General features: G+C 38.5%; 5 protein-coding genes and 1 pseudogene across 14 annotated transcripts; 1 reads left to right on the forward strand and 5 right to left on the reverse strand.

Moving 5' to 3' along the window:
* Positions 1 to 4,590: 4,590 nt before the first annotated feature.
* Positions 4,591 to 178,137, reverse strand: ADAM32 (ADAM metallopeptidase domain 32). 6 transcript variants are annotated; one of them, XM_058720618.1, is made up of 24 exons: positions 177,994 to 178,135; positions 164,883 to 164,962; positions 155,734 to 155,795; positions 153,275 to 153,350; positions 150,886 to 150,962; positions 149,471 to 149,648; positions 144,318 to 144,386; positions 141,216 to 141,287; positions 140,844 to 141,010; positions 125,295 to 125,376; positions 118,440 to 118,576; positions 104,123 to 104,300; positions 97,092 to 97,184; positions 95,661 to 95,856; positions 51,261 to 51,366; positions 48,995 to 49,178; positions 46,487 to 46,570; positions 32,369 to 32,468; positions 31,630 to 31,792; positions 24,074 to 24,106; positions 12,640 to 12,678; positions 8,189 to 8,227; positions 5,575 to 5,613; positions 4,591 to 4,709 (listed from the first exon to the last, which is right to left on the reverse strand). In XM_058720618.1, exons 1-24 carry the CDS (start codon positions 178,049 to 178,051, stop codon positions 4,703 to 4,705), a joined length of 2,319 nt encoding a protein of 772 aa, XP_058576601.1. In that variant the 5' UTR covers positions 178,052 to 178,135; the 3' UTR covers positions 4,591 to 4,702. The 6 variants fall into 6 exon arrangements, 4 of the variants coding, with proteins under 4 accessions (XP_058576601.1, XP_058576602.1, XP_058576603.1 ...); XM_058720619.1 differs by lacking the exon at positions 24,074 to 24,106 and having other exon boundaries at positions 177,994 to 178,136; XM_058720620.1 differs by lacking the exons at positions 104,123 to 104,300; positions 118,440 to 118,576 and having other exon boundaries at positions 177,994 to 178,136.
* Positions 178,138 to 182,341: 4,204 nt separating this feature from the next.
* On the reverse strand, positions 182,342 to 330,916 carry ADAM9 (ADAM metallopeptidase domain 9). 2 transcript variants are annotated; one of them, XM_058720617.1, is made up of 22 exons: positions 330,579 to 330,909; positions 320,416 to 320,513; positions 317,138 to 317,196; positions 303,626 to 303,704; positions 296,652 to 296,728; positions 295,094 to 295,289; positions 293,958 to 294,023; positions 291,585 to 291,656; positions 290,285 to 290,454; positions 285,178 to 285,259; positions 284,540 to 284,673; positions 261,567 to 261,738; positions 253,609 to 253,701; positions 252,439 to 252,634; positions 243,192 to 243,297; positions 234,233 to 234,416; positions 200,732 to 200,812; positions 200,331 to 200,436; positions 192,557 to 192,698; positions 190,735 to 190,822; positions 185,446 to 185,513; positions 182,342 to 183,802 (listed from the first exon to the last, which is right to left on the reverse strand). In XM_058720617.1, exons 1-22 carry the CDS (start codon positions 330,673 to 330,675, stop codon positions 183,709 to 183,711), a joined length of 2,460 nt encoding a protein of 819 aa, XP_058576600.1. In that variant the 5' UTR covers positions 330,676 to 330,909; the 3' UTR covers positions 182,342 to 183,708. The 2 variants fall into 2 exon arrangements, 1 of the variants encoding a protein (XP_058576600.1); XR_009259106.1 differs by lacking the exons at positions 182,342 to 183,802; positions 185,446 to 185,513; positions 190,735 to 190,822; positions 192,557 to 192,698 and adding an exon at positions 207,394 to 207,520 and having other exon boundaries at positions 330,579 to 330,916.
* LOC131506718 (heterogeneous nuclear ribonucleoprotein A1-like) lies at positions 201,570 to 204,699 on the reverse strand (annotated as a pseudogene).
* A 245-nt stretch (positions 330,917 to 331,161) lies between the features above and the next one.
* On the forward strand, positions 331,162 to 336,264 carry TM2D2 (TM2 domain containing 2). Its single transcript, XM_058720624.1, has 4 exons — positions 331,162 to 331,509; positions 332,294 to 332,381; positions 334,011 to 334,126; positions 335,542 to 336,264. Exons 1-4 carry the CDS (start codon positions 331,283 to 331,285, stop codon positions 335,753 to 335,755), a joined length of 645 nt encoding a protein of 214 aa, XP_058576607.1. The 5' UTR covers positions 331,162 to 331,282; the 3' UTR covers positions 335,756 to 336,264.
* A 777-nt stretch (positions 336,265 to 337,041) lies between these two features.
* Positions 337,042 to 351,099, reverse strand: HTRA4 (HtrA serine peptidase 4). The gene is made up of 9 exons (XM_058720622.1): positions 349,583 to 351,099; positions 349,047 to 349,146; positions 348,059 to 348,263; positions 345,864 to 346,058; positions 345,406 to 345,438; positions 343,685 to 343,799; positions 343,002 to 343,059; positions 342,486 to 342,581; positions 337,042 to 338,392 (listed from the first exon to the last, which is right to left on the reverse strand). The coding sequence occupies exons 1-9, from the start codon at positions 350,058 to 350,060 to the stop codon at positions 338,227 to 338,229; spliced, it is 1,446 nt and encodes a 481-aa protein (XP_058576605.1). The 5' UTR covers positions 350,061 to 351,099; the 3' UTR covers positions 337,042 to 338,226.
* A 1,535-nt stretch (positions 351,100 to 352,634) lies between these two features.
* On the reverse strand, positions 352,635 to 423,593 carry PLEKHA2 (pleckstrin homology domain containing A2). 4 transcript variants are annotated; one of them, XM_058720628.1, is made up of 14 exons: positions 408,465 to 408,736; positions 408,017 to 408,111; positions 395,823 to 395,986; positions 382,315 to 382,410; positions 382,046 to 382,102; positions 376,315 to 376,363; positions 374,790 to 374,887; positions 367,807 to 367,947; positions 367,092 to 367,238; positions 366,700 to 366,768; positions 366,246 to 366,316; positions 362,782 to 362,845; positions 354,638 to 354,715; positions 352,635 to 354,196 (listed from the first exon to the last, which is right to left on the reverse strand). In XM_058720628.1, exons 3-14 carry the CDS (start codon positions 395,961 to 395,963, stop codon positions 353,834 to 353,836), a joined length of 1,374 nt encoding a protein of 457 aa, XP_058576611.1. In that variant the 5' UTR covers positions 395,964 to 395,986; positions 408,017 to 408,111; positions 408,465 to 408,736; the 3' UTR covers positions 352,635 to 353,833. The 4 variants fall into 4 exon arrangements, with proteins under 4 accessions (XP_058576611.1, XP_058576608.1, XP_058576610.1 ...); XM_058720625.1 differs by lacking the exon at positions 382,315 to 382,410 and having other exon boundaries at positions 408,465 to 408,732; XM_058720627.1 differs by lacking the exons at positions 382,315 to 382,410; positions 408,017 to 408,111; positions 408,465 to 408,736 and adding an exon at positions 423,424 to 423,593.
* Positions 423,594 to 451,597: the final 28,004 nt, after the last annotated feature.

The raw sequence follows: 451,597 nt of genomic DNA on the forward strand, positions 1-451,597 counted from the left end.
AAATAAAAATAATAATAATAATAATAATCCAGTGAAGAAATGAGCAAAGGACATAGATACTTTTCCAAAGAAGATATCCAGATGGCTAACAGACACGTGAAAAAATGCTCAGCATCACTGATCATCAGGGAAATACAAATCAAAACCACAATGAGATACCATCTCACATCTGTCAGAATGGCTAAAATTAACAATTGAGGCAACAACAGATGTTGGTGAGTATGCAGCAAAAGAGGAACCCTTTTGCACTGCTGGTGGGAATGCAAACTGGTGCAACCACTCAAAAACAGTATGGAGGTTCCTCAAAAAATTAAAAATAGATCTACACTATGACCCAGCAATTGTACTACTAGGTATTTATCCAAAGGATACAGGAGTGCTGTTTCGATGGGGCACATGCACCCCAGTGTTTATAGCAGTGCTATCAGCAATAGCCAAAGTATGGAAAGAGCCCAAATGTTTTCCATCAACTGATGAATGGATGGAGATATATGTGTGTGTGTGTGTGTGTGTGTGTGTGTGTGTATTTGCAACAATGTGGATGGAACTAGAGTATACTATGTTAAGCGAAACTAGTCAGAGAAAGACAAATATATGACTTCACTCATGGAATTTAAGATACAAAAGAAATTGGGGCGCCTGGGTGGCTCAGTCGGTTGAGCGGCCGACTTCAGCTCAGGTCATGATCTCACGGTCCATGGGTTCGAGCCCCGCGTCAGGCCCTGTGCTGACAGCTCAATGCCTGGAGCCTGTTTCGGATTCTGTGCCTCCCTTTCTCTGACCCTCCCCCATTCATGCTCTGTCTCTCTCTGTCTCAAAAATTAATAAACATTAAAAAAAATTTAAAAAAAAGAAATTAACATAAAGAAGGGAAGCAAAAATAACATAAAAACAGAGAGGGGGACAAAGCCTAAGAGACTCTTAAATACAGAGAACAAATGGTGGGTTGCTGGTGGGGTGTTGGGCAGGGGATGGACTAAATGGGCAAGGGGCATTAATGAGGACACTTGGATGAGCACTGGGTGTAATATGTAGGTGATGAATCAACTGGATTCTACTCCTGAAACCAATATTATACTATATGCTAACTAACTAGCATGTTTAAAAACTAGTAGTCTTTAAATAAAAACTTTAAAAACAACAAAACACCAAATAAACACAGAAATAAAAGTGCTGAAAGGAAAATAATGGCAATTTAGAATTCTAGGTGCAATAATTAGACATATCTTATGAAAATGAAGATAAATAAAAACTTTTTCAAACATAAAAAAACAGTGAAAGAATTATCACCACCAGTAGCACACTGTAAGGAATACTAAAGAAAGCTATTCACACTGAAGGAAGTGATTCCACATGGAAGCACAGATCTATAAGAGGAAATGAAGAGTACCTGAAAGATTAAACATGTGGGTAAATGTAAAAGACTAAATTTTTGAGAACACTATTGACTCTTTCAGGTGAAAATAATAGCAGTATATAAGTCGAATTTATTAAATGTGTAGAATTAAATGTAGGAGCACCAAGGGTAGGAGGAGATAACAAAAATTATACTGTTGTAAAGTATTCTGTTGTTAGGTAGGATAATACTAATTCAAGGTAGACTGTGATAAATTAAGGATAAATGTTATAATCTCTGGAGTAGCCACCAAAAAAATTAATATTTAAAAAGACAGCTAGAGGGTCGCCTGGGTGGTTCAGTTGGTTAAGCTTCCAAATTTGGCTCAGGTCATGATCTCATGGTTCATGTGTTCAAGTCCTGCATCAGGCTCCATGCTGACAGTGTGGAGCCTGACTGTAATTCTCTCTCTCTCTCAAAATAAATAGTAAACTTTAAAAAAGAAAAAAAGGACAGCTACAAGAGCCAACAGGGAAGAAAAACAGATTAATCCTCAATTATCCTAAAAGAAAAACAGAGGTGGGGGAAAGAACAAAGAAATGTGGGACAAATAGAAAACACATAATAAAATGGTAGACTTAAAACCAATAGTATCAGAAGTTATATTAAATGTAAATGCTTTTTAACACTTCAATTTGAAAACATTATATGACTGAATTTAAAAAATATAAGATTCAACTCTATTCTGTTTACATCAGATACATCTTAAATATAAGGAAAGATACATTGAAAGTTAAAGGATGAAAAAGATATCTGTATGCAAAGAACTGTAAAAAAGTTGGTATGGCTATATTAATATCAGAAAAAAAGTAAAATTAAAAACTAAGACTATTAGAAATAAAAAGAATTATGTCGTGATAAAGGGTCAGTTACTTCATCAGAAAAGCATACCAATCCTAAAGATATATGCACTAAAATATAACTTGAAAACATGTGAAACACCAATAATATACCTAAAACAAATAACATATGAACAACAATAATAGGCAATTTTAACACATGTCTCTCAGGAAATAATAGAAAAGGGAAAAAAAATTAAAGGTTTCAAAAATACTGGTAACAAACTTGACTTTATTGACATTTTTCAATAATCGCAAATTGTACATTTTTTAGTGCACATGGAGCACTCACCAAAGTACTTCATAGTCTGGACCATAAAGAAAACAATAATTTCAAAGAATTGTTAATTGTGTATGTATGTTCCCTGCCTATGATTGAATTAATTATAAATCAATAAGAAAAGATTAAACTGAAAATATCCAAATATTTGGAAGTTAAACAATACACTTCTAAGTAACCTATAATTCAGATATCAAAGTGAAAATTAGAAAATATTTTGACCTAAAAAGAACTACCCTATGACCCAGCAATTGCACTGCTAGGTATTTATCCAAGAGATACAGGTGTGCTGTTTCAGAGGGGCACATACACCCCAATGTTTATAGCAGTGTTATCAACAATAGCCAAAGTATGGAAAAAGCCCAAATGTCCATCAATGGATGAATGGATAAAGAAGATGTGGTATATATACAATGGAGTATTACTCGGCAATCAAAAAGAATGAAATCTTGTCACTTGCAACTACGTGGATGGAACTAGAGGGTATTATGCTAAGTGAGATTAGTCAGCGAAAGACAAGTATCATACGACTTCACTCATGAGGACTTTAAGAGACAAAATACATGAACATAAGGGAAGGGAAATAAAAATAATATAAAAACAGGGAGGGGGACAAAACAGAAGAGACTCACAAATATGGAGAACAAACTGAGGGTTACTGGAGGTGTTCTGGGGGGGAGGATGGGCTAAATGGGTAAGGACCACTAAGGAATCTACTCCTGAAATCATTGTTGTACTATATGCTAACTAACTTGGATGTAAATTTAAAAAAAATAAAATTTAAAAACAAAATTAAAAGAAAACTACTAGGCAAAAATTAAGGTCAAATAGGAAAACATCCACAATAAAAAAAAAATAGAAAAGAAAAGAAAGGAAAGGAAAGGAAAAGAAAAGAAAAGAAAAGAAAAGAAAAGAAAAGAAAAGAAAAGAAAAGAAAAGAAAAAGAAAATATTTTAACCTGAAGAATAATAAAAATACAACATATCACATTTCATGAAATGAAGCTAACGAAGTATATAGAGCAAATTTACACCTCTAAAATATTTAGAAAATGTTTAAAATAAATGAACTAAATTTCCACTTCCAGAAGCTAGGAAAAGAGCAAATTTTAAAAAGGCAGAAATCAATGAAACAGAAAACAGAGATGCAATAAAGAAAAAAAAAAAAGACGAGGTGGTCTGAAAAGATTAATAGATTTTAGTTAATGTGAAAACACTTATCAACCCTGATCAGAAAGATCCCATAAAAGGTTAATAACACTAAGAAAGGTTTTTAAGAACAACTTTATGTCAAATGATTGACCATTAAATGAAATAGACTCCTTTAAGATTACAATATATGAAAAACCTACTGCAAGAATAAATTAAAAACCTGAATAGTCCTCTGTTAAAGAAATTGAATCCATAATTAAAGTACAACTCACAAAGAAAATTCCAGTTTCATCGGTGAATTCTGACAAATATTTCATTGGAAAAGTAAACAATTTCATACAAAATTTCAAAAAATGAAAATGAGAGAAACTTTACCTAACTCAATTTTTCAGCCTTGCCACTAAACTCTGATAGGGATTAACCTTTGCCCCTGAGACCCAAGCCCAGGCTCTCTGGGTTCTTCTGTCTTCTAGGATTCACCCTATGGGTCACTTAGCCAAGGGACAAGGGAAAAGCAGTGGTTAGAGCAAGAGTCCTAGACAGTAGCATAGTCCTTAAGGCAAACACAGCTTCCCTCAGAAGCCATGGATTCGGGTTTTGGGGAAGGTGAGGTGGGAAAATATCAGGATTAACTGAGATCTGTATACAGCCAGCCAAGTCCAGTGAGAAGGACTAGGAGGAAGAACATGGACTACCACCCAGAGCTCTTCCTGAGTAAAAGCAGTTGATGCAGATTGCCAGCATCTGAGTTTCCAAGCAAGTAAGCAGGAGTGGGTGGTAGGAGAACTGGGAAAAAGAGCTCAGGGAGCCTGGTTGGGATGGAGATGCCTGAGTAGAGATGAGTATCTTCAGTTAAGGGCCCTGAAATGACAGAACTGCAGCCTCAGGGGTGGAAGCAGAAAGAAAAACAGATGCACATGCAAATAGTTCCACACTCAGTTTATTGTTTCCTTCAACTGTGCCCAAGGGAGCAAAGGTGAAATTTTCATTTCTCAGTGAGATACTCTCTGATATCCATTGCCTTCTGAAGGAATTATTAGTTACTGTGGAAGAGAAAAAAGACACACAGGCTTAAGGTATTGAGAGCAATAAATTCCCTTCCACCGCAGAATATACAAACTGGGGGTACTGCCAAGCAAAAAAATTCACATGTCAAAAAAAAGGACTCTAGGGTCTCCTGGGTGGCTCAGCCGGGTAAGCATCAGACTCTTGGTGTCAGCTCAGGTCTTGATCTCAGGGTCATGAGTTCAAGTTCCACATTGGGCTCCACGTTGGGAATGGAACCTACTTAAAAAAAATTCTAGACAAAATTTTTGTTAATTTTGCTTGTGAAATTATTTGGCCATGAGTAACATTTACGCTACAATTTTATGAGATTTCTGGAGAAGCATCATTTTTAATCAGAAGTATTTGCAAATGAGAAAATCTTACATTTTTCTACATACAATAAAATGTTCATGAATATGAATCAAACTGCATTATTTTTTAGAAATTGAAATATATATTAATTGTAACTTTTCCATATCTTGGAGCCAATCTGTTTGGTTTTTCATGTTGTAAATAGTTTTGTTTTTGGCAGTTGGAAACTCATAGGACTTAAATATTGTGCCTTCAATGCCTAACGGATAAGGTGGCCCTGATTATAAATTTACTTTATAGACTAATTTACATAACAGATATCTTACTGGATTCAACCTTTAATTCCATTCTACCCACAAGAGATAGTTCCCAACAGACTTAAAAGAACAATATTGAATGAAGAAAAAAGACCAATAAGATTAGTAAAGATTAATACATTGTTTCTGATTTAGTACTTTATTAATTAAACTACCCAATAAATATTATAGATTATGAATTTCATTTTAATTTCAAACATTTATTTTAAGAGACAGCTTCTAATATACTTACCTACTGTTATGTGTTTGGATGCTTTCCTGTGATTTGGATCTAAATAAACAACGAAATAATACTTTTAGTTTGATACAATACAATACAATAAAGTTATTTTATATTTTTAATGGAAGTTTCTTCCTCTTTGCCTGCAAAAGAATGGTAAAAAAGAAATATCTCCCAAATGTCTACATTTATACTACTTATTACCAAAAGTCAAAATCAAATTTTTGGATCCATAGATTTTTTTCTGATCCTCTAACCAACAGAATTAGAGAAAAAAATAATAAATTGAAGGCAAATTAAATGAGGTTTATTGACAGAGAAAATAATATAGATGATAAGATTAGGGAGATAATTCAGTGATAAGTGATATAATTTTACCCTTCTCATCCTTTCCCTACCTCTGCTATTTTATATCTTCAGACCTTAAAGAAGATGTTTCCAACTATTCTCACTATGAAACACCCCTTTTTAATATACAGTTGACCCTTGAACAACAAAGGGGTTAAGGGTGTCAACCCCCACAGAGTTGATTACCACACATAACACTTTTGACTCCTCTAAAGTTTAATTACTTAATAATCTACTGTTGACTGGAAGCCTTTCTGATAACATAAAGGGTTGATTAACACATTTTATACTTCATATATATATATATATATATATATACATACATATGTATATATATATAAAATAAACTGTATCTTACAATAAAGTAAGCTGGGGAAAAGAAAGGCTATTAAGAAAATCATAAAGAAGATACATTTATGGTACTATATTTATATATTTATCAAAAAGCCCATGTGTAAGTGGATCTGCACGGTTCAAATCCATGCTGTTCGAAGGTTAACTGTAGTTAGTTCTCCCCCAAACCAATAAAGGGATCTAGACTTGTGTCTACTGACATGCACAACCCATTAGATTTCCAGCATTTAAAAAAATTCTTGTTTTGGTAGTGTTAACCATGCCTTTGACTATCCCTCAGTCCAGTTGAATACCACTTCTAGAAGATGATTATGTGAATCCCATATTCTATAATGGGAGAGGGGACAAATGGAGTAGTAATAATATTAATTATGTGTGTATGTGAAGTTCAAGAGTAATCACTCATTCATTAACAACTTATTCTTTAAGCATGTACTCTGCTAGGCGTACAGAGCATTACCCTCAAGTGATTTCAGAGTATATATAGGGAAAGTGATGCTTCTAGGTAAGCAAAAGTTTGGAAGAATTGTGTTGAGCATTCTCTTGACAGGAAATGGAGACAATAAAGAAAATTAGCTCTTTTTTCATACCTAGTTGGGAGAATGTAACTAACATCTATAAAAGAGTAATTATGTTAGGAGATATCCAAAAATAACAGAGAGAATAAAGGATGTAGAAATTCCATAACCTTCCCTAATGGAGGAAGTGACTTCATCAGAAAGGATAGAAACTATAAATGTTGTGGTGCAGCCTGAAATTTTAACCTGTGGCTATAAAGGGATATACTGGAATACTAGTAGATTGAAAGTAACTAAAAGACACTTTAAGGAAAAATGTCAGACAGTACAAGAAAACTAAAATTCTAATAAGGGAGAAAGAAATGTGAGAAGACCAATAAATATTTGATGACTTTAGAAGGATCACAAGGCCACAACTATGGAGCATGGGAAACTAAAAATTTAAGAAGAATTCAGAGAACCTTTGTTAACACAATTGTGGGCTGTTGCGGGGCTGTGAGAAGCAAAGAATTTTAGTGTGTTTATGATACCATCTCTGTGATAAACCCCTCCTAGGTGGAGTTTACCCCATTGTTTATATTGAGTTTGTGGATATAAATGTAATCTGAACAAAAAAGTAGTTTTTTCCTTTGTGTACCTCATCATAAAGAATGTAAAAAATGCTCTGCTTATGAGTTACTTCCACATAATAATTATAGATATCTTGTCTCATTAGATTTAACTAGTTTTTTTCCTGTGTATCAAAAGAGTAGGGAATCAATAAAAATTTAGTCAACTGAGAAAAAAGACTGAGTTAATAAATATTTATTCCTAGAACGAAAAACACCGATAAATTGTTTTTTAGGACAGTACTTTATCATCTGTGGCTGCTAAAAAATAGTAAGCAATTATTTGTTCACTATTTTCTTTTTTAAAAGTTATTTATTTACTTTGAAAGAGAGAAAGAGAAAGAGGGAGCAGGGGGAGGGGTTCAGAGGAGAGGAGAGAGAGAATCCCAAGCACGCCCTGCACGGGTTCAATCACATGATTTGAGCCGAAATCAAAAGTGGATGCCTAACCAACTGAGTCACCCAGGTGCCCCTGTTCATTCTTATTTTCTTTTTTTTTTTTTATTTTTTTATTTTTTATTTTTAATTTTTTTTTCAACGTTTTTTATTTATTTTTGGGACAGAGAGAGACAAAGCATGAACGGGGGAGGGGCAGAGAGAGAGGGAGACACAGAATCGGAAACAGGCTCCAGGCTCCGAGCCATCAGCCCAGAGCCTGACGCGGGGCTCGAACTCACGGACCGCGAGATCGTGACCTGGCTGAAGTCGGACGCTTAACCGACTGCGCCACCCAGGCGCCCCTTCATTCTTATTTTCAAGATACACTTATTTATGAGAAAAACTTTCTAAGTTACTTACCTGCTGGTATATGTTTGAGCACTACTTTCTGAACTGGATCTAAATAAAAATAAAAAATAAAAATAATGTCTAGCAGTTAAGAAACTCGCCTAAATTGAGAATGATGATCAAGCCATTTTATACCAAAACTAACTCTCTTAACACTTGGTACATGCAAATAAGTAATATTCTTATTTACACAACACCAAGTACAACATATAATGCAAAATATAAAACTGCCAGTGGGGAAAAGTATCAAGATGGTAGAGACGCATTTTTTTTTTCTTCACCACTTCTAAGCACAATACGTAAGTTTGACTATGAAGGCCTAAATTTGGCTTTCAGGCTTCAAGTTAGTTTTTTTATTCATTGATATGTAAATTTCCACATTTTGCAAATGAAAACTCACATTTATTTACTTCTGGGCAATTTAGCAGAATGAAATGACAGGAAAGAGTTCCCCCTTCTACTCCACAAGAAAAGTTTTCCCTTTCTATTCCACAGAAAAGCTGAAGAAGATGGCACAAAAATTTAATATCCAATGGAGATTGACAGCCAAAAAGGCTTTTCCTTCTGTCAGTAAAAAATGAAGAAACTAAGAGTTCAGAAGGAAAACAGTAGCAAAAGCTGAATGACTACAAGGGAATATGAATGATTTACATCCTAAGAGACATAGTTTTACTAACCGTAGCTTGGAAGGAGTAGAAGGCACTGTTTCTAACAGATGTTAGAAAGATAGAACAAACCCTGAGACTAGTAGTCCTAAATAGAGCAAATAAAAATTATGGCCATTGGGAATGCAACAAGGAAGCTGGCTTATCCATGTAGATGGAAAAGGGCCACATAGAGAAGTAAAACTTCAGGCCTGTACTATGTAGAGGGGCAGGATCTCAATTCCTTAATCCTACTACCTACAAATTTGAGCCAGGAAATATAGAAAATATTGAAACATTCATGCTCCAGGACAGGCAAATCTGAAACATTCCCCTCTTCCTAATGTATGCGTAAACTCAGCATGCAGAATTCCCATGAGACCAATCATGGCTCCTAAGGATGACATCATTTACAAGTCTAAATTACAAACTACTGCTGTGTGTTAAATGGCCACAGCCATAGCACAGCAGAACAAAAAATTCACACATTAAGATCAATGGACAATATAAAAAACTTAAATAGAAATATTTAAGATCTCCACAGAGAGTAAGATGGGAATAAGTCATGAAAAAGATAACCATTAGGAGAATGAGTGATCTGGAAGCTCATATGAAGGAATCAATGCCAGATAGAGAGGTGAAAAAGTACGGTACATGAACAGTCCAGTTAAGAAACATGGACGCTAAAATGAGAAGACTCTCCCCAATATAATCATTTTAGATATTAGTCATTTTAAAGAAAAGAAAAAGAATGGGGAAGGGTCAATAATTGAAGAAATAATAACTGAATTTTTTTATAGAATTAATGACCTGAGTATTGATATCTAAAGACTATATTGAATCCAGATCAGTATCAATAAGAACAAATTATATCAGAACATATCATAATAAAATAACAAAACTCAGGACAAATAGGAAACCTTAGAAGCCATTTAGAGCAAACACACATTAATTGGAAAGGAATAAAGAAATTAATTACACTAACAACGGAGGTCTCATCAATGACAGTAAATGTCACATTACAACAGAATGCTTTAAAAGAGTTGTGTAAAGTGACTCTCAACTATAAGTCTATAATCATCCAGGTTCTCTTTCAAAGCTGGGTGTGGAAAAAAATATATGTTCAGGCATTTAACACAAAATGCTTATAACCATAGACACTAATTGAAACTAAAAGGGTTGTACTTCAGGAAAAGGGAAATTGAAATCAACATGAGAAAATGGGTTCAAGAATGAATAGCGAACAAAGTAATTAGTAAATATGTTGTTAGATCCTAGTAAATATAATCACAACAACAATAATGACTAATGGAAGGGAAGTCATGTAGGTAAAGAACCTAGAAGTTAAAACTCAAATGACAATATATGAAAGATTCATAATGTAGTTTGCTATTAAATGATCTAAGATCCTTCTACTGTTTAGGAAAAGACTGGAAATATTAATTTAATTCATATAGTTAAAAATTAATGATGCTTAAAGTGGCATTAATATAATGATACTGGGATTCACACCTCTCTGTATTCCTTGACTTCAACAGCCTTTCCCACTAACTTTCCACCAGATAAGGATTATTCCAAAAATAAATGACCTGAAAATTATAGTGTAGATTTTATGTTAGTAAAGCAAAGCAATAGTATCAAGTGACATTATTAAAACTTACATGAATAATTATCCCAAAAATGTTTCCCTAGTACACACCAAGCCAGAAGGTTAGTGTAGTAGATTAACATCCTAAATTATACTACTCCAACTGAAATGTAAATTTTCCTATAATTAATGTTATCATCCCTCACCCAATGTAGGTGAATAATGACCCTAGAAGAGATGAATTATATCAACAAGTTTTAGGATGAGAGATAATATGAGAGAAGAAATGAGAACAGTTATAACATCACAGCAGTTGTAACATCCATAGATATATGGATGTGTATATGTGTGTGTACGTATCTATGTACTTTTGTATTTGTAAGGTTTTTTGTTTAGCTGCCCATGTGGGGAGGGGCAGGGGGAGATTAAAAGTAATCATTTATTCATTCATTCAACAAATATTTATTGAGCACTTAGCATTAACCAAGAATTCTACTACAGGCTGGCTATACAATGCTGAGAAAGATAATCATGGCTTTTATTTTCTGAGATAACAGTATAATAAGACATATGTCCAAGTTGAGGAAAAGTACCTGAGACTTGCTGTGTTTGAGTACCATATGAAAACTCCCTGACACAGAGAGGACATATTACTATTATCATTATTAAATGAAAATCAATTTTTTTTTAGTTTGGTGATGGTAAATCATGATTTCAAAGTGTCACTATAAAGAGATTGTCATAATAAAAGAGAAATAAAGAAAGGCAGGCATTCTTATTGAAGAGGAAGCTCTCATCTGGAATAAGACAAATTATATAACCATGTTGTACAGCCTACAAGGTTTACTCTATAGATCTGGAAGTGTTTTTGGAATAGCAGTGGACTTTGGAAGAACACATAAGGAATAACACCAACACTTCCTCACAAGTAAATAAAGACTGTAAGTCAGGGAGAGGGGTGTGAAAACTCCTAAACATTTTATATCTGCAGAAAGACCCCAAACCCAAAAATGACAGATGTGGGAAACTAGACTTACTGCTTTATTATACAGAAATACCCACCCTTCAGGAAATGGATGGAAATCTAATTAAAACTCTTTTGTGATACTGAAAGGCTATGGAAGATGTAGAATTACTGTGTTTTTTTTTCTAATGTTTATTTATTTTGAGAGAGAAAAAGATAGACTACAAACAGGGGAGGGTCAGAGAGAAAGAGGGAGAGAGAGATCCCAAGCAGTCTCTGAACTGTTCGTGTAGAGCCCGATGTGGGGATAGATCCCACAAACCGTGGGATCATGACCTGAGTCGATATCAACAGTCAGACACCTAACTGACTGAGCCACCCAGACACCCCCATAGAATTATTGTTTCTTGGGTCACCTGGGTGACTCAATCAGTTAAGCCTTCGACTCTCAGTTTCGGCTCAGATCATGATCTCACAGTTTTGTGAGTTTGATCCCTACCATTAGGCTCTGTGCTGTTGGTAGGGAGTCTGATTGGTATTCTCTCTCTCCCCCTCTATCTCTGCTCCTCCCCTTCTCATGCTGTTTCTGTCTCTTTCAAAATAAGTAAATAAACTTACAAAATTTTATTATGATGTTTCTCTTCAGCAAAGTTTTCCTAAGTGACTAGGGTAAGAATTCATTCAGTTGTTCATGAGCATGCACATTTAATTTCTAGTTGTAAAAATCTATAAATACAGAGGTAAACTTCCCCATTTATGAATTAGCTCCATAAACATTTAACCAATCATTTTTTCCTTTGTTTCCAAAAACTAAACCCCAACATACATTAACAAAATCAAAGTAAGAAGACATTGATTTTTCTAGACAAATAGTCATTAGTTATTAGATTGGCAAATACTAATAAGTTATTTTTTCGTATAGCACCTTACCAATTGTTACTGCTCAATTGATACTTAGTAATTTATTGCTGGTTATCAATTTGTTAATCTTATTTTTAACACATACTTATTTTGAATTTTTTTAAATGTTTTGTTTATTTTTAAGACAGAGAGAGACAGAGCATGAATGGGGATGGGGCAGAGAGAGAGGGAGACACAGAATCTGAAGCAGGCTCCAGGCTCCAAGCTGTCAGCACAGAGCCCGACACGGGGCTCAAACTCACGAACCATGAGATCATGACCTGAGCCGAAGTCAAACGCTCAACTGACTGAGCCACCCAGGTGCCCCCACATACTTACTTTAAAAGACACCTCCTAATTTACTTACCTGACTGTATCTGTTTGGCTGCTGCTTTCTGATCTGGATCTAAATGAGAATGAAAATAATGCTTTCCAAGTTAATATTAAAAAAATATGCATCCATAACAAATGAATGTCAGACTATTTTGTAACCTGCATTAACTCTTTTATATCACTAATTGCCACTAATGAATAATTTTAAGAGATTACTAAATTGAAGTATGCAATTAATATTCTTATTTATACACATACCATATCCATAAAGAATATAAATATCAAATCCCCAGTAGGGAAAGGAGTAAGAGAACAGATTAGTTTTCTCCTTTTTACTTGCCAGGATATGCTCAATTTTAAATGCCTGATTCTGGCCTTCAAGTTCCAATCTAATGTTTTACCCACTGATAAACAAATTATTACAGGTCATGATTTAAAACCCTCACTGACTTCTAGATAATCAAGCTGACTGCGCTGACAAGGTAGCTTCCCCCTTCTACCATGCACAGAGAAATAGTAAAAAAATAACACAAAATACTAGCCAAAATTTAAAAGAAGAAAGGGAAATTTCCCATGATAGTATTAAAAAGAGAGAAAACTGTAAGCATGAAAAGTAAATAGGAACTAAAGCTGAGTGACTCCTGGGGCGCCTGGGTGGCTCCGTCGGTGAAGCATCCGACTTCGGCTCAGGTCACAATCTCGCAGTCCGTGAGTTTGAGCCCCGCGTCGGGTTCTGTGCTGACTGCTCAGAGCCTGGAGCCTACTTCTGATTGATTCTGTGTCTCCCTCTCTCTCTCTGACCCTCCCCCATTCATGCTCTGTCTCTCTCTGTCTCAAAAAAAAAAATAAATAAACGTTAAAAAAAAAAAGCTGAGTGACTCCAGAAGTAGGTGAATTAGTCATCCACATAGCCAATAAGGAGTTGAGCCCTCCTAGAAATCTTACACTGACTCCTTCTCTAAACTTGGAACCCATAAAAGAGGGATAGTAAAATCTGCTACTATTAATCTTTGAGATGCAGCAAGGTAATTGTTTCAAAAGTGTAGATGGAAAAGGATCACCTAGAGACATAGAAACTCTAAGTGCTTCAAATGGTTTAAGGATGTGGATGGAAAAAATATCAAATAGAGAAACAGCAACCTCAAGCCTTATGAGTTTTAGGTTTAGGATACAGGCCCATGCTTCCTATGAATTCTAGATCTCCAGGTATAACAAATGTAAGCATTTATGACTTAGGAGAGTAACACATGAAATAATCTCCTCAAGGAAGATTCTACAAAGCAGGATACACAGAAATCTCATGATATAATTATGGGTGCTTAAGGTGGCCTTACAATCAAAGAAAAAAAGCCACTGAGAGTTAGTGTCCACAGGCAGAGAAAAGTAAAGAATTCATACATAAAAAAAATTACAAGTAACAGACCAAAAAAAAAAAAAAAAGAAAAGAAAGAAAAAAAAGAATGTTTGGGATTTCCATAGAGACCAATAAAGAAACAGAACTCATTAAACAAAAAATGAAAGAACTGGAAAAAAAGGATTACTGATTTTTTAATTGTTTAGGGAAATCACCCAGAACACTTAACAGAAATGTAATAAAATATAAAAAGACCAGTTAAGAAACATGAAGGAGTTCAGACACAGAAGATTTAGAATGACAGAGACTCAATATTTGAAGAGAAAACATCTAGGACTTTTCCAAACTTGAAATTGTGAGTCTTCTCACTTAAAGAAAATACTGAATTTGGTACAGGGGTTAAAAAAAAAAAATCTCGGGAAGGAGCGAAGATGGCGGACAGCATGGAAGTTTTTTGTGTCTCACATCCATGAAATACAGCCAGACCAACACTAAACCATCTTACACACCTAGAAAACTGATTGGAGGATTAACACAACAATCTGCACAATCTGAACCACAGAATTCAGCAGGTACACGGTACAGAGAGGTGAATTTGGGGAGTGAGAAGCCACAAAAGGTAGGGAACTGCTTTTGCGGGCAGAGGATGGAGACTGGGGAGGGGGGAGAATACGGGAAAAGCACCCCTCCTCAAAAGCAGCTGGAGAGAAAGTGGAAAATTGGAAACAGCCGCAGGGACTAAACTATAAAGGGAGAAAGGAGAAAGGAGAGGGTTTAAATTCCATTAAGACTGTAAACAAGGGGAGTGCAAAGGCTGCAACTCTGCAGCTCGATACCTGGCAGTGCCCTGGTGGGAAGGGCAAATCCCCAGGAACAGACTGGGGTCCAGGAGGTTCTCGAGCCACACTGGGAAAAGCAGTTCCACAGCTGGAAGGACATTTGGTACAGACTGTTGAAGCCACCTGGTCCCAACAGACCCCAGAAGGTGGCCACATTCGCTGGTGCTGGAGCAACAGACCCCAGAAGGTGGCCACATTCGCTGGTGCTGGAGCAAGGTCATTAAGGTTGAAGCCTGGTGCCAGATGTGTGTTGTGATTTTCCATAATCCCTGAAACACTGCTGCTACACTGTCTCACGAACATTTTCTGGGGTGGGCTGGCACCTGGCCACAGTCTCAGGGTACAGGCAGCAGCAGGGTCCAGCGGGCATTCCTGGGTGCAGCCGACATTTGGCCATTGCTCATTTGGCCATTGCTTGGTGAGACCCTCCTACAGAGGGGTGGAACAGGTCAAAGCTGCAGTCCTTTGGAAGTAAGGGGCCAGGGAAAACAGCCACATCTGAGACAAAACTCAGGAGAGAGGTACTTCCTGGAGCCTGGTCACAGAGTGAAAAAGCAGGGAGTGGACAAGAACTGAAGACAGAGGACGGGTGTGCGATCTGGTAGAACAGACTGGGTAGCTGGGTGGGGCCATTTTCACTGCTCAAGTGCATGCACATATGCACCTACGAGCCCCACAACAATACACCCCAGTAGGCTAACAGCACCATCTAGTGGAGAGCGGAGCTGTTACACTGAGCCCTGCCCAACTGGGCCACTTGGCTCTTCAAGAACAGAAGTCTCACCACTGGCTTAATTTATGGACTATAAAGAGCTATGTACTCTGACTTCTAGGGGAAAAGAAAGCAATTTCAGTCCTACTTCAATCTGTTACCAGGTTCATCTATTCAAGTTTCTTTCTTTTTTCTTTTTCTCTTTTACAATTCTTTTTTCTTGAATACAGAAACAGAAAAAATTTACTTTTGTTTTCAATTTCTATTAAAATATTTTTCTTTAATTTTTATTACTATATTTTTTACTTTTGTGTAAATTTTTTTCAATTTCTACTTTACTTCCATCATTTTATTTTAGTCTACTTCAGTGTATTCACCTTTTAAAAATTTCAAACGATTTTTTTTTCTTTTTTCTCTTTTTGTTTCTTTTCTTTTTCTTGAATCCACAAAGAGAAAGACTTCATTTTTACTTTCAATTTCTATTAAAAATATTTTTATTTAATTTTTAATACTATTTTTTGCTTTTATGTAAATTTTTTCAAATTCTATTTTACTTCCATTATTTTATTTTAGTCTACTACAGTGTATTCACTTTTTCAAATTTTCAAACTATTTCTTTTTTCTTTTCTTTTTTTCTTTTTTTATCTTTTTTCTCTTTTTCATTTCTTTTCTTTTTTCTTAAATACAGAAAAAGAAAAAATTCATATTTATTTTTAAATTTTATTAAAAATATTTTTCTTTAATTTTTTTCTACTATATTCTTTATTTTTCTATATATTTTTTCAAATTCTATTTCACCCCCATCATCTCATTTTAGTCTACTTCAGTGTATTCATTTTTTCAAATTCTCAAACGATTTCCTTTTTTTTCTCCCCCCTTTTTATTTTCTCTAATTGTCAAACCACCTTCAATATCCAGACCAAAACACACCTAGGATCTAGCATCATATATTTGATTTTTGTGTGTGTGTGTTAAATTTTTATTTTTAAATTTTTTTAATTTTAATTTTTTTAATTTCAATTTTTCTACCTCATTAATTCCTTTTCTCCCTTCAAAATGACAAAACGAAGGAATTCACTGGAAAAGAAAGAGCACGAAGAAACAACAGCTAGGGATTTAACCAACACAGATACAAGCAAGATGGCTGAACCAGAATTTAGAATCACAATAATAAGAATACTAGCTGGAGTCAAAAATAGATTAGAATCCCTTTCTGCAGAGATAAAAGAAGTAAAAAATAACCAAAATGAAATTAAAAATGCTGTAACTGAGCTGCAATCACGGATGGCTGCAGCAGCGGCAAGGATGGACAAAGCAGAACAGAGAATCAGCAATATAGAAGACAAACTTATAAAGAATAATGAAGCAGAAAAAAAGAGGGAGATTAAGGGAAAAGAGCACAATTTAAGAATTAGAGAAATCGGGGCACCTGGGTGGCTCAGCCGGTTAAGCGGCCGAATTAGGCTCAGGTCATGATCTCACGGTCCATGAGTCCGAGCCCCACATCAGGCTCTGTGCTGACAGCTCAGAACCTGGAGCCTGTTTCAGATTCTGTGTCTCCCTCTCCCTGACCCTCCCCCGTTCATGCTCTGTCTCTCTCTGTCCCAAAAATAAATAAACGTTAAAAAAAATTAAAAAAAAAAAAGAATTAGAGAAATCAAGGACTCATTAAAAAGGAACAACATCAGAATCATAGGGGTCCCAGAAGAAGAAGAGAGAGAAAGGGTTATGTGAACAAATCATAGTGGAAAACTTTCCTAACATGGGGAAAGACAGATATCAAAATCCAGGAAGCACAGAGAACCCCCCATTACATTCAACAAAAACCGACCATCAACAAGGCATATCATAGTCAAATTCACAAAATACTCAGACAAGGAGAGAATCATGAAAGCAGCAAGGGAAAAAAAAGTCCCTAACCTACAAGGGAAGACATATGAGGTTTGCAGCAGACCTATCCACAGAAACTTGGCAGGCCAGAAAGGAGTGGCAGGATATATTCAACGTGCTGAATCAGAAAACCATGCAGCCAAGAGTTCTTTATCCAGCAAGGCTGTCATTCAAAACAGAAAGAGAGATAAAAAGTTTCCCACACAAACAAAACTTAAAGGAGTTTGTGACCACTAAACCAGCCCTCTAAGAAATTTTAATGGGGACTCTCTGAAGGGAGAAAAGATGGGGGAAAAACAAATAAATAAAGACCAAAAGCAACAAAGACTAGAAAGGACCAGAGAATGCCACCAGAAACTCTACAATCAACATAATGCAATAAATTCATATCTTTCATACTCACTTTAAACGTCAATGGACTCAATGCTCCAATCAAAAGACACAGGGTAACAGAATGGGTAAGAAAACAAGATCCATCTATATGCTGTTTACAAGAGACCCACTTTAGACCTAAAGACACTTTCAGATTGAAAATAAGGGGATGGAGAACCATCTATCATGCTAATGGTCAACAAAAGAAAGCCGGAGTAGCCATACTTATATCAGACAATCTAGACTTTAAAATAAAGACTGTATCAAGACATGAAGAAGGGCATTATATCATAATCAAGGGGTCTATCCCCCAAGAAGACCTAACAACTGTAAACATTTATGCACCTAATGTGAAAGCACCCAAATATATAAATCAGTTAATCACAAACTCATCGATAGTAATACCATAATAGTAGGAGACTTCAACACCCCACTCACAGGAATGGACAGATCATCTAATCAAAAACTCAACAAGGAAACAGTGGCTTTGAATGACACATTGGACCAGATGGACTTAACAGATATATTCAGAACATTTTATCCTAAAGCAGCAGAATATACATTCTTCTCCAGTGCATATGGAATGTTCTCCAGAATAGACCATATACTGGGACACAAATCAGCCCTAAGTAAGTACAAAAAGATCATACCGTGCATATTTTCAGACCACAACGCTATGAAACTCGAAATCAACCACAAAAAAATTTGGGAAAGGTAACAAATATTTGGAGACTGAAGAACATCACTAAAGAATGAATGGGCTAACCAAGCAGTCAAAGAGGAAATTAAAAAGTATATTCCTAAACACCACAACCCAAAACCTCTGGGATGCAGCAAAGGCGGTTATAAGAGGACAGTATATAGCAATCCAGGCCTTCCTAAAGAAGGAAGAAAGGTCTCAGATACACAACCTAACCTTACACCTCAAAGAGCTGGGAAAAGAGCAACAAACGAAATCCAAAACCAGCAGAACACAGGAAATAATAAAGATAAGAGCAGAAATTAATGCTATCGAAACCAAAAAAAGCAGAACAGATCAATGACACCAGAAGCTGGTTCTTTGAAAGAATTAACAAAATTGATAAACACCTAGCCAGTTTGATCAAAAAGAAAAAGGAAAGGACCCAAATAAATAAAATCAAGAATGAAAGAGGAGAGATCACAACCAACACAGCAGAAATAAAAACAATAATAAGACAATATTATGAGCAATATATGCCAATAAAATCAGTAATCTGGAAGGAAAGGACAAATTTCTAGAAACATATACACTACCAAAACTGAAAGAGGAAGAAATAGAAAATTTGAACAGACCCATAACCCATAAACAGACCCATAAAGTAAAGAAATCGAATTAGTAATCAAAAATCTGCCAAACGACAAGAGTCCAGGGCCAGATGGCTTTCCAGGGGAATTCTACCAAACATTTAAGGAAGAGTTAACACCTATTCTCTTGAAACTGTTCCAAAAAATAGAAATGGAAGGAAAACTTCCAAACTCTTTCTATGAAACCACCATTACCTTGATTCCAAAACCAGACAGAGACCACACTAAAAAGGAGAACTATAGACCCATTTCCCTGATGAACATGGATGCAAAAATCTTCAACAAGATATTAGCCAACCAGATCCAACAACACATTAAAAAAATTATTCACCACGACCAAGCAGGATTTATACCTGGGATGCAGGGCTGGTTCAATACCCATAAAACAATCAACATGATTCATCACATCAATAAAAGAAAGGACAAGAACCATTTGATCCTCTCAATAGATGCAGAGAAAGCATTTGACAAAATACAGCATGCTTTCTTGATAAAAACCCTCAAGAAAGTAGGGATAGAAAGAGCATACCTCGAGATCATAAAACCCATATGTGAAGGATCCACCGCTAATATCATCCTCAATGGGGAAAAACTGACAGCTCTCCCCCTAAGGTCAGGAACAAGACAGGGATGACACCTCTCACCACTGTTATTCAACATACTATTTGGAAGTCTTAGCCTCTGCAATCAGACAACACAAAGAAATAAAAGGCATCCAAATCGGCCAGGAGGAGGTCAAACTTTCACTCTGCACAGATGACATGATACTCTATATGGAAAACCCAAAAGATTTCACCAAAAAACTGCTAGAACTGATTCATGAATTCAGCAAAGTTGCAGGATATAAAGTCAATGTACAGAAATCGGTTGCATTTCTATACACCAAAAATGAAGCAACAGAAAGAGAAATCAAGGAACTGATCCATTTACAGTTGCACCAAAAACCATAAAATACCTAGGAATAAATCTAACCAAAGAGGTGAAAAATCTATACACTGAAAACTATAGAAAGCTTATGAAAGAAATTGAAGAAGACACAAAAAAATGGAAAAAGATTCCATGCTCCTGGATAGCAAGAACAAATATTGTTAAAATGTCGATACTACCCAAAGCAATCTACATATTCAATGCAATCCCTATCAAAGTAACACCAGCATTCTTTACAGAGCTAGAACAAATAATCCTAAAATTTGTATGGAACCAGAAAAGACCCCAAATAGCCAAAGCGATCTTGAAAAAGAAAACCAAAACAGGAGGCATCACAATCCCAGACTTCACGCTATACTACAGAGCTGTAATCATCAGGACAGTATGGTATTGGGACAAGAACAGACACTTAGAGCAATAGAATAGAATAGAGAACCCAGAAATGGACCCACAAACGTATGGCCAACTAATCTTTGACAAAGCAGGAAAGAATATCCAATGGAATAAAGACAGTCTCTTCAGCAAGTGATGCTGGGAAAACTGGACAGTGACATGCAGAAGAATGAACCTGGACAACTTTCTTACACCGTACACAAAAATAAACTCAAAATGGATGAAGGTCCTAAATGTAAGACAGGAAGTCATCAAAATCCTCGAGGAGAAAGCAGGGAAAAACCTCTTTGATCTTGGCCGCAGCAACTTCTTACTCCACATGTCTCTCTCTGGAGGCAAGGGAAACAAAAGCAAAAATGAACTACTGGGACCTCATCAAAATAAAAAGCTTCTGCACAGCAAAAGAAACAATCAGCAAAACTAAAAGGCAACCGACAGAATGGGAGAAGATATTGCAAATGACATATCAGATAAAGGGTTAGTATCCAAAATGTATAAAGAACTTATCAAACTCAACATCCAAAAAACAAAGAATACAGTGAAGAAATGGGCAAAAGACATGAATAGACACTTCTCCAAAGAAGACATCCAGATGGCCAACCAGCACATGAAAAAATGCTCAACATCACTCATCATCAGGGAAATACAAATCAAAACCACAATGAGATACCACCTGATACCTGTCAGAATGGCTAACATTAACAACTCAGGCGACAACAGATGTTGGCGAGGATGCGGAGAAAGGATCTCTTTTGCATTTTTGGTGGGAATGCAAGCTGGTGCAGCCACTCTGGAAAACAGTATGGAGGTTCCTCAAAAAACTAAAAATAGAACTACCCTACAACCCAGCAATTGCACTACTAGGCATTTATCCAAGGGATAAAGGTGTACTGTTTTGAAGGGGCACATGCACCCCCATGTTTATAGCAGTGCTATCAACAATAGCCAAAGTATGGAAAGAGCCCAAATGTCCATTGATGGATGAATGGATAAAGAAGAAGTGGTATATATATACAATGGAGTATTACTCGGCAATCAAAAAGAATGAAATTTTGCCATTTGTAACTACATGGATGGAACTGGAGGGTATTAAGGTAAGTGAAATTAGTCAGAGAAAGACAAAACTCATATGACTTCACTCATATGAGGACTTTAAGAGACAAAACAGATGAACATAAGGGATGGGAAATAAAAATAATATAAAAACAGGGAGGGGGACAAAACAGAAGAAACTCATAAATACGGAGAACAAACTGAGGGTTACTAGAGGGGTTGTGGTGGGGGGATGGGCTAAATGGGTAAGGGGCATTAAGGAATCTACTCCTGAAATCATTGTTGCACTATATGCTAACTAACTTGGATGTAAATTTTAAAATATAAAAAAGAAAATTTAAAAAAAAAGAAAAAAATCTCTACAGAATATATTATAATGAAATAACAAGTCTTGGGACAAGAAGAAAATGTAGAGGCTTTTGTTAGGCAGAATTCTAGAGGTGGCTCACTAAGTTCCCCATACTTTGGTTATTCAACTATTCTTCAAAGTACTGAAAAGATTTCCCAGCTCCAAATCCGTTGACCTTAAAAAACAAAGTTTATTTTTGGTGGGCCTGACTCAATCAGATGAGCCCTTCAAAAGTAGAGTATTCTGGGGGCACCTGGGTGGCTCAGTTGGTTAGGCATCTGACTCTTAGTTTTGGCTCAGGTCATGATCTCACAGTGTGTGGGTTCAAGCCCCACATCAGACTCTGCAGTGACAGTGCAGAGACTGCTTGGGATTCTCTCTCTTCCTCTCTCTGCCCATCCCCTGCTCTCTCTTTCTCTCTCTCTCTCAAAATAAATAAACTTAAAAAAAAAGTATTCTGCTGGTGGCAGAAAAGGAAGTAAGAGAGAGTCAAAGCCTAAGGAACAGTTCAACGCCCTTTTTCTTTGAAAATGAAGGGAGGTACATGAGAAATAATGCAGGCAGACTCTAGGAATATGGAGGGACCCTTAGCAGACAGCAAGCAAGTAAATAGGTACCTCAGACCTACAGTTGCAAGAAATTAGATTCTGCTTACAACCTGAATGAGTTAGGAACATAGCCTGGCCTTCAGGCCTTACAGTTAGTCTTGTGAAAACCCAGCCAAATCCACCTGGATTTCTAACTTACAGAACTTTGACATAACGAATAAATATTGTCTTAAGTCACTAGGGTGTGGTAATATGTTATGCAGCAATAGAAATACAACAGATAAACTACAGATAAACTCCTATTAGCCATTAAGGAATAAATGTATAAACACACTAAGAGAAGATTTATCATCATCTTCTAGCAGTAAATGCCAGACTACAATGACATATCTTCAAATAGTCAAGGCAAAATAACTCTCAAATTAAAAGTTCACACTTCATAGACTCTTATTCAAGAATGAAAATAAAGATAATTTCAGGTGGGTAAGATAAATAACTTACTACACAGAGACTCACTGATGGAAATTCTAAGAGACGTACTTCACCAAAAGGGAGATTGAACATAAAAAGATGGAGTGAAATTCAAAAAAGAATAGTGAGCAAATAAAGTGGTAAACATGTAGTGAAATCCTAGTATGTTTTGACTAAATACAATAATGACAATGATGACTTGTTTGCAGGAGGTTAAAATTCAGGAGTAACTAAGTATCAAATAATAATAATAAGAGTGAATAAAAGATTATAGGGTTAAATGGGCTAAGATGTTCTTAGAAAACTGTAAATGCTCATTATAGCCGAAGTTAACATTTAATATCAAAAATTAAATAATAATACAATTCAATCATTAAATAATATCACTAAAAGAATAAAATTAGAACATGTAATGACTAAATTAATAGAAGGAAATAAAAAACAATGAAAGTACAATTGATACAATAGAGTACAAGAAAGTAGAAAAATAAAATACTGGAAAAGTATGAAATATAGAACAAAAAATAATAAAGTGGCAGAATTTAGTCTAAATACATCAGCAAACATGCAAGTATATACACATATTAAATTCAACTATTGAGAAACTCTTGAGATTATATATGTTTAAGCTCCATTGGCAGGTTGTTTTTAAGAAACCACCTTAAATAAAAGATTGAAAGCAAAAGAACTGAAAAATTGTATCATATAAATCTAACAAATAGAATGTTCACACAGCAATTATAAAACAGTGAGGGCTGAATTTATGGGTAAGAAACACTAATGGGGACAAAATACTAACAGCACATTTAGGTCAATATAATTAGTTCTTCCCAATCCATAATTATTATAGATTTTACCTGAGCTCAGTCATGTACAATCTATGAAATGTCAGGTATCTGCTTGTTTATTTACCCAAGCAATACATGAATACAACACAAGTTGGGCTATTTCTAGGCACTATACAGTCTTTTTCTTTACTAATTATGTACATCTTATTTCTTACTAGAGTTGGCTATTTTAGTCCTTGTTTTCTCAGAGTAGGCTTCCAATAACATTTATTAAATGAATAATAGACTAATTTACTAGAAATTAAATTGCTATGTATATTAGTAGCCTGGTTTTCAGTGCATTACTTTACTAATTGCAGCTGTTCAAACAGTATCTAAAAATTATGAATTATTAATTCGTTCTTAATTTACAACATATATTTTAAGACGCCTTTTAATTTACTTACCTGCTAGCATATGTGTGAGTGCTGCCTTCTAACCTGGATATTTAAAAAAATGGAAAATTGTGTCTCATGTTAGTCCTAAGAAAGTCTTGCCAACTACATGAATAAAAGTCAGACCATCTTATAAACAGTATTACCTCTCTTACAAGACTAGTTACCAATAAAGAAAATAATGTTCAAGGTCACTGAACAAAGATAGAAAAAAATAATACTCTTATTTACCCATATACCTCATCCACAAAGAGTGCAAATTTCAAATCCCACAGTGAGGAGACTATCAAATAGGCACAAATTGTTTTTTCCTTATTGCTTCTGAATACAGAATACAGATTTGACCCTGAATGCCTGATTCTGACCTTCATGCCCCAACCTTTAACTTTTATTCATTGATTTAAAAAAAATGCTACATTTGTGAATTAAAAAAAAAAACAACAACAACCATACTGACTTCTAGACAGTCTGGCAGAGTGAGGTGGCAGGGCAATTTCTTTCCCCTTTCCTTCCATTCCTCATAACAGAGGAACTGCTGAAAAAAATAACGCAAACATTTAACACATAACTGAAATTAACAACAAGAAAAGACTTCTCCCAGTGCTAATAAAAATGAAGAAACTGAGAGTTCAAACGGTAAACAGGAGCTAATACTGAATAATTTCAGGGGTATCTAAACCAGTAATAACACTTTTGGGGCTAGAGATTTAATAGCTCTTTCTTAGAAGGAGTTCAAGGCCTTTGCCTCATGGTGGGAAAACCATGAGTTCCTTAATTAAACCTGAGAACCATGAAGAGCCATATCACCCATGAAACAGGAATAATAAAAATTCTGACTAGTGGCCTTTGGAATGCTGGAGGGAAATGAAGATATGAAGATGGGGAAAAATGTATCATTGAAAGAAGTAGGAATCCAAGCCTTTGAAAAGTATAATTTTAGGACCCCAGTTCACACTCCCACAAATTCTTGAACAATTACATGGTAATTATTTTAAATATTTTTGCTTGATAAAAGAAGAAAAAGTGAAACAATCCACATGTATTTTTCTTCAACACAAACATGCAGAATTCTCACAGGAAAACAAAAGACATTGAAGATCAAAGAGTCTGATTACAAACCACTGAGAGCTAATGTGAACATCCACAGCAAAACAATGAATTCACACACCAAAAAACACAAACGATTAAAAAACTTTAATGTAATAATATTCAAAATCTCCATAGAGATCTTTGCAAGAATAGAATCCATAAATCCAGAACAGGACAGTGATGGCAGAAGAAATGGTAAAGTGAAATAAAAAAATCTAACACAATGTGAGGTGTTGAGACAAATACAAAAGTACGGTTACAGACTGTAAAGGCATACTTCCAATTCTGACCAAAATGTAGTTACAGACTTGATTTATCCTCCTGCCTAAAATAACTAAAAATATGGACAAAATATATGAAACCATGATTTTCAGACATTAAATATTAGGCAGCACAGGACAGTGATCTCTGATAGAGGGGAATAAAAAAGGTGAGACCTACTGATTGACCCTTCTTACTGCCTGGTGAGAATTTTCAGCCTATAGCACATCCAGGGGGACCCAGACAAAGCCCAGAATCTCCCTGAGTTGAGCTATTAGAATTGGGAGTCTTGGGAGGCCAAGGCAGCTAGAATTCACAGGGAAAACTCCAGAAAGGGAAAGAGCTGTACACAGAGAGCTCCTGAGATCTGTGGAAGATCCCTCTTGTGTCTTCTGCAAAGTACTGATTATTGAACACACATGAGGAAACTACCTAAGCCAGAGAAATATTATTTGAAATTGAGCAATCTTTTGTGTTCACATAGGGACAGGAAAAGCTTATGTTCCCACCACCTGAGTTTCAAACTATTATGCTATGGAGAATTGGGTAGAGTTACTCAAAAGGGTATTGCCTCAGTAATGGTGACTGTTTTGATCCCACTTAACAAAGCATTAAAAACAATGGTGTTAGACCAATTGGATATTCTTACACAGAAAACAACCACTTTATCCATACCTTTTAACCCATACAAAAGTTAATTCAAATCATATATAGGCCTAAATGCAAAACCTAAAACTATAAAACTTTAGAAGAAAATTTTTATGAATTTTGGTTAGGCAAATATTTCCTAAACACAAAACCAAAAACATGATATATAAAAGAAGAAATTGATACATTGAATGTCATCAAAATTTAAACTTTTTGTTCTTTGAAAGGATGAAAAAAAATAAGTCTTAGACTACTCCTAATCTACGTATTTGCAAATCATATATATAATAAGACTTATATCCAGAATATATACAGAACACTCAGAATGCAATCATAAGAAAACAACTCATTTAAGAATGACCACAAGATCTGAACTCAGGAATAAAAAAGATAAGCCAACCAAAAAATGGAGCCTTCCAGCTGGAACCACCATCTTCCATAGTTTTTCAAAATGACCAACACAAAGGGAAAGAGGAGTGGCACCAGCTATACATTCTTTGCGCCTTTTAGAAAACATGGAGTTGTTCTTTAGCCACACATGTGAATCTACAATTAATATATTTATAGACATCAAGGGAATGGGCACAGTTCAAAACAGAATGTCCCACAAATGTTAACATGGCAAAATTGAGTCTACAATGTACCTAGCATGCTATGATTAAGGGCAAAATTCATGCCAAGAGAATTAATGCACCCAATGAGCATATCAGGCACTCTAAAAGCCGAGAATGCCTCCTGAAACGCGTGAAGGAAAATGGTCAGAGAAAGAAGGAAGCCAAAAAGAAACGTACTTGGGTTCCACTGAAGCACCAATCTGCTCCACCCAGAGGAGCACATTTTGTGAGAATCAACTGAAAGGTGCCTGAGCTGTTGGAACCCATTCCCTATGAAATCATGGCACAATAGGTACAAAAATAAATAAGTAAAAGACTTCTAAACTGTAAGTTAATTAATTAATTACTTAATTTTAAAATGGGCCAAAGATTTGCACACACACTTCTCCAAAAAAGTACATATAACAACAAAAAAACACATGAAAAAACTGACAATTTCATTAGTCATTAGAGAAATGTGAATTAAAACCACAATGAGATGCCACTACACACTATCAGAATTGTTAAAATTTTAAAAATAAATATATTACCATATCAAGTGTCAGCAAGAATGTGGAGGAACTAGAATTCTCACATTCTAGTGGCTGGAATATAAGATGGTACAACTGCTTTGAAAAACAACTCAGCACTTTCTTTAGAAGTCAAATATATCTACCATATTGCCCTACCATTTTATTCTTGGGTATTAACCCAAGAAAAAGAAAGCACATATTCCCAGAGATTTGCATATAAATGTCCATAGTGGCTTTACTTATAATAAGCTAAAATATGGAAACAACCCAAACATATATCAACCAATGAATGGATAAACAAATTATGCTGTATTTGCACAACTGAATACCTATCAGCAATAAAAAAAGAAGTACTGATATACATCAGAACATGAATGAATTGCAAAATAATTACAGTGATAGAATAAACCAGACAAAAATAAAGAGCACATACTGTAGGATTCCATTTATATAAAATTCTAGAAAATGCAAATTAAACTATACTGACAGAAAGCAGTTCAGCAGTAGTCTGAGGATAAAGGAGATGGAAGAGGCAGGAGTAGAGATTACCAAGGAACACAAGGAAGCTTTTGGGCATGACCGATATCTTCATAACCTTGATTGTGGTGATGGTTTCATGAGTTTCATGGGTGTTACTTTTCAAACTATCAAAACATACCAGATTATGCGCTTAAAGCATATGCAATTTACTGTATATCAATTATACCTCAATAAATCTGTATATTTATAAAAAAAAACAAGCACATAACAACATAGATGAATCTCAAATGCATTATCCTGAGGGAAAGAAGGCAGACTCAAAAGACTACATACTGTACAATTTCATTTATACAAAGTTCTGGAATAGGCAAAACTACAGCAAAAAATACAGATCTGTTAGTGAGAGGAGCAGGAGGTGGAGTTAAGGGAATTTGTGGGGTAATGGAATTGTTCTGCATTTTATTGCAGTCATGGTATGCATATGGATTTGTTACTATGTATTTGTTAAACTCAGAGAATCACACACACTAAGAATATTAATTTTACTATATGTAAAGTATAGCTCAGTTTTTAAAAGCCTCATTCTAGTGTCAAAAGGATAGAAAAAATGGAGGAGGAAGTGGAGGAGAAGGTGATTAATGAAGAGAAGGAAAACAACCATCATCATCACCACCACCATGAATGTCAGAATAGAAAACCCTAAAATATAGGACTTGCAGAAAGATAAAAGAGAGAGGTAAGAGTCAATCATTGAAGAGATCATTGAGAATTTTCTAAAATTGAAGAAAAACTTTATAATTAAAGATTATGCTGAGTTCAGAGCTGGATAAATAAAAACAAATTCATCACAACAGGTAATAATTTAATAACATAAGACTTTGGACAGAAGAATACTTGGGAACCTAACTTAAAGAAGAAATACAGTTTAAGCATAAGGTAAAAATAAATTAAGTCGGCAACAGACATCAACAACAGTACATGCCAGAATTCAATGGCATATCACAAGAGGGCTTACAGAAATAATTGTTCGCCTAAAATTCTATACCCATACAAGAGTGAAAATGAAATAAAGCCATTTTCAGGCATGTAAGTCAAACAGATTAGCGCACATAGACAATCACTCTTATAACTACTAAAATTTGTACTTCCTAAAAATAAAATCAAACCTTGCATGAAAAAAGCAGGATTCCAAAAAGAATGGTGATGATTGTGGTATCACAAATGATGCGATTAAATTTCATAATACTATACACTCACACACACACACACACACACTCAGAAATGTGTGCATGCAAATGCTGGTAAATATGAATAAGGTCTATAGTTTAATTAATAATACAGTACCAATACCAATTCCGTAGCTGTGAAAATGCACTAAGTTAATGTAAGATGTTATTGTTGCCAAAAACCAAATAAAGGATATAAGGAAACTTTTTATATTTCTTAAACTATTTCAAAACAAAAAGTTTAAAATAAAAGAATAGTAAGCAAAGACTTGAGAAATATAATAGGAAATCCTATTAAGTACTGACTAAATATAACAACAACAACAACAACAACAACAACAACAACGAAATAACGCTTATTTGGAGAAAGGTGAAAAGCCAAATTACAAACAGATTGAAGAAGAGAGGTTAGTGTTAAAGGGCTGAGATCCTTGTGTTATTGAGAGGACTACAAATGATTAAATTTAGACATTTTATAACATTATCTATAAATACTAAAATTTAAAGAAAATCATATAAAAATAAAAACAGTAAAATTTACCAAGTAATAGAAGAAAAGAAGAGAACAGGAAAAACACAATAAAGAAAACTGATTTGAGGGAAAGGAAAAAAACATGCAAAAAAAAGACGGTAAATAAGAAAAAATAAAATGGTTAATTTCAGTCTAAATTATATGCCATCATATATGAAGCATATAAGCATAACAAACTCCACTGGTGTCTTCCATATAAAGGCCATTTACAAGATACCTACTAAAAACAAAGAAAGATTGAGAATAAAGGATGAGAAAAGACATACTAGGTAAGCCTAAATATCAAAGATCATGTCGGCATAGCAATATAAAACAGAATAGAATTTAAGATAAAATTATTAATGATAAAAATATAATATGCCAAGAAATCACAACTAAACTGAACATTATGCATTTAGTCACTTCCTCAGAATATATAAAGCAGAAGTGTCAACAATCAGAAGGAAAGCCATGAATTATTGAAAAATTTTATGGGGAAGGGGGGGAATGCCAACATGTGAAAAAATGATTTGAAACAACATAATTAAAAAGTTTGTTTTCAAAATGAAAACAACAAACATGTTATGTCACAATAATTGAAGCATACATACAACCATACAAAAATTGACTTTCATTCTGGTTCCAAAATTTAAGAATAAATCATAGAAACAAGTCTCCCAAAAAGGTAATGAAATTGGAAAATATTTTTTCAGCAATATAAATCAATCTACAATTGGAAGCTAAAGACTACAATTTATTCATAATTTAAACAAGAAATCATACTACAAGTTTCTAACTTTTTGAACTCAATGTCAACTGTACATTAAAAACTGAATATGTCTCCCTCTCTGCCTCTATCCTGCTCACACTGTCTCTCTCTCTCTCTCTCTCTCAAAAATAAAACTTAAAAACTGAAGAGTGTACATGAAATCATATAAAGGGGAAAGTTTTAGCTTTAAAAGTATATGTTGGAAATAAAAAAATGTTGAAAATTAGTTTTTAAGAAAAGCATTAGACTCAAGAAAGCTAAAATTAAAATAGAGCAAAGATAAACAGAGTAGAAAGGAGGAAAAGAACAAAACTTAAGGATAGTAAACACTAAGGAAATATAGAGATCTCAACAAAACCAAAAGTTATATTTTTCAAATTATCAATAAAGTAGAAAAACCTCTGAGAAAACTGCTCATGAAAAATAAAAAGGGAAAAAGAAACACATAAGCAAAATCAGAAGAGGAAACAAATCTATAAAGTGAAATATTTAAAATTATATATAATTCCAAATAATAAAGTATTAATATATAATTCCAGATAAGGCACATGGATACAGCCATATGTAAGCAAAAATATTTAATACCTATCAACGTTCAGTGTAGAGGCTGTTCTCTGCAGAGAGGGAGATAATACTAGAAGGGGATTTCAGCCATAAATGCAATAGTTTATCTCATAAAAGAAACAAGAAAAATATTAACATTTGTTTATTTCCACTGATGGGCAAATGAGTATGTCACCATGTTCTCTGATTTTGTGTTTGAATTACTTTTTTTTAAAAAAATTAAAATATGCTACAGGCTAAATTATAAACTTGCTGAATACCTTACCCAGAGAATATTTTTAAAGTTATTTCTTAGATGAAACAGCAACAAAACCTGAAATATGTCATCTGTGATAAGGACTAGAAGGGTGCCTGGGTGGCTCAGTCGGTTAAGCCTCCCACTTTGGCTCAGGTCATGATCTCATGGTTTGTGAGTCCAAGCCCTCCATCAGGCTCTCTGCTGTCAGCGCAGAGCCCACTTTGGATTCTCTATCTCCCTCTTCCTCTGCCGTGCACTCCCTCTCTCTCTCTCAAAAATAAGTGAACATTAAAGAAAAAGGACTAGAAATCTACATTTCTAATAAATATTTCTGGTGCTTCTCCTGTAGGTAACACAGATCACAATTTGAGAACCACTTAAGTATTTGAAAGCAATACATAGGGATACATTTGAGTTTTTCCTCTGTTAATTTCCAAGGCAATGACTTTGGCAAATTATTTAAACTACACTCCCAAATTTTTGCATCTTTAAAGTGGGGATATTCAAAACGATCTCACACAATTGAATGAGATATTTATGTAGTACTCAAAATCCCTGCAAGATGTAAAGTATAGTTGCTGCTCATGATACTGCCTTATATATGGCTAGAGTCAAATGGTACTAAAGTTTAACTTCAGAACACAAATTCAATTTACTCGCTACTCAAGGATTCCTCTTCCTTGGTGAACCACTTTTTTGAACTCTTCCATGAAACAATAGCTATTATGGTTGCTATGATGAGAATAGGCAAAGCAATGTAGAAACCTAGAAGCCACCGGTTCTTTTCAGCCTTCCTAAAAGCTCTTTCCATGATTAAACCTAAAATAGAAATACATTAAAAATCAGAGCCAAAAAATTAAACCATCTACTTTTATTTTCAAGTTGCAGCAACCAATTTTTGTTGTTATTCAAGACACATGGAAAAATAATAATATAATTATATAATACTTAGAACTCTCTCTACAACCTCTCATTCTAAAACATTATAAAACAAGTTCCAGGAAATTCCAACGTATTCTACATCATACAGCAGCTGTAGCAAAATCTCACTATAGCACTCTAAGTTGGACCAAAAACTTCAACAATATATAAAGTGGGATCATGTAATTGCAAGGTTATCCAACAAATTTACAATATAGTCTAAAGGAAAAAGTCAATGACATCAGTAAATAAAAATTTTAAAAGATACTGTCAGTTTCAATCATGATATTGAGAGTTAATATTGGAAGAGCAAGATTAAGAAGATATATTTGGTTTTCATTTCTTGAAAATAAGCCTATTTACCTTTTAATTGCAAATATTGGCCTCTAGGTGATAGAAATCTAACTTTGTTTTTGTGAAGATAAGCACTTTGATAATTTATTAACTGAATACGTAAAGATATTAGATACTTGCCCTGTTTCTCAGGCAAACTAGAAGCTTCTCTGCCACGCGTTTCACAAAATGGAGGCTGGTAGCCTTCAAAACAATGGCACGTTTTATTGGAAGTGCACACCTAGGATCATTTTAAAAAACTCAAATGATCATTTAAAACTATTTTCTCGTGAAAAGTAAAATTATCAGATGGATCATCAAGCTTACTTTTGCATTTTGATCTAGTGTAATTTTATTTATTTACAGAGATAATCCTACAAATCAAATAGTTTGGCTTCTAATGCACACACAAACACACCCACAAATAGTTGGGTTTTTTTAAGCTACAGAGGCTGACAGTATTTGCATTGAGAAAAATTTTAATATTTCAAATATTCACCTGAAAACTTAGTTTTCAATTTCAGAAACACACCCTCAAATTCTAATGAAAATAAGACCTTTCCAGTGGTGTCCTGGAGCCACGTAGTATAGCTCCAGAGCTGAATGTGCACATCTCTTCTTATCTCCAAGTTCAGTGACATGCCATAGCTTGAAGTATTTGCAGTTGCAAATGAGCACCTTCCCAACTGCCCTACTCCAGGATTGGGTTGTGTTTTGTTTGCTTGATTTTTAATCCAAGGGATTTTGTACTTCAAGAGGCCATCAGATACTTAGGTTAGGAACTGATGGTTTCTTAAATAAATAAATAAATAAATAAATAAATAAATAAATAAATAGTAAACATCTTTATGGTACTTACTAGGTGTGTGTCTCTATTGTGAACACTTTCTATAGATTTATTTATTAAATCCTCACAACAGCCCTGTGAGGATGGGACTATTATTATTCCCACTTTATAGACGAAGACCCCAAGGCATAGATATTTAACTTGTCAAAGTCAAATGGCTAGTAAGTGATGGAACAAGGATTTAAACTTATGAGATCTGGTTTCAGAGACCTTGACCTTGCCCATTTGCTATGTTACCTCTCAAAATAATATAAAACATCTCTCAGTTTCTAAGATCTCAGTTTAACAACTTGGATCTAATCCCATGGCTTAAATGTATATGGGGGGGAAGTGTTGTGTTGAGGGTATCCATTACCCCAGCTTTTGTCACACCACCTTTAAGCTGTTTGAGTTTGTGTGTGTGTGTGTGTGTGTTCGTGTATTTTTATGCTGAAATACTTCACAGAAGTGAACTTGTCCTTCTTAGGAGATGCATGTTGTCAGTTTGTCCTAATATTGAATTGTTGTTTTTGGATCACTTGGTTAAGTTGCTGTCTTCCAGGTTTTTCCACATGCTTCCATTTGTAATTAATAAGTAATTTGTGAGGAGATAGTTGTTAGATTATGTAAGTATCTGGGTCCTCATAAAACTTTCACCCACTAGTTTGAGCATCCATTCATAACTATTTTACTCCATTATTCCTTCTATATTGATTACACTATAAGGAAGAATTTTCTTTTGTCTCCATTTATTTATTCAGTTATTGCTATCAATAATATATAATTGATATGGTCAGATGATTAATAACAAGAATGCCAAGACCACTCAATGGGAAGTCTTATCAACAGATGAGGCTGGAAGAACTGGATATCCAATGCAAAAGAATGAAATTAGACCTTTATGTACAAAAATTAACTCAAAATGGATTAAAGGCCTAACTATAAGACCTAAGACTATAAAACTCCTAGAAGCAAACACAGTGAAAAAGCTTCATGACACCGGACTTCACAATCATTTCTTGGACTAAAAGCACACACAACAAAAATAAAAATTGATAAATGGGTCTACAACAAACTTAAAAACTTTTGTGCATCAAAGGACACAATCAACAGTGAAAAGGTAATCTACAGAACAGGAGAAAAGATTTGTAAGTCATATATCTGATAACAAATTAACATCAGGAATATGCAACAAACTTACACAATTCAACAATAATTTTAAAAATTGGATAATTTAAATGGGCAAAGGACTTGAATAGAAATTTCTGCAAATATGATATACAAATGGCCAATAAGAATATAAATAGATGCTCAACATCACTAGTCATAAGAGAAATGCAAATGAAAATCACAATGATACCAAACTACATCCATCAGGATTACTACTTAAAAAAAAAATCACAAACAACAAGTGTTGGTGAAGATGTGTTGGAATCCTTGAACACTGTTGATAGGATTGTAAAACTGTGAAAATGAAAAACAGTATTGGAAGTTGTTTTTAAAAAAGAGAGAGAGAGAATGACAATATGATCCAGTAGTCCCACTTCTGAGTACATATTTAAAAGAACTAAAAGCAGAGTGTCAACATGAAATTTTCACACCTATGATCCCAGAAGTATTATTCACAAGAGCCAAGAGGTGTAAACAACCCAAATGTCCATCAACAGATTACTACATTAACAAAATTTGGTACATACATACAAGGGAATATTATTCAGTCTTAAAAAGGAAGGCAATTCCATCACATGCTACAACATGGATGAACATTGAGGAAATTATGGTTAACTGAAATGAGCCATAAATGAAAGACAAATACTGTATTACTCCACTTATGTGAGGTATCTAAAGTAGTCAAATTCATCAAAACAGAAACTAGAATGGGGGTTTGCAGGGCTGTTGGAATAAGAGAAAAAAGTTATCACTTAATTGTTTGCAATATTGTGATTTATAAGAAATATGTATTTGGTCATTCAGACGATCAAAACATATTTCTCTAATGTATTTGGTCTTTACCCACAATTCCTGGCTTACAGCTCCCAAAACCCTTAGAATTACCTGTGTTGAGAGAGAGATAAAGGTGTCTTTTGTTATGTGAAATAAGTAAGTTTTGAAGTCACCTAAGAATGGGAGCTGGTTGCCAGTGGAATCCATGTGATTCCAGGTGCCTGTGCCAATCTTCAGGGAGGAAAGAGGGCTAGAGGTTGAATCAATCACAATGGCTGATGATTTAATTAGTTGTGCCTATGTAATGAATCCTTCACAAAAAAAGAAAAAGAAAAAAAAGGATAGGTTTCAAAGAGCTTCTGGGCTGGTAAACATGTAGAGATTTGAGGACAGTGTGCATCCAGAGAGTGGCATGGAAGCTCTGCACCCTTTCCCTATATCTTGTCCTATTCATCTCCTCCACCTGGTTGTACCTGAGTTATATCCTTTTATAATAAAAAAGTAGTCTGGTAAGCAAAATGCTTCTCCAAGTTCTGTGAGCCACTCTAGCAAATTAATTGAGGGAATTTTGGGAACCTCTGATTTATAGCCAATCAGGCTGGGGGCCGAGATGGCAGAGCAGCAGGGAACTTTTTTTGCCTCTCTCATCCTTGAACTGCAGCTAGATCAGCGCCAAACCATCTTGCATACCTAGAAAACTGATTTGAGGATTAACACAACAGTCTGCACAACTTGAACCATAGAACTCAGCAGGTATGCAGCGTGGAGACGTAAAATAGGGGAGAGAGAAGCCATGGAGGGTAAGGAGCTATTTTTGCTTGTGGAGAGAAGATGGAGACAGGGGGGAGAGTACAGGAAAAGCACTACCCCTGAAAGCAGCTGGAGAGAAACAGAAAGAGTGTACTGAACAAAACGGGAGAAAGGAAAAAAGGGAAAGGAGAAAGGAGAGGGTTTAAATTCCATTAAGACACTATAAACAGGGAGTGCAGAGTCCGAAACTCTGCAGCTTGATACCTGGCAGAGCTCTGATGGGAAGGGTGAATCCCCAGGAGCAGACAGTGAGGTCCGAGGGGTCCTCAGGCCACAAGGGGAGTGGCAGTACCCCTACTGAGAGGACATCTGGTAGAGGCTGTGTGGCCTCCCTACAAGGCCTACAAGTTCCCAGCAGACCCCAGAGAACAACCACATTTGCTTGTGTTGGAACAAGGACATTAAGGGTAAAGCCTGGCACCAGATAGCTGTTGTGATTCACCACAACCTCTGAAATGCTGCTGCTATATAATTGTGCAAACTTTCTGGGGCAGGCTGACACCTGGCCACAGTCTCTGGGCTATGCAGCAGCACAGTCATGTACACGTACCAGATGGTGGCCCAGCACCTGGCCATTGCTCGGTGAGACTCTCCCAGAGAGGTTCTGAGCGGGTCAAAGCTGCAGAGCCCTCAGAAGTAAGGGATTTGGAAACACAGCCCCATCTGAGATAAAACTCAGGAGGGAGGTGCCTCCTGGCAGATTGACCGCTTGGTCACAGACAGCATAGAGGCAGGGAGTGGATGAAAGCAGGAGACAAAGGAGGGGTGCTTGATTGCCAGTGGGTGAGAGCACAGAGTTCTGATACTAGAGACTGGGTAGCTGGGTGACGCCATTTTTAACCCCTCCTGTGCATGCGCATACATGCCTACGTGCACCACAACAATCCACCCCAATAAACTAAGCAGTACTGTCTAGTGGAGAAGGAAGCCGCTACACCAAGCCCTGCCCAAATGGGTCAACTGCACTCTAGAGGAACACCACAAATCTCTCAGCCTGCTTAGTTTATGGACTATAAACTGCTTCATAGTTTGACTTCTAGGGAAAAGTGGATGTAATTTCAATCATATTTCATTCTGTTTGCTGGTACATCTATTCAATTTTTTTTTCTTTTTCTTTGCTTATTCTTTGTGGGAGATGCAAGAGAGAAGCATCAAAGGAAAAGACTTCAAAAGGGAAGGGCTGGAGAAGGTGCAAGGCCTTAGGATATGTTTACATAGCTGACCGAGGCTGTGGCTGGTAAGGAATGCCTAGAGCCATTAACATTGTCCAGGGCCAGATCCTCCTTCACACCTGACCCTTCCTAGTGTTATAGAAACCAATTAACTCAAAATTCAACCTTGAAAAGCGAAACCATTAGATTGATTAACACACTTGCTTAGCTGACTTTATGCACGTAGTCTTTAGCAATTATCCTAATAAAAAGAAGCTACATTCTGGAGTTGGGGCTTCATTCCGACTTGAGTATGAGAACCTTCACTTAACTGCAATTTGTTTGCAGACTCATCTTTTGCAACTCCAGCCATACTCCCTGCAACAATTCTTGAATACAGAAAGAGAAAAAATTTATTTTTATTTTCCGTTTTTATAAAAAATATTTTAATTTTTTTCTAGTATATTTTTTACTTTTGTAAATTTTAAATCCTATTTACTTTCATCATTTCATTTTGTTCTATTTTACTGTATTCATTTTTTTAAATTTTCAAACATTTTCCTTTTTCTTTCCCTTTTTTCTCTATTCTGTCAAGCTTCTTTCAACAACCAGACCAAAACATACCTAGGAGCTCACATCCTTCCTTTGATTTTTTGTGTTGTTTTTAATTTTTTAGTTTTAATTTATTTTTTATTTTATTAATTCTTTTTCTTTCTTCAAAATGACAAAATGAAGGAATTCACCCCAAAAGAAAGAATAGAAACAAATGACAGCCAGGGACTTAATCAACACAGATACAAACAAGATGTCTGAATCAGAATGTAGAATCAAAATAAGAATACTAGCTGGGGTTGAAAATAGAATAGAATCCCTTTCTGTGGAGGTAAAAGAAGTAAAAGCTAGTCAGGATGAAATTAAAAATGTTGTAACTGAGCTTAAATAGATAACACGGTGGCAAGGATGGGTAAAGCAGAGCAGCGAATCAGCAATATAGACGACAAACTTATGGAGAATAATGAAGTAGAAAAAAGAGGGAATACTGGTTCATGGTTTTTTTTTCAATCTTTTTAAATCTTCCTTCAATTTAAATAGTTTCTATTGGTTTATCTTTAAATTTACTGATATCTTCTATTGTGTCTGTTGAGCAGTTAATCCCATTGATGGAATTTTTCATTTCAGTTATATTTTCCCATCTCTAGAAATTATATCTCCCATTCTCTTATTATTATGTTAATATTTTTTAACTCCATGAGAATATTTATAGTCCATGGGGGAGGGGAAGAAAAAAAAAAGAGGTTAGAGAGGGAGGGAGCCAAAACATAAGAGACTCTTAAAAACTGAGAACAAACTGAGGGTTGATGGGGGGTGGGAGGGAGGGGGGGTGAGTGATGGGTATTGAGGAGGGCACCTTTTGGGATGAGCACTGGGTGTTGTATGGAAACCAATTTGACAATAAATTTCATATTAAAAAAAAAAGTTCCTATCAGGTAATTATATCATTTTAAACATTTCAGGGTACATTTTTATTGACTAATTTTTTTCTCCTTATAGGTTACATAATTCTCCTTCTTGGCATATTTCCTTATTTTTAAGAATTTTATGCAGGATATTATTGATATTGTAGAATATATAGATTTTATAGTTTCCCTTTAAAGATTGCTATACTTTGTGCTGGGAGACAGTTAAATTACCTGCAAAGCAGTTTGATAAGGATTATCTTTAAGTTTTTATAGGGCAGATTTAGAATATCCTTTTCTCTAGGGCTAACTTACTGCTACTGTTGCTAGTAAAACAACGACTTTTCTGAGGTCTCCAGTGACTGTTCCAAGTTTTCTATAGTTTAGTAAGTTATATAAACAGAAATGAATGTGCAAATATTATTAACTTCCCTACACATTAAATGTAATAGGGAAAGATCCCCATAAGCCATACAGAGAAAGACAGATACCATATGGTTTCACTCTTATGTGGATCCTGAGAAACTTAACAGAAACCCATGGGGGAGAGGAAGGAAAAAAAAGAGGCTAGAGTGGAAGACAGCCAAAGCATAAGAGCCTCCTAAAAACTGAGAACAAACTGAGGGTTGATGGAGGGTGGGAGGGAGGGGAGGGTGGGTGATGGGTATTGAGGAGGGCACCTTTTGGGATGAGCACTGGGTGTTGTATGGAAACCAATTTGACAATAAACTTCATATATTGAAAAAAAAATAGGGAAAGATCCCTAATCACACTAAAAACAAACAATGGAATATGAAGAAATAATTTTAACAAAGTATATTCAACATCACATGAAGAAAACCACAAAACTTTCCCAATATTATAACAAAGATTTGAATAAATAATCCGAGAGAATAGTTAGAAAACTTGACATATCTAATATTAATTTGTAATTGTTTTTACCAATTGCTATAAAACATAAAATAGTATTATACTATTGTGAGAATAGTCAGGTCAATAAATAAGACAGCCATTATACATATCAGACAAATGATAATATACATAGCACCACATCTTAGACACCACATGGAAATTAGAAGCTTAGTGGGCAAAAGGTAGGAATAGTTTTCTTTCTTTTTTTTTATTAAAATATATCTATCAGGAGCACCTGGTGACTCAGTTGGTTAAGCATCCAACTCCTGATTTTGGCTGTCATGATCTCACAATTTGTGAGATTGAGCCCAATGTCGGGCTTTGAGTTGAGAGCATGGAGCCTGCTTGGGATTCTCTCTTACCCTCTCCCACCCCCTACAATAAATAAATAAACATTAAAATATATCTATCAAGATGAGGTTACAATTATAATTCTCTTATTGTTTTTTTAAATGAGAGGGTTTTTTAAGCTTATTTATTTTGAGAGAGAAGAGGGAGAAAGTGGGGGAGAAGCAGAAAGAGAGGGAGAGAACCCCAAGCAGGCTCCACACTGTCAGCATGGAGCCCAACATAGGGCTGGAAATCACAAACCATGAGATCATGACCTGAGCTCAAATCAAGAGCTGGATGCTTAACCAACTGAGCCACCTAGGTATTCTGAGGCTATAATTCTTGTATATGACAACCATAACACCAAACCAAATATTTCAACTATACAAACACAATAGACATACAACATATTTTAGGTTTCTATTCTTTAAAATAGTATTTGAAAAAAATTTTTATAATAAATTGAACTTAGCACTGGATGTATAAATAAGGTTTTTTAAGATTCATCAGTATCAAGAGTCAGTCAACATGGCAGAGAAGTAGGGGGACCCAAAGTTCCCTCATCCCTCAAGCACAGCAGTATTGAGGCCAGAAGACTGGAAATTCCAGGAATCTGGGCAATGGAGTGACAGAAACATCTCTAGGGGCCCACAGGGACAACTTGGTGGGCCATAGGTGGATGACTGCGAACCGGGAGAGAGAAAAAGGGCAGTGTAGGCATGGAGGGGAGGGATCCCCTTCTGTGGAGAGACAAAAGTAATAGAAAGAGAGGTTGTGGAAGTGTAGGATTATATTTGGACAAGAGGAAAACCACAAACCAAGGAATGGAAAAAACAGAGAAAGAACCAATTTCTAACTGTGAGGCTTTCTCCGCCCTACTCAAGCACCTGGGGAGGAGGGGAACCAGCCTTGGGTTCCATAGCTAGCTCCCAGGTGCAGTTGGAGAGAGCAATCCTCTCCCTTGAGTGCTGTGGGAAGAAGGCAAACAGCCATTCAAAAGACAAAAGACCCTGCAGGCCCCTGCCACACAGAGGACCTTTGTAACAGTACCCAGAGTGACAGTACACTGGAACTGGGACACATGGAGTGGGATCCTTTAAGACACAGGGGTTTGAATCCCAGCCGAGTGCCAGAGAAGTGCAGGAAATGGTGGAGCGGACATAGTGGCCCACTTGCGCCCAGTCAGCACTGTGAGGAACTAGAGGCCATTAGTCAGTGGGCTGGGAAGAGTGGCACTTCTCTGGAACCAGGGTGCATGGAGTGGGATCCTTTCAGACATCGAGGTTTGAATCCCAGTCAAGCACCTAGGAAGTTCAGGAGACTATGGAGTGGAACAAAACCAGCCTGCTCCTGCCCATGTTGCACTGTGAGGATGATCTGAACAGATTGGTTTAGGACCCCTGGTCCAGGGAGGAGAGACTGGGGTGTCACCATTTTTCTCCCCATCACCAACAAAGCAGGGTTTCAGGGAACAGACAGTGGGCGCACAGTGGAGGCAGGACCTGCCTACACCAAACCATGCCTCTCTGTTCCTGGTAACTATGTATCTAACAGAGCAGGATTGACACTGACCAAACCAGACAGTCCCTCCTCCAGACCAGCGCAGGCACTGGTTCCAAGGCACCATCAAATATCAAGTATCGAGTGGTTTTACATTCTCTGATTTGGTTCTTGGTCAATTCTTATTTGTGTGTGTGCGTGTGTGTGTGTGTGTGTGTGTATGTGTTCTTCCTTTTATTCCTCTTATTTCTTCCATTCTCTAGTCTGATTGTTCTGGTTGTTGGTTTGTTTAAGCAGACATTTTGAATCTATTCCTTTTATAGCTCTTCTGTATCTCCTTATTTATGTTCCTCTTTCTCTCTATGGACTAAGCCCTATAGTTTCTCTGATTCTCTGCCTGGTCAATTTTTTGTTTGTTTTCCTTTACCCCACCTCAGTAATTTCTCTCTTTCTATGGGACAAGGCCTCTTCCACCACCACCACCCTTTTTTAAAAAAATTTTTCCAGGGATACTTCAACAAATCAAAGCACATGTGGTGGAAGGACCAAACCACCATTACAAGTAGGGAGATAAAGCAACCAGAGTCTCAACAACAGACAGCATGAAACACACTCCAAAAATACCTCCTGAAGGGCCAGACCCTGGACAGCATTATGACCCCTTTTTAATATAGTAGTGCTTGCAGAAGCAGGACTCATAGCAAACTATTAAAACACAAAAGGGACAGAAAACTAGTCAATATTATGAAACAGAAGAATTCTCCTCAAAAGAAATTCCAGGAAGAAGTGACAGCTAGAGAATTGCTCAAAACAGATATAAACAATATAACTGAGCAAAAATTTAGAATAATAGTCATAAGATTAATTGCTGGGCTTGAAAAAGCATAGAAGACAGCAGAGAATCTATTACTGCAGAGATCAAGGAACTAAGAAATAGTCATGAAAAATTAAGAAATGCTGTGAATAAGGTACAAAATAAACTAGATGCAGTGATAGCAAGGATAGAGGAGGGAGAGGGGAGATTAAGTGAAATATAAGATAAAATTATGGAAAATGATGAAGCTGAGAAAAAGATAAGAAAATACTAGACCATGAGGGGAGAATTGGAGAACTAAGTGATTCAATGCAACATAATATCTGTATCATAGGAGCTCCAGAAGAAGAAAAGAGAGGGGGGGGGGGAGGGCAGAAGGTTTACCGGAAGAAATTATAGCTGAGAACTTCCTTAATCTGGGAAAGAAAATGGACATCCAAATCCAGAAGGCACAGAAAACGCCCTTTCGATTTAACAAGAATAGATCTTCTCCATGGAATATCATAGTGAAACCAGCAAATTACAAAGATAAAGAGAGAATTCTGAAAGCAGCTAGGGACAAAAGGGCCTTAACTTACAAGGGTAGACACATCAGGGTACTAGCAGACCTATCCACAGAAACTTGGCAGGCCAGAAGGGAGTGGCAGGAAATATTCAATGTACTGAATAGGAAAAACATGCATCCAAGAATCCTTTATCCAGAAAGGCTGTCATTCAGAATAGAAGGAGAAATAAAGACTTTCCCAGACAAACAAAAACTGAAGGAGTTCATGACCACTAAACCAGCCCTGCAAGAGATCCTAAGGGGGGCTTTGTGAGTAGAATGCTGCACAGACTACAAAGGACCAGAGACATCACCACAAGCATGAAACTGAAACATAACACAATGACACCAAATCCATATCTTTCAATAATAACACTGAATGTAAACAGACTAAATGCTCCAATCAAAAGACATATGTTATCAGAATAGATTTAAAAACAAGATCCATTTATGCTGTCTACAAGAGACCCATTTTAGACCTGAGGACACTTTTCAATTGAAAGTGAGGATGGAAACCATCTATCATGCTACTGGAAGTCAAAAGAAAGCTGGAGTAGCCATACTAATATCAGACAAACTAGATTTTAAACTAAAGGCTGTAACAAGAGATGAAGAAGGGCATTATATCATAATTACAGCGTCTACCCATCAAGAAGAGCTAACAATTGTAAATGTTTATACTCCCAACTTCAAAGAACCCAAATACATAAATCAATTAATCACAAACATAAGCAATCTTATTGATAGGAATGCCGTAATTGCAGGTGACTTTAATACTCCACTTACAGAAATGGAAAGATCATCTGGGAAAAAAATCAATAAAGAAACAATGGCCTTGAATGATACACTGGACCAGATGGACTTGACAGATATATTCAGAATCTTTCATCCAAAAGCAGCAGAATACACATTCTTTTCACATGCACATGGAACATTCTCCAAAATAGAATCATGTACTTGGTCACAAAACAGCCCTCAATAAATATAAAAGAGATAAGATCATATGTTGTTCTGATCACAATGTCATGAAACTTGAAATCAATAAGAGAAAATTTGGAAAGCCTCCAAATGCATGGAGGTTAAAGAACATCCTACTAAAGAAAGAATGACTCAACCAGGCAATTAAAGAAGAAATTAAAAAATATATGGAAGCAAATGAAAATGAAAACAGGACAGTCCAAACCCTTTGGGATGCAGGAAAGGCAGTCCTAAGAGGAAAGTACACTGTAGTCCAGGCCTATCTCAAGAAACAAGAAAAATCCCAAATACAAAATCTAACAGGACACCTAAAGGAACTAGAAGAAGAACACCAAAGAAACCTCAAAGCCAGCAGAAGAAGAGAAATAATAAATATTAGAGCAGAAATAAACAATATAAAATCCCCAAAAAATAGAATATATCAATGAATCTCAGAGCTGGTTTTTGAAAAAATAAAATTGATAAACCCCTAGCCAGACTCCTCAAAAAGAGAGAGGACCCAAATAGATAAAATCATGAATGAAAGAGGACAGATCACAACCAACATCATAGAAATACAAACAATTATCATAGAATACTATAAAAGTTATATTCCAACAAACTGGACAACATGGAGGAAATGGACAAATTCCTAGACACCCACACACTAACAAAACTCAGAGGGGAAGAAACAGAAAATTTGAACAGGCCCATAACCAGCAAAGAAATTGAATCAGTTATCAAAAATCTCCCAGCAAATAAGACTCCTGGGCCAGATGGCTTCCCAGGGGAATTCTACCAGACATTTAAAGCAGAGTTAATACCTATCCTTGACAGCTTGAGAGCTGTCCCAAAAAGTAGAAATGGAAGGAAAGCTTCCAGACTCATTCTATCAAGCCAGCATCACCTTGATTCCCAAACCAGACAGAGAACCCCCTAAAAAGGAGAATTACAGGCCAATATTCCTGATGAACATGGATGCAAAAATTCTCAACAAGACACTAACAAATTGAATTCAACAGTATATCCAAAGAATTATTCAACACAATAAAGTGGGATTCATTCCTGGGATACAGGGCTGGTTCAATATTCACAAATCAATCAGTGTGATACATCACATTAAGAGAAGAAAGGATAAGAACCATATGATCCTGTCAATAGATGCAGAAAAAGCATTTGACAAAATATAGCATCCTTTCTTAATAAAAATCCTCAAGAAGCTGGGATAGGAGGAACATACCTTAACATCATAAAAGCCAAATATGAAAAGTCCACAGCTAATATCATCCTCAAGGGAGAAAAACTGAGAGCTTACCCCCTGAGATCAGGAATCAGCAGGAATGTCCACTCTCACCACTGTTGTTTAATATAGTGTTGGAAGTCCTAGCCTCTACAATCAGACAACAAAATGAAATAAAAGGCATCCAGATTGGCAAAGAAGTCAAACTTTCACTTTTCACAGACGACATGATACTCTACATGGAAATCCCGAAAGACTCCACCAAGAAGCTGCTAGAACTGATACATGACTTCAGCAAAGTCGCAGGACACAAAATCAATGTACACACCATAAATGTAAATAGCATTTATGTACACCAATAATGTAGCAACAGAAGAGAAATCAAGAAATTGATACAATTTATAACTGTACCAAGAAGCATAAAATGCCTAGGAATAAACCTAACCAAAGTTGTAAAAGATTTGTATGCTGAAGACTATGGAAAACTTATAAAGGAAATTGAAGAATACACAAAGAAATGGAAAAACATTCCATACTCATGAACTGGAAAAACAAATATTGTTAAAATGTCAATACTACCCAAAACAATTTACACATTCAATGCAATCCCAATCAAAATTGCACCAGCATTCTTCTCAAAGCTAGAGCAAACAATCCTAAAATTTGCATGGAACCACAAAATATCCTGAATAGCCAAACTGGGATCTCATCAAGATAAAAAACTTCTGCACAGTGAAGGAAACAATCAGCAAAACTAAAAAGCAACCGATGGAATGGGAGAAGATATGTGCAAATGACATATCAGATAAAGGGTTAGTATCCAAAATCTATAAAGAACTTATCAAACTCAACACCCAAAAACCAAATTATCTAGTGAATAAATGGGCAAAAGACAGTAATAGGCACTTTTCCAAAGAAGGCATCCAGTTGGCAAACAGACACATGAAAAGATGCTCAGCATCGCTCATCGGCAAGGAAATACAAACCAAAACCACAATGAGGTACCACCTCACATCTGTCAGAATGACTAACATTAACAACTCAGGAAACAACAGATGTTGGCAAGGATGCAGAGAAAGAGGATCTCTTTTGTTCTGCAAAAGCACTGGGAAAGCAAACTTGTGCAGTCACTCTGGAAAACAGTATGGAGGTTCCTCAAAAAATTAAAAATAGAACTACCCCACGAGCCAGCAATTGCACTACTAGGTATTTATCCAATGGATATAGGTGTGCTGTTTTGAAGGGGCATTTACACCCAATGTTTATAGCAGCATTATCGACAATAGCCAAAGTATGGAAAAAGCCCAAATGTCCATCGATAGATGAATGGAAAAAGAAGAAGTGGTGAATGTATACAATGGTGTATGTATACTCAACAATCAAAAAGAATGAAATCTTGTCATTTGCAACTATGTGGATGGAACCGGACGGTATTATGCTAAGTGAAATTAGTCAATCAGAGATAGACAAATATCATATGACTTAACTCACATGTGAAATTTAAGATACAAAACAGGTGAACATAAGGGAAAGGAAGCAAAAATAATATAAAAATAGTGAGGGGGACAAAACAAGACTCTTAAATATAGAGAACAAACAGAGGCTTGCTGGAAGGGTTTTGGGAGGGGGGATGGGCTAAGGGTATTAAGGAATATACTCCTGAAATCATTGTTGCACTATATGCTAACTTGGATGTAAATTTAAAAATTAATTAATTTTTTTAAAAGTGTCCAAATAGATGTAATTTGAGGAAACAAATTTTGTGCTTACTTACTCCATGTCCATTGCACTTTTTTGAACAGACAGATGATTCAGACTTAATTATTCTTGATTCTACACATTCACCATTTACACAGATCTAAAAAAAGAAAAAAAATCTTTTTTCCATGTTAAAGGAGTCCAGCTGCCTTGACATAAAAGTCAGTAATTTTATACCATAAGACCATAAGTGTTCAATGTAATAAATTTCCATCCAAGTATTGCTTTTGCTGTAACCTGCAAATTTTTATGTTGTGTTTTCATTTTCATTTAGTTCAAAATATTTTTCAAATTGTCTTAAAATTTCTCCTTTAGCACATTTAAAAATGTGTTGTTTAATCTCCAAGTATTTTGCAATTTTTCAGATAAATCTAATGTAAATTATGGACTGGGTGATAATGATGTGTCAATGCAAGCTCATCAATTGTATCAAATGTACCACTCTAGTGGGGGATGTTGATAATAGTCTTATGCTTCTGTGAGAGCAAGGGCGTATATGGGAACTCTGTACCTTCCTTTCAGTTTTGCTGTGGGCCTAAAACTGCTGTAAAAAATTCGTTTTAGGGGAGTCTGGGTAGCTTAGGCTGTTGATTGTCTGACTTCAACTAAGGGCATGATCTCGTAGTTTGTGGGTTCGAGTCCACATCAGGCTCACTGCTGCCAGTGCAGAGCCCTCTTCAGATCCTCTGTCTCCCTCTCTCTCTCTCTCTCTCTCTGCCCTTCCCCCACTCATGTTCTCCCCCCCTTCCTCTCTCTCAAAAATAAATAAACATTTATTTTTAAAAATTAGCTAAAAAAATAATTCAATATAGGGAAGTGAGAGATACAAATAAGACCAAAAAAAATCATGTTCACATAACCACTTATAATACCCTGAAATCTAACAAAACTATTCCTAAGAGCACAGTTAAAAGAATATGCTGTATTTGTCGCATATATCAAAAGTTTGCATCGAAAGAAAATCAATTCAATATAATCAGGACATATAGTAAATTTTCCTCAAATATGAATTATTATTAGAATTCTCTAATAAAGTTGATAGGAATTTTTATTAAAATATGCTATACATATCTAAATTATATTATGGAATGTATGAAACATCCAGATATAATCATTCTAAGTTTAAAGTGTATTAATCAGAGGATTAAGGATACATTACCAACTCCAGTATTCACAGCAATATCAACTACTCTAAGATACAGTTTTCTTATCTGAGTACAAATCATACTTTTTCTAAAGCATTGAGATTTGTTTTGAAGTTAAAATGGGATGTAGTATGTGAAAATGATTTCCTTTTAAACGTTAAAGCACAGTACAACTCTTCAAAAAAATAGTTTTAGGGGTATCTGGGTGGCTCACTCAGTTGAGTGTCTGACTTAAAAAAAATAGCCTCACAAAACACTTTCTAAATGCAAACAAACTAACAATTCTTTTAAACCTTCACTGTGTTGAGTTTTCTCATTAGTTCTTGGCCTTGATGGTGTGTCTAAAACTCCCTTTGAGTGTAGTATCTATTGCATGCCTGCCTCAGTTGAAACTGAGATGAAGAGTCCTGTTATATTAGGATGCTACTGACAAAAAAAGTTGCCAAGAAGGTTTCATCAATGTGATTTATAATATCATTAAAAACTATCTGGTAAAATGTGTTTTCATACATTAACACTGAGAAGAACTGTCCATGTTATAAAATGGATTCTATTCTTACTAAATTATCGACTGAATAATATCAAATCATTTGTTGACTATGTTTCATTTTTTAGTTGTTTTGGCTGCAAAGCCAAAATATAGCTACTGAGCTCCTTGGTATATACATCCTTTAAGGAGGCATTTAAGGCCTACACTAGATTATCATTCCTCATAAGCAAGGATCTGGCCAGGAATTAAATGAAATGTTCAAGTAAGTTTATTCCTCCTATGTTTTCTCCAGATTTGGGTTAGCCTCAAACATAGTTAATTATAATAATCAATAATAATAGCCAATCTACATTTAGCTGTATGTGCCAGGAATCTCATTTAATCTTTGCAATAACCCCATGGAGTAAATGCTATTACTATCACCACTTTACATCCAGTTGTGGCATCTCAGACTGGTTAGGTTACTTGCAGAATGTCAAAAAATAAGAAGTTTTGAAGAATTGATTCTAAGAAGCCTGATCTAAGTGGTGCTCTTATCTACTGGGCTATGAAGAGACATATATTACTAAGGGGGATTTCTTCTTTCTTCTCTAAGAAGAAAGGTGAATTTCCATGCAATGGAGTACTTAACATAGTCACAAGATAGCTCCCCTCACACTCCAGTTCCAAAACACTTGGGAGTTTCCTTGGTCACAATACTGAAATTCTGAAGAAGATCAAACATTCCTATTGCCCTCTTAATATCTGGAGACAAAATGAAGCTTATTCATTTTCTCCTTATTCAAATATTTAAAGTTACATAGAAATGAACTGAAATTTGATACTTAAATGAAAATATTAAAGAAATTAATAAAACTAGATTTAAAAAAATACATTTTAAATCATTTACCCTCCCTTCATCACAATGAGAACCATTGGAGACTTTCATTGGATCTTGATTTGCATTAGGCAATCTGTAGTCTATGGTTATACATAAATTATTTCGTACAAAAGCATAAATCACAGCGCCATTTTCTTTGCGAAAAGGAATTCGTGTAGGGTAAGTACAAATTAGTCTCCCACATTGAAGATTCCTGCAAACATAGTAAAATTATATGATTATTACACATTAGGTATTTGTTAGGAATTTGTTAGAAATGCTTCAGATTTTCTTTCTTTGACAAAAAAACCCAAAACAAAACCAAGTACAGCTCTCCATTTATGGCAAATGTAACTAGGGAAAATGTAACATTTTAACACTAACATTTAAAGTAAATACTCCAGAGATGCCTGGGTGGCTCAGTTGGCTGAGCGTCTGACTTTGGCTCAGGTCATGATCTCACAGTTCATGAGTTCAAATCCTGTGTTGTGCTCTGTGCTGACAGCCTGGAGCCTGGAGCCTGCTTTGAGTTCTGTGTGTCCCTCTCTCTCTGTCCCTCCCAATGCACACTCCTTCTCTCTCTCTCTCCCTCTCTCTTTCTCTCTCAAAAATGAATAAATATTTTAAAAATTAAAAATAAAATCACTCTGCAAGCTTATCTTTCAATGCTGCTAATGAAAGGTCTTTTATTCACTGTGAAGAATTATATACTTACTGTCAAATAATCAATTCACTCAAGTATCTCATATCCCTCTGTAGAGGGACAGAGTGATAAGTTGTTACTCTTAACCTCAAGGACCTTACAGTTTAATACTAAATGTAATATAAATCCCATTAAAAGTGCCACAATAAATTAATTCTCACAGAGATTTAAGATGAGGACCCATTCTAACTTAGCAATTAGGAGAAACTTCATAGAGAAGATGATTCATAAATCTAAGTCAAAGTTTACAAATTAGTAGAATTTCAATAGCCAGAGTAAGGTATTTCTATTTTTTTTTAACATTTATTTATTTTTGAGAGAGAGAGAGAGAGAGAGAGAGAGAGAGAGAGAGAGAGAGAGAAGAAAGTGAAAGTGGGGGAGGGGCAGAGAGAGAGGGAGACACAGAATCCAAAGCAGGCTCCAGGTTCTGAGCTGTCAGCACAGAGCCCAGTGCGGGGCTTGAACTCATGAACCGTGAGTTCATGACCTGAGCTGAAGTCGGACGCTTAACCAATTGAGCAACCCAGGCACCCCAGAGTAAGGTATTTCCAAACAAAATTAACAGCATAACCAACCAAGGAAACAAAACTATGTGGTGTGTTTACCAGTGTACAAATTCAGTAAGTACAAGGGCCATGTATGCTTGCTAATGAGTATCTAGTTCAGTGTCCAGCACATAGCAGATTCTTTTAAAATGTACATTTTTTAATGTTTATTTGTTTTTGAGAGAGACAGAGTGTAAGTGGGGGAGGGGCAGAGAGAGAGGGAGACACAGAATCCAAAGCAGGCTCCAGGCTCTCAGATGTCATCACAGAGCCTGGCATAGGGCTCAGGCTCACCAACCATGAGATTGTGACCTGAGCCAAAGTCTGACACTTAAGCGACTGAGCCACCCAGTCACCCCAAACAGTAGGTTCTTAATAAATGTTTAAAACAAATTAACGACCAAAATATCAAAAATCTTGCTTTTCAAATGCAGGGGAAATTTAATTTCATTTTACGGACACTGGGCAGTCTTCAGCTTGGGCAAACAATCAAGTGAGTGAGGATAGTATTTTTATAAAGAAAAATGAGCAGCTGGGGCACCTGGGTGGCGCAGTCGGTTAAGCGTCCGACTTCAGCCAGGTCACGATCTCGCGGTCCGTGAGTTCGAGCCCCGCGTCAGGCTCTGGGCTGATGGCTCGGAGCCTAGAGCCTGTTTCCGATTCTGTGTCTCCCTCTCTCTCTGCCCCTCCCCCGTTCATGCTCTGTCTCTCTCTGTCCCAAAAATAAATTAAAAATGTTGAAAAAAAAATTTGAAGAAAAAAGAAAAATGAGCAGGTTCAAAGAAGAAAAGTGCAATGGATATTATTACTTTCAATCTTGGATTGAATTTAGAAGTCTAATGATCACCCACATATAGATGTTTAAAATTAGATAGAAATTTAGCCTATAACACAAGAAAGATGTCAGGGCTACAGATTTTGATTTAAAATTCACTCCCTTACACATGTGATACTTGAAACCACTGGAATGAATGAAATATAGAGAGAAAAACTAAAAAAAAATCTTATAGAACATAAGAAAAGTATCTTTAATATTCCCATGGCATACCTCCATGAACAGGATTGAAATTTGCCTCTTATTTTACCACAGTTCCCAAACCTATCAGCGTGAGACTGTATTTCTTCATAGCAGGCAAATGGTGCATTTTTTGAACCTGTCAGAGTTAGAAATATATTTGGATTAAAACTCCCTTCTTCATCTCAGTTCATTCTCTCTTACATATTTACTTTGCCTTCTAATATTAGCATCTAATTCAAAAGTTTTCCTAGTGAGATTGTTTAATAAAAGAGAATTAAAGTGAAAAGTAGTGCTCATAATTATTTCCCCTTTTGTTTCATTTTCAATTATTTGCATCACAAAAGATATCATGAGGGGAAAGGAGAGTTACAGAAGTGTAAACCATGAGAGTGCTCTATGAACAAGGCAATAGAGAGATAATGCAAGAAAACGATACTCATTTTCTTAGTTTGTGAGTAGGAACATATAAAAAGCCAGGTCTATTACAAAATCTCATTGAAGAAACCTAATTGTACTTTCAGAAAGTCTAAAATGAAAGGAGCAAAGCTGCCAACCTATTACCTACCTTTTCCCTTCATTACTGTATTTAGTTTTGATCACTGTGTAAAATATTACCAAAATCTTGGCAATTTAAAACAACACCCATTTATATTACACAAGTGAGGTCTCTCTGTGCTCAAGAGTCTCATAAGGCTAAATAATGTTACTGGCTGGGGCTGCAGTCTCATCAGAGGCTGAAGTCCTCTTCTGAGCTTATTGGTTGTTGGTAGAATTCAGGGTTTTTTTTTGTAGCCATAGCTTCATTTGCTTACCATCTGGCAGGGGTTGCTCTTGGCTCCTAGAACTCCCCTCACATCCTAGTCACATGGCCCTTTCACAACGTGACAGTTTGTTTCTTCCAAGCCAGCAAGAGAATCTCTCTGACATCTCCCATCTTTTAAAGGGCTCACATGATTAGGTCAGGCTCACTCAGAATGATCTTCCTTTTCGCTTAACTCAAAGTTCACTAATTATGGACCTTAATTACATCTTCAAAATTCCTTCATCTTTACTATTAACTATAATCACAGGATTGACATTCCATCACATATTCACTGGTTCTACCCCAACTCAAAGGAAGGGGATTAATCCAAGGCCTGAACGCTAGCAGAGTCTTGAATTTGCATGAAATCACAAAAGACCCTAAATCACAAAGCAGTCCTGCAAAAGAATAGCAAAGCTGGAGGCATCACATTTCTGGACTTTGTCTTATATTACAAAGCTGTAGTTACCAGAACAGTATGGTACTGGCAAATATAAGTTTAAAAAAAGGCACATAGATCAATGGAACAGAATATAGAACCCAAAAATGAAACCACAATTGTATGGTCAATTAATCATCAAGAAAGAAAGAAAGAATATCCAATGGAAAAAAGACAGTTTCCTCAACAAATAGTGTTGGGAAAACTGGACAGCAACATGCAGATGAATGAAACTAGACCACTTACTTACACCATACACAAAAGTAAATTCAAAATGGATTAAAGACCTAAATGTTGACAATGGCCATAGCAACTTCTTTCTAGATATGTCTCCTGAGGGAAAGGAAACAATGCAAGAATAAACTATTGGGGCTACATCAAAATAAAGTGTCTGCACAGTGAAGGAAACAATCAACAAAACTAAAAGGCAACTTATGGAACAGGAGAAGATATTTGCAAATGGCATATCTGACAATGGGTTAGTATCCAAAATCTATAAAGAACTTATCAAACTCAACAACCAAAAAACAAATAATCCAGTTAAGAAATGGGAAGAAGACTTGAAGAGACATTTTTTGCAAAGAGGACATCCAGATAGCTAACAGACACATGAAAAGATGTTCAACATCAATCATCAGGGAAATACAAACCAAAACCATGATGAGATACCACCTCACACCTTTCATAATGGCTAAAAATAACAACACAGGAAATAACAGGTGTTGTTGAGATGTGGAGAAAGAGGAACCCTCTTGCACTGTTGTTGGGAACACAAACTGGTGGACTCACTGTGGAAAACAGTATGAAGGTTTCTCAAAAAGTTAAAAATAGAAGTACTTTATGATTCAGCAATTGCAGTAGGTATTTACCCAAGGAATACAAAAATACTATTTTGAAAGGATACAAGCACCCTGATGGTTATAACAGTATTATCTACACTAGCCAAATTATGAAAACAGCCCAAGTGTCCATCAATTGATGAATGGATACAGTAGTGTATATATATATATATATATATATATATATATATATATATATACACACACATATATATATTTACATACACACACACACACACACACACACACTGGAATATTACTCAGCCATAAAAAAAAGAATGAAATCTTGTCATTTTCAATGATGTGGATGAAACTAGAGAATATTATGCTAAGTGGAATAAGTCAGTGAATGACAAATACCATATGATTTCACTCATATGCAGAATTGAAGAAAGAAAACAAATGAGCAAAGGGGAAAAGGAGAGAGGCAGGCAAACCAATAAACAGACTATTAACAATGGAGAACAAACTGATGGTTACCAGAGGACAGGCAGTTAGGGAGTGGGTGGGTTAAATGGGTGATAGGTGATAAGGAGTACACTTGTTGCAATGAGCACTGAATGTTGTACAGAATTGTTGAATCACTATATTGGAATTATATATCAGGAACAGTCTATTCCCTGAACTACTATTACCCTGTATGTTAATTAACTAGAATTTAAATTAAAACTTTAAGAAAAAAAATTCTGCCTAGCACAGTTACCTTCTCTAAAATGAAGCTTGCTAAGCCCAGCTGCCTCATCTATAAAAGTAAACAGTATCTACCTCAATAGATTGTTATGAGAATTAATTAACATGATGTTTATTTAGCCACTGTGAATTCCCATCTAATCCTTTTCCATTTTCTTTTAGGATCAAGAGGATTTCTCTTGTTTACCTGCTCCTTTCATTAACTACATCTTCCCCAACATTCTTTTTCTTTCTTTACCATTTCCTAATTCTCTTTTCACCAGTTTTAAACATTGGTCCATCAAAGGTGATTGTATAGTACCATTAGGACAGACAATGTTATTTCTAAGTATTCACAATGTCTAATCAGTTCACTTGTAAATCTGAAATACCAGGTCAAGAATGCCAATTCAGGACTTGTTAAACACCAAGATATTACCCAGGACAAGTCAGAAATTGGATAATTCAATCCAGTTTGGAGATATAATATAAAAATTATGTTTAGTCACAGAATACAGACAGTTCCCGACTCACATTTCAACTTAACATTTTTTTTAAATTTATGATGGTGCAAAAACAATATGCATTCAGTAGAATCTGTACTTCAGAATTTAAATCTTAATCTTTTCCTGGGCTAAGTGGTATGATACTCACTTGTGATGCTGGGCAGCAGCAGCAAGCCACAATTCCAAGTCAGCCTCATGATCATAAGCATAAACAACCAATATACTTACAACCATTATGTATGCGTATAACCATTCTGTTTTTCACTTTACGTATAGTAGCCAAAAAATTACATGAGATATTCAATACTTTGTTACAAAATAAGCTTTGTGTTAGATGATTTTGCCCTATTGTAGGCTAATGTAAGGGTTCTTTCTGAGCACCTTTAAGGTAGGCTCATCATAGCCTAGGCTCTGATGTTCAGTAGGTTAAGTGTATTAAATGTATGGTTTATCAAGATGTAACCCTATCATAAGTTGAGAAAGATCCGTAGTCAAATGAATTCTCTTAAAACTAATGTTCTTCAACTAGCCTATTTTTTATTAGTCCATCTTTTGTGAAGATACCAATGAGCTTTATATTAATTTCTCTCCTGAATACCATCTTTCATTAGTGTTAGAGACTTTCTCTCAGACCAGTCTGTGTTTTCCAGAGTAAGATGGAAACACTAAAAGGGCAACACTTTGCAAATGTGAAGTCACATGTCAAAATGTTACCTCATATCCAGTATAGCAACCAAATCTACTAAAAGAATCTGTCCTTCCATAGTCCAAATAGTGTATTTAGATTGCCTATACACTATTATAAAATGCTATGGAATACAATTAAATAGTAAATACACTGGCATAGATATTTGTGCATGGCTGGTACTAGGGCAATAGATATAAGTATTGGAAAATTATTGCAAAAAATTTAGGCAATCCTCATATATAGCATTGAGCATTAGGAATGTTTAGGCTATACTCCTTGACTGCTATTAGAGACTACTGGCTTATGTTTCCAGTTAGATGGAATAAAAGGCTACCTCTTCTCAACTAGAATAAAGGGAGCCAATGAAATGTTAGCTAAAATTTTAGCTTTCATAACCTGACATCTAACTCAACTTCATCTTCGGTTCAACATACTCTGATTTACCCCTAGACTTCCTTATTTCAGTTTTTAGGACAATTAGTCAACCAGATGTTCAGGCCAAAATAAGAATCTTCCTTGATTTCTTTTTTCCCCTTACCGCCTGTCTCTACCACCTAATCCAAGTCTTACTGACACTATCTCCTAAATATAGCCAGAGTATGATTACTTCTTACCTTCTCACTGGCTACAACTCTAGTTGAGCTATCATCAATTCTCTTCTAATATTCTACAACAGCCTTCTAAGTGATTCCCTGCTTCTGTTTTTCCACTCCCTAAAATAGTGCATTCTCCATACCATAAATCAGTCATTAAAAAATAAATAAATAAAAATCATATATTAGTCTCCTACTTAAATATCTCTAAGGGCTTCATACTACCCCAAGGATAAAATCCAATTTTATTGCCATGGTCTTTACTCAGTTTGGTTTACTACACTTCAGCAACACTGCTCTTCTTTTTATGTCTATTGCCTGATCCCATCACTGGACTATAACCTCCATCTGGACTATAACCTCCAATATACATCTTTTTTTTTTTGTCTTGTCCATCACTGGGTTTCCAGTGCTAGAAGGGTAGTGCCATACCCAATTAAAGTGTTATATAAATATTTATTCAATGAATGAAAAAATCAACACCTTGGATAACTATATCCCATAATCGTTCTTCCTTATGGAGTTTGACATCCAAAATCAAGACCTCCAATACGAACCATACCTACTCTCTTTGAGGCAATACATATTTTTTTTGAAAGTTTATTTATTTATTTTGACAGAAAGAGAGCGTGAAAAGGGGAAGGGCAGAGAGATGGGAAGAGAGAGAATCCCAAGCAGGTTCCACGTTATAAGTGCAGAGCCCAGTGTGGGGCTTGATCCCATGAACTGTCAGATCATAACCTGAGCCGAAACCGAGAGTCAGATGCTCAACCAACTGAGCCACCCAGGTGCCCCAAAGCAATAGAGATTTTCAAAGATTAATGTTTGAAACAAACTTCTTAGTAATCTCTTCTAAATTATATTTCCAATGTCACCTCACTAATTTCATTATATTTTCTGTTTTGTGATCCCCTATTTTTATTAAAAGAGGCCATATCAATGCTACATTTTTCAAAGAATTTGCAGATAGAACCAATTTAAACTTTCCACAAATGATGAGAGGAGAAAGTAGAAATCTTTTCTTCATGGCTTCTAAGACAGTCTTAAGAGCAATTTAAGATAAATAAGTCTTACTCATAGAATCTGAAGCCCTTTGACCTACAATTCTTTTCCACCTTTAATAAACTATAGAGTACTGCTGTACACCAACTGAAATGATGGAAAAATAACCACTTCTAACAAGTCCAGAAAATCCATAAAAATTATGAGACAAGAGCAAGCAGATTAAATATTATTTATTACACTGGCATTAAAGGAAGAAATATAAGTAGTTTATCTCCCTTTCTCTTGTTTTCATATATGATTACACTCCAGCTTCATTTCTCCATTTCTTTGAGGCCCACCTTTCTCCACATGGTCAAAAGCATAGCTGTCAAAAACTCTAGAGCTATACATATGATATTTTGAGTACTTAGAGGGAAAATTCTCTTGTTCAATGGCCCAAAATTCCAGAGAAGAGACTCAGGACTTCCCAATCTCCCTTAACATGAGTCAGATGCTCATCTTAACACAGACCAACTGTAGCAAGGTTGGAGAGTACTGCAATTGGACCAGATCTGGTTAGGTACCCACTACAGTATAAACAAATATGAATAAATGTATTATTAGACCATACTATATTAATAGGATATTTTCCACAGTAGTCATGTGAATATTGGACAGCTCCTAGAAAATGGTACTAAGAAAATCCTACCTGAGATCTCTACAGGAAGGGATGAAGCTAGGAGTTTACAGTGAAATCTTGCTTATTATCATCAATAAAACAGTTGATGATATTCAAATCCATACTGATCTCTGCCTTCTGTATATAAACTTCAGCACTCCAGACAAACATGACTAGTACAAAGAGTATCATGCTACCATAACTTATAATGACTAATGCTGAGCTAAAGAGAGAGGAAAGATAGCATAGAAACTGGCATTTCCTCCCAATATCCATTCCTTCTTTTTTCCACTAGTGACAGAAGTTTCTTATTAATAGCAGGGCAACAGAAACCAAGCTAAAGAAAACATTTCTCAGACTCTCTTGCAACCAGATGTGGTTATGTGACTAGATTCTGGCCAGAGGAAAAGCAGTAGATATTATATATCCAAAACATCAAGTTAATATCAGTAAGTAGAAGCTAAGTACACTCTCATTTCCTCTTTCCTTGATTCCATGGACTGGTATGAAGATTTTGTGCTGGGAAACCACCTTCTACCAGAGACACAAGGGATTGCTAAGCAAGAATAAAGACAAGTTCCTGGAAAATGTCATTACAGCAAAGTTGCTGAAATGCCTCTGATAACATGCCTACCTCTAGAATATTATATGAGATAAATAAAGCTCTTTGAACCACTATATATGTATAATAACAATTTACTTTATTTTTTAACCAGTGAAGGGGATTGCCACTGTGGTAAGCCAAAAATTTTAGGAATGGGTGTCTCATACCACACCAGATGCCACAGTTCACTAATAACAAGAATATAATACTGACCCATACAAAGTTCCAAACTGAGCCAGGGTTCAGAGGACCAGTGGGAGATCACGTAGCCATCTCAACCTATGTAAATACATTTTGGGAATTGGTGAATTTGGAATACTGAATCAAATGAGATCACTATTAACATAAACGATCCTACAGATACTTTATAAGCAATCCATTACCATTCATGAGATCACACACACTAAGTTCAACTGAATAACCACTTTGAATACCTGCAACTTCCATTATATAATTCTTGAAACTTCCTAATGATATTCTCACTTTTATAGACTCTACAATAGCACAATTTGTTTCTAAGATACTCCATTTTATCTCAGATAAATGCACAAGTACTATCTTCCAATAGCCACCATTCCTATATTCCTTGTATCTATCATACCAACACACTTACCACTTACAAAGAACTTTTCTAGGGGCCAAAGACAGTGGGGTATCATCTATACTGAAAATGTGTGATAGATTTTGAGTCTGGGAGTTTGGGACCAAATGTTAATGAAATGAGTGGGCTCCCTCTGGATACTAACATTCACAGAATAATTTATGGTAAGGAATTTCTGAGGCCTTGATTTCTCTTATTAAGATAATCCTATACATTTTACCAAGAAATGAACTAGAAGATCTACTAAGCTAAGGATACACATTTATTTCTCTTCCACTTAAAAAATTCTACTGATGAGAGGAGTTAAGATGGTGGAGGAGTAGGGGGACACTAAGCTTGGCTCATCCCTTGAACACTGTTAAATACATATCAAATCATTCTGAAAACCTATGAAATTGATCAGAGGGCTTAAAGAACAAACTGCACATCTACAGGTAGAAAAATGGCCTTATGGAAGGTAGGAGCTATAGAGAATTAATTTGGGGGAGAAAAGGACTGCAGGTGCCACAGAGGGAAGGAAATCATGAACATGAGAGAGTAGCAAGAGAAAGAGAGAGAGACAAAGAGTGAAAGCACGTGCAGGGGACTGCACAAGAAAAACTCTTCCCTAAAACCATTGAAGAGGAGAAAGGAGAGGGACTGACCACAGAAAGCTTTAATAAGCAGTGGAGCACAAAGTCTTAAGTTTTAGAAGTCCATGCAATGCCAGGGCCGTGCCTGGTGGGCTTAACAGTACTCAGTACTCAGAGGGCAAGGAGGCCAGAGACTGGCAAATGGGATGCATGGTCTGAGGATCCCGTGGGTCACAAAGGGAAAAGCAGTTCCCTTTCTGGGAATGCATTTTGGAGTGGTGGCACAGCCTCTCTGGGGACAAAAGAACTGGTGGACCCAACATGCTGCAATGTTCACTAGCATACGAACAAAGACACCAACTTAGGGCAAAAAACTTTGGTGCCAGGTGTTTGCTGTGCTCTACCATAAATTCCAAACCACTGTGCAGTCCAGTGACCATTTTCTGGGATGAACTGGAGGCAGCCACAGCGTGGCAAAACACTCCCCAGTGTATCAGTGCAGGACCACATCATGCAGATCCCTAAAATTTGGAGGTTTGAAATCCAGCCATGCCCCTGAGACAAAACACAGGAAGACTATGCTGCCTAGCAGCCAGACACCTCAAACACAGAGACCTAATGAAGGCAGGGATTTGATGGAAGCTGGGGGAAAAGGAGACATGAATGTTTGCTCTTCTGTGAGAGCTTCCTGAAGAGAGCAGAGTAGCACCATTTCCTCCCACCCATAAGCACTGACCCACTTCACTGAGCAACACAACACCATCCAGTGGAGGCTGGAGCTGCTTACACCAAACCACACCCAACTGAGCCCTGCAGGTGCATCTCCACTAGGGCAAGTCCACCTGACAGTGGAGCAGGCACCTCTCCCAGAACACCAGCATAAACCAAGTCTACTGATTATAGAGTAATGCAGAGCATCAGATCTAGGGAAAATAGGATCTATCCTCTTTTTTTGGATCTAACTTCTTTTAACAAGAAGACCAGCATACACCTAGCTAAAACTTGACAAACAGTGAACAAAGCACAAACACCTCCACTGAAGGCAAGGAGAAACTCTGCAGAGGACTGATGTGAGGGAAGGAGAAGCCAAAACACAATAGCAGAGTGTACACTCTGAAACACCTCCTGAAGTACCAGGCTCAAGGCAGTAAAGGCCCTTTTATTTATTTATTTATTTATCTATCTATCTATCTATCTATCTATCTTTTCCTAATAAAGACATTACTATCAGGGGGAGGAATATAAGTGGCTTTTCTGAAAATCACACACACACACACACACACACACAAACACACACACAACAGTGACTTAGACAAAATGACAATATGTAGGAATTCACCCCCAAAAAAAGAGTAGGAAGAAGAAGCAATGGCCAGGGAGTTAATCAATACAGATATAAGATGCCTGAACCAGAAATTAAAACAACAATTACAAGGATAATAGATGGGCTTGAGAAAAGCATAGAAGATGTTAGAGAATCCCTTACTGCAGGGATAAAAGAACTAAAAACTAGTCAGGCTGAAATTTAAAAAATTCTCTGAGATACAAGGTTGACTGGACACAATGACAACTAGGATGGGTGAATCAGAGCTATGAATCAGTGATAGAGAAGATAAAATTATGGAAAATAATGAAGCTGGAAAGAAAAATAATGGATCATGAATAGAGACTAAGGGAATTCAGTGACTCTGTAAAGCATGATAACATTTGTATCATAGGAGTCCCAGAAGAAGGAGAGAGGGGGAAAAAGGTGCATAAATTTATTGAGCAAACTAGAGCAGAAAACTTCCCTAATCTGGAGGATACAAATAACCAAATTCAGGAGACACAGAGAATTCCCATCAAAATAAAAAAAAAGTAGGCCAACACCAAGACATACAATAGTTAAATTTGCAAAATACAAAGATAAGGAAAGAATCCTGAAAACAATTAGGGAAAAGAAATCCCTAAACTATAAGAGAAGACAAATCAGGTTAGCAGCAGATCTCTCCACAGAAACTTGGCAGCCAGAAGGGACTGTGATGACATATTCAACATGCTGAATGGGATAAATATGCATCCAAGAATATCCAGCAAGATCATCATTCAGAATAGGAGAGATAAAAAGCTTCGCAGACAAACAAAAACTAAAAGAGTTCATGACCACTAAACTAGCCCTGCAAGAAATGTTAAAGGAGACTCTTGAGTAGGGGGAAAGGACCAAAAGCAACAAAGACTAGAAAGGAACAGAGAACATCACCAGAAATACCAACTTTATAGGTAACACAAAGGCACTAAATTCTTACCTATCAATTAAATGTAAATGGACAAACTGATCCAATCAAAAGACACAGGGTAACTGAATGGGTTAGAAAACAAGACCTATCTATACATTGCCTCAAGAGACTCATTTTAGACCTAGAGTCACCTGAAGATTGAAAGTGAGGGGATAGAGAACCCTCTATCATGCTAATGGACATCAAAAGGGGACTTTAACACCCCACTTACAACAATGGACATATTATCTAAGCAGGAAATCAACAAGGAAACAATGGCTTTGAAAGACACACTGGAACAGATGGATTTAACAGATATATTCAGAACATTTCATCCTAAAGCCGCAGAATAGACATTCTTTTTAAATATACATGAGACATTCTCCAGAGGAGATCACATACTGAGTCACAAATCAGGCCTCAACAAGCACAAAAAGTTTTTGATCATGACATGCATATTGTCAGATCACAATGTTATGAAACATGAAGTCAACCACAAGGAAAAAAAGCCCTTAAATACATGAAGGTTAAGAAACATTCACCTAAATAATGAATAGATTAACAAGGAAATTAAAGAAGAAATTTAAAAAATGCATGAAAGCAAATGGAAATGAAAACACAATAGTCCAAAACCTTTGACAGGCAGCAAAGGTGGTCCTTAGAGGGAAGTACATTGCAATACAGGCCTACCTACCTCAGAAATGTCTCAAATACTCAGCATAACCTTACATCTAAAGGAGCTAGAGAAAGAACAGCAAATAAAGCCTAAAGCCAGCAGAAGAAGGGAAATAATAAAGATTACAGCAGATATAAATATCATAGAAACACACACACACACACACACACACACACACACACACAAAACAGGACAAATGAAAAACAAAATTAAGAGCTGGTTCTTTGAAAGAATAAACAAAATTGATAAACCCCTAACCAGATTTCTCAAAAAGAAAGAGAAAGTACCCAAAAAAAATCATGAACGTAAGAGAGATCACAACTGACACCAGAGAAATACAAACTATTATAATAGAATATTATGAAAAATCATATGCCAACAAACTGAACAATCTTGAAGAAATATATAAATTCCTAAAAACATGCAAACTACAAGAACTGCAACAGAAAGAAATAGAAAACTTGAAAAGACCCATAACCAGCAAATAAACTGAATCAGTAATAAAAAGTCTCCCAACAAAAAAAAAAAGACCAGGGCCAGATGGTTTCCCAGGGGAATTCTACCAGATATTTATTTTATTTTATTTTTTTACTTTTACTTTTATTTTTTTATTATATGAAATTTATTGTCAAATTAGTTTCCATACAACACCCAGTGCTCATCCCAAAAGATGCCCTCTTCAATGTCCATCACCTACCCTCCACTCCCTCCTACCCCCCATCAACCCTCAGTTTGTTCTCAGTTTTTAACAGTCTCTTATGCTTTGGCTCTCTCTCCCACTCTAACCTCTTTTTTTTCTTTTTTTTCTTTTTTTTCCTTCCCCTCCCCCATGGGTTTCTGTTAAGTTTCTCAGGATCCACATAAGAGTGAAACCATATGGTATCTGTCTTTCTCTGTATGGCTTATTTCACTTAGCATAACACTCTCCAGTTCCATCCACGTTGCTACAAAGGGCCATATTTCATTCTTTCTCATTGCCACGTAGTACTCCATTGTGTATATAAACCACAATTTCTTTATGCATTCATCAGTTGATGGACATTTAGGCTTTTTCCACAATTTGGCTATTGTTGAGAGTGCTGCTATAAACATTGGGGTACAAGTGCCCCTATGCATCAGTACTCCTGTATCCCTTGGTCTACCAGATATTTAATTTTTTTTAACGTTTATTTATTTTTGAGACAGAGAGAGACAGAGCATGAACGGGGGAGGGTCAGAGAGAGGGAGACACAGAATCTGAAACAGGCTCCAGGCTCTGAGCTGTCAGCACAGAGCCCAATGCAGGGCTCGAACTCACGGACCGCACGAGATCATGACCTGAGCCGAAGTCGGCTGCCCAACTGACTGAGCCACCCAGGCGCCCCTCTACCAGATATTTAAAGAAGACGTAATACCTATCCATCTCAAACTATTCCAAAAAAAATAGATATGTAAGGAAAATTTCCATTCTAGGAAGCCACCATTAACTTGATTCCAAAACCAGACAGACTCCACTAAAAAGGAGAATTATAGGCCAATATCCCTGATGAACATAGATGCAAAAATTCTCAGAGACTAGCAAATCAAATCTAACAGTACATTAACAGAAATTCACTACAATCAAATGGTACTTATTCCTGGTAGTTCAATATTCACAATCAAATCAACCGCATTAATAAAGGATAAGAACCATACAATTCTCAAAAGATTCAGAGAAAGCATTTGACAAAACACAACATCCATTCTTGACAAAAACCCTCAACAATGTAGGAATATATGGAACATACCTCAACATTTTAAAGGACATATATGAAAGACCCACAGCTAATATCATCCTCAATGGAGGAAAAAAATGAGAGCTTTTCCCCTACAGTCAGGAGCAGGACAGGGATGTCCACTCTCACCATTAATATTTAACATAGTACTAGAAGTCTTAGCCTTGGCAATCAGACAACAAAAAGAAATAAAAGACATGAAATTAGCAAGGAAGAAGTCAAACTTTCACTATTTGCAGATGATCTGATACTCTATGTAGAAAACCCAAGGGGCACCTGGGTGGTCAAGTCAGTTAAGCAACCAACTTTGGCTCAGGTCATGATCTCGCAGTTCGTGAGTTTGAGCCCTGCATCAGGCTCTCTGCTGACAGCTGAGAGCCTGCTTCAAATTCTGTGTTTCACTCTTTCTCTGCCCCTCCCTTGCTGTTCTCTCTCTCAAAAACAAACATTAACAAGTTTTGTAATTAAAAAAAAACACCCAAAGACTCCACCAAAAAATTTCTAGAACTAATACATGAATTTACCAAAGTTCTAGGATATAAAATCAACGTGCAGAAATCTGTTGCATTTCTATACATGAATAATGAAGTAGCAGAAAGAGAAATCAAGGAATTGATTCCATTTACAATCAATTGCACCAAAATCAATAAGATACCTAAGAATAAACCTAACCAAAGAGGTAAAAGATCTGTACTGTGAAAACTATAAAACACTTATGAAATAAATTGAAGAGGACATAAAGAAATAAAAAAAAAACCGTGTTCATGGATTGGAAGAACAATTATTGTTACAATGTCTCTAATACCAAAAACAACCTACACATTTAATGCAATCCCTACCAAAACACCCCAGCATTTTTTACAGAGTTAAGACAAACAATCCTAACATTTATATGGTTCCACAAAAGACCCTGAATAGCCGAAGCAATCCTGAAAAAGAAAAGCAAAGCTGGAGGCATCACGATTCTAGATTCTAAGCTATATTACAAAGCTGTAGTCATCAAGACATCTGGCAAAAAACAGACACGTAGATTAATGGAACAGAACAGAAAAACCAGAAATTGACCCACAACTATATGGTCAACTAATCTTCAACAAAACAGGAAAGAATATTCAATGGGAAAAAGACATTCTCTTCAAATGGTGTTAGGAAAACTGGACAGTGACATGCACAAGAATGAAACTAGACCACTTTCTTACACCATACACAAAAATAAACTCAAAATGGGTTTAAGTACTAAATGTGAGATAGGAACCCATTAAAATACAAGACTAGAACATAGGCAGCAACCTCTATGACATCAGCAATAGCAACTTCTTACTAGGCATGTTGCTGGAGGTAAGGGAAACAAAAGCGAAAACGAACTACTAGGACTTCATCAAGATAAAAAGCTTCTGCACAGTGAAGGAAATAATCAACAAAACTAAAAGGCAACCACCAGAATGGGAGAAGATATTTGCAAAGTACATATTAAAGGGTTACTATCCAAAATCTATAAAGAATTTATCAAACTCAATACCCAAAAAATATATTATCCACTTAAGAAATGGGCAGAAGACACGAATGGACACTTTTCTGAAGAAGACATCCAGATGGCAAACAGACACAGGAAAAGATACTCAGATCACTCATCATCAGGGAATTACAAATCAAAATGACAATGAGATACCACCTCACACCTGCCATGATGGCTATAATTAACAACACAGGAAACAACAGATATTTGCAAAAATGCAAAGAAAGAGGAACTCTCTTTACACTGTTATTAGGAATGCAAACTGGTGTAGCCTTTCTGGAAAACAGTATGGAGGTTCTTCAAAAAGTTAAAAATAGAACTACCCTATGATCTAGTATTTGCATTACTAGGTATTAACCAAAGGATACAAAAATACTGATTTGAAGGGGGACATGTGCCCCAGTGTTTATAGCAGTATTATCAACAATAGAAAACTATGGAAAGAACCCAAATGTCCACTGACTGAAGAATTAATAAAGAAGATGTGATGTATATATAAATACAATGGAATATTACTCAGCAATCAAAAAGAATGAAATCTTGCATTTGCAAGGACATGGATAGAGCTAGAATGTATTATGCTAAGCAAAGTAAATCAGTCAGAGAAAGACAAATACCATATGATTTCTCTCATATGTGAATTTAAGAGATAAAAGAGATCAACATATGGGAAGAGAAAAAAATAGGTAAGCAAACCATAAGAGACTCTTAGTGATAGAGAACAAACTGAGGGTTGATAGAGGGAGATGGATGGGGGATGGGCTAAATGGGTGATGGGTATTAAGGAGGGCATTTTTGCGTTAAAGTAAGTGATGAATCAGTAAATTCTACTCCTGAAACCAATATTACACTATGTTTACTAACTAGAATTTAAATAAAAATTTGAAAAAAAAAAATTCTACTGAGGAAAAGTAAGATCTGCCACATGGCAGAGTAGGAGATGCCTTCATCCCCTCACAAGAAAACAAGAAGACAGCTACCACAAATGAAAATAGCCCAGGAAGGGCTCAAGAGTATCATTTAAGAAGTTACAGAAAAAAAAGTTACAGCTATGTAGTAGAGCAAAAACAAAGGGTGAGAATAACTGAATAGAAAGAATTACTGGGGAGATCGACTTAGTGGAGACACGTGGGCACAACTAGGAACAAAGAAGGGTGGGAGCTATAAATAGCATTCAGCAGATGCCACACAGTACCCAGGGGCCTGCTCTGCAGAGGACACTGCAGACTTTTCCACTAAGGATCTCCACGATTCCCATGACAGCCATAACCTTCCCACAGCTTTCACAGTAGAGGATCCCAGCATTCACCTGGAGCTCCACAGAGGCACTGGTAGCTTTTGCCACTGAGGTTATCAACAGCCATCACAACTGCTGATACTCCAGATAAGAAGATGCTGCTGAAAAAAAAAAAAAAAAGATGCTGCTGTGCCCCACTCAGAAAGAGTTGATGTTCTGCTGTCCCAGAACCAGGGCTGCCACCCCTTTCCCCAAACACACTGCAGCTTCCCCAGACTCCAGAGCAACAGATGCTCCACATACACCCATATCTCAAGCACAAGAACCACTGCCCCTGTGTGCTTTTCAGATAGACCCTGGATCTGTTGCTGTTCAATGAACACATGCTTTCCAGTCCCTGCCTCCACAGATACTCCAGGATCACCTGGGCCTGAGGCAACAGAGCCACTGACACTCTGGGCTAGCCATGGCCCCAGACCTTGGCATGCTTTCACTCTGTGAGCACCCTATCACTGCTACACAGGCCCTGTGCATCAGACACCATGCCGCCACCACCACCACCACCACCACCACCACCAGCAGCTCCACTATTACACCACCACTACAAGGGAGCCCACAAACTGATACAAGGGATCCCCTTAGCCAAAATATCTTCCATGGGAGAAACAGTGATAAGTAGTCTGCCAGGAGCCTTTTTCACCGAAGAACCCAACAACCTTGCCACGGCTTTGGCCATTTGAGGACCCCCTGCAATCTTCACTGGCACTGACCTCAGCTGAAGGAGCTACATAGACACTGTGCCACAGTGCCTGCCCTGGAGCTGGAACCTCTATACTCCTCCGAGATTCCACAACACAGTCACCAATAGTAAAGATATTTCCCCACCAAAACCACTCCCCATGAAGTCTGGAAGAGGATACTTCCCTATCAAATATGCAGAAAATGCAAAAACACAAGAAACAACAACAAAAAAATCCAGGAATTTGTTGAAATTTTCACCATTAAAATATGTTGTAGTTTCTCAAGTGCTTCTTCTGCATGTAATGAAATAGTCACATATGATTTTTACCCACTATTTCTTTAAATAAGCTTTCAATCTCCTTCTTCTCTTTTCCTTATGGCACTTGTTTCTTTTGATGATATTCCACGGATCGCATAGGATTTCTTTGCTCTTCCTCATTTTTTTCTTTGTTTTTCTCTGGTTGGATAATTTCATAATTCCTATCTTCTAACTCACATATTATTTTTCTTCTGTTTTATCCATTATGCTGTTGATGCTCTCCATTGCATTCCCCATTTGGTTCACTGTATTCCTCAGCTCCAGAATTTCTGTTTGGTTCCCTTCAATGATTTCTATCTCTCTGTTAAACTTCTCATTTTGTTCATGTACTGTTTTCATTTAGTATCTCTTTGTGTTTTCTTGCAGCTCTTTGAATTTCCCTAAAACAGCTATTTTGAATTAAGTTCATTGAGCTACAAGAGAAACTGCTTTCATGAAAGAAATACCTTCCATCAGCTCTGCTAGGGATTTTGAGGCTTTTTCACACCTTCTCTGGATATATCTGCTCCATCTTCTTGCTCCCTTTTGTGGCAGAATTCTTAAGCTTTAAGACTTTTCACAATCCTGTAATGCACCAGGCTGAGTGATGGAAAACTGCCTTTTGCTCATGCGTGGCACTAAAGAACTCCAAATGCATCCAAACTCTTTCTTTTTTTTTTTTTTTTTTTTTTGCTCCACTGATGTGCTGGAACTTCTCTTCTGGAAACCTGGACTTCCACAAAGGCTTTCTCATCAGTGGGTGATTGTCTAAGATAGTATTTTCTAGGCACTGCTGGACTGTAACCAAGAGGAGAAAAACCAGCTCATAAGTCACTGCAGGTCCACAGCTGGCCCTTATATTCCTATTCTTCAATGCACAGGTGGGTTGAGACTCCTCCTAAGTCCCTTGGCATATGATGCTGGGTCACATAGCTCCCACAAAGGTATTACCATAAAGGTCCACGTATGAATGCCAAATTGTTGTTGTTGAGGGTGGAATCAATGAGGGACATTGTACCAAATACTTAATGAAGAAATAATATTCTCAGAAAACAGAAGAGGACTTTTCTTGTACTTTCTTTTCTTTTCTTTTTTTTTTTTTTGAGAGAGAGAGAAAGAGAGAGAGAGAAAGAGTGAGCATGGGAGAGGCAGAAGGAAAAGGAGACAGAGAATCTTAAGCAGACTCCATGCCCAGCATGGAGCCCAATGCAGAGCTCAATCTCACAACCATGAGATCATGACCTGAGCTGAAATCAAGAGCAGACACTTAACCAACTGAGCCACCCAGGCACTCCAAAAGGGAACATTTTATATTCATTTTATGAGTGTAACATAATTCTCACACTAAAATCTAACAAAAATATTTACAAAAAATATTATAGCTCATATACCTCATAAACACAGACAAAAATTCTTAGCAAAACATTAATCAAATTTAAGAATACATAATAAAACAATAACATATAATAAATAGGTTTTAATCTAGAAATGTAAATTTGTTTACCCCCCGTTAAACTGATGAATATAATCTACCATCTTAACAGACTATTACAAAAATATAATCATCTCAATTGAAAAAATTCAACACCCATCTATGGAAAAACTAAAAATAGAAGGGAATTACCTCATCCTTATAAAGGATATTCAGGAAAAACCCGTGACTAATATCATATGGGTAACATTATACATATTAACTAAGTATAATACTTAATGCTTTCCACCTAAAATCACTAAAACATTGATGTTTTACTATTCCTTACTACCTTCATTCAACATTGACCCTGTAGAGTGGAATAAGGAAATAAAAATAAGTATATGGCATACAAACTGAAAAATAAAAAATAAGACATTCTTTTTTCTCAGAAGATATGATTGTGTGTGTGTGTTAGTGTGTGTGTTGCACACATGTGCAAAATCAAAGTCAACAAAAAACACTAGAAGAACTAGAAAGCTAGGTACTGCAGTACATTAACAAATTCCAATGATCTCTGTGAAAGGTCACTTTTCAGACAAAAAATGTACATAGAGGCACCTGGATGACTCAGTCAGGTAAGCGTCCAACTCTTGATTTTGGATCAGGTCATGATATCATGGTTCATAAGATTGATCCCCACATTAGGCTTTGTGCTGACAGCAGGGAGCCTGCTTGGGATGCTCTCCTTCCTCTCTCTCTCTCTCTCTCTCTCTCTGCCCTTTCCCCACTCACTCTCCCTCTTTCTCTCAAAATAAATAAATATTATTTTTAAAAGTATATAATCAGTTTGCTTCTAGTAGTAAATTTTATATCAAATTTGTTATCTTTGTTCATCCTTGTCAGCATTTATATAGGAGAGAATATATTTTAAAAATCCCTGAAATCCTTGGACATTTGTGTAATTATCAGGTACATATACACAATGCATGGTAAATTTTTTTCTTATGATGATTCAGAGTAGGTGCTCTGAATTCTTATTAAATGGTTTTGTCATTTAACAGTTCTGCATACCTACATCATAGTATGGCTCCATGTTCTCTGGTAACAAATTAGAATAAGACTTGTCTATACTTAGTAGATATCATTTTGTCTCACTACATCAGATCACAGATAAAAGATCAAGGTACAAAAATCAATTATATTTCTACTGATTAGCAACAAACAACTGGAAAACCAAGTTTCATGAAAATAACACTTTTTACAATAGCATCAAAATCTAAAACATAGATAGGAATAATGTAAAATAAAAGTATAAAAAACATGTTCACTATAAACTAAAAACACTTCTTAAAGAGCATGTTCATGGTTTGCAAGACACTACATTGTCAATAATCCAGAATTCATCTAAAATTTAGTACAACCTCAATTAAAATCCTAGCTAGCATTTATTTTAGAAATTGGCAAGTTCAGGGGCACCTGGGTGGTTGACTTGGTTAATTAAGTGTCCAACTCTTGATTTCGGCTCAGGTCATGACCTCATGGTTCGTGAGTTCAAGCCCTTGCGCTCTGTAGTGACAGTGCAGAGCCTGCTTGAGATGCTCTCCCTCCCTCTTTCTCTGCCCCTCCCCCACTCATGCTGTCTGTCTGTCTGTCTGTCTCTCTCTCTCTCTCTCCTTGTCTCAAGTAAATAAATAAACTTTTAAAAAAATTCTGGGGGTGCCTGGGTGGCTCAGTCAGTTAAGCGAACGACATCAGCTCAGGTCATGATCTCACAGTTTGGGAGTTTGAGCCTTGCATTGGGCTTTGTGCTGACAGCTGACAGCCTGGAGCCTGCTTCACATTCTGTGTTTCCCTCTCTCCCTGCCCCTCCCTCACTCATACTCTGTCTCTCTTAAAAATAAATAAACATTAAAAAATGTTTAAATAAATAAATAAAAATTCTGTTTAGAAATTGGCATGTTAATGTTAAAGTTTAAATGGAAATGAAAAGGACACAGAAAATCCAAAGCAATATTGAAAAAGAATAAACAAAGTTGAATAATTTACATTACCTGATTTTAAGGCTTATTGTAAGCTAAGGTAATCAATAACATAAGGATAGATAAACAGATCAATGAAGCAGAAGAGAATCCAGAAATGGAACTATCTTATATTATCAATCGATTTTTAACAAGATATCAGATCAACTGAATGAAAAAAATCTTTTTGAGAACTGATGGAACAACTGGACAAGCTTATGGGGGAAAATTAAGCTCAATCCTTATCTCATACCATACACAAAAATTAATTTGATTTAAAAGAAAAGCTAAATCAAATAATTTTAGAGAAAAACATAGAAAAATAATGTGCATGACCTTGGAGCAAGTACATGTTTCTTAAAATAACTATAAAAGAAAAATATTCGATACACTAAATTTCATCAAAATTAAAATTTTCTTATATGTCACCATAAAAATGTGAGGGAGGAAGACTCATACTGGGAAAAAATACTCACAATTTTTATATCTTAATATGTACTTGAATACAAAATGTATAAAGTACACTTATAAGTCAATAATAAAAGGAAAAAACCCAATAAAAATGGGCAGAAATGTGAACACTGCAAAAAGAAGATATATATCATGTATCATATAGTCAATAATCACTAAATAATGTGCTCAACATATTCAATATCATTTAGTCATGATAGAAATATAAATTAAAGCCACAATGAACTATCACTTCACATCCACTATAACGACTAAAATTAAGAAAAGTAACAATATGAAATGTCACCAAGGATGTGGAGTAACTGAAATTCTTACATTGCTGATAGAGTACTAATTAGTGCAATATTAGAAAACCATACAGTTTTCTCATAAAATTAAACACACAGCTACTTGAAGACTGCATTTCCACTCCTAAATCTTCACTCAAATGAAATATGTATTTTAAAGACTTATATATGAAAGTTCACAGCACCATTATTCATGATAGAGAAAAAAATAAAACAGGAAATAATCCAAATGTCCATAAACAGAAGAATGTAAAAGCTATTAATAGTATACTCACACAATGAAATACTATTTACTGTATAAAATTCAATAACAAGTAAAATTAATCTATGATAACAGGAAAGATAACATTTGTTGCCTTAAAGTAACTGACTGCAGAATGTACCAAGCAGATGGAAAATTTCCTCCTTTTAATTGGGGTGATGATTACATGAATATGTGCATCTTTTAAACTCATTAAAATATATACTTAAGATCTATTAAGTTCACTTTATGTAATTATATCCAATTTTTTTAAGTCCACAGAATGCTGCTAGTAGAAGTATGATAACCAGAAAGGTAAATCCATATCCAAATTATGTCTATATTCTAATGAAAACAAATTCCTACCCTCTAAATATCTAGAAGGATCTGTCATCAAGCTAGCTGAGCATTGTGCTATATCAGAAGCTGAATTTTGTCCCGTTGCTGTTTACTGCTTGTTTACTTAGCAACAGAGGTAACCATATCATCTTGATGAGGGAAATTCCTATTTTTTTTTAACATTTTTTATTTATTTTTGGGACAGAGAGAGACAGAGCATGAACGGGGGAGGGGCAGAGAGAGAGGGAGACACAGAATCAGAAACAGGCTCCAGGCCCCAGAGCCTGACGCGGGGCTCGAACTCACGGACCGCGACGCGAGATCGTGTGACCTGGCTGAAGTCGGACGCTTAACCGACTGCGCCACACAGGCGCCCCGGGAAATTCCTATTTTTGAAACTATTCACTGTCTCCATTCCTGAAGCCATAAATTCTTTGTACATGGGTTCATTATGAAAGTACTAGGGTACGTGAAGAAAGAAGCTGACTAACATTTACAGAACAGATCATCTTATTATTCTTATTACTGAGAGCCTCCTCTATGTGAGGCTTTACATGCAACACAAATATCTTCACACTCCATGCTTATTCTGAGAGGCACATATACCTTCTCCCAAACTCCTTGTCATCAGTTTTTAAATCTTATTTTTCCAGTTCTTAATTAATTGCACATCATTAGCCACTCTCAGAGAGCAATATTAATTAACCTGTACCTCTGGATATCTCTCTTTTCAGACAAAGCAGAAAACACATTGCTAAGATAATTTTCCTAGATTGCTATTTTTCAGACACCTCTGATTGCAATAGGCAGAAGGAATCTACTTCCAATTGATGTCAAAATACTGGAGAGACTCATCTGTACCAGACTTCAGTATTTATTTCTCCTGGCAAATGGTTATAGGAAACTCCTGTGAAAGCCATACATATGCACTGAGAAAGGGTTAGAGATGCAGCCAAGATTAGGTGGCATAAGACATAACCATCTGCTCACACAATTTATATCTTCCTCATTGGTGTTTTGCACATAATCTTTCTGACCTGCTGTATCATACAGAATTGTGTGCATGGTGGGCAGCTCAGATTTCATAATTTTGGGAGAACTCAGATTCATCTGTCCTCCTTAGATAGGATATACTTTCTCCAGGTTGCCACAATGTCTGCAATTTCATTATGTCTCCTTGACACAGAGTTTGAGAATCAGATTGCCTTCACTATCATGCTGGCACTATGTTTTTCTTTCTTTCACAATAAGTATTTTTCATAACTTATGTACCTATATAAAATATTATTAAACCCTACTTCTTGGTAGAAGAAACCAACTCCCCACCATAAAGACTGAAAAATCCCAGATATTACATTTCCAAACCATTTTGTGGCCAGATCAGGGGCATGTGGCTTAATCATGGCCAGTGAATCCTGAGGAAAATTCTGCTGGGGATTTCTAAACAAGGTTGTTCTTTCTTGCAAAATATATAGGTAGAAATATATAAGCCCCTTTTCTCTACCTTTGAAGAAAAAAAGTACCTGGACAAATGAAGGGAAAAATCAAGACAATGATGGGGAAGTCAGTCTGGAAATTTGACAGTGATGAAATTCAATAATCCAGCTCTAAAAAGTATCTTTTGTCTTTTTTCATTATGTGTGCAAAGTAAATCCCTATTATCTCCCTTTTCTTCAGACATTGATGTAGATAAAAGTTACTAACTAATAAAATATTCAAGTCCTCACTATAAAGCCAGATATGTGAACTGCTTACAAAAGCAGTTGTAAAAGTCCTCTCACTATTCATTTATTCAACAAAATTTACTGAGCAACTATTTTGTGTATTATGTATTATTCTATGTGTTGGAGATACAGTAATGGACATAAGTTCCTGTTTACATGCTAGTGAGGAAGACAGATAATAAGTAAACAAAAAGTGGTGAGTCATATGGCAATAAGTGCCATGGAGAAAATAAAACAAAAGAAGACAATTGAGAGTTCAACAAAGGGTCTAATCTTTATTATTTCCTTCCTTGTGTTTGTTTTGGATTTTATTTGTTCTTTTTCTAGCTCTGTTAGGTATAAGATTATATTGTTTATTTGAGATTTTTCTTGCTTTTTGAGGTAGGCCTGTATTACTATAAATCTCCCTCTCAGAACTGTTTTTGCTGAATCCTAAAGGTTTTGGACCATTGTGTTTCATTTTCATTTGTTACCATGTACTTTTTAATTTTATTTTTTATTCAGTATCTTAATTACAGTATAGTTAACATACAGTGTTATATTAATTTCAAGTGTACAGTATAGTGATTCAATAATTCTATACATCATCATGATAAGTTTACTCTTAATCCCCTTCACCTATTTCTCCCATCCCCCCACCCACCTCCTATCTGATATGCTTTATTTTAAACAAGCACCCTCAGTTACAGTTATTTTTTTTTCAACAAAAACATTTTTTACTTGAGGCATACTTCAGAACACATGAAGTATATATGTAAAACATTCCATCCAAGAAAACAGAATATAAATTTTCCTCAAGCACACACAGAAGAATCCCCTAGTTAAATCATATAAAAAGAGACATAACAAATATTACAAAATTAAGAGGACTGAAATGTCTATGTTTCAACCACAATGGTACAAAACTAAAGATCAAAAATAAAACAAAGCTATAAAATCTACAATGTAAATACAAAATATTTAATATGCAATTAGTAAACAACACACTACTGCACAAGCAATGGGCCAAATAAGAACTCAAACAGCAAATCAAAATAGGTCTCATTGCAAAAGAAAAAGAAAATACAATATTCCAAAACCTAAGGAATACAACCAAAGCAGATGTTAAGAGGGAAATTTATCCTATAAATGCTTATATTAAGAAAAAAAGTTCAAATGAACAACTTAACATTATACTACCCAAGGAACTAGAAAAAAAGCTTAGCTGAAATTTAGTAGATGAAGAAAATAACAAGAAAAATCAGAAATAAATAAAATAGAGACCAGAATAAATAATAACATAACGTTAAAAGTAATGGCCAGCTTTTCCAGAAAAATAAACAAAATTGGCAATGCTTTAACTACATTAATTAATTTAGAAAAAAAGAGAGAAGACTCAAAAACAAAAATGAAAATGGAAAACAACACAACAGATAACCACAGAAATTCATAGTGTGACAACAGATTACTAGAAACAAGTATATACTAACGTATCAGATAATTTTAAAAAACAGGTAATCCTAAAAACACACAAGTTACCAAGATTGAATCATGAATCCAAGAAGCAGAAAATCCTCTTAGACCATTGAGAAGAATGAAAGTTAAATTAGGAATCAAAAATCTCCTAGCACAGAAAAGCCCGAGGCACATGGCTTCATGGGTGAACCCCATCAAACATTTAAAAGAAATAATGACAATCTTTATCACAATCATACAAATAAGGGAATAGAGAGAATACATCCAAAATCATTCTATGAGGCAGTATTACCTTGACACCAAAACAGGACTAAAATAGTACAAGAACAAAAAAGTCTACTTTGTCCAAATATAAGTACAGCCACTCCAACTTTGTTTTGACATCCGTTTTAGTGATAAATGTTTCTCCACCCCTTCACTTTCAATCTGAAGGTATCCTTAGGTCTAAAATCAATCTCTTGTAGGCAGTCTATAGATGGGTATTGCTTTTTTATCCATTCTGACATCCTATGTCTTTTGATTGGAGCATTTAGTCCATTTACATTCAAAGTAATTACTGACAGATATGTATTTATTGCCATTTAGTTACTTGTTTTGTCATTGTTTCTGGAGAGTTTCTCTGATCTTTTCTTCTCTTTGTGACTTTTAGTTTCTCCTTTGCACTCAGAGTCCCCTTTAATATTTCTTGAAAGGTTGGCATAGTGATCACAAACTCCTTTAGTGTTTGTTTGTCTGAGAAACTCTTTATCTCTCCTTCTATTCTGAATAAGCCTTGCTGGATAAAGTGTTCTTGGCTGCAGATTTTTCCCATTCAACACGTTGAGTAAAACATACCACTGCCTCCTGGCTTGCCAAGTTTCTCTTGAGAAATCCCCAGATAACCTTATGGGTTTCCCCTTGTAAGTTAAGGACTTCTTTTGTCTTACTGCTCTTAAGACTTTTTCTTTATCAGTGTATTTTGCAAATTTAGTTATAATATGTCTTAGTGTTTGCTTTTGATTTTGATGATAGTTCTCTGTGCCTCTTGGATCTGAATGTCTGTTTCCTTCCCCATATTAGGGCAGTTTTCTGATATTATTTCCTCTAATAAATTTTCTGCCCCTTTTCCCCTCTCTTCTTCTGGGACTCCTGTAATACAAATATTATGTTTGATGGAGACACTGAGTTCCCGATGTCTATTCTCATGTTGCATAATTTGTTTTTCTCTCTTGTTCAGCTTCATTATTTTCCATTATTTTGTCTGTTAGACCACTAATTCATTCCTCTACTTTTCCCAGCCTGTTTGTTGATTGCATCAAATCTCGATTATTCCATTCTTCACCTTTGATTCTATTTTAACTCTTTTACCTTTGTTGTAAGGTGCTGACTAATGGCTTCTACTATTCTTTTCTCAAGCCCAGTGATTATCCTTATGATTTTTGCTTTAAATTCTCCATCAGGCCTGTTATTTATAGCTGTTTCACTTAGCATTTCTCTGGCAATGGCCTTATCTTGTTTTTCATTTGGGATAAAGTCCTCCATCCTGGCATTTTGTCTAAGTCTCTGTCTTCTTCTGTGTGTTTGAAAAGCCAGTTATGTCTCCTACTCCTGAAAGCAATGGCCTTAGGAAGGAAAAGGTCATACAGTGCCCAGAGGTTGGTATTTCAGGGAGTATCTCTGCTATGTGCTGCATGTGCTCTGCTATTATGTTTTGGTTGCTCTATCTTTCAGACCAGTTGTCTGCAGAGGCTGTCCTCACCTACTGTGGGCAGTGTTTGGTCCCTGGCCTGAATGTTGTGAGTTTTAACTAGGTGTGTTCTGGTCTTCTTGTGAAATGAGACCTGACACCAACCACACCATAACTGAGGCCCTGAAGAACTGTGTGGTTGGGAGATATGGTATGGGAAAAGGTTTGTGCTGGTTTTCTGGGGAAGGGGCCTGCCATGCTGGGACTGAGGCAAGCTTGACTGAGAAGAGTAGTCCCACCAGAGTGCAGATTGGTGGGGCTTGGTGTAAGCAAGTTAGCCAGCTAGTGTCCTCACTGAGCTGCTTCCCACAGATGGCTTTGTTTATGCTGAGCGGTGGAGGAGGAAAATCAGACAGCCAGCTCCTTTGTTCTTGGGGAGGTATCTCTGTGAACACTAACACCTAGGGATGCTCTTTGAGATAAGCAAATAATCTCCCCACTGTCTGCCCCAGGAATTTTTCAGATCTCTTTCCATGCTGTCTGCCCTTGCCTGCCTTCTTTCCAGAAGCAGCTCAGTGTCCTCCAGGCTCCATCCTAGCCAAACCCACTTAACCTTTAAAACTTCAGGCCTTAAACCCTGCTGGTTGCAAGAACACATGAAATTCAGTCCCTCTCATTTTCTAAGCCAATGGCTTGGGGAAACATTCTCATTGTGCCATCCCCTGTGTGCTCCTCTCTCTCTTGCCCTTCACTGAGAATGGCTCCCTTCTCTCCACAGCACCTGTGATTCATTTCCTCCCTAAACCATGTTTCCGCATTTCCTTTCTTCGATGTGACCTCTCCTTTCTCTTTAGTTGTGGAGTTTGTGCTATCAGTCTTCAAGCTGATTTCTAGGATATTTATGATTCATTGATAGTTATCTAATTATGTTCCTGGGACAAGACAAGCCTAGGGTCCTCCTCCTCCTCCACTGCCATCTTTATTCAGAAGCTGCTTACATGTACTTTTTGATTTCTTCTTTGATTTCCTGGTTGATCCATTCATTGTTTAGTAGCATGTTATTTAAATGCATGTACTTGTGGTCTTTCCAGATGTTTTCTTGTGGGTGACTTCTCATTTCATAGCATTGGTCAGAAAAGATGCTTTGTAAGATTCCAATCTTGTTGAATTTGTTGAGGCTTGTCTTGTGGCCTAATATGTGATCTATTCTAGAGAATGTTCTATGTGCATTTGAAAAGATTGTGTATTCTGCTGTTTTAGGATGGAATGTTCTGAAAATAACTTTTAAATCCATTTGGCCAAGTGTTTCCTTGTTGATCCACTGTTTCCTTGTTGATTTTCTGTTTGGATGATCTGTCCATCAATGTAAGTGGAGTGTTAAAAGTCCCCTAATACTAATGTATTACTATCAATTTGTTCCATTATGTTTGTCATTAACTGTTTTATGTATTTGAATGCTTCCATATTGAGTGCAGAAATGTTTAAAATTGTTATTGCTTCTTGTTGGATTGTCCCCTTTATTGTTATATATTGTCCTTGTTTGTCTCCTTTTACAGTCTAAGTTTTAAAGTCTATTTTGTCCTATATAAGTATTGCTATTCTTTCTTTTGATATCTACTGCATGACAGATGCTTCTCCATCCCCTAATTTCAATCTGCAGGTATGTTTACATCTGAAATGAGTCTCTTTTAGGCAGCAAATTGATGGGACTTGTATTTTTATCCACTCTGTCACCATGTCTTTCGATTGGAACATTTAGTTCATTTACATTCAAAGTAATTATTGATAGATATGTATTTATTGCCATTTTGTTACTTGTTTTGTGGTTGTTTTATAGGTCTTCTATGATACTTTCTTCTCTTTTTCTCTTTCATGGTTTGCTGGTATTCTTTAGTGATATACTTGGATGCCATTCTCTTTATTCTTTGCATACCTATTGTTTTCAATTTGCGGTTACCATTAGATTTGCATATAGCATCTTCTGCATATAGCAGTCACTTAAGATCAAATACATTCTTTACTACTCTCCACCACCAACCCACCATGTTTTAGGTATATGGTGTCATATTTTACATCCTTTTGTTTTTTTTAATCCCTTGACTGATTTTTTACAAAAATACTTATTTTTACTGCTTTTGTGTTTCCTTCTTTTCACACTGCCAATTATGGTCTTTCTTTCCACTCAAAAAATCCCCTTTAATATTTCTTGTAAGGCTAGTTTAGTGGTCATGAAATCCTTTAGTTTTGTCTCAGAAATTCTTTATCTCTCTTTCTATTCTGAATGATAGCCTTGTTAGAGTATTCTTGACTTTAGATTTTTGTCTTTCACCATTTGAATATATCATGCCACTCCCTTCTGGCTTGCAAAGTTTCTACTGAAAAAAAGAAAAAGGCACTTATAGCCTATGTAATTTCCCTTGTATGTTACTGTCTTCTTTTCTCTTGCTACTTTAACATTTTTTATTTATCACTACCTTTTGCCATTTTGATTACTATGTGTCTTGGTTCTCCTTTGGTTGATTTTTTTGGGATATCCCTGTGCCTCCTGGATCTGGATATCTGGTGTCCTGTTCCCTGCTGCAGACTAGGGAAGTTTTCAGTTATTATTTCTTGAAACAAGGAGCTGGTTCTTTGAAAAAATCCACAAAATTGATAAACTTCCAGCCAGATTCATCAAAGAGAGAGAGAGAGAAAGGACTCAAATAAATAAAACCACAAGTGAAAGAGAGAAATAAGAGTAAACACCACAGAAATACAGAAATTAGACAACCCAGAAGAAATGAATAAATTCCCTGAAACATATGACCTAGCAAAACTGAAACAGGAAGAAACAGAAAATTTGAACACACTGATTACCATCAAGGAGATTAAATCAGTAATCAAAAAAAACTCCTGACAAACAAAATTCCAGGACCACACGGCTTCACAGGCAAATTCTACCAAACATTTAACAAAGAGTTGATATATAGCTTTCTCAAACCATTCCAAAAAACAGAAGAAGGAAAACTTCCAAATATACTCCATGAAGCCAGTATCATCCTGACACTAAAACCAGATAAAGACACCATTAGAAAAGGAACTATAGGCCAATACCTCTGATGAACACAGGTGCAAAAATCCTCAACAAAATACTACCAAACTGAATCCAAAAATACATCGGAAAAATCATTCACCAATATCAAGAAGACGAGCACAGCCAGCACTCCTCATGCAACAAGTGTACTAAAAAATCAAGTGCTTCAAAATGATACCTGCAGTTCTGGTGGAAATAGATCCAGGCTTTTTTCTTTCATCTTTTTCTTCAGAAATCAGGCTCATAGTTTCTTGTTTGTTTTTCATTTCATTTTCTCTCACTCTCTCTTTCTTTTTTCCTTTGGATGAGGCCTTTTTATTTTTTTCCTTTTCTTTCCTCATTTTTTCTTCATTTCTTTTTCTTTTAAATCAGGCTTATAGTTTTTTTTATTCTGTTTTGTTGTTGTTGCTGTTCCCTTTCCTTTTCTTTTTTTTTTTTTTTTGGCAGCCGGGGTTTTTTTCCACCTTTTTACAACTTATTTTTAAAAACAAATTAAAGCACACCTAATTAAATGTCCAAACACTTCACACTGCAATCAAGAGGAGCTCTGCAGAGGACTGACTAGTGGGAAAGAGCTATAAAAATGCAACAACAGAGTGCACACAGCGTGCACCAGAAACACCTCCTGAAGTACCAGGCCCTGAACAATGTATGAGCCCTTTTTAATTTACCATTACTCTCAGGTACAGGAAACACAACACGTTTTTAAAACATGCCAAAGACAGAAACAGCCAAAATGACAAGACAGAGGAATTCTTTCCCCCAAAAGAGGTCAACAAGAAATCATAACCAGGGACTTGATCAAAACAGATATAAGCAATATATCTGAACAATAATTTAGGGGGCACCTGTGGCTCAGCTGGTTAAGCGTTCACTCTTGGTTTCAGCTCAGGTCATGATTTCATCATGGTCTTATGGGTTCAAGTCCCTCATCAGGCTCTGTGTTGGCCGTGCAGAGCGTGCTTGGGATTCTTTCTCTCCCCTTCACTGCCTCTCCCCCACTCATGCTGTCTCTGTCTCTCTCAAAATAAATAAATAAACTAAAAAAAAAAAAGAATTTAGAACAGTCATAGCACCACATAATACCACTAACCGGGCTTGAAAAGAGGATAAAAGACACCAGAGAAACTCATGCTGCAGACATCAAAGACAGAAAAATGAGTCAGGCTGAAATAAAAATGCTATGACTGAGATGTAAAACCCACTGGATACAATCCCAACAAGAATTGAAGAAGCAGAGGAGAGAATAGGTGATATAGAAGATAAAATTATAGAAAATATTGAAGCTGAAAAGAATATGGAAAGGAAACTATTAGATCATGAGGGGAGATTGAGATAATTTACTGTTTCCATAAAAATGAAACGATATCCATATCATGGGAGTTCCAGAAGAAGAAGAGCAGGAAAAGGGGGCAGAAGTTTTATTCAAACAAATTATAGCTGAGAATTTCCCTAATCTGGGGAAGTAAATAGGCATTGAAGTCCAATAGCCACAGAAAACTAAAACTAACTCCCCTCAAACTCAACAAAAACAGGTCAACACTATGACATATTATAGTGAAACCTGCAAACTACAAACATAAAGAGAGAATCCTGAAAACAGCCAGGGGCAAAAGTTCCTTAACCTAAAGGGTAGACACATAAGGTTAGCAGCAGACTTGTCCACTGAAACTTGGCAGGCCAGAAGGGAGTAGCAGGAAATAGTGTGCTGAATGGGAAAAATATGTAGCCAAGAATGCTTTATCCATAAAGGCTGTCATTCAGAATAGAAGGAGAAATAGAGTTTCCCAGACAAACAAAAACTAAAGGAGTTTGTGACCACTAAACCAGCCCAGCAAGAAATTTTAAGGGGGGACTCTCTGAGTGTAGGAAAAAAAAAGACCAAAGCAACAAAGCCTACAAAAAGCCAGAAGACATCACCAGAAATACCAACTTTATAAGTAAAAAAAAAAAAAAAGGTACTAAGTTCATATCTTTAAATAATCACTCTGAATGTAAATGGACTAACTGCTCCAATCAAAAGACATAGGGTATCAGAATGGATTAAAAAAAAAAAAACAAAAAAAAAAAACAAGATCCATCTATATGCTGCCTAGAAGAGACTCATTTCAGACCTAAAGATCCTGCAGATTAAAAGTGAGGGGATGGAGAGCCATCTATCATGCTGGTGCATATCAAAAGAAACCAAGAGTAGGTATATGTATATCAGAGAAACTAGATTTTTAAACCACAGACTTTAACAAGAGATGAAGAACACCATTATATCATAATTAAGGAGTCTAAGACCTAACAGTTGTAAATAAATTATGCCCCCAACTTAAGAGAACCCAAATATAGAAATCAATTAATAACAAACATAAATAAACTCATTTATAATAATACCACAATAGTAGGGACTTTCACACCCCACTGATAGCAATGAACAGATCATCCAAGCAGAAAAATTAATAAATAAACAATGGCTTAGAATGACACACTGGACCGGATGGACTTAACAGATACATTCAGAAAATTTTACCCTAAAGCAACAAAATACACATTCTTCTCGAGTGCACATGAAACTTTCTCCAGGACGTATCGAAGGGAAATATAAAGATTAGAGCAGAAATAAACAATATAGAATCCAAAAAAAAAAAAAAAGAATAGAACAAATGAATGAAACTAAGAGCTGGTTTTTTTTTTTTTGAAAGAATAAACATAATTGATAAACTCCTAGCCAGAGTTATCAAAAAGAAAAGAGATTGAGAAGATTGAAATTGGACATCTGTCTGACATCATACACAAAAATCAACTCAAAATGGATTAAAAACTTAAAACATGACTTAAGAGTAACCTGACCAAAATGGCAACATAAGGGACAACAGCCTTCTCATTTGCCCACAAATGTCAACAATTAGATAGCTATCCATGAATAAAAACAGTTCTGGGAGAGCTTTAGAGTCTCTCTAAAAAAGTAGTACAAAAAACCTGAAAGTAATCACACAAGAAGAGAGACAAAAGATAGCTTCATTTTGTCTGTGTGGCCCATCCCCAAGCTGATACTGTTCATCATCAAAAGGGAACTTTCTTGGCAGAAAGAGTTTCCCCGGCAAAGAAAGGAAAAATTGGTGAGTGACCAATACTTCCAGCCTTCCAGGAAGCTGCACAAAGGTCCTGCTTTGGTTTTACTGCACTCTGACTGGCAAAACTGAGCAGCTAGAAACAGGAAGAAAACTAGGGATTACTAGTAATAGCCATACAGTGGAAGGAATCATGGTCCACGGTGACCTATTTTATAGACAAAACCAGAAGTTTCACTGCTGATGAAACTAATGGCCCACACAGCTGCTGCAGATTACCTGCAGATTTCACGTTTCATCACACAGGTATTCATGATTGCTGAAGCCAGCTACTTGAGTTCGTCCCATTACCTCCACACCAACCCATGCCAGAGCCCAGGAACTACATTTATAGTCAGCCTAGGCCTCTATGGTTGTGCAGTGCAAGACACCATCCTAAACCTCCCCACCCAGCCCAGCAGACCCCACCCCCATATATATGCTTGGGCTACCCCTACAACTGTGCACTTGGACACTGCTGACCTGACATCTGCCACCAGATGCAGTGTGCTCATCCAGAATGAGGGTGTTCAGCTACAGAGGAACATACTAACAGCCAGGGTCTCACCAGCTATTTTTAGGCTTGCTCTAGGCCCCATCTTTATTTAATGGTCTGTACCTCAGGGCCTACCTGGAGCTAGCCCCTCCACAATGCACCTGCATACAAGTGGCCTAAAGACTATCATCAGCCTCTAATGCAGTGTGTATGCCTAAGAGGGTGCAGCTATGGTAGAGTATACCAACAGCCAGTGACCTGACAGCTGCCAGTGACCTGACAGCTGCCAGTGAGCCTATAATTGGCCTTGGCACTTGCTGTTTCCCTGGCCCCCACCACTGTAAGTGTGTATCCAACCAACCCCTACCCCTACACAGGCACCTGGAAAAGGCCTCTGCAGCCAAGGGTGTGCACTCAACCACCTCTAGTCATCATCACTGCCTGTACCTAGTCTCTAGCCAGTGGACTTTTTGCTGAGGACTCCAAGAGCCCCAGCAGTCACTTTCAGACTGTCTGACTACACAATGTCAATGCCGTGGACCCCAATGGCCTAAGCCAAAGAGATACCACACCCCACAGACCAAGTGCCACCAACACATGCCTAAATTGGGTGCACTGCACCACTAGCCTCAGGGTCACCACCTACTTCAGAGTCCCCCCACCCATAAGTGAAAGTCTTCCCTTATCAAAGTCAGTCTGGAAGAGGTGACTGTTTCTTCATGAGTAGATAGCTACACAAGGCTACAGGGGATCATGAAAAGCAGGGAAACATGATGCCACCCAAAGAATACAGTAAACCTCCAGTAAATGGCTTCTCACAAATAAATATCCAGGAACTTTCTAACCAATAATTCAAAATAATTGTTCTAAAGATGAGCCACAAGAGAACATGAAAGTACAGATTAACAATTTAATAAAATCAAAAAACAATACAAGAACAAAATGAGTGGCTCAACAAATAGAAAACCTAAGAACCAATCAGAAATTTTGGAGCTGAATAATACAATGACTAAACTGAAGAATTCAATAGCATAGTTTAACAGTAGAACTGACCAAGCAGAAGAATCAGTAAGCTAGAAGACAGATCAACTGAAATTATCCAATCAGGGAAACTAATAGAAAAAGAATGAAAGGGAACAAAGAAAGCCTATGTGACTTATAGGACACCACTGAGAGAAATGATGTATATGCATCATTGAAGTCCCAGAAAGACAAGAGAGGGAGAAAAAACTAGAAGTCTTACTTAAAGAAATAATGGCTGAGAACATCTCAAACCTGAGTAGAGATTTGGACATTCAAGTTTACGAAGTTAATGGATCACCTCAAAATTTCAATCCAAAATAATCTTCTCTAAGACACTTAATAAAGACACATTATAATTAAAAAAAAAACACATTATAAAACTATGTAAAATTAAAACCAAGAGAAAGTGGTGAGAGAATAATATTGTCTCCTAAAAGGGACCCTCCCCCCTAAAGGACTGTCAGTAGATTTCTCAGCAGAGATCTTGCAAGCCAGGAGAGAATGGAAAGATATATTCAAAGTTCTGAAAGAAAGAAACTGGTAACCAGTTTTACCCAGCAAAGTTGTCCTTCAGAAATTAAGGTGAGATAAAGACTGTCCCTAATAAACAAAAGCTAAGGGAATTGATCCAACACTAAGTCTTCCTTAGAAGAAATGCTAAAAGTTTATTGAGCTGAAATGAAAAAAAGCTAATCAGTAACATGAACACAAATGAAAATATACAACACACTTGTAAAGGCAAGGATACAGTCAAATTCATAATACTCTATAACTGTAATATGGTGGTGTGTTAACTCTAGTATAAAGGTTAAAGGAAAAATGTATTAAAAATAGAAATAGCTGCAGTAATTTTTCAGTGGATACACACTACAAAACGATGTAAAGTGTGACATCATAAACATAACAGGAGGGGAGAAATGGGTAGGGTTTTATAATATCAAAATTGCTATCAACATAAAATAAGCTGTTATACATATATTTATGTAAATCTTATGGTAACCATAAACAAAACCTGCAGTAGACTCACAAATAATAAAGAGAAGGGAACCAAAGCACACCACTATGAAAAATCACAAATTCACAAGGGAAGATATTAAGAGAGAAGAAACAAGGAAACTACAAAATAGGAAAATAACAACTAATAAGATAGAATTAGTAAGTCCTTACCTATCCATAATTACTCAAATGCAAATGGACTAAATTTTCTAATCAAAAGACACAGAATTGCTGAACAGGTAAAAAAACAAGTATATGCTGCCCATAAAAGAATCACTTCATCTATAAGGACACACATAAGCAAACATAAAGGAAAGGAAAAAGATTTTCCATGCAAGTGGAAAACAAGCAAGCAGAGATAGCTACACTTATATCAAACAAAATTGACTTTAAGCCAAAAATGGCAACAAGAAAAATAAAGGTCATTATACCACGAAAAGGCAGTCAATTCATCAAGAAGATACAACAATCATAAATATATATGCACCCAACATTGGAGTACCTAAATATCATAAGCAAACACTAACAAAATTGAAGGGAGAAACAGACAACAATACATTAAATATTCCACTTTCTGGGGTGCCTGGGTAGCTCAGTTGGTTAAACAACCAACTTCAGCACAAGTCATTATCTCACAGTTTGTGGGTTCATGTCCCATGTCGGGCTCTGCACTGACAGCTCAGAGCCTACAGCCTGCTTGCGATCCTGTGTCTCCCTCTCTCTCTCTGTCCCTCCCCTGCTTGAACATTTTCTCTCTCTCAAAAATAAATAAACATTTAAAAACTCTTTAAAAAATAATAAAAAATATTCCACTTTCTACAATGGATAGATATCCAGACAGAAAATCAACAAGGACAAGCTGAACTAGGACCAGACTTAGGACCAAATGTATGTAATTAATGAGGGGTCATTAATATAGTAGTGCTCGCAGGTGCAGGGCATATAACAAGCTTTTAAAACACATAAGAGACAGGGGCACCTGGGTGGCTCAGTCGGTTAAGCATCCAACTTCAGCTCAGGTCATGATCTCGTGGTTTATGGGTTTGAGCCCTGCATCGGGCTCTGTGCTGACAGCTTAGAGCCTGGAACCTGCTTCGGATTCTGTGTCTCCTTCTCTCTCTGCCCCTCCCCCACTTGTGTTCTGTCTCTATCAAAAATAAATAAATGTAAAAAAAAATTTTAAATAAATAAATAAAACACGTAAGGGACAGAAAACTAGCCAAAATGAAAAATGGAAGAATTCTCCTCAAAAGAAATTCCAGGAAAAAATGACAGCTAAAGAATTGACCAAAACAGATACAAACAATATAACTGAACAAGAATTTAGAATAATAGTCATAAGATTAATTGCTGGGCTTGAAAAAAAGCATAGAAGACAGTGAGAATCTATTGCTGCAGAGATCAAGGAAATAAAAATAGTAATGATGAATTAAAAATGCTATAAATGAGGTGCAAAATAAAATGGAGGTGGTCACAGCGAGGATTGAAGAGGAAGAGGGGAGAATAGGTGAAATAGAAGATAAAATTATGGAAAAAGAGGAAGCTGAGAAAAAAATTTTTAAAAATTTGGATCATGAGGGGAGAATTAGAGAACAAAGTGTCAATGAAACAGAACAATATCCATATCATAGGAATTCCAGAAGAAGAAAAGAGAGAGAAAAGGCCAAAATATACTTGAACAAATCATAGCTGGGAACTTCCCCAATATGGGGAAGGAAATGGACATTGAAATCCAGGAGGCACAGAGAACTCCCTTCAGATGTAACTTGAATCAATCTTCTGGACAACATATCATAGTGAAACTGGCAAAATACAAAGATAAAGAGAGAATTTTGAAAGCAGCTAGGGATAAACGGGCCTTAACATGCAAGGGTAGACACATACGGGAAGTAGCAGACCTATCTACTGAAACGTGGCAGGCCAGAAAGGAATGGCAGGAAATCTTCAATGTGATGAACAGGAAAAATATGCAGCCAAAAGTCCTTTATCCAGCAAGCCTGTCATTCAGAATAGAAGGAGAGATAAAGGGTTTCCCAAACCAACAAAAACTGAAGGAATTTATCACCACTAAACCAGCCCTACAAGAGATCCTAAGAGGGACTCTGTGAGTGAAATGTTGCAAGGACCACAAAGGACAAGAGACATCACTACAAGCATGAAACCTACAGATAACACAATGACTCTAAACCCATGTCTTTCAATAATAACACAATGTAAATGGACTCAATGCTCCGATAAAAAAATATAGTGTATCAGAATGGATTAAAAAATAAGACCCATTTATTTTCTGTCTACAAGAGACCCATTTTAGACCTGAGGACACCTTCAGAATGAAAGTGAGGGGATTGAAAACCATCTATCATGCTACTGGAAGTCAAAAGAGAGCTGGAGTAGCCATACTTCTATAAGATAACTAGATTTTAAACTAAAGCCTGTAACAAGAGATGAAGAAGGGCATTATATAGTAATTATGGGGTCTATCCATCAAGAAGAGCTAACAATTTGGAAGCACCTAAATATATAAAACAATCACAAACATAAGCGATCTTATAGGTAAGAATGTGGTAATTACAGGGGACTTTAATACCCCACTTACAACAATGGACAGATCATCTAGACAGAAAGTCAATAAAGAAACAATGGCCCTGAATGATACACTGAACCAGATGGACTTAACAGACATATATATTGAACTTTTCATCCCAAAGCAGCAGAATAAGCATTCATCTCGAATGCACATGGAACATTCTCCAAGATAGATCACATACTGGGTCACAAAACACCCCTCAATAAATATAAAAGAACTGAGACCATACCATGCACACTTTCAGATCAGAATGCTATGAAACTTGAAATCAACCCAGGAAAAAGTCTGAAAAACCTCCAAATGCATGGATGTTAAAGAACATCCTACTAAAGAACAAATGGGTCAACCATGCAATTAAAGAAGAAATCAAAAAATATATGGAAACAAACGAAAATGAAAACACAACAATCCAAACCCTTTGGGATGCAGTAAAGGCAGTCCTAAGAGGAAAATGCATTGCAATCCAGACCTGTGTCAAGACACAAGAAAAATCCCAAATACAGAATCTAACAACACACCTAAAGGAACTATAAGCAGAACAGCAAAGAAACCCCAAAGCCAGCAGAAGAAGAGAATAATAAAGACCAGAGCAGAAATAAGCAATATAGAATCCAAAAAAACAAAAAAACAAAAAACATAACAGTAGAACAGATCAATGAAACCAAGAGTTGGTTTTTTGAAAAAATAAACAAAATTGATAAACCTCTAGCCAGGCTTCTCAGGGGACCCAAATAGATAAAATCATGAATGAAAATGGATTTATTACAACTAATCCCTTGAAATATAAGCAATTATCAGAGAATACTATGAAAAATTATATGCCAACAAACTGGACAACCTGGAAGAAAGGACAAATTCCTAATCACCCACACACTACCAAAACTCAAAGGGGAAGAAATAGAAAATTTGAACAGACCCATAACTAGTAAAGAAATTGAATCAGTTATCAAAAATCTCCCAACAAATAAGAGTCCAGGACTAGATGGTTTCCCTGGGGAATTCTACCAGACATTTAAAGCATAGTTAATATCTATCCTTCTCAAGCTGGTCCAAAAAATAAAAATGGAAGAAAACTTCCGTAATCATACTATGAAGCTAGCACTACCTTCATTCCCAAACCAGACAGGGACCCCACAAAAAAGGAGAACCACAGGCCAATATCCCTGATGAACATGGATGCAAAAATTCTGAACAAGATACTAGCAAATTGAATTCAACAACATACAAAAAGAATTATTCACCATGACCAAATGGGATTCCTGGGCTACAGGGCTGGTTCAATATTCGCAAATCAATCAATGTGATACATCAAAAGAAAGGATAAGAACCATATGATCCTGTCAATAGATGCAGAAAAAGCATTTGACAAAATATAGCACGCTTTCTTAATAAAAACCCTCAAGAAAGTCGGGATAGAAGGAACATACTTAAACATCATAAAAGCCATATATGAAAAGTCCACAGCTAATATCCTCAATTGGGACAAACTGAGAGCTTTCCCCCTGAGAGCAGGAACATGACAGGGATGTCCACTCTCATCACTGTTGTTTAACATAGTGTTGGAAGTCCTAGCATCAGCAATCAAGCAACAAAATGAAATAACAGGCATCCAAATTGGCAAAGAAGAAGTCAAACTTTCACTTTTTGCAGACGACATGATACTCTACACAGAAAACCCAACAGACTCCACCAAAAGACTGCTAAAACTGATAAATGAATTCAACAAAGTCACGGGGTACAAAATCGATGTACAAAAATCAGTTGCATTTTTATACACCAATAATGAAGGAACAGAAAGAAAAATAAAGAAACTGATCCCATTCACAACTGCACCAAGAACCATAAAATACCTAGGAATAAACCTAACCAAAGATGTAAAATATCTATATGCTGAAAACTACAGAAAGCTTATGAAGGAAATTGAAGATGACACAAATAAATGGAAAAGCATTCCATGCTCATGGATTGGAAGAATAAATAGTTAAAATGTCAATACTATCCAAAGTAATCTACACACTCAATGAAATCCCAATAAAAATTGTACCACCAGCATTCTTTCAAAGCTAGAACAAGCAATCCTAAAATCTGTATGGAACAACAAAAGACCCCAAATAGCCAAAGTAATACTGAAGAAGAAAACCAAAGCAGGAGGCATCACAAACCCAGACTTTAGCCTCTATTACAAAGCTGTAATCATCAAAACATTATGGAACTGGCACAAAAACAGACACATAGACCAATGAAATAGAATAGAGAACCAGAAATAGATCCACAAATGTATAGCCAACTAATCTTTGACAAAGCAGGAAAGAGTATCCAATGGATCAAAGACAGTCTCTTTAGCAAAAAAGCAAGAAAGAATATGCAATGGAATAAAGATGATGATGGGACAACTGGACAGCAACATGCAGAAGAATGAAACTAGACCACTTTCTTACACCATACACAAAAAATAAACTCAAAATGGATGAAAGACCTGAATATGAGACAAGGAAACCATCAAAACCCTAGAGGAGAAAGCAGGAAAAAACCTCTTTGGCCTCAGCCGCAGCAATTTCTTACTTGACACATCTCCAAAGGCAAGGGAATTAAAGGCAAAAGTGAACTATTGGGACCTCATCAAGATAAAGAACTTCTGCACTACAAAGGAAACAATCAACAAAACTAAAAGGAAACCAACGGAATGGGAGAAGGTATTTGCAAATTACATATCAGATAAAGGGCTAGTATCCACAATCTATAAAGAATTTATCAAAATCAACATCCAAAAAACAAATAATCCAGTGAAGAAATGGGCAGAAGACATGAATAGACACTTTTCCAAAGACATCCAGATGGCCAACAGACATATGAAACGATGCTCAACGCCACTCATCATCAGGGAAATACAAATCAAAACCACACTGAGATACCACCTCACACCAGTCAGAGTGGCTAAAATGAACAACTCAGGAAACAACAGATGCTGGTGAGGATGTGGAGAAACAGGAACCCTCTTACACTGTTGGTGGGAATGCAAACTGGTGCAGCTGCTCTGGAAAACAGTGTGGAAGTTCCTCAAAAAATTAAAAATAGAACTACCCTATGACCCAGCAATAACACTGCTAGCTAGCCAATTTACCCAAGGTAAATCATGGAGTGCTGATGTATAGGGGCACATGTACCCCAATGTTTATAGCATTGCTTTCAATTATAGCCAAATTATGGAAAGAGCCTAAATGTCCATCAACTGATGAATGGATAAGGAAGATGTGGTTCATATATACAGTGGAATACTACTTAGTAATGAGAAAGAATAAAATCATGCCATTGCAGCAACATGATGGAACTGGAGGGTATTATGCTAAGTGATATAGTCAGAGAAAGACAGATATCATGTGTTTTCACTCATATGTGGATCTTTAGAAACTTCAGAGAAGACCATGGGGAAAGAGAAAGGGGGGGGGGAATTATAAAAAGAGAGGGAGAGAGGCAAACCATAAGATACTCTTAAATACAGAGAAAAAAAACTGAGTTGGTGGGGGGGTAGGGCAGATGGGAAAGTGTATGATGGGCATTGAGGAGGACACCTGTTGGGATAAGCACTGGGTATTGTATGTAAGACAATTTGACAATAAATTATATTTTTTAAAAAGGTACCAAACACCATACTCAAATGGTATTTATCTCTGGAATGCAAAGATAGTTCAACATATGCATATCAATAAATGTAATACACCACATTAACAGAATGAACAATAAAAGATCACAAAATCCTCTTAATAAATATAGAAAAAGCATTTAACAAAATACAACATCCTTTCATGATAAAAAATAATCAACAAATTGAGTACAGAAGGAACATACCCTAACACAATAAATGCCACATATAACAAACCACAGCCAGCATCAGACACAATTGGAAAGGTTGAAAGCTTTTCCCCTAAGATCAGGAAAAAGACAAAGGTGCTCATTCATACCACTTCTACTCAAAATAGTACTAGAAGTCATAGAGCTGTCAGGGAAGAAAAGTAAATAAAGGGCATCCAAACTGAAAAGGAAGAAGTAAAACTGTCTTTGCAGAAAATATAATCTTATATAGAGAAAGTCCTAAAGACCCCATCAAAAAGGTGTTAGAACTAATAAATTCGATAAATTTTCAGGTTACAAAATCAACATATAGAAATCATTTGAATTTCTATACACTAACAACAAAACAGCTGAAAAAGAAATAAAGATAACAATACCATTCTCACCAGCATCAAAATCAATAAAATACTTTAAAATAAATTTAACCAAGTAAGTTTGAGGTCTGTACTCTGAAAACTACAAGACTTTCATGAAAAAATCTAGTAAGATACAAAGGAAAGCTATCCTGTGTTCATGAATCAGCAAATTAATAGTGTTAAAATGTCAATACTACCCAATACCATCTATAGTTTCAATGCAATTTATATCAAAATTCCAATGGCATTTTTCATAGAAATAGAAAAAAAATCCTAAAATTTGTATGGACCCACAGGGATTTTGAGAAGCCAAAGCAATCCTGAGACAAAATAAAACTAGAGGAACACAATTCCTGATTTCACTTATACTCCAAAGCTCTAATAATTTTAACAGTATGGTACTGGTATAAGAATAGACACAGACTAATGGAACAAAACAGAGCCTAGAACCAAACTCCATGTATATGCTCAACTAATACTGGATGAGGGAGCCAAGAATACTCAATGGGGAAAGGAGAATCTATTCCATAAATGACACTGGGAAAACACGATATTCATATGCAAAAGAATTAAACCCCTAGCTGACACAACTCACAAAAATTAACTTGAAATAAAGATTTAAATGTAAGAACTGACACCATAAAAATTCTAAAAAATGACATAGGGAAAAAGCATTGACATGGACATTGTTTTTGGCAATGACTTTTTACATAAGATACCAAAGCACAAGCAACAAAAGTGAAAAATAGTAAGTGGGACTTCATCAAACTAAAAGGCTCCTGCATACCAAAAGAAACAATCAAAAAATGAAGACAATCTATGGGATGGGAGAGAATATCTGCAAATCATGTATCTGGGTATGGGAAATTCCAAAAATATATAAAGAACTCATAAACCTCAATAGCAAAAACTCAAGCAATTTGATTTAAAATTTAAGAACAAAGGAATACAATAATTTTCAAAGACATAAAAATAGCCAACAGGTACATGAAATATACTCAATATATCACTAATATCAGAGAAATGGAAACCAAATCCACAATGAGATAACTCCTTACACCTATTAGAATGGCTCTCATCAAAAACTCAAGAAATAACAAATGTTGGTGAAGATGTGGGGAAAATGAAACACTTATGCACTGTTGGTGAAAAGGTAAACTGGTACAACCACCATGATTAGGCAGTACATAGGTTCCTCAAAAAGTTAAAAGTAGAACTACAATATGATCCAGCAACCCATTTCTAATCCAGTTCATGTCCAAAGGAAATGAAAACAGGATTTTGAATAGGTATCTGCACACTCATATTTATATCAGCATTATTCACAATAGGCAAGATATGGAAATAATCTAAGTGTCTGTCAATGATGGATAGGTAAAGAAAATATAGTATTTATATAAAATGAAATTTTATTCAGTCATGAGGAAGAAGCCATCTTCACCAAATGGATAAACTTGTGGGCATTGTGCTATGGGAAATAAGTCAGGCAAGGAAAGACAAATGCTCTATAATATTACTTACATGCGAAATCACTTAAAAAAACTGAACTCATAGAAATGGAGAGTACAGTTGTGATTACTACAAGCTGGGAGGTGGGGGAAAGGGAGAGATGTTTGTCAAAGGGGACAAATTTCTAGCTATAAGATGAATAAGTTCCGGGGATCTAATGAACAACATGATGTTTATACTTAATGCTGTATTATATACTTGAAAGTAATTAGAAGAGAAGATTTTAATGTTCTCACTACAAAAAGTAAATGGTAATTATGTGACATGTTGGAGGTGTTAGCTAACAATATGGTGGTAATCATTTTGCAATTATAAGCATATCAAATCAACATGGTATACACTTTAAAATGACACAATGTTATGTGTCAATTATATCTCAATAAAGCTGCAGACTGGGGATGAGGGTCTGGATGGACTTATACTTAAGACCTTAAAACCGTAAAACTACTAGAAGAAAATGGGAAAAGCTCCTGAACATTGGTCTAGAAAATAGTATTTTAGATATGACAAGGGAGCACAGGCAGCAAAAACAAAAGTAGACAAGTGGAACTGCATCCAACTAAAAACTTCTTAATAAAGAAAACACTCAAGAGAGTGAAAATGAGACCTGCAGGAGAAATATTTTCAAACCATGTAGCTGATAAAGTTAATCTACAAAATATGTGATAACTCATACAACTTAATTGCAAAAACAAATAGAGATGTAAAAAGAGCAAAAGACCTAAATAGACATTTCTCAAAAGAAGACATACGAATGACCATCAGATATATGAAAAGGTGCTCAACATCACTAATCATCAGAAAAATGTAGATCAAAACCACAACTCACACCTTTTAGACAGGTATTATAAAAAAGAAAAAAAGTACAAGTGCTGGCAAGTGGAAAAAGGGGAGCCTTTGTACATTGTTGTTGGGAATGAAGTTGGTACAGCAGTTATGGAAAACTATATATAGACTCCTCAAAAATTAAAAATGAACTATATTATGATGAAGCAATTTCATTTCTCAGCATATAGACATAACTAATACGTTAAGTACCTTGATTGTGGCAATTATTTCACAAAATTATTTCATAAAATTATTTTAGCAAAACATCAACTCATATACCTTAAATATGTATCTTTGTCAGTTATATCTTAATAAAGTTTGAAAAAATAAAAATGTAGATGTTAAACTGAATAATTTAAACATATAGATAGAATTTAAATTATACATACATATAAGTGTAATACAGAATTATAAAATGTATATGTACATATATTATAACTATATATAAATATAATATGCATGTATAATTATATATTTGCCAATTGTCTTGATAATGTTAATAAAAATATTAAGGACGAACTATGTAGACGTTACAAAACAGTATTACCTTTTCCAAATGTGACCTCACACCGTGCATCTGTATCCTGGCAGACTCCATCATAACACACATATTTTTGTTTACATACATGTCCATTGTGTATAGTCATATCAGGTTGACATTCTGGTGAGCTTCCATTACAAAACTCAGCAATATCACATTCACGATGTCTTGCTTTCCTACATTCAACACCTTGTCTTTCAATCTAATATAAATTAAAATACAAAAAATAAAACATTACATTTAAGATTGTTGTATTTATCAATATTTATTTCAAAACTGTTCTATTTCAAAATTAATTATATATTTTTTTAATTTTTCATGTTTATTTATTTTTAGAAACAACATGAGCAAAGGAGACACAGACAGAGAGGGAGAGAAAGAATCCCAAGCAGGTTCCACACCACCAGTACAGAGCGCTACACAGGGTTTGAAACCACGAACTGTGAGATCATGACCTGACCCCAAATCAAGAGTCAGATGCTTAACCAACTGAGCCACCCAGGCACCCCAAAATTAATTATATTAATTAAATAATTAATCTTTCTCTTGAATTATCCTATAGGTAATTAACACTTTCAAATACAGAATTCTGAAACACTCTTAAATGGGCATCTATTTCATACATCTTAATTCATGACTTCAAGTTGACACTAAAAAGATCACAGAGGTAAGAATGTAACCACATGATAAGATTCTAGAAAAAAATAACATAAAACTGCATCAGTCAAGGATAATCAAGAATGCAGAACCCATAGTAGGTAATAGACGAATTCTCAAATGACAAATTTGTTATAAATATATTGGAGGAGCTAATAAGGAAAACACAGGACAAGAGTCAACATCTTCTACATATAAACTAGTGTGTGATCTTTAAATCAAATGATCTTTCAATAAATGGTTAAGTTTGCAGTTTAAACTTTTTGCTAATGTAGCATTTGGAAAATGCTACTTCTACTGAGTTTCATTATTTATATATTTATGGGAAACTGCTGTGTCTTTCAGTTACATACCTAGAGCTACCTATCACAACTAGTAACAATATTTTTACTTATAAAAATATATATATTGGATAGAATAAATTAAAAGTCCCTTTTAATGGAGATCTATATTGAATAATTTTATGGTAGCTCTCAATCAAGGCTTAAGAACATCAGCATAAATATTATGGCAAAATAATGGCCATAAGAAGGAAACCTGAATACCCAACTAAGGTTCACAAAATCAGAAATCTGATTCTGAATTTAGTATCTTTTTCTTTATTTGAAAGTTCATTGATTTTTAACCCTTTATTCAAATTCCAGTTAGTTAACATAAAGTGTAATATTAGTTTCAAAAAGTTCACTTATTTTTACTTACTGCCATAGGTCTAAATGTACTAAGGTATCTAAGACATGATTCATTATATACTTGGAAGATATTAATAAACTTAAATCTTACTTGACAGTTCTTGCAGCATAATCCATGACCACACTGTGCTCCTGATTTCAGTGTACAAGTTCGAAAATTACAACAGCTAGACTTTCCACATTGCTATTGTAGAATAAGTAGAATTAGTAGAATACACAAGTAAAAATACATCATGATAATAATATAAACTTTTGCAAGAACTATATTCACTGGGCTTATTTTTTCAGTTTTGGGGACGAATATGAATGCTGTCAACATTTATAGTTTTGCATCTCTAAACAAATAAAATACTAAAATAAGACTTTCACGTCAGGTCAGAACAGAGCACTAGTACCCCAGAAACTCTCAATCAACTAGAAAACTAGGAAAAATGTATGAAATAACTTTTTTCAGAAAATAGAGAATAGTAATAGAGAGTAGAATGGTGGTAAATAGTGTCTGGAAGATGGGGGGAAAGGGGAGATATTGTTCAAAAAGTATAAATTTTCATGCTACTGTATAGCATGGTGACTATAATATTAAGTTATATGCTTGAAATTTGCTAAGAGGATAGATCAATTGTTCTCAACACATACAAAAAATGGTAATGGATATATTAATTAGTTTGATTGCAGTAATCATTTCAGAAGGTATACATATATCAAAACCATCATGTTGAACACTTTAAAAAATACAATTTTTATTTGTTAATCATACCTCAGTAATCCTGGTGGAGAAAAGGTGTATAGAGTTTAGGCCTACTGCAAAGTTAGAACAGTCTCCAAAACTCCTCACTTCTTACACCAAACAAATACAAGTTCAGTGGATTTCCAAAACCACTCTCAGGTTTGATAATTTACCAGAAGGACTCACAGAACTCACTGAAAGCTGTTAACTCACAACTATGGCTTATTATATGGAAATGATACAAATTAAAATTAGCCAAGAGAAGAAGCAACTAGGACAAAATCCAGGAGAAACTCATACTGCCTTCACCCCACACAAAACTCTCACAAAATTAATATGTGACACTTCCTAATTTATTCTATGAGGCCAGTATTACTCTAATACCAAACCCAGAGACATTACAAGAAAGGAAAATTATAGACCAATATCTCTAATAAACATAAATCCAAAAATATTCAACAAAAAGTTAGGCAATAGAATCCAACAATGTATGAAAAGAATTATACATGCCAACCAACTGGAATTTATTGCAAGTATGCAAAGCTGGTTCATCATTCAAGCATCAGTACATACAACCCATCATATCAACAGAATGAAGAAAAAAAATCATATGACTAAAACAACTGATATAAAAAAAGCATTTGACAAAACCCAAATTCACTTAATGAATTATACAAAATATGACAAACCAGGAAGAGAGAACTTCCTAAGTTTGGTAGTAAACATTTAGAGAAAACCTACAGCTAACATCATATATATGGTGAGAAACCATTAGCTTCCCCCCTGAGATCAGGAACGGGGAAGGGATGCTACCTGTCACCACTCCCTTCAATATCTCACTGGAAGTCCCAGCTAGTGCAATAAGATAAGAAAATGAAATACAAAATATAAAGGTTGAGAAGAAAGAAAAAAAAACCTATTTTTTCCATAAATTATGTGATTGACTATGTAAAGAAAATCCCAAATAAATTACCAAAAAGCAACAAAAACAACAATCTCCTGTGACTAATAAGTTATTAAAGAAGGATTTCTGGATACAAAGTTAATGTAAAAAATAAACTGTTTTCCTGTAATATGAACAATGAAAAATGGGAATTTCAATTAAAAAACACAATGCCATTTATATTAGCACCCAAATAGTGAAGTATTTGTGAATAGTTGTAACAAAATTTTATAGAATTTGCATGAGGAACAAAACTCTGATGAAAACCACTGTTATTTTCTCAATATTGTCAAGATGTCAGTTCTTCCCAACTTTATCTAGAGATTTAATGTAATTCCAATAAAAGTTCCAGCAAGTTATTTTGTAGATATTGATGAATTGATTCTAAAGCTTATATGGAGATACAAAAAATGAAGAATAATCACATAATACTGAAGAGGAGGAAGAAGAAGAAGAGGAAGGGAAAATGAAGAAGAAAGAAGGAGGAGGAGGAGGAAGAGGGGAAAAAAATGAGGAAGAGGAGGAAGAAAACTGAAGGATTGATAACACCCAACTTCAAACTTACTATAAATTATAATGACAGTGTGGTATTCATATAAGAATAAACAAAGGGATCAGTGGGGCAAAATAAAAACCCCAGAAACACCAATAATAAATCTTTAACAATGGAGCAAATGCAGCTCAATGGAGAACGGACAGTCTTTCCAACAAATGGCCCTGGAACAACTGGACATTCACAGGGAAAATAATGACTAGACACTGACTCTACACCTTTTACAAAAAAATAACTCAAAATGGATCATAAATTTAAATGTAAAATGCAAAGCTGTAAAACTTCTAGGAGCACAGATTTAAGAGAGTAGATCTCATGTGAAGTGCTCTTCCATGATAAAAATAATAAACATATAAATACATAAATAGAAATAATACTAATCCTAAATAAATTCATTCAGAAAGTATTGAGTAAAGGGATCACTTTCCAACTCATTTTATGAGTTCAGAATTGCCTTGATGCTTAAACCAGAAAATATTACAAGAAAAGAAAAACCTGCAGATCACAATTCCCTTGTGAAAATAAGTGCTGTAACCCCAAACAAAATATTAGCAAATTAAATCTAGCAACACATAAACAAAATAACCCAAGTGAAGCTAATGCCAGAATACATGGTTGGGTTAGCATTCAAAACCAATCAGTGAAATGTGCCATGTTAACTGTAAAAAGAAGACTCACATGATCAGCTCAATACACACAAAAATAAGACATTGGACAAAATTCAACACTAATTCTTGATTTGAAACTCTCAGCTAACTAGAATATAGAAAGAAATTTCCTCAACATGGTACGGGCATCTGTTTACCAAAAACGCTTTGATCTAACATTATATTTAATGGTGAAAGTCAGAAAATGTTGCCCCCCCCAAAATAAAAAGAAACAAAGACCATTCTCAACATTTCTAATCAACACTAGATCTAAGGTGAAGTCACAAGTCAGTTGTATTTTCTATACTAGCAATGGATAATTGTTAAATAAAATTTTAAAACAATGCTACAGAAACAGCTATAGAAAAACTATATGAATTAAAGAAGAGCCAAGTAAGTGGAGATATACACCATGTGCATAGATTGGCAGACTCAATTTTAGTAAAAAACGTAATCCTCCCAAAATTGATGTATGGATACCACACAATTCCAATCAAAGTTCCTACATTCACATGCTGATTTTCCAATTTATATCAAAATACAAAGATCTTAGAATAGTAAAACTATCTTGGAAAAAATGAACAAAGTTGGATGATTTACATTATCGGTTTTCAAGATTTACTGTGAAAATGCATTAATCAGAGTAGTATAAAACTAACATAAATCTTACATAAATAAACAGAAAAAAATCCAGGGTAACACATAGGTATGGTAATTTATTTTCATAAGAATGCTAAGTTAATACAATGGTGAAAAGATGGTCATTTTAACAAATATTACCAACAAATTGATATTCAAATGGAGTGTAGTGAACCTCAACCAAAATCACCCAAAACACAAAAACACACTTAAAATGGATCACAGACTAATTGTGAGTGATAACTATAAAACTTCTCGCAGGAAACAGAGGAGAAAATATTCATGACCTTGAGTGGGCAAAGATTTCTTAGGACAAAAAAGCACTACCATAAAAGAAAAAAATGATAAACTGGTCTTCATAAAAAAATAAAAAATGCCTGCCATTCAAAGATGTTATTAAGCAACCAGAAAGGTAGTACACAGACTGGAAACAATATTTGTAATGAACATGTCTGACAAAGGACTAGTATCCAACCTATAGGAAAAAAAAAAAACCTCATACAAATCAATAACAAAAAAACAAATTAATGGTTACTAAGGACATGAGAACAAGCTCAACATAATTACAGTCAGCAAGAAAATACAAACCAAAACCACTGTAATGGCTAAAATTTAAAAGGCTACAACATCACATTTTGGTGAAAATGTAGGGGAAATAAAAGTTTTTATGTTGCCGGTAGAAATGTAAAATAATTACAACGCTTTGGAAAATAGTTTGGCAGTTTCTCATGAACATACACTTATCATATGACCCAACAATTCTACTTTTTGGGAATTTGGAATAATGGCCCATTACTGTTAACAACTCAAATATACATTAGCATGTGAATGAAAAAACAGATTATGTTATATTCAAAAAACAAAATATTACACAAAATAAAAAGGAAGTAATGATTGTGACATAAACAATGTTGAGTGAATCTCAAAAACACAGTATTGAAAGGAAAAAGCCAGACACAAAGGATATGTGCTGTATCATTCCATTCACATGACTTCTAGATCAGGCAAAACTGAAAATCAGAAGTTTCCCGAAGAAGTATCACAATCCCAGATTTCAAGATATACCACAAAAGCTATAGTAATCACAGCAGTATGGTACTGGCGCAAACAAAAAAAAAGACACTTAGATCAATGAAACAGAATTACAGAGTTCAGAGCTAAACCCACACTTATATGGGCAATTAATCTACAATAAAGGAGGCAAGAATATACAACGTGGAAAAGACAGCCTCTTCAACATATGGCGTTAGGAAAACTGGAGTTGCATGCAGAAGAATGAAACTGGACCATTTTCTTACACCATACACAAAAATAATCGCAAAGTGGATTAAGGAACTGCATGTGAGACCTGAAACCATAAAACTCCTAGAAGAAAATACAGGCAGTAATTTCTTTGACATAAGCGTAGAAACATTTTTTCTAGATATGTCTCCTCTGGCAAGGGAAACAAAAGCAAAATTAAACCACTGGGACTGCACCAAAATAAAAAGCTTCTGCATAGCTAAGGAAACCATCAGTGAAACAAAAGGTAAGCCTACTGAATGGGAAGATGTTTGCAAATGCTATATCCAATAAGGGTCTAATATCCAAAATATATAAAGAACTTCTACAACTCAACACCAAAATCATCATCATCATCATCATCATCATCATCATCTAGTTAAAAATGGGCAAAGTATCTAAGTAGACATTTTTCCAAAGAAGACATGCAGGGGCCAACAGACACATGAAAAGATAATGAACATCACTCATCATCAGGGAAATGCAAATCAAAACTACAATGAGGTATCACTTTACACCTGTCAGAATGGCTGAAATAAAAAACACAAGACATAACATGTTGGTTAAAATGTGGGAAAAAAAGGAACAGCATGCACTGTTTGTGGGAATGCAAATTGTTGTAGCCATTGTAGAAAATAGTATGGACACTCCTCAAGCACTTAAAAATAGAAATTATCATATAAATCTGTAATTCCCCATACAGGGTATTTACCCAAAGAAAACAAAAATGCTTCAAAAAGATATATGCACCCCTATGTTTATTGCCGAATTATTTATAATAGCCAAGATACAGAAGCAACTCAAATGTCCTATCATAGATGAATGGACAAAGATGCAGTATATAGATGCAATGGAATATTACTCAACCATAAAAGAATAAAATCTTGCCATTTGTGACAACACAGATGGGCCTACAGGATATAATGATAAATGAAATAAGTCAGTCAGAGAAAGACAAATACCATATGATTCCACTCAAATGTAGAATTTAAGAAACAAAACAAATGAACAATGACAACAAAAAAGACAAAAAAAAAAAACAGAGAAAAAATGGTGGTTGCTAGAGGGAAGTATGCAGGGGAATGTAGAAAATAAATAAAGAGGATTAAGAGTACACTTATTGTGATGAGCACCAAGAAATGCATAGAATTTTTGAATCATTATTATTGTGCACCTGAAATTACAATAACACTGTATGTTAATTATACAAGAAAGAAAGAAAGAAAGAAAGAAAGAAAGAAAGAAAGAAAGAAAGAAAGAAAGAAAGAAAGAAAGAAAGAAAGAAAGAAAAAGGAAGAAAGAAGAGAGAAAAGAATGGAAGGAAGGAAGGAAGGAAGGAAGGAAGGAAGGAAGGAAGGAAGGAAGGAAGGAAGGAAGGAAGAATTAAGTAGGAAGACTTGTTCTACCAAATGGCAAAACATACTAGAAAGGCACAATAATTAAAACAGTGTGATATAGATACAAGTATATCCAGACCCATATATGTATCACACCCTAATATCATTTCCATCTATTTTAATTTTTTAAATATTTTTTATTTTTGAGACAGAGAAAGAGACAGAGAGAGAGAGAGAGAGAGAGAGAGAGAGAGAGGGAGGGAGCAAGCGGGGGAGGGGCAGAGAGAGAGGGAGGGGAGCAGAGAGAAAGGGAGACACAGAATCTGAAGCAGGCTCCAGGCTCTGAGCTGTCAGCACAGAGCACAGCGCAGGGCTCGAAATCATGGACCCGAGATCATGACCTGAACTGAAGTCAGACAGTTAACTGAGCCACCCAGGCACCCCTCTATCTATTTTATAATCATGCAAATATATGATATCTACAGTATTGCTGCAAATACTGAACTGTCTAAAAGTATTACAACCTGGACTTTTTGTATTCACTGTATTTTCAGAGTTTTGTTTCCAAGTGAATAATTAAAATCACCCACGTTCAGACTGTAATATGAATAGTCTTCCCTTACCATACTACTAATTCCATTGTGAAATAATACCCTAAAGTATACTTGATGGTTGGCTGACAAATTAATCTTCAGTGAAACATTTATAGTTAAACACACGTTTGGAAAAATCTTGTATGTTCAGTTTAGAATACAAAAGCTCACTCTAGACTCTCTTTTTTCCCATCAGCAATAATTTTTAGGAGTACATTTCATTCTTGTTCAAAATTCTTCAACCTCTATCTATACAGTATACTCTTGCATGTATTTCAAACTTGATTTCACTTAACTGTAAATATTCTGCATAGTATTCAGCCATATTTGAGATACATAACATTCACAGCAAAGAGATGAACTAAAACAATAAATTTATGAATTTTCCTATTTCAGACTTACTTCCTCAGTACCACAGTCACACACTTCACCTCTCTCCACTTTGCCGTTGCCACAGATTGCTCTCAGAGCTGTTTGCATTTGGGGTTTATTCTGAAGACATTTGGCACCCATATTTGAAATGAAATTTTCAAAGTCACTCAAACTGCAACTGCTAAAAGTCTTGACACCACTTGATCGCCTAGAGATGAATCCATAAAATGTCATTGGCAATACACTTCTGAAAGCACAACTCTATATATTTCAAAATGTTAAATTTAATAGGTAACGATAAATGTTCATAACAAGTGCTTAGAGGCCAAAATCATTCCTGAGTAGGTCATGTGATTTCATTCACTGGAATACATGTCCCTATTCAAATAAAATTAAGTATTAATAGTAAAAAACAAACAAACCGATTAGAAAATGGGCACAAAACTTGGATAGATCACTAGCCAAAGAATACATATAAATGGCTAACAGGTAAACGAAAAGGTGCTCAATATAACTAATCATCAGGAATTGCAAATCAAAACCACAATAAGGAGCACCTGTGTGGCTAATTTGGTTAGGCAACCTACTGTTGATCTCAGCTCAGGTCTTGATCTCAGGGTTGTGAGTTCAAGCCCCACACTGGGCTCTGCAGTGGGTGTGAAGCCTATTTAAAAAAACATACACAATAAGATATCACCGCACATCTGTTAAGATTTCATTTTTAAAAAGATAAGAGTTGACAAGGATATGGAGAAATTGGAATCCTTGGTACACTGTTGGTGGGAATGTAAATTAGGACAGCCACTATGGAAAACTGTAGAGAGGTTCTTCAAAAAGTTAAAAATAGTGGGTGATGGGCAATGAGGGGGGCACCTGTTGGGATGAGCACTGGGTGTTGTATGGAAACCAATTTGACAATAAATTTCATATTTTAAAAAAAGTTAAAAATAGAACTACTGAGTATATATTGGAAATAACTGAAGGATCTCAGTATCTGCATCCCCATGTTCATTGCAGCATTATTCACAATACCAAAGATATGGAAGCAACCTAAATATCCATTGACAGATGAATTTTAAAAAGGTGGTACACATGTGCAATGGAAAATTATTCAGCCTCAAAAAAAGAAGGCAACCCTGCCGTACGCAACACATGAATGAACCACAAGGACATTAAACTAAGTGAAATAAGTCAGTAACAGAAGGCAACTACTACATGATCTCACAAATATAAGATATCTAAGACAGTCAACCTCATAGATGCAGAAAGTACAATTGTGGCTGCCAGGGGCTAGGAGGAGGCAGAAATGGGAGTTATTCAATGGGTATAAAGTTTCAGTTATTCAAGATGAGTACATTTCAGAAATCTGCTGTGCAACATAGTGCCTCTAGTTAACAATAGTGTATTTCATATTTAAACTTTCAAGAGAACTCCTGTTATGTGTTCCTACCACAATAAAAAAATCAAGAATAGATTTAACTTTATTTTTATATGCCTTACAAACTACATCACCTAAGAGAAAAATTTTTGGAAGTTTATTTATCTATTTTGAGAAAGAGAGAAAGCACAAGTGGGGGAGGAGGGGCAGAGAGAGATGGAAAGAGAGAGAATCCCAAGCAGGCTCCACACTGTTAGTGCACAGACCAATGTGGGGCTCGAACTCAGGAAACAATGAGATCATGACCTGAGGCAAAAAACAAGAGCTGGCCACTTCACTGACTAAGCCACCCAGGTGTCCTCCTAAGAGAAAATTTTGAGTTTTGGGGTATGATTGTATGTAAATTCTTGTATATAAGAAAGAAGTATTTATATATGTATATAATGCTTCTGCCTAGGAATGGAGAAAACCTCATATCCACTTATGCCAATTCACAGATATATATCAAATATATTCTTCAAACTTCTCTTCTACTCCCTCAGTCTTTCCCATGACCATTATAAAATTAAGAATCAAGCTCTTTGAGGGGTACCTGGGTGACTCAGTTGGTTAAGCATCTGACTCTTCATTTTGGCTTAGGTCATCACTTCTTGGTCATGAGATCAATCCTGGCATGGGGCTCCATGAGGAGCATGGAGTCTGTTTAAGATCCCTCTGCCTCTCCCCTGCTTGCACACATGTTCTCTCTCAAAAAAAATTTTTTTTTAAGAAAAAAGAATAAAGCTCTTTGAAAGTTTAAATCTCTTCTACTTCAATAATTTTTCAATAGCCATTCACAGGTTTGTAGTATATATATAATATGATAGATAACTCAATAAGTTGTTAGCTGTTTGAGGCAGGAATTTTATCATCCTTATTGTTGGTATTACTTATTACCAGGACAGGACTTAGCAAACATAGAATCAGCTGTCTACTGGTTCTTTGTAACAACAAAAAACTTTTATTAAACAGACTATACTGTGCTTATTCCTGAGTTTTCTCACAGATTTCAGAGAAACTGTATATTAATCAAAGCTTTATAAGGTTAACACACCACTAATAAAGATAACTTCAGAGAATATTTCTATGAGTCACTCTAAATATGTAGTAAAAATCTAACAGACAAGGTGGAAACTGACATTTATTGCACACATATTATTAGCCAGATATTTTATATACTTGATTATTTAATTTAATCCTCATCATAAATCAGGGACACCGGCATTGTCTCCAGCATTTTAGATAAACTGAACTAAAGTTCAGAGAAGACAAAAACCTCACAAAACCCACTCAGTTTGTAAATCAGCAGAATCAGTATTCACACACAGTTGTTTAAGACTTCAAATTCAGGTGTTTTTAACCCCAAAATTCATCTCTGAATATTACGTAATGAAATATTTACAATTAAATATCAATATATATTTTACTATAAACCATAAAATTTGATAATCTTGTCACCAAAACTGGAAGGTGTGGAAACTTTTAATTGAAAACTGTATAATATTTTGGCTCTGGAAACTAGTTTTAGTCAACTATATTTAATCCCTAGTTATTCATTTTTTGCTCCCCCAAACTGCAGTTCTTAACTTAAGAACATGTATTCCCCAAAATTATTTGTAATCAATTATAAGGAGTTTGGCTGATATTTTACACATTGAATTCTAATGCTATGTTAGCTTTGTTCCCAAGTATTTTATAAAAGCTTACTGAAACTATGCTATAACTAGCCTAAGTTCTGGGTTCAGAGAACAGAAAAATTAAGTGATAGAAAGAAATAATGGGAAAGCAGTGTCCTCTACATTTTTTTGTTTTGTTTTGTTTTGAGGTTAGAGATAGCACTTGGCAGCATTTTGAAAATATATATATATCTTCTACACCACTTCATTTTCCATTTTCCTTTCAGTGCTTTTCTCTCTTCCATATGTTTTCCCCCAAATTCCATGTTCTCACTGCTCCTGTATAGCCCTACACCACCACTTCTATATCCTCCAAGGTTTTCCCTATTCCTCAAATAAGACATAACAGTACAAGAAATAACTTAGGTGTGACTTTATTAATTACATCATCACAAGTAATGTATAATGTACAATGTAGCTATCATGATCTCATTTTTCAGATGAGAAGACGAAGAGTTAGAAAAAATAACAAAACAAGTGAAAGTTTATAAAGCCCATGTTCCCCTCAATGTAGTCCATGGGGGAAAATGGTATCTTCTCTTCTTCAATCAAACTTCCATAGTTTAATGAAACTGGTCTTAGCAAAGAATGAAAAGAAAACAATATTAGTAAAATAATTGAATTATGTTGAATAAACTGATAACTCCATGTTCCTTCCAAATATTTTCGCCTTTTTGTAAAATGATGCAACCAGATAGGTAAGCAAACCTTGCCATGCGTTTTCCCTAGGTTCCTACTTTCATAGCTTTTGCCATTTTCTCTGCCCCTTTCCTCCCTCCACTTTTAAATTCATTTGTGTGTGCAGACTACTCTAAAAGTGAGAGTTTAAAACACAAGGCACCCACATTTAAAAAGCAGATATAAATTAAAATATCAAAATAATATACCATTATGATCACTGGATTTAAGAATTAAGTTTGCTCAAATACATATTCTCTTGCTACATAGTTCAAGTTAATTCCAATACATTAACTGTCTTCTATATGAAGTCAGTATGGAATAGAGAAAATAACAAAGCTTTGGGTTAGATAAACTTGTTTACTAGGACCAAACTTGTGACTCATGAGGCTTTAGACAAAGTGATTAACTCCTAAGTCTCAGTCTTCTCATCTACAAAATAGGGATAATAATACCCATCTACCTCATAGCGTTGTTGTGAGAATTAAATATTATTACACAAGTAAAGTGCCTAACTGAACTCTCTGGCCTATAGTAAATGCCCAATAAATCAATGGTGACATTACTGACCTCTAAGTACTCTTCAGTTATTTGCCCAATATGTTGACTATATTCCTTATGCTTAGAACTTCATCCCTGTAACTTATTCATCCCATAACTTGAAATCTATACCTCCCAACTTCCTTTACCTATGTTGCCCATTTCCCCACACACCTCTCTTCTGTTCTCTGTATTTAATTCTATTTCTACTTTGTTGTTACTGTTGTTCATTAGTTTTGCTTTTAAGAGTCCGCATGTACGTGAAATCATATGATATTTGTCTTTCTCTGACTGACTTATTTCACTTAGCATAATACTGAAGTTTGGCCGTTAATTAACTGTATATCCAATGAAGAATCATATTTAGGTTTACTGTACTCCAGGAACTTTAAAATAACACACACATTAAATGGAAAAAATATTTTCTTACTTGCTCACATGCCTCCTTTGAAAATTATATAACATATAAGATGTATTGCGGAAATGCAAAATTTTGTAAAAGTAAAGTTAAAACTTGCCCTATCCATGAGTTTTATAAGAAATTGAAGACTACGTATGAAAACATTTTAAGTATTTATAAAGCACCATGCAAATCCGAAAGTTTATTAACACAGATTCTAAAGCCAAAATGCCTGGGTTCAAAACTTAGGTTTGCCACAAACTAGCTACCTGACCATAGATAATTATCCTTTTTATAACAGTTCATAAAATTTAAAAATGGAAATAATAGGAAATGCCTTATAGAGAGATTGTGAGAATCAAATGAGTTAATACATACAAAGTATTTGTGATGATCTCTAGCACATATTAAGTACAATGTAAAAATATGATATTCTTATTATCATTAATACTAGACTCTGGGTGACCTACATGAAATATCTTTTTGTAGAATACTTAAGAGTAACTGGCCAAATGGACAATAGTCACAGAACAGCAATCCTCATATTCTTTATAAATCTACATAAATTTTATATTTAACATATTATAATATTCACTTAATATATATTAATTTAATACAAGTATATCTTATGTGTACATAAACCTATATATATATATATATAATATTAGTTACATATATAGAATTAATTTAGATTGAATTTGTAATATAATATTTGTATATATAAGTATTTATGGTAGAGTTTGAGCTTTTTTAGAAATGTAAGAGTTAACCCTTAGATGGCTCTTAGTAGTTAACTATGAAAAGAACATGTTTTTTAAAATTAATGCCTATTTTCACTAAAAAAAAAATGTAGAACACCATACAAACTTGCTATAGCCCTTGTCTGATAAACTATTTGGGGGTCACTGGCAAATTTAGAAATCACTGTAACTAATTCACCACTGTTTTATAGTTTAGAAAACAGTCCCATTTTCTCTTCTCACTTTATTCTTATATTACTGTGTAAAAAGCATAGGCATAATCAGTTACATTTTTAAAGATAAGAAAAATAAATCTAAGTACTCTTCAGTTATTTACCTACTATGTTGACTATATTCCTCATGCTTAGAATTTCATCCCTGTAACGTATTCATCCCATAACTTGGACTCTATACCTCACAACTTCCTTTACCTATGTTGCCCATTCCCCCACTCACCTCTCTTCTGTTTTCTGTATGTAAGTCTATTTCTGCTTTGTTGTTGTTGTTGTTCATTAGTTTTGCTTTTAAAATTCTGCATGTATGTGAAATCATAAGATATTTGTATTTCTCTAACTTATTTCACTTAGCATAATACCCTGCAGGTCCATCCATGTTGTCTCAAATGGCAAGATCTCAACCTTTTTTACTGCTGAGTAATATTCCTTTGTGTGTATAATATTTTCTTTTTATCCATTTATCTATCAAAAGATTCTTGGCTTGCTTCCATATTTTGGCAATCATAAATAATGCAGAAATAAACATAAGTGTGCATATATCTTTTCAAATTAGTGTTTTCATTTTCTGTGGCTAAATAGCCATAGTGGAATAACTGCATCATAGTTTTTCTATTTTTAATATTTTGAGGAACCACCATACTGTTTTTGACAGTAGCTGCACCTATTTACATTTCCACCAACAGTATATGAGGGGTTCCTTTTTTCTCCACATCCTCTTCATCACGTTATTTCTTATGCTTTTTATTTTAGCCATAATGACAGGTGCAAGGTGATATCTCATTGTAGTTTTGATGTGCATTTCCTTGACGATTAGCATCTTTTTCACATATCTGTTGGCCATCTGTATTTCCTCTGTGGAAAAAAGTCTATTCAGGGAGTCTTCTGTCCATTTTTAATGATTGTCTTTTTGGTGTTCAGTTCTATATGTTATTTATGTATTTTGGATAGTAACCCTTTATCAGATATAGCATTTGCAAATATCTTTTCTCATTCAGTAGGTTGCCTCTTTGTTTTGTTGATGATTTCCTTCACTGTGCAAAAGATTTTTATTTTGGTGTAGTCCAATAGTTTATTTTTGCTTTGGTTTCTGTTGCCTTATGAGACATATCTGGAAAAATGTTGCTTAAGCCAATGTCAAAGAAATTACTGCTTGTGCTCTCTTCTAGTATTTTTATGGTTCCAGGTCTCACATTTAGGTCTTTAATCCATTTTGTGTTTATATTCTATGTATGGTATAAGAAAGTGGTCCAGTTTCATTCTTTTGCATGTAGCAGTCCAATTTTCCCAACATCATATACCGAAGTGACTCTTCCCCATTGTATGTACTTGCCTCTTTTGTCATAGATAATTATCCATATAAAGTATGGGTTTATTTTTGGGCTCTCTGTTCTGTTCTATTGATGTATGTGTCTATTTTTGTGCCAGTATTATATTGCTCTGCTTACTGCAGCTTTGTAGTATACCCTGAAATTTGGGATTATGATAGCTTCATTTTGTAATTTCTTTTTCAAGTTTGCTTTGGCTCTTAGGGGTCATTTGGGGCTCCATACAACCTTTTAGGACTATTTTCTCTAGTTCTGTGAAAAATGGTATTGGTATTTTGATACAGATTGCATTGAATTTGTAGATTGCTTTGGGTAGATGGACATTTTAACATTTGTTCTTCCAATCCATGAGCATGGAATATCTTTCTATTTGTTTGTGTCATCTTCAATTTCTTTCATCTATGTTTTATAGTTTTCAAGTACAGATTTTTCACCTCCTTGGATAAGTTTATTCCTAGGTATTTAGCTCTTTTTGGTGCAATTATAACTAAAATTATCTTCTTTGTTTTTCTTTCTGCTACTTTGTTATTAATGTATAAAATACAACATGTTTCTGTGTATTAAGTTTGTATCATGCAACTTTAGTGAATTCATTTATTACTTCTAATAGTTTTTGGCAGATCCTTTAAAGTTTTCTATGTATAGAATCATGCCATCTGCAAAAAGGTACAGTTTCATTTCTTTCATATCAATTTGGGTGCCTTTTATTTCTTTTTCTTGTCTAAATATTGTGGCGGGGATTTCCAGTAGTATGTTGAATAAAAGTGGCAAAAGTGGACATCCTTGTCTTCTTCCTGATCTTAGACAAAAAGCTTTAAGTTTTTCAACACTGGGTATGATGTTAGCTGTGGGTTTTTCTTTAATGACCTTTATTGTGTTGTGGTATGTTCTCTCTAAACCCACTTTGTTGAGAGTTTTTATCACGAATGATGTTGAATTTTGTAAAAGGCTTTTTCTTGATCTGCTGAGATAATCATATGCTTTTTATCCTTCCTTTTGTTAGTATGATGTATGTTGATTGACCTTCAAATATTGAACCATCCCTGTATCCCTGGAATAAATCCCATGTGATGATATTAAACGATCTTTTTAGTGTATTGTTGAAATGTAGTTTGGTAATATTCTGTTGAAGATTTTTGAATGTACATTCCTTAAAGATATTGATGTGTAGGGGTTTTTTTGTAGTGTCTTTGTCTGGTTTTGGTATCAGGGTAATGCTAGCTTCATAATATGAATTTGGAAGCTTCCTGTTCTATGTTTTGGAATAGTTTCAGAAGCATAGGTATTAACTCTTAAATGTTTGCTAAAAATTTATCCGTGAATCTATCTGCTCCTGGATTTCTGTTTGTTGGAGGGTTTTGATTACTGGTTCAATTTTGTTCCTAGGAATCTATGAGTTTGAGTTCAGATTTTATATTTCTTCCTGATTTAGTTTTCGCAACTTGTATGCTTCTAAGAATTTATTTGCCCAATTTGTTAGCATACAATTTTTTGTAGTAGTCTCTTATAATCCTTCGTATTTCTGTGCTATCAGTTGTTACTTCTCTTTAGTTTCTGATTTTATTTAAGTTCTTTTCTTTTTTCCTTTATAGGTCTGGATAAAAGTTTTTCAATTTTGTTTATCTTAAAGGAACAAGCTCCTGGTTTCATTGATTTTTTTTCTATTTATTTCTTTAGCCTTTACTCCATTTATTTCTACTGTGATCATTCTTATTTCCTCCTTCTACTTTGGGCTTTGTTTCTTCTTTTTCAATTCCTTTAAAAGTAAGGTTAGATTGATTATTTGAGGTTTTTCTTGTGTCTTACTGTAAGCCTGTATTTCTATAAATTTCCCTCTCAGAAGTGCTCTTGCTGTGTCCCAGAGACGTTGAAATTTATGTTTTTATTTTCATTTATCTCCAAGTCTGTTTTGATTGCTTCTTTGATTTCTTTGTTGATCTAAGTGACCATTTAGTAGCATGGTATTTAGCCTCCGTGTGTTTGGGTTTTTAATTGATTTCTAGTTTCTTAGGACTATAGTCAAAAAAGATGCATGATATGGTTTCAATCTTCTTCAATTTATTGAGACTTGTTTTATTGCCTAATATGTGAAATATCCTTGAGAATGTTCCATGTGCACTTGAAAAGAATATATATTCTGTTGTTTTTGAGTGGAATGTTCTCTATGTACCTGTTAAACCCATCTGGTTTAATGTGTCATTCAAAAATACTGTTTTCTTAAGTGTGGTCCAAGATGGCAACATAGGAAAACCCTGAATTCACCTGCTCCAGGGAACACACCAAATTACATATAACCATAGGACAATTTTTCCTAAATGAGAACAAAGGGCTGACTGAAAGGCTACTGCACAACATAATATAGAACAGTAAAAGAAAACAGCAAGAAAGATGGAGACAGTGGAGCCTAGGTGGCTCAGTCAGTTAAGCCTCTGACTTCGGCTCAGGTCATGATCTCACAGTTAGTGAGTTCGAGTCCCACGTCAGGCTCTGTGCTGACATCAGGGAGCTGGAGCCGGGAGCCTGCTTCAGATTCTGGGTCTCCCTCCCTCTCTGCCCCTCCCCCGCTCACGCTCTGTCTCTCTCTCTCTCTCTCTCTCTCTCTCTCTCTCTCTGCCGCCTTTCTCTCTCTCAAAACTAAACATTAAAAAATTAAAATTAAAAATAAATTTAAAAAGAGAGAGATGGAGACAAAGAAAGGTGGAGACAAGGTAACAAAGGCAATTCCTACTCCTGACTTTGTGAACCCCAGTGGGGAGGTATATACGTACAGAAGGACCAAAAACAGATTCTTCTGTCCTTAGACACAAGAAAACAAAACAACTGCAGCTTTAAAAAGCAACTAGCATTTGAAAGACACAACACTAGAACTCTGTCAAATGGTGGATGGGCTGAAGGAACTTTCTCTGGGTCACAGGGTCACCCATCTGAAGAATGATGGGTTTATATTTCCCCTCCTCCTTAAAAACGCAGACTGGAGCAGGGTCCAGATGCCATAACGGGCTTGCTGACTCATGAGTCCCAGGCCCTCAAACCCACCCCAGCCCCAGCTGTGCAAGGACACAGAAAAAAATCAAATCCTTTATTTCTTTCTTTCTTTCCTTTTCTTTCTTTTTGTTTTCTTCTCTTTTTCTTTTTCTGTCTTTTATCTTTTCTTTAAAAAGCCATGATTTATTTTTTAATATTTATTTATTTATTTTGAGAGAGAGAGCAGGGGAGGGGCAGAGAGAGGGAGAGAAAGAGATTCCCAAACAGGCTCCATGCTGTCAGCACAGAGCCCTATGTGGGGTTCAGTCTCATGAGCCATGAGATCATGACCTGAGTTGAAATCAGGAGCAGGACACAACCAACTGAGCCACCCAGGTGCCGCTAAAAAGCTGTGATTTAAAAGAGCAACTAGCACATAAAACAGCCAGCACTAAGACTCCTCCAAAAGGCTGAAGGAGCTGCTGGATTGCTTTCTGGTAGGAGGGCAGTCTTGAAAGTACCTTGAAAGCACAGACCAGTGCACAGTCCCAGTGCCCTAATTGGCCTGCCATCTCAGTGAGCCCAGGCCCACAACTCACACCAACCCCAGCCATCTTACCAAGGTGGCTGATATGCATCAGGACACCCCTGGTTAGTCTCACTAAAGCCCCAGCCTTCATGCCAAGGTAACACAGGTTCAAATCACCACAGAACACCCCAAGCCCACACCACTTGGGCTTCAGACGTCTTGCTAGGACATGGTGAAGAGTGCTCTGGAACCTCTTGATTGATGTATGTTTCAAATCCCACTGCATGAGGTACCCCAGGAAACACAAGCCCATGCTTGCATCAATTTCAGCCACTCCAGCAGGGCATCCCCTATAAGGAGTGCTCTGAACACATCACCCACACCACTCTTGGCTCCAGTCACCCAGCCAGGGCAACCCTGAGCTAGCACCTTCAGAAAACCTGGCTTGAATGCAATTCAGCTTCAGCTGTCCTGCCAGGGCACACTGTACGCAAAGAGCCCAGGAATCACACTGGGCCCTGCCCATTTTAATTTTAGCTGTCCTGCCAGGGTGCCCCATGCGCAGAGCATGCCAGGACCTCCCAGCCTATACCCCACCTCAGCTTCAGCCACACCTAAAGGGCATGCTCTGTGCAGATAGTACTGGAACAACCCAGTTTATATCCACTTCAGTTTCAGCTTTCCTGCCAAGGTGCCCTCTGTGCATAGAGATCTGGGTGCCCCAGTTTGCACGCACTTTAGTTTTAGCTATCCTGCCATGCAGAGAGTTAAGGAATCTCCAGATACTACCTTAGCTCCAGCTGCCCCACCAGAGTATGCCCTGCACAAAGCGCCATCAACAAATAGCTCCCCAAGACACCCTAGCCTATAATCACTTCATCTTCAGCTGTCCTGACAGGGAACCTCCTACACAGAGTGCCGTCAACATATAGAATCCTGGGATATCATGTACTGCATTCACTTCAGCTTCAGCTATCATGACAGGGCACACACCATGTGGAAAGCCTCTGGATCTCCAGCCAATGCCAGCCACAGCTCCAGCCAACCAGCAAAAGTCACCAACCACACACAGTCTACCTAGAGGATGGCTATACATAAGACCATTCCTTCAAGTTTATAAGTAGCTGTTCTGACTAATCCATACAAATAAGCACAGTAAATCAAGCAAAATAAGAAAACAAAGGAGTATGCTCCAAAAGAAAAAACAAGACATCAGGAAAAAACTAAAAGAAATGGAGATAAGCAATATGCTGAATAAAAAATTTAAAGTAATAATCATAAAGATGTTCACTGGAATGAAAAGATGAGGGTTAGAACTCAGTGAGACTTTCAATAAAGACATACAAAATATTAAAAAAGAATCAATCAGGGGTTCTTGGGTGGCTCAGTTGGTTAAGTATCCATCTTCAGCTCAGGTCATGATCTCACAGTTCATGAGCTTGAACCCCACATCAAGCTCTCTCCTGTCAGCATACAGCCCACTTCTGATCCTCTGTCTCCCTCTCTCTGCCCCTCCCCCACTCATGTGTATACACTCTCTCTCAAAAATAAACACTAAAAAATAATAGAAAAATAAAATAAAAAGAAGACCTGAAGAATATAACTGAAATAAAAAACACACAAGAGAAAATCAGAAATGAGAAAAGAAGTAACAACTGATACCACAAAAGTACAAAAAATTATAAGAGAATGCTGTAAAAAATTATATGCCAATGAATTCAATAACAAAGAAGAAATGGAAGCATACAGTCTTCCAAAACTGAATCCAGAAGAAATAAAAAATCTGAACAGACAAATTACTAGCAACAAAATTTAATCAGTATCAAAAAACTACCAAAAAATAAAAGTCCAGGACCAGATGGCTTCACAGGTGAATTCTATCAGGCAGTGAAGGAAGAGTTAATACCTAATTCCAAAAAACAGAAGAAAAGCCTCCAAATATATTCTATAAAGCCAGCATTACTCTGAGACCAACACCAGACAAAGACACTACAAAATAGAAAACTAAAGGCCAATATCTCTGATAAACATACATACAAAAATCTTCAAAAAAATTAGTATTAGCAAGCCACATTGAACAACACATTAAAAGGACCATTTACGACAACCGAGATTTATTCCAGAGATACAAGGATGGTTCAATATTTGCAAGTCAATCTATGTGACAAAGGATAAAAATTGATCATCTCAATAAATGTAGAAAAAGCATTTGACAAAATTCAATGTCCATTCTTGATAAAAACTCTCAACAAAGTGGGTTTTGATGGAACATACCTCAATATATTAGGCCATATATGAAAATACCACAACTTACTCAATGGAAAAAAAACTGAGACCTTTTCCTCTAAGATCAGGAACAAGACAAAAAAATGTCGACTCTTACCACTTTTATTCAACATAGTACTGGAAATTCTAGCCATAGAAAATAGACCCAAAAAAAGAAATTAGAGGCATCAAATTGGGAAAGAACTTAAACTATTACTATAAGCAGATGGCATAATACTATACATATAAAACCCTTAAAGCTATATCAAAAAACTAAGAAAACTAATAAATGAATTCAATAAATTTGCAGCATAGAAAATTAATATACATAACTCATTAGCATTTCTATACACTAACAATAAAGTAGGAGAAATAGAAATTAAGATAACAATCTCATTTATAACTGCATCAAAAACATTATAATACTCAGGAATAAACTTAACCAAAGAGGTAAAAGACCTGTACTGTGAAAACTATAAAACACTGTTAAGAAATTGAAGACAACACAAAGAAATAGAAAGACATTCCATGCTCATGGATTGAAAGAACAAATATTTTTTAAATGTCTATACTACCTAAAGAAATCTATACATTTAATACAATCCCTGTCAAAATACCAACAGTATTTTTCACTGAGCTAGAACAAACAATCCTAAAATTTGTATGGAATCCTGAAAGACCCCAAATAGCCAAAACAATCTTGATAAAGAAAATCAAAACAGGAGGTATATCAATTCCAGACTTCAAGTTATATTACAAACCTGTAGTGATCAAAAGAGTATGGCACTGGCACAAAAACAGACACCTAGATCAATGAAACAGAATAGACACTTGTGTCGAGCACAGCATAATATGTTAACTTGTCAAAAAACTAAGTTGTATATGTGAAACTAATATAAAATTATATGTAAACTACAAATAAAATAATTTTAAAAATACATACAAAAAAACAGTTTCTTTATTGATTTTATTATATTACTGGCAATTTCTCTCTGTATGTTTGTTAATAATTGCTTTAACTATTTAGGTGCTTCTATGTTAGGTGCATAGATATTTACAACTGTTATGTCCTCTTAATGGATAGATCTCTTTGCCATTATGTAATTTCCTTCTTTGTCTCTTATTACAGTCTTTGTTTTAAAGTCTATTTTGTCTAATATAGCTATTGCTACCCCAGATTTTATTTGTTTCCATTTGCATGTAAAAGCTCTCTCCAAACCTTCACTTTCAGTCTGTGTGCTTTTCTGTCTGAGACTGTTGTAGGCAGCATACAGATGGGTCTTAGTTTTTTATCCATTCTTCCACCCTATTCTGACATATTTTTAAACATGTCATTTCATAAAATACATAGTCTAAATATCACTCCCTTGCTAATTTTTCTTTCCAATTGAATTTGTTATCCTTGACATTCTTAATGGTACACCTCCTTCCAACTCTGTTACACTTAAAATTTCATGTTTATATTTTATAGTACTTGGTCCATTTATGGCTAATTTGTGCTATAAGTAAACATTAAATTTTTGTACTTGAAATATTTAAAACAAAAAAAACATATTCTTACTTTTAAATAAACTTACATAGCTTCTGGATTCATTATACAGATAGCTCCTGTACAATGACATTTCTTTGTGTCATCATATGATATTCCCAGACTCAGTCCGAGCATCTGTGTAACAATAATGGAAAATGCCTCCAGAGTTACCTCCTTGGGGTACTACATTAGCAAAAACAAACATTCAAATGAAAGACAAGTCACTGAAAGGTGATAAAAAGTAATAATTTTCTAATTTTGAATATACTTATTATTTTATCAAATACTTAAGAATAGAAAATACAGTTCCTTGAAGAGGTGAGAAGCTTAAGTTCTTCTTATGAAATTTTACTGAGATATAAGCAAACTGAGACTATGCCAAGCTTTATCATGATTTAACAATTGAATACCTAATATAATTCTTAAGTAGCTACCATAACTATATAAAAGGGCTGTTTTTCATTATATTTTTGGCTATATGGGTCATGATCTTCAATTTAGCTAATTTCTTATGACAGCTCTTGTATTCATTCTGCTTCCCAGCTCACAAAGTGGCCATGTAACCAAATTACTCAGTTTAAGTGTGCTATCAGCTTCCTGTCAGGATTCTCCATGACTCAGTAACTCATATCAGGGGAAACCACAGAAAGACTCTCAAGATAGCATTCCTGGATTATGCTGCTCACATATTTAACAAAGCGCAGGGATAACTTCCTTGCCAAAGAGAAATGTGACACTGATAATTCATGATATGCAATAACATTATGATTTGTCCAGTTATTACCAAATATGGCATAGGATAAGGTATAGGTGAGGACAAGTTGTGAGGAAGATCAGGGCATTTCATTGCTATAATGACAAGCTCTAGTAAAAACTTTGGGTTCAACTGGATTTTTGACAGCACTAGAGGATGAACACTATGAAAAATATAAAGAGAAAGCTGTGAACGAGCAACAGAGAATGCAAATAGGCAATCAGTAAGCTCCTGTACCAGCACTGTAGTAACTCTTCATATCCTGTAGTTGTTGGATTGACATGGCTGAGTAACACCATATGTAAAGCCTAAGGATAAGGGCTGAAAGGCTGCAGAATTAATTTAATTCTCAAATCTACCAGGCTTGATGGGGAAGAAGCTAGAATCTGAAACTTGGGAAGGGAACAATTGGATGACATGGACAAATATACTTGGATTTCACTTTCCAGCATAGGAAGCCTCCCTCTAAACAATATGAGAGAGCCCCCAAATTAAAAAAAACAAACAAACAGGGGCACCTGGGTGGCTCAGTTGGTTAAGCGTCCAACTTCGGCTCAGGTCACGATCTCACGGTCCGTGAGTTCAAGCCCTGGGTCAGGCTCTGTGCTGACTGCTCAGAGCCGGGAGCCTGTTTCAGATCCTGTGTCTCCCTCTCTCTCTGCCCCTCCCCCGTTCATGTTCTGTCTCTCTCTGTCTCAAAAATAAATAAAACGTTAAAAAAATTCTTTAAAAAAAACACACACACAGTTTTGATGATAATACCTAGGACATTTGTCTCACCAACCCTCATTGCCTTCAGGTCCATGTTAAGAATTAAATCACAACATTAGTGATGTTATCAAGATGGTGTGATAGGTCATTCTCAATTTTACTACCCCTCACAAGAACAACTAACAACTATTCCTGGACAAGAATCCACCAAGAAGATCCTAGAACATGGAGGTGAGCCTGAAGCGCTCCCTGAACTGCAGAAACCAAGACAGACCACATTAGAAGGGTAAGAGCAGCTACACACTGACTACCTTGCCTCTTCCCAAGGCTGGTGCAGTGCCATACTAGGAGGTCTCCCCAGAGTCTACAGTACCTCAAGTGGGAAATGAAAGCCCAGGGTAGACATCTAGCTTCCCCAGCAATTTAGGTGACTTCTTGGGAGTCCCCAGTCTAGTCTTCCCTGACAAGGAGCACAAAGGATGCTACGTGACTCAATCATGGGAAATCTGTGACAGAGAAGGGTGGAGGGGCTTGCAACAACTAGCATTCAGATCTTAAGACCACATTCCTACCCACAGCACCCAAGAAGTAGCCTCAACCAGCAGTTTTGCCCATCTGTGTAGCTAAGATAGTGATGCAGTCCGACCAGGGAATGCAATGAACAGCGAGTCTTCCTTATTCAGGTCATCAAAAAGCCTTGCCACTGCTGGAGCCTGTCTACCTCACACCCCCACCCAGGCAAGGAGGCTGAGTCATAACCCTACCCAATGCCAAGTGTAGCTTCTTGCCCCACCTGACCAGAAGCCAGGTCATAACAACTGGAAGTTATATAGCCCAGCAATGTGCAAGTGGAGAGTATGGTAAGCATAGCTGATTGTCCACAGAGCAAAACCAATGGCACCTTTCAGCCAGGGAACTTGGGGCACATGTCAACTTAAATTAAGACCACACTCCAAGTCTAAGAGAAGTAGCTGTTCTACCTAAATCATAGAAACAAACACAGAAAGACAAAGGAAATGAGGAAACAGAAGAATACACTCCAAACTGAAGAATAAGACAAAACCTCAGAAAAAGAGCTAAACAAATCAGAGATAAGCAACCAATCTGATAAAGAGTTCAAAGTAATGGTCAAAAACAGACTTACTAGACTAGAAAGAAGAGACGATGAACTCAGTGAGAACTTCAACAAAGAGATAGAAAATAATTTTTAAAAAACAATCAGACTTGAAGAATAGAATAACTGAAATGAAAAATACATCAGAGAGAATGAACAGCAGATCAGAAAATGCAGAAGATGAATTAATGACTGGGAAGACAGGGTAATGGAAAATACCCAAGCTGAACAGCAAAAAAGTAAAGAAATAAAAAACAATGAAGATATGTTAAGAGATCTCTGGTACAACATCAAGCATACTAATACTCTCATTACAGGGATCCCAAAAGGAAAAAAGAGAGAGAAAAGACCAGAAAATTATTTGAAGAAATAATACCTGCAAACTTCACTAACCTTGGGAAAGAGACAGACATCTATATCCAGAAAGCATAGACAGCCACAAATAAAATAAACCATAGGAAGTACACACCACAACACATAGTAATTAAATAATTAAAATGACAAAGATAGAGACAGAATCTTGAAAGTACCAAGAGGAAAACAACTATTTACATACAAAAAAAAACTCCATAATGCTATCAGCTGATTTTTCAGCAGAAACTTTAAAGGCCAGAAGGGAGTTGCATGATATATTCAAAGTGCTAAAAGGAGAAAACTACAAACAATAATACTCTCCCTGACAAGGTTATCATTCAGAATTCAAAGAGGGAGAGTTTCTCAGACAAACAAAAGTTAAAGGAATTCATCACCACTAAACTGACCTCCCAAGATATGTTAAAGGGATTTAAGTAAAAAAGAAAAGATAATAATTAGAAGAAAATTACAAAAGGAAAAAAATTCACAAGTAAAAGAAACAAAAGAGCATAGGGGAATGAATGAGAGAGAGAGAGAGAGAGGGAGAGTAGAGGCAAACCAAGAAACAGACTCTTAAATATAGAGAACAAACTGATGGTTATCAGAGGGGATATGGGTAGCAGATGAGTTAAATAAGGGGATTAAGGAGTGTACTTATGATGAACACCACATGTTGTATGAAAATATTGAATCATTAAATTGTACGCCCAAAGCTAATACTATACTGTATTGTTAACTAACTGGAATTTAAAAACTTTTAAAAAAGAATGAAATCATACTATTTGGAACAACATGGATGGATCTAGAGAGTATAATGCTAAGTAAAATAAATTAGAGAAAGACAAATACTATGTGATTTCACTCATGTGGGGAATTTAAGAAACAAAGCAAATAAGAGAGGAAAAGAAGCAAACCTAAAACGAAACTTTTAACTATAAAGAACAAACTGATGGTTACCAGACGGGAAGTAGGTGGGGGAATGGATGAAACAAGTGAAGGTGATTAACAGTACACTTATCTTGATGAGCACTGAGTAACAGTATACCTGAAATGAATATAACACTGTATGTTAACTACATAGAAATAAAAATTTTTTAAAAGACCTACATGAAAAGATAAAAATATTTTAGATTCTTATATTCTCATCCTGCATCTTTACATTGAATATAAAGGAGTTCTAAAATATTCCTCCTAGCTTTCCAAAAAAATAAAGATAAATCTAGACCAGATAGACCACACTTATCTCATGTCTCCACTGCCCCAAAAGCAAACAGAAAAGCTACAGGTGAGAGATGGGCAGTCATAGCTGAGAGTTCCCTATGGGTGGGAGCAAGCAATCAGTTTCTTGGAGGAGGGTCCTCCTGCCCAAAAAGTACTGAACCCAGAACACTGGGCAAAGGATCTAGTCAAAAACAAAAGAAAATGATTGCTTATAATTAAAGGAATGCAAAGAATAATTTTTTAAATAATTTAACCCCTAATACACTTAGCATATAGGCCCTACGCGGCCAGAGAAAGGAAGTGACCTTGAAGCAAAAATCAGATCTACAAATGAATTCTGAACTAGCCCATACTCAGTCATCTGAAGACATAAACTTTCCTTTACCTTGAACTCAATGTATCATACCCAATTCATATAAAAAATAACAATACATTAAAAAATAAAATAAACTGGAAACTAAAAGCAGGCAAACAAACAAAAACTCAGCAGTTATTAGAAAAAAATAGGAAAGGATTCTAGGAAAAGGAAGATGAGATTCAATTTTCTATGGCAGTTGGTTTCACCCATAGAAGGTAAAGAAGAGAGGAAAAAAATTAAGCATCTCCATTAGACCCTAATGCCTAAAAGGTTCTCTTAAAGCTTTACTAGCATAACAATATATTTATTTATCCAAGAGTTAATAATTTACATTTTCACAATATTATACTATTTATTAATTTAATCTTTAAATTAACCTGTATACAAAGTATAAAAGTTTTACAGAATAAATTATAAATTTTATAAATCTTGACAATGGACATAAGAAGTGTTGAACTATTTTAATCTCTTATTTTTCATAGCAAGTAATCAATGGACATTGTCTAAGGTAAGTCAATATAATATAAATAATAAGATATGAATAATAGAAACAAATATTACTAAAATGTCATGTAATAATATGTATTATGTATATATTACATATGTATAACTATAAAGCATATATATGCATACAATGTGTAATGATGTATAATTAAAATATTTTTATATATTTTTATAATATATGGTATATTACATAGTAACATACATTAATAATATATCTTATCTTATATAACAAATTATATACTATATATAAATATATAATAAATATATGCATACTATATACAAGTATGTTCTGTATTTTATATGCTATATATAAATGCATACCATATATACTATATATAATATATAAATATATTTATAAATATACACTATATGTTATAAATAAACATATATTATACGTAAATATATATGTGCTATATATAAATATATTTACAAATATATATACTATATATGTATAAATATAGCATGTAGTAATACATTTTAATAAATATATACTGTTAAAATAATGAATATGTAAGAATATATACATGACAAAGAGAGTGGACTAAATGTATCAAAGATAATATTACCAACATTGCCTTAAGTTTATAAATCAAAATAAGGGTAAGAGCATATTTACTTTAAATAATAAATTTAGGGGCACCTGGGTGGCTCAGTCAGTTAACTGTCTGACTTCAGCTCAGGTCATGATCTCACAGTTCATGGGTTCAAGCCCTGCATTGGGCTCTGTGCTGACAGTGCAGAGCCTGGAGCTTTGTGTGTATATCTGTCTCTCTCTCTGCTTCTCCCCACTTCTTATGCTCTCTCTCAAAATAAATAAACTTAAAAAAATTTTTAGTACTTAAATTTGTTTTTTAAAAAAATTAATAGGATGGGAAAATTGCTCAACAAATTACTTCACCTTTCAACAACGCATCTAATTGTATCAATAATTTATTTTTCTATATATAAAATATTTACAAAAACTATAAATATTTAAAATAGACATAAAAATTTATTTTATACACTGTTGGAGTTTGAAACATTTTAAAGAATTTTTATCATACTTTTTGTTTAATCATTTGTTTTCATTTTTTTAAGACAAGGTGGATTCTTTTTTTTTTAAGTTTATTCATTTTGAAAGACAGAAAGAGCGAGAGTGGGGAGGAGCAGAGAGAGAGGGAGAGAGACAATCCCAAACAGGCTCCATCCACACTGTCAGCACCAAGCCTGACACGGGGCTCACTCATGAACCATGAGATCATGACCTGAGCCTAAATCAAGAGGTGGACACTTAATTAACCAACTGAGCCACTCAGGTACCCCTCATTTGCTTTTGTTTTGAAGCTATTTTATTAGGAAGACTATTTGTCTAATTTTCTGTCTATAAGCAAAAATCTATTTGGGTTATAAAAGTTTTTTAAAGGTAATTTCTCATGAGGCACTATTCTATATAATAAGGAATGCACGTGTATTGATGATATTTTTATTCTACTTCAACTTCCAAAATAATTGCAACAAGATGTTATTCTACAAAATACTCTTCATCTACACACTTCAAACTTTTAACAGTAATAGAAAGTAAGTGTAATCTCTAAATGCAAATATAAAACTAAACTGTATAAAATCTTTGCTATAATGTTGAATGCTATTTTTAATGTCTATTTTGAGAGAGAGACAGAGTGCATGTGGGGGAGAGGCAAAGAGAAAGAGGAAGACACAGAGTCTGAAGCAGGCTCTAGACTCTGAGCTATCAGCACAGAGCTGGATACAGGGTTCAAACTCACAAACCATGAGACCATGATCTGAACTGAAGTCGGATGCTCAACCAACTGAGCCACCCAGGCACCCTGAATGATTTTTAAATGTATAAATATTTTTTAAATAATAAGATAAAATAATTACATACCATAGCAATTCCAGCCGAAAAATGGGTAACACACATCTTTCCAGGAACTGCTGCCCCCACATAATCTGGATAATTTCTATAGCTAAATAAATAAGTGTACATTTATAATTAATTTTGACAAATAATTCAGAGGTGAGATTTCCTGCTAATAATTTGTCTGTAGTCCATAAAATCCTAGTCTGAAGCAAACTGAGGTACAACCTCTCCATACATCCTTATTGTTTCAAATTTGGAAGACATCCTTATGACATTAAGCATGTTATATTTCTAAAATATGTTCAGTGGATCCAAGTTTTTAATGCCTTTACTGTTCTCATCACATTTGGTTAGGATTGCTTTTGATAAAACAATTTTGATCAAAAGCATTTTGCTGAGTGACAATGAAAAAGTTTTAATAGTTGAACACTAATATGGATTAAACATTTTCATTCTCATATAGAAAAGCTCACCAGTTTCTCATTGGAATGACTTTATTGTTCTAGAACTTAACATTATTATTTCTGCTTTGAGTGAAGGCCCATATAAACTGTCCTATAATAGCACTATTCCCAGAGGTTTTTCATAAATTATTCCATTTAATTCTCAAGTCAAGCCAGTGAAATAAATATTATTTTCACCTCTATTGAACAAATCAAACATCAGATGAGAAGTATAAATAACTTTCTCAAGGTAGCACCGTTAATAAGTGCTACTAAAGGATATGAATTTAGGCAATCTGAATCTACAACCATACTCTCAACCACTTAAGGTATAGATGCTTCAAATATATTCTGTCGTCTTTATAGCCCCTACCAGGAAAAAAACATTCCAAGATGTATATAAAGAAACTTGTTTCAGTCATCAGTTTGAAACTTCCCTCAGTTTCAACTGCTCTTTCTTCACTTCACATTGCACTTTCTCCCTACTGCTGCCTCTGTTCTGTATCTCTGATATTTTCATACCTAACCATTCCAGCACTTGTGTACAAGTATTTACACTTAACATGCAACTTTGGCTTATTTTCCCCAATGTCTTAAGTATTGTTTATACTCTTTCTTAATCCAAGATAGTGCTACCAATAGATTGTGAAAAGGCAAGGAGGTTTGCTCTCACCACCAGTATTCAGCATCATACTAGAAGTCCTAGCCTGTTCAATAAGGCAAGAAAATAAAATAAAAGGTATATGGATTGGAAAAGAAGAAATACAGTTTTCTCTGTTTATAGATGATGTGACTGTCTACCTAGGAAATCCCACAGTATACAAAAAAGCTACTAGAAATAAGTGTATTCAATAAGTTTTCATGTTTCAAAGTCAATGTATAAAAGTCAAACTGATTTTTATAACCTAGCAATAAAATATTTGAAACTAGAGTAAAATGAAACATTTACAGTAGTGCTAATGTTATTTAAGGGTACAAACATGCAATGAGTCATCAATAATACCTAGAGATCGAATACACAGTATAGTAGATATAAATAACAATGTTGTATTATAATCTTTAAATTTGCTAAGAGCCTAGAACTTCATTATTTCAACCACTAAAAAGAAATGATCATTACATAATATGATAGATGTGCTTATTACCACTAGTGGCAATCAGGGCTGTGCAGCGTTGGTGGTATAGTGGTGAGCATAGCTGCCTTCCACTAGTGGCAATCATATTATAATATATAAATGCATTTATTAACATGTTGTATACCTTATATTTACAATGTTACATAACATTCAAATATATTTGAATAAAAAATTTTTAAACAGGTAAATTAAATTTTTTCAACCTGTGTTCAAAAAAGAATAAAAAATAGCACTAAGGACATGAAATACTATGATATAACGCTAACACAATGTGAGAAATGTCTGTATACTAATGGAATACTGATAGATCTGTATACTGATAGAACTATACAGAACACTGATGAAAGAAATTAAAGAAGACCTAAGTAAATGGGAGGATATACCCAGTTCATTGATTGGAAGACTTAGTATTATTAAGCTGTCAGTTCTCCCTAAACTACCAGATACATTCTATACAGTTCCAATCAACATTCCAGCAAAATATTTCATAGCAACTGAGAAGCTGAATCTAATACTTATGAAGAAAGGCAAAAACTAGAATAACCAAAACAATTTTTAAAAAGAACAACACTTTTGGAGAACTTATATAACTTGATTTAAATGGTTTTTATAAAGCTATAGTAATCAAGGCAGTGTGTTACTCACAAAAGGATAGAACGAAAATAGACTCATACATGTAAGGTCAAATAATTTTTGACAAAAGTGCAAAAGCAATTAAATGGAGAAACTATACTATCTTTTCGAGGATTGGTGCTGAATAATTAATTATTCATATGCAAAAAAACGGCCTCTTCCATACCTCATAATATATACAGTAATTAACTCAAAATGAGTAATGAATCTAAATAAGAAAAACTTAAAACTATAAGGCTTCTAGAAAAAGACATAGTAGAGATATCTATAACCGTGGGTGAGGCAAATATATTTTTAGGTACATCAAAAGCACAATTCATACAATTAAAAATTGATAAGTTAATTATGAATTCATCAAAATCTGTTTTTTAAAATATATTGTTAAGAAACTTAAAAAACAACCCACAGCCAGAAAATATTTTTAAATCATATATTATTATAAAAGACATGTACAAGAATGCTTAAAGAACACTTAAAACTCAATAGGAAGAGCTGGTCCAAGAGAGCGACACAGGAAGATCCTGATTTCACCTCCACCATGGACACACCAAATCTACACCTATTTATATAGCAATTCCTCCTGAAAAAGAACTGAGAGCTAACTGAGCAGCTTCTGTACAACAAAAGATAGAAAGACAAGAAAGAATGGCAAGACAGAAGAGAACCCCCACCTCCAACACTGTGAATGGCAATGAGGAGGTACAGTACTGAGAGACCAGGAGCAGATTCATCTGCCCTAGGCTCAGACAAAAAAGCTGTGGTTAAAAGAGCAACTCGTACATAAAAGAGCCAGCCTTAGAAATCCACCAAATGGCAGGGGAGTTGCTGGAACTCTCTACAGGTTGGAGGGACAAGTGCAATGGTTTATATTCTGCCTGCACCTTAATAATGCAGATAAAAGCAGGGTCTGGGAGCCATAGCCAACCAGGCCTCCAGGCCACTCCCGGATGCCCTGAGGCACAGAAAAGAAGCCAGCATTTAAAAGACCATCTAGTATATAAAAGATCCAGCCCAGAGAACTCCACCAAACTGGGATTGGGGGTGGGGTTGGAGGGCAGCTGCTAGAACTCTCTCCAGGCCAACAGAGGTAGTAAATGCAACAGTTTGCTTTCCCTAAGTTCCCCTTCCATCTTGATAATGTGAATGGGAGCAAGGTACAGGTGCCCTGGCCAGTTTATTACCTCAGTGAGCCCTGCCAACCCCAGCTGTTCCTCTAGGATGCCCCTGGTCATTGCTCACTGCAGCCCCAGCCATCAGAACAATCCAGGCCCACACCACTGTAGCTTCAGTCAGTTTGCAAGGGCACCCCCAGCACAGAATACTCCAGGACCTCCAACTGACACCTGTTTCAGCTCCGACTGAAGAAAGAAAATATTAACCAATATAAAGGGAGAAATTGACAGTAATGCAATAATAGTAGGGGACTTAAATACCCCACTTACATCAATTGATAGATCATCCACATCTAAAACCAATAAGGAAAACAGTATCTTTGAATAAACACATTAGACCTGATGGACATAACAGATATATACAGAATATTCCATACAAAAAAAACAGCAGAATACATAGTCTTTTCAAGTGTATATGGAACATGTTCTAGCATAGATCATGGTAGAACACAAAATAAGGTCTCAATAAATTTGAAAACACTGAAACTATATCATGCATCTTTTCTGACCATAACAATATGAAACCAGAAATCAATTACAAGGGAAAAAAAAACTAGAAAAACCAAACACATTGAGGCTAAACAACATGCTAATAAACAACCAATAGGTCAACAAAGAAATAAAAAAAAATATGTGGAGACAGATGAAAATGAAAAACACAATGTCCCAGGGGCACCTGGGTGGCTCAGTCAATTGAGCATGCGACTCGGTTTCAGCTCGGGTCATGATCTCAGTTTTGTGAGTTCAGTGTGGAGCCTGTTTGGGATTCTCTGTCTCCCTCTCTCTCTGCCCCTCCCCCACTTGTGCTCTGTCTCTCAAAATGAATGAACTTAAACACACACACACACACACACACACACACACACACACACACTGGCCCAAAATCCATGGCACTCAGAGAAAGCAGTACTAAGAGGAAAACTGATGGTGATACAGGCACACCTCAAAACAACAAGAAAAATCTCAGTCTAACCTTACATCTAAAGGAACTAGAAAAAGAACAAGCCCAAAATTAGCAGAAGGAAGGAAACAATAAATATCAGAATAGAAATAAATGAAATAGAGGCTAAAACAAATCAATAGAAAAGATCAATGAAACAAAGAGCTGGTTCTTTGAAGATAAACAAAATGGATAAACTATTAGTCTGTCTCAAGGTACTTTTTGCTTTCTCTCTTGGTTTTTTTGACCCATTACTTTTTTCAGTAGCATTTGTTTAAGCTCCATACATTTGTGAATTTTCCAGTTTTCTTCTTGTATTCATTTCCAGTTTCATACAATTGTGATCAGAAAAAATACCAGATATGCTTTAAGTCTTCTTAAATTTATTAAGACTTGTTTTGTGGCCTACCACATGATCTATCCTGGATAATGTCCTACATGTGCTTGAGAATACAGTGCATTGTGTTGGTTTTAAAAGTAATATTCTGTATATATCAAGTCCATATGATCTAATATGTTATTTAAGGCCATTGTTTCCTTTTTGATTTTGTCTGGCTCCATTCCTTCACTTTCAGTGTGTGTATGCCTCCTTACATATGAAGTGAGAACACTGTAGGCACCACAGAAATGTGTCTTGTTTTTTATCCATTTAGCCACTCTGTCTTTTGATTGAAGAAGTTAGTTTATTTACATTTAAACAATCATAGATAGTCCCCAACAACAGGTATATTCTTATTGCCATTTTATTGTTTTATGGCTGCTTTGTAACTGCCCTGTTCATTTCTCTTTCTCTTGCTCTCTTCCTTTTTAATTTGATGATTTTCTGTAATGGTATGTTTACATTCATTTCATGTTACCTTTTGTATGTATACTACAAAGGTTTGTAGGTTTTACATTTGTGGTTATCATGAGACTTACACAAAACAAATTATATTTGTACCAGTCTACTTTAAGGTGATAAAAATTTAACTTTAGGGGGCGCCTGGGTGGCTCAGTAGGTTGGGTATCAGACTTCAATTCAGGTCACGATCTCACAGTTGGTGGGTTCAAGCCCTGCATCAGGCTCTATGCTGACAGCTTGGAGCCTGGAGCCTGCTTTGGATTCTGTGTCTCCCTTTCTCTCTGCCCCTCCCCATTCATGCTCTGTCTCTCTCTGTTTCTCAAAAATAAATAAAAGTTAAAAAAAAAATTTAAAAACTTAACTTTGAACACATTCTAACTCTACATTCTTACTGCCTTTACCCCCATGTTTTGTTATGATGTCACAATTTATATCTTTCGACCTTGTGTATTCTTTAAAATATTATTGTAGTTATAGTTGTGTTTACTACTTTGTTTTTAAACTTTCTTGCTATCTTTATAAGTGATGAACCCATCCCATTTACAACATTAGATTTATCTGGATTTTACTTTTGTTTTTTTAATTTTTTAACTTTTATTTATTATTGAGAGACACAAAGAGACAGAGCATGAGCATTGGAGGGGCAGACAGAGGGGAGACACAGAATCTGGAACAGGTTCCAGGCTCTGAGCTGTCAGCACAGAGTCCAACGCGGGGCTCAAACTCACCAACCGTGAGATCATGACCTCAGCCAAAGTTGGATGCTTAACCAACTGAGCCACCCCGGTGCCCCTGGATTTTACTATTACTTTACCTTTACCAGTGAGGTTTATATTTTCATGTGTTTTCTTGTTACTAATTAGTGCCCATCTCATTTTAGCTTAAACATATCCCTTTAGCATTTCTTGTAAGACTGGTCTAGTGGTTATGATATCCTTTAGGTTTTGCTTGTTGGAAAACTCTTTATGTCTCCCTCAATTTTTCTAGGTACAGTATTCCTAATAAACATTCTTTTTCTTTCAGTACTTCAAATGTATCATGCAACTCCCTCCTGGCCTGGAAAGTTTCTGCTGAAAAATCTGCTAATAGTATTATGGGGTTTCCTTGTATGTAACAATTTGGGATTTTTTTCTTGCTGCATTTAAGATTCCCTCTTCTTTAACTTTCACCAATTTGATTTTAATGTATCTTGGTGTGAGTCTCTTTGGCTTTGGCTTTTTTGGTTCTCTCTGGAATTACCATATCTGAATGCCTATTCCCTTCCCGAAGTTAGGGAAGTTTTCAGGCATTATTTCTTCACCAAAGTTTTCTACTCTTTTCTCCTTCTGATATGCCTGTAATGTGAATATTGGTCTGTTTGGCATTCTCCCATAAGTCCCTTAAGAAGCTACTTTTATTCTTCTTTCTTTTTTTCTATTTGCTGCTTTGACTGGGTGAGCTCCACTGACCTTTGAGTTCACTGATGCTTTCTTTCACTTCATCTAATGTGCTGCTGAACACTTCTAATGTCTCTTTCCATTCAGTTATATCTTTAGCGGTATTATTTCTATTTTGTACTTCCTTACATTTTGTCTCTTTATTGAAATTCTCACCTTGTCCAAACATTCCTGAGCTCAAGCAGCATCTTTAAGACCATTATTTTGAGGTCTTTATCAGGTAAATCACTTATAACCATTTCATTAAGATCTTTTTCTGAAATTTAATCTTGGTCTTTCATTTGCAACATAGTCCTGTTTTGTATTTGCTTGACTTTGTATTAGTTTCTATGCATTAAATAAATCAGTTACCTTTCTCAGTCTTAAAGGAGTGACCTTGTTTAGGATATAAACATTATCATTCAATCTTGTCCTACCTCTGGTAGTCTCTCAAGCCTTTGTGATTCTCCAAGCAACATCTATTTTTAAAATATTTTCAAATGGTTCCAGGGAACCTGGGTGGCTCAGTCAGTTAAGCATCCTACTTCGGCTCAGGTCATGATCTTGCGATTCACAAGTTTGAGCCCCAGGTCGGGCTCTGTGCTAATACCTCAGGGTCTGGAGACTGCTTCAGATTCTGTGTCTCCCTCTCTCTGTCTGTGCCCTTCCCCCACTCGCACTCTCTCTCTCTCTCTTTCTCTTTCAAAAATAAATGAACATCAAAAAAATTTAAAAGGTCCCAGTAGTTGGTGTGCCAAGATCTGTCACTGTCCCAAATAGAAGGATCTCAGTCAGCATCTAGATTCAGGCTGACTAGAAGCCAGACACTAAGACAGAAGTCTTTAATGTATGCAAATGTACCTCTTTCATGAGAAGACTGGGAGACTGGCATTTTGGTCTACTCCTGTGCTGAACCCTGGGGTGATAGCCAATCAAGAACCATTTCTTCATTTGTAACCACCCCTTCACCCTGTGAACACAAGCTCCACTGGCCACCAAATCTGGGCTAACAAGGGGTGTATCCTCTGGGCTTAAGGCATCAGACATGTGCACAAGCTCCTCTCTTTGGAGACAACAAAGACCTGGGCAGGACAGAGGAAGGATATGAAGATGGCACCTGCTAGCCTCCCCAGTCTCTGAAGAGGATTACAGTCAGTCTCCAGATGTGTGTTTAATTCAATGTGTACATAGCTATGTGGCCCTTAGGCCAGAGCTAAGAAGATAACTAATAAGCCTCTTTCACAGAAAGACTGGACGTGCATTTCAGTTTCTTGTCTCTGTACTGTGCCCGGTGGGGTATAGCCAGTCAACAACTATTTTTCCATTAGCTACAGTCCTATAGGACCCATGAAAGTAAACCCAATGACCACCAGAGCCAGGTGATCAACAGGTATCCGGTGGGTAGCAACCATAAAAACTGTGGCACCAAATGAGACACAAGCTCTTTCTGAGAGATTCCAGCAACCCAGAGTAATGAAGAAGGAAAGCACAAAATGGCACCTATGGCCTCTGTCTTTGAAAACTAATTCCTTAGGCCCTTAGATGTGTGTTAAATTCCCTCTTTCACAGGAATACTGGGCATTTCCGTCCTCTGTTCTAGGCCTTGTGAGTAGCCACAGAGTCTGATGAGTCCTTAAGAACTGTTTCCCGGAGAGAGGCCAAGATGGCGGAACAGCATGGAAGTTTTTTGTGTGTCTCGCATCCATGAAATACAGCCTGACCAACACTAAACCATCCTGCACACCTAGAAAAGTGGTCTGAGGATTAACACAACAATCTGCACAACCTGAACCACAGAGTTCAGTAGGTATGCAGTGAGGAGAGGTGAACTGGGGGAGACAGAAGCTGCGGAGGGCAGGGAGCCACTTTTGTATGTGGAGAGAGGATGGAGACAGGGCAGGGGGAGAATACAGGAAAAGCACCCCCCCCCCGTGCCAAAGCAGATAGACAGAAAATGGAGAAGTGGAAACAGTCACAGGGACTGAACTAGAAAGGGAGAAAGGAGAAAGGAGAGGGTTTAAATTCCATTAAGACAATAGGGGCGCCTGGGTGGCTCAGTGGGTTGAGCGTCCGACTTTGGCTCAGGTCATGATCTCATAGTCTGTGAGTTTAAGCCCCGCGTCGGGCTCTGTGCTGACAGCTCAGAGCCTGGAGCCTGCTTCAGATTCTGTGTCTCCCTCTCTCTCTGACCCTCTCCTGTTTCAAAAATAAATAAACATTAAAAAAATTTTTAAATAAAATAAATTCCATTAAGACTATAAAAAAGGGAGAGCACAGAGTCTGAAACTCTGCAGCTCAATGCCTGGCGGTGCTCTGGTGGGAAGGCCGAATCCCCAGGAGCAGAGTGGGATCCAGGAGGTTCTCAGGCCACACGGGGAGAAGCAGTTCCACTGCTGAGAGGACACCTGGTAGAGGCTGTGTGGGTCCCCCAAAGGCAATGCCCCAGTGGACCCGGGAGAACAACCACATTCGCTGGTGCTGGAACAACGTCATTAAGGGTGAATCCTGGTGCCAAATGTGTGTTGTGATTTTTCATAATCCCTGAAACACTGCTGCTACACTATCTTGCAAACTTTTTCTGGGGTGGGCTGACACCCAGCCGCAGTCTCTGGGGATTGGCAGCATGGTCCCGCAAACATTCCTGGATGTGGCCAACACCCAGCCATTACTCAGTGAGACCCTCCCGCAGAGGGGCAGAATGGGTCAAAGCCACAGTCCCTCAGAAGTAAGGGGTTGAGAAACACAGCCACATCTGAGACAAAACTCAGGAGGGAGGTGCTGCCTGGGACTTCATCAGAGACTATGTAAAAGCAGGGAGTAGACAGAGTCCGAAGGCAAAGGACACGTGCGTAATTGCTGATCAGGGAGAACAGAGTTCCAATACTAGAGACTGGGTAGCTGGGTGCCGCCATTGTCACCGTTTCCATGCATGTGCATACGCACCTATAAGCACCACAACAATCCACCTCAAGAGGCTCCCAGCACCATCTAGTGAAGAATGGAGCCGTTACCCTAAGCCCCGCCCAACTGGGCAACCTTGCTCTTCAGGAACACAAGTCTCATCGCCTGCTTAGTGTATGGACTATAAAGTGCTTCATAGTTTGACTTCTAGAGGAAAACGAAGTAATTTCAGTCATATTTCAGTCTGTTCGCCAATCCATCTATTCAACTTTCTCTATTCTTTTTTGTTTCTTTTCTTTTTCTTGAGTACAAAAAGAGAAAAAAATCATTTTTATTAAAGTTATTTTTTTCTATTATATTTTTAACTTTTGTGTAAATTTTTTCAAATTCTATTTTACTTCCATCATTTCATTTTAGTCTACTTCAGTGTATTTAATTTTCAAATTTTAAAAGATTTCCTTTTTTTTTTCTTTCCCATTTTTTCTCTAATGTATCAAGCCCCTTTCAACACCCAGACCAAAACACACCTAGGATCTAGCATAATTTATTCAATTTTGTGTGTGTGCATTTGTTTTTAATTTTTTAATTTTAATATTTGTTAATTTTCAGTTTTTTACCTCATTAATTCCTTTTCTCTCTTCAAAATGACAAAACGAAGAAATTCACCCCAAAAGAAGAGCAGAAAGAAACGACAGCCAGGGACTAACCAACACAGATACAAGCAAGATGTCTGAACCAAAATTTAGAATCACAATAATAAGAATACTAGCTGGAATCAAAAATAGATTAGAATCCCTTTCTGTGGAGATAAAAGAAGTAAAAGCTAGTCAGGATGAAATAGAAAATGTTATAACTGAGGTTCAATCTCGAATGGATGCCATGGCACCAAGGATGGATGAGGCAGAACAGAGAATCAGCGATATAGAGGACAAATTTATGGAGAATAATGAAGCAGAAAAAAGAGTGAGATTAACGCAAAAGAGCACAATTTAAGAATTAGAGAAATCAGCGACTCATTAAAAAGGAATAACATCAGAATCATAGGAGCCCAGAAGAGGAAGAGAGAGAAATAGGGGTAGAAGTGTTATGTGAGCAAATCCTAGCACAAAACTTTCCCAACATGGGGAAAGACACAGACATCAAAATCCAGGAATCACAGAAGACCCCCACTAGATTCAACAGAAACTGACCATCAATAAAGCATACCACAGTCAAATTCACATTATACTCAGGAAAGGAAAGAATCATGAAAGCATCAAGGGGAAAAAAGTCCTTAACCTACAAGGGAAGACAGATGAGGTTTGCAGCAGACCCATCCACAGAAACTTGGCAGGCCAGAAAGGAGTGGCAGGATATACTCAACGTGCTGAATCAGAAAAATATGCAGCCAAGAATTCTTTATCCAGCAAGGCTGTCATTCAAAACAGAAAGAGAGATAAAAAGTTTCCCACACAAACAAAACTTAAAGGAGTTTGTGACCACTAAACCAGCCCTGCAAGAAATTTTAATGGGGACTCTGAAGGGAGAAAAGATGGGGGAAAACAAATAAATAAAGACCAAAAGCAACAAAGACTAGAAAGGACCAGAGAACGCCACCAGAAACTCTACAAGCAACATAATGGCAATAAATTCATATCTTTCATACTCACTTTAAACATCAATGGACTCAATGCTCCAATCAAAAGACACAGGGTAACAGAATGGATAAGAAAACAAGATCCATCTATATGCTGTTTACAAGAGACCCACTTTGAACTTAAAGACACCTTCAGATTCAAACTAAGGGGATGGAGAACCATCTATCATGCTAATGGTCAACAAAAGAAAGCTGGAGTAGCCATACTTATATCAGACAATCTAGACTTTAAAATAAAGACTATCAAGACACGCAGAAGGGCATTATATCATAATCAAGGGGCCTATCCACCAAGAAGTCCTAACAATTGTAAACACTTATGCACCAAATGTGGAAGAACCCAAATATATAAATCAATTAATCACAAACATAAAGAAACTCATTGATAGTAATATCATAGTATTAGGGGACTTCAACACCCCACTCACAGGAATGGACAGATCATCTAATCAAAAAATCCAAAGGAAACAATGGCTTTGAATGACACACTGGCCCAGATGGATTTAACAGATATATTCAGAACTTTTTATCCTAAAGCAGCAGAATATACATTCTTCTCCAGTGCACATGGAATGTTCTCCAGAATAGATCATATACTGGGACACAAATCAGCCCTAAGTACAAAGAGATCGAGACCATACCATGCATATTTTCAGACCACAATGCTATGAAACTGCAAATCAACCACAAGAAAAAAATTTGGAAAAGTAACAAATACTTGGAGAGTAAAGAACATCCTACTAAAGAATGAATGGGCTAACCAAGAAGTTAAAGAGGAAATTAAAAAGTATATGGAAGCCAATGAAAATGATAGCACCACAATCCAAAACCTCTGGGATGCAGCAAAGGCGGTCATAAGAACAAAGTATTAGCAATCCAGGCCTTCCTAAAGAAGGAAGAAAGATCTCAGATATACAACCTAACCTTACGCCTTAAAGAGCTGGAAGAAGAACAGCAAATAAAACTCAAAACCAGCAGAAGACAAGAAATAATAAAGATTAGAGCAGAAATTAATGCTATCAAAAACAAAAAACAAAAACAAAAACAAAAACAGTAGAATAGATCAATGAAACCAGAAGCTGGTTCTTTGAAAGAATTAACAAAATTGATAAACACCCAGCCAGTTTGATCAAAAGAAAAAGGAAAGGACCCAAATAAATAAAATCAAGAATGAAAGAGGAGAGATCACAATCAACACAGCAGAAATAAAAACAATGAGAATATTATGAGCAATTATATGCCAATAAAATCTGGAAGAAGTATACAAATTCCTAGAAACATATACACTACCAAAACTGAAACAGAAGAAATAGAAAATTTGAACAGACCCATAACCAGTAAGGAAATCGAATTAGTAATCAAAAATCTCCCAAAAAACAAGAGTCCAGGGCAGGTTGGCTTTCCAGGGGAATTCTACCAAACATTTAAGGAAGAATTAACACCTATACTTTTGAAGCTGTTCCAAAAAATAGAAATGGAAGGACAACTTCCAAACTCTTTCCATGAAGCCAGCACTACCTTGATACCAAAACCAGAGAGACTCCACTAAAAAGGAGAACTATAGACCAATTTCCCTGATGAACATGGATGCAAAGAACCTCAACAAGATATTAGCCAACCGGATCCAACAATACATTAAAAAAATTATTCCCCATGACCAAGTGGGATATATACCTGGGATGCAGGGCTGGTTCAATATCCACAAAACAATCAGTGTGATTCATTACATCAATAAAAGAAAGGATAAGAACCATATGATCCTCTCAATAGATGCAGAGAAAGCATTTGACAAAATACAGAATGCTTTCTTGATAAAAACCCTCAAGAAAGTAGGGATAGAAGGATCATACCTCAAGATCATAAAAGCCATATATGAAAGACACAACACTAGTATCATCCTCAATAGAGAAAAAATGAGAGCTTTCCCCCTAAGGTCAGGAACAAGATAGGGATGTCCACTCTCACCACTGTTATTCAACATGGTATTGGAAGGCTTAGCCTCTGTAATCAGACAACACAAAGAAATAAAAGGCATCCAAATTGGCCAGAAGGAGGTCAAACTTTCACTCTTCACAGATGACATGATACTCTATATGGAAAACCCAAAAGATTCCACCAACAAACTGCTAGAACTGATTCATGAATCCAGCAAAGTTGCAGGATATAAAATCAATGCACAGAAATCGGTTACATTCCTATACACCAACAATGAAGTGACAAAAAGAGAACTAAAGGAATCTATCCCATTTACAATTGCACCAAAATCCATAAAATACCTAGGATTAAATCTAACCAAAGAGCTGAAAAATCTATACACTGAAACTATAGAAAGCTTATGAAAGAAATTGAAGACACAAAAAAATGGAAAAAGATTCCATGCTCCTGGATAGGAAGAACAAATATTATTAAAATGTCGATACTACCCAAAGCAATCTACATATTCAATGCAATCCCTACCAAAATAACACCAGCATTCTTCACAGGGCGAGAATAAATAATCCTAAAATTTGTATGGAACCCAAAAGACCCTGAATAGCCAAAGCAATCTTGAAAAAGAAAACCAAAGCAGGAAGCATCACAATCCTGGACTTGAAGCTGTTCTACAAAGCTGTAATCATCAAGAGAGTATGGTACTGGCACAAGAACAGATACTCAGATCAATGGAATAGAATAGAGAACCCAGAAATGGACCCACAAACGTATGGCCAACTAGTCTTTGACAAAGTAGGAAAGAATATCCAATGGAAAAATGACAGTCTCTTCAGCAAGTGGTGCTGGGAAAACTGGACAGCGACATGCAGAAGAATGAACCTGGACCACTTTCTTACACCATACACAAAAAAAAACTCAAAATGGATGAAAGACCTAAACGTCAGACAGGAAGCCATAAAAATCCTGAGGAGAAAGCAAGCAAAAACCTCTTTGATCTTGGCTGCAGCAACTTCTTACTCAACATGTCTCTCTCTGGAGGCAAGGGAAACAAAAGCAAAAATGAACTACTGGGACCTCATCAAAATAAAAAGCTTCTGCACAGCAAAAGAAACAATCAGCAAAACTAAAAGGCAACCGACAGAATGGGAGAAGATATTTACAAATGACATATCAGATAAAGGGTTAGTATCCAAAATGTATAAAGAACTTATCAAATTCAACACCCGAAAAACAAAAAATCCAGTGAAGAAATGGGCAAAAGACATGAATAGACACTTCTCCAAAGAAGACATCCAGATGGCCAACCGACACATGAAAAAATACTCCACATCACTCATCATCAGGGAAATACAAATCAAAACCATAATGAGATACCACCTCACACTTGTCAGAATGGCTAATATTAACAACTCAGGCAACAATAGATGTTGGCGAGGATGCGGAGAAAGAGAATCTCTTTTGCATTGTTGGTGGGAATGCAAGCCAGTGCAGCCACTCTGGAAAACATATGGAGGTTCCTCAAAAAACTAAAAATAGAACTACCCTATGACCCAACAATTGCACTACTAGGCTTTTGTCCACGGGACACAGGTGTGCTGTTTCAAAGGGACACACGCATCCCATGTTTATAGCAGCACTATCAACAATAGCGAAAGTAGGGAAGGAGCCCAAATGTCCATCGATGGATGAATGGATAAAGAAGATGTGGTGTATATATATACAATGGAGTATTACTCAGCAATCAAAAAGAATGAAATCTTGCCACTTGCAACTACATGGATGGAACTGGAGGGTATTATGGTAAGTGAAATTAGTCAATCAGAGAAAGACAAGTATCATATGACTTCACTCATATGAGGACTTTAAGAGACAAAACAGATGAACATAAGGGAAGGGAAACAAAAAATAATATAAAAACAGGTAGGGGGACAAAACAGAAGAGACTCATAAATATGGAGAACAAACTGAGGGTTACTGGAGGGGTTGTGGGAGTGGGATGGGCTAAATGGGTAAGGGGCACTAAGGAATCTACTCCTGAAATCATTGCTGCACTATATGCTAACTAATTTGGATGTAAATTTTAAAAAAATAAAAAATAAAATAAATAAAATAAAATAATGCAGAAAATCCATTAGGATAAACTATTTTTAACCTACTTTACCAAGCCTTTGATCAGAACTTCATAACAAAAATATAAACTTCATAAGATAAGTCCCATTTTTTTAGGTAGTAGTTAAGATTATGGGCTCTGGAGTTAGCCTGTGGGTTCAACCTGAGAGACACCACCAGATCCAAGAGTCCTGAAATTGTTTAACCTATTGAAATCTCAATCTCATTAGTAAAAAGTTAGTATGCATAGAGATAAATTTTGGCAAGTTTTTTTTTTACTGACAACCAGGGAGTATGATGCCTGAATGAAGTATATAATAATGTATGAATAATCAGAACTGAATAAAAATTCCCTAAATTAAGCTACATCATTGTCACAGATCTTTGTTTTCTAAGAATACTGAAATATTCTTACATGAATAGATATGCAATATCATGAGGTCTTAGAGAAAGATAGGACTTTTTCCATTCTAAAAATCTATGCAATACTTCATCTGCCTCACCAACTGTAGAAATCTTATTGTTATCTGACCATAACTCCAACGATGACAGCACAATAGTAACTTTAAATTGGGCAAACATCTAAAGACAAAAGAGGTAAATACATGAAAAATTAATCTTTGTTATTTTACAATAACCATGAAATTAATTCAATGCATTGACAAATCCACACTCAGTCTATACAGATGGCTTAATTATTCAGAAATGCCACGTTAAGTTAATTGCCAATTATAATTTCAAAACTAGTATAAATTTTTCTAACTAGTATGAAAAGGAAAATACTTACTGCATTTACAAGGCCAATAATTTCGATGATTTTATTTGTTACTATCATGCTTTCAGAGCCCAAGTAATCATACTGAAAAACAAAATTAATTTTAAATTGAAATACAATCTGTTGTGTAGTATGTTTGAGATATACTCTCCATCTACTCTCAAAAGTTTGAGACTGCTTGGGAGTTAGATCAGTGCAAAATAAGATAGTAACAATAAAAAAATAAATATAAATTGGACCACTCAAATATGCCGGTGGGAATGTAAAATCATACAGCCATTCTGGAAAGTTTAACAGCTTCTTTCAAAACAAATAATGTACTGACCACATGACCCAGCAATTGCACTCCTGGGCATTTAGCCTAAAGAAATAAAAACTGATGCTCACAAAAAATCTATACATAAATGTCCATAACAGTTTTATTCCTATTAGCCAAAAACTGGAAACAATTCATATGTCCTTCAGTCGTTAACTGGTTAAACAAATTGTGGTACATTCATAACATGTAATACTGTTCAGTAATAAAAAGTAACTCACTAAACTGGATAAAACTTAAGAAAACATGCTGAGTATTAAAAAATCTCAAAAGGATATATACCACAAGGTAACATTTATGCAATATTCCTGAAACCAAGAGATGGAGAACAAATTAGTGACTGCCAGTGGTTAAGAAGTGTAGGGAGGCAGGGAGAAACAAATGTGACAATGAAGTTAGAACATGAGAGAGTCTTATTAGTGATGGTACTATTGAGTGTCTTGATTGTGACAGTGATTACATAAGGCTACATAAGTGGCCCTACTGCATAAAACTACACACACACACACACACACACACACACACACACACACAAATGAGTGTATATACAACTGCTGAAATCTGAATAAACTTTGTGGAATGTGCCAATGTCAAATTCCATATCTATAAATCATCTCTCTAAAGTACAGCATCCCTTCATGTCCACTCTCACCACTCTTATTCAACATAGTATTGGAAGTCTTAGTCTCTGCAATCAGACAACACAAATAAAAAGCATCCAAATCGGCCAGGAGGTCAAACTTGCACTCTCGCAGATGACATGATACTCTATATGGAAAACCCAAAAGATTCCACCAACAAACTGCTAGAACTGATCCATGAATTCAGCAAAGTCGCAGGATATAAAATCAAGCACAGAAATTGGTTGCATTCCTATAAACCAACAATGAAGCAACAGAAAGAGAAATCAAGGAATCGATCCCATTTACAATTGCATCAAAATCCATAAAATACCTAGGAATAAATCTAACCAAAGAGGTGAAAAATCTATACACTGAAACTATAGAAAGCTCATGAAAGAAATTGAAGAAGACACAAAAAATGGAAAAATATTCCATGCTCATGGATTGGAGGAACAAATATTGTTAAAACATCAATACTACCCTAAGCAATCTACATACTCCATGCAATACCTATCAAAATAATACCAGCATACTTCACAGAGCCAGAGCAAACAATCCTAATATTTGTATGGAACCAGAAAAGACACTGAATAGCCAAAGCAATCTCTTTAAACATTTTTAATGTTTATTTATTTTTAAGAGAGAGAGAGAGAAAGCGAGCAGGGGAGGGGCAGAGAGAGAGGGAGACACAGAATCCAAAGAAGGGTTCAGGCTCTGAGCTGCCAGCATAGCGCCCATGGATTCAAGGAACCCATGAACCACAAGATCATGACTTGAGCCAGAGTCAGACACTTAACTGACTGAGCCACCCAGGTGCCCCCAAGAACTTACCAAACTCAACCAAAAAAACCAAATAATCCAGTGAAGAAATGGGCAAAAGACATACATAGACACTTTTCATAAGAAGACATTCAGATGGCTAACAGACACATGAAAAATTGCTCAACATCACTCATCATCAGAGAAATGCAAATCAAAACCACAATGAGATACCACCTCACACTTGTCAGAATGGCTAAAATGAACAACTCAGTCAACAACAGATGCTGGAGAGGATGAGGAGAAAGAGGAACCCTTTTGCACTGCTGGTGGGAATGGAAACTGGGGCAGCCACTCTGGAAAACAGTATGAAGGTTCCTCAAAAAACTAAAAATAGAACTACCCTATGACCCAGCAATTGCACTACTAGGTATTTATGCAAAGGATACACGTGTTCTGCTTCAAAGGGACATATGCACCGCAATGTTTACAGCAGCTCTATCAACAACAGCCAATGTAGAAAGAGCCCAAATGTTCACTGACAGATGAATGGATAAAGAAGATATGGTAGATAGATAGATAGATGATAGATAGATAGATAGATAGATAGATAGATAGATGATAGATACATAGATAGATAGATAGATAGATAGATAGATACAGATAGATAGATAGATAGATAGATAGATAGATAGATAGATGATAGATACATAGATAGATAGATAGATAGATAGATAGATAGATAGATAGATACAGATAGATAGATAGATAGATAGATACAGAGATAGATAGATAGATAGATAGATAGACAGATAGATAGATAGATAGTGGAGTATTACTTGACAATCAAAAAGAATGAAATCTTGCGTTTTGCAACAACATGGATGGAACTAGAGGGTATTATGCTAAACGAAATTAGTTAGAGAAAGACAAATATATGACTTCACTCATGTGGAATTTAAGATTCAAAACAGATGAACATAGGGTAAGGGAAGCAAAAATAATATAAACATAGGGAGAGGGACAAAACATAAGATACTCTTTAAATATAGAGAACAAACTGTGGATTCCTAGAGGGATTGTGGGCAGGGGGATGGCTAAATGGGCAAGGGGCATTGAGGAAGACACTTGTTGGGATGAGCACAGAGTATTACACATAGGGGATGAATCAGTGGGTTCTACTCCTGAAATCATTATTGCACTACATGTTAACTTAACTAACTTGGATGTAAATTAAAAAATAAAAATAAAACAATTATATAATTTTGAGTATTTGGCTTTTCAGTTTGCAAGTTTTTTCACTGTTCTCTCTCTGACATGTAGTCTAAAATTTGGAATTTTTAAATTCCTTTTTAGCTAGGGATAATCATGCATTCACACCAAATATTTACAGCAAAGAAAAAGAAAAACACATACCAAAGCTTTATCCACCACAATATGCATCTCTAGATAAAGAGGGATTAAATCCGGAACAGTTGATTGTGACTAGAAAAAAGATAAAGAACACTTAAAAGCATATAAAACTTTCATAAATTGTTTATCCTGAGATTTTAAAATCATTTTCCCACTTTACTGAGGAATAATTGACAAATAAAAATTATATGTATTTAAGGTATAAGATCAGATGTTCATATATACACATATAGTGAAATAATTGCCACAATCAAGCTAATTAACATATCCACCTCACATAGCTACAATTTTCTGTGTGTGTGTGTGTGTGTGTGTGTGTGTGTGTGTGTGTGTGAGATGAGAACCTGTAAGATCAACACTCAGGAAATTTCAAGTTTACAATATGCTATTGTTAACTATAGTCATATTACTGTATATTAAATCTCCAGAACTTACTTATCTTGTATAACTGAAACTTAGTACCATTTGGCCAACATTTCACCATTTCTCCCTGTCCTCAGGTCCTGGCAACTACCATTTTATTCCTTGCCTCTGAGTTTGACTATTTTAGATAACACATATAAGTGAGATCATGTATTATTTGTCTTTCTGTGCATGGCTTACTTCACTTAGCATAACATCCTCCAGGTTCATCAATGTTGTCACAGATGGGAAGATTTCCTTCTTTTTTAAGGCTGAATATTCCATTGCATAACATATTACAATTGCCAACAAATTGGGCACTCTGGAAGAAATGGACAAATTCCTAGAAACATACAAACTACCAAAACTGAAACAGGAAGAAATAGAAAATTTGAACAGACCCATAACTAGCAAAGAAACTGATTCAGTAACCAAAAATCTCCCAACAAAAAAAAGTCTCCCAAAAAGGCCACGTATGTTTCCCAGGGGAATTCTACAAGACATTTAAAGAAGACTTAATACCTGTTCTTCTCAAACTGTTCCAAAAAAATAGAAATGGAAGGAAAACATCCAAACTCCTTCTACAAGGGTAGCATTGATTCCAAAGCCAGACAAGGACCCCATTAAAAAAGGAGAATTATAGGCCAACATCCCTGATGAACATGGATGCAAAAATTCTAAATAAGATACTAGCAAAACAAATCCAACAGCATATTAAAAGAATAATTCACCATGATCAAGTGGGCTGCAACGGTGGTTTAATACTCACAAATCAATCAACATGATACACCACATTATTAAGAAAAGAACCATATGATCCTCTCATAGATGCAGAAAAAGCATTTGACAAAGTGCAGCATCTATTCTCAATAAAAACCCTCAACAAAGTAGGGACACACCTCAACATCATAAAGGCCACATATGAAAGACCCATAGGTAATATCATCCTCAATGGGGAAAAACTGAGAGCTTTAACTAAATGGTCAAGAAGAAGACAAGGATGTCCATTATCACCATTACTATTTAATACAGTACTAGAAGTCTTAGCCTCAGCAATCAGACAACAACAACAAAAAATAATAATAATAAAGAGTATCCAAACTGGCAAGGAAAAAGTCAAACTTTCACTATGTGCATATGACATTATATTCTATGTAGGAAACCCAAAAGACCCCACCAAAAAATTACCAGAATTAATACATGATTTCAATAAAGTTTCAGGATATAAAATCAACGTACATTAATGGGTTGCATTTCTAGACATCAATAACAATACAGCAGAAAAAGAAATCAAGGAATTGATCCTATTTGCAATTGCACCAAAAAAAATTAGATACTTAAGAATAAACCTAACCAAAGAGGTAAAAGATCTATACTCTTAAGACTATGTAACACTTATAAAAGAAATCAAAGAGGACACAAAGAAATGGAAAGGATTCCATGCTCATGGATTAGAAGAACATTGTTAAAATGTCGATACTACCGAAACCATCTACACATTTAATGCAATCCCCATCAAAATAACACAAGCATTTTTCACAGAACTAGAACAAACAATCCTAAAATTTGTATGGAAACACAAAAGACCCCGAACAGCCAAAGAAGAAAAACAAATACAAATCAAAAACCACACTGAGATATCACCTCATGCCAGTCAGAGTGGCTAAAATGAACAAATCAGGAGACTATAGATGTTGAAGAGGATGTGGAGAAACGGGAACCCTCTTGCACTGTTGGTGGGAATACAAACTGGTGCATCCACTCTGGAAAACAGTGTGGAGGTTCCTCAAAAAATTAAAAATTGATCTACCCTATGACCCAGAAATAGAACTGCTAGGAATTTACCCAAGGGATAGAGGAGTGCTTATGCATAGGGGCACTTGTACCCCAATGTTTATTGTAGCACTTTCAACAATAGCCAAATTATGGAAAGAGCCTAAATGTCCATCAGCTGATGAATGGATAAAGAAACTGGTTTATATACACAATGGAGTACTACGTGGCAATGAGAAAGAATGAAATATGGCCCTTTGTAGCAACATGGATGGAACTGGAGAGTGTTATGCTAAGTGAAATAAGCCATACAGAGAAAGATACCATATGTTTTCACTCTTATGTGGATCCTGAGAAACTTAACAGAAACTCATGGGGGGAGGGGAAGGGAAAAAAAAAAAAAGAGGTTAGAGTGGGAGAGAGCCAAAGCATAAGAGACTCTTAAAAACTGAGAACAGACTGAGGGTTGATGGGGGGTGGGAGGGAGGGAAGAGTGGGTGATGGGTATTGAAGAGGGCATCTTTTGGGATGAGCACTGGGTGTTGTATGGAAACCAATTTGACAATAAATTTCATATATTAAAAAAAAATAAATTGTGGTTTATATACACAATGGAATACTACTTAGCAATGAGAAAGAATGAAATATGGCCTTTTGTAGCAACGTGAATGGAACTGGAGAGTGTTATGCTAAGTGAAATAAGTCATACAGAGAAAGACAGCTATCATTTGTTTTTACTCTTATGTGGATCCTGAGAAACTTAACAGAAGACCAGGGGGAAGGGGAAGGAAAAAAAAAAAGAGAGGGTGGGAGCCAAACCATAAGAGACTCTTAAAAACTGAGAATTAACTGAGGGTTGATGGGGGGTGGGAGGGAGGGGAAAGTGGGTGATGGGCATTGAGGAGGGCACCTGTTGGGATGAGCACTGGGTGTTGTATGGAAACCAGTTTGACAATAAATTTCATATTTAAAAAAAAAGGAAAAAAAAACTGGAGGCATCACAATTTTGGATTTCATGCTATATTATAGTCACTAAAACAGTATGGTACTGCCACAAAAGCAGACACATAGATCAATGGAACAGAATAGTAAACCCAGATGTGGACCCACAACTGTATAGTCAATTAATCTTCAACAAAGCAGGAAAGGATATGCATTCCAAAAAGGTCTCTTCAACAAATGGTGTTGAGAAAACTGGGCAGCAACAGGCAGAAAAATGAAACTGACCACTTTCTTACACCATATATGAAAATAAATTCAACATGGGTGGGGGTGGGGAAAAATGAATGAAGGTCATCAAAAGGTACAAACTTCCAAGCTATAAGACAAATAAGTTCTGTGAATGTAACGTACATAAGGTGACTATAATTAATAATACTGTAATGTATATTTGAGAGCTGCTAAGAGAGTGAACTTAAAAGTTCTCATCACAAGAAAGAAAACTGTAACTATGTGGTGATGGATGTTAACTAGGCTTACTGTGGAATTCATTTTGCAATATATGTAAATATCAAACATTATGTTATACACCTAGAACTAATAAGATGTTATATGCCAATTACCTCTCAATAAAACTGGAAAAAACTTTTTAAGTATAAATAAATTTTTTTAAAAGAGTCACAGATTCTGAATGTTAAAAGCAAAAGCCACCTCCAAAGACAGGGTGTCCCACCATCCTGCCTTATATCCACAAAAATACAATAAGAGTGGATCTTGGCAGAGCACCAACATTGTCCACCACACTTGTTCATCTAAGCCACTGTAAATTACCATTATAAATTCTTAGATGGAAAAAATTCAGTATTTAGTTAACAAAATTTCATTTAAAATTATAAATTTATATTATATTATATTATATTATATTATATTATATTATATTATATATAATTTTATATATATCACTAAACACTTTGGTGCTGCATGTACATTTCAAAATCCACTTGAACCCTGTATTATTTGGGGCATAGGATTAGAATCTATAACAGAGACACTAAAATAATAGTGGATTAAACAATGGGAGTTTATTTCTCCCTTACATAAAAGTTTGAAGAGGTATGGTGGTTTAGTCTTGTAAATTCTTCAGGAGTAAGGCTCACTCTACATTATTGTTCTGCCATGAATGGCATCATCCTCATCCTAGTAGACTATGATGTATGAACATGTCCACATTGCAACCAGCAGGAAGTGAAAAGGAGAAGATAAGCTCTCTTTCTTTAGAATTCAATCCAGACATGACAGACATTATACCTGTTCACATGTCACTAGCTATAACTTCTTCACATGACCCTATGTAGATACATGGGAAGTTTGAAAAATGTAGTCTTTTTTCACATGCCCAGCTAAATTGTGAGGGGTTTTGTTTGTTTTTTTAAACTGAAAGAAGATGGAAAAACATGCACTGGGAACAACTAACACTGCCATATATGTCTTTTATAAACTATGCATATTTATGCCACATTTACTTAGAAAAAAATTTTATTTCACAATTACTTTTATGAAAATTAAAACATGAAAGTATACAAGGTGAACACTGGAACAATTTACATGGCTATACATAACAATCTTGCTTTCAACATTTTAATTTTAATTATAGATATAATTTAATGCTGACTCCTTATTTATGAATGCAATCTTTATAAACACTGTCCTTATTAAATAACTTCCAGGAATACAGACACAAAGTCAGGAGTTGAACTAAATTAAATTTATATTGAATACACACTATTTAATTTTTAGAAAGTTATTAATATGTAACAAAATAAGAATTAAAAATGGGTCATAAAAAAGTAAATGATCAATTGATGCAAGGAGAAAAAGGCAATGTATGGTTCAAAGGAAATTTTAACATTAAGGAAAGATGAGTATGTTCTCAAGGAAAGAATATTTGCTACAGTTATACAATAGGTTAATACATTTCTCTTATACATAAATAAAAGCAATAATTTCCCTGAAAGTAGTAAAAACAACACATACAAACTCACTTTTTCACTTATAATAATGTTATAGTCCACTGGGTTTTGTTCTATGCCTCGGTTATCTTTGGTAAGAGCTGCAAATTCATTGTTTCCATCCCTTAATTTATAAATAAGATGCTGAAATTCAACTACAGATTCCAGAGGCTCAATTCCATAAGAAACATTTTCAAACTGCAGTATTCCTCTGTAAAATTATGGATAAAAATGTTAAGTGCTTTCAATCAATTCTATATGATAAAATTCTGACAGAATCCTAAAGAAGAAGGAGGATGGTAAAGAATGTTTCTGAGCTCAGTATTTTTAGCCAAATTCTTTACGTTTTGGAGATAACTCTGAAGAGACAAAGGATCTCCTGCAATCCACAAAACTAACTTTTCATTTCATTCTCTTCATAGTTGTAAAGGCAGAAGAAATTATGTAATCAGTTGCTAGGTATATAAGTATACAGCATTACAGTGATCAAGAAATTCCCTGTCCTCCAAGTCAGTGACTTAAAGAAAGCAACAGTAAATAGAAATCTTAATGAATTTCTCTCTGCTTTGTGTTGGTTTTGAAAACTGCTTATATTGCTTATATAACAAAACTATATGTAATGAGTAATTTTATTTATAAAAATAAAATTTAGCAGTAATTATGAAAATACATGTATTTTCATTAAGTACACAGTCTGAATAAGAAATTAAAAACATGAGTTTAAAGAGTAAACAACTTTCATAACTATTATTTCCTGCAAACAGATTATATTTCAATAGCTAAGTAGTAAGACACTTCCCAAAAACCAAATTTCAGGGTTCCATATAACAAGTACCAAAGAACATTTATTTGTGAAAATAAGGAGCTTATACTACAAAATGAAGGTGAAGAGTTTCCTGACAGAATGGAAAACTCTAGGCATTAAGGAGGAAACCCTACAATTCTTAGAGTTTAAAACAGTGATATTATTAGAAAAATATGAGTACTATATTAATAACTATTTGTTTATATAGAATTTGTCTCCTCTCCCTGAAGGTGATTTTCCTGAAGAAAAAGATTGTCTTTATTTATCTTTATATCTCCAAACACGAGGCTAGTAGGTGATATATCATAGTACCAAAAATATTATTTGCTGAAAAACTAAGTTATCCTAAACAGCTCTTCCAAGTTGCTCTAGTCATGTACATTCAGTTGTCATTTCTGTAGTTAAGAAAAAATAAGATATAGATTAAAGAAACTAGGAAATCTAAACCTTCAAGGAAGTTAGAAATGTCTCTAGTCAGCAAGGAACGTGAAGAGATACAAGAGAAGAAAGATGTTCACTGAAGGATATCATTGTACATGGGAATCCTCTTCCAGCTCCAAACTTAATATAAACATAACAAATTCACTGCAGCCAAAAATCATTAACTATAGTGTTCACATATCAATGATAGAAAATAAATAACCTCAATCCAGTGCACGTGCTGAGTGTAACAACAGAATTGGGATATCCTTCAACATACCCCTGGTAATAGCACTGAGCCTATGAAAAAAAAAAAAAAGTGGTTACTTAGGATTAACAAAACTTTCTAATGATTTCTTATTTTTATACTTGCCAGAACTTTCTGAGTATTTTCACAGGCTACATGGTTTATATCAATATGAATAAAGTGACACTCAGAAAGTTTCCCTCTATTTGTCACTTTCACTATATTAACTACTCTTCTGATGAATACTTGAGGTTATTATTTTATACCCTGCTTCCAAAGTGTTACCCATATTTTATGTTAAATTACTTTCTAATATATAAATTTAGCTCATCAATCAAAAGACAAAGATTATGAATCTGAATATCTTTAAAAATCTAATATTCTGCTAAAAAGAAACACCTAAAATTTAAAGGCAGAGAAAGATTAAAGAACTAGAAAAAGATACACCATATCAACACAAACCAAAAGGATGATTCTGGACCTATACTAATACAGGAAATGAAGACTTTAAGGCAAGAAGCATTACTAGTGATAAAGAGGGACATTTCATAATGAAAAGAATTTCAACTGACCAGGAAGATACAAATATTCCAAATCTGTATTCACTTAATACATAGCTTCAAAATACATAAGCCCAAAATTGAAAGAATAATAAAAATAAAGAAATGCATAATCATACTAAAAGATAACATTTGTCAGTAACTGATAAATCAAGCATTCAGAATCTACAGAAGATTTAAACAGCATGTTAGCAACCTAATATAAGTAGAACAAAAACTGTAGAATACACTTTCTTTTTAAAGAGCATGGAACATTTACAAAAATGAAATCAACTTCTGAGCCATGAAGCAAGACAACAAATTTTAAAGAGCTGAAGTCATACAAAGTTTGGTCTCTGACCACAATACAATTAAGCTAGAAATACATCAAACATCATCACAGAGAGGGAAAAAAAAAAAAGGAAGATTACATAATTTCCAAGACACAGTAGATAAATTTTGGTGGAAACCAATGTAAGATTTCTTTTTAAAACACTGCTTTATACTGAAACTAAGGGGAGGAAGAAGGAACAAGAAAAAGAAACTGATGGTCCTATCCAATAAAAGTGAAGTGACATGGTGTCCAAATTCAATCTTTCAACAAATTTTTGTTATGCTAACCATGTGCCAGGCATTTTTCTAGACACTGGGGATACATCAGTGGAAAAAAAAAAAAAAACAGATGAAAATCCCTGCTCTCATGAAAATTATATGCACTGGGGAAACAGAAAATGAAACAAATAGATAAAATTACTATGAAGAAAAATAAAACAGATAAAGTAAGAGAGTACTAAGGTTAAGAGTTCAATTTAAAATAGGGGGTAGTCAGGGACTAATAGAGTAATTTTAAACAAAGGCCTTAAGGAAAGGGAATCTTGAAATCTTGAGAAAGAGAACAATATGGATTAGAGAAAATAGAAAGTACAAAGATCTTGAAAGGAAAACATGTCTGGTATGTTAAAGAACAAGGAGACCAATATAACTGGAACAGAATAAACAAGGTAGACAGTAACAGGAGATGAAGTCAGGCAAAGAGGACCAGATTGTGTAAAAGCTGTAGGATATTGAAATGACTTCAGTTTTCACTTTGTGAACAATAGGAGATCATACCATGGAAGGTTCTGAGCACAAAAACAACATAATGTGTCTAGGCTTTAAATATGATCTGTCTGGTTGCCATGTTGAGAACTAACTGAGGGGATGGGCAAGGTATAGAAACAAGGAGATTATTCAGGAAGTACAGTAATAATCCAAACATTTACTTGGAAAAGAGTGGTATCAGTGGATGGAGACAGAGGAAGAGGGTGGATTCTGGGTAGAATCAATTAAATTTATTGATGGATAGGATGAGGGTTAAAAAAAGTTTTAAAATGTATGATTTTGTGTCCAATAATATTTGTGTTTGCTTCTATTAGTCTTTAATTTATATTCATTTATTCAATAAAATATAAATAAACTAAATAACCAAATGGTGCTTAACTATAGCACCTATGAATAGTGTTCTGTATTAGGAAAACATACATTCAATGTAAAAAAGATTTTAGGGACACCTGGGTGGTTCAGTCAGTTAAGCGTCTGACTCGATTTAGGTTCAGGTCACGATCTCAATGTTTGTGAGTTTGAGCTCAGCATCAGGCTCTGTGCTAATGGCACAGAATTCTCTGTCTCCCTCTCTCTCTCTGCCCCTTCCCTGCTCACTCTCTCTCTCTCTCTCTCTCTAATATAAATAAATAAATAAATAAATAAATAAATAAATAAATAAATAAATTTTTTGAAACATTAAAAAAGATTTTATAAATCTGTAAAATATAGAACTTAAATCTTACCTGAGCATCTGAAGGATGTGAATTCACAAATCCTTGATTATACACATAAACCATAAAATTATGTGCTAAAAAAATCCTGAATTCAAAAAATGAGAGAATATTAAAAGTTATTCTTTCTGAAGCATATAAAGCAGTGCTCAGCAAAGTAAAGTAATACCCCCAGGCCAAATCTGACCTACTCTGTCTTTGTAAATAAAGTCTTATAGGAACACAGCCACACCCATTAATTTATGTATGGTCCATGGCTGCTTTCAAGCTACAACAGCAGAGTTGATACATTTTCATAGAAGTAGTATGATCCTCAAAGCCTGGTATATTTATTATCAGGGCCTTTATAGTAAGTCTGCAAACATGATAAAGGTAGTATTTTCTTTTGACATGTATGTAATTTATAGTCAAAGCAATATGCACTCAAAATAATTTTTCTATTTTAATGAACTCCCTTAAAGAAAATAAGAAGGGACTACAAGATGAGAGAAAAGGCACGGTAAAATTTACAAAGATATGAACTAGATATAGGATTATGAGAATTTTCCATTCTTTCTTTCTTTCTAAATTTTACTACCACACATATATATTACCCACATAATAAAGTAGAAGTCGTATTAATCTAAACATAGATACTAAAACCAGTAGTTCAACATTCTCTGGTATCATTGCCTATACTTATCCTATTTTAGGTATGCTTCCTCACCTCATGGTCACTCTTCAATTCAATGTAACATAAGCAGACCACCCACACTAGCTAGTTGGGAATCCTCTACTAAAAGTGATCTCATATAGGTTACTAATGACCCTCTAGTTGTCAAACCTAAAAGGCAGTTTAAAGTCAAGTAAAAGTAGTCTGACATACACATACTGTTGACCACACTTCCCTTCTTTAAACTATCTACTCTTCAATTCTAATCATACCATTTCCACCTGGCTTCCCAAATATCTTTCTATATACTTTTATGAGTCCCTTTATCTAGATCCTTGCTTCTTCCATGGTATTCAATTCTGGGTTGTTTTTCCTTCTCACCTTTAATATTCACCCCATCTTTACACATTTATCTTGTTCATTTCTGGTGCTTCATTTATATCCACATAAAATAGATGGCTTTGAAATTCATACTCACATTCTAAATTAAATCTAACTGTCAAATGGACACTTCTGGAATATCCCGCAAGCACTTTATATGTAACTTTTCCAAAACTGAGCCCTTATTGCCCATGACTCAGATCTGTTCCCCTTCTCCTTCACTGCCAAACCAAATCTCTACTATCACTATATCCAATGTTAGCTAATATTTTTCCTGCCACCTCAGTATAGCTCAGAAAAAAAAAAAGCCCTACCTCTACAGACATAGCTCTGCTTTTCATTATTTCTCATATAAGTTATTTGCAAGAACTTTCTAATTGTCATTATGCTGTCATAATCATTATGCAAATAACTTCCCAAACAATACACACATGCTCTATCCGTCTCCTAAACTCCAGTTCCTATAATGCTTACCACTGTTTATAGTCCTGATAAGATGTTCAAATGCAATGTGAGTTCTTTTACTTTCCCTCTTATATACCTGAGAAGATCTTTGAGTTGTCATTTATCATATTCTTCCCTTCTGTCTAAAGGAGTAGGTTAATTGTTCTTTGACTCAATGCTATTCTTCAGCATTTTACATAAGGAATCATTTGTTTATACACCTGTCTCTAAGAAACTTCCCTTCAGGCAAAAAAAAACTATGTTTCTTGTTTCTTAAAAAGCATTCATCTGAGCCTCTTTCTTCTTTTTCTGCCAAACATTTTTGAAAAAGTTATTTACACTTACTACTTTACATTTCTCACAATTCATCTCTCCCTCATACTATGTAGTCTAGTTCTATAACCAAAACTTAACTGAAACTATCCTATTGAAGGTCACAAATTAATTCCAAGTCAATTTTTCTCAACTTGTTTTCCATGAAAGAATTAAACCCCACAGAAAGTTATTTCAATTATTTTCTCAACTCCCTAAGGGATGGTACATAAGTAGTACTATTTTCCATAAACTATACACCAGCTTGCACAAGCATATAATCTAATTTCCATATTAAATTCCTTATTCCATATCCCTATTGGTAGGCCTGCCTCCCTCATCAAACTCTAACTGATACAATCAGTTACAGACTTACTTCTTATTGCAATAGCCTGCCCTGATTATATAGGTCCTTCTGGGTCTGCCAACAACATAAGATCATATAAATTAATCTTCAGGAGGTGAGTCCCTATTTTTTTCTGTTCCTCCCCACTATTCACAAAAGACTACTTAAGGCATTAGGAACAAAAATTTAATTAATTCACAGGAGAGCATCTGCTCATCTGAGACAACTAAAAGGTTTAATAACAACTACATTAATTATTTTTAACACTATTTTTATTATAAGTAAATAAATTCATATCTATAAAATGAAATACAAAACTAAAGAACAAAAAATTACCTTTGCTTAAGATGTATAGTGTATAGCTTCTGGTCTATTGTAATAATATATGATATCCATTCCTAGAGAACCCAGAAAACTAAGCTGATCAATGTGACAGAAGCAAAACAAAAATTTTACATCAACGCATTCCTCCAAACAATCCCTAAAATGTCTTAATTAAAATGTCTGTGATAGATATGATTTAAAATCTGCAACAATATATCAAAAATTATAACATATACTTATTATATAATCCATTCTTACTATTTCCACAAAACTAAGTCCAACCTAAGGATTTATATAGGATTAGAAATCTATATTTAACTGAAGTTTAAGGTCTTCTGAAATTAGAGACTATGTGTTATGCTGTAATATCTATTTAGGGGACATCATTGGGATAATAAGGTATCCTGTAACAGTGAAGCTTATTCCATTAGGCACAAAAGATATTTATTTTAACTGTTTTCTTAAAATGTATTGTCTGTTTTCTATTTTTTCCAAATAAAAAATTCTTGAAATTTGGTATTGTTTTTGACTCTATCACTACCATTCCCAAGTTAAAACATAAATAACAAACAGTAAGTTGTAATATCAGTAAGTTGCTGCACCTGAGTGATGAGATTTAATCCAGCCAAAGAGAACATGTAAAAAGCAAGAGTTTGAGCATCACTGAAAAAAAAACAAAAAAAAAGCAAAAAAACAAAAAAAACCTTAAAGCATTTAAAAACCAAAAAGACACAAATATCAGAATATAGAAAAAGATAAGCCTCCCAGGGTCTGTGACTGCCAGCCCTGCCCACCCACAAAAAATTCACAAAGGGCAGCACAGAGAGAGCATGATAGCTTGGGATCACTGTAACCCCAAAGTCAGACTGGGGGTAGACATCTGGTCTGACTGCAGGTCCTGCCCATCAATAAAAGCTTCTCAGGGAACAACACAGGGAGAGTGCTCTGCAGTAGGCTGACTGTAGTTCTGGCAAACATATGCTCTGACTCTATTCAAGTCCAATGCAGTCCCAGACTGGCTCCTTAACAACACAGGGAGCAAACACTGCACACGAATGGCAAAGAGAGCCATTATAGACAACTGGACTAAAGGTAAACACATCTCAACCACAACATTAGGGCACATGCAACACATATAGATAACATTCCTGAAACACCAGTATCTGGTAAATAGGGGACATTATACTTCAGGGCACTACAGGATCTCTTCTTCATAAAGCCACTATTTTCAAGAGTAGAAGACACAGCTGACATTCCTAACACATAGAAACAGACACAGAGAGTTAGACAAAATTAGAAGATAGCAGAACATGTCCCAAATGAAAAAAATAAAATGAAACAAAACAAAACCACAGAAAAAGAGCTAAATGAAATGGAAATGAGCAATATGCATGATAGAGAATTCAGAGTAATGGTCATAAAGACTCTCACTGGATTTAAGAAGATCTGGGACAGAAAATATTAAAAGAACCAATCTGGGATAAAGACCTCAATAACAGAAACTAAAATACACTAAAGGGAATAAATCTTAGACTAGAAGAAGGAGAAGAACAAACCAGTGAGCTGGATGACAAAGTAATGGAAAGCAACTAAACTTAAGAGCAAAAAGTAAAAGAACAATAAAAATGAGAATAGGTTAAGAAATCTCAGCAATACCAATAAATGTAGTAACATGAACATTATAAGAATCCAGAAGGAGGAGAGAGAAAAGAGGGAAGAAAATTTATTCAAAAGAATAATAAATGAAAACTTCACTAATCTGGGGAAGGAAACAAATCCAGATCCAGGAGGCACAGAGTGCCCCCAACAAAATCAACCCAAAGGGGTCCATGCCAAATAATAATTAAAACAGCACAAAGAAATAATAGAGAATTTTAAAAGCAGTAAGAGAAAAGAAAACAGTTATATACAAAACAAACCCCATAAGGCTACCAGCTGATTTATCAGAAGAGACTTTCCAGATCAAAAGGGATTGGCATGATATATTCAAAGTTGAAAGGAAAAAAATTGGCAGCCAAAAATATTCTATCCAGAAAGGATATTCAGAATAGAAGGAGAGATAAAGAGTTTCCCAAATGAACAGATGTTAAAGGAATTAATCACCACTAAAACAGCTTTAAAAGAAATGTTAAAGGAGATACTTTCACTGGAAAAGAAAGACCATAAGTAAGGGTAAGGAAAAGAAAAAAACTCACAGGTACATATAAACATAATAAAAGTAGAAGATCAATCACTTATAAAACCAATAGGTAGATTAAAGCAGTAAATCAGTCAAAAGATTCACAAAATAAAAATATGTAAAGTATGACATCATATACCTAAAATGTGAGGGAAAGGAATGAAAAATCAATGCATTCATAACATGTTCAAACTTAAGTGACCATCAACTTAATACAGAACAGATATAAACACAGGATGTTATATATGAACCTAATGGACAGGACAAATCAAAAACCTGTAATATATATGCAAAAAATAAAGAGAAAGAGATCCAAGCATTTCACTAAAAACAGCCATCAAAAAGAGAAGAGAGTGCAAGAGAAGAACAGAACAGAGAAGAACTACAAAAAAACTATAAAACAAGTAACAAATTACAATAATTACATACCTATCAATAATTATTTTGAAGGGGAAGAGTTAAGATGGTGGAGTAGTAGGGGCACTCTATGCTTGCCTCCTCCTTGTAACATAGCCAAATACATAACAAATAATTCCTAACATCCAAGAAATCGATAGGAAGACTGAGAGAACAAACTGCATATCTCAGAGGGAGAAAAACAGCTACATCATGGAAGGTGGAAGCTGTGGAGAACTGATTAGGGGGAGAAAAGAATTGTGCTGTGGAGGAGAGGGAGCCTTGATCATGAACAAAGGAGAAAGAGAGACAAGACAGAAAAGGAGAGTAAGCAGCAGGCAGGGGACTGTAAAAAAAAAAAACTCTTCTCCAAAGACATTGACTAGGAAAAGGACAAGAGCTGATTATTTCAAGTTTTTACAAGAAGTGGAGCTCAAAGTCTAAAGTTTTAGAAGTCCACACCATCGCTGGGATCATACCTGGTGGCTTGGGGTGCTCCTGTGGGGAAAGAGGACAGAGGCCCAGGAGTGGACAGCATGGTCTGAGGATCCCCTGGGTTGCATAGGAGAAAGAGTTCCACTTCTTGGAGTGCATTTGAGAGACATGGCACTGCCTCTCAAGGGACAAAAGAGAAGGCCACTGAGCAGCCCCATTAACTAGCATACATAGCTGCAGAGGCACCAATTGAAGGCAGCTAACTGGAAGCCAGTTAGCTTTGGCTGTGCTTTACCATAAACTCCTAACCCCGTGTGGTTATGGGACTGCTTTTCCAGGACAAACCAGCACCAGCCACAGTGTGACAAGATCTTCCCCCAGAGGATCAGAGTGGGTCTAGACTGCTGCACAGGATTTCTAAAATTTAGAGTTTTGAAACCCAGCTGAGCACTTGAGATAAAACACAGGAACACTCATCTATCAGGCAGACAGATGGCTCAGAAACAGAAGGGTGAAGGCAGGGTTCTGATAGAATCCCGGGACGCAATATTCAGAATAGAAGGAGAGAGAAAGAGGGGAGATTGTTCGCTCTTCTATGAGGGCTTCCTGAACAGCAGCTGTTAAAAACGGAGTGCAAACTCCTCTCTCCAAGGATGAGAAAACAATATAACATTTCCACCCCACACCACCCCCACATTAGCATGGGCAGACTTCAGTGAGCAACACAGTATCCCAAGTGGAGGCTCAAGCCATTTACACAAAGTCACACCCCACTGTGCCCTGCAGGTGCATCTTTACTAGGGCAAGTGATGCTGAGGACCAGTGCAGTAGGCCACTCCACCAGAAAACCAGCACAAACTCCCCAGCCACACCAATTCCACTGATCATAGAGTGCAGCAAAGCTTCAGCTCTAGGGGAAATAGAATCTAGCCTTTTCTAACAAGCAGTTAAAATATACCTACTTACAATGTGCCACACACTGGACAAGATCCAAACAATCCACACTGCAAGCAAGGAGAAACTCTCCAGAGGACTGATCTGAGAGAAAGGGTAGCCAAATCACAACAGCAGAGTGCACAAAGCATACACCAAAACAACTTCTTGAAGGGCCAGGCCCTGGACAGTATATGACCTCTACTTAATACAGTCATTATTATCAGGAGCAGCAATATAACAGGGTTTCCTAACATACAGTTGACAGAGGTCTAGGCAAAATGCCAAGGAGGCAGAATTTATCCCAAAAGAAAGAACTGGAGGAGGTCATGGCCAGGGATCTAATCAAAACAGATGGAAGTAATATGCTTGAACCAGAATTTAAAACAACAATCATAAGGAGAATAGCTGGGCTTGAGAAAAGCATAGAAGAAACCAGAGAGACCTTTACCACAGAGATAAAAGCCCTAAAAACTAATCAAGCCAAAATAAAAAATTATATAACTGAGATGCAAAACTGACTAGATGTATTGGCAACAAGGATGGAAGAAGCAGAGGAATGAATAAGTGACACAGAAGATAAAATTATGGAAAATAATAAAGCTGAAAGGAAGAGGGAAAGAAAAATATTGGATCATGAATGTAGACTTAGGGAACTCAACAACTTCCTAAGCATAATAACATTCATATAATAGGAGTCTCAGAAGAAGAGAGGGGAAAGGAGGCAGAAGGTTTATTTGAGCAAATTATAACTGAAAACTTCCTTAATTTGGAAAAGGAAACAGACATTGAAATAAAAGAGGCACAGAGAATGCCCATCAAAATCAACAAAAGCCATAGACAACACCAATACATACTGCAGTAAAATTTAGACTATACACAGGAAAGGAAATAATCCTGAAAGCAGCAAGAGAAAAAAATCCTTAACTTACAAGGGAAGACAAATCAAAATCGGGTTCACAGCAGATCTCTCCACAGAAACTTTGCAGGCTAGAAGTGAGTGGCATAATATATTCAATGTGCTGAATGGAAAAAATAAATATGTAGCCAAGAATGCTTTATCCAAAAAGGCTGTCATTCAGAACAGAAAGAAAGATAGAGTTCCCCAGACAAATAAAACCTAAGAGTTCATGACCACTAAACTAGCCCTATAAGAAATATTATAGGGGACTCTTTGAGTGGGAAAGAAATCAAAAGCAACAAAGACTAGAAAGAAACAGAGAACATCAGAAACAACTGTAAAGAAACAACTTAACAGGTAACACAATGGCAATAAATTCATATTTTTCAATAGTCACTCTGAATGTAAGTGGACTAAATGTCTGAATCAAAATATACAGGGTATCAGAATGGATAAACAGGAAAGACCCATCTATATGCTGTCTATAAGAGCATAAATCATTTTAGACCTAAAGAGACTTGCAGATTGAAACTGACAGGATGGAGAACCATCTATCATGCTAATGGATGTCAAAAGAAAGCCAGAGTAAAAATACTTATATCTGACAAAGTAGATTTTAAACCAGGCTGCAACAAGGGATGAAGAAGGGCACTATATCATAATTAAGGGGTCTATCCAACAAGAATATGCAACAACTGTAAACATTTATGCCTCCCAACTTGCATGTATGCAAATATAATAATCAATTAATAGCAAACATAAAGAAATTCACTGAAAATAATACAATAAGAGTAGGGGACTTTAACATGCCACTTACAACAATAGATCATCTAACCAAAACTCAACAAAGAAACAATGACTTTGAATGACACACTGGACCAGATGGACTTAATAGTTATATTCAGAACATATCATTCTAGAGCAGTATACACATTTTTAAAGTGCACATGGAATATTCTCCAGAGTATATCACATACTAGGTCACATATCAGGACTCAACAAGTATAAAAATATTGAGATCATACCATGCATATTTTCAGATGCCAACACTATAAGATCAGCCACAAGAAAAAATTTGGAAAGACCACAAGTATATGGAGTTTAAAGAACATTCTACTAAAGAATGAATGGGCTAACCATGAAATTAAAGAAGAAATTTAAAAATATATGGAACCCAATGAAAATGAAAACATGACAGACCAGAACCACTGGGATGCAAAAGGCGGTCCTACAAGGTAAGTATATTGCAATACAGGCATACCTCAAGAAGCAAGAAATGTCTCAAATACCCAACCTAACCTTACATCTAAAGCAGCTAGAAAAGGAACAGCAAATAAAGACAAAGCCAGTAGAAGATGGGAAATAATAAAGACTAGAGAAATAAACACCATAGAAACAAACAAACAGTAGAACAGATCAACAAAACAAGAACTGGTTCTTTGAAGAATAAAACTGATAAACTTCTAGCCAGATTTATCAAAAAGAAAAGAGAAGTACCCAAATAAATAAAATAATGAATGAAAGAGGAGAGATCACAACAAACACTACAAAAATACAAACAACAATAAAAGAATGTTATGAAAAATTATATGCCAAAAATTGAGCAATCTGGAAGAAATAGACAAATTCCTAGAAACATACAAACTACCAAAATTGAAACCCGAAGAAACAGGAAATTTGAACAGACCCATAACCAGCAAAGAAAATGAATCAGAAATCAAAAATCTCCCAACAAACAAAAGTCCAGGGCCAGATGGCTTCCCAAAGGAATTCTACCAGACATTTAAAGAAGAGTTAATACCTATTCTTCTCAAACTGTTTCAAAAATACAAATGGAAGGAAATCTTCCAAACTCATTCTAGGAGGCTAGCATTACCTCGATTCCAAAACCAGACAAAGAACCTACTAAAAATAAGAATATCAGGCCAATATCCCTGCTGAACATGGATGGAAAAATTCTCACCAAGATACTAGCAAATCGAATTCAACAGTACATTAAAAGAATTATTCACCATGATCAAGTAGGATTTATTCCTGGGCTGCAACGGTGATTCAATTGCAAATTAATCAACATACACCACATAAATAAAAGAAAGGATAAAACCATATGGTCCTCTCAATAGACATATAAAAAGCCTTTGACAAAACACAGCATCCATTCTTGATTTTAAAAAAAAAACCCTCAACAAAGTAGGGATACACAGAACATACCTCAACATCATGAAGGCCATATATGAAAGACCCACAGCTAATATCATCCTCAATGGAGAAAAACAGAACTTTAATTAAATGGTCAGGAATTAGATAAGGATGTCCATTCGCACAATTACTATTTAACATAGTACTGGAAGCCTTGGCCTCAGCAATCAGACAACAAAAAGAAATAAAAGGCATCCAAATTGGCAAGGAAAAAAGTCAAACTTTCACTATTTGCAGAGAATGTGATACTCTATGTAGAAAATCCAAAACAAAAACACCAAAAAATTGCTAGACCTAATACATGAATTCAGCAAAGTCTCAGGATATAAAATCAATGTACAGAAATTGGTTGCATTTCTATACACCAATAATGAAGCAGCAGAAAGAGAAATCAAGGAATCGATCCCATTTACAACTGCACCAAAAAACAATTAGGTACCTATAGAATGTATACAACCAAGAGTAAAACCTAATGTAAGCTATGGGTTTTGGATGACAATGATGATCAATATAGGATCATCAGTTATAAGAAATGTACCACTCTGGGGCGCCTGGGTGGCTCAGTTGGTTGAGCGGCCGACTTCGGCTCAGGTCACGATCTCGCGGTCTGTGAGTTCAAGCCCCGTGTCAGGCTCTATGCTGACAGCGCAGAGCCTGGAGCCTGTTTCAGATTCTGTGTCTCCCTCTCTCTCTCTGACCCTCCCCCATTCATGCTCTGTCTCTCTCTGTCTCAAAAATAAATAAACATTAAAAAAAAATTTTTTTAAACTGACATCAAAATGCATCATCAGATTAAAAAAAAAAAGGACTAGAATGACCATATTAAACAGTAATTTCACTACTGGGTAATTACCAAAAGACTATAAAAACACAAATATGACAAGATATATGCACCCCTATGCATATTATTATTATTATTATTGCAGCATTATTTAATATAGAATGAACCCAAGGGCCCATCAATAGATGAATGGATAAAGAAGATGTAATATGTATACACAACAGAACATTACTCAGCCATAAACAAGGAATGAAATCTTGCCATTTGCAACAACATGAATAGATCTAGAAAGTATAAAGCTAAGTGAAGTCAGTCAGTTAGAGAAAGTCAAAGAAAGAATAGAATAGAATAGAATAGAATAGAATAGAATAGAATAGAATACCCCAAATTCAAAAAGATGTATGTACCCTATTTACTGTAGCACTTTACAATAGCCAAGATATGGAAGCAATTTAAGTGTGCTTTGATAAATGAACAGGTAAAGAAAATGTGGTATACACACACACACACACATACACACACAATGGAATATTACACAACAATAAATAAGGATGAAATCTTGCTTTTTGTAAAAACATGATGGACCTTGAGGGCATTATGCTAAGTGAAATAAATCAGACTGAGAAAGACAAAGATCATATGATTTCACTCATATGAGGAATCTAAAAAACAAAACAAATGAATAAACAAATAAAAAGGAGAATCAGACCTGCAAAAACAAAGAACTACCTCTGATGGTTGCCAGAGGGAAGGGGGTTGAAGGGATGGACAAAATGCCTGAAGGGGAACGGAAGATACAGGCTTTTGTTTATATGGAATGAGTAAGTCATGAAAATAAAAGGTACAGCACAGAGAATACAGTCAATGATATTATAATAGTGTTGTATGGTGAAAGATGATAGTTACACTTGTGATCATAGCATAATGTATAGAGATGTTGAATCGCTATGTTGTATACCTGAAACTAATGTAACATGTGTCAACTATACTTAAAATCAAAAAATTTTTAAAAGAGATTCTCTTAACCATTTTGGTGAAAATTATTCTCTTCATCTGAATCATGTAAATATTACTCAGATAAGACCCTAATTCTTCTACATTATTTTCTTTATTAGAACTTTTAAAATTTTTACCATAAGGAAATGACAAATGTTAGACAAAACAGAAGATTCCCATCTATATATTTGCTTTCACTATCAAACTTAAAATTCCATATAAGTACTATTATAAGTAGTAATAGTGTATACTTAGATTCATTCTATAATGGGGTTGATACATTTAATTGCTATAAATAAGAATTTAAAAAATCATATAATATTGTGAAAAATATCTCTTACATTTTCTAGTTCCAAATTATCACTTGTATTTTCTTGGATTTTCTCTGGAACTATAATTTGTAAAAATGGATTTTGAGAACCTGAAGAAAGAAAAAAGATAGTTAATAATTGTGTCTTATACCTGACTATTTGTTCAGGTTCTTTTGTAGAATTCACTAAAATGCACATATGAGTCATCCTTATGTACTCCTATAAAAATCTTGAAAATGCTTAATTTAAAAACAGAGTAGTTATAAAAGATTAAAAAAAAAAAAGGACTAGGGGGTGGAGACAGGGCATAGTTAAACTTAGGCAAAATTTGCTATTACTGGAGAAAACAAACAAACAGACCAAAAAAAAAGGTCAAAGATATACTTCAAGCAAACTTTCCTTAAATAAAAGATTTGAAACAATACACTGAAAAGTACACAGAATTCAGGAATAACTGATAACAATTAAAATTGAGAAATATTCTACTAAAGTTATTGGGTGTCTAAGATAAAGAAAGAATCCTAGGGGTGCCTGGGTGGCGCAGTCGGTTAAGCGTCCGACTTCAGCCAGGTCACGATCTCGCGGTCCGTGAGTTCGAGCCCCGCGTCAGGCTCTGGGCTGATGGCTCGGAGCCTGGAGCCTGTTTCCGATTCTGTGTCTCCCTCTCTCTCTGCCCCTCCCCCGTTCATGCTCTGTCTCTCTCTGTCCCAAAAAATAAATAAAAAATGTTGAAAAAAAAAAAAAAAAAAAAAAAAGAAAGGATCCTATTGGCCTATGAACAAAAAGAAAAACAAAATCATATTGGGCATAAGGGAGAAAACCAGGCTGGCTTGACAATTTTTATAACAGTATTCAAAATTTAAAAACTGAAGAACAATGTCTTTATTTTTTTTAAGTGTTTATTTAAATTCCAGTTAGTTATCACACATGGCAATATTAGTTTCAGGTGTACAAAGAGTGATTCAACACTTCCATACAACACCCTATGCTCATCACAAGTGTACTCCTTGATCCTTATTACCTATTTAACCCATGCCCTCACCCACCACCCCTCCTGTAACCATTAGTTTGTTCTCTATGACTAACAGTCTGTTTCTTGGACTTTTCCCCTTTTATTTTATTTTCCCCTTTGCTCATTTGTTTTGTTTCTGAAATTCCACATAGGAGTGAAATCACATGGTATTCATTTTTCTCTTACCGTGGTAAATCACATGGTATTCATCTTTCTATTCTCAGCATATTACTCTCTAACTCTATCCATGTCATTGCTAATGGCAAGATTTCATACTTTTTTAATGTCTGAGTAATATTCCATTGTATATATACATACTACTTCTTTTTTCTTCTCAGATATAGGATTAGGGTTAGGGTTTATGGCCAGTGTTAGGGTCAGGCTTAAGGTTAGGGCCAGGGTGAGGGCATGTTCCTGGTATCCTGCTGTTTAGAGAACTCTCCAGAGGGCTCAATTTGGAGTTAGGGCTTTGGGGTTAGTGTTAGGGTTAGGATGAGGATGAGGATTAAGGTTTAGGGTTAGGGGTTGGGGATTAAGTTGGAGTTAGGGGTTAGGGTTAGGGTGTTGGGGGCTAGCAGGTTTATATTAACTAGAGAAGATGTTACTTGAACTGATGGTTTATACTCAGTGTAGTTTCAATAAGATATACACAAGGCTCTTCCCATATGCTTCTAACATATGTTTACAAACACTTATATCTTAATGAAAAAGGTGTCACTTGAAACATGCCATAGAATAGGTCTATTCCTACATGCTTTTACAGATGCATTTACAAACACATATAAATCAATGAAAAAGATGTTACTTGAACAATGGTTTATATACAGTGCATTTTCTTTTTTAAATTTTTTTTTCAACGTTTTTTATTTATTTTTGGGACAGAGAGAGACAGAGCATGAACGGGGGAGGGGCAGAGAGAGAGGGAGACACAGAATCGGAAACAGGCTCCAGGCTCCGAGCCATCAGCCCAGAGCCTGACGCGGGGCTCGAACTCACGGACCGCGAGATCGTGACCTGGCTGAAGTCGGACGCTTAACCGACTGCGCCACCCAGGCGCCCCTATACAGTGCATTTTCAATGAGGTAAGCATACGACTACTCCCATATGCTTTTATGTGTATGTTAGAAACTTTAATGAAATATGATGATACTTGAAAACTGAATCTACAGAGTGTGGTTTCACAGTGTTAGGCATACGACTATTCCCATATGCTTCTATGCATATGTGAGAAACTATAATGAAATATGATGATACTTGAAAAGACTGATTATACACAGTGTGGTTTCACAGCATTAAGCATATGGCTATTCCCATATGCTTCTACACATATGAAGAACTATGTTTTTAGAAAATCTTCAGGAAAAAGTGTAGACCCTTGTATTTCATCCCCAACAAAACTGTTATTCAAATATAGAGGCAAAAGACAGGTATTTATAAGCAAAACTCAAGGAAAATAGCTCACCTCCACCTGTCACCAAAGGCAGAGAAACTTCTTCCAACAAAGGTACCAACAGAGTTAAAGGTTAGTTGTGGATATTAAACAAACTTAAATACAGAATAAGGCTAATAAAACTGTGGAAGTCTTAGTTATCCAATAGGGTACAAATGTTATTAAACCATGATGATATAGACATAACATATATAATAATGTCAGGCAGTGTAGCAGAAGAGGAATACCATAAGTGCATCCTGATTTCCTTACATTTATTGCAATGTGGCCCCCCAAAAATGTGACTTAAAGTTTAAAATCAAGTTATAGAAGTAGAAACATACTGTTTAATGGTATAACAGTGTATAATAACTAAGATTTAAAATAACCACAGTCATGTAATAAAGGGGAGAGCCAAAAGTGGGAAGAAGTAGTAAGATATTAATTTTTCTAATTACTTACAGTGAGGAATCACTATTACTGCCTAAATAAAAATTTTAATCTATTATGTAAAACATTATAAATATTCCAAATTAAGAGAAGAGAAAACATACACAAAGGCACCTACAAAATAAACCAAAAGCCAGATTTTTACAATGAAATACTTTACCAAAACAAAAGTATGAAATCAGAAAAGTATGACAAGATCAAGATCTCAGAAGTTGTAAGATCAAAAATCTCAGTTTTATCAATAAATGTAAATAGGATAAAGCAACCAACTAAAGAAAATCTTCAGACTGGATCCACAAAATCAAAACCCAACTACTCAGACCTTCTATGGAATATTAAACACTTGCTCTAAGCTAATACTTATTTTTGAGGACCTAAAATATAACTGGTTCACTTCAGGAAAAGACATATGCTTATAAGAGGACTGGTGATACATGAAATTTAGGTTCAAATCTGTGAGTTTACTCGTGGGACTACACATTTATCCTATCATAATCTGACCAATTACAGAAGAGTATGTGGAAATAGATATAATCAATATCTTATGTAATCACCATCTTGCCTTCCTGACCCATAGAATGAGAACTATCATGGTAGGAAGTCTGTGAATATCATAATGCACCATCACCAAAACATTAAACCAAAAGTTTTTCTAAATCCAGAAGGTAGTCCAACCCTGAAAAGAATTGAAATACACAAGAGCAGTGATTCCTATTATTTTCCTATTTTGTTTGTTTGATCTGTGCAGATTATAAGCAATAGAGAAAGACAAAGAATTGTCTTAAGTTTAATCAGGTGATATAACAAATATTGTTTATAGTAAAAAATATTGTTCCAAATATAGTCTCTTTACTGAAGCAAAGCAACACAGGCATTTGCACCTGCAAGTAACCCCTGATAGAAAAAGGTGTTTTCTCTCTCCCAATAAGCAGAAACTTTCCAGGAGCAAGTCTGCTTAACAGTGAGAACAATGTACTTTCACCATCCATACTGCCTCAGGTTCTTGAATCATTTCTAGTTCTACTTCTTCCTAGACTCTAACATCTCACTATCTTTGGTAAGGGGAATAATAATTCCTGTCAAAGATGTCCATACTCTAATCCCCAGAACCTGTGAATATGTTAGATTACAAAGCAAAGTATATTAAGGTTGCCAATAAACTGACCTTAAAATAGGGAATTTATCCTGGATTATCCATGTGGTATTAATTTAATCACAATGGTCCTTAAAAGAAGATGAATGGGGGTAGAAGAGAAAACCAGAGAGATGGTAGTGTGAAAATAACTCAGCCCAATATTCCTAGCTTTGAAGATGCAAGGTAGAGGGCCTAGCCAAATAATGCAAACAGCCATTAGAATCTGGAAAAGGCAAAAGGAAGCAGACTACTATAGCCTATAGAAGAAACACAGCACTTTCAACTCCCTGATTTTAGCCCAACGAGACCCATCTTTACAAAATTGTAAGATAATAAATTTGTATTATTTAAGCCACTAAATTTGTGGTAAACTGTTACAGCAACAATAAAAAATTAATACATCATCTAAGAGACAATTATTCTAGAATTCTGGAATGAAATTGGACCACCATCTCAAACTATATACAAATATAAACGATACATACAAATATAATCTGAAACCATTAAACTCCTTATAAGAAAAAATAGGCAGTAAGCTCTTTGACATGGGTCTTAGTAATACTTTTTTGGATCAGTCTCCTTGTACAAGGGCAAAAAATCCCAAAAATAAATAAATGGGATTACATCGAACTACAAAAAATTTTATGCAACAAAGGAAATCATCAATGAAATTAAAAGGCAACCTACTGAATGAAAGTAGATATTTGCAAATCATACATCTGATAAGGGGTTAATATTCAAAATATATAAAGAACTTACACAAGTTAATATCTAAAAAACAAACAAACAAACAAGCAACACAATTAAGAAACAGGCAAAGGGGCACCTGGGTGGCTCAGTTGTTAAGCATCCGACTTCAGCTCAGGTCATGATCTCACAGTTCATGTGTTCGAACCCCACATCAGGCTCTCTGCTGACAGCTCAGAGCCTGGAGTCTGTTTCAGATTCAGTGTCTCCCTCTCTCTCTGCTCCTCTCTCTCCCCCACTCATGCTCTTTCTCTCTCAAATAAACATTTTTTTTAATTTACAAAAAAAAAGAAAAGAAAAGAAATGGACAGAGAATTTAAATATACATTACTCCAAGGAAGACATACAGATGGCAAACAGGCCCATGAAAAGATGTTCAACATCATTAATCGTCAGGGAAATGCAAATCAAAACTACAATGAGATATCAATTCACATGTGTCAGACTGATTATCAAGAAGACAAAAAATAGTATTCTTAAAAAAAATAAAATTTGAACAGATTGGAATTTGGATGATCTAAGAAATTTTTGTTAATTTTTAAGGTGTGATCATGATACTATGAGATTATATTTCAAAAGTATATTTTTTGTCAATTAGCAATACATACTGAAATATTTAGAGATGAAATGATATGTCTATAACTTGTTCCAAATAATATGAGAACAGAAAAGCAGAGGAACATAAAAAGAATTGGCTAGGAATTTATAATTGTTGAAGCTGGGTTTTTTATACTCTTCTACTTCTGCATTTATTTGAAATTTCCATAATTAAAAATAAAATAATAACAGTAGAGGCCAAATAGTAAAGTATCCTCAAAGTGTTATTGGAAAAATAACTGTCAGTCTGAAATTCCATATCAAGCTAAATTGCCATTCAAGAGTGAGGGAGATATAAGGATATTTTCAAGTGAACAGACATTTTGTCACTCAAAATTTTTATGAAAAATCTAAGAAAGGAAGAAGTGCTAGAAACAAGGTAAGCAAAGAAAGCAGTAAACAGTGGATAAATCTAAGCAAACCTGACTGAGGAAACAAATAGTAATAGAGATAATGACTAGGAAAATAATAAAAGTGGCACTAAATACTAAATAATAATAATATGTAAGAAGATGAGAGTGGTGTCTGACAACTTTCTATTCTCATTGTTGGAGGAGTTAAAATGGCAGAAAAGTACAGCTGTATTGAGGTCAGAATACTTGGAACACCCAGGAAATCTATCCGTGGAGTTACAGAAAAATCTCCACAGGTGGAGGGAGATAGCTTGGCAGGACTGAGCTGTGTGTATGTGAATTGGGGGACATAAAACAGAGTGGGCACAGAGGGGAGGGATCCCCTTCTATGGAGAGACAAAAGGGAAAAAGAAGGTGTGGACTGTGGTATTGTGTTAGGACAAGAGAAAAACCTCTGCAGATCAGGACTGGTGAACAAGAAATACGAAGAGTGCCACTCTCTGCTTTGCAAACAGCCATAGGAGCTGAAGATCAAAGTTTTCAAAAGCACTCCTTTCTCCAAACTGGAAGACATGTGCACACTTCCTGTGGGGAGGGAGGCCGGCCTGGGGAGCAGTAGTGACCTCCGGGGCACACTGGGAGAGAACAGTCCCCTCCCTTGAGTACTGTGGGAAGAGGGAATATTGCCCCCCAAGGAAAAACGACCCTGCAGGCGTCTACCTTATCAGCAGGGCTGAGTGGCAAGCCCTCAGAGTGGCTTGCCCCTGAGTGGCATGCCCACTCCTTTAAGACCTCAGGTTTTGAATCCCAGCCAAGCACCCCAGAATGCACTGGAGAACTGTGGGGCAGGACAAACCAGCCACTAGTGCTACTCTGTGAGAGCTGGCTGAACAGCGTGGTTTGAGACACAGGGTCTGGGCAGAGACTGGATGTCGCCATTTTTCCTCTCCCTCACCAACATGGTGAGGCTTCGGGGAAGGGGACAGCTGCCCCCAGTGGAGGCTTGGGCCTGCTTACACCAAACCCCGCCCCTCCATGCCTGGTAACTGCCTATCTATTGGAGTGAGACCAACACTGATCAAACCAGACAGCCTCTTCTCCAGACCAGCACAGCCACTGGTCCCAGGTACCAACAGACAACTGTACTGCAGTTTTGTATGTTAATCTGTCGCTCTTTTCTCTCTCTCTCTCTCTCTCTCTCTCTCTCTCTTTACTTTTCTTTCCTTCTCCTCTCTTTTCTTTTTCTTCCTACCCTCTTCTTTTTTTTCCTTTGGAATCAGGCTCATAGTTTCTGATTTGATTTTTGGCCAGAAAATCTGCTTTGTCTGTTTAATCAGGCATTTTTACTCTATTCTTTTTACACCTTTTCTATAGCTCCTTCTTCTTTATTTTCCTTTCTCTCTTTCTTGATTAAGTCTTATAGTTTCTTTGATTCTCTGTGTGGTCTTTTTTTTCACCCCTTTCATTTTTCTCTTACTATGGGATCAGGTCCCCTGCCCTTTCCTTTTTTCCAGGATTACTTCAATGAGCAAATCAAAGCACACCTGGTGGAAGGTTTAAACAATCCACCACTATGAGTAAGGAAAAGCTTTGTAAAGACAGATCAGTGGGATAGAGCAGCCAAATATGCAACAGCAGAGCGCATGCAACATACTCCAAAAATACTGCCTGAAGTGCCAGGCCCTGGAGAGTGTTTGGCCCCTTTTTAATACAGTAGTTTTCACAGGTTCAGAACACATAAAAAGCTATTAAAACATATAAAAGAAACCTAGCCAAAATTATGAAACAGAAGAATTCTCCTCAAAAGAAATTCCAGGAGGAAAGGACAGCCCGAGAGTTGCTCAAAACAGACATAAACAATATATCAGAACAAGAATTTAGAATAACGGTCATTAGACTAATATCTGGGCTTGAAAAAAGCACATAAGACAGCAATCTATTGCTACAGAGATCAAAGATGCAAGAAATAGTTCACGATGAATTAAGAAATGCTATAAATGAGATGCAAAATAAACTAGATGCAGTGACAGCGAGGATGGAAGAAGCAGAGGAGAGAAGGGGTGAAATAGAAAATAAAATTATGGAAAATGATCTGAAAAAAGAGGGAAAGGAAATTACTAGACCAGGTGGGGAGAAATAGAGACCTAAGTGATTCAATGAAATGAAATAATATCCATATCATAGGAGTTCCAGAAGAAGAAGAGAGAGACAGGGAAAGAAGGTTTATTTGAACAAATTATAGCTGAGAACTTCCCTAATCTGGGGAAGGAAATAGGCATCCAAGTCCAGGAGGCACAGACAGCTCCCTTCAAAATCGACAGAAACAGGTCAACAGCATGACATATCATAATGAAACTGGCAAAATACAAAAGTAAAGAGAGAATTCTGAAAGCAGCTGGGGACAAATGGCCTTAACCAACAAGGGTAGACAGATAAGTGTAGTAGTAGAACTGTCCACTAAAACTTGGCAGGCCAGGGGCGCCTGGGTGGCTCGGTCGGTTAAGCGTCCAACTTCAGCTCAGGTCATGATCTCACGGTCCATGAGTTCGAGCCCCGCGTCAGGCTCTGTGCTGACAGCTCGGAGCCTGGAGCCTGTTTCGGATTCTGTGTCTCCCTCTCTCTCTGCTCCTCCCCTGTTCATGCTCCGTCTCTCTCTGTCTCAAAAATAAAATAAACGTTAAAAAAAATTTAAAAAAAAAAAATAAAAAAAAAATAAAACTTGGCAGGCCAGAAGGGAGTGGAAGGAAACATTCAATGTGCTGAATAGGAAAAATATACAGCCAAGAATCCTTTATCCAGCAAAGCTATTGTTCAGAATAGAAGGAGAGATAAAGGCTTTCCCAGACAAACAAAAACTAAGGAGTTATGATCACTAAACTAGCCCTGCAGGAGATCCTAAGGGGGCACTCTGAGTAGAAAGCAGCAAAGACTACAAAGGACCAGAGACTTCACCACAAGTATGAAACCTGCAGATAATACAATGACACTAAATCCATATCTTTCAATAATCACTCTGAATGTAAATGTACTAAATGCCCCAGTCAAAAGACATAGGGTATGGGGCACCTGGGTGGCTTAGTCGGTTGGGCATCCAACTTAGGTCATGATCTCATGGTTCATGGGTTTGAGCCCCGCATCAGACTCTGTGCTAACAGCTCAAAGCCTGAAGCCTGCTTTGGATTCTGTGTCTCCCTCTCTCTCTTTCCCTCCCCTGCTCACGCTCTGTCTCTCTCTCTCAAAAATAAATAAACACTAAAAACAAAAAAAGACATAGGGTATCAAAATAGATTTTTAAAAAAAAGACCCATTTATATGCTGCCTACAAGAGACTTATTTTAGACCTAAACACACCTGCAGAGAACCATCTATTGTGCTAATGGATGGCAAAAGAAAGCCAGAGTAGCCATACTTATATGAGACAAACTAGATTTTAAAACCAAGATTTTAAAACAAGAGATGAAGAAGGTCATTATATCATAATTAAGGGGTCTATCCATCAAGAAGGGCTAAAAATTATAAATGTTTATGCCCCAAGTGTGAAGCAACCAAATATATATATATATATATATATATATATATATATATATATATATATATATATAAATTAATCACAAACATAAGTAAATGTCTATTGTCATTGTCTTTTTTGGAAAAAGTAACAGTCTTAGTTCGGACTTTTTTACATTAAAATTAGAAATACAGGGGCGCCTGGGTGGCGCAGTCGGTTAAGCGTCCGACTTCAGCCAGGTCACGATCTCGCGGTCCGTGAGTTCGAGCCCCGCGTCAGGCTCTGGGCTGATGGCTCGGAGCCGGGAGCCTGTTTCCGATTCTGTGTCTCCCTCTCTCTCTGCCCCTCCCCCGTTCATGCTCTGTCTCTCTCTGTCCCAAAAATAAATAAAAAACGTTGAAAAAAAAAAATTTTTTAAAATAAAATAAAATAAAATTAGAAATACAAAACACATAAGGCTGGAAATGAGATTTTTTTAAATGGTATCAAATAAAAAGCATGATATATAGAAAGTATAAAATATCATAAACAGACTTAAATACAAATATCCTTCCTGGACAGCTGTATGGCTTTTTCAGTTTACTATCTGCATCTGGAAGTTTCAGGGCCCAAGGGCTGTTTTAATTCTTAAAAGTAAAAATATTTTTTAATCTAAGTTTGAGGTTCCTTTGCTAATATACTACGCTCAAAACCTTAGTAGTTTCTCATCTAGTTGCTTTCTGTATAAGTAACACACATACAAAACTTTTTAAAGTCATAATTTTCGGGGCGCCTGGGTGGCTCAGTCAGTTAAGCGTCCAACTGCAGCTCAGGTCACAATCTCACAATCCGGGAGTTCGAGCCCCGCGTCGGGCTCTGGGCTGATGGCTCAGAGCCTGGAGCCTGCTTCCGATTCTGTGTCTCCCTCTCTCTCTGTCTCAAAAATAAATAAACGTTAAAAAAAAATTTTTTTTTAAGTCATAATTTTCAAATCTGCTTTATTTCTTTGCCTTTTATATTCTGGATACTTGGCCCCTTTCAGACAAATGATTTGCAAATACTTTCCCTCATTCTATAATTTCTTTGCCTAACTCCTATTTCTCCCTCCCTCCCCTCTCATCTCTCTCTCTTTCTCTCTTTCAACTAAATGATGGCAACCTTGACTCTATCTGGAAAAATATATGTCCATACCCTTAATTAGAGTTCTTCCCTGAGTAATTTTCTCTATGTGGGAGTTTTTACTGACACTCTGGTGCTCAAACCTTTCTAAATTCCATTTCTTACCATTTGGAATCTGGAATCAGTTTTTTAAATCCTGAAAGACCTTGAATTTCTGGATTTATTCCCTATCATTTCTTTTTACAAACTGGCCAATTGTTTCCTGAGATTATATCCTTCTCTTAACACTTTGCCAAACTTGGGTAATGAAACTGACCTCCAACTGCAAAAAAACAACATACCGTTATCTAACTTCGGTAAAACGCAGTCATACAGTTTACTATAACTTTATGAAATATACTATGAAACATTTTGTAACTTCCTAACATAGATCTCCATTTTTCCAGTTAGTTTAAATTTTTTGTCATCTACTATCCATTACCCATCATTCACTACCCAGAAGCTCAAAGACATCTATTTTACGTTTATTATGGCAGCACACCACTTCAAAGTTCCAATCTCTATATTGGTCAACTTAGCCTGACCAGGCTATGGAATGGTAATAAATAAAACATTGAAATGTTAACACAATAAAAGCTTATTTGTTTTTCATGTAAAGTTTGGTAAGGGTCACCAGGAGCTCTCATTAAAGTAGTGACTCAGAGATCCAGGCTCTCTCCAACTGGTGACACCATAAACTCAGCTCATGGCTTCTCAGGCTACTGTGGCATCAGAAAAGAGAGATGGAAGGATATCAACTCTTAATTGCCTTGATCCAAAAATTACTCACCTCATTTCTTCTCAACCTCATGAGCACGAGATAGTTAAAATGACCCAGTCTGAATGTTAAAAGGCCAAGAAATATGGGCAAAAGATAGATACTCAGTGAACACTAAAGAACTGCCACATAAAAGGATGAAAAATATATATTTACAGAAAATACTAGCCAAAGGAAAGTTGATGTAGCTATGTTAACATCAGCACAAATAGATTTTAATGGGGCAAAAAAGCATTATTAGGAATAAACAGAGAAACCAGAATGAATGAGAAAGAATGAAGCTGAAACTCTACCTCACAGCATATATAAAAATTAAGTTAAAATGGATCAACAACAAAATTTAAGAGATAAAACAATAAAATTCTTAGAAGAGAAAACAAGAGTAAATCTTCATGACTTTAGATTTGGCAATGGATTCTTAGGTATGTCATCATAAACATGAACAACAAAAGAAAACATAAATGTATTAGATTTCACCAAAATAAAAAACTTTTGTGAATCAAAGGACACTCACAAGTAAAGATAGCCTACTGAGAGAAGATACTTGTAAATCATTTGTCTGAAAAAGGTCTAGTCCCGAATATAAGAAGAACTCTTACAGCTTGACAACAAAAATAACCCAATTTTAAAAACAGGCAAAGGACCTGAACACTCATTTCTCCAAATATATACAAATGGTCAACAAGCACATGAAAAGATGCTCAACATCACTAAACAGTGGGGGAATTCATATCATAGAGACATATCCCCTAGGAAGACTATCATCATAAAAAAACATAAAATAACATGTTGACAAGAATGTCGAAATTTGGAACCCTTGTACTCTGCTAGTAGGAATGTAAAATTGTGCAGCCACCATGAAAAACAATGTGATAGTTCCTCAAAAAATTAAAAATAGAGTACCATATGATGCAGCAACTCCTCTTCTAGAAATATACATGCAAAAGAAGTGAACACAGAGACTCAAACAAGTACAAGTACACATGTGTTCACGGCAGCATTGTTCATAATAGCCCACAAGGAGCTGCAACCCAAATATCTATCTACAGGTAAACAGATAAACAAAATGAAATATGTATTTATCCACTTATATTCCACACAACAGAATACTACTCGGCCTTAAAAAGAAGAAAATTCTGATACATGCTACAACACAGATGAACGTTGAGGGAGTTATGTGAAATAAACCAATCACAAGAAGAAAAATACTCCAGAATTCCAGTTACATGAGGCACCTGGTATAGTCAAATCCACAGAGACACAAAGTAGAATGGTGGTTTCCAAGACTGCAGGGAGAGGGGAAAGAGGAGGTTAGTGTTTAATGAACAGTACATTCTATGCACTGACACGGGATGGCAAGATTCAGAACAGTAGTGTATAAAAAGGGGAGGAAAATAAGAACATACCTAAAATGTTTGCTTGCATCTAAACCACCTCTAATATATGTTAAAATTTTGTGGATTCTTTATACCGTTCTTTGTACCCTGCCATAATGGACCTCTGTCACTGTCAGCACAGCTGACACTGAATTTTTTTTTTCTTTGACAGCAGGACAAATTATTGTCATAGGTATGCCGGATTAGCTATGTTGGAACAAATGGTACGTGAGGAGAATCAGGTTTTTGTTTTTATTTTTGTCTGGATTTTGAGTGGAATTCAAGAAGATTCTAGGGTGCTTCTGAGTACATGATGTGTTGGGGCAGTTTTGTGAGGTGGACGACACACCTGCAGGAAAGGCTGCCCCCAACCCACGTTCAGAGAGGAAGAGATTTGTCCTTGAGTTCACTGAAATGACCTTCCCCTCTCGGAAGTCACTTGTCTATCCCAACAGAACGCCCCCTAAAGGCCGAGTTTCCAGGCTGACCGGCCAAAAGAAACCAGAAGGGAGATCTGAACCGAGTTGGGCCACCGTTTGACAGAAGCAGGAACTCGTTGAAAGAAGGAAAAGAAACACCTTTGCCCAGACCCAGTGTACCAGGGTCTCCGCTGCCTTACCAGGTCCTGATGCCAGCAAGACGCGGAGCCCAACAAGCAGCAGCATTGGGAGGAACATGGTGTGGCTTTGGGGCTCCGACAGTGGACTGGGGCGGCGGCCGTTGGGAGCGCTCTAGGGTCGGCGCCGCGGCCGCTCACACGCGCGCATTCGTGGGGCGAAGATCTCGCGAGGCCGCTGCCACGAATGCTAGTCGCCAGCAGCACGCACCCACCTGGCTCCCGACCTAAATCCCGCGTGCCTGGCCCGAGAGCCTGCAGCTCTTCTGAGGTTGTCCGGACGTCTCTTCGCGCCTGCGGCGTCGCAGTCGCTGTCCACCACTAAACCTTTCTCTTCGTGTTAACAGACCTAACAGGTCTAACGCATTAATTGAACTGTACGCTGTTTTGTATCACACACTTCCAGATGTTTCGAAAAACGTGCAGTACTTTCTGAATTTAAAACTATATGCACGCACACACACTCATATTTACTAAAGCTCGGTTTCTAAACAAACAAAACAACAACAAAACTAGCCAGATGTGTGAAAGACATTCCAAGAAAGGGATAAGTTTTGGTATCTCTGAAAAGAGCTTGCTGTGATTTTTTTTTTCCATGCCTACTGCCCAAATGCGCTGTGTAATCAGGCTGTGTCTACTTTTCTTCCAATCTGGTTCTTCAACAGGCCTTGGCTAGAATTCATGTGTTAGCATTCTCTTGTTCACGAACTTCTCAGTACAGTGACTACTCATTCATTCATGTAGTCAACGAGTTGGAGGAGATTCTTAACCATAGTTGCAGTACTTATGTTCCAGTAGAAAAAATTTCTAAATTCCAAGCCCAGGCTGCCGCCTATTTTCTCTTAACCCCCAATGCTTTGGCCACTCCAACTTCTGGTCTTTCCTGAATAAAAATTGCCTTATTCCCTGGGATACAATGTCTCCTCCCTCTCAGCTTCACCTCCAGTCTCTACCTATATGCACTATCTTTTAATTCTTTTGAAGTCCCAAAGAATGAATTAATCAATCATACTAAGTAACAAAGAGGCACACACAGACTAAAAAGCTCCGTGGAAACCAAAAAGCACACTTAGAGAATTACATCGTAAATTGCCATTTGAGATGCGATTTTGCAGAGGCATAGGACTTCAACAGGGCCATCTAGGCCTACAAAAAGAAAAATATGAGCAAAAATAAGGCAAAAATCTACACCCAGCTTGTATCTCAACAGAAAAGCCAAAACTAGACTCTAGGCAGTAGTTGAGCCAAAAGCTGGTTTCATCTTGCTTCATAGTATTAGAAGAAAAATTACAGTAAGTACTTAGACTTGTCAATTAGTGGTATTTTCAATGAATTCCTGGTTTATTGGTTCTCTTCTTCAACCTTTCCTGTTTCAATCTTTAATAGAGCAGACTTTATATTATTCTTACTGTGTATATAGCTCTCAACGTAAGTTTTATGTCCCATCCAGAACTTATATATCACAGTGCCTAATATGATATCTGCAAGGTGATCAAGTTTCAGTAAACATTTATGGAATTCAATAAAATCTGATTTGTGCTTAGAAAACCTGGATTGTGCTTAACCATATGGTTAAAGACCCAAGCAACTGCTTAAGACAAAGAGAAAATGCAATATCCTGAGCGATATAATTTTGTGAACATATAGTCAAACAGGGATAAAGTTACATATAATTTATCTAATTATTAAAATGTCTTTATCAGATATTAAAGAAGCCCTTTAATATTTGCAAATTTTGAAGTGATATTTATGGCCAAGAAATTTTACAATTTTAATAGCAATCCAGAATAAATCAAGGCCAAACCTAAGTGAAAACCATATACATATGGAAACGCTAGCTGGTGCAGTAGGTTCCTCAAAAAACTGAAAATAGAACTACCCTACGACCCAGCAATTGCACTACTAGGTATTTATCCAAGGGATACAGGTGTGCTGTTTCGAAGGGACACCTGCACCCCCATGTTTATAGCAGCATTATTGACAATAGCCAAAGTATGGAAAGAGCCCAAATGTCCATCGATGGATGAATGGATAAAGAATATGTGGTATACACACACACACACACACACACACACAATGGAGTATTTCTCGGCAATCAAAAAGAATGAAATCTTGCCATTTGCAACTACATGGATGGAACTGGGGGGTATTATGCTAAGTGAGATTAGTCAGTCAGAGAAAGACAAATATCATATGACTTCACTCATATGAGGACTTTAAGAGACAAAACAGATGAACATAAGGGAAGGGAAACAAAAATAATATAAAAACAGGGAGGGGACAAAACATAAGAGACTTAAATATGGAGAACAGAGGGTTACTGGAGATGTTGTGGGAAGGGAGATGGGCTAAATGGGTAACGGGCACTAAGGAATCTACTCCTGAAATCATTGCTGCACTGTATGCTAATTTGGATGTAAATTTAAAAATTAAATTAAAAAAATTTTTTAAAAAAAGGAAACCATGTACGTAAAAATATATACAAAAGTAAAAGAAGTTAAATGATTAAAGGTTTTTAGAAAAACTTTTTGTCTTTTTTTAATGTTTATTTATTAAAATTTTTTTATGTTTATTCATTTTTGAAAGAGAGAGAGCACAAGCAGGGATGGGTGAGAGAGAGGCGGACACAGAATCTGAAGCAGACTCCAGGCTCTGAGCGGTCACCACAGAGCCCAACGCGGGGCTCGAACTCACAAACGATGAGATCATGACCTGAGTCGAAGCCAGACGCTCAACCGACTGAGCCACCCAGGCGCCCCTAATGTTTATTTATTTATTTTGAGAGCAAGTGAGTGAGTGAGGGAGTGGCAGAGAAAGAGGGAGAGAAAGAAAATCCCAAGTAGGGTCTGTGCTGTCAGAGCACAGCCCAATGTAGGGCTCCATCTCACAACTATCATGACCTGAGCCGAAATCAAGAGTCGGATGCTTAACCAACTGAGCCACCCAGCACCCCCTTTTAGAAAAGCTTCATAAATATTAAAAAATCCAAGGAATTATCTAATTCTGGAAAAAGCTTTGAGTTACATAGTTAAAATATTACCAAGGTTTCAGTGATATGAATTACAAAAGCAAAAATTGAGACAATATGAGAGAAAGACACAAACATTCTAGTCTACATGCATTCAGAGGTTTAAACTGAAAGAATCTTCATTTGGGATTGTTTATACTTTTTTTTTTTTTTTTTTTAATGAACACATTAGGTGCACCTGGGTGGCTCAGTCTGTTAAGCATAAAACTTTGGCTCAGGTCGTGATCTCATGATTCATGGGTTTGAGCCCCACATCACAACTCAGCACTGAGACTTCAGAGCCTGCTTGGGATTCTCTCTCTCCCTCTCTCTCTCTGCCCCTCCCCAACTTGTGCTCACTCTCTCTCCCTCTCTCCCTCAAAATAAATAAACTTGACCAAAAAAAGTAAAAATAAATGAACACATTGTTGAAGATTGTGTTTAATTCATTAATGAGGAAAGTGGTAAGGTATTACACCCAGTTCAATGGAGAATCCAAAGATCAGGAATATCAAAATAAATGTGCCAGTGGAGGCAAAATAGGGAGGGATGTCAGCTCAACCTCTCTCTGCTGGGCAGAATTTACCTTTACATCTATGGACAAGAATTATTTTACATTGCTATCAGTTATCTACAGCTTAAAGCTGTAAAATAGTTCTATAGAATCCTATAGCTAGGAAGGGTAAATTCTCTTCTAGAGTCTAGACTCCAGACAATGCATAGTTTTCCACTGAAGTGGAAACTATATGTCTCTATCCTACTGTTCTTTTAAATATTTTTTTAATTTTTATTTATTTTTCAGAGAGAGAGAGAGACAGAGAGAGAGAGAGGGGGAAAGACAGAGAGAAAGCACAAGGGGGGGAGAGGCAGAGAGAGAGAGACACACACACACACAGAATCCAAAGCAGGCTCCAGGCTATGAGCTGTCAGTACAGAGCCCAATGCAGGGCTTGAATCCACAAAGGTGAGATCATTACTTCAGCCAAAGTTGGACTCTCAACCAACTGAGACACCCAGGCACCCCATATCCTAACATTCTTTTAATGGACTACCTGGCCCCTGAGTATTTATCCACCCATGTCCTATGTGCAATTTTTAATATATACCAAATTGTTAAAACAGTGTACCATCTTCAAAGAACTGAAATATCATTCTTCTTCAAAACTAATCTGTTTTCCTTTAATAACAAAAAAGCTACTGCGCACAATTTAGCAGAAATCTGAAAATTAGTGACATAATATCTGTAAAAGTTTGACTAGTAGTTTTATCTAAAACTAATATGATGTTTTAATTAATAAGCTTATAAACAGCTGGGTAATTAGAAAGTTACTGGGTGACAGAAAACAGAATTTCAAGTATTTTATTTATTGTAAATGTTATATTTGTATATGTATATATACACAAAACAAATTTTTTTGAAAAACTAATGAAATTCAGTTAATAAACCTATTATTAAACTTTATTATGAAAGGTTATGAAAAATTTTTAAGTGTTCAAAATTTTACCATTCATATCATTTTTTTCCAAAGTAAAAATTCATTTTTTTTACACAGCTGGAATAACTACTACACACCACACTTGCTTTTTTGCATTTATCTAAGAAAACCTTTTCTAACTTCTTTTCTCCAGCCTAATTTCTTTGAAAACATTAGTATCAACAGAGACATGATCCAGCACACCTTAGTAAATGTAAACATTCTAAATTATATTAATAGCAAGCTTTGAAGTTTCAGATTTTAAAGTGCTCATAAAATTCTCAAGTGGTTTTATGATATCTCAATTTGACTGAAGATATTATAAGAGCTCCTGCTTTATTACAGCCATGTATCAACAGCATATCTGATTAGTTCTATTAAATACTCCGTACCTTAAAGTTTCATTTATTTAAAATAATGCTATTGTAAAAGAATTCCATGCTTTAACATGATTCATAATAGAAATTCTATTATTAAATTAATTTTTCTAATATTCACTATCCATAGATAAATCCATAGACTCTATTATCCTTAGAATCCATAGAATCATTTATCCATAGAATGATCATAAAAATAGAAGACAATAACTGTATGTGAACACACACATACAAACTTTTAGTATGCTTTGTACTTCCAAAATAAGATTATGATCTCTTAATTGTGGGTTTTGCCCATTCTTCTGAAGACAAAGTGTTCCTTTATTTGTGAAGTGAATGAGATAGACAAGATTATAGCATATGATGATTATTAGTCCGTGCAAGATGAAAAGTATTAGGTATTATTGACAGCTAATTAGTTTTCACAGGTATTAGATTATCACGTGTTCAACCAGAAACTACATTAATGACAACTAAGGTCAAAATTCAGAATTACACTTAAGTGCTTAATGACGAAACTTAAACCAATACAGTTAATTTAAGAGTCATTACAATAACATGTTTAAAGTAACATAATCCACGTTCAGTACATTAACATCACGGAACGACTGAATAAAACTTATTCAGTGATGGAAATGGAAATGTTATTCTAGATTCCCTGGCTTTACTGTGTTTCGTAGATTTCTCAATTGCCACTACTCGATTTCTGTTTTTCTATGTTAGTAAAGTTTGTTTCATGGTATTTTGTTGTCATTCATAGTTGCAGCAGGAAGAAAGGCTTTTCAAGAAAATATCAGGAAAAAAAAAGGATTATCTTAGTTCCCTGAAGATATCTGCAGAAGTAAAGGAAAAAAAAAAATCAAGTGAGGGAACTATATAAAGGAGGTGCAGGTGCAGGACGAGCAGGAATTAAATTTCCCTGAGATGATACTTTCGGTTGTGGTGGAGGTGGCCTGTAAGAGGAAAAAAGACAGTTAATCATGTGTTTCAACTACATGAAATAATACTACTTCATTACAAGCCCAATGTAACACCATCTGTAACACTGCTAACAATTCTGAAGAGTACATTATATTCTGAGATTATTATTCATCTGATATGCAATGGCTAAAGACAAAAACCAGCGCGTAAAATGGAGTAACTACCACAAAGTAATGCTATTCTATAATCAAAAAACATTGTATGAAGGTTCTGGCTTATATATTTTTAAATATAACAGCACATGAAGTTGAAAAGACAAACTGCAAAACACACACGAGGTCACTAGCTCCCTGTTTACATAAATAGAGCTGAAATTCCAACTTCCTCAAAACATTACATCCACTCTGAGAATTAAACCTGCTATGACTTCTATACCTGTCCTTAACCTCTCTACCCTTCCTTACCCTCTTCATCTAATTCTAGTATTACTCTACTCCAATAACACACTACCACATTACTTGATGAATATCTGTCTCACGATTTATGTATTCTTCTCTTGATGCACAGCTGGATTTCAATGAACTCTTTATTACATAATAAAGATTATACATGAGGACACTCCCCAGTGTTGCAATTCAATTGTAATTTGAAGGACTTTTGGAGGTGGGAGGGGTAAGATGCATTTTATATACTGCAAAATATCGTAATAAATGCTCCTTCTTTCTGATTTTAAGCCCATCTATTGAGAACTGAAAGATTTTAGTTCTTGTGTTTTTCAGGTCTAGAATTTCCATATAATTCTTTTATTAAAGTTTGTAGTTCTGTGCTGAAATTCTCAATCTTGACTATTAATTCTGTGACATAATTATTACAGTTATTTTAAAGTCTGTGTCTGATAGTGCCACTCACTGGATTGCCCTCTGAGTCTGTTTCTGTGGTCTATTGCTTCTCTTGTTTTAGACACATTGTCTTTTCTTGTGTGTCTGCTTTTGTGATGAGGGGCCAAACATAAAAAAAATCATAGAAATAAAGTTGAGGATCTAGTTTACCCTTATTGCTGGGTCCCAACACAAAACCTGGGATGTTTGCCAGGGTACTTCCTCTTTGGCAGGGCTTCAGTTTTAGTCCCCTCAACCCTGTGAATTTGTTGAAAGCTCTCCTCAGTTTCCTAGTCTCTCCGTTCTCATTTTCAGAATAGGTAAATATGTCCAGGACAGTAAAGTGTTCCCCAAAAGATGGAATTATCTCCAGACTGCCTTCTTCTCCTGGGCCCCATACTTCCTCATTTCCTTGGTAGTTCTCTCATGCCTTCAAACACATATTTTATTACACACTGTCTAGCTTTTCTAGCTGTTCCTAATAGGAGGGGCTGGTCTAACCCATCTGGTTTGCCATTGCTGGGTACTTTAAAGGCCCTTGCTTCTGAAACTTACATACACCAAAGGTTGCAGCACCATTTGCTTGTCCTATTCAGACTTCTTTAAGATTTCATTTTGACACTGCACTAATATGACAAAATTTATATCAAAAGATCTTAAAAGCTTCTCTAAAAATTAGATTCGATCTAAACTGTTGATAATAAATAGCTTGTGCTAAATTAAATACAAGGGGAAATATTAGACATTAACCCTGGGTTTTATTCTGCTTAAGTAATCTAAGTAAATTCACTTCAGACCTTGATGGGAACTGCTGAGGCTGCTTGGCTGCATAAGTTGGTACTGGAAATTTGTTTGCATATATAGGCTAAAAAAGGAAGAAACAGTTATTACCACAGTGCACTCATAAATTTATTTTCTATACAGTTTATTTTCCATATGAAAGTAATCAATATATTTAAAATTAATGAATAGATTGGGGCACCTAGGTGGCTCAGTCAGTTAAGCATCTAACTCTTGATTTCGGCTCAGACCATGATCTCACACTTTGTGAGATAGAACCCTGCACTGGACTCTGTGCTGACAGCATGGAGCCTGCTTGGGATTCTCTCTCTCCCTCTCTCTCTGAATCCTCCCATGCACACTATCACTCTCTCTCAAAATAAATTTTAAATAAATAAATAACATTAATAAATAGATGACTTACGATGCTGACATTTAAAAATATTTTGCTTATTCAACATTTTGCCACTGAATGTGGACTACTTAATTCTTTTAAGGTTATTTTTTTTAATTCAATAATACTAAACTATTATAATCTTGGTTTAATCAACTACATTAGTTAAAAGGTAACATGTTTCCTATTTCAATATATTTTAAATAAAAATTTCCAAAAATGTATTGCCAAACATGTATAGTACCTAACTGGTATTGTAAATAGTCCTAATTTACAACACTTAATTTTGGAATTCATGATATTCTTCCTTGACAAGATAGTTGAAATGAAGTTTTACAATAAAGTGAGAGTCTAAAGCAAATAAGAAAGTAAACAGATAAGCCTCAAATAAGAAAGTAAAAGTAAGAATATTTTTTACACATCACATTTACGTTAGGAAAAGTTAGGGAAGATCAGATGGAATTACTGAATCACCGATAATATGATCCTGACCAAGATGTTGTCTACTAACTGCTGTTATTTTCTAAAGCTCTATGAGTGACAAAATATGCACAGTGTTGGAGAAGACCTTGAACATTCTCTGGGTCCTGCTGTGGAACAGGTGGTCTATTTTTGGCCCCATAAAATGATTTGCTTTTATTGCGAAAATGGAGAAGGGATGCAAGAAAACGTCTCCATCCCTTTCCATTAACCCATAGAAGCAGCACTTTAAAAGGATAGTTCAACTCCACTTCTTGGAATTTATTTGACATATACTTTTACACGTATGCACAGACCTATACAGAAGGATGCTTGATGCTGCATTTTTTTATGGTAACAAGATTGGAAACAACCGGTTTTTAAATCTGTGATAAATCCATAAGATGGAATGGTATAGATATACAGTTACTAAAAACAATAGGATACAGGCTTATTACTCACCAACAGTAGACTAAAATGTTCTAAGTAGAGAACACCTAAAATGCTGGTTAAAATATTAATAGGTATTTTTTAATGCTTGAATGAATTTCTAGGGAGTAAGAAATATCTTAAAGACCCAAAACAGTAAAAGTATGAAAGAGTCCAGAGGATGTAGCAGCATTGGTCCTATGAATGTCTTCCATCCTTGGTGAACTACATTATATGTTTTCAAATAATACATAGATCTAGAAGACAAAACCTGGAGCCTGAGTTGGATGGAATGCTGAATCTAAGACCTAACATAAAAAGCCTAGGCCCCTGAAGGGCAATGTCCTCACTGGATTAACTCAGTGAAGAAACACCTGTCCCGAAGAACAGTGGGGGAACTGCCTAAATAGACGGTGGTGGTGGTAGAAGGGGAATAAAAGAAAATAATCTCTGTGGGTAATTTGTAACCACATACCCATCCTCACAAGGGTTTGGGGGGCCAGAGTTCATAACACTTGTGCGGCCCAAAATACCAACAAAAATTTTAATTTAGAGAAGCTGAAATTGACCCCAGGCATGTGGCCAAGGGAAATATACACACTCTCTGTAGGAACTCTATAATTCAGGACTGAAATAAAATTTCATATAAAATTCTCCCATATAAAATTCCAGAGAATATGAGTTTACAATCAGTATCACAAAGCACACTAACAAATAAGCCACTGTAAGAATCAGTAGAAATAACAAACCAAGACTGCACACATTAAAATGATCAGATAAAGGGGCGCCTGGGTGGCGCAGTCGGTTAAGCGTCCGACTTCAGCCAGGTCACGATCTCGCGGTCCGTGAGTTCGAGCCCCGCGTCAGGCTCTGGGCTGATGGCTGGGAGCCTGGAGCCTGTTTCCGATTCTGTGTCTCCCTCTCTCTCTGCCCCTCCCCCGTTCATGCTCTGTCTCTCTCTGTCCCAAAAATAAATAAAAAACGTTGAAAAAAAAAAAATTTTAAAAATAAAAATAAAAATAAATTAAAAAAAATGATCAGATAAAGCACAAAAAGTAGGTATTTTTATATGTTTAAAGAAATGAATCCTTTAAAAAAAAAAAATGAAGCTACAAGAAACTATCAAAAATAAGTGGCAGATCTGAATCTAATTTATGTAACAATGTATCTAAACACAAGCAGAAGAGAAAAATGACATGGGGCAAGAGGGAAACTAAATCAGCCCAAAAAAATAGAAGAGGATTTGTGGTGTGGGAAGAAAACAGAAAGAAAAAAAAAAAAAAACAGGAAAATTAAAGATCATAAAGTAATATGGTAGAAAAACTACATTAATAATTGCAATCAACATAAAGTCTCCAGTTAAAAGACAAATATTTTGGGGGCGCCTGGGTGGCTTAGTTGATTAAGCGTCTGACTTCGGCTCAAGTCATGATCTCACGATTCGTGGGTTCAAGCCCCGCGTTGGGCTCTGTGCTGATGGCTCAGAGCCTGGAGCCTGCTTCCGTCTCCCTCTCCCTCTCCCTCTCCCCTTCTCCCTCTCCCTCTCCCCCTCTCCCTCCCCCTCTCCCCCTCTCCCTCTCCCTCTCCCAAAACTAAATAAACATTGGGGCGTCTGGGTGGTTCAGTCAGTTAAGCGGCAGACTTCAGCTCAGGTCACAATCTCACGGTGGGTGAGTTCAAGCCCTGCGTCGGGCTCTGGGCTGATGGCTCAGAGCCTGGAGCCTGCTTCTGATTCTGTGTCTCCCTCTCTCTCTCTGCCCCTCCCCCGTTCATGCTCTGTCTCTCTCTATCTCAAAAATAAATAAAGGTTAAAAAAAAAAAAAACTAAATAAACATTAAAAAAAAATTTTTAAGACAAATATTTTTTTTAAATTTTTAAATAAAATATTGTGTTTATAAGAGACAACATTAGGACAAAAAAATTACATGTAACAGATATAAGCTAATATGAAACAAAAATAAAAAGCTGATATTGCTGTATTCATATTTCAAAAATGGATTTGAGAAGAGAGATGATCTTTCCCAATTTCATAAATAAGGACTCTGACTACCAACAGCTGAAAACCTTTAAAAACAGCTATCAGGAACTGCTTTAAGTACTTCTCACAATCAACATGAAAGATGTCACTGGAAGAACATGGAGAAATATTTAAATATGCCAAGGGGGGCGGCTGGGTGGCTCAGTTGGTTAAGCATCCGACTTCAGCTCAGGTCATGATCTTGTGGTTCATGGGTTCAAGCCCCACATTGGGCTCTGTGCTGATAGCTCAGAACCTGGAGCCTGTTTCAGATTCTGCCTCCTCCTCTCTCTCTGCCTCCTCCCTGCTCCCTCTCTCTCAAAAAATAAATAAACATCAAAAAAAAAAAAAAAGGTTTTTTTAATATGCCAAGGAAACTGAAAGCTTTCCCACCAAGATCAGGAATATAAGGATGCTTGCTTTTACCACTGCTATTCAACATAGTACTGGAAGATCTAGCCAGAGCAACTGGACAAGAAAATTATGGAAATAAAAGACATCCAAGTCAGAAAGAAGTAAAACTACCTCTATTCACAAATAACATGATCCTATGTAACAGAAAATCCCAAAGGGTCCACAAGAAAGCTACTAAAGCTAATAAATGAATTCAGCAGAGATACAGGAAGTAACATGAACATGCAAAATCCGCAATGAAAAATCCAAAAAGGAAATTAAGAAAGCAGTTCCATTTACAATAGCATCCAAAAGAATAAAACACCTAATAATAAACTTAACCAAGAAGGTTGAAGACTTGTATAGTGAAAATTACAAAACACTGCTGAAAGTAATTAAAGTAGACCTAAGTAAATGCAAAGACAACTGGTGTTCATGGGTTCAAAGTCTCAACACTGTCAAGATATGTCAATACAACCCAAAGTGATCTACAGATCCAACACAACACCTATCAAAATTCTGCCTTTTTTGCAGAAATGGAAAAGTACATTCCCAAATCATATGGAATCAAAGGGGCCTTAAGTAACAAAAAAATCTTGAAAAAGAAGAAAAAAGTTGCTGGACTCACAATTTGCAATTTCAAAACTCATTATAGCTCTACAATAATTAAATCATGTAGAACTGCCATAATGATGGAAATACGGTCCAAATGAATAGAACTGAGAGTATAGAAAGAAACCTATACATCTATGGCCAACTGCTTTTCCACAAGGTGCTAAATCTACTCAATGAAGAAAGAATAGTCTCTTCAACAAATAGGGCCAAGACAAATAGATTTCTACATGCAAAAGAATGACATTGAACCCTATTTCATATCATATACAAAAATTACTCAAACTGGATCAAAGACCTAATAAAAAGAACAAATATCATAAGCCTCTTAAAACATACAAGTAAATATTCATGACCTTGGATTTGACAATAGATTGTTAGATATGACATCAAAACACGAGCAATAAAGGGAAAAAAAGATAAATTGCACTTCATAAAAATTAAAATCTTTTGTGCACCAAAGGATATTATCAACAAAGTGAGAAGACAGAATGGAAGAAAATATCTGCAAATCATATATCTGGTAAAGTGTTAACATCCAGAAGTTCAAAACATTTGAAGTAATATCATATATTTTTTAGGGATATATGCATATGAAAAAAAAGGATATTATCCTAGTATTCCCTAAAACACTCAGAGGAACAGTGTTTACTGTTCCATTACTGAGACAATTAGGCCTATTGCAGAAGCTCAGCACTAGGTCTTTGGCCACATGCCCTAGGGAAGCCAGGCATTAAAAACAGAAAGATAGCAGACACAGAAAAACACAGTGACAGTATAGATCCCATGTCATTTCCCAATCTTGATTTCAGGACAAAGCATTCCTAATGTCTACATATCTTCTCCCGACTTCTCTGAGCCAGGGACCCTACCCAGAGACCACACTCTTAAATTATAAAGAAATCATCAATGCTTATTTCTATATCCATGTAACAATAATTTTTTTTCATTTTTAGCAATGTGATACCATAATAAATTTTGTTTGTTTGTCTGAAACTTACAGCTTCTCTGGGAGGAGTCACTGAAGAAACAGGTCGAGGAACACTCGCTGGCTGTCTAGAAGCTTTCGCTTGATTTTTGCCATCTGATCTGAAAGAGACAATTACTTTTCAGCCAAGGTAAGATTGGAACATTTCTACATGATATGTAGAAAATGACATTGCATTTTTTCAAATATAGAATAATGATGTCTGCAGTGGTGGTAATGATGATCATGATGATAATTAAAACTTTTATGGCACTTTTAACCGCTTTCACGTATTTTCAATCCTTACAGCACTGGAAAGTTTTGTTAACTCCACTTTACAATTAAATAAACTAAAATTCTAAGAAACTATAAAATTTGGCCAACTAGGCCAGTGTTTCCAAACTTTTCTCTTCAGGCGTTCCTAAAAGCAAAAAGCAAATGCATATTCTTAGGCTGAATACACAAAACGTTAAGTAGTCACTCTAAAAATTAGGAAGTCCAAGAGGAGCAAACAAGCTGGTTGGAAAGATACCAATTAAATTTTAGACATGCTAAGGTAACAGCAAGTCAGCTCAACAGAGATGCATAGGAGAGAGCTATGATTATGGAACTAAAATTTCAGAGATGCAGACTGGAGAATTATCTATGGATTGGTCAGTTTGAGTGTGGCAGGAAGTAAGAGAAAGAAAGAATAGGAGATAAATCTGTTTTAGAATACGTTAAAAATTAAAACTCACATCAGAGTACTCTATCAAAATATATTAAATAAGAAATCATTATCATGATAAACTATTTTTATTAGAATAAAAACTCATTTTTAAATAATTACATTATGCTAACAATGGACTATGGATTTTGTTAACAATCTCCCATTTAATCCTCATATCAACCCTAAGAGACAGGTAATATTATCCCTATTTCAGAGGAAATAAACCAAAGTTCAGAGAGCTTTATTTATTATTCCAGTTCACAATTCTAGCATATGACAAGCTAGATCTTAGATCTGATTACAAGGCCAGTATGCTATATGTTATATTCGAACATGTAGTATGTTCTATTCGAAAGCCAACATGTTAGAAGTGATAGTTGAGAGACAGTCGTGCAGGAGTCCAACACATAGACCAGAAATGTCAGGTGTCTGAATTATAATAGCCCTTCCTTCCATCAAAACTAATTTCTTAAAAACTTATGATTCACAAAATAGGAGTGCATGGTGATTCAGTTGGTTAAGCAACCGACTTTGGTTCACTTCATGATCTCACTGTTTGTGAGTTCGAGCCCCGCGTCGGACTCTGTACCGACAGCTCAGAGCCTGGAGCCTGCTTCAGATTTCTATGTCTCCGTCTCTCTCTGCCCCTACCCCACTTATGCTCTCTCTCTCTCTCTCTCTCTCTCTCTCAAAAATAAACATTTAAAAAAATTATAATTCACAAAGTATGTTTTCAGTATTAAATATTCTTCCTTTATGATAACTGATACTTGAAATATACATGGAAAAAAATTTTTGACATTTACATTTTTTATCTTTCACCCATATTTTAACATCTAATTAAGAAGCTCAAGTCAGAAGCTATAGCCCCAAATGATACTTACCCGACTATCAGAAATCAATGTCAAACAAATGAAGCCTAAGGGCCATTTTCAGTAGCATACAGGCTGGTCATTATAATCTTTTCCCTCACCATTATAAGAGGTGGCTGAATCACCACTATCCTTTAACCTCTGCTAATTATGTCAAAAAAATAGAAAGAACCCTTAGAACTCTATTTTTAAACCAACCTCTATGATATGACTGTCATCATTAATATTTACTTTAAATTCTTTATTATGAATTTAAAAGAAAAAAATTTAAGTACTCATATGTTTGTGATCTCTTCTTTCTGAAGTAGCTTTTCCATAGTTGATCTCTTTTGATGAAGACAAAAGCAGCAAACACAATAAGGGGAACAATTACAAAGAAGAATACCAGAAGTCCATCTCTCAATGCAGTACTCTTTTCTAGAGAAAAGAATTTTATATTAATGATCATTAAATTAGAAGTTAACACATATTAACTAAAACATACTAGGTGATTATAAATGTTTTACATTAATTTTCACATTGTTCAAAAGTCAAACTGACAGAAACAATTCATTGAGAAGTCTTGCTTATATCTCTTCCCTAACTACTTCATCTTTGCCTTTCCATTAGATAACCACTTTCATTGGTTTCTTACAGTATTCCTTCATGCAAACATAAGCAAAAATAAAGTATGCTTTTATTGCCAACCCTTTCTTACACAAAAGGTAGTATATCATAAACACTATGGAGCACATCCATTTTTTTTTTTTTTTTGCTTCTATGTACATCTTCCCAAACCATACAGAGGACCACCTCATTTTCTATACAGCTATACAAAACTCCATTACAAGGATGTCCTACAGTTTATCTAGCCAGTGCCCTATCGATACTTTTATTTTTCCTATCTTTTGCTATTCTAAAAAAAATGCTATAATAAATAACCTTGTACATATATCATATCATATTGATACAGCCATATGTATAGAATAATTTTGCAGAAGTAGAATTGCTGTATCAGAGAGTAAAGGCATTCATCATTTTTTAAGGCACTGTTAAACTGTCCGCCACAGCGGTGGTTACAATTTAGCATGCCAGCCAGCAATATATAAGAATTCCTCATTGTATCACCCATAGAGTCAACCTTCTGCATTTTTGCCAACCTGTTAGGTGAAAAATTGTACCTTATATGATTTTAATTTACATTTTTTTTTATATTATGAGGAAAACAACTGTTCACATGTAAGGAAATACTGTATTTCTTTTTCTATCCAATCTATTTTTCTATTGGACTATTGGTTTTTTTCTTCTCAGTTTCTAAAGGTTCTTTATACATTAGGAAACTAGCTTTGTCTGTGATATGAGTTGGAAATATTTTTCCTATTTTATCATTTGTCTTAGGATCCAATGCTTTTCTCTATGCATACATTTATTGTTTTTAGGTATTTAATTTTATCAATATTATTTTTTCTGGTTTCTAGGTTGTAAGTCTTATTATAAATCTTAAAAATTCATTAATTCATATTAATTTGATATATATGCCATGTTCATTAGGAAAAGAAAAAACATACTAAATATAAACAGCAGTGGTAAAGTATAAAGTTGTCTATAAAATATTAAGTTTATAAAAGTACCAAAACTTTCTGTTAAAGCTTGTATGAAACTACATGAAATAGAATTCAACCCAATTAAAAATAAGAATATAAAAAATTAAAGTCAGTTTGATGTCTCATTTCATACCTACTAATGAGTAGACAGAATTTAAATTAAAGCAACCAACACTGACAAGGTTATATTGAAACTGATACCTTCATACTATCAGTGACATTAACGTAAATTCATTTGGAATTGTGGTCAAGAACCATAAAAAGGATTCTACCTTCAACCTAATAAGCTCATTACTGGCAATCTATCCTTCAACTGGAAAAAATGCATAAGTATTAGTATGTTATCAGTGCATATCAAAAACTTAGAAACCTAATGTCAAATAACTAGAAAACAGCTAAGTCAAGTTATAGCACACCCACTCAATGGAATGATAAAGAGCCACTGAAGTCCATAGTTCCAACTTTCCACTTCTAGTCAAGATGGAATAACAGGGACCAGCAGGGACCAGATTTATCCTGTGAGCTAAAATAACCAGAAAACCAGGCAAAATACATTAAGCAACAGTTTTCAAGACATTGGGCACATCAGGTAACAAAGAAAAGTGATCCCTGAGAGAAAACAAATAAGGTGAGCTTTGCTGCTCAGGGAAAGCTAACAGATCATAATGACAGTGAGGGAAGCTCAGTGGTCTCCTTGAATTGAGGAGATGGAGCTGGTTGTCTGAGGAGGCCAAGGCAGCTAGAGTTCATGGAGCAAAGTACTGGACAGGAGAGCTACACAGACAGAACTTAAAAGATCTGCAAAGGGCCCCTCTCAAATATTTAGTTGAGTACTGATCAATGTATGCATGTAAAGAAAACACCTGAAGCCAGAGAAAGAATCCTCTAAAAGGATCAGTGGGAACAAACCACACAGGTCACATAGAATGAGGAAGAGTGCCTCTTCCTACCATTCACAGTAGAAAACTTCATCATCAATGTGGCACTGAGTGGAATAAACAGAAGGCTTTTTGCCTCAGTAATGGGACAAAATTAGCCCTAGACTAATTGCTGTTCAAGTCCTGCTTAATAGAGCTTAAAAGCAAGACCCAGAAGGATCAAACTATGTCCAAGTAACAACAGCACTCAAGAACAAAGTTCATCAATAGAAATCCCAAAATACCTAGTATCCAACAAGGCAAAATTCACAGTTACTGGCATCTAGTAAAAAAAAAAAAAAAAAAAATTACTGGGCATGCAAAGAAGAAACATATGACTCAAAATGAGGAGAAAAATCAAGAAAATGATACAGATGATAGAATTAGTAGACAAAAACACTGTAATTTATTATAATTGTATTACAACTATATGTTCAAGAAGCTAAAGATTGAACACGCTACGTAGAGATATGAAACTAATGAAAAAACTAGAACTTATAGAAATAAAAACCACAATGTCTATGATAAAAACACACTGGATGGAATTAATGGCAGATCAAACATCAGAGAATAAGAGTGAATTTGAAGAATAACAATAGACTATTTGAAATTAAATACAGAGAATAAGGAATTTAAAAAAAAATCAAGGCAAAACAGTGAAATGTTAAAGAACTCCAAGTAACCAAATATATATGCAACTGGAGTCCTGAAGAACAGGAAGAAGAAAGACAGAAAAAAATATCTGAAGAAATAATGACCACAATCTTTCCAAATTTGAAGGAAACTATAAAAGCACAAATCCAAAAATTGCAACAAATCCCAAACACACCAAGGCACATTATAACCAAATACTAAAAACCAGAGATAAAGAGAAAATCTTACAAGCAACCAGACAGTGAAAAAGACACCTAAAAAAACAAAAGACCAAAAAAGAAAAGATGATGGCCAATTTCTCAGGAAAAGCAATGGCGAAAGACAATGGAGAAACATCTTTGAAGAAGTAGAAGAGGGAGGGAAAAACTGCCACCCTTTCATAATATAAAGTTAATAAATGTAAATTAATAATAACTTTACCCAGTTATTATTCAAGAAAGAAAGCAAAATAAAAACTTTTTAAGATACACAAATGCTAAAAGTATTTGTCACTGGTAAAGCTGCATTACAAGAAATGTGAAAAGAAGTCCTTCAAGCAAAAATTGAATGATACCAGATGGAAATATAATTTTCAGAAATGAAGACCACCAGAAATGGTAATTATGTGGGTAAATATAAAGACCTTTTCTATCATTTAAACCTCCTTAAAAGATAACCAACTGTTTAAAGCAGAAATAATAACAATGTATGGTAGGGTTTATAACATATGCAAAATACGACGGCAATAGCACGAAAGCCAGGAGGAGAGAAAGGGAAGCAACGGAGTAAAGTGGAAAGTATCACATGAAGCGGGACTGTGATAGAAAAATAGCAATATGATAGATTTAAACCCAAACATCAATAATAAAATTAAATGTAAGTGGTCAATGGGGAGCCTGGGTGGCTCATTCGGTTAAGCGTCCAACTTCAGCTCAGGTCATGATCTCATGGTCTGTGGGTTCGAGCCCCGTGTTAGGGCTCTGTGCTAAGCTGCTCGGAGCCTGGAGCCTGCTTCAAATTCTGTATTTCCCTCTCTCTCTGCCCCTCCCCGCTCACACTGTCTCTCTCTCTCTCTCAAAAATAAATAGCATTAAAAAAATCTTTTTAATTAAAAAAAATAATAAATGTAAGTGGTCAAAACAACTCAATTGAAATGCAAAGATTGGCAGACTGACAAAAAAAAGCAAAACCAAACTATATCCTGCCTACTAGAAACCCACTTTAAATACAAAGACACAAGTAGATTGAAAATAGAATGAGAAAGGATTTCCCATGCTGATTAATCAAAAGAAATCTGGAGTAGCTATATTAATTTCTAATTGCAAAGCACTGAATATTAACAGGTATAAGGAGAGCTACTTCATAATGATAAAGGGATCAGTTTGTCAACAGAACAGAGCTTCACATTACATGGAACAAAAACTGACAGAACTTCCATGACAAACAGGCAGATTCACAGTTATAACAATACCAGAGATTTCAATATTCCTCTCTCAAAATTGACAGAACAGGTATACAGAAATCGGTAAGGAGATACAAAACTTAAACATCTGTCAACTAACATGAACTAATTATTTATAAAACACTCTAACCAATGATAGCAGAATGCACATTCTTTTCAAGTGTACATAAACTAATTATTAAGATAAACCACAATCTGGAACATAAAACAAGTTTTGGAAAATATACAAGTATTTGAGTCATATAAACTATGTTCCTGACTACGGTGTAATAAATGGAAAATCAATAACACTAAGGTATCTAAAAATCCCTCAGATACTTCAAAGCAAAGCATTTTTTAATAATTCATGAGTCAAAGAAAAAAAATAAAAATACATTAGAAGTTAGGTTGAGATGAATTAAAACAAAGGCACAACATATCAAAATTAGTGGGATACAAAAAAAAAAAAAACAGTTCTTAGAGGAAAACTGATAGCACTACAACACCTATATTAGAAAAGAAAAAAGGTTTTGGGGTGCCTGGGTGGCTCAGTTGGTTAAGCGTCCAACTTTGGCTCAAGTCAGGACCTCAGGGTTTGTGAGTTAGAGCCCCGCATCAGGCTCTCTTTGCTGTCAGTGCAAAGCCCTCTTCGGATCCTCTGTCTCCCTCTCTCTGCCCCTCCCCCGCTCTCTCACAGGAGCACTGCCTCTATGTCTCTCTCAAAAATAAATGAACACTAAAAAAAAAAGCAAAGCAAAAAGGTCTCAAATCAATTACCGCATCTTTTACCTTAAGAAACTAGAAAAAGAACCACAAATGAAACCCAAAGTAAGCAGACCAAGAGAAAATATTTACAAAGGATATATGTCAGAAAGGACTTGTATCCAGAATAAGGAACTCAAGAAGACAACCTAACTAAAAACCGGACAAAAAGATTTGAACAGACACTTCACCAAAGAAGATATGTGGATGGCAAATAAGTGAACAAAAAAAATGTTCATCATTAGTAATCAGAGAAATTCTATTACACTAGAAGGCTAAAATTAGCCATCTGCTAGAAGGGCTAAAATTAAAAAGACTGACCACACCAAGTGTTGAAGAGGACGTGGAGAAATTAGAGCCCTCCCATGCAGCTGGGGAGAATATAAAGTGGTACAACCACTTGGGGAAACAGTTTGGCAATTCCTTAAAATGCTAAACATAAGCACACTCTATGAACAACCATTCTACTTTGTAATTACCCAAGAGAAAGCAAGCATATATTCTCACTAGGAAGACACTGGTGAACAAGGAGCTCATTCATAGTCTATCAGGGGAAAAAAAAATTAGTAACTAATTACTACAGAATGTGATAGTGCTTACAATAAAAGGAGAACAAATAAAGAGAGAACATTTATTCAGATTTACACAGTCAGGAGAAACTTTCTAGAGAAAGTAAGGTATAAACTGAAGTCTGAGTAGCAATTAGCCAAGTTTCTACAATGTGACTATAATACTGTATGAAGACCAGAGGTAAAAGAGTAGCCTGTTAAAGGAAACAAAAGAAGTTACAATGTCTTTTTTTTCCTTTTAGAGAGAGAGAGAACACATGCGAGACTGGGGGAGAGGGGCAGAGGAAAGGAGAGAGAGAGAACCTTTTTTTAAATATTTACTTATTTTGAGAGGATCGGGAGGGCTGGAGAGAGAGAGAGAAAGAAAGAAAATCTCAAGCAGGCTCTGAGTTGTCAGCACGGAGCCCAATGCAGAGCTCAATCCTACAACCCTGGAATCATGACCTGAGCCAAAATTAAGAGTCAGACACTCAACCACTCAACCCTCAACCAACTGAGCCACCCAGCCACTACAAGAAGTTTACCATGTCTTAAGCAGAGTGAAAGGAGGGAAGAAAGTTAAGCTAGAGGCAAATCATGCAAAGCATTTAAGCCAGGTTAAGGATTTCTGGACCTCATTCTAATAGCAATGTAGAAGCACTGAATTTATTTAAGTTTATTTATTTATTTTGAAAGAAAGAAAGACACAAGCAGGGGAGGGTCAGAGAGAGAGGGAGAGAGAATCCCAAGCAGGCCCTGCACTGTCAGCACAGAGCCCATGTGAGGCTCAAACTCAACCTGAGCCGAAACCAAGAGTCGGATGCATAACCGACTGAGCCGCTCAGGCACTCCAAGAAGCACTGAATTTAAAGCACGACACAGACATAATCAAAACTGAATTCTTGACGAAAAACACTAAAATTCTGTAATGTAATGGAATATTTCAGTTATCAAAAAGTGTGACAGGGTGCCTGGGTGGTTCAGTAGGTTGAGCATCCAACTCTTGATTTTGGCTCAGGTCATGATCCCAGGGCGTGGGATCGAGCCCCACATCAGGCTCCACACTGAGCATGGAGCCTGCTTAGGATTTTCTCTCTCTCTCTCTTTCTCTATCTAGATCTCTCTCTCTCTCTCAAAAAAAAAAAAAAAAATTAAATTACTTTAAAAAAAGAACACAATCTTGCCATTTGCAATGACGTGGATGGAGCTAGAATGTATTATGCTAAGCGAAATGGAGAAAGACAAATACCATATGATTCCACTCATTTGTGGAGTTTAACCAACAAAACAGATGAACTTATGGGAAGGAAAAAAAAGAGACAGAGAGACAAACCATAAGAAACTTTTAAGGTGGGTGGGGAATGGGTTAAATGGGTGATGAGTATTAAGGAGGGCACTTGTTTTTGTTTTCTTTTGTGTTTAGAGAAAAAGAGAGGGCACAAGTGGGGGAGAGGGGCAGAGGGAGAGAGAGAAGAGAATCCCAAGTAGGTTCCACACTCAGCACAGAGCCCAACACAGGGCTTGATCCCACAACCCTGGGATCATGATTTGGGCCTAAATCAAGAGTCAGACAGTCAACTGACTAAGCCACCCAGGTCCCCAAAGGAGGGCACTTGTTATGATGAGCACTGGGTGTTATATGTACGTGATGAATCACTAAATCCTACTCCTAAAACCAATATTACACTCTATGCTAACTACCTAGAATTTAAATAAAAATTGGAAGGGAAAAAAAGAGTACACTTACCGTGATAGACACTGAGTGATGGACAGAATTGTTAAATCATTATATTGTACAGCTGACACTAATATAACATTGTATGTTAATTATACTTGAATTTTAAAAAATAAATATAAATTATAAAATAAAGAGCTGAAAAATAAAATAAAATAAAATTCTGTAAAGTAGTATGAAACATGGATTACAGGAAGCAAGATGGGGAAGAGGGAGCCTTGTTAAGAGGCTATCTTGTAAGTCCAGACAAGAAATTGAAGGTAATGAATAGGGATTTAAAAAAATATGGAAACATTCATGAGAAATTTAGGAGGCAGAATCAACATATTTAATGTATAACCAATGTGGGAAATAAGGGAAAGGTACAAGGATGCCCACTTTCTGACATGGGCTACTGGACAATCACACTAATTTTCTTCTATATACTTGCCATTGTATGTAGGTCCGCTGTCCACACTTCCTCCATATCCTTTAGTCTCACAATTTGGGGGAGCCCAGCCATTATCACAGTGACAATTCTTATTGCTATTACATACCTTCAAAACAATTAAAAAAAAAAAAAAAAACCACTTTGGTTAATTGTGAATATTGTGAATTGGTTAATTGTGAATATCTACATCATAAACTCAAGAATGGAAACCAAGAAAAAGGATGAAATTCATGCAAATCCACAGGCACTCACTCTTTTTAAGAATGAAAAATTTGTCAGGTATCTAAATTCCCCAATATCTAAAAACCTAAAAATCTTGGGAAGTCTCACCTAACCCTCACTGAGAAGTCTCATGATTCAGCACTAGTTTCATGAACAAACCAGAAGAGAGTGTTACCTACCCCATGTCCATGACACTTTTTCTGAATATCACAGTCATAATTCAAAACAGAAGCGTTTACACACTGGAAGTTTCTACAGATCTGGACAAAAAAAAAAAAAAAAGAAGAAGAAGAAGAAGAAGTAATGAATAAGGAAAAAAAGAACACATTAATCAAGTGCCCAGAAAAGAAGAGCTAGGCACACACTATTTCACGGTGACTTTTTTTAAACTTTCAAGGAATAGCTAACTTTCATACTATATATTTGAAAATGTAAAAACGTAAGTGAAATTAACATAGAATTAACAATCAGAAAAGAGAAGGATGACACAAAGGCCAAAAACAACAATAAAATTATAATCCATCCTTCCATACAAATATAAATGCGAAAAGCCCAAGTAAAATATTCACAAATGGACTTTTCCAAATCAAAAGTAACCAGATAGAGTTGATACCACTCTTATAAAAAAGGCTCAATGATAGGAAATCTATTACCATAATACCTCAAATAAACTGTCATTAGTACAAGATATCAAAACAGTATTTCACAAAGTTTAAAACACAATTAAATTTTTTAAATTCTTCCAAAACAAGAATAAAAGTATACTTTGTTGATAAGACAAAACCTATCTACCAATATCATGATTAATGATGAATTAATAGAGGCATTTCTATTAAAATCACTATTGAAAATAAATCATTATTATCTTATATAGTTCTAGAAATTCTGCTTCACGCAATGAGATATGAAACAGAAATGAGTCCTAAATACTGAAAGAGATATAAAAAGTATTATTATATACAAAAAATATTACAGACTCAAAGGAATCAGCTAAAAATTTACTAGAAATTTTCTCGGTTTCCAGAAAAAAATTTTAATTTATTTTAATTAATTAAAAAAAATTTTTTAAAGAGACATGTTTATTCAGCATCACGATCAGACTATTACATTTAGCAATCAACAGCATGGGTGCAAAAAAAAAAAAAGTCTACATTAAAACCCTTTGGTGGAATTCTTTACACTTTCCACAAAACAGAAACTAAAATAACCTGTTATGCAATTAGTCAAAAATACAGTCGAGTTTTTTGCCCATACACTTGGGTATTGTCTAAAACATGTCTTCTTTGTAGCAGGTAGGCCCAGCAACCACTGTGCTTGGCTGAGTTCACAAATCTGTTGTAACCTGTAGCTTCCCTGTCACTTCTCTGGCTCTCCTCTCCTGCTAAGCTTTGTTTCCTGGCAGTAATTAAAATCTTCTGCCACTGCTATAGCTACTGCTGCTGCTGGAACCGCCATAGCCACCTTGGTTTCATGGTTTGGCAAAATATTGGCCTCCACCACCATAGGGACCAGAGCTTCTGCCTCCAAAATTTCCTCCTTTCATGGGTCCAAAATTTGAAGGCTGATTGTTGTAACTGCCAAAATCATCATAGCTTCCACCACCTCCAAAGTTGCTTCCATCATTACCAAATCCGTTATAGCCATCCCCACTGCCACCATGTCCACCACACCTCGACTGCCACCACAGCCACCTCGCCCAAGTAAGTTTCCTCCATGGCCAAAGTTGTCATTCCCACCAAAACCACCGCCACGACCACCACCGAAGTTCCCAGGACCACTTCGACCTCTTTGGCTGGAGGAAGCACTAGCCATCTCTTGCTTAGATAAAGCTTTCCTTACTTCAAAGTTGTGGCCATTCACAGTACAGCATTTTTGAATGACAATCTTGTCTACAGAGTCATGGTCATCAAATGTTACAAAACAAAGCCTTTCTTTTTGCCACTGCCTCCTCGGTCAGTCATGGCTTCAATCACTTCAATTTTCCCATACTGTTCAAAATAATCTCTTAGATGATGTTCTTCAGTGTCTTCTTTAATGCCACCAACAAAAATCTTTTTCACAGTTAAGTGGGCACCAGGTCTTTGAAAATCTTCTCTAGAGACAGTCCTCTTTGGTTCTACAACTCTTCCATCCACCTTGTGTGGCCTTGCATTCATGGCTGCATCCACCTCTTCCACAGTGGCATAGGTGACAAACCCAAAGCCTCTGGAACGCTTGGTATTTGGATCTCTCATTACCGCACAGTCCGTAAGCACCCCCCATTGCTCAAAATGGCTCCTCAGACTCTCATCGGTTGTTTCAAAGCTCAAACCTCCAATGAAAAGCTTCTGCACCTGTTCAGGCTCTTTGGGAGACTCTGACTTAGACATGAAGGCGGTGGGAGGGGAGACTTTGACGATGCTTATTCGGGGGCGTCCACAGGCAGAAAGGATTAATCTAACAAACATATCTCCAGAAAAAATTTTTTATTGAAAAGCTGTTCTTTTGGGGTAAGTTAGAAAAAAAGGTTAACTTTTCTTAAAGACTGTGGAGTGCTATTTTAAAATTTTTTTAAGCAACCAACTACACAAAATCAGAATGTTTAAATGCTCTAATGAAATAAAGGACAATCAGAGAACAATGCAATATCAATAGCTACCTTCATTGTTCTCAAAATACATAGGTTTCAACATTATTGTAGAGTAAGAGGATCCCCAAATTGTCTAATAATTTTCAACTAATTTTTAAATAAGAACTATATTTATATGATTAGGCATTTTTAAAGTACAAAAGATTCCACAATAATAAGTAACTCCTCACCTGTCCTCCACCCACCCATTTCTCCAAATGAAGATCTCAAAATACTTTTTTTATATATCTATAAGCTTTTGAGGAGATATTTACCAATAACTCTCCCATTCAGCTAAAAGGAGACTTTTCTTTCAATAAATAATTTATAGTGGATGCTTGAAGCATTAAATAAGGTCATAGAAATAAGATGGAATGTGTTGATATCTGGCAGACTTACTTTAGGGAACAGAAAACTTCCAAGTTCTTAGTGGAAAAGGGTGTTCTGATTGGCATTGTTTACTTTGTGGAACGGGTAGAACCAAATTGGAAGGAACACCCTGATAAATTGCTTGAAGGGGTGAAGTAAGCCCATTCTCTCCAACACTACCGAGCCCACACCACCAACAACAACCACAAGTAAAGGAGGGCAGATGAAGTTAACTACAGGACTCACTAATGTCAGGATATGAGTTTGGAGCCAAAGCTGAACTACCTGGGATAATAAAAAAGAAGCTAGAGTTCTCTTTTCCCACTTACTGTTTAGCTCCTCCCCTAAAAAAAAAATGTTGAATAAATATATAAATAATATAGACCTGAACTAGTACCAAATTATCAGCCTGCTCAAAGTCCCCAGAGTCCAGCCTTTGGTACAGACCAGAAGGACAGGACCCAACCTATCTTATTTTATGGCTACAGAAAATGTTTGGTGTTTTGTTCCATCAGTATGTTAGTCTAGGTACACATACCAAGCATTTGCTATCCTTGTACATAAACGTTGACATACTAATACAACACAAAAAGAAAATATTTTTGAATAAAACACAAAAAGATAAAAGCCCTTAAAATACAGTAATCATCGGAATTTAAAGCCAGTATTTTTTCAACACCACCACCAACAACAACAAAATAGCGTGTGAGGGATTGGAAGTAATAGAGGTACATCAGGGAGAAATCAACAGATATTATTTTGCTTCTTGACATCATTGGGGAAAATAAATTAATGTGTTTCTCTTGCTATTAAAAAAAAAAACTAGTATAACAGAAAGAAAAAGGTATATAACCTCCATATCAAACTCATACAAACACACAAACACTCAAACACAATTTGTGCAATACAACGACAGGAAGATAAAGCAGGAAATATTAAGAAAACATTTTAAAACATTAAGATTATAGAAATAGAATGAAATATTAACAAATTAAACTGTGCCAATAAAAGTCAAGCCCAACAACACTGTAAAAATATAAAAAGAAAACATCAGAGAATTTTTATATTTTACTGGAATACAAAAAACTTTTCTAAGTATAACATGAAACCAAGGCAAAACAAACAAAACTGAAATAACTTCATTATATTTTAAAATTTCTTTGTAGCAAAAACAAATAAATCATGAGATAACTGTTAATATCCTTCATATAGGAGAAGCCCTTAAAAACAATAATAAAATAATAATAAATAATAAATAATAAAATAATAATAATTTAAAAATAATAAATAATAAAATAATCCAACAGAAAACAGAAAGCTATAAATACTGGCTTAACAGAAAAGGATATACAGAGCTAATAAAGATATGAAAAGATGCTCAAGAAGGGAAATGCAACTAAAATAATAATGAGGCTTTTTGTCAATTAATCAAAATTAAAAAGATTGATAACATACAATATTATCAAAAATAAGACAATCTTATATATAATTAGTGGAATGTGAATTGTTACCACCTTGTTGAAAAGTAAATTGACAGTTTCTATCAAATTTTAAATGAATGTCTCCCTTAATTTAAAAATCTATTCCAGGAAATCTATCCTACAGAAGAAGTACTCACAAAAGTAGATGAGATTAAATGTGGAAGAATGTTCAGTGCTGGCAAAGTCAACCAACTAACCAACCAACTATAGACAATACAAATTTCTGGAATGTGGTTAAGTCAATGGTATATCTATAATGGAATGAAGTAGATTTCCTTATATTGACATGAAGCATTGTCACTCTCCATATAATGACACTCTGCATTGTGCTGTTGAGTAAAAGACATTTCAGAACATTATTTAAGGTCTAATCCTAAAGTCTAATGGGGGTAGTAGAGAATATATCCACTTGCAAATACCCAGAAAGAGAACTGAACAGAGAAAACATAGTGGTAACAGTAGTTACCCCTAGGAAATGAGTTTCAAAAGAGGGGAAATGAATAGGGTATCAGCAAAGGACCTTGATTTTTCGTTTTACACAGTATTTTTGAATTTTTTAATAACAAAAATATGACATTCCCATAATCTTTTTTAAAAACTTTTTTTCCATATAAAAAGAAAAAAACTTAGATTGGGTCACAAAATAATATGTAAGGCTATTTATAAGGCACATGCTTCAAACAAAATGACTGAAAAGAGTTGGACAAAACTTCTATTTGGCAAACTTAAAGTGTGGTAACAATATCAATTGAGGTAAAATTGAAGATAAAAACATGAAGATAGAGCAAAGGGACATTTTGAACTACTCAAAGATATAACCCACAACTAAAATGTAATAGTCAAAAAACTCTGCCACATGGATTCAGCATTCTTAGTACCAAAGATGTTATAGCTACAAGGGGAAATGAAAACAGAAAACTAGGAGACTTTAACTTCCCTTTCTCTAAATCTCGAACACATTAAGGACAATAAGAACGTAAATGATCTGAACATATAATTATCAAACAGTATACATTCTAAGCAAGAATACACTCTTCAAATGCAGTTGGAGCATTTGAACATTCATCCAAGAGTGAACATACAGAGTCAACTCATTCAAATAGATGTTTCATTCCTAGAAATAACCAAAGATACTAAACCAAGAGGCAAACCTGAAGTGAATACCTGATGGCTTTTATAGCCATCAGAGCATGACCAATTTCCAAAGCAAAGAGTCGTTTTCATTGTCAGTAAATCTTTTTGCCAGGCTACATTTAGGGAAAGGAAAAAGGCATGTTTTGTTGGCTAAATCAAACCAGGCAATCAAGCACTTTCTGATATAGCAGTAGGTTCAGAGAAAAATCTCAAAACTTTGGTAACTCATAAATTATTAAGTAATCAGGCATTCCAGTAAAACCATATCACCACTGTCATAAATTCTTCCCACTGCAGAATCACTCAGCCTACGAATGTCAACAAAAGTCTCTGAATGTCAATGTTGTACTATTCTCAATCAAGTTGACAGAACACGTTTAAACTGACTTCCAAAGAACAGGGTACCAGTTTACCTTTGTTTTTTCATTTAATTTTTTTTTAACAAAACACATGCACATGGCTAAAAATCAAACAGTGCTAAAAATGTTTAATGAAACAACTACATGACCCATTTCTAATCTCTGGCAGTCTAGCAGTCCAGAAGCAACTACTGTATTTTTCTGGTAATTCCCTACCATTTTTTAATTAGTATACTATTTCTTTTTCTTTTCTTCCTTCCTTCCTCTCTCTTTTTCTTTCTTTTCTTTCTCTCTCCCACTCTCTCTCTCTCTCTCTCTCTCTCTGTCTTTTTTTCAGCAAGGTAGTTTTGAGTCATTTTTTTTTTTTTACTTGAAGTATAGTTGACATAAAATATTAGTTTCAGGTTTCAAGATAGTGATTCGACAATTATACACATTACAATTCACCATGTAGTTACCATCTGTCAACATGCAGTTATTACAATATTACTGATTATATTCCCTATGCTGTACTTTTCATCTCCATGGCTTACTTTATGCTATTTCTTGACTTATCTATTCTATACATTATCAATAACGCCCTTTATGATAAATAAGGATTCAGCTTTATAACACGAACCCAAACGCCCCTTGTTCATCTTCTCAAAGTAAATATTGGTTCATATTTATACCACTACCACTCAGATATTATCCCATCAGTACACTGCATACCACTATTCCCTGAGCAAGTTCAGAACTAGGTGAAGAAAACAAACAAACAAACAAAAAGAACAGGGGAAGCTGACAACTGAAAATTGAAGTATCATCTTTATTATCAATAAGGCATTTAACATGACTAAAGTAAACAGCAAAATGGGCTTCCTAATACTGCACCCCAAAATCAAACTTACCTGCCTAATCACAGGCTGCTCTGGACAACCACAGGCCTCCCCCCACAGAAGCAGAGCCTGCCCTGCTAATCTTACTGCATGGTTGAGAGAGCAGACCAGAATGTACCCTCTCTGCAGGCAGGGAGATCTGAAAAGAGAAGACAGAAGGGACTGAGGCACCCATGCCCGGTGTCTTCTCCCAAACTCATTAACTACATCAGTTACTTTGCTTTCTTGGGTGTGAAAGAGGAACACACTGAGGCTAAGAGTGTTATTTTTTTTCCAGCTTTACTGAGGATATAATTGATGTATAATATTGTGCAACTTTAAGGTGTACAACATATTGATTTGATAAACTTGTATTCTGAGAACTGATCACAGTAAGGTTAGTTCACACCTCCATCACACCACATAATTACCATTTCTTTTTTGTAGGGAGAACATTTAAGATACACTCTTAGTACTTTCAAGTATAAAATACAGTGTTGTTAACTATAATCACAATGCTGAATATTAGATTCCCAGAATTTATTCATCTTTTAACTGAAAGTTTATACCCTTTGACTAACATCTTCCCATTCCTACCACCTCCCCACCCCAGCCCCTGGCAACCAACATTCTGCTTTATTTTTTGTTTGGCTTTTTAGATTCCACATATAAGTAAGTTCATAGAGTATTTGTCCTTCTCCATCTGACTTTTTTCACTTAGCATAACACCTTCAAGATACCTCCACATTGTCACAAATGGCAGGATTTCCTTCTTTTTCATGGCTGAATAATATTCCATCGTGTATATATATCACATCTTCTTTATTCATTCATCAGCTGATGGACACTTAGGTTGTTTCCATATCCTGGCTATTATAAATAATGCTACAATACATATATGAGTACAGAGATCTCCTCAAGATCCTATTTTCATTTCCCTTGGATATACACCTAGAAGAGGGATTGCTGGATCACATGGTAGATCTATTTTTAATTTTTTGAGGAAATTCCATACTATTTTCCACAGTGGCTGTACCAATTTACATTCCCACCAATGGTGCACAAGAGTTCCGTATTTTCCATATCCTCATGAACACTTACCTCTTGACATTTGATGAGAACTATGTAACAAGGATGAGGTGATAGATCATCGTGGTTTTGACTTGTATCTTCCTGATGATTAGTGACGCTGAACTTGTCTTCATGTACCTGTGGGTCATTTGTTGTCTTCTTTATAAAAATGTCTACTCAGGTCCGTTGCACATTTTTTTAAATTAGATTGAGCTGTATGAATTCCTTACATGTTTTGGATATTAATTCCTTATGAGATATATGATTTGCAAATATCTTCTCCCATTCCAAAGGTTGCTTTTTCACTTTTTGACTATTTCACTGTGCAGAGGTTTTTTAATTTGATATAGTCCCACTTAATTATTTTTGCTTTTGTTGCTTATGCTTTTGATGTCATATTAAAAAAAAAATCATTTGCAAAACCAATGTCAAGGAGCTTTCTCCCTGTGTGTTCTTCTAGGAGTTTTACAGTTTCAGGTCTAATTAAGTCTTTAATCCATCTTGACTTATTTCTGTAAGTGTTGTAAGATAGGGGTCCAATATCAATGAATATTCAATAGCATGTGAATATCCAGTTTTCCCATTACCACTTACTGAAAAGAGTATCCTCAATGGGAAATTGAGTAGTCTTGGCTCCCTTGTCAAATAGTAGTCGATCATATATGAAGGGGGAACTTTCTGGGCTTGATTCAGTTCCACTGATCTGTGTGTCTATTTTTATGCCAGTGTAATACTGCTTTGAGTACTACAGCTTTATAATATAGTTTAAAATCAGCACTTGTATGCTTCTAGCTTTGGTCCTCTTTCTCATGATTGCTTTGGCTATTTGGAGTCCTTGTGGTTCCATTCAACTTTTAGGACTGTTTGTTCTATTTCTGTGAAAAATACCATTGGATTGCATAGAATCTACAGATGACTTTGGATAGTATGGGCATTTTAACAATACTAATTCTTCCCAGCCAACACAGGATATCTTCCATTTATTTGTGTCTTCTTCAGTTTGTTTCATCATAGTCTTATAGTTCTCAGTGGATAGGTCTTTCACCTCCTTGCTTCAATTTATTCATAAGCACCTTATTTTTTTGACACAATGGTGAATGGGATGGTTTCATTTCTGTTTAACTTAGTTCACTGTTAGGATATACATACACAAGTAATTCCTGTATGTTGACCTTGTATCCTGCAACTTTACCAAATTCAATGATTAGTTCTAACAGTTTTTTTGGAAGTCTGTAGGACTTTCTACTTAAAAGATGATATCAAAAAATAAATAAAAGATCATATCATATCAAACAAAGACAATGTCACTTTTTCTATTGTGATTTGGATGCCTTTTATTTCTTTGTCTTGCCCAGATGATCTGGCTAAGACTTCCAGTACTTGTTAAATAAGAGTGGTAAGACTAGACATCCTTATTTCTTATCCCAAGTGAAAAGCTGTCAACATTTTACCAATGAGTATGATGTAACCTATGGGTTTATCATATATGGCCTTTATTATGTAGAGGTACATTCCTCCTATACTCAATTTGTTGAAAGGTTTTTAGAAAGAAAGTATGTCGTATTTTGTCAATGCCTTTTCTACATATATTGAGAGGATCATGATTTTATCTTTCATTTCATTAATACGGTGTATCACATTTATATACTTGCTTATATTGAACCATCCTTGCATTCTAGGGATAAAACCACTTGATTATGGTATATGATCTTTTTAATGTGCTGCTGAATTCAGTTTGCTAGTATTTTTGTTGAAAATTTGTGCATCTATATTGATCCAAGGATTTGGACTGTAATTTTCCTTTTTTCCTGTATCTTCATCTGGCTTTAACATCAGAGGAATGCTAACCTTGTAAAATGAGTTTCCGAGTGTTCTCTTCAATTTTTTGAAGAATTTAAGAAGGACTGGCATTAGTTCTTTAAATGTTTGGTGGAACTCACTAGTTAAACCATCTGGTTGTGAACTTTTCTAAGTTGGGAGATTGTTGATTGCTGATTCAATCTCCTTCCTTGTTATTGGCCTATTCAGATTTTCTATTTTATCATGACTTAGTCCTAATAGATTGTAGGTTTCTAGAAATTTATCTGTTTACTCTAGGTTATCCAATTTTTTAGCATAAAATTGTCCACAGTAGTCTCTTATAAACCTTTGTACTACTGTGGTAACAGTTGTAATGTCTCCTCTCTCGCTTCTGATTTTATTTATGTGAATATTCTTTTTCCATAGCTTAACTAAAGGTTTGTCAGTTTTGCTTATATTTTCAAGAAACCAATTCTTATTTCTTCGAACTTTTCTATTGTGTTGCTGGTGTCTATTTTATTTATCTGCCCTGATCTTTGTTATTTCCTTCCGTTATTAACTTTGGGCTTGGTTTACTCTTCATTTTCTACTTCCTTGAGGTATAAAGTTATGTTGTTTAAGATCTTTAATTTTCTTCATGTAGATGTTTATTGCTTTATACTTCCTTCTTAGGACTGCTTTTGCTGCATTACATAAGTTTTAGTTTGTTGTCTTTCCATTTTGTTTGTTTCAAGATATTTTTGATAGCCCAATGGTTGCTTTCAGGAATGTGTTGCTTACTAATTTTGACATATTTGTGAATTTTTTAGCTTTCCTCTTGTTGATGATTCCTAGTTTCACACCATCGTGGTCATAAAAGATACCTGGTATTATTTCAATCTTCCTATATAGTATATAGTACAAGTAATCACATCCCTTTAATGTCCTCCAAGAGTAATGTGCCACTCTCCCAGTCTCTTATGCCCACTCTCACAAGTTAATACTATGGATGAGGTAAGAGAGAATGGGTCCTCCACAACTGGGAAAGCCAGGGGCCCACTCACCACTCTCAATTCCCCTCATGGGATAAACCATGGGCTGAAAACATTTATCTGGCCCTAAGCTGTGCCACTGTGGGTGAGGAGTGATGTGGGCAAAGTCAAATTGTTCCTCTTACCCTCTCCAATGTGTCCAAACTCATATACTTTTGCTCCAACACTGTGCTGGAAATTCTCTACTGGAAACCTGGACTTCCACAAAGGTTCTTTCATCTTGTGGGTGACTGTCTAAGACAGTATTTTCCAGGGACTTACAGACTGCAGCCCAGAAGGGCTAGAGACAGAAACAGGCCACTGCAGAGTCCACAGCCAGCACTGAAGTCTTTGTGCCTATTACCTAACACACAGTGTGCAAAGCTCCTTCCTGGTCCCTTGACATATGATGCCGTATCAGCTCCCACAAAGGCACTTCTGTCCATAAATGGATATCAAATTGTCATTGTTGAGGGGGGGTGGGGCACAAATGAGGAACATCTTATTCAGCCATGTTGCTGAAGTCACTCAAAACCCAGGAGTGCTGAAATTCCTCTACAAGGAAACAATGACGTGGGGAATAAGTATTCCTTGCCAACAATTAACACAAAACACTGCTGATTTCAAAGCTAAGTACTAAGAGTATATTTTCTTTCTTATATAGCCTTTGTTTTCACTACAGCAAACACTTGCCTTTCTTCTTACACAATTGGCCTCTGTCATATCAACATTCAACCCCTGACTGAAAAAAAAAAAAAAAAAAGCTATTATGCCATTTCAAGTTCCCGCTTTCTCTAGAAAACTTCCTTCAGGGTTCCCTTACTCCAAATAAACTGATTATTTGCCTGGCTGGTACACAGCTGTTTATCTTGGAATTTCTCTTTGACATTCTTCTGTGCCCTAGATTACGATTCTTTCTCTTTTTTTGGTTTCCTTCCTCATTTGCTAGAACATTACATTAGATTACTTCCTAAGAAAATATAAATAAAAGATAATTTTGCTGAGCCTCTGAATGTCTGAATTGTTTTTACTGTGCCCTCCCACTTGGCTGATACTTCAGCAGAATTCTAGTTTGAGAATCTTTTAGAACATGAAACTATTACTCCCCTGTCTTCCAGAATTCAGTTTTCAATCTCATTCTTTTATAGGTGATCTATTTTTGGTTTTGTTTGCTTTGGGTTTGTTTTTCTTTTGTTTTGTTTTTGTCTCTGGAAGCTATTAAGGTTTTTCTTCACCAAGTACTCTGTAATTTCACAATTGTCCACTTTCTCTACTTTCTTTCTCTAAAGATTTAAATTAGCTGGATTTAAAAATCTTTAATTGATTCTCTCAGGCTTTTATCTTTCTCTCATTTTTCTGTCTCAGTCTTTTTGCTCCGCTTCCTCTGAAAACTGTCCAACTTTATGTAAGAATTCCTCTATAGTTCAGTTACATGTGCAACAAGGGAAACAGCATACTATGGTTAGGATAGGGAGACAGGCATCTCACAGGATGAGCAAATACATATATCAAAAGTCCTATCTTCTCACCTTCGACCTGGAGAAATAGGCAACTGCTTGCTGAAGCTTTGCTGGCCAGATGAGAGAACCAGACAGATAGGACAACAAGCTAGCCTCTCCATGACTACAGTAAACATAATTCCATATTCTGTCTCATGCTTCAGCCCACTGTCAGCTATAACCAGTGTTTCCAAATCTGAGCTGCAAACTGATGTGTTTCAGGTTCTGCCCACCTAAGAAACAGTCTTGTTCACATCCCATCAGTTTGCTCTGTAAGTTGTAGATCCCACCACTGTCTACTATTTTCTGTCCTCTTTCAGTTTTTCATAACTGGCTAAAATCTTTAGCTACTGTTGAAATCTCCTGTATTTCTCACTTCAAGATTTATTCCTTGGGAATGCAAACTGGTGCAGCCACTCTGGAAAACAGTATGGAGGTTCCCCAAAAAACTGAAAATAGAACTACCCTACAACCCAAAAATTGCACTACTAGTATTATCCAAGGGATACAGGTACACTGTTTCGAAGGGGCACATGCACCCCAATGTTTACAGCAGCACTATCAACAATAGCCCAAGTATGGGAAGCGCCCAAATGTCCATCGATGGATGAATGGATAAAGAAGTGGTATATATATACAATGGAGTATAACTCGGCAGTCGAAAAGAAGGGAATCTTGCCATTTCCACGTGGATGGAACTAGAGGGTATTATGCTAAGCAAAATTAGTCAGAGAAAGACAAATATCATATGACTTCACTCATATGAGGACTTTAAGACACAGAACAGATGAACACAAGGGAAGGGAAGCAAAAATAATATAAAACAGGGAGGGGGACGAAACATAAGAGACTCTTAAATATGGGGAACAAAGAGATGGTTACTGGAGGGGTTGTGGGAGGGGGGATCGGCTAAATGGGTCAGGGGCATTAAGGAATCTACCCCTGAAATCATTGTTGTGCCATATGCTAACTAACATGGATGTAAGTTAAAAAAAAAAAAAAAATTATTCCCTATTTATTCCTTTCTATTTTGAGAGGTTTTGACAAAGAAAATAAATGAATACTATAATCCACCATTTTTTATAGATTTTTTTTCCCAATACATATTTTTACTCTGAACTTCATTAACTTGTAATAACTGTGATGGTTACCTTTATGTGTCCACTTGTATGGGACACTGAGTGCCCATGATCTGTAGTGAAACATCATTCTGAGTGTTTCTGTGAGGGTGCTTTTTTTTGGTCATTTAAATTAATTAGACTGGTCATTAATTAATAGACTGATTTAGGTCATTAAATTAATAGACTGAGTAAAGGAGATTGCTTTCCTAATGTAGATGGACCTTGTCCTATCAGTTGATGGCCAGAAAAGAACAAAAAGCCTGATCCTCCCCTGAGTAAGAAAGAATTACTCCCGCCTGCCTGTCTTCAATCTAAGGCTGGTTTTTCCTTCCTCCTGACTTGAACTAAAGCACTGACTCTTCATGGGTATTGAGCCTGCTGGCTTCCAGACTAGAACTATCATCAGCTCTCCTGGTTCTCAGGCCTTTGGACTCTGGCTAGAACTGCACCATCATCTCTCCTGGATCTGCAGCTTGCAAACTGCAAATCTTGGGCCTCTCAGCCCCTGTTAACTGTGTGAGTCAATTTCTTATAATTAATAAATGAATGAATACACACACACACACACACACACACACACACACACACACACACACTTCCTATTGGTTCTGTTTCCCCAGAAAACCCTGACTAATGCAGATAATGATACCAAGAGTGGTTTTAGAGGAACAGGTTTTAAGGATGAGTTTTCTGAATTCGTTCCTGGGCCTCTGGAATTGGATCTCTTACCTGACTACATTTGAAGATGTTAGTGCTCTATTTGCAATAACAGAGTACTGAGAGCCCATAGCATGATCTGACAGGAAGATATGCAAAATATCACCACTGTTTATTCCTAATCAACCATTTATAAGAATCAAGAATCTGCATAATTGTGCATATGATACCTTCAAACATTTCTTATTAAATTAATAAGTACGACATCAGGTAGTTACTCCTAATATCACCGGACAAAGTAGGGAATGAAAAGAGCTTATTGCTCAGAAATTTGAACTCTCAGCTCAAATACAGCAAAAATAACCTGAGAGCTTCTAAGTGTCCCCAGAAGGGGACCCTAATCTTTTGTAGCCACAGGGCTGAGACCTCTGAAAATCAAACCCAGAATTTCATCCTTCAACTGGTGAGATTACAACACAAGTTGGACCTCCCAGACTTGCAGGGTACCTACCATTAAAATGAGGGCATTAGGGAGAAAGAATGTGATCCTAAAACTTGTCTTGGGGATGTGTGGGAAGACCCTGATATCTGTATAAGCAGAAAAGTTCTAGGTCAAATGAACAAGAGTCTAACCTGAATTGTTGAGCCCCTAAAGACTGATGAGTCTTCCGGAGGCAGTTTCCTTACCCTTAAAAGAAAAGGCCTTTCCACTCCCAAGTAAAGAGATTAGCATTACATTGCCAGAGGAAATTGTAATGGCCTCCAAGGAGGAAGTTGCCTTCCAAGACAATGCTGAGTCACCTCAGGACTCACCCCCACCTGGCGCCCATCTTTGCTTTTAGACCTATCACTAGACTCAAGTCTCAGCAGGCCCCTAAAAGTATGACCTGTGAGGAGGTGTACCAAAAGAGCTACTTGAAGGGTGCATGGATGGTTCAGTTGGTTAAGCATCCGACTTTGGCTCAGGTCATGATCTCACAGTTCGTGGGTTCAAGCCACATGTTGGGCTCTGTCCTGACAGCTCAGAGCCTGGTGCCTGCTTTGGATTCTGTTTCCCCCTCTCTCTGCCCCTCCCCCACTCACACTCTGTCTCCATCTCTCAAAAAATGAATAAATATTTTTTAAAAAAAGGGAGCTACTTCAGTTTTCTAATTTATCCAGACAGAAGTGCAGGGAACATGTGTAAGAATGGATATAAAGGGTATGGGATAATGGTAGAAGGAACATAAAGTTGGATCAGGCCAAATTTACTGTTATGTATGGGCTTACTAAGTAGAGATTCTACATGTAATGCTGCAGGTCAGGGATTTATTAAGAGCTTTAACAGTTTGTTGGTTAATTAGCTAAAACATGGACCAAAAGTTAACTCATCCTGAGCAAGTTGGAAATGCTGGACCTGTCTTGGTTTAAGGCAAAAGAAATGATTCAAAGGCTTAGTTAAGATTGGAGTGTTAAGAATGGGTTATTTCAGACCCACTCACTCACTCTGGGAAGGTCCAGCAGACACACCTTCCACAATAACTGTGAGAAATAAATTTGTGAGGGGAACCCCAGCAGGCCTAAATGGCTCTGTCATCACTCTTCTCTGTAGGCCACTTGATATTAGGAACTACAGTCACTGAATTGTAAAACCTAAATGCCACAGAAGTAACTGAATGCCAAATGGCCAGGGCCAAGTGCAGTGGCACTCAATGACAAAGGCAGGGTGGATATGGCTACCATAATAAACAGCAAAGTCAAAGGAGCAATCATAAAAGTCCGACTTGCACAGACCTATGGCATTAGTTAGTTGATCATGGTATTCCTAGAAATAAAAACGGAGGAAGCTTACCAGTAAATTCTTACTACATCTGTAGAAGCAGAAAAGTTCTAGGTCAAGTGAACAAAACAGTGTCATGGGCCCTCAATCAATTACCAGACTTGAGCCATATTACAGACCCAGAAGCCTTTAACTGAAGGAAAGGATGAGTCCCGTTCAGGCAGTACCCTGATACACTGCCAAAAATTTATATTGGTAATCTTTCTCCCATCCATCCCCAATAGGACCTATGGCCTTTTACCAGGGTAACTGAGCACTGTGGAAAAGGAAAATAATCAGATCTTTCAGGGACTACTGGATGCTGTCTCTGAATTGACACTGCTTCCAAGAGACCCAAAACATCATGGTGGCCTACCAGTCAGAGTAGGGAGCTATGGAGGTCAGGTGATCAATGGAGTTTCAGCTCAGGTCGTCCTCATAGTGGGCCCAGTAGGTCCCTGAACCCCATCCCAGTTCTAGAATGCATGACTGGAACAGACATAATCAACAGCTAGCAGAATCCCCACATTGGCTCCCTGACCTGTGGAGTCAGGGTTATTATGGCGGGAAAGGCCGAATGGAAGCCATTAGAACTGCCACTTCCTAGGAAAACAGTACACCAAAAGTAATACCACAATCCAGGAGTCACTGCAGAGATCAATACCACCACTAAGGACTGGAAAGATATTCCAATACAACTAAGCTATTTGGCCTGTGCAGAAGACAGACCTTGGAGAACAACAGCAGATTATAAGCTTAAGCAGCTGGTAGGTGTAATTGCTGCTGTAGCTACTGTGGTTTTACTGCTTGAGCAAATTCACATATCTCCCGGCACCTGGTATGCAGCTACTGAATAGGCAGATACTATTTTCTCCACACTGGTCAATAAGGATCACCAGAAGCAGTTTGCTGGCAAGGCCAGCAATACACCTTCACTGTCCTCTCTCAGGGGTATAGCAACTCTCCAGCCCTACATCATAATTTAGTTTGCAGGGATCTTAATCAACTTTTCCTTCCACAAGATATCACTCTGGCCCACTACATTGATGACATTATCTGATTGGATCTAGTGCGTAAGAAGTAGCAATACTGTAGACTAACTGGTAAGACATTTGCATGTCAGTGGAAAGTAAATCAGACAAAAATTCAGGAGTCTTCTACCTCAGCAAAATTTCTAGGGCATCAGTGGTGCAGGACATATCTAGATTTCCCTTCAAAAATGAAGGATAAGTTTTTACATCAGGCAACCAAAAGAGAAGTAAGACAATTAGTGGGCCTCTGAATTGGGGGGCAACACATTCCTCACGTGGGCATGTTACTCAAGCCCATTTACCACATAACTTGAAAAACTGCTCATAGAGCATGGACCAGAGCAAGAGAAGGCTGAAACAGGTCCAGAAGGCCACAGAAACTGCTCTGCCAACTGGCCCCTTGCTCCACTAGATCCAATGGTGCTTGAAATGTCAGTGGCAGATAGGGATGATGTCTGGAGCCTCTGGCAGTTCCTTAGAGGTAAACAGCACTACAGACCCTTAGGATTTTGGAACAAAACCCTGCCATCCTCTGCAGATAACTACTCTCCTTTTCAGATACAGCTTAGGCCTTACTAGACTGAACACTTAACCATAAGCCACCAGGTTACCACGGGACCTGAATTACCCATCATGAACTGGGTGTTATCTGACCCACCATACTTTAAAGTCTAGCATGCACAGCAACATTCCACCATCAAATGAAAGTGGCAGATACATAGTACAGCCTGAGCAGGTCCTGAAGATAACAGTAAGTTGCATAAAGAAATGGTCTAAATACCCTGGTCTCCATTCTTGCTTAACCGCTTTCTCTCTCTCAGCCTCTGGACTGGAACTATACCATCAGCTCTTCTGAGTGTCCAGCTTGCCTACTGAAGATATTGGCTCTTAAGACTTGTTAACCAACATAAACATGTAAGCTAATTCCATACAAGAAATCTTACATACACACATATACAGACATCCTATTAGTTCTGTTTCTCTAGAGAAACCTGACTAATACACTGACCAATATCTCTCACTTATATGTCCAGACCAAAAACAAATACCAAAAATAACTGAAATGTGAAAATGTTTAGGAAAAGGCTTAAAGCCTTTACCACACTGAGCGGAACATACAACCCCACAGCAAAAAGCTACATGGGCATAAGGAAGGAATAAATATTATTCTACTTTTACTAATTTAAATCTACCCTAGTGGCTCTCTTTATAAACTCATTGCTTGTATCCTCTCAAGATTCATATGCTGAAGCCCTAACCCTGATATAGCAGTATTTGGAGATAAAGATTTTGGGAGGTAATTAGGGTTAGATGAGGTCATGAGGGTGGAACCCTGATCTGATGGAATTAGTGCCTTTACAAGAAAAGACACCAGAGAGTTTGTGCTCACTTTCTCTCTCTCCCTCTCTTTCTCTCTCTCTCTCTCCATGTGCACACAGAAAAAGGGTCATGTGAGCACACAGCAAGACGACAGCCACCTATGAGCCCAGAGAAGACTGCAGGCATAGGGACCAGGCAGGAGAAACTCCCATCTATGCCCCCTGAGATGCTGAAAGGGCCCAAAAGCAGTTCTAGCTTCTTCACAGCCACAGTCTGCCAGCAGTCCTAAGGGCCCAGGGCCCCGGGGGGGGACACTCTTGTCTACAACCCTAGTATTTCTAAAAGGACACTCTACTTGGCTCTATCCCTAACAACTGCACTCTGTGAATATACTTTCTGGCACAGGGACCCAAAATGAGACTCTCCCAGCTGTAACCCCAGAAATCCTGAAGGGCCTTACACTTGGCTCCAGTCATATCACAGCCACAGCCCACCACCAGATCCATCAACCAAGGAACCCATCTCCTGCATTCCCGAAAATTCTGAAAGGGATCTATACTCAGTTTCAGCAACTCCAAGTCTCAGTCCTCAAGCTGTCCTGCCAGCTTTTGGGGAACCAAGAGCAGATGTTCATGTCTACACATCAAGAGATCCTGAATTAGCCCTATGTTCAGCTCCCAGCCCATCCAGACAGTTAGGGACCCATCCTGGCCACCCAGGGATCCATCCAGTGAACAGACAGCAGTATTCTCAGGTATCTGATGGGAGCCACACCAGTCCATGCACCAAGTAATAGGCCTGGTGTCTGAAGACCCAACTGTGGACTCTGAAGCAGACCCTTGTCTCAAGGCCACCTTACCTCCTGAACAAGGTACTACTACAGGAAGTTCAATCCACTCAGAGACCAGTCACGATTTATGCCCACCCATGCTCCTGATAACAGGCCCACCAATCACAGACCCCACTGTGGAGACAGACTTGTAACCAGCTCCAACCCAGCCTAAAATTCCAAGGTAATCCCATCAATACTGAAAACAGACAGGAGGTCTTTACCTGATGAAACCAGTGTGTAAAGACTAGAAGAGGTGTTTATTCCTTCAAATACATAGCCACCAATGCAATACTACATAAGCATCAGGCAAATATGACATCACCAAAGGAAACGAATAAAGTGCGAATAAATGACCCCAAAGAAATGAAGATCTATAGGTTACCTGACAAAGAATTCAAAATAATCATCATAAAGAACCTGAATGAAATGAAAGAAAACAGAGACTACTAAACAAAATCAGAAAAACAATCAATGGACAGAATGAGTTTAAGAAAGAAGTAGAAACCATTAAAAGGAACCAAACAGAAATCCTGGACCTGAAGAATACAATAACAGAAATTAAAACTTCAATACAGAGCTTCAAGAACAGATTTACTCATCCAGAAGAAAGAATCAGCAAACTCAAACACTGTTTGAAATTAGCCAGAGAGACAAAAAATAAAAAAGAATGAAAAAGAGTGAAGAAAGCCTATGTGAACCATTATGGGACACCACCAAGCAAACAAACATTCATATCATAGGAATCTCAGAAGAGGAAAATGGAAGAAAGTTTATTTAAAGAAATAATAATTAAGGGGTGCCTGGGTGGCTCAGCCGGTTGAGCGTCCGACTTTGGCTCAGGTCATGATCTCACAGTTAGCAAGTTCAAGCCCTACATCAGGCTCTGTGCTGACAGCTCAGAGCCTGGTGCCTGCTTTGGATTCTGTGTCTCCCTCTCTCTCTGCCCCCTTCCCCACTCATGCTCTGTATCTCTCTGTCTCTCAAAAATAAACAAACATTAAAAAAAAATTTAAAGAAATAATAGTTGAAATCTCCCAAATCTTTGGAGAATATGGACATTCAAGTACAGGAAGCTCAAAGAACTCCATGTTAGAAAGCAGAAAGAGAAAGCAGCAAGATTCATCACATACAAAGGAACCCCCATATGGCTGTCTGTGGATGTATCTCTCTAAAGAAACTTTGAAAGCCAAAATAAATCATCGGGATTATATATCCAATGTGCTAAACAGCAACAATAAAAAATTGCCAACAAGGAATACTATACCTAGGAAAATTGTCCTTCAGATATGAAGGAGAGTTAAAGACATTCCCAGATAAAGAAAAACTAACAGTTCATCACCACTTGCCCTACCTTACAAGAAATTTTAAAGTGAATTCTTCAAGTTGAAATGAAAGGACACTAATAATATGAAAATATATAAAACCATAAAACTCATGGTGAAGGTAAATATATAGTTAAATTCAGAATACCTAACTACTGGGGCCAACATGGTAGAGAAGTAGGGGAGACTCCCCGTGTCTCTCAAACAAAGAAGTGCAGAAGCCAAAGGACTTTGAACACCAGAGCCTGGGAGGAAAAGAGACTGAATCTACCCGAAGAAAATGGGAGAGCTGGAGAAAAGATAGGTGGGTGACTGCGAACTGGAGGAGATAAAAAAAAAAAAAAAAAAAAAAAGGCCACGTGGGCACAGAGGGGAGAGACAAAGGGAAGAGAAAGAGCGGCTAGGGAAGTGTATGACCATATCTGGACAGGAGAAAGACCTGGGACTGAGACTGAGAGAGATCCGATGTCTAACTACTGGGCTTTCTTCGCACTGGGGCCAGCTCCCTGTTCGCACACCACGGGCCTGGATGCAGTGGTATGTAAGGGGCTCGGTCAGCAGTTGGAGAAAGTGGTTCCCTCCCTGGAGGGTTGTGCAACAGTACAAAGCCTGTCCATGTCTGCCACCCACGGGATCAGTGGCTGGGCCGAGGGCACAGTCTGCAGGAGGAAAAGGCAGCCATCTCCCTGGAGTGCTGTGGGAAAAGACAAAGCCTGCCTGAGTCCACGACCGCGGGGACTAGCGGCGAGGGCGGCAGCTCAGTCCGCAGAAGGCAGTCCTCCCTGAAGTGCTGTGGCACAAAGCCAGCTGGGGCCACATATTGCCACACTGAGAGGCGCTTCCCCACTGCCAGAACGCACGGAAAAGGACTTTGAATCCTAGCTAAGCGCAAGGTCAGGGGAGGTGGCAGAGCAGAAGGACCGCCCAGTCTGCGCCCATGGTTTGGCACAGTGAGGACGACTCAAACTGAGTCCACCGGGTCCAGGTCCATGAAGAATAGACTGGGGGATCACCACTCCCCCCGTTGCCCCCACCACCACCAAGGCGGGGCCTCAGGGATCAGTTCAGGGGCCCATAGTAGAAGTGGGTCCAGACTACACCAAACCACGCCCCTTCGCACGGGGTAACCGTATATACACCAGAGCCTCACAGAGCCTCACAGACCCTGCGGAAAGCTCCTCCGACAAGCGCTGCAGCATTGCCTGGATTAACTCTAGGTCAATTCTGGATGTATAGATATATTCTCCCCGCTCCCCACTTTCTCCTTATCTCTTCCCTCCTCTAGGCTGGTAATTCTGGTTATTGGTCTGTCTAAACACGCATATTTAATCCATTGTCTTGATACATGTTCTACACCTCCTTCTTTACACTCCTTTCTCTCTCTCTCTGGAATAATCAAGCCATATAGTTTCTCTGTCTGGGTAACTTTATCTTCGTTTCATTTTCCCCACTTCCTTCTTTATTTTCCTTTCTCTCTCTCTGGATTAACCCTTTTAGTCTCTCTGCCTAGTCAATGTTTATTTTTTCTCCCCCCTCCCCCATCATTTCTCTCTTTGTATGTGCTCTTCCAGCACTGCCTCCACCCTCTTCTTTACTTGTAGTCAGTGTTTGGGGGTTTTTTGTTTTAGACTTTAATTTTTTGTTTTTATTTGTTTGTGTTATTTGTTTGTGTGTTTTCGTCTCCTGTTTCTCTGTTTTCCTTTACAGGGCTACTCCAAGGAACAAATAAAAGCACACCTGGTGGAGGGTCCAAAATATCACTACGAGTAGGGTAATAAAATAACCAAAGTCACAATAACAGAGAGCAAGTAACACTCTCCAAAAAAACACCCCCTGAAGGGCCAGGTCCTGGACAGTGTATGACCCTCCTTTAATACAGCAGTGCTCGCAGGTCCAGAGCACACAACAAGCTATTAAAACACATGAGGGACAGAAAACTAGCCAAAATGACAAAACGGAAGAATTCTCCTCAAACGAAATTCCAGGAAGTAGAGACAGCTAACGAATTGATCAAAACCGATTTAAGCAATATGACTGAACAAGAATTTAGAATAGTAGTCACAAAAGTAGTTGCTTGGCTTGAAAAGAGCATAGAGGACAGCAGAGAATCTTTTGCTAGAGATATCAAGGCAGTAAAAAATAGTCATGATGAATTAAAAAATGCTATAAATGAGGTGCAAAATAAAATGGAGGGGGCCATAGCACAGATTGAAGAGACAGAAGAGAGAATAGGTGAATTAGAAGATAAAATTATGGAAAAAGAGGAAACAGAAAAAGGCAGATTAAAAAAAAAAAAAATCCAGGAGTACGAGGGGAGAATTAGAGAACTAAGTGATGCAATCAAACGGAAGAATATCTGTATCATAGGAATCCAGAAGAAGAGAGAGAGAAAGGGGCTGAAGGTATACTTGAACAATTCATACTTGAGAACTTCCCTGATCTGGGGAAGGAAACAGGCATTGAAATCCAAGAGGCACAGAGAACTCCCTTCAGGCGTAACTTGAATCAATCTTCTGCATGACATGTCATAGTGAAACAGGCAAAATACAAGGATAAAGAGAAAATTCTGAAAGCAGCTAGGAATAAATGGGCCTTAACATACAAAGGTAGACACATACAGGTAATAGCAGATCTATTTACTGAAACTTGGCAGGCCAGAAAGGAATGGCAGGACATCTTCAATGAGATGAACAAGAAAAATATGCAGCCAAGAATCCTTTACACAGCAAGTCTGTCATTCAGAATAGAAGGAAAGATAAAGGTTTTCCCAAACCAACAAAAACTGAAGGAATTCATCACCACTAAACCAGCCCTACAAGAGATCTTAAGGGGGACTCTGTGAGTGAAATGTTGCAAGGACCACAAAGTACCAGAGACACTACTACAAGCATGAAACTTACAGACATCACAATGACTCTAAACCCATATCTTTCAATAATAACACTGAATGTAAAAGAACTAACTGCTCCAACCAAAAGACATAGGGTATCAGAATGAATAAAAAAAAAAAACAAAAAAACAAAAAAAACCAAGACCCATCTATTTGCTGTCTACAAGAGACTCATTTTAGACCTGAAGACACCTTCAGATTGAAAGTAAGGGGATGGAGAACTATCTATCATGCTACTGGAAGTCAAAAGAAAGTTGGAGTAGCCATACATAAATCAGACAAACTAGACATTAAATTAAAGGCTGTAACAAGAGATGAGAAGGGCATTATATAATAATTACAGGGCCTCTTCATCAGGAAGAGCTAACAATTATAAATGTCTATGCACCGAATTTGGCAGCCCCCAAATATATAAAACAATTAATCACAAACATAACCAACCTTATTGATAAGAATGTGGTAATTGCAGGAGAGTCTAATACTCCACTTACAACAATGGATAGAACATCTAGACGGAGAATAAAGAAAGAAACAAGGGCCCTGAATGATACATGGGATCAGATGGATTTGACAGATATATTTAGAACTCTGCAACCCAAAGCAACAGAATATACTTTCTTCTCAAGTGCACATGGAATATTCTCCAAGATAGATCACATACTGAGTCACAAAACAGCCCTTAATAAGTATAAAAGAATTGAGAACATAGGCACACTTTCAGATCACAATGCCATGAAACTTGAAATCAACCACAGGAAAAAGTCTAGAAACCCCCCAAAAGCATGGAGGTTGAAGAACATCCTACTAAAGAATGAATGGGTCAACCAGGCAATTAGAGAAGAAATTAAAAAATATATGGAAACAAATGAAAATGAAAATACACCAATCCAAATGCTTTGGGATGCAGCGAAGCCAGTCCTGAGAGGAAAATACATTGCAATCTAGGCCTATCTCAAGAAACAAGAAAAATCCCCAATACAAAATCTAACAGCACATCTAAAGGAAATAGAAGCAGAACAGCAAAGACACCCCAAACCCAGCAGAAGAAGAGAAATAATAAAGATCAGAGCAGAAATAAAAAATAATAGAATCTAAAACAAGAGTAGAACAGATCAATGAAACCAAGAGTTGTTTTTTTGAAAAAATAAATAAAATTGATAAACCTTTAGCCAGGCTTCTCAAAAAGAAAACAGAGAGAGGACCCAAGTAGATAAAATCATGAATGAAAATGGAATTATTACAACCAATCCCTCAGAAATACAAGCAATTATCAGGGAATACTATAAAAAAGTATATGCCAACAAACTGGACAACCTGGAAGAAATGGACAAATTCCTAAGCACCCACACACTTCCAAAACTCAAACAGGAAGAAATAGAATATTTGAACAGACCCCTAACTAGTGAAGAAATTGAATCAGTTATTAAAAATCTCCGAACAAATAAGAGTCCTGGACCAGATGGCTTCCCTGGGGAATTCTACCAGACATTTAAAGCAGAAATAACACCTATCCTTCTCAAGCTGTTCCAAAAAATAGAAAGGGAAGGAAAACTTCCAGACTCATTCTATGAAGCCAGCATTACCTTGATTCCCAAACCAGACAGAGCCCCAGCAAAAAAGAGAACTACAGGCCGATATCCCTGATGAGTATGGATGCAAAAATTCTCAACAAGATACTAGCAAATTGAATTCAACAGCAAATAAAAAGAATTATTCACCATGATCAAGTGGGATTCATTCCTGGGATGCAGGGCTGGTTCAACATTCGCAAATCAATCAACGTGATACATCACATTAATAAAAGAAAAGAACCATATGATCCTGTCAATCGATGCAGAAAAAGCATTTGACAAAATTCAGCATCCTTTCTTAATAAAAACCCTCGAGAAAGTCCGGATAGAAGAAACATACTTAAACATCATAAAAGCCATTTATGAAAAGCCCACAGGTACTATCATCCTCAATGGGGAAAAACAGCGCTTTCCCCCTGAGATCAGGAACACGACAGGGATGTACACTCTCACAGCTGTTGTTTAACATAGTGTTGGATGTTCTAGCATCAGCAATCAGACAACAAAAGGAAATCAAAGGCATCAAAATTGGCAAAGATGAAATCAAGCTTTCACTTTTTGCAGATGGCATGATACTCTACATGGGAAACCCCATAGACTCCACCAAAAGTCTGGTAGAACTGATACATGAATTCAGCAAAGTCGCAGGATAGAAAATTAACGTACAGAAATCAGTTGCATTTTTATACACCAATAATGAAGTGACAGAAAGACAAATAAAGAAACTGATCCCATTCACAATTGCACCAAGAATCATAAAATACCTAGGAATAAACCTAACCAAAGATGTAAAAGATCTGTATGCTGAAAACTAAAGAAAGCTTATGAAGGAAATCGAAGAAGATACTAACAAATTCCATGCTCATGGATTGGAAGAATAAATACTGTTAAAATGTCAACACTACCCAAAGCCATCTACGCATTCAATGCAGTCCCAATCAAAATTGCACCAGCATTCTTCTCGAAGCTAGAACAAGCAATCCTAAAATTTGTATGGAACCACAAAAGACCCCGAATAGCCAAAGGAATATTGAAGAAGACGACCAAAGCAGGAGGCATCACAATCCCAGATTTAAGCCTCTACTACAAAGCTGTAATCATCAAGATAGCATGGTACTGGCACAAAAACAGACACTATCATAGACTCCAGAATAGAATAGAGACTCCAGAATTGGACCCATAAATGTATGGCCAACTAATCTTTGACAAAGCAGGAAAGAATATCCAATGGAGAAAAGACAGTCTCTTTTACAAATGGTGCTGGGAGAATTGGACAGCAACATGCAGAAGAATGAAACTAGACCACTTTCTTACACCATACACAAAAATAAACTCAAAATGGATGAAGGACCTAAATGTGAGACAGGAAACCATCAAAACCCTAGAGGAGAAAGCAGGAAAAAACCTCTCTGACCTCAGCCGCAGCAATTTCTTACTCGACACATCTCCAAAGGCAAGGGAATTTAAAGCAAAAATGAACTATTGGGACCTCATGAAGATATAAAAAGCTTTTGCACTGCAAAGGAAACAATCAACAAAACTAAAAGGCAACACAGCGGAATGGGAAAAAAGATATTTGCAAATGACATATCGGATAAAGGGCTAGTATCCAAAATCTATAAAGAACTCACCAAACTCCACACCCAAAAGACAAAAAATCCAGTGAAGAAATAGGCAGGGGACATGAATAGACACTTTTCTAAAGAAGACATCCAGATGGCCAACCAGCACACGAAAAGATGCTCAACGTCACTCCTCATCAGGGAAATACAAATCAAAACCACACTGAGATACCACCTCACACCAGTCAGAGTGGCTAAAATGAACAAATCAGGAGACTATAGATGTTTGGAGAGGATGTGGAGAAACAGGAACCCTCTTACACTGTTGGTGGGAATGCAAACTGGTGCAGCCACTCTGGAAAGCAGTGTGGAGGTTCCTCAAAAAATTAAAAATAGATCTACCCTATGACCCAGCAGTAGCACTGCTAGGAATTGACCCAAGGGATACAGGAGTGCTGATGCTAGGGGCACTTGTACCCCAATGTTTATAGCAGCACTTTCAACAATAGCCAAATTATGGAAAGAGCCTAAATGTCCATCAACTGATGAATGGATAAAGAAATCATGGTTTATATACACAATGGAATACTACATGGCAATGAGAAAGAATGAAATATGCCCTTCTGTAGCAACGTGGATGGAACTGGAGAGTGTCATGCTAAGTGAAATAAGCCATACAGAGAAAGACAGATACCATATGTTTTCACTCTTCTGTGGATTCTGAGAAACTCAACAGAAGACCGGGGGGAGGGAAAGGGGGGGTGTGGAAGTTACAGAGAGGGAAGGCGGCAAACCATAAGAGACTCTTAAATACTGAGAACAATCTGAGGGTTGATGGGGGGTGGGGGGGAGGGGAAAGTGGGTGATGGGCATTGAGGAGGGCACCTGTTGGGATGAGCACTGGGTATTGTATGGAAACCAATTTGACATTAAATTATATATATATATAAAAATGTGATTTAAATAAATAAATAAAGTAAAAAAAAAAAGAATACCTTACTATTTTAATGGTGCTGTGTAAATCACTCTATCTCTAGTAAAAAAAACTTAAATAAAAATAACTAATAACTTATTAATGGATGCACAATATAAAAAGATGCTAAGTATGACACAACAGTTTAAAATATGAGAAGTAAAAGTGTAGTGCTTGTGTATGCAATTGAAGGTAAGTTATTATCAGCTTAAAATAGACTGTTATATCTACAAAATGTTTTATATAAGCCTCACGCTAACCACAAAAGAAGAAACATAGTAGAACACACAAAAGAATTAAAGCATACTCTAAAAATAAATAAATAAATAAATCATGAAAGAAGATAGTAAGAAAGGAAAAAAGGAACAAAAGAACTAAAAACAGTCAACAAACAATGAAATGGCAATGAGTCCTTAGCTATCAATAATTACTTTAAATAGAAATGAACTGGGGCGCCTGGGTGGCGCAGTCGGTTAAGCGTCCGACTTCAGCCAGGTCACGATCTCGCGGTCCGTGAGTTCGAGCCCCGCATCAGGCTCTGGGCTGATGGCTCGGAGCCTGGAGCCTGTTTCCGATTCTGTGTCTCCCTCTCTCTGTGCCCCTCCCCCGTTCATGCTCTGTCTCTCTCTGTCCCAAAAATAAATAAAAAACGTTGAAAAAAAAAAAATTAAAAAAAAAAAAATAAATAGAAATGAACTAAAGTCCCATATCAAAAGACACAAAGTGGCTGAATAGACTTAAAAATATATACATATCCAACAATATGCTGCCTAAAAGAGGCTCACTTATAGTGTTAAGGACACACCGGTTGAAAGTGAAGGGACAGAAAAACATATTCTATGCCAATGGTAACCAAAAGAGCAGGAACGGCTATATTTATATCACATATAATAGACTTAGTCAGAATTGGTTGCAAGAGACAAAGAAGGCCATGAAATGGGGATAAAGGAGACAATTCATCGATGTAATAATTTTAAGTATTTATGTACCTTCCACTGGAGCATTTAAATATTTAAACCAAATAGTGACAAAAGTGAAGAGAGAAACAGACAGCAATACAATACTAGTAGTAGACTTCAATACCCCACTTTCAACATCGGATAGGTCATCCAGACAGAAATTTCTTTTTATTTATTTTGAGAGAGAGCATGCGTGAATACGTGAGCAGCTGGGGAGGGCAGGCAGAGAGGAAGAGAATCCCAAGCAGGCTCCACACTCTCAGTGCACAGCCCAACACAGGGGCTTGATCTCACAAACCGTGAGATCGTGAACTCAGCTAAAATCAAGAGATGAATGCTTAGCCAACTGAGCCACCCAGGTGCCCCCAGACAGAAATTTAATAAGGAAACAGCAGATCTAAAGAACTTTATAGACCAAAATGGATCTAACAGACATAAACAGAACAGCCATGCAACAGCAGCAGAATACATACTCTTCTGAGGCACACACAGAACATTCTACAGGATACAACTTATGTTGGGCCACAAAGCAAGACAACATATTTAAGAAGACTGAAATCATATCTAGTATCTTTTCCAATCACAATGGTTTGAAACTAGAAATTAGTAACAGGAGGAATGTGTAAAATTCACAAAAAATGTGGAAAGTAAACAACACACTCCTGAACGACCAATCCTGTCATTTGCAACAACATGCATGGACCTTGGGGACATTATTCTAAGTGAAGAAAGTCTGACAAAGACAGACAAATACCATATGATCTCACATATATGTGGAGTCTTTAAAAAAAAAGGGGGGGGGGGTGAAGCCTCACTCATAGGAAAAATGGGGAGATGTTGATCCAATAGTACAAATCTCCAGTTAAAAGATGAGTAAGTTCTGGGTATCTAATAGTCAGCCTGATGATTGTAGTTAACAATATTATACACTTGAAAGTTACCAAGAAAGTAAATCTTAAATATTGTACCACCAAAAAAAAAAAAAAGAAAAAAAATTATATTTATAGAAGTGTTAACTAACCTTACTGTGGTAGTCATTTCACAATATATACATGTATCAAATCATCACACTGTACACCTTAAACATATAGCATATTAAATGTTAATTATATCTCAATAAGCTGGGGCAAGGGAGGGGCGGGGAGCCAAAAGGGAGAAGCAAAGATCGTAGAAACATTATTTGAGATTTGGGGTTCCAAAGCTCTTTATTTGATTCTTTGGTTTAAATCAATTAATCCTGTTATACTTTAATTCAATATTATCTGAGTTTTTTGTGGGACTTAAGAGTACTGACTACAATCTACATAGTAAAAGTTCATAAATTCAAAAAACATCAAAAGTAGACAGTTTCAGAAACACAAAAGTAAATTCACCAACACATAGAATCTGGGAATATATCTAAAGAAAAATTTAATGTTACCAGTGTGTGCTCCAGGAATGCAAAGATAATTTAATGTTAGGGAATTTATTGATATAACCCAGCACATATCAATAGGTCAAAGGTAAATAATGATTATTTTTTTTAATGTTTTTATTTATTTATTTTTGAGAGAGAGAGACAGCACAAGTTGGGGAACAGCAGAGAGAGGGAAGGACACAGAAAATCCAAAGAAGGCTCCAGGCTCTAAGCTGTCAGCACAGAGCCCGACACAGGGCTCAAACTCACAAACTCCAAGATCATGACCTGAGCTGAAGTCAGACGCTCAACCAACTGAGCCACCCAGGTGTTCCAAATGATTATCTTCATAGTATCTAATATTTTTTAAATATTTAATATTTTAATGTCAAAGAACTACTTATAAAATGTAAAATCTACTGTTTATTTTTATCCTTATTCAATAGGATTAAAAGGATACTGCATTAAGTGAAAAATACCATGTACCCCAAGCGATTAGCCAAAATCATACATAACCTTGAAAGGCTAAACGCATTCCCACTCATGTCAGAGTCAAGACAAAGATGCACACTATCACTATTTACAATTATTCTGGAAGTGCTATCATTGCAATTACACAAGAAAATAAATCCAAACTGTAAATATGAGAAAGGAAACCAACTTTTTATCATTTGCAGATGATGACTTTTACTTAGAAAATTCTAGGATGTGGAGAAACGGGAACCCTCTTGCACTGTTGGTGGGAACGCAAATTGGTGCAGCCGCTCTGGAAAGCAGTGTGGAGGTTCCTCAGAAAATTAAAAATAGACCTACCCTATGACCCAGCAATAGCACTGCTAGGAATTTATCCAAGGGATACAGGAGTACTGATGCATAGGGGCACTGTACCCCAATGTTTATAGCAGCACTCTCAATAGCCAAATTATGGAAAGAGCCTAAATGTCCACCAACTGATGAATGGATAAAGAAATTGTGGTTTATATACACAATGGAGTACTATGTGGGAATGAGAAAGAATGAAATATGGCCCTTTGTAGCAACGTGGATGGAACTGGAGAGTGTGATGCTAAGTGAAATAAGCCATACAGAGAAAGACAGATACCATATGGTTTCACTCTAATGTGGATCCTGAGAAACTTAACAGAAACCCATGGGGGAAGGGAAGGGAAAAAAAAAAAAAGAGGTTAGAGTGGGAGAGAGCCAAAGCATAAGAGACTGTTAAAAACTGAGAACAAACTGAGGGTTGATGGGGGGTGGGAGGGAGGGGAGGGTGGGTAATGGGTATTGAGGAGGGCACCTTTTGGGATGAGCACTGGGTGTTGTATGGAAACCAATTTGACAATAAATTTCATATATTAAAAAAAAAAAAAAAAGAAGTCAAAGGTTTGTAAGAGAAAAAAAAAAAAAGAAAATTCTAATATAATTGACAATAGAAATAGGTAAACACTAAGTATATGCCTGGTAACAAAATAAACATATACAAATGAAATTTTTTCTGAATATCAATAATACCCAGTCAAAAATACAAACAAAATAGCTTCTCTTGTCAGTAAAAACCAATTAGAAATTGAAATATAACAAAACAGAAAATATAACAGGAGAAAATGGGCCTATTCATAATAACAATAAAAATCTATCCAATAATAAAATTAACAAAAAACATAAATACCTTTATTAGTAAATCTTTAAAAGAAGACCCCTCAAAAATGGACACACATACCATGTTCTACTTTGAGAAGACTCAATAATGTAATGATGTCACTTTTCCCCATTATAAGTTTATAAATTTAATGTCATCCCAACCAAAATTCCAAAGCATTTTTTAGTTTTTTAGATTTTAATTTTTTTTGCACCTCAACAAACATTATCTCAAGTTCATCTGGAATTACAAGCGAATAAAAATAGCCAAGAGAACTAGGAAAAAAGAATGGGAGGGTATTTGCATGACCAGATAAGAAAAATACATTATAAAACCAATAAAAACTAAATCAAGGCAGTACTGACACATGAGTAGTTAGACCTATCAATGGGCATGAAGAGGGAAAAAACAAAAATTAAGCCCTAGAATATATAAAAATTTAATCGGTAATTTAAATAAAATTTCAAATTAAAGGAAAGAGATTATAAATGAGGTTAAGGCAAATGATAAGCCATTCTGAAAAAAAATGGCATTAGAACTCAGCATACAGTAATGAATAAATGATAAAAGAGAAAAAAAGAATGCCAACCTCATACTATATACACTCAACATTCCCCTGGATTAAAGAGGCATTAAATAAAAAACAAAATCTACTACAAAATACAAGAGAATAATGATGTGATATACTGATAAAAGTCTTATAAAACATGTAAGTAAAGTTAGAAACCATAAAGGAAGAGAATAACAGCTTTAAATACATAAAAATGCAAACACAGCAAAAAAAAAACACTAAAAACAAAAGAAAGAAGACGCAAGAAGTGAGCTGGGCAAAAACATCATATATGTATATTTATATATTATATTTGTTACATATGATGTAAATTAATTAAGGTTCTTTAAAATCAATAAGAAATCAAATTCAAAATCAATAAGAAAATAGGCCAATTTTTAAGTGTATAAAGAACATCAACATGGCAAATCACAGAAGAAGGAATAAACATATAGAGACAAAAAAATTCAACATCACTAATAATTAAGAAGAAAGTAAAATAAAAAGGAAACCACCAACGAAAGCTTGAAAATGATAGCTAATCTTGACTATGGTGTGAAGAATTAAAACATTTCCCACTAAAAACTGGTTGGAAAATAAACTATTAAAGCTTTTTCTAAAGAGAATCAGGCACGGGCACCTGGGTGGCTCAGTTGGTTAAGCGTCCAACTCCTGATTTCGACTCAGGTCATGATCTCACGGTTCATGAGTTGGAGCCCAGCACTGGGCTCCATGTGCTGATAGCATGGCGCCTGGTCGGGATTCTCTTTCTCCCTCTCTCTTTGCTCCTCACCCACTCATGCTGCTCTCTCTCTCTCTCTCTCAAAATAAATAAATAAACTTAAAAAAGTAAAAGAGAATTCATGCAAAACTCTAAAACCTTAAAAAGTATGCACACCCCATTATAGTAGTTTCACCTCAGGAAACAATCATAATATTCTGAAATTTTTATTTATAAAGCCATTTACCTCAGCATTGTTTATAGTAACTGCAGCAATCGAGTTTTTATAGTGGCAACAACAGTCACAAAAATATAAGGGTCTTTTTGTAGGAAAGGAGGAACAGAACTGGAACTGAAAACTCAGTACACAATGACGGAGGTAACTAGCAAGTCCACCCGTCTTTTTTATGTGTCACCTTATCAGTCACTTGTGTTCTCTCTCTCTTCCCCCTCCTCTACTCTCCTTTAAATTGGTTTCTTCAATTTGCCCAACACTCCTGCTCCCCCATATCTTTTGTATATGACTGAAGTTTGCCATAACCATTCTAGCCCTGCTCTTGCTTCATAGCATCGCTGAAGAATTCTTACAGTTTCTGCCCTATTCTTAATAGTATTTCTTAATTATATATTCCCCCCCAAAAGGAATTTGTCCTAGCTCATCTTATCATATAGAAACCAATGGTAGTGAGTCAGGAGCTGGCTGACTCTTGACTCATATCTGATCCAAACAGCAGTGATCAGGGTAGCAGAGAGCATGGGGGGACAAGCATTATGACATTTCTGGTACTACACATTCTAGTCTAGTCTAGAGACACACAATCATACACACACACACACACACACACACACACACTCACAATCCTGGCAATCACCTAAATGTCCCAATAATAGCAGACTGCTAATAAATTATAGCACCATTGATAATGGAAAGAAATATGCACAGCAACACAGACTAGTGGTTATAATATATGACTGCCAGTGAAATCTGGGTAGTAGAATAACAGCCATTCTTAATTTTGTATTTTCCAAAATCTCTACCAAAAAAACATTAGATTTCTTTTATAAATAAGAAAAGAATAACCACTTACTTTGTATAATGCTTTTTTTATTTTTTTAATTTTAAATTATAAATAGAAAACATTCTGATTACCTTTCCATCATCACATCTTGTACCCTCGTTCACCATCCCAGGATCTGGAACATCCGATCCTAGCTGGAAATCCACACCCCAACATTTGGTGCCTCTACTGGGAGTCTGAATTATAGCAGGCACAATTCCAAATACAGGCATGTCTTGTACATTCTCACACTGAAGCTTTCCACACAAAGCATTCCTGTAAGATAGAGAAATAATGCAAACATAAAATGCACCCACTGTAGATACAAAATAAAAATAAAAATTATATATTTGGACACATAAAGTTTTTTGTTGTTTTTTTTTTACTTAAAGAAAGTTTACTGATAGTTAGCTGAAGGGAGTCTCAACAGAGAAAGCATATAAGAGCAAAGGCACCTAAGCAGGTCTCTTCAAATATGGCAGAGATAACTGGATGCTAGGATGAAATCAGTAGGTGTACCAGGTGGTGTTCCTGCTCCTTCTCTCCCCACCCCTACTCTCTCTTTACTAGCAGTTTAGGGCTCAAACACGTCTAACTAAAGAGTTGTTTATAAATATAATTTTATAAATGCTTTTCCATAGAAAATAATAGAACTATACCAAAATTCAGTTGTGACTTCTTACAGAGTTGCCATAAGGAGAAAATTAGATTCTGTACTATAAAATAATTAAGAAAGGACTCCACCCTTCATGGCTTGGGCTAAGCTAACTCTTAGTTACTTAATTTAAGACTCAATTCATTAACTCATTAATTCACTAATTCAATTCACTGATTCAATATTACAACTCTATGAAGGGTTATCTGACTACAATTCCTATTACCAAGGCTGTGTTAGCTAAATGCCCTTCCTATACCCTTCCATAACACACTAAATACCACTAATATCAACTCTTAAGATGCTATATTGAAATTTTCTACCTGATTGCCTTGTGATCCAAGAATCTACCCTATACTAGAATCTCCTTTATGTTATCACTGCCAAGTCATTATAGGATATTGTTTTCCTCTAATTCACCAATTCCTCTAATTAATCACCCCCTAAAAATTCCCAGTCTAGCTTTCATAAAACTATTTTATTTCTTGAGCTAAAATTTATATCCTTATAACTTTTCCTCATTGGTCCCAGACCTTCCACATGAGATCACACAGCTAATAGCAAATGTCTTTTCCTTCTTCCACATGGCAGCTATTTTAGGACAATTATCACATAGTTCCTAAATACTTATTCACCAGAGCAATATCTTATAATCATTTCTCATGGAACAAGGAAGCTCCCCTCTAAATATGTTCCAGGTTCTCTCATTGCCTCTTGAAGCACAGTGCTCAGAGCAGGGCATGAAATTTCAGTTACAGCCTGATAAGCAAATAACATAACAGAGCTCACATTTCCTATATTCTAGATACTGTACTACTATTAGGCCCATGATTACAGTAGCTTTTATGGTAACTACATTACATTATAGATGCCCTTGAACTGATCACTAGCTAAAATTCCTATTTACTTTTTGCATATATTGTTAAGTCTCCTCTTTCCTCCATCCTGCACTTAAGGGTTAGTAATTTTGTCTCATTTACATTTATTCTTATGTCACCATTTATTCCCTAGTTAACCTGAATAAAGTGTTTAAACTTTCTGAGCTTCAGTTCCTTCATCTGAAAAACAAGAGATAAATAATAATGTCTATCTCACATAGTTGGTTGAAATTAGATATGAAAACCTCTAAAACATGGGGCGCCTGGGTGGCTCAGTCAGTTGAGAGTCTGACTCTTGATTTCAGCTCAAATAATGATCCCAGGGTTGTGGGATCAAGCCCCACGTCAGGCTCCATGCTGAGCCTGTAACCTACTTGGGATTCTCTGTCTCTCTCCCTCCATTTCTCTCACCCACCCTCTCTCTCTCTCTCTCTAAAATAAAGAATAATTTTTTTAAAAAAGAAAACCTCCAGAACAAAGTGTAGCATAAAGCAGACCTTAGTTAACATCTGTTGGACCTACCAAAATTCAAGCTGCGATGATATACTCAGTGTTTCATGTGTAGTCTTGGTGACATGTTAAAAAGTAAAAGGAAAATACTCTTAATGTATAAAAAGCCATAGGACACCTAGGTGGCTTAGTTGGTTAAGTCCCTGAATTCAGCTCAAGTCATGATCTTACAGTTCATGAGTTCAACCCCCACATGAGGCTCTCTACTGTCAGCATGGAGCCTGCTTTTTATTCTCCATCTCCCTCTCTCTCTGCCCCTCCCCTGCTCACTCACTCTCAAAAATAAAAATAATTTTTTTAAAAAATTAAATATATATATATAAAGCTGTTAAAAATCAGTAAGAAAAAAACCCACTTCCACAGAAAAAATTAGCAAAGATACAAAAAAGGCAATTCACAAAATAAGGAATACAAACAGCCAACAAAGCTAAGAGGTGTTCATGGTTATATTATAAAAGAAAATTCTATCACAAGCCTCAATAGAATAATTGCTTCAGGCAAGGATCATCAATGCATATTAAAACTGTGAAGCAAAACATTGGTGGGAGCAAGTTCCAGGCTCAGCATGGAGCCTGACATGGGGGTTGGGGGTTTGACCACTAATAAAAAGACAACCCAGAATTATGTGCCTCCTTGACATCATGTGCCTCTTACGAAGTATTCTTCCCTAAAATGTTTAACCTGAATCTAATTACGACTTTAGATTTAACTTCTGATTTATAGAAAATTTAGGGATAGAGACACATATAAAGCAACATTGAGAAGAAACTATCAAACAAATCCAGATCACGGGCCATACTAAAAGAACTGGCCCAGTTATTTCCCTCAGATCACTGTCGTCAAAAAGAAAAAAAAATTTATGAAGAAGACTACATATTTTATATTAAAAGTGACATAAGTGGCATGACAACTAAATGTGATGCATGATCCTTGACGGAATCCTGATGTGGCAAAAAAACAGCTATGAAACACAACTTGAGGACAGTTGGAGAAACTTTAATATTGACCAGGTATTACATGATATTAGGAAATTATTAATTTTGGTAGGTATGACATTGGTCTTGTGAATGGCCTTATCTGTCAGAGATGAATACTAAAGAATTTAGGAATGAAGTATCATAATGCCTAGAATTTATTTAAAAGTGGTTCAGACAGACAAGTCTAGACAAAGAAAATATGATAGAATGCCAACAATGTTTTTAATCTAGAATATATGGGTTTCATAATACTTCTACTCCTTCTGTATATTTGAAATACTCCTTCTACTCCTCTGTATTCCTTCTGCTCCTCTGTATATTTGAAATTTTTTGTTTAAAAAGTTTTTTAAAAGATGACACCATCTATGTACTGAAAGAGAAGAGAGCTCTTTCGGTGAAATGCAACAATACAATCTGCACAACAGTGTCTGCAGTATGCACAACAGGAAGCGGGGAGGGGGGAGGAATAAGACTGTACTGGCAGAAAGACACTGCAAAGACATACCAAAAGCTAACAGAAATAGGTACCTGGGGGTAGGGTGGGAAGAGAGAAAAAGAGTAAGAGTGGAAGCCACATTTTTCTAGATCTCTTTAAACATCTTTTGAACAACAACAAAAAATCTTAAATAATTATTTACAAATTCATTTAAAATAAAAATGAGGGGCGCCTGGGTGGCTCAGGCATTTAAGCATCTGACTCTTGATTTCGGCTCAGGTCATGATCTCACAGTTCATGGGATCAAGCCCTGTGTCAGGCTCTGAGTTCAAAGTGTAGAGCCTACTTGGGATTCTGTCTCTTTTCCCTCTCTCTTTGCCCCTCCCCCGACTTATGTGTGCTCACACTTTCTCCCTCTCTCAAAATAAATAAACATTTTTTTAAAATGGGGGCACCTGGGTGGCTCAGTGGGTTAAGCATCCAACTCTTGATTTTGGCTCAGGTCACGATCTCTGGGTCGTGGGACTTGAGCCCCACATCAGGCTCTGCACTGAGTGTGGAGACTGCTTAAGATCACTTGCTCTCTCTCTCTCTCTCTCTCTCTCTCTCTCTCTCTCTCTCTCTCTCCCCCCCGCCAACCCTCTGCTCCTGTCCCCCATTCACGCTCTCTCTCTCTAAAATTAAAAAAAAAACAAAAACAAAAAACAAAAAAAGAAACATCTATTTGATATAACAAATTGGAAAAGTCCAGCTAACCCTAGAACATTACATGTTTGAATTGCACAGGTCCACTTAACACACGGATTTTTTACAGTGCAGTCCTGCAAATGTATTTTCTCTTCCTTATGATTTTCTTAATAACATTGTCTCTAGCTTACTTTATTGTAAGAACACAGCATATAATACATATAACATTCAATCAACTATTTTTTTGTTATTGGTAAGGCTTCTGACCAATAGGCTATTGTAATTAAGTTTTAGGGGAGTCAAAAGTTATAAGTGAATTTGTGACTATGTGGGAAGTCAGCATCTCTAACCCCCATGTTGTTCAAAGGTCAACTATAATTTTTGGGGCGCCTGGGTGGCTCAGTTGGTTAAGCGTCTGACTTCGGCTCAGGTCACGATCTCACGGTCCGTGAGTTCGAGTCCCGCGTCGGGCTCTGGGCTGATGGCTCAGAGCCCGGAGCCTGTTTCCGATTCTGCGTCTCCCTCTCTCTCTGCCCCTCCCCCGTTCATGCTCTGTCTCTCTCTGTCTCAAAAATAAAATAAACGTTAAAAAAATTAAAAAAAAAAAAAAAGGTCAACTATAAATTTTTAAGATAACACTCTGGCATTGGTGAGGCAGTAGGGAAAGCATAAATCAGTTAAATGTTTTGAAGATCAATTTGGAACTATCTATGAGGAGCCTTAAAACTTATCCATATTTTTTGAGAAAAGCTATTAAGGAAACAATCAGAGAAATAAACAAATACTTCAGCTGTATATATCACAACCTTATTTAAAATAGCAAACTACGGGGTGCCTGGATGGCTCAGTCGGTTAAGCGTCCGACTGTGACTCAGGTTATGATCTCACAGTTCATGAGTTCAAACCCTGCATCAGGCTCTGTGTTTGCAGCTCAGACCCTGGAGCCTGCTTCAGATTCTGTGTCTCCCTCTCTCTCGGCCCCTCTCCCACTTGCACTCTGTCCTCACTCTTTCAAATATAAACGTTAAAAAATATAATAATAAAGTAAAATAAAATAGCAAACTACTAGAAACAACTTGAATTCCTAAAATAAGGAAATGATTAAAAGAAGCTGAATACATCCTATAAACTCTCTTAATATAGTGGAAAGTAAACTGAATTTATAAAATAGTATAAATCATACTTTGCAATTTTGTTTATGCATACAGATGCGGGGTTCTGAGTACACATATGTATGTGTACATACATGTATGATGCACAAATGTATGCTTATGAATGTATATACACACATACAAAAAGGAAATACAACAAAAATGTGAGGGAGTATCTCTGGATGGCAGGACCACAGGGTTCACTTCCTTTAGATTCTTCTAGATTTTATACATTTTCTGTGATGAGGATGATTACAAAGCAGTGATGACAATGATGAGTCTTGCAACGAATCGGGTATTCTTCTTAGTACTAGCATCCATCAACACATTTGGTCTTCAAAACAACTGGAAATAGGTACCATTATTATCCTCATTTTATAGAAAAATGAGGCACAGAAGAAAAAGAAAAGGAAAGCAACTTGTCCAAAGTCTCAGAGATCTTAAGCAGTTGAAGCAGTATTCAAACCCAAAGAGTCTGACTTCAGATATGCATTCCTAATGGCTATATTAATGCTATATTACTATTATAAAATGTTTTTCAAATCAGCTACCCAGTAATTTATACATTTCCTAAGTGTAGTTTCTATAATTTCATTAAGATACTCATAAGATCATGGAAACAGAACCAGGCTAAAGACAAAGATCAGACACGTCTAGCAAGCTCTCTCCAGGTCTGCATTAATCCACTTACCCCAAAGTTTCACCTCAGTTCATTTAATCAGTTACACTAATTATCCACCCATCAGCTGTATCATCTGTTCCTACATTCATTCAACAAATATTTAATAGGTACTTATCATGTGCCAAATATTACACTAAACACATAAGATAAAACGTGTCACTGCACTTTAGTTTACCAATGAAGGGTGATCACCAAACAGTCACATAAACAAATGAAACTGCAACAAATGCTAAACAAGAATATTGCAAAGATAAAGAAGAAAATTTGGTAATAATTAAAGGGCCAATTCGTCAAGGAGACATAACAACCTAAATGTGGATGCACCTAATAACATAAGAATTTACTGATTCAAAAGACACACAGCAAAAAAATGTATAGAACTAAAAAAGAGAAACAGACAACTTTATAATCATAGCTGGAGATTTTAACCCACTTCTCTCAGAAATTAAAGGACAAGGGGGTGCCTGGGTGGCTCAGTCGGTTGAGCATCCGGCTTTGGCTCAGGTCATGATCTCACAGTTTGTGAGTTCAAGCCCCACATCGGGCTCTATGCTAACAGCTCAGAACCTGGAGCCTGTTTCAGATTTTGTGTCTCCCTCTCTCTCTGCTCCTCCCCTGCTTATGCTCTGTCTCTCTCTCTCAAAAATAAACATTAAAAAAAAAATTTTTTTTTTAAATTGAAGGACAAACCTAAAACACACACATGCAACACAAAGATATAGGAAGCTTGAATAAGACTGTCAACATTTATAGAATAACACAACCCAATAACTATAGAATGCACTTTTTTTCCAATTGTACATGGACATTCACCAAAAGAGACCACATGCTGGGCAATAACTCACATCTCAATAAACTGCAAAGAACTAAAGTTATACAGAGTATGTTCTCATTGGAATTAAACTAGAAATCAAAAACATAACCAGAATACTCCCAAATATCTAGAAATTAAGCAACACACTTTTAATAACTCAGGAGTCACAGGAGAAATCACAATATAAATTTTTAAAAATTAATGATATGAACAATAAGGAAAACACATCAAATTCAACAACAAAAAAAACATCCAATTTCTTAAGCAGTTCGTCCTTCATTCAACATTCAAGTTCCTACTTTTCTCATTTTAATTTAGACAAATTATGGTAACCAAGATGGGTCCAGTCTCCCCAAAATGCAGGACAGACCCTCCTGTGTCTTTTCTAAACACCAGAAAAGAATCATAAAATTCTATGCCTAGAACTGGTTTTGTATTTATTCTTCTTTTTACCTGGAAAATTATCCTCTATCTTATTTGAAGATATTGTCATTTTTATTTTATTTGAGAGACAGAGCGTGTGCAAGTGGGGGAGAGATGTTGAGGGAGAGAATCTTAAGCAGGCTCCACACACAGCACAGAGCCCAACATGGGACTAGATCCCACGACTCTGGGCTCATGACTGAGCCACCGAGGTGCCCCACATCATATCATTTTTAAATGATTGTTCTTACTAGGACAGTGGTTTGGGCATAAACCAAAATAATTTAGAATTTAAATACACTAAAAATGTATGAATAATAATAGTATGACTTCCCCAGAAAAAGTGCTATGTAAACAGAAGAGAACTTATATCTACAACTACTTTTGAAACTATATAAGATGAATATCAAAAGTTACATTCATATCTCCTTTTGGGGCGCCTGGGTGGCGCAGTCGGTTAAGCGTCCGACTTCAGCCAGGTCACGATCTCGCGGTCCGTGAGTTCGAGCCCCGCGTCAGGCTCTGGGCTGATGGCTCGGCTCGGAGCCTGGAGCCTGTTTCTGATTCTGTGTCTCCCTCTCTCTCTGCCCCTCCCCCGTTCATGCTCTGTCTCTCTCTGTCCCAAAAATAAATAAAAAAAAAAAAAAAAACGTTGAAAAAAAAAAAAAAGTTACATTCATATCTCCTTTTGAAACACTTTCTTGTTTTTCTTATCTTCCTTCCATCTACTCTGTTTTATATATGAAGAAATGATTAGAACAAAATAAATTGGCTAACATTAAGGGGGAAAAGGACACAGCAGTAAGAACACCTTACAAGAGGGCTCTCTGGCTCTGTTAAGAAAGGTGAGGAAGTCTTTAAAACTGAGATCTGGAGGAGCTGAAGGCATGCCAGGCAGAAGGAATAGTGTGTGCAAAGGCCCTGTGGCAGAAGGCCACATGTAAGCCAGCATACGTGGTGTCTCCAGTATTTAATGGCTGAGTAGAGAAAGATGAGCCTACAAATAAACACACTAAAGGAGCAACCAGAAACACAGAAAAGAATACTAGAAGAACATCCCACACAAAAGCGAAGGAAAGAGGTTTCTTCAAGGAAAAAACAGTCAACATACTTGAATGACACCAAAAGGTCAAGTAGCATGAAGACCTAACAATGTCTGATGGATTTAGCGACATGGAGATTGACTGCTGTTATTTCTTCTTAGCAAACATTGTTTCCGTACAGTTACTTAGACTAACTGGCAAAGTAGGAGCAAAGAGAAGAGATGCTCAGTAATATAGAATAATTCCAATTATACAAAATATCAGTGTGTGTATGTACAGTGCATAGAAACAAAAAAGAGGAAGAAACACAATGCAATTAGTAGATATATATGGACTGATATTATGGATGACTTTTTTTTTATTTGTAATTCTTTAATAATTATTAACTTTTACAATAAGCAAATGTAGAAACAAAAAAAAGGTTTTAATTTGTCACTTTAAAATTATATAGAGCAAGAAGAAAATAACAACATCCAGAATGAATTTTGCAGGTATCTACACCTTAATCAGTGCCATCTTTTAATGAAAAAAAGAAGAGGAAGAGTGTTTATTTGAGGTTCTTATTGTAGAATAAGGAAAAACAAAGATTCTAAAATCCATTAGACTTTAGACAGTTAACATCTAAAGGGATGAATTATTTTACTAGTTCTTTTCAGAGTCTCGCTGAAGTCTTATGTTCTAAAACTTGAAAAGTTAATTTGAAAAGTTCAGTATTTAAGGGAGAGAAAGCCAGCAGTTGCAAGATGACGGGTCTTAAAATCATTCACATTCCTTTATAACCTCACCTCCACTTACCCAGTGGCACACTTCTTGTACTCATTGCCAGAGAAACCACAATTGCCAAATCTGTCACCTTTAGAATTCACATCAATGAAACAATCTCTTGGGGCAGCCTTGGCTTCTGTAACATTAAAAAAAAAAAAAAAGGTATGGCAATTTAATTCATAAATAAAAGTATATTCCCTATGACAATCCATACACCTTGATGAACTGCCTCAACACCTTCTAGAAAGTGTCAAGCCTCACAGATAAAACATTTTTGTTCTACTTTTATACTTAACAACAAAATGTAAAAATAAAGCTTACATTGTACCTGAAAGTTAGCCTGGGCTCAAACACTAAGACCCTACAAGAAATATCATTAAAAAGATGAAATTATAAATAAATGAAAAAGCATGCATAGTATGCTAGTGTTCTCAGCATATTCCTTTTCCCCGCTCTCAAATATGTTTCTAATACATCATTAGACTTTAGATCAGGCTGGGAAGGGTTGGTGAAGACATTGCCAGCTATTGTTATTGGGTTTTTAATTTACCATATATAAAATGCTGAATTTAGATGCTCTACTAACAAGAAGGATTGTCAAACAGCCATGACAGCTGACAAAGTGGCAATCCATTTTTGCTTTCTCATATTGTATATATGTATTATCACTTCATGTTCAATTCGCCCACTAATTACACATTCCTAAATAAATTTTATTTGTAAATATTTTTAAGTCAAAATGTCAGTACTTTCTACTGAATAAAGGAATTCACTGGCCTATCTTACGCATCTAATGTTTATATGGTTTCGTTTAAAAGAAAATGGATACGAGGCGAAAGAAGTTGGATCAAGCAACGTGAAAAGGGAACAGAGAATAATACCTGAACACGGCAAACAGCACGTGGCAGGATCCCTAACAGGGCCCTTCTAGGGAACAGAAAGAGCTCTAAAACTTCCAGATAATCTCCAAAGAGAAAAACAACTGATGGTGCCTGGGTGGCTCAGTCAGTTAAGCACCTGACTTTGGCTCAGGTCATGATCTTGCGGTTCACAAGTTCAAGCCCCACGTCAGGCTGTGCTGACAGCTCAGAGCCTGGAGCCTGCTTCAGATTCTGTGTCTCTAATCGCTCCTCGGCCTTTTGGCTAAGATCAAGTGCAGATTCTGTGTCTCCCTCTCTCTCTGCCACTCCTCCACTCTCGCTCTGTATCTCTCTTTCAAAAATAAACAATTAAAAAAAGAGAGAAAAAAACAACTGCAGTTTGTAGTCCTAGACTTTTCCACAGGCCTCTATGAAGGTAATATCTTTGCTATGTAATAGTATTTACCTCATCAAAAGGTATCCACAATTATATTTTTAGACTGCAATAACTTGCCATTTTTACAAAATGTATCAAGAGTTGACAGATCTCTACTACTCTAGCCTATGATCTAGCATAAATACGTCCCATTTAATTTTTAGTTGTCTCTCTTCAATCCCCATCTGACCCACCATAAAGTAAGGTGTACAACAGACAGACACTAGAGACAGCAGGAGTCTGGTCAAAGTCAACATCTCTACCTTCAGAGAAATCCAGCACAGTACTCATGACTGATCTTAACTGAGAAGAAACAAAAATAAAAATAGAAAATTTGGGTCTCCATTCGTTTTCTATCCTTTCTTTTCCTTTCCTTTCCTTTCTCTCCCTCCCTTGCTTTCCTTCCTTTCCTCATTAAATATGTATCAATCCCCTACTAAGTGTCCCATATCCTGGTAAATAATGGATATAGTTTACCAGTACCTCTCTGAAGAGAAACAGAACAGCTCCTATTATTAAGTCTCTGTTTTCTCAAAGACAAGCCTAAATCAACATATGGTGCTCACTTATTTCATTCACTTGAATGCAATGTTCTTGCTGTTCCTACTGACTCAGGACAGAAATGGAAGAAGATGGGAAAACAAGAATCCAGTATGATCCTGGCATAAATACATCACTGCCAATTATCAAACAAAGAAATCTGCCTAGTTGTGCTGAAAGCACCCATTTCCTTGGGAACCTCAATCACTTTAACTTAAGGAAGGAAACATAAGAGGCAATACAACATATACTATCACTGCAGGAATACTGCTAGCATCATTGTGTAATCAAAATAAAGCTGACTAAAAATTAGTAACACGGGGCACCTGGGTGGCTCAGTCAGTTAAGCGTCTGACTTCAGCTCAGGTCATGATCTCACGACTTGTGGGTTCAAGTCCCGCATTGGGCTCTGTGCTGACAGCTCAGAGCCTGGAGCCTGCTTCTGATTCTGTGTCTCCCTCTCTCTCTGCCCCTCCCCCGCTCATGCTCTGTCTCTCTCTCTCTCTCTCTCTCTCTCTCTCTCTCTCTCAAAAATAAATGAACATTAAAAAAAATTTTTTTTTCATTAACAACACAAGAAACAACAGGTGTTGGTGAGGATGTGAAGAAAGGGGAACATTTTTTCATTGTTGGTGGGAGTGCAAACTGGTACAGCCACTCTGGAAAACAGTATGGAGGTTTCTCAAAAAGTTAAAAATAAAACCACCCTACAACCCAGCAAGCACTACTAGGTGTTTATCCAAATACAAAAATACAAATTTTTTAAATACAAAAATACAGATTAAAGGGGTACATGCACCCTGATGTTTATAGCAGCATTATCAACAAGAGCCAAAATATGCAAAGATCCCAAATGTCAATCGACTGATGAGTGGATAAAGAAGATGTGGTGTGTGTGTGTGTATACATATACATATGTGTACATATGTGTACATACGTACATATGTATATACAACACATGTTACATACACATGTATACACACATACACACATGTATACATACATACATACACATACATACACTGGAATATTAGCCATCAAAAAGAATGAAATCTTGCCATCTGCAACAATGTGGATGGAGCTAGAGTGCATTATAAGTGAAATAAGCCAGTCAGAGAAAGACAAGTACCATATGATTTCACTCATATGTGGAATTTAAGAAACAAAACAGATGAGCATATGGGAAGGGAAAAAAAAAAGAAAGAAAAAGAAAGAGGGAAACAAACCATTAAGAGACTCTTAAGAGAGAACAAACTGAGGGTTGATGGAGGCAGGTGGGTAGAAGATGGGCTAAATGGGTGATAGGTATTAAGGAGGGCACTTGTTATGATGGGCACTGGGTGTTATATGTAAGTGATGAATTACTGAATTCTACTCCTGAAACCAATACTGCACTGTATGTTATGTAACTAGAATTTAAATAAAAATTTGAAAAGAAAAATATAAATAAAAGAGAGAATGGTTTCTAACCCAACAACAATAAAAGTAATAATAAAGCTGACTACCCGTGGTGCCATGCCTCAGTGTAAACTTGCCATGGTTTTTTCACCAGAACTACTACATAGCAGCTACTTGATATCCTTTTTGCATAATGAACAGCAAAGTCAAAGGAGCAATTAGAAAAGTCTGACTTGTACAGACCTATGGCATTAGTTGATCACAGTGTTCCTAGAAATAAAAAGAGAGGAAGCCCACCAGCAAATTCTTACTACATCTCTATAAGAAGAAAAGTTCGAGGTCAAATGAACAAACCTGAATCAAAAAAAATCATGGGCCCTCAATTGATTCTCAGACCTGAACCATATTTTTAGACCCAGAACCCCTTAAATGAAGGAGAGGTAGAACCCTGATATGCTGCCAAAAATTTTTGCTGTCAATCTTTCTCCTATCCATCCCCAACAGGACCTAAGGCCTTTTACCAGGGTAACTGAACATTGCAGAAAAGTAATCAGACCTCTCAGAGACTACGAGACACTATCTCCGAACTGACATTGCTTCCAGGAGATCCAAAATATCATGGTGGCCTACAAGTCAGAGTAGGGAGCTATGGAGGTCAGGTGGTCAATGGAGTTTCAGCTCAGGTTGTCCTCACAGTGGGCCCAGTGCATCCCTGAACCCATTCTGTGGCTATTTCCCCAGAATGCATGACTGGAACAGACATAATCAACAGCTAGCAGAATCCCTACACTGGCTCCCTGACCTGTGGAGTCAGGGCTATTATGGTGGGAAAGGCCAAGCAGAAGCCACTAGAACACCCACTACCTAGGAAAACAGTAAACCAAAAGTAATACCACAATCCAGAAGGTACTGCAGAGATCAATACCACCATTAAGGACTAGAAAGATAAAGATACTCCAATTCAGCTAAGCTATTTGGCCCGTGCAGAAGACAGAACTTGGAGAACAACAGTGGACTGTCATAAGCTTAAACAGCTGGTAAGTGTAATTGCTGCTGTAGCCACTGAGGTTTTACTGCTTGAGCAAATTCACATATTTCCCGGCATCTGGTATGCAGCTATTGAACAGGCAGATACTATTTTCTCCACACTGGTCAATAAGGATGACCAGAAGCAGTTTGCTTTCAGCTGGCACTGTCCTCTCTCAAGGGTATAGCAACTCTTCAGCCCTACATCATAATTTAGTTTGCAGGGATCTTAACTGCCTTTCCCTTCTACAAGATTATCAAAAGATATGTCCTCATGGGAAAAACACATGAAGATATTTGTGTCCCATGTGAACACTCACCAAAAAGTGACCTCAGCAGAGGAGAATTTTAATAGTCAAATGAATAGGATGACCTATTCTTTGGATACCAGTCAACCTGTCTTCCCCATCATCCTTGTCATCTCCCAATGGGGACAAGAGCAAGGGGCCATAGTGACAGGGATGGACATTATACATAAGCTAAACAACATGCACTTCCACTCATCAAAAACAACTGGGCTATGGCCACTATTGGGTGCCCAATCTGCCAACAGCAGAGACCAATTCTGAGTCCTCAATATGACAGCCAGCCTCCTGGTTGTAGGTTTATGACACTGGACCTTTTCCATCATGGAAGAATACGAATTTTATTCTTATTGGAATAGACACTTAATTAGACAAGGACTGCTTTGCCTGGATGGAATTCTTCTGCCCAAACTACCATCCACAGATAGACTGTCTTTAACCACCATCATGGTATATAGCACACAGATTTGCTTCTCATCAAAGAACTCACCTCACAGCAAATGAAATGTGGCAAGGGGTACAGGTTCATGGAATTCTCTGGTCTTACCACATCTCCTACCATCCAGAAGTTGCTAGTTTGACAGAATAATGGAAGGCCTTTTGAAGACTCTGTTACAGCACCAACTAGGTGGCAATGCCTTATAGGAAGGGGCAAAGTTCTCCAGAGGGTTGTGTATGTTCTGAATCAGCATCCAATATATGGTGCTGTTTCTACCAGAGCCAGGATTCACCGGTCCAGAAATCATGAGGCAGAAGTAAAAGTGCCACTGCTATTTCTCCTAGTGACCCTCTGGCAAAATTTTGGCTTCCTCTTCCCACAACCTTCTGACTTAGAGTCTTAATTCCAAAGAGAGGAGTGCTTCCATCAGAAGACACAACAATGATTCCGCTGAGAGCTGGAATTGAAGCCACCAGCTAGCCATTTTACACTCCTCATGCCTCTGAATGGACAGGCAATGAAAGGAGTCACTGTGCTGGCTATGGGGACTGATCTTGACAACCACGGGGAACTGCTATTGCACAATGGAGGGGAGGAAGAGTATGTGTGTAATACAGGAGAGCCCCGAAGGTGCCTCTTAGTATTACTGTGCCCTGTGATTAAGGTCAACGGAAAACTACAGCAACTCAATCCAGGCTGGACTACAAACGGCCCAGAGCCCTCAAGAATGAAGGTTTGGGTCACTCCACAGGTAAAAAGCCACAACCAACTGAGGTCCTTGCTGAAGACAAAGGGGAGGAGTTCCGGAAGATGGCGGCGTAGGAGGACGCTGGGCTCACCGCGCGTCCTGCTGATCACTTAGATTCCACCTACACCTGCCTAAAGAACCCAGAAAACCGCCAGAGGATTAGCAGAACGGAGTCTCCGGAGCCAGGTGCAGACGAGAGGCCCACGGAAGAGGGTAGGAAGGGCGGCGAGGTGGTGCGCGCTCCACGGACTGGCGGGAGGGAGCTGGGGCGGAGGGGCGGCTCGCCGGCCAAGTGGAGCCCCCGAGTCTGGCTGGCAAAAGCGGAGGGGCCGGACGGACTGTGTTCCGACAGCAAGCGCGACTTAGCGTCTGGGAGGTCATAAGTTAACAGCTCTGCTCAGAAAGCGGGAAAGCTGGAGGACAAAGGGAGGGAGAGCTGCTGAGCCCCCGGACGGCAGAGCTCAGCTTGGCGGGGAACAAAGGCGCTCGCCAGCGCCATCTCCCCCGCCCATCCCTCAGCCAAAATCCCACAGAGAACCAGTTCCTGCCAGGGAACTTGCTCGCTCCTCCGCTCCTCCGCGCAAACACCCAACTCTGTGCTTCTGCAGAGCCAAACCTCCGGCAGCGGATCTGACTCCCTCCCGCTGCCACAGGGCCCCTCCTGAAGTGGATCACCTAAGGAGAAGCGAGCTAAGCCTGCCCCTCCTGCCCCCGTGCACCTTGCCTACCCACCCCAGCTAATACGCCAGATCCCCAGCACCACAAGCCTGGCAGTGTGCAAGTAGCCCAGACGGGCCACGCCACCCCACAGTGAATCCCGCCCCTAGGAGAGGGGAAGAGAAGGCACACACCAGTCTGACTGTGGCCCCAGCGGTGGGCTGGGGGCAGACATCAGGTCGGACTGCGGCCCCGCCCACCAACTCCAGTTATACACCACAGCACGGGGGAAGTGCCCTGCGGGTCCTCACCACTCCAGGGACTATCCAAAATGACCAAACGGAAGAATTCCCTTCAGAAGAATCTCCAGGAAATAACAACAGCTAATGAACTGATCAAAAAGGATTTAAATAATATAACAGAAAGTGAATTTAGAATAATAGTCATAAAATTAATCGCTGGGCTTGAAAACAGCATACAGGACAGCAGAGAATCTCTTGCCACAGAGATCAAGGGACTAAGGAACAGTCACGAGGAGCTGAAAAACGCTTTAAACGAAATGCAAAACAAAATGGAAACCACGACGGCTCGGATTGAAGAGGCAGAGGAGAGAATAGGTGAACTAGAAGATAAAGTTATGGAGAAAGAGGAAGCTGAAAGAAAGAGATATAAAAAAAATCCAGGAGTATGAGGGGAAAATTAGAGAACTAAGTGATACACTGAAAAGAAATAATATACACATAATTGGTATCCCAGAGGAGGAAGAGAGAGGGAAAGGTGCTGAAGGGGTACTTGAAGAAATTATAGTTGAGAACTTCCCTGAACTGGGGAAGGAAAAAGGCATTGAAATCCAAGAGGCACAGAGAACTCCCTTCAGACGTAACTTGAATCGATCTTCTGCACGACATATCATAGTGAAACTGGCAAAATACAAGGATAAAGAGAAAATTCTGAAAGCAGCAAGGGGTAAACGTGCCCTCACATATAAAGGGAGACCTATAAGACTCGTGACTGATCTCTCCTTTGAAACTTGGCAGGCCAGAAAGGCTTGGCACGATATCTTCAGTGTGCTAAACAGAAAAAATATGCAGCCGAGAATCCTTTATCCAGCAAGTCTGTCATTTAGAATAGAAGGAGAGATAAAGGTCTTCCCAAACAAACAAAAACTGAAGGAATTTGTCACCACGAAACCAGCCCTACAAGAGATCCTAAGGGGGATCCTGTGAGACAAAGTACCAGAGACATCACTACAAGCATAAAACATACAGACATCACAATGACTCTTGCTGAAGACAAAGGGTATGTGGAATGGATAATGAAGAAGGTTGTTAAAACTACCAGCTGTGACCACATGATCAGTTACAGAAACTAGGACTTTAATGGCCATATATATTTCTTCCTTTTTGTTATTAATATATTTGTGATTATATATAGATCAGAGGTTCCCACAACTCCCTTCCTAGGTTTGATTAACCTGCTAGAGCAGCTCACAGAACTCAGGGAGGCATTTGATTTACTAGATTACTGATTTATTATAAAAGGATATAACTCAGGAAAAGCCAGATGGAAGAGATCCATAGGGCGAGGTATGGGGAAAGGGACTAGAAGCGTCTATTCCCTCTCTAAGTGCAACACTTTCCGAGAATATACACCTACCTCTTCACCAAGCTGGAAGTTCTCAGAATCCTATCCTTTTGGGTTGTTATAGAGGCTCATTACATAGGTAGGATTAATTAAATCATAGGCCATTAGTAATTAACTCATCCTCTAGCCGCTCTCCCTCCACAGAGGTGGGGAACTTAAAGTTTCAACCCTCTAACCGTGAGGTTGGTTCCCTGGGCAACCAGTTCCCATCCTTGAGTTACCTCTGAGCTTTCCAAAAGTCACTTTGTTAACATATCAAGAGACACACTTCTAGCTCTCAAAACTTAGGAAATTCCAAGGGTTTTAGGAGTTTGATGCCAGGAAAGGAATGAAGATCAAGTATAGTTTTCTAATTATAAATCACAGTATCACAAGAGTCCTCGATGCTTTAACTAAAATCATACTTAATCCATATTAAAAGGATGGAGAATGCAAAAAGACCATGAATATGATGGGAGTTGACAAGGGTTGAAAGAATTCTAAATTCTCATCTTCGGTAGTGAGAAATTAGTAGTTAATGCCTAGAATGTAAAAATTAAAAAGTAGCATTACCAAGAGATTATCTAAAGACCTGGAACAAGTAACAAAATAATCAGCTAGAAAAGGTGAAAAGTGGTTGCCCCAAGGGATGGGGATTTTATGTGGGAGCAAGCTTTTTCATAAAACCTCATAAAAAAATTGGCTCTTTATGTGTACGTGTAACTTTGACAAAAATGAAAATTTTAAATAGAGAAAACAGGAAAAACTTTTAAACATCTGAAATATCTATCAGTGAGGGAATGGATTCCACTTATATAATGGAGTATCTAATGCACTAAAATCTAAATGCATCAACATATTGCTATTGTAATCAAACATATCAAAAACATTTTCAGTGAGCAATGAAAGTAGCAGACCCATATGTACATCCCCTTATTATTTACATGAAATTATTAAAACCAGAACATGATACTAAGTAAATGTATATTTACTTATTTTGTTTATATACATAGAATAGAAAGGTGATAAAAAGGAGAGGGAGTAAAAGCAAAAATCACCAACTGAATTTCTACATATCAAATTCATGATCAGCACTACTTATGGAGAGGGAAGGAGGGAGATAGGACAGGGGAGAAAAAACAAGAGAACTTCACTTTTATCAATAATGTTTTCTTTCCATTTTTAAAAACGGACGCAAATAAATGAATAAAATAAAGGCCATCGATTATAATTAAAATGTCTTACTTGAGCCAAAGATGACTTGGCACTGAGCATCGTAATACTGGCACACGCCATTGTAGCAATAGGCTTTGTTACTCTGGCAAGCATAGCCATTCTGAATAAAAACGTCTGGCTGACAGAACTGAGATGAACCATTGCAATATTCTGGAACATCACATTCATTAGTTTTTCCTCGGCATAAAGTACCTCCTGGAAGGAACTAGGGTAATAAGATTCAAATTAAACAGGAATATCAAGACAATCCCCACAAAGTGATCAAATTTGAAGCCACAGTATTTATGTCTATAAAACATCTAGCAACAACAAAAGATTAGATAACCCAATAGAAGTACGAACAAAGGCCAGTAACAGGCAACCCATAAAAGTCATGAAATACGGAAAATGAAAAAATGTAACTTTACCGATAGCCAAAAGAAATACAAATTAAATAAAACTTTAAAAGCACTTTACACCTATCAGACTAACCAGTATTGGACTCACCAATGACGTCACAGCACATATTTGATTACATTGTTGGTAGAAGTACAGACCAATATATTTGTGGAAGGTGTATAAAATGTGTGTCACAATTTTTAACATACATACTCTGTCCCATCAATTCCACTTATAGACAAAAATTAGAAGCAACCTAAACATCCATTAGTTGACTAAATAAAGAAATTATGTAATCGCCTCATAAAACAGCACTAACTATACAACCATGTAGAACTAATTATATGAATAGATAGAATCTACGGTATGCTACTGAAAAAAGCAGATAGTAAAAATAAATGTATCTGTGTTCACACACATACACTCACACATATACACATGCATTCACTTTTGTATAGGAAAAAGTACTTAAGTTAACAAATTATCAACGATGGCTACCTGAGGAAGGTAAAATGATACTGCCTTTTACTCTGTACTTTCTATATTTGGCATTTGTGAATTATTTATAAAAAACATAGGTTACTCTTAAAATCAGAAAAAAAGTTTCTACTTAGAAAAAAGTCTCGTGAGACCGCTTGTTATAAAAAGAATGTAATTCAAAACTGCAAACAAGTGGCATAAAATTTTTCATAGAATCATGTAATAAAAGTAGTGCTCTTACAGATCAGAAAAAAAAAATTTTTACATATGCATGTTTTGCTTTTTTCTACTTTTTTTTCCAAATAGGGAGGAACTCCTTACCCAACAGTCTTTACAACAGTCACCGTATGCACATTCAGCAAATGTTTTAAGTTTACAAGTACTTCCTTCACAACAAGGGTCCGATTCACACTCCTGTGAAGAGTAAATGACTATCAATAAAGAAAGGACTTACTGTCATCAATATTCATTAACAAAGGTCTTATCTTAAAGTCTAAAATCTTCTTTCTAACCAAGCTACAGCCATGATTCTCTGGAAAATCACTTACTATCCTTCTGAAGTTTTCATAACTCTTTGGCTACAACTATTTAAAGCTCAACATATTTCAAAGGAATGAAATCATACAGAGTATGTGTCTGTGTCTTCTGGGACTGGGAGAACAAGATACCACAGACTGGTGGCTTCAACAACAGAAACTTAATATCTCACAGTTCTGCAGGCTAGATGTCCAAACACAAAGTTCCTGCCAATTCGGTTTCTGGTGAGGAAATTCTTCCTAGCTTGCAGAGAGCTGCCTTCTCTAACATGGCCTCTCTTCAGTGTGTATGTTCCGAGAGAAAGAGAGCGAGAGAGCGCGCAAGCAAGCTCTCAGATGTCTCTTTATAAAAACACTAACTCAGGGTGCCTGGGTGGCTCGGTTGAGTACCCATCTCTTGGTTTCAACTCAGGTCATCATCTTACAATTCATGAGTTCAAGCCCAGCACCAGGCTTCCTGCTGTCAACGCAGAGCCCACTTCGGATCTTCTGTTCCCCTCTCTCTGCCCCTCCCCTGCTCGCTGGCTTACTCTCTCGCTCTCAAAAATAAATAAACATTAAAAAAAAAAAAAAAAAGCACTAACCCTGTCAGATCAGGACCCCCTCCTTTTGATCTCATTTAACTTTAATTACTTACCTAAAGCCCCATCTCCAGACACAGCTACCCTGGTAGGTAGGGCTTCAACATATGAATTTGGGGGAGGAGGTTACAAACATTTAGTCCTAACAGTCTGCATAATCATCACCAAAAATTAAGCATCCGTGAATGCATTTCTCTTCATACTTTCATACTCAGGAACTAACTTGTCTATTGAGTAGGTCTTCACCTCATGTAGACATTCTTTTTATCTTGCCTGCCTTGTTTCACCCTACTTTGAGCCACCATGGCTCCCCATTGCACCACCACCCATGCCCCACAACCTCCCACCCACAGAGACATCTCTTCTATGTTTCAGCTAATGTGTTCAGGTCTGAATTGTTTGAGAGAGAAGGATGGGGAAATAACAATACAGAGGAAAGAAGGAGGAGGAGAAGAAGGGTGAGCCGAGGAAACAAGCTTTCTTTAATTTTTGAAGAATATGTGTCCTATGTATGGAACTCTAGGTTGTCAGTTTCTTCCATTTAGAACAGTAAATATACTGTTCTATTATCTCTGGCCCTTATTGCTTCAGGGGAAAAAAATCATCTATCATTCATATCTTTGTCCCCTGTTTCCTATTGGCTTCTTTCATTACTTTCTGTTTATCTCAGCACTTTGATTACAATATACCTAAGTGAATTTTCTTTGCAATGATTCTGACTTGGGTTCACTTTGGAATTGTAAGTCGATATTTTTCCCTAAATTAGGGGATTTTTCAGCCATTATTTCTTTTATTTTTTATCTCATTCTCAGTGTCCTGAAATTTCAGTAATAGTTACTTTAGATTATTTGATATCTCCTAGTGTCCCTGATACTCTGCTCATTTTTCTTTAATCTTTCTATTTGTTCTTTAGTTTGGATTTTTTTTGCGGGGGGGGGGTGGTCAGCTTCATGTTCATTGACTCTCTTCTGCCATATTAGCCTGCTTTTAACTCTAGCCAGTGAAACTTTCATTATTGGTTTTTAGTTCTATAATTTTTTAGTTCTATAATTTCTATTTGGTTATAATTTAAATTTCTAAGATCTTTACTCACAAAGAACATATTTTTCTTTAATTCTTTGATGATAAATAGTGGAACATAATTCATAGCAGCTTTATTTTTAACCGCAAAATGTTCAAAAAAAAAACCCAAATGCCCTTTAAAAGGTGAATGATTAAACAAATTCTGCATGGTTATACTACAGTTAATAAATGGTTAACCATGGTTAAACATGTTAAACAAACTCTAGGCAGAACCTCTCAGCTGGTAGAAAAACCAACAGAAACATTATTCTAAGTTCTCTACAGTTAAATCCATCCAATGGAACAATACTCAGCAATAAAAAGGAATGAAATATTAATACATACAACAATCTAGATTGACCTCAAAGGCATTATGTTTAGTGAAAAAAGTCACTCTCGAAAGTATATATTTTATGATTCCATTTTTTAACATTACTGACATGGCAAAACTACACATGGAGAACAGATAAGAGGTAGCCAGGGGAAGAAGGGATCAGGCTAGAGTTGGGAGTAGGTACAGATACAAAGAGGTAGCAGCAAGGAGGATTTTTTATGATGATAGAACAGTTGTTCTCTGTGTTAATTGGGGTGGTGTTTACAGAAATCAATAAATGGGATAAAATTGCATAAAACTACACAAATACACACATACACAAATGTGGTTAAAAATGGTGAAAACTGGGGTTGCCTGGTGTCTCAGTCAGTTAAATGTCCAACTCTTGATTTTGGCTCAGATCATGATCTTCACGGTCATGAGCTCGAGCCCCTCCTCAAGGGGCTTAAGATTCTCTCAAGAAATTTAATTTAATTTAATTTAAAATGGTGAAAACTCAATAAAGTCTTTAATCTAGTTAATGCATCAGTGTCAGTGTCCTAATTTTTATATTGCACAATAGCTACTTAAGATGTCACCTCTGAGGGAAACTGGGTGAAAATACATGGAGCTCTTTGCACTGTTTTTACAACTTCCTGTCAGTTTATAATTATTTCATAATAAAAATTTAAAAATAAATGAAATATAATTTAAATCTTGTACCATACAAAAGAATTATATAAAGTTGAAATAGATCATAGTTCTAAATGTAAAACCTAAAATTAAAAGGCTTGTAGGAGAAAACTTTTGCAACTTTAGATTAGACAAAGATTCCTTAAACGTAACACCAAAAAAACATAACCCATAAAAAACACAGCTAGGGTGATTAAAGATAAGCTACAGACTGGGAGAAAATATCTGCAAATCATATATCTGATAAAAGACTTGTATCCAGAATATATGAAGTACTCTCAAACTTCAAAAATAAGAAAACTACCCAATTTTCAAAATGGGGAAGAAAGCTGAACAGACAAATCATCAAAAAAGATATACAGATGGCAAATAAGCACATGAAAACACGTTCAACATTACTAGTCACTAAGGAAATGCAAATTAAAACCTCAGTGATGGACTACTTCACCCTTAATAGAATGGCTACAACTGAACAGACTGACCATATGAAGTGTTGGCCAGGTTGTGAAAGAACGACAACTCTCATGGTGATAGTGTGGATGTAAAATGGTACAAACACTTTGGAAAACAGTTTGAAATTTTCTTGAAAAGTTATACACCTATCATATGACTCAGTCACTCCACTCCTAGGTATTTACCCAAGAGAAATGAAAACAGAAGTCCATATGAAGACTTGTATGTGAATGTTCACAGCAGCTTTATCTGTTAATAGCCAAAGACTGGAAATAGCCCAAATGTACATGAACAGACGAAAAGATAAACCAACTGTGGCATATCCATACTACTCAATGATAAACAACAATAAAGAATGAGCTACTGACACAGTAGCAATATGGATGAATCTCAAAATAATTATGCTGAGAGAATGGAGCTAGGCAAAAAAAAAAGAGTCATTGTATGAAATTCTAGGAAATGCACCCTGATGTATAATGACAGAAAGAAGATCGGTGATTGCCTGAGGATAGGGGAAAAGAAGGGGTGGGAAGAAAGGATTACCAAGGGTCACAAAGAACTTTTTGGGATAATTACATGTTTAATATCTTGATCATGGTGATAGTTTCATACATGTATACATGTGTCAAAACTTACCAACCTGTATGTTTTAAACATGTGCAGTCTATTGTTGACCAAGTGTTCACAATTGCACGTTTCTTACTCTTTCTCTATCTTGACCAAACTTAACTAAGGCTTCTCTCTTTCCTATAGGCCTCTGAGCTCTGCTTGTCCCTACAGAAAAAGTGGAGCACCCCCACCTTATCAGCTTCTCCTGGAAATCAGCTGACCACAAAGAACACTATCAGACCGGTCATTTCCCCTTGCTTATCTAACTTCCTCTTAAAAGATTCTGTTTATCTCTACTTCCCCCACCTTGACCCTTTAAAAGAAAAGCCTTTTCTTATTTGATTTTGAGATGCTTCCAGATTTTTCAGATCAGGGCACTGTCCTTGTTACAATAGTCTTTATTCTGAATAAAGCCTTTCATTATCTAAGACCAAGTTTGTTTGTTTTTTAACATTGTATTCAATTACACTTCAATAAAGCTGTTAAATTGTTTCAAAAACACTGTGTAAGACAGATGGCTTCATAAAAGATTAAAGAATGAAGAAATAGACAGCAAGGAATTTTGTTTATGATAAAAGTATAATTTTAAATGATTATGTAATAACTGATCACAAGTGGATAAAAGTTAATACCCTAGCTTATTCCACATGACCCCTCCAATTAAAAAGCTAAAAGAAAAATTTTCTATTAAAAAATACTAAAAGAAATTATGGAGGGGTTACGCTGATAATCTTGAAATAGGAGTACTACAAGCCTAGTCAAAATACAAACTTCAGAAAATCTTAAGGAAAAAAATTGATAAATCTTCCTTCATTTAAATTTCAAATTTCAACCTAATAAAATACACCATATGAAAAGCTAAATATCAAGAGTGAACCTAAGGCAAACCAAGAAACAGACTCTTCACTATAGAGAACAAACTGATGGTTACCAGAGGGGAGGTGGGTGGGGGGTGGATGATAAAGGTGATGGGCATTATGGAGGGCACCTGTGAGGAGCACAGAGTGTTGTATGAAAGTGATGAATCTCTACATTTTACACCTGAAACTAATATTAACTAACTAAACTAACTAGTTAGTTTAAAATTTAAACTAGTTTAATTAAAATTAACTAAACTAATATTAACTAACTGCAATTTAAATAAAAACTTAAAAAATAGTGAACAGAAAAGGAAATCAAAAGAAAAATTGTAAACTAGAAAAGAATTAATAAAACACAAAATAGAAATGAACTAAAAATTATAACTAAAAAGTACAGACTGGGGGGAAAAAAAGAGTAAACCCTAATGTAAACTTTGGGTGATAGTGATGTGTCCATGCAGTCCTCAACTTTAACAACTGTACCTGGGCTGCAGGATAGGGAAGGGCTGTGTGTGTAGTGGTATATGGGGACTCTCAGTACTTTCCATTCCATTTTTCTGTGACCCTAAAACTGACCTAAAAGATAAAGTTGAATAATTTTTTAAAAGCTAAATGGTAAGCTATAGAGGAGAAATATTAAAACATATACCAAACAAAAGACTGCCCACAATACATGAGTTCCTAAAAATCAATTTCAAAGAATGACTAACCCAACAGAAAAATTGACAAGGGATGTAAAATGTTAATTCTTAGGGAGAAAAAAAATATGTATATAGTCTCCAAAAATATGAAAAGGTTAAAAACTGAAACAATATCTTCTTACTTTTCACCCATCAAAATTAAGAAAAAATTTATCATTTTTTGCTGGCAAGACTATACAGGGCACTGAATGCCATGATACACCATTGGTATAAGTACAAATTGACACAGTCTTTTTGTAGGAAATTTCATAACCACTAATAAAATTTTAAAGCACATAACTCTTCAATTCAGTAATTCTACCTTTATGTAATTATCTTAGAGAAATACTTGTACATATACACATGGGATGTGTATAAGGATGTACTGTTTGCAACAGGAAAATATTAATTACAATAAGTAAATGTCTATTAATGGTCCATTATGGTTCAAGAAATCACAGAACATTCTTATAGGAATACTAATTACAGTAGATTAAAGGGTAGATTAAAGGATTATGCCTACATGAGGTAATGACATGGAAAAATCTCTAAGATACAGTAATGGGGAAAAAATATGCATACAACATATTGTCTGATTTCATTTCTGAAGAAAAATAAAATCCTAAAATAGGCCCAACTATTTATAAATATACATTATATATATACTTGTATAAATGTATAAAGTCTAAAAAGAAATACACTGAACTTTGAAGAATGATTACCAATGCAGAAGGAAGTTTAAAAATTTATGGGGAAGGGGAGTCTGGGTGGCTCAGTCAGTTATCTTGATTTCAGCTCAGGTCATGATCTCATGCTTTGTGGGTTTGAGCCCCTCATCAGGCTCTGCACTGATGGGCACGGAGCCTGCTTGGGATTCTGTCTCCATCTGTCTCTGCCCCTCATTTGCTGGCCCTCTCTGTCTCTGTCTCTCTCTCTCTCTCTCTCTCTCTCTCTCTCTCTCTCTCTGTCTCTCTCTCTCAAAAATAAATAAACATTTTTTTTTTAAATTATGGAGGAAATAAAGGTCTGAAAGGAGAATTTTGCTTGAACTTAATATTTGCAACTATTGTACCACGAAAAAAATCTGTTGATATTTGAGAGGGAGGTGATGTTCCTTTTTAAAGAGTAATTCTAGGGGCGCCTGGGTGGCTCAGTCGATTGAGCGTCCGACTTCAGCTCAGGTCACAATCTCGCGGTCCGTGAGTTCGAGCCCCATGTCAGGCTCTGGGCTGATGGCTCAGAGCCTGAAGCCTGCTTCCGATTCTGTGTCTCCCTCTCTCTCTGCCCCTCCCCCGTTCATGCTCTGTCTCTCTTTGTCTCAGGGATAAATAAATGTTTAAAAAAAAAAAAATTTAAAAAAAAAGAGTAATTCTGTAGTGTGAAAGCTTAAGAAGCAAATATAGACCATTTCAATAAGTTTGGTAGTGAAGTGGACAGTTGGGAGAAAGCAAAAGATCTATAACACTTTAAGAACAAAGATCTGAGAATGGCTGGAAAGGGGAAGAGCTTGGTCAGCCCAACAGTATAATGTTAATTTAGAAATTAAACATAATCTTTTTGGCCTTATTTTCCTCATTTGAAATGAGAGTATGAAAAATACCAATCTCTTAGGGTTATCGTGAGGATTTTACCATGTAAAACACTTAGTAGAAGTCCCTGACATTCAGCAATAGTGCAATGAAGGCCTGTCCCAAGATCTTCATAAAATACACGGTGTCTTTCCAGAGCATGAAGTCATCTGGCAAAAGCCAGATATGGTCAGATATAAAAGAAGAAGAAGAAGTGGAAAGGATGAAAAATATTCACCATATTACACACCTAGTTACCAGCTTGCACACCATTAACAAATTTCTTCAAAATTTAATGCAAGGCCTAGGAGGAAACAACTTACACAGGCCACTTTGAGAGGAGAATGGCTAAGATACAGAACAATAAATGATAAAGACAGGCATGGGCTTATGGCACTAAGTGTGGATAACAGGTCTGATAGAGCTAGAGACCGTTAGGCACAACACCGAAGGTTAAAAAGGGGGAATGCTAATTAGCAAGGATTTTGTTACTGAAGGACTATGGAATATGGATTGGCTTCAATTGAGTATTAAAATGAATCCAACTGAATAAACATTTCTGCAATGGCAGTGCCAGAATACTGTAAGCTGACAAATAAAGAGCCAAGTGAAAAACCGATTAGCTCTTCAAAGTAAATAAAGTAAATAAATGACCTAATAACCATAACAGATATGGTAGAAGCGAGCAAAAAATACAAGAATAAACACGGTGCTTTACTTGACACCAAAACAGATGATACCATTAGCTATGCTCTGGGAAGGAAGAGATGACCAATCCCAGGAATATATCCCCACAAGCAAAATGAATCTTCACTGGCCACTAAATTTCACTAACTCCTATGTCCATTGCCCAAAGCAAGCTGTTCCATCTTTTTCCAAATCCTAAGGTAATTTCACAAAGCAAAAATCGAAAATTAAACTGACCTTTGGAGTACCACAGTCACACTCTTCCCCGGGATCCACCAATTTATTACCACAGAAGGGAGCACTATAGGCTTCATCAGGCTTTGGAATATTAAGAAGGCAGTTTCCTCCTTTATTTAAAGTTAACTTCTCAAAGTCCTCTGCACTGCAACTGCTAAAGTTTCTGGAACCTCTACAATAAACATTAAGAAAAAGATCTTATGTCATGGTGATTATTCATTTTGAAATTTTAAATCATGTCCTCAACCAACAAGAAGTGAATATTTTAAATGGCAGAAAATGAGCTACCAAAAATAGAAATGAGAATTTATATATCTATTTCTAATAAATATAGTACATTATTTCAGTTACTACATAATAATTCACTATTTTGGTGATAATATATTAGACCTCCATGAAAATACCTTCCAAACATATCACTTACATTAATATATAAGATCATAAGAGACCTGAGAAAGTATCTAGTCCTATCTAAAATTCAGTTTTATTTACCTTCCATAGTAAAAGTTCCTCAAATATTTGAAACTAGCTATATATTTCCCCAATCTTTTTTCACTCTACAGGATAGCATTATTTTGTTCTCCTCACTCTAACTTATAGGGAGCTGTGCGAAAATAATGGGAATAGGCATTCGAGTGAGGGTGCATGATAGCCATCGAGCAACAGAATAGTGCAGAATTTCCGCTACAGTTTGAGATTTAAATACCTTATGATAACTCCTGAGAACCCTAGTTAATACTCTGAAGGCTACATGGGCTTCTACAAACGGTCCACCTTGAGTTACCCATGTGATATTTATACAATTGTATGCAATTTTCATGGATTCTATCAATTGTTGGGTTTTTTAGTTACTGGTTTACTCAATAACTCTAAAATATATTCAGATACTCCTACTGCCTATTTTCATTCTTGAAGATTATGGAGAAACACACCCATACATACACCAAGGATCTTTGAGAAATCCAAGTCCCATTAAAATTTTATCAGGGGCATTTGGTGCCCTGAAAGAATCTCTTTCATGAGTTTGAGCAGTCGTGCCAAAAGTAGCAGTAGAAATGAAAACTGTGTTGCATTATAGTTATTGAGGAGGAAACCCTGTCTGTGCTGGGTCTTTTGTACATCCAAGGAATCTAAGACACAGATCCTTTCTGTGAGACTTTGTGTTTTAGATATACATGTTATACTCTTTTTTGCTAACTGGCCCAGTTTCCAGAGAAGTAAAGAGTCCTGGCTCTTGGCTCTTGAGAATAGAAAGCAATCTGCCTAGACATTTCAGTACCATTAACTACTATTTGACAAAAAAAGTCTTTGAATGTGGGGTTAACAAACTGACCAGCAGACAAAGAAAGGAGAAAGAACATAAATGGTCAACTGTCTATAACAAAAAAATTAGCAAAGGCAATATTTTGACTCACATAGAAAGAAAACATCAGCCACAAGGCTATTGACAATAACAAAAAAGCTTGTTTTCTGTATTGTTTTTCTCACTACTCTCTGATTAAGGATATTATGAGGAGGAGCCCTTTTGTATAATATCGCTCATTTAACAAGTATTTGCTGAACCTTATTATGTACAAGGCACTCTTCTCTTGTGCAAGGGATGAAACTGAACAACGCAGACAAAAATCCTCACCTTTATAAAAGGTGACTTCTAGTGAGTGAGACAAACCATACACATAATAAGTAAACTGGATAGTATACACAAAGTGAGAAGTGCCTTGGGGGAGAAAAAGTGAGAAGATGAAGGGGGTGACCCAGGCCCCAGGGTGGAGGGAAGGGCTGGGGGGGGGGGGGGAACAGTCGTTTTTAAAAGAAAGAACAGGCATTTCAAACACCGTGAGAACCAAATCAAAACTGGTTATCTGGAAAAGAACCTCACACCAGGAGGGAATAGCAAACACAAAAGCCCTGGCGGCAGGAAGCAGTAAAGAAGCCCGTGGGGCTGGAGTGGAGTGAGTCCATGAGGGCATGAGTAATGAGAGAAGCAATCAGCACAGGTGAGAATAAGCCACTGTATGACTCTTACCTTTTACTATGAGTGAAATGAGGAATTTAGGGGGATGATACAATGGAAAGTAGTGAGCAGGAGTAACATGATTTGACTTGTGTCTTAATAGGATCACCATGGCTGCTATGCTAAGCAGGAAGAACAAACAAGAGGCTCTTACAGAAAATCACCCAACAGATGATGATGAACCAGCATAACAGCAATGGAAGCAGTAAGAAGTGTTTGCATTATTTACACGTTTTAAAGTACCTCACCGGTAAGTACCTCACCGGCCACATAGTATACATACAACGTTTTCTGTAAGAATACATTAATCAGCCAGCAGCCACAAAAATTTTGCAGACACGTGTATATTTCTACACTTGAGTCCCTAATTCTAATCTACATAAAGCCTACCACTCTGAAACAGGTTATTTTTTAAATATGCCTCCTACTTAGTGGTTTGGACACAGTTTCTCACAAATACAATGTTTAAAATGTTTGATCCTAAAACAACCTATTAAAAAAAAAAATCTTTTTCCCCACAATGAAGCTGACTAGAGTACTGAAAAGGATTAACAAAATCATAAGCATTTCTCATGTATTTTACCTGATGGAGATAGTAACAAACATCCCCATATTGCTTGTCAGTAACGCTCTAGGGGCTATAAGGAAGATATTTTTCTCCTAGTCATCCCTGGATGGCACCTACAGTAATAAGGATGATCTTTCTCCTGATACTTGGCTTGAATAGCAACTAAACTATTCATATTCTCTACATATCACCTCTGGGTGCGAGGGTATCAATCTCATCTCTTTTTTCACATCGAAGCAAGTTTTCCAAAACTGCATCAAAAGGAGATGGATGTGACTGACAAGGATGGAAATAGTCTACCAGAATATGACATACACACCCCAAAAAGAAACTATCATTTAGAACATTCTTTCTATGAGTGGCCTTGAAGTAATCAGAACACAGTTCCACCATCATCATCCTAATCCTCACAACAAAAGAACAGAAGTCCTAAAAGAGGGCTCTAAATGATGTCACTTAATTAGATTTTTTTAAAAGAGTAGCCTGATTGTGGAGGCTTTCTGAAGTAGGTGCATTGAGGGGCATAGTTAAGAAAGCCGTTTCTCTAGAAAAGTATCTCTCGGGGGGGGGGGGGGAATTCATACTTCTAGGAATCTAAAAGCAGTATGTGAGAAAAATCCTACCAGCCCCACCTCAAAATACCTTAACAATAACAAAAATCATATTACACAGTTTGTTACCCACTTTTTAAACAGAACTGGCTCCAAATGACTGAATTATCTGGAAAAAAAATTTGAATATCTCTATCACTTGCATCTAAAAAAAGGCCTAACTTATAATGAACATTCAGTTCATGTTTATTTTACTACACAGGATATGAAGCAGAAGTTGGGAAATCTATTCTCAAAATAAGACTTGAAGGGTGCCTGGGTGGCAGAGTTGGTTGGGCGTCCGACCTCGGCTCAGGTTATGATCTTGCGGTCTGTGGGTTCAAGCCCCATGTTGGGCTCTGTGCTGACAGAGCCTGCTTCAGATTCTGTGTCTCCCTCTCTCTCTAACCACACCCCCCATTCCCCACTCATGCTCTGTCTGTCTCTTTAAAAAATAAACATTAAAAAAAATTTTTTTTAAGGATTTGATATCATAACCCTTCTTCTCAAGTTATTCTTACCGAAAATTGTTCAAACACATTGACCAACATATTACCAAAATATAACATGAAGACACAAAATACCAAGAACCACACACACACACAAATTAAAAGAAACTATGAGAAAAAAAAAAAGATACAACCCAATAAAGTCTCCAGATACTAGAATTATCAAACAATAACCAAAACACCCCACTTACGGCCAAGGAAAAAAATGACAAGCTTGAAAATTTTAGCAGGGAAATGAAATCCACAATAGTAATACAGCAGGTATGAAAAAGAACCAGACAGAAATTTGGCAACTGAAACATAATAAACAAAATTAAGAATTCAATGGATAAATTTCACAACAGGCTAAATACAAATATAGATACGTTCAGTGAATTGAAAGGTGTCAGAAGGAATTACCCAGAAAGAAACACAAAATGATGAAAACTATATAAGAAAATTTAGAAGACAGGATGTTGTGAGTTCTTATACACAGTGAACAAGAACCACACAAGAAGGAAAGGAAATACGCATGAACACTATGCACAGAGGCAATATGTGAAGAAGCAGTTATGAAAAACATAATGGCTAAGAATTTATCATAATTTATGAAAAATATCAAACCTCAAACTTTAAAACAAAAAAAAAAATCCTAAGCAAGACATGAATACATATGTGGGTGTGTCAATGTGCGCGCATGCTATTTTTTTCTCTTTCCACAACTTCAATGTTAGTGAACCTTAAAAAAAAAAGAGAGAAAATTATGAAAATAGCCAAAAGTAAGTAGATAAATCTACTTCAATAAAATTACATTTAGTAATAGCTGACATCAATAGCAACATGGAGGCCAAAAGAAAACAGAATAATACCAATATGCTAAGAGAAAATAACTGATAATCTAGAATTCTATATTCAACAAAAATGTTCTCAAGAAAGAAAGGGAAATAAAGACACCCTTGGGGGGGAGGGGGGGTCACTAAGAAACAAACTAGTAAAAGAAATTTTCAAAGGGTTTTTCAAGGTAACTAAAATATGATACTAAATGGTAGGTAGAGATGCAAGAGAATCAAAGAGTAATGGAAGTGACTACTATGTACGCAAATCCAAACAAACAGTAATGACAATGTTCATTAAACAATGGTAATAATACACGTCTCACACACACACACACACACACACACACACACACACACACACATATATATATATGTCAGGAAGTTGATAAAGTCAAACTGCTCTAAAGTCCTTGCATTGTGTAAGGAAGGATATGATTTAATATTAAACATCATAAATCATGGACATGTGCTGTAATAACTTCTAAAACAAAATAAAAAAGTATATAACTTCCATTCTAATAGAGGGAAAATAATGAATATAAAAACACATTATCAATTCAAAATAAACAAAATAGAAGATTTTTTTAAGAACATAAAAGTGAGGGGCGCCTAGGTGGCTCAGATGGTTGAGCGTCCGACTTCAGCTCAGGTCATGATCTCGCAGTCTGTGAGTTCGAGCCCCGTGTCAGGCTCCGTGCTGACAGCTCGGAGCCTGGAGCCTGCTTTGGATTCTGTGTCTCCCTCTCTCTCTGCCCCTCCCCCACTAATGCTCTGTCTCTCTCTCTCTGTCTCTCTCTCTCTCTCTCTCTGTCAAAAATAAATAGACATCAAAAAAAATTTTTTTAAAAGAACATAAAAGTAAGACAGTAAAACTACATAAGATGGCAGATTTAAACGCAAATACTGCATTTCATTAATTCTAAAACACATTCTTCACATATTTAAAATACTCTGAAATTGAAGTTCATGTAACAATTAAAGTATTAATTTAATTGACACCATTTTTCATTTCTTTTTGTAGAGGGAATTTTTATTTTTTGAAACAGAGAGAGAGAGAGCATAAACAGGGGAAAGGGCAGAGGGGCAGAGAGGGAGAGGGAGAGAGAGAGACAGGGAGAGAGAGAGAGAGAAAGAGAGAGAGAGAAAGAGAGAGAGAAAAAGAGAGAGAGAGAAAGAGAGAGAAAGGGAAAGAGAGAGAATCTTAAGCAGGCTCCAATGCACAAAGCATGGAGCCCCACACAGGGCTCAATCCCACAACCTTGGGATTATGACCTGAGCCAAACTCAAGAGTTGGCCACCTAACCAACCAAGCCACCCAGATGCCCCTCCATTTTTTCTTTCTTAGTGGTATGTAAATAATGGTGTAGCTTATATCCAATTGCATTTACATTTAAATAAATACAGTACATTACTAATCACATTAAACATAATGCAATGTAATTAAATGATACAATTAAGAGATAAATATTGTCAAGCTGGATTAAAAAGTAAAACCTAAATATATGTTGTTTAGAAGCATATATCTAAAATATAAAGATAAAGTTCAAAGTAAAAGATATACAAAAAATATATATACTTCAGACATGAAAAAAAATCTAGGAAAGCTAAATTAATATCAGACAAAACTGACAGTCTAACCAATAAAAAAAGGAAATGAAGGCATACAGATTGAGAAGAAATAAAAATGTCTGTCATAAATGATATGATTGTCTATGTAGAAAATCCAAAAGAATCAACAAAAAAATTTCTGAAACTAATAAGCAATTAAACCAAACTAATTAAAGCAATTAAAGGTTGTGGAACATAATAAAATGAATATACAAGTCAACTGCTTTCTTATATACCAGCAACAAACAACAGAATTTGAAATTAAATGCACGATAACATTTACATTAGCAAAAACAAAAACAAAACAAACACTTAGGTATAAGTTGAATAAAATCTGTACAAGATCTACAGAGGAAAACTACAAAACTCTGATGGAAAAAAATCAAAAAGACCTACATAAATGGATTGATATCCCATGTTCAAGGACAGGAAAACTCAATACTGTAAAGAAGTCCATTCTTCCCAACTTGATCTATAGATGCAATGCAACCCCATAAAATCCCAGCCAGTTATTTTGTGGGTATCAACAAATTGATCTAAAGTTTATATGGAAAGACAAAAGACCCACAATAACTAACACAATATTGAAAGAGAACAAAATTTAAAAAGTGACACTATCTGACTTTAAGATTTACCAATACTCTACAGTAAATCAAGACAGCATGGTGTTGGCAAAAGAATGGACAAATGGATCAATGGAAGAGAATCAAGTCCAGACATAAACCCACACAAAGGATCCTTTGACAAAGGATCAAAGACAAGTTGATGGAGAAAGGACAGTCCTTAACCCAATAAAGAGTATCTGCTGCAGAGAAAGGGGAACACTCTTAATCTGTTGATAGAATGCAAATGGTGCAACCACTCTGGAAAACAGGATGGAGGTTCCTCAAAAAGTTAAAAATAGAACTATCCTACAATCCAACAATTGCACTACTAAGTATTTACCCAAAGGATACAAAACTACTGATTTGAAAGGACACATGCACTCCAATGTTTATAGCAGCATTATCAACAATAGCCAAATTATGGAAAGATTACAAATGTCCATTGACTGATGAATGGATAAAGATGCACACACACACACACACACACACACACACACACACACGTATAATGAAATATTACTCAGCCATCAAAAGGAATGAACTCTTGCCATTTGCCAGGACGTGGATGGAGCCAGAGAGTATTACACTAAGAAAAATAAGTCAGCCAGAGAAAGACATATGCTGTATGATTTCACTCATCTGTGTTAAGAATCAAAACAGATGAATATGGCGGGGGGGGGGGGGGGGGGGGGGGAGGCAAACCAGAAAACAGTCTCTCAACTATAGAAAACAAACTGAGGGTTACTGGAGGTCCGGTAGGTGGTGGGATGGGTTAAGCGGGTGATGGGTATTAAGGAGGGCACTTGTTAGGATGAACCCTGGTGTTGTATGTAAGCAATGAATCACTAAATTCTACTCCTAAAACTAATATTACACTGTATGTTAACTAACCAGAATTTAAATAAAAGCTTTAAAAAGAAAAGAAAGAGTATGTGCAAAATCTTTACCAAACATTATATTTAATGGTAAAATGTTTAAAGCTTTCCTTTTGATATCACTGTATGGTGACAGATGGTAATTACACTTGTGTAATGTATAGAATTGTTGAATCACTGTTATTATATACCTAAAGCTAAAATAACATTGTATGTTAACTATTTTGTTAAAAAAATAAAAAAAGAATAAGACAAAGATGCACATCACCACCACTTCTATTTGAATATTGTACAGGTAATAAAAGTAAATAAATAAAAGTTATATAAGGATTGGTAAGGTAGAAACAAAACTTCATTATTTCCAGATGATATGATTATATAAGTAAAAATCCAAAAGAATTTACAGGTGTGTAGCACTAATGTAAGAATGCAAAAACAAACAAAAAAGAAGAATGCAATGAGATGCTAGATGTAAAACAAATATACAAAATCAATTTTATTTTTATAAAAAAATTAGAAAATTAACTTTTAAAAGAGACATCACCTACAATAGCATCCAAAAATATAAAGTATAGGAATAAACTAACAAAAGAAGTTCAAATCTCTGTAAAAATATAAGAGGAATTAAAGATCATGGACTTGAAGACTACTTATTGAAAATATGTTTAATTCTTCACCAGACTAATCTAGAGATTTAATACAATATCAATCAGATGACAAATAAGACTTTTTGGTGGAATTGGACAAGTTAACTCTAAAATTTACATGAGGAAGCACAAATAGACAAGACACTCTCAAACAAGTAGGTCAAAGTAGGAAAACTTGCTTTAATGAACCAATTATAAAGCTGTGAAACTTAGGAAATTGTAGTACTGATGCAAATATAGACTAATTTACAAATGAAACAGAAGAGCCCAGAAACACACACATATATTTGTGGACCCTTGATTTATGACAAAGGTGGCACTACAAAGTAGCAATGAAAGGGATATCTCTTTAACACATGGTGCCAATTCAACCAAGTATTCCTACTGGAAAAAAAACTTGACCTCTACCTTATACAATGCACAAACAGTAATTCTAAGTGGATTATAGACCTAAATATGAAGGTTAAAAGAAATAAGAGTCTGGAAGACAATACGCAAGAGTATCTCTGTGACATCAAAGTTAGGGAATAATTTCTTACGTAAGACACAAAAAGCAATAGTCATAAAGGAATATATTGATATACATGACTACATTAAAATTATTAATTTTTCACTAAAAGTAACCAAAAAATTTATGAAGAACTTCTAAAAAATCAATAAAGAAACTCAACCCAATAGCAAAATATGTGTGTTGGGGGGGGGGGGGGGGGGGTGGAGACAGATTGAAAAACAAAATCCAAACAGCCCATAAACAGGTGATCTAATCTAATCTTATTAGTAATCAGGGAAATGCAAAGTAAAAGCACATTAATATACCACTATACACCCAACTCATTAACTAAAGTTTAAAGTAGATAATACCAATTGTTGGTGAGGTATGTAGTTAGCACTCACTGTAGCCCACTACACATCTCCTCCAGCCACCTCTGATTTCAGCAGTTATGGTGGACAACTCTCCACAAGCTCTACCTCTAAGCTTTCTTTCAGTTGTAACTCAAATGTATAGAGGAATTAAAATCCTAGAGGGGCAACCTTCAAACCAAAAGAAGATGGAGGCAACAAAAATGAAAATGTACCGCAGTTACCTGTATCAGGATGGACAAACATCACAAACACAATGTCAACTAAAAAAAGGCACACCAACAGGAAGCACACTTGCATAATTCTACTTATTTACTCTATTTAATCTATTCTATGATTAGAGCTTAAAACAGGCAAAAACTAATGTGTTTAGGAATACATACTTAGGTGGCAAAACTGTAAAGAAAAGCAAAGAAATGATTGCCATAAAAATCAGGATAATGGTTAACTTTAGGGAAGAAGGTATGTCGGGGGGAAACTGCAAAAGGAACTTCTGAGGATGCTGCTAGAGACTTGATGTGGGTTGTTATACAAATGTTCACTTTATAAAAATGTGTTCATCTGTACATTTGTTTAGCTAGATTTTCTGTATGTGCTTTATTTTTCATAATAAAACTGGGGTTTTTTTAAGTTTCTTTACTTTGAGGGGGAGAGGCAGAGAGAATGAAAGTGTTTTCTAAAGTTTTTTTTCAATGTGTATTTATTTTTGAGAGAGAGAGAGAGAGAGAGAGAGAGGGTGACAGAGCATGAGTGCGGGAAGGGCAGAGAAAGAAGGACACACAGAATCCGAAGCAGGCTCCAAGCTCCAAGCTGTCAGCAGAGTCCAATGCAGGGCTCGAACTCACCAACCATGAGATCATGACCTGAGCCGAAGTCGGACACCCAACTGACTGAGCTACCCAGGCGCACCTAAAAGTGTTCTCTAAAAAAGTACATCATTGAGTTCTATCAGAACAAGAAGGCCCAGCAAGAGTTATCCTTGGTGCTTCTCTTTCTAAAGTCAGGCTCAGTGGAGTCTAGTAAACTAGAAGGCTTTACTACTAGTAAACTACTGAGTCAGGACTGAGAAACCCTTTAAAAAAAAAAGATGAATTTGCTCAACCTGATGGGGGTTGTTAAAGATCAAAAAGCTGACACCGGACTATAGCTTTTACAGGAAGCAATCATCTAAAACAAAACAAAACACCCAGAATCCAAGATAAAGACCAGGGTAACAGGTAAACTTGAAAAGGAGGGCAGGCTTTCTTTAAAAATCAAAACAAAAATTAACAAGAAGATATAACAGAAAACACCACCATTAATAAATCTAGATTTATCGCCAACTGTGGAAGCAAGTAAGTCCATTTCAATTAGGAATAGGAATAGGCTAGAGTCACCTATCTAATGAGTAGTGCCCACCAGATCTTACAAAGTTAATCCAACACCATCTCCATTATATGTCCATTCTGCCCTCTTCCCAGAGTATTTCTCTGTTCAAAGTGGAAGTGAATGCAATGTCGTCTGGGATAGTTTACATTTTCCTTAGAAGAAGCAGGTTCCCCTTTATTTGGTAGTGAAGGTCTCACTTATTGTTCTTTTTGGGGAATTGCAAAAACTTTTATTCTCCAAGATTTTATATTCCTAGATCTATAAAGCAATGTTCCCTCATTAGAAGTCCTTTTGGGCCACAAAAGGAAATCAAAGGCATCAAAACTGGCAAAGATGAAGTCAAGCTTTCGCTTTTTGCAGATGACATGATATTATACATGGAAAATCCGATAGACTCCACCAAAAGTCTGCTAGAACTGATACATGAATTCAGCAAAGTTGCAGGATACAAAATCAATGTACAGAAATCAGTTGCATTCTTATACACTAACAATGAAGCAACAGAAAGACAAATAAAGAAATTGATCCCATTCACAATTGCACCAAGAAGCATAAAATACCTAGGAATAAATCTAACCAAAGATGTAAAAGATCTGTATGCTGAAAACTATAGAAAGCTTATGCAGGTAATTGAAGAAGATATAAAGAAATGGAAAGACATTCCCTGCTCATGGATTGGAAGAATAAATATTGTCAAAATGTCAATACTACCCAAAGCTATCTACACATTCAATGCAATCCCAATCAAAATTGCACCAGCATTCTTCTCGAAACTAGAACAAGCAATCCTAAAATTCATATGGAACCACAAAAGGGCCCGAATAGCCAAAGTAATTTTGAAGAAGACCAAAGCAGGAGGCATCACAATCCCAGACTTTAGCCTCTACTACAAAGCTGTCATCATCAAGACAGCATGGTATTGGCATAAAAACAGACACATAGACCAATGGAATAGAATAGAAACCCCAGAACTAGACCCACAAACGTATGGCCAACTCATCTTTGACAAAGCAGGAAAGAACATCCAATGGAAAAAAGACAGTCTCTTTAACAAATGGTGCTGGGAGAACTGGACAGCAGCATGCAGAAGGTTGAAACTAGACCACTTTCTCACACCATTCACAAAAATAAACTCAAAATGGATAAAGGACCTGAATGTGAGACAGGAAACCATCAAAACCTTAGAGGAGAAAGCAGGAAAAGACCTCTCTGACCTCAGCCGTAGCAATCTCTTACTCGGCACATCCCCAAAGGCAAGGGAATTAAAAGCAAAAGTGAATTACTGGGACCTTATGAAAATAAAAAGCTTCTGCACAGCAAAGGAAACAACCAACAAAACTAAAAGGCAACCAACGGAATGGGAAAAGATATTTGCAAATGACACATCGGACAAAGGGCTAGTATCCAAAATCTATACAGAGCTCATCAAACTCCACACCCGAAAAACAAATAACCCAGTGAAGAAATGGGCAGAAAACATGAATAGACACTTCTCTAAAGAAGACATCCGGATGGCCAACAGGCACATGAAAAGATGTTCAACGTCGCCCCTTATCAGGGAAATACAAATCAAAACCACACTCAGATACCACCTCACGCCAGTCAGAGTGGCCAAAATGAAGAAATCAGGAGACTATAGATGCTGGAGAGGATGTGGAGAAACGGGAACCCTCTTGCACTGTTGGTAGGAATGCAAATTGGTGCAGCCGCTCTGGAAAGCAGTGTGGAGGTTCCTCAGAAAATTAAAAATAGACCTACCCTATGACCCAGCAATAGCACTGCTAGGAATTTATCCAAGGGATACAGGAGTACTGATGCATAGGGGCACTTGTACCCCAATGTTTATAGCAGCACTCTCAACAATAGCCAAATTATGGAAAGAGCCTAAATGTCCATCAACTGATGAATGGATAAAGAAATTGTGGTTTATATACACAATGGAATACTACATGGCAATGAGAAAGAATGAAATATGGCCTTTTGTAGCAACATGGATGGAACTGGAGAGTGTGATGCTAAGTGAAATAAGCCATACAGAGAAAGACAGATACCATATGGTTTCACTCTTATGTGGATCCTGAGAAACGTAACAGAAACCCATGGGGGAGGGGAAGGAAAAAAAAAAAAAAAAGAGGTTAGAGTGGGAGAGAGCCAAAGCATAAGAGACTGTTAAAAACTGAGAACAAACTGAGGGTTGATGGGGGGTGGGAGGGAGGGCAGGGTGGGTGATGGGTATTGAGGAGGGCACCTTTTGGGATGAGCACTGGGTGTTGTATGGAAACCAATTTGACAGTAAATTTCATATATTAAAAAATAAAAAATAAAAAAAATTGGTTAACTAAAAAAAAAAAAAAAAAAAAAAAAAGAAGTCCTTTTGGACCAAGCCATTACAAGTGTTGCTCAGACCACAAACTCAAAGGGTCTATGTTTGCTACAGACTCAATTTTATCCTAATATTCCTAAAGTGTTTCTACACTAACCCTGTAAGCAATGATATCCCAAAATGACATTCCTTGCACAATCTTGCACCCAGTCCCAAACTGTCTCTTTAATATTTTGCTTTGCCTTAAGACCATACTTAAGCCAGCTCCCATTTCAACCCCGTAAGCATAATATGTATCTGTTTCATATACAAAAGGTCAATAGTGAAAACAGAAGCTCAAGAGGTGAACATCTATTAGCAGTGGAATATTTATATTTATCCCATGCTTATGTCTACTAGCTATAGCTCTGTCATAGAAGGTAAGTAAATTACAAACAAGACTTTTTCTCTTTTTACCCTGGGTAATTTTAACTTACTACACTAACAAATAAAATTACTTCTACAAGATCAATAGACTGTGTATAAATTCACACAATGACTCACTACACAATCATGCAACCTCCCAAAAGGCAAGGGCAACAACTGACAACTATTCCATATATCCTAAAGTCTCTATTAGAATGCTAAACAAGTGTGAAACTATTAGGGCACCAGTAATAATGGGAAAACAAAGTCAGCACAATCCACTCAGATCTATACAAAATATGATCATTCAGTGAAAAGTTTTTAAAATAAACAAATCCACAATAAAATCAACATATAATATTTCAAGCATATATTATCAGTTCTCGAGAGTAAAGTCCAGGGAATACCGGCAAATAGCAACCTCTTAAATGGTCAATGCTTTTAATATTAATATTTGTAATAGACTGGTACCTATACTTTTTCTAGAATACTTCTATTAAATAATATTGCTTTATTTCCTAACTAAAAAATTATTTATCAGCTCAGAGCAAAATCATTCAAAAGACAAAGAAAAACCATAAGAAAAAATATAAAAATGACCTGAAAGACTACTGCCAATAATCAGAGCCAGCTAAACATTTTGGCATATATCCAGTCTTTTTTCACATGTTCATATATTTTTAAAACAGGAATAATTCACACCATGATATTTCACATATTTTTTTTCACTTGGATAAATATATATTTTAACAAACATATTATTGACCAGAGTGATTTACAAACCATCTTCTGCAGTACCCTAGAGTTTCTAAGAAGACGCCCTCAGGAGCCAGGGGTAACAAATACATTAGGCACAGTATGGCACAAAGCCAAAGACTCATGATAATTTCAATGGCCCACAAAAATGTTTTAAGTGTAATTTATTTTAAAATCAGAAGAAAAAAGAGAAATTACAATAATGAATATTTAATAATGAATCTAGAGCACCTGGGTAGCTTAGTTGGTTAAGCATCCAACTCTTCTTGATTTCAGCCCAGGTCATGATCTCAGGGTCATGAGACTGAGCCCCATGTGGTGCTCTGCATTGGGCCTGGAGCCTGCTTGAGAGTTTCTCTCTCCCTCTCCCTCTGCTCCTCCCCTGTCCACACTCTCTCTCAAAAAAAAAAGTAAGGTAAAAATTAAAAATTTAGAAACAAAAGAGAAGAAGAAAGGAAGAGAAGAGAAGGAAGGGAAGGGAAGGGAAGGGAAGGGAAGGGAAGGGAAGGGAAGGGAAGGGAAGGGAAGAGAAGGGAAGCGAAAGAAAAGAAAAAGAAAGAAAAGACGGAATCTAGACTGGGTTATACCTGTCTTTATACCAATACAGTCTTATATTTAATTTTTAATCATTTTTAATGGAGGAAGGGACTCACAAGAGCAAAAGAACCTAGGGCCCATGAAAATAATAAGGCAGCCTAGGGATAGAGAGAGCCACTAAGCAGTTAGAGAGGAGAGGGTGCTTCTCCTCCTCCCACTTCAACCAGAAAAAGTCCTCTTCTATATTTTATATAATGGGGTTCTAGGTAAGAGTATAGTAGGATGAAAACAAAGGAGGTGGCTTTCCCAGCTTAAAAAGTTTAAAATCCACTGTTTAAAAATATGACTTCTAGGGGTGCCTGGGTGGCTCAGTGGGTTAAGCGTCCAACTCTTGATTTCGGCTCAGGTCATGATCTCACGGTTCATGTGTTTGAGCCCCACGTGGGGCTCTGCAATGACAGTGCAGAGCCTGCTTGTGATTTCTCCCTCTCTCTCTGCCCCTCCCCCACTCCTGCTCACTCTATCTCACAGTAATAAATAAACATTATATATATGTGTGTGTGTGTATTTATATATACATACACGTGTGTGTGTGTGTGTATGTGTGTGACTTCTACTATACAGTGTTACATTAAATAGGGATTTCATGGTGAATTTAAACAATCTGGTGTTTTTTTGGACATGTGTAAGTTGTGTCCATGTTTTTATTGTTGAACAATGCATATGCATACTATTTGCCCACTGTCTGGTTATTCCCTTAGAACAATTCCAAAAATAAAGCTGCTGGCTCAGAAGTGTTTGGACACAAAAAAGGGTTTTGGACACAAATAACCAACCTCCTCCACAGAAAACCTGTATCAATTCTCATACCAAAAGTATACGAAGGTGCACTGATGACTTACATACCCTTCAAAAATAAGTATTAGTACTAGATCTTTCCTGGCTTCACAGGTTAAAAACATATTATTTCATTGTTTTGATTTGCATTTCCTTGTTTCACAAATTTACTGGTCTTTTTATATTTATTTCTTTTATTATGAGCTACCTGATCATATCCTTTGTTCATCCATAAATTTGTGATATTTTTATTTAAAAAAAAAAAACTTCTCACAAATGTTTCAAATAGTATTTTTGCTATTTGCCCTTTCACTGTTTGAATTGTTTTTGACATACACAACTCTTCAGAGCCATAGATTTTGTCCTTTATAGTTTTTTGGGGGGAATGGGGAACAGAGAGCAGAAAAGTTTATGTTTAGAAAAACCCTTCTCCAAGATTACTATTTATTAAATGTTTTCTTATATTTCATTATACATTTGGAATTTATTTTAATGTATGATATATGGTAATTTCTTCCAAATTCTTAACACATTATTTCAGCCCCATTTACTGAATAACCCCATCTTTTAAAAAATGCCACTTTTGGGGTGCCTGGGTGGCTCAGTCAGTTTCGGTCATGATCTCACAGTTCATGAGTTCAAGCCCCACATCGGGCTCTCTGCTGTCACACGGAGCCCGCTTTGAATCCTCTGTACTCCTCTCTCTTGCCTCTCCCCTGCTCACATGTTCTATTTCTCTCTCTCTCGCTCTCTCTCAAATATAACTAAATATTAAAGAAATGGATAGGCTTGCATAAAATACAAGATTTAAAAAACAAATACAATAGTATTTCTGAGCTTTCTACTATGAAACTGTTGATACGTCTATCATGCTTAATATTGTACAATTCCCGAATATCATAATAGCTCATATCAAAAGCGTTCTTTAAGGATCTTCTTTTTCAGTATTTTCTTCACACTATTACAAAATTATTCTTCCAAGTTGACTTTAAATTTATTTTTGTCGGGGCGCCTGGGTGGCGCAGTCGGTTAAGCGTCCGACTTCGGCCAGGTCACGATCTCGCGGTCTGTGAGTTCGAGCCCCGCGTCAGGCTCTGGGCTGATGGCTCGGAGCCTGGAGCCTGTTTCCGATTCTGTGTCTCCCTCTCTCTCTGCCCCTCCCCCGTTCATGCTCTGTCTCTCTCTGTCCCAAAAATAAATAAAAAACGTTGAAAAAAAAAAAAATATATAAATTTATTTTTGTCAAGTTCTAGAATGAAAGAACTATATACATATCTGGAACTTGATTAGAATTACATTTATGAATTAATTTAATAAAGACAGATACATTTCCAAAATTCCAAAAACTTCTCATAAACGAACACTGACTTTACTCAAATTATGTATTTGGACTTTCAGTAAACTTCTGTGTGTTCTTTAAAGAAGTACTGCATATTTCTTATTAAGTTGATCCCAAGATATTCAGAAATTTTGGCAAATAAAGTTTTTTCTAATGTTTTTCAAAATAGTTATAACTGGTTTATTAGAAATCTACTTATGACTATGTTTCTAATATTTGATTTCCTTACTTTTCAAAACTAGACAATCATATAACATCATTAACTACCCCCTCTTTTCATATATTTATTCCTAAATCTTTTCCTTATTCATTGTACCAGCTAGAAAATCCAAACCAAAATAAAGTAATAGTACTGATAGTATCATGTATCCTTAATATTTTATGGTTTCCCCTCTAATATTATCCCCATCCTTCTCCACTGTTCTATGCTTAGGAGATTGTACAGACTGCATCCAATGATACATGGCCAATAAGAGGCACTGGCAGAGATAAGTTGGTAGGAGAATAAGGCTGATTATTCCTATGGGTCCCACTCTATCAGGTTCACCTGATGTTGGTAGTTTCCCTCTACTTCAACTCCTAAAGGGTCAGTCTCCACAGTCCCCCAACAGCCCTCTCCCGCTATATCTTCTACATTCCTACTGGTTTGCACACTTAAGGTATCCCCTGAAAACAACTTCTTGCTGTTCTCATGGGGAAAACCATGTATCACCTTATATATTCGAGAACATCTTATGTTCATGGTGAAGTTTTAATATGCAGTAAGTATTTTGTTTTTTTTTTTTTTTTAACGTTTATTTATTTTTGAGACAGTAGGAGACAAAGCATGAACAGGGGAGGGTCAGAGAGAGGGAGATACAGAATCTGAAACAGGCTCCAGGCTCTGAGCTGTCAGCACAGAGCCCAACGCCGGGCTCGAACTCACGGACCGCGAGATCATGACCTGAGCCGAAGTCGGCTGCTTAACCGACTGAGCCACCCAGGAGCCCCTGCAGTAAGTTTTAAAGGTAATATTCATAATACCATTTTATTCAAAATACTATATAATTACCTTAGACTTTAGGTCTCTAATACAAGATTTACTCAGGAAAGTGTTTTTATTATTTTTTTTAAATGTTTACTTACTAATTTATTTTTAGAGAGAGGGCAAATAGGGGAGGAGCAGGAAGAGGGAGGCAGAGAATCCGAAGCATGCTCTGTACTGTCAGTGCAGAGCCCAATCCCACGAAGGGTAAGATCATGACCTGAGCCAAAATCAAGACGCTGAACTGAGTCAGTCACCCAGGCACCCCAGAAGAGTGTTTTTAAATTACCAACTCATTTAAGGGTTTTTTGTTAATAATATCTAATTTTACCACAGCGTGGCTAAAGAATGAGACCTGTTCTATTTCTGCCTTTTAATTACGTAAGTCTTTTGGCAAAATACTTGGGTCAATTTTTGTTGAGATTTCTAACCCTGAAATGAAGATATATGCTCTGTTTGTACAGAGTTATATTTTAATCTATTAAATCAACCATACTAATATTTATTTAAGCCTCTATAATCTTATGTTATGTTTATATAATCTGTTAATGATTAAAAAAGATATTTTCAAATTTCCTCTAAGATATGTGCTCATTTTTCCCTTGACATGCTTTTTACATTATATATTTTAATAACACAATACAAATAATTATAATAAATGTTCATTAATGATTATATACCTCATAATTGAAAAGTGATCATTTTTGCCTTATTTTGAGCCTCTTTGTCTCAGGTATGTTTCCTAGATAAAACATTTCAATAAAGTGGTGTGAGACCTAGTCTAAGAGGCATTCCATATATATTTGTCAAAAATGTTGTATTTGGGGGGCGCCTGGGGGGCGCAGTCGGTTAAGCGTCCGACTTCAGCCAGGTCACGATCTCGCGGTCCGTGAGTTCGAGCCCCGCGTCAGGCTCTGGGCTGATGGCTCGGAGCCTGGAGCCTGCTTCCGGTTCTGTGTCTCCCTCTCTCTCTGCCCCTCCCCCGTTCATGCTCTGTCTCTCTCTGTCCCAAAAATAAATAAAAAACGTTGAAAAAAAAAATGTTGTATTTGGCCTTAAATTATTATATCTTACACTTTGTATTCTGTAACACCTCAACAGTATGTTCTTTAGGGCTTTTTTTTTCTATGTGGAATCCATTTTGTAAAAATTTTTTGTCCTGGGGCACCTGGATGGCTCAGTCAGTAGAGCATGTGACACTTTATCTCAGGATAATGAGTACAAGCCCCATGTTGGGTGGGGAGTCTACTTAAAAAAAAAAAAAAGTATTCTCCTTGTGAATTGGAAATGTACATCCTGTTTTCAGTTCTTCCTTTAGACTATTATTATGACAATTTAAAATGCAGTTAGATGGGGCATCTAGGTGGCTTAGTTGGTTAAGTGTCTGACTGCAGCTCAGGTCATGATCTTGTGGTTCATGAGTTTGAGCCACGCGTCCATCTCTGTGCTGACAGCTCAGAGCCTGGAGCCTGCTTCTGATTCTGTGTCCCCCTCTCACTCTCTCTCTCTGCCTCTCCCCCACTTGCACTGTCTCTCTTTCTCTCTCTCAAAACTAAATAAACATTAAAAATTTTTTTAAAAATAAAATGCAGTTAGACATATTTCTTCCATTTTCTGTGATTTTATACCTCTCCCACTTACTTTTTTTTTAATACTATATATTTTCTTTCAAGCTCCGTTTGTTCTGGTTGCTCCTCCACTAAATCCAATGGCCCATAAACTATTCTTTCCACTGTGTTCTCAACCTCTACTCCATCTTTCTAACTTTTAATCTCTGTTCTTTCCCTCTGCAATCTGGAAAGCTTATCAAAATTGACTTGCAGATCTTTTGTGAACAGGCATTAAGGAGGAGTCACCCACCCAGGGCCAAAATGAATTCCAGTGCTAGAACCAAGATAAACTCAGATCTCTTAAATCCACTGAGGGAAGTCACGAGGAAATCCCAAACACTTCACCTGTTCCATTTCCTAACACATGCAGCCCAGCACCAGTCCCTGCCTTGAGTCTACCAGAACAAATCTTGTTATGTCCTTTATTTCTGTTTACATCTATCACCATAGCAAGCTGTAGCTCTCTATGTAGGCCCTTGTCTCCTTCCTGTTCCTTTACTATGCACCCTGGAATTCACAGTCCATCAGCAGCAAAGACTCTGAGATCCTCAACCTCTTCTCTGAAAGCACCTTTCACTGTCAAGCTCTACTTGAAATTCAGCTATTCCCTGATTTCACAGCTTCCACTAGAACCTTTTCAAAGCACAGCAGCTTTTTCCCAGAACCCTCATTCAGCTAAAGATAGAATCGGTGCTCTTCCTCCAGATTGCTGCTTCTAGTCCATTCTCTCTCCCGCCTTCCCAAAATCTCCCAGCTTTGAATCTCATAAAATTAAACTGCCTGCTGTCTTTATTACTAACATCTACCAACCCCTGGGTTACTCCCTCTCATCTCCTTCTTGCTAACATTGTCACTCTAACACTATTCTTGTCTTAATTTTTGCTGAATTCAATATACAGGTAGATAATCCTATTAATCCCTTGGGCTCTCCTTGGCTTGAATTCCTCTCCTCCAATGATCTAATCCCCCACCATTAAACCCCTCATCGCCACACTTTTAATGGACATTTTACCATTACTATAACTTACAATTCAACTTTATGCATTTTATTCTCCCCAGGTACACCTTTATACTCCAATATACCTTCAATCCCGTCAGGACATCTGATTCATTGATGTTTTCCCTTTTTACTTCCCTGATCCCCTTGATGTCCTCCCTTTCCTAAACCTTATCCAGCTTAAATATCACAGTCCATCATTATAATTACTCCTTTGCAAACAGATTTGACTTCCTTTCACCTCTCTTACTTCATTGTATTTGGCCTGACTACAACCTAGTTAACATCAACCCTCTTATGTGCCTATGCAGTTGAATGTGGCTGCACAACACCATACAACCAGAAACTAATCTCATTTAAAATTCATGACTGTGAATCTCAAGTAACCCTTTAAAACTGCCCGGGAAACATACTCTCCTCCATTTATTCTCCCATGCTACCACATGACTATTTCATACCTTCTTCTATTTCCTGAAATCCCCAACAGCTCCCCGTCAACCTTTCAGCTGATGAACCTACTTCATATTTCACTGACAAAACTAAACCACATACTCCCACCACCACATCTATCCATCTACCAGCATCTATGTCCACTCATTCCCATTACAGATACCCTACAAGTAAGTGCTCCATTAGAACAAACCCCTCCACTTGTGCCCCCGATCCCAAACCCTCTCACCCACTCAAGGTCTACTACAGCAATGCCCCCCTCTTTGTCCTAGATTGCCAATTTTACCCCTCTACTAAATTAGTCCTATTAGCATACAAACCTGTTGGAATTCCTTCCATCTTGAAAAAAAAGTCTATCCTGACTGTCCTCCCTTTGTATTTGGCTCTTCCCTCAGATATCTACACAGCTTTCAACTCACTTCCTTCAAGTATTTAGTCTAACATCATCTCAAAGAAGCTCACACTGACAATACAGATTTCAAATTGCAACCTGACCTCTACCATCACCACTTTGGGCCCTCCCAATCTTCCAATCCTGCTCTATTTTATTTTCCATGGCACTTATCACCTTCTAATGTTCTATATTATTGATGTATTTATTACATTACTAGTTTGTCTTCCCCCATTAAAATGTAAATTCCATAAAGGGCAAGTCTTTATCTAATTCTCAGAGATGTTCCAAGTGCCTAAAACAAAGCCTAGCACATGGTCAGTGCTCAACAAATACCTGATGAGTGAATGAGTAAGCATGGGTCTATTCTTCACTGCTTCTTATACCATTTTAAGTTCCACTACAGCACTGTTTCAAGGCATTCCTTCCTTAACTCTGCATGTCACTATTTTTATCTTAGTCTCCTGTCTTATTTTATTGTTGATCATTCGTTTCTTATTCTCTCAATTCATGTCTTCCTCAACTCCACTCTCAGCCAAAGCAAATACTAAATTTACTTCCTTCTCCTACAGGAAATCTTTTATAAACATATGACTTTTCTTGTGAATATAATTACTTTTTTTTTTATTAAGTATAGGTTTTTTTTTCATAAGCACTGTTCTAATTCTTCCATATCTATTTTTCAACCTAGTATTCACTCAAAAACAGATAAATTCTCCAGTAAATTCTGCTTGAGTGCTTCCCTTTCCACCCGGATTTAATTAGAATTGTACCTTCAGATCTGAAGATAAAGAGCTGGCTAAAAGCAGTTTTTATTATTCTTTCTGTGCCCCAGGAACTTGAGGGAGATAGGAAAGGAAATGAACACTTGGGGCTATGGATATTCCCCATATGAAATCTTCAGCTGTGTTTGGAAAAGATGAAGTGTTTCCACATCTAATTTTTTCTCCGGCTCAGCTTCTACTCCACATATACATTGTGACTATGTCCAACTGTCTGCATAGCACTACAACCTTCTAAATTAATTAGGAAGGAACCTTGTTCCCTTATGACAAATCTGCATCAAAAGAAGCCCAACAACTCAGTGGTGTTGTTCACCCTTAGACCCTCTCTTATAATTACTTTTGAACCCTCACAAAGGAAGGGGTTCTAAGATCACAGGCTCTGGACCCAGACTTCTTGACTTTAAATCCCACCTTCGCCACTTACTTTGATGTTTCTTCATCCGTAAATAGAAATACCCACATCTCATTAGGTTGCTGAGCATTAAAGATTAATATATTTTAAGTGCTTAGAGTGGTGTCTAATACATAAGAAAAATTCCATGGAATTTTATTCCATAAATGGAATGTTTCTTCTTCTTCTTCTTCTTTCTCCTCCTCTTTGTCTTGCCTCCCACCTTTATCTATAAAATTGGAAATGTCAGTAGAACTATGTCAAGATTTCCTCTACTTACAGTGACAATGCAGCACTTTCTCAAGAAGGGTTTATGAGTAAATGCTTCATATAGTCTTTCAATCTAATCCAACCTGCACTGCATCTAACAGAAACCCTTTGCTAATTCCTAATGTAGATGTAAATTTTTCCACATTCTTATACTCTTTTGGTCTGTCAATTGGTTTACACAAGAGTGTAGCTACATATTTGTGCCTACATAAATGTTTATTTCTTAAAGCTCTCTGGAATCACTTATTTAAAAATAGACTTCTCATTGGTATATCATGTATTAATTTCACAGGAGCCAGGAACATTTTTTTCAGCACAGACATGAGTATATCATAGAGTGTAAGAAACACTGATCTACAATACCACATAAAAGAAGAACAAAGAATTCAGTCACTCACGATGCTCCTGAATTCATGATGCAGCTCTTTGCTCCACAAAAACAATCTCTGCCATCATCATGATTCATTCCAAGGTTATGACCCAACTCATGAGCAACAATGGATGCAAAGGTCTCCACCGTGATTTGCCCAAACTGCCCAAACACAGGAAAAGTATTAATTAGGTTTCTGAACAAAAAGGACATGTTTTGTTTCTCAGATTATTTTTTTCCACAAGAGGAAATTTATCAGTCACTACAATAGTGACAGTCTTTATATAAATCAAGCATCTAACATCAGTCTTCATATATTTCAGTAGGAAACTGATGTGACTCAACATACTGATTATGGAGATAGATCCTTTAAGCAACAGACCAATTAGCACTAATAGATTATATGCAATGATTTATGGGAAAACAGATTCATGGTTCTAATTTAATTTTCTTAAATGGCATCCCAACTTCCTTGTCCAGAAAGAGTGAGGAGCTGATAAAAATATAATATTAGAAAACTTAATCCAGTCTCTAGGGAAAAAAACACATCTACCATTTCTACCCAATATTTTGTTTTAAGGAATAGGGGAGGAATTAATGCAGAGAAATGCTTGACAATGTCCTAATGCAGGTGTCCAAAGTTAAATATCAAGAACAAAAACGTACCACATTAATCCCACCTGCGTGGCTCCTTGAACACACTGTTCCCACAAATGCCATTCCTGCAGTCCCACCAAAACCTTTCTTCCTAAATGAAAACAAAAGGTTAGAGTTAGAACATATACTTGGTGGGGAAAAGGAACACACTGCTCTTATTTCTTTGGGTAAGTTTAAACTGAATTGGTAGAACCTACAAAAACTGGAAGAAAAATGGCAAAGATAACTAACATTTTAAAATCAGAATACAGGGGCATCTGGGTAGCTCAGTCAGTTGGGTGTCTGACTTCAGCTCAGGTCATGATCTCACAGCTCGTGAGTTCAAGCCCCACATCGGGCTCTGTGCTGACAGCTCAGAGCCTGGAGCCTGCTTCGGATTCTGTGTGTGTTTGTGTGTGTGTGTGTGTGTGTGTGTGTGTGTGTGTGTGTGTGTCTACCCTCCTCCACTCATGCTCTGTCTCTCTCTGTCTCAAAAATAAATAAACATTTAAAAAAAATTTTTTTTGAAAAAAAAATCAGAATACAACTGGGGCGCCTGGATGGCTCAGCTGGTTAAGCGTCCAACTTCATATCAAGTCATGATCTCACGGTCCGTGAGTTCGAGCCCCGCATCGGGCTCTGTGCTGACAGCTCAGAGCCTGGAGCCTGCTTCAGATTCTGTGTTTCCCTCCCTCTCTGCCCCTCCCCCACGGTGCTCTGTCTGTCTCTCAAAGGTGAATAAATGTTAAAAAAAAATTTTCTTTAATCAGAATACAATTAAGTCTTACTTTATTTTTATTATCAGAGAATGAGTTTAACATCACAAATTCATTTTTTCAAACAAATGAAGATATGTTTTAGATACCAAGCCAAGTTTTTCTCTTCTCTCGAGGTGAAAAATCTTCCAAAAATGCATTACAATTATTTTTTCAAAAATTCTAATGAGGAGAGACAGGTAACACACTCAATGAATATATGTACACAAGAGGCTTCAGGGCAGGAAGCACATGGAACCAAAGAACCACAGTGGCCTCCATGTGGTTCCCAATCATCCCAGACACACTCATATCTCAGGACCAATTTTCTCCACCTGGAACTCTTTTGACCAGTATATATCCCTAACTCATTCCCTCACCTCTTTAGGTCTTTACTCAAAAGTCTTCCCATCGCGGCCTTCCCTCACCACTCCAACCTCACTCCTCCAATACTTTTTTTTTTTTAAAGGTACTCAACTATTGAATAAAAAAGCATAATAATAACAACACAATGTATTTAAGCCTTCACAAGTGCTTCACAAAAATAGTATCATTCGATCCTGAAACCTTACTACATAAAAATCATTGTACCCACTGAACAGATTTAGAAACTGAGGCTCAGGGAAGTTGTATCTTTACTGTTAGGTAACTGGAGCTTGACGTAATGCTATCTGAGTCCATATCGACTGCCCTCCATAACTATACCATCCTGGGCCTTTCTTCCCTGTAAGGGAAGCAGGTAAGCAGGCTCTAATTAGAGAGAAATGCAAGAAAAGAAATGTATCTTCATGTCACCAAGAGCTGAGCCTTCAGTGCAACAAATATTGTGGCTACTAAGTTTCTTCAAACATTTCCTAGATTCTAAGTCAGAATATGAGCTTCAATGGTTGTCACCTTAACCTTCCTGGGAGACATGCACCTACAGGAAAAAAGAGGTACTTATTCCTTCACATGAGGACAGAAAATCAGAAACCAAGAGAGTGTGTTGTATGTCTGGGTCCATCATCACAAATTTACATATGACAGAGGTCACATGACATGCCCAAGCTCACAAAGGTTCTTTCTGTACCAGTCTTCACAAACAAGCCAAGGTAGGCAACTCCTTCCAGTGATAAAGGCAGATGCCAGCACCTTGGCTTTCAGTGGCTAAAACAAAGGCAAGGAGATGGAGAATTCAGCCTCATGCATCAGCTCAGGCAGTGCCACTCAAACTAGGGGAAAGGAACAGTAATTTTTTTCTTTAATTTCCAATTCATTGCAGACCAATACTTCATTTTGCCACTTTTTTACTTGAACTATCACTGACATATTAGTTTCAGGGCTACAGCACAGTGACTGAATAATTATACACATTATGAAATGCTCACCACCATAAGTGTAGTTACACGCTTCCAATACTTTTACTTCTACCTTCCCTGCTTTATTTTTCTTCCTTACCACTTACTAGTATTTAATACATTATACACACTCATTTATCTCATTTATGGCCAATCTCCATCACCAGAATATGGACTCCATGAAAGCAAGAACTGTGTCTGGACAAAAACAATAAAACTGTATTATTTTCCTTACAGAAAAGTCTAGAAAGTGTAAATTAACCCACATTAACAGGAAAAAGATTAGCGGTTGCCTGGGGAGGGAACGTTTTTGGAGGGGAAAGGAGATTGGATTACAAAGGGGCCAAGGAGACTTTTAGAGGGACTGGATGTTTATTATCTTGATCATGGTGACAGTTAAGTGGTTATATACATATGTCAAAATTCATCAAAATGTACACTTTAAATATGTGCAGTTTAATCTTCATCAGTTTTACGTCAATAAAACTGCTTAAAAATATAAAACAGTTTGGGGCACCTGGGTGGCTCAGTCAGTTAAGTATCCAACTCTTGATTTCGCCTCAGGTCATGATCTCACAGTTTGTGAGTTTGAGCCCCGTATCAGGCTATGTGCTGACAGCATGGAGCCTGCTTGGGATTGTCTCTCCTTCTCGCTCTGCCCCTCCTCTGCTTGCTCCGTATCTCTCAAAATAAATTTAAAATGTTAAAAAAAATTGTGAACATTTTAAAAATAGAGAATTTTTGCCTACTTTATTCATTGCTATCCCCAGTGCCTAGCGTATACACCTATAAATATATTATAAATGAATGAATATATCTTTCTCTGGGGCATCTGACCAGCAAGGAGAAGAGGACCAGAGATACTGACATAAAGAGATGGGCAAGGAAAACACTTTAGCCAGATCACCTCTGCTTAATGCCATAGTGTCCAAGCTCCACTCATATACTCAGTGCTTCCAAAAGGCTCTTTAGTATCCCATTCTTAACCAAAAACACAACCAGAAGTCATCAAACATTTGGGAAATGCCTCTAACATTACAGATGGATACCAGATAGAGAAGAAAAGATAGCTTGGTAGGTTTGGTTGGGCAAGGTATGGAGAATGTGCTGGAGGCCTGTTCTTTCTGGCCCTTTGTGAATTAGAAGGCATGCTCACTGCCAGGATACTTGCAAGTGCCATATTACTAAAAATTAATAAAAAGGTCACGACCCAGGCTTTGTGAGTATAGGGCTATAAAAAATTATTTTGGCATTTTCAGTACCTTGCTCTACATTAACTCCCATAACAAAAAAAGAAATCAAAGGAAATTTCTCCTTGGAAAAAACTATGAGTTTTAGGTACTCTCGACACTGAAGGAGGCAAAAATATATAAATTAGAACATTTTTCTGCAAGAAGCCAGACTATCAAGTTAGAAAACATTTTTTAGGAGGTTGTGGGAAATAAAGAGGAATAATAGCTTTATTGTTTTCACGGGCAAAGGATGCCACAGCAGGCTAAGGCCTTCAAAACTGCAAGCCCTCAAGCCAGAAAACTTAAAAAAAAAATTTTTTTTAATGTTTATTCATTTTTTTGAGAGAGAAAGAGAAAGACAGGGAGAGAGAGAGAGAGAGAGAGCAGGGGAGAGGGAGACACAGAAACCAAAGAAGGCTCTAGGCTCTGAGCTAACAGCACAGAGTCCAATGCAGGGCTCAAACCCGTGAACTGTAAGATCATGACCTGAGCCGAAGTTGGACACTTAACCAACTGAGCTGTCCAGGTGCCCCTCAAGTCAGATAACTTTTAAGAAGGATGAAATGTTTTAAATAGTTTTAATTTTTTTTAACATTTATTTATTTTTGAGAGACAGAGAAAGAGCATGAGCAGGGGAGGAACAGAAAGAGAGGGAGACACAGAATCCGAAGCAGGCTCCAGGCTCTGAGCTGTCAGCACAGACCCAATGTGGGGCTTGAACTCACAAACCATGAGATCATGACCTGAGCCGAAGTCAGATGCTACCCGACTGAGCCACCCAGGCATCCCTTAAATAGTTTTAAATGAGGGTTTTGCTGTAAGTTTTGGAATGTGTTTATATTAAGTGAGTTATATAAGTTTAAGTTTTATTATGGTACCATGAAGATGCTGTGTAGAAGAAAATTTTTAAAACATGTATCAGTAATATCTCAAAGAGAGCAAAAAAATTATTATATCCATGAAATCAGTACTTGATTATATAAAAAAATTAAAAGGAACAAAAAGATCTACTGAACATTAAAAATAAGATAACAGAAATTTTAAAAACCCAATAGAAAGCTTAGAAGAGAACAAAGAATAAACATAAAGAGGATCAAATCATCTATAAAATAATTTGAAAACAATTCTTAAAATTGCAGGACATGAGTTTCAAGACTGAAATGACCCACTAAGAACACAGCAGGATGAGTGACAAAAGACCTACACCGAAGCATATCATCAGGAAAATTCAGAAGCCTGGGAACCAAGAGAAGATCCTACAAGTTTCCAGAGAAGGAGGAAAACAAACCCATAAACAAAGGATCCGTTATAAGAATGGGTTAAGGCTTCTCAACAGTGATACTGGAAGTCAAAAGACAAGAGACATGCCTTCAAAATTCTCAAGGAAAAAGACTGCATGCCTAGCATTTTACACACAGCCAAAGAATCAAAAAGTTACAAGGCAAACTGTAAAGCACACCGTGGAAAGACTGAGTTACTTAGGCCCTAGGGGTAAACACATTTTCTGACGTGTAAAAAGCCAAAAGTTGTTTCTTTCCATATATCCTTTCATAAGAAGAAACTAAAAAACATGCCACACCAAAGTGAAAGAGTAAATCCAAGAAAGAGGAATGACATGGGACAAAGGTGACAGGGAATCCAACACAGAAGAGAAGTCTCATTATCTTAGTGTCACTTGTGAGGTGTCATACAAAGTTCTCCCTATACAAATGAATGCTCAAAAACCTTAAGAAAACATGATTCTAATAGAAGAAGATAAGCAAAAGTTATTCTGACCATTTCATTAATAGTACTTTTTTTAAAAATCACTTACAGAACTAGCTGTGCACTGTCGTGTCTCCGACGTGTTATGAGAAACTTTTCCCGCCACTGTACAAAGTTCCCCAACACATCACCAGCACCTCCAATTATGTTGATCAGGTTTCCATTTGTCCAAATCTCCAGCCCAACTAACACAATTCGAATATTCAACATAATATACATCTAGAAAGAAAACAGAAATGAAAGTATATAAAATATATTAAAGAATATGAGAATATCTTTAAACTTATGATGAAATAACACAACTACTTAAAAACATTTCCTTCAGTATAATGAGATTCTAATTTCTCAAGGGTCTCGGTTTCCCCATTCATAAAATAAAAGTAACAGAAGTTCAAAATCCTTTTTTATCTTCCATTCCAAAATCTGACAAACTGAAAATTTTAAGTTTTTGGTAAATTTGGTTTCCAAATTGCCCTCAACTAATGCAAGTCTATTTATAGTCTGTATGTTATCTCACTTAATGTAAATATTCATACACTTCACTACAGGAGTATCAATGAGTTTGATAACAAAGTGCTACCACAAGATCCTGTTAGAGGTGTTACGCAATACATAGTGAATCATACTACCTTTCTAAGTTTTTATCTAAAATTCTAATTACACGCACCCCAAAGATTTCAGATAATGCACTAAGGAACCCATTTTTATTTTATAGAGATACTGTGAGGAATAAAGGACAATAAATATAAAGCACCTGTCTCCTATTATAAATACTCAATAGAACACTATTGTCCTCATCATTATTATTAAGCATGATATTCACATCAGGGAAAAAACCTTATAGGTAAAATGATCTTATAAGAACATGTATCTAATTCTTCAGTATCTCTCAATGGGTGAACGTACTCCAAAGTCTCAAACCAAATTTCTCTCCTTCCCTCCTTCCCTCTTGCTCTCCCTACTGCATTCTCTCTCTCTCTCTCTCTCTCTCTCTCTCTCCCCCCCACCCTCTCTCTCTCTCTCTTTCACACACACACAGAGTCATATCATGATTTCAGAGAAGGAGGCAGCCTTAATCAAAATAAGATTGAGTACAAATTCAAAGATCTTTTCATAAATGCCAAAGTACCTTAGCCTATCTACCCTGAGGATATAATAGATCCTAATATGAAAGAAATCTCTTGCTTGTCTCCAAGTCTTTGTACAATCATACATTCCTTTCAAACATAAAAAATGTTACAAAACAATCTAGAAAGCAAACCCCTGAAATGAGACAATTTTTTAATTCTGCTCTGAAACTGTGAAAAGACAGGCTAGAATAATCCCAGTGAATAGAAAACACAACTTACACTATCCAAGTAGTTTGCTAAACGGATCATCTCTTCTCTCACCGCAGTCTGATTTCTTCCCATCATGTCATACTGAAAAGCAAGAAAGGAAAATCATTTTCACCAAGTAAGTTATGAAAAAATTTCTATAATCTGTTACAACGAAGATAAGAATCCCAAATATTTCCTCTGAAATGGAGGCATTTAGACATTCACCTGCATTTTAAATTAATAAATCTAAGGGATACATTTTAGTGTTAAATACGAATAAAAGAAAAACAGGTTCAAGTGTGAAATAAGTAATAAGACTTATTATTACTGAAGTCTTTATTCACTCCAAATTAGCATCATTTTAAAATGAGTTTTCTCTTTAATGTTCCTTTTACTCATTTCAACGCAAAAATGTTTTCAAAACTAAATTTTATAAAGGTAGTGTTTAAAACAATCAAAATGCAGGAAGCCTGGGTGGCTTAGTCAGTTTAGTATCTGACTCTTGATTTTGGCACAGGTCATGGGATCAAGCCTCACATCGGGCTCCACACTGAGTATGGAGCCTGCTCAAGATTCTCTTGCTCTACCTCTGCTCCTCTCCCCTACTCAAACTCAGGCTCTCTCTCTCTCTTAATGAAATGAAATGAAATGAAAAAAATAAAATGAAATACATAAAAAATAAAACAATCAAAATGCACAGATAAAGGAATAAAAACAATTTAACAGATTTTCTGACCTTTTTTTCCCTTAGGCTAAAGATATTATCAGTAAATAACTTCTAAACTCTGGGCTAAATTAATAATGAGAGATTAACCAATGTTTACCAATAGAGACATTACATGTAGACAAAATAGATATTTAAAAGTTTAACCATATTAAAACAAACAGTTGATATGACCTATTCTTTTCTTCAAGACCTAGCTAAATCCAAATGTCTTTTTTGTTTTTAAGTTTCATTTATTTCTTTTGGGAGAGACAGAGACAGCATGAGTGGGGGAGGGGCAGAGAGAGAGGGAGAGAGAATTCCAAGCAGGTTCCATGTTGTCAGTGCAGAGGCCAACACAGGGCTCGAACCCACAAACCATAAGATCATGACCTGAGCTAAACCAAGAGTTGGATGCTTAACCAACTGAGCCACTCAGTCGCCCCAATTCAAATGTCTATTTTAACATTATTTTAATATGACCAACTAAATAACAAAAAGAAAATTTTAAAAGAATGTATGGTTTTGTTCTAAGATAAGAGCATTAATATCAGAATATATCAGATCTTACCAGTTGGGCATTTTATCATGATTCTCCTAAACAAACAAAAAATCTAATATATCTGACAAGGTTTGATTTAAATGGAACCATTCTTATTTTGAACCAGTTTCCAGCAGTACATAACAAATCTATCTGGAATGAGTAATAAATAAAAACATCTCAAATCTCTATTTTTGTCACTTGTCCAAACATTCTCCAGAAACTTTTTATCCATTATCTGGTGCAAAGTTCATGCTCTGTCATACTCCCTGTGCTTTTTCCGTCTACCACTTGAGGGTTAGGAACTTATAATGAACAAATCTGAATACATTTCTATCTATTAATAAACACAGCTTATTTATTTCCAACCTACACACAATAAGAGGTTTTTCTTAAACCATAAAAATCCTCTAAACGGTCTCTGCAGCTTACAGGAAGGAAACTGCTAATATTGCTAAGTTTCTACAAACAACCTTTTCACACAAACAACAAAGCTGACAGTAAAAGTCAGACAAAACATTTAAAATAATCTATATGTTAAATTAAACAGCAGCTATATCTAAAACTGACAACCCTGTAAATGCTGAAATAGACCTATTACTTAGTTAAGTTAAGCACAATTCTTAAATATCAATAAGGAAAATCCCTGGTGTTATCCTGAACACAGAAATTAATAGTAAATACTAAGATCAAGTACTCTCCTCGATTCCCTTCTAAAGCATGCCATGACTTGGAAGTTTTCCGTCTCTTAAAGGGAAGTACAGGTTAGCTGAAATTCTAAAAAGCAAAGCAATTTTATTAGGCAACAAAGTAGTATCTGATTAACTGGTTTTTCAACACAATCCTTTAAAGTCATCTGAAAAGGTGACACTAACTAAAAGGCAGTACAATTACACTTAAGAAATTAAGCAAATCACCCAAAAGAACAAAGGGGGGGACATCACCAGTAAAAAATAGTTAGATGTACTCCCATTCACTACATTTGGCTTCTGGGGGGATTATGAATATCAAGCATGTTTAAAGGACGAAAGTCATTCTAGTTTTAAATTACATTTAAGAAAAATCAACACAAATATATCACATTTTATGTTTCTTTCTTGGGATGCTCACTTCTCATCTGCTTTTCATGAAAAAGAAGAAAAACTGTCACCAATCCTACCCTTTCCTTGTCTACGACAATGAACAGCTCCACATAGCGGGTCTGTGGCAGGATAGCTCTTCTTCTCTGTCAAAAACACAAACATCATAAAGGCAAAAAACAAACAAAAAAAAAGTTATAACACTACATGATTTTTATATATAGTGGTCTTACCCTAATCTCTAGTCCCTTAAAACATCATACGATTAGTTTACTTCACACAGATCAGTAAAGCCAAAAACATGTTGCTGTCATTTTAAGTGGTAACTGCTCTCTGTACTAATCTCAGAAAAATCCTAGGTAGAGATAATATGGGGTATTCAGGTTTCCAAGGAGAATTACTGATTTTCTAATATTGAAATTATACACACTCACACACACTTTAATGGGAAACCCCATTACTGTGTTAAGAGTGGAAAAAAGAAATATAATAATTATAAGAATATAAGAACCCAGAGCAGAAGTAAGGACAAGGTTGCCACTTCAAAAAGTGACTAATTCTGTGATTTTCAGAAATTCATATATAGTACAGAATTGGGCAAAAACTTGAATGTTTTCCAATGATTAAAGCTAAAAGAATGGACGGCTGAAGAGGCAATGAAAACAATGCCATAAACTGGCACATGCCTTTCCCAACCCAGCAGCACCATGACACATATAGAAAGGCACAGATAACTGTAGCTGACCTATTCCTAGAAACACGTGGGTCAGCGAGACCCTTGTCAAGAGTAAGCAGCAAATTCTAGTGAAGACTCAAAACTGGGATACGAGTGTCCCTGCAAGACCTCTGAAATAAGTCATAATGCCCGATCTCTCTGTTTCTTCAATCTAGCACTCAAGAATCCCCATTCTGTTTGTGTAAAAGGTATCTAAATAAACTGCTCTCTGAAAGACAGTGTAATGGACTACAATGCAGCAGTGGTAAAAAATACGTATATAAGTATTGTTTAAGATCTAAGCCCTAATTTCTAAAACACATAGAAGCTTGACTATGTTCGACTTGGTGGAAGGAACTGCATCTTTTTATTCCCCAGTAGCTACCACAACATCTGGCACATAGTTGGCAAAAACAAAACAATAATAAGTATTGGTGTGATGCAAAAATACATGATTTTTTAACACTTTAGTCTGGGCCATGAAGAAACATATTTCCTTACTCGAAGTAGCTGAGTAATCCTAGGAGGCTCTTCTTCTTCATAGTCTGTGGTTTCTTTCTCTATATCCTTGTTGGAAACCCCACATTTCAGAGGCTCTTTGTGGACATGATCCATTCGATAAAAGATGTGCTCAAAACGAGAGCTATTTTGTAGGGGTTCGATCCCGTAACTCACATTCTCTATATGTAGCATTCCTCTAAGTGTCGCATTATACGTACACAATTTTTAAGAATTAAGAAAATAATACACAGGAAAAGAAATTAGAAAACACGAAATCAAGTCCCAGTGCTTAACATGTTTAAGAAAAGAACAGTCCAACAGTCTAAAGAGTGGATGACAAGAGAAGCAATGAAAATAATGCCATAAACTCAAATGAGTTAATGAAAATACACTAGAAGAGGCACATGCCTCTCTCAACCCAGCAGCACCATGACACATGTACAAAGGCACAGTGCCCACAACTGTAGTTGACGTATTCCTAGAAACATTTTGGTCAAAGGGACCCCTGTCAAGAGTAAGCAGGGAATTCTAGTGAAGACCCAAACAGGGAGTCAGAAGAACATCTGAAATAAAGTCCTAATGCCCAATCTCTCTGTTTTTCCAATCTCAGACTGTTGGTTTATTTCTCTATACCATGCTACCTAGAGAAAAATACTAGGTTTTAGAATCATGCAGACCTAAATATAAAGCTCAAGACTGCTACTTACTAACGTCACTCCCCTGAAAGTCAGTTAACCTCTCCAAGTGACTGCTGTATAATGGAAGGCAATACAGAGTAGTGGCTAGAAGTATGGAGTCTGGAGCCAAAGAACCAGAGTTTGAATCCCAAAAGTTTCCTACTAGCTATGGGATTTAACACCTCTTCTTTATGTTCCTACTAGCAATGATTTAACACCTCTTCTCTATGTTACATTCTACATGGGGCTGTTCTGGAAACGAAATTATTTAATAAGTGTGAAATACTTAGCACATTGCCTGGCACACAGTAAGTGTAAGTGTTATTACTTAAATGGAGATAATTACAGCCACTTATACAGCTGGTTTGAGAATTAAAAGTAATATTTATTAGTTCAATCAATCATGTAATCAACCAAACGGCACAGCATCATATTGCCAGGCCCTCAACAAATGTAATTTTAATATTATTATCACTTTACTTCATATGTGGTATAATTTCTCTAAATCCCAGTTTGCTTAATCACCTAAATATGGAGATAATGAGCCCCTTTTCACAGGCATTGTGAGACTTAAATGAAATATAGGTGAAAATTGTGTAAACATAAAGTACTACACAGACTTAAAGTATGTTTTTTTAATAGCAAAAATCTTAGCTATCTCAAAACAACGAAATTTTCTCTTTGGATATTGAAACTCACCACTGTAATATTTTCTTAAATAAACATGCCAAGAATGATATCTGATACATAGCTCTAAAGACCTTCAGCAATACCAAAGTAAATCTAATATTGTTAATTCCCCCAAATGACTTGATTTGGAAACAGAAATAGGGAAAGGGGTAAGAAATAGAAGGAAAAAAATGATAAAGAAAATTCCTTACCTGAGTCCAAAACAGTCGCTCAGAGCAATGGATGAATTATAAACTCCCTCCACATAGCCCCGATAATGACAATGATTCTAAATGATAAAAACTGTATTATCTTCAAATACTGTTACATTGCTAAAATAATCACAGAAATTATAGAGCTAATAAAATTATTTCAGGTCAGTAAACTAACAATTTTGTTCATATCACTGGCATCTTATTACATGGCGTTCTTCGGATTATCTTCAGATTATCTACTGCCCTCCTATACAAGGATACAAATATTTAGGCAGATTTCCAGAGGATACTAACCACAAAGAGCTCTATCCCAATAACCATTAAGCCTAGAAGCAGAACAAGACACCATTATATCATGTTTAACATTTTTTTTAATGCTTGTTTTTGAGAGAGAGAGAGAGAGAACGAGCAGGGGAGGGGCTGAGACAGAGACACACAGAATCCAAAGCAGGCTCCAAGCTCGGAGCTGTCAGCACAGAGCCTGATGCAAGGCTCGAACTCACAAACTACAAGATCATGACCTGAGCTGAAGTCAGACACTTAACCGACTGAGCCACCCAGGTGCCCTATATCATATTTAACATTTTAGATCACAGTCAATCCAAGAAGCAATAGCAGCCAAATGACACCTAATACAGAAGGGGACCTTGTGACAAGCTAATGATGCCAAGGCGGGAAAAAAATCAGTATGTGGTAAAAAAGTAATTTTGACCAGATGATTTTTTCTTCTTAACTATATATTGATTATATTATTATTAGTTTTACATTTAGCCATCTTAAAAAAACTAAAGAGGCTTTATCCTTAATTTTGAGGAAGAAATTGGCCAGTGGAAACACAAGCATAATATCACTTACTAATATCAGATTTTTTTATTGCATGATGAGATCTTGTCCTCTTTAAAACAATTTTAAAGCACACACAAAAAAAAAGCTAAGGTGGGTGGGGGAGGTGGTTGTTAGGCAACATTAAGATGTATCACAAGGCCTTAATATTTAAAACAGTACAGGGGCGCCTGAGTGGCTCAGTCGACTGAACGTCAGACTTCGGCTCAGGTCATGATCTCACGGCTCGTGAGTTCAAGCCCTGCATTGGGCTCCGTGCTGAGAGCTCAGAGCCTGGAGCCTGCTTCAAATTCTGTGTCTCCCTCTCTCTCTGCCCCTCCCCTGCTCTCTCTCTCTCTCAAAAATAAACGTCAAAAAAAAAAATTTAAAAAAAAAAAAAAACAGTACAGTACTGGTGGTGCATTGGGATAACAACCAGTGGAACAGAATTTGGGGACTTGAAAAAGACCAAGTACACATGGAACTTTTTGTGATAAAAGTGGCATCTCAAATCAATGCAGCAAGGATGCACCTTTAAGTAAATGGTGCTCAGTCCACTTAGACATTTATAAAAGAATAAAATTAGATCGGTACCTCACACCATGCATAGGAATAAAATCTTAATGAATCAAGAGTCTGAACATTAAAAATAAAATCATATATAAAAACCAAAAGAAAACATGAGTGAATTCTTCTCTAACCTGGGTATAGAGAAAGGCTATTACTTGAAATATAGACGCAATAAAAGAAAAAACTGATAATTTTTACTACATAAAAAGTTTTTCAAGCTTCTATATGGCAAGAAACACCAAAAAACAAAGTCAAAACACAATACACAAACTGGGAAAAAATATTTGTAACTTGTATCAGAGATACAATAACTATAAAGAACTCTTAAATATCAAAGAGGAAAGATTAAAAACCCAACAGAAGAGAGGAAGAAGTAAAACTGTCACTATTTGCACATGACATGATATTATATATAGAAAACCCTAAGGTCCCCACCAAAAAACTGTTAGAACTAATAAATGATTTCAGTAAAGTTGCAGGAAACAAAATCAATATAAAGAAATCTGTTGTGGTTCTATTCACTGATAATGAACTAGCAGAAGGAAAGATTAAGAAAACGATCCCATATCCATCAAAAAGAATAAAGTACCTAGATACAAATTTAATTAAGGAGGAAGGTCCTGTACACAGAAAATGGTAAGATATTAATGAAAGAAATTGAAGATACAAATAAACAGAAAGATAATTAATCCATGACCACAGATTGGAAGAATTAATATTGTCAAAATGTCCAAACTACTCAAAACAATCTTACAGATTCAATGCAATTCTTATCAAAATTCCAATGGCATTTTTTTACAGAAATGAAACAAATAATCCTAAGATTTGTCTGGGACCACAAAAAAACACCAAATAGAATAAAGACACTCCTTCCTCTTCTTGAGAAAGAAGAACAAAGCTAGAGGCATCATGCTCCCTAATTTCAAACTATATGACAAAGCTATAGGAATCAAAACAGTATGGTGTTGGCATAAAAACAGACACACAGATCAATGGAACAGAGAGCCCAGAAATAAACTCATACATGTATGATCAATTAATTTCTGACAAGGGAGCCAAGAATATACCAATCTCTTCAATAAATGGTCCTTCAGAGGAGCACCTTGGTGGCTCAGTTGGTTAAGTCGTGAAGACCATCACGACTTCAGCTGAGGTCATAGTCTCACAGTTTTTGAGTTCGAGCCCACATCGGACTCTGTGCTGACAGCTCAGAGCCTAGAGTCTGTTTCAGATTCTGTCTCCCCTTCTCTTTGCCCCCCTCCCATGCTCATGTTCTGTCTCTCTCTGTTTCTCAATAATAAATAAATGTTAAAATAAAATAAAATAAAAAATAAAATAAAATAAAATAAAAATAAAAATAAAAATTTTTTTAAATAAAAATAAAAAAAATAAATGGTCCTGGGAAAACTGGAGAGCTACATACAAAAGAATGAAACCAGACCACTATCTTACACCATACATAAAAATTAACTCAAAATTAGATTAAAGACAGCATAGTGACTACAGTTAATAATGCTGTATTGTATAATTGAAAGTTGCTAAGGGAATAAATCTTAAAAAGTTCTCACTACAAACACAAAAAAATTTTTAACTATTATGGTAACAGATATTAACAAGACTTACAGTGGTGATCATTTCACAATATATACAAATATCAAATCATTTTGTTGTACACCTGAAACTAAGGCAGTAAAATGTATGTCAATTATACCGCAATTTAAAAAACAAAATCTTAGAGGGACAACAACAAAAGAAAACCCAGTGGAAAATTGGGCAAAAGACATAAACAGACAATTCACAAAAGAACATAAAAATGCCCTCACATACATGCAGATTTTCAATCTCACTCATGAAAAAGTAAGAATCCATGAGTCTGCACTGATATAAATAAATGAGAAGGGACATCTTTTCCTTACAGAAAGCACTAATTCACACGGAAGCACTAATGAAATTAAGAAATCACCATTTTAACAACCATCATAACCATTAATTCAGACAACTACTGCATACTAACACTAGTGGGTAAAAATTTGAGAAGTAACAGGATATTTATATTAGTCTCAAAATGTCTAACCATAATATTAATTAAAAAGGCAAAAACAGTAACTTTATAGAAGAGAAACCTGGCAGGCAATTTCTTAACCAAATGATCAATATTAATACCATCAGGAACAGCACAAATGCAGCCCCTGCTTCCTGACAGGATACACTGAGGACCATTCGGTATCACTTTGGTGGTATTCCTGCCAAAAGTACATAACCTGACTCTGATCACGAGCAAACGTCAATCTCAAATGGCAGGATGTTTACAAAAGTTGGCCTATACTTCTCAAAAATGCTATTGTCATGAAATACAAGGGAAGACAAAGGATTTCCAGATTAAAGGAGACTACAGAGACATGACCACTGAATGCAGCACAATAACATGGATTTTCTTTTGCTATAAAGTATATTATTGGGATGATGGACCAAAAACAAAAAACAGAAAGAAAAATCATTAAGGTCTGTATATTAGAAAACAGCATCACTTCAATGTTAACTTCCTAATTTTGAGAATTGTACTTGATTAAATAAAAACTCCTTGGTTTTAGGGAATTAACAATGAAGTGTTTAAGGGTAAAGTGATACCATGTTTGCAATATACTCTTTAAAACTTTCAGAAAAAAAATAGAGAAGAAAGAAAGGATAAAGCAAATGCAGTAAAATGTTAACATTTGGGGAATCTGGGTGAATGGGACGCATGAATGTTTTATATTATTCATGCAACTTTTCCTATAAGTCTGAAGTGGTGAAAATTTAAAAAAAATTAAGCAATTTACACTAAAAATACAGGCTGAATTTCAACACTACAACTTTTTCTATTGTGGGGCAATTCACAACCACTAATGTTTTTCTTTCTGGTGCTTTATGTTAAAGTCTAGCTTTGATATTGTCTTCTTCTCACCAGAGAAAACTAAATACCTTCTACTATTACTAATGAGGTAGCATCTATGAGGTAATAATACTTGTAACTCATGGCACTCTAAAATTAAATGTTTCTAGGGGCACCTGGGTAGCTCAGTCAGTTAAGTGTCCTACTTCGGCTCAGGTCATGATCTTAAGGTTCATGAATTCGAGCCCTGCATCAGGCTTTGTGGAGTCTGCTTCAGATTCTGTGTCTCCCTCTCTCCTCCCCCACTCATGCTCTGTCTCTCTGTCTCTCAAAAATAAATAAACGTTAAAAAGAAAAAATTTTTAATTAAATGTTTCTAGTTTCAATTATAATAGAAGCTCTCTTATTTGACATGACTGAAATCCATCACTTGGTTGCTTAATCTGCCAACTTGACAGTATTTTTTAAATAACTGGGTTTTATTAATAAATCTTTCCAAAGGCTCCAATGTACTTTAAAAAATCTTATTTCATAAGTTTACAAAACATCTAGTTAAACTGCATGATTACAGTAAAGGTGCAAATGTCACAGTTTTGGAAATACACAAACTATAAGCAAAACACTCAACTAGGGAGAAGAGAAATACACAGAACTATTATAGAGCCACCTAAGGGGCGCCTGGGTGGCGCAGTCGGTTAAGCGTCCGACTTCAGCCAGGCCACGATCTCGCGGTCCGTGAGTTCGAGCCCCGCGTCAGGCTCTGGGCTGATGGCTCAGAGCCTGGAGCCTGTTTCCGATTCTGTGTCTCCCTCTCTCTCTGCCCCTCCCCCGTTCATGCTATGTCTCTCTCTGTCCCAAAAATAAATAAAAAACGTTGAAAAAAAAAAAAAAAAAAAAAAACAACCTAGCCACAGCCCACAAGCCTTGGGCAGTCAATATACTTTTCATATGGAACAAAGAGTATTAATTAATTAAAGAAGTTAACTTTAGAAGTGTCTTAAGACACTTGCTAATACATTTGCAAGGTACCCCAAAGTTCTAACACATGGTAATCTGGAATTTTGTTTCACACAGAAACTTGAATAAAGTGGTTATTAAAACTTAGTTTCTTTGTGAAAAACACTAATGATAAAAACCAGGTAATAGCACTCATAAGGGAAAGCATTCATGTTTTCTCAGTGTAATTTCATTGCATTTTATAAACAAAAGTAATGTCATTATAATATCTGACAATCTAGCCATAGGCCAAAAATTCCCAGTATCAAGGTTTTAATTGGTATCTCAAATCTACATACTTTCATTTATCTAAACAATACTAAAAACCAAGAAATAAGAAAAGGACTTCATCTGTCTTAATTTGTATTTTTCAATCACCCAAGAAAGCACAATTCCATAATACTACTTTCAGATAACAGTTGCATCAATTTCTATTGACTGAAATCTATTTTTAGCAGTTTTAAGCATTTATATTTTCAATAATAATAAATAATATTTATGGAGTTAATAATGGTCAGACTATCTGTTCTGAGTATCTTACAGGTATTAACTCATTTAATGGAGACACAATGTACACCATAAGGAATATAATTAACAATATGTAACAACTTTGTATGGTGACAAATGGGAGCTAGGTTTGTCGTGGTGGTCGTTTCATAACGTATATAAACTTTGAATCACTATGTTATATAGTGAAACAAATACAATATTGTAAGTCAACTACACTTCAATTTTTTAAAAAGTATTAACTCATTTAAGCTTTCCAGTAACTCCATGAAGTTGTAATTATCATTCCCATTTTAAGGTGAAGAAAATAAGGTACAAACAACTCAAAGTAACTTGACCAACAAATAAATGACAGAGCCAGCAACAACAACAACAAAAAAGAGCCAGGATTACATCCAAGCAGTGTGAAATTAATCTAAAACAAGGGTTTGCCTTCTATTTATTTGAAGTGCACTGCAAAAGTGCGTAACTAACATAAACAATTCAACCCAGCCAAACATTACTGAGCTTGCAGGAAAATAACACATGTTTAATGGGAACAAATACTTCCATGGACACTCATGCAAAAGAAAGAAATACAGAATAGCTAACTGCCAAAAAGGACGCAAAATGCTCTTCCCAAAAGACACGAAAAATGTTTATGCTCTAATAATGCATAAGACCAAATTCAGCAACTACCAATTATTTTGAGTATTCCTGGCCAGTTCTGTCTTCAGAAATACTCTGTTCTCTGATGCAAAGAGGACAACATTTCTTTAGAAAAGAACTATTTTTAGTAAAAAATTACAACATATAACAGCATACAAGTGTTTGTTCTTTACTAAGTATTAATGGCAAATCAAATGGCTTAATAAGTAAGAGATGCTGTCAGGGAGATTAACTTCCAGCAAAAACAATTTTTTAGATTTTAAAATATAGCAAACATTCATAAGGAGTAAGGATTACCATAAATAGAAGATTATTTCTTGAACTTTAAAAAAAACATTTGACAACTTGAGGACCTGGAGAACTGTAAAGTGCGCTCCAGTCCATGTAAATACACCCACCACACACCCCCTTCCCAGGACAACTCCATATATTATAATGTCAAGAGAGGCCCTGGGTGACTGTGCGATGTATACATAGTCTTCTGTACCTGAATAGAACTAATTGTAAAATTATAATTATGTTAAATTCCAATATAAGATCAAGAGGAAAATGTTACCTGTACATCGGGATGGTCAGAGATCAGAACCCCTTCCTTGTTGTAGGTATAAACTACAAAATCTTGGGGCAAAAGGTCTCTGGAAGAGGAATAAAACATATCACTTAAAATTATTTTACCTACATACAACTAAGAAACAACTCATAAGGCAATATTCCTAGAACATATAAACAGGAACAAAAACTTTCACCTGACAAATTATTATTTAAAGGGAAAGCTATTATAAAACAAAAAGGTCATAAATAGACTCAAATCTGAAATCATGTGTGTTGCTTCATCATAAAGAATGCTAGGCTGCCTATGTGTTCTAGTGGTCATAAAATGTTGGCTGCAAAAAATAAAAGTAATGTCTTTAAATTTTTCTGATACATCTCATAGGAAAAGTATAAATAAGATCATATTTCTAGATGATGTACTCATCATGTTTCTTAGAAGAAAAATAAGTGCTTTTACTCTTTCCTAAAAGTCCTATATAAACGAGAAGCACTCACTGCTTTAACCTTGTAAGTAGAGAGGCAAAATCAGTGTCAGTTGGAGGAAACAATTACTGCTGATTGCTGAATTCCCTTGCATGTTAAGGGAGCTCAGTATTGTAAACCATATGTGTAAAGACAGGGTTATCTTCGTTAAAGAAAACAACTGTTCAGTGACACTTGTTAAAAATGGTAAGGCAGACTTTATTCAGCTCCACTGTGATAAGTATAGGAACCACTGCAATGAGAGATAAAGGATCAACTACAAACACAGCATGGGCAAGTGGGAATTTATACCCAAGGGGCAGAGGTCAGTGGATAGGAAATTACTAACTGAAAATATCAGTGGTGAGGGGTGGTCTGGCTAAACTAACCAAACAGATTCTCGCTGAAGATAGGCCAGGGTGATAGGAAATCACCTGGGGGGGTGGTAAAGGATGAGGAACCTGATCACACGTCCAGAGGAATCAGAAACCAGGGGGTTCTTGCTAAAACCAGATTTTATAAGGAAGTGCATGGATGATGTACTTAGGAAAAGGTTCAACCGCCTAAGGTTTGGTCAAGCAAAGAATGTTTGTCAGTCTCCCCTCTTGTTCAAGAAAAGAAGAGACATCCTTCTTTCCTCTGAACAATATAAATCCAGACAGAATCTGGAATCCTTTTGTTCATTAAGGACCAGCTGAATCATCTATTGGAACTTGGTAGTAAAGGACATTTGCTGGATGGTGCTAGCAGTCAGGCATTTAATGAGGACGGTTGCTATGAAAATAAAGACAAATAAACTCAGTTTCTGAATCCAGTGGGCAGCAGTCAAGGTTTTTAGATTTGAAATTCTCGAAGCATGTTTAGATGGTAGAGGATGGCACTGTCCATCCGACAAATCTTCCTGGTTGGAAATTTGAATGTACCCGGTGATGGCATCAGGCGTTCTGGTGAACTTTTTGAATGGTCCATACCAGAAGAGACAGGAAGGCTGCCCATATGTGAACTGTTGTGGTAAATTTTTTTTTGAAATTTATATCAATTTGTTCAGCTTCTGCTTGTAGAGCTTCAGGAAAAGCGCAGTTTTAACTCTCAATGATTCCAACTCAGAAGGGAGAAAAACTAGAAATGTTAATTTGGAGAGTGGTAGCCAGCTATTGGAGGAAACCAGAAGATTTCAGATTTGGTAAAAAAAAAAAAAAAAAAAAAAAGGCAAAATGTGCAAGATGGAACTGTCAAGGGTACATTGGAGTTTTCTACTGAAACAAACAAAAATATTCTCTCTACAGTCACCCTCATTTCTGTCAAAGATAATCAAAGTAAGACTAATCTGTTTGCCAAATAAGTCAAGTCTCATTAAACCTGCCCTGATTATTTACGTAAGTGCAGCAAAAACAGTGATTGGCCACATAGGTCCTTGTTTGAGTTTCATTTCCTGGAACATTTCATAAGGAATCTCAGATTGGACTTCTAAAAGCCTCCCAGGATGGGGCATCTGAGCAGCTCAGTCAGTTAAACGTCTGACTTCTGCTGAGGCCGAGATCTCACATTCCTGAGCTCTAGCCCCACATAGGGCTCTCTGCTGACAGCACAGAGCCCACTTTGGATCCTCTGTCTCCCTCTCTCTCTGCCGTTCTCTCTCTCTCTCTCTCTCTCTCTCTCTCTCTCTCTCTCTCTCTGCCGTTCTCTCGTTCTCTCTCTCTCTCTCAAATAAATAAAATAAAAATAAACATTTTTTTAAAAAAATAAAAAAATAAAGAAAAGCCTTTCAGGGCTTAGAAGCCATCAGATTTTGCCTGCAGTGCCTAGAGGTATGGAGAATTCCTCTCTTATCAAGGTTTTCAAAATACCCAGAGGTTCCTGGACCTGCCAGAAATGACCTTCCTTACTCAGCTGTAAGGCAGGAAACCCTGCAAGAGGCCAGGTACAGGCTGGTTTTACCAAGGTGTGTGGGGTGACGGGAAGGTATAAAATTGGCTCCTTAAAGTCAACCTTAGCTCCTTAATGCTGCCTGATCATACCTGATTTGACGCATATCATTCTCAAATATGACATTCCAGTCAAAAACCTTGATAATACAACTAAGGTTTCCAATTGGATCCTCACAGATTCTCACTGAACTTCCACAAAAAACCATACTGCCATGAAAATAAGGATACTCTCTAAAAACTTCTAATTTCTGGAGGTCTTGGATAGGGAGAAAAGATCAATGGTTCAATTCCATATACAAAAAGAAAAAGGTTTCCTGCAATCCCTATCAAAATAACACCAGCATTCTTCACAGAGCTAGCAGAGCAAACAATCCTAAAATTTGTATGGAACCAGAAAAGACCCCAAATAGCCAAGGCAATCCTGAAAAAGAAAACCAAAGGTGGATGCATCACAAAATTCTGGACTTCAAGCTGTATTACAAAGCTGTAACCATCAAGACAATATGGTACTGACATAAGAACAGACACATAGATCAATGGAACACAATACAGAACCCAGAAATAGACCCACAAATGTATGGCTAACTAATCTTTGACAAAGCAGGAAAGTATATCCAATGGAAAAAAGACAGTCTCTTCAGCAAACGGTGTTGGGAACACTGGACAGTGAAATACAAAATGAACCTGCACCACTTTCTTACACCATATACAAAAAATAAACTCAAAATGGATGAAAGACCTAAACGTAAGACAAGAAACCATCAAAATCCTAGAGAAGAAAACAGGAAACAACTTTTTTGACCTTGGCTGCAGTAGCTTCTTACCTCACATGTCTCCAGAGGCAAGGGAAACAAAAGCAAAATGAACTATTGAGACCTCATCAAGATAAAAAGCTTATTCACAGAGAAGGAAAGAGTCAGCAAAACTAAAACGCAGCCAACAGAAGAGGAGAAGATATTTGCCAATGAAATATCAGATAAAGGGTTAGTATCCAAAATCTATAAAGAACTTACCAAACTCAATACCCAAAAACAAAAATCCAGGGAAGAAATGGGCAAAAGACATGTCTTTTCCAAAGAAGACATCCAGATGGCTAATGGACACATGAAAAGATGCTCAACATCACTCATCATCAGGGAAATACAAATCAAAACCACAATGAGATACCACCTCACACCTGTCAGAATGGCTAAAATGAACAACTCAAGCAACAACAGATGTTGGTGAGGATGTGGAGCAAGAGGAACCCTTTTGCGCTGCTGGTGGGAATGCAAACTGGTGCAGCCACTCTGGAAAACAGTATGGAGGTTCCTCAAAATATTAAAAATAGAACTACCCTACGGGCACCTGGGTAGCTCAGTCAGTTAAGCATCCAACTTCAGCTAAGGTCATGATCTCATGGTTTGTGAGTTCAAGCCCCATGTCAGGCTCTGTGCTGACAGCTCAGAGCCTGGAGCCTGCTTTGGATTCTATGTCTCCCTCTCTCTCTCTGCCTCTCCCCCACTTGTCCTCTGTCTCTGTCTCTCTCTCTCTATCAAAAATGAATAAAATGTAAAAAACAATTCTTAATTAATAAAAAAAAAAAATAGACTACCCTAAAACCCAGTAATTATATACTACTAGGTATTTATCCAAAGGATTAAGGAGTGCTGATTCAAAGGGGCACATGCATCCCAATGTTTACAGCAGTACTATCGACAATAGCCAAATTATGGAAAGAGCCCAAATGTCCACTGACAGATGAATGGATAAAGAAAACGTGATGGACTACTACGCAGTAATCAAAAAGAATGAAATCTTGCCATTTGTAACACATGGATGGAACTAGAGTGTATTATGCTAAGTGAAATTAGCCAGAGAAAGACAAATATCATATGATTTCACTCATATGTGGAATTTAAGAAATAAAACAGATGAGCTTAAGGGAAGGGAAGCAGAAATAACATAAAAACAGAGAGGGGGACAAACTACAAGGGACTCTTAAATACAGAGAACAAACTGAGGGTTGCTGGCAGAGTGTTGGGTGGGGGGATAGGCTAAATGGGTGAGGGGCATTAAGGAGGACACTTGTTGGGATGAGCACTGGGTGTTACATATAGGTGATGAATCATTAAATTTTACTCCTGAAATCATTATTACATTATGTATTAACTACTTGGATTTAAATTAAAAAAATAAAAATTTTAGAAATTTGAAAAAAGTTTTCCTTAAATTTGGGAAACAAAACATTAAAGAACCAGGAATGTTTCAACAAAAAGTCATAAAAAAATTATAATAATCCTCATCAGTTCATTCAGGCCCACGTAATTAAGTCTTGTTCTACTTAATATTGTGTTAGCAGTCTTTATGAATCCATCAGTTTCTTCATTAGTTCTGACATTCTTACTCAATCCAATGGCAAGGTCTGAAAGTTTTTAAGTGATGCCATCAAGGAGCATTCTAACCTGTAGCTAATTATAAATGCTTTCAGAGAAGAATCACAGTAACTGTCTGTGAATGACAAAACACCTAAAATAGTTGTAGTTAAAGATCTGACAAGATTTCATTATAATGCTATTGACAAGGACATTTCGTTATTTCTGTGACATACAGCAATTTAAGGTAATAATTCGACAATGACAGTATTGATAAATTTCTATGAATATCATACAATTTCTGAAATAACCTGTAATAGTAACATATCCACACACATGTAACCTAAGAAGGCTTATCATCACTTATTTGACAATGCTTGCCATGTAATTTAACATATCAAATACATGTAATTAGTTATACATCTCTCTTTTTATAAGAGACAATACCCATGAGATTTTCCAAAGGTCATCTAGGAAATCTCAAAGTTAGTCTAAGGTCAAAAAGACTTCACTTAGAATCTGACATGGAGAAGTTGTCATGTCAGAAGGTTTGGTCACTTGACTAAAGAAGATCACAGTCACTGTAAAACAATCCTTAGTCATCCACTTAACCAAAATCACAGTTAAAAGATATCAAAGGCAAACACAGAAAGTTACATGGTTGTAAAACTTCTTAGCCTCTTACAATTAAGAAGACCTGGTTTTCTTCAATAGTCAAAGAACTGATAACATAATATGAAGCACAAGAAATTATTTTAAAACACAGAATCTTGTTTTCCCAGGCATATTACTTAAAAGGTAAAGAAAATCAACTTTTTTTTACAACTTCTTATTAAGAGCAAACCAAAAGAAACTTTGCTGTTTTAACACTGAGAGAAAATCAAATAATGGTTTTACATCAATGTACTATTAGTACAAAGGCAAATTTTTTTTAATTAAAAACAATTTTGTTTAATAATAAATACAAATAAATCCATCCAATCTTGGCCAACTTTGACCAGAAAAAGAAAGATTCCTTTTCTAAGGTTCCTTTTCCACAAATCTTACAAAATTTTTTTCTTATATCCATTCAGTTTTTCTCCTACTCTTTTCTTCTTTCTCATTCTGGAACAACCAGTCCATTCTACTTTCCAGTAAAATTACTCTCTTCTTCCCTTAACAAAACGTGTCCTTCATAACTTTCCTCACCAAAAATACATCTTACTTTCCCTGCATACAGTTTTTCTTTACTATTACTATTCCTAGTAGTTTCATTTACATATGTTGATTATATTTTTAACCATCTGAAACCCAAATTTTCAGTGAAAAGTAGGAAGCAGACAACTGCAAACTCACATACTATCACATACTCAACATACTATCATAATATAGCAAGTTTAAGAATATATCATTTCTATAGACATGTCTTTTTCATAGTACAACTTTATCACACTTACTTATAGACCTAAATATATTCAGCTTTTCTATACCATATTAAAAATGAGATACCAAAAGTAAAATAAAATTAATGTTCAGCAATTAATGTCTCAATATTTCTCTAATTTGGAAATGATCTAGATGGTCAATAAATATCCATCTTTAACTTAGTATAGCTTTAATGTTTAAAGTTATGAAAAAGGTTTTGAAACTATTCTTAAGGAGAACTATCATAAAACAGAATGATCAATGAAAAGTTCATTTATAATCTTTTATTCCATTCATATCTATTTAATTTACTTCATCTTAATAATTATACTTGAATTACCCATGAAAATTTCATAAGACATTAACTAAACAAAGCTAGCCATCCATCATCTTAAGTTATTTTTCCTGTTGACCGATGAAGTAAGTAAAAAAAAATCACAGAAGCAAACATCCTAAAGAATTTAAAAAGTTATTCATGATTCTTCTTTCTTTTCTAACTGCTGTGTTTGATGTGCACCAAGCAATTCCTTTTTATTATACATTGTGTTTTTAGGTTGGATTTATAGTTTATAATCTTAAACATCTAGTAGACACAAATTTGTCTGACTAGTAAACAGAGATAGAAAAAAACTTTGTATCTGCAACTCTGACAACTCTGAAGTAGTCAGAGTTTATCAATAAGTTTAGCAATAATTTTAAAGCTAGCTTTATTTACCAAAGATCATCCCAGATCATGTGAACTTAAAAAACAAAAAACAAAAAACAAAACACAGGTTAGTTTCTATACTTCTGAATGTTAAGAAAACTTAATTTATATAAGTGTTCATTGTCTCCAGACCAATTTGAATAGAACTCCATTAAGGAATTTTATGAATTAATTTGTTAATACCATCCAGAAGTAGAAAACTACCACACATCTAGAATATACATATATAAACATATATATGTATAACATATATATGTATACATATATAAACATATATATGTATAACATATATATGTATACATATATAAACATATATATGTATAACATATATACATGTATACATATATAAACATATATATGTATAACATATATACATGTTATACATATATAAACATATATATGTATAACATATATACATGTAATACATATATAAACATATATATGTATAACATATATACATGTTATACATATATAAACAGACACAAATAGAGATCCTATAGCTTCCATTTCAAAATTTCAGCTATGAGTCAGTACAACAGTAATACAATCTCACTGGTTTATCCCCACTTTGTTTTTTCATCCAAACTGTGTTTCTGGCAAATGGACCAAGTTAAGGTTATCTGCCTACCAATAACTGTGGAGACTTTTTAAGATTTTCTTTTGTTGTGATAATGTAATATGAAGGCAATGGGCTAAATTTTAGGTGAGTGACTAGAAGACATCTAAGTTCTGTCTGGATGTTTCTAGCCCATGCATGGGGCAAATCATCCAGCTCTATTTCCAAAGAGTCTTTTGTTTCTCTTCTGAGCCTTAGGTAGTCGCTCTCAGGGGTACCGGACTCCCTTAAAAGGCCCCAGTGGAGGCCAGGGTGCCTACAATTCCAGTGGCTGTAGAAAGCCGAAGGGCTGAAGTGGGACGGGAAAGGCAGCAAGGGTGGACAGAGGGATGGAGACCATAGGGGCTTGAATAGGAACATCTCAAAGGAGTCAAAGGAACTAGGGCAGAAGACTGAAGGTGGTAAAAGGAAGAAGGAGGAGCAGCGGAGCAGCAGCAGTGGGAAGGGAGAGGTACTGGGAGTCAATCTGGGGAGATCTCAAGTTTCCCAAATGGCCAACGAAGTTCCAAATTATCCTCAGCAAAATCATGCCAACAAGAAAGGAAGTAGGCCCAGCAGAAAGTCATCATCAGGAGTTTGAGAAAAGGGTTTCAGTTGACCGAGAAATTCCCCTGGGAGAAGTGGGATGCAACAGAAGAGAAGAGAGAGACCTCACAGAGAGTAAGGAAGAAGAGTCTTCCACCCCAGGAAGTCAGGGAATAATCCCCACTCCCCGCTCAGAACAAGGAGCCAGGAAGACCTCCAGCCCAGCAGGTACCTTGCAAAAAAGCTTGTGACTTTAACCCAGCTTCAGAGAGTATAACCAAATCTTAAAAATCAAAATCTGTCCTTACCAGCTTCAACAGACATTTGTCTGAAGCAATAGTTCAAGAGTCAGATTCACCTATGGATCCCCAATCAATTAGCCAGTAATAAAGACAAAGGCTTCAAAGATAGGTACATACTTAGGGCCCTAGGTGAGAGGTCTGAGGGTCCAATGATGAATCTGACCCTACCTAAGTCATGGCACCATGACTGCCAAAGAAAAAAAAATATCAATGACACTTTTTTAAAAAAGTTTAATTTTGAAAGAGAGAGTAAGCACGCACATGTGTGCACTCTTGCATAAGTGGAGGAGGGGCAGAGTGAGGAGACAGAGAATCCCAAGCAGACTCCTTGCTGTCAGTATGGAGCCCAATGCAGGACTCAAACTCACTAATCACCAGATCATGACCTGAGCCGAAACCAAGAGTCGAATGCTTAGCCAATTGAGCCACCCAGGTGCCCCTCAATGACGCTGTTAAAGATGGTAATGATGAGAGAGCAGAAGGCAAGCTGAGGGCAAAGCATAAGCTAACACCCTGTAACCCCCCACCATGTGGATATGTGTGACATTCCTCAGGCGCTCCTGGCTGCCCAAGAACAGAGGAAGGGGAAAAACAAATGGCCAACTGATAGAGATTACAGTCATGCAGAACATAAATCCGTATCAGTTTGCAACTGTCTTAATGATTTACAAGAAAAAAGCAATCTTATCAATAGCCAGACTTTCAGAAACCTATAGACTCAATTTCCTGGGATGCTAAAATTACCATCCCCTCCAGAACATACAAAATCTTATATAATCAGTCACTCCTCACACTTATAACGCAGCTCTTTCTGCCCACAGGTCCTGTTCCTGTGCTATAATGAAAACATCTTTTTGCACCAAAAAAATCTCAAGAATTCTTTCTCAGCCTTTGGCTCCCAAACCCCATTTCAAACCACATCAGTAAGGCAGACTTTATTCAAGTCCATTGCACTGAGTGTAAGGACCACTGCAATGGGATTTCACAATGGAGGAAAGAGATAAGAATTAACTCCAAATACAGCATGGACAAGTGGGAATTTATAGCCAAGGGGCAGGGTAGAGGGGTCAATGGATAGAAAACTACTAAGAGGAAACTTCAGGGGTCAGGGGGGTTCTAGCTAACACAACCTAAGAGATTCTTGCTTAAGACAAGCCAGGGTGATCAGACCTCACCTGGGGATGGTAAAGGATGAGGAACCTGGTTACATGTCCACAGTGATCAAGGGCAAGGGGGGTGGTAGTTCTTGTCAAACTGACTTAGCAGGGTTCTTGCCAAAACTGGATTTTACAAGAAAGTGCACTGATACACCTAGAAAGAAGGTCAGCAGCCTGACTGAAGTTTGGTCAAGCAAAGAATCTGTCATTTGCAGCAGAACTGGAGCAGCTCTACGCTTATCTCCAGGGATTATGGACAAGTCAGGGAGGCAATGTGCTAGCTGGTGATTTAGAATACGCCATTTAACGTTCTAAACTCCCCCTGGAGGCAGCCGGGACCAGCTTCCCTGTACTGTTTAGAGATGGAGAGATTGATGGTTTGCATGCAGAGTAATGAGCTACAGAGCCTGATTTGGGCTACATGACCAGAGTAGTATAAAAGATCCCTTGTGTAAACCTGTGCCTGGGCTCCCATGAAAATAGATGCTACACACTATCTCAGAGGTTTGTTAAACTGAAGACAAAGCACATCTGTGCAACTGAGAAAGGACCCTGAGGGGCTTTGCATAAAGTTTTCAAACCCCTTGATTCTCTGCACTTTCTCTGTCCTGATGCACTGTAGGTAAGCACTGTAGGTAAATGCACATCATTTACCTTTATTAAAGCCAACTTGAATAAACTTGGGAGTAGCCTGTGGAGTCTTCAGTCCTTTTGATTCGTTCATCACTGCATTGTCTCCCCTTCTCTCTCCCCAACAAGCGCGTGCGCGCGCGCGCACACACACACACACACACACACACACACACACACACGTCTCCCTCTAGTGGTGAATCCGAAAGATAGTTTGCTTTGCTCTGCCCATCTTCCTCTTTGGAAGTCACTGCCTACCCAGTGCGAGAGAATTCTACTATGCTTCTCCAGAAGCAAACTTGCCACTATGTGGCATTCACATAAATAACTAAATCTGCCTAATACTAAGGTTCAGGATTAGTAGGTCCATTGGGCTTTCATTCTAAGCTAAATCCTCCAACCCAGCCCTTATCAATAATAAAAGTGACATATAACCTCTCATTTAACTTACCCTTGTATTTAATTTTTAAATTTGCTCCTCACAGGCAGAGAAAGATGTGATCTCTTCTTTCCCACAACCCCCAGTTCCTGCCAAATACTTCATATAAGTGACTATGTACCCTCCTCCACAAGAAGGGTTCAATGGCTTTTACCAAATTCTCAAGGGAGACCCAAAAAAAGTTAAGACCACTGTTCTTAGAAGCAATGGAAGGAAAAAATAAGCATTTGCTACAATATAGTCACTCTTTTATTGAATGTCATAACTTCTCCATTATTACAGAGAATGTATCTGAGCCATTTTATTCTAGGCTATCTACCCTAACTTTTTTTCATTAGTGATCATAGCTTTGATAACCACCTTTCAAAGACACTCAAACAAATGCCTGGAAAAGTACCATTTGCCACCAAATCAAGAAGCATAGTAATGTAGAGTATACATAGCACATATATTTGGATCACCAGACTTCCAGTCAAATGACCCAGATTTGTGCCCCAGCTTGAACCATTACAAACTGTGATACTGAGCAAGGCAGTAACCTTCCTGAACCTTAGTATTCTTATGCATAAAATGAGGACAACAAATACTGCTCAAGAATTAAGTTGTTATTAACAATATGATAAATGAGATCAAGGTTGTGAAAATGTTTTGTAAGATGAAACCTATGCAAAAAATAAGGAACTACAGTGGATCCTTGAACAACACAGGAGTTCAGGGCGCTGACACCCCACACAGTCAAAAATCAACACATAATTTTTGACTCCCCAAAAACTTAACTACTGATAGCCATCACTGACTGGAAGGCTTACTGATAACATAAGCAGTCAATTAACACATATTTTACACATTGTATGTATTATATACTGTATTCTTACAATAAAGTAAGCCAAAAAATGTTAAGAAAATCATAAGAAAGAAAAAATACATCTATAGTATTGTACATATATTTATTATATATATAAGATGACCCATCAGTTCAAACCCATGTTGATCCAGGGTCAACTGTATTATTTTATTGACATAATTTTAATTGATTTACATCTACAGGAAGGATGAGAAGAAAATATTTAGATCTATTAGATTTTCTTTTTTTTTTTTTTTTTTACATAGTAACAACACTACATTGGAGTCAAGCAGGATCCTTCAGGAGTTTTGTGAGAATTAAATAAATACTATACCTAAAAGTACCTAATACAGTGCCTGGAACACACACACACACACACACAAAAAGTGTTCAATAAATGTTAACATCCATCAAATACAGTAGAAGACTTCAGAAAGTCTGTCTGAAAATATCTGTCACATTGCCTGAAATTCTGCCAAGGAGACTCAAACCCTTTGGGTGAACATCCTCTTCTAGATAAAAAGTCTTACTCAAACTTGAGGATGCAAAAAAAAAATCAGGAAATCCTGTTAAAACACAGATTGCTATGACACCTCCCAAAATTCTGGTTCATTCTAGAGTTAGGCCTGTGAACTGGCAACTCTGACAAACTCTCAGCGGCTGTGGAGAGGTTCCAGGACTAGGCTTTGAGCAGCACTTCCTTAGACAGAAACACTTAGCATCCCTTCATTCATACCTCATTGTAAATGGGTCTATCGTGTGGCTTTTTTTTTTCTAGAATCTCTCACTAAAGATATTAGAAGTTTTGCTGCGTAAGAAAAGGGAAAGATGGGAGAAGACAGGCCATAGGAAAGTTGGGTGACTCAGCATGCTTAAAAACTTGGCATTTCAAAAAGACAGCCAAAGAACACAGGTTACCAAGGTGAGATTAGGAGAAAACATGCCAAAATGCAGAGAAGGGATTAAAATGGGGATGTGAGGAACACCTGGGTGGCTCAGTTGGTTGAGAGTCTGACTTCAGCTCAGGTCATGATCTCGAGGTTTTTGAGTTTGAGCCCCACATTGGGCTTGCTACTGTCAGCCTGTCAGCACAGAGCCCGCTTTGGATCCTTTGTCCCCCTCTCTCTGCCCCTCCCCCGCTTGCACATTCTCTCTCAAAAATAAATAATTTTTTTTTTTAAAAAAAGGGGGGAGATGAGGGGTGCCTGGGTGGCTCAATCGGTTGGGCATCCAACTTTCAGCTCAGGTCATGATCTCACGGTTTGAGTTCGAACCCTGCGAGGCTCTGTGCTGACAGCTGGGAGCCTGGAATCAGCTTCAGATTCTGTGTGTCCCTCGCTCTCTGCCCCTCCCCCACTCGTGCTCTGTCTCTCTCTCTCAATAATAAATAAATGTTAAAAAAAAAATTTTTTTTAAAGGGGGGTAGATGAGAGACTACTATTGTGTTCTACACGTTTGTGTCCCTCCCCCACACCATAGAAACATTCATATTTTGAAACCCTCACCATCAGTGTGGTTGTATTTGGAAATGGGGCACGAAGGAAGTAATCATAGTTAAATAAGGTCATAAAGGGTAAGGTCCTGAGCTGACAACATTAGTGTCCCTATTAGAAGAGACACAAGAGAGCTTGCTCCTTCCCCACCCTTCACCCCCCACACCAAGGAGGCCATGTAAGTGAACACAGCGTGAGAAGATGGCCATCTGTAACTCAAGGGGAGAGTCCTTGCCAGACACCAGCCCATATAGCACCTTGATCTTGGACTTCTGGTCTCCACAACTGTGAGAAAATAAACTTCCTTTTTTTAAGTCTGTGGTATTTTGTTATGGCAGCACTAGCAGACTGATACTAACTATTAAAGACTTCTTTACCTCTGCTCAATTGTTCCTTGGGCCTATCACAATTAAAAACTTTTCTTCTGAAATACAGCTTTCTGTAAATTTATTTTCCCTTGCCCTAATGTCAATGGAAACACCAAATAGTATGGCTTTTTCCACACTGCTACTCTTGTTTTCCTCACCTTTTTATCCATCTACTAAACAATATCTAACTAAATATACTATTTAAATATACTACTTAAAATATACTTTCTTAAAAATATATATTTTTAAACAAATTACCAAAAAGCCAAAGTAAATTAAATTTCTTACTTGTTCTTTTCCAAGTGAATAATATGCTCTTTTCCTTCAGCTTGAATAATATAAGATACCTAAATGCACAGAGGAGAAAAAAAACAATAAAACACCATCTTATAAATTACTTTTCAAAAACAGGTATTTATAAGATACTGGAAATTATCCTGAATTAAAATAATTTAGCACTGACTGAAATTGTTTTATAGAACTTTATAACTGTTCTTAATAAAAATATACTCTGACTGGGGCACCTAGGTGGCTCAGTTGGTTAAGCATCCAACTCTTCGTTTTGGCTCAGGCCATGATCTCGCAGTTTGTGGGATTGAGCCCCTCATCAGGCTCTGCGCTGGCAGCAGAAGTGTGCTTGGGATTCTCTCTCTCTCTTTCTCTCTCTCTCACACACACACACTGATCACCCCTACCTTCCTTTAATAACTTATTGTGGGAAATCATCTGCATATCCATCTAAACTCTTCTTAAATTCATTTATAATTCAGCTGTAACTTCAGGGATTATTTCTATTAAGTCTGTCCAAGTATTACCTACAGTATAAAGTAATTCTTCCTTTTGTTTAAGTGAAATGAATTTCTTAGTTTCAAGAGATTATCTCTAGTTCTAATTATCCAAAAGCTGACATTCGTACGCTTTTATGATTTTGTATCTTCACACAGCTTACCACATTTCATCAATCCTAAATCACACATTTTTCCCCTCAAATGAACATCTCCTGAATTCAGGATGCATCATACAAAGGCAGAGCAGTCAAACTGGTAGGACTCTGTTTCTTTCTTAATTAGTGGTATATTAAACAATAGTGTGCCTTACAATGGACAGCATCTCAGAGCCAATGAACTAAGGTAAGACAACTTGCACTTACACATCCTGAAGTTCATGGGATCCTCTTCTCTACCTCAAACAACTCTGAAACAACTTCCCCAGCAACTCACCACTTCATTAGTGGGAAGCATTTCATGTGACCGCTAGAAGCATGAGATTCCACTTTGCCTTAACTCTTTAACAAAACAGGAAGTCATGGAGGGACTCAACAAATAATATTATTAGAAGTGTTCTCTTATTTTCCTGTCTCTGGACTCTAAGTTAACATTTTGCCAAGAAATAGCATGATCCCCTCTTCTAGGGCTCATCAACATCTCAATTCTAAGGCCTAGACCAAGTTACAGAATCTGGCACTCTGCTTCCACATCTGAATGCAAGTCTGTGATCTACTTCGATCACAACTTAGGCATCAAAAATACCAAGCTCCTAGTTACAAACTTCTGGTGACAAAAAAGACAATGGAAATGAAAAGTACAGCATAGAAAAAATAGTAAAATGGTAATAACATTGTTTGGTGACAGATGGTCACTACACTTAACATGGCAAGCACTGAGTAATGTATAAAATTGTTGGATCATAATACTGTATACCTGGCACTAATATAAAACTGTATGTTAATTATACTTCAATAAGAAAAGGATGAAAACTAAAAATAAAATGAAAGAAAGAAAGAAAGAAAGAAAGAAAGAAAGAAAGAAAGAAAGAAAGAAAGAAAGAAAGAAAGAAACAACAAAAAAATACTAAGCTCCTTCCATTGTCATAGCTTTGGCATGTGCTGTTCTATCCTCTCTGCTCTTGGTCAGTCATATGATATAAAATCACCACCATCATGTCATCTGAGAAAAATTCTGAAGAGTCTGAGGATTGTGTCATAATGCTATATTCCTTCCCCAAATATCTGCCTGGATTGCTCATTCCCCTGCTTTACTCAAGGGTCACTTTCTCAGTAAGGCTTTTCCAGGCTTAAAAAGTACAAACCCTCTTACCCCACCCTTACCCTCACCCAGCACTCGTTATCCACCCTGCTGCTATAATTTTCTCAAGAGCACGCATTACCACCTTAAGTAATCTACATCAATCTACCTTAGTTCTTTGTTTTTTGTCTCCTCCCCCAACCCCACTAAAATGGAAGCTCCATAAGAACACGGATTTTGTCTGTTTCGTTCACTGCCATAACCCTAGTGCCCAAACAGCACTTCTACTTCTCCAAATATTTATCCAGGCACATGAATGACATTTATTATGATCACAAGTATCTGTGTGCATAGTCACTGCGCTAAAGAGTGAAGAAGAGGAGACAAATGAAGCAAGTATACATTAATTCTATTCAAGTCAAAACATAATCCAATGGCAGTATGTCCAGCTCAAAACAGAAACAAGGAAGAATTCTAAATTGTAGGGTTATTTATTCCTTACTTATAGAGAAGAAATGGGTTGAATGATCTACCCTAGTGGTAGTACCTGGAGGTTACTAAACCAAAAAGCTCCTGACTCTCAACTCCAGTGTTCTTTTTACGAGCTCCAGCCCCTACACAATGTTCGAGCTACCCTCTTTTTATGAATATATCAGCAATTCAGATATAATTAACAAAACTCTAACCCTCCTTATCTATTACTGTTAAATTACAGTACAGTTAAATTATGCTTCTATAAAGTTGAAGAATTGGAGAAATCAGTTGAAATCCAAACATTTTTTCTGAACTTTATAGTAGGAGAAAATAGTATAAAAAATAATTTTTGTGCATTGGGTTACAGCGTTCACAGCACAGTAATGTTTCTTCTGATATGGAGATAAAACACTTTTGAGTAAACATTCCCATTTATGAAATATATACATGTAACATACTACTATTCTACAGAGCCTGTGAAGATACAGTACGAAGTATTCTTCCTATCACAAACTAAGAGAGGTTCATTCTTATTATTATGAAAAGACCACTGTAACCATCACCAGTGAGAAAAGGGTTACAAATCTGTATAATCAGGGGCGCCTGGGGGGCTCAGTCGGTTGAGTGTCCGACTTCAGCTCAGGTCATGATCTTAGTTCATGAGTTTGAGCCCCATGCTGTCAGCACGGAACCCACTTGGGATCCTCTGTCCCCCTCTCTCTTTGCCCCTCCCTGCTCACGCTCTCTCTCTCAAAAATAAATTAAAAAACACTTTTAAAAAATCTATATAATCAGCATCCTAAACTGGTCATAGAATTTTATTTAACTGACTATTTCATTCTGTTATGTTTCAAGTTGACCATTTGTCTTAAAAAAAATAAGAAACTACTAAGGATCAATATATCACTTTAAGTAGAGTAACGGCCAACAGATATCAGTGCCATATGTATGGTGGTGCACTAATCACTGGCCAACACTACTCACTGAACCAATACCTACTGAAAATAACACACCTATCTTTAAAAAAAAAATTTTTAACACATACATATTTCTTAAGAGATAACTTGCCTGTTCTGAAAAGGGCCTAGGGGCTTCTCTTCGTTCTCTAGTTAATCTCCAAGGAGTTATAATTTCATAAGAAGAGAGATGTGAGGTCTGTTGAAAACCTACAGAAAAGGGAAAAACAAATATTATATAACAAATGAACCTGAAAAATTAAATGGTACCAAAATGTAATGGAAATCAAAAGCTTTATGTCCAAATCACAAAAAAAATCACGTGACCTTCACATATATACCTGTGTGTGTATGTGTGTATATATACACCATATAATTTTATACAAAAAATAGCAATATACCTGATAAGTATGAAGGGGAAAAATATATTCCCTAAAAAATGATGTAAGTCTTCACAGTGCATACACAGCAATAATTTTCAAACAATTGTTTGCTATTAACTCTTTTTCTTAGAAGAAATCTTAAGGTATAGACACAAGAAAAAAAAAAGTGCTTTGGTGGGAAAATAGAAGGAAAGCATCTGGAGCCTAGCCCATTCACTCATCTCCCATTTTCCACCTTCATCCAACACAAATGAAATCCCGAGACAGTATTGGAATACCTATGAAACAGACCAGGACAATTAGAGGGAAAAGTTGCTTTCAATGTCTGATGGATTAACTCTAATAAATATACACTTAACAATGCAGCAATTATCTCAAATGAAATTACTGCCACAAATCTGTCCTAAAAACTAAAACTTGTGATAAAATTTATTAACAGTGAAGAACTCAAAACCATCATGCAGCCTTACTCCCAATTCCAATCCTGTTCAGTTTACTGCACAGTAGAATCATATCTAAGTGGAGGTTGGGTTCTAAAGTCATCACTTGAGAAAAAATTGAGTATAACCAAAATTTCCCAAATTCCTTAGAAGACTTCTCTTACTGGAGTCTGAAACAAAGTCTCTCAATACATCCAACATAATATCTGATGGCATGTCAATTTTTTTCAGTGAATTTAATGAAGTAGATGGTTACACCTAAGGACCATGGATGAAAATTCCTTGTCTCTGTATGTTCATATGTACCTAAACCACATCCAGTATGAGGAGGCTTCAGTCTAGCATATACAAACAGGAAGACTAATGCAAGAATAGTCACATTCTTCACTCAGTAGATCAATGTATGAAACAATTTCATTAAGTGGAATTTCTTCAACAAATGCCCAAAAAGGGGGGGTGGAAGGGTGAAAGAGCCTTATAATTTAAAGAGCCTTATAGGGGCACCTGGGTGACTCAGTTGGTTAAGGGTCTGACTTCGGCTCAGGTCATGATCTCATGGTTCATGAGTTCGAGCCCTGCATCAGGCTCTGTGCTGACAGCTCAGAGCCTGGAGCCTGTTTCAGATTCTGTGTCTCCCTCTCTCTCTGCCCCTCCCCTGTTCATGCTCTGTCTCTCTCTGTCTCAAAAATAAATAAACGTTAAAAAAAAAATTTTTTTTTAGTAAAAAAAAATAAAGTACTAATTATCTAGCATCTCCCAAAGCTCCTTCCTTTTCATCAGCCTTACTAACCCCACACCTTAGAAAGAAGACTACAATTCCTTCTTACCTGGTCTCCCTACTCCCACTCTCTTCCTTGAATCCAACCTGTGTGTTCATTTACCCATTAATTGTTTATGTCCCTCAGATTTCTCAAATACAAATGAAAATGAAGTATTTATAGCTTTCTCCAAGATAACACTGTATATACAAATGTCTATAACCTTGTCTAGTTTGAGATTTTAAAAGATACAACAGAAAAACAAATTGTATTCTATCCAATACAATACATATAATACTAACAGTTTTCAAACTCTTTACCCATCTTTAAACACCTTATGTCTTTATAATATGATATACTATCTAAATGTGGATTCAAGCCATTACATAAAAACACCAGAAATGGATTCCAATACTCACAAAAGCAACCATGAGCTTATCCAAGGCATATTTATAACATACTATGATAAAATATCATTCAGATATTTGGAGTTATTAATTGGGAACCATGACAAAAGAAATCCATGGCCTTAATACATGCCGGCTTCAAATCACTAGCTAGAAACATCCTTAATCCCATCCACGTTAATTGAGGTACAGGACTACTTCCTCACCCAGAATAAACCTTTCAATGACTTCTGGGTTTTTTTTTTAATTCCTAAAAATACAAGTTTCAATATTATCCTTAATAATTTCACTCTGGATCATGTTAATCTGTTCAACTACTAGGACAGTCAGTCACTCTAGAAGTGGTATTGTTAACAGAACCAGACCCTTGTGCTCTCTAGCCAACAGAAACTGACAAGGGGGGAGGCGGGGAGCCTGGGTGGCTCAATCTGACTCTTGGTTTCGGCTCAGGTCAAGATCTCACAGTTCATGGGATGGAGCCTCATATCGGACTCTGTGCTGACAGCATGGAGCCTGCTTGGGATTCTCTCTCTCCTTCTCTCTCTGCCCCTCTCACTCTCTCTTAAAATAAATAAATAAACATTAAAAAAAAGAAGAAGAAAGAAATTGACAAGAGGCCGAACAGGAGTTTCAAGCAAGGCTTTTATCAGGGGCTTCTGCAGGAGCAAAAGGCAGGGAACACAAGGCAAAGTATCCTTGGGCTAGCTCCCTGAAAAATGTCCAGGGAAAGTTTTTAAAGGGGCTGAGGCAGGAAAGAGGTGACATCTTAGCACATAGGGGCAGGAAAATACAGAAAGTTGGGCCCACAGGTAGTTGACAGACCATACTTCATACATGGTATGTTTCATTTGCATGTTAAGTTAAATTTTTAGCATTACATTGAGGAGAAAAGTCAGTGACAGGTCAGAGCTAGGTCCACTTGGCTCTAACTGGCCTGGTGTTTACAGGAGCACACAGGCTGTAAATTGGGTCCTGGAGCTTGTTACAAGCTTGTGGCTTTTGACTTCCTGATCACATGCAGCCACCTGCAAGCTGGACTAGAGAAATGGGTTATTGCCATTGGTGCTCTGAGAGGGTTCTGAGTTTGTCTGCAAGTTTCAGTGGCACGAACAGTCGGCAGGAATAAAATTATTTTAGTGAGTAAAATAAATTAGAAGCTCTGTGTGACAAAAAGTAAATCATTGTGTACATTTATTTGCAACTTCCTCTGACTCTAGAATGATTTCAAAATAAAACCTTTTGAAAGTAAATCGTTACAGGCAAGAATACATATGCTAAGAGGCTCAGGCAACTGTTAAACTAGAAGCTAAACAATATGCAACTGAAGTTTTCTCATTACAACTCAGAAGAAACATAACAGAGAAAAAGAAACATCTCAGAACTACAAATGGGCAGGCAGATAATTTAAAGAGCTTTCAATTTCAAACAGGTTAAATGACTTTAAAATGTCATACAGCTAGCTTCAGGCCAGGTCTGAAACTATGATCTTCTACCAAGACTGTTAGCAAAGAATAACAATCCAGTATAGGAAAGTAACATTCTTTCTGTCCTTTTCATTTTAAAATATAATTCTTGATAGGAAAAAAAACAAAAAAACAGCACCACAATTATCCTTTATTTTTAATAAGACTTTCAAAATTTTAGCAACCAAAAAAAACTTCTGTATGTGGAGCCATTATTCCAATACTGACTTCTTGGTTTTAAAATCCAAGGATCTTTCTGAGTCCCATAAGGAGTTCCAGAACATCATAAGAAATTGCACATATTTTTTCCCAAATTCCTTTCTCTCTTTTTTTTTTTTTTAATTCCAAATAGAGGCAACCTTCTCAGGGTTGCCAATATGCCAAAACAATATGTTCCCCATGTTACTATAAAGTAAGTATATGCACATTATTTGTATAAAGCTTCAACCTCATCACTGCTGACATTTGGGACCAGAAAATTCACTGCTGTGGGGGGCTGCCTTGTGCAATGTAGGATGTTTAGTAGCATTCATGGCCTCTACCCACCAGATGCCAGAAGAACCAACAGTGTGACAGCTAAAAATATCCCCCACATGCTTTCTGTGGGCAAAACTACCCCCAGTTGAAAATCACTGGTATAAAGATATAGTTCACAATGAAAATACAAACCTCAATACAATCAACTAGATGGAGAATACAAATTTGTTATTTTAGAATTTGACAAATAAGCACACTGTCAAAAACCACATTACCGGGAAACATGGGCTAGAGACAAAAATAAGAGCTGAAACATGAAACTTAAAGAGTCTTAAACTTAGTGAAAGAAAAGAAAGGATGTTAGTTGCACTTTTCTTCCTCTAACTCCTTAGATCTTTCTATGAACTCTGTTTTGGAGAAAGTCTATGTTTCATAATAGTAACTGTAGTAGAGGGCAACAAGTTAAAAGAATTGTACTTAATTGCAAAGCAAACAAACATGGGCTTTTCTCCTTTCCTTCCTGCCTATTATACAAACAAACAGTCACCTTTAAGTATTTTCACTGTAGAAGATAAACCCAAGTGCCACATATAGTACAAACAAAATAATTCTGTTGCCCAAATTATTTCTTGAAGAGAAATTATTGTAATTAGATCCATAAAACGCTGTTATTTTGAGCCACATATTTCCATCTCATTCAAAAGGTCAATCCCAAGTGTGTATATATATATGATATATATCATATATTAATAACTATATTTTAAAAATTATAATTGCCACTGCTATGTCCTACCTTTTTACATTTTTTGAGTGTTGTAATTTCTTTCCACATTTACTTGTCTTCACATTTAAAAATAAACAGGGGCACCTGGGTGGCTCAGTCGGTTAACTGTGCAACTCTTGGTTTTGGCTCAGGTCATGATCTCATGGTTTGTAAGTTCCAGCCCCGCAATGGGCTCTGTGCTGACTGTGCAGAGCCTGCTTGGTATTCTCTCTCCCCTTCTCTTTCTGCCCCTCCTGCTCACTCACTCTCTCTCTCTCTCAAAATAAATAAACTTAAAAAAAAAAAATCTTAAAAAAAAAAATGCCCCTTTGGGAAAACCACCAACCACTTATAAGATTTAATGCCCTCAAGAACTTAAGTTCCTCTAGCAAGGAATTTAAGTTTTTTGAGACAAAGAATGATATATCTAGTAAGGATGATAATCTTATTGATCATATGTTTCCTACCCTGCTACAGGGTTGAGTAAACGACTTTTTACCTTTATATCTATACATACATAGATTTCTTAATTGTTAATTATCATCTACAACCTGAATTATGCTTTATTTTCTTTTTTTTTTTTTTTTTATTTTATTTTTTTTTTATTTTTGGGACAGAGAGAGACAGAGCATGAACGGGGGAGGGGCAGAGAGAGAGGGAGACACAGAATCGGAAACAGGCTCCAGGCTCCGAGCCATCAGCCCAGAGCCTGACGCGGGGCTCGAACTCACGGACCGCGAGATCGTGACCTGGCTGAAGTCGGACGCTTAACCGACTGCGCCACCCAGGCGCCCCTATGTTTTATTTTCAAGATTAACATCTTTTATATCAATTTTCTAAAAATCCACATGGTCCACATATTTGTCATTTTAGGGGCAATGCTATATTTCTTTTTTTTTTTTTATGAAATTTATTGTCAAATTGGTTTCCATACAACACCCAGTGCTCCTCCCAATAGGTGCCCTCCTGAATACCCATCACCCACCCTCCCCTCCCTCCCACCCCCATCAACCCTCAGATTGTTCTCAGGTTTTAAGAGTCTCTTATGGTTTGCCTCCCTCCCTAACTTTTTTTTTCCTTCCCCTCCCCCATGGTCTTCTGTTAAGTTTCTCAGGATCCACATAAGAGGGAAAACATATGGTATCTGTCTTTCTCTGTATGGCTTATTTCACTTAGCATCACACTCTCCAGTTCCATCCACGTTGCTACAAAGGGCCATATTTCATTCTTTCTCATTGCCACGTAGTACTCCATTGTGTATATAAACCACAATTTCTTTATCCATTCATCAGTTGATGGACATTTAGGCTCTTTCCATAATTTGGCTATTGTTGAGAGTGCTGCTATAAACATTGGGGTACAAGTGCGCCTATGCATCAGTACTCCTGTGTCCCTGGGGTAAATTCCTAGCAGTGCTATTGCTGGGTCATAGGGTAGGTCTATTTTTAATTTTCTGAGGAACATCCACACTGCTTTCCAGAGCGGCTGCACCAATTTGCATTCCCACCAACAGTGCAAGAGGGTTCCCGTTTCTCCACATCCTCTCCAGCATCTATAGTCTCCTGATTTGTTCATTTTAGCCACTCTACCGGTGTGGGGTGGTATCTCAGTGTGGTTTTGATTGGTATTTCCCTGATGAGGAGTGACGTTGAGCATCTTTTCATGTGGGCAATGCTTATATTTCATTGAATGGTTGTACTGTACACTGCTTAGCCACCCTCTCAGGTAGCTGGGATCAGAGCTTCTATTCACAACAGGATTCCAATGTGTCAATGAAGCCAATGGAACAGGCTCTCCAGGGGTCTACTTGCACGAGGGTTTTAAGGAGCTACAAAAAGGAAAGGGGGGAAACCTCCTAAAATGAGTAAAAACCTCATTAAAAGAGAAATGTGTCAATGGGAAAAAGGCATTTCCCTTATTGGGAGTGGATTTTGTCCTACAGTATGACAAATGTCTGGCAGTGGCATTGCTTACTTATAAACTAAAATACTCTAATCCTTAAGATAAATATAAACAAATACAAAAACAACTGCAGATTTAAAAACTAACCAAATTGGGGCACCTGGGTGCCTCAGTTGGTTAAACGTCTGACATCAGCTCAGGTCATGACCTCGAGGTTCGTGGGTTCGAGCCCCGCATCGGGCTCTGTGCTGACAGCTCAGAGCCTGGAACCTGCTTCGGATTCTGTGTCTCCCCCTCTCTCTGCCACTCCCCGGCTCATGCTCTGTGTCTTTCTGTCTCTCAATAATAAATAAATGTTTAAAAAAATTTTTAAACCTGACCAAGTTAAGTGAACTTCTCAGGTTTCCTAACTCGCTCTTAAAAGGTCTGATTCAAGCAGTATCTCATGCAGGATCACTTCAGAAAAATGACTAGACTAAAATAACAATGCCACAAAATGTAAAAGAAACTAGAATAATCTCTCAATATACAAACAAGACCATACAATTAGATTTATTTATGAGGCAGTCCTATAGCACTGACTCTATGGCATAACTCCAAAATTCTGAGATATACTACGTATCAAAGGGGGAGAAAAATACCATGAGGCTATAGTTATGTCATGTATCAGTGCTTGTGCATATTCCAAGAAAAAGCTTTCAATTACTTAGGGCTTGCATATTTGGGGAAATTTTCTAATAAACCAGGATTTTTAACAAAAAGCAGATATAAAGCCAACTTTGGTAAGATAAAATTCAAAATTCTTTTTGAAAACTATTTTGAACCCGGCAACTTGTTTTGTATATATTTTAATTATAAGAGTTTTATTTTTTACTTAAAGTTGGAAAATCAGACTATCTTTAAATTTAGAAGACTGCATTCTCCGATACAGCAAAAACACAAAGATATCAAATTCAAATAATTTGCTGGCACCCAAAAACAAAATGAGTATGGACTTAAGCTCTTACTACATAGTTCGTTTTATAGTGATTCACCATGAGTAAGCTTTAAAACTCAACGTCTTTAGAATGCTAGTCTTAAAAAAAAAAAAAAATTCTAGGGTCTGCATCATAACTACTACCTTAAAAGAGAAAATCAGAAAAGGTTTCACACCCAGTTCCCTTTGTTATTTTTTCACAATGATACAAAGTTACCTTTGTCAGCCTCAGTTTTGTTTTTTTTTTTTTAAGTTTACTGTAAGTGTCAGCCCTTTGGAATTTATACTGCATTTCCTCATTGACACGTTACAAATGATCCTACCAAAGCCTGTTTAGCTTTTAGTGTTACTAATGTGTGGGTGGTACTTACTGAGTCCTCAAATTCTTCATTAGCAGAAAATGTTTCAGTGCATGTTTTAAACATCCTGTATTGCAAAAATTTAGTCAGCTGATTTTGGAAGAACATTCCCCTAGGGAAACATGAGTTGACTCACTGCACACTATTACAAAGGCCTCTCAAATGGTCTCTCACAGCCTCCAGTCTCTCCCTCCTATATTCTGTCCTCTACTGCCTTTGCCAGTTATCTTAATCACAAATCTAGTTATGTCACACCCATATTTGAAACCCTTCTTGCCCAAAGAACTTCTTGGTAAAGTCCAAACCTCTTAGCATGAATAGAAGGCGCTCTCCAACTGGTACTAACTTATCTTAGTTTCTTCCTAGCCTCCCTTTCATGTAGACTGCCTGCAGACATTCTCATCATTCCCTAACAAGTCATGTTCTTTCATCCTTCCATATTCTTGTAAAAAGTTTTTTCCTCTTAGAATGAACTCATATCCTTTTCCTTGAACATTCCCTAATGTACATGAGTTCAAATACCACTTACACTATAAAACCTCCCCCGAGATTTTATATATCGCCCAGAAAGTCTTAGCACATTTACTCACCTTTGTCCCTCCATAAGCATTAAGCATTTTGTTCATAGGAGCTCGATAAATGTTGACTAAATTTTGAAAGTATACCCATGCTTAAATGAAGGGACTGGCCATAAATTGTTAAAGCCACAGTTAAAAGCCATAAGGGTATTCCATTCATCCATATGCAGGTATGCAATAATACATACATTAATATTGGAGCACCTGGGTGGCTAAGTTTGTTAAGTATCCAACTCTTGATTTTGGTTCAGGTCATGATCTCACCGTTCATGGGATCAAGCACCACGCTGGACTCCAGGCTGACAGCTGATAGAGCCTGCTTGGGATTCCCTCTCCCTCTCCCTCTGCCCCTCCTCTGCTCACATGGGTGCACATGTGCTCACGCTCTCGCCCATGCTCTCTCTCTCAAAATAAATAAATAAACATATACTATATATAAATAAACATATACTATATATAGTCCTATTTACATTTGCAAACACTGAAAATCATGGATTACTAAAACTCCAGATAAGTAATATACTACACCTTACCTACTGATAAATGTTAACCATCTAAGAAAAGCACAGCAGAAACAGTCTTAACCAAAAAAGATATGGTGTCTTCCCATTCAATAAAGTTTTAGTATTTAGAGCTTCAAAATTCCAACAATGGGGCAAATTTACTTAATTGGGAAAAAAAAAGTAAGAAAAAAATTTAATTAATTTCCTGAAGGTCAGCAGTCCTACATTGAAATCTTCTATCATCACCTTTGCACAACTCTCAAGGCAACGATTCAGTAAAAACCCTCATTCTCCATACTTTAGGGCTAATAAAGGAAATACAGCCATGCAAACAATAATTTAACGCAAGAGCCAAAATAAACAAAGAAGTTGTTTCCAGAAACAAGCTAGAGTGTTAGCAATTTGTTTCCACTATGTCTGGGCATCTCCAGTATAAATACCTTACATATTCAAGGGAAGTTTCACAATTCAAAGGCGATCTCACATAAATGATTGAATTCTTACGGTAATCCCGTGAGTTAAGCAGAGCAGGGATTATTTTTACGGATTTAAGACATTATGAACCCAGTAAAACCACAGATAAAAGACTGTTTGGCTATACAAACACAGCACCTCGCTTCCAAAAAGAAGTACTCTTTGCTACAGCAACAAAATGGCCCAAGACAAATGGGCGACCCCCCTTTATTCCATCACTAAATTTAGCTCTGTGAACCTACAAGGGACTCCGCTATTAAAAAGAACGTCAAAATTTCAAATTATGATAACCTGGAGCAAAAGTTCCATCTCCCAGTCTATTTCCGAGTGACATTAACTCTACAAGCAAAACGAAGCTCCATTTCTCAAAGCAGTTCAAACAAGAACACACCCTCGGCGCGCACTCAGACTCCAAAGCTTTCAGCCGACTCCCTGAGATCAGAGTAGGTCCCAGAGAAGTCCCAAGAGAGTCTGGGGGACCCAGTTATGACGAGATGGGGGTGGGGCGCAATGCAAAAAGCTCCGCCGACCAGGAGACGGAGGAAGAGGAACCAGGCAGGAGAATACTGACAAGAAGGGTCTGGGGCGCCAGACCCCGAGCTTCGGGTCTGAGCACTGTCCACACACAAGCAGGAGTGGCTCCGCCTCCCGACCCCAGGTCCAGTCCCCAGCCAGGCCCCTCTGCTCCCAGACACCACAGGGTAACTCCGAGCGTCCCAGCCCTAGAAACAGAAATCTCAGAGGTCCCTGGGAGAAGGGGGGGGGGGGGGGGGGGGGGGCGCGGACACCCACCTGGCCGAGCCCCACCGAGGACTGGGCCCACCAAGCCAAACAACAGCAGCCACCGGAAGCGGAGGACCCCAAAGGGTGAGCCCGCACCCGATCCCATCGCGGCAGATTCCGCAGGTTCCACTCAACACTCGGTCACTTCTGCCTCAGCGTGCTCCATCATTTCCCAACCCAGACGGGGCCCCAGAGCTGGCCGAGATGCGCGCGCCTGGAACGAGCACGCGCTCGGCACTGACGCAACTTGGCTCCAGTCCGAGCTCGCTCCCGGCATCGCGCTCGCTACGCTGACGTAAAGAAAAATCCAGTCGCCGGCGGGAGAAGGGGATTTCTGTCCCAGCCGCTAAAACCCTCACTAGCCTACCCCGCCCATTCACACTAACTGCCCCGCCCACTACCATTTATGCCCCTCCCCCTCCGCTTCCAGGCCCGCCTACTTTGGGCGTAGAAGGACCTAATTGGAGGAAGTACCCGGAGGTGGAGCGCAAGACCCAGAAGCGGAATTGAGGAAAAGCGAAGGGCAGCCCCGCCCGCTGCGCAGCCTTTTCTGATTGGTTTGCGGGCATTGGGCGGAGCACACCCATTGGCTGTTTGGTGGCGAGGAGTGGGGCTACGCGCGGAGAGGCCTGACCTGGCAGGACTACCTTGGGTCGGCTGTGCTGGTCGAGCTTTGCTGTTGAGGTCGGGTCTCTTCCACTGGGCCCGGGAAGATGGTGCTGGGTGGTTGCCCGGTGAGTTACTTACTTCTGTGCGGCCAGGCGGCTTTGCTGCTGGGGAATCTACTTCTGCTTCACTGTGTCTCTCGGAGCCACTCACAGAACGCTACCGCCGAGCCCGAGCTCACATCCGCTGGCGCCGCCCACCCAGAGGGCTCCGCCGGCGCTCCGAGCTGGGAATATGGCGACCCCCAGTCTCCAGTCATCCTTTGCTCTTACCTGTAAGCTACCGAGTCGTCGAGGTGGAGATGGGGCCAGGGATATATGGGTGTTGGGGTTGGGGGGGAAGGGAGGCTGCTTTTTTTTTCAGACCCTCTTCACCTGAGGACCTGATGGTCAACACGCGGGAGGTAAATACCATGACAGGTTTCTCACTCCTCTCACCCGTGCAGGGGAAAACCTTGGGTGTCAGTGGCAGATCCTTTGGGATCCCGAAAAAGGAAAACTAGCAAGGAGTGACCTCATATAACCTCCGGAAGAAGGGTACGAGGTTGTGCCTTCTCTATCCTGCTCCCTTTAACTGAAGGAGAATCCGTCGTATGTGCTGGTACTGAGGCACAAATGGAGTAAATTACTTATCCTTGCCTACAAGGCACTTTCTTTTTTTAAAAAGCAATATCCTGTTGCAGAACCAAGTTTTTAACATCTCTTTTTAGTCCATAAGAAAAGGCGTTTGGGAAATGCAAAAGAGAACTGGGAATCCTTTGGCTTCAATTTTGCTCCCATAGCCTTGTGGCTCTTTGCCTAGGGAAGAGGAAGCCTTGGGAGAAGTAGAATCCATGTAGAAATCAACCAGAAACACTCCCTTTCCCCCAGTTAAAGGATGGCTGTTTGACCTGCTGTTCTTCAGTCTGATTGACAGCAACTCTTGGGTACAGTCAGAATGAAATTAAACCCTAGAAAACTTGAAGCAATGTCTCTTGCTTGTTTTGTTTATATATACATAAACAGCCATTTGCAAAAACCATATGAGATGGTGATCATGATCTTACTGGTGATTTACAGACCTGATGAATTTATAGAATGTGACGACCCAGTGGATCATGTTGGAAATGCAACTGCATCCCAGGAACTCGGTTATGGTTGTCTCAAGGTGGGTTTTTATTTTGTTTTATAAGCAAACTCTTCCATAGAGAAATAGTACTAGGTAAATGCTGTTATAATAAAAGTATAGGGGTATGAAGTTACCTTTTTGTAGACTCTATTAGAATGACTTACTGGAAATTTCCATCATGGCCAGGGTCATTAACTGAACATGACATGTCACTTCCTCAGGAAGAAGCAGTGTCTGTGCCAAAACTACCCAGGTGCACAGACTAACCTGTCTTTGATTCTTTGGGCCATTGAGATTGACTGATAGAAAGCTATTATGTAACCTCCTCATTATCTTTCAAGTGTGCACTTGGCTGAAAGAGCAAAAGAAAGGTTTATGCACTTTCTAAAACCAATAATGGATTGAGCTGTATCTTTATTACACATGCATTTGGGGCAGTGATCGTTTTTTTCACCAGGCAAGCAGTTGCCATCTACTTCCTGTTTTCTTAGGAAATAGATGGGGTCTATCAGTATATGCCTTTGTAGGAGGTTATAGTATTCAAGGAGAGGCCTTTGGTAACAGTGGCCTCTTGATGGAAAAAAGCCATTCATTTCCATTAATAACATCCAACTTAGTGTCCCCAAAACCAGTCAAGTTCATGTACCTTCCCCTCGTATTATGCAGCATAATGCAAGTCAAGATTCAATCAGGTATAAGAGTTATGGGAAAACATTGTTTATACTAAATCGGAGACAAAGGAATAAACCTGAAAGTAGCAAGACCAAAAACGCAACTCTTACTGCAATCATGTGTAAAGAAGTATTTTCAATACAATGAGATCTTGTTCTATTGATAATTATCAATGAAGGTTTGAGTTAGCATTATATAGAGATCACTTACTTTTGCCCATTTTAATTAAAAACCGAGTTGATCCCGTGAAGGCACTCAAACTGCTACTTTCCCCAGAAGTCCTAGAGAACCAGTACTCAGGCACCTGAATCCCAGGGAAGGTATGATTTCCAAGTCCCTTCCCTTTGAGGATGCTCCAATGAAAACTAGTGAAGTACTTAATAAGGTGCCAGGGGAGAACGTACAGCTGTGCTTTCTCTACTAGAGTTTAGTTACATAAATGGTAACAGGTCCTGTTCTGAAATTTTTTTGCTGTAATTTAAACTAATAAAAAAATGTACTGTAGATATTTGATAATCACACATTCATGACCTAAATAGAATTCTGAGTCAGCTGATATTCTAAGTTTTTTCCTAATTATGTTCATTTATAATATATAAAGCAGACTTCTAATACACATTGACTTTTTAAATACCCATTTCCAAACGCTCCAGAATATGTTCTTTTTCCTGTAAATATAGGATAATTAAAGCATTGTGTCCATCTGTTCTAAATGGCATTTAATGAAACTGATTGTAAAGGTTTTTACTATATTATTAAAGAAGCCAGTCACAAAGAAGAAGAAAAAAAGTTTACTTAAAACAATGCACAATTAGGGTGGAATAGTTTAAAATCCCCTTGAATCACTAAATTCCTTGCTCTTGAACACAGCTTTACCCCAACTTTGTTAGTATAATTATTGTGCTGAGTCACCTTTTATTAATGAATATAAAGATATATTTTGTATTTACTTGCTTTGGTGAATTTGGATTGTTTGTTTTGGTTGTTATGGCACAGTTTGGTGGTCAGGCCTACAGTGACGTGGAACACACTTCAGTCCAGTGCCGGGCCCTAGATGGGATTGAATGTGCCAGTCCTAGGACTTTCCTACGAGAGAATAAACCTTGTATAAAGTAAGTGTTACTTTGAATGGTTTGGTTGGTAATTAGAGGTACAGATGTTTTTCTTGTCATCTCTTGATGTGACTTTTTCTTTTAAGTGTTAAATGGGGCACCTGGGTGGCTCAGTCAGTTAAGCGTCTGACATCCGACATCGGCTCAGGTCAGTGATCTCACGGTTTGTGAGTTCAAGCCCTGCATCAGACTCTGTGCTGACAGCTCGGAGCCTGGAGCCTGCTTTGGATTCTGTGTCTCCCTCTCTCTGCCCCTTTTCCACTCGCTCTGTCTCAGAAATAAGTAAAACATTTTTTAAAAAGTGTTAATTAGGGGCACCTGGGTGGCTCAGTTGGTTGAGCGCCCAACTTCGGCTCGGGTCATGATCTCACAGCCCATGAGTTTGAGCCCCCACATCGGCCTCTGTGCTGACAGCTCAGAGCCTGGAGCCTGCTTTGGATTCTGTGTCTCCCTCTCTCTCTGCCCCTCCCCCACTCGCATTCTATCTCTGTCTCTCTCAAAAATAAATAAATATTAAAAAAAAAATTTTTTTTAAGTGTTAAAGGGGCAACATGATTACTACTGTGCATAATCCATGGACAGGGGCAATGTGGTTATAAACAGAGAGGACCCTGGACCAGAGGCCAGAAGTTTTAAATGTCTCTTTCATCAACTAGCCAAGTGCCTTTGGATGCCCAGAGACTAAATCCCTCCCTAACCTACAGAATAAAGAAGTTGGACCAGATGATCTAGTGCCAAAATTCTTATGATAGGTATAAATCCTGTGAAAATAGCCTTAGTATTTCAGGAGTAAAGGTTTTATTATGAAAAGTGTGGGTTTCTCTCCTTGAAATAAGTTTATCTTAAAGAATTAGGGTCATTTCTGTAAATTTTGCTTGAAGGCACAGAATGTACAACATTTTCTAATGAAGAGTCTGTGATATTTAGTGATATTAGGGCAACTGCAATTGAGTGTCATTGCAGTATGTAAGACCCAAGTCCTTATTGAAGAAACCTCACTTTTAGTTGCCACAAAACAGCAGAAGGGTATACGGAGATCAGTATTCACCTGATGAAACACGACAGCACTTCCTTAGAGAACTGTATTCAGAAATGCAGCCTCAGGAGCCTGCCTGTGTCAGGGAAGGATGCGGGCCCAGACTCCCCTCTACCAGACTGTCTACAGAGCAAATGTGCTTCACTGTTTCTTGTCTAATCCAAATCCATATTTGTTCCTATAGGTCCCGGGTAGTGCTCTTTTACAACACTAGACCAACTAGAGATTTTCTTCGGGGGGGGGGGGGGGGGGTGGAGAGGTATATCCGAGGCTACAGAGGAACTGCTACACTATCTCTTCACTTATGTTAAGTTCGTTAATCATTAAATGTTTTAATTTTCATGTGGTAAACATCTTCCTTTTCATTCCTTCTGTCTAGATATACTGGACACTACTTCATAACCACTTTACTGTACTCTTTCTTCCTGGGATGTTTTGGAGTGGATCGTTTCTGTCTGGGACACACTGGCACAGCAGTAGGGAAGCTGTTGACACTTGGGGGACTTGGGATTTGGTGGTTTGTTGACCTTATTTTGCTTATTACTGGAGGGCTGATGCCAAGTGATGGCAGCAATTGGTGCACTGTTTACTAAAAAGAGCAACTGTCATGGCCCAGAGAGGCACGTCTTCTGAATTCATCTCTCCAGGCTCAAAACTCTTCCTTGATGCCAGACCTGACCATTACTTTCCCTCTTTGGAGGGAATGGGTTTGGCTAGGAAGGTTTCTCTGGACTCCGGGTTTTCAACCCAAATTTTACCTTGCAGACTAGAAATGACAAACCAACAGTGTTTGGGAATCAAGTGTGTACCTTTCCTCATGTACAAAATATAAAGGATAGTGACTAACTTATAAGCTGCAGAGGGGTTTGCGTGCTCTTTATTTCTGTACATTGCTGTATCTTTAATACTTTGGAGCAAGTGGACCCAACAAGATGAGCAAATGAACCTTGTGCCTTTTGTGACCCTAAATCTTCATGCAGAAGAGATCTGAAGCTGAACCGTGAAAATCTTCAGCAGAAGTAAAATGGCTATGGATTTTAATACACACTGAAATTCTGACTTTCTTAATTTAAATTGCAGAATAAATTTTGCCAACCTGGAATGCTGTTTGGTACTTTCAGTAGGTAGAATGAGACTCAAAATTCTGTTTGTTTTGCCAAAAGCTAGGCATTTAAAATGAACCACTCCGTTAATAATCCTACTGTTAACATCACTATTTTGCCCCAGAGGCAGTATATACAGTACAATAATTTCTTCATTTCAATTATATTTTGAAAGCCCAACAATATCAGTCATGTCTGGGTTAAGCTATCCTCTTGGCTATCCTATCCAAAAATTAGTTATTCACTAGTTTAGAGAGCCTACGTTTTAGGCTGGTAAAAAACATATCATACACCTAACTGTAAAACTATTCTTCACAATTATGTAAGATAAGGTGAAAGAAAAACAGATGCTTAAAGGACAGAATTACTAAGTACTGGGTAGAGTTAGGATGTGATTTATGGGGACAAAGAGAAACTGAACACATTCTGTCAAAATAAGTGTGGTTCCAGAAGCTCTCACTGTGGGCTATAGTAGTCAGTAGGGAAAGAGACAACCAGGCTTTTGCATTCCCAAATCACTGGGAATAAAAGGAAATGTTCTGAATTATAAGTGGTTTTAAAAGCTTAGTTCCCATCCTTTGCAATTTAAGTTGAAAAGAACTGCTAACTATAAAGTAAAAGGAGGACTTTGTGGACAAACTAAGAGCCTGATATTCAGGATAAATTCTAGAAACAATCAAGGTAGAAGTACTCAAAGTTTAGTCCCATAATAGTTGACTTAAAGACCAAGAATCACAGTTTAAAAAAACTCTGGATATGTTCCATCATTATGAATCAGCTTTTCTAAAAGTTTCAGCTTTATTATCCCTGATAAATATGCTCACTGTACTTCTATTCTTAAATGGTAGCAACTGTGAAAAATTAAAACAGATTATTGTCTTGAAAGTTCTGTGCCACATTGACCTTAACCTTGTTGTCTACAATAGTAATAATTGGTAGATTCTTATTCATAGTCTCTATACTATAAGTATATAGTATTTTTTAAATTGTTGTAGGTCACAAAGAAACTAGACCCCCTCCCCAGGAAAAAAAGCACATAAACATAAAATTCTGCATAGAATTTAAGGAGACACTGTATTAAAAAAAATAACTACTAAGAGAAATCTGGAAAACAAACTAAAATTAAAATCTTACCAAAAATAAGATACTACTCTAAGCCACAAGTCCTGCCTCATCTCACACTTTTAAAAAAAAATCTCAGGATATTCACAAACCCCCACCAAAAGCTACTTTCTTTAAAAACAACACTTTGGCAACTTTCAGAGTCAAAATCATTAATGTTGCCAGGAGGATGAGCTTGGGTAAAAAGGTAAAAATCTGTAAGTTATTGAAGTATCAGTCTTATAAAAGAAGCCCTTGTCACAGTCAGAAAAGCTTTTGGAGACCACTGTCAGGGTGATCATGAGAATCTTTAATATTTCTCTGTGACACTCTGCAGTTGCCAGTGTCAGTTTGACTTGCAAATGATGCCCATCCTCTGCATCTATAAACCCTGGCCAAATATGATACAACCTGAAAAACTGGGAAAAGGAGTATTATTAACAATTGGATTTCCTTTGCACTCTGGATTCAGGTTGTTTCTTCATATTTGGTGTGTGTGTGGATGTTTGTGTTATATCCAGTTTGTAGCTATAGAGAAGTTTTAAAGTCCTAAAGCAGCCTTCTGTCAAGGTTAAATTAGAAACTGTGCCTGTCTTTCAGTTGTTTCTTTGTTTAAATAAAATGTTATCAGTTCTCAGACTTCTTGGTACCATGTCCTTCACTTGCTTTAGTAAGGCTTCTTAGCAACCAACAGTAGAGCACCCCAACCAAAAGGTCCCTGAATGTATTTGTGTTTTAAAGCATTCGTTTTTCTTTATAAGAAAGAGAACCTAAAACTTGCCATCTTTGGTACATCTTCAATACAAACCAGGTAATATAGCTTTGGTTTTGTTAGATAATTTCTCTTTAAGGCAAGATATTTAATTGATTATTTCAGGTGTGACTGTCAGGATCAGAGTTTGACTTCCCCGACGAACCATCATGGAAAGGGAATCACTGTCCTTAACAGCTTGAGTAACATCAGTTGTGGTGGTAACAGGTTGCCCATTTATGCTGACAATTACATCGTGGTCTCTCAACCCAGAGCTGGGGGGGAGGGGGGGGGTGGAGAAAAGAACCATGAAACTAAGTTTTGCTTGTCCCCATCCAGAATTTAATGTCATCTCTTGGCATTATTTTGCTGTCATTAAACATACAACCAGGAAACCAGAAATAGCCTCATTCCTTCCAAATATGAGGACTATCCTAAGATAGTCCTGGGGACAACAGTCTTACTTACCTTTATAAAGTCAATACTCTAACAATCATGTAAAAAGTTTACTCCTCCCGTATATTGGATTTGGTTTGGAATAAGGAATTTAGCTTTTGGTTTTTATCATTCTCTGACCTCTGTAAACCTCAAGCAAAGACGAAGCAATATATTTCCAAGCAATATACATTTTTCCCCAGACAGTTGTACTCTATCAGTTTGGTTTTGACAGCCCACTTGTCCCATCTTCACCCATGGTTGTGGAAGTAGAGACTATGCTGAGCTGCATGGTGGCTCTGCTTCCAGTTAGTCAAAAACCAGTCACCCCTCCAAGTCTAAATATTTAAGGCTCTGGTTGTAGGCTCCTTTTCCCCAAAGCTGTGATTACATTCTGTCTCCAACACGTTTGCTTCACATAGAGTACATAGTCTAGAAACAAAAAGCACCTCCAAACATGAAACACTGCAATAATATATGGCCATGCTGATGATTTCTCTTAAAGTCAGTAATAGGCTGGAAGAGGCTCATCAAATGAAATGACTCCAGGAGACACCATTTTAAAGAAATGGGAGGGGCGCCTGAGTGGCTCAGTCGGTTGGGCGACCGACTTCAGCTCAGGCCATGATCTCATGGTTGGTGAGTTTGAGCCCCGCATCGGGCTCTGTGCTGACAGCTCAGAGCCTGCTTTGGATTCTGTGTCTCCCTCTCTCTCTGCCCCTCCCCCACTCATGCTGTCTCTCTCTGTCCCAGAAATAAACATTAAAAAAATTGTTTAATAAAAATTAAAAAATAAGGGGCGCCTGGGTGGCTCTGACAGTTGAGCGTCCAACTTTGGCTCAGGTCATGATCTCGCAGTCCGTGAGTTCGAGCCCCGCGTCGGGCTCTGTGCTGACTGCTCAGAGCCTGGAGCCTGTTTCAGATTCTGTGTCTCCCTCTCTCTCTGACCCTCCCCTGTTCATGCTCTGCCTCTGTCTCAAAAATAAATAAACGTGGGGCGCCTGGGTGGCGCAGTCGGTTAAGCGTCCGACTTCAGCCAGGTCACGATCTCGCGGTCTGTGAGTTCGAGCCCCGCGTCAGGCTCTGGGCTGATGGCTCGGAGCCTGGAGCCTGTTTCCGATTCTGTGTCTCCCTCTCTCTGCCCCTCCCCCGTTCATGCTCTGTCTCTCTCTGTCCCAAAAATAAAAAATGTTGAAAAAAAAAATTAAATAAATAAATAAATAAACGTTAAAAAAAATTTTTTAAAAAAATTTTTTTTTAAAAAAGATATGGGAAGTCGAAGGATGTGGGAGGATTACCAAGAGTGTGGAATTTTTTTTAATAGAAATTTAAAGCAAGAGGCTATGAAAAGAAGTTTGAGGGCAAAGCTAAAAGCATGGAAAACCTTTAGAACAAGGACACCTCAGGAGGATGACTGGGGCAGTGTACAAAGAAGAAACTTAATTCATTATAGTTCTGTGAATAGAAAAAAAAAGATAAAGAAACCTGCCAGTTATTAGTGTAAACTACACACCAAAATGAGGGAGTGAGGCTTAGCCAGGATAAATGATCTTTCCTGTGTCCCACAGCTTGGAAGAAACTAAAGGATTTGATCCTGGGTCTTTCAGACTTGAAAACGCACCTGGCTACTCACTCTGCCTCTCAGAAACAAGACAAGGAGCTACAAAACGGGTTAATCCAGGGGTTAAGCCAGATTCCACATCCCTGCTCTCTGGATAATTATGTACCTCTCAAGTAATTACCTCTCTGTACCACAGCTGCCGTTTCTATAAATTAATGCCTATATCATAAGACTATTGGGGGCTCAAAAAAGTATGTAGAACACTTAAAATGATGCCTGACATAGTGGTTAATAAGTGCCAGCTGTTATTACTATAATAATTGTGATTATTATTAGATATAAGTGGGTGAAGCCAGAAATAATAGCTTTCTGGTTTATCGGTGACTTCAAGCAAGGCCCATATTTTAATGTTCATCCAAATCACCTGCAGCTCTTGTTTAAAATGCAGATTCTGGGGCACCTGAGTGGCTTCATTTGGTTAAGCATCTGACTCAATTTTGGCTCAGGTCATGATCTCACGGTTGGTGAGATCAAGCCAGGAGCTGGGCTGCATGCTAACAGCATGGAGCCTGCTTGGGATTCTCTCTCTCTGTCTCTCTCTCTCAGAATAAACATTTTTAAAAATAAAAATAAAATGCAGATTCTGATTCAGTGGTAGAGCCTGTCGTTCTGCATTTCTAAAAAGCTCCAGGTGATGCCAATGCTGCTGGTCTACAGACCACATTTTGAGTAGCAAGGACTTGGAGAGCTGAAAGAAATAGCTTTGGCCTTGAGCCAAAAGTTAAAAATAAAGGGGTGGGGGGAGGGCAGGAAGCAAGAAAGTTTAGAAAAGCCTATGACAAGCCAAATTTAGTAACATGAGACCTAACACTTAGCTATTCTGAACAGTTAGTACCCTGTGGTTTCTTCCCCCTAGTAAAAGAGTTGCCATAGTCTAAAAAGGTGACTGAGCTCTTGAAAACCAAAAACAGTGAGAAAGGGATATTGAAGAAGTATAAGAGACTCAGGAAAATAACCGTAGGACAAACCACCTCTTCCCTCAGTAGTTAGTATAAATGTTTAAAGACAAGAGTAAAATCAGCTGAGCACTTCTTTGATAAGCTATTCTAGCCTTTGCTTTATTTACATTCATTCATTCATTCAGTGCTGGCCTCTGATACGGTCTTCCAGAGGTCAAAGAAAAAAGTGTCTGAAAGTACCTAAAATATATTATTAAACCATTAGTCCTCTGAATTCTTCCTGTTCTTAATAACTAAGGTATCAAAAGAGTAGATTTGAGAATTCCTAGCAAAATTAATTTAAGCTTATGCTATTAACTCACCATGAATTCTTGGGCTACAAAGAACCATCCCCTTCCCAAAAGAAGTCCTTCCAAACACAAGTATTCAAAAGTCTAAATCCACACTGTCCAATAGAAACGTAAGGCAAGACACATACATAATTTTAAATTTTCTGGTAGGCGTATTTTTTTTAAACTTTTTTAATTTTTAGAAATATCTTTAAAAGTAGATGAAACTAATGTTAATAATATACCTATTGGGGTGCCTGGGTGGCTCAGTCGGTTAAGCGTCCGACTTTGGCTCAGGTCATGATCTCACAGTCTGTGGGTTCGAGCCCCGCATCGGTCTCTGTGCTGACAGCTCAGAGCCTGGAGCCTGTTTCAGATTCTGTGTCTCCCTCTCTCTGACCCTCCCCCATTCATGCTCTGTCTCAAAAATAAATAAATGTTAAAAAAAAAAAATTTTTTTTTTTTTAAATAATAATAATATACCTATTTAGGGGCACCTAGGTGGCTCAATCAGTTAAGCGTCCACCTCTTGATTTCAGCTCAGGCCATGATCTCACTTGTCATGAGATCGAACTCCACGCTATTGGCGCAGAACCTGCTTGGGATTCTCTCTCTCTCTTCCTCTCTTTCTGCCCCTCCCGTGCATGTGCTTCCGTGTGCATGTTCTCTCTCTCAAAGTCAATAAACATTTAAAAAATATACCTATTTTAGCTCAATATATGTATTATCATTTTAACATGTAATTTTTTAAATTATTAAGTTATTTTCCACTGTTTCATATAAGTCTTTGAAATCCACTAGAAACAACACACACCTGTTATGCTACTATACAACATCTTACACAATGCAGTGATTAAGGTATGAAAGGCAGTTCTTCCAAAACAAAAGGTATGTTTAATGGAAAATTATTTTACATCCATTGCCTCTTTTTTTATTTAAATAAAATTAAAGAACATTCAGTTCCTCAGTCACACCACCCACATCTGGGTATTCAACAGTCATGTGCAGGGAGGGCCACTGTACTGAACAGTGCACGTCTCAATCCAACACACATTTTACCACGGCACGTGAGCTGCACTCTTACCTTTCAGCAGCTGTTCCTTGAATCACCTCATACACAAAAACTCCAGAACTCACATCAGGGAAATCTGGATCTTGCCTTTTCATCTCTTGAAGAAGGCTAAGAAAAGTGAGAAGAGTTTTCCCGGAAGGTTAAGAAACACAATGACTTAATAATCTTCAGAGCCCTGGCCAAAATCTCCAACTCAGTAGGTACTCTTATCTGTTCTACTCAAGGCTCCAAGTGGCCAGGGAGAATTCCATCAAGCTGGTCACAGTTATTCTTCCCCGGGGGTGGTCTGGTTCTCTGCCGAAGCCTGGGACCATGGGACATTTATAAGGTAGAGCCACAGAGAAAGAAGCTACTGAAACGTTCAGCAAATATTGGTGCCAGCAGAGGCACCTACTCTGTGACAACGAGGCCCTGCAGTCACAAGAGTAGCTAGTTGTGGTCCAAATGCTTTAGATCGCCTGTTAAGACTGTCCAGCTGTGACTTTTGCTTCTGAAAAACAACCCAGACACATTCAAACCCACGCTTACTTCATAGTGAGAGGCAGCATCCGCAGACCGAGATACTTCTTCTGTGAAAGAGCTTTTCCTGGAAAGGAAAATTATAAGGTGTTACTAACAACAAGAATTCCTTTGGGCAGAGCATAAAAGACACCAAGTCATGGATTATCCTTACTATTATTATAACTGCCTTTTCAGGGGCATCTGGGTGGCTCAGCCGGTTAAGTATCCAACTCTTGGTTTCGGCTCAGGTCATGATCTCATGGTTCAGGGATTCAAGTCCTGGGTCAGGCTCTGCATTGACAGTGCAGGGCCTGGGGTGCTCTCTCTCTCTCCCTCTATCTCTGCCCCTCCCCTGCTCATGCTGTCTCTGTCTCTCCCAAAATAAGTAAATAAACTTAATAATAACTGTCTTTTCAGGCTGTCAGCAATGAAAATGCTTCAGAGAATCTTTGTCACTAGCATGAACACTCCTCCCATCCACTCCCATCTCTAGCCCATGGGTTTCCTTTCCACCACAATTCACATATTTCTGGGGACAATACATGCCTGGCTTTGTGCCTTGTCTCCCAATATTGCCACTCAAGCCAACGTGATAAGAGCTGGGTATTAGTGACTCAGTATTCTACAGAATTCCTAATGGCAGTCTCTACGATAGATTGAGTGCTCCTGAAAAACACAAGAAAGGAAGAAAAAGTCCTAACTCCCCTCACCTTTCAACTGGCGCTCATGGAATTCTGCCAAAAACTGTCGAATTCGATCTGAGGGAATTGCGAAGGAGATTCCCGCGGTCACCTTGAGTGTATTTATGCCAATCACATCACCATCCTGGCAAGGGAGGAGCCATCATTAGGTCTCCAAGTCATGCAAACTGATAGGTGCAAAACTAAAACCAGCAGAAGAGAGAGTGAAGCCAGTCACTGAGGGTCAGAACACAGAGGGGCTAGAGGAAAGCAGACTTCAACAGAGAGCAGCGGATGTTACCTTATGGGACACACAGCGTTGTAGGAAAACCAGGGGAGGGGGGGTACCTACCCATGTGCAAATCCCTACTGAGGACATTTTTTAAAATCTTGAGCTCATTTTTTTCCTTCGCCAAACTGATTTTAAAAGTGAACCACAGTTTGTATTTTGACAGGGATAAGAGGACAGGGAGTATTTGCCTTTTCTGCTTAAATGAAACTAAAAAAAACATGGAAAATGCAAAAAAGGCAACACTTCAGTGAAACTATTCAGGATTAGCTAATTGACCTTAGAGAACAAAGCTCTACAAGGCCGAAGCTGAGAAGCAGGAAACACTTTCCTCTTGATGCACTTCACCATCCTTTAGCCTTGTTGAGTAATGGCAAGGGTAGAAAAGAGACTTCTGATCATACTAAAATACGTATTATAGGGGCTCCTGGGTGGCTCAGTTGGTTAAGCATCCAACTTCGGCTCAGGTCATGATCTCACAGCTTGTGGGTTCAAGCCCCAGGTCGGGTTCTGTGCTAACAGATCAGAGCCTGAAGCCTGCTTTGGATTCTGTGTCTTCTTCTCTCTCTGCCCCTCCCCTGCTTGCTGTGCTCACGCTCTCTCTCTCTCTCTCTCTCTCTCTCTCTCTCAAAAATAAATAAACATTTTAAAAAATACATATTATAATTCAGTAGGTCTGGAATGTGGCCTGAAAATGTGCATGTCACCCTCCTCTAGTAGACTCATTGTCTACAGGAGAAAGCAGGTGCAAAAAATTACATGCATTGCTAAGTAAAAAGGGGCTCAGTAATTTCACATACAATTCATCCTCCAAAAAGTAAGTGTAATGTGTGAAGAACCAAAAACAATCAGCTCTAAGGGACTCAGAAAGCATGATCACAGGCTGTCTCAAACAGCACTATACTCTCATGCTTTCCCCACATAATTGAGCAACAAGAAACTCCCATTTCCACTAGAGATGCTGAATGAAACTAAAGAAACATGACAGAGCAATGGATTCTTACTGTGGCTTTTCTGTCATCTCTATCAAGACTAAATTTAACCCTGAACAGACCACATCATGTAGTTAGCATCTTGGGATCAGGAACAGTTCTTCATACACAGCAGCAGAGGGGTTTCAAGGATAAACCCTACATAGTACTGTTGGTCATTTAACATCTATTTTAGTTTAGTGCCCAGGACTTGTGTTAACTACGCGATGAAGACAGAAAGCATGCTCAAGAGATGTCAGTAAGCATAAGTAAACCCTAGCACTCTCAGTTTGATGAAATCACATGCCAGGAGGATAAATCCACTGTAGATTTAAATTTCTGCTAACTGGTTACTTAAACGATGCAATAACAGAAAAGCATCTTACCACAAATCTCTACACAAGGGTGACATCCTAGTCTGCATCATGGAATTTGTAAAGTCTTTGAAAGTGAGGAAGAGACGTGAAGCAGCAAGGAAAGTGGTCACTTACCAAGTTCACCAGAGGTCCCCCAGAATTCCCATGCTGAAGACAGAAATTTGGAAAAGTTAGTACTTTTCTCCTTGTCATTTATACATGGTTCCTAAAGAGGTTTACCAAAAGCAGCCTATGCTGGTGAGTGCCTGTTCCTCCTAGATAGGCAAAGCCGTGCCCCCGTCATCACCAACGCTGAAGTCAGTGCCAATGAAGGACAACAGCAAGAGGACCACCACCTTCTACAGCAGGGGGTGACCCCTATGACAGACCTAAGAGGCTACCATGGATGCCAATTATCACATCAAACAGGCTGAACTCTAACAACATGGCATGCCATCCCTCTCGTGAGGATCTAACTGTACTCTGGACATCCCCAACAGGCCAATGGGAAAAGAGGGCATTCTTACATGTCCTTCTCACTGTCCTGTCAGTACCTAACGGGTTGAGGATGGCCCTCCCAAGTAGTGACTTACGTTAATTATGGCATCAGTCTGGATATAGTCCATGTTCGAATCCTTCAGCCCCAGCTCTTTGCCCCCTCTCTGTGTAGTGCTGACAATTCCTGCAGTCACTGTGTTCTGCAGAGAAAACGGGCTGCCCAAGGCCACCACGAACTCTCCAGCCCACAGGTCAGATGACCTTCCCAGCAGCAATACAGGAAGGTCAGTCTGCACAAGACCAGAAGGGATGGGAAGGACAGAGAGGTGAAAAACAAGTCAAGAACAGAATCAACCAGTACTTGTGTTCAACACATATATGACACCGTCTCTATCATTTGGGCAGTTAAAATCCAAGAATCACCTACCCACCCACATACATTCTACAAGTGCCTGATGCTTCTTCCTCAAATTCCAGCAACCACCAAACTCTCTCACTTGCTAAGATGATCAGTATCATCTCTAAAATCTAAAACTATTGCTTTGTGCAAAAGTGAATTACTGGGACCTTATGAAGATAAAAAGCTTCTGCACAGCAAAGGAAACAACCAACAAAACTAAAAGGCAACCAACGGAATGGGAAAAGATATTTGCAAATGACACATCAGACAAAGGGCTAGTATCCAAAATCTATAAAGAGCTCATCAAACTCCACACCCGAAAAACAAATAACCCAGTGAAGAAATGGGCAGAAAACATGAATAGACACTTCTCTAAAGAAGACATCCAGATGGCCAACAGGCACATGAAAAGATGTTCAACGTCGCCCCTTATCAGGGAAATACAAATCAAAACCACACTCAGATACCACCTCACGCCAGTCAGAGTGGCCAAAATGAAGAAATCAGGAGACTATAGATGCTGGAGAGGATGTGGAGAAACAGGAACCCTCTTGCACTGTTGGTGGGAATGCAAATTGGTGCAGCCACTCTGGAAAGCAGTGTGGAGGTTCCTCAGAAAATTAAAAATAGACCTACCCTATGACCCAGCAATAGCACTGCTAGGAATTTATCCAAGGGATACAGGAGTACTGATGCATAGGGGCACTTGTACCCCAATGTTTATAGCAGCACTCTCAACAATAGCCAAATTATGGAAAGAGCCTAAATGTCCATCAACTGATGAATGGATAAAGAAATTGTGGTTTATATACACAATGGAATACTACATGGCAATGAGAAAGAATGAAATATGGCCTTTTGTAGCAACGTGGATGGAACTGGAGAGTGTGATGCTAAGTGAAATAAGCCATACAGAGAAATACAGATACCATATGGTTTCACTCTTATGTGGATCCTGAGAAACGTAACAGAAACCCATGGGGGAGGGGAAGGAAAAAAAAAAAAAAAAAGAGGTTAGAGTGGGAGAGAGCCAAAGCATAAGAGACTGTTAAAAACTGAGATCAAACTGAGGGCTGATGGGGGGTGGGAGGGAGGGCAGGGTGGGTGATGGGTATTGAGGAGGGCACCTTTTGGGATGAGCACTGGGTGTTGTATGGAAACCAATTTGACAGTAAATTTCATATATTAAAAAAGAAAAAAAAAGAAAAAAAAGAAATGCTATTGATCTTTTCAATATAAAAAAAATAAAAAAATAAAACTATTGCTTTGTAGAAATTACTATAACTAAATCACCAGTGAAGTAGCTGATGAACATAAACTGACATTAGCAACTTAGCTCGATTCCAGCTCAAAGGTTCCTAGTCAAGGTTAAGCCACAAACAGAAAGGAGATCACCCAGAGCAGTGCTTCTCAAATTTTAACATGCACATAAATCACTTGGGGATCTTATTAAAATGCAGATTCTGATTCTGTAGCCCGGGGTGGGATCTGAGATTCTGCATTTCTAAAACATTTTCAGATAATGTCAATGCTGCTGAAGTGCAGATTACACTTTGTGTAGCAAGCACCTCAAAGTATTCCTCAGCAGCTTTGAATCCATTGCAATCATTCCTAGTATTCTAAGGCAAGCAGAAACAAAGCTTCCCAGAAGCAGCATCTGTTGAAAAAAGAGGTAAAGGAGGCTGGATAGTTAATAGAAATTGTTAGGGATATACAGACGGGCAGAGAGGAAAATAAACAAAAGAGGAGTGAAAAACAGGAAAAAAAAGAAACCAGAAAAGAGCATATACCAGGTAGAAAAGATGTGTGGGAGTGGGGTGGGAAAGAAAGTATCAGCAAATTGATGAAAATCCCCAGCTGTACAGACTGCTTTGACCCTTGCATACTCACGTTTGGCTCAATCTTAATCAGCGCAAGATCCAATTTATGGTCAATGTCCTTGACAGTGGCTTCATACTGGACCCCACTCTGGAGCTCCACCTGGATCCGCTGCTGGTTGGTGAGGACGTGGGCATTGGTAACAATGAGCCCATCCTCAGACACTATGAACCCAGAGCCACTGGATGCAGGAATATCCTTGCTGCCAAGAGGTGACCTGTCTCAGCAAGACAATGGCATAAGCAGAGGGCAGGAAAATTAGGGGATCTATCACAGTCTGGGGACATGGGAACCTCTCATTTATCAAGCATACTGCCACCACGGTTTTCTCAGACATTTTACTTTCTCCTGTCTGTTTTCATGCTCTCCATGTGTAATTGGATTCTGCATGTTCAATGCCTTGGCCATCTCTTAGGATCATGAATGAGAGCTGATTCCAGCTCCCCTTTTCCAGGGACCACCTCTGACCCCCACCTTCAGCGATGGTCAGAGCAGCAACCCTCTGCTTCAGAGACCTAATCTAATCATGCTACTGGGGCCAAATGTGGATCCCACGTTACTGAGTGCCACATTACTGAGGACCCAGGCAGGGAGACAGTGTAAGAGAAGGCTGGTTCCAGCTTGGATCCACTACTAACTGGTCTTGTCACACATGATTCCTTTCCATGCAAACGAGCAGCCTGAGCAAGATCACCATCAGGATGCCTTCTAGCTCTTACATCTGACTCTCAGATTTTGTCTGTGGGAGATGAGGGAGGGAGAAACCCCAGACAACTAAGTGCAGAGGAGTGGCCCAGATTTGGAAGTCAGGAACCCTACGCTTCCGCTCTTTGGCTAAACCACCCTGAACAGATTACTCAACCTGTTTTGAGCTGCGATTTCCTCACAGCAGGTTTTATGACTAAACGATGCTTGTAAAGCGGTAGCGCAGGGACTTAAGTGGGCAGGCGCTCATAAACAGTCCGCTGGGCAGCTGGCGGCCGCCTCTTGCCTCCTTTACCTGCGGAACAGCTGCAAGTGAACCACAGATGGCGCCACCTTCTCCACCACGGCGGCGATGAAGTTGTACTTGCTCCTGAGCCGGCCTACACTCCTGGTCCCTGAGAAGAAATGCTCCATGCTTGGGGGCGGTGGGCGTCCCGCTGCCTGACCGCATCTGGTGTCCTATCCCCAAACTCCCGGTCTCTCTCCTCCTCCAGTTCCCTTTCCCTCTCCTTCCTCTCTTCGGGCTCCCCTTTATGTTCACGGCCATCCCGTAAGGATACGACTTGAGGAAAACAGAACTGTCATCCCATCCCGGGTGGGGGGGAAAAAAAGAAAGGGAAAGGGGGAGACGGTGTTTAACAGGCCTGGGGAGGCAAGCGGGGAGAAACCACATGGGAACTGGTAAGGAGACACCTAAGAAGGAAAGAAAATTGGGAACAAGGAGTTGAATCCGCAGGCAAAGGCGCAGGGACGAGCCTGCGGCTAACCGCGAGTGCGGCGCGCCGCTTAGAGGAGTCGCGAGCGCCCGAGCGCGCGCGGGCCGGCGCTCACCTTGGTCGGCGCAGTCGCCCTTCAGCACGGGCACGGCCGGGAGCGCGCCCCGGAGGCGCGCGGCGCGGTTCTCGGCGCGCAGCGCGCACAGGTTGGGGTAGGTGCGCCCATCGCTGCCGCACACGGCAGCTCCCGCCGCGGGGCAGCCGCAAGTGCCCATCCAGGCGCCGCGGAAGCGCTGGGCGCTGAGCGGCGCGCGGCACTGCAGCCCCGGGGCGCACCGCCGGCCCAGCGTCCCACCGCAGGCCTCTCCCTCGGCCGCCGCGCAGACGCGGCAGCAGCGGCAGCGGTCGAGCACCGGCGTCGCCCCAGCGGAGCAGGTGGGCAGCAGGGGGCAGCGCGTCGGCTCGCAGGCCGCCGGACAGGGCAGCGAGGGCCTGGACTTCCTAGCCTCGACCCTGGGCACAGGCAGCGGGGGCAGCAGCAGCCACAGCAGGAGTTGTCCGAGCGCGATGGGCCGCAGCAGAGATCTAGTCATTCTGCCCCCTTCCTTCTTCGCTCTGTTCCAGTTACTTTGGTCTCGCAACTGCTCTAACGTGAGCAACACTTTCTCCCGGCTTGGGTGTCGCCTCCGCCAACCCCCAGACTTTATGGGGCAGAACCTGGCAGATCCCACACGTATCACCCACACCGTCCCCGCCCCGGGGCCAGGTCTACCCCCACGCCACGAAGAGAGGTCGCCAGCCCTGCCCTGTGCAGGCACTTACCTCGGGAAGTGCAGAAAACCAGTAACAGGGCACACTGACTAGAGAGATCACCCACCCACGGACAGAAGGTCAGCGTTAGGAAAACATACACCACATTTCAGTATTTCACATGGTTTTATTACAAAACAAGCAACAAAACAGTTTTAGAAAATTATTTTTGCTACATACCAATTAGTAGATCACATAAAATGAGAAGCATAACAGTTTCCATGCACTCAGCTCAGTGCTTGCAGTGAGTGCATTTCACAGCTGAAACGTACTGGTTCAAAACACAAAATCATGCCACACCATAAGCAGTGGGGGAAGGGGTCAAACAGTATATTTTTGCCAATATTAGCTTTATTCAAATTCTACTTAGCATGAGTGACTGTAACTGCTACAGGCAATAACATGGAGGAAAAAAAGGATGAGGGGAAAAAAAGTGATGTTGGTAGAAAAGATTTAATAAACTGCCCATTTTTGATATCTTCAAAGTTTATAAACAAAGCTCATTTGGGAAACTCAATTTCCAAAATGGTGTTACTTCCATGTGCCTGTTTATCTGGTCAACAGTGAAAACTAACATCAAATCCCACCGCTCAGCTACTCAGTCTGCTATTTATTTATTGGTTGCTTTTACTCGTATCAGAGCACAGTTATATTTAGGAAGAAAAAGAAAAAACCTTTTGTGTCAAGTAAACTACAAAGCTGGGCCTTACCTCTGCTCTTTTTCATGTGAGCTCAGCATTCTACTCAAAAATAAACGTATAACCTCCAATATTTCGACCTGAGTCCACTCTTCACCTTACTAGGGTTACAATGTCTCACAGGATGAGACTTTTTTACCACCACAGAAATTTACCTACTACATTTACCAACCACCACAGAAATTCTTACGCTTTCATTCTTAAGCTTAAGTTCTTAAGCTTTCAAGATAGTGAATGGTAAATAGTTCAATTATAGGGAAGACCACTTGGGGCACCTGAGTGGCTCAGTGGGTTGAGCGTCCAACTTTGGCTCAGGTCATGATTTTGTGGTTAGTGGGTTCAAGTCCCATGTCAGGTTCTGTGCTGACAGCTCAGAGCCTGGTGCCTGCTTCGGGTTCTGTGTCTCCCTCTCTCTCTCTCAAAAACAAACAAACATTAAAAAATTTTAAAGCCAAATGCTTTGATTGCATAGGCACCATCTTTGGCTCACATGTGAAGTGACATTAAAAATTGTGATGTGAAATTGGTCAGAAGGTAAGAAATATGGACACAAAAGGAATTCTGAAATAAGGTTTGGGAATTAGAATGCTTTTAAGTGCCATTGAAGATAATTCTATTTATCTAGTGTTGGAACCACATTAACAACGTTCTCACTTGGTATTCCCAAGTATTTGCCATCTACAGTCCTTGTTTCCATCATAATAATACAGTCTAGATTTATAAGCATATTGAACTCACATTCTTAAAATAGACCCTACTGAATGAGAAATATATCAGCTTACTATAATGGCCAATTAATTTAGCAGTAGTATTCTAGCAGAGAGTTTACTTAACAAAAGAGAAATGGATACATTTTTGCCAGAGGATGACAGCTTTCATGAGTTGGGGAATGTTTAAAGAGATCTCAAAAGTTCCTAATTTATTTTTGCTAGTGCAATATCATTTATTGTGTACCTTCTTTGACCTAGCCAAAGAATTTTCTTAAGGAAAATTTGAAGATGAAACCAGAGATGAGGAGCTTTAAGAATTTGAAATGGCTACTTGAAGCTGTAACCTCACTCACCCATGAATACTAACTCCCAAAGCACAGATTTCTGAGGACAAAAGTCTACAAGAGTCTGCAAAAAAGAGTGGGGAGAGAGAAAGAGAGATCCAGTAGATGCCTTTTTTTATAACAGGACCACTAGGCCAAACAATGCAAGGGAACTACACTGCATTAAAGGAACAAAGATTTCCCTCAAGCCCCTAGGGGTTTCTGATGACATGTTTTTACCTCTGCATTACATCTGGACATAAGGAGGGGAAGATATTCACTTAAGTAAAAATGCTTCTCTCAGTATCTTCCTCTAGTCTTTAATTTTTAATTTAAAGGTAACTAATTGATCTAGCTGATGAAAGGTACAGACAGAAATGAGTTAGTTTTTCTATCCCTTTAGGGAACCCTGGTAAGTTAGCAGTAGGCCACATTAAGTTAGACAAATTCTCCCAGGGACCTGGAAATAGTATCTTTTGTCAAGTTGAAAGAAGGTAGAAATTTGGGTGGAAAAGGCAATCTATGCTCTTCTACCTGGGAAATCTCTAGTCAGCAATGCAGAGCTTCTAAATCAATGTTTCTATGCATAGTTTCTATTTTATTAAAAATATAAATACCTCTCAGGATTATCCTTGTATCTCTTCACTGTTAAGTACATGGAACCTTATCATATTACAAGGTGTGATCATGCAAGTACACAAGGCTTCATTCAAAGGGCAACAGAAAAAGTTAGAAAGAAAGCAAATCTGCCAGGGTATATAATATACAGCACTTAAAATTAGACTAATATCAGCCCATTGAAGAGAGCTGTGAAGTAAGGATTCAAGAAATCCATCTGTGCCAAAACAGACCTTTTCTTCTGTCTGGAAAACACAGATCAGAAAAGTTTATCTGGATGAACTATAATCCATGTTTTCCCAGCACCTGCTTCAAAACAATTCTAACACTCTAAAACAGATAGTTTTTTATCTAAAACAGATAATTCACACAAGTGAATTATCATATACTTATCAACCCTCGAAACTTCCAAATAACGCCACTTCAGTGGAAATGTCTGCCCTATTCTCAACAGTCGTAACTTTTAACACTGATAAACCCATCCTCGGGGCCTGACACAGAAACTGGATGGGCAGGTCTATCACTCACGTTGACATTATTTGGGGTCGTAGACAAGAACAGAATAATTCCCCAAACTGGCTGATGCACTGAGGTTGAATCTTTCCCCATACCTTACAAGAGATCCCTATTTCTTCCCCAGTGGAAGATTCTCCCCTGGGAGGATCTACCTTAGTGGACATTCTGAGAGCTACCTGCTAGCCCCCAGATCGTAACACCTCCCCTCAGAATGTATCCCAGCCAAGCCAGAGCCTAGGTCTGCTGCTTTCAGCTGGGTCACTTACCTACTCCTACTTCACTGTTAGACCTCAGCCAATAAACAGGAATAGGATAACCCAGATGACTGCCCAAGACTCTGTGCCTGGCCTGGAAACCAAAGGAAGAAACTATAACTAGGACACAGAAATAAAACTTGGTTGGGATGAAACTGCACTACTAAACCTCCTCTCACCAGGAAGACCTTGGAGTGGTCAAATGAGAGGCAACCTGCTCTCCACTGAGCATGCCTACAGGTCTAACCTCGTGATTTTCCAAGTCAAATACGCTGTATTATATTTAAAAAAAAAAAAAAAATGAATGGGCCCTCCCCACAGAGCATCCACAGGAATATGAGTGCCAAAGGGTCTCTGACCGCCTTCCAAAAGGTAGGGAAACTGAGTCATGGCCTCCTTTTCTTGAGTCCTCCCCCCTCCCAGGGTACCGTGCCCTATCACACATCAGAAGTTCGTATGCTCTCATCATCAAGGCTGAACAGAAATGGCTTCTCCTTGGGGTGCTGGGGCTCTGATCTGTGCCTTATCCGGGAGCTGGGCAACACCCCAGAAGTACTGCTCTCCCCAGGTCGAGGCATGAACAAAGAGTCCCCAGGAGTCTCTTCAGCTGGAAGCAGCTTGTCCCCGGCCTGGGGGACAGGTGTCCAGGGTTGCCAGGAGGAAGCCACAGAGGGGGCTTTGCAGAGGGCTTTTTTCTCTTCCACAGCTGGCCGCCCCCTGCACAAGGCAGAGTTGGGCCCACCTGACAGGCTGGAGCTTCCAGAGCGAGTCAAAGAGATGGATCTAGAAAAGGACATATCCTACAAAAATAAAAGGGAAGAAAAAAACAAAAGAAAATAAGGGCTTTCCTGACAATGTCTACTCCAAAGCCCCAGGAAGAACAGCCACCTAGGATCACCACCTCATAGGTCCAGAGACCCCTGTCTATGGAAATCAAGTACAACCAATGGAATTCACTCCAGATGTGTCATGTTCTGCCTGGCAGGGAGACGTGTAGAACACATCAGAGTCTCTGTTTCTTTACCCAACCCAACTTGCCTCTTTCAAACAACCAAAAAATAAAAATAAAAATGAAACTCTGTACTTAAATCAGTAGAAAGAGAAAACAAACAAGACAGCCTGGGGCTTCAGCTGCATCCAGAACAGGCTGCTTGCCTACATCACCAAATAAAACCTGACAACTCAAGCAGAATTCATCTCCAAGTTGACAGCGGCTGCGTACCAGAAAGGAAATGACTTACTCTGGGGTGGCATTTGAGGGCCTGGACAGCTGCCCTGATCTCCTTAATCCAGCTGTGCATGTCTTCTGGACTGTCCGCCTGCAAAACACCCATACCACTTATGGAGAAATCTTTGGCACTGTGATTTCAGCTTTCAAGTCTGTGATTCAATTCTAAGTTTATGAAATTACACCATTAGAATTGGAAGGATCCCAGAGATTATCCAGTCCAGTGGCTTTCAGACTTTTGAGGACATTTTTTTCTGCAAACTCTTATTTGACACCCCATAAATAAAACAGCTCAAAGTGGATCTGCTCTGCAGTGGGGCAGAGGCCGTCCCTGCTGAAGCCCTTCACCCCCACCCCCCACCACCCAGAGCACAAATGGCCTCCTGCTTTACAGAAAAGGTAAATGGGGCCCAGAAAGCCAAAGTTCAACGTTTATGGCTGGTCTAGATTCCAGTTCTCCTGACTCCCAATGCAATCCCTCTTTCTACTACAGCTATCCAAACAGAATAATCCCATTTTCAACTCTAGTCCCGCTAAAGCCAAATCCTCTGCATATCCTCCAACATTCATATTATCTCTAGGAACAGGGCTTCCCTCAGAACACAAATGACCCAGGTCTGTTGTGACTCCATCCAGGCCTGGAGAGTTGGTAGACACAGGGCACTAAGCTTAACAACATGTAGGACACTGCTAAACCTTTAAAAGGCATATCCCCCAGAAATGCCCACCAACGCCAGAAGGGGGCAGCAGCAACTCTGTGACAAAAGGAAGGAAAATCAAAACACCAAGGAGCGGCAGGTGGAGCCCTCGTAATTCTCAGTGCCTTCTAGCTTTATAGGGGTTGAGTTCAAGTAAACCTAGCAAATGTTTGCTGAGGCCCTCAGTCTTACAGCATCAGGTGCCAAGCACAGAGATGGGACCAGACCAAATTCCTGACCTCCAGAAATTTCTATTCACTAATCTCTCTCTGCCCCCTGTGCCTTCCCCTAACAGTCCCACCATAAATCAGAAGTGTGCATTTGTGTGCCTATGTACGGTATATGTAAACACCACGCTCCAGCCTGCAAAACTCTCCACATACACCCCTCACTTTCCGCAGCCCCCAAATGATTCTTTTACTTTGCACTGTATTTGGATAAAACACTAGTTTTTGTTTTTGTTTTTTGGTTTTGGGTTTTGTTGTTTTGTTTTTTTTTTAATCCTCATACTTGCATTCCTACCCCTATCACCCCAAACAAACCCACATCGGTTAGGTGTGTGCAGAAGACACTTAGGAAAGAAACAGTGTCACATCCTGGCACGCTGCGTTAATCGGGTATAGCAGCAAGTGCTCAAGGTGAACACCCCTCTCAGGCGCTAGAGCTGCAAACTTACGTGTATTCTCTCTCCACTGGGCTTTTCCCAGTTGTGTGACAACCTGATGGTTGGGTTTTCCGAGAAAAATCCATCACTAGTCCAAAAAGATAAACAGGACAAGGTGTCCAAGATCCTTCCAGAAGGTATTTTAGTAGCATCAGACCTAGCCTGTTCTGCAAGTAGCACTGCTGGGAAAATGTAATGAACTCATTTAGGTAAAGCAGTTTGAACAGTGTCGGATGCACAGAAAGGGCTTCTTAAGTATTAGTTATCGTTTTTATTATTATTACACATGGGACATGAATGAAGCCTCAAACCTCAATATTATAAATATGTTAACTGCCTTCTCCCTGAGATTTTTTTTTCTGTTTCCTCATACTCAAACTGCACATAATTCCTACCTAAGGATGAAATTGTCAGGATCAAAAGAGATAACCTATTTGGTTACTTTGAATAGAACGAGATGGAGGTAATTAAATTGTCCATTAAGTAGAGAGACACACGATTTGGTAGGGGGCAATGTTAGATGACTGGGAAAGAGAAAGATGGGACCTGAGGAGAGACAAACGTCTCCCACATCATACAATAGGTCTGGCAAGATCCACACGACAACAGTTTCCAGGGCTACTGAGCTGCTCTATCCCCTCCCACCACCCAAGCACAACACAGCACCCCCCAAGTCAAATGCTTCCCCACAAGCCACAGGCCACCTAACTGACAGTCCTTTAAAGCTCCACCAACGTATTTGTACATCTTCTCTAGGAACTTACCTCCATCTAGCAAGGAGCCACTGAATAAGAGAAAACTAGGGACCACCTGACTTACCGTCTGGGAAGTCAGACACAAGAATCAAAATCCTATAAAACACATTTAGATTGTTTCCAATTCTCCTTTAGTATAAGTAATGCTGCTATTCACACCTTTGTGCACAACGCTTTTTTCATTCTTATGATTCTAGGAAAATTACCAAAGACTTGCGTTCTTTTAAGGCTCTGGTTACATCTGGTCAGAGGGATTTCTGGCCAACAATATAGATTTCACTTACCACCAATATATTATTTTTTTACGTGCACCCTTGCTAGAATTAAATATTACAATTTTTAAGTCTTTGCTAATATGATGGGCAAAATTATTAAATCTCTTTCTGAAAACATTTAGAAATTCAGAGATGGAAATTATTTGCTAGTTATATTTTTCCCAATTCTCTAACTCCACATATGGACATTTTTCCGTTAGATAACCTACAGAGTTAACCAGCCATGAGGAGAGTAATAATAAACATTAGTAAGCATTATTTTAACGTTTGACAAATGTCATTTAAAAATATTATTCCAATAGAAAAGCAGATATTGTAAGAAAAATTGAGAAGAAACAGACTTCCACTTTATTGAGATCACAATTATAATCTCTAAATTCCTCAAAACCTCAAAAACTGTGTGCAAACATATGGCGTATGTGTATGTCTACCTTTTATGGAAGGCTTGTGCTTAGCTTTCATCAAAACCCCCAAAATATCTTAAAATACCACCTCAAAGGTAGCTTCATGAACCAGGGGTAAAAAAACAGTGCTGAAGTCCACACACAGCATGGAGAATTGCAAGAAGCCTAAATGATGCTTAAAACTCAGTAGAATAAAAAAGGAAGTACCATGCCTATACCTTCACCTCTTCCTGGCGTGCTTAAGTGTGTGCATTTGTTTTGGGCAATTGGTTCAAAAGAAAAAGTAGGGTTTCTGTCCTTGAGGGTAGTTTTGGAGGTGAGAGGAACAAAGGGTATTAAAAGCATGAGTCACCGTATCCTGATGTTTACTGCAGTCCTACAAGCTTTTACTGAGTACCTACTATGAGCCCAGCACTGTAACAGATGCCACGGTTTAAAGCAATGAATTCCACAGGTCATCAGTAATAGGTCTCCAGTCCCTACCAGGGTGGCTTCTCCTGCAGCTGCCCAACATTTGTCTGTTCCCAACCTCTGCACCTCCCCACCCTGCCCAACAGCTAATAATCCCTGCTTTCTCCCCAGGAACCAATCCCGTCTTTAGACACAGCCTTGCCAGTATGATTGCCTAGACTGTGCACTACATAGTTCAAGATGCTGTCATTCACCCTGTAGTCTAAATTAAAACAGTAAGTATCTATCTTACTTACTGTAAGAGCTCTATACCAACACTCTGCAATTCACATAGGGGCCATCTTATTACTACTCTTATCCTGACATAGCCCCCTAGTTCTGACAACTAGGCCTATACCAAGTTACCCAAACCAGTCTGCACTACATTTCTCATCTGGAGTAACTACATCCTCCTACCTAATACCCCTGACCTTCTATGAAAGGGAAATGGGGAAATGGTGACTGCTGCATGTCTCGTATTCCAAGGATTGAAATCTCATTTTGAACCCTTGCCCAGGACTGAGAACCTGCTGATAAGCTTGCTGACATCCCAAGCTTCGATACCTGATTACTGCCAGATCCTGGATCTTGGTCACCATGATCTATCACCCCAAGCTGATCTCCCCTAGTTGTCTATAGCCACACCTTCTACATCTTTGTGCTCTGCACCAAGCTGCTTTTAAACAACACAAGTGGGTGGGTCCTGCTCTAGCACCTGACTAGGTGACTCCTACTCAGTTCCATAATTCACCAGGTTGATGATCTCAAACAAATAGTTTGCCTTCAGACATTCTGTCTCCTCATCTCTAAAATGGAGATGGTCTCAGATATCACTGCGAATTCAGTGATGTGCTGCCTGTAAACTACTTAGCACTGTGCCTGTGACATCTAAGTGTCCAACACAGGGTAGCATTCTCGGGCACAAATTATATAGATGTGTGACTTGGAAGGCAAATGTGACAGAAGATAAATGACCAACACCTCAGCAGATGGCAGCCAGCCCCATTCTGTTGCCCAAGCCTCTGTCCCTGCCCAAGATGTCTGCTCACCCTGCCTACAGCTGCCCTGGTCCATCTTTCCCGGATAGTGAGGATATGTGGTTCTTTCAGGCAGGTTTACTGAACATCCCCTAGGAAGCAGGTCAGAATGCCACATAGGCATGGTAGGTAAAGCTGCTGGCACCAAACTGTAGGGGAAGCCATTATATTCTTTTACCTTTCTCATGAAACACAATTTTTACTTGGAACAAATGACTGACAAACTGTCAGACTTACTCAGACTTAGGTAAATGGTGGACACTTCCTCAAAAATGAATGAAATGTGTCTGTTCAGTCAGGGAAAATCATGAAAGCATTTTTTTTTTTTTTTTTTTGCAATTTTGAGCTTCCAAACAAAATTAGAATTCCAAAAGCTTTCCGTACTTAAAGACTTTATTGGGTCACCTGGGTTGGTCAGTCGGTTAAGCATCTGACTTCAGCTCAGGTCATGATCTCAAAAGTTCATGGGTTCGAGCCCTGCATGGAGCTTGGCGCTAATGGTGTGGAGCCTGCTTGAGATTCTCTCTCTCTCTCTCTCTCTCTCTCTGTCCCTCCCCTACTCAGGTGCACATGCTCTCCATCTCTCTCCCTGTCTTTCTCTCTGTCTCTGTCTCTCTCTCTCTCAAAAGAAAAAAGAAAAAGGAAAAAAGACTTGGTTGATGATGATCGTTGTGGTGCTATTAACAAATGTGATTTTTTGATATTATATATAATAAAATGTGTCAACAATTAGAAGATCTGCATGCCTCTGTGCGACCACTATTTTCCTAACGGCCAGAGCATGAAGTTACCAAATCACGCATTGGTAAAAAGGATCCATTCAAAGTATGAAACTGACCAGTGGATTTTAATGTAAAAGCATGGAAGTTTACCAATATTGATATTGGCTTCCAATTCCACACTGCACCTGAACACTAAGAAACTACCATTTGTCAAGTTTTCATATAGAATCAAAGAAGACTATCCACAATTATCTGACAAAGCTATTAAAATAGTCCTTTTTTGCAAATACATATCTGTGCAAGGCCAGATTTTCTTCATATTCTTCAACCAAAACAACATATGGCCACAGATAGAATGCAGAAGCAGATAGGAGAATGCTGTCTCCTTTTAAGCCAGCCATTAAAGAGATTTGCAAAAACATAAAAACAATGCTACTTTTGTTGAGTTTTTTGTTTTAGAAATATACCTATTTTTCATAAAATACTACTTGTGTTAACATAACTGAGTTTTTGGTTGCTATCTGAAAATAAATTAATACATATTTTTAATGACTTTTACTCTATGTTCTTCTCAGTTTTCTACTCTCTCTGAGTTAAGTGCTGTAAACAGACTTGTTCATTCACTCATTTGTTTATTTCAGGGTGATGCTAGTATTCTTTTATCCTGGAAATGTGAGACTAGAAGGCAAACGGTGGTAAAAGTGATGAGAAGCTCTGGTAAATGTGCATACATTCATTCAGATGATGCAACCAATGTCTCTTAAACTTTGTTCTTGTTGGGATTCACATTTCCCAAATCACTCTCTCTAGTCCAAAGCTCTTACCGAGCATAATCGTTCACTTGACAAATACTTATTTAGTACCAACCATGTGTCAGGCACTGTCTACTGAAGGACCTTCATAACACGTCACCTTCAATGTCCCACAGACACTGTCAACTCAGAACCCCCAACACTAGGCTTGCCTTCACACTCACCAGTACCTCCTCGCCTGGCTGTGGTCTAAGTGATTGCTGTTGTCTGACACCCTGAGGCCCAGGCCAAACACCCAGCGGTGTCCTTGCCTCCCCATCTCCCCTCAGCCCACATCCAACCCACAACCAAGTCCCAGAAACAACTCTTCAATAGTTTTTAAGTTGTCCATTTTTCTCCATCCATCCTAGTTCAAGCTTCTTTCATCCGTCACCCAAATTACTACCACAGACACCAAACTTCTCTCTCTACCTCCTGTCTTACCTTTTCTTCATCTGTCTATACTGCCCTGGGCCTGGAAACTCACAGCCAGCACACCATTAATGTGGTTGGTTGAGGGATATCATTGCCACTTTACAGATGAGGAAAACAGGGTTTGAACGTTAGATCACTTGCCCAGGTGGCATTTTTAGAAGGCAAATTTGATTGGGCCACTCCCTGGGTTCAACCTCAATGGGACCCAACCCTCAGGATAAAATACAAGCTCTCTAATAGGGGCTATAAGGCATGGGCCCTCCACACAGGCTTCCCAGCCCTCCCTGTGCCCTGTGCTCCTTTTATCTCCAGGCTTTTTCACACATGCTGTTCTCTCTGCCTAGGCCACTCTTCTCCCAACTGACTCAGTTTAGCTGTGCCTTCCTGCAAGAAACCTCCCCCAACTCCGAGATGGGGGAGATGCCCCTTTTAGGAGTTCCCATGGCAACCACAACTCACTGTCATGGTAGCACTTACACACCAGGTTTTTTTGTTCATTTGCTTCCTTTTTTTTAATTCCCCTAGCCCCTTCAGTGAGGTCGTTCCAACCCTATAACGCATTTAGGCTCTTTTGTCACAGTCTATATGCCATGCTAGAATCACCCAACTGCCTAAGTGATTTTTTAAATTCACATATATTAAAGTTTACTCTTTATTTTTATTGCCTTCTATAAAGTTCTATTTCATATATCCACCATTACAGTATCATACAGAATAGTTTCACTGCCCCCCAAAACTCCCCTGTGTTCAACAACCCAACACTCCTTCCTCGACCCCATCGCACTGTTTTAATTGCCTGTTTACCTGACTCTCTCTCTCCAGTTCACGATCTGTTCTATTTAACACAGTGTCATCCCCAGTATGAAGCAAAATGCATGGCACTCTAAGGATACTCTACAAACACCTGTTAAATTCAAGAACTGGAAACTTTTCGAACCTACAATTTAAACCCTGTCCCTGAATGACAATGGAACCAGCTCTAACAACTCCAGCAATGCTATGCACAGCTCCCTCTTCCCCAGTGACACATGCTTGGGTGAATGAATGGAGCCCACAGGTAGTTAAGGCTGCCAGCATGTCTGCTGGGCTCAGGCAGAATGACCAGCTCAGAAGGGTCAGGACTATGGAGCTGCTGCCCAAGAAATGGGGGAGGGGTGGCCCTGTGGAACAACAGATGGTACTTAGTGGGGAGTGACACTTGGAACAAAGAAAGAGCACTGGGAACCCTGAAAAGCCTTGGCTAGGGAGCCCCACATCTAAACCAACACATTGCATGGCAGTCTGAATCCCAGAAACGCGGCATTATCACGATGCTGCATGGATCAAGGCATTCTCTGTAGATTACTAGGCCAGCTTGGGTAGGGACTTGGCATTGAAAGTCTAGGCCCTGCTTGGGTATCTGCCTTTCTCGCTCCTATGATTTAAGAAAGAGCTGGGAGAACTCCAAAGCTGTGGGTGGAGGGAGAAGCTTCTGAGAGCTGAACTGTCAGAGCCCAAACAATGGCTTTCTCTGTGCAGCTGGGCTTTGCACCTGGTGCCTGCACAGGGCCCTCTGTGCTTCGGTTCTTCCGCACACAGCAATGTCCACACAGGCGGGGCTTATAAATACCCTCCAAAGGAGAAGTGAAACCACTGGCTAGTTCTCCTTTTCTCTGCTTAGTTGGCGCCCAGCAGCTGAGAGCAGCTGGTACAAACTCACATTCCCCAGTTCAGAGGCTCAACCTGTTCTTATTATTTTATGGTTGGGAAGCTTCTGGCAAACATCCTGTTTAGAATAAAATGGGACTCAGACTGACTATCAGGGGCTAAATTTACTACCTAGAAACTTCAAACAAAATAAAAGAGAAAGCAGAGGAAAGGGCAAGACCTATCGCACACCATTCACAGAAAGAGAACACAAAAGTCTTCTCAGAGTGAGCCTTTTACCTGTATGTAGAAGGTCCTGGAGCTTGTTATGATTTCAAACAGGTTGTCCCTCATTAAGAGATCACTAGACAAAGAGAAAGCAAGTTACCAGGCATGCCTGCACACACACTGAGGACATGATTTATCCCAAGTAAAGGCTCCTGCGCCCTCTCCCATAGAAAGGGGGCTGGCTCCCAGGCCATTCTTCCTCCAGCCTCTGCCTCAAATACCATGACAGGGGTCTCTTCCAGCTTAACTTCCCACAGGTTCTCAGGAGGTCTTGCCATCCCCATGGAAATCCCACACACACACACACCCCACCACCAGTTCTAACAAGATAATGCTCCTTTCCCTCTAAAGCCTCCTGCCTAAGATCCATCACATCCCATACGACCTATAGTTGTGGGGGGAAGGGGCAGTTAGGGGCCAAGATGTATAAAGTTCTTTGTACAAAGCACTGCTTTAAGTGCTTTTTTTCAGGGTCAAGCAGATGAACATTTTATTGGTTTTATAAATATGTAAATGTAACTAATCAATTATTAATTTTACATATTTATTAATACATAAGATATTATTTATATATAAAGACATAGAGACACAGAATGTACCTGTAACATTTTATTAGTTTCAGGTACACAAGATAGTGATGCAGTATTTGTATATATTGTGAACTGATCACCACAAGAAGTCTAGTTGACATCAGTCACCACACATAGTTACAAGCTCTTTTTTTCTTGTGATGAGAACTTTTAAGGTCTACTCCCTCAGCAACTTACAAATATCCAATATAGCATTATTAATTATGGTTACCATACTGTACATCACATTACTAGGACTTATTTATTTTATAAATGGAAGTTTGTGCCTTCTGATCCCCTTTACCCATTTTGCCCACCCCCCACCTCCCACCTCTGACAACCACCAATCTGTTCTTTGAGTGTTTTTGAGTGTGTTATTTTATCCAATGTTTACAACAATCCAGTAAGGAACTGAAGACTTTCCCCACTTTGTGGATGAGGAAACCTAGCCTCAGAGAGGCTACGTGACTTGTCCATGGTGCCGAAGTTAGTAAACAGCAGAGCAAGGATTTGAATCCAGGTCTGACTTCAGAATCTATGCTTTTAAGTACTCCATTACCATTTGCCTCTCCTATGGGAACCAACTCTCACTTCCAAAGCCTTCCTCCCCACAAGCAGCAACCTCATCAGCTTCATTAAATTACTGCTCTGTGCCACCATGTACTGGGTTGAGACGGGGAACCAATGAGATATGGAAGGAGAAACTAGACTACTTTAAGATACTTCAAACTCGGTATGAGTTTGGGAAGAATCCTGACTTCTACAAGGAAAAAGGGGAGATGTAGGTGGTGCCCAGTGACAAACCCTAAATCGGCCAAAATTATTTGCAGTGTTGAACGCCTGTTGTGTGTATCCAGGTGCTGTGGGCAATACATAAGGAGTGAAAGATCTAATTTCTTCCCAATAAAAGAACCAAAAAAAAAAAATAAAGCAAAACTATACAATTAGATGTTAGACTGTGTGTTCTTACGCCAAGAGTGAGAATAATTCCAAAAAAGGACTGATTGCAGGCAGAGTTGGCTTCATGAATGAGGACTTGGAAGGACATGGCAGGCACTGAGCCAGTGACATGGGCACCCGGGCAAAGGAGGAGCAAGAGACTAAAGACCCACGTGGGAAGGGACAGCAAGATGGTGTCAGAAAGACCTGGGACCAAATCCTGACTCCACTTGGGGAAAAGATATTGTAGGAATATTTTAAATCTTTGTGGGCCTTTGTTCCCCAACTGTAAAAAGGAGATGAGAAGACCCCCCTTACCAGGCTGGTGACCACAAAGATCAATGTATGAAGTACATAAGGCATCTGCTACCATGCATGTCATATAGCGGTCACTTGAAACATTTCACTGACCATTATTACTTTCTGAATGGAGATGGCTCTTCTTACTGACTAAACTGTTTTCGTTTTTTAAATTACTCACACACATACAGTACACTCATGTCATCGACTACTGAAGAGACGAAAGCAAAGCAAGGAGGAAATCCCCACCCTTGTCACATCTACTTCCCAAGCTACACGTTGCCTTTCAATTCAATTCAGTTCAATTTAATTCAAGTTAACAAATGTTTGTTGACTACGCAGATGCCCTAAAGCTTCCTAACTGGGTTTGGGGAGGCCGCACAGTCTCATAGGCCTGGAACCCGCAGAGCCTTGGGGACTTCTTTCCCTAATGATCTGAAGCTCTCTTAATTCCTTCACTAAGGATTCAGTCTGACTGTGGCAGTGAGAGACTCAGGTGAAGTACAGAGCACTCTTAGGACTCAATGCCATCTGGGCTCGCTAGCTGCCCAACATGCCCAGGTGGCTGTCCACCTACCTGTTTGCATGGGCCCCTGTGAAGTCAGGAATCATCTCTGAGGATGCAGTCATGCCCAGTCTTTCCTCCACCCACCATCAACCTCTGGAACCACACTTCTGGAACATCCATCACCAGCCACTTTTATGGAATACAAACTGTCACTGGGAACCTCCCTAATCTCTACTCTGCAAATATCATTTGCAAGACTCAGTACAGCTCCAGTTCAGTCCCTGCTTCCTTGGGGTCATGTGGCCTTTTGTTGCCATGTAAGACCTTCCTATGCCTTCATGTGATAACAGTCTGCCTGCTGCTAAGAGCCTCCCTGATGATGTTGGTCTGTAATGCACAGTCAATGGGATGGAGAGACGCAAACAGTCTCTAAAGACTGGAGCTTAAGGGGCAAAAGGAGGACTTTTAAATGTCCAGATGCCCTTGGGTTTCTACAGTTTAGTTCTAAGGGCATCTGTATCTATATTGACTACAGGAGAGAGCCTTTGCCTATGGGCCCCAGATCCCAAAGTCCTCCTATGCACCATGGCACTCTTCCTAGTGGGAAGAGGAACACATTAAAAATACTCGCTATTCCTCTACAAGGGAGTCACACAGAGATGCTGTTAATCACCTTTGTGTTAAGGAGATATCCAGGACTTTGTCAAAAAAGGGGAAAAGGCGTAAGAAGTTCAGGGAAGAAGCATTGGAATAAGCAGTGATCTGACCAGAAGTGCTGATAAGTGAGACCTCAGGACACTGTCTCTGCTCTGAGCCCTAAGCCTCCCATGCAATGAGCATTTAATTCTAACACTTGAGAAGCATCCCAACACCACTCTCTTCTTTTTCCCACATTATTTCTTTTTCTACATCAAAAATTATTATTTAGACTCAGCCTGTCTCCTCAGGGGCCAGAGAAAGGCAAAGGGAAAAGATGAGATGAGCTTGCCCAGTTTGGTCTCTTAGCTGCATTAGTTTGGACGCAGTAAGTGAGATGTCAGGCCCTGTCATGCTCATGGGAGAAAATTCTTAAATAGAGCCTCTGAAGGGTAGTAAATGAAGATTTAGGCAGGCAAATGGGGATTCCTATCAGAAAAAAAAAAGTAAGCAGACATGATTACCCAGATTTGACCAGACACTCATGGGTCTTAAGAACATCCTTGAGAAATATAGTGCGCAGTGGTTCTCGGTCCTGGTGGAAAAAATAAGATAGGTAAATGAGACTATCCACATAATGCCACAACCCAGCCCAGCTGATGAATGTATCTCTCTGATCAGAGGTACACTGCAAACAAGGCAAAGTCTCAAAATAACTATCAAGAGAGGAAAAAGTTCTAAGAAGATATTCTGTGGCTCTGACCACAGAGCAGCTCACTGCGTTGAGGGAGGGAGAAAGCGAAGGCCACGTTACTATTGACATAAAGATGTACACATGGGATGGATGCTCATAAGACAGAGGCACCCCACAGGCCTGTGTGTGTGCCCACATCTCTACTCATGCACACACATGTCAGTGTCACCTGTGTGCCTCTTGCTTCCATGGCCTGTCAGAAGGGCCCCAGAATGACTACAAACCTGTTCACACTTGAAGTAGCAGAGAGTAAAGTCATCAAGTGCAAAGAAGCGACGTTTCCAGCTCTTCCGCTGAAATAAAAAGCAAGAGCAGGACATTAAGAAGAGGTCCCAGCATTCCAGAGGGTGTTCCAGTTCTAAGCTCCTGGGTACCCAGCCCAATGGAAGCTGGGCTCCCACATTCAATGGGAGAGACGGGGTCAGCAGAGGGAGAGACTTCTTCCTATTAGAGGCAGAGCCTCAGGCATGCAGGGGTGAGTATTTAGTCCCAAACCTTTCACCAGTTTGGGAGGTGGGCAGCTCCTCCTTGCAGCCAGCTGTCCCCTGTGCACTGCCCACAACCACCGCTCCCAGGAGTCACCAGGACTCACTCTGGCCCCAGCGCTGACACTCACCACATTCCCTTGCTTCACGCAGTAGCCGCTCTTAATGAAGTGGGGCCCAGAGGGAACATGGCTGCCTGTCGTGGGGATGTAACTCTGAGACCTTCGAAGGATGGCGTGGGACCCGGGTTCACTCCCTTCCTGCCCATCCCCACCGTTCTACAAGGAAACAGTGTCAGGATTAGTACCTCCCCTTGCTCCTCACACGGCAAACCCCATGCCTCACCCAGCTCTCTCGGGGAAGCCTCTCTTGCCTCTTTACCCATGATAGCAATCAAAGAAGAAATAACAAGAAAGCAAACATTCATTTTGCTCCCATCAGGCACTGTACTGGGTGCTGTCAGAGAACAAGGCTCGCGAAGTTGGGCAGACCCAGGAAAAGGTAAGGACAGAGAAGGCAAACCAGAAGAGGGGAGAAACACCCTATGGGAGGAGGGACAGTAGGCTTGTTTTGTCCCTGTGATTTACAAGTGCTAGTCTCCCATGTATGGTGCAGGACCATACCGGCCAAAATGCCTCAAGATATGGTGGCCCCGATTTCTGTACTGCTACTATTCACACCCACCCCTGTCCCGGGTTTTCTTGGCCACCCCATCTGCACTGGCTCCCCCACCCACAACTACCTTTCCTCAGTGCAGCCCACCTCTGTGCACATCACTGGCACACTATGGACACCCCCATACCCCTGCCCCCTCCTGCCCCCGCCAGAAGCCCCAGGTCCCAGCACCTGATTGATGGGCGTGTGTACCACCACCCCTCCGATGATCTCGGTCTTGTAGGCCACCTGCGGCTTCTTCTCTAGGGCTGGAGGAGCTGCTAGGCTTTTCAGAACCTCGGTAGTCAGGGGCAGGCTCCCAACTTTGGGCACCTGGCAAGAAAGGCAGCTTAGGAAAAGTGGGGAGGCAAAAGAGGATTAGGGAAGAGGTAAGAAAAGCTAACGTACCAAATTGTAGTAAGACATTCTTCTCTTCCTCAGCCCTTCCATCGACCCATTCCTGAATACAAGGAACTCTGCCAGCAGACCCCTATACGCACATGCACACGCACACAATTACCGAGCACCCACTGTGAGCCGGCCCTTCCCTGACTACAGACCAACCATAAGGCAGCAAACAGACATACATGCCCCACCCTAATAGCACGGACATTCCAACAACAGAGACTGACCAAAAAACGCACAGCCAAACAATAAGAATAATTATAAATTGTGGGGAGTGCCATAAAAAAAAATAAACAGGAGCTGAGATACAGAGGTGCAGGGGAACTATTTGAAACGGAATGGTGAGCGGAGGTATCCAGAGGAAGAGAGATGCTGGAACAGTAACCCAGACATGAACAGGAACCAGGAATGTAAGGAGGAGAAAGCATGCTAGGCAGGGGAACAGGTAACATACATGTGGGATACGGAACATAATTAGGGGACCATGAGCTTTGGAGCCCAAGGACCCGGGCTACCTACTCCTGACCTGTCACTGACTGAGTGACCTTTGGCACTGAACCTCTCTTTAGGCCAAAACTGGCCCATGTAGAAAACAAAAAGGGTAATAATATTTATATCGTAGTCACTGTACTTATCAAATGAGAGTATATATATTTTTTTAATTTTCAAAAATAAAAAATATAAAAGTACAGTTGACCTTTGAACAACACAGGGTTAAGAGCACTGGCTCCCACACAGTAAAAACTCCATGTATAACTTATAACTCTGAAAACTCAACTACTAATAGCCTACTGTTGACCGGAAGCCTTACTGATAACAGACATCATCAGTTAACACAGATTTTGTATGTTCTATGTATTATATACTGTATTCTTACAATAAAGCTAGACAAAATAAAATATTATTAAGAAAATCATAAGGAAAATACATTCACAGTTGTACTGCAAAAAAACCCTGCATATAAGTAGTTCAAACCTATGTTGTTCAGGGGTCAAGAATATTACAAAATATTTTAATTAACATTTCACAAATGGTACTCACATTTACAAACACAGCCCTTTTGAACAGTTATCTTTTTTTCTCTCTTGGAAGAATTAGGGCACCACGGACAATCACATAATCACAGAATTTTTGTGGCTCTTTTGACACCACAGGCCACAGGCTGCAAACTGGTGGCCTGAAGGCAGATTCTGGCCAAACTATGTGTTGTTGGTCCTATGTAGTGTGTTTTTCAATCCACATTTCCAATGTGAAATATTTTACCTAAAAATCCAGACTTCCAGTTAAGCAGCATTTCTCTCTTAAGATGGAGAACACTCTTCAGTTTGCCACTGTCCCTATCATGCTCCCCAACACTGAGGCCACAAGCCAGGTGCTGTTTATCCTCATTTATGTTGTTGTTTTTCTTCCTCCTTGCTCATTTCACTCACTTATACTGGAAATTCCAATAACATCTTTCATTTTGTAAGAAAATAAGAGAGGCTCAGGCCAGTCAAGTCAATCGCCCAAAGCCGTGGTCAATAACTGAACAGAGACTAGATCCTAACTCCCTACCAGGGCGCAATTTCCACAGCATCACAAAGCCCGTCCTTCACAAGTCTCACACTCTATGCGGATCTAGACACGAGTAAAGCTAACATCTTCCATTTCTATGGCCTTGGGAATCAGAAGGACCTAAGAATCCAGACTTTTCAAGAGCTCATAGCTCAGGGCCCTTTGAGAACTCTGCCAAGGATGAGACCAAAGACTACTCCATTCCATGTCTATTCAAAGGGTTAAGACCACTGTGATTATGCTGGAGCTCCAGAAAGAAGATGAGATCCCTGGCCTGTGCATTCCATTTACATAGGCAAAGGTGACCTCCACCCACCAGCTCTCCAGATGGAGCCAGAAATCTACCTTCTCTCCCTTCCAGCTGTCTGAACTGCAGTTCCCACCTCAGTGGGCCCCATTCAGGGCCACACAATGTGTCAAACTCTACTGCATGGTCTCTACCTCAAGCAATCTGCTGCATGGTCTCTACCTCAAGCAATGTCTATGAAGTAGGCATTATTTTCTCCATTTTATAGAAGAGATCAATGAAAGCTCATTCAAAGGAAGTAAATTTCCCCTAGGACTGCCTGACTCTCCATTGCTAAATGCCCCACTACCTACCTATGCCACCTTTTCTTCCCTGAGTTTTGCTATAATGTGATGGGACCCCTTTAGGGATGTTGATTATGGCTGGGATGTTTAGTGATATCATCATCATGGAACAACAGAAGCTCCCCTCAAGTGACCTAAATGAATTCTAGCAAAGAAAGGAGGGATGTAGCCTTTTAGACTTCCCAGTGGCCAGCAAAGGACTCATAGAAGCTTAGCTGTTGTACTGCCTCTCAGAATCTTGTCATCATAGGCTGCATCTGACCATCTACACGGAACCTTTCCAAAGCCTCCAGCTTGTGGAGGACAAACCCACAATAACTGCCCCAGAGCTTGAAAACAAGGTCATTCTTTTGGTTGGTCCATATCCCCAGAGGCCTAATTAAAGGTGTGCCCTCCTCCATCTCCCTGTGGAGTATTCTCTGATGGGGGATATCCTTATGAATCTCATTTGCAATGTGAAATGAAAATTACAGGGACATGGGGCACCTGGCTCAGTTGCTGGAGCATATGACTCTTGATCCCAGGGTTACAAATTCAAGCCCCATGGTGGGTGTAGAGGTTACTTAACAACAAGAAAAGAAAGAAGGAAGGAAGGAAGGAAGGAAGGAAGGAAGGAAGGAAGGAAGGAAGGAAGGAAGGAAGGAAGGAAAGAAAGAAAGAAAGAAAGAAAGAAAGAAAGAAAGAAAGAAAGAAAGAAAGAAAGAAAGAAAGAAAGAAAGAAAAAGAAAATTACAGGGACTCATCTTACTTCCACCAGGCATGTCTAGACTGCAATGAGGAACAATCCAATAGGGGCAGGAGGCTGTGCTTTACTTTTACTGCTCAATTTTCAACAGTTTTGGGAAATGTAGTAAGTTGAATAATGTCCCCTTAAAACCATCCACCCACAAACTCAGAATATGACTTTATTTAGAAATAGGGTCTTTGCAAATATAGTTAAATTAAGATCAGGTCATAACCAGTTAGGGTGGGCCCAAAGTCCAATGACTGATGCCCCTTTTAGAAGAAGAGAGGACACACAGACACACAGGCCATAGTGATGGAGGCAGAGACGGGAGTAATGCAGCTATAAGCCAGAGCATACCATTTTCTTCAGTGATAAGGACCCAGTGGCCTCAGCACAAAATGAACAGTGATCTGTGGGCAGATAAACTCGATCTATCCTGGTTCCATAAACTTGGGCAAGTCACTTTAATCTCTATATATTTGTATCACCCCATTTATAATTGGGAATAATAACACTTAAGGTTTTTATATGAGGCTAAAATGAAGCCATGTATGTAAAAATGGTGTGTAATCTAACAAAGTTTACAACTGTTGCTCTTTTTAAATATTTTTAAATTTTTTAAAAATGTTTATTCATTTATTTTTTGAGAGAGAGAGCAGGAAAGAGTGTGTGTGTGTGAAAGGGGGAGGGACAGAGAGAGAGAGACACAGATCTGAAGCAGGATCCAGGCTCCGAGTTGTCAGCACAGAGCCCAATGTGGGGCTCAAACCCACGAACCATGAGATCATGAGATCATGACCTGAGCTGAAGTCAGACGTTTAACCAACTGAGCCACCCAAGTGCCCCTTTAAATATTTCCATTAACTCTTTTAGGTCTTGGAAGTCATAGGGTTCTGGGTGTTTAATCTCAGCTCTACCATTTACCCACCTCTAGATTTTGGGCAAGACTCTGATTTCCATCTTTCTCATCTAAAAAAGGGTAATAAAACCATTTATAAGAGTGATGTGAGAGGGGTGAATAATATGGCACGTGTGAGAGCTTGGCTCGATACATTATCTGTTCCCTCATTCATCTCTGTATCTGCCAAAGTCCCTGATGCTGCACTTTGTATATAAGGTGCCCTAAAATAAGTAGGCATGCCATCAATGTGATGCCCAGCCCACATCTTCCTTCATCCCAGCCTCCCTTAGGAAGGACACAAGATACAGGACGATATGGAAGTAGAAAAAGAAGTAAACCCTTCCAGGGCACAAACTGAATAGGAAATAGAGTATCCATCCTCTTCCTTCTATCCCACGAGACCTTTGACAGGAGGAGTGAAAAGATATATGAATGGAGTAAAGTAAAGTAAGGGGGATCCTGGAGACTATGAGACCCAGCAGAAGGCTCTGACATTCCAGCAAGCCTCTGGACTCCCAGCCTCTGGGCACCGCCATGCTCCTTCCCACTCCTGTGGCTTATGACTTCTGTTCCACACGGCCAGAAAAAAGGTGGGGGAACCTCACTACTGACAGCAACTCTATGCTCAAGGCACAAAAGAAAGGCCCCACCTCCTATCAGGCTTTGTAGCCCAGTTTACGAGGCAGGACAGAGAAGGAAAGCCATGAGAGAATGCTGAAAGAGAATAAAGTATTAGACACTGAAAGAAGCTCCAAAAGTGTGTCAAACACAGAAGGGTGAAGACCGCATCATGAACGAAGGAAACCTGTACTAAGATCCGCACTCTAGAGTCATGTGCACAAGCATGTCGGTTAGCACACAAATGTGAGATAGCTGCACTCTCCCTCCCTCCCTTCCGTTCTCTTTTCACAGGTGAACCAAAGTTTATAAAAATAACAAGCTAATAAGCCAGACCACCTCAATGACTGAATTGTACTCTGCTTGAGACTGCCATCGCAAGTGCTGGATAGGTGTACAGATTTCTCCTATTAATTTTCTCACAGAAACCCTGAGGTATTTGGGAGAATAATCTGCCCCAGTACATAGGGTTACTATTAGAAGTGACTAGAATGTAAACTAGTCTGACCATATGATAAGAAAATGAACCATCCAGGGGCACCTGGGTGGCTCAGTTTGTTGAGCATCTGACTCTTGATTTTGGCTGAGGTCATGACCCTAGAGCCATGACCATAGAGATGAGCCATCATCATAGAGATGAGGATTGAGCCCCTCATCAGGCTACGCAATGAGGATGGAGGCTGCTTAAGATTCTCTCTCTCTCCCTCAACCCCTATCCCCATTTGTGTGCTCTCAAAAAATTTAAAAAAAAGAAAAAAAAAGAAATCAATCTTCCAATTACAAAGTGGACAGAAGACATGAACAGACATTTCTCCAAAGACATCCAGGTGGCCAACAGACACATAAAATGATGTTCATCATCACTTATCATCAGGGAAATGCAAATCAAAACTGCAATGAGATATCACCTCACACTGTCAGAACAGTGAAAATCAACAACACAAGAAACAAGAGGTGTTGGTGAGGATGTAGAGAAAAAGTAGCACTTGTACACTGTTGGTGGGAATGCAAACTGGTGCAGCCACTGTGGAAAACAATATGGAGGTTCTTCAGAAAGTTAAAAATAGAACTACCTTATGATCCAGCAATTGCACTGCTGGGTATTTACCCAAAGAATACAAGAACACTAAGTCACAGGGATACATGCGCCCCTATGTTTATAACAGCATTATCCACAATGCCAAGACATGGAAACAGCCCAAGGATCCATCAACTGATGAATGGATAAAGTGGTATACACACACACACACACACACACACACACACAAATATTACTTGGCCATAAAAAAGAATGAAATCTTGCCATTTGCAAGGACACGGATAGAGCTAGAGAGTATAAGGCTAAGCAAGATAAGTCAGAGAAAGACAAATGCCATATGATTTCATTCACATATGGAATTTAAGAAAACAAACAAGCAAAAGAAAAATAAAAGAGACAGAGAGAGACAAATCAAGAAACAGACTCTTAACTATAGAGAACAAACTGATGGTTACCAGAGGGGAGGAGGATGGGGGGATGGGTGAAATAGGTGATGGGAATTAAGGAGTGCACTTGTGATGAGCACCGGGTGACGTATGAAAGTGCTGAATCACTATATTGTACAACTGAAACTAACATAACACTGTATGTTAACTAACTGGTATTAAAATAATAACTTAAAACAAAAATAACTAAAACAAGAATATCAATCTTCTCAGCATACAAACCACAGTTTACATGCCACAAGGCTGCCTATTATTGATGAAATGTCTAGTGGTTTTTTGGCCCCCAAAACATTAAGTTTTCCCTCTCCTCGTTCCTACCCTTCTTTCTTCTTCTGTATTTCTAAGGAAGAAGAAAGGAGTGCACCAGTCAAAGAGAATGAGACTACTCACAGAGCAGTCAGTGAACTAGCTCAGTGATGCTTTTCAAATGGAAGGCTTCTTCAGGACAGGTTGGTGGATGGCCCGGACTGACCTCCAGGTCACCTCTTAAAGGAAGAAGAGTATCTCCCCCCTCCGTGCCAGTAAAAAGTTCTGACTTCCCTCTTCATATGCTTTCCTTTTACTCTGCTTCTCATAGTCAGCAATCCATCTTCCAATCCCACTACACTCTGAATCAGCACACCAGAATTACCCAAAACACGACAGAGCAGGAGCCCTCCCAGGAAGCGCAAAGGGGACGCTCCATAAACTTCCCCTTGAACTTGATTCAAACTCAAACTCTCAGTTCAACTTGTGGTTAGTCAGCCAAGGTGTAAGAAGAGGTAGGGGGAACTGGGTCTGAACCGGCTCCTGGGAAAGCCCCTGCCATCATCTGAGCTTTTCCCCACCCAAAATGGGCCACGTGCTGAGAAGGGGCACGGACTCCCTCCAGAAAGGAGAAGGAATCATACATACGGTGATTTTGCTGGCTTGGTTCAAGGCTTCAACCCAGTCCTTCAGATCTTTCTGGTCATTAGCTTGAAGGAAATACCTCTGAGAGAGGGCATTGATGACTGCAATCGTCATGGGGAAGAAAAGAGGAAAGACCCAGGTGAGAACACATGCAAGACAAAAAGACTCCACAAAACTAAGGTGCCGAAGTAGCAAGGTGGAGGATTCTACGAAGCAGATGAAGACATTTGTCATGACGCAAAGTCAGCTGCATGAATATCAGGGAAGCAGCAGGCTATAAGTGCTGTCTCTTTAAAAGTGTGAATTAGTCCATCACCTGTCGTTAATGTTCTAATAACCCCCTTAATAATACACTGTTGTACAGCGATGAGGCTTCTAGTCCACCACCACCAAGATACACGCTTGAACTGCTTTTTAGAGGTGCTCACAGATTTACAGTCATGATGATACATATATAATTTTGGACCCAGTGCTCCTTGTTTTTACTGGCACAACTGGCCTGGGTTAGGAGCCTTGTCTGTGGTCGGAAAATGGAACAAAGCTTGCCTGAGATCAAATCTGTGACCCTGACCTTATATTCCACCTGTTCTTTCCTCTGAGCACTCCATGAGGTCAATAATTTACTTTTGGGTTCATTATTTATCTCTTTTAGATCTGCTGTCCACAAAATCTGAGACAGTAATTTCTGAGCTTAGCAACGATATTTGAAAGAAACGGGACAATGAGAGCACCAAAGAAGCCTGAACCAGCCTGCAGTTGGGAGAGATGACAGCTCAAGTCACTCTTTTATTCTTCTAGCGTAAATAAGCCAGAACTATAAGTAAGCATCATGCGGTACACATTGAATTCATTAGTTCATTCAGTCCCTCAACAAATATTATTGAACAGCCATTATATGCCAGGAACCACTGTATGTGGTGAGGAGACAGCAGTGACAGAGCAAAGGGATATCCCTGCTTCATGGAGCTTGCAAAACCACCCTAGATAAAAACAGAAGCTACTTATTAGTATCTGCTTATAGAACTTTGTACAGTACTGAGAACATAGTAGGAGCCAAATAAATACTGATGATTTAATTAATGACTAGAGGCAGCCACCGAGCAATGCCCTCTCTGCTTCCTGTGTCACTCCCAACTCTTCACTCATCTGGCAACACTGAGACACTCGACAGGATACTCTTTTCCATTGTTCCTCCAGCTCCCCCCCAAGTCTCCACCTTTCCTGAGCACACCACTACAGAGTTGGAGATGAGGGTTCCCAGAAACTACCAGTAGATACCTGTACCCTGCCCTGTGGAGTCAGGAAAACAGAAACGTCGCTGCTCCCTGCACCTCTGTCTTATGCTATTAACGGTGTTCACAGGGAAACCAAAGAAAGCAGTATCACTTGACACCTAGCAACATCGCGGTGACCGAAGTCACTCATATACACAGGGCATAAGTCACATGTGATCACAGGACCGTCTCCACACAAAAAGGAAGTTGCTGTAGGAGTGTTCGGAGAACCCATCCTCCAGTTCAGTACTTACCGAAGCAAAACGGAGTTTTTGGTTTCTGCTTTGGTGTAGCTATGCTCACCTAAATCAAATAAAAAACAAAAGAAACAAGAATATATTTCTAACATTGTTGTAAAAGAAAACAGTGTTTTCTTTTCAAATTTTTTTATTGTGAAACTTCTCACACAAAAAAGAAGAGTATATAAAACATACATAAACATTCTGAAGAATAATAATTAAATGGAAACCCTATACTCACGATCCAGATTAAGAAATAGGCCACTATCAATCCTCTTTCTTGGAAGCCTTTTGTGTGCCTCTCCCTGATAGAATCCCACCCCCACCCCTCAGAAATAAGCACTATCTTGATGTCTATATTAATCTTTATCTTTGTAAAAATGCTTTTAGAAACCACTGAGTCCTGACAAAATTCTCTTTGGACCACACAACCTGTACTTGCCCCATTCACACTACAAGATTCCACTCCTCTCGCAACCACCGACCCCCTCCCTAAACAGTTCTCCAAATTAAAGATGGTATTGCTACACACACATAGATTCCAATTAAAGCACACAGAAAGGTCAGGCAGTGTGCATTTGGACATGCTGATCAGTGCCCTTTATATCTACCCTAACTGTTGAATCACAAAAAATAAGAGGGGCCCATGGAATCAGAACATACTTATGTATTTAAAAGAAGACAACAGAAGAAAGTAGAAATATGTTTATAGCTCCTGTTCTTTCATATTGTTTTATCAATCCTACCCCTTTCATGTACACTCCTGACTACATGCAGAGGTAAACCCATGTCACTCTGGTTCAAACCCACTGAACCAATAAAAGAAAACACATCATATTCCATCATATGCCCACAAACATTAGGTGACTACTCTTGTTGTAGGTTGAATAGGAACTGTACCTGGGATTTCTAAGGAGGCACCTTCCCCCCACCCTCAAACCCTAGGTTAGGAACTATTTCCACATTGTCATCATGCCCCTGTGGACACATTCTCTCAGTCCGCTTTCCAAGCAATGGCCTTCTCCTACTTGTATGAGACCTGAAAAAAAATACCTTGCCCTCCAACAAACAAAATGAATATAACATACTCAACATTAATACATCAATCATTAAATGTCTATGTAACATTATATAAACCTCCTCGACATTATATAAACCTCTTTGACAAGTGTTTGCAAGATGTCACATTAAGTCAACTTCGTTCATGTTTCAGTTAAACAGTCAAAGAAATTTCATTACATTCGAAAATAATTAGTAGCTTTGATTTTCTTAGTTCGCAAGAACCCTCCTGGATGGGCAAGATGACTGCTAAAAAATTACAGCCAATCACAAATTAGAGTTACTCAGCCGAATCATTCCAAATATCAGATGACTGAAATCCTTTCGAATATTTTACAGCCAATTATATTTAATGAGGGAGATGGTTATATTCTGATACGTTCACCATCATGTGAGGTGGAGGCCTTAGGCCTAACGAAAGTCTTTAAACAGTCCTGAAACACAAAGATTTAGGCAAAGACGAACACATATATCCTAAGTTCAGTCACAGACCACCCAAATTCAGGCATGTCTTCGCCATTCCCAGAAACCACTCAGCAGAGCTCCACGACATCATAGTTCTTTGCCCCTGTGCTGCCTGGTGTTCCTGGGTTTGAGATCCTGAATTCCATCTGAACCACAGTATGTGCCTTTATCCTGCTTGTGTCTGATGTTCTGATCTGTCAGTGTCTCATTTTCTTGCTCTATCCCTTGGCATCCATGTTCCCCCTGCAGGTCCTTACGCCCAAGGTCCATGCCCAAGGTTCATGCCCTACCCTCCACTCCTATGTAGCTCTGACCATCACAGAACTAACTGCCTGGCCCTCAGAACCCACCCATCTCACGGCTTCTTTGTACTTGAAGCTTTCGGATGGCTTTGTAAAGCTGGGCACTTTGAGACCTTCTGGGGCTTATTTGGAGATACACCTCTTTCTCCCAGAAACTGACTTTTATCACTGACCAGAGAAAGCACCATTGGCAGAGACTTTTCACCAGGTTGGGTGACAGAGAGTCGACTCCGACCACAACTTATCAGCAGCCTATACTGAGAGACTACTACCAATATGCTTATTACAGCAACTGAAACCAAGAGATCATCTGGTTTTTCATTTGTTTTTATTTTTTTTTATTTTTTATTTTTCCAATGTTTTTTATTTATTTTTGGGACAGAGAGAGACAGAGCATGAACGGGGGAGGGGCAGAGAGAGGGAGACACAGAGTCGGAAACAGGCTCCAGGCTCCGAGCCATCAGCCCAGAGCCTGACGCGGGGCTCGAACTCACGGACCGCGAGATCGTGACCTGGCTGAAGTCGGACGCTTAACCGACTGCGCCACCCAGGCGCCCCTTTCATTTGTTTTTATATGTTTATCCAGTTTTCAGTCAGGGGACGTGCGTGATTACATGCATGCACGTCTATAATTTGCCCCATGCCTAACCACGGAAGGAATATCTGGCAAGGCTGCTAGTTCTTTGCTGAATCAGTTCTAGTTCTGCCCTGATAGGCTATTTAGCGAGGGTCACACCCTCAAAATTTCTGATCAGCTTCCCAATTAGCAAAGCCAGACTGCAATTACAAGTCCCCTTCTTACAATCACAGAATGGCAGAAGAGGAAAAGAAATCATGTCTCTAGCTGTGCTGTGTCCTTCGGGGAGAAGGGCCAAGGTACAGGCTTCATTTACTATGGAGAGTTAGCTCTGGCCTCCCCGACATCCTGGGGACTGTGGCAGCAGAATCCCTGCCCCCATGGGACTGTAAGTATAAGCCCTCTGCTCTCCACCCCACCTCATGTTGGTGATCAGACCAGCCTGTGCAGCCTCTTTCGGATGTAGTGAAGGAACAGAGGATCCTGAAAAAGTATGGCGGGCAGCTTAACTATAGTGGGTGTGGCCAAGTGCTACCATCTGCCTGCCCTGAGGTGGCCACAGTTAAGTAGCTGCATGGCGGTGATTGACTGGTGGGTCCTGAATTATGCAAGCAATGAAAGGAGGTCAGGATGTGAGGCGGGGTATGGGCTCGGGTCACCCACAGAGTGACGCAGATAAGGCCACTCTACAGCGCAACAGCCTCTCAGGAACTCGCTCTTATCAGATCAAATACAGACCACAGGAGCAGCAAACTCATCAGTGGCAGGGCACTGTTTAGCCGGCCCCATCCTGTCTGCCCCTGGCCGGAAGTAGAGCTGGGGCCCCTCTGGCAGAAGCAGCAACAGCAGAACACGGTCTTGAAGCTCTGGGGTAGCTCTGCCCCGTGTCCAGGGTGACCCTGCCCCTTCAGGTGACATCAAGAGCAGAGGAAGAAGCAGTCAACTACACAGAATGGTTGGAGGGGTTCTAGGTAGGGGCGTCCGGACCAGCTTCAGGGGGTCAATGAGCCCTGAAATCACAGGCAAAACCGGGGTGTGTACACACAGACATACTTTACCTGGAAAAGGAGTTCACACTCTTCATGCAACTCTTAGAAGGATCCGTGACCACGACTCCCACCCCCCAACAACAAGAAGAACCACAGTGTTCTAGGGAGGTCTTCCTTATAGCTAGCTGAGGGCAAGGCCCTGACAAAGCGGGACACAAGCTGGGAGTGGGATGCTGGTGCTGGCTATATACAAGAGAAGAGCCATCCAGCAAAGTGGGAAGGTGATGGCACCAAGGCCACCTTCAGACATTTTCTAGTTTGCCCAAAACCTGGTTCTACTGCCATTGGTGCCCTGGACATCAGGTCAAGAACATTCATCTCTGTTGGCCTTTCTGAAGGAACTCCTCTTCCCAACACTAGCCCTCAAGAAAGAACTATGGAAGAGCACGCAGCATCCCCCCCCACCAACCCCCGCACAGAGACCACACACACACCACAAGCCAGGTCAACACTGTGGTTAAATGCTTTACTCTAGGGGTTGGGGGGCAGGGGTGCTACCTAGGGGTTAACAAGAAATACGCTGGAAGGCTAAATTTGATGCCAGCACCACAGCTCAATGTTTTTCTGGGAAAACCCCTGCTTTCTGGCACTGGGTCAGGCAGGAGTTAAAGGCTCCTCTCAGCTCCATGTAACCTGACCCTGTGGCAGCTGTGGGTTTCTGCATAACACCCACCCAGGCCTGCATCTCCCAAGAAGGGCTAAAAGGCATGCCCATCCTTTCTAAATGAGGCAGCCTCCAAAACTGAGAACTCTAAAAGCCCTCATCTGAGCTGCATTTATAAATCATGATTCAGCAGGAGATTGTATTCACTTTTCCCTAATCAAAAAAGAAAAAAAAAAAAATCTCCAAAACCCTTTCAAACAGGAGAGGGTTTGGAATTTCACTAATAATGAGGTTCTCTGCTCCCTCTCTGATTCTGTTCCTCCAAGCCTCCTGGAGAAAGACCTAATGAGCTCACAACAAGACCCGACAGGCAAGGGGAAGGCCCAAACCTCTGGCCAGCCTAGCCCCGGAGGCGGCCACATCTCACACCACAAGGCAAGCACAAATTGCCCACAGCTGTGCTAGCAAAGCTTTGCTTAAAGCCCTGCTCCCTTCCCGCCGCGCCCACCCCCCCCCCCCCCACCAGGTCATTATCTCCTCTCTCTAATCCGCTCAAACCCTGCCCTGCATCTTCTGCCTTTGTGCCCAGCTGTGTCTGCCAGACCCTGCCCGCAGCCCCTGCAGCCGCCTCCACCTCCAAACCCCCGCCGCCCCCCCCCCCCACCGCCAGCTGGGATGGCAGGCTGAACACAAGGGCTCCCAAAGCTCATTATGAAAAGGAGCCAGTGGTCACTCAGATCTGGGTCCCCCTACCGTGTATCAACCCCTGAGGGTGGGAGAATGTGGACAAGGAAGCAGAGATTCCCCAAGAGGCCTGAAGTGAGGGGTGCGTGGGGAAAGCAGGACTTCCGGAACCTTTGTGCTGGCTGGGCGCCACCTGGCTCTTCTCATTGGACAAAGAGTTCCTCTTTCTGGCGAGGCACTAAATCCCCCGGCCTTTTTTATCTCTGCTGCATCACAGGTCAGCATTGGTGCCTGCTCCAGGGAGGGGCCGCTAAAAGAAGCTAAATTCAGCAGCTATGTGTGGGCATCATCAACCAGCCCTCTGCCTCCCCCCCCCTCCCCCGCCGCCCCCTCTCTGCCCTGTCTCTGCTCTGAAGGGGGGCTGATCTCCTACCATCCGCACTAACCGGATGGGGGATGGCCCGTCAGCCCACCTGCCAGACCCTCCAGCAGTCATCTGACTGCTGAATGGTTCCCTGGCACAACTGAGTGTCTTCCCGGGGCTCTCTTAGCCTTCCCTCCAGGAATCCTGTCCAGGTGATTGATAATCCAGCATAGCCCCAACTCTTTCTGAGCCGCTCCTTTAGAACAAGACCCCTGGGGAGAATCTTTTAGAGTCACTAGGAGGTTTCGTAGTTGTTTTTGTGCTCCTTTTTGCCCCAGTTTCTAAAAAAAGTCATGCCCCACTCCTATCCCCACTACCAATACCTCGTTGGCAGGAGCTGGGAGCATCACTGATGTGTCCCAGAAGGAAGAGGCTTCAGGCTCAGCTCCAAGAACCTGTGAGCCACACTCCACCCAGCCCTGGTCAGCAGCAAAGTTCCAAAGGCAAACGTGAGGACAGGGGAGCACTTCACTGCCCACGGAATATCCCCAAATGTTAACGCCAGAAGAACTGGACATTTCTTGTTTAGATACTAAACCTATTTAGAGAACATGAATTCCCAGAGCTCCAGGAGAACATTACCTTCGAGATGTAGGTCAGCTGCAAAGATCCAACAGCTCCTGCCCCAATTGCCAGGTTCTGAAAGACAGATGTTTTTCATTTTGAGAAGGATGATGCTACGTGAGGCAGTGGAAACAGCGCTAAGAGACAGAAGACCAAGACTCTAGTCCTGGCTTTGCAACCCTGAGCAAGCCACTTACCCACATTCTTGAGCTCACTTTCCTCTCTAAAACAGTGATAATTCTTGCCATGTATATGTATACACTAATGTTATCCTTGGCCTTACTTACCACAGAGGGCTGTGTTCTAGGACAGTGGTGAAAAGTGTGAGCTCCACCATTTGACAGTGAATACGTTCCTGAACCACTAAGCCTCCACTTTCTTTTCTGTAAAAATAGAGATGATAATAGTACCTACCTCATAAGGCAGCCATACGGATGACCTAATACATTTAAGGGCACTTGGAATTGTCCCTGGTACATAAATGACTCTCAACAAGTGTTAGCCATTATATTTTTTCTTTCCTGACTGCTCTGATCTCCGTGGTGGCTTGGTCCTGTTTCATGCCACTCTAAGTTCTTTTTGTAATAAACACAGTGCAGATTCATACAATACAGAAATTAGAAAATACAGCTGTTCGGTTTATTTTACAGGAGCATTACGAGTACCAACTGGAATGATGTCTGTAGACCATAAAACACTAAGTAAATGTTCTATTTTTTTTTTAATTTTTTTTTAACATTTATTTATTTTTGAGACAGAGAGCATGAACGGGGGAGGGGAGTAAATGTTCTATTAAAACAGCAAGAAACTCACAAGCACCTTGTCGGGCAATATTCTATCTTGGCACAATCTCTTTGGCTTTCTAATTTCTCCACTGTTAGAAATGAAATAATGATGACACAGGGATGGTAGCATATCAAAGAAATGACCGAGGTTAGAAATCACAGCTATGGAGTTTCTAATTTATAACGTGGAAAATTCACTCCCCCATGGACCTGAGACCCTGTCCACAGCTCCTGGTGACCTCTTAAACTGTTGCATAAGCCTCAAAGAATAACCCTGAAGTCCCCATTACCTGGGGTTATCTCAAAGCAATAAACAGAGATGAATCTTGGATAATGAGAATTTAGTGAATTTCCTAAAGGGTTAGCAGTGAAATGACCAGTCATTCCAGAAGACTGCCCTTAAGAAGTATCTTACATGGCAGGGAAGAGTCCTTCTAGGCCCAATTAACTAAATTAACACACATCACTTGAAGCAAATGCAAGATATGAAATTTTCTATTCAGGAAAAAAGGGATGGGGATAATACCACAGTGAAAGGATTCTCAGAGCCCTTAAATTTTAGAGTAAGAAATTCAGAAAGGATATTCCCCCTCTCCCTTTTACAAATGAGGCTATAAATCTAAAATGCTGCCTTGTGAGTCTCCAGATTAGCATTTCAAATATGGATGATCTGATTTACACATTTTTTTCAAATACACAGTGACAGCATTTTGTTTACTTTTAAGGAAACCTCTATTGGATAAAGAGAGATAGGTCCTGTGCCCCTAAATCAGAGTCCAAAAAGGAGCCACAGGACTCCAAAAGGCCGGTGAGCAACTGATACTGCCCCAAGGAGACCGTGAGTCACTCTGGATGGACACATGGAGCCACGGGCCTCTGCTGGACACAGAGCACCTGGCCCACTCCCAGCCCCCATTTGGCATTGGAGGAAAGTGAGGGGATTTGTGAGTGAGGGGATTTGTTCCACTTCACATAAATGCTCAGATCTCCTGACTTCAACCCAATGCCCTAGAAGCAAGCAGCACGATAAAATTTTAAAAGCTCGAGTGGTTGGAATTCTGGCTGTGACATTATCGCCCTATGACTGCAGGCAAGTTTCTGTACCTATAAAATGGAGACGACAAACCCTGTTTCATAGGCTCATTGTGAGAACAGCATGAAAATGCAGAGGGAGAGCCCAGCACACGGCAGCTCCTCTCCGCGACCCACAAGGCTAATTACAAGATACACATGCCAAGTCTCAGAGCTGGTCTTGCACAACTCCCTCTCCTCACCCCAAACCACAGCCCGAAGGCCTCCAGAGGTATCTGGAATTATGAGAGATGAAGTGAGATCTGGGGAACCATTTGGGCACTAACCCACATGTAATGACAGATATGAGCCGATCAGATTTCAACTACTTCATCCCCCCCACCCTCTCCATTGCTCCCCCCTCTGCCCCCTGCCTCCTTCAGCTCTCCCGCTGCAGAAATACACAGCAGCCGTTCTCCAGGCCCAGCTACCTGAGGGCAGGGGTGTCTTCACCACCTTCACCCACAGCCTACCCCTCAGTCTGCTCCCAGGCTCACATGCACCTCCACCATGAGAAGCCAGGAAAATATGATGAGTGTCTGTAAATGCAGTTTCCCCCCATCTTCCTCCCCACCCAGGGGAAAATGAATGACAGGAGTAAACAGCCCCAAGATCACCGAGCCTTGATCCAGAGGGATGGCTCCGTGTCCACTCCAATTACTGGACCTAGGAGATTAATGGTGACAGCTCACTGCCAGGGTGGCAGCCCCAGGCAGACACTTCCTGGTCAAGGAAGAATGTGCCAACATGCCTGAGCTGAGGACCTCAGGCAGCCAGCTGTCAGGCCAGGGATGCCAGGAAACAGCACCTGGGGAGGGGCAGGGCGTCAGAGCCTATGCAAGCTGCCTCTCCAGGCCACAAACTGTCTCTTTCAGGGAAAAGACAAGAGGACGCTGACTGCAGTCTGTCCCTCTCTTAATTCACGTACACCAATCCTTCTCCAACTTTGGTGCACATCAGAATCTCCTAGGGAGCTCGCCTGAAAAGGCCCGGGCTCAGGCCTCACCCAAAAAACACTGAATCAGAGTCAAGTGGAATGTGGTCAGAACATGCACATTTTTTAAATGTTCCCAAGTGATCCCTACACAGGCCCAAGTTTGAGAACAACTGGTCTACATGACAAAATCTAGCCTTTGATTCTGTATTGGAGTGTATTTTTCTGTGAGTTTAAGTCTCTTCTTACTAGATTTTAAGCACATTGAGGACATGAGTGGAATCGTATTCCTCTACAGAGCAGACTCCTCAACTTAAAACAAACAAACAAACAAACACCATTTACATGGTGGACAAGTTCCCAAACCAGTCCATAAAAGCCTGCTATACTCAGAGTGCCAAAGGCCTCCCATCCACCACTGGCGAATGACGTTTCTCTGGAATGACTTGTTCATGTTTTGAACTTGGCTGTCACTGAGTTTCCATTTCCCATGACCTTGGGTAGGGTTCCAGAGGGACAACAATAAGGGGCAGGGGGCATAAAAGGATTGAGTCCCAGCTACAAGAAGGTCAAGGGCTTGAGGAGAAGGACGAGAAGCATCGAGATGAGAGCATCTAAGCAGATGCGGAATGGAGACAGGCTGATGGGAAGACTACTATGTGAATCACCTGGGGATGGATATATATATATATACACATATATATATTTGTGGGGGTTTTTTTATTGATTTTGAGAGAGAGAGAGAGAGAGAGAGAGACGCAGAGGAGACAGGGAGAGAGAATCCCAAGCAGGCTCCATGCTGTCAACACAGTGTCCAAAGTGAGACTCGATCCCATGAACCGTGAGATCATGACCTGAGACAAAAGTCAAGAGTTGAACGCTCAACAGACTGATCCACCCAGGTGCCCCAACCTGGGGATGTTTTTAAACAAACTAATACCCATGCCTCATCCTCAGTTTTGGCTGATCTGGGGTAGGGCCCAGGCACCTGTATGTTTCTCAAGCTCCCCACTGATTCCACGGTGCTGCCTGTTTTGAGGACCAATGCTGCACACACTGGCTGGTCCTGCTGACTGTGCGCTGGCAATGTAGCAGCTGGTGAGAGAAAGTCACGCCCAGTGGCAGTGTACAGGGTGACCGTGGCTGCTGCACCAGCAGTAAACAGGGAGGAAGGGAAAGGCGGGGCGGTGGGCAGGGAGACAGAAAGGGGATTCCAGTGCCACATGAGGCTGTCAGCAATTGTGTGTGAGGATGTCTGTTAAGTCAGGAGCATTCTAAATTTTCTGGAACAATGTAGGGCACAGGACAGGTTCCCATTAAATGGTGGACAGTTTTTGTTTTAAGTTTATTTATTTATTGAGAGAGAGAGAGAGACAGCAGGGGTGGGGCAGAGAGAGAGACAGAGAGAGAGAATCCCAAGCAGGTTCTTTGCCATCAGCACAGAGCCCGATATGGGGCTCAAACCCATGAACCACGAGATCATGACCTGAGCTGAAATCAAGGGTTGGCTGCTTAACCAACTGAGCCATGCAGGCGCTCCGAATGACTGACAAGTTTTTATGACGATACTGCCAACACCTTGCTTTTTGCTCAAGTGTTCTGCCACCAAGGACCTCAAAGAAGCTCCCACTTCCCATGAGTGAAAAGCGTAGAGTTTATTCTTTTCCATTACCAAGGAAGGAGCAGACATGCCCACACAGAGATGTGACACACCTCCTATAGTAAGCCTGTTTTCCAGAAGCAACATTATTTCTGTTGAAATAGAAAATTTTTACCCGTGTGTCTCCTGCTGCCTTTCCCATCTTCTAATGAGAGTAACAGGGAACACAGAAATGACCAACTATAGAGTCATAAACTCACAGCACAACAACACTAAGGTTCTGGTGATCCCTCATCATTCACCATATGAGTCCTCTAAGGCTCAAGGTGGGGAAATGACTTCCTCAACAAGCAGATAAAGGCAGAGCTTGTAATTCCCAACATCAATCCGATACTCTGGCAAAGCACAACTGGAGGAAGAAAAAAGGAAGCTGATGCATATGTAGAGTCTATTATGCACCAGGCCTGTCGCTAGGTACTCCTATGCATTGCTTCATCCTAGCAATCCCATTTTACAGATGAAGATACTAAGGACTGAGCAGGTGAAGCAACTTGTTCAAGGTCACACATGCACTGAGTAGTCAGGCCAGTACACAAACCCAACCCTTTCTGATTCTCCAATCTCATGCTCTTTCCTTTGTACCTTGCCACCTCCCGTGAGACAATCCTTCAAATGTACAAGGACCTGCTCATTATCTGAGAGTTGATTATCAATGAAAGGTAAATACAAGAGCAGGACCAGCAGGGTTACACCAAAAGAGGCCCTATATAGTTACCCAAGCTGGGCAGGGCAGGAACTGGTCAAACTGGCTCTTGGCTGCCAAACTCCGAAAGACTGGGGATTCAGAGTAGAAAGGGGGAAAGAGAGAGGCTAGCCATCTTACCTTCTCTCATATCCCTCAGTGGTGCCTAGCAGAACACATTAGGTGGTCAAAAACAGCTTGCTAGTTAACTAGTGGGAGAAGGAGGAAGGGAATGTATGTGGAAATCCCACAACTAGGCCCTGAGCCACCATGGCTGCCCATGGGCTGAAACCACAACTCAAACCACCAGAAGCCAAGGCCAGACACAGACTTTCAGAAAAGAAAGACTTGCCTAGGAAGAGCCATGTGATGGGAACAGAGGGGAAAGCATAATTCCCTCTGCCCCACATTCCACAGCCCTCACCCTAGAATAAGAATAACCAAAAGGAAAGTAACCAAGCTATTCCCAGGGATTAGGTGATCCAGACAGTGGCTTGACCTGTTGCTCTGGTGTCAAATACATCTCCTCCCCTCCACTCTGCAGCTCCACTTCCTGATAACTAACTTGAGGAAGAGTGAAATGTCCATGGCTATTCTCCTCATTCTATAGTTCAAAATACACATTTAATCTTTGCCTTCCAGAAAAGTCAACTCTGTATCATAAATTGCTGTGTTGGTATAATGCTTGCATTCTATTATCTGGATGCCTCTTTTTCACTGACACACATCAGCACCGTCTTCAGCCAGTGGCTGGACTTTATGATTTGTAAGTCTCCTGCCACCACATTCCCAGCCCCTTTATTTCCCTCCCCCAAATCCTGGTGATAGTGACCAAAAGACATGCACCAAGGCCCTGGTTGTAGATAATCCCCTGGACACATTCTGATTCCAAGACTCCAACTACTGGCCACAAAAATGGTTCTAAAACTAAAACCTTAAACTCAATAAGCCAACCCCCTTCAGGGTGCCTGGATAGTTCAGTCGGTTGAGGGTCCAACTCTTGATTTCGGCTCAGGTCATGATCTCATGTTTCAATGGGTTCAAGCCCCATATTGGGCTCTGCACTGACAGTGTGGAGCCTGCTTGTGATTCACTCTTCCCCCCACCCTCTCTACGTCTCCTGTGCTTGCTCTCTCTCTCTCAAATAAATAAAAACTTTAAAAAAATTTTTTAATTAAAAATAAAAAAAAAAAAGTAAGCCAACACCTTGACCCCTGTGCTCAAGGCAGCCCCCTCCACACATGCCTCAAATTCAAGAGTCATTTCCCCTCCAGCCTCGAACTGGCCCCGTACCCCACTGCCCCGCATCTGCCCGCGGATCCACACTCTCTCCCAGTCAGCCTGGTCCTAAACCTCCGAATGCTCTCCTTCACCCTTCTGTCAGTCACCAAGCCTGTCATTTTCTTCCTTCACAGGGCCTCTGGATCTGTCCCTTCCTCCCTATTCACCTTGCACCACCACCACTGACATTCCAGGAAACCCTAGAAAAATGTCTCACTGTGAACAAGTAACATCTCGGTGACACTTTAGAGTTTATGCAAGCACTTTCACAAAAATTATTTAATCTTTACAGCAACTATGTCAGAGGGAGATATAATTAATATCATTACCCCTACTTTACAGAGGAGGACAGGAGACTCAAAAACGATCGGTGTTTCCCTAATTAAGGTATACCTCAAAGTGTTCTGTGCTCAGCTGATGTGAACTAAGAAAACGGGCTCGGAAGCAAAACCTAATAGGCAGCTCCCTCCCAAATATACAATTGCCCGCTTTGCCTTAAAGGCATTATTTGAATAAAAACAATAATAAAATGCCATTCTTTTGTATATAGTTTTATAAATACACAAACATAGATGTATATGATAGATATATTCAAACAAATATTGAAGACTGAAATCTAAAAGCAAAACATTAACAACAATATAACCAAAGACAAATTTTAAGAAAACTTAGAACAGTTTCTTCACGGCTTCACATGGGTAAAACCTCAGCTACATCTCTCAGCTTTCCTCTCTTTTAGTTGCTTGAACTTTAATAACAAGTAGGGCTAACTATTAACACAATTTTCCCCAAGTGCCTCTTGGTTTTCACTTCTTTTTAATTTAGACAAAGTACCATCTTGTTATAAAGAAGAGGAGGATTGTTTTTTAAAAAACCGCATGATTATACTCTAGTATTTTATGTTCATTCTCCAAAAGTCCATGCATAATTTTAATTCTAAAAACATTAATTAAATAGTAATGTTCCCTTAACAGAATTTGCATTTGGGTGAAAGTACAGATCTGTTGCTTGCAATCTTTTGGAATTTTTTTTCCCCAAAGGAATTCTGCATCCTTACTCTAACACAGTATGGACAAAAGCATGCCAGAAATTCTACTTAGCCCGTTAAATCATTTGTCTACGTGGAAAATTAATACACATACCAATAACACAAAACCCATGAATGAAAAACACTTGGCTCAAACAACTGCTGAAGATCTGAAAATTATCATGATGCTTGTTTATACAGAGAGTAACTCTGGATAGACACACAAGAAACTGGTCATGTGGGCTGCCTCTGGCTAGGGAAAGACGTGGCTGGCACAGAGGACTGGAAGGGAGTAACCTGTCACTATATGTGAGCTGTCCTACATTTTGAATTTTGTACCATATGCATATGCATTGGCTATTTTTTTTAAGTTCTCTTACCGGTTCTTGGCATTTTGACAGGGTAAAGCATGTGATGCAAAGATCTTTTAAATATTGTTGGATTTTAGCCAAATTTTGCTCAAGGAGGTTTCTGACAGAAAACACAATTTTAAAAAGTAGCAATTTTCACCTAGCCTTTAAGACAACACTATTGTCGGGGCGCCCAAGTGCTCAGCCAGTTAAGCATCTAACTTCAGATCATGATCCCACAGTTGGTGAGTTTGAGCCCCGCATTGGGCGCTCTGTGTCAGCATAGAGCCCACCTCAGGTCCTCTGTACCCACCTCTCTCTGCCCCTACCCCACTCATTCTCCCTCTCTCTCTCTCTCTCTCAAAAATAAACATTAAAAAAAGAGACAACATTATTGCTCATTTATATGTTCTACATATTCCTACCACTGTTCTGTATTCTACTAATATATCCAAAAACCCAAAATAGTCAAATAACCATCTTTTTTGTCAACACAGGTGAAACTGTTTGCCACTTTCAATGGAAAGAACCTATTAAAAGTTCTTTCAAAAAAAAAAAAAAAAAAAAAAAAAGCAAAGGGCTTTCATTGCACCCCAGAGTTACCAGGAGAGATAACAATCTTTCTGAAGGTTATAATGATCCATAATTCATATCACGGCCTTTGCAAAGTAAAAGCATCTGAGTATTTTTCTGTCAACAGAGAGAAAATACACTTCGCAGAGTACATTTGACAAGAACAACCATCTAGTACAACAGTATTTTCATGCTTCTGTAATTACGTCTTGCAATTACTTAGGCAAGTGGGCATCATGAGGGTGGAACATAAGCGTTGCTGTGCAACTAAAATATAGTTAGTCACTCTGTAGGTCACTGTAATAAAGTAAAGCAGCCCAATTAAGGTATTTCCTCTCCTCTCTCATGATAGAGACCAACATTAAATTAAAATACACGCTCTCGTTCCATAATATCATGGTGACGTTTCAGGGAGATCCAGCCAATGTTTGTTTCTGTTCAAAAATTATTTGTGTACTTAATATTATCAGCATATCAATTTTTAAAAGCATTAGCCAAATCTGTGGCCATAACCAATAATATTGAAACTTTCTATTTATAGGGGTGCTTTTTAGCAAATGGGTTTCATCCCATATCGGTCTGGTGTCACCACTGCCTGTATTAAAAACTTTACCACATTGAATCCAAATTCTATCGGACATCTGGGGCTGTACTGGGCCCATGCATGCTGACGCCTAGCGTACCCCTGCCATTCATCCCGTGAGCAGACACAGCTGATGTGCACACAATGGCCGGCACCTGCAGCTCTGTTTCCAAGGGCAGCCTTCAGGCCTCTGGAGCTGTTTTGCCCACACTGGTAGAGCCAAAACCAGTGACTGTCCAGTGGGGCATGCGAAAGCCCATGTCTCTCGGAGAACTCTGAGGCCTAACCTACAGCGAGCCCCCCTGCAGCATCAGGCTGAGGCCTACCCTTTGCCAACTTCTTGGAAGATCTTTGTCTGGCTTCCTCTGCTTCCCTGTCCTGCTTCCCAGCTCTCTTGACAGCTTCCAGAAGAACATTTCCTTAAGAAAGAGCTTGGCACAAATCCTTGTCTTGGTGCCTGACTCCTGGTCTTGGGGTCTCACTCTAACCAGGTGAGCTCACCTTCCTCCTTGGGACAGCCTCTGTCCCCAAATGACTGCTGTTTCCCTCACATAGAATACCTTCCTCTTCCTCTTTGGCTCTGCTTAGGATAGAGTGCATAACAATCAAATGAGAGGGGTGCCTGGGTGGCTCAGTCAGCTAAGCGTCCAACTTCAGCTCAGGTCATGATCTCACGGTTCCTGAGTTTGAGGCTCACTGCTGTCAGCCTGTCAGTGCACAGCCCGCTTCACATCCCTTGTCCCTTCTCCCTCCCCCACTTGCACTCTCCCAAAAATAAATAAATATTGAAAAAAAACCCTATCAAATGAAATAGCGTAAGTGAAAACACTTCAAAACCTATAAAATGCCCTGCAAATGGGAATCACTTGTGGTAATAATTCATCTCACCCATCCTTCCATATCTGGATCTAGCACCACCCCCCTCCACGAAGGTGGGGGTCCCACTCTCCCTGCCACATTTTTTTTTAATCGTCCACCTCCTCACCGACAGTGTAAGCTCCATGAAGGAAAAGATGCGGTCTGTGCACTGCTGGAGCCTCAGCATCCACAGTGGCGTATGGTGCACAGGGTGTGTTTAGCAAACCTGTGTTAAGTTGCGTTGCTAAACTCCAGTAGCTCACTCTACTCTTCGCCCTTCAGGAAACGAAGGGCTGACAGCCATGTTAGAGATCATCTAGAGTACCTACAGCCCAGTGAGCACAGATACCTCACCTAACGTACAAAACCACTCAGTGGCAGAGCCAGAATCTGATCCTTCATCTCGCCTCCCAGATCTGAGAACTTTCCATGTGAGACTCCACCTTGAGGCCCTACACCTTCCCTGGATGGGCAGACACACCAGAAAACTGCACCCCCTTCCCCTTCAGCCAACCTACTGGCATCTGGGCCATTCAACTCAACACTGTGCCATCTTGTTATAAAGCTGCGCTGAGATTTTTAGCGCCACAGTCGTGTGTGATGTTTTCATCTCTCCAGCTAAACCTGAAGCTTCCCGGTGGCAAAGACTTCACTGAATTCAGCTCCCACCTCGTCTCCAGGACCTTGCACAGGGCTGAGCACAGACATCAGTGGGAGGAAGCGGATGCAGGTGAAGAAAGCAGGCACTGGAGCATCTATACCTGGCTCCAACTCCAGCTCTACATTTTAACACCTGTGTGACTCTGAACAAAGTTGCCAAACTTCCTGCTCCTCGTCCAGAGTGATGACGGTCCCTGAGTCCCAGGATTATTAGGAGAACGTAATGAGATAATGTATGTAAAACATTTCACGCTCGGTAAGCATAAGCAGCAGGTAACAGTAATAGTAGCAGCAGCAGTAGGAAAAACAGGCTCCATAACCACCAACTACCAAGCGGCTTCAACAGGCAAAGATCAGAGACATGGGCTGAAAGAATCCCCTGCTTACTAGTGCCTATTAACTAAGATACCTTATCAGGCGTCTCTTTTGCCCTATAAAAATAAGATAGTGAGTGACCGAACGCAGTTCCATGTCTCTCTCCTCAGGGGCAGAGCACCCCCTCCACCCACCCTCTCCGTTTGCTCCTGGGGATCATCTCCAATCCACCCTTCTCCTGACTTCCAGCACTCTGCTTTGTCCGCCTCTGCAGAGTTTCCACTCAATTTAGGCCCAAGGGAAGCCCAACCCCAGGAGAGCAGTGTTGGGCACTCTGCATTTCACAAAGGCCTCCCTTTGGACAGACTCTTCACTTGGCCCTCTTTGGTCTGTTCATCCATTCATTGAGCACACACCTTTATTGAATGCTGGACACTATGGATCAAAACCTAAGCCAGATGAGCTCCCTACCCTAGAGGACCTCCCAGCCCTGAGCGTCCTCTGGCTTCTCTTTCTTAATCAGAGACTGCCTCTAAAGCTTTCCTTCCTCCTAAGCAACACTACGATGATGGTCTCATTATCAGCAATAAAGGCAGAAGAACTGGAGTCAGACTGCCAGGGCTGGAATCTTGGCTCTGAAACTCTTCACTATGTAGCCATGGGCAAATTCTTCCCCTCTCTGCCTCACCCACCTCACCTTTACAGTAAGGACAATAATACCTATCAATTAGACTTGTCAGAATAAAATGAAAACCCCATGAAGTCTTTAGAACAGTTCTTGCCACACAGTAATAAATGTTCACTAATACTATTTTACAACTTATAAAAATATCCACTCTCAAATCTAGAATGGCTATTTGGCCATTAACACAATGATGAGCTAAGTCAACAGCTGAAGGAGGAAAATGTTCTAAACTATTGTTCTGAACTATGTCAACAGCAAGACTCTGCTTTTTTAGGCATATGCCAGGCCAGCTGAAATCTCTGCTTCCAGGGAAACTGTAAAGACTCCCCAGCAGTGACCACAAGTTCTATTTGGTAACTCAAACTCAAAGAAGGCTCTAGCACAAAGTGCAGCCGAGAGCTCAGTCAGCAGGGAAGTGCAAGAGGCTGCCCTTGGCAGATGAGGGCTCACCCCAGAGGTCTTAGTAAGGCGGCCCAGGGCAGAGCATTCAGGGTTAGTGTGGGTTCTGGAACCAAGGAACGGTAAAATCAGTGGGCAGTACAGAGCAAGGGAAATCCTGACAACTGACAATATTTGAAATCTGAGACGGTAACAATGTGGCCTTGAGTGATCTGTCACTGACAGCAAGGCTCTCAGTCTGTGGTCCAGGATATGAAGGAGGATCCAGGTCTCAGGGGTGGTAGCTGGCAACAGTTAAGTCAGGATTCCCCAAGCAAATGAATCTGCATTAAGAACAGTCTTAGCAGGAAGCATGGCGGTAAGCAGGTAAGTCAGGATAAAAATACTTTTGAATTACCTTAGCTAATATGATAGGTGAGTCAGAGAAGGTACACAGAAGGAGAAAAAGAGAAAGGGAATGATAAAACCCAGAGACCATGAGTCACCCTTAGCTCACCCCTGGCACGCCAGGGGCCAAGTCGACCAGCAACAAAGATTTGATCCCAAGCTCCTCCAACAATGCCACTTCCTTTTGCAGTGGCTCTGTTGACCCAGCTAGGGGCACCTGTACAGAACAAAGGCAAGGAAAATGATAGAGTAGGGCCAGAAGGCAAACCTAAGACAAAAACACTATAAGAGGCAAGCATTCCAGGCTAAGTCAAGGATGTAAGTGTTCATAGGGTTCATTCTGCACACTCAGCATTTTCAATGAAAGTGATCAACAGAAGGTTATCAGGAATGAGAGGTGACACACGGGGCACAGTTCTATTTAGGGGTTAAGTTTTTTCTGGAGGAGGTGACTAGCAGCAGCTAACCAGAGTATGTTTTCTATATCTATAGCATGTTCTCTCGCCATCAAATCCAGAGGGCAAATGCCAAAGGCCTCTAGAGGGTTAGTCCCTGGATAATAACCTAGAGATTCACAGTAATCTTTTTCCACTGCACATCTTAAAGCACATATCCATCCCCGAACATTCAGACTTTCCCCTTCCCAAGTCTTTGAACCAGAGCCAGATCTCAGCCCCACACTCCTCCCTGCCACAACATGGCTGTGACCCATGAACTTGACATTCAGGGGCCATGCCAATCTTTGGGGACTCATTCCACCAAACTTCCATTGCTCCAGGGAAATGGGAAGGAAAGACCCAACAGCACTCATAGCACCAGAAATAAAAAGACTTGAGACTTTTTCTCATACCACTGACAACACCAGGGCTCCCAAGCCCAGCAATTAAAAGTAGGGGACCCTATCTTTGTGTCTCACTGCCACAAAATGCTAGGCAGGTCACCTAAGTCTGGCCATGTCCTTGATGAAGTCAATTCCAATGTCTGAGACTCAGTTTCTCATCTGTTACCATCAAGAAGCAAAACTAGGTGACCACCAAGGTTACCTCCCACCCAGGATTCCACAACTCCCTGATGCAAGAGACCAAAGAAGTCCAACGTTTGTTGAGCTCAGGGAACCAGGCCACACTCCCTGCCAGGGAGGGGCCCCAGACTGGAAGAGCAGGAGTGGCCATGAGGCCACAGCCACAACAAGGGAAGTGAAAGAAAGCAAGCCATGCCTTGGAGCCTGAAACAAGCCGGGCTGGCCTCTGCTGAACTTCTGAAGTTTTAAATTCCTGAGCGTAAGAAAAGATACCAGATCCCCAGGATCAGGACAAATGAGCTTCTTCTTCCTCAAACTAGTATCTGGGATGGCTGTGTATGTGTGTGTGCGTGTGTGTGTGTGTGTGTGTGTGTGTGTGTGTGTGTGTGTTGTAGGGAGTTTCACTCCTTACTGACCACCACTGTGATGCTGCCCACAAGAGATGAAGTGCTTGGAGCTAATCCCATGCGTATTCCTCCCAGGCAGTGACAGGCAGCCAGCCACCTTCCCATGCAGCCTCTCACCTGGGGGTTATCCATGTACCAGAGAAGGCAGTTGGCCTGGGTGTCCAGAATAAAGTACCTCCGCAGAAACTTGCCGCTGTTCTCATTCTCCTCGATGTCCAGAAACCCACAGATTCGGTTCTGTCGATCCACATAAGGCATTCCTGGGCTCTGCTCACATCACCCTGCATGGCAGGAAGAAGGGAGGTGCTGATGAGGAGGGTGAAGGGTGCCCTGCCTCAGGACCTGGAGGACCTTCACTCTGACTTGACTCACCTCTGTAAGAAGGTAGGCTTCTACATATCAGCCCCTTTCCCCAGAGCAAATGTTCCACCCCAACCAGATCCTGGAAACCTCTATCAATTCTGTTCCATAAGCAGCCATCAAAATTCATTAACATGTACTCAACTAAGTGTCCTGAGGGCCCACTGTGTGCCGAGCAGAGTCTTATGCAACTTTACACATAAAAAGAGGATATAAGCCTAGACTTTGGGTCAGGGGCCTGGGTTCAAATTCCAGTTTTAGCTACTTATGAATTGTGTGACTACAAACTATTTAATCTTTCTGCACCTCAGTTTCTGCACCTGTAAAATGGGGATAATAGTGGTACCTACACCTCATAAGATTTTGGTGAGAATTAAGTGCCCCGTGCACATCAAGCATTTTACGAACACTAGGCATTATGATGACCCTTTACAAAGGCCTTGTAAAGTAGGTCATAACCCAATTTTATACACAATGAAACTCAGAAAGGATTTAAGCTCCAATTCAAATACCTGCATAAAACTTTGCCAGGAACGCAGCCACAAAGAGCAAACCCTCCAGCTCCAGGAAAGTACTAAGGAATTAAATCTGAGGGGCTCATGGGGCCTTGTGGCAGGGCCACATCCCTCAGCCCTAGCTTCACTTACTTCACTCTGCTGTTCCCCAAAGGCCACTTATGACTGAAAGAATGAGGAATCAGAAGAAGGCTCCAACCAATGAACACGGTCACAGATTCCAACAAGGCCTCTGATGATGGGAGACAAGCTTTGCCTTCAAGCCAGACTCCCTTCTCCTCATGATTTCCTTCTGACTCTCCAAAGAGCCAAACAAAAGGGCAGGAGCTCTCTTCTCCTCCCCAAAGAGGATGAGCACCTTCCAACAAGCAGCTACACCCAACCCGGATGCACAGGTGGAACACAAGAGCCAGAAAACGCCATGTGACATTCTGACTTTCAAGAACAAACACCACCCACCACTGGGTCCCGCTTGGCTCTGACAAGCAAACCTCACTATGACCCAAGCCCACCAGGGCCCTAAGCAAAGTGGTGAGCTCGCTGGCTTACGGCCATGCCTGCACCACAACACTGGGTCAGCAAGTAAGTCACCAAGATGCTGCACCCATAGTGGTGCAGGCCCAGGGTAGGCCAGTCCCACATTCCCACAAGATCAGGCTCATTTGAAGGGTAGCTACTGGCAGTGTGGTCTGCTCTCCCTCCCACCCCCACAGGGGGCCCTGCAGTGTGGAGAGGCTGCCCCAAGAAGAAAGTGCCTCCCCCCTCCCCCGACACACACAAGGACACCAATGAACAGTAAATCCTTGATTGCGGGTTAAGATCAGCCCAGATTCCCAATGGGGACAGATGACAGGGGACCCAACGGCCACTTGATGGGTAATGATGGGGGACAAAAGAGTACAGAGGCAGAGAAACAAGACAAAGATGAAGCAGCACAGCTAAAAGGGAAGAAAAGGAGAAGTAAAACGGAAGGTGAGAAGATAAAAAGTGGAAAGACAGGGTTTTAAAAGATGGTGCAGGAGAAGGAAGTACAGCAGAAGTGGAGGAAGTGGAAACAGCATTACGTCCGTCACAGGTGCCTGCAGCCAGACCCCTGCTTCCTGGCGCTTTCCCGAGCTGAGCGTCCACCCTGGCTCCCGTTTCACAGTGGGGCGAGCATGATGAGGTCAGGAAAGGGGAAGAGATGGGCTTGAGCCAAGAGTCAGGAACAAGCACCATAGGAGGAATTTCAAGTCTTCTAGCAAACGCTGAGTTAAAGACGGGAGGCGGTGTTGGTTGGGAAGGAACACACCCCTGAGACAGGATGCAGTTCCCCACCCCCCAGAGAATCGGGAAAATTGGAGTCCCACGCAGAAAGGCTAGGATGACCCAGGCATCCCAAGCATAGTCCCATGCACAGCTCCTTGAGGGAGCTCACCCAACCCTCAGGAAAACTCGGTAAATTCCCTTGGTGGCAGCCTAGCCACAGAGATAGAATTTCCAGGGGAGGTCAGGACTATTGCCACTCCTGGAACATCTCTAAGAGAAAGCTTATAAACTGCAGTGGGATAACCAAGCCGACTGTCTCTAGCCCCAGTTGGTAAGCACAGCATCCAACTTCATGCTGGCTTTCAAATGTTCCCTTTTCAGCCTACAGGATTCATCAGTGCCAGTCTTTTTGTCAGGTCACAGGCTAGGGAAGGCACTCTTTCTACAATCCTCCAACAGTCTACTTTTGTTGAGGGGCTTCCAATTGACATGATCCATGAGTGGGAGAGGATCCTCATGTGCCAAAAGAAGGATAACAAAAAGGATTCTGGTTATGTCTCCTGGCTATGGTTTTATCGCCAGAAAAAAAAGCTGCTCAGATGTCCTGGGAAGCAGCTGAGTCATGGAGCTCATCGAGAGTGTGGGTGGTGAGGAGAAAGGATGGGCTGCAGGAGAAGCAAGCATCATGTGTAAACGTTGTTATGACTAGCCGACCCACACAGAGGCAACACACTCACAAGATGGCGCACCAGACACAAACCTGAGGTCCTAACCCCCAGTCCTCTGTCAGTTCATTCTGACCCCATTTGTGAATCCTTTGTCAGAACAGCAGCTAAGGTTTGGTACAGGGAGTCTGCAGCTCCCAAACCCCCAATCCCCTCTCCCTACTCTTCAACCTGCCACCACCATCTTGCAAGTCCCCTTGGCTCCTCCTCTTTTTCCTGGAAAGCCCCCCCCCCCAGTAGAGTGATCTCAGCCACCCCAAGCGCAGCCCCAACAAGTGGGCACTGAGGGGAGAAACGGAAGTGCTACTAATTGATTCATGAGGGGAGAAAAACACCTTGATGCACATGTACACACAGTCACCCCAAATTCCCCTAAGACCAAGGCAAAGCTTTGTAATGTTCTCTCTCACAACATTTCTCCAATTATATGGTTTTAGCCCATTTTGTGACTCTCTAAAATCACTTGCTATCTTAAATTTCATTTGAATCCAAATTCTCTGGTGTAAACCTACGGGTGGGGGTAGTTTTAGAGGGTGCTTTATCCCAGTAGTTACCCCCAACCCATGTCCTGGGCCCCACACCCTGACAATGACTCTCTCCCCACCTCCTGGGACAACATGCCAAATGTTCTTGCTGGGGTGCAGCACCAGATACCCCTGCCCCGGACTAGCCCTAGTAGCATAATGAAGCCTTTGCTCTAGTAGCATAATGAAACCTAGTACCTTCTGAGCCTCCACAACACAATGGTGACAAAAAGTACAGAATATTTGTAGAGGAAGGGACCTCAATTCCACTCCACTCAGTAGCCTCTTTCCAAAGCACGTCAAACCTCCCTAGAATTTTCCAAATTTTGGTGCAAAACTCAGAGCATAACAATGCTGGAATTTAAAAAAATTCACTCTGGCCAACCATTTTCACTTTTGCAAGCTTTTTCATGCCCCTATCCGCATAATTGGCCTTTTAAAATTTTTAAATTATATCATAAACATGTTCCATGTTGCTACATAGTCTTTATAACAATTGCCTTTAATGGTTGCATAACATTACTGAACTGCATTTACTATAATTTACTTAACCATTTCTCTAGGATCAGACAGATTATACTCAATTTTTGATTATATAAATAATGTTAAAATTCTTATTTTCATGCTTTCTTTCTCCTCTTACATGGAAACAGCATACATAATTTCCAAGCAATAATACGACTAGGTCATAGGTAATGATCTTTTAAAATTCTAGAGACCTATTACAAAGTTACTTCCTAAAAATATTTTCTGTTTACATCACAGTCAGCAATATATCGTTACCATCTCTAGAATCGTATATACATTGGATGTTCTCATTTTAAACTGTTGCTAGTTTTAAATATATAATGATGCCTAGTGAGGCTGAACATTTTTTTCACGTTTGCTTCCTGCTTCATCTTCCTTCCTAGACTTTGTTAAATGCAAATCAAAATTATGTACACATACAATAGTGTGTTCTCTCTGTCTCTCTCACACTCACACACACACACACACACACACACACACACACACACAATCAAACCAAGTCAAAACATGCCCTCCCATAATCCAAATAACTGAATAATGCATTTTAATGAAAAGTAAAATAGAAAAGAGGCTGGGGTGCCTGGTTGGCTCAGTCGGTTAAGCATCAGACTCTTGATTTTGTCTCAGGTCATGATCTCACAGTTCATGAGTTCAAGCCCTGCATCAGGCTCAGCGCTGACAGTGCAGAGCCTGCTTGGGATTCTCACTCTACCTCTCTCTCTGCCCTTCCCCCACCCAAAGTAAATAAATGTTTTTTCTAAAAAAAGAGGAAAATGTTATATGATCCAGATTTCTTCAATATACAAGTTCCTAAGTATGCACTGCACTTGAAAATATGTTAAATATTTAATTTGTGGTAAAAGTGAGACTGAGCAAAAAGTGAACTGCATGGAGTTACCCATTGATCAGCAACAGAAGATGAGTTAATGTCAAATAAATCAAGATTGCTGGCCAACGTTTGCAGTTGACCAAATGAAGCTCATTAGAAGATTCAAGTGCCTTCTACCTTTAGATGAGGTGAAGGGCACTGGGAGATATCTGTCTAAAATATCTCCTTGACTGACCATTTCAATGTCTTACTTTCCATTACTGGAGAATGTTTAATCCAAGAATAAAACTGTCCCCTATGAATTGAGGCAACTGACATATTTATCAGGCTGATTAAAATAAGAGACAGCTGTGACCAACACCCTAAGGAAAAAGAACACACACCAATGGGAGACAGAAGCACTAGCGGGTTAAGAATGTAAAGAGAAGATTGCTGCTGGAAACAAATGTCATCTACTTGAAAAGATTTCTTAGGGCTCTTACACACCCAGGACAAGAGCATGAACTTTTGGGGAAGGCCATTTGGCAATATATAACAAAAGAGCTAAATATGTTCAAAGCCTTTGACCCAGTGATTCTACTTCTAGGACTGGATCCAAATAAATAAAGATGCAAATAAAGATTAAAATTTGGGGGCACCTGGTGGCTCAGTCAGTTAAGTGTCTGGCTTTGGCTCAGGTCATGATCTCATGGTTCATGAGTTCGAGCCCCTTGTTGGGCTCTGTGCTGACAGCTCAGAGCCTGGAGGCTGCTTTGGATTCTGTGTCTCCCTCTCTCTCTGCACCCCCCACCCCGCTCACTCTGTCTCTCAAAAATAAACATTTTTTTAAAATTTTTAAATAAAAAAATAAACATTAAAAAAAGATTAAAAGATTTTAAATGACAGCTGTAATAGAATTTCTAATAACAACAAGTTGAAAATGCCCTGAATGTCCCAATGATTAGGGGATAATTAAATTAGGGGACATTCACATAAGGAAATGTTACAGAATCATTAAAAAAAACTATGTTTCCAAAGAATTTTAAATAAATCAGGGAGAAACTCATTATACCATAAATTTTTTAAATATATAATATGACTTAGAATATCATCTCGGGTTTGAGTTTCATGAGTTTCATGAGTTTGAGTCCCACGCTATCAGGACACAGCCTGCTTGAGATTCTCCCTCTCTCTCTCTGCACCTCCCCTGCTCACACTCTCTCTGTCTCTCTCAAACTAAATAAATAAACTTGGGGGAAAAAAAGAATATGATCTCGATCCCCTAAATATTATTTTTGTATTTCTATATTTGGATAGAAAAAGACTGACATATAGACATCAAAATATTGGCAGTTCTTATCTATGGCTTATGGGTGAATTTTATTTACTTCTGTGTATTTTCCAAATCTTCCAAATATTCTACAGGGAATGTGTGCTCCCCTTTATTCAGCAGGTGGGAAAGCTATTTAACTGCACACACACCCTGACCCGAGTGTATACATTTTGAAGCTGAGAATAAATTTGTCAAGTCTCCAGATTCCACAAACAAAACCTTGCCTCAATTATAGCTTTCTTGGGACCTTTTGGTGTTTCAAAGTCTTTTTTTTTTTTTTTAAAGTAAGCTCTACACCCAACATGGGGCTTAAACTCATGACTCTGAGATCAACAGTCACACCAACCAAGCCATCCAGGTGCCCCAAAGTATTAAATCTCATAAAGCACTATGCATCACAATTGCCCAAGAGCCAGGTACCTACCCAGAGGGCTTTGGCACTCTCCAAACTAGCTGGGTTTGGGTTTCTTACCTACTATTGTAACATCCTCTTAGAGAGGCTCATTCTTTCCCCTGCAGGTTTGGTTCCTTACTCTCTGGTCTCCATAAGAGAAGCCCCTGTCCTTAAGGCCAACTCAGTATTCACACCCACATGAATAACTATATTCCTCTACTGCTATAGCACCTAAGCCACACCATGCCCAGTGCTCTGGGAAAATGAAGAAGGAACCCTGACAAAGACCCCTAGTGGAATTTTCCTTCTTGAAACTTAGAAGACAGGGCTGACATTTTTTAAATAAATGGCTAAACAGATGAATGAAGAGATGGATAAATAGATTTATGTTTAAAAGAAAAGCTATAGGGGTGCCTGGGTGGCTTAGTCAGTTAAGCATCTGACTCTTCATTTCAACTCAGGTTGGTGAGACTGAGCCCCACACACCAGGCTCCGCACTATCAGCAGTGAACCTGCTTGAGATTCTCTCTCCCACTCTCTCTGCCCCTTCCCCAATCTCTCTCTCAAATAAATAAATTAATTTTTTAAAAAAACTTTAAAAAAAGCTATAGAGCTATCACATCATTAAAGCTGTAATTTGCTCTACTGGATGTCTTATTTTTAAGATCGCTAGTGCAGTTTGGAGATACAGGAAAAAACAGAGTGAAGTAAGGGAGATTCATCTGCTTGACCATCCTGACACTTTCGAAGCAGATAAAAGGGACAGAAAGTGATAATAGAGATAAAAACCTCAAATAGTATCGTCCCCATTATGAAACGACGTCTGACAGTTCAAATATGAAAAAAAACATCAATTTATTTTACAAATTTGGAGATTTTTTTTCACATCACTTTGCGTTGGCAACACAGGGAAATTTCAGGGATTTTGCTCCCGAGAAAGTCAGGATGGTGTTTCTCAACATGTGGTGGGGCATATGCAGTAGAACATCTCTTGTCTGGTTACCCTGCTAGGTTGGAAGGTGGAGACAGCAGCGTCCCGGTGAGTGAGAGGGATACCAACAGGCAATTGCTAAACTCGACAGGAGAAAGTTTATCGGGAAATGACATCAGAGGTCTCAGGGGACTGTAATAAGGCAGACAGGAACCAGAGTGAGGAGGTTATGAGCAGTCACTCCACTATCGCTGGAACGCGCGTGGGCCATCAGTACAGAGCTCACCTATGTTTAAATTTTTTTTTTTCAACGTTTTTTATTTATTTTTGGGACAGAGAGAGACAGAGCATGAACGGGGGAGGGGCAGAGAGAGAGGGAGACACAGAGTCGGAAACAGGCTCCAGGCTCCGAGCCGTCAGCCCAGAGCCTGACGCGGGGCTCGAACTCACCGACCGCGAGATCGTGACCTGGCTGAAGTCGGACGCTTAACCGACTGCGCCACCCAGGCGCCCCACACCTATGTTTAAATCTGCAGCACAGGCAAGTGTGTCCTGTGCAGCTTCACCAATGCCAAGGGCAGGGTAAAAACCACGATAACAGCAAGACACAAGCAGGGCTGTTTCATCCTTGGGAATGGACCAAAAATTGTAACTTAGGAAGTGTGGGAGCATCTATCTCCTCTTGTTAACTATCACTGCATTTTGAATGTGTCCTAAGAACAAATTCCAAATAGTCTGAAGGCAGGAGAGTCATGTGAGAGAGAAGGGAATGTACTGAGAGCATGTTCCCAACAGAAGTGCGAAGTGAAAAAAGCAAACATCCACAGCAACAGAGGGGTAAGAAAACGTGCCCACGTGACACAGATAGCCCAAACCCTCCTGGACCCTATAACTTTAAGGGGAGAGCCAAAGACACTCAAGAAGGAATTTTTAAGGGGGAAATTTTCAGGGAAAAGGCTGGAGAAACTGAACATTGATACACCGCAATCAAGATGCCAAAAGCAACAAAAACATTTTAAACAGTCATGACGTCTTTTAACAGCAACTTCATCTACGGTCAGAGAAAATGTGGCCGTTGCAGCCAGGAGGAAACGAAGGCCTTCCCGTGGCCCAAGGCTCCACCAGAGATCTCAGGCACAGGTAGATGAGCAGCCACACCTGGTTTATAAGTTAGCCAATAAAAACGGAGATCTCCAACTTTCAGAAGTGTGGCAGTCCCCTCCCCCACCCACTTAGAAGACACAATTATTTCAGTTTTCACTGCAGGGTTTCCTAACAGGAATCGGGAGCTGAAATCTTCATTTAAAACTTGACCCGCTAAAACACAGGCAGTAGAAAAATGAAAAGGCAACATCATTACTTCTGTCTACTAGCCTTTTTGCAAAGTGCCAGGGGAAACTGTAAATGGCCTCAACCGGTCTAAAGAGAAGGTGGGGAGGAGGAGGGACTGGGTGTGGCTAAGAGGATGTGCAGGTGACAACGACCAGTACGAGTGCATTTGACTAAACTCTTGCACGAAGGTGACCATTAAAAAGGGCATGCTGATTTCAGTTGTCCATCAATGTGGGAGAGTGAAGTGAAAGAGCATGTATTTTAGAGTCAGACAGACTCCACTGAGCTCTTCTCCTCATCTGCAAAACGGAGAGAATCGCTTTACCTACTTCAAAGGTGGCCGTGAGGATTAAATAAAATAATGTGTGAAAGTGCTTAACAGGAGTTCTGGTAAAGAGTAAGCACTGCTTAAATGTTGTTATGATGCGTGTGCATGTGTGTGAAGTGCCTGACAAGTAGCATACGGTTACCATTACTACCGCAGAGCTGCTTATTACAGGGCAGGCAGCTGCACGGGCTGTCTCTACCCCTCCAATATCAACAAGCAAATGTCAAGAGAAAGGGATCCCCCTCAAAGAAAGGCATAAACCTCCCTTACTGTTCCCTCTACTCCAAGAACCATCATAGTTTACATCTCTAAAATTCTTCAGGAGAATTTAAAGAAACAATCCAAGAGATCCACGGACTCCATCTTGGCCAGGCTACCCTGAAAGTTAACAACCCAAGCCCGCGAAGATCAGGTTCCAGGGAAGGGACTCCACCCTGCCTCCCCGCTCCGCCTACAGAAGCATCACAAGGGGGGAGAGAGAGCCCCTTTGCAAGTAGATGGCCAAATTTAAGTCCTAGCTGATGGGGCAGCGAATCCTGGCCTTTGCCCTTTAACTACAGTGTTTCTCAAGAGTGTAAGGACAAGTGGGCCTAGCTTCCCACCCTCTTTATCTCAGCTGCCAGCCTCTGTGGGCAGAAAGGCACACCACAGGCCCAACGCTGAAAGCCTTTTGCCCACACTGGGCAGTGTTAGGAGCTCCTGCCTCAGCAGGCTGTGACCTCCACAGTGAAAGAGCTCAATTCAGCTTTTAATCCTCTCCAGTCACTTCAGTCAACAGAGAAGGGGCTTTCACAAAGGAGATAAATTATAAAGCCTAAAAGGTTGGATGGGCTTCACAGCAGGGGCCAGGGGAGGGGAGAGCGGAGCAACCCAAGATTCGGAATAAAGGTCAATGGAGTCTTCCAGTTATGGTCCCGCTGCACCCGCTCCTGGAACAGGAAGGAAGGGACCCCATCCCTCCCACCTCTCAGCAGCCCTATCTCCCCACCCTGTCCCATTCCCTGGCTCAGTGATGGGCTTATACTGGGCAGGGCTAAGATTCTCCTCTCCCCATAGGCTGTCACACTACAATATTTGCTCTGCTTCCTTCCTTTCCAAAGCCTAACAGATTAGATTGCAGGAGTCCTATCCAACTCACTAAGACAGATGGAAAACTGAAAGTAAGGCAACCGAGACTGCTCACAGTAGGAAGACAGAAGAGGTGGGAAAGTCCAGTGTACCAACACCCGGACGCTCTTTTCCAAGCCCGGGACTACATGGGCCAGAATAAGCCACAGTAACTTCAGTGAATCAGAAGTATTTACTGCACTGTGGCGCACAGCAAGATCCAACTTGAGGCACTCCAGCCTTTTGACAGGGGCATCCCCCACCTGTCCACCGGCCTCATGAAGAGAGGAAATCAATGAAGTGCCAGCTGGGTGCACACAATGAAGACCATGCTCCTGCTGTTTGGAGCTACTTCACAGTGTTCCAGCACTTTTAGCAAACACCCAGCAAGCAAGCAGGAGGGCTGGCTGTTCGGGATGATATGACTGATACAACTAATACTTCTCCCGTCCCACTTTCACAGAAGCTCTCTAGAGGTAGGCACCAACCAAAACCTGCATGTCTCCAGGATTTATTTTAACGTTGCTAAAATATCGAGCGCAATATGGTTCGGCTCACTAGGATGACAAGATGCAGGCCCTACTTCCTTATACAGAAGAGAGAAGAAAGCACCGACAAGGGAAAAGACGGGCTTGCAAACTCTCTACCAAGGAGCAGCCGGTTTCCAAATCAAACCTAGGTGATTAATTACCCCCATCTGTGAGGTGAGCAGGGCTCCCATCATTAGCTAGCTGGAACACCACCAGGGGCGTCACAGACACCCTGTAGAAAGGCTTAGAAATAGGAGACAAGGTCTAAAGGCAACATCAGAGGAAACCCTCATGCGCCAGCTTGGTGAACCAAATCTCTACAGGATTGAGTTACTGCCACACTGTTCTTTTCCCTTCCAACTGGACAGGTGCAAGCAATTCATGTACCTGCAGCCATTCATTCATCCATTCATTCATTCAACAAACATTTGGCTTAGCACCCAGGAGATGTCATACATTGGGCTGCCCACAGCGTCTAGACTACAAGCTAGACTTTGCTATGGCAAAAGTCATTGTGTGTTCAACCGGCACACATGGAGAAGACAAGTATCTGAAATGAGGATGCTTTTTAAAAAGCCTCTTCTGGTTTCTCAAAGCACCCCGGATCTCTATTTTAGGCACTCATGTACAGCCTGCGTCCTCCATCAGACTGCAAGCTCCCTGAAGACAGAGGCTGGGTTTAGTTCCTGTCTTTCCTATCCTTACTATCCATTAAATGTCAACTGAGTGCAACCGTGAAACAGAACACAAACACTTCTATTCTTTCAAGACTTTTGGCTTTACTGTTTCTGAAGGCTTTGACACCAAAGAACAACGATGAAGCTCCAGAAAGGAGGGAAAAGGGGGCTGACTTAGATATATTAGGAACAGGAGTACAATTTTGGAACTTCAGCCCCAGTGCAAACCACCACTCAGCGGGCTGAGGTGCCTCCAAGAGCCACAGCTGGTGTCCTGGTAAAATGCTTTCCCCTCCCTCTTTCTGCTATTTACTCTCCTCTGGAAAAAAAAAAAAAAAAAAAAAAAAAAAACATTTGGAGTCCTAAAGAAAGCAAAGAGGAGGAACGGGAGACGGAGTTAGAGGGGGGAGATTCGGCTTGAACCCAAACTCGCTAAGAAGGAAGGAAACTTTCAGGCAAAAGGCTGGGGGTGTGGGGGAGGGCTGGCCTGGGGGAGGAGATGTGTAAGGCCCAAGTGGAGGTGGCCCTGCCGCGCCTCCTCTCTGGAGGTGCCTGTACACTTTTCCTTCCTGCACGGCCTCTTTTTTCCCTTTCCTCCTCCTCCTTTATCTGTTTTTTTTTTTCTTTTGGTTTGGGGTTTTGTTATTTTTTTGTTGTTAATTTGATGAAGTAACAGTCTTCAGAACTAGAGCAGAAAAGGGAAGCGTATAAGGTGAGGAAGAAGTTAGTGAGAGCCAGAGACAGCTCTCTCGAGGGTGCTTTCCCAATCTGGCACCGAACTTGGATCTTAGGACAGTTTTCCTTCAAGTCACCCCCACAGCCTGGAGTTCCAGAAGCCCGAGGGCCCGAGCTGGACCCAATGGAAAGGAAGGGATCTCCCTAGGGGAGCACTGTAGGCCTGTCACGTAATAAGGTAATAGGGGAAGAGAAAAATGAGGAGCCTTGGCCCAGTCCGAGCCCACGGGACTTGCCTGGGACGTTCTCCGCTTTCCTCCCCTACCCGCAGCCCGGGCAGTCGTTGCGAGGCCGGTGCTCCAGCGCCAGAACCCGCAGAGAAGTTTCGCCGCTGCAAACGTGAGAAAATGCAGCTCAGCAGAACACCCGCCCCCACCCCCCTCCGCGCGGCCCCACCCCCGCAGCCCGACCCCTGGCGGTGGCGACCTTGGCCACCCCGGATGCTCCAGAAAAATGGAGGAGGGGCTGCCCTCAGGGATTTCCCGGGGGCTGCCGGAGGCGCCCACGGGCCACGGCGACCTTTCCCTTCGCCGTCAGCCACCAGGACAGGCGCACCCAGCCCCCGCCTGCGCGCCCTCGGCGCCCCCGCCCGCGTTCCTGCTCCCCCTGCTCCGCAGCCCCGCCGGCCCCCGCGCGCCCCTCTGCGCCTCTCTGCTCCCGGACCCGCCAGGGCGCCCCACTTACCCCGCCGTGCGGCGGCCGGGGCTCGGGCAGGGTGGTTTACATCGGGGTGGGACGCACCGCTCCGGCCGGCCGGGCCGTCGCTCTCGGGGGATTTCTTTATCTCGCTGCCAAACTCTCGGTGCCTCTCGCTCCTCTCGCTCTTCTCCCCCCACCCCCACCCCTCCTTCTCTCTTGTCTCTCGGCTCTTTTTTCCGGGTTAATTACGTTTCGCATTAAAGCAAAACCCAGCCCCGGATGTGAGTACAATGCTCCGCCGAGCCCGCCGGGGGAGGAGAGGGGTGCCGGGGCGCCGTGGGGTGGGAGGGGGCGCGGCCGGGCTCCGCGGGCTGCGCGGAGGAGGCGGGGGCGGGGCGCCCGGGAGGCTGCCCTGGTGGCCGCGCGCCAGGCGCGGGCTGGGACCACCTCGCCGGCGTCGGCGGCCGCGCAGGTGGGACCCGGGCCGCGGAGACGGCCGCGCGGAGGAGGACTGCCTCCGACGCCGAGCCCCGGGCAGCAGGTGTCCCGAGCCGAAAGGGGGCCCGGGGCTGAGGTCATCCTTGAAGGAGAGAGGCGAGCCGCAGCGCGGGCTCCCTCTTGAACCCCGTTTCTTCTTCCCAGAGCCCCACCCCGCGACTTCAGCCGGGCCTCCCTCGGATCGGGAGCCCTTAGCCTTTCTGGGGCCTCAGGGTGAAAGTTTAGGGTTGGGGTGAGAAGAAGAAGCGATTCTCCTGGATTGTCATGAATGTGCCAGAAGAGCCCAGTGGCACCGGACGTTTTTAACGAGGGGTATGGGGACTTTATCAGAGTGTGACGACGCAAAGTCGCCTTTCCTGCCCTCAAAGCGGGAGGGTGCTCTGGGAAAAAAAAAAAAAAAAGAAGAAGAAGAAGAAGGAAAATAGACAAGCATGCGTTAAGTAAATAATGCCAAGGGGAACCTAAGAAAATTACTGTGTGCCGGTGCAGCCCCTGAATTATCTCACTTGGTCCACACGGCAACCCTATGGATCTCAATCCCGTTCACGATGAGGAAACCGAGACTCAGTGACGTTAAGTAATCTGCCCTGGGTCCCACAGTCTATCAGTGGCAGGTCTGTCAGGTTCTGACGCCGGCCTCCCACAAGGGGAGATCATTTACATATACAGAAAGTGAGGCGCAAGACATCGGAAACATGGACACGTAGTGGATTATTCACCCTTGGGATGGCGGACGGGGAGATGCTGCTTCTGGGGATTCTGATGCAGGCGTGTTGAGGCTTCGAGGGAGAAGCGGACAAAGGGAGCCTCAAGAGGCTCGGGCACAGGGACTGGCTGTGCGGGAGGGATGGAAAGGCTGGTCCACATCCCACTGATACGGGGGAAAGGCATGCTGAAAAGTCTCCAGGAGCTGAGGCAACAAAGCTTGGGAGCAGGGGACCTGGAGCCGGAGGGAGGTAGCAGCACACACCCCGAAAGCACCAGTGATGAAACCACACAAGTTTCCTCTTCCATTTTGATTGCCAGAGCAAAAATGAGCTGCCTGCTCTCTCAGGTGTGAAAAAAGGAAAGAAAGAAAGAGAGAAAGAGAGAGAGAGAAAGAAAGAAAGAAGGAAAGAAAGAAAGAAAGAAAGAAAGAAAGAAAGAAAGAAAGAAGAAAGAAAGAAAGAAAGAAAGAAAGAAAGAAAGAAAGAAAGAAAAAGACTTTTTGCATTAGAGCATTTTGCTTCGAATGAGGAAGGGGGGACACAAGGAAAAAAACATTTCCTTTGAAATAAATATATCAACGTCCATTTTTTTCTGCTCGTGAAGATTTTTGCTACTCATAGGTTTCAGGCAGCATAGCGTCTTAAGGAGCATGTTCTCTGGAACCAGATGGACTGGGTTTGAATCCCAGCTCTGCCACTTATTAGCTTTGATCCCTGGGCAAATGACATTTCTGTGCCTCAGTTCCTATCTGGGTCGTTATGAAAAGTAAATTGAGTTAACTTTTGTACTGTTTAGATTACTGTGGTACATGAAGTAGGTGTTATGTAAATGTTTTTTTATTTAAAAATTAGATTATGGTTTTCATTGTGAAAAGTAACAAAATTCCACCCAGCGCCAAGCAAATCTGACTGGAACTGACGGTTTCCAGTATGAGCAATGAGGTAAAAGTCTCAGATTCCATGGTATGGTTCATATTAAAACCCATAAAACTCTACTCCCCATGGGGCCTGCCTGAGTCACTCAATCACAGAGCCACAAATATTTTCTGTGCACTACTGTATTGGATGCCTGGTAAGCAAAGGGAGCCAAAGGCCTCGGGTCTCATTAGAAGGATACAAGTGTCACTTGAAGGCTGAGGCAGCCTCGTATCCCTCATGGAAGTGCCATGAAAATGGCACAGAGAATAAGTACAGTCAGTCTTTAAAGGAACAAGACATCTGGGGGGAGAGGTAAAAAGGGGACTTGTATCAAAAAGGAGATGGACTTTGAAATGAGCCTGAGAAGACGGGTACAATTTACTGGACAGGAGCAAGAATACACTGGACTAGAACGAGGGTCATCAATGTACTTTGGGTGATGCTCGTATTTCACTGGGAGCCAGCCCCACTTACCACCATATTTGCCCCTGGCCAAAACCTGGCCCCAGTTAGACTACAATTTCTGCCCTGATTCCACTTCCTTATTCCTAGATTTCTGGGTGCTTTCTCAATGGACACCCCCCACCTCCTCCTGTAGTGGGCACCACAGAGCAGGTGTCAGTTGAATCTGTGCCCTGCTGTGGCCCCTTTGCCATCTCTTGACCTGGACATTTAAAGAATACTTCCATTACCTGATTATTCGTGTTTTTTCAGTGCAATAAATAGTCCTGATGTCTGAAAATGTAACCGCCTGTGGGGAAAGGAATGTCAAAAAAGGACCTTTCGCATCAGCTATTTCAGTCCCCTCATTGTGTCAGCAAGATGAGTTTCAACAACTTGCTCAAGGTTTTGCAGCTAATTAGAGGCAGAGTTGGTTCTAGAACCCAGGGTTGACTACCCCCAGAATCTTCTATTATTGGTATAGGAACCTTTCCATGAAGATGGAGACTTCTGGCCCAGAACCCAAGAACCTATAAACAGTACACTTGTACTCTAGCCATTTATTTATGCATTTTCTATTTCTTTTCAATATTAATAACTGGGTAACTAGATGGCCTAATAACCTTCAGTGGTGAGCTAGCACACCCTCTGGGCAAATGCATTGTTTTCTGTCCTTAAAGATACACATTACATAAGGTACCAGGCTGCAGCCAGGGCCCATTAGTTCCATTGGGGAAAGTGTGAGACTCAAAAAGCCAAGGTCATTGGTTGATCCTGGTTCAGGCCAGTTAATTTTGCACAGAGATAAATTTCTCCAAGGCCATTACAACTCTAATGCTAGCTGGACATTTCATAAATAGTTACTATTAGTTTCCATAGCGAAGTACCATCCATTTCCAAAAAGATTATTCAAACTAACTGTTGTCCTCTTCAGTCCTATTCATTCAACAAACAATTATCTGAACCTATTACCATTTTTCCTCCCACCATGTATCTTGCATTTTCTTATTATTCAGGTACTTGCTAAATGCTAATTGTTTTACCTGGATTATCTCACTTAAGTCTTAACTGGGAGCAAGGTCCTATTATGTTCTCAGAGATAAGATGACTAAGGCATAGAGACCCAGCCTAGATACAAACCTGTGCGGCCTGAAGCCAGAGCCTGCCCTCTTAACCACTGAGCTTGTGAAGGGTACAGAAAGACATAACACAAGACTCTTCCCAACCACATTGTTGATAACTGTCAACATTTAGAACCTCCATTCCATTTCACCTAGCAATTTCATGTCCAAAGGTATGTGCTATTGAAAGTCATCTGGAGACATATACAGTATATAGGCAGTATATGTGTATGTGTCCATATGCCATGTATATATATGAAATATATACATACATACTGCAGTATTTTCATAATGTTGATAATTGGAAATCACCCTCATGCTCATCAACACGGATTGAACAGGTAAATACTGGTACATCCATACAATCCCATGCTATGCAGCTGTTAAAAAAGAAAGAGGTGGGGCGCCTGGGTGGCGCAGTCGGTTAAGCGGCCGACTTCAGCCAGGTCACGATCTCGCGTCTGTGAGTTCGAGCCCCGCGTCGGGCTCTGTGCTGACAGCTCGGAGCCTGGAGCCTGTTTCCAATTCTGTGTCTCCCTCTCTCTCTGCCCCTCCCCCGTTCATGCTCTGTGTCTCTCTGTCCCAAAAATAAATTAAAAACATTGAAAAAAAAAATTTTAAAAAAAAAAAAAGGTGTACCTCTTTATAAAACATATGAAAAATGCTAAATATTTTAAGTGGAAAAAAGGTACAGAGCTGTCTGTATGGTATAGTCCTATTTCTGTAAATAAAAATTACACATGTTTATTATATGAAGAAAGTGTAGAAGACTACATTCCAAACTGTTAACCACAGTTCTCTTAGGGTGGGGGAGGAGGGATTATAATAGTGTATCTCACTTTCTAAGAGATGTAGTTCTGTAATGTTTAATTTTTTGCAATAAGCATGCATACATTTGATTGTCAAAAAAAAAAAACCAAATAATGATTTAAGACTTTAATAAAAAAATTTTTTTAAAGCTCTATGAGAAAGTATATTGTAGCCCTCAAGGAACCAATCCTTAAAGTTGGGAGGAGGGGCACTTGGGTGGCTCAGGTCATGATCTCGAAGTTCATGAGTTCGAGCCCCACATTGGGCTCTGTGCTGACATCTCAGAGACTGGAGGCTGCTTCGGATTCTGTGTCTCCCTCTCCCTCTGCCCCTCCGCTGCTCACGGTCTGTCTCTCTCTCTCAATAATAAATAAATGTTAAAAAAAAAAAGTTGGGAGGAAATATACAGAAATATACAGAAATAAGGAGGGAATATACAAGGAGACAGTACAACATATACAGAAATAACTATTATAAAAGCCAGAAACTTGTATACACAGATTGACGAGGGGAGATAAAATTCTGTGGGAAAAATCACAACCAGCTGGGGTTGAGAGGTGCGGGAGAAAATGCATAAAGGAGATGGCAGTATGGAAGGATGTTGAAGGGAAAGGAAGACATAGAAGGTGCAGAGGGGCTGAGAACAGGTGGGCCCCAGGTAAAGACTGCATCAAGGGCAAGGCACAGAAGCAAGAATGCATGGCATCAATTTGGAGAAGTATGGGTAGTCCAGTTCAGCTGGAGCACAGTAGGGAGATGAAGCATTTTCATGGGAAACAAAATGGGAAAGAAAAGTAGCTGGAGGGTCTTCATTGCTAAACTAATGAGTTGTATTTATTATTTTAGGCTTCAAGAGTCCCTGAAGGTTTTTGAGCCAGGAAATGACACAATTAGCAGTGAATAAGCAGCAATTTCATAGTGACTGGGTAGTCACTAGACTCTAGCGCCAGGATTTGCCTCCTGACTGTCACTAATTAGGTGCAAAGGCATGACCAGTTATTTTACTTCTCTGTGTTTCCATAAAATGGGGAAGGTGGTCATAATAGATAACCTATCTCATACCATTGTTGTTGAGATTGAGTGAGTTAATGTTTCTAAGGTACATAGCAAGCGCTGAGCTTGTCTGTTACACTTAAAAAATCAGTATGATACCTTTGGATTAAGATCTTTGCATTTCATTTTGAAACTTTTATTACAAAGAGTTAACATTATATGGTAAATTATTAACTATTCCTTCTTTTCCCTTTCACAGGATTAGAGATTATTAATCTCATTTTACAGATGGAAGAATTTAGGTTTTAAGGAGAAAGATGAACCCTGCCTAGCACCCAGGGTTATCTCTTAGCTCAAACTCTCAGAACCTGGAGAATAGGAGAAATGGGCAATGGAATAAGCTTTGGCAATTTCTGTTTATAGGATAAGGGAAACAACAGTAAAGGGCAGTAATAAAGTAAATGCAAAAAAGATAAAACTTTGGTGGAACACTTAAAAGTTTGTATATAAAATTAAACTTGTAAAATATAAATATATAAATACTGAATTATGTGCCCCCCTCCACCACCACCAAAAAATCATATGTTGAAGACCTGACAATGTGACTGTGTTTGGAGACAGTGCTTCTAGAAGGCAATTAAGGTTAAATGAGGTCATAAGGGTGAGGCCCGAATCCTATAGACTGGTCACCTTATAAGAAGAAGAGATCTCTCTGTGTGCACCAAAGAAAGGCCATGTGAACACACAGCATGGAAACGACCATTTGCAAGCCAGGAGGAGAGTTCTCTCCAGAACACAAACATGTTGGCCAACTGATCTCAGACTTCAGCCTCCAGAACTGGGAGAAAATACATTTCTGTTGTTTAAGCCATCCAGTCTGTAGTATTTTTGCTTCACATATGTATACATACATATATACATGCAATGCATACATACACAGGCCAAAAGGGCTATTTCCTAGTAACAAAGTTGGGAAAATATTGCTATACAGCTAAATCTGACACTAATAAACCTCAAAACTGATTGCACATCCTCTCCCCAGAAATAACAGTCTGCTGGCCAAATGCACCATTCCTATTGATTCATGCTGATGGCATTGTTTTTCTGTCAGTTTGAATAAGTGCAGTGCCCTGCTGGGATTCCTGCATCCCTAGAGATGCCCTGTGATTATATGGGAGGAATTGGACCCATAGAATCAGAAAGAGAGAATGAATAGATACATTAGCTTTGTATCCATGACCATATTTTAACACTACAGTTAACTTTATATTTGCTTAGACCAGTTACATAATTCATTTCCTTGACAATGAGCCTACGGAGGGGGCTGCTATTAGCAAATACTTATGGGTGAATATAGTCAAAGTCATTAACTGGAATAAACTTTATCCAGTTTATTCCAAGAGATGCCTATGGTAGTCAGTGAAGTGGGCGGACTTTAATATCAGTGGTTCTTAACACAAGCTGGTTATTACAAAACAACAAGAAAGCACAAAGGATATTTGAACGTGAATTTATGTCCTTCCATTATTTTGTTAATAGGAAATACATACACACAGTACAAAGTTCAGAAGGTGCAAAAGAGTAGGTATGAACAAATATTTCTTCTGCTCATGTGCCCCAAACACTACTCTCCTCTCCAGAGATAACCAGTGTGTGTGTGTGTTTAATAAAAAAAAATTCAGTTTTGCAGGGATATACTAAAAGTGTTAAAAGTAATTATCTGAGTTAGGTTTACAGGTGATTTTAAAAAATTTTTGTATTGGTGAATTTTCCAAGTATTCTTTAATAAGCCCATAGTATTTTGTTACTAGAAAAAAATACTAGGGGGGCGCCTGGGTGGCTCAGTCGGTTAAGCGTCCAACTTCAGCTCAGGTCATGATCTAGCGGTATGTGAGTTCGAGCCCCGCGTCGGGCTCTGTGCTGACTGCTCAGAGCCTGGAGCCTGCTTCAGATTCTGTGTCTCCCTCTCTCTCTGACCCTCCCCCGTTCATGCTCTGTCTCTCTCTGTCTCAAAAATAAATAAACGTTAAAAAAAAAAAATTAAAAAAAAAAAAAAAAAAGAAAAAATACTAGGTTTAAAAGTAGATAAATATATTTTAATTTAAAAGTACCTTAGAGGGGCACCTGGGTGGCTCAGTTGGTTGATTTTGGCTCAGGTCATGATCTCATGGTTCGTGAGTTCAAGCCCCGCATCAGGATCTGCGCTGACAGCACAGATCTACCTGCTCATTCTCTCTCTCAAAATAAATACATAAACATTTTTAAAAAATAAATAAAATTACCTCAGAGATCTCATAGCTGCTTTGTGACTTAAAAACCATATAACTGAGACGCCTGGGTGGCTTTGTTGGTCAAGCATCTGACTCTTGATTTCAGCTCAGATCATGATCTCACTGTTGGTGAGATGGAGCCCTGAGTTAGGCTCCACACTGATAGCACAGAGCCTGCTTGGGAGTCTCTCTCTCCCTCTCTCTCTCTGCATCTCCCTTGCTCACACTCTGTCTTTCTCTTTTAAAAAATAAAAAGTAAATCAAAAGAAAAAAACCATAGAACTAACTTTATCCTCAAATTAAAAATACTTGTCAGTCTGTGGATACATTTTTCAAAAGCATTGTAGCCAATTTCATTCCATTCACATTAAAATTCCTGCCTCTGGAAAAGATATACAGAAACTGATTACCAACCTGAACCCTGAGATCTAGTGAAACTCATTATGATTCACTGGAAACAGGTAATTTGCTCAAGGGTCTTCTTCCAAATTTCATCATAGTATCTATGATGACTTCACATGTCTATCAAACTATATTAAAACTAAGTATAACACTAGGCTGGAGAATTAAGCCTGGTCCAGCCTACTATTATTTAGTAATTAAATAATAACAAGCCAAATTTATCCTTACACCTAATACTTAATGATGCTGTGAATGTTCTAATTGGATAAATAGTCAAATGCACCCTCCAGCATCTGATGACAAAAGATGTCACAGTCTTGCTGAAAAGACATATAGGGGATTTGGCACTGATCTGGAGGTCACCCTTCTGGCAACTTGAGTCTCCTGAGTGGAATTCCAAACACAGAAAGCAAGAGGGAAGGGGCCTCTTTGTAGCCAAAGTCCCTGTATTAAGGAGAGCCTTTCTTAGCCTTGCTTACTAAAGGTTCAGTTATGTGGTTTTCTAGTCCTCAGAAGATTAGAAACAGCAGGAGAAAGGAGACAATATTAGAGACAGAGGAGGAGCAGGATGGAGAAGGAAATTATTTTATTCCGTTCATTCCTATGTCTGTAAATGGATTAGCTGACAACAAAGGAGGGGAAAGAAAAGTTAAGAATTCCCAGAACTTGGGGTGCCTGGGTGGCTCAGTCAGTTAAGTGTCTGACTTCAGCTCAGGTCATGATCTCATAGTTCATGGGTTTGAGCCCATTCTGTGTCTCCGTCTCTCTCTGCCCCTCCCCACTCATGCTCTGTCTCTCCATCTCTCTCAAAAATGAATAGACATTAAAAAAAAAAAAAAACAGAATTCCCAGAAGTTATATGTGCTCAAGACAATCTTTGTCATTCCTGGTGATGACCTTGGGGTAGGAAAAGGTAGTTAAACTGTGATCAGCGCCTTTATTTTAGGTGGAAAGTTCCATGTAGTTTTGCTGGTAGGAGTGGTGGCCTGTGGGGAGCAGACCACCTCTGAGGGAGGTGGTTAAGAGCAGGCAGGATTCACTCATACCCTCTTACTTTTTTAAATGTTGTATCATGTGTATTATGTACCTTTTGTTTAATAATACAAAATTTTTAAAAATATTTAATGCCCATATAAAAAACTTTACAAGTAAAAAGTTGGTGAAAATAAAATTGCAAAAATTAAAAATACTGAACACTTTAAACCATAAAACTCCTAGAAGAAAACATAATAGGTAAGCTCTTTGGCACTACTCTTGGCAATGATGTTTTTAGATTTGACACCAAAAGCAAACAAAACAAAACAAACAAACAAACAAACAAAGTGGGACTACATCAAACTAAAAAGCTTCTTCACAGCAAAAGAAACAATCAAGAAAATGAAAAGGCAACCTCCTGAATGTGCGAACATATTTGCTAATCATGTATATTTTAAATGTTTATTTATTTTGAGAGAGAGTGTGTGGGCATGAATGAGCATGAGCAGGGGAGGGGCAGAGAGACAGAGAGAGAGACAGAGACAGAGAGAGAGAGGGTAAGAATCCCAAGCAGGCTCCATGCTGTCAGGGCAGAGCCCAGTCAGGGTTCAATACCATGAACCTGACCCAAAATCAAGAGTCGGACTCTTAACCAATTAAGCCACCTAGGTGCCACAACTAATCACGTATTTGATAAGGAGTTAATATCCAAAATATAAAAAGAACTCACACAACTCAATAGCAAAACCAAAAGCCTGATTAAAAATTAAATTTTTTTATAAAAATAACATACAAATAACCAAGAGGTATATGAAAAGATGCTCAACATCATTCATCAGCAGGGAAATGCAAAACAAAACCACAATGAGATATCACCTCACATCTATCAGAATGGCTATTATCAAAAAGACAAAAGATAACAATTGTTGGCAAGGATGTGGAGAAAAGGGAAACTTGGTGCACTCTTAGTGGAAATGTAAATTAGGGCAGCCACTATGGAAAACAGTGTGGAGGTTCCTCAAAAAATTAAAAATAGAAATACCATATGATCCAGTATTCCATTTCTGAGTATATATTCAAAGGAAGCAAAATCACTACCTCAGAGGATTATCTGCATGAGCTAGCCCATGTTCATTGTAACATTGTTCACAATAGCCAAGAAATGGAAATAACCTGAATGTCCAATGATGGATAAATAGATGAAGAAAATGTGATATATATACATACGCATACATATTGTAATACATACACACACACACACACACACACACACATGCATATGATGGTTGCCAGAGACAGAGTAGTTGGGGTAGGAGGAAATAGGTGAAGATGGTCAAAAGGTACAAACTTCCAGTTATAAATAAGTTCTGGGAATATAATATATAGCATGGTGCCTAGAGCTAAACTAACAACACTGTATTGTATATTTGAAACTTGCCAGAAGAGTAGATCTTAAAATTTCTCATCACAGAAAAATTTGTAGCTGCATGAGGTGATGGATGTTGACTAAATTTATTGTGGTTACCATAATATACATATATATATATATATATATATTGTATACTTTAATACCATGTTATATGTCAATTATATCTCAATAAAAATGGAAACAATTTCAAAAGATACAAAAACAAAAAACAGTACCACAATGAGATAACACTACACACCTACCAGAATGGCTAAAATAAAAAACAGTGGCAATGTCATATGCTGGTGAGGACAAAGAGAAATGATCATGATACATTGCTGGTAGGAAAGTAAAATGGTATAGATCCTCTGGAAAACAGTTTGGCGGTTTCTTAAAACAGTAAACATGCAACTATCATATATCCAATAATCGTACTGCTGGGCATTCGCCTTAGAGAAATGAAGACATGTTTACACAAAAACCTGTATATGAATGATTATAGCCACTTTATTGATAATAACCAAAACCTGGAAACAACCTGAATGTCCCTCAACTGGTGAAGAGTTAAACTGTGTTAGATCCATATGATGGAATACTATTCAACAATAAAAGGGAACAAGCTACTGACATACACAACAAAAAGGATGAATATTCAGAAAAGTATGCTGAGTGAAGAAAAGCCAGTCCCTCAAAGGCTACATACTGTATATTGATTCCGTTTATATAACATTTTTAAAATGACATTATAGAAATGGGAAACGAATATGTGATTGCGAGGTCAAGAAAGGCGTGGAGTAGGAGGGAAGTGGGTGGGGCTATAAAAGGGCAACAAGGGGCCGCTTGTGCTGATAGAAATGTTCTTTCTCTTGGCTGTATCAGTGTCAGTATTCTTGTTGTACCATGGTTTACAAGGTGCCACCACTGGGGGAAACTGGATGAAGGGTGCATAGGATCTCTCTGAACTATTTCTTACAACTGCATGTGAATCTACAGTTAACTCAAAATAAGACGTTTAATTAAAGAGAAAAATTATAAGCTTAAAAAATGAGAGTTTTATGCTTAAATAGATACTAGCTATTTTTAAAAATCACTTGTGATGCAACATATCCCTCTTGACCCTAGATTAACAGAGGCACCACTACTCACGAAGCCCACACACTGGTTAAGCACACTTTCACATATTGTGGCTGGCAGTACTCCATTTGTGGTGAACTAACATTTAGTTTTTAGTTCTGATATGAAAAGCAGTGCTCCATTGCCCTCCTACCTCAACTGCTACCATTCCTATCCCATAGTTTCCCACATGTGCGTTTCCTCCGTCATCGGGGCACATGGCTGCTCCCATTCATTTTTCTGTCTTCTTTTTAAAAAGCAAGGTTTTGGTACTTGGAGAAACTCCGGGACCTCAGCTGGTGTTCGAGAAAGTCACTCTCCTATAACAGGGCGCACAGAAGGGTTGGTTAGATCATTTCAATCAGTTACCATAAAATGCTGCTGTGGTTCCTCTATATTCAGAAGGTGAGAAGCAAGCAGTGCAGAAGTCTGTTGAAGGCAGCTCGTAATTATATGTTACTGAGTGCGCCATGAGTCAAATCATGGCCACTGAAACGTAACTGCGTATTCTTGAAATAGTTCAGCTGTGAGGTCGAGGGGCTGGTTTATTTCTGGTTTCTCCAATTTAAGCCCTTGTGCATGACCCTATGACTACCACTCAGTTCAGAGTAGATGAGCAGCACGGTGAGGTACACAGAACTTTGGACAACGGCACCCCTGAAACAGCAGGTAGAATGGTGCCTATGATTTTTGTTGTTCAAAGTTGTAAAGAATCTGGAAATGTAACTACTATATTTTGAGCGGAAGTGTTAGTAAGAAAATGATATAAAGCAGACGTCTTCAAACTTTTCTTCCCTTACACCCCCTAAAAATGCTGAAAACTACATATCCCTTCACACATTTTAAGTTGGTATCTATAGCTTTTCGTGGTTTGAGTACTGGCAGGGGATGTAGTCTGTAGATTGTTTTCATCGAATGTTTTAAAATAAAACTGTTATATCACTCTTTTCAATGCACCCAATAGAATCTAAGCACCATAGTAATTTGACACCATCACTCTTTTTTCAAAATGAACACGAAGTTCCTTAACAGAAATGTTAAGTCATTCCCTTTCCTCCACGAACTGTATCTTCATTCCACTTCCGTTAAAGATTTGCATCCAAATATTTTTATGACATCTTTTATTATTTGAACATCTATCCTTTGGACATCTTTTACTGAGTACCCTATCATCTTTTTTGAAACAAATATGCATGTGTAAATTAATTTTACAATTTCAAAAAATATCCTGTGACCATAAGGTATTAAAACATTTCCTGAGACGAAGCCATTGTTACCATCATCAGTAACATGATAAATATGTATTTTATTGATCATTAAACATAAAACAGTAAAATATTGAAAATTATTCTCCTCGTAAGAATTATCTCTCCTAATGGATGAGGATAGATTTTTACCTATATGGATTTGAATATATTTACATACATATGTAATTAGTTCAAATATCCATCAATTAATATTACTTATTGCAAGAATGAGCAGGCCTAGCACCAATATTTTCCCACATCTCATTTTTATGAATGTAAACATTGAGAAACCTTGTTCACTTGAATAAGTAGATGGGGCCACAAGGAGCTTTGTCATGACAATGTCCAGGGCTGACAAGAAGAAAGGAAAATAGGGACATATTTCTAGGCTTATGGCTTCAGAGGCACACCTGGAATGACTGGCTTGCTCATGAATACAGACCCTATATGAAGATCCGTGGCCAGTCCACCTTTGCCAGGGAACTTGAGATTTGTTTTTCAGCAGGGCCAAATCTGGCAGTGTCATTCAATTCTTTGGATTCCTTCACCTTATAGGTCAGATATCACTTAGAAACTTTCCTTCAATAATTATTCTATGGGGGGAGGTTGTGCCTGTATAAGGGCAAGGGGTATGTGGGAACTCTCTGTACTTTCTGCTTAATTTTGCTGTGAACCCAAAACCCGCTCTGAAAAATAAAGACAGTTTTAAAAAAATTATTCTGATGATCTATCAGCGGTCAACTCAATTAGGTTTTTCTCCAAGTTTTACGGAAAACGATAACTTGGAAACCACCTAATTTGTGAAATGATTGGTATCTCAGTCAAAAAGGCTTTTGCTTTCTCCACACAAACACAAATATTTCTAATTGTTCCTTGTCTGGCCCCTGGAGGCTTTTACAATCTAGGACAAATGCCTTTCTTTCCTTTTTTAGAAGTGAAGGGCTAGTGTGCCAGGGGAGTGGGAGCAGAAAAGACCCAATGTGACACCTGGCTCTCACTTCACCTCAGGCGGATTCCGAAACGGATTCCCTAAAACCATCTACCCCAGAGGCACCCACCATTTAAACACCACTGGAGTAAGGTGGTTTAAGAACTTCTTCAAATACATCGAACTGTAAAGTCAGCTTTTGGGGGTACTTATCTGCTGGTTATCTGAAATTCAAATTTAACTGGGTATCCTGTATCTATCTCTCTGGCAACCCTGTCTCATCCAAACCATTCTCTTTAAGAAATGGCAAAAACCAGGACCAGGCAAGACTCAAGTCCTCCACCAGGGAGTAGGGTCTTTTATTTCTCCCTCTACCTAATTCTCAAATGTAATTACTGTTCTCTCACTTTCTCATCATGGTGTCCATCTTTTTCTCCCAGCATTGTTTCCACTCTTCTAACCCAAAGCAAGAAGGGAGGCAAAAACAAGAGCACGACAACATTCATGAGAGAAGGACAGCTTTTGGAGGAAACCAGGGCAGTGAAACGCATTTGAGAGGAACAGAACGAGTGTGGGTACAGTGTGGGCAAAACATCTCTGTCCTGTCGTCTCAAAAACAGAGGCTAAAAAAAGGAGAGGCGGGAGCAGCCGTTTCTTTGGGGGCAGAAACCACATGTATCAAATTTGTGCCTATGCTCCTTTACGGTCTAAAAATAATTTTTAAAAAAATAATAAAAAGTATTACTCAAGTCCAGCTACATTTATTTTAATATTTGGTGCTCTCCTGAGCTGTTTCTTAGGAAAGATACTGACAAGCCTTCCTGTTTTTTCTGCCCCCTTCTGTTCCTATTTACTACCATTGCTTTCTCTCACCCCCCTCTCATCTCCCAAGCACTAAAATAATTTGAATTTCAAGCTTTTTTTTTTTTTTGGTGGGGGGGGGCCTTCCTGTGGGTGTGGGAGGACCTCCTTTGGGAATTGTTCTGGATCTAGTCGGCTCCATCTGTATTTTGGCAAAATCTGTCTGCATCCCGCCCCCACTTCCTTTTCTTCATACATAAGAGTCCGAGTGTCCCCCACCCGACAAAGAACCTCCTTTATCTAATCCTTAGGTAACCAAACTGAGAGGACCCCCCCCCCAGGGGGCCCTAGGGGTCTGCAGCCTCCACTTACCCCGCCCTTGGTTTTGGAAGAACAAGAACTCTGCAAAAAGGAGCCAGCTTCTCACCAGCCACAGGAAGCCACCTCCTGCAGGCGAAGGCTCCAAAGGACAAGGTGACTTGAGGAGGAAGGCAAGAGCTGTGTTTTTCGGTTTCAGGAGACCCAAGGCAAGTTCCCGTTTCAAAGACAGAGTTTTAAAAACTGATTAAGTTCAGAGAGTTTGTGTGTGTGTGTGTGTGTGTGTGTGTGTGTGTGTGTGCGTGTGTGTATGCGCGCGCGCACACACACGCGCGCACACGCTCGCGTGTCCCTCTCCCCAATTTACCCACGTGATCCCCTTGCTTTTCCTCTGGGGAACAGCTGATCTGCCTTTCTAAAAAATCTCTCTAGACCTAACCTCCCCTCCTCCTCCCCCTTCCCCACCGGCTGTCATCATGGCCATTCCTTAGCTAGTGTCTCAATACTCTGGTACATTTTTGTTATTGACAAAAAAAGAAAAGGGAAAAAAAATGAGAAAAGGACTGCACATCTAAGAATTTCCTGTGGTTTGGGACAGGTTTAGTTCAAGCTTTTCATAACTTATTTTCTCTCATTCTTTCCACGCTGTAGACAGTGCTCAGAAACACTGCTGCCAACCCATGGACCTTGTTTTCTTCCTCAGGTCCTGGAGAAGACATTCTCTTTGGATCTGGAGTGGGAAAGGAGGAGATGAAGGGGTGATACCCAAGGCTGAAGAGTCAACTTCAGGCAGATGTTTTGTGCTCACCAGAGCCCCTGTCTTCCATTCTGGGGACAGTGGGCTGCAGAGCCCAGGGAGAACATGCCCCTGGTTACCTGACCAGAGAGGCACCAAAGAGCGGTCTCACATCTTGTTTTCATAATATTTGTATATTCCTTTATTTTAGCTGTTTCCTTATAGTAAAATAGGTATAATAATGCCTAGCACACAATGATATGGGGAGGAATTAATAAAATGAAAGTGCTTGTATAGTACCTGACATACAGTAGACACAAAACTAACATTTGCTAAGCATGAAGTGCATTTATCACATTACATTCTGTGTGCTCACTTACCTGTCTGTCTTACCACTAAACTCTGAATGTCTTAGTCATGGTTATATGCCCTCTATCTATGATAGTGCCTGTAATACAGTAGACAGCCAAAACATGTGTTTAATCAAATAATTACTACCTGTTTCCACCCTCATCCTGGCTCCATTTTCCTTGCTGGTCAAGAGTATGCTCTTTGCGCTCTCTTGTGTTCTCTGGACAAGGTTCTAGAACTCAAGCTATGAATAAAAATTGCCAGGCTTGAAATGGATGAAATGATTGTTTTCCACTTCCTAGAAATACCAAAGGGAGTTTTCTCAGCAAGCACACAGAAAGGAAGAGATTAGGAAGCACAAAGTCTGTGGGATGTTGTTATTTCTAAGTCCGTTGCAGAAATGTGATGTGTTCAAATTAAAGTCAGAGTCCAGGGTGATATTTATAGTCAAAGTATTTCAAAGAGCAGAAAACATGAGATTCCCCAAGGCCCTTCAAGGAGGGAAGACCAGCATTCTAAAAGAAATAAAGAGAGAAAGGAAGGAAGGTAGGAATGAAGGAAGGAGAAAGAGAAAGGGGGGGGGGGAGTGAAAGAGAAGAGAGGGAAGGAAAGGGAGGGAGGGAGGAAGAGCTGGAGAGAGAAGGAAGGAGAGAATATGGAGCAGGGAGAAAAGGAAGAAAGCTAGAAGAGTGGATTTAAAAGTAGGCACATAAGGGGCACCTGGGTGGCTGAGTCGGTTAAGCAGTCTGACTTTGGCTCAAGCCATGATCTCACGGTTCCTGAGTTCAAGCCCCACGTTGGGCTCTGTACTGACAGTTCAGAGCCTGGAGCCTGCTTTGGATTCTGTGGCTCCTTTTCTGTCTGCCCCTAGCCTGCTCACACTTTGTCTCTCTCTGTCTCTCAAAAGTAAATAAAAGTTAAAAAAAAACACAATAAAAAAATAAAAGTAGGCACATGAAAATCACAGTTAAGCATGGTCTACCAAACACATCTTTTATTAAACCTTCACTAAAATGACAACAAATGGAGAAAAGGAGCATAAACCCTCAAGGACAAAGAGAACATGAAAGCATCAACAACCAACGATAAATTTTACAATTAACAGAAGCACCAAAGCTATGATTGGTGGAAACTCAGCTACCATACCAGGAAAACCTAGACCTGCAAGAGTTGGAAGCCAACAAGAAACAAGCTCTTTGGCATGTCCAGGCCCTAGAGAGCCTGAGGGAAATTAGAGGACCAGGAACCTCTGAAAGGGGTGGCAGGATAGGTTTGGGTGGGGCTGACAACAGGAAGGTTGGTTGAAAGCTTGTATGAGGAGGAAGAAGACGGAGAGATTGAACAAGATAGACTCAAGGCTTAGGAGCTGGGACCACCGAGGACAGAAATAAGACAATTTACTAATGGAGGTGGGTTCATTGAAAGCTTGTACTGAACGGTAATGCCACCACTCGTGCCCCAACTCCCTTACCCAACTTAGCTGGAAGAATGCTGAAAAAGGCTTCCACCTCCTCAATTCCCACCCCAACCCCCAGGCAGGAGTGTGGAGGAGTAATCTCATTGGGAAACTGTCCAGCTCAAGAGAAAAACTCTACAGAATCAGTTATTTGTCTCACAGTACAACTTTGGTGCAGCCCCCCTGTCTTCAAACCTCCCACACGTGCTCAGTGCTTTCAAACAGATTTTTTTCACTTATAATTGTGAACCAACCATCAAGGACCATCAGATATTTCAGGAAAGCCTCCAGCATCAAAGATAGACCAAAATAAACACATGAGGGAAAATGGAGGGGGGGGACTTGGAAGACACAGAGACAATGCAGGGAGAGAAAAAATATATATATTGAAGTAAAAAGAGATGCTGTGTTCATTCTTAAAATAATGATAATTATTTTAAAACACTAGGATGCTTTTTAAAGAGAGAGAGGGCATTCACAGAATAAGAAACACTCATGGAGATTACAAGTATGACAGAAAAAAATTCAATAAGAGAGTTGAAAATAAAGTTGAGGAAATCTACTGAGGAAAGTAAAACAGAAAGAAAAACAAATTAGGAAGTAGGAAAGATGAAAACAGATACAAATCCAGGAGGCTCAATATCTGCTTAAGAGTTGCAAAAAGAAAACACAGAGAAATGAATTCATGATAGGATCCCAGAACTGAAGTACATTCATTAGTTTCCAAATCAAAAGGGCCAATGGCTACTCAATGCAGTGAATGAAAAGAGACCTAAACCAAGGCACATCACTGTGAAATCTAAGGACTCCAGGGATAAAGAGGAGATCCCAAAAACTTCTAGAAAGGAAAAACGTCATGCTCAGAAAAGCCGAGGAATCAGAATGGCACCAGACTTCAGGACAGCAGTACTGGACAGTAAGGGACGAAGACATGAGGGCCTTCAACAGGTCTTTTTTTTTTTTTTTCTTAGGCAGACTGCCACGTGCAGCGCCTCATTTGGATGTGTCTGGAGTCTTGGAAGCTTGACTACCCTACGTTCTCCTACAAATGGACCTTGAGAGCTTGTTTGGAGGTTCTAGCAGGGGAGCGCAGCTACTCATATACCCTTGACTGAAGAACGGTCCTCCTCTATCGGGGAAGTTCATCCTCTTCGACCGAGCGCACAGCTTCGGGAGGGACGCACATGGAGCGGTGAGGGAGGAAGGGGACACCCGCCTAGCTAGCCAGGTCAGCCAAATCAACCCTGGTGATCAATGGGGTGACAGATTTCGCAGCCAGATCACCCTCACATCCCTTCAACAGGTCTTAAAAAGGAAAAATGATTTATGACTGTGACTTCTATGTTCATCCAAAGTATAAACTAATCATGAGGATAGAATAAAGGTATTTTTCAGGCATACACTGTTTCAAACATTCACTTGCCATTCACCCATTCTCTAGAAGATACAAACTAAGATCCCTGGGAAAAGGTAGGCCTAACACATGAAGGAGGTAGAGAGAATTCCCAGGATGAAGATGAAGGGAAGTTTCAGAATAATCGTTACGCATCAATCCAAAGGAAAAAGCAGTCCATATCAGAGGTGGCAGTCAGAGAAATGCAGGATTGCTGGATATTGGAGACGAAAGAAAGAAGGAAAGAAAGAAAGAAAGAAAGAAAGAAAGAAAGAAAGAAAGAAAGAAAGAAAGAAAGAAAGAAAGAAGAAAGAAAGAGAGGGAGGAAGAAAGAAAAGAAACTGGGATATCATCTGATGTGTTTGAATGTATTTGGAAGAACGTTATAATTCTATCAGAAAATTAGAAGATGAATTAATGACAGAGAGAAAAGCAAACAACAATAACAACATTGAAAAGGCAATTATTGGGGCGCCTGGGTGGCTCAGTCAGTTCAGCGTCCGACTTCGGCTCAGGTCATGATCTCGTGGTCCGTGAGTTCGAGCCCCGCATCAGGCTCTGTGCTGACAGCTCAGAGCCTGGAGCCTGTTTCAGATTCTGTGTCTCCCTCTCTCTCTGACCCTCCCCTGTTCATGCTCTGTCTCTCTCTGTCTCAAAAATAAATAAACGTTAAAAAAAATTTTTTAAGAAAAGGCAATTATTAATTCCATGAAAAACAAAAAGTTATACGGGAAAGAAAAAGTAACCATAATGTACTACATGGCTCTTCTTTGAACAAAGCTTACATAAATACTAATGTAAACATTAATATTGATTTGATAAAAATTGTTATATAACTAGCAGGGAGAGGCATAAGGGAACTAAAATCTCCCTTCCATAGTAAGATGTCCATAGAAGGAAAAATCAAGAACTAGATACTTAAGCATGATAAATGAAACTAAGATGGTAAAAAGCCTAAGAAATGGCTAAAAGTTTAAGTGATTTTCTCCCAGAAAACGGCAAAACGTCAAGGAAGGAGCTATGTTTTGTTACAAGCCTTGTAGTACTATTTGATTTTTTAAAGGGTGGCATCTCTTGACTCCATATTGGTGATTTCAAAGTTGACAAAACAGGCATTCTGAGTTCTGGTTCTAGTTCCCTTCCACGTTATAGGATCTCAGTTTCTTTATGTCAAATGAGGGGCTGATGATGTCTGTCTCCTCCTTTCTCAGAATGGGGCAGTGATCAGAGCCCAGTCAGTGGAGTCTCCCCAAACACTCTTATCGTCTGTCTGAATTCCTGGCACTTGATGTCCATCCCTTTTTCACAATAGTTATAATATTTACTCACCCACTAGAGTAAACGGGAGATTTGGGGGCATCTTTATGGCACTTGGAGGAAGTTTTTAATACATTTTCTTTTATATAAGATGATCGAAAGATGCAAAGAGTAAGGGCAGTATTGGAAGCCTTGCCTCTTTTCTTTGATAACATCGTGTCCTGCTCTCGGACAGTCTTTGTATCCTAAATCTGATCAAATATTTCTGGCCTGGGGCACATGGGTGGCTCAGCCGGTTAAACATCCAACTTCCACTGGAGTCATGATCTCACAGTTTATGGGCTTGAGCCCCACGTCAGGCTCTGTGCTGACAGCTCAGAGCCCAGAGCCTGCTTCAGATTCTGGGTTTCCCTCTCTCTCTGCCCCTCCCCCATTCACAGTCTGTCTCCCTCTTCAAAAATAAATAAACATTTGAAAAAATTTAATGAAATTAAAAAAATATATATTTTTGACCTTTCTCCCCAAGCCAGTTGAAAACTTTCAGATGGTAGGGACCACAATTAGTGGGTTTTTTTGTTTGGTTGGTTGGTTGGTTGGGGTTTGTTTTCTGTTTTTTGTTTTTGAATTCCACATTGAACATGATAGTGGTTTGATAACTATCTGCTGAGCAAGCAGGGGGAGGCCTGTCCTGTCTTGGTAAGAGGTTCTGCAGTGCACATGAGTGTAAAGGGAGATATTTTTTTTTAAAGAGAATAAAAAGAGCAGGATGATGGTGGGGGATTGTGGTCAAAGAGCCTGAGACACTGCTTGAGTGGTTTTCTGTACCACCCCTGTTTCTATTTTTTGCTCATTGCTTTGTCCAGTTCTTGGATGCATCACTGGGTTAGGAACCAGAAAACACCAAGACTAGCTATGCTTTGCCACTTATATACTGGGTGACCTTGAGGAAGTCAGATATGATCATTTGTCCTCATTTCTTCTCCCGTAGGATATAAGGATTGGACTAGATGCTACAGACCCTTCTCATGCTAACATTGTAGAAATCATGACTGTTTACAAATAAGTGGACACACTGACAGGCTGCTGGAGGGCCCCATGATGCCCTGCAGAAAGAGAATGGCCTGAATGGCAATGGCATTGTTAAATATATAGAAAAGAAGGAATAATAGCACCAGGTGGCAGAGGGCCCAGCCAGGCGACAGATGTGAAAGGGGAAGTAAAATGCTGTGCAAGTAAACTGCAGGTGGAATAATTCATGAAGAGAAGAGCACCTCCTTTCATGTCACTTAAGGTGACTTTGGAAAGAAGGTGCCATTCACCTGTACAGTCTGAGCCCACTGCGGAGCTCAGTAATTCCAGAAAATAGTGGTGATATTATTTCCATCAAAGTCACTGATTTTCAAGATGCTCACTGGTGGGGGGAAAAAGGCAGGGAGCATTTGGTGTGCAGATTGGGAAGGGTTGAGGTGCGGGGAGGGGAAATCTGGAAAGCCGCTGTATAATCACAAGTTATGGAGAACTACAGTGCTGAGTCTGCCCAGCACACTTGTACACACCTCACCTTTGGGGAAGACCCCCTCCCACACCACAGCTCTCCTGAGAAATGCTCCTTCTCCCTTCTCCCCAACTCTGGTGTCAGAGGGGAGTCCCCATGTTCTTCCATAACTCTGCCTCCTTGGTATGGTCATTTGGTTGCCAATGGATACTTACTCTCGCCTGAACTCATCATGGTGCCCCACTCACCTGGCTCAGTTGGTTGGGCCAGGGAATAAATCTGTGACCAGAGTCTGGCCAATTAGTCAACTTAATTAGGATATTTCAAGTTGCAGCTGGGTAAAAAGAGCCAGATCCTCTTGTATTGTGTCAAAGCTTGGTGTGAGCCCACCTATGCTGAGTGAATGAAGCTCCTAGGCAGGAAAGAGACTTCTAGGAGCTACTGAGTAATTGATTCCCAATAGCCCTAGGGTAACTAACATCTGAAAAAGTAAAGCCCTCATTTGAGGTTCTAGAAGCCTCTCATGGAATTCCCCTATTCCCTTAAGCTATGTGGAGTTGTTTCTGTTACTTGGAACTAAGAGTCCTACCTAATGCTCCAAATCTAATTGAATATTTAAAAAGCCAGGCTTTCTCATGTATTGGACTATCTCAATTTTTAATTTTGAATCAGTTCCTAGAATTAGTAAAAATTCATGACTTGAAATACAATTTCTACCAATTTTGGAGCCAATCAAATAATTTTGCTTAAAAATAAATTAATGTTTAAGATTTTTCTGAAGATTTGATCCAGATTCTTCCATAATGAACCTTCCAGTGATAATACAGTCAGGCAAATGTGAAACAAGGGCATTATCCTGCTGTTTGCTTGACACGGTCATGTTTTTCAAGTTCATTCTTCAAAATAAACATTTGCCTCTAAATGCTTTTGCTACGGCTGCTGGGTTTTTTTATTATTATTATTTACTTATTTTTGAGAGAATAAAGAGTGGGGGGAGCAGAGAGAGAGGGAGAGAGAATCCTAAGCAGGGACTGGGGCCTGAACCCATGAACCATAGGATTATGACCTGAGCCAAAATCAAGAGCCAGACATTTAACTGATGGAGCTACCCCGGCGCCCCTACTGTTTCTTTAGCCAAGCCTAGCAAATAACCCGGGTTGCTGTTGTATGATATATCTGCCATTATTTCCCTCCTATGCCCATGGTGGACACTGCGAATGGACCACAGGGCTCTCATCCCCTAAACTGGAGTCTCCAAGTTGTCTCAATACAGCTTTCCAAGTATCTCCATGAGTCGACCAGAGGTAGCAAGTGAACGAAACCTATTTCCCCTTCCTGAACTAGGAGGTTTCAATTCTAGTTTGCATTAAGCTCCTCAATGGAATTCATTCATGCACTTATTAATTCACTCAAAAAATATTTGCTTAGTGCCTTTGGGGGTGGGGGCGGGGCAAGGCCCTGTTCTAGGTGCTCTGGACACAGTGGTAAAGAAAACAGAGACTGTTTTTGTGGAACTTATATGAACATGGAAACAAATAAGTGATGTAAGCATGGCAAGCACTAAGAGTAAAAACTGAATGAGAGGAGCAGAGAGTAAGAAGGATCTGAGGTACATTTAAAATATAGGAGGTGACATTTGAGCAGACACCTGAGTGAGGCTGAGGAGTCAGCCATGCAAAGATCTGGGGGAGAGACTTTCAGGTCAAAGGAACACAAATCAAAGGCCCTGTGTAGCACTGAGTTCTGCAGAGTGTACAGGGGAGGTGTGTAGGAGACAAGGTCAGAAGGATGGGCAGGGCCACATCATGTGGAGCCGTGGTAGGGTGTAGGATTGGTACACTGCACATCTGAAACGGTGAATAGTTCATACTTGGGGCAACGCATCAACATTAAGAGTTTGTTCTGTTGATTTTATCTTTTTTGCAACCATTTTCAAAAGTACAATTGGATTTCATGGTGACTAGTCACCTCTCCCACCTCTGCCCCCAGCCCCTTATTTTCCCTCCCTACAATGACCCTTGATATCTCATGTGTCCTTCTAGGGATATGTTGCGCATCTGCAAGAACATTCCAATATGTGTTTTTAAACCTCCTGTGTTACACCAGTGTTAATATACTATGCATATCATGCTTCACCTTATAACGAATTTTAGGAAAGTTGGCTCAGGATTAGTTGGGAATGAATAAAGGTAGCAGAACAAACACACTTTAGTCTGTCCCTTCTCTCTCTCCACAAATATCAGAAAATATACTAAAGGATTTGGAAATACTATACTACTGACTTTAAGATATGGCCTAGTCAACCACATTCTTAGAGTCAACAAGCAATCTATATGTATAAACCTATCAGTCTGATTCTTCAGAGTCAATGACACTCTTGTTGAGGAATGATGGAAAGGGCAGAAAACCCAAGAAACTAGGGCTCAGTTTCTTCTGGCTCCATCGCCAGCTTCCTGCATGACCTTGGGTAAGCCACTACAAAGTTGAAAGAAGGAAGGGTGGGAGAGAGAGAGAGAGGAAGGAAAGAAGGAAGGGGTGTTGGTTTGGGCTAAGTCTCTCCCTGAGAATAGAAGTGTGTGTGTGTGTGTGTGTGTGTGTGTGTGAAGAACAAAAGGGACAAACTCCATGCCCTTGGGGAGTTTATATTCTAGCGGATGAAAAAGGAGACAAACAACATAAATAATTGAAATATGTAATGTATTAAATAACAGTAAGTGCTAAGGAAGAAAAATAAAGCAGGAAATGGGGCAGGAAAGTAGAGGGGAGTTTAGATAAGAGTGTCCAGTCAATGTCTGGTTAAGAAGGTGATACTAGAATAAGAATCTGAACGGAGTGAAGGAGCCCGCATGGGAGGTTTAGGTTAGGAGGCAGACAGGACAGCAAGAGCAAAGGCCACAGACGCGAAAGCTGCGTGGCAAAGACAAGAGGTTGGAAGAGCAGAAACAAAGAAAGTATCCAGGACATTGGTGGTATCATGGAGCTGCCTCTAGACATCTCTTTCAGTCACAAAAGAAACCCCTACAGGGACACCTGGGTGGCTCAGTCAGTTAAGCATCCGACCCTTGATTTCGGTTCAGGTCGTGGTCTCATGGGTTCAAGCCCCACATTGGGCTCTCTGCTGTCAGCACAGACCGTGCTTTGGATCCTCTCTTCCCTTCTCTCTCTGCCCCTCCCCCACTCTCTCTCTTTCTCTCTCAAAAGTAAACATTAAAAAAAATTAAAAGAAAAGGAAAAAGCAAGATACAATTATATATACACACATACATATATATCTTTCTCTGAAGGAAGTGAATACATACATACATACACATATACATGATAAATACAAATATTTTTAACTATGCTTTGTAAAGCTTATGGAGAAAAAAAACCTAAAAGAACAAAAAGGCATAACTTTTAGAAGATTATAATTTATATTTGCCTTTCTTTGTTAATGAGTTTAAACTATGGTTATCTGAAGGGCACCTGGGTGGCTTAGTTGGTTGAATGTCTGACTTCAGCTCAGGTCATGATCTCATGGTTCGTGGGTTCGAACACTACATCGAGCTCTGTGCTGACAGCTCAGATCCTGGAGCCTGCTTCCATTTCTGTATCTCCCTCTCTCTGCCCCTCCCTCACTCATGCTCTGTCTCTTTCTCTCTCTCAAAAATAAATAAACATTTAAAAAAAATTTTAACTACGATTATTTGAAATATACCTTATTCAAACAAACAAGTAAAATAGGGAACGGGGTAGTGGGCCTATATGCTTTCACAGAATGTACCCCTGCAGAGAATTCAGAAAGGAAAGTATAGTGTTTAGACAGAGGACTTGGTTCTTTGTCTCAAGTGCACATACTGTATTGATAAAATTTCCATTTGGAAATTCAAATGTTCAAAGCAGCAGGTTAAACACCATTCTGTCCTTCATTCTTTGGCTGGCCCCTCGGTGACTGAATCCTTTGCTGTTAGAAAGGCCAAGCATGGAATAATGCCTCTCATGTGGCCCTTTGCAAACTCCTCCTTGAGTTCTGGCATCATGGGCACTTGCCTAGCCAGCAGTGGGGACACCTATCCTATAAAAGTTTGGGGAAGGGCCTTCCCTTGTATCCACAGGGGGGAACCTGTTCTCAGAAAGAACCAGTCATCAGCTTGTATTTCTCCCATTCACAGCCAGAGTCTTTCCTTCCCCAGTTTAACTGATGTCTTTCCTTTGACTTCAAGTACCCTCTCTGTTGCCAACTCTTAAATATGTATCTCTGGTTTGGACTTTTCTCCTAAACTCTAAATATGTCAATTGCTTCCTGCTCTTCTATCCTTAAAATGTCCCAAAGTTACACCTAAGACTGAGCTCACAGATTGCCTCATAAATATTTCTCTTCTACATTCCCTGTCTCTATCAAAGATGACACAAGGGGCGCCTGGGTGGCTCAGTCGGTTGAGTGCCCGACTTGGGCTCAGGTCATGTTCTCGCGGTTCATGGTTCGAGCCCCCACTTCTGGCTCTGTCCAGCTCAGAGCCTGGAGCCTTCTTCCGATTCTGTGTCTCCCTCTCTCTGGCCCTCCCCCACTCATGCTCTTTCTCTCTCTCAAAAATAAATAAGGATTTAAAAAAATTTTTTTTTAAAGATGACAAAAGCCGGAGATCTCAATATCATTCTTACCCCTCCTCTCTCTCTCCACCCACATCAAGTTAGTCACTAAGCTGCATCCATTCTCACTGCTTTACATCTTCTTATTACACTGCCCTTCCCTACTCGTTGCCAGAGTTCAGGTCCTTGTTTGACACGTCATTCATTCATTCAGGATCTAGGATATGTTGGTGAACAAGACAAGGATGACTCCTTCCCTTATGAAGGATATTTGAGATGGCAAAAGACAATAATTAAAAAACCCAAAGAATCACACGTTTATCATATACTAAAGTAAAAGAAAGTGAGATTAAAACTGAGACTTCATGGGCAAGAAGGTCGAGTTATGGGGAGAGCCCAAGGACAAGCACTTTAGGCAAGAGAAACAGGAAATAAATGCAAAGGTCCTGAGGTAGAAAGAGCTTGCCATCTCTGAGAAAGATACTGATAAAAGACCCTGAAGCTGTACTATTCCTTGAGAAGGAAGTGGTTCAAGATGGCATGGAGAAGTAGACAGGCCCTTCTGGGCACTAAGGAGAAGTCTGGCTTTTATTTTAATCTATTGGAAAATTTTAAGCACGAGAGTGAGATGTCTTCCTGGGTCTACTCCTTACTTCTTCAATATGGCTTCCAAGTTGCTTTTTCTATGACAAAACTCTAATTATGTGTCTCTGTGGTTTTAAATCTTTCAATGGCTTGGGATGCCTGAGTGGCTCAGTTAGTTAAGCATCAGACTCTTGATTTTGACTCAGGTCATGATCCCTCGGTTTGTGAGGTCAAGCCCCAAGTCAGGCTCCACACTGATAGTGCAGAGCCTGCTTGGGATACTCTCTCTCTCTCTCTCTCTCTCTCAAAAACAAATAATAAACTTTTTAAAAAGAAAAAGAACTTTAAATCTTTCAAAGGCTTTCGTTTGTCTATAGTTCAAACTCCTGAGCCTGGCCCACAAGCGCCTTCATGATCTTGCCCACTCTTTCCCCATTCTTATTTCTCCCTGTACCTCCTTCTCCCCTTTGCTTTGGCCATGCAGTGTGGCTACTGGATCCCCTGATGGGTTCTGCTATTTCACCATCGTGTCTTTACTCATGATTTATCTCTTCTGAGCACAGTGTTCCTTACCCCATCATCTGCTCATCTTTTAAGACAAAGATCAAATGTCACTTTATCTGTCTAATCTCTCCTGATCACTATGTCCAAGCAGAATGTACCATTCCCTCCTTTGGGTCCTCAGTGTGCCCTGGATGAACTTCTAGCAAAAGCCCTTTGTGCTTATGGCACTTCTGAGTTTGCTTACATCTTTCCTTGTTTACACATGAGCCTCTTTTAGTCCTGTTCATTTCCTACCACTTAGCATAGATCTTGGCATACTTTATTGTAGAAAGAGGATGAGTTTCCCTACGTTGTGCATATTTAGAGTACACATGACAGTTCTCCCAAAGTAGGAAGAGCCCAGATACATGGGGCTCAGTAAGAATTTTAATAAAAATGTCAGATGAGACTTATAGCAGATCCACCTGTCGATGAGCTGAGTGTCCCCACCATTAGCTCCATCAGAGCGTTGATTCTCATTGGCAAGGATGGAACTGGGAAGAGGTCTGAGTAAGTAAAAATATCTAGGTTTTGGAACCTATTTCCTTGTTAGGCACCTCTTGGCATACTGCAGTGGCCACATCATCGGGCATGTCTGTAGTGCTCACTCAGTAACAGGTGGCACGAGGGATCCATTAGCTGGTGGGTGTGGGACTGTTGGAGACTAAGCTCATCATTTTATACTTTTCTGCTACGTGGTCAGCACTGTGGAGTGTGAGCTGCAGAGAATAAAGAGGCAAATAACTTGTTCCCTGTGTTTGGGGAAGGGAGAACATGGTTATATCTATAGAAGACATTAATTGATAGTCGTCAATTAATGCATTAGAGACGTAACCAGAAAATAACCTAGAACTGCACCATCAAGAGCTGGATGAAGTGTTCTAGGCAATAGCCACCGTGGATTTTTCCAGGGTCTCTTGATTTTGATGTTGAAGGCCAATATGTAGCTTCTTCCCGCTTGTCTACTTCTCATGGGCTGGGCTGCAAAGAGAATCAGGAAATGACTCTGCCAAGTGCTCAAAGCAGTTTCTCTGCTGTTTATTCAGAGTGCTTGCCGTGTACTGAGAAACACATATGGGATGTATGCCTGTCCTGCCTTTGCAGCAGCTGCGTCTCAGAAGGTGATTCAAAATTGACCCGGAGGAATGACGAGGTGGCAATATTTTCTGAGCCCTGGAAAATATATGGGATGAGTGTGGTCTGCATATGCTGCTGTCTGGGGTCAAAAGAACTGTTGCCTACGGATTCCTTTTTTTTATGAGTTCTCACCGAGAAAAGTCATAATTGGACCCCAAAGGCAAATGTGCTCCTTGTGAAGAAGATCGATGGTAGTAAATTCTCTTGCTCCCCAAACAGCAGCAGCTGTAGCAGCTTATCCAGGGGCTTTGCCAAGAAGACATCATTGCTTGAGCCAGGATCACAAGTAGCCATACTTGGGAGAGAGCAGCTGGCTGGAGCGCAGATGAGATGTAATCATTACCAATTTCTGAAGAAAGATTTGAAAACTTAAATCGAACTACAAATTATGATGGCTCATCCTTCCATAAATCCTAATTGTGGTGACTTCATTTGGTCTTCTTTTTAATGTTTACTATTCACTTTAGAGAGGGACAGAGAGACAGAGCACAAGTGGGGAAGGGGCAGAAAGAGAGGGAGACACAGAATCCAAAGCAGGATCCAGGCTCTGAGCTGTCAGCACAGAGCCCAACCTGGGACTTGAACCCATAAACCGTGAGAACATGACCTGAGCCGAAGTCGGATGCTTAACCGACTGAGCCACCCAAGTAACATTATAGCTTTTTGGTGAAGTGTTAAGTCAGTGCATCTCCTCGCTTAATGGTACAAAATTTCAGTTGACTTAAAAAAAATTTTTTTTTGCTTTCCATACATTTATTTCTTGACTCACCAATCTAATTTGATACATAAGAAGACATGGTGTGTTCAGAGCAGGGGCCCATGCAGTTCATTGCACATAAAAAACATACTGAATATCTATTGCTTGGCTGACATATTGAGTCTTAGCTTTTTAGATCACTGGAAGACATTTCATATTAGCTAAATATCACCTAACATCAAGTCCATATTCACAAAGCTTCATTGTGTACAAAAGGTCCTTTGCAGCTTATTGTTAGCTAGCTTTTACCCTCTGAACCTCTTAAGACAGGAGGTTTTTGTATTCCCATTTGCTTGATCACAATCTTCTTTATTTTCTGCACAGGTAGAGCCTGCATCCTCAGAGGGGGAATTTAACCCTTTATCTCTCCTCTTTATCTCTCCTCTGCCCAGATGAACAGAAGAACGGGCACAATGTGTCAAACCTATTGTGAACTCCAGGCAACGCCTTGTCTCCAAACAGGCTCCAAGTGAAGTGCGGGAAGGGCAGGCACTGTTCCATATCTTTCCTCTGAATATCAGCTGTAAACAAAAACTCACTCTGGAACTAAGGACCCAAAGCTTGCTTTGAAAAAGGAAAACAAAAATGTGCATTAGCATTAGATGTTGATAAAATGTGTGACCACGTCCCAGTTAGCTAATCTGTCTTTTGATTAGCTGCTTGTATTACATCACCCCATGTAACTTGGGTCTTTGCCTTCTATCGTAAGCTTAGCTGTAGTCTGTCCTTAGGGCAGTCACTCAAAAGCTTCACTTGATAGGGACCAAAAGACTCATTACCCGAAGGCAGAATTGGACACACCTGGTGTAAAAGTTACGTATCCCAGTTTCAGCTCTTGTCCGTTAGCATCTCCCCACCCCCATCGTCCATATTTAAAAATGTTGGGTGCGCATGTGCGCCAGATGATTCATCCAAGCTGCTCTGGAAGTTGTCTCTGCTGGTGACAGTAAAGCTGATCCACCCTCTCCCTCCCCTCTATCTGGTGGAAATGCAGGGCGTCAGTCTGTGGCACTGCTACCAGCACATTGTGGCCCTTCTTTATTTAGGTGGGATGCACTTAGGCATCTTGCTTCCACACGGAGCTCTTCGTCTCCCCGATCGATCGATCGCAGTTCCCCATGGTTTCCATCTGCCTGCGCCACCCGGAATTGTGTGAGCCCGAAAAGAGGGGAAGGACCCACAGACCCCTCGGGTCCTGGGAACCCTCAGCCTTGCTCCGTGGCTGCATATCCATGGAGACTAGGCACTAACCTATTTCTCAGCTCTATCAGTGTAGGAGTCTTCGTTCTCTCTTCCTGCATCTCAGATTCTCCACTGCAAAGGTGCCAAAAAATGATTTTGAACTTTCAGTAATTTTGAGGCTGATTATATTAATAGAGATTCTGAAACCTGTAGAAGTAGCAGCTCTTGGGGTTTTATTTTTTACAATATTTGGGGGACAGATCTGTGTGCCGAGGTTCAGGCTAAGCATCTAAAACCACGACTACTTTGTGGGAACTGCCCTTTTCCCCTCCCTGCTCTGCTCCCTCTATAGATTCTTACATTCTGGAGGAAAGCCAGGCTTTTTTTAAACTGTAGATTTTCAAGCTAGCCCTAGCAGGTTTCCAGCTCTCTCTCCCTCCTCCCTCTTCTTTCTTTCCCCTCCTGGCCCTTATTCAATGACTAAAGCTCTCCAGGAGTATTTATGGACCAGGGTATCTATTGTGACCTTGTGATTGCACTAATCCTTTGGCTTGAGGCTGCCCTGCTCTGACAGTCACAAGGGTGATTGGAGGTGGGAGTGGGGAGGAGGACAGTGCATCATCCAGGAGTGGTAGTTATTTATAGAACAGGCCTTTTCCTTTCCCTCTGAATTGTCTGCAAAGGCAGCAGTTGTCAGAGCCTCTGGGAGATATGGAGGCCCACGCCTAGGTAGAGGCCAGAGTTCTTGGAGTCAGCACCGAAGGGCTCCTTTCGCCTACCTCCATGGGACAAACCCAAGGAGGCCCGACTTCCTAGGAATGGTTGACCACTGAGCATTATAACTTTCTCACAGCCCCAGAGGGGCAGCCAGATGCTCCTGGCTGGGCCACCTGACCCAGGGCCTCAGGGAGTGTGAGTCAAAATTCCTGCAAAACTCTGGTCTCATTCTCATGGTATTTGAGGGCTGGTAGGGCTGTCGATCCCTTTGGGGTCTTTGAGGAGCAGGCCGGGAAGTTGCTGTTAGAGTAAGAGAGAAGACAACAGGGGACTGACTTTGTATGTCTGGTGGGATGGAATTGCTCCTATCTGGATTAAGGAAAAAGAGGAAAACCAGGACTCTGGGAAAAGAGTGAGAATGAAGCCCACCTGAATAAACAGGCAAGGCCCACCTAGCCTCTCCCCAACTGAGCGCGTGATCGTATGCTACCATGGGTGACTGTCATCGCTCCTTGTGTTGGATGTCCAGTTCTGACTCAGCTGGACGGTAAAGCATCTGAGGGCAGGAAACCTAGGGACAGAGCTGGGTGCAAAACTAGTGCTCAGTAAGCCTTGTGGGTTCTTACACGTCGATTCTAATGAGTGACTCTTATTAGCATTAAGAAAGTGGTTGTTGTTGTTGTTGTTGTTTTTAGGGAGCCAAATGTGGGACTTGAACTCACAACCCTGAGATCAAGACCTGAGCTGAGATCAAGAGTCACATGCTCAACCGACATGAGCCACCCGTGTGCCTCTAAGAAAAGGTTTTTGACAATGAGTAGGATGGCAGAATTCGACTGTGGGCAGGACCTCTGCACCTTTTCTACTTCTCTCTTCCCTCTGCCCAGAGAGTACAATGCACATAGTAGGTTTTCAAAACTGTTTGCTAAATTGTTATTAATAAATGATGATTATAATAGTTCTATGTCACCTAGAAGTTCTAACCTGCTTGGTAATGAGTGAACTAGGCTTAAAGCATTTCTCTCTCTTAAAAAACCAAACAGGGCACCTGGGTGGCTCAGTCAGTTAAGTGTCTGACTCTGGATTTTGGCTGGGGTCATGATCTCACAGTTCATGGGTTCGAGCTCCACATCAAGCTCTACACTGACAGCACAGAGCCTTCTTAGGACTCTCTCTCTCTCTCCCTCTCTCTCTGCCCTTCCCGTGTGTGTGCACATATGTGCTTGTGCTCTCTCTCTCTCTCTCTCTCTCTTTTTCTCTCTCAAAATAAGCAAATAAGCATTAAAAAACAACAAACAGAATTTGCTGAGCTGGGTGGTCAGCTCTCCCACATAGCCCCTTGAAGGTGACACCATATGGTAGTGGTTGTCCAGTGTTAGCCTTGCCTCAGAGTCACCTGGAGAGCTTATGCTACGTGGAAGCTGGGCTCCAGGGTTTCTGATTTGGTGGCTGTGGGGTGGGGCTCAAGAATGCACTTTCTGCGGTTCTGATGTACTCGTGCTGTTGGTGTGGGGAGCACACATTGAGAAACACTGCCAGCGGGGTGTGTGAGAAATGTCTCAGGTTCTCTTAGCTGCAACTTGAGGATTTAAGAAAAGTCCTGGGAGTCTGTGGATAGAACTGTGGAGAGGCCCTCTGCAGAATTCTCCGCATCCACCTTTTCTAGAACTTAGAAATTGCCAAAGTGGGGCAAAGGTTGACGAGAAACCGTTTGGGGATCCCAATTGAATTGGCCTCCAGGCTCACCTCTTCACAAATCTGCTCTCACTCCAGTCCAGGTGGGTTTTCTAAATCAGAAATCGATCATCTCGGTCTCCTGCTTGAAAAGCCTTAGATGGCTCCAATTCCTCCAGCAAAAAGTCCAAACTCAGGGGTGCCTTAGACTGTTTGGCAAACCCTTCATGGTTTGACCCCTGCCTATCTCTTCCCCGACTACCTCTCTCCCCCACTCCTCTGTACAAGCTTTCCCCTGGGCTTCCCTGGTCTCCTCTCAGCTGCATCCTACTACCCACAGGGCTCACCCCTGCTAGGCCTCCGAGCAAAGCACTCCTCCTTTGTTCTCGCTTCCTGTCTAGGCACCCCTCCTTACAGGGCCCTCACGCCAGAGCTGCCGTCATAGTGCTCTGCTCTCTGACTCACCCCACCAGGCTATGGAGGGCCCTAACATTGAGCACACTGTCCCGGATCGCAGAAGGAGTTTGCAGCGGGTTTGTTGAATGAACAGAAATTGGGGAGGACTCAGCGGCAGCCGACCACACACTGGACCAGTAATTACTTTTACCTTGGACACTTTTGGATACAATGCGGGGTGGGGGATGTTTGCAGGTAAAGAGGAGGGGAGGGAATGGAGAGAGGGGTGGGCGCAATTACCAGCATTCCCTTTTATTTATTTATTTTTTTTTTTTTTCTCAACGCTTTTTTATTTATTTTTGGGACAGAGAGAGACAGAGCATGAACGGGGGAGGGGCAGAGAGAGAGGGACACACAGAATCGGAAACAGGCTCCAGGCTCCGAGCCATCAGCCCAGAGCCTGACGCGGGGCTCGAACTCACGGACCGCGAGATCGTGACCTGGCTGAAGTCGGACGCTTAACCGACTGCGCCACCCAGGCGCCCCCAGCATTCCCTTTTAAGTCACCCACAGTAGGGACCCCTGGGTGGCTCAGTTGGTTAAGCGTCCGACCTCGGCTCAGGTCATGATCTCACAGCTCGTGAGTTTGAGCCCCGTGTTGGGGTCTGTGCTGCCAGCTCAGAGCCTGGAGCCTGCTTCGGATTCTATGTCTCCCTCTCTCTCTGCCCCAACCCACTCACATTCTGTCTCTGTCTCTCTCAAAAATAAATAAACATTAACAAAAAAAATTTTAAAGGGCCACCTGGGTGACTCAGTCAGTTGGGCGTCCGACTTCGGCTCAGGTCATGGTCTCACAGTTTGTGAGTTCCAGCCCCGTGTCAGGCTCTGTGCTGACAGCTCAGAGCCTGGAGCCTGTTTTGGATTCTGTGTCTTCCTCTCTCTCTGCTCCTCTCTTTCAAAAATAAATAAACGCTAAAAAAAAAAAAAAAGTCACCCACAGTAAAATGAGCTCCTCCAGCCTTTGTTTTCCTAAAGCACAGTGACAAAGGTGTGTCCAGAAGCAAAGAAATGAAGCTTTAGAGGTAGAACCGTAGGCACTGGCCCGCACAGGGGGAGGAAGTTGGAGGTTTTGCAGAAAGGGAAGTAGGAGCCTCCTGAAATTACAGTGGCCGGTGAGAGGGCCCTACCCCCCAGGCCCTTACCTCCCTGAGCTCCCCCTTCTCTCAGGCTGGGTGGTAGCATCTTTCTCATCCCTTTTAGTTGGGTGGCTTTAGATGGTGGCAAGTCGCTTTGAGAGGTTCTGTGTGGCACCTGAGGACATTAGGCTTCTCTTTGTGCACTTAGTGTATCAATCAACTGCATTTCTGAAGCAATTGTTATACTTACAGGGTTGGCTTATATACCATTGGATCATGTCTATAATAAAAGAGGTAGACTGGGAACCAAGAAGCCTGGTTCCTCTTTCTCCTCCAGTGACCAGCTAGCTGCCTGCATTGGGGCAGTTGTATCTGCAAGTTCCTTCACTGTCAGGCGGTGCTCGTTGAGACTGCCCACTCGGGTTTATTTATGACCCTTTAAAGCTGACCACATAGCTGTTTTCCATTCCTAAGATTGCGCCTTAGAAAACTTGGACCCACTTTCTAAGTTCTCCCAGAGATATTAGTCTTTGTGAACTCCGATGGCCAGGGAAGTATGATAAACAAAAGCAACCCCAGAGGGACTTTGTCAAGTTCCAAATGTTTGATCTCAAAATCTGGCGGAATTTATCGGCTGAAACCACCATTGACAGAATATTTCTGGCTGACCTTTCTGCCTTCTGCGCCAGCCACCCCCATTCTGAACACTGAGCTTCTCAGCCCTTCTATTAGCATCTGCACAGATACCTCCCTTGGGATCAGAGCCTATGTTCTTCCTGGAACCGATTTAAACCCAACAGAGACTTTAAAAAATACATTTAATAGTTGGAGAGGCTCCCTTCTCCTTTTAACTTCTGAGCTCATTCCCTCTGGGAACAAAGTGACATTTAGATTCCGGTGTGTAAGTTGTTTTTTCTTTAGATCAGTTATTGTGTAAACATTCCTCTGCAAATTATTTTCACATTTTAAGGCAACTTCTTTCAAGTGTCCAGTCAGACTGATTCCTACTCTGTTCCCTTCGCTACCCTCAACTCGACTTTCTCACTCACCAACTTCCCCATTTCTCAACAACTCAAATTCAGACCAATTCTACCGTTCGTTAAAATACCTCCCCAACTTTCTGGAATTTCCATTTCTCAAGGTTATCTCCCCTGGGCCACAGCCAAGGCTAGGCCCACGAAGACAGATGAAGGCAGAGTGGGTCGAGAAGGACGAGCCCTCATTGTTCTGCCCAGGGACGGTCAGCCGGAGGCCAGAGCTGCCCTGAGAAGGTGACTCGGGACCAACAAGACAGGCTTAGAGTGACGTGGAACACTAGCACCAAGACCAGGCAAATGGGGGAGAAGCTATCTCATGGTGACACTGAAGCCTAGCATTCAGAAACAGAAAAGCAGGCAAACTGCCTCCTCTTGCGTTAATAACCCAACTGCTCCTTGTAACAGGCCCACAAGAGTATCTTCACCTCATGCCTTGTCTTCTAACGTTGCTCTTGAACGTTTTGTCTAATGTAGTGCGGTTCTCCTTATACCCACTCTTCATCTCCCAGTTTTATTTTATTTTTTAAAGTTTATTTTTGAGAGAGAGAGACAGAGACAGAGTGGGAGTGGGAGAGGGGCAGAGAGAGAGGGAGACACAGAACCCAAAGCAGCCTCCAGGCCCTGAGCTGTCAGCACAGAGCCTGACACGGGGCTCAAACTCACCGACAGTGAGATCATGACCTGAGCCGAAGTCAGATGCTTAACCGACTGAGCCACCCAGGTGCCCCCATCTCTCCGTTTTAAAACATGTCCCCTCATCAGGAGGGACAGCCACATGGGCCAGTCATGACTCCAGGGAACACCGGTCATACAGACTACAATATACTTTTCAAAAGAACAAGCCACTTCTTCTCTTTAAAACTTAGAGACATCTTTTATTTTTCTTCTATGCATTAAGAAAGGTGAACTGGCTGTGTGGAAGGAATACCTAAGTAGTCCTACCAGTGCCACAAAGTTACTGTGTGCCACAGTGCCACAAAAGTCACCATGCTATCCACACCTCTCGGCTGTAAAATAAGGGAGGTGGACTGGATCATCTCTAAGGTCTTGCCCTCGGGCAATAATCTTTTCAGATCAGCAGAAAGTGACATTGTTCTGATCAGTAAGGTATGGGACAGGGAGCTTTGGAATAACCATTTTCTTGTATTGCCACTCTGACATTTCAAGTTGCTCAGCCTGGCTGTGACATTAGCTCTTTCCTTGCAACACCCAGGAGTTTGAAGTCCAATGAATGTGGACTCACTGGGCCAATCCTCTTCCTTGATTTTCTGAGCTTGGATCTTTTCTGCACCATTAAAACTACAGGCACTAATTTGAGGAATTAACTGAGGTGGTCACTTGAGGTCATACAGCAGCTGTGGCCCTTCAGGGTCTCACTTTTGCAAAGAAGTCAAAACAAAAGAGGCAAGAAGGTTGACCAGATAATTTTGGAAGTTTAGGTAACAAAGCATTCCATTCTAAGTTTTTTCGGGGGTCTGAATCACAGCACTTCCTGGGTTTTGTTTCCTATCAAGTCGTAACTTGGCCAACATTTTCTGGCAAAGGTCATAAACCAGTGCCGTGGAGAACAGTGGAGAAACACTTGCTTGACCAATCTCAGAGTAGTTCTGCGACGCAAGTTCCAGAAAGGAGGTTGGGGAGAGAAGGCTGTTTTCAGTTGACTGCATCCAACAAGGCTTTGTCAAGGGCTCTGGTTGTGAGGAGACAAGAGTGGAAACAGTACTCCCGAACCTTGAAATCAATTTGTAATCTAACACTTGTGAAAAATCAGAAAATGAGAGCAGTGCTTCTCAGTCACTCCGGTTATATTGCAAGTAATTCACTATTAGTATGTAGGCCACTAAGGCTTGAAAGTGATTGTTTTGAAAATATAAATTAGAGTGGATTCAAGGTCATCTTTCAATACTGAACTTCTTTTAAAAAGTCTTCTGCAGGACTGCTAATTCCCTCTGAAAGAGAGAATTATTTTTGTTTAGGAAAATACCTTGTAGGGACATTTAGATTTTAAAAGATGGGATGGGGGCACCTGGGCAGCTCAACCATTTAAGTGTCCAACTTGATTTCGGTTCAGGTCATGGTCTCTTGGTTGGTGAGATTGAGCCCTCCATTGGGCTCTGTGCTGACAGTGCAGAGCCTGCTTGGGATTGTCTCTCTCCCTCTCTCTCTCTCTCTCTGCCCTTCCACTGTGCACTCTCTCTCTTTTTCTGTCTCTTTCAAAATAAATAAATAAACACTAAAAAAAATAAAAGATGGGACACAGAGCAGAGCCTGAATAGACAGATTCAATGGAGGAATTAGTGAATTGTTCTGCATAACAAAGAGGATGGAATCCATTTTGTTTTTTTTTTTCACTTGCTGTTGTTGTTGAAAATAGGTAAACCAGGAGGTGGAATGGTGGTGTGGTCCAGATAATGTGACTGAAAATGGGGACCCCAGAGTTAGGCCACTTAGGTTCACATCTATAAAACCCACTATGATGTACCTTGCAACAAAGCAAATTTAGAGAGAAGAGAATTGGTTTCCACCCTCTGCCCATCTCCCATTCTCAGCCAGCGTTGGGTAAGGTTCTTTCTTTTCTTTTTTTTTTTTTTTTTTAATTGTGGTAAAATACACACAACACAGAATTTCTTATTTTAATCACTTTTAAGTGCACAGTTCAGTAGCATTGAGAACATTCACGTGGTTGTGGTGGCCTAAGGTTCTTATTTTCTCTGGCAGAGGGGAGTGTGTGAGGGAAGGGTGACCCGACCCCAAAGACAGAAGGAATGTTTGGCATTCCTGGTGTTCTCCCAGCCCATCTCCCTGGCACCATGTAGCCTGGAGATTCCTGAAATTGCCATTCTGGAAGTCCAGTTAACCACAGGACCAGAGATTGACCCTATCAATATTTAATTCAGAGTGGTCAGTCACCACTAGGTGGTTGGTGCCAGCCTATAGGATGGAGTCCAATAGCACAGCTGGACGTCTAGAATGCCAAGCCAGAAACTAGCACAAGCTCACACCAGTTCTATCATTAACCTCCCGATAAGGCAATCTCGCCTTTTGGGGATTGAAAAATTTGGGCCCTAAATATTTCTTATGGAGGGGTTTACCATGTATATAAACATATAGGTATATCTAGCACATAATAAGCACTCTAGAAGTCCTAGATATGACTGGGCATGTCTAATAACAATGTAAGTTGTGGCATTCCTGTGATGTTAGCTTGCTGTTCTGCAGTGGTTCTACATCTACAAGACTTCTTTATTATTGTTGTTGTTGCTATTACTTTGGTGAAGGTTAAAAAAGATGCTAATGGGGGGCGCCTTGGTGGCTCATTCAGTTAAGTGTCTGACTTCAGCTCAGGTCATGATCTTGCGGTTGGTGGATTCAAGCTCCATATTGTGCTCTCTGCTGTCAGATCAGAGCCCGCTTCAGATCCTCTGTCTCCCTATCTCTGCCTCTCCCCCAGTTGTGCTCTCTTTTGTCTCTCTCGAAAATAAATAAACATTAAAAATAAATAAGATGCTAAGGTACATTTTTGAGCCAATGCAAGCATAAAGATACAGAAATATCCATTAGATTCAGGATGAAGAATAAGAATTCACTGGAGGAAGGAAGCTAGCTCCAAAGTTCAGCATAAGAAGGTAAGCCTCTAGAATTCTCAGTAATTTGGGGGAGAGTATTGGACTTTTCACGTAAGGCAGGGAAGGCAGATTCAAGTCAATCTTACCCATATCACCAAGGAGACCCCTAGGTAATAACTAAGTCACTCATAAAGTCATCCCATTCAATGCCCAATGGGGACTGTGCAGATTCTAGGCGTCCTGCCCAAGGGAGTACTCATCACATGCATAGAGCATAGACGTGCTAAGCTGGCCTGGATTTTAACTCTGATTCTGCCACATGCTACCACATGTCATTGGACAAGTTTACTTGCTCTAGATTCCTCATCTACAAAATGGGGATAATAAGATAAGGTGTCCATGAAATCTGGAAACAGAGGAAATATACATTACATCATGAAGGGCATCTTCTAGCTATAAAAAATATATTTTATGGACACTGTAGTAGTGAATTCTGTTGGGGAAAAAATTGCCACTTTGAAATAGGCCAAGAAAAGCTTAGTGATTAGCTCATTCATCTGTGTTATGTCCATCTTTCATCTTTGAGCTTCTTTTCAACTCTATAAATTGTAGGAAGCTGATACCAATGAAAACAATTTTTGTCCATAGAAATGCCAATGAACTGTGTCACATAGAATGCATTATTGCCTTGAAGATAGACCCCTTTTTGTCTCTATACATTTATTTCAGAATTCCCTATTGTCTCTGTAGGCTCTTTGGGTTCCCTTCTGAGCCACTTAAACATTTTATAGGTTCCCTCATTAATACACGAGTTTAATAAAATCTCTGATGTGTGTTCACTTTATATATCTGAACAAAAGTCATGATTATACCCTCTTCTAAAACTTTTTTTTAACACTTCCTAGGGTTACTCTGAAGACCAAGTGGGTTAATGCATGTACAATCTTGAGAGTGTGCTTGGCACACAGAAGCACGAAGTGTTCGTGAGGATTGTTCTTATCTATAATATGCACTCAGTTCACTGTGATGTCACTATTAAGGTCTTTTTCCTGTGTTAGACTCCACTTCTCTCTACAGTGTGAGGCCCATTAGGACAGGACCTTTGTAACTCCAGCACAGAGAACAGCAGAACCAAACTCTAAGAAAGAACAGAGTAGGGGCACCTGGGTGGCTCCGTTGGTTAAGCATCCAACTTCAGCTTGGGTCATGATCTCATAGTCTGTGAGTTCGAGCCCCTCATTGGGCTCTGTGCTGATAGCTCAGAGCCTAGAGCCTGCTTGGATTCTGTGTCTCCCCCTCTCTCTGCCCCTCCCTGCCTCATGCTCTCTCTTCCTCTCTCAAAAATAAATGAACATTAAAAAATTTTTAAAAAAAGAAAGAAAGAACACAGTCAATAGATTAGTTGGATATAACAGGGATTGGCCTTTGGGGGGGGGTGGTAAAGGACTAGATAATATCGTAGATTCCATAGGTCAAACACTGTCTGCCACACCTACTCAACTCTGCTGTTGTGATATGAAAGCGTCACAGACATTACCTAAAAAAATGAGTGTGAGGGGCGCCTGGGTGGCGCAGTCGGTTAAGCGTCCGACTTCAGCCAGGTCACGATCTCGCGGTCCGTGAGTTCGAGCCCCGCGTCAGGCTCTGGGCTGATGGCTCGGAGCCTGGAGCCTGTTTCCGATTCTGTGTCTCCCTCTCTCTCTGCCCCTCCCCCGTTCATGCTCTGTCTCTCTCTGTCCCAAAAATAAATAAAAAAAATGTTGAAAAAAAAAAAAAAAATGAGTGTGACTGTATTACAAAAAAACTTTATCCACAGACACTGAAACTTGAATTTAATATAATTTTCACATGACATGAAGTATTCTTCTGATTTTTTGACCACTTAAAAATGTAAACAACCATTTTTAGCTTGAGGGCCATAGGAAAGCAGGCAGTGGGCCAGATTTGGCCTCAGGCCATCATTTGCCTGAATTAGATAACAGGTACATGAAGGGCGAGAATTATGCCTATTCACACCACCTTTAATCTGGTCCTTGTCATGTAATAGATGTTCGAAAAATATTGAATTAAGTAGCAAAGGCTTAAAGGCAAAAGGGAGACATTTTAGGAGAGTAACTTGCTAAATCGTTTCAGAAATATTCAATCTGTAGTGATGACAGGCTGATGGCTGGCTTGGCCAAGCCCGTCCTGTGGTGGCAGTGACTAGTCCCAACTGCACCAACCAAGTCCTTTATCATAATCAGTCTTAACTGAAATCTTAAGTGACTCCAATGGTTTTTATACCCTGCCTGTAAACTGCCTTAAATTCTTCTTTAGAACAAAATAGAAATAAGTCTAAATAATATCTACTGATCAAAAAAATGGGACCAGAATCACATTACAGGATGCCTTCTCCAGAGAAGCTAGAAAAACTGTCAGACTATCTTATATTGGCAGGGGTCAATTTCATAGAGCAGAATTAGGAATTTTCCAGAATTAGGAAAATGGCAGATCGGAGGCCAAAAGCACAGATAGGCCCAGAATTTGATCCACCTACATAATTGAAACGGACCCAGCTGGAATCTACAGATGCTGCCTGCTTTGCCTCTCGGTGCACATTTCTCCCTCCCCCTCACTCTTACCGTCTCCCATATAGAACAAAAGCATTTGCCTCCAGCCAAGTGAACTCTGTCCTCCCTGAAGACCACAAGTCCATGAACACTGAGGTACTAAAGGTATACACACATAGGTACAGCTGTATTTCTGTTTATTATTTGATTTCATTTACGGCTCAGGCAAATGTTAATTTGGATGGTGGACTTTCAAACAAGAATTCCATAAAAAGCATTTTTCAGTGTATAACTATGACCAAATGAATTAGGAGAACGACTGTGTCAGGAGAACAGATCTGGAATAGGAAGGAAATCTGAACAGAAATTGGAAAAGAGCTCAAGTTTAAATGACACATTTAAAATATTAGTATACCTACACACATATGCAGGGTTAAAAAGAACACGAAGTCACAGAGTGAGTCTGAACTCCCGGTATTTTTTAGGTGATGAAAGGGGTCCACGGTATTACGGTGACTGTCCAGAGCCCCACCACAGAGGCCAGGTCTGGCACCCAGCTCTCTTCTCAACCAGACTCGGGTGCTTTGCAAAGAAGATGCAGGGAAGAAAAGGAAAGGGGTCTTTCTTTCATCTATGGCAAATCATCATACATCGATCTGTAGCTTTAAAAAATGTACTAAGGTAATATACCTTATTGGAAAAGAGGTGGCCCACGATACCACCACTCAGCTATAACCACAGTAATGCTTGTTTCTAAGGTGGGGTGAAGAGCTCTTAGTCCTTCCTTGTCCCTTTGTGGAACATACCACAAAAGTACAATAATGCTTGAAAAAAGAAGGGGAAACCCTGGGGAATACAAGGGAGAAAGAAATGGATTAAGCTTCCCCCATCAGCACCTACCCGGGACTTGGCACATAGCTCAGTAAACACTCAGACCCTCTTGGAACCCTGTAATGGTAGGATAAGAAATAGGGAAGGGGAGAAGTAGAAAGCTAACGACAAGAGAAGGAAGAAACGTCTAAAGAATCCTTGCAACTTGCCTATAAATCTAAAATTATTCCAAACTGGGTTTAAAATGTTTAGAGACGCTGGTGGTTATTTTAATAAATATTCCAATTGACCCATTATTTCACCATTCCTCTGGAATTCTCTGATTTCCACCTGTGTGACATTGTGCTGAAACTTCTTGGTTTTTTCCTTAGGCCTATTTCGCTGACTCAAACTCCCGGATTCAACTTCAAATTTTATCACACTTCTAAAAACATCTGGTAACTTCATGACTTAGTCACTTATTCGCTGAACACAAGCATCCTAATTGCTTGTGTTATTCACTTGAAGAATGGCATTCATGGTAACAGAAAATCACCCAAATCTGGTCAAGATTTTGATAATTTACTGCTTATGTACACATTTATAATTTTGAACTAGGGGCGCCGGGGTGGCTTGGTCGGTTAAGTGTCTGACTTCAGCTCAGGTCATGATCTCAAAGTTTGTGAGTTCAAGCCCTGCGTCGGGCTCTGTGATGACAGCTCAGAGCCTGGAGCCTGCTTTGGATTCTGTGTCTCCCTCTCTCTCTGCCCCTCCCCTGCTTGCACTCTGTCTCTCTCTCAAAAATAAACATTAAAAAAATTAAAAAAATATAATTTAGACTTGAACTGTGCAAACGGAGTTTAGGATAAGAACTTGTAATCA

The sequence above is a fragment of the Neofelis nebulosa genome, chromosome 3, assembly GCF_028018385.1.
Source record: "Neofelis nebulosa isolate mNeoNeb1 chromosome 3, mNeoNeb1.pri, whole genome shotgun sequence".
In the NCBI taxonomy this organism is placed as follows: Eukaryota; Metazoa; Chordata; class Mammalia; order Carnivora; family Felidae; genus Neofelis; species Neofelis nebulosa.

What these genes read in the sequence shown, in the direction of transcription:
- TM2D2 (XM_058720624.1), top strand. Translation starts at nt 331,283, where the DNA reads ATGGTGCTGGGTGGTTGCCCGGTGAGTTACTTACTTCTGTGCGGCCAG. An exon ending in TCGGTTATGGTTGTCTCAAG is followed by an intron (nt 332,382 to 334,010) that starts GTGGGTTTTTAT and finishes GTTATGGCACAG; the next exon opens with TTTGGTGGTCAGGCCTACAG. An exon ending in GAGAATAAACCTTGTATAAA is followed by an intron (nt 334,127 to 335,541) that starts GTAAGTGTTACT and finishes CCTTCTGTCTAG; the next exon opens with ATATACTGGACACTACTTCA.
- ADAM9 (XM_058720617.1), bottom strand. Translation starts at nt 330,675, where the DNA reads ATGGGATCGGGTGCGGGCTCACCCTTTGGGGTCCTCCGCTTCCGGTGG. An exon ending in CTGACCATCCCGATGTACAG is followed by an intron (nt 296,729 to 303,625) that starts GTAACATTTTCC and finishes TTTATCATTTAG; the next exon opens with AATCATTGTCATTATCGGGG. An exon ending in CCAAGTCATCTTTGGCTCAA is followed by an intron (nt 243,298 to 252,438) that starts GTAAGACATTTT and finishes TTAATGTTACAG; the next exon opens with AAGCCAAGGCTGCCCCAAGA.
- ADAM32 (XM_058720618.1), bottom strand. Translation starts at nt 178,051, where the DNA reads ATGTTCCTCCCAATGCTGCTGCTTGTTGGGCTCCGCGTCTTGCTGGCA. An exon ending in AGCACGTGCACTGGATTGAG is followed by an intron (nt 149,649 to 150,885) that starts GTTATTTATTTT and finishes ATAATTTTACAG; the next exon opens with AGGAATACTGCAGTTTGAAA. An exon ending in TATGCTGCAAGAACTGTCAA is followed by an intron (nt 95,857 to 97,091) that starts GTAAGATTTAAG and finishes AATTTATATTAG; the next exon opens with ATTGAAAGACAAGGTGTTGA.
- PLEKHA2 (XM_058720628.1), bottom strand. Translation starts at nt 395,963, where the DNA reads ATGCCTTATGTGGATCGACAGAACCGAATCTGTGGGTTTCTGGACATC. An exon ending in ACCAAGCCAGCAAAATCACC is followed by an intron (nt 367,948 to 374,789) that starts GTATGTATGATT and finishes CTTTCTTGCCAG; the next exon opens with GTGCCCAAAGTTGGGAGCCT. An exon ending in GAGTGTCTGGTCAAATCTGG is followed by an intron (nt 362,846 to 366,245) that starts GTAATCATGTCT and finishes CTCTTTGTCTAG; the next exon opens with TGATCTCTTAATGAGGGACA.
- HTRA4 (XM_058720622.1), bottom strand. Translation starts at nt 350,060, where the DNA reads ATGACTAGATCTCTGCTGCGGCCCATCGCGCTCGGACAACTCCTGCTG. An exon ending in AGACTGATGCCATAATTAAC is followed by an intron (nt 345,439 to 345,863) that starts GTAAGTCACTAC and finishes TTCTGTCTTCAG; the next exon opens with CATGGGAATTCTGGGGGACC. An exon ending in CCATGAGCGCCAGTTGAAAG is followed by an intron (nt 343,060 to 343,684) that starts GTGAGGGGAGTT and finishes TTTCCTTTCCAG; the next exon opens with GAAAAGCTCTTTCACAGAAG.